The sequence below is a fragment of the Triturus cristatus genome, chromosome 2_2 (genome assembly GCF_964204655.1).
Source record: "Triturus cristatus chromosome 2_2, aTriCri1.1, whole genome shotgun sequence".
NCBI lineage: Eukaryota > Metazoa > Chordata > Amphibia > Caudata > Salamandridae > Triturus > Triturus cristatus.
Genome location: NC_140582.1, coordinates 539,820,143 through 540,396,858, shown reverse-complemented (window position 1 = coordinate 540,396,858; position 576,716 = coordinate 539,820,143). Strand labels below are relative to the sequence as shown.

Below are 576,716 nucleotides of genomic sequence, written 5' to 3'. Positions count from 1 at the left end.
AGATCAGCTCTCACGAGGCCCACGTCCACGAGGACCGAGTCGATCTTCTGCGCCAGAGTGTCGAAGCGCTGGTCCACCGAGGCCTTCATCTCGGCGATGGCGCCCATGACGTCTCGGAGGGTCAGGTCCGTGGGCAGAGCAGGAGCATCAGTCGGGCCCGTAGGGGACCTACGCAGTGCCTCTGGAGACCCCTTCTGGAGGGTGTAGCGATCCATGTTGTTGGATTGATGGGCCGCGCCACGACGGGTAGACTTCACTTTAGTCCGGTCGCCATCTTGTTTTGTGGCCATGTTCGCGGTCCCCAAATCGAGCCAATCTCCTCAAAAAGGGGGTAGACAATCCCGTTCAAGGGCTCCGGGGGGGGGCGACCACCGCTCCGCAGGACGGACCGCAGCCGGCGGGCCGGCAGGGCACCCCAACGAGGCCACACCGCCGCACACCGCTTCGCGACCCTACCCCGCCTGGCAGCAGGGAGGGCGCAAAAGCGAAAGTGAAAGTGCGGGGTGCGCGAGTCGCCCGGCCTTGCCCGCCGCTGTTATTCACTTTGTCGCCGGATCGCCTCACAACTCCAGTACGGGGGGCCGGTGTGGAGAAGGCCGCAAACCTTAATCGGTGCTCCCGCCGGTGTCCGAAGTCCGAATTGAAAACGGAAAACGGGCGTCACCTCAGTTCGGGTTCACAAACACAGTCCCCTCATCTAGGACAGGATTCGGTCAGGATTTATGCAGGAGGTCGCGGAGGTCCTCGGGAGCCTCACACCTACGCGGCCATCTTGGGTGCGCGCTGATTGTGTTCCTTTTTAAATTAAATGTTTTAAGTGTTACCAGTTTATTCCAATCAAGATGGCTTCAGGTGTGCCATACTTTTGTCATAAGTAAGACAGTAAGCGCTCTAGTTGTTCTTAAGAACACTCTGGGACATTCTGTCATTAGGCTATACTTGGGCTACATCTGGGTGATATTTGGGCTACATTTGGGCTCTTTTGTCTCTGGTGGCCATCTTGGGAGATTTATTTGTTATGAAGTTTCCTAATTTCCTCATTTACTGGCAGTCTCTTCAGTGGGAATACTTTCAGTTTTTTATTTTGGGTCCATCAAGAAGGCATTCAGATGTGTCACACATTTGCCATAAATTCTGAATGTTAGCACTCTAGTTGCTCATTAGATCACTGTAGTAAAACTACTGCTCACCAGGGAAGTCTGCTGCTGGTATTCAAAGTGCATGTTTCAGTCTGCATGTCAGAATTTGTTTATGAAATAGAAGAGGATTTGAGAAGTCAAAATATGCCCTAATTTTACTTTCTGCAGAACTAATCATAATTTCTATGGCAAAATGAACCCCCTCATTTTGTTCCTTTGTAAATTAAATGTTTTAAGTGTTACCACTTTATTCCAATCAAGATGGCTTCAGGTGTGCCATACTTTTGTCATAAGTAAGACTGTTAGCGCTCTAGTTGTTCGTTAGAACACTCTGGGACATTCTGTCATTGGGCTATACTTGGGCTACATATGGGGGAACTTTGGGTTACATTTGGGCTCTTTTGTCTCTGGTGGCCATCTTGGGAGATTTATTTGTTATGAAGTTTCCTAATTTCCTCATTAACTGAAGTCTCCTCAGTAGGAAATACTTTCAGTTTTTTACTTGGTTCCATCAAGAAGGCATTCAGATGTGTCACACATTTGCCATAAATTCTGAATGTTAGCACTCTAGTTGCTCATTAGATCACTGTAGTAAAGCTACTGCTCACCAGAGAAGTCTGCTGCTGGTATTCAAAGTGCATGTTTCAGTCTGCATGTCAGAATTTTTTTATGACATAGAAGAGGATTTGAGAAGTCAAAATGTGCCCTAATTTTTCTTTCTGCAGCACTAATCATAATTTCTATGGCAAAATGAATCCCCTCATTGTGTTCCTTTGTAAATTAAATGTTTTAAGTGTTACCACTTTATTCCATTCAAGATGGCTTCAGGTGTGCCATACTTTTGTCATAAGTAAGACTGTTAGCGCTCTAGTTGTTCGTTAGAACACTCCGGGTCATTCTGTCATTGGGCTATACTTGGGCTACATCTGGGTGATATGTGGGCTACATTTGGGCTCTTTTGTCTCTGGTGGCCATTTTGGGAGACTTATTTGTTATGATGTTTCCTAATTTCCTCATTTACTACAGTCTCCTCAGTAGGAAATACTTTCAGTTTTTTTACCTTGAATCCATCAAGAAGGCATTCAGATGTGTCACAAATTTGCCATAAATTCACAATGTTAGCACTCTAGTTGCTTATTAGATCACTGTAGTAAAGCTACTGCTCACCAGGGAAGTCTGCTGCTGGTATTGAAAGTGCATGTTTCAGTCTGCATGTCAGAATTTTTTTATGAAATAGAAGAGGATTTGAGAAGTCACTCAAAATGTGCCCTATTTTTCTTTCTGCAGCACTAATCATACTTTCTATGGCAAAATGAACCCCCTCATTTTGTTCCTTTTTAAATTAAATGTTTTAAGAATTACCACTTTATTCCAACCAAGATGGCTTCAGGTGTGCCATACGTTTGTCATAAGAAGGACTGTTAACGCTCTAGTTGTTCTTTAGAACACTCTGGGAAGCTGCAGTAGAACACAAAGGAATCAACTGACAGTCTCTGCCCTTGTTGGATGTACATGTTTTACTGAGAATGTCAGACTTCATTCTCACATGACTGAGAAAGATAATGTGAATTTACAGAAAATATGCTCTCAGTTAGCTTATAGATCACCTTCCAAACCTCTGTGGGAAAAGCATGAGAAAATTGTTTTCTCTCAAACATGATTCATGATATCACAGCAGAAGGCTTTTTCACATGGTAAAATCACCTTAGAACACACCACAATTCCTAAAATGAGTATGGTACCATCAACAAATGATTTATAATGTAACTAAACCTTCTAATAACTGCAATGCTTTTTAATGAGGTGCTATCATGTATATTGGTCCCAAGATGGCTGCCAACACTTCTTGGATGAAGTGCTGACAGCCAATCAGATCTCACGATGAGATGTGTGGTTAGGCTCTGCCCAGATATATATGTGATTTTACTATGTATGTGCTTTTAAATGCAATTTTCTCAGGAACTACTGAAAAGATTGACTCCATGTATGCAAAAGGCACATCCCTGACCTGAGGACTACCTCTTTGCCAAATTTCAAGTAATTCTGTTCAGCCGTTCGGGCTGTACCTTCGACTAAAGGTCCTATGGGAAAATGCATGGGGAAAACGCGTTTTGGGACCCCCCTTTTTTCTCAGCCCCCGCTTGACGAATCACCCCGAGACTTTCAGGGTAGGAGCTGAGCGGAGCACCCCATTAGTTTTGAAAATTTCACGAAGACAAGTCAACCGGCGACAAAGTTATTCAAAATAGAATTTTCAGATTGCCTATGGGAACTCGGTCCTAACTATAACTATCTACTGGCGACCGCCAGTAGATAATATATATATTCACTGAAAAAACCATAGGTTTGACACATGTTATAGTTAGCGGAAATTTTACTGATAAAAAACCAGTGAAATTGCCCCGTTATAGTTAGTGCTGGCAACTATAACTCACGCGACCGCAATCCTCTGCTGATGCTAATACTGTATTTAGACACTTATTTGCCCATGTCTTCTTCCATACATTTTTAGCTATACATATATTACAAATATTTTTTTTTCATAAAGACACATATGTCATCAGCAGAAGATTGCGCTCGCGTGAGTTATAGTTGCCAGCACTAACTATAACGGGGCAATTTCACTGGTTTTTTATCAGTAAAATTTCCGCTAACTATAACATGTGTGAAACCTATGGTTTTTTCAGTGAATTTGCAAGGTTTTTTAAATGCTAATTCCTAACTATAACGTGTGTGAAACCTATGGTTTTTTCAGTGAATTTGTACGGTTTTTTAAATGCTAAGTTACTTTACGCCATTCGAGGCGTGCGCGCCCACTTAACGCAGTTCGTTCCGTGCACGGTTGTTATCAACTTTAATAAGCCCTGTACATTTGGTGGCCTTCGGCCACCAAAAGCACAGGGGGTGGGGTCAATGTGGATAGTGTTTTTTTTATTTCGATTTTATAATTTCATGTTGCCAAAATTTAGTTTTTTTTACCTATTAATAAGCCCTGTACATTTGGTGGCCTACGGCCACCAAAAGCACAGGGGGTGGGGTAAGTGTGGATAGTGTTTTTTTTTTTTTTTTTTTTTTACCGTACGCTTACGGTAAGCGTACGGTAAGCGTACTCGGCGAAATTGCCGAAAAAAAAATAAAACCGTTTTTGCTCTTGGGGGATGTTTGGGGACTCCCTCAACATGACTATGTGGGAGGGAGTTGTCAAAACAGCCCCGTAACATGTTTTTGGCCATCTTGTTTGATAAACAACACTCAGTGCGAGAGACAAAATGGCGGCCGCCGCTTCCTGGTTTCGGCCGATTCGAATGTTTACTAAGATCTAAGAGCCAATCAGAATCGCGCTCGCGCACGCCACCGTACGCTTACGGTAAGCGTACGGTAAGCGTACCGTAAGCGGGCTCAGATATATATATTGATTTAAAGGCTATTTTCTCAGAATCTACTGAACAGATTTACACCAAACCTACAAAAGGCACTTCCTTGACCTAGGGACTACCTCTCTGCCAAATTTCTAGTAATTCTGTTCAGCCGTTCGGGCTGTAGCTCGTTCTAAAGGTCCTATGGAAAAATGCATGGGAAAAACGCGTTTTGGGACCCCCTTTTATCTCAGCCCCCGCTTGACGAATCCCCCCGAGACTTTCAGGGTAGGAGCGGAGCATAGCACCCCACCTATTTTGAGAAATTCGCGAGGATTCATCGACCGGCGCCAAAGTTATTCAAAATAGAATGTTGAGGTTTTCCTATGGAAAAGGGGTCCTAACTATAACTACCTACTGGCGACCGCCAGTAGGTAATATATAAATATATATCTACATATATATATATATATATATATATATATATATATATATATATATATATATATTATCTACTGGCAGTCGCCAGTAGATAGTTATAGTTACAACCTAGTTTCCATAGGAAATCTCAAAATTCTATTTTGAATAACTTTGGCGCCGGTTGACGAATCCTCGCGAAATTTTCAAAACTAATGGGGCGCTCCGTTCAGCTCCTACCCTGAAAGTCTCGGGGTGATTCGTCAAGCGGGGGCCGAGAAAAAGTGTATATATATAGTTATAGTTAGGACCGTGTTTCCATAGGAAATCTCAAAATTCTATTTTGAATAACTTTGGCGCCGGTTGACGAATCATTGCGAAATTTTCAAAACTAATGGGGCGCTCCACTCAGCTCCTACCCTGAAAGTCTCGGGGGGATTCGTCAAGCGGGGGCCGAGAAAAAAGGGGGGTCCCAAAACACGTTTTCCCCATGCATTTTCCCATAGGACCTTTAGTCAAAGGTACAGCCCGAACGGCTGAACAGAATTACTTGAAATTTGGCAGAGAGGTAGTCCTCAGTTCAGGGATGTGCCTTTTGCAGGTCTGGTGTAAATCTGTTCATTAGTTCCTGAGAATATTGCAGTTAAAAGCATATATATATCTATAGGCGCGCACCGTGCGCGTACGGTAAGCATACCGTACGCGCACGGTGACGTGCGCGAGCGCAATTCTGATTGGTTGTTAGATGTCAGTAAACATTCGAATCGGTCGAAATCAGGAAGTGTCGGCCGCCATTTTGTCTCTCGCAGTCTGAGGCAATGAAAAACAAAGGGGGAAAACGTGAGAAGGGGGCAGGATGGACAGGTCCTGACCCCCTAGCCTTTGTCAGGAAGTCACTGACGGACCCCCAAGGATAAAAAAATAAATATTTTTTTTTGAGAAAAATCACGGCAAGAACAACGCATAGTGGGCGCTTGGAGCGCGAAGCGCTCCAAGCGCCCACAGCGCGCGCACGGCGTGCGAAGCGCACCGTGCGCGTACGGTACGCGCACGGTGAAAACCTTTAAAAAAAAATACATAACTTAGCATTTCAAAAACCGTACAAATTCACTGAAAAAACCATAGGTTTCACACACGTTATAGTTAGGAATTAGCATTTAAAAAACCTTGCAAATTCACTTAAAAAACCATAGGTTTCACACATGTTATAGTTAGCTGGACATTTCACTCGTGAAAAACCATTGAAATTCCCCCGTTATAGTTAGTGCAGGCAACTATAACTCACGCGACCGCAATCCTCTGCTGATGATGTCAGATATTACATCACTGATGACATATGTGTCTTTCTGAAAAAAAAATATTTGTAATATATGTATAGCTAAAAATTAATGGAAGAAGACATGGGTAAATAAGTGTCTAAATACAGTGATGTAATATCTGACATCATCAGCAGAGGATTGCGGTCGCGTGAGTTATAGTTGCCTGCACTAACTATAACGGGGGAATTTCAATGGTTTTTCACGAGTGAAATGTCCAGCTAACTATAACATGTGTGAAACCTATGGTTTTTTAAGTGAATATATATATATATATATATATATATATATATATATATATATATATATATATATATATATATATATATATATATATATATATATATATTCACTGAAAAAACCATAGGTTTCAGGGGCGTTATAGTTAGCTGGACTTTTTACTCGTACAAAACCATTGAAAATCCCCCATTATAGTTAGTTCAGCTAACTATAACTCGCGCGCCCGCAATGCACTGCTGATGACGCCACATATTACATCACTCATGACATGGTCAGTGACATCACTCATGCCATCACTGATGACATCTCAAATGACATCACTGATGACATCATCCAGTGAATGTGTGTTTTTCTGACAATTACATATGTTTTATATATGTATATCTCAAGGTCGATTGAGGAATAAATGGGTATATAAGTGTCTAAATAGATGATTTGTTTTTGAAAAATTGATTGTATAACTGACTGATTAAGTGTATCTTAGTGAATACATGGCTTAGTGAGTAATGTTTAAATGTGTAAATATCTGTATCAGTCTCTCACTTTGTGTATAAGTGGCTGCATGGGTTGGTGAGTAGCTACATGAGTGTCTATATAGGTTATTAGTTGGTTTTTTGAGTATCAGTATGAGTGTCTGAGTGTCTGTATGGTTCGGTGGGGGGTATTACGTAGTGCATAGGTGCATGAATGAATGACTCACTGTTTGTATGTGTTGAAGACAGCATGTGTGCAGGACTGTATGGGTGGATGAGTGTGTGCATGGGTGTGTTAGTGAGTGATAGACTGTCTCAATAGTGTCTTTATGAGTAACTACATATGTTTTAAACTAGTATATGTGACTATTGGTGTATATAAGTGAGTATATGTGAGAGTGAGAGATTGAAAGAGTGCCTGTATGAATAAGTATGTGTTTCTATAAGTGATTGTTTAAAAGACTAAGTATGTGTAAGTTTCTATAGAAGTAAGTGTGGTGGTGTGTGTATAACTGTATATGCAAGTAAATGGATGTTTGATTCTTTATTAGCATGAGTGACTATGTGTGTGAGTAACATGGATGAGTGGCGTTGTGTAACAGGATGTATAGGTGTGTGAGTACATATGATGAGTGAGTACATGTATGAGTGACTGTATAGGACTGTTGGTGAATGTGGATCTTAGAATTACTGAATAGGTTGTTGTAACTGGTATTGGTATGTCCATTGTTTTGAACATTGTAGTTTCTATTTTTGAATGTGTGTATCAAAGGTTATATTAGGGGAAGAGGAGGTCTGCCACTCTATCACAAGGATGATGTCATCAGTGATGTCATTAGTGATGTCATTTGAGATGTCATCAGTGATGTCATGAGAGATGTCACTGACCATGTCATGAGTGATGTAATATGTGACGTCATCAGCAGTGCATTGCGGGCGCGTGAGTTATAGTTAGCTGAACTAACTATAACGGGGGAATTTCAATGGTTTTGTACGAGTGAAAAGTCCAGCTAACTATAACGCCCCTGAAACCTATGTTTTTTTCAGTGAATTTCTAAGGTTGTTTAAATGCTAATTCCTAACTATAACGTGCCTGAAACCTATGTTTTTTTCAGTGAATATCAAAGGTTTTTTAAATGCTAATTTCTAACTATGCCTACAGAGGTAGGACATGTGAAGAAAGAAGAAAAAACGCACAGAAAGAAAAAAAAGAAATGCAGAAAGAAGCAACAGAAGTCCTCAAAGACGAAGAAAAGTGCAGGAAGAAGGATAACGTGCAGAAAGAACAAACAGAAGAGCAGAAAGAAGCCTTGTTGCAAAATCATCCTGTACCCTCAACTTTTTCAGACGGATACTGGTGGTAACTGAGTCTGACTAACCAGTCCTAGAGCCAGTGCTATGTTAAAAGACACTCAGAATACAGTGAAAACACCTACATACACTAGGGAACACTATGCGTTGGGGTCCCCCTGTGATCAGCATGACCTCCTCTGTAAGCCCCTAGTATATAATAGGGCAGGGGATTAAAACTACCTCTTAAAACGCGCCACAGGGCGTGTTTGCACACTCCCCACTGTGTAAACACGCCCTGTGGCCGTTTTAAGTTGGGAGATTAAGTCCCCTTGAATCCTGAGGGTCCCTAGGGTCCAACTAGACCACTAGGTACCTCCAGTAAGCGCCACAGAGCTGCGTTGCAGAGAGATGTAAAAAGTGGCACGGCCTGGACCATCTCTCTGCAATGCAGCTTAGTGGCACTTACAGGAAGCACCTGGTGGGCTAGTTAGCCCCCAGGGGCCCTCAGGATTGAAGGGGAATTATTTCCCCAACTTAAAACGCACCATAGGGCGTGTTTGCTCACGTCACTTCAGGCCCCGTCCCCTTCCTTCCCCACGGTGTATACATGTCCTGTGGCCCTTTTCTAAGTTGGGAGATTAAGTCCCCTTGAATCCTGAGGATCCCTAGGGGCAAAATAGCCCACTAGGTACGTCCAGTAAGCGCCATTGCAGAGAGGTGTGAAAAGGGGCACGGCCTGCACCACCTCTCTGCAACGCAGAGCAGTGGCACTTACTGGAAGCACCTGGTGGGCTAGTTGGCCCCCAGGGTCTCTCAGGATTGAAAGGGAATTATTTCCCCAACTTAAAACGCGCCACAGGGCGTGTTTGCACACGTCACCTCAGGCCCCGTCCCCTGGGGCCTGAGGTGACGAGGTGGCTCAATGGTTAGAGCGGCAGACCCTGAAGCAGAGTTCTGGCCAGGGACCAGGGTTCGATTCCCACCTCGGCGGGGCTCGGGCTCAATTTCCTCAGACCTGTCTATTCTCGCCTCGGTGCCTATTCTAATCACGGGCCCCAAGCTGCAACTCTTGGCAATAGCTTGCTTAGCCTCCACACTGGCCCCAACAGCGCTAAGGATGCCTGGCTTCACCCTGGGGGTGCCCAGGAGTGGACACTTCACAGGGAAAGCCAGGAGGGGTTCCACAGCGGTATGAGTATCAGCGCCAGGAAACCCCAAAGGCGTCACCGCAAGGTGGCCGTCTGGTGACAGTGCGCTCAATAAGTACCTTGACATTTACATTTACATTACCCTTCACCACTGTGTAAACGCGCCCTGTGGCCGTTCTAAGTTGAAAGATTAAGTCCCCTTGAATCCTAAGGATCCCTAGGGTCAAACTAGCCCACTAGGTACCTCCAGTAAGCGCCACAGAGCTGCGTTGCGTAGAGGTGTAAAAAGGGGCGTGGCCTCAGAACACCTGTCTGCAACGCAGCTCCCTTGCGCACACTGGAGATACCTGTTGGGCTAGTTGGCCCTCAGGGACCCTCAGTATTGAAGGGGAATTAATTCCCCAACTTACAACTGGCCAGGGGGCGCGTTTGCAGAGTGCTGCAAGGAGGGGGCGTGGCCTCCAGCACGATGCCGGTCTTTTATTTATTTTTATTTTTTTAAGAAGGAGGGCTGTGTGGCCCCCCTTCTTTTTCTAATTTACTGGCCCTGGGGACCCCATCCTCCAGGGCCTGCACCCTAATTTTTTTGGTTGAAAAAATAAATTTGGCCCTCCCAAGGCCTTAATCGGCCCTGGGGACCCCAACCCCCGGGTCATGGCCTTTTTTTTATTTAAATTCTTTAGGAGGGGGCTGCGTTGCCCCCCTCCTCAGGCCACTTATGGCTCCGGGGACCCCATCCCCCGGGGCCGGCCTTTGTTTTTTATTATTTTAAATATTTATATATTTATAGAAACACCTAGGACATGCTGGACAAACCGTATGTACCTATCACCATGACTATTTGCGTGATATTCATTAAAAGGCGACTATTCATAGAATGAATCCACATGGAATGTATTTACACCTCTAGTGAAGCTCTAACGTGTCTGACGCCCTACCGTGCCTAATCCCGGCGCCCCCGCCGGTGGGTACTCTCCAAGTAGAGACCCTTGTCGTTTATTTATACAAACATGGGTAGCTATTGACGGGCACATTTAATATACACGCACACCAAGCCATTCAAAGGGGATTCGACAAAAATTCGACCAAACTCTGCAAGAAACCCCCCTCACGGTTAATAAAAAACACATCCCCCACCGGATGTGGAATGCTTTTTATTTTACTCTCTGGAAAGGAGACGAACCTCACTTGAGAGTCACAGCGTGCTCCTGGCTGAGCCCAATGCTGTGTTACACCCACCAGTGCCCGCCGATTGCCTCACACCTCTGTGTTGTATTCCACCAGCTAGTGCGTATGCTATGACACTCTCTAGCCCATGTGCACTGTAACACCACCCCGTGAATATGTCATGCCACACTTGCCTTCGCACGGGTTAAATTGCCCCATCTAACGTGCCTTCCTCGATGTGTATGTTATAACGCACAGCGCTATGCCATACATATTACAATCTGGGATCCATATCTTTGTCACAGTGCATATGCAACGTTACACTCCCCAGCACATATTTTATATTACAACTTTAGAGACTAGTTATGTTACACAACACTGCCCTGTGCATATTACACTCCAAGGCGCAAATCGCATAGCACGCGCTAGTGCCTGCGCTCTCCAATGAATCTGTCATTGCGCACAATGTATTGCATATTATATTTCACGCCCCGGTTCATCTTATATCACACTTTTTGGTGCATAGTTTATACCAAATACTACATCTAGTTTTCATTTTCAATCGTGCTCTCAGGACTATGTTCTATATAACACTGCGTCCACCTACCCTTTTCACGGGCATTACATTTTGCGATGGGGGTGGAGGGTCAGGGGGTGTTACTGCCAAGTGAGCCCGGAGTCACAGTCACAAACGTCCTCTTTCTTCCTGAATAAAAGTGAGATTATGCTGCATACTTGTTCATATTTTAAGTAGTTCGCACAGACACACATTTTAAAAACAATAAAGTTCCTAATACCCACCTTCTCTGAACAGTTAGCTTGCTGCCCCATCCACCTCCTCCCTATCCTCTGTTGTCTGAATCCATGGACTAGCCTCCTCCCTCCTGCCATGCATGGTCTGATGTGCTGCCACTGCCCTCCATTTAGCATGATGTACCAGTCCACTCCTCCTGCCCTCCATTGCCCAATTCTATGGCCCATCATTGACCTCCTGATTAGCCTCTGTGCTTAGCTTGCTGCCCCTATTCTCCTTCCCCCTGCCCTCCGATGTCTTTGTGCATGCCCCTGCTCCATCCTTTTTGCCCACTATGTTCCATGGACCTGCCACTCCTATCTACTCTGAGTGTTCAGTTGAGCTGCCACTCCCCTCCCACCTGCCTAGCATTGTCAGATGACTGTAACCTGTCCCTGCCACCTCCACCCTGCCTGTCCACATGCCATGCCCCTATCCCCTTCCTCCTGTCCTCCATGGTCCATTTTACTGCCACACCCTTCTGCCCTCCCTGATCTGTTGTGCTGCAACTGCTCCTCCTGCCTGCCCCGCGCGGTCTGTTGTGAGGCCTCTTCCCCTGAACTCTCTTGTCTGTGCCCAGGTCCTGACCCTCCCTTCTATCCTCCATGGTCCTTTGTGCATGCCCCTGCACCCTCCTTCTTGACCATCATAGCCATTGTGCTGCCACTAACCCTCTCACTTACCATGCATGGTCTTCTGTGCTGCCATGGCCCCTCCCACCTTCCCTGTGTGGTCAGCTAGCTGCCCCTGACCCCCTCCCACCTTCCCTCCATGGTCTGTGTGTATGCCACCATAGTCACATTGTTGCTCTCCATGGTGTGTCTTGTTTCTAGTGCCCATCCTGCCTGACCTCCATGGTCATCTTGCTGCTCCTGCCCTGCCACCTTGCCCCCAGCCCTCTGTTTCCATGTGCAGACCCCCTATTCCCTCCCTCCTGGCTTGTCTGTTCCATTGTAATGCCCCTGATCCGTCCCTCCTGCCCTTTATGGTCTGTTATGCTGCAGCTTTCTCTCCTGTCTGTCCATTATGGTCAGCTAGCTACCATTGCCTCTTTCCCATCTGTTCTCTGTTGTCCATGTGCATGGTCCTGTCCCCTCCCTATTGCTTTCTATGGATTGTTGTGCTGCACTCCCGTCCCGCATGCGCTGTGTGGTGTATTGTGCTGCTGCAAACCCTGATGCCTGCCCTGTAGGGTCAGTTCGGTGCACCTCTCCATGTCCCTCCTGTCCTCTGTTATCCGAGTCCATGTCCCTACCCCAATTCCTCCTGCCTACCATGATTCAATGTACCATACTTGCGAACATTTTTAACTTGGTAAGAGGGAGATTTTGAAAAAAAACTGGGGTATTGATTTTCCCCTTTGAGTTACATTGAAAAAGAGGAGATTGTAGACAGGTGACAGATCAAATAAAGCCCATTTGAGCTTAAAAACATTGGACGTTTCCTGGCTGAAACGGGTCTGTTGGCATGTATGGTTGTACTACCACTGCCTCTTCCTTCTGCCCACAATGGTCTATTGTATTGCCACAGCCTCTCTTGCCAGTCCTGTATTGTTGGTTTGGTGGTTTGTTGCCCCTGCCCCCCTTTCCACTGCCCTCCATAGTCTGTTGTGCTGCCACTGCCCTTCCTGCCTACCCAGTGTGGTCAAATTGTTGCCTCTGCACTCTCCTACCTGCCTTCAATTTTCAGAGTCCGTGCCCCTGGCCTCTGCCTCTCAACAGTATCCCAATGAACAACTAGATTGCTAACATTCTATACTTATTACAAAAGTGTGGAACGCCTGACGTCATCTTGATGTAATCAAAACTGTAATACCTAGAGTATTTCCTTTAGAAATTACATATATGAGAGGGTCTTATTTGCATCAAAATTATGGTTAGTGCTCTAAAAAACTAAAATGAGGACATATTTTCTGAGTTTTCAAATAGCGACAAAGAACTTTTAAATTATTTGTAATCTTTATGTTTTTTTATCCAGTTGACCACTTGATTAAATGTTGCACCTTGGCGAGAGGATGTGGTGTTACTTCCAGAGCTGCAGACTTTGCAACTGGGGAACCAGGTTGGAGTTTCTGCTTCAGCTCAACATTCTGTGATTGTGATCAAATCACTTAATCTCCCCATGTCTACAACCAAAATGAATTTGATCTTGTGTGATGTAACCAATGCTCATGTAAAGCATTCCAATACCTGACAAGTCTGCACTATATAAAACTGTAAATACACAAAAAATAAGTGTTTTGCACACTTCTGTCATTGGGCTACATGTGGGCTACATATGAAGTTTCCTAATTTCCTCATTTACTGCAGTCTCCTCAGTATGAAATGCTTTCAGTTTTTTACTTTGATTCCATCAAGAAGGTATTCAGATATGTCACACATTTGCCATTAATTCTGAATGTTAGCACTCTAGTTGCTCATTAGATCACTGTAGTAAAGCTACTGCTCACCACAGAAGTCTGCTGCTGGTATTAAAAGTGCATGTTTCAGTCTGCATATCAGAATTTTTTAATGAAATAGAAGAGGATTTGAGAAGTCACTCAAAATGTGCCCTAATGTTTCTTTCTTCAGCACTAATCATAATTACTATGGCAAAATGAACCCCCTCATTGTGTTCCTTTTTTTCTTTTTTTTTTTTTTTTTTTTTTTTTTGTTGAAACCGTTTATTGCAATCTCAAGTATATACAAGTATGGGCCTACAACCTTCCGGCCGGCCGCTAAAGTGACAGAAGCAAATGACATACATACAATAGGGCACCTGACTTTGCAGAGACGAGAAAGAGGAGGTATCAGCAACGTAGGCCACATGACTCTGAGCCCACAATACGGTTTTGTTTTATACAACACAACAACATAAAACCACACCCGCAAGGCAACCCGCGATCGAAAATGACAACACGTGCTCCTCCAGTGGGGGACCCCAATCATCCAAAGAAATCCAGAGAGGGAAAGGGAAACAGATCCGGGACTGGGAGAACAATGTGCCCGGGGCTAAGGGGAGGGGTCAGCTAAGGGGATGGAGCTGGTGAAGTGGGAGGCAACGACGGCGGCTCGCAAATACCCCCGCGGTAGGCGTTCCAGGGGCCCCATATCTTCACCCATGCCCCAGGCTTACCCCGCGCCACATACACCACCTTTTCTCGGAACATGCACCAATCCATGTGTTCTTTCCAGGCTGACACCGCCGGGGGCCTCTGGGATCCCCACAGTTGAGCAATGTCACGTTTAGCTATCATATATCCCAGAGTCACCCATCGCGTCTGCGGAACCGAGTAATCGGTCGGTTCCCACACATTCAGCAAGCATCTCCTCGCTTCAGGCAGCAGCGCGACATGCGTAACCGCTCGCAGGACCTCATGCACACCACGCCAGAATCGATCTACCCTCGGACATTCCCACAGAATGTGCAAAAAAGTCGCCAAAGCACCACACCCACGCTTACACAATCCATCTTCGGCATAGCCCATACGCAGAAGCCTTGGCCCCGTCATATACACCCGGTGGAGTATCTTAAGCTGGACGAAGCGAAGGCGAGCCGGGATGGCCACCTCCTTCGGAGAGGCCACCGCGGAAATCCAGTCCTCGTCGTCCAACTCCAGCCCATCGGCAACCCAAGCCTCGCGGAGGCCAGTCAGTAAGCCCGAGCGGTCATTTATCAATTTCTTGTAAATGAGGGAGATCGTACTGTCCGGAACGTGGCCATCTAGCACTCTATCCTCCAGGGGGGAGGACTCCGGGATGGAGGCCACGTCTGGGAAGACGGAACCCAGTGCGTGACGGACCTGCAGGTAGCGAAAGTATTCACTGCCCTGCAGCTGAAACTCCGCCTGCAGCGTCTCGAATGTTTTGAATCCTCCCCTCGTCCAGAGATCTCCCACTGTACTGATGCCTATCATGTCCCACCTCTCGAAGCCCTTCGAGGTCCACAAAGAGCCCAGCCTCTCCGACGCATACAACGGTGACGCTCGGGTCAAACGGTCCTTCCATCCCATAGCTGCATTAGCCGCGTGCCATACTCGCACCATGACACGCGTAGGTCCCGTCAAGCGGGAATCGGGCACGCTAATGTAGAGCGCTCGATTGTAGTCGCCACCGGGCAGGAGCATTTTGTCCATTTCAAATGCCGGGTTTAGAGCGGGCCCATAAAAACCGTGATTAATTGCAGCTAACTGGGAGGCCCAGTAATACCGCTTAATATCCGGGAGGGCAATCCCTCCGTCGTACCACGGGAGCGTCAATTTTGCCAGAGCTATACGCGGCCTCCCGTCCCAAAACAGACGGCGCTGCAAGCTTTCCACCTCACGGAAGTAGCGCGCCGGGACCAAGTCCATACTGTTCTGGAGAGCGTACAGAAAGCGCGGCAATGACATCATCATGAACAAAGCCGCCCGGCCGAGCGGCGAGAGCGGCAGGCGCCGCCAGCGTGCGACGTCCTCCTTCAAGCGCTGGAGGGGGGGAAGCAAATTTCGCTCGTAGCGGGCCACCGGGTCCAGCGTAATATAGACCCCCAGGTACGAAGGAGCGCAAAACATCGACCAGGACAATCAGTGACTTGCGCGGGGAGGCTAAGTACAGAAGGATATCGTCAGCGTAGAGGGACACGCGGTCCTCATACTCGGGGGTCCAACGGAGACCACGGATAGAAGGGTGCCACCGCAGCCACTCCGCCAGGGGTTCCAAGGCTAGTGCAAAAAGGAGCGGCGACAGGGGACAACCCTGTCGCGTGCCCCGTCCCAGCCCGAATGGGGCCGAGACTCGACCATTCACCACCACCTGTGCCAATGGGTCCGAGTACAACAATTTGACCCAACTGATGAATCCCGGGCCAAATCCAAATTTTGCCAGCATCGCCCAGATGTAGGGCCATTCGAGCGTGTCGAACGCCATGGTGGCGTCTAAGGACGCCAAGATGGCCGGCTCCCGCACGAACGGAACACGCGCGAGCACCCCGTGCAAGCGCCGCAGATTAAGGGCCGTGTTGCGATGGGGAATAAAGCCGGACTGGTCCTGGTGGACCAAATCGCCCACCACGCCGACCAGCCGGTTGGCGAGCACCTTGGCGAGGATTTTGGGCTCCGCGTTCAAGAGCGAGATAGGCCGGTAGGAAGTGACCCGGTCTCGCGGTCTCCCCTCCTTGTGGATAACCACGATGGTAGCCAGACGCTGGTCCGGCGGGAGGGAGCCCCGCGAGTGGGCCGCCAGGAACATTGCGCGGAGATGGGGTGCAAGTACATCCGGTCGCAGTTTGTACAACTCGATAGGAATACCGTTCGGGCTCATGGCCTTGCCAGAAGCGACCGAACGGATGGCGAGGGCAATTTCGTCCGAGGTGGGGGCGGCATCCATCAACTCCCTGTCCTCCATTGAGAGGGAGGGCAGCGCGATGTCACGCAGCAGGGCATGGGAATCCTCCTCCGGGCAGGGAGAAACCGGGGAATATACCTCTCGGAAATAATCTGCGAAGCAAGAGACAATGCCTTCCGGCTCAGTAACACGTACACCATCCATTCTCTCAATCAGCGGGACCACACGACTAGCTCTCTCCTTCTTATCCAACCACGCAATCAACTTGCCAGCCTTATCACCCACATCATACAATCTCCCCTGTTGCTCTCTGCTGAGGCCCCTGGCCGCCTCCGTGACGAGGGACCTATACGCCGCCTGCTTCAGGTGTAGGACGTGCAGCGCAACGTCAGTCACCCCACTCCCCAGATCACGCTCCAGTTCAGTAATTTCAGCCTCCACCCGGGTCACCTCCTCCTGTGCGCGCCTCCGGGCATGAGAAATAAAGGAGAGGGCCTCCCCTCTAAGCACTGTCTTGAAAGCCTCCCACAGGGAGATGGCCGACGAGACAGACCCCACATTCTCCTCAAAATACCGTTGCAAGGATTTAATCAAGTCCGCACGTATAGTGGGGTCGCGCAGGTACCAGGCATTGATTGGAGCTACCCTGCCCTCCCCCCTCAGGAAGACATCAAAGTGCAACAGGAGTGGGGAATGATCTGAAATACCCCGCGCCAAATGGTGCACCTCCCCCACTCTCCCGGCATAGGCCGCAGGGACAAGGACATGATCAAGCCGCGAAAGGCTACCATGGGCCCCCGAATGGAAGGTGTATTGCAGCTGAGCGGGATGCTTTAGACGCCAACAGTCCACCAATCCCAGTGTGTCCAAAAGGCCAGACAGCCACGCTTGTGCCCGGGGGAAGTCCCTAGGGGGATAACGATCCATAGTCCCAGAGGCCACCGCATTGAAGTCCCCCCCAACTACCAGAAGCCCCCCCGGAAGGTCAAGCAGGAGGCGTCCCAGGTCCGCAAAGGTGGTGGACTGTAACCCCGGTGGGACGTACACTGAGACAAAGACGACTACTTTGCCCTCCATTCTCCCCACCAAGACAGTGTATCGTCCCCTCTCATCATGGCACACCTCGTCTATTTCTAGCGGGAGCGAGGTCTTGACCATAATGCCCACCCCTCTTGAGCCAGATGTGAAGCCCGAGTGGGCCACCAAACGATAGCCACGCCGATTCATGGCACAAAAGGTGTTACCAATGAGGTGCGTCTCCTGCAAAAAGACCACATCTGGCGAAATCCGTTTCAGATATTGCAGGACCACACCCCGCTTAATCCTATCACCCAGTCCGTTAACATTCCAGGACAACAAAGTCAGGTCCCTACCCCCCATCACATACAGAAGCCATCATTTGTCCCCCGGAGAGCATCTCAAAAACATCAATACAATGAAGGGTTTGCCTTGCGGTAGAAACGAACCACACCCCACCCCAACCCACCCATCCCAACAGAACTCCCCCCACCCTGCACCCCTGCATGAGCCCGAACAGCCCCCCCAAAGTGCAGTGTGCCTGTCGCCCCATAGAAAGAAAACTAACTAGTCCCCCAGAGGAGGAGGTAGATCCCCCAAGAGACCCCACACGACCTCCACAGGAGGGGAACTTACCCTAACAGTCAATGGTGACAATAACACAGTCCCGAGCAAGGCCTACCATTAGTCCCTCAGTCCTGATCCTGCGGGACCTCCCCACCAACCGCTCCCCCCCCCCACCCCCCCGGCCCCGATCTCCGGGCAAAGTATCCAGCCAGTCCCCGGCCGCTTCGGGACGATCAAAAAAGTGCGTGCGGCCATCCACCTCCACCCTCAGCTTAGCCGGAAAAAGCATCGCATATTTGAGATTCAGGTCCCGTAGGCGACGTTTGACACCGAGAAAGCTCAGTCTCTGCTTTTGGACCGCCGGAGTAAAGTCGGGATAGAAGTTTATATCCGTATTATGAAGTCTGACCGGCCCTTGTAGCCTGGAAGTCTGCAGGATAGCGTCCCTGTCCCGAAAATTGAAAATCCGGGCGATGAGAGGCCTTGGAGGGGCTCCGGCCTTAGGCCTACCCCCGGGGACCCTGTGGGCACGTTCCACTGCAAAGAATTTACTCAGCCCCCGAGGCTGGAGATGGGTGAGGACCAAGTCCTCCACAAACAGATCCGCTGCCTCCGCCTCGCGTCCTTCCGGCACCCCGATAATGCGGACGTTGTTTCTCCGGGCCCGACCCTCGGAATCCTCCAGTCGACGATGCATCAGGGCGCTCGCCTGGCCAAGCCTGCGCACCTCCTGTTGGAGGGCCGCCACGTCAGATGTGAGGCCCGAGGTAGAGTGGGCCAAAGAATCGACCCGGTCATTTGTTTTTGACAGATCAGCTCTCACGAGGCCCACGTCCACGAGGACCGAGTCGATCTTCTGCGCCAGAGTGTCGAAGCGCTGGTCCACCGAGGCCTTCATCTCGGCGATGGCGCCCATGACGTCTCGGATGGTCAGGTCCGTGGGCAGAGCAGGAGCATCAGTCGGGCCCGTAGGAGACCTACGCAGTGCCTCTGGAGACCCCTTCTGGAGGGTGTAGCGATCCATGTTGTTGGATTGATGGGCCGCGCCACGACGGGTAGACTTCACTTTAGTCCGGTCGCCATCTTGTTTTGTGGCCATGTTCGCGGTCCCCAAATCGAGCCAATCTCCTCAAAAAGGGGGTAGACAATCCCGTTCAAGGGCTCCGGGGGGGGGCAACCACCGCTCCGCAGGACGGACCGCAGCCGGCGGGCCGGCAGGGCACCCCAACGAGGCCACACCGCCGCACACCGCTTCGCGACCCTACCCCGCCTGGCAGCAGGGAGGGCGCAAAAGCGAAAGTGAAAGTGCGGGGTGCGCGAGTCGCCCGGGCTTGCCCGCCGCTGTTATTCACTTTGTCGCCGGATCGCCTCACAACTCCAGTACGGGGGGCCGGTGTGGAGAAGGCCGCAAACCTTAATCGGTGCTCCCGCCGGTGTCCGAAGTCCGAATTGAAAACGGAAAACGGGCGTCACCTCAGTTCGGGTTCACAAACACAGTCCCCTCATCTAGGACAGGATTCGGTCAGGATTTATGCAGGAGGTCGCGGAGGTCCTCGGGAGCCTCACACCTACGCGGCCATCTTGGGTGCGCGCTGATTGTGTTCCTTTTTAAATTAAATGTTTTAAGTGTTACCAGTTTATTCCAATCAAGATGGCTTCAGGTGTGCCATACTTTTGTCATAAGTAAGACAGTAAGCGCTCTAGTTGTTCTTAAGAACACTCTGGGACATTCTGTCATTAGGCTATACTTGGGCTACATCTGGGTGATATTTGGGCTACATTTGGGCTCTTTTGTCTCTGGTGGCCATCTTGGGAGATTTATTTGTTATGAAGTTTCCTAATTTCCTCATTTACTGGCAGTCTCTTCAGTGGGAATACTTTCAGTTTTTTATTTTGGGTCCATCAAGAAGGCATTCAGATGTGTCACACATTTGCCATAAATTCTGAATGTTAGCACTCTAGTTGCTCATTAGATCACTGTAGTAAAACTACTGCTCACCAGGGAAGTCTGCTGCTGGTATTCAAAGTGCATGTTTCAGTCTGCATGTCAGAATTTGTTTATGAAATAGAAGAGGATTTGAGAAGTCAAAATATGCCCTAATTTTACTTTCTGCAGAACTAATCATAATTTCTATGGCAAAATGAACCCCCTCATTTTGTTCCTTTGTAAATTAAATGTTTTAAGTGTTACCACTTTATTCCAATCAAGATGGCTTCAGGTGTGCCATACTTTTGTCATAAGTAAGACTGTTAGCGCTCTAGTTGTTCGTTAGAACACTCTGGGACATTCTGTCATTGGGCTATACTTGGGCTACATATGGGGGAACTTTGGGTTACATTTGGGCTCTTTTGTCTCTGGTGGCCATCTTGGGAGATTTATTTGTTATGAAGTTTCCTAATTTCCTCATTAACTGAAGTCTCCTCAGTAGGAAATACTTTCAGTTTTTTACTTGGTTCCATCAAGAAGGCATTCAGATGTGTCACACATTTGCCATAAATTCTGAATGTTAGCACTCTAGTTGCTCATTAGATCACTGTAGTAAAGCTACTGCTCACCAGAGAAGTCTGCTGCTGGTATTCAAAGTGCATGTTTCAGTCTGCATGTCAGAATTTTTTTATGACATAGAAGAGGATTTGAGAAGTCAAAATGTGCCCTAATTTTTCTTTCTGCAGCACTAATCATAATTTCTATGGCAAAATGAATCCCCTCATTGTGTTCCTTTGTAAATTAAATGTTTTAAGTGTTACCACTTTATTCCATTCAAGATGGCTTCAGGTGTGCCATACTTTTGTCATAAGTAAGACTGTTAGCGCTCTAGTTGTTCGTTAGAACACTCCGGGTCATTCTGTCATTGGGCTATACTTGGGCTACATCTGGGTGATATGTGGGCTACATTTGGGCTCTTTTGTCTCTGGTGGCCATTTTGGGAGACTTATTTGTTATGATGTTTCCTAATTTCCTCATTTACTACAGTCTCCTCAGTAGGAAATACTTTCAGTTTTTTTACCTTGAATCCATCAAGAAGGCATTCAGATGTGTCACAAATTTGCCATAAATTCACAATGTTAGCACTCTAGTCGCTTATTAGATCACTGTAGTAAAGCTACTGCTCACCAGGGAAGTCTGCTGCTGGTATTGAAAGTGCATGTTTCAGTCTGCATGTCAGAATTTTTTTATGAAATAGAAGAGGATTTGAGAAGTCACTCAAAATGTGCCCTATTTGTCTTTCTGCAGCACTAATCATACTTTCTATGGCAAAATGAACCCCCTCATTTTGTTCCTTTTTAAATTAAATGTTTTAAGAATTACCACTTTATTCCAACCAAGATGGCTTCAGGTGTGCCATACGTTTGTCATAAGAAGGACTGTTAACGCTCTAGTTGTTCTTTAGAACACTCTGGGAAGCTGCAGTAGAACACAAAGGAATCAACTGACAGTCTCTGCCCTTGTTGGATGTACATGTTTTACTGAGAATGTCAGACTTCATTCTCACATGACTGAGAAAGATAATGTGAATTTACAGAAAATATGCTCTCAGTTAGCTTATAGATCACCTTCCAAACCTCTGTGGGAAAAGCATGAGAAAATTGTTCAAACATGATTCATGATATCACAGCAGAAGGCTTTTTCACATGGTAAAATCACCTTAGAACACACCACAATTCCTAAAATGAGTATGGTACCATCAACAAATGATTTATAATGTAACTAAACCTTCTAATAACTGCAATGCTTTTTAATGAGGTGCTATCATGTATATTGGTCCCAAGATGGCTGCCAACACTTCTTGGATGAAGTGCTGACAGCCAATCAGATCTCACGATGAGATGTGTGGCTAGGCTCTGCCCAGATATATATGTGATTTTACTATGTATGTGCTTTTAAATGCAATTTTCTCAGGAACTACTGAACAGATTGACTCCATGTATGCAAAAGGCACATCCCTGACCTGAGGACTACCTCTTTGCCAAATTTCAAGTAATTCTGTTCAGCCGTTCGGGCTGTACCTTCGACTAAAGGTCCTATGGGAAAATGCATGGGGAAAACGCGTTTTGGGACCCCCCTTTTTTCTCAGCCCCCGCTTGACGAATCACCCCGAGACTTTCAGGGTAGGAGCTGAGCGGAGCACCCCATTAGTTTTGAAAATTTCACGAAGACAAGTCAACCGGCGACAAAGTTATTCAAAATAGAATTTTCAGATTGCCTATGGGAACTCGGTCCTAACTATAACTATCTACTGGCGACCGCCAGTAGATAATATATATATTCACTGAAAAAACCATAGGTTTCACACATGTTATAGTTAGCGGAAATTTTACTGATAAAAAACCAGTGAAATTGCCCCGTTATAGTTAGTGCTGGCAACTATAACTCACGCGACCGCAATCCTCTGCTGATGCTAATACTGTATTTAGACACTTATTTGCCCATGTCTTCTTCCATACATTTTTAGCTATACATATATTACAAATATTTTTTTTTCATAAAGACACATATGTCATCAGCAGAAGATTGCGCTCGCGTGAGTTATAGTTGCCAGCACTAACTATAACGGGGCAATTTCACTGGTTTTTTATCAGTAAAATTTCCGCTAACTATAACATGTGTGAAACCTATGGTTTTTCAGTGAATTTGCAAGGTTTTTTAAATGCTAATTCCTAACTATAACGTGTGTGAAACCTATGGTTTTTTCAGTGAATTTGTACGGTTTTTTAAATGCTAAGTTACTTTGCGCCATTCGAGGCGTGCGCGCCCACTTAACGCAGTTCGTTCCGTGCACGGTTCTTATCAACTTTAATAAGCCCTGTACATTTGGTGGCCTTCGGCCACCAAAAGCACAGGGGGTGGGGTCAATGTGGATAGTGTTTTTTTTATTTCGATTTTATAATTTCATGTTGCCAAAATTTAGTTTTTTTTACCTATTAATAAGCCCTGTACATTTGGTGGCCTACGGCCACCAAAAGCACAGGGGGTGGGGTAAGTGTGGATAGTGTTTTTTTTTTTTTTTTTTTTTACCGTACGCTTACGGTAAGCGTACGGTAAGCGTACTCGGCGAAATTGCCGAAAAAAAAATAAAACCGTTTTTGCTCTTGGGGGATGTTTGGGGACTCCCTCAACATGACTATGTGGGAGGGAGTTGTCAAAACAGCCCCGTAACATGTTTTTGGCCATCTTGTTTGATAAACAACACTCAGTGCGAGAGACAAAATGGCGGCCGCCGCTTCCTGGTTTCGGCCGATTCGAATGTTTACTAAGATCTAAGAGCCAATCAGAATCGCGCTCGCGCACGCCACCGTACGCTTACGGTAAGCGTACGGTAAGCGTACCGTAAGCGGGCTCAGATATATATATTGATTTAAAGGCTATTTTCTCAGAATCTACTGAACAGATTTACACCAAACCTACAAAAGGCACTTCCTTGACCTAGGGACTACCTCTCTGCCAAATTTCTAGTAATTCTGTTCAGCCGTTCGGGCTGTAGCTCGTTCTAAAGGTCCTATGGAAAAATGCATGGGAAAAACGCGTTTTGGGACCCCCTTTTATCTCAGCCCCCGCTTGACGAATCCCCCCGAGACTTTCAGGGTAGGAGCTGAGCGGAGCACCCCATTAGTTTTGAAAATTTCACGAAGACAAGTCAACCGGCGACAAAGTTATTCAAAATAGAATTTTCAGATTGCCTATGGGAACTCGGTCCTAACTATAACTATCTACTGGCGACCGCCAGTAGATAATATATATATTCACTGAAAAAACCATAGGTTTCACACATGTTATAGTTAGCGGAAATTTTACTGATAAAAAACCAGTGAAATTGCCCCGTTATAGTTAGTGCTGGCAACTATAACTCACGCGACCGCAATCCTCTGCTGATGCTAATACTGTATTTAGACACTTATTTGCCCATGTCTTCTTCCATACATTTTTAGCTATACATATATTACAAATATTTTTTTTTCATAAAGACACATATGTCATCAGCAGAAGATTGCGCTCGCGTGAGTTATAGTTGCCAGCACTAACTATAACGGGGCAATTTCACTGGTTTTTTATCAGTAAAATTTCCGCTAACTATAACATGTGTGAAACCTATGGTTTTTCAGTGAATTTGCAAGGTTTTTTAAATGCTAATTCCTAACTATAACGTGTGTGAAACCTATGGTTTTTTCAGTGAATTTGTACGGTTTTTTAAATGCTAAGTTACTTTGCGCCATTCGAGGCGTGCGCGCCCACTTAACGCAGTTCGTTCCGTGCACGGTTGTTATCAACTTTAATAAGCCCTGTACATTTGGTGGCCTTCGGCCACCAAAAGCACAGGGGGTGGGGTCAATGTGGATAGTGTTTTTTTTATTTCGATTTTATAATTTCATGTTGCCAAAATTTAGTTTTTATTACCTATTAATAAGCCCTGTACATTTGGTGGCCTACGGCCACCAAAAGCACAGGGGGTGGGGTAAGTGTGGATAGTGTTTTTTTTTTTGTTTTTTTTTACCGTACGCTTACGGTAAGCGTACGGTAAGCGTACTCGGCGAAATTGCCGAAAAAAAAATAAAACCGTTTTTGCTCTTGGGGGATGTTTGGGGACTCCCTCAACATGACTATGTGGGAGGGAGTTGTCAAAACAGCCCCGTAACATGTTTTTGGCCATCTTGTTTGATAAACAACACTCAGTGCGAGAGACAAAATGGCGGCCGCCGCTTCCTGGTTTCGGCCGATTCGAATGTTTACTAAGATCTAAGAGCCAATCAGAATCGCGCTCGCGCACGCCACCGTACGCTTACGGTAAGCGTACGGTAAGCGTACCGTAAGCGGGCTCAGATATATATATTGATTTAAAGGCTATTTTCTCAGAATCTACTGAACAGATTTACACCAAACCTACAAAAGGCACTTCCTTGACCTAGGGACTACCTCTCTGCCAAATTTCTAGTAATTCTGTTCAGCCGTTCGGGCTGTAGCTCGTTCTAAAGGTCCTACGGAAAAATGCATGGGAAAAACGCGTTTTGGGACCCCCTTTTATCTCAGCCCCCGCTTGACGAATCCCCCCGAGACTTTCAGGGTAGGAGCGGAGCGTAGCGCCCCACCTATTTTGAGAAATTCGCGAGGATTCATCGACCGGCGCCAAAGTTATTCAAAATAGAATGTTGAGGTTTTCCTATGGAAAAGGGGTCCTAACTATAACTACCTACTGGCAACCGCCAGTAGGTAATATATAAATATATATCTACATATAGCTACATATATATATATATATATATATATATATATATATATATATATATATATATATATATATATATATATATATATATATATATATTATCTACTGGCGGTCGCCAGTAGATAGTTATAGTTACAACCTAGTTTCCATAGGAAATCTCAAAATTCTATTTTGAATAACTTTGGCGCCGGTTGACGAATCCTCGCGAAATTTTCAAAACTAATGGGGCGCTCCGTTCAGCTCCTACCCTGAAAGTCTCGGGGTGATTCGTCAAGCGGGGGCCGAGAAAAAGTGTATATATATAGTTATAGTTAGGACCGTGTTTCCATAGGAAATCTCAAAATTCTATTTTGAATAACTTTGGCGCCGGTTGACGAATCATTGCGAAATTTTCAAAACTAATGGGGCGCTCCACTCAGCTCCTACCCTTAAAGTCTCGGGGGGATTCGTCAAGCGGGGGCCGAGAAAAAAGGGGGGTCCCAAAACGCGTTTTCCCCATGCATTTTCCCATAGGACCTTTAGTCAAAGGTACAGCCCGAACGGCTGAACAGAATTACTTGAAATTTGGCAGAGAGGTAGTCCTCAGGTCAGGGATGTGCCTTTTGCATATATGGAGTCAATCTGTTCAGTAGTTCCTGAGAAAATTGCATTTAAAAGCACATACATATCTATAGCCGCGCACCGTGCGCGCACCCTAACGTGCGCGAGCGTAATTCTTGGTTGTTACATGTCAGTCAACGTTCGAATCGGTCGAAATCAGGAAGTGTCGGCCGCCATTTTGTTTGTTTTTAGTGCGAGAGTGGAAAAGGAAGGTGGCGAACGTGAAAAGGGGGCAGGGTAGAGAGTTCCTGACCCCCTAGCCTTTGTCAGGGGGTCCCTGAAGGACCCCGAAGGCAGAAAAAAACATTTAAATTTTTTTTTTTTAAATCGCGGGGGTGCGCGCACCGTGCACACACGGTGAAAAACCATTAAAAAAATTAAAAAATTAATACGTAGTTTATTGAAAAATAAATATATAAAAAAAATAATAATACATACATAACTTAGCATTTTAAAAAACCATACAAATTCACTGAAAAAACCATAGGTTTCACACACGTTATAGTTAGGAATTAGCATTTAAAAACCCTTGCTAATTCACTTAAAAAACCATAGGTTTCACACATGTTATAGTTAGGTGGATATTTCACTCGTAAAAAACCAATGAAATTCCCCTGTTATAGTTACTTCAGATAACTATAACTCGCGCGACCGCCACTCTATCACAAGGATGATGTCATCAGTCATGTCAAGAGTGATGCCACTGACCATGTCATGAGCGATGTAATATGTGACGTCATGAGCAGAGGATTGCGGGCGCGCGAGTTATAGTTATCTGAAGTAACTATAACGGGGGAATTTCATTGGTTTTTTACGAGTGAAATATCCACCTAACTATAACATGTGTGAAACCTATGGATTTTTAAGTGAATATACATATATATATATATATATATATATATATATATATATATATATATATATATATATATATATATATATCCTACTGGCAGTCGCTGGTAGGTAGTTATAGTTAGGACCTATTTTCCATAGGAAATCTGCAACATTCTATTCCCAATAACTTTGGCGCCGGTTGGCGAATCTTCGCGAAATTTTCAAAACTTTTGGCCAGCTCCGGTCCGCTCCTATCCTGAAAGTCTCGGGGTGATTCGTCAAGCAGGGACCAAGAAAAAAGGGGGGTCCCAAAACGTGTTTTCCCCATGCAATTTTCCATAGGAACCTTTAGTCGCAGCTACAGCCTGAACTGCTGAATGGAATTACACCTAATTTGGCTAAAAGGTAGCCCTTGGTTCAGAGTCGTGCCTTTTAGCTAAATGGAAACCTGCTCTCTCTTTCCAAATTCAAACCAAATTGCTTTTCCACACGGGGAGCTGCATCTTAGCAGCTCCCCATCTGGAAAAGCAATGCCGGCTCCCGAAGGACGCGGGAAGCCGGCGGGACCGTGGAGGGATTGGGGACCCCCCCCTTGGCCCACCCCCGGGGGATGGGGTCCCCGGGGCTACAAGTGGCCCGGGAGAGGGGCCACGCGGCCCCCCTCCTCAAATATTATTTTTTTTTTTAAAAAGGCCGGCCCGGGGATGGGGTCCCTGGGGCCATAAATGGCCTAAGGAGGGTGGCAAGGCAGCCCCCCTCCAATAACAAAAATAATTAAAAAATAGCCATGCCCCGGGGGATGGGGTCCCCGGGGCAGATTATGTCCTCGGGAGGGGGGCCACACGGCCCCCTTCCCAATTTTTTGAAAAAAAATAAAATTGGGGGCAGGCCCTGGGGGATGGGGTCCCCAGGGCCAAGAATATCAGGAAAAGAAGGGGGCCGCACAGCCCCCCTTCTTAAAAACAACAACAACAAAAAAGACCGGCATCGCGCCGGAGGCCACACCCCCACCTTTCAGCACTCTGCAAACGCGCCCCCTGGCACGTTTGCAGATGGAGAACGAATTCCCCTTCAATACTGGGGGTCCCTGGGGGCCACGAAACCCACCAGGAACCTCCAGCGTGCGCCAGGGAGCTGCGTTGCAGAGAGGTCTTCTGAGGCCACACCCCTTTTTACACCTCTCTGCAACGCAGCTCTGTGGCGCTTAATGGAGGTACATGGTGGGCTAGTTGCACCCGCAGGGACCCTCGGGATTCAAGGGGACTTATTTTCCCAACTTAGAACGGACTTAGGACGCGTTTACACAGGGGTCAAGGGAGGGGACGGGGCCTGAGGTGACGTGTGCAAACACGCCCTGTGGCGTGTTTTAAGTTGGGGAATTAATTCCCCTTCAATCCTGAGGGCCCCTGGGGGCCAACTAGCCCACCAGGTGCTTCCAGTAAGTGACACTGCGCTGCGTTGCAGAGAGGTGGTGCAGGCTGTGCCCCTTTTTACACCTCTCTGCAACGGCGCTTACTGGAGGTACCTAGTGGGCTAGTTTGACCCTAGGGACCCTCAGGATTCAAGGGGACTTAGTCTCCCAACTTAAAACGCCCACAGGGCGCGTTTGCACAGTGGTGAAGGGAGGGGATGGGGCCTGAGGTGATGTGTGAAAACGCCCTGTGGCGGGTTTTAAGTTGGGGAAATAATTCCCCATCAATCCTGAGAGCCCCAGGGGGCCAACTAGCCCACCAGGTGCTTCCAGTAAGCGCCACTGCGCTGTGTTTCAGAGAGGTGGCCCAGGCCGTGCCCCTTTTTACACCTCTCTGCAACGCAGCTCTGTGGCGCTTACTGGAGGTACCTAGTGGGCTAGTTTGCTAGTTGGACCCAAGGGACACTCAGGATTCAAGGGGACTTTATCTCCCAACTTAAAACAGCCACAGGGCGCATTTACACAGTGGTGAAGGGAGGGGATGGGGCCTGAGGTGACGTGTGAAAACAGGCCCTGTGGCGTGTTTTAAGTTGGGGAAATAATTCCCCTTCAATCCTGAGGGCCCCTGGGGGCTAACTAGCCCACCAGGTGCTTCCAGTAAGTACCACTGCGCTGTGTTTCAGAGAAGTGGCCCAGGCCGTGCCCCTTTTTACACCTCTCTGCAATGCAGCTCTGTGGCACTTACTGGAGGTACCTAGTGGGCTACTTGGACCCTAGGGACACTCAGGATTCAAAGGGACTTAATCTCACAAATTATAACGGACACAGGGCGTGTTTACACAGTGGTGAAGGGAGGGGATGGGGCCTGAGGTGACGTGTGCAAACACGCCCTGTGGCAGGTTTTAAGATGGAGAAATAATTCCCCTTCAATCCTGAGGGACCCTGGGTGCCAACTAGTCCACCAGGTGCTTCCATAAAGCGCCACTGCACTGCGTTGCACATAGGTGGTCCAGGCCGTGCCCTTTTTTACACCTCTCTGTAATGCAGCTCTGTGGCGCTTACTGGAGGTACCTAGTGGGCTACTTGGACCCTAGGGACCCTCAGGATTCAAGAGGACATAACCTCCCGAATTAAAATGGCCACAGGGCGCTCTTACACAGTGGTGAAGGGAGGGGATGGGGCCTGAGGTGACGTGTGCAAACATGCCCTGTGGCGCGTTTTAAGATGGGGAAATAATTCGCCTTCAATCCTGAGGGCCCCTGGGGGCCGACTAGTCCACCAGGTGCTTCCAGTAAGCGCCACTGCGCTGCATTGCAGAGAGGTAGTCCAGGCTGTGCCCCTTTTACACCTCTCGGCAACGCAGCTCTGTGGCACTAACTGGAGATACCTGGTGGGCTAGTTGGACCCAAGGGACACTCAGGATTCAAGGGGACTTTATCCCCCAAATTAAATCGGCCACAGGGCATGTTTGCACATGTGGCACGTTTTAAGAGGTAGTTTTAACCCCCCTGCCCTATTATGTACTAGGGGCTTACAGAGGAGGTCATTCTAATCACAGGGGTACCCCAACACATAGTGTTCCCTAGTGTATGTAGGTGTTTTAACTGTATTCTAAGTGTCTTTTAGCATAGCACTGGCTCTAGGACTCACTCCCCTTGCACTCCTCTAGTGACCCATTCAGCACCATGTACTAATCCATTCACTGCGCCAATACCCAAACACTTATAAATTTACCCAGGCACTCTCCTTGCAGTACTCTAATCATTCAGTCAGTACCCAAGTACTCATCCACTGACCCAGGCCTTAGCACAAGGACTGCTTCAAACCCCTATCCACTATGCATGCAGTCTTCTAACCACCTACACACTTGTCTTTCACACCTTCAATTCTCCAGTCAGTATCCATACACTTCCAGCAAACACCCTGTCACTCCCCTTGCACTCCTGTAGTGACCCATTCAGCACCATGTACTAATCCATTCACTGCGCCAAAACCCAAACACTTCTAAATTCACCCAGGCACTCTCCTTGCAGTACTCTAATCATTCAGTCCGTACCCAAGTACTCATGCACTGAGCCAGGCCTTAGCACATGGACTGCTTCAAACGCCTATCCACTATGCATGCAGTCCTCTAACCACCTACACACTTGTCTTTCACACGTTCAATTCCCCAGTCAGTATCCATACACTTCCAGCAAACACCCTGTCACTCCCCTTGCACTCCTGTAGTGACCCATTCAGCACCATGTACTAATCCATTCACTGCGTCAAAACCCAAACACTTATAAATTCACCCAGGCACTCTCCTTGCAGTACTCTAATCATTCAGTCAGTACCCAAGTACTCATTCAGTGAGCCAGGCCTTAGCACATGGACTGCTTCAAACCCCTATCCACTATGCATGCAGTCCTCTAACCACATACACACTTGTCTTTCACACCTTCAATTCCCCAGTCAGTATCTATACACTTCCAGCAAACACCCTGTCACTCCCCTTGCACTCCTCTAGTGACCCATTCAGTACCATGTGCTAATCCATTCACTGCGCCAAAACCCAAACACTTATAAATTCACCCAGCGACTCACCTTGCTGTACTCTAATCATTCAGTCAGTACCCAAGTATTCATGCACTGAGCCAGGCCTTAGCACATGGACTGCTTCAAACGCCTATCCACTATGCATGCAGTCCTCTAACCACCTACACACTTGTCTTTCACACCTTCAACTCCACAGTCAGTATCCATACACTTCCAGCAAACACCCTGTCACTCCCCTTGCACTCCTCTAGTGACCCATTCAGCACCATGTACTAATCCATTCACTGCGCCAAAACCCAAACACTTATAAATTCACCCGGGCACTCTCCTTGCAGTACTCTAATCATTCAGTCAGTACCCAAGTACTCGTGCAGCGAGCCAGGCCTTAGCACATGGACTGCTTCAAACGCCTATCCACTATGCATGCAGTCCTCTAACCACCTACACACTTATCTTTCACACGTTCAATTCCCCAGCCAGTATCCATACACTTCCAGCAAATACCCTGTCACTCCCCTTGCACACCTCTAGTGACCCATTCAGTACCATGTACTAATCCATTCACTGTGCCAAAACCCAACCACTTATAAATTCACCCAGACACTCTCCTTGCAGTACTCTAATCATTCAGTCAGTACCCAAGTACTCGTGCAGCGAGCCAGGCCTTAGCACATGGACTGCTTCAAACGCCTATCCACTATGCATGCAGTCCTCTAACCACCTACACACTTGTCTTTCACACCTTCAATTCCCCAGTCAGTATCCATACACTTCCAGCAAACACCCTGTCACTCCCCTTGCACTCCTCTAGTGACCCATTCAGCACCATGTACTAATCCATTCACTGCGCCAAAATCCAAACACTTATAAATTCACCCAGGCACTCTCCTTGCAGTACTCTAATCATTTAGTCAGTACCCAGGTACTCATGCACTGAGCCAGGCCTTAGCACATGGACTGCTTCAAACGCCTATCCACTATGCATGCAGTCCTCTAACCACATACACACTTGTCTTTCACACCTTCAATTCCCCAGTCAGTATCCATACACTTCCAGCAAACACCCTGCCACTCCCCTTGCACCCCTCTAGTGACCCATTCAGCACCATGTACTAATCCATTCACTACGTCAAAACCCAAACACTTATAAATTCACCCAGGCACTCTCCTTGCAGTACTCTAATCATTCAGTCAGTACCCAAGTAATCATCTAGTGAGCCAGGCCTTAGCACATGGACTGCTTCAAACCCCTATCCACTTTGCATGCAGTCCCCTAACTAACCAATACACTTATAGTTCTGCACTTATACATTCAACAAAAAAAACAATAGTTCAGTTTCAATATTAAAAAAAACATTTTTATTTCCATTTATGTTAAAAATATATAATGTAATTTAAAAAATAAAATATGTAAAAATAAACAGTTAAAAAACTGTAGAAAATCAGTATAAAAAAATACATATAAGTATTATTACATTTAAAAATTATCATTTAAAAAACCTTCGAAATTCACTGAAAAAACCATAGGTTTCAGACATGTTATAGTTAGGAATTAGCATTTAAAAAACCTTAGAAATTCACTGAAAAAAACATAGGTTTCAGGGCTGTTATAGTTATCTGGACATTTCACGCATACAAAACCATTGAAATTCCTCCGTTATAGTTAGTTCTCCTAATTATAACTCGCGCGCCCACAATCCACTGCTGATGATGTCACATATTACATCATTCATGACATGGTCAGTGACATCACTGATGACATCTCAAATGACATCACTGATGACATCATCCAGGTGATAATTTGATGCATCTTCTCACACCCTAATATAACCTTTGATACACCCACTCTAAATTACAGACTGCCATTCTCAAAACCATAGACACTCCAATACAATTTTCTAAAAACCCACTCAGTGATTCCTAAATCTACACACACATCTAATCACTTACCTATAGATTCACTCATACATGCTGTCAATGATCAATAGCACACTATCAAATATACTTATACATTATACATTACACACCAGCACACATCCTATTCACTTATGCAGTCATCCTACTCACTTATGCAAACAATGGATCATACTTACATTTAGTCAGCTACACACTTATACAAACACCACTTCATTTATTCATATAGATAGTAAGTCATACTTAGTGTGTTATAAAATCACTATTACAAGTATAGTTATCCATACAGTCACTCATACAATCACTGAGTCTTATGTATACCTATTTATATACAACTGTCACATACACTGCCTTTTATTTTTCTAGTTTGTTGGACATGTACCTTTGAGAGATATATTTGCTCATCACCACACCCATAAAGATATTCACTCATCCAAATAACTGTTAAAACATGTAGTTTTAACCTCATATACCTACTGAATCAAGTATTCACACATCTTTGGGCAGTCACACACCCCCCACCAAACCACACACACATTCACTCTCCCATACAAATACTCAGTTAACTAATCAATAACTAATTGTCAAGGTTTTACTTCAAACTCCCAGGATCGGTGCGTTGCTCAAATGGGTCCACCTCTCAATCGCTCCACCCTCTGATGCTGTAACAGCGCAGAGCGTAAGAATGATTAAGCGAGGGAAGGAAAGGATGGGGACAGCGGGGAGGGCGACCTACAAGCGAAAACAAAGCACCATTACCAACTTGTTCTATCTTCAGCGTTTCTAAACTAATAACCCAAAACAATATTCTATGCAGTATGTACCTGTAAAGGAAAATACAACTGGCTGTCTTGAAATCAGGTTCGTGCTGTGAAGATCACATATGCAGGCTCCTTTGCATGTAACTTAACCAAGAGAAAAACACCCATGGTAAACATCTAGATACAGCACTGCCAAAACACACACACGCGCACACACGCTTACATCCTCTTTACCACCACTATCACTGTAGTACTTGCATCACAGAGGGGGTTTAGCCACTCTCACACCAAGCCCCTGCTAAAAGAGAAAGCAAGAACACCAGAGCACATACGGTATATGCAGGGTAATACCAAACGTAAATAAACGTATGCATTCATGGCATTATCCTCATGCCAAGCGTTTCCTGTTTAAGGTCAGCGTTGTTGGGTGACGTAACACTTCTCGCAAGCCCTCCACTGTTGTTTCAACACAGCGTAAGCGTTTCACTTATCACACCAGTAGGGCTCGTATGAATATGAAAGTTCAGCACACACATACATAGGACATGTAGGAGAAATCGCGTTCCCTTCCAGCGTGAAAACCCAGATTAAACGTGTGCCCAAATTGTCTGTTACACACTAGAATCACAATCAATGTCTTGCACTTCTCCCCCAGTGTTTGTTCCTCCACGTGGCAAAGGGTTACTCAAACGCGCCCCCCTTAAGCGTAGTGACAACGTCACCCTTACTGCCCTTTCTACCGCTTTACTAGGCGTCCGGATGCAAAGGCGCAGATCATCGTCTCGGCGAACGCCCCGGGAAAGCTGAATTCGCAGCACCGATGGCTGCCTCCGCCCCTCCTAAATGGCTTCCGGGTAGGCGCGTCATTCCGTCGCACACTCTCATGCTCCTGCTTCGGATAGCATGACACTAATATAGACTTTCACGTAGCTAGTAACCAACTGGTGCATCAGTTTACACAACAACTGACAAAGTGATACAGATATTCACACAGTTTAGTCACTATCCAATATATTTAGTGAGACACTATAAATTAGTCAAGTAAACAGTCAATCACACTGCTACTAAATCCTCCATCCTGATATTTATTTTTATATATCCACTCATTCTTCAATGCAGATTGCTATATATATAATACATATTTAAATAACGAACCAAACCACATTCACTGGATAATGTCATCAGTGATGTCATTTGAGATGTCATCAGTGATGTCATCAGTGATGTCACTGACCATGTCATGAATGATGCAATATGTGACATCAACAGCAGTGGATTGCGGGTACGCGAGTTATAGTTAGCAGAACTAACTATAACGGAGGAATTTTAATGGTTTTGTACAAGTGAAATGTCCAGCTAACTATAACCGCCCTGAAACCTATGTTTTTTTCAGTGAATTTTATCTATCTATCTATATATATATATATATATATATATATATATCTATCTATATATATATATATATATATATATATATATATATAGATTTAGATATCTATATATATATATATATAGGCCAAGGTGTATTGAAGAATGAGTGGGTGTATAAGTGTCTGAATGGAAAATTTAGTAGGTGCGTGACTGACTGTACAAGTGAGTGATTAAATGTGTCTTACTGAATGCATGGGTTAGTGACTGATACAGACATTCAGCCAGTTTAGTTTGTCAGTTGGTGTGTATGCGGTTGCATGGATTGGTGAGTAGCTAAATGAGGGTCTATATGGGTTATTGTTTGGTTGTCTGAGTATCTGTATGGGAGCCTGAGTTTCTGTGTGAGTGGGTGAGGGGGTGTGACTCTGTGCATAGATGTGTGAGTTGGTGATTCACTTGGTGTATGGGTTCAAGAGTGCATCTGTGAAGGGCTGTATGGGTGGGTGAGTGTGTGTATGGGTGTGTTGGTGAGTGAATGGATGCCTCAGTGGTAAATGTGTGAGTAACTGCAAATGTGAAAGACAGTATATGTGAGTGTTGGAGTATATAAATGACTATATGTGAGAGTGAGTGATTGTGAGAGTGGCTGTATGGATGAGTGTGTGCTTGTATTAGTCATTGTATAAGAGGGTAAGTATGTGTTAGTATATGTTTGAATAAGTGAGGTGGTGTGTGTATAACTGTATAGGTGAGTAAATGGGAGTGTGATCGATTCCTTGCATGACTGACTAGGTGTGTGAGTAACTATGGATGAGGGGTGATGTGTGAGTGTCTGTATAGATATGTGAGTGCATATGCTAGTGCCGTATTGATGGTTGACTGCATGTATGAGTGACTGCATGGGTGAATGAGTGGATGTGTGTGTAGACTAGGAATAAGTGAGTGGATTTGTACTAACTGATATTGGTGTGTCTATGGTTTCGAAAATGGTAGTCTGTATTTTAGAGTGGGTTTATGAAAGGTTATATTAGGGTATGAGGAGGTGCATCAGATTATCACGTGGACGATATCATCAGTGATGTCATTTGAGATGTCATCAGTGATGTCATCAGTGATGTCACTGGCCATGTCATGAATGATGTAATATAAGACGTCATCAGCAGTGCATTTTGGGGGGCGCGAGTTATAGTTTGCTGAACTAACTATAACGGCAACATTTCTCTGATTTTGTACGAGTGAAATGTCCAACTAACTATAACGTGTCTGAAACCTATGGTTTTTTAATTGAATATCTAAGGTTTTTTAAATGCTAATTTCTAACTATAACATCCCTGAAACCTATGGTTTTTTCAGTGAATTTTAAAGATTTTTTTAAAAATCTTTTGTAAATGTTATTTGTAAAAAACTATTTGTATATACCTTTTTATATTTTTTTGTAAAATTAATATAATGTTTTAAAAAATAATAATATATATATTTTTTTTAAATAAAGTGGAGTCGCGTACCGATTGTGTACCTATCTTTGTACGTGTGCGGATTCAAAACGCCATATTGCTGAAGTCGTGGTTAATGCGCGTTTGGTATGCGACGGGTGCGCGGTGTCTGGCCCCGCATAACGTCACTTACGTATGCGGTCGCACCGGGTGCGCGACGCCCGTAAAGTGTTTATGTTTTAAAAGTATATTTATAGAACTTTAAAATGTGTATTAAAGGAAGAGATTATCTATATTAAATATAAAAATCAGAAATTTGTAGTTCCAATAAAGGTATAATAATGATACATTTATTTTCCGAGATTCGCGCCCGATGCACGTTTGCTAAGGGATGAATACGTGGTTTCCGCCCCGGGTTACGTCACTTATGTATGCGGTCGCGCCAGGTGCGCTACGCCCGTAAAATGTTTATGTTTTAAAAGTATATATATAGAACTTGAATATGTGTATGAAAGCAAGACATTATCTAAGCTAAATACAAAAATGATATATTTCTATTTGGAATAAAGTTATGTTACTGTTGAATATGTTTTACGGAAGTCGCGCAGGGTGCGCTCCGGTTGCGCACCCTGCGCGAACCCATGTAATTTGAAAAGAAAGCATTTGATTGGTTTACAAGGTTTTTTTTCTAGAATGTGAAGGACCCCCTCCCTTTTTTGTTCATTCCTTTTTCTACATCTTAGGAGACACACCTGTTGTGTTACTTCTCTAATTTGTACAATTTTTGGGTGTTTTTTCAATCTAAAAAATGGCTTCTTCAACTGAAGTTAACTTGTTAACTGAGGAAGAAGTGTTGGAGGAACCAATTAAAAAAAGAAAAGAATCAGTTGTTTGGACCTTCTTCACATTTTCGGATGGACAGAAGAAGGTGAATGCAACAAAAGCTACTTGCACTCTCTGTCGAAGGGTGCTTTCACGAGGAAGTGAAAGGAAGTACTCCTGTGGGACGTCCAGCATGCTCAAGCATCTTCAGACACTACATCCTTGGCATCTGGCGCGCGAACAACATCGTCACGCCCAGGAGGCTGAGCAGCATGATGACAAGGCTGCTGGACTGAGCACATCAGGAGTAAGCCGTGGACCTGATATTCGTCCCGAGTTCAGACCAAGATCAAAAGGGCCCCAAGAAAAATATATATAGACAGGGACTCTCGGGAATAAAGGCAAGAGAAATTCAACCCTCCGGAAAAAAGGGAAGAAGGTGTCACCTGTCGTCTAAATAATAAAGGGGCAAATATACATCCCCAAATGATAGTCAACACAGCTAGAATGAGATCGGGGGAGGATTCAAAATTGGACCCAATAGATCAGCAGAACGGATATAATAAATACAAAATTTATTTGAAAATATAATAAATTTCAATTAATTTTCAACAAAACATTTCTTTTGTACACCCAATTTTTTTTTATATGTCATTTTTTTAAATATATAGGTATACTAGAGCAAGTCAACACAAAAAGACTTAAATACAAGTAACATAAATGAATAATACATGAAATAGACAATTTTATCACAACAAATAAGATAGTAGAATGCTCAATCTGTGTTTCGTCGAGCACTTAAAACTCTGCTCTTCTCTGAGGCCTATCCCTAATGTTTTCTTTCCTGCTACTTGACTGATTGTTTTCCATCTTCTGCGCCTTGACGCCCTTGGCAAAGTAGCGCAATACAAATCCCTTATCAATCAATCAATCAATCAATCAATCTTAACCCCACAAAGAGAGCTCTGAACACTAAAATATACAGATCCAACCACATACATATTTACATCAATCACACCAATCATGCACTCCACATTCTCACATTCAATAAATGAAACAATTCATATCGACAAAAATAAGTATAAAAAACCAGGACAAAAAATCCAGAAAAAATGTATAAGGCTATAATACATATAACAAGTATTACAATGGTGTGTAGCCCACTGGTTCCAGTCTTGCACAGTGCCGACGCGCGTTTCGGTGTTAGGCTAACAAGTAGCCATCACCTTCCTCAGGGCACTAAATAGGGAAGAGCACTGCAGTGGGGAAGACCAAGGAACACAGAAGATCTTGTAGGTGTATAATAGATATAACTTGGATTCGCGTCTACATAATTCAAAATAGGAGACTGCTCCAAATACTAGAGAATCCAATATTTAAGAACTCTATAGCTGCTCAGAATCTCAGCAGATAATGTTGCATACTAGATCAGCGGTTGATAGTTGGCCTATTGAAACTTACAAAGGCCACAAGATGCAATGATTTGGGGTAGGAAATATCCCCCGAAGCATATGAGGCTCCACACTGCACAGTCAAAGTCCGGATGTCTTTAGTCAAAGAAGTATCTAAACAAGAATCTATTTACATTCGCATTGACGATTTGCTTATTTCGGGACGCCAAACAGAGAGGAATCGCTAGGCGGATACCGCACTCGACTCATAGAAAGGCGGCAACAGTCACCGTGTCCTGGAAATAAAGGAGTACTACTCCTTTATTTCCTACTCCAGATCATTGCATCTTGTGGCCTTTGTATATGTATTATAGCCTTATACATTTTTTCTGGATTTTCTGTCTTGGTTTTTTATACTTATTTTTGTCGATATGAATTGTTTCATTTATTGAATGTGAGAATGTGGAGTGCATGATTAGTGTGATTGATGTAAATATATATGTGGTTGGATCTGTATATTTTAGTGTTCAGAGCTCTCTTTGTGTGGTTAAGACAGATTGATCATTCTACTACCTTATTTGTTGTGATAAATAGTCTATTTCATGTATTATTCATTTATGTTAGTTGTATTTAAGTCTTTTTGTGTTGACTTGCTCTAGTATACTTATATATTTAAAAAAATGACATATACATTTTTTTTTGATGTACAAAAGAAATGTTTTGTTGAAAATTAATTGAAATGTATTATATTTTCAAATAAATTTTGTATTTATTATATCTGTTCTGCTGATCTATTGAGTCCAATTTTGTATCCTCCCCCGATCTCATTCTAGCTGTGTTGACTATCATTTGGGGACATATATTCGCCCCTTTATTATTTAGACGACAGGTGACACCTTCTTCTCTTTTTTCCGGAGGGTTGAATTTCTCTTGCCATTCGTCCCGAGTTCACCAATCTTAAACAACTCTGCATCAAGTGCAATGCTGTAGTGTGTTTTGGCGAGCAGTCTGTGGAAGCTGTGGTTTCTGCCGCAAGAAACCACTCATGTAAATCTTTTTCTTTTCCTGCAATGACTGTTTATGACTGGGTTTTTTAAAACACCCCCCAAAAATACAAAATAGTTACAAAACACAAAAAAAATATAATATAGAAAAAAGAAAAAAAAACGGTTCTGTTCAGAACCACCTAATCTGTTTAAAAAAAGGAGCAATAAGTGTATGGTAGTGCCTGGATGATTGCATGGCTTCATATGTAGAGCTTGAGTGATTGAAAGAGTGCATGGGTAGTGCATAAGTGATTGTATGAGTGCATCACTAGTGCTTGTGTGATTAGATAAGTACATGGTGATGGATGGGTGATTGGAGGAGTGCATGTGAAGTAACAGGGCTTTGCTGGACTGCATGGGTACTACCTGGGTAATTGGAGGAGTGAATCAATAGTGTGTAGGTGGTTAGAGTTCTGCATGGGAAGTGCACAGGTGATTGTAGCAGTGCATGTGTTAGTGCCTGGGTCATTGCATGAATACATGGGTAGTGACTGGATGATTAGAGTACTGCAAGGAGAGTGCATGGTGAATTTATAAGTGCTTGGGTATTGGCAGAGTGATTGGATAAGTAGATAGTGCTGGGTGGGTGATTTGAGGAGTGCATGGGAAGTGACAGGGTGATTGCTGGGCTGCATGAATACTACCTGGGTAATTGGAGGAGTGCATGAGCAGTATCTAGGTGGTTAGAGGACTGCATGGGTAGTACACAGTTGCTTGTAGCAGTGCGCGAGTTAGTGCCTGGGTCAATAAATGAGTACATGGGTAGTGAGTGGATGATTACAGCGCTGCAAGGAGAGTACATGGTGAATTTATAAGTGCTTGGGTATTGGTGGAGTGATTGGATAAGGACATTGGACTGGATGGGTGATTGAAGGAGTGCATGGGAAGTGACAGGGTGATTGCTGGGCTGCATGAATACTACCTGGGTAATTGGAGGAGTGAATCAGTAGTGTATAGGTGGTTAGAGATCTGCATGGGATGTTGACAGGTGATTGTTGCAGTGCACGTGTTAGTGCCTGGGTCATTGCATGTGTACATGGGTAGTGACTGGATGATTACAGTGCTGCAAGGAGAATGCATGGTAAGTGGTTAGAGGACTGCATGAGTAGTGCATAGAGGATTGCAGCAGTGCATGTGTTTGTGACTCGGTCTTTGCATGAGTACATGGGTACTGAGTAGATGATTAGAGTACTGCAAGGAGACTGTGTGGTGAATTTATACGTGTTTGGGTATTGGCGGAGTGTTTATATTAGTACATTGTAGTGGCTGGGTGACTGGAGGAGTGCATGGGAAGTGAGAGGGTAGTTGCTGGACTGTAAGGGTATTGCCAGTAGAATTGAAGGAGCGAATGAGAGGTGTGCAAGTGGTTAGAGGACTGCATGAGTAGTGCATAGAGCAGCGTTTCCCAAACTGTGGTCCGCGGACCCCCAGGGGTCCGTGACACATTCCCAGGGGGTCCGCAGGAGGCAGTTTTAAAAGCACTGCAAAGTTCCTTGTTTAATTAGCAGTTTTCGAGCAACAATAAAAGTGTCAAAATAAAGCCAGTGATTAATGCACCTGCTGGAGAGATGAGAGTTTTGTCCAGTGGCAGCTTTGCGTTATCTAATGTAGCACAGAGGATTAATATGCCTACTGCAAAGAACGTGTACCATGCATTTAAAAAAACAGTATTTTATGTGCATAGGTGATTGTGTTAATGCTTTTGTCACAGAGATTCTTTTGTTACTGTGCAGTTCATAAGTGACTACCGAATACTAGCACAGTGACCTATAAACTGTAATTAAAGAGCTGCTTGCAAACTGCATGGTACTAGTTAGTAACTTATGTTTTTTCCCAGTCTTTCATTATCCTGATGCTGCTAAAAAGGTTTATTTGGGCGGAAATACATTTTTATTGTTAAAGTCAATGCTAACCACTGGGTGATGTTCTGAATCCCAAGTTTGTGCTTCTGCAGACCAAGCACTCTTTTAAAATGCCTACCAGTATGAATGACATGTGAATCCTATACCTTGTAGTACCCTTTGCCTCATGTAACATTTTCTATACACTGATTTACACGTATGATTCATTATCTAAATATGTCTGTGATGTAAAGTGTTCTGACATCCCACAATGGTATGAGAGCTGCTATAAAACAAATGAAATGCATGTGACGGAGAGGCTATGGAGAGATGAGAGGCACTGTTGGAGGGCGATAATAAGGGAATCATTGAAGAACCCCAACAAAGATTGTCGTATCCTAGTGCATAGTAAGGTCTTCATTTACTATTCGTTAAAAGCGAATACAATTTAATATATAATGATAAATGTGTTTTTGAATGCACCACTGTTTCCTAAATTTCTTTGGGGGAGAGCCTCCCAAAGCCCCTTTTGTAGTGGTCAGGCTCACTCACTGCACTTGGTGTGCACCGTATGGCGACTGGTTTGAAAACATTTGCCAGGGCTGCTTTGGGTTCCCAGTCTGGCCCTGGCAGGAGCAGGAGTCTCGTACTGCGCAATAAAACCAACCAATTTAAAGTTAGTCACGGAGTTGCAGCACCAACCTTCCCATTAAATTGTTTTGTTTTTTGCAAATTCTTTGAATATTAAATACTAAGGGGGATATTTACAACAGAAGTGGCGTAGCTTGTCGTTAGCCTTGTTGGCTTAACGATAGGCTCCGCCACTTCAGAAACGCAGGGCTGCACCATATTTACAAGAATGCGGTGCAGCCCTGCTTTTCCCCCAGTGCTGGCACTACACTTAGCAGTGTGGCGCCATCACAGGCACCCTTGCACCATAGTGCAAGGGTGTGTGCATGCAGGGGACGATTCTTTATGTACAGGAAGGTCCCCCTTCCTGCACATAAACAATCTTGAAATGCCGTTTTGTCACTTCTGCTTTTTCCATATGTGCTGTACGAGGCAAGCCACATGGAAAAGGCAAAAACGAGGAGAAATAAAGGATTTCTCCTCGTTTTGCCAAGTTAAGACCTGGTTTTTCCTGGTCTTAATTTTGGCGCTGCCTCCTATTTATGCTGTCGTCATAAATAGGGGGTAGTGTCAAAATCCCTGGGTGCGGTGAACCGCCCACTGCAACACCCACTGCCAACCCCTTTCACGCTAAGCATTGCGTGCCAGGGGGGCTTATTTAAAAGGCAGCATTAAGCCATGTTATGTGGCTTAACGCTGCCTTGTAAATAAGGCAAAGCCTCTATCACCGCGGTAACGTCGCAAAAAGTGTGCACATGTGTGTTTATTTTTGGGGGAATTACCATTTTAATGTTTGAAATTTAAATCATACAAATTGATTAGGGGTCCCCGGCTTCCAGTGGTGACTCAATGGGGGTCCTCAGGAGTCAAAAGTTTGGGAACCACTGGCATAGAGGATTGCAGCAGTGCATGTGTTTGTGACTGGGTCCTGGCATTAGTACATGGGTACTGAGTAGATGATTAGAGTACTGCAAAGAGACTGTGTGGTGAAGTTATAAGTGTTTGGGTATTGGTAGTGTGTTTAAATTAGTACATGGTAGTGGCTGGAGGACTGCATGGGAAGTGAGAGGGTGATTGCTGTACTGTAAGGGTAATACCAGGGGAATTGAATAAGCAAATGAGAAGTGTTTAAGTGGTTAGAGGACTGCATGAGTAGTGCATAGAGGATTGCAGCAATGCATGTGTTTGTGACTGGGTCTTTGCATGAGTACATGGGTACTTAGTAGATGATTAGAGTACTGCAAAGAGATTGTGTGGTGAAGTTATACGTGTTTGGGTATTGGCGGAGTGTTTGGATTAGTACATGGTTGTGGCTGGGTGTGTGGAGGAGTGCATGGGAAGTGAGAGGGTGATTGCTGGAATGTATGGGTACTACCAGGGGAATTGAATGAGCGAATGAGAACTGTGTAAGTGGTTGGAGGACTGCATGAGTAGTGCATAGAGGATTGCAGTAGTGCATGTGTTTCTGACTGGGTCTTTGCATGAGTACATGGGTACTGAGTAGATGATTAGAGTACTGCAAAGAGATTGTGTGGTGAAGTTATACGTGTTTGGGTATTGGCGAAGTGTATAGATTTGTACATGGTAGTGGCTGGGTGACTGGAGGAGTGCATGGGAATTGAGAGGGTGTTTGCTGGACTGTAAGGGTGATGCCAGGAGAATTGAAGGAGCGAATAAGAAGTGTGTAAGTGGTTAGAGGACTGCATGAGTAGTGCATGCAGGATTGCAGCAGTGCATGTGTTTGTAACTGGGTCTTTGCATTAGTACATGGGTACTGAATAGATGATTAAAGTACTGCAAGGAGACTGTGTGGTGAAGGTATAAGTGTTTGGGTATTGGCGGAGTGTTTGGATTAGTACATGGTTGTGGCTGGGTGAGTGGAGGAGTGCATGGGAAGTGAGAGGGTGATTGCTGGAATGTATGGGTACTACCAGGGGAATTGAATGAGCGAATGAGAACTGTGTAAGTGGTTGGAGGACTGCATGAGTAGTGCATAGAGGATTGCAGTAGTGCATGTGTTTCTGACTGGGTCTTTGCATGAGTACATGGATAGTGACTGGATACTTAGAGAGCTGCAAGGAGAGTGCATGGTGAATTAATAAGTGCTTGGCTCTTGGCTGAGGTATTGGATAAGGACATAGGAGTGGCTGGATAATTGGAGGAGTGCATAGGTAGTAACAGGGAGATTTCTAAACTGTATAGGTAGCACTCAAAGGAATGTAGAAGTGCATGAGTTAGTGCCTGATTAATCACTCAAAGGATTGTAGAAGTTCATGAGTTAGTGCCTGGGTAATTGCCTGAGTACATGGGTACTGACTGGAAGATTAGAGTACTGCAAGGTGAGTGCATGGTGAATTTATAAGTGCTTGGGAATTGGCAGAGTGATTGGATTAGTACATAGTACTGGCTGGGTGACTCGAGGAGTGCATCGAGAATTACAGGATTATTGCTGGACTGCATGGGTAGTACCTGGGGATTTTAAGATGTGAATGACCAGTGTCAAGGTGGTTACAGGACTGTATGGATAGTACAGAGGTGAATGTAGTAGTGCATGGGTAGTCTTTGGGTTACTTAATCTTACCTTTACATTAGTAGATATCAAACTCTTTGATCAATTTTTGCAGTTGTTTTTTATAATTTACATTTTAAAAACGTTCAAACTTTAGAATTTTAGTCTGTAAAAGAGAAGAAAAAAACAGTTATGACATATAATATTATAGTTTAAACTACACAACATAATTCTACCATTATATAAGATATTCAGTTTGCCTTGTTTGCTGTTCTCAGAATCTTTTGAATTTCACCATAGACAGTGATTTCAATATTGCTCATCATGTAACAGCGGGCAAAAAAATACAATCAATAAGATTGTTAAAAAAAAACAAATCTGTGTCCAAAATATTTACAACAAAGTCAAATATGTGTTCACATTTCCTAAAATAAACATCCTCAATAACATTGCATATGATATAAATATCAAATATATGAAATTCTTCTTTCTAAGAAAATTTTCTAAATACAATATCAAAAAACAGAAACAATAATTGATTCAGCAATTCTTCATATCTTTCCTATAGTCTAAATGATGTTCTTTAAAACATTTGCAGTGAGACTATACAAAATACACTTGTTAATTCATATAGATATCTTCCCACTAGGCCGAATGATATTCCTGAAATCCCTTGTATTGAAATTATCCGAAATAATGTCATTAATTCATATTGACATCTTCCCAATAGGCCGAATGATGTTCTCAGAACTTTGGCATTAAAATATTAGGTATGAATTTGGTAATTCATTAGGCAACCGATATTTGAAAACCAAATGGGCATCATTACAATGTGTCCATCCTTTATTGCACTTTAAATAGACAGTGTAGTGCCCAGATGTTGTAGAAGGTCCACCATGGAAAATAATTGCTACTGCTACGAAAGTTCTTCCTGATATTGATAGTTGACTAGCTACAAAAATTTTAATTAAAGTTTCCAATTTTCTTCCATCTGCTCTACACGTTGTATCATTAAAATAATATATTATATTGTCCAAATCTTTCAATAAATAATGTTGATAACATTTCTGATTTGCAGTGACTATACTCCATATTTTGATTAGATTTAATAATTTGTTAAAACACACTGTTTTAGAATCTGGTATTGCCAAATATATGAATCTTTCAGTGTCTATGTTAGTGGTAGAAGTAAATTTACAATTTTCACATTCATGTTCCCATCTATAACGAAGTCCAAACAGATTTTCAATTTGTATTCCTTCATCTTCCAATACTGCAAGCAGAACATTTATCCAGAAGATTCCAAATGCCAGAAACACTTTGGATTTTAGTTTCAGCAGTTCTAAATTTTTCAAAAATTGAATGTAACGAGGAACTAAACCTTTGTTCATGATTCTCTGTAATTTGCTGTTGGAGAATTTCTAGAAAAAATACGACATTCACCACTACATTAGCATAGCAGTTGATACCTGAACTATTTTCTAACTGATATCCTACAATCTCTTGAACAGTGTCTTTTTTTCTTTTTATTTGGATTCTCAACATTCGCTTCATTTTTTTTCTTCTTTCCAACCTCACTACAGAATTTCTCATATGTTCGTTTTCGACCTACTACACACTTTTCATATACATGATATTCACCTAAATTGGAAGCATACAGTCTTGTTAACCGATTATACTCCCTTACACAATTTGCATCTGCACTAATCTTTCTCTCATCAAAATCAATCAAATACAATCCAGATAAAATTCTGACTCCGGACAATGCAACATATGCCATTCCTCTTTAAACACAGTATTTCTAATGTTTACCAAAGCACTGTCTACACTTAAACCTTGAGATTTATGAATGGTCACTGCGTATGCTGAAGAAAGAGGAAACTGTTTCCTACGAACATACAAATCTTTAACAAGTAAAAAATGAACAGAACAACATCCAATCTGTTTTACTTCTTCAATCTGATCAAATTTAATCTTTAAAAATTCAATTTCATCTCTATTTTGATAATTAACAAAATCAACAACTTTTCCCATTGCTCCATTTACTAAACCCTTTTCCACATCCAAATTACACCGTAAAATTACCCGACAGTTTTCACATAAGTATAAAATATTTTCTAAACCAGCAGTCTTAGATATTGATTTTTCCAATTAATCCAATTTTGTTGTTTAATTTTTCTGTCAAAATAATAGTAATACCTTTGTGCTCTATTTTATCAATGACTTCCATTTTTATTATTTGCTGTTTTCCAGCTGTAAAAGTTCTTCATCGTATGTAGAACACTCTCGCAGTGTTGGCATTAGGCAGATTATAGATTTATTTTCTCAGATTTTTTTGTATATTATTTGCGGAGAAACATTTTTATTTGGAAACAAGTTTGTAAGTATCCGACTTTGCAAAGCTTCTTTACCATGTTCTGTCAATACACCAATTCTTCTATCTTGAAGAATACTTCCATAGTCTTCATCACTTGCCTGTCACCTATTTTTAATAAGTTCTTTGTATTCAAAATATGACCAAATGTTCACATTTCCAATACTTCCCAAAGACTCTCTGGTGTCTTCATGCAAAAGTGTTTAAAATACTGGTTGCCCTTTTACAGAAGTAAGTTTCAGTAGATCACCAAAAACTATCACATGTTTTCCTCCAAATAAGACATTGTATTCTGTTTTTAAAATGTTCTGCATTCTTAAATGCACAGAGGAAAGCATTAAGGTTGAGACCATGCTCACCTCATCAATAATCAGAATTTTCATTTTCTTTAGTACTCTTGAAACTTCATAACAAGCTTTTCCAGAAAGCTTGTGATATTCCAATTTGTTTTCATGTTCAACAGGTAGCATTAGTAAGCGATGTAATATAATTCCTTTAATGTTGTGTGCTGCTAACCCAGTTGGAGCGGTTACAACACAAGATAAATGTGATTCAGTGGTTTTCTGTAGATAACTGGTCAAAACTTTAATTAAGAAACGTTTTCCTGTACCAGCTAGACCACTGATATACATTTGAATAGGTTTAAAAGATTTGCATGTGCATTCATTTTTTTAATGAAGAAAACCATGGTCGATCTGTTGTCTCAATTGCTGATATATTTCTTTCTGTTCAATATTTAGTTGTTCTTCCAAGTTTCCTAAGTCCATAATATCATGTTGAGCTTGATGCATTGCTGTTTCCACAGCACTCATGGCAATTGCTGCTTAATTTTCAAGAATTTGTTGTCCTAGTGGATCTTAACTCAGTGGAGCATTTCTTTGACTGTCTTGAGAACTGTCTCTAGCAATCTCAGCTGCAATAGTAGCTTCTTGATCAACTTCTTCATTTAACATTTTCAGATAATTTGGAAAAACTGTGCATTCAATGCTATCTTTACATGCATTAAAAGAATCTTCATAGCACTGAAAATCTCAAAGTAATTCCAGTTCCGTACGCCAAGGCTTGAAGAGTTGCAGAAGTGCTAAATAGTAAAATTCTCTTTTCTCAGGAGTATCGCAACTCAGTTTCCTATGATTAATCTGATTTCCTTTTCTATGTTTCACCAAGCATCCTTCTGAACCAAATCACTGCATATTTTTCTTCATTTATATTCTCTGTAATATTTCTCTTAAAACTGTGATATTGCAGCACTTCATAGAGACATATGTTTTCAAGATGAGGACTTCTATTTGGATAGTACGTATCCAGCATGTTTGTTTTAACAATATCTGTGCTTTCCGGTTCATGCTAAATATTTGATTTCTTGTATAGATTTAAATACTCGATTTCATGTTGCAGCAAGACCTAGACTAACTCAAATTATTCCTCTTGACTTTGAATATAAACTTGCAGAGGACAACCGATCTGAATATTCTTAGGACCCAATCTCTCGATGGGACAGCATCTTCAAACTAAAGCTGTACAATTTCTTACTCTTCTCGTGGGAAATTTCTTCCCACATTTATTTCAACTCCGGCTTTTCTGATTTTGTTATGTATGACGTTAGATACCGAGCAACAGCAATGGAATTATCCACAACATACTGGATAGCCATATTAGCATTCTACATCAACAAAATAACTGGATTATAATCATTAATATACTTTGATTGTTTACTTCTTTTTAAATTGTAAGTATTTTTGGGAGATATCCTAGTGATGGTATGTCTCACTGCTGACATGAAACTGTTCACTCTTCCTTTGGATATTACTGGACGTGGAAATCCAAAACGACATTTGGTATAAAACTTTTCCTTCAACTTGTATTTCCGTCGACAGTATTTGCCACATCGATGAGTTTGAAACTGTAACACTTGTTGCCTTAAGGTGTTTTCTTCTCTTGTTTGTGGTAAAGCACATGTAACATAGTCTTCAATAAAAGATAAAACAGTCTCATCCGAATCAGTTCCAAATTTGGGTGCATCCTTGATCCATAAAAGCATATATATATGAGGAGCACCTCTAGCTTGATACTCCTTTCTCCAAAAGAAATCAATAACCTCTCCAAGAGGAGGATTGTTTTTATTGCAGATAAAAGACATCATAGCTTGAAACCTATGATTAAAATATCTGCACACATTTACAGGATCCAAGGAACACAGTTCTCCAGGTGTCTTGAATTCAATGTTTTTAATATTTGAATTTGCTTTTCGAAGAAATTCAAGTAAATCGTCCCATGCGTATTCAGCACAGCTTAGCGTAAAAAAACAAGTAGGAGTTCCTAAGTTTCTTATTATGCATTTAAGTTCTCATGACGACGATACCAATACTCATTAGTACCATGCTGACACGCCATCAAATTAATCAATTGAGATTCTAAATGATCATCTCTCTCATATACTTTGTCCATGAGTTCCTTTGCAGAAACATTTTGAAGATGAACTCCTGTTTTTAATATGTGGTTAACTCCATATGAAAGACCAGACAAGTCACTCTCAAACAAAAGATGAAATATATATGGGATACATTGTCGAAATCTTGGATCTTCTGAGTACAATCTTGTTGTCCGATATTCTGATGCGGGAATCTGTACTGGTTGTTCATCATATCGTCCACCTTTTTCAGTGGGGAAGAGCTGTTGAAAACAATGAGCCTCCAAACTTTTTTCCTAAACACTCATGGGAGTCCCCTTCGCTTTCTTCATTCGGAACAATTCAATAGTATTTCCCATCACTTCTTTGGAATGTAAAGGATGTACATTATAATGTTCATAAATTTCAACACTTTTGGACATGTCCACTTTTTCAATTTGCAAAAAGAACTATTGATGGACAGAATGCAGAACAATGTCATACATTCACCCCAGTACAGAGATCTGGGCCTAAATCCATCGTTTTTTTGCTCACCATGCCATTCCAGTTTGGACCCAGCCATATGCAAATCAGTCTTGACCCTGTGCCCCATGGGAACAGTCCAGCCCGAACTGCCAGGCCAGGTCCTCCCTGGACTGGAAACAAGCATCCTAGGACCGGTTTCGGGGTTTCACCCTCTTCAGCCAGGATAGCTTGATTCCAGTGGCATGGAGAGCACGGGACTCACGTCTGAGCATACCCGTCCCACTCCGGGTGACAATTGCAAAAAGAACTATTGATGGACAGAATGCAGAACAATGTCATACATTCACCCCAGTACAGAGATCTGGGCCTAAATCCATCGTTTTTTTGCTCACCATGCCATTCCAGTTTGGACCGAGCCATATGCAAATCAGTCTTGACCCTGTGCCCCATGGGAACAGTCCAGCCCGAACTGCCAGGCCAGGTCCTCCCTGGACTGGAAACAAGCATCCTAGGACCGGTTTCGGGGTTTCACCCCTCTTCAGCCAGGATAGCTTGATTCCAGTGGCATGGAGAGCACGGGACTCACGCCTGAGCATACCCTTCCCACTCGGGGTGACAATTGCAAAAAGAACTGTTGATGGACAAAATGCAGAACAATGTCATACATTCACCCCAGTACAGAGACCTGGGCCTAAATCCATCGTTTTTTGCTCACCATGCCATTCCAGTTTGGACCCAGCCATATGCAATTCAGTCTTGACCCTGTGCCCCATGGGAACAGTCCAGCCCGAACTGCCAGGCCAGGTCCTCCCTGGACTGGAAACAAGTATCCTAGGACCGGTTTCGGGGTGTCACCCCTCTTCAGCCAGGATAGCTTGATTCCAGTGGCATGTAGAGCACGGGACTCACGTCTGAGCATACCCGTCCCACTCGGGGTGACAATTGCAAAAAGAACTATTGATGGACAGAATGCAGAACAATGTCATACATTCACCCCAGTACAGAGATCTGGGCCTAAATCCATCGTTTTTTTGCTCACCATGCCATTCCAGTTTGGACCCAGCCATATGCAAATCAGTCTTGACCCTGTGCCCCATGGGAACAGTCCAGCCCGAACTGCCAGGCCAGGTCCTTCCTGGACTGGAAACAATCAATCAATCAATCAATCAGTGACACTTGTAAAGCGCGCTACATACCCGTAGGGTCTCAAGGCGCTGGGGGGGGGGGGGGTGCCGCTACTGCTCGAACAGCCAGGTCTTCAGCTTCTTCCTGAAGGAGAGGTGGTCTTGGGTCAGGCGCAGGTCGGACGGGAGGGAGTTCCAGGTCTTGGCGGCCAGGTAGGAGAAGGACCTTCCTCCTGTAGTTGCTCTGCGGATGGGGGGGACGGCGGCGAGGGCGTGGTTGGCTGATCGGAGGTGGCGTTTGGGAGCGTAGAAGTTGACTCGGTTGTTGAGGTAGCTCGGGCCTTGGTCGTGTAGGGCTTTGTGTGCGTGGGTGAGGAGGCGGAAGGTGATTCTCTTGTTGATGGGGAGCCAGTGAAGGTCTCTCAGATGTCCGGAGATGTGGCTGGATCGTGGGATGTCGAGGATGAGTCTGGCTGAGGCGTTTTGGATCCGCTGGAGTCTCTTCTGGAGCTTGGCGGTGGTCCCGGCGTAGAGGGCGTTGCCGTAGTCCAGTCGGCTGGTGACGAGGGCCTGGGTGACGGTCTTCCTGGTCTCTGTGGGGATCCACCAGAAGATCTTCCGTAGCATGCGTAGGATGTTGAAGCACGCCGAGGAGACGCTGTTGACTTGCCTGGTCATGGAGAGGGAGGAGTCCAGGATGAAGCCCAGGTTACGTGCATGGTCTGTCGGTTTGGGTGCGGTGCCCAGGGCGGGAGGCCACCAGGAGTCGTCCCAGGCGGAGGGAGAGGAGCCCAGGATGAGGACCTCCGTCTTGTCCGAGTTCAGTTTCAGGCGGCTGGTCGTCATCCATTCGGCTACCTCTTTCATCCCTTCGTGTAGGTTGGCTCTGGCGGCGGCGGGGTTGTTGGTCAGGGAGAGGATCAGCTGGGTGTCGTCGGCGTAGGAGATGATGCTGAGGTGGTGTTTGCGTACGATGGCCGCGAGGGGGCTCATGTAGACGTTGAAGAGGGTGGGGCTCAGGGATGATCCTTGGGGGACGCCGCAGATGACTTCGGAGGCCTCTGACTTGTAAGGTGGTAGGCGGACTCGCTGTGTTCTTCCGTCGAGGAAGGAGATGATCCATTCCAGCGCCTTGTCCTGGATTCCGATGTTGCTGAGGCGCCGTATTAGGGTGCGGTGGCAGACCGTGTCGAATGCCGCGGAGAGGTCTAGGAGGATGAGGGCCGCTGTTTCTCCATTGTCCATCAGGGCTCGGATGTCATCGGTGGCGGCGATGAGGGCGGTCTCGGTGCTGTGTTTGGCTCTGAAGCCGGACTGTGAGGGGTCGAGGGATCCGTTCGTCTCGAGGAAGGCGGCCATCTGCTTGTTGACGGTCTTCTCGATGACTTTGGCTGGAAACGGGAGAAGCGAGATGGGGCGGTAATTCTTGAGGTCGGTGGGGTCCGCTGTTGGTTTCTTGAGTAGAGCGCTGAGTTCGGCGTGTTTCCAGCTCTCGGGGAAGATGGCGGTGTCGAAGGATGTGTTGATGATGTCTCGCAGGTGGGGTGCGATGACAGCGTCGGCCTTGTTGAAGATGTGGTGGGGGCAGGGGTCGGTTGGTGATCCGGAGTGGATGGAGTTCATCGTGCGGATGGTGTCTTCTGTGCTGATCGGGGTCCAGGCGTGGAGGGTGGTGGTGGGGGGGGCTGGCTGGTCGGTCGTGGTGTGCGTTGGTTGGTTGTTGAAACTGCTGTGTATGTCCGCGATCTTGTTGTGGAAGTATGAAGCCAGGGAGTTGCAGAGGTCTTGCGAAGGGGTGATGTCGTTGTTTCCCGCGTTGGGGTTGGAAAGCTCTTTCACGATGTTGAAGAGTTCCTTGCTGTTGTGTGCGTTGTTGTCCAACCGGTCCTTGAATGCTGTTCTCTTGGCGGCGCGGATCAGCTGGTGGTGTTTCCGGGTGGCAAGTTTGTAGGAGGTCCTGTTGTCCGGTGTCGGATCCCTTTTCCAGACTTTCTCGAGGGCTCGGCAGTTCTTCTTGGAGCTCTTGAGTTCGTCGGTGAACCATGGGGCCTTCTTGCTGCCGGGTCTGCTAGGCGGGGTCCTCAGCGGGGCGAGTTCGTCCGCGCAGTTGCTGATCCACTTCGTGATGTTATCGGCGGCCTGGCTGGGGTTCGCTGAGCTGGCAGGAGGGTGTTGGCTCAGGGAGGTGGCGAGCTGGTCTGCTGTGATCTTGTTCCAGCTTCTGTGGGCGGTGTGTTGCTGGTGTTGGTGGGTCGTTGTTCTCTTGAAGGTGAAGTGGACGCAGCTGTGGTCCGTCCATTGAAGCTCTGTGGCGTGGCTGAAGTCGATGTCTGTGCTGGATGAGAAGACGGCGTCGAGTGTGTGTCCGGCGAGGTGGGTGGGGGTGGACACCAGTTGCTTGAGTCCCAGGTTGGCGAGGTTGTCGAGCAGGGTGCTGGTGTTGTGGTCGTTGTTGTTCTCCAGATGGAAGTTGAGGTCTCCCAGGAGGATGTAGTCAGCGGAGGGGAGGGCGTGCGGGCTGACGAAGTCGGCGATGTCGTCGCTGAATTGCGTGCGTGGTCCAGGGGGTCGGTAGATCAGGGTGCCTCTGAGGGTGGTGTTCGGGTTGGTGTGGATCTGGAAATGCAGGTGTTCGGCGCTGGTCAGGGTGTTGTCGGTGCTGGTCGTGAGGCGGATGGTGTTCCTGTGGATGATGGCGATGCCTCCTCCCATCTGGTTGGCGTTTCGGTCCCTCCGGACGATCTTGTAGCCCTCTGGGATAGCGATGGCGATGTCGGGAGCTGAAGAGGCGTTCATCCAGGTCTCCGTGAGGAAGGCAACGTCTGGGGCTGTGGTGTCGAGGAGGTTCCAGAGTTCGATGGCGTGTCTGTGGACGGAGCGGGTGTTGAGGAGGATGCACTTGAGGTGGGTGCTGCTGGAGTTCGACTTGGCGGGTGCTGGTGCGGGGCTGGTCCGGCTGCAGGAGAACTTGCAGGCGTGGCAGCTGAATGGTCCGTGGGTGCGTCTTGGAGTGGCTTGGTGGCATTCTGGGTGTCGGCCGGTGTTGAGAGCGGTGAGGGTGGCGGCTGAGTACGTCAGGCGGGTCGGTCGGGCTCTACGGGGGCCAGGGGTCCTGGCACTGGGCGCGGTCCAGGCGCGGACGGGCGCAGACGGGCTTACCTTTGGCGCGCCTTCGGCGCACAATCGGCGCGCCCGCTGCGCGTGACCGCTGCGCGTTCGCACGGTCGCCATTTAAGGCGAAGTGCGCGGGTGGGCGGGGCAGCTGGGAGGCGGGAGCGGGGAGGGTTACAGAAGAAAAAGGGGCGGGGACAAGCGGCGGTGGCGGGAAGGGAGGGCGGGGGGCGGAGCGGTAGGCGGACAACCAGGAAGGAGGGTACACACGATACAATACTGAACAGGCACAAAATAGCGACAAAAACGGGGAAAAGCAGAGAAAACAACAGATCAGTGAGACAAGCACAAATACCTGACAAAACAACCAAAACAAGGGGAAAAAGTGCTCGCAGCGGCGGCAGCCGGCGAACGAGGCAAAAACGAGGCAGCAGCGAGGCAAGGGGCACACGCAGCAGCTGGTGGCCGTGCGGCGCGGGGGTGTCCCACAAGTGGGTCACACTCACCTGCGTCGCACGGTCGCCATTTAAGGCCAAGTGCGCGGGTGGGCGGGGCAGCTGGGAGGCGGGAGCGGGGAGGGTTACAGAAGAAAAAGGGGCGGGGACAAGCGGCGGTGGCGGGAAGGGAGGGCGGGGGGCGGAGCGGTAGGCGGACAACCAGGAAGGAGGGTACACACGATACAATACTGAACAGGCACAAAATAGCGACAAAAACGGGGAAAAGCAGAGAAAACAACAGATCAGTGAGACAAGCACAAATACCTGACAAAACAACCAAAACAAGGGGAAAAAGTGCTCGCAGCGGCGGCAGCCGGCGAACGAGGCAAAAACGAGGCAGCAGCGAGGCAAGGGGCACACGCAGCAGCTGGTGGCCGTGCGGCGCGGGGGTGTCCCACAAGTGGGTCACACTCACCTGCGTCGCACGGTCGCCATTTAAGGCCAAGTGCGCGGGTGGGCGGGGCAGCTGGGAGGCGGGAGCGGGGAGGGTTACAGAAGAAAAAGGGGCGGGGACAAGCGGCGGTGGCGGGAAGGGAGGGCGGGGGGCGGAGCGGTAGGCGGACAACCAGGAAGGAGGGTACACACGATACAATACTGAACAGGCACAAAATAGCGACAAAAACGGGGAAAAGCAGAGAAAACAACAGATCAGTGAGACAAGCACAAATACCTGACAAAACAACCAAAACAAGGGGAAAAAGTGCTTGCAGCGGCGGCAGCCGGCGAACGAGGCAAAAACGAGGCAGCAGCGAGGCAAGGGGCACACGCAGCAGCTGGTGGCCGTGCGGCGCGGGGGTGTCCCACAAGTGGGTCACGCTCACCTGCGTCGCACGGTCGCCATTTAAGGCCAAGTGCGCGGGTGGGCGGGGCAGCTGGGAGGCGGGAGCGGGGAGGGTTACAGAAGAAAAAGGGGCGGGGACAAGCGGCGGTGGCGGGAAGGGAGGGCGGGGGGCGGAGCGGTAGGCGGACAACCAGGAAGGAGGGTACACACGATACAATACTGAACAGGCACAAAATAGCGACAAAAACGGGGAAAAGCAGAGAAAACAACAGATCAGTGAGACAAGCACAAATACCTGACAAAACAACCAAAACAAGGGGAAAAAGTGCTCGCAGCGGCGGCAGCCGGCGAACGAGGCAAAAACGAGGCAGCAGCGAGGCAAGGGGCACACGCAGCAGCTGGTGGCCGTGCGGCGCGGGGGTGTCCCACAAGCATCGTAGGACCGGTTTCGGGGTTTCACCCCTCCTCAGCCAGGATAGCTTGATTCCAGTGGCATGGAGAGCACGGAACTCACGTCTGAGCATACCCGTCCCACTCGGGGTGACAATTGCAAAAAGAACTATTGATGGACAGAATGCAGAACAATGTCATACATTCACCCCATTACAGAGATCTGGGCCTAAATCCATCGTTTTTTTGCTCACCATGCCATTCCAGTTTGGACCCAGCCATATGCAAATCAGTCTTGACCCTGTGCCCTATGGGAACAGTCCAGCCCGAACTGCCAGGCCAGGTCCTCCCTGGACTGGAAACAAGCATCCTAGGACTGGTTTCGGGGTTTCACCCCTCTTCAGCCAGGATAGCTTGATTCCAGTGGCATGGAGAGCACGGGACTCACGTCTGAGCATACCCGTCCCACTCGGGGTGACAATTGCAAAAAGAACTGTTGATAGACAAAATGCAGAACAATGTCATACATTCACCCCAGTAGAGATCTGGGCCTAAATCCATCGCTTTTTGCTCACCATGCCATTCCAGTTTGGACCCAGCCATATGCAATTCAGTCTTGACCCTGTGCCCCATGGGAACAGTCCAGCCCGAACTGCCAGGCCAGGTCCTCCCTGGACTGGAAACAAGCATCCTAGGACTGGTTTCGGGGTTTCACCCCTCTTCAGCCAGGATAGCTTGATTCCAGTGGCATGGATAGCACGGGACTCACGTCTGAGCATACCCTTCCCACTCGGGGTGACAATTGCAAAAAGAACTATTGAGGGACAGAATGCAGAACAATGTCATACATTCACCCCAGTACAGAGATCTGGGCCTAAATCCATCGTTTTTTTGCTCACCATGCCATTCCAGTTTGGACCCAGCCATATGCAAATCAGTCTTGACCCTGTGCCCCATGGGAACAGTCCAGCCCGAACTGCCAGGCCAGGTCCTCCCTGGACTGGAAACAAGCATCCTAGGACCGGTTTCGGGGCTTCACCCCTCTTCAGCCAGGATAGCTTGATTCCAGTGGCATGGAGAGCACGGGACTCACGTCTGAGCATACCCGTCCCACTCTGGGTGACAATTGCAAAAAGAACTATTGATGGACAGAATGCAGAACAATGTCATACATTCACCCCAGTACAGAGTGGGCTAAAGAACGGTGATGGATCAAACCCACATCTGTTGACTGGGTGTGAGTGTTTGATTGGTTCTGATGCTCCGTCCATCACCACCCTCTTTTGTACCGCTTTGTTCGCCATAAGTTGGCAGGGTATGCTCAGACGTGAGTCCCTTGCTCACTTTGCCACTGGATTCAAGCAAGCCTGGCTGAAGACGGCTGAAATGCCAGAAAGCGGTCCTAGGAAGCTTGTTTCCGGTCCAGGGAAGGCATGGCTTGGCAGTTCGGGCTGGACTGTTCCCATGAGGCACAGGGTCAGACTGATTTGCATATGGGCATGTCTGAACTGGGGTGGCAGAGTGGGCTAAAGAATGGTGATGGATCAAACCCAGATCTGTTGACTGGGTGTGAGTGTTTGATTGGTTCTGATGCTCCGTCCATCACCACCCTCTTTTGTACCGCTTTGTTCGTCATAAGTTGGCAGGGTATGCTCAGACGTGAGTCCCTTGCTCACTTTGCCACTGGATTCAAACAAGCCTGGCTGAAGACGGCTGAAATGCCAGAAACCGGTCCTAGGAAGCTTGTTTCCGGTCCAGGGAAGGCATGGCTTGGCAGTTCGGGCTGGACTGTTCCCATGAGGCACAGGGTCAGACTGATTTGCATATGGCCATGTCTGAACTGGGGTGGCAGAGTGGGCTTAAGAACGGTGATGGATCAAACCCAGATCTGTTGACTGGGTGTGAGTGTTTTATTGGTTCTGATGCTCCGTCCATCACCACCCTCTTTTGTACCGCTTTGTTCGCCATAAGTTGGCAGGGTATGCTCAGACGTGAGTCCCTTGCTCACTTTGCCACTGGATTCAAGCAAGCCTGGCTGAATACGGCTGAAATGCCAGAAAGCGGTCCTAGGAAGCTTGTTTTCAGTCCAGGGAAGGCATGGCTTGGCAGTTCGGGCTGGACTGTTCCCATGAGGCACAGGGTCAGACTGATTTGCATATGGCCATGTCTGAACTGGGGTGGCAGAGTGGTCTAAAGAACGGTGATGGATCAAACCCAGATCTGTTGACTGGGTGTGAGTGTTTGATTGGTTCTGATGCTCCGTCCATCACCACCCTCTTTTGTACCGCTTTGTTCGCCATAAGTTGGCAGGGTATGCTCAGACGTGAGTCCCTTGCTCACTTTGCCACTGGATTCAAGCAAGCCTGGCTGAAGACGGCTGAAATGCCAGAAAGCGGTCCTAGGAAGCTTGTTTCCAGTCCAGGGAAGGCATGGCTTGGCAGTTCGGGCTGGACTGTTCCCATGAGGCACAGGGTCAGACTGATTTGCATATGGCCATGTCTGAACTGGGGTGGCAGAGTGGTCTAAAGAACGGTGATGGATCAAACCCAGATCTGTTGACTGGGTGTGTGTTTTATTGGTTCTGATGCTCCGTCCATCACCACCCTCTTTTGTACCGCTTTGTTCGCCATAAGTTGGCAGGGTATGCTCAGACGTGAGTCCCTTGCTCACTTTGCCACTGGATTCAAGCAAGCCTGGCTGAAGACGGCTGAAATGCCAGAAACCGGTCCTAGGAAGCTTGTTTCCGGTCCAGGGAAGGCATGGCTTGGCAGTTCGGGCTGGACTGTTCCCATGAGGCACAGGGTCAGACTGATTTGCATATGGCCATGTCTGAACTGGGGTGGCAGAGTGGGCTAAAGAACGGTGATGGATCAAACCCAGATCTGTTGACTGGGTGTGTGTTTGATTGGTTCTGATGCTCCGTCCATCACCACCCTCTTTTGTACCGCTTTGTTCGCCATAAGTTGGCAGGGTATGCTCAGACGTGAGTCCCTTGCTCACTTTGCCACTGGATTCAAGCAAGCCTGGCTGAAGACGGCTGAAATGCCAGAAAGCGGTCCTCGGAAGCTTGTTTCCGGTCCAGGGAAGGCATGGCTTAGCAGTTCGGACTGGACTGTTCCCATGAGGCACAGGGTCAGACTGATTTGTATATGGCCATGTCTGAACTGGGGTAGCAGAGTGGGCCAAAGAACGGTGATGGATCAAACCCAGATCTCTTGACTGGCTGTGAGTGTTTGATTGGTTCTGATGCTCCGTCCATCACCACCCTCTTTTGTACCGCTTTGTTCGCCACAATTTGGCAGGGTATGCTCAGACGTGAGTCCCTTGCTCACTTTGCCACTGGATTCAAGCAAGCCTGGCTGAAGATGGCTGAAATGCCAGAAACCGGTCCTAGGAAGCTTGTTTCCGGTCCAGGGAAGGCATGGCTTGGCAGTTCAGGCTGGACTGTTCCCATGAGGCACAGGGTCAGACTGATTTGCATATGGCCATGTCTGAACTGGGGTAGCAGAGTGGGCTAAAGAACGGTGATGGATCAAACCCAGATCTCTTGACTGGGTGTGAGTGTTTGATTGGTTCTGATGCTCCGTCCATCACCACCCTCTTTTGTACCGCTTTGTTCGCCATAAGTTGGCAGGGTATGCTCAGACGTGAGTCCCTTGCTCATTTTGCCACTGGATTCAAGCAAGCCTGGCTGAAGATGGCTGAAATGCCCGAAACCGGTCCTAGGAAGCTTGTTTCCGGTCCAGGGAAGGCATGGCTTAGCAGTTCGGGCTGGAATGTTCCCATGAGGCACAGGGTCAGACAGATTTGCATATGGCCATGTCAGAACTGGGGTGGCAGAGTGGGCTAAAGAACGGTGATGGATCAAACCCAGATCTCTTGACTGGGTGTGAGTGTTTGATTGGTTCTGATGCTCCGTCCATCACCACCCTCTTTTGTACCGCTTTGTTCGCCATAAGTTGGCAGGGTATGCTCAGACGTGAGTCCCTTGCTCACTTTGCCACTGGATTCAAGCAAGCCTGGCTGAAGACGGCTGAAATGCCAGAAAGCGGTCCTAGGAAGCTTGTTTCCAGTCCAGGGAAGGCATGGCTTGGCAGTTCGGGCTGGACTGTTCCCATGAGGCACAAGGTCAGACTGATTTGCATATGGCCATATCTAAACTGGGGTGGCAGGGTGGTCTAAAGAACGGTGATGGATCAAACCCAGATCTGTTGACTGGGTGTGTGTTTTATTGGTTCTGATGCTCCGTCCATCACCACCCTCTTTTGTACCGCTTTGTTCGCCATAAGTTGGCAGGGTATGCTCAGACGTGAGTCCCTTGCTCACTTTGCCACTGGATTCAAGCAAGCCTGGCTGAAGACGGCTGAAATGCCAGAAACCGGTCCTAGGAAGCTTGTTTCCGGTCCAGGGAAGGCATGGCTTGGCAGTTCGGGCTGGACTGTTCCCATGAGGCACAGGGTCAGACTGATTTGCATATGGCCATGTCTGAACTGGGGTGGCAGAGTGGGCTAAAGAACGGTGATGGATCAAACCCAGATCTGTTGACTGGGTGTGTGTTTGATTGGTTCTGATGCTCCGTCCATCACCACCCTCTTTTGTACCGCTTTGTTCGCCATAAGTTGGCAGGGTATGCTCAGACGTGAGTCCCTTGCTCACTTTGCCACTGGATTCAAGCAAGCCTGGCTGAAGACGGCTGAAATGCCAGAAAGCGGTCCTCGGAAGCTTGTTTCCGGTCCAGGGAAGGCATGGCTTAGCAGTTCGGACTGGACTGTTCCCATGAGGCACAGGGTCAGACTGATTTGTATATGGCCATGTCTGAACTGGGGTAGCAGAGTGGGCCAAAGAACGGTGATGGATCAAACCCAGATCTCTTGACTGGCTGTGAGTGTTTGATTGGTTCTGATGCTCCGTCCATCACCACCCTCTTTTGTACCGCTTTGTTTGCCACAATTTGGCAGGGTATGCTCAGACGTGAGTCCCTTGCTCACTTTGCCACTGGATTCAAGCAAGCCTGGCTGAAGATGGCTGAAATGCCAGAAACCGGTCCTAGGAAGCTTGTTTCCGGTCCAGGGAAGGCATGGCTTGGCAGTTCAGGCTGGACTGTTCCCATGAGGCACAGGGTCAGACTGATTTGCATATGGCCATGTCTGAACTGGGGTAGCAGAGTGGGCTAAAGAACGGTGATGGATCAAACCCAGATCTCTTGACTGGGTGTGAGTGTTTGATTGGTTCTGATGCTCCGTCCATCACCACCCTCTTTTGTACCGCTTTGTTCGCCATAAGTTGGCAGGGTATGCTCAGACGTGAGTCCCTTGCTCACTTTGCCACTGGATTCAAGCAAGCCTGGCTGAAGACGGCTGAAATGCCAGAAAGCGGTCCTAGGAAGCTTGTTTCCGGTCCAGGGAAGGCATGGTTTGGCAGTTCGGGCTGGACTGTTCCCATGAGGCACAGGGTCAGACTGATTTGCATATGGCCATGTCTGAACTGGGGTAGCAGAGTGGGCTAAAGAACGGTGATGGATCAAACCCAGATCTCTTGACTGGGTGTGAGTGTTTGATTGGTTCTGATGCTCCGTCCATCACCACCCTCTTTTGTACCGCTTTGTTCGCCATAAGTTGGCAGGGTATGCTCAGACGTGAGTCCCTTGCTCACTTTGCCACTGGATTCAAGCAAGCCTGGCTGAAGACGGCTGAAATGCCAGAAAGCGGTCCTAGGAAGCTTGTTTCCGGTCCAGGGAAGGCATGGTTTGGCAGTTCGGGCTGGACTGTTCCCATGAGGCACAGGGTCAGACTGATTTGCATATGGCCATGTCTGAACTGGGGTAGCAGAGTGGGCTAAAGAACGGTGATGGATCAAACCCAGATCTCTTGACTGGGTGTGAGTGTTTGATTGGTTCTGATGCTCCGTCCATCACCACCCTCTTTTGTACCGCTTCACTTTTTCAATTTGGCCACTTAACATTTCGCTATCATCTCCTAAAACTATTTCTTTTTCTTCCACATACACATTTTTGTAGTAATCATTGTTTTTTATGAGATATAACGTTGCCTTTTGCACTTTGCTGACATCTACTAATTCTTGCCATTTTTTGCAACTCTTCATAGGAACACAATTAACTAGAATAGCTACCGGTTCAGTTTCCTCTTTCTCTACACTAATAGTTTCAATATTTTTTTTTAAATCTAAAGGTAAATATACAATTCTTCCTTTTAATCCTCTCTGTAAATCTGTGGGAGCCAATTTACCTATTGTAGGCTCCATACGAACAATAGCCTGAAACGGGTGCACAGATTGAATCAGAATAGGCTCATACGTGTTTAAATCTACCAGTTCTGGAGGAAAAGCTACCAACTCTAGGTTATTATGTACAGCTCTAGCTGGCATTTTGTTATCCTCTAATTTGGTATAACAATATTTACAAATACGTTGATTACTACCTAAATCAAAGCAATCTTCTATGAACAAATAAGTTGCAAATTCCTTCCACTTATCATTGTTTTCTTTTTCACTTTTTAAATACAGATCAACATTCCTAGTTTGATTTCTATAGTGAGTTCGTCGACAACAAATACAAACATAGTTTGGTCTTTCACAACAAATTACCATAAACTTCGTAATTTCTTCTTCATACTCCTCAGTACTATTATCTTCCAAGTCTTCTTCAACACCTACTTCTATCAAACTCTCACTTTCTCTACACTCTTGTTCAGGACCAAAGCAACAAAACTCTATTTCATCACAAACTTTTTTTACATCTGATACTGACCCATGCAAAAGAGCACTGTTTAAGTCACTTAAAATTAGTGCTGAACTTTTTGCATAGTACAATCTTCTTGCTAACTTCCGCATTTGAGAGTGATGAACTGTTAATATTCTAAAATGATGAAAAACACTTTTACACACTTCTCTAGAAAGACAAGCCAGAGAATGTCCTTGCAAACTAGTATTTTTTCTCACTTTGCAAGGATCTAGTCCTTGCAGCATCTTAATCTTTTGTTTAACACTTTTTTTTACTATACTCTCGTAAGAAATTGTGTAAAATATCAATAGACTCCTGTTGTATACTACAAATACTACTACAATTCCAAGTATACACTGGGGCTTTGGTACGTCTCCCTAGAACTTCATCAGCTATCACTTATTCTACATTTCTAGAAACCATCTTATCTTTTTCAAGCTCTCTTCCTTAAAGAAAGGCTCTGAACTTGAACTGTGCTTCCATTCACCCAAAACAAATCACAAAAGTTAGTTCTGTTAATTAGTCTCTTCTTTTTACTTTTGACCTTCATAAAATGTATTGGCTTATCTAATGATCGAATTCTGTTTAAAACTAAAATGAATAATTTCCTTTTAAATTTCAAAAGCCTTCTCAACAATAGTTTCAATCTGTTTCTTTTTTTTAAATAAAATTCTGATCTTTTTTTATATTTCTTGCCATCTTTTAAGAAATTAACTAATACTCTATTGTGAAACATTCTTTTCCTTATTTCATCAAATTGATTCTTTCTCCTTTTACCATAGATTGTTTTTTTAAAACGTGATTTCTCATTCATTTCTCCTTTTTTCTTTTCATTCTTCTTTGTTGTTGAGGTATTCTTTCTACTTTCTACATTGTGCAAACTGCTTCTAGTCCTTGAAAGTCTTTTAATAAATTATTTTGTTCTCTTGCCGCAAGACTTTTTCTTTTTTCCCACATGTTGTAGTTCATCTAATTCTTGCTGTTTTCTTTTCTTCAAATAATAGTCTTTCTTCTGTTCTTTCCTCTTTTCTGTTTTTATAGTCATGGTAAGTCTTTTTTAATGATGATGAAGAATATATGTAAAAAAAAAGAATTTAATATGATTAAGATAAATCTGTAAAATATACCATTCTATTACTAAACAAACACATTCTACATAAAAACCATTTAAACGCTTTGTTTTGAAATCACAATGCATTTACTGCAGTACATAGGTACTAACTGGATAATTGTAGTAGTGAACTAGTGTTTAGTGTTTACGTGTTTAGAGGACTGCATGGGCAGTGGATAGAGGATTTTAACAGTGCATGTACCTGGGTCATTGCATAAGTACATGGGTAGTGACTGGATGATTAGAGTACTGCACGGAAAGAGAATGGTGAATTTATACGTGCTTGGGTTTTGGAGGAATAATTAGATAAGGACATGGGACTGTCTGGACGATTGGAGGAGTGCACGGTGAGTGGCAGTGGGATTGCTGGACTGCATGGCTACTACCTGGGTAATTGGCGGAGTGAATCAGTGTGTAGGTGGTTAGAGGACTGCATGGATAGTGCACATGTGATTGTAGCACTGCATGTGTTATTGTTAGTGCCTGGGTCATTGCATGAATACATGGATAGTGATTGGATACTTAGAGTGCTGCATGGAGAGTGCATGGTGAATTTATAAGTGCTTGGGTTTTGGCAGAGTGATTGGATTAGTACATGGTAGTGGCTGGGTGATTGGAGGAGTGCCCGGGGAGTGACAGTGTGATTGGTGGACTGCATGGGTACTACCTGGGTAATTGGAGGAGTGAATCAGTAGTGTGTAGCTGGTTAGAGGACTGCATGGATAGTGCACATGTGATTGTAGAACTGCATGTGTTAGTGCCTGGGTAATTGCATGAGTAAATGGCTACTGACTGGATACTTAGAGTACTGCAAGGAGAGTGCATGGTGAATTTATAAGTGCTTTGGTTTTGGCAGAATGATTGGATAAGGACATAGGACTGGCTGGGTAATTGGAGGAATGCATAGGTAGTAACAGGGAGATTACTAAACTGTATAGGTAGCACTCAAAGGATTGTAGAAGTGCATGAGTTAGTGCCTGGGTCATTGGATGCGTACATGGATAGTGACTGGATACTTAGAGTGCTGCATGGAGAGTGCATGGTGAATTTATAAGTGCTTGGGTTTTGGCGGAGTGATTGGATTAGTACATGGTAGTGGCTGGGTGATTGGAGGAGTGCACAGGGAGTGACAGTGTGATTCTTGGAGTGCATGGGTACTTCCTGGGTAATTGGAGGAGTGCATAGGTAGTAACAGGGAGATTACTAAACTGTATAGGAAGCAGTTAAAGGATTGTAAAAGTGCATGAGTTAGTTTCTGGGTCATTGCATGAGTACATGGGTACTGGCTGGATGATTAGAGTACTGCAAGGAGAGTGCATAATGAATTTATAAGTGCTTTTTTTTTTTAACGTCCTCATCTCACCATATAGCTTCTGCAAATATAAGCAAGAAACCGACCTTCGATCTTAAACGCCCCCGGTTTCTGCTATTGCGTTGACTGCAGGCCTACTCAGGTCAGCTTCTTTGTATGAAACTTGGTGTAATCATTGGACTTAGGGGCATTAGATCAATCTCATTTGTTTGCCCAATACTAAGAGCTGTGACCAGATGTTACGCCCATCATCATTCCAATGTCCCAAGTCCATACGGGCCATACCCAGAGCGGCCCTCAGCCAGTTCTCATAAAGCGGAGGCAGTGGATCCTTCCATAACCTGAAGATCTCACTCCGGGCGATAAGGATCATATACATTAGCAGACCTTTTTGTGATGACGACCATAGGGTCGTCAGGTTATTATCCACACCGAATATTACCACAGATAAATTCAGATTAAAATTGACCTTAAAAATAGCACCAAGAGCACATTCCACATTTTGCCAAAACCCTTTCAAAACGCCACATTAAAAAAAAATATATAGGTCATCAGCCAAAGCCGAATCACTTCTAGGGGAGGAAAGAAGGGCAAACTTTGCTATTTTTTGGGGGGTATAATATAACCTATTGATTACATAGAAATGGTTCTTTTTTAGCGAGGCGGGTTTAACCACATTATATAACAACTGGAAAGATAGTTCAAACAATTCTGCAGCATTGTTCTCTAAAGCTGACATATTCCAGACTATATTTTGTGGGGGGAGGACTCTGTCTTCAGCTTCCTGCAGCTTCTTATACCAGGTCCCAACTTCCTTTTTTATAAGATGTATGTTCTGACATTGAAGCTCTATTTCCCAGTTCCCACCTATGAGAGCTTTCTCTGCAGTACACCAAGAGGCAAGTTGTAGATATTTAAATCTAGAGAAGGATTCTCCAATTTTCAGCCTTAATACCTCCCAAGGAGGGATCCCATCTGTGGAAACAAGATCGGACCAAACCAGAATACCGGCTTTCTTAATGGGTAGTGCTAGGCTATCCTCTAGGCAAACAGGTAACCCAGGTGAGTTCCAAATGGGAGCAAAATCAGAGTAGTAGCCTATCCCCCATATTATCCTGACCCTGTACCACAAGTTCAAAGCTGCCTTTAAAACTTTCAGGCGGACCCTTTTGAAAAATCTGGGTGCTCCAAACTTATAAAGGAAGCCCTCTCCACCTCCCTCAAGAGTAACCATTTCGTTTAAAATCTTCCCCCAATTGGAACCCTCCGCAGTGCAAAGTAATGCCCAAATATTTTTAAACTGAAAAGCAAAAGAATACCATAGTATATCATGCAGTGCCAGGCCCCCTTTCTGAAGCTTACGCCTTCATTTTTTCCAGGAAAGCCGGGCCGTTTTATTAGACCAAATAAAACTTCCAATTTTACTTTGTATTTTGCTTATATCTCTATGCAGAAACTCTAAGGGAATGGTGCCAAAAAGATAGGTCAATTTTGGCAGGATAACCATTTTTACCAAATTTACCCTACCATATATTATAGAGGCAAATGTGCCCATCTTAAAAAAAGACGATCAATCTCCTTAGCGACACTCTTTAAATTAATCTTAGTGATGTCGTCTCAATTATTTACAATTATTATTCCTAAATATCTGAATTCCGTGCTTATTTTACCTGGCCAATTGTCAACGTTCCAAATCATTACATCAGTCTTAGAGGCATTTGCAAGGTATCCTGAATACGAGCCAAATTCTTCGAGAAGGAATTCTACTCTAGGGAGGACCTCAGCAGGATTATCTGTGTACAACAACAAGTCATCCGCAAAGAGGGATAGCTTGCAACTATAACTATGAACACTAAACGGCACAATTAGTTCATCCAGTCTGATTGCTTGGGCAAGAGGCTCTATATATAAATCAAAACGTAAGGGCGAGATGGGACAACTCTGCCTCATTCCCCTTGCAATGCTAAAACCTGATGTCGGCCTACTGTTCAGTAAAATCACCGCTGAGGCGCCCTGATAGCAATTAATCAATGTCCGTATAAAAACTGGCCCCAGACCCATTATTTTTAGCACCTCCCACAGGAAGACCCAGCAGACACGGTCGAATGCCTTCGCCGCGTCAAATGCTACAACAGCCAAGGGCATCGACCATGTCACAGCCAGGTCAATACTACCAATCAACTGCAGGGTCTGTTCTTGGATGAACCTCCCCGGGATAAATCCCTTTTGGCCCATATGAACCAACTGTGGCACTAACTTGACCAGTCTCCCTGCCAAGACGCTCATAAAGATTTTATAATCAGCGTTGAGCAGGGAGACTGGCCTATATGAGTCGGCTTTAAGGGGTCTTTTCCTGGCTTTAGTATAAGGACGATCGTAGCGTCCTTCCATGATTTAGGGACTCTACCTTCTGCACTATAGACGTAATTGAAAAGTTCACATAATCTTAATACCAATTCGTCCTGTAGAATTTTATAAATTTCCCCGGGGAGGGCGTCAGTCCAAGCAGCCTTATTGATCTTGATCTTTTTAATATGAGTTATTATTCTCTCTCTGTAATATAGGCATCCAAAGCAGCTTACTACCCTCAGTTAGGACAGACCATTCTTTAGATCGAAGCCAATTTTTGGATGTTCTCTGCATTGGGGGAGATCTCTTCCCTATATAGATCCGAGAACAGAGAAAGAAGACGTCTCTGCATGTCTTCATGCTTACATGAAGTTTCTCCATTCTCGTTTATAACTAGTTCATTTATATTATTCTTGGTGCGATCTGCCCGTGTCTTCCAAGCGAGGAGAGCCCCCGCCTTTTCACCATACTCAAAGTGCTGCATCTTATAGGCAGACCACTGGGCTTTAATTTTTAATTCAAGTTTTCCCCTGTATTCCTGACGAAGGTAGTCTAGATCTTTATTAATTCTCGCCAATTCTTCAATTGATGGCTGAGGAGTACTGAGCCTCTCTTCCTCCAATATCCCTATCTGCTTTTCAAGCTTCCGAAACTCCAGAGACTCTGCCCTATTTTTGGAGCAGATCAGACTATGTAGATGTCCTCGGAGATTTTCCTTGAAAGCATCCCAGACAAAATCTAACGAAGTCGAGCCAATGTTAAGGGCAAAAAAGTCTGTAGTGGAAGTTTTAAGTGTAAACCAACGAAGTCAGTGTAAATCTCAAAGAATGCACTCACCATCCGTAGAAGCACCAGTCTCCAAGGTCAGAGCCTACCCAATCAATTACAGGGAGGAAAACAGACCTGCGGAGGTAATACAGATTTTGTATGAAAAGCCCTCACTCACCAACCTGGTTGGTGACATGCTTCATCATCGGGCCCCACCGGGCATGGCCGAGTGCCATCCCAGTGTGCTGCAACGCCAGGTTACTGCGGAGCGGGGTTGTGTGTGGTGATAGTGAATTTAAAATTCCCAATTGAGTCAAAAAAGTATTTTATTCGTTTTGCTAATTGGAAAATTAAAACATAATAAAAGGAGTGATGGTCAAAAAAAATAACAGACCGGGTTCACTCCGTGGCGGTCCGCCACGGAGTGAACCCGGTCTGTTATTTTTTTTGACCATCACTCCTTTTATTATGTTTTAATTTTCCAATTAGCAAAACGAATAAAATACTTTTTTGACTCAATTGGGAATTTTAAATTCACTATCACCACACACAACCCCGCTCCGCAGTAACCTGGTGTTGCAGCACACTGGGATGGCACTCGGCCATGCCCGGTGGGGCCCGATGATGAAGCATGTCACCAACCAGGTTGGTGAGTGAGGGCTTTTCATACAAAATCTGTATTACCTCCGCAGGTCTGTTTTCCTCCCTGTAATTGATTGGGTAGGCTCTGACCTTGGAGACTGGTGCTTCTACGGATGGTGAGTGCATTCTTTGAGATTTACACTGACTTCGTTGGTTTACACAATTTCCCTCGAGGGGATCAGTCGTGTTGTTGCCCTTCCTCTTTCGTTGTTACTTTGCGTGGAAGTTTTAAGTGCACTAATTATATCGGGATCAGAAAGCATTACCCTCTTCAGGGTCCATCTAGTTCCAAGGTTTTCTCTAGCCCTTAAATAAGAAAAAGATATGGGGGCATGGTCAGAGAGAATACTTGGCAAGATGGAAATATCCCCAACCTTCTCTAAACCCAGCCTGTCAGTTAAGACATAGTCGATTCTCGAAGAGTGGCCATATTTTTTGCTAAAGAAGGTAAAACCTGTTTTATCTCAGTTTTTAGCCCTCCAGACATCAGCCAGCCCGAGATCATGGATCATATTGATCATTGCGCTGCGGATGCGTGGGATGCCAGCATGATGGCTATGATTAGACCTGTCTCGCAGGGGGCTAAGAAGGACATTGAAATCCCCCCCCTATGATTATTGGGGTAGTTCTTCCTAATAATTTAGCCTGCATATTACAAATGTATGATGGGTCATCGATGTTAGGACCATAAAACGAGACTATTGTTACTTCGGCCCCTCCTATTTCAATCTGTGCTATGATCCGTCTCCCCGAGTGATCCGAGGATACTGACTTGATGATGCTTTTTGCTCCTAACTTAATTAACCCCTTCAGCGCTCATGACGGAACCACTCCGTCATGAGCCATGGGTGCCGTGTGCTCATGACGGAGTGGTTCCGTCATGCTGCGGCCGTTGGCCGCCGCTCCTCCCACGCTGCGCTGATTCCCCGCCTGTGCGGGCGATTAGCGCAGTGGGCGGAGTCATGACAGAACCACTCCGTCATGAGCACAGCTCAACCGTGGCTCATGACGGAGTGGCTCCGTCATGAGCACAGCGCCACCGTGCTGCCCCCAAACCCCCCCCAGCGCTGCAGCGGAATTCCTGCCGCAGCCAAGGGGTTAATATTACCACCCCTCTGTTATGCACTACCTGTTCTGAGGAGCAAAAAGACTCAATCCAACGATATTTACCAAAGACAGTTTTACACTCTGTCAGACTTATCAGCGCACGCCGGCCCATCCTCGCGCAACACTAGGAAATGCGCGAGGAACTACACTTCCCGATGGGCAGTGTGGGAGGTGCGCGGCGTAACGCGCGCCACGCCCCACCACAAGACGTCAAAAGGCGAGAGATCGCCGAGCACGGAGCCGATAATTCTTCGACCCGGGAGACGAGACGAGGAGACGCCGAGAGACGAAGGTTCGGACGAGCTCATCACCCAGGTAGCGGCCCGTGACATCCGGCGGTTCGTCGTGACCGAGGAAGGAGTACTGTGGCAGTATTTCCATCGGGGCTCGACCCATCTTAGTCGGAGACAAGCTCTTCGATCCATAGAGATTCCCAGGCCCGCCCCTCTGTTGGCGAGACCGGCTGGTCTCATGCAGGGGAGCGAACAAGTATATTGAGAGATACTAGACTTAAGGGGGCAAGCCTCGCTGTTCAAGACAGGCAGTGTGCGAGCCCGAACATTGCTCTGAGAAAACGTGACCGAGAGTGTTGATACATGCAATCTTCCGACAGATCGGAGGCATAGGAAAGCATAAGGCTTTTAGGAAGTTGGCGAAGCGTGCTCCAGCCTCACAGACCTCAGTTCCCAGGCAGACACTAGCAGTGTGCATCCGCACCCAGCGGTGGCCTGGTTTACACTTTTGATTTCTTCTGCTTATATTCCTAGACATATGTGCGAGTCAGGAGAGAGGGGTGGTCACAAAGCCGAAGGCATGGAATGAGCTGGGCAGTCACAAGTGGGTATTGCACCACAAAGTTGTTATATGCTGTATGTGCGTCTGTATGTTGATCCCTGTCATTCTCCCCACGTGTGCCTTTCCTTGTCGTTTATATTAGTGCCTGCAACGAAAAGACCACGACCTGTAGCTCTCCCCCATATGTCCGGGCATACCTTATTTTCCTTTTCAGGTGAGAGGGCAAGCTTGCGTTAACACAATCCTGCTAAAAGTAACGCGTATGGTTCCCATTGAGAAACTGGAAACAAAACGTCTTATACTGTGTTCTGTTGTCTCTTTTGCCTTCACAGATCTCCCTCCCTGCAGTCCCCACCCTTTCCTTCCCCCGCTCGATCACCCCAAAAGTCCGTGGTTTCAATAGCCGGACTTGGGGTCATCCAGAGGTGGGCCCCCATAGAGCATCAACACAGCCCCGGGGACATCGGAACGAGGAACCTGACAGAATTATCGGCCCAAGAATTCTCTTATCCCCCTGGTTGTGTTGAAAGCTGGCCATGACTACCTTAGACGACGTGATGGCTCTGTTAGCGCAGATGCAGGTAGACTTAGCCGCCTCACGCCAGGAAACAGCGTCGATGCAGGTAGACTTAGCTGCCTCACGACAGGAAACAGCGTCATTGCACTCTCGTGTCGATTACATGCAAAGAAACCCGTTTAGCATGGGTAGCCCGTCTTCCCCTACGTCCTTAGTGGTAGAAGTGCCGGCGGCCATTCCCCTGGCCCCCCCAGAGAGGTTCCATGGTGACCGGAAAAAGGTTCAGGTGTTCATGACACAGGTATTGCTCCACTTTACTTGCAAACCGAAGATGTTTGTCACCAACCAAGCCAGGGTCGCGTTTCTCATATCCTATCTGGGGGGCGAAGCTGCCCAGTGGGCTGTCCCTATTGTACGGAACGACGACCATCTGCTGTACGATTGGGACGCCTTTCGCATGGCCTTCGAGAAAACATTTGATCGACGAGCCGAGACGTTCTCGGCGGATAAGGATCAAATGGAGCTGAAGCAAGGCTCTCTTGATTTGGTGAGCTACCTGAACAACTTTCGAAGACTGGTGGCCGAGACCGATTGGCCGGAAGCCAAACAGTTGGTCGTCTTTTACCATGGCCTCACCGAGGAGTTGAAGGACGTCCTGGCACAAATCGAGCCGCAACCTAGCACTTGTGCGGCCCTTATCGAGTTGACGCTGCGGTTGGACCATCGCTTGAGAGAGCGGAAAGGCGAGCATACCCGCAAAGAAAGGGGTACAACATGGAGTGATCGTACCGGACCGCCGGAGAAACCCCCTTCTAAACCCGAGCCTATGGAGATCGGAGCAGTGAGGGCCTCGTTAACCGTGAGCGAAAGAGATCATAGGCGCAAACAGGGATTGTGCCTCTATTGTGGCAAGAAAGGCCACTTCATCAGAGAATGCCCCGTGAAACCGGCATTTGGACGGCCACGGATCAGCCAGGCGGCAGTCGCAACCACGGATAAAGGGGAGGAAAACTGTCGCACCTGAAATCGGAAGGAGGGAAGGTTTCAGGGAAACATACCATCCCTTCAGTGGATTTTTTTTCCTTCCGGGAAAAATAACATTTTTTTATAAACATGCAGATAGACATCAATAACGTGCTCCTCCCGGTCAGAGCCATGGTTGATTCCGGAGCCACAGGCTGTTTTATGGATATGCAGGAGGCCAACCGACTAGGCGTACGGCTCCTCCTAAAAGCCTCCCCCGAACTGGTCTACGCCGTGGACGGAAAAGAACTGGATTCCGGACCCATACGACATCACACAGCGGAATACGAACTCCGGTATGAGGGGGATCATCGCGAATGGATATCGTTCAACGTCATCCAAGCCCCGCAGTACGGGATCATTCTCGGACTCCCGTGGCTACAGAAACATGAACCCAGGATTCACTGGGCCTCGAAGACCCTCCAGCTGAGGTCGGCATTTTGTCAAGCACATTGTAACCGCGAACCAGTGCAGCCGGCGGCGGTGCTAGCCATCATACACGGGATAGCCACGGCGGCAGAAAAAGAGACCAAGCTACCAGAATGCTACCTTGCCTTCCAAGAAGTCTTCAGCGACAGTAAGGCAGAAGAACTCCCTCCACACAGGGAATTTGACTGTCGGATTGATCTGGTACCCGGGGCGGTGATACCCTGTGGGCGAATATATGCTCTAACCATCCCCAAAAACCTGCACCTACGAGCATACCTTGACAAGTACCTAGCACTCGGCTTTATTCGTCCGTCTAGATCACCTGCGGCATCGCCACTCTTCTTCATACCCAAGGCCAATGGGGAATTGAGGTGTTGTATCGACTTTCGAGCGATCAACACTATCACGGTGAAGAACCGATACCCCCTCCCGTTGATCCCGGTTCTCTTGGAGCAGGTGAGAGCTGCAACGATATACACCAAGTTGGATCTGAAAGGAGCTTATCACCTCGTGCGTATGCGCGACGGTGATGAATGGAAGACGTCATTCAAAACGCGGTATGGGCTGTTTGAGTACCTCGTAATGCCCTTTGGGCTCTGTAACGCCCCGGCCGCCTTTCAATTCTTTCTCAACGAGGTGTTGCGTGATGTTCTGGACGTCTTCGTAGTCGTATATATCGACGACATCCTCGTGTATTCCCTCACAGAAGAAGAACACATTACCCACGTGCAAAGAGTGCTACACGCCTTGTTCACAAACCACCTATTCTGCAAACTCACAAAGTGTGAGTTTCATGTGACCACCGTGGAGTTCCTCGGGGTGATGCTGACCCCTTCAGGACAAGTGATGGCCGAGAGGAAGGTGAAGGCAGTGACGGACTGGCCCCGTCCACAGAACGTGAAAGACATCCAAAGCCTACTCGGGTTTGCAAACTTTTACAGGCGATTTATACAACATTTTTCCAACACGGTCGCCCCTCTGACTAAATTGACCCGAGTGAAGGTTCCCTTTGTTTGGACGGTGGAAACCCAAGGGGCATTCGATCAACTGAAACATGCCTTTAGCTCCGCTCCTATTCTGGTGCATGCCAAACCGGAGTTGCCGTTTTTTGTTGAAGCAGACGTCTCGGAAATCGCGGTAGGAGCGGTATTATCGCAGAGACAGGAGAACACCGGATATCTGCACCCCATTGCCTTTATGTCTAGAAAACTAAACCCCGCAGAGCTGAACTATACAATAGCTGAAAAAGAGCTCCTAGCGATCAAAGATGCCTTCAAGGAATGGAGGCATTGGCTGATGGGGGCAGTACATCAGATAACCGTTTATACCGACCACCGCAATCTGCAGTTTTTGCGAGCAGCCCGACACCTTACACCGCGTCAGTTACGCTGGACGCTGTTTTTCGCGGAATATAACTTCATCGTAACATTCCGCCCGGGAGTCAACAATCGGAAGGCCGACGCCCTCACGCGGCAGGAAAACACTCCACAGAAAGAACCAGTGAAGGAAACATCGATCATAGAACCTAGTCGAGTGGTGGGTCTCGTGGCCACAGACGACTTCCTGAACGGCGTGCGGAGAGGGATCCGCAACACCACTTGGAGAACCTGGCTAAGGTTCCACCCCGAATGGAGAATCCATCAAGGTCTCCCAGTAAAAGGGAAACAGTTGCTTATACCCACAGGAGCATTGAGGAAGATGATCTTCGAATGGTGTCACAACTCTCCCTGTGCCGGACATACAGGGCGCACCAAGACACTCGAAAAAGTGCTTCGACAGTTCTGGTGGCCCTCGGTTCGTCCAGACCTTCAGCAATGGGTGCAAAACTGTTCCATCTGCGCCCAAATGAAAGCGGACCACCAACCCGTACAGGGCTTGCTACATCCTCTGCCCACACCAGAGCGACCATGGGAGCGGATTTCAGTAGATTTCATCGTGGGACTTCCTAACGATCACGGAATGACTGCCATCATGGTGGTGGTCGACTATTACACCAAGATGGGGCACTTTGTAGCCTGCAAACAGGCTCCCACAGCGGGGCAAACGGCCATACTCCTGCTAACACACATCGTTAGGCTTCATGGACTTCCACAGGTCATAGTATCGGACAGAGGGGCCCAATTCACCTCGGGATTTTGGAAAACGTGGTGTTCCAAACTCCAGGTCACCTCCTCTTTGTCAACAAGCTTTCACCCACAGACCGATGGCCAAACCGAGAGACTCAATCAGACTCTAAAGCAATATCTCCGTTGTTACGTGAGCTCAGCTACAGAGGAATGGGTGGAATGGTTATGGGCAGCGGAGGTAGCGTATAACAGTGCCACACATTCATCCACGAAGTTCACTCCGTTCTTTAGCACTTATGGGTTCCATCCCAGGTTTACTCCCCTACTCCTGCCCAAAACGGACACGCGATGCCCTGAACTGCGCAACAGGCTGAGGGTTATGCGTAGGGTGCTTGCGGTAGCCAGAGGAAATCTGTTGAAGGCAAAGGAACAGTACAAGAAGCAGGCGGATAAACATCGGAGACCAGGGCCAGTGTATAGTCGGGGAGATTGGGTGTGGGTTTCAACACGTAACATCCGTTTTAAGAAGTATAGTGTGTTCAACCCCAAATACATAGGCCCATTTAGAGTACTGGGGCACGTAAACCCGGTAGCTGTAAAGGTTCGCTTACCGTCGCACTTTCGGATCCACCCCGTGTTCCATATCTCCCTTCTGAAACGTGCCCACCAGCCTCCGTCTAGCCGTCCATCCTCGGTCCAGGTACTGCAGGAACAGGAGTACGAAGTCAAGGCCATCCGGGACGCAAAGACAGTGCGAGGCAGGTTGTGGTACTTGATCGCGTGGAAAGGGTACGGTCCAGAAGATGACTCATGGGAACCCGCCACAGGGGTCCATGCACCCAGACTGGTCGCACGGTTCCATAGGCTGCACCCAGACAAGCCTAGCGGCCGGCGGTGATCCTCGGAAGAGGGATGTGCTGTCAGCCTTATCAGCGCACGCCGGCCCATCCTCGCGCAACACTAGGAAATGCGCGAGGAACTACACTTCCCGATGGGCAGTGCGGGAGGTGCGCGGCGTAACGCGCGCCACGCCCCACCACAAGACGTCAAAAGGCGAGAGGTCGCCGAGGACGGAGCCGCTAATTCTTCGACCCGGGAGACGAGACGAGGAGACGCCGAGAGACGAAGGTTCGGACAAGCTCATCACCCAGGTAGCGGCCCGTGACATCCGGAGGTTCGTCGTGACCGAGGTAGGAGTACTGTGGCAGTATTTCCATCGGGGCTCGACCCATCTTAGTCGGAGACAAGCTCTTCGATCCATAGAGATTCCCAGGCCCGCCCCTCTGTTGGCGAGACCGGCTGGTCTCATGCAGGGGAGCGAACAAGTATATTGAGAGATACTAGACTTAAGGGGGCAAGCCTCGCTGTTCAAGACAGGCAATGTGCGAGCCCGAACATTGCTCTGAGAAAACGAGACCGAGAGTGTTGATACATGCAATCTTCCGACAGATCGGAGGCATAGGAAAGCATAAGGCTTTTAGGAAGTTGGCGAAGCGTGCTCCAGCCTCACAGACCTCAGTTCCCAGGCAGACACTAGCAGTGTGCATCCGCACCCAGCGGTGGCCTGGTTTACACTTTTGATTTCTTCTGCTTATATTCCTAGACATATGTGCGAGTCAGGAGAGAGGGGTGGTCACAAAGCCGAAGGCATGGAATGAGCTGGGCAGTCACAAGTGGGTATTGCACCACAAAGTTGTTATATGGTGTATGTGCGTCTGTATGTTGATCCCTGTCATTCTCCCCACGTGTGCCTTTCCTTGTCGTTTATATTAGTGCCTGCAACGAAAAGACCACGACCTGTAGCTCTCCCCCATATGTCCGGGCATACCTTATTTTCCTTTTCAGGTGAGAGGGCAAGCTCGCATTAACACAATCCTGCTAAAAGTAACGCGTATGGTTCCCATTGACAAACTGGAAACAAAACGTCTTATGCTGTGTTCTGTTGTCTCTTTTGCCTTCACAGATCTCCCTCCCTGCAGTCCCCACCCTTTCCTTCCCCCGCTCGATCACCCCAAAAGTCCGTGGTTTCAATAGCCGGACTTGGGGTCATCCAGAGGTGGGCCCCCATAGAGCATCAACACAGCCCCGGGGACATCGGAACGAGGAACCTGACACACTCAATATTACTCAAATGAGTCTCCTGTAGAAGACATATCTGTGCAAAAGACTGCTCAAGATACTTTAATACTAATCTTTGCCTGCGTGGGCACCTAAGCCCATTAATATTCCATGATATAATAATATAATATTAATTCTACTAGTCATTAAGGCTGTAAAATCTGTTGAATAGGAAAAAAAACTCCATTCACTATTCTATCCAAGGAATAGTTTCTAGCACTAATCTGAGATTGAGGACATTTTTTTAAACTTTTTCCCAATGCTTCCCTACCCGTGCTCCCCCCTCGACCCCCCGCAGCCCCTTTATGTGCCCCTTATACCCCTGGGAAACCCCCCCTGATTCTCCGGGCATAGGCCCTATGGCCGAGGTCCCTTTATACTGACAAAAAAGAAACATTTTATATTAACCCTAATCTTGGGCTCTCCATAGAACCCGCGAGATAACCATTATAGCCGTTATGGTATTTACTGCACTTGAGAGAGGAAAAATACAAAACAACAATACAACCTACATGCCTCCCCTCCCTAGCCTATACCACGCTCCTACCTCTGATTTTCTGAATCAGGGCATCTACCTCCTCAGTCTGTCGTATATTATACATGTGATTATTCCACATTATTTGGAGGGATGCCGGAACACTTAGTTGGACCTTAGCCCCTATTGAAGTCAAAATCGTCATTCTTTTACCCAGCTCCCAAAGTTTTGTGGCGGTGATATGAGATATATCGGACCTGATGGAGAACGAGAATGGACTGGAAAAAGAACTACAATGAACTGTGAATAATTTCAGGGCTAAGGATAGGATTTTTTCTTTTAAGGAGTATGTTAAAAAATTAACCAAGATCTTTCTTGGCTTAGAAGTAGCAGTATTCCTTTTATATGGGTTCCGATGGACACTCTGAATGTCCAGTGCTAGATCAAATTCCTGGAAATCCTTTAAAATTGTATCCTTTAAGAGGGAGATCACAACGTTTTTAAAATCCCCCCTCCAAGTCCTCAGGCACGTTTAGTTGTTTTTTCGAGCATGCTTTTCAAGACGCTCAATGTAATTCTTCAATTCCCTGTTCTGATTAGCTATCTTATCAACTTCCACCGAGGAGCAGTGCAAGGCTTCTTTGATTATTGGAATTTCGTGTTCCAAGACTTCTGTTCTCCGGGTCACTTCTTCAATTTTATGAGCCAGTACTTCACAAGAGGACTGAATAGCGGCTTGTTAGTTTCAGAGATAGTAAATCGTTTCCCTATGTCGTCTCTTAAGGCCATCAAAATGTCAGCAAGAGATCCAACCTCTATAGTGGAGGCTGCATCCTTTCCAGAAATATCTGGAATATCTGCAAAGCCCGATAAGACTGGAGGACCCAAGAGAATAGGGGCAACCACCACTGCTGATGCCCTATCCAATAGAGAATCCGACCCATTATCTGGATTATCTAGACTCTCTTGATTCTCAAGGGCCGAAAACCTATTAAGTACGTCTATAGCAGGATGGATCACCACTAGCTGCTCTACCCGTGTACCAGTCACCCCCGTTGCCCCTGTCTCAGATGCTAAAAGCCCAGGTGGCAAAGAGTTATCGACGTGACCCAATGGAGTTTGCGATAAAATAGTCTGTACACTAGGGAAGGCCATGCTGGATTTTATATTTGATCCTTTGTCAGAAGGGGTGGATATACCTTATAAAAGGTCTCCAGGGAGGGAGTTACTCTGACTTTTGTGGATAAAACCTTCTTATCCCTTCCCTTCCCTTCCCTTTACCCCCCGTTGGTGTTGAGAATCCGTTGTGTTGTTCCCTTTGTGCTGCCTAGGTGTAGCTTTTACCTCCACAACTGGAGGAGAGACGCGTGTGGTAGTCTCAATATCCGCACTGTATTTAGCAGCCCTATTGCGGAGAGTATACATACACACTGTTGTCTTAAAGTTTCGTTGCAAGCTGGAGGGGGCACTACAAGGAAAGCTACTGGTGTTGTCATCCATAGAACCTGGAGGCCCCCCCCGCTGGTCTGCCCACAACGTCTTTCTTACAGCACTTGGATTCAAATTCAGCCGAGCATCAGGAGCATAAACCACCCCACCCGGGGGAACCACCTCCAAGCCCGACAGTCCCAGCAATCCCAACTCAGTCCGATGAAATCTCGGGGCCCCAAGAGGGTCGTCCAGCATCCACCTCAGGTCGCACTCAGTCCTGGAAAAATGACTCTCTCCTACCTCACAGCAGGTTCCAGGCTCTCTCAAACCCAGCTGCTCACCGCCTCCCTCACCGTACACACAGGGGGTTACACTACCATGCAGCGCCCGGAACTGGAGATAAGGAATCCGCCTCCTCCACACCTGTGCTGCTCCAATGGCTCGCGGCGGGGAGAGCTCCAACAGAAGAGCGCCGCCCCTTCGATCGAGCACCATTCGCGGGCGAAACCAGGCGTGCAACAAATAAAAAATAAAAAAACGTAAGAAATCGCAAAGGGAAAAGAGACGATTACGGGAGGAGGAGTGGCATTAACCACACAGAAAAATTTAAACTTTAAAGAACGGAATAGTAAACTTCCATAAAAGCCCGGCTAACAACACTCGCAGGGTCCGTGGAAGCTCCCAAGACACGCATCAGACGGGAGCTCGCCCGCGGCTGTTTAACTCTCAGCCGCCATGTTTCCCCACATATGACCACTTTTTCCATAGTGCTTGGATTTTGGCAGAATAATAAGATAAGGACATGGACTGTCTGGGTGATTGGAGGAGTGCACAGGGAGTGACAGTGTGATTCCTGGAGTGCATGGGTACTACCTGGGTAATTGGAGGAGTGTATTAGTAGTGTGTAAGTGTTTAGAACACTGTATGGATAGTGCACATGTGGATATAGCACTGCATGTGTTAGTGCCTGGGTCTTTGCATGAGTACATGGATAGTGACTGGATATTTAGAGTGCTGCGAGGAGAGTACATGGTGATTTTATAAGTGCTTGGGATTTGGCAGAGTGATTGGATAAGGACATGGGACTGACTGGGTAATTGGAGGAGTGCATAGGTAGTAACGGAGATTACTAAACTGTATCGGTAGCAGTCAAAGGATTGTAAATGTGCGTGAGTTAGTGCCTGGGTAATTGCATGAGTACATGGGTACTGACTAGATGATTAGAGTACTGGAAGGAGAGTACATGGTGAATTTATAACTGCTTGTGTTTTGGCGGAGTGATTGGATAAGGACATGGGACTGTCTGGGTGATTGGAGTTAGTGCCTGGGTAATTGCATGAGTACATGAGTACTGCCTGGATGATTAGAGTACTGCAAGGAGAGTGCATGGTGAATTTCTAACTGCTTGTGTTTTGGCGGAGTGATTGGATTAGTACATGGCGGTGCCTGGGTGATTGGAGGAGTGCACAAGGAGTGACAGTGTGATTGCTGGACTGCATGGGTTCTACCTGGGTAATTGGAGGAGTGAATCAGTAGTGTGTAGGTGGTTAGAGAACTGCATGGATAGTGCACATGTGATTGTAGCACTGCATGTATTAGTGCCTGGGTCATTGTATGAGTACATGGATAGTGACTGGATACTTAGAGTACTGCAAGGAGAGTGCATGGTGAATTTATAAGTGCTTGGGTTATGGCAGAGTGATTGGATAAGGACATGGGACTGGCTGGGTAATTGAAGGAGTGCATAGGTAGTAACAGGGGGATTACTATACTGTATAGGTAGCAAGCAAAGGATTGTAAAAGTGCATGAGTTAGTGCCTGGGGAATTTCATGAGTACATGCTACTGACTGGATTATTAGAGTACTGCAAGGAGAGTGCATGGTTAATTTATAAGTGCTTGGGTTATGGCAGAGTGATTGGGTAAGGACATGTGGCTGGCTGGGTAATTGGAAGAGTGCCTAGGTAGTAACAGGGAGATTACTAAACTGTATAGGTAGCAGTCAAAGGATTGTAAAAGTGCATGAGTTAGTGCCTGGGTAATTTCACGAGTACACGGGTACTGATTGGATGATTAGAGTACTGCATGGAGATTGGATGGTGAATTTATAAGTGCTTCGGTTTTGGCAGAGTGATTGGATAAGGACATGGGAATGGCTGCTTAATTAGAGGAGTGCATAGGTAGGAACAGGGACATTACTAAACTGTATAGGTAGCCCACAAAGGATTGTAGCATTACATGTGTTAGTACCTGGGTCATTCCATGAGTACACTAAGCATACATGCAACTGTATAAATAGTATCTGAACACATAGATAACTCATTACATACCATCTAGTTAAGTAGATAAGTACAAAATGCCAGAAAGGGTAATATATGGTGGTTCATTTTTGAGTTACATCTTGACCATTCAATCTACAAATATGCGACATCATTAAACTATACCTCGCAACAGACTTAAGAAAGTAGAGCAATTAACAACACCTTAAATGATCATTTTTGAAATCACACTTTTATTATATATCTTCAGCTTTGTATGTAAAATTATGTGGCATCATTCAACTATACCTTTGCTTAGACTACAAAAAGAAACCTAATTAACAGCACCTTATTTCACCATTCTATCTTTAAATATATGCGTTATATGATCATCATTTAAACACCACAGTTGTGCTGCATCTTTACTAAAGTATCTATAATCATGCATTATCATTAAACTATACCTTTGTAGAGAGAGAAAAAAATGATGCCTAATAAACTACTCCTTAAATGAGCGTCTTTCAAAATACACATTTGTACTGCATCTTCAACCAAATATCTAAAAATATGAAGCATCATTCAGCTATACCTTTGAACAGAGTTAAAAAAATATATATTATTGTACAGACTATTTTTTAAACAAACTTCAAATACAATGAAACTAATTCCAATATACATCTCTACATTTAATAATATATTTCAAACAACACAGTTTTAGAATAATGTCAAATCTTTTTTAAATAAACATCAAAAATATTTAACTCACCTTGCAAATAAATCTGTGGAATAAAAAAACTCACACACTCAGAGAGGATTTTCTTTTACACAGAGTCGATATAAATCACCAGACTCCGCAAGGTAAAACCAGTAGTGGCAAGATTTCCCTCTTTTTTTTCCATACAAATACACATAAGCAACAAATGACATTGCTTCCCAGAGTTTTTCAAATTGTTTTAGAATAATGTCAAATCTTTTTTAAATAAACATCAAAAATATTTAACTCACCTTGCAAATAAATCTGTGGAATAAAAAAACTCACACACTCAGCGAGGATTTTCTTTTACACAGAGTCGATATAAATCACCAGACTCCGCAAGGTAAAACCAGTAGTGGCAAGATTACCCTCTTTTTTTCCATACAAATACACATAAGCAACAAATGACATTGCTTCCCAGAGTTTTTCAAATTGTAAAACACAATTCCATTGGTCACAGATAATAACCCTTATCAACTGACTTCTTCACCCCTTCTGTTTAATGTCAGTTTCCATAGCAACAGGTCATGCAATATTCAACTTAACTCACAGGTCACAAGTTCACCACAAAATGTTGCAAATGAGAACAGCAGGTGTGGTTGGCATTGCAAAACATGACCTTATCCTTTCTGCTGTACCTTTCAAACATGTTTTACTAACCAATAATAAACGTGCTTTTTAAATAAAGTAAAATGCACCCTATTTTTGAATGTACAATGTTCTGAAACAGCCAATCAAATCTTTACTTTCTTTAAAACAGAATCTTGTCCACCATTTTAGATATCTTTCATTCTACCAACTGACTACCTCAGCTACAGACATCTTTTCATTACCTACAGTCATCACTTCAAGATGCTTTCAGTGTGGATTGTTGGGCACAGCTATGTTTTCTGCTGCAAAATGTATGCTGAACACAGAGGTATTGACAAAGAGCTAGCTTTGCAAAATGTAAACATTAAATGGACAGGACAGATAGGATTAAAGTGGCACCAATTGATGCCTTTGGTTAAAACCTTTTTGCATCTCCAAGCCCCTGACCTCATGATTGTGCGCTGTGGTGGCAACGACCTGGGCACATTGACTGGGGTAGGTCTGGAATTGCTAATGAAAGACACCTTTGCACAATTTATGTTGCTTTTCCCTCAAACTGTCTTTGTATACTCTAACATATGCCAAAGACAGAAATGAAAGTGGTCCAATCAATTTTGTCCTCAGATTGAGAAAGCTAGAGAAAATGTCAATAAATCTGTTTCTGCTTACCCCAGAGACCATAGGATGGGCTCCATATATAACAACAATCTACATTTCCATATGGAGGGCATCTACAGGAGTTAGTGAGTACACTTCACTGATGAAGGGAACAGTGTGTTTCTCAACAACCAGAAGCTCTGCATCCGCACTTATATGTAGCTGCAAGAAACTCACAAGGTCTCTTTTTAGAGCCATCCAATAACCCAACATATAACCTAGGATTAAATTAAAAAATCCTAATTATTTTTGCTTGGAGTCGCTCACCCAGCGTGACCAACAGCCGTGCATCCATCGTGTTTACACTAGGGGGCCACGCTGAGTGCCGCGCACCCATCGCGTTCACACTAGGGTGGGGCCACGCTGAGCGCCCCGCACCCATCGCGTTTACACTGGGGGCCACGCTGAGCGCCGCGCACCCATCGCGTTCACACTGGGGGCCACACTGAGCACCGCGCTAGGGACGCGACTCCAACTGTTATTTTTTTTTAAACCGTCCACTTTTATTAATTTACATTCGCCCCGGGGACCCCATCCTCCAGGGCATACCCACATATCTTTTAAAAAAAAAACAAAGGACTTGGCCTCATGTTTAGGGACTGTGGGGGGAGCCCCAGTGCCCCCACGGTCCCGCCGGCTCCTCGTCTCCGGCGGGAGCTAGCATTGCTTTTCCACACGGGGAACTGCTAACATGCAGCTCCCCGTGTGGAAAAGCAATCTGCTTTGGATTTTGGAAGTGATAGCAGGCAATCTGCTCTCGCTTCCAAAATCCAAAGCAGTGTTTGATATGACAAGGCGGGAGTGCACGACTCCCGCCCTGTCATAGCAAACAGCAGTGTCCCGGGGGTGGGCACCCCGGGACACTGCAGGAGCCGGCCCTGGGGGCTGGTGGTCCCCGGGGCCATGGAGGGCTCCTGGAGGGGGGCCCCCTCCCTTTATTTACATAGCCCTGGGGAGGTGGTGGTCCCCGGGGCTCGGGGGTCCGTAACTGACCCCCTAATTGGCATTATTAGTGCCCCGGGGAGGTGGTGGTCCCAGGGGCGTGTGGGGGGGCTCGAGCCCCCCCACACAGGTTTAATGTTTTTGTTTTTTAAAGCCCCGGGCGTTGCGGTCCCCGGGATTTGGTGGGGCCTTGGAGGCCCCCCACAGATTAATTAAAAAGATGCTCCAGGAGGTGCCCTCCCGCATATTATTAACATAGCCCTCGCAATTTTTAAATTATGAATTGGGCAATGCCCCCGGGACCTGGCCCACCTGGGGTCCTCATTTAAATGAAGCGCGGGAGTCCGACAGTTTGCCGGAAGATGATTGCAAGCAGAGTTGCCATATTGAATGTGAGGCCTACATTGACTAAAGTTAGGATAAGCACATTTCCACTTCAATGGCACATTAATTTTCTTTTTATCGGGTTACTGCTACTGTATATTGAATTATAAGTCCCTCCATCAATTTCCTTCTGATGATTTTTGTAGTTATCACAAGCTACACTTCATTAACTAAATCTCTTTACACCTCAGTTTTTGCTATTTTTAGATTATTGCGTCTGGTTTCTTCGAACTTCAACATTCCTGTCAGACATTTTGGATGGAATGTTCTCTAGTTTAAATTTGACCACTTTCTTTTTCTTTTGCTTGTTGCTGACATCTTCAAATACCCATAATTTGACCCTCCCTTTGAAGAAAGCCATCTAGCACTGTGAGACATTGGGTTGTTACCCCTTGCAAAGCAACGACCACAATCCCTGTCAGGGTGAACCATAAAAGTCACTAAATTAACCCATGCTTAACCCTGTGGTAGCTTGGCACAAAAGCAGTCAGGCTTAACTTAGATGCAATGTGCAAAGTATTTATGCAGTACACAAACAGCAATAAAGTGAAAACATAACACAAGAAAAATCATTCACTCATTTAGAAAAAATACAGTAAATTGTAGGTTTGAATCTTTTTATTGTGGGTTTATATAACACATAACGTCATCTACAACCGCAGTGGAGTGGGGGCGTTTTGGAAATGGGAGGGCCCATCATCCAGATTGCGATCTTATCGGCAATATTAAGTCCTGGAGTCGAATTGAATGGTCACCCAGGTGGGTGTACACCAGTTCTGATAGCGGTTGTGTGGGTCCTCGCCTCCTGTGAGTCTGAGTACTTGGAGGTACTGGGGACAGGTAAGTTCTTGAAACTTTCGACCTGGAAGCAGATGCATGAGCCCCACATTCTGTCAAAACACGGTGTCTGGTGTTCCACAGAGGATGTAAGTTTCTCCCTAGACACCATGTCCAATAGTTTGTGTAGCCAATCTGAATGGACAGGTGAGATATCTGTGCCCCATTTGGATAAGAGTATCTGTTTGACACTGCTAAGGGTCATTGTTATTGCTGATGTAGCAAATTGGGTAAGTCAGTTGATTGGAAGGCCTAGCAGAACAGAGCTGGGAAATCAGAAAATATCCATTGTGAAGATTTCTTCAATAATATTGAGTATTTCCTCACAGTAAATCATAAGCTTGGGGTATCACCAGAGCAGAAGTGTAAGGGTGCCGACTTGGCTGCAATTCCGCCAGCAGGTGTGTGCGGTGTTGGGCCTCTATTTTGACAGTCATTCCTGCGTGTAATACCAATAATGGGTGGTCTTTAGCAAGGCCTCTTTTCCAGCAGCACTGTAAAAAGAGGTGTGGGTTCTATGTAGAATATCGGACAATTTCTTGGGTGTGAAGGTGCATTTCAGTTCAGTTTTTGAGCCGGGGATTTGTCAGGGTCTATTAGTATGTTCAGAAAATTGTAGATATCCGAGAGTAGGCCTTAGTAAATAGCCATTTTTCAAGTTTTGTCAGTGGCCTAGAGGCAGTAGGTGGGTTGCATGGTGAGTACCCCAGTGCTTTATGGGTGTGTTGTGCCAGTATTCAGTGTCAGAGAAGTCATATTTGGATTGGAGTTGTGAGATTGCTAGTGTTCCGGTGTGTTTGAAAAGGTTGCCAAGGCACTTACAGTTGGCTCTTTGCCATTCAAGGAACTCTGGGCTAGCAAGGGCTAGGGAGAATGTGGGGTTGCCTATGAGGGTGAGGGTGGAACCTGGGGTTGACAAACCCTTCCCCACCATCACTCAGTCCCAGGCTGTCATGGTTGCTCGCATAATTGGTAAGATATAGACCCCGGCAGGTCAGTGCCTTGGGGAGCATGGGGGATTTTCCAGATGTGTACTCCTGCTATGCCTTGGTTAATGAAGCACCAATGTTTTACTGTAAGTGACCTGTTCCATTGTACCATGTATCTGGGTTGGGCTGCTAAGTAGTAGTGAGTGTCAGGTGTGGGATGCATAGGCCACCATCAAATAGAGTACATTTTAATAAATTATTTTACACCAAACGACAAAAATCCAATCAGTAGAACTGCAGTTATGAATTTTTTAAAGTTTAAGGTAAAACCTAGCATATAAAAGCCAAAGCACCAACCACAGAAATCTAGTCACACGAGACTGGATCAAGCAGACCGTCTTTTATAAAGGCATTGGCAGGAACCCCCACCATGACGGTTCTAGTCATGTATTTTACTGTTTGCTGATGTTCTGCATCGGAAGGATGAAGCTCTGCAGCAAACTGTATTCTTTTTTTCTTTAAAAAAGAATACCCCGAAACTGAATTTTCTTTTTGAAAAGAAAAAAACGTAATGCGTCCTCTCACAATGAGAGGCTTCTCCATCTAAATTAGGTGGGAGGGCATGTAGCGAGGTCTTTGACAGTCTTTACTCCCTAGGGCTACGTTTGGCCACAGCAGAGATAAACTAGTCTCCACTGTCGCCAAACTTAAGGTCCGCCAGCAATTCGATTTGGTGGGGGGACCACTATATTGGCTTGGAGTGAACTCTGTTCCAGGTGCAATGGAATGCCCTCTCCACCAATATATACATCAGGCACGAATTCAGAAAAAATAGGAGGGTGAGGGCAAAAAGTTTGGCGATGACCGTGAAGAGAGGATCAAGTCCCACACACTCAATACACAAATTAGGACAATTATTATATGTGTTAATACATTGCTAAAAACACCCTCTCCTAACTGACCAAACCACTCACCAATCTTTGAAAACCCTTTATCAATTGCACTAAACACTGAGCGAACACCCCCTATTGCCCTAAACACTAAGCTAATTCCCCCCAAGCACCTGATTTTTGAAGAACCTTTATCTCACGTGTGATGCTAGTAAAGTTTGAAACATAACTGTCAATTTGGTTACTGTTATCAGGCACATATATGTGCCATTGCTATACACACAACATGCAACCGACTCTGCCTTCTTTTGATAACAGTATTCCTAAGGCTAACCTGTTTTGCCTAACTCTAGCTCACATGGCCGTTAGCTCTTTGCTTATGGTTGTTAATGCACCGGCAATATTATCAGCCAACCAATCTACTATGGTAGATAGCTTTGTGATTTTCACGTCATTCAAAGCTTCTCCACTGGAAGGAATCATAGAACCAGATATCTCCTAACGCCTGATCAACGCTATGTTTGTTTCTCTTTACAATTGCATCATCCCTTTCACTAAATTCAGCCACATGGAAAGTGGCGGGGGGAACTAAACGTAAATAGCAGCTGCCTACCCAATTCTGAGGGATATTAAAATAGCCTGTCCTACCACACACATAATAAATCCCCTTGATAATGGGCTCTAATTCAGTCAAGATCACATTATTTGCCACATAACTTCACTCCAACCTACTACCCCTGGTGTTTTGTTGTGTTTCTTTTCACATACCATACACATTTGTCTATTTTGTTCCTGATAAAGACTGAGCCTTTTGTGCATCTTTGTGCTTCCAACCTTCTATTCTTCCCTTTCTAATGCACCCTCTTTCTTTTCCTCGAATTTTTCACTTCCATTCAATGAGCTCTTCCATTTAGTCTGCATGTACATTTGCTAGCAGCATTGTTAGTTCAGATAATTTGCAGAATGTATGTGATGTATCTAGACATAGGCCCCCATGATTTTGCTTTGATATTCGGAATGCAAGGCTCAAACAATAGGCACCATTTCCAAAGAGACATGATGGTTTAAAAGATATCGTTCAAGAAAGTTCTAATGATAGAATATATTTATAAACACACTCGAGACAAGGGGTAGGTGACGGGAAGGTGTTGGTATGGCACCCTCTCAATAGCGGATGAAGTCAAAAAGGTACAAATGTAACCATTACGTACTTCAGTGAGTTCTTGGAACAACCAAGAATATCATTTTCCCTAAAAATACCCAAAGAGTTATCTGTATGCACCAACTTGGTATCTAATTTTCTTCTTTCATCTATTAAGGTCTTCTTAATTTTTTATTTAGGTGAGGCATGTCCAACTGATGTGCCAAATCTGACTAGTAAGTCAACTATGAGTATTAACATCATTGCCTTCAGCATTGATACTAAAATCTTGAAGTAATTCTTCCTGCCATCAGCCATGTTTCTTCTACAAAAATTCTAAAAATCGAAAAATCCAAAATCAAACAAATTTTATTGTGCGAAATTAATACAGCAGAACAATTTTTGTGCGTTCAGTGTCTTTCAAGAAGAAAACCCTATTATCTTCGACTGCTTGTTTAAAGTACAAAACAAAACAGACTAGAACTCAAGATCTTACCTCAAATCTCAGTCTAATATTTCATCGGGAAATCATTCATGAATGTCTGTTTCAACTTTAGACTAGAACATGTGAAGGTAGGTTTTTGAATTGACAGTCTGACAAATTGATGGCCTCTTCATCGGACTGCTCTGATTACTATATTGCTATATATGACCATTCAGTAGATGGATACTTTCTTTTAGACACTGTTATTCTCTTTGATCTCTTGACCTTTGGTTGCTCCGTGTCACTGTCACTTTGTTCTACATGTATGTTTCTTCTTCAATTGTCCCATGTCTTTGCACTCTTTTCAATATTAATTTCCCTATTCTTGCACCTCTTAGCCACTCTTTCTCCACTTGATATGCTTATGACTGGCTCTGATTCACAGTGTTCATTTTCATTTTGAGATCTGTTGAGGACTGTTTTTGATTTGATAATCTTCACCCTGGACAGCAGACCAAGACTTTCCAGTGGTTAGACAATGCAGAGCTTTATTGTCATTTTCTGTTTTCTTCTCTGAATTTGAAACTCTTGAGTATCCTTGCCTTTACCTTGGCCCTGTTGCTCTAGGGCTTGATCAGACGGGACCTGCTGACACTAGTCGTGTAGAGGCTTGACTTGCGCTTCATCTCCCTCAGAATACGCACGTTGGGCTGGGGTCTGACTTTATGACTTAGTGGCTGTTGTCGCCACTTCTAAACACAGCTCATCTCTCCCTCTTGGTGTGGGATGTGTGAATCCACTGTGGTATATTGGCACATTTTACAGCAGTGTTAGTCACAAGGATCATCTGATCGGCCCCTTCCAGTGAGGCTCCAAACAGGTGTTGTGAACATGCTTTTTCATCAAGATCCCATGTACAGGGTTAAGGGCCTGGCACTGTTCCTGCCCCTCTGATGGTGTTGTCAAGTTGACCTGATGAGAGATAGAACACACTACATCAACCAGTCCTTTACAATTGTCAATCACAATGTCTTCTTTGATGCTTAAAAGTGCAACTGCAGGAACAGAAGGAATTCTCATGGCCCTCCCCATCAGTGCTTTATAGAGGGGAGTCCAATTCTTCCATTTGGTGTACTTCAGTGATGTATCAAGACAAGTGGGAGTATTGCCCCCTCCCTACATCCACGCCTGGAGACGTGTCCCATTTCACCACCCTACGTCTGTATTATTCCCTCAGAAGAACATGTCGCATCTTACACAAAACATTCCCCTCTCCACCTCTTCCAGCCCTAGAATCGATGCTCACAAATTCTTCCTCGGATAAGCTTATCAAACGTCTATACAGGTGCATGCAACGACCTTCCCCACTCACGTATCCGAAAGCTACGGGTAGCTGGAATGACGATCTAGATGAGCCATTATCAGAGATCCAGTGGCAATTCTGCTGCGGACAGTTGGAGATGCTCTCCCCCAATTACAAACTTTGTCTTATACATTTCAAATATTTACATTGCATCTACAGAACTCCCTTGCAACTCAAGCGCATGGGCATCCGATCTGACGCAAACTGTTGGAGATGTGCATCTCCAGATGCCTCTTTTCTCCATATGGCTTGGGATTGTCCCGACATCGCATGTTTCAGGAAGGAAGTTCTTGAATCCATCAATGAGATTCTACTACAACCCCACTCGCACCTTATGCCTCCTAGGGTATGTTAAGGAAGCCCCACCGGGCCATCACAGGCTCTTTGCCATGTTACTACGCCTTGCTAAACGTCGCATTGCGATGCACTGGGGCAAACGCACACCACCCGCCAAGACTTGGATCCTTGATATCATGTTCTGTCAAGAACAATTAAATGTGTATTGGGAATTACTTCCCCAAGCATCTAGGCTGAAGAACATTTTGGGTCCCTTTATGACATGGCTATCAGCTCGTAATCTGTGTACTACACAGGATCTGGAGACATCCGTCAATTCTCCTCAAGAGGCGCCTGCTGCACATGTTTCTATCTCATGAGTCATTCCTTCTTACAAACTTTATATTTCTCTCGCACATTTTGTCATCCATAATCTATTTTTCTACACTAATCTGTTTACTGGGGCGACAGTCAACGAGTACTAAGTACAAAAGTACCAGGTTCTACGTCCCATATAGGGTTATGACAGATGTGTAATATTTCTGATGACATATTGTTTTTGTCTTTATTAGTGACTCTACCTTTTTTATGTTTTTTAAATTACTGTGATGAACTGAAGTCGCTCATTTTTATTGTGATTAATTATTGATTTATGTTTAATTATTGTCTGTACGCAACAAACTTTTTGCTTTTAATATATTTTGAACAATTAATAAATGTACTTATGAAATCAGATCTATATCAGTTTATAACTGTGTTTTATGTATTCTTGTTGGCACGCAATACAATCCGCCTTAGATTTGGATGAATGAACGATATTACTGGGTTTGAAACAGGATACGTATGTGATTATTATCTTTTTGATATTCTATTATTTGGTCCAAAGGGTACCCGTTTGACTCACTTTACAGTGCCCTACTCCTTTGGTCTAGAAGGGGCCCCTCTTTTCTTAGACAAACCATAATCTCAGCCACATAATTCGCCCTCGTCATACTGTAACCTAGGTGTGAATGTATGATTTTCCCTCTTTTTATCTAGCACATGTAATTAATCATTGTGATGCTTCTACATTGGTTTCAGTTCAGTTACAAAATGTTTTCATATCTGCACTTTCTGGCGTCACCTGATGCGCCTTTGATTATTTACATATGTCAAAATGCCAATAAACAAAAACAAAAAAAAGACAAGTGGGAGTACATCGGGCCAACTGAGTGAGGTGGAGGTGCACACTTTTGCAACCCTGCATTTCAGCGTACCGTTGATTGCTCAACAACTCCTGATGCTTCGGGTCTTGAACTACAATGGAATCTCTGGTCAATTCTCAGAGTAATACAGAGTAGTTTCATTACTCAAATCTTGAAGTCCTATGGTCTGATTCTAAAGAACTGTCATACCAACTCCCTCAAAAATGGTTTGACTACAGTGAGTCTATCACTCGTTCTAGTGGAGTGTCCCTTGACTCATCAAAAAAAACAACACACTATCACAAGAGTATACATTAGCGCATTGCAGACGAGTATCTCAACAAAATCCAACTGCAGATGATTAAGGGGGCCATCAGACTTTCCTATGTGGCTCATGGTCACAACTGTTCTCTTGCCAGCATTTAACTGCTGGCAAGTAATGCGTAGAGGACACACATTTTCAGCCATGGATCGAAGGTGGGGATTAAACCAATATTTCTGGAAGGTGTGAATTATCCCATCCCTATTAATGTAAGTAGGTTGATGGAGGTGTCAGACCATTTCAGACAACAGGAAATCTGGTAATACAGATCTACCAGCATTTGAAACCCAAATATCACTTTAATCTTTGATGCATCCTGCTCTTACCAACTTTTCTTTCTCATTCTTGGGTGCTTCATGTTAGAGTTCCTTGAGCTCACTGAATGTCTGAACTGTACAGGATACATTGTCAGCGTCAACTTTACATGATTCATCTCGATTGAATGAGCTTGACTCAAGTGCACCATATTTTGCCACCGGATCATTCCTCACTGTGACCATTTCATCACCACTTTTCTGTACAGCTCATTTTGCAACTGAAATTTCTCTAGGTAACTGCAGTTCTTCAAGAAGATTTAGAATGTACTTCTCATTTCATACAGGAGGACCAGGGGAAGTCATGAAACCCCTTTGTGACCATAACTGGCTGAAATCATGGTCCAACTGAAAATCATACTGGCTGTCAGTGTAAAGTTTAACACTTGAATCATTGGCCACAAAGCACACTCTTGTTAAGGCAATCAATCTGGGTACCTGTGCTGAGATTACATTGCTTAAGTTGGATGCTTCCATAATGCCAGACTTTGTCACAACTGTATATGCTGCGCTCAACGTCCCGAAAGGTTTTCTCGAACAAGAGTCATCCACAAATAACGGCAAATCGCCCATTTCAAGTTGTACATCCAATATGTCTGGTATTGGCTCGATGCATAATTCTGTGACATCCACACAGTCATGGTCAAAATCCTTTTCCTCCTAATCATGATCTAGAACTGGCAAAAGTGTTACAGGATTCAGAACATTACAACATCAAATCGAAATGTTTTTAGCCACCAAGATTACATGCTCATATTTGGTCAAAGGGCTGTTTTTCATATACTGAGTCCAAGTACGAATCAGCTTCTGTACTGGATCCCAACACAAACGGATGCAACCAATTTCACGCAACTGGGAAGTGCTATGGCTACTGGATCCAGAGTGGCTGAAAAGTAAGCCACTGGCTGTTTCACTTCTCTGTGGGTCTGTGCCAACACAGACAATGCGCACCCATCATGTACATGACAGAAAAGGAAGAAACCCCTCCCATAGTCTGGACTTTCTTGTGCTGGTGTGCTACAGAATTTGTCCCTGAGCTCTAGGAAGACACTCATGTATTCATCATCATGAAGTACCGGATCACTCATATCATGACTAAGCCTCTGTAGAGGCTTTACCACTAGGGAAAAGTAAGAAACCCACTGGCAACAGTAGCCAACTATTGCCAGAAAAACTTTCACCTCTCTTTGTGTCATATGTGGGTTAATTCCCAGAATTGTGGAGATGCACTTTGTGGCACCTTTCTCAGTCTCTTCTCAATGTGGTGTCCCAAATATATGAATGACTTCTTTCTGACAGTACTGGAGTTTAATAGGAGACACATTGTGTCCATCCATTCTCTGCAAGACAATTAAACAATGCACTTGTGCCTAATCTGCGGCTCCATTTTGTTTTGATTCCACCAATAGATCGAATGTAGTGAACCAATACTGAATTATAGGACAAATTTAAGGTCAGTATCTGATTGAATCAAAGAGATTTCTGTATACCTCTGAAGAACCCTGCACCAAACCAGGATTTTGTTTAGAAAAATTGGAATGTGAAAAGAAATGGACTGTTCTTATGTAGGGAAATGGAGAAAAATGCTTGGCACAAGTCTATGACCGTACACCACTGCGATCTTTGATTGAGTTTGAAAAGCTCAGGATTCTGTGCCACAAGATAACATGAAATTACAATTCGAATATTTTACCTTAGGTCCTATACTATTCTCCATTTTTATTTGCCATTTTAAGTCCCATATTAGGTGAATTACAGGGAATGCCCAGTGCTTCCTTTAAAATGGATATGTCTCCTTATGAGATTTATGATTGACTACATCTTTATATTGCAACACATGTGTGATTCTGTCAGCCAGTTATTGTTGTCAGAGCTTTAGCATTTCCTGAATAGCTGTTGACCTAGCTGATGATATGCTCCTGGGCCTCCTCTCTAGGTTGTAGACTCGCTGTGTCCCTTCCCCCCTTCCCCATCTGCTCCCTTTTTTCACTCATTCCCCCCACTTTCCTAGGTTTCTGGATGTGGTAGGTGGGTGGATGTGGTAGGCGGGTACCTGCGAGGACTTGAATTACTGTGTGACACCCCCAATGTGATTGATCAGTCTGTAGGTAAATGTTTTGCATCTATTTGGGTATTTCGAGTGCACTGCCATTTAGTATTTTCATGCAGATTGGAGTGCAGAGTTTTGTTTAGTTTTCTATTTTTCCCTCTTTTATTCTTTTTCACAAATGTTCTTTGAGATTGAGTCACATTTTTTACGTGGATAATATCACCATTGAGCGAATCGTGTAATGCTCATTCAAGATTCTGTGTTTTTTATTTTCCTTTCATACAAAGCATAATAAAAAGTTTGACAAATAAAATGCCCTGCTCTATTAACTGTTCAATCTCTGGTGTTATTCCCAAAACTGTCTATGGAGTAAGATTATATTGGGGTGTTTATGGATAAACTGCATCTGGTTTCACCTTTATTTTCACTGGGTAAGCATCTTTTATTAGTCCAGGGTCTTAGTCTGTAAAATACCAAACTTCCTCCCTTACTGTACATTCTAAATCAGGAAGTAAGTCTTCCTTGGTCAAGACAGGAAACAAACAGATATCTGACCTTTGTGATTTTACTTTAAAGTCAACGTCTGCTCCTTGAGTCTGCATTGCCACTCCATCTGGTGTGCAGCCATTGTGTAATTCATCTTGCACAAAATATCTTTTCCTAACACATTAATGGGACTTGTGTCACATCTTATGAGCTCATGGGTATCTTTGATAGGGCCAATCTCTACAGTGACAACAGCTGAAACTTGATTTGTTATTTGCTTGCTTGCTTAATATGCCTACAATTTGGATCTCTTTTCCAGAGAGGCTTAGGTTTGGAACCTCCTTTGGACTTACCATGGAGTGGGTAGCACTGGTATCATTCAAAAATCAAACTGGGTGGCTGTTCACTTCACCCATCTACATATGGGCCACTTTAGTCAACCTCTAGGACTTCACCGAGCATGCATCTCTTATCCTTCCCCCTCAAGCACATCTACTGCGATTAGTTAGGGCCAGGTCCAATGGGACATTCAGAGTGGCAAAAAACTAGGGGAAACTGTCATTAGTTATTAAAGGTTTGTGCTGAATTATAGGAGCTGTTGAAAATTAAATCCTTTATTTTGCATGTATCATTGGGGCTTGTAGCATTTTTGCATTATATGGTGTCTGATTCTAAATGTTCTGCACAGGGGCTGTCGGTTTGGGTTATTGACTGTATCGCTTCATTCTGTGACATCACATTCATGGTCGGAAACTGAGAATTCTCCCGAATACCGTTCAGTACTCTGTATCGATCTGTACAGATATGGCATGGGTGCTTCTCTGTAGGTCCCTAATGCTTGTGTTCACACTTGAATTATCAGCAAAACCTCTTTTGCCTTGAGGACAACATTCCCTGTTGGTGCATAATTACTGCTACCTCGAACACCAGCTCATGCACCCTCATATTCATACTTGGAACAAATCAAGACCTGAATTTGTCATGGAAGAAATTATCCGCCCACTTCTTTGAACCAGCTTTGTCTGTGTCACCATCTACCTTTCCTCAATCTGTCTTTGTCTGACATCTTGCGTATCACTGCAATACTTCACAATCTTCAGGATCTCATCTACAGATTTTATAGATTTTGCCTGCTAGCACATCACATTATGCAGCATTTTAGAACTAAGCTCCAGGTGTAAACCAAGCACAAATGCTGAAACAAATCCACAAAGCCTTCTCAAGCTAGGCCTTCTATTCCGCTGTTCTTTCTGAAGATCTGCATTTACCTTTCATAATAGGCTTGTAATTATTCCTTGGGCTTTTGTGTTGCCCTCTGTAAAGGTCCTTAGGTTAGTCTGCAGGAGCGTCAGGAACGTGAAGATAAGTCTCGGTCTTCCCCTACGGCCTTCCGTCTCTATCAAACACCAGAGTACCGGATGACGCGCTAGGGGAAAACAGGGTAACAAAACAAGGGAAGGAGGGTGTGACGTCAAGGTTGTGGCTGTGGCGGAACCAAGGATGAGGCTCTTCTCTGCTGTAAAGAAAGTTTGATTATTTGTCAATTCTCACAAGGTTCACTACAATTATCAACCTTACTAATTCTGAAGTCCTACCTCTCGGTTATGCTCTTTTCTATGGTGGGTGTTGGCTCCATTCGGGAGGGGTATGAACCTTGGAAGGGGTATGAACCTTGGGAAATACAGGCCAGTATCCTGTGTAACACAAAGCACTTAATTCAGGAACTGTCCCACACACTATAATGTTTGGTTTCTTCATACAACTGACTCACCCTTTAATAAAACCCAGCAACCCAGATTCTTCAATGATGGTCCATGTAACATGTATGCCATGCAGGTGTAGATAGAGGGCTAGAAGACTAGAGCAGAACAACAAATGTTACCTCCTCCGCCTGATTAATAGTATGATTTAAGAACAATAAAGATTAGCGCACAGCGCCGTTACCGTGCTTCAGTTGTACACCGGCCACCGATACCATGGTCCACGCTAGCGCTCCCCCTCGGGTGTTAAGCTGTTCTTCGGCCTCGGATGATCCTCACATAGTGAAAAGACAGTGAGGATATGTGAGGGGTGTGGCCCAATCTGTGAGCCAAGCGCCGGTGAGGCACAATCGTCCACTCGTAACAAAAGGCTGGGAGGTACGAGGGAATTGACTGTACCACTCCACCCGTTATATCCTGGACTAGGTAAATTCCGCTGTATTGAGGGAGCGGATAGTGGGGGCCAAATGCTGGGGACTAGGAAATCTCTGGGAGTGGGGGCAGGAAGAACGGAGCCAGAGCACAACGGGGCACAATTACCACGCACGCCATACGCCGCCACCAAGGAGTGAATGCAACTATGAGAAGAGTTGCATAAAGAAAAGGGAGAAATCATACACTCACACTTCACGCTACGATTCTGACAGTAACCGTAGACTCTATAACGGCGAGATCAAAGCGGTGCGAAAACCGCCCTGCAGTAACAGGATTTCTACTAGGATTAAGTAGCGTCTCCACGAGAACGCCAAGAACGCGGGCATTAGTAGGGAAACACTCGAATACCACGAAAGCGACTCCGGAAGCAGGAAACCAACAACCGGAAGTCAGGCAACACGAACCAGGGACGGAAACAGGATTCCAGGCTAGAACGCTAAGCGCGTTCAAGCGTGCGTAGGGTCGTTATATACTGCACCGTCTGCCGATCCGAACCGCGGGGCATGACACCCTCCTAATGTTGGACTAATTCACTTCTTTCTGGGGGCCTTTGGTTTTAAATGCTCAATCATCTCTCTGTATTTGGCCATAACGTTGGGAGATGGAACATTTTGGCCAGTTCTCGACCCCTCTGCTTTCCATTCACAAATCCCTGGGAATGGCAACCAAAGCTCATTTGACACAGTCACAATCCTTTCTACTTCTTCATCCTATGTATCCGGTTCCTCTCTTAGCTTGGGGACATTTTTTGTAACTGCAAGAAGATCAGATCGGCTCCAAGGCACACGCACATACGCTCTTGCATGCACTTCTTTTAAAGGTAGTCAATAGTCACTCTTGCCACTGACACACTTGCACTAGTCTCTTTCTTAGCTTCACCTATTGAGTTTTTCTTTATCACTTTAGCCCCTTCTTTACTTGTCCATTGATGTGTGAACTTCTTTAGTTCTACCCATGCTTTTCTGGAATATACTAATTCCTTTATGTGTACTCTCAAACTTGGTGATCTCATTTCCTTTATCTCTTCATTACTATTCTGAAAATGTTTTGCACGTTTTTATTTCTTTTCAAATCAATTTCACACTCTTCAGCTAAGCGCGTTCAAGCGTGCGTAGGGTCGTTATATACTGGACCGTCTGCCGATCCGAACCGCGGGGCATGACAGCACACTCCCCCCACAACGGTCCCCCACCCTTTTGGGCTTATCTGGATGTCTTAGGTGAAACAGACGAATGAGGCGCGGGGCATGCACATTGGTAGCCGGCTCCCATGTACGTTCCTCTACTCCATACCCCTTCCAGTGCAATAGGTACTGGAGAGTGTTTCGTACTATGCGAGAGTCCACAACCGATTCTACTTCATACTCCTCGGCCTCCCGAAGAGGGATCGGAGCTGGTCTTCTAGGGATGTGGGTACCAGGTTCTACAGGTTTCACCAATGAGATGTGGAACACCGGGTGTATTTGAAAAGAGGCAGGTAATTCCAGTTTCAGGGCTACCGGGTTTATCACTCTCAGTACCTTATAGGGGCCTATGTATGTAGGGTTGAACTTGCGTGGACCACGAAGTGCCAGATGTTTGGTGGAAAGCCACACCCTATCCCCTGGTTCATAGATGGGTTCTAATCGTCGGTGCAGATCCCCCCCCTTCCTTGTATTTCACCTTAGCAGCTTCCAGGTGTACTAGGGTTGTCCTATGGATATCCTGCAATTGCTGTATTAAGTCATTGGCTGCTGGGGTAGGGCCTCCCGGGGTGATCCCTGTAGGCAACAACTTGGGATGAAACCCACTAGAACAATAGAAAGGCGAGTGGCCTGTGGAGGAATGTGGGCTGTTGTTGTGATCTCTGCTACCCACACCCACTCATCCCACTCTGTGGGTTTATGTAAGACTTGGGTTCTGATGTATTGTTCGAAACATTGATTGACCCTCTCGGTCTGCCCGTCTGTCTGTGGATGATGACTCGAGGATAACCTGACGTCTATCCCAAGCAAGGAGCATAAACCCCTTCAAAACCAGGAGACAAATTGGACCCCCTGTCCGATACCAAAACAGAAGGAAATCCATGGAAACGGACTATCTCCCGTAAAAACACTGACGCTAGCTCAACTGCAGTAGGTAAGCCGCATAAGGGGACAAAGTGAGCGGCTTTAGTGAACAGATCCACCACCACCAGCAAGGTGTTGTTTTTGTGTGGGGTCACAGGTAAATCAACAATAAAATCAAGGGACACCGTATGCCAAGGACCTGGTGGAGCAGGGAGAGGCAAGAGCAACCCTACGGGATTTTGGCGGGAGACTTTGGTTTGAGCACAGACGTGACAGGTCTTGACATAAGCTTCTATATCCTTAATCATGCCTGGCCACCAGAACCGTTCTCTTATTACTCGTGTAGTCTTTTTTATTCCGGGATGGCCCGCCAAGGCGTGGGAATGGTACCACTCCAATACCTGATCCTGCAGTCCTTTGGTGGGCAATACCACTCCCCCCAATACACACACATACCCATCCTGGACTGTAGTCGAATGGGAACCCACTATTTCCCCCATTATTGATGACGACTGGCTCTGTCTAACCTGAGCGAGAAACCTTTCCTCCGTGAACACCCCACCTATGAAGGCTTCTCTGGGGACAATGGTCGGGGATTCCATGGGCATCTCGGGATGAGCAAAACCGAAGCGGGACAAGGTATCGGCCTTCCCATTCCTCCTTCCTGGTCGGTATTGGATATTGAAATCATACTCACAAAAAAATTGTGACCAACGTATTTGTCGCATGGACAAGGCCTTGGCTGACTTCAGATATTGGAGGTTGCGGTGATCAGTAATTACAGTTGTCTGATGTCAGGCACCTAATAAATACTGCCGCCACTCCTCAAAGGCCTTTTTGATCACAAGGAGCTCCTTTTCCCCAACTGCGTAATTGTATTCAGCCGGGGAGAACTTGTGTGAAAAATAGGCCACAGGATGATTTAGGCCACTGACAGGATCTATTTGACTAAGAACCCCCCCCACTGCCATCTACCTCTACAACAAAAGGCAAGGAGGGATCTGGGTGGTGTAAAACAGGGGCTCGAGTGAAGGCGAGACGCAACTGTTGAAATGCATTCTCTGCTTCTCTGGACCATGAATACAGGACACCTTTCTTTAATAGTGCCGTAAGCGGTGTTGCTAAATCAGAAAAGTTTTTTATAAACCGCCTGCAAAAATTGGCAAAGCCCAAAAAACTCTGCAATTCTTTGACAGTGTTGGGTGCCGGCCAAGAAAGGACAGCCTTTACCTTACCGGGGTCCATCGCCAGACCCCATGGCGACACAACAAAGCCCAAAAAGGGCACCTCTTGGGTGTGAAAGGTACACTTTTCCAATTTACAGTACAATCTATTCTCATGGAGGCGTTCTAACACCTTCCGCACATGAAGCATGTGATCAGACAGGGAAACAGAATAAATCAGCAGATCATCAATATAGGCTATCACATACTCCTCGAGCATGTCTCTCAGCACCTCGTTAATAAAAAACTGAAATGCCGCAGGAGCATTGCAAAGCCCAAAGGGCATTACGAGATACTCGTATAAACCATATTTGGTACAAAAGGCTGTTTTCCACTCATCTCCCTCCTTGACTCGCACCAGATGGTAGGCTCCTCGTAGATCTAATTTCGTGAAGTATTGTGCGCCCCGAACCTTGTCAAGGAGAGAAGAGATGAGGGGTAACGGATACCGGTTCTTAATGGTAACTAGATTCAGTCTTCTGTAATCTATGCAGCATCTTAATCCCCCTTCCCGCTTGGGTATAAAAAATAGGGAAGAGGAGGCAGGAGAACGCGAGGGTCGGATGAACCCCTTCTCCAACATGTCATCCAGGTATTCTCTTAGATACGTATTTTCTCTTTCCGTAAGGGAGTAGACTCGACTACAAGGTATTCTGGCTCCAGCCTCAAGATCTATACGGCAGTCATATGCTCTATGTGGTGGTAGGGTATCTGCTTCTTGGGGGTCAAATACTGCCTTCAAATCGTTGTAACAAGTGGGCAATTCAGGTATGTTTTCCATGGTTTCTGAAACACTGTTCCCCTGAGTGCTAGCTATCACGATCTCTTGCCTATGAGCAGATCGAAACTCCAAAGTGGACTTTTCCCAATCACTTATGGGGTTGTGGAGCTTTAACCACGGAATACCTAATAACACTGGAATATGTGGTGACCTAATCAAATCAAAAGACAGGTCTTCTTGATGCTGGGGCTCTATACTCAAGTGAAGCCTCACTGTTTGATGGGTTACGGGCCCCGAGATAAGTGGACTGCCATCGATAGTGGTGACTTTATTGGAGTACGTCTTCTCTTGACATGGAATTAGATTAGCTCTAGCCCACTCGACATCCATAAAATTCCCCGAAGCCCCGGAGTCTATCATAATCTGCACATGAAGACCGTAGTGTGCCAGTGAGAGGTATGCAGTAACATACAAATGTGAAGTGGGAGATAAGTCGTGCTCGACAGAGGAGACCGTACATCCTGAACTGCCCGGGAGCCTGGTCTCGGAAGACCCCGGACTCTCTAGTTTCCCTGTCGATTTCCTGGTTTTGGCTTAACTGGACAAGTTCTCAGGAAATGGCCGGTTTTACCGCAATACATGCAAAGATTCTCGGTTCGTCTCCTTTGTCGTTCTTCGGGCGTCAAAGGGCCACGGACCACTCCTATCTGCATAGGCTCAGTATCGTCCAGAGCCTTAGGTAAGTCACTCTTTCTTTCCTTGGAATACACATACCGGGGTTCTCCTTTCCCCCTTTCGTGTTTCCGCTCACGTAACCTGTGGTCTATCTGAACTACCAAATCAATGAGATTTGTACAGTAACTAGGCAAGTCTACTATTTGTGATAATGCGTCTTTCAACTCGTCCCTTAAACCCCTGTAAAAGAGGGTGCTGCGTTTTTCCTCCGGCCAGTTTGCTTCTACCACTAATCGCCGAAAGGAGGTAATATACTGTACTAAATCGTGACTGCCTTGCTTCAAAGCCAATAACTCAGTATCTGCTGCATGAGTATATGTTTGTCTGTCAAATAGTTTGCGGAATTCCCTTTTAAAGGCTGCAAAGTTGTATAATAAAGGGTCATCCCTATCCACCAAGGGTATGGCCCAATCTGCTGCGGACCCGCTTAAATAGGATATGGTGAATGCCACCCGGGATTGATCAGAGGGGAAACAGTTCTCCTTACATGAAAAGTGCAGCTGGCATTGACTGAGAAACGCCGCACATCTAGCAGCGTCTCCCGAAAAACGCTCCGGCGGAGCCAAGGGAATGGACTGGGGTGTAGTAACCTGTATAACAGGTTGTTGGACTACCCTCCTCTCTCCCGAGGACGCTTCTCCGCGTTGGCCTTGCAGGGCGTCCACTCGGGCTGCCAAGGCCTGAGTCTCGGCCTGTAAATTGCCTATCATGTTGGCTACATCCGCCAACGTGACCGGTCCTACGTCCATGACGCTCGGGCAGAACACACTATATGGCTTAGCGTTCTGTAAAGGTCCTTAGGTTAGTCTGCAGGAGCGTCAGGAACGTGAAGATAAGTCTCGGTCTTCCCCTACGGCCTTCCGTCTCTATCAAACACTAGAGTACCGGATGACGCGCTAGGGGAAAACAGGGTAACAAAACAAGGGAAGGAGGGTGTGACGTCAAGGTTGTGGCTGTGGCGGAACCAAGGATGAGGCTCTTCTCTGCTATTAAGAAAGTTTGATTATTTGTCAATTCTCACAAGGTTCACTACAATTATCAACCTTACTAATTCTGAAGTCCTACCTCTCGGTTATGCTCTTTTCTATGGTGGGTGTTGGCTCCATTCGGGAGGGGTATGAACCTTGGAAGGGGTGTGAACCTTGGGAAATACAGGCCAGTATCCTGTGTAACACAAAGCACTTAATTCAGGAACTGTCCCACACACTATAACGTTTGGTTTCTTCATACAACTGACTCACCCTTTAATAAAACCCAGCAACCCAGATTCTTCAACGATGGTCCATGTAACATGTATGCCATGCAGGTGTAGATAGAGGGCTAGAAGACTAGAGCAGAACAACAAATGTTACCTCCTCCGCCTGATTAATAGTATGATTTAAGAACAATAAAGATTAGCGCACAGCGCCGTTACCGTGCTTCAGTTGTACACCGGCCACCGATACCATGGTCCACGCTAGCGCTCCCCCTCGGGTGTTAAGCTGTTCTTCGGCCTCGGATGATCCTCACATAGTGAAAAGACAGTGAGGATATGTGAGGGGTGTGGCCCAATCTGTGAGCCAAGCGCCGGTGAGGCACAATCGTCCACTCGTAACAAAAGGCTGGGAGGCACGAGGGAATTGACTGTACCACTCCACCCGTTATATCCTGGACTAGGTAAATTCCGCTGTATTGAGGGAGCAGATAGTGGGGGCCAAATGCTGGGGACTAGGAAATCTCTGGGAGTGGGGGCAGGAAGAACGGAGCCAGAGCACAACGGGGCACAATTACCACGCACGCCATACGCCGCCACCAAGGAGTGAATGCAACTATGAGAAGAGTTGCATAAAGAAAAGGTAGAAATCATTCACTCACACTTCACGCTACGATTCTGACAGTAACCATAGACTCTATAACGGCGAGATCAAAGCGGTGCGAAAACCGCCCTGCAGTAACAGGATTTCTACTAGGATTAAGTAGCGTCTCCACGAGAACGCCAAGAACGCGGGCATTAGCCGTGAAACACTCGAATACCACGAAAGCGACTCTGGAAGCAGGAAACCAACAACCGGAAGTCAGGCAACACGAACCAGGGACGGAAACAGGATTCCAGGCTAGAACGCTAAGCGCGTTCAAGCGTGCGTAGGGTCGTTATATACTGGACCGTCTGCCGATCCGAACCGCGGGGCATGACACCCTCCTAATGTTGGACTAATTCACTTCTTTCTGGGGGCCTTCGGTTTTAAATGCTCAATCATCTCTCTGTATTTGGCCATAACGTTGGGAGATGGAACATTTTGGCCAGTTCTCGACCCCTCTGCTTTCCATTCACAAATCCCTGGGAATGGCAACCAAAGCTCATTTGACACAGTCACAATCCTTTCTACTTCTTCATCCTATGTATCCGGTTCCTCTCTCAGCTTGGGGACATTTTTTGTAACTGCAAGAAGATCAGATCGGCTCCAAGGCACACGCACATACGCTCTTGCATGCACTTCTTTTAAAGGTAGTTAATAGTCACTCTTGCCACTGACACACTTGCACTAGTCTCTTTCTTAGCTTCACCTATTGAGTTTTTCTTTATCACTTTAGCCCCTTCTTTACTTGTCCATTGATGTCTGAACTTCTTTAGTTCTACCCATGCTTTTGTGGAATATACTAATTCCTTTATGTGTACTCTCAAACTTGGTGATCTCATTTCCTTTATCTCTTCATTACTATTCTGAAAATGTTTTGCACGTTTTTATTTCTTTTCAAATCAATTTCACACTCTTCAGCCAGGCATTTTAATCTTTTGGTGTGCCTCGCAGGTCAGCCTAGCAGATTCTTTGCTCAAATATCTCAATTCAGTCTCATTATGTGTATTCATTTTATCTATGTTAATCGTTCCCCACAGAATCTCTTCAGATCCTATCTTTAATTGCAATAAATTAATTTCTTTGGGCACTGGTTCTTTTTGGAGAGGCTGCAACTCTATGACTGCAACAGTGGCAACAGTAGGTTCAACAGTTGCATGATACCACAGGAAGTACAGGTGCACTTAGTATAGTGGATACAGTTGCACCCTCATTTGCACCAGCTCTTGGTCTTCCTGTCCCTGACTCCTTGGGTACTGGCCCCACCAGAGGAGGGAGTGCAACATAATATGGAAGCTGTCTTGAAATGAACGCTCAAGTCAATGCCGACACCTCCTCATGCTTCCATACCCTGAAGATGCTGAAGAAGATTTTCAAATAGTTCCTAATCAGCACCCTGACAAACGTCACCCAAGCTGGACTATGGGAACAACCTCTATACCAGGATCAACAAAAAACTCACCAGAAAGTTGCTGACCATTCAGAACTCGGTGTCCAGAATCTCTCTCAACCTCCCACACCGCACTCTCATGACACCACACCTCAAGGAGCTCCACTGACTCCCCATTCACAAACAAGCACAATTCAAACTCTTCACCCACACTTTTAAGGCACAACATAACATTGGCCCAGCATACCTCAACAATCGCATCTGCTTTCACAAACCTTCCAGAGACCTCCACTCGTCTGCAGACTTATTTGCATATTTGCACAACCCCACGTATACGTAAAACCAGACCTGGCCATCGAACCTTCTCCTACATTGCTTCTAAAGCATGGAACGACCTGCCACTACACATGAGAGACTTCTCCTTACTTACTAAGTTCCACAAGAAGCTGAAGACCTTGCTTTTTGAGAAGTGCCCCAAGTGTGCCTAGACTCACACTGCTCAGCGCCAAGGATAGCGTCCAAGCTGATAGTGCGCTCTACATATCTGCATAACAAATGAATAAATCATTCAACAACCCCTCTTCTTCATCCTCATTCAACCCTGTATAGCCCTGGTTCTTCTGATATTAAATCTGACTCTCTCCTTTGCTCCTCATTCACTCTCACAATTGCATTTTCAAGCCATGCTCGCTGTTTCAAATTCTTTTTTGCATCCAACCATTTGCTAATAGTATGTCTGATCTGAGTCCTCATCCTCTTACTTTCTTATATGCAGCATGCTACCATGCATTTGGTGCCTCAAACTAGGCAGGTCTGGGTTGGGTTTTAATTTCATACATCACTCCTCTCAGATTCTCAAGCTTTCTCACATTAAGGTACAATTCAGGGAAAATTGCATGCGCTTGTCATCAGATGTAATCTTGTTTCAGCCTTTAACCACAAACAAGGGTGTACACCCAGCTATGCCTTCAGGTAGCATTTTATCTCCCTTACAAGAGGATACAGCGTGTTTCTTGGGTACACTTCCCATTTTTCTGTACCAAACTCATTCTCTTCAGTTACGTATTACATATTAACAACTGCTACCTACCTTTCCCTCCTGAGGCGGAAGCCGGGAGGTCTCTCTACTATTCTTTGGCATTTTTAACCTAGCGTGTTTGACTTTCATGCTTGTCATTTTAATTTTTGTCTTGTGCAGCTTGTGCTCGCGCTTGTGTTATAAGCGTGCCTGAGCCTAGCGCTGCCTGCCTTAGACTTCCCAGCGCTTGTAAGCGCTTTGCCCTGCTCCCTCTCCCTTGCCTGGGACTGTGAGACCGCCCTCGGCTGAGTGTTGACGCCGAGGGCTGGGATCTCATTTTGGCCGCCATCTTGGGGGTAGGACTCTCCGCCCTCGCGCTCTAGTAGCGCTATAAAAATCTCACCCCTCCCTCCGCGCAGCGGACGCGGACTGCGGACGCGCCGGACCTGCGCCGGAGTCGTGCCAGAGTCCTGCCCGTCAGCGTCCCGGAGGCGTTCGGCGTGGCAGGTACCTCTGGCCATTATGCTTTCCTACTCCGCTCAGGAACTCTACTCTTTGCGTGACGGGGATGCGTCCTGTCACTCAGTCTTTCCTGGCCGATATAGGGGTAAACATAAGTGCCCTGTCTGTAAATGGCATCCTACTCGCAATCTCCCTTCCCCCCGCTCTATTAAGGATTGTAGCATTAAACATCTTTGTCTACTCCTTAATACGAGGTCGTTGCACCGACACACTCAAGAGATTTATGATCTCCTTTCGACGACCAGTCCTACCTATCTGATGCTCACTGAGACATGGCTCAATGAATCCTCCCACCCGGACATCGCGGTAGCCATTCCCTCTGACTATATCATCCATCGACAAGATAGAGACAAGGGTAGGGGGGGAGGAGTTGCCCTGGTTGTGAAAAAATCTTTTCCGTGCACGGTCACGCACAGAAATACCATCGTAGGGGCTGACTCTCTTGCCTTTACCATCTCCCTATCGCCTCAGCAAGCGCTGAAGGGTCTTGTTGTTTACAGACCTCCGGGCCCGGTGGGATCCTTTCTTGATGATCTCCAGCAGGTTATGTCGGTCCTTGTTCTAAGATCGGAGCGGTGTATATTGGCTGGAGATTTTAACTTCCATATGGATGATCACCAAGACCAGGATGCTATCAAGCTGCTTGATATTACATCTACTCTGGGCCTTTCCCCCTATATCTTTGGCCCGACCCATGATAAAGGCCACACACTTGACCAGGTTTTTTCCACCTCACCTATTATGGCTGTAACACTTCTGCCAGTCTTATGGTCTGATCATTGTCTTGTTCATTTTGAAATATCATCTACTACGAATTCTACGGCCAGTGCCACGAGACAGCAGGGTAGCAGCTATAGGGCACTCCATCGGGTGACTCCGGATCTGCTAGCGCAGGCTCTGGTGGATCACCCCATGTCTTATACGGGTGACCTGGAGAAAGACCTGGAGAGCCTGCAATCCTGGCTCCTTGCTAGATTAAATGAGCTCGCCCCATTACAGCCACCCAGGTCTGCCGCCCAACGGGTCTCGGCCCCTTGGTTTACGGAGGAATTGGCCCATCACCGTAGGCAATGCAAAGTCGCTGAGTGGGCTTGGAGAGCCCAGTACGAACCTGAGGCCAAACAACTTTATAAAACCATGATGAAATCATATCATGATTTAATACTTCAGGGCAAGAAATGCTATTTTGCCAAAAGGATTGAAGACGCGGCAAACTCCTGTAAGGAGATTTTCTCAATTGTGCGAGAATTCACCAGCCCGCGGTCAATCTCAGCTCAGGACGCTCCGGTGGAGACCTGGGCCAACACCATTGCTAATTTTTTTACCACCAAAATTAGGCAAATTCAGGATTCCTTTCCTTTGAGACCTATAGATGACCCGTCAACTCTGCCGATTGAGACAACTCTCCTGTCGTCTCCAGGCCCAGTTCTGCTAGACTTCCCGCCCCTTTCGGCTGCCGCATCCTTAGCCTTGATGAGGAACCTTAAATCGGGCTCACCGCTAGATCCCTGTCCAGCAAAATTCTTAGCGAGAATGGCAGATGCCGTTAACCCCATAGCTAATCCCATTCTTAACCTTTCCCTGATTCAGGGATTTCTGCCCCAGTCCTGGAAACAGGCCATGGTCATCCCTCTTATCAAAAAGCCTAATCTTGACCCAGAAGTGCCCTCCAACTATAGGCCAATCTCGCTCCTTCCAGCACTTACCAAGATCCTGGAGAAACACGTTCATAGCGTGCTTTCTAACTTCCTGGAGTCAAACGAGTTACTCCATGAATCCCAATCGGGCTTTCGCTCCAACTTAAGCACCGAGACGGCGCTCCTGGAAGTTTCTGAGATCGTGAAGGAGGTGCTGGATACCGGAGGCAGGGTGATGTTAGTTATGCTAGACCTGTCGGCGGCGTTTGACACCGTCCCCCATGAGGATCTCCTCACTAGACTACACGACATCGGTCTGGGGGGACGGTGCTCAACTGGTTTCGTTCCTTTCTAGCCAACCGCCGGCAGACTGGGTCTGGGTCCCACCTGGATCTGCCGAAATGCCGCCATTGGGAGTCGGAGTGCCTCAGGGCTCTGTATTGAGCCCCACTCTATTTAACATCCTTATGACCCCTCTGGCGACATTGGCAGAGTCCTATGGGGCCCGGATCGTCTCTTATGCTGACGACACCCAGCTTCTGTTCACCTGCCGTAAGAGCGAAGAGTTCGATGGAGAAAGGATCCGTGAGTGCCTTGGGGCTGTTTTTAATTGGTTCCAACTCAACAGCCTCAAGTGCAACTCGGATAAATCCGAAATACTGTTCTTCGGATGCCCATCGGAACCAGATTGGCATGGGTGGTGGCCTGCTGACATGTTCCCTCCAACTCAGTCATCTAAGTGGGCTAAGAACCTGGGAGTAAAAATTGACAATGAGCTTTCGCTCAAATCCCAGGTTTCTACTCTTACGGGAACATGTTTCGGGATCCTCAGAATGTTGCGTAAGTTCTTTCCCCTTCTATCTGAGGAACATCGGAGGATAACTGTCCAGGCACTTATAGGATCCAGATTGGACTATGCAAATGTTCTATATCTGGGTCTGCCAGAATATCTCCTTCAGCGTTTGCAGGTGACCCAGAACGCTGCTGCTCGAGCGATCTTTGGTCTGCATCGTCGCACTAGTGCCTCTAACCTTCTTCTATCCCTCCATTGGCTTCCTGTACGGAAGAGGATACTGTTCAAGGCCATGACCCTAGCCCATAAGTATCAAAAAGGGGAAACAGTTCCTCTCTATGGGCCTAGGTAGAGAGTTACAATGACTTACTACACTATTAAAGATGGTATCTGGGGGGATCTGCAAATCCAGATCGTAATGCCCTCACACACCTGTTAGGGTGTCATGCTTCATCATTGGGCGCTCCTCGTCGGACCGGCGCTGCAATGTCCGACGGGCCTGGTGGCATCTTTATCGGAGATCTTTTGATCTGGGAACGCCGTGAGGCTACGTGTGAGATGGAGACGAGTAGGTTCTAAGACGAGCCCACGTCTTTTTCAGGTACACCCGCTCAAGTGGTCGGGTCGTCTTCCCTCATCTCTGAGGCTCTACATCCTACCTTGAGGAGGAAGAATGCCTTAATGAGAACCCCAAATTGAGGATTCTATCTCTCAGAAAGGGAGCTCACCTCCCGTGACTGTTAACTAAGCGGTCATATCATTCTGGTCCTGAAGAAGTGTCGCTTTACTTTGGAGCACCTGACACGAAACATGTTGACCTGACTTAGTCCACCAATGGCTACTTGAATACCTTTAATTATCACACGTAGCCTCACTGTTTTTAACAAAGTCCCATCCTTGAACATTTAATAAAGTGAACCAACAAGGTTAGGGGCCTTTTTTAATAATCACAATCTACACCTTTACCAAACAATGTTTCTCCTATAGCCCCACACACCTCACTCACCATACGGCTTTCCCAGATCAAAAGATCTCCGATAAAGATGCCACCAGGCCCGTCGGACATTGCAGCGCCGGTCCGACGAGGAGCGGCCAATGATGAAGCATGACACCCTAACAGGTGTGTGAGGGCATTACGATCTGGATTTGCAGATCCCCCCAGATACCATCTTTAATAGTGTAGTAAGTCATTGTAACTCTCTACCTAGGCCCATAGAGAGGAACTGTTTCCCCTTTTTGATATTAATAGACTTGCCTTGGAGCATGGAAACAGGACCTCGATAAATAACTAGCTCTGATGTCCCCCTTTTGATTATACCCTAGCCCATAAGGCCCTGCATGGTAATGGTGCAAAATATCTCCAGAAGAGGCTGGACTTCTACCGACCTACACGATCCCTCAGGTCGGAAACATTGGCTCTGGCTCGGGTACCACGTATCAAAAGGGCTCGTCTAGGCGGCCGGTCCTTTAGATTCCTTGCCCCCCAGCTATGGAACTCTCTACCGGTGTCCTTGCGGACTACCTCGAACTTGCTTGCCTTCAGGAAGGACTTAAAAACTTGGCTGTTCTCTGGTTAGTCCGCTTCCTCTTTTAGGCTCCTGTCTTTTTACTGTTATGTTTTCCAGTTCTTTCTTTAGGTCTGGAGCACAAAGCGCCGGGACACTCCTTCGGAGTAGCCGTTGCGCTATAAAAGTCCCATTTTAACATAACATAACATAACATATAAAAACAATCCCCAAATCTCAAGCAGCACACAGCAACAACTGAATAATCCTAGTATGACAGCATGACTGACAACACAATTAAACAATTACAGCACATCTAGTACAAAGGCTAAGCAACCACTGTGTTTCTCTCTTTGGAACTATTCAATGTATTCCTTCTAGAACTAATAGCACATTTACCCTTATGCCAAGCATACAGTTTCATACCAAAACCAATCATATAAAATGAAAATATAAAAAATGGAACCACTCTACTCAAGGTGTGAAAGTACTTATGCACAAGTTTTAATATAAAAAAATATAGAAATTACATCAAGGTAGAAACATACATTAAAAATACAATATACACAATGTGGAGTCAATTCAGGGACCTCAATAAGAAAAGATTAAAAACACTCCTAGCAAGCTCAATAGATACAAAATACAAAGATAAACAAACCCCCTGGAAAGGAAAATACATGAGACAATACATTTTGCATGTAGATCGTCAATTTGAACAGTATTTTGACAGAACCCAGCAGGGTAGGGCCTTCCCTGTCTAAATGGCCACTGCCACACCACAGATTTGACGAAAATCACAGCGTCAACGTGCTTCGGTGGTCGTAGATGAATAAGGCCACCTTCTTCAGGACTAACAATTTCTTTCCTTATCCACATATCAATTGTTCAACCGGTGCCTTTGAACTCAGTTTGGTATGGCTCCCACGTATGTGTGGAGAAGAATTACGATTTTGTTGTATGTCACTTTAATATGTATTTATATCGTCTATGAAACCGTTTCTTCGGTGGTTCAAACTCTGGTCGAACACCTCCCTCAAATTAAGTAAAATTGTAGGCGAATACCCATTCTTTGTGTTAGCAAAAAGCGGAACACATCTCGGTTAGTCTCAAAATATTTTAGGTTGCTCAAACTTTCAAAGACGACGGCATCTGTTCTAATTACTTGTCCTTTTGTATTAAAATGTAGCGGAACACATCTTGGTGGGCTATGTAGCTTTCCATAACCCGCGTATTCCGGCACTCCTCTTTGTTAAAAAATGGTTATCCAATTTTACTTAATCCCGTCCTGGGATGTATTGGGTTAGCAGTGGTTGAAGGTATTTGGGGCCGTTCTTTGTAAGAATACGATGACAATGGCACATTGCCTTAAACATGACTCTCTTTTTCACTGGCAGCCAGTGCAGTCCTATCAGGGCTTACTTGGTGTTAGCTCTTCTCGGCAGACTAAGCACCAATCAAGCCGCCGCGTTTTACACCCTCTGTAGTTTGGATAGTCCTTTTTTTGTGGCGCCAAGATATAGAACATTCCCATAATCCAATTGGGAGGTTATTATCGCATGTACTATTGTTTTCCTTAGATGATAGAAGATCAAGGATCTTCCTCAGGATTTTCATGGCCCCAAAGCATTTACCCGCTACCGTCCGAATGTCAACTCGGCATCAAACCATATTCCTAGGTTTTTATACTTCTGCTTTTGGGGTGGGTAGTTGGCCTAGTGACTCAGTCCACCACACAGATGACCATATGGTTGGTCGCTTGCCCACAACCATTACCTCCGTTTTACTCCCGTTTAGCTTGAGGCAATGGTTCTGCCACCTCTTCTAAACATTTGGGGCCTCATGTAGGTAAATAAATTTTACCGGTTCTTAAATACCGAGCCGTACCGAATCGGTAAATAAGAATCGGTAAGTTATATGTAGGTAAAAATTCGGTAACAGTTACCGATTCGGTAACATTCGGTAAATACGAATCGGAATTCACCGATTCGGTAAATACCGAGGTGATAATTACCGAATCGGAAAATACCGAGGTGGTATCTACCGATTCGGAAAATACCGAGGTGGTATCTACCGAATCGGAAAATACCGAATCGGTATGTACGGATTCGGTAAATAACATCACATGACTTGACGAAACAGCTAATCCTGTGCAACGACAGCCCACCCAACCAGGAACTGCCCACACCCAGGCAGGTGTACACAATTAGCCGACGTGGCCACACCCAGGCAGGTGTACATAATTAGCCGACCCTGGAGAGGCTTGGAGTGCAGAGGAGAGGCAGGGAGCAGTTGCATGTGCGAGCGGGAAACGAACAGCATGTCCAGCCAGAGAACACAGAAAGACGGAGGGGAAAGGAGGAGGAAGCTCAAATTCAGCCCCAAGGAACTCCAGGTGCAGGTGGAGGAGGTGGTGAAGCAGCACCAGAAGCTGTTTGGGAGGCAATCCCTGCAAGTGCCTGAGGCCGAAAAGCGCTGCCCTCTGGCTGGCCTGACTCATCCTCGTTGTCCTCAAAATATGTTAGTTCCACATCTGTACCTTTTTTCGTGGCAAGGTTGTGCAGCATTGCACAAGTGGCAATAATCTTGCAGCAGGTGATGGGTTTGTACTGGCGTGCGCCTCCGCTCTTGTGGAGGCAGCGGAACCTGCTCTTCAGTAGTCCAAACGTGCGCTCCACCACATTGCGTGTTGTTTTGTGGGCCACGTTGTATCGTCTCTCACTCTGGGTTGCTGGGTGTAGGTAGGGAGTGAGGATGAATGAACGGCATGCATATGCACTGTCGCCTGGATGAGTAAAAGGGAACCATCAGTTACATGCCTCTATACACTCTGATTTGCAGGTTTCAAGGGGCGTCACTGTTACTTACCCAGCAGGTATCCCTCTCCGAATTCGCCGGCACTCAGTCGTGTGTAGATCCCACTATTCTGGAAGATGTAAGAGTCGTGGGTGCTCCCAGGAAACTTTGCAACAATATCTGTGATGATGTTCCCTGCATCACAGATCACCTGCACATTGATGGAGTGGGTGGACTTCCTGTTCCTGTAGATGTGCTCTGTATCAGCTGGTGGACAGATTGGGATGTGTGTACCATCAATACAGCCGATGACATGGGGGAACTGTGCCATGTGATAAAAGTCTGTTTTTGTTTTCTGCAGTGCAGCCTGTGTGTTTGGGAAGCTTATGTAGTGGTGCATTCTCTGCATCATGGCATCCAGGAACTTCCTGAAGAAACGGGACAGGCAACTCTGGGATACACCACCCACCGCAGCTATCACCACCTGATAACTGCCGGATGCCAGTAGATGTAGGCTGCAGAGCACCTGCACATGTGGTGGTATGGCGTGCGCCCTTCTTGTTGGCTGGTCCAGGAGTGGGTGCAGGTCCCTTATCAGGTCCATGATGGTTTCGGGGTGTAGCCTGTACCTCTCATGTATCTCTGCATCAGTCAGCTGTAATAGTGTGATGCGCTGTCTGTAGATTTGTTCCTCCCGTCGCCACACCCTCAGTCCTGCTGCCTGTAGACGTAGGCACCTTGCAATGACGTACATGGCGGCCATGTTGTCCACGCTGTTGCATTTTGGGATTGCTTATGTGCATTGTTGATGGTTACCACCTGCTTTCAATCCGTGTTAATTACCGACTCTTATTTACCGATTTTCCTGGATTTCTTAATTACCGACTGCTCCTACATGTCATTTTAAATTTTTACCACTTCATATTTACCACTTCATATTTACCGATTCGTTAATTATGTATTCGGTAAATATGAATCGGTATTTTAGGATTCGGTAACTATGAATCGGTATTTACCGCCTCATATTTACCGAAAAGTGGTTTTTGGACTCCTACATCTCACTTGTCTGAATACCGGTCGGTAACGGCATATTTACCGAAAATCGGCCGTTACCGACCGGTATTTCGCTACCTACATGAGGCCCTTGGAGAAGCGGATTGCTGCCTGATCCTCATTTTGAGACAGCAGCACAATTAGCTGCGTGTCATTCACGTAGGAAACGATCAACACTTTGGGGCCGATTCCGATCCAGGTCGGAAGGCCACCGAACGAGATCCGGCCGGAAAAACTACGAGCCGTACACCTGTTTTCCCCCCAACTCGTACAGCTGTACGAGCAAGTACGATGTGAGCTAGGTGAAATTCACCGACGAGTCGTTTCCGGGTCCGAACCTCTCCGTACGTCTCGGCCGTAAGCTAACCGTGGCGTGCAATAGATGCGATTTACCACCGAGCCAGTACGATGCACGCATCGGACAGCCGGTGCGAGCCGGAGTGTCGGCTCGCAAGTCGTCCAGGAAGTTGCCTTTGGGGGTCCGCGTCGGACCCCCTGTCACCCGCAGCCTTACGACTCGGACACTGGGGGAGACTCAAGGGTCCCCCCAACCCAGGCATGTATGGTGCGGATGGCACCGACACGTACCCACTGTAGGGGGTGCCCTTGTGCGAGACGTACCCATTCAGTCAATGGGAGCCCATGTACACGTCGTACAACCGGCTCCCATTGACTTCTATGAGAGTCCGACCGAACCGAGTCCGGCAGCATATGGCCGCATCGTACTCGCTCGGTCGGACTGCAGGACTCCGGCTCGGTCGGAAAACACTCCGGATCCAGCTCGGTCGGAGAGCTTTCTGACCCAGATCGGAATCGGCCCCGTTATGTTGCTCCACTCGTTCAGCCAGTGGTCCCACAATGAGATTTAATTGAGTGGGACTCAAAATTTAACCTTGTGGGACCCCCGGGGACAAGGTAATACTCTCCGATAGGTGTGTCTGTTGTGCCACTTGAAAGCTCCGTCCGGAAAGAAACAATGTCATCCATCTCAGAACGCTTCACCTGATGCCACAAACTTCAAGTCTTTGGAGGAGTAGCTTGTGTGATACGGTGTCAAACACCGCACTGAGATCCAACAGGATCAGTGCAGCCATATGTCCTTCGTCTGCATACTTTCTCAATGCTTCTCTGACCAGGAGTTTGCCGACTCCATCGAGTGGGCCATTCTGAAACCTGACTGAGAGAGGTGTAATAGGTCATTCATATTGATGTGGTCTACCAGTTGTTTATTTTCTCAGCAATTTTTGCTACAAATGGTAAAAGTGAGATCGGGCGTAAATTTTCTAACACTGTGTTCTCGATTGATGGTTTCTTTTTCAGTGGCCTGACAATAGCCTGTTTCCATTTAGTGGGGACCACACCATTCTGAAAGGAGCGAGAAATAAGCTCCGAGATGTATGGCATAATAGAGTCCGCTCCCTCCATTACTATCTCTGGTCGTGCTGGGTCTAAGGGGGAGCCAGACTTTATTCCTTTTGCTGTGGCTTTAAGTTCTACTAGTTCCTGGATCTTGAATTCATCCAGGGTCACGCCTGCGAAATATGTTTGGCTTATACAAGTTAGGCTAGTCCCCTGTCTCGCTTCCACTGGGAAGGTGTCATAGATTTTTTTCACCTTCTCGGCGAAAAATTCTGCCACCTTATTACAGCTCTCTACAGAGGCAGTTGTGTCATTACTATATTTGTATGTTTTGAGAGATTTCAGTATGGTGAACATTTCTTTGGGGGCGTTACTGGCTCTTTCAATTCTTTCCGTATAAAATATACATCTGGATTTCTTAATTAGTGAATAATATAGTTTTGGTTCATTTTTGTAATTTTCTTTGGCCCTACTACAATATTCCTTCCTCCATATTCGTTCAAGCTTTTTACACTTTATTTTGGCCTTTATCAATTCATCATTAAACCATGGCGCTGTTGCACTCTGTCTCTTAGGAGTCCTAGTGCTCCATGGCGATATCTCATCTAGTACCTCTGTAATCCATGATTCTAGTTGGTTATTAGCTAGGTTTATATCTTCATCTAGTATGAGGTTTTTCTCCATCAGTGCCTGCGTAAAAGAAGCGGAATTGAAATTGTTCCGCTTCCTAGTAGTAATTTTCTTCGTTGGTTGTTGTGACTTTTTCCTGTGAGAAGGTATTGTGAAAGGAACTAGGTAGTGATCTGACCAGGGAATTGGGCATGGTGCTCCCACCTCTATCTCTATGAAATTGGAGAAAATTGGATCTAGGATGTGGCCCTTTTGGTGCGTTTGAGTCTCTACTTTTTGTACCAGATAGAGTGTCAATAAGTCCTTGCACAGTGATCAGATTTCATGGTTCTGCTTGTTATCGAAGTGTATATTCAGATCACCCAGCACCAGAAAAAGTTCATATCGGAGAGCTGGGTGACTACTTTCTCATCCAGACTCGCCATAAATTGCGTTACTGGACCTGGTGGTCGGTAGATTGAAAAACCAGCTATGGTGGTATCTTCTGCTGCTGATAGGGTAAATAAGAACACCTCACAGTTTTCTAGGTCGGCTTGTTTATCTCACATTTCATTATGGATTTATAAATTATAGCGATACCGCCGCCTATTTGGCCTTCCCTATCCTGCCTTGCTAACATATACTCGCTTGGGATCGCATCCAAGACATCTGGTGTGGAGCTCTCGTTGAGCCAGGTCTCAGTCAGGAATAAAGCGTCCAATGATCTTTCTCTTGGTAGGTCATGGATCTCATGTTTGTGTCTGGCCAATGACCAGCAATTTAGTAGTGCTAGTTGCAACTTGCCTTCATTGGTATTTTGGGTTTTAAACATTAAGGTTGCGTTGCAGTGTCCACATATTAGTGTTTTGCTCTCTACATTTAACTTATGTTCACATGCTTTGTCCATGGGCTTTTCCTGAGTACTTGATCCTACCCTGTGATCCCAAAAGACCTGGGGTCCTGGCCCCTAGGCCCGGTCGGGCGTGGATGGGCGCAGACGGGATTGCCTTTGGCGCGCCAGCGGCGTGCCCGCTGCGCCCACACATCGGTGTCTTATAGGGAGCAGGTGGGAAGCTCCTCTTCCGCCTCCCACACCGGAAGTGTTGCGCTAATGCCCTGCGACTATCTCGGCCACGCCCTCCACACAATGGCACACAGCCGGGATGGACTGGGGCGGGCGAAGCAATCAGGCGAAATACACAGGTACGATTGTGCAAATTAGCAATAGATAGTGCAAATTCAGTTTTTGACTAAAAACAGATTTAAAAAATAGGTTTGAAAGTTACAATGTCTCTACCACTTTACTGTACAGCCGCCCCACCTCACGGCTACGCATAAACGGAACACTATCCTGTCCCTTTTCGCTCTCCCGAGGCACACAACAGGGCTGCCCCCTATCACCCTTATTGTTTATTCTACCAATGGATCCCCTAATCCGCCACTTTCAGGAACGGCACTTACACAGGGGCTTGCAATTTAATACTGGCCCCCTCCTTGTTTCACTATACACCGATGACACCATTCTATATGTGAGGTACCCCCGGGTAAATCTAGAGCCTCTAATCAGAGAAATACTACGGTTTGGCCTCTTTTCCGGCCCAGTCATTAACTGGCGTAAATCCGTGATCTTCCTGCTAACTTCCAGCACAACCTCCTGGGAGTGTTAATTTCCCCTGGAGTGGTGCACTGATTCCCTCAAGTATTTGGGCATTCATATACATCTCGACACTGCCCAGATTCTTCGTCTCAACTACGGTCGTGCAATTACCATTCTTGAATCTCAAGTTGAGAGATGGCTGCATTTACCCTTGTCAATTGCTGGCCGGGTCGCGATCCTTAAGATGATTGTGCTTCCGAAATCTCTGCATCTTTTTAATAATATTCCTATTCCCCTCACCAACTGGTTTTTCTTGCAACTGCTTAAGCACCTTATAAGGCTAGTGTTGGGGGGCAAGAAGGCGCGCGTCTGTTGGCAAAAATCTTACCCTACCACATGATAGAGGTGAATATAGTTTACCAAATCTCCAACTGTATTACTTGGTGGCTCAATGCAGCTATGCCTAAGCATGGTTCCACCCAGATGCTCAGATGCCCTATCTGCGCCCAGAGGCGGATCTTGTTCTCCCTGAACGGTTATCCACTGTACTTCCCAAGGGTGATCCCAGAGACCCTACTGACATTAAGACTGTCTCCAACACTAGCTGGGCCTAGGACAAGCTAAGACGGTTCACCAACGCCCCCACACTATATTCCCCTGCCTTGCCTCTCCCTAATGCCCGCTGGCTCCCAATCACTGGCGAAAAAGTGATCCAGCGTACTTTAACCAAATTCGCTCTTTCAACGCTAGGGGACCTATACCCAGAGGGGCATATTTTCTCCCCATCAGAAGACACCTGGTTTCAAGACGTCACCTTTATGGACAGTTTTGTGCTCAGTCGTCTCTTCTCTGCGCTACTCGCCTCGTTGCCCGGTTTCCCTTTAGAGCCAGACCAGTTCCTGCCTCTTTCACTAGTAATTGAAAGCCCTAACGGGGCACATCTCATTTCTAAACTATACAAAGTTTGCATGTCATTGAGGCCAGTGCATGATGACAAGGTTCGGGTGAACTGGGAGACAGATTTAGGCCACCCCATCACTGATGATCAATGGGCCAAATGCTGTGCGGTGACAAAAGATGTCTCTCTCAACAGCAGACATAAACTCTTGCATTTTAAGTTCCTACAGAGAATTTATATAACCCCAGCCATGGCACACAGATTAGACCCGACCAGACCGCACACTTGCTGAAAATGCACAGCCCCCTATGCTGATTTTGCCCACCTCACATGAACTTGCCCTAAACTACATACCTACTGGGAAGAAATACACAACGCACTAGGGACCATAACGAAACTGACCCTTACCCCCATACCGAAGGTAGCGCAATTGGGATACACTGTTAACTTTCCCAAATCAGTCAGAAGTTTTGCATCCCTCAGTTTATTGTTAGCTAATCGCAAAATTGCCCTGCTATGGGGCCGTAAGACCACTCCTACATGGGCATGCTGGCTTCGTAGCATGGCTTACTGTAATACCAATTGCAAGAACTATGCCAGGCTCTTACCGTCCCAGGGACATTTGGGGTCCCTACAGAGCATACGCAGAATCACTATGGCAGGCCTCTGGCTCTCAATTAAACCATTTATTTATTTATTTAGTTATTGTATTTATTTATAGAGCGCGACATTCATCCCAGGGGATTTCAAGGCGCTAATAGATGGTAATAGGCTGCTTGTACAGGCAAGTTAGTATTAGTTTTTAGGGAACAGATGAGTTTTCAGTTTTTTCCGGAACTCCAGATAGTTGGATGTGAGTCGTAGGTCTATGGGGAGATCATTCCATCTCTTGGCTGCCAGATATGAGAAGGAGCGCCCTCCGGACCTTACTTTCTTTTTTTTTTTTAAATAACATTTTATTAACAGTGAAATCCGCAGCAGTTACAACAGTCGTGACACTTAAGCAGCAATTATTTATACATTGTACATGTAAGGGCATCGGAGACGACAGGCATCACATCAAGGGTATTTAGCACAGAAACAAACCGCATGAAGAGAGGCTCATTCATGCCCACAAATAGGGTGTTACCGTAGTCAAGATGGCTCATAAGCAGGGCCTGCGTGACTGTTCTTCTACAGTCTAGTAGGATCCATGGAAAAAGCCTGCGTAGCAGTTTCTAGGTGGCAAAACCCTTGCCACAAAGGGCCGCACATGGTCCTTCATGGATAAGGTGTCATCTATGAAGATGCCCAATTTTTTTGCGCATTGCTTAGGGTTTGGAGCAGCCCCAAGTGTTTGTGGCCACCACGTGGCGTCCCAAATCCACTTGGCCCCTCCAAAGAGCAGGATTTTCGTTTTCCCTGCGTTTAGTTTCAAGCAGTGCTTCTGCATCCATTGTGCTATTTCTGAGAGACAATTATGTAGATTTATTTAGGTGACTTCAGGTCTTTCCTCAAGAGCCAACATTAGCTGTGTGTGTCGTCTGCATAGGAGCAGATGCCAATTCCCCACTTTCTGCTAATTTCCGCCAGGGATGAAACGTAGGTGTTAAATAAAGTGGGGCCTAGCGATGCTCCCTGTGGGACACCACAGCCGATGGTATTGGGTTTGGATTGGAAATGACCTAGTCGAACCGTTTGTATTCGGTTACTGAGAAACGAGCCGAGCCATTTTAGCCCTGTAGAGTGGATTCCCTTTTTATGAAGGGTTTCCAGCATTCTGTTATGGGAGACCGTGTCGAATGCTGCCGACAGGTCTAAAAGTATCAAAGCTACGGCTCCTCCCTGGTCAGTACAGGACCTGATATTATCCGATACTGCCAGTAGCGTTGCTTCAGTGCTGTTGGTAGCCCTGAAACCCGTCTCCGAGGGGTCCAACAGGTCATTAGATTCAAGGTAATTAGATAATTGTCTGTTCACCAGCTTCTCAAGAACTTTAGATAGGTATGGGAGTTGGGAGATTGGGCGATAGTTTTCGGGACTGAGAACGTCTGTTCCTGCCTTTTTAATCAGAGGAGTTACTTCTACCTGTTTCCAAATTTCTGGAAAAGTGGCAATGTTGAGTGAGTTATTGAGGAGCTGGGTGACATGTGGACAGAGGATAGGGGCTGTCTAAGCAAAAATTAAGTGTGGACAGGGGTCCAGGGGGGATCCTGACTTAACTTCGCCCATTGCCTTCAGAACCTCAAGTTCCGTGAGGGGAGCGAATTTACTAATTTCTGATATCGCTTCTGGGTGTGGAGCCTGGAATTTCTGGCTCGTAATGTCTATTTCCGTAGTAGGACTAAAAGTGGAGTATATTTGGCTTATTTTTTCCGAGAAGAAATTGCTAATTTTTTCGCAAGCTTCTACAGAAGGGGGAAGGATTTGGGACATGCTGGTTGGTTTACTAAGTTCTTTAACCATGGTATAGTTCCATAAGGTAAAGCATGCATCTTCACACAATACCTGTGCTCTGTGTTCCTTTCCCCCCCTCACGGAAGGCCGCCCTGCCTGTTGCCACGGCTTATTGTATGTACAGACTCTTACAAGAGACAAAATTGGTCTTCCCATCGCTAACTGCCTCAAAACGCAGGAGAGGATTGCCCTGTGGGAGTTTGCTTTTATTTCAATATGTCAATGTATTTCTGATGTTACACAGCTTCTACCACGACTGTTCTGCGATAAGGATATGATGTCTTTTCACAGTATATTAGTCCCTTTAATCTTTCTTATTACTTGGATGTTATGTCGATGACAGTGAACTTGTACGCCTGATTTACCTTGTGATTGTCGAAACGATAAATAAAGTTAAAAAAAAAGTTATAAATAAGAGGTCAGGCTTATGTGGAGTTGCCTCCTAAATGTCTAGGGAGCATGAGCCCAAGACCCTCAAGAATGGACTTCCTTCATAATGCAGAATACAATAAACACCATACGTTAACACATTTTTATTAGAATCACACAAATTGGACCAACCAGGTTAAAGAAGGAACAATACAGTTTCTGAAATTACATTATTCAGTACTATCCCAGAGCTTTACATAATACACAAAGCCAATCTCTCATGAGAATCACATCACACTCCCAATAGGTGAGGCCTTGAAACAATTCACTCTCAATGGAACATGGGCATAAAATAGAGGAAGCCGGTCTGAGTGAGGCGCTGTTTGAGACAAGGTACCCAGGGAGACAGACGGGGGACCCAGATCTGGATTATGAGAGGCTTACAAGCCGGTGAGGAAAGCCATTGATAAGGTGGCCCCTGCATGGAGGGAAAAGGTAATGAACAGAACAACGGGCGCTCCATGGTATACGGAGGAATTAAGAGGAATAAAACAGGCCTTATGCCAGTGTGAAAGGCAATGGAGGAAAGCATACGATCCGAAGGCCCGGGAGGAATATAAAGCAAAGCTAGCCCTTTATAAAACATCTATCATGGCAAAGAAGTCTGGATACTCTGAGTTAAAGATTAAGGAGGCCAAGGACAGTCAGAAGGAGACCTTCAACGTGCTGAGGGAGTTGAGTAAAAAAAATGAACAGAAGACAGCTGCCAATCTGGCCGACTGCAATAAGATTCAGGACTTCTTCATAGCAAAAGTCAAGGATATCTTAACCCCTTCTGTGCCACGCCCTTTCCCCCTCCTGTGCCGGGCGTTTTATTAGTGGGTGGGGTTCATGACGAGATAGTCTCGTCATGGGCACAGCGCGACCGTGCTCCATGACGAGACTATCTCGTCATGGGCACTGAAGAGGTTAAAAGAAATAGATAATACCGGCGTAGGCTCATGCCCTCTCTCAGTGGTAGATCCACTGGACTTCCAGGGTGGGATTCTCTCAGTCTTTCCAACACTAGATCTAGATGGCCTAGCACACATCATGGCCAAAGCGAAATCAGGATCACCAGAGGACCCCTGTACTCCCAGGGTGTTCAAAATGATCCTCCCTGTGATGGAGCCAGAGATGTCTCTGGTGACTGGGAAGGTTCCTCTCAACTTTAAGGCAGCTATGGTGACTCCACTGCTGTAGAAAGCAGGGGCGGATGTAAATAATCTGAAGAATTACCGACCCATATCCAGACTCCCCTTTATAGGTTAAGGTAGTGGAGCAAACCGTGCTTAGAACACTTTCGTCTTTTTTGGAGGAACACCAGTTGCTCCATGCGTGGCAAGCAGGCTTTAGGGCCCATAACAGTACACCGCTGGTGATGCTCTCGGTGCTGGACGAACTGAGGCTCGCAGCCAACAAGAAGAAATCGTCAGCGCTGATCCTGTTAGATCTCTCAGCCGTGTTCGACACGGTGAACCATGCTCAGCGGCTGACCCGTGTTCGGGGGCTGAGAATCACCTGCATTGTATACCAGTGGATTGCCTCCTTCTTGAAGGACTGGTCACAAAGGTTCCAAATAGGGGAATGTGTGTCCAGGAAGGGCGCTTTGCCGTTTGGGGTCCCGCAGGGTTCGGTGTGTCACCCCTGCTTTTTAACATCTATCTGCAGCCACTTGTGGAAGCACTGAAAAAACTAGACTGTCTGGTGTTCAACTATGCTGACGATACGCAACTAATCCTGCAGATCGACAATTTGACCGAGGCACAGTCTAACGTACAGAATATTCTTCGGCTCACGACGAACTGGATGACCATCAACTCACTGAAAGTAAATCCTGACAAGACGGAGGGGGCAACCCCTGGTCCAATTCCTTCTGACCACAAGAGCTAGGCTTTACTCCGACACCGATGCTAGTTGTGAAGAGTCTGGGTATCAGGCTAGACAATAAGCTAACGCTAAACAAACAGGTGACTGCTGTGGTGGGGAACTGTGTGGGCTTTATGAGGCAACTCTCGAAACTTGTACCCCTACTGTCATTCTCCACCTTGTGTACTGTAGTGTCTGCACTAATTGTGTCATGACTGGACTACGGCAACACGTTATACATCGGGCTACCTGATAAATTATCAGGGAAGCTTCAGGTGGTTATGAATGATGCAGCAAGTCTGATTTTCAACCTTCCTAGAAGTTTGAAATCCCATTGCTGCAACAACTGCACTGGCTCCCAATCAAGCAGAGGGCTAGATTTAAGGGTTTGTGTATTGCACACAAAGCCCTGCATGGAGGGGCACCCGATTACATCAAGGAACGTTTGAAGAGCTATGTGCCAGGACGATGTCTCCGATCATCTGATGCAAATTTGTTGTCCTGTCCACGGTTTGACAAATCCAGCATGGGGGGGCCGAGCTTTTCCAGTCGTGCTTCCTCAGCTATGAAACAAGCTACTGGAGAGTTTGAGTAGGGAAGGAACCCTACTCCCATTTAGGAGGAAACTAAACACACTCTTGTTTATACAGGCTTTCGGACAAGCTACACCTAGTTTGACCGAGCCTCAGGAAGTGTAGCCCTGGTATTGGTTTATGTTCCTCACAAGCGCTTAGAGACCATTGGTGATTTTGGCGCTATACAAATGCCAATTAACATAACATTGTGCTACAGGGCTCTAAAGAAAGAATCATCATTCCGTACCTGGGAACATGACCTTACATTTCAGAACAGTGTTTACAAGATTACTTATTCACGAATCGTCTGTTTGCAGAATGAGACTGAAATGGAAAGATCACTGTGTGCTGAAAGATGACTGCGAGCAGAGTTGTCATTTTGAATTCAAGACCTACACTGACTGAGGCTGGCATAAGCACATTTCGCTCAATATAATGTCTTCATTTCAACTATACATTAATTTTCATATTTATTTTGTGATAATACTACTCTATATTCAATGAGAAATGCAAACTGTACTGTTTTCATTTTAAGAAATACAGTTATAGTGGTGTAGATGATTGTGTGAACCTGTATTCCCAAGTTTCATCATGTGGAAAAACCTAGTATCAGCGTTAAACCACAATCTACATATTAAGTGTAACTGAAGCAAATGGACGTTGACTGGTGATTTGCTTAATTGTTTTATTTTATTTTATTATTTTTGGGTTTTTGAGCTTTTGACTATAAAAATAAGATTGTTAATTGCATACTGTGCCATTTCAACCCTCTCTCTCAACATCCCGCAGTGCAATATTAGTATTTTTTTATCAGCTGGTAGAGTTATTTATGGTAGGATTCTCTTCCCATGTGGCAGGAAGATATATAGGTATACTGTGTATCATTTGTGCCCCTTCCCTCTAGAAGTTCATGGGGGGTGTCTTGTGAATTCTGCCCTTCTTGGGGATTCACAGAGACCAGCATATTATTGTGAGTTCTAGAGATAGGAGAGCGCTTGTTTTTGTGAAACAGACCCATCAACTCTGCTGCCAGAGCTTAATTTCAGCCAGCGGTTGCTGGTGGGGACCACTTAGCACTCATTTTTGGGGACCGGCACTTATTTTTTCCTATCAGACTTTTCCCAAGAGAGAAGGCGGAAGAGAAAGACAGAATAATTCTCACAAAGAGATATCATGAACCTGCAAGAGTGAGATAATGGGGGAGGGAATGTCTAGTAGTGGAATAAAGAGGCCAGAGCAGGAATGAAGAATACGCAGACACAGTATTTGGAGTGCAGACATTTAATCTGTGGCGTAACGAAACTTGGGGTGGGCTACAAAGTGCATGGAGGGGGACCCCCATGTTTCAGACGCCATCAGGATCTCTCAGCTGCCACCTGTGCACAGTGCCTGAGGGGGCCCCCTGGACATTGGGTCCCCACGCACCTCGGGGGCTGTGGGGGCTGTTGTCACGTCAGTGCTTTTAATAGTGCCGGACCTGGGCTTCTGAGCAGAGCTACGGGCACCGGGACTCATTCCTTTACAAATCAAGCACTGGCTGCTGCCCATGGAATGTGGAGTGCTGTGAGCTTCAAAGGGTGGACTTATCGCCTGTCTTTAAAACTCGCAATGAGCGTGTGCTGTTTTTGGTTCAAATGGCAAAAGCAGTTTGAACAAATCGAGGAGAAAAATATAAAGAAGCACTGCGGTTTCCAGACACAGAGAGGTGAAAAACTCCCTAATACTAGGCGTTTTGTTTACACAATGAGCAACCCGATAAGCACATGTAGGACACTGTTTGGTGTTCTGCCATTTGTGATATATAAAATGAGCAGCCCAAGTAATAAAAAAGGTGCACATTAGAGAGGTATACATTTTTCTGTGATTAGCGCACGTACTGGCACAGGCGCTGTTGTAAGATGTCTGTGCATCTGTAGCATCTGCTTAGTGCCGCAGCAACATTTCTGCAATAAGGGTGAGCTGTTGACGCTGCAACTGCACTATCAGAGTCAGCTGTGAAAATTAATCCATTACTTACTGTTTGACCTGGCACCATTGGCATTGGTTAGCCCGGTATTTTTGCCTTTGCCTCCTGTGTTTTTGCTGTGTGTTGGACTTTGTTTTTGCTGACCTAGATGCTTTGGGCACTTTGCCAAAGTGCAAGTGCTCCTTTTCTAAATTATTGTTATGGATTAGTGATTCCATGATTGGCATATTCGATTTATTAGTCAGTACCTAGTACAGTGCACTGTGTGTGCCCAGGGCCTATACATCTAATGCTGCTTGTGGGCTGCAGCACTGATTGTGCCACCCACATAAGCAGCCTGTAAATGTAACTCAGGACTGCCATTGCAGAGCCTGTGTGCAGTCATGTACTGCCATGTCGACCTGGCCAGTGCACCCACTTGCCAGGCCCTAACCTTCCCTTTTCTTGCATGTGAGTCACCCCTAAGGTAGGCCCAAGGTACCCCTGTGGGCAGTGTGCAGTGTATGTGATAGGACCTGCCCTGTGTGTGTGGCATGTCCTGATAGTGAAATACTGCCAATTTCGTTTTTCACTATTGCAAGGCTATCTGTTCCCATAGGATAGAATACAGAGTTCACTTATAACATTTTATAAACGTAACTACCCCAAGGAACAAGATAGGAAAATAAAGTTTGATATGCCTGAACTCAGAATGTTAAGATGCATCTTTTAGGGAGGGTGATTCTTACATTCTGTGTTTGAAACTACCCCTTTTAGAAAGTAGGTATTTTCTTGCTTCACCATCCAGTGTACTTCTGCCAGGATGCGTATTGACTGTCTGGCTTTAGTGTGACAGGGGCTGGGGAGGTGCAGTGGCTCCAGAGAGTCTAGATCAGTCAGGGCTGGTCTGAATAGACCTGGACTGCATTTGGAGTAGAGGGAGTACATTTCCTTTCACCTGAATGGGCCTGGTCTGCCTTCAACAATGCTGTCTCCACCTCCTGCCAGGAAGCTGCACCAGTGAGGACCGAACTGGTTTTGGCTGGGCACAGACACTCTCTGCCTTCAGAGAACAAAGGATTTTGCTGTATAAATATTGCGGTCCAGACTCAAGAACTTTAGAACACTTTTGGAACTCAAGAAGAACCTCTGCCAAGGAGAAGAGCTGGAGAAACTGGAGGAGGAGTATTGCCCCTATGCTGGGTGCTGTCTGGGGTTGGCCTGCAGTGGCTGTTTATGCCAAGGAGAGGAGCTGTGTGTGCATCCTGCTTGAGAAAGTATCTCCAAGGGCTTGAAGTGGAGCTTGCCCCCTGTTCAAGAGGTCCAAGGAACAGCAAAGACCTCATCATCATTCTAGGCACCGTCTCTGCTTCTGCTGGTTCCAGTCGCCGCAAAAGAAAAGGGCAACCGGCTCCGTCGCCGAGTCCGTTGCAGACTTGAAGGCACCGTAGAGAGCACCGCCTCTCTTCGCAACGCAACCCTGGTCTCACCGACTCCGTCAACGAGTTGCTGCTTGCACCATGTCCTGTGGGCATCGCACTCCGCAACACTTCACTACACGCTGCACAGACGTCATCGACTCCATCGCTGCCCGACTCCAACATCAACCGGCTCCATCACCGCACCGTGACCTGCCCGCAACGCATCGGGCACCGCCTCACGCTGCAATGCAAGCCTTTGTCTCACCGACTCCGTCAACGAGCCGCTGCCGGCACGAGTCATGAGGACACCGCACGCCGCAAAGCTTCATCTTACATCGCAACCGCGACGGTTGCCCCTGACCGGCTCGTACCATCATGTCGGCCGCTACAAGAAAGGTACTGCCTCCGAGTCTGTCGGCGCTTTCCCTAACCCGTGCCAACGCGATTGGCTGGAATTCTTAGGCTCTGTTGTGTTCAGTATCGCAATAGCCCCCAAAAGAGCTACAGAGTCGGGGGAACTTAGGGGCATATTATCAACGGCCAGCGATAATTATCGCTGGCCGTGCTTAGCGATAATTTTGTTATCGCAGGCTATCTCTGGAATTTATCGCCCTGGTAGCGCGTTATTAACAACGCGTTTCTCCAGGGCGATAAAAATTCCAGAGATAGCAAGGTTATCGCTGTTTTGCAGGGAACATCGCTGGTTTTCCAGCGATGTTCCCTGCAAAACGGCGATAACCTTGCTGATACGACCCACAGGGTCGTATCAGCATAATCCACCCCAATGTTAGGGATAGGTAAGTCTGCATTTTAGCAGACGTTAGTTTTGGGAGAAAACAGCGATTTTCTCCAAAAACAAACGTGTGCTAAAATGCTGGGGCAGTCTTGTAAATATCGCTATGTGAACATCAGCGATATTTACAAGGTAGCCGATCCGGGGTACGCCCAGTGAAGCCCACTTTGCATCTCATTAGAGATGCAAAGGGAGGCGCTGGGAAAAAGGGGGCTAACATGCGATTATGCATGTTAGCACCCTCTTGTAAATAGGGCGATAGTTTTATCTCTGCTTTTTTGGCTTTTTAAGCCAAAAAAGCAGAGGTAAAGCCCTTGTAAATATGCCCCCAAGTTGTTCACGTTATTCCTGCAATTTAAAGGTTATTTTGAACAATAACTATTTTTTCAGTTTTGTATGTTGGAATTTTTTCATTTTTGGTCTTGTTGGTTTAGATAAAGTTTTGCTTATTTTTCTAAACTGGTGTGGTGTCCATTTGTAGTGTTTTCACTGTGTTACTGTATGAATGCACAAATGCTTTACACACTGCCTCTGAAATAAGCCTGTCTGCTCGTGCCAAGCTACCAAGGGTGTAAGCAGGGGTTATTTTAGAAGTGTATCCCCCTTGCCCTGACAAGGAAGTGTTGTGTGTCGCTTTAGATACCCGTATATAGGTCTATTGAATCATGTCCTTATATGGGCACAATTCGACTTGTCCTTATTTAGGCATAATATTCCAGTCCTTATTTAGGCATTGGCCATGCAGATCCAAATACAGGCATGGTCACCTACATCCGTCCATCCCACGTCACAACGAGTTCTTAGAAACCAGTCCCTTAAGCCGTTGGGATTTTCCCTGCTTGGATTATTGATTTCTCCAAGAACTCATCTATTATGCATGAACTACTATTCCTTAGGGGTTCATTCATGACGTCTTCCTCTGCCCGACTTTACATCTATGCTAGCATTCCTAGACACCTTCCAGGTATAAATATACCTTCACTTGCCCTGGCAAAGCATGGCACGGCACAGCTCGGCTATACGGCTTGCCATGGCAAGTCCTGAAGGAGTTTGAGCGCCCGCCTGACGCACTGAACAGACGCTGTCTTCCCTGCACCTAGAGATTCCAGCTTCCAGTGTTCCAACTCTCCTTGCGGGGTGTTATAGTTTGAGATCTGGAAAGCGATTCTCTCCTCTCCCATTCTAAGGTATGGAGCTGACGAGAACCTAAGAAAATTCTTGGCATCTCATATAATATACTAACTTAAGCTTATACCAACTATAGCTTAAATCAGCACCTACTTCCTACCTCACACTACATTCAAGTTAGGTACACTGGGGTAGAATTATTTAGAAGCACCAGATGAGTATCCACTTTTAACCTGTGTATTTATGTGAATGTATATAGATATAGGTCATAGCTAAAAGATAATGCTGTTGCAGTTTTACTTCTTCTTACTGCTGAAGCTGTGCATATTATATCTTGCTTACTGTCTAATGATCGTGACAGCTCATATCTCTTACACAAGAACTAAGACTGTTCAATAAATCCTTTCTTATTGAAAACGCCCATCTTCATATTTATGCGGTTGTCAGAAACTAATCCCTTCTTGTTCATTCGAGAAGTTTCTAGTGACCTCTGAGTTAGCTGGCACACAAGTAATTAAGTTTAATATACTTGATAGGAGCATACTGACCTCAGTCCTACGCACAGAACTATAGTGTATATTATTCCATTGCGCAGAGCCTATAAGGGAAATAGGAACTACACTACATGGCGTCCAATGGTTTGGTAAGGCACTAATTTAACGCTAGTTACTGAAGTAACTCAGTCGTGCCTTTCTCAGAGACCCCTACTCATAATACTCCATAAGACGTCTGGAATGGGTAGGGATAAAATTTGCCATAGCTGAGTAGGACGAGAGTCCTATGTATCAGCTGTTTGGTTTATTCAATGTTGAAGGACACAGTGTTCCAAAATATTGTGCACCTTATCTTTGTTCCCTTGAAAATTGTTCTACATTTTTCATTAAACAATGTCCCAAAACGAGGATAATACAGAGGCTACGACTGATCCAATCGTAACAGCCTTTAATACTACAGGTTTAAATGAAACCTATGAGGGTGTTATAAACATCCATCCAAATTTAAGGAGAGCCATCAGTCTAAAACTTATAAAACATGGCCTAACACCAAGAGGTGGTAGAGCAGTTTTTGTGATAGAGGCACATGCATCTTTTCAGACAGAGGTATCTATTCATGGATTACATTCCTAGAATCAAATCCAGTAACACATGTGTTTCACTTCTTCAAAGAAGATGAACCACCTGAGGAATGAATTCCCTTCGAGGATATTGAAATTCCACTCACATACCAGGAGCATCAGCTCTGGTTCAAAGGCGCCCTAAAACATTCCAATCATATAACCAGGCTCGGTCCACTAGGTAGACCAGGAGCACCATGGCCGATTTTAGCCGGCTACATACCTCATCCTGACATTGAAGCAATGTCAGATAAGGAATTACTTAATCAAATACAAGAATTGATAGAATTATACAGTTAAACCATAACTGTCTGATGATCCTGAAAAGGACTCAATAACAACACAATCCTACATCTTCTAAAAAGAAGTGGGAAAACAAAAAACAACATTCAAAGGAGAAATGTTCTCAATCCCGAGGTAGGTCTCCTCAAAAGGAGCCCTCTGAAAGGAGGTAGAACCTCAGAAATGGGGACAATTTGAGAAAACCTGACAGGTATCAAGATACTGATACACGTTACTCTCGTACCTTTCAGACATCTTCACAGACATCCAAAAGAAGAGGACATTCAGAACAAAAAGAAGAACGTGTGAAGTCCAGAGACGATCAACACGTTCAGAAAAATAAACCAAAACCTCAGTTCTCCAAGAAAAAGGTAGCAGGTCTGAAGATCAGACATGCCGAAAATCCTGAGGACGCAACTCAAGAACGGAGAATGGGCTCAGACAATGCTGGACAGTGCAGCAGAAGTAACAATAGCTCGCCAGTACCTGAAGGAACTTCTGGAGATAGTGGACTTGAATGAATACATAACAGTTGAAACTGTAGACACCAGGGTTAGTCATCAACAAAAGTTATACGAAATAACACTCTGGATGGAGGGAGACATACCAAGAAAAGTGAAAGCACTCTTTTGGGAGAAGCTTTCAAGGGGTTATGACATACTTCTAGCAGAAAAAGACTGGCCACCACAATTTGTCAGGGAGTGCCCACACGGTGAAGACATCATTATGCCAACCTTCTCCAACCATGTTTCAGTACATCTAAAATATACTTATGCCAGGAAATGGGCAGTTGCCCAAGCTCCAGCATTATATAAAAATCATGTTGGATGGGATGAGGACTCAACTCACTATAAAATCCAATTAAAAACTCAACCAACTGCACAAAGGCAGTACCCTATTAAGCAAGAAGCTAAAAAAACAGGTCAGGGAGATTTTAGATCAACTTGAATATCAAGGGGTGATTGAAACATGCACCTCATCAATGAACAATCCTTTGTTTCCTGTTGCAAAACCAGACAACACATATCGTCTCGTTTTGGATTACAGACACCTGAACACTTGTTCTAAAACATTTGCAGTGCAAAATGCACACAGTACAGCATTAATGAATAATATTGTGCGTAAAAAATATAAAACCACATTGGATATTTCAAATGGTTTCTTTTGTCAAAACATAGCACCTGAAAGTAGGTACTTGACAGCTTTCTCAATAATGGGGACACAGCGTCACTTTTGTCGACTACCACAAGGGTTCAAGAACAGCCCGGGGTTATTCTCAGCAAGAGTAACAGAGTTACTACAAATTTATGATGATGAGGCATTGTCATATGTCGATGACATACACTTAACAGACGATGTCCTGGATAGGCACTTGAACAGGATAAATACCATAATACTGGGATTTGCCTCTGAAGACTACAAATTCAATTTTAAAAAATCAAGAATTGCCCATCTCAATGTCCTATTTCTAGGATATGAACTTTCAAGTGAAGGCAAAAGCCTGGCAGCAAACCTTTTAGAGAAATGTGCGCTGCTCCAACCTCCAAAAACGCTGAAAACTTACAGTCGATTCTAGGTTTCCTGAATTTTGGAAGAACTTACATTCTAAATTACGCAGAAAGGGTTAAACCTCTCTACGAATTAATCAAACAAGATTTCAAACAAAAAGATTGGACACAGGAACACACAAATATCCTGTGTTCAATACAAGCTGACATGTTAGTAACAAACCACTTACAAACACGCGTGAATACACGTAACTTAGTGATCTGAATAATACCGGGTCAATGCGGATTCACCTACTTAACGTTTAATGAAGGTGAAAAAGTACAGTTCACATACAAATCCCATTTGTACACACAAGTGGAAATGCGATTCACTTCAACAGAAAATAATTCTGACAGCAGTTCAAACCGCTGTAGCAAAAGAAAGAGCTATAGCACAGGGGAAACGCATTATTGTCGTGACTCCAGTACCAGCCTTAGAGGCGGTTACAAAAGCGAGCATTCCGAATGCATAAGCTTTACATCGAAGATGGATACAATGGGTTAATTCTCTTGCTGCAACATATGTTGAATATGTTTTTGATCCTTATTTGAAAACTCAAGCATTCCTGCAATATGAACATAAATGTACTCTGCCTTTTGAGATTCTCCCTCTTGACCAGTACAAATTTATAATTTATACTGAAGGATCAGCACAACCCGCTACCGGGAGTAAGCAAGCTTACAGCGCAGCATGCGCGATCGTTAAAGGTCGTATGCGCGATGGTAAATTCCGACCAATGGTTACAAAAACAGTCTCTAGGAGACTGTACAGCTCAGCGAGCTGAACTACAAGTTGGCACTTGAAAATATAGTGTGCGATTCCTTTTACTGTGTACAATCATATAATTAATATTTACAGAATTGGTTACAAAACGGTTTCAAAGATGCAAAAGGTGGCACAATCAAGCATAAAACGCTTTGGGAACAAGTAGTTCAGTTGCCAGAAGGACTACAAAACACTCACATGATACACAGGCTGAGTCATAAACGTGATGGCGTTCACGTTGCAGGGAATTCATTGGCTGACGAAGCCGCAAAGGGGGCTGTGCAAATGGCTTCCGTAGCTGCGATCACTCGTTCACAAACTAAAATAGACAGTGAGATATTACTGGTTGTCAATGCTTCAAGCAAAGGCAGCAGTGCAGCGTTACCTAAAAAGTTTCCACTCAAATACTCCTACATAATTGATGCGAACAATGTTCTGTTTGCTCGAATCCCTGGAGTGGGGGATAGGGTAATTCCAAACATGGAACATAGATTAGGACTAATCCTAGCAGCACATGAAGGGATAGCCTCTGCCCATGCAGGTGTTTCCGCCACAGTATCATTATTAAAACAGAGATATTGGTGGTCCGGCGTTAGGAAACAGACCAAAAACTATGTTTTGGAATGTGAAATATGCCAGAAGATGAAAGACTCTACAGTGAAATGTCCTGCGCAGATGCCCCTGTTAATTTCAGATAAACCATTAGCTTGTGTTTACCTGGATCGCTGCGGTCCCTTGCAAAGGGATGGTAACTATAAACATATCATGGTCACAGTGGATTCGTGCTCAAGGTTCCTATGGATGTGGCCTCAGCGGTCAGCTGACGCTCGAACTGTTATAAAAGATTTGCGAGTCTTTATCGGTACATACGCAATTGGCACGCTACACTCTGACCAGGGCCCTGCTTTTAGCTCTCGAGCTTACAAAGAGGCCATGGCCAGTTTGGGCGTTGCATTGCAGTACTCTTCTCCATTCCATCCTGAGGGAAATTCGGTTGTGGAAAGAAAAGATCGGGACATAAAGCGGTCTATAACAGCTAGAGTATTCGGTACGGGTGACGGGTGGGTAAAACATCTTTATGGGGTCCAACACTCTTTAAACAATTTGCCAAGAAGTTCTCTCGGGGGAATCACTCCATATGAGGTCCTATTTGGGACAAGAATGTGGGTCCCAGATCTAGAATGTGCAGGCACAGTGGTGGAAAATAAACCTTTTGATATCAAAGATCGTTTCGCTGTTTTACAGGACTTAAATGAATTAAGAACAAAACAAAGCAACGTCTTCCTGAAGCCAACCACCACTGGGGAAAAAACAGCCGTCCCAGCAAGGCCTGTCTGGATCCCAAAGCTTGGGGATCTAGTCAGAGAAAAGATCGCAGATAAGAATGAATTTGGGCCTTCTTATAGACAACCAGTACCTGTCCTAGCAATCCACGGATCAAGAACAATACTTCTGCCGCCCCTTGCTGGTAAAAAGGAGAAAAGATTTGTGTCCATCGACCACATCATGTGGCCAGTACTGAATAGTAGGCCAAGTGGACTCTGACCAAGTAGCAGACACACTCCTCTAGCTACTATCCAAGAGGTTCAAACTGAAAGACTCATCACCTTTGAGACTCCAACAGTAAGAAATGAAGAACTAAGCAACAATGCTATGAAACTTGTTCCTCTTGAAAACCAAATAACAGTTTGTCCTGAAACGCCTGTCTACACCAACGTAACACGTGATCAGCTGGTGCCAGCGATTTCAACGAATCCTGAAGCAATTTCAACCATTGACAGAACTGCCTTTGGCTATTTCATTAACTTTGATACGTTTTCTGAGGATCCCAGCGAACCTGAATCGACGCCAGCGAAAAAGACTTTTAAATAACAAGTACACAACTTTTTTCATCACTTGAAAAAGACTTATCTGGTTTCACCATGGATTGAATTTTGGATTATTTCTGGAATTTCCTTCTTTCTACTTTGGCTTGCTTTGGTAATAACTTTGAGCATGTTGACAGAGGCAAGATATATTCACTTGGACACAGAAAGCAGAAATGTGAACTTACTTTTGAAACCACACAAATCATCCCATCGTGAAGCAAGAGACTTATCAGCAGTGAACATCACAGCCGTTCCTTTACAAGATGGTATAGTTTGGGACAAAACAGATTATGATATATGCGGTCCGTCTGAACTTGTGAAGATTCCACACTTATTCAAAATATCATTAAGTGACTTTATTACCTCTAGTACCTATTCTGATGATTGGGACTTTGAGACTGTTAAAAACATGATGTCTGATCTAGAAAGGTCTGCTGCATTTTCTAACCATGAATATTTAGAGGGTTCAACAGACTATGAACAGCTTTTTTGTTACAACCACTATGGTAATCATTTCTTGCATAAATCTACAACTCCTAGAAATGTATTTTTTTATAACCAGTGGGAACATTGTCCTACACCACCGAGGGGTAGCTCAAAAACATTTGAAAAGAAGTTTCCATATTTTTCAGGGTACAATACATCCATCCCAGAAACGTTTTATTATAAAAATGTCAACAAAACAGGAAAGAAAAATATGTTAACAACTACAAAACAGATTTCTTCTGCATCCTTTATTGACCAACTGTCTAGACAGGGTTTCGATTTTTGGAAACAAACTATTGACACAAAATCTGTCTGGGGTACAAAAGATTGGCAAGTGCAGGGGATAGAAGCTTTGTTTAGAGCCTGCATCATCCCACAGTAGATAATGTTTTTGAATGACACTGTCCAACAAACGTCTTGCCTTGAATTAGCCAAGATCAAAGACATGAACACTCCGTCCATACCTAAACCTGCCAGCGATAGCACTACACAGGGGGAGGTCGACGTACATAAAATTCTACAAAAGAACAGAACAGATTCCGAATGGGAAAAATGGTTGCTCTGGCCCATAGACACAAACAACTGTCAAGAAAGATTCCTGAACAGAACACAGGGTTTCACAATCAATAGGCCACACCCACGCTATGTCCAAAGACAGCATCCAGGGGTAGAAACAACATACAGTGTAGGAAAATTATGCCTTGATTGGCTGCAGATATCTACACTAGAGGATGTGAAACAACACTTATCTTTACTTAAAGACGACGCAGACTTTAGGGATCTCTTGCTAAGACCAAGAAAACCGCGTCAAAACGTTTCATATATGCAGGTATCTATGCTGCTTATAATGAAATATGGAAGGTTACCCAAGCAGATGCTGCAGAAAGAATACGAGAAATTGATCGTATTTAGAGAAAACTCTCGCTGTAGTTGACAATGGGTTAACGACTCTGTCATCCAGGATATCTTCATTGGGCAACATTGTATCCTCAGCAATTTTGGAACAAGATTTGGTGCAGTTGCAACAAGGCCAGTCTCAATTACGTTCTGTTCTGTCATTAGGCTGGACGCTACAAAACGTGCGTGCAGGCTATGTACCTTGGCGTTTCATCAACACGTCTTCTCTGTTCTCAGAATACAATCTCACTGATAAACAGATCGAACTGGCACAATGGGGAGCTAAGAATACAATGCTGAGCATTGAAAAACTGGAAAAAATGCCATTTACGGTAGCAGAAAAACCAGTTACTGAATGGATAATTCATGGCAAAATAACTCTGCCTGTTACAACCTTCCATTTTCAGTATTGCCTCAAATACATACCAGCGGGCAAATATGAAAGGTTGGGTAAAGAATACATCAAGACATCCTAGGATTTACCTTACACACACAGATGTTAGAGTTGGGTGCGTGAAGTGTTTATTAGCGGTACACACTGTGAAAATGCACTGAGCGATTCACTCATATGTCGGAATATTAGTTTACACGGGGCCTGTAGCGGTTCCATTTCAAATTTATCCTACCACCTGCAAGGTTCACCAGCCGCTGTGATTAACCCAACGTTTGGACAACTTTCAAATGGGAGTTACCTCATGTTGAATGATCAGAGCTGTTGTGGCATGTTCCCAGGTATCTCATATTTAGTAACGGTTACTTCCAGGATCACTTGCTGTTTGCAAGTCTTGTTCCCTCAAATAGACACAGTCAGGGAGTCGCCTGTATGGCCTTCACTGAACATCTCTTTTATACGAATTGAAACTCTAAGCAGAATGAAAGACATTCTTTTGCAGAAAACTGTGCCTTTGACCTCTGCCAAAGAAACTATAATCTACAAATTGTAAGTACTTTGGCTGAGATACAAGCTCTTTTACATACCAACTGCCATACACATTTCACGGAAATGTTGGGACGTATCTTAAACATGTCTGATACGAGCGGTATTGTGCATGTATTTAAGACCAAATGTTCAGGACTGTTAACACCCTTTCAAGCAGTCCTCGGAATCATTCCAAACTTTATGCACTCGGTGTTTGGTGATCTGCCGCTTCTTTTTTCACTCATTGCAGGAATCCTATTTTTATTCCTCCTGCTACACTATTGCAAGTCAATCCAACAGTGTCACTCCCAGCAATTTGGAGAAAGAGCTCCTAGAGAGGGGGTGTCGTGAGCGCATAGTACAACCACTGGGTTTACCTCGTCTACGAGAACTGAACGCCACATGGTTTCTGTCATTCAGACCAATCTGGCAGGATTGCATCTTACCTGTTCTGCGCTGCCTGCTTTGCGGTGAAGAATGCGTGCTAGACATATGTCTGACACTTCCATCAGTCATGCCTACGGATATCGATTCTCTGCTGGACCCGATAACAGCCCATGCTCTGTGTTGTCCCCAGCGGCTACCAATCCTGATGACAGCATTCATTGAGATCCCACAGACGTGACATGACATGCTACTGCTGAGGTACGAGACGGATCAACAGGCGCACAGGTAACATCGAATACTGCTACTGACGATGTTTCACATCTATGTGCAGTTAATCTTCAAAACAAGGTATTTGACCTGTCACCAATATCGGTGGACGACTTCTTGTGTACAGGATTGGAGGATTACATGTTCTCTCCGACACCTTCCACTGGTTTTTGATTTGGCTCACATTGTACCAGACAATCACTGAATTTGGCCTTCATTTTTCTAAAAAAAAAAAAAAGACAATACTTGGAGCTTTTTCATTTTTTCGCTTTATCATTTTTTCCTTTATGGCTCATGGACTCTGCTTATAGTAGAACTATTCATAGAGAATAGATTCCCTTGAACACTTCCAGGGACACGTTGTCATCTTACTTTTTTTTAACACCAATGTCATCGTTACATGAAATGGTTTGTTTTTCCTTTCTGTACCATTGAACCATTTCATTGTATGTATATTTGTATATACTTGTGCTCATTCATTTAGAAATCGTTGCAATATGTTTTGCTTAGAATGAGACTTGCTTTAATTATGTACAGCACTATTGCATTTTAATGCATAGCCACTGTTTTTAGAGACAGTTTTATGCTTTTTGATATGTTTTTAGTAAATCTTGTGATACTCTATTTTACATATTTAGCATGTTTAGCATTTAGTAATGTCGTTCTATCGAAAGTGGAGTGGGTGCTGTGTGTTGCTTTAGATACCCGTATATAGGTCTATCGAATCATGTCCTTATATAGGCACAATTCGACTTGTCCCTTTTTCGGCATAGTATTCCAATCCTTATTTAGGCATTGGCCATGCAGATCCAAATACAGGCATGGTCACCTACATCCGTCCATCCCATGTCACAACGAGTTCTTAGAAACCAGACCCTTAAGCCGTTGGGATTTTCCCTACATGGATTATTGATTTCTCTAAGAACTCATCTATTATGCATGAACTACTATTCCTTAGCGGTTCATTCATGATGCCTTCCTCTGCCCGATTTTACGTAAATTCTAGCTTTCCTAGACACCTTCCAGGTATAAATATACCTTCACTTGACCTGGCAAAGCACGGCATGGCACAGCTCGGCTATACGGCTCGCCATGGCAAGTCCTGAAGGAGTTCGAGTCCCCGCCTGACGCACTGAACAGACGCTGTCTACCCTGCACGCAGATATTCCAGCTTCCAGTGTTCCAACTCCCCTTGTGGGGCGTTAGAGTTCTGGATCTGGAAAGAGATTCCCACCTCTCTCATTCTAAGGTATGGAGCTGACTAGAACCTAAGGAAATTCTTGGCATATCATATAATATACTAACTTAAGCTTATAACCAACTATAGCTTAAATCAGCACCTACTTCCTACCTCGCACTACATTCAAGTTAGGTACACTGGGGTAGAATTATTTAGAAGCACCAGATGAGTATCCACTTTTAGCCTGTGTATTTATGTGTATGTATATAGATATAGGTCATAGCTAAAAGATAATGCTGTTGCAGTTTTACTTCTTCTTACTGCTGACGCTGTGCATATTACATCTTGCTTACTGTCTAATGATCGTGACAGCTCATATCTCTTACACAAGAACTAAGACTGTTCAATAAATCCTTTCTTATTGAAAACGCCTGTCTTCCTATTTTCTGTGTAAATCTGAAGAAACTAATCATGCACGATTGAATGAGTGAAACTGTTATCTATTGTTTCCACAATTCTGAGACACGTTCCGATTCTGAAAGGAAGCAAAGTTGTCATGTTTATGCGGTTGTCAGAAACTAATCCCTTCTTGTTCATTCAAGAAGTTTCTAGTAACCTCTGAGTTAGCTGGCACACAAATAATTAAGTTTAATATACTTGATAGGAGCATACTGACCTCAGTCCTATGCACAGAACTATAGTGTATATTATTCCAATGTGCAGAGCCTATAAGGGAAATAGGAACTACACTAGAGAAGAAGGGTCCCTACTTGGACAAAGGTGCAAACACTTGCCGACTAGAGACCCCTATTTATAACACTTACTGGTAAACTTCATCACCCTGATTAAGGTCCTCCTCATCCCAATCATTACTGTATGAGGCAGTCCTGTCTCCAGACAGGCACTTCTACATGCTAGTCTTACCTTTATTTTTATACCTAATAAAGACTCCTCCCTTCTCCATGTCTGCTAGTAACAAGATCAGACAAAATCAATCAGAAGGGGGATAGGGAGGATACACAATTGGGATGAGGAGGACTTTAATCAGGGCAATGAATTTCACTGGTAAGTAATAGATTCATCACCCCCTGATAGGAACTCTTGATCCTAGTCATTATTGTCTGAGGATTTTACAAACAAACAAAAAACTTGCTTGACACTACAGTCTGCTTGCAAACAAAGTTTATTAAACTAAATGTATTTCATTGCTGCTTTCACAACACCGACAGCAATATTATCCACAGAAGAATGCAACACATCAAGACGATAGTGCTTGGCAATGGTGTGATGAGACTGCCATGTGGCTGCCCTGCAAATTTCTTGAATTGACACTCCTGCTGCCTCAGCCCAGGAAGTTGAAACCTATCGAGTGGAACATTCCTGGACCTACGCTGGGGAAATCCCTTTGTATGCCTAGCATATTTTCTGTCGCACCCACCTGCTGAGCGTGGAAGTAGCTACATTGTTTATCCCTAGTAACACTATCAAAGAAAAATGAATAAGGAACTGGCAAGGCGAAAGTTTGATATCGTGCACCCTGCCTTACCTATACCACATGCAGTGCTTTGTTGGCATAGCACACAGAGATGTGTCTTCATGACATGTGGAGCGACGTGACGCTCCAGTCACCAGTCGGATAGTCAATTCAGAAAATATTCAAAAGACTCCATCATGAGTTAAATAATCCATTTTAATCCATTTGTCTCCATGCTTCATTTCAAAGTTTCATTTTGCTTCTTTCATTCACATAAAATGCTGCACATTTCACACATTATTTCAAATGCTGTAGATATGCCTATCTGGGCCTTTTTCTGTAGCATGTGAGTAAAACGTAATTCATCCTGAGCAGCTGTATTCGCTTAAACCTAATGCATTTCGGGCTGGACGGCTCTTCGTCAGGGGTAGCTATAATTTCAAATTTAAAGCCGCTATTAATATTTTGCAACATTTTACAGCAAACCTGATCTGTGGTGTCTCAAACCATTATTCAAACTTTAATCAATGCAAATTTGATGTAAACAATAGAACGTGAAACCCCCATGTCTCAGAGCCCGACTATTCCCTTAACAAACCTTATAAATAAAACATCAACAAATGTGCAAAAACGAACGTGAAGCACAGTTCCTCGTGAAGCCCAACCATACCCAGGTCAAACCTTGTAAATGATACCTAAACAAATGTGCACAAACAAAATACACCCCCTGTGTAACTTCATGCCATTCAGTGTATGTTGAACTAAACCCCCAGAAAATGTGATAACCTCCCCATAACACTGATAATAATCAGTACCTGCACAAACCAAACGCTGTTCTTAGCAGTAAAATCAACTAATCTACTCCTCATCTCACCATCGAACGAGTGTACAAACAGCCAACTGTAGCCTCGTGATCTCAATTAAACCAATCCCCCTAAGTGCCTTCCAACCATTCACATGACTCGAATTGACAATTCAAAACCAAACCTAAATGAAATACAAATCCCACACACCATTGCGTGCCCTTCATTAAACACCCACCCTATCTACATAAACCCCAAAATGTACATGTTGTATTTCAGAACAATATTCAGAGGTGTGTGCCATGTCGATGCTTTTGCTTTCTCTGCACCAAGACACGCAGGCTGCAATGGCAGTTTGCATTAGCTTGGTGAGGCCTCCCTTAGGTTAACAGAACCCCAGCACACTCTTTTTTTTTTGTTGAAAATTTTTATTGTGCAGAGAAAGAGGTACAAGCACGGGCCTACAACCACCTGGGCCGGCCGCTAGTATTCAGAAATGATCAAGCAGTTCAAAAACAATGACTGGCCCACAGGGGCTCCGCTAAGTTACAGGAGATCAGACTGCACATAAGGGAAGTCAGGATACACCCTTTTTACATAAATATCAACAAAAGTAAAGAAAAACAAAAAGCAAGGTGAAAAACATTGAAAAGGCGTCTAACCACGGCAGGGGAACTCCACACCCGACCACCCGAGGGTGGTCAATAAAAAGGGGGGTCTGAGAGAGAGGGGGGGCAACGGGAAAACCAAATCTATACTCAGATGAACGAATTAAGCAAGGAACCCTCAAGGATCAGGGGGACAAGGCAACCTCAGACGCATCCACCAGGGGGGGGAGAACAGATATTCCCTCGATACACATTCCACTGACCCCAGATTCTACCCCACGCCCCCGGTTTACCACGAGCCACATACACCGTCTTCTCCCTGAACATGCACCAGTCCATGTTCTCCTTCCATACGGACACGGCGGGAGGCCGTTGGGAACCCCAAAGCTGCGCTATATCTCTCTTTGCGATCATGTTCCCAAGGGCCGCCCACCGAGCCTGGGCCGCATTATAATCATTGGGCTCCCACACATTCAGAACACATCGGCGCACCTCCGGCAGCAGAGCGACCCCAGTGACTCGTCTCATAACATCATGCACCTGGCGCCAATATCCCAGCCACCTCGCGGCACTCCCAGAGGATGTGGAGAAAGGTAGCACTGAGCCCGCAGCCACGCTTACAGAGCCCGTCGTCAGAAAACCCCATCGAGACCAGACGGGGACCCGTCACATAGACACGATGGAGAATCTTAAGCTGGACCAGACGGAGACGGGCCGGGATGGCAACCTCCTTAGGGGATGACAGCGCAGACTGCCAGTCCTCGTCGTCCAACTCGACCCCATCTCCCGTCCATGCCTCCCGAAGACGCACCAAGAGATCAGCCCGATTATTTATTAGTTTTTTATAAATCAGGGAGATAGTACTGTCGGGGACGTGTCAGTCGAGTATGCGGTCCTCGAGAGGCGAAGAAACAGGGACCGTGGTCCCCTCCCCAAAGACCGAGAGTAGGGCGTGCCGAACCTGGGCATAGCGGAAGAACTCCCTTTCACTAAGCTCATACTCGCTCTGAAGCGCCGCAAAGGATTTAACCGCGCCTTTAACCCATAGGTCCCCCACTCTGCTAATGCCGATCGTATCCCAGTGCTCAAAGCCTTTCGTTGTCCAGAGGCTTCCCAAGCGCTCTGAGGCGAATAAGGGAGTAGCACACGTTAAACGCTCACTCCAGCCCACCGCTACATTCGCCGCCTTCCACACACGTACCGCAATCCTAGTAGGGCCCGTGAGGGTCCTTCCGGCAGATCGAGAGTAAAGCGCTCTGTTATAGTTACCGCCGGGAAGCAGGAATTTATCCATCTCATATGCCGGGTTCGAACCAGGAGCGTACGTAGCTTGGTTAATGGCAGACAGCTGGGAGGCCCAATAGTACCTTCTAATGTCAGGAAGCGCGATGCCCCCGTCATACCAGGGGAGAGTCAGCTTTGCCAAGGCGATACGCGCACGACCGTCCCAAACCAGTCTCCTCTGCAAACTCTCCACTTCCCTAAAGTAGGCCGCCGGAATGACGTCAAAGGAGTTCTGGAGTGCATAAAGAAATCTGGGAAGGGACATCATTTTAAACAGTGCTGCGCGACCAAGTGGAGACAAGGGCAACTTACACCACCGAGCCGCATCCACCCTCAAACGCCGGTGTGGAGACAGGAGATTCTGCTCGTAACGGACCGCCGGATCCAACAAAACGTACACCCCCAAGTATTTAAAGCCGGATTGAGATGTTTGGATCGGAAGCCGAGGCGGCAAGAGAGGAAGGCCGCCGGAGATAGGATACACGCAAGATTTGGACCAGTTAATTATCAAACCCGAATTTCTCCCGAAGGAAGTAAGGACATCAAAAAGCACATTGAGCGACTGCCGCGGCGAGGTGAGGTACAAAAGAATATCATCCGCGTACAACGAGACCCGATCTTCGAAGCCCGGGGCCCACCGGATCCCTCTGATCGCGGGCTCCCAGCGGAGCCAGGCAGCGAGCGGTTCCAAGGCGAGAGCAAAGAGCAGAGGGGACAACGGGCACCCCTGCCTAGTACCCCTCCCGAGAGCGAAAGGCCGAGAAACCCGCCCATTGACAACAACCTGAGCCATTGGTCCAGCATAAAGGAGCTTCACCCAGCTAATAAATCCCTCCCCAAAGCCAAACTTCGCCAAGACGGCCCAAAGGAATGGCCACTCGATGGTATCAAAGGCCATCGTGGCGTCCAAGGAAACCAATATGGCCAGTTCAGAGAAGTACTCCGCCCTAGCGAGGACGCCATGCAGACGCCGCAAGTTGAGAGCGGTATTACGATGAGGGATAAAGCCGCATTGATCCGGATGTACCAAATCACATATAACGCTCAGCAAGCGATTGGCGAGGACCTTGGCAAGAATTTTCGGTTCGGCATTTAGTAGGGAAATAGGCCTATATAAGGCACAGCGGTCTCGTGGCTTACCGTCTTTGGGAATCACAACTATAGTAGCCAGACGCTGGTCGTCGGGAAGGGAACCCCGCTCGAGCGACTCCAGAAACATACGACGGAGGAAAGGCGCGACTTTATCCAGGCGTAGTTTATACAGTTCAATCGGCAGTCCGTTGGGGCCCATAGCCTTGCCCGAGCGAAGGGAACGAATCGCGGTAGCAATCTCGTCGACAGACAGGGAGGCATCCAACTGCTCACGGTCCTCGACGGATAAGCCGGGCAAGGCAATATCCCGCAGCAAGAGACGAGAGTCATCCTCATCTCTATCAGACACCGGGGAGTACACCGCCCGGAGGTGGTCAGCAAAACACTCCACAATCTCACCGGGGTCAGTCACACACACTCCATCCGAAACCCGAATCTCCGGGACCACACGGTTCACTCTCTCCTTCTTATCCAACCAAGCAATCAGTTTACCCGCCTTGTCCCCGGCATCATACAACCTACCCTGCTGCTCCCTATACATGGTCTTGGCAGCGTCAGTAACAAGAGACTTATATTCAAACTGCTTCAAGCTGAGGGCATGAAGCCCATCCTGAGTGACACCCGTCTCCAAAGCTGCCTCCAGCCCCGCTATGTCAGTCTCCAGCTTCACAACCGCCTCATTCTTAACCCTCTTAGCCACCACTATCTGGGATAGAGCATGCCCGCGGAGCACTGCTTTGAAGGCTTCCCACAGGGACACTGAGGACAACACCGACCCCTCATTCTCGAGAAAATACTGATCAATCGACTTAACCAGGCTATCACGAATCTTGGGGTCTCGCAGGTACCAAGGGTTAATAGGGGCGATCCGCCCAGCGGACCGCGTCCCGGTGTCGAAAAGCAACCACAGTGGGGAATGATCAGAGATACCCCGGGCCAGGTGCTTAACCTCTCGAATCCGGGCAGTCTGGGCCGCGGGCATAAGAAAATAATCCAATCTGGAGAAACTCCCATGGGCCCCAGAGTGAAATGTGTACTGACACTGTGTCGGATGCATTAACCTCCAACAATCCACCAGACCGAAGGTCTCCAAGAGTCCGCCGAGCCACGCCTGGGCAGCAGGGAGGGCCCTGGGCGGGTGGCGATCCAGATCACCCGAGACAACCGAATTAAAATCCCCACCCATAAGCAAAAGACTGTCAGAAAGCTCAAGCAGCATACGACCCAAGTCTGAGAAAGTGGAGTTCTGGAGGCCCGGGGGAACATAAACCGAAACCAAGGAAAGGGACTGTCCCTCCCACCTTCCAGTCAGAGCCACATAGCGCCCTCTATCGTCTAGGACTACCCTGGTGATCTCTAGCGGAAGTGAAGATCGTAGGAGAATGCCTACCCCTCTAGAGCCAGTGGTAAAACCGGAATGGGCCACGAGTCGGTATCCCCCCCTGTTCATGGCATGACAAACATTACCAACCAGATGCGTCTCCTGTAAGAATACCACATCAGGAGTCAAACGACGCAAATATTGCAACACAACACCCCGTTTGATACGATCCCCCAATCCGTTGACGTTCCAAGACATCAATCTCAACCCGTCCCCCCCCATCCCCTCCAGTAGATCAAGGATCCCCCAGCAAATAGCGCGACACCTGAAAATGAACCAGAGCCAATACTTCGCCTTGAAAACAAAAAACACAAATCCAAACAACCCCTCCCGCCCACCCACCCCCCCCGAATTCAACTCCCCCCACCCTGCACCCCTGCGGTCCAAAAAAACCCCCCAACTTGCAGTGTGCCTGTCGCCCTACAAACCCCATTCTACGAAAAGACCCCGGAGGAGGAAAGGGACCCGTCCCCGCCCGCCCCCCACACAGATCTTAATGAAACAAAATGCACAAAAGAAGTAGAACCCAGCCGAACAAAACAAAATGTCAAAATCAAGGACCAAAAGTCACTCCGAAAGAGGCCCGCCCCCCTCGGTACCAGCAGAAGGCCCTGGCCGGCCACCCCGGTCCGGCAGCGAATCCAGCCAGTCACTCACAGTCGCAGGACAGTCAAAAAAGGTAGTCCGGTCTTCGTATTCCACTCGGAGCCTAGCAGGAAAAAGCATAGAGTACTTAAGACCCAGGTCCCGGAGACGGCGCTTCACCCCCTGGAAGCCCATCCGCTGTTTCTGGACAAGTTGGGTGAAGTCCGGGAAAAAGTTAACGGATGAGTTCTCATATCGGACCGGGCCATGTACCCGTGAGGCCTGCAGAATCGCATCTCGGTCTCTGTAGTGAAAAAGTTTTGCAACAATAGGCCTCGGGGTGCTCCCGGTCTCGGCCGACCGCCTGGAACTCGATGGGCCCGCTCCACGGCAAAGAACTTACTCAGGCCAGCGGGGGCAAGCTGTTTGAGGATGAGTTCCTCAACCATAAGATCAACCGGGCGATTGTCGGAGGTCTCTGGAACACCTATGACGCGGATGTTATTGCGTCGAGCCCGTCCCTCGAAGTCCTCCAGCCGCCGGGCCATCAGGTCGTTGGCCGACTTGAGGTCGCCAAAAGCAGTCTGCAGGTCCGACACATCCGTACCAAGGGTGGACGTCCGCACATCCAGCGATTGAACCCTCTCATTGGTCTTAGCGAGATCCGCCCGAATTAGCGTAACATCAATGGCCACCGTGTCGATTTTACGGGCCAAGGCCTCGTACTGCTTAGCGATGGTCTCCTTGATGCCGTCAATGGCGCCCATGATGTCCTGCAATGACAAATCCGGAGGGACGGACGGAACACCACCAGCGTCATCCGGGAGAACACTGGCCGTCCCAGGGGACCCTTTACCTTGGGTGTAGCGGTCCATGTTGTTAGTCTGGACCGGTCCCCCGCGTAGGGACGTCTTGGTCTTACGCCTCTCGGGATCCCCCCTGCCTCCCATGTGAACCACGCACGCCGAAGGGGACCACCGAGCAAGCGTCGAAGGGGCACAGGCGAAGCAGACACGAGCCATACCAGAGACCGCAATGTGGCGGTGCGAGGGGATCAAAGTCAATGGGCACACTGGTATCAGGCTGAGGCAACGGCACCAAGCGAAGGCCGAGTGAGAACCCAGCCGCACAAAGCAACTCCACTGTCCAGCCCCTCAGAGATCCAAAAGTGAAACCGAAAGTGATGGGACGGCCGCTGGCACAGCCCCGATGCCGCTGTTGTTCAACTATGCCCCGGCTCCACAGTTCACCTTCGCACCGGGCACAGCCATCAGTCGGGCCTCAAAAGTTCAAACCACCATAGATCAGGCCTCCCAGGTCCGATTTGGTTTCTTAAAAGAGTTTAGTGTTCAGCCAATGTTCATCTTCCAGAATCCGTCAACCAAGTCAGGATAAAGTCAGGATAAGTTCCGAGGAGCAGCGAGGGTCCGGGGAGCCCTGTGCTCACGCGACCATCTTGGATGCGTGCTGCCCACAGCACACTCTTGGTCAAGTTGCATCAGATACCAGGCAAAAAGTGGGGGGTAACCATGTACAAAGGGGCACTTTCCTACACATCTTTAATGTTGTTAGATTTAAAAATAAAATGGTCCAAAATGTGACCAGCTTTGGGAGTAGCATTTTTAACAAGCAGAGTAAGCTGAATAGCTTCCAAATAATATATTAGGCTCAGCATCTGCGGACAGTGCGTGTTATCAAGTGAATGTTAAGGTCTCCCACTATTGTGAAGTTAGCAGCCTTTAATACATGAGGTGTACCTGAATCTACAAGATCCTGTGCAAAGCAAGCATCACGACCTGGAGGTCAGCAACGGAGTGCACCTGAGAAATGATGAGAAACCTTCAGAGAAAAGAACAAATCTTCACGTTCTGAAATGGAAAGCTCCCTAGATTTGCAGGAAAAATGTGTTTTATAAATTATTGCTATGCCACAATCCAATTTCCCTATTCGGTCCTGCCAAACCATGTGGTAGCCATGCGGTAAGGCGACCGTGACATCGTAGGTAGCCTGATTGTTAAGTCATGTCTCTGTTAAAAACAAAGAATCGGGTGCAAATTGTCAAGTATGGTGTACTAGGTATACGTAAGTTAAATATGTCAATTAGGAGTATAGCCAATTACAGCATGTTTTAGAGGTCAGAGCACATGCACTTGGGCCTTCTTAACAAAGTCCCAGTGCAGAGTCAAAAAAAAAAAGCAGCAGCATAAGTCTGAAGAAAGAGGAGGGTCATGCAAAAAGAGCCATTGTCTTCCAGTTGCCATGGCAGATGATTCAGGACCAACTTCCATGATGAATTGCAGCATTTCAATGAGGAATTCTACCACACTACACTCACCAAAAGCAGTTGGTGGCACTCATTTCAAACATGCTGCTCTGCCTAAAGTCTGGCACATAGGATATACACTTTAGTCAGAAGGGTTAATACAAACTGACTGTGAGGCAGTGTGTCATGTTAATAATTTTATCAAAAATCAGCAGCACATGCCCTGTCAGCAAATGTTATGCAGACAAACACCTGTAGGTAGGCGCCTGGTGATATAGCTCAATCACACTTTATAAAACATAAAGAAGTTATTGGGTAGGCAGGTAAAGTTGCTGTCCACCATTCACAATCATGCTCATACCAAGTAGCTAAAACAGCAAATATGTTACTTAGAATAAAAAAAAACAGCCACAATACGCAAGCGGCAGACTGCGTTAGGTCACGCCGTTCGTGCTGATTTTTATCACCGGGTGTTTGTCCCATGCTGGAAAATTAGCACGAACAGCACCATGCGCAGCGCAAGAGGGCGATGCTTCTTTCTGCTGCTCAAGTAGATGTTCTACTCAAGCGCCAGCTTCCTCAGGGCAAACAAAAGCTCTTTCAACACGAGCGGTGGCGGCCATCCGCGACCGCCCGCGTTGAGAAATCTCGCCGGGAGAGGTGGTCTGGAGTAAGATTTTCCTTGTTTGCCAACTTAACGTTGGCGAGCGTGAGTGAGGAAAAAACTCCGCTTTGCGGAGTGGAGTTTTTCAGAACTCCGCTGTTATGATTTATAATGTACCCCAATATAAGCTACATTGAAAACACAAGCATTTCTGCTGTACGAACAAGAATATCTTCTCCTGAATTAAATAATGTCTCTAGATCAGTATGAATATCTTATTTACAATGACGAATCAGCTCAGCCTGCCGTAGGTAGTAAACTGCAATACAGCGCAGCTTGTGCGATTGTAAAGGGACGTATGCGGGACGCCAAGTTCCGTCCTAGCAATACCCTATCTCTAGGACATTGCAAGGCTCAGCTGACAGAACGTAAAGCCCTAGTACTGGCACTAAAAAACACGGATCGAGAATGCCCCACACTTATTGTGTACGATTCATTTTATTGTGTACAATCATACAATGTATATCTTCACTGGGGTCAGAATGGTTTTAAAGACTCAAAAGGTTTCACAATAAAGCATAAGTTGCTTTGGGAACAAGTGGCAGAGCTGAAAAAAGGCTTGCCGTGGGCTCACGTGATTCATACGCTGAGTCATCAACGTGTTGGCGTGCGCGTTGAAAGGAATTCATAAGCTGACAAAGACGCCAAGGCAACAGTGCTAACTGCTGCCATAGCTGCTTTCACTTGTTCTCACATGAGAATAGATGGAGACATAATGGCAACTGTAATTGCTTCATGCAAAAACAGCTCTGCCGTGTCAAAATGTTTTCCACTGAAGTACTCCTACAAGTTAGATATTCAAAATATATTCTGTGTGCTCAAATTCCAGGAGTGGGGGATAGAGTAATACCAAACATGGATCGCAGATTAGGTTTAATTCTAGCAACACATGAGGGTCTGGGTTCAGCACACGCAGGGAAAACTGCTACAGTTCCATTACGCGTTTTGCTCTCTGGCTTACAAGGAAGCCATGGGAAGTTTAGGTGTTGCATTGCGGTACTCATCTCTGTATCATACTGAGGGAAATGCAATAGTGGAGAGGAAAAACCGGGACTTAAAGCAATCTTTAACAGCAAGGGCATTAGGCTTGGGTGGTAGTTGGGTCAATCACCAGCATAGCGTCTAGAGGGCACCTAATAACAAGCCAAGAAATTCCCTAGGAGGCCGTACTCCTTACGAGGTCCTATTTGGGACGAGAATGTGGGTACCTGATCTCGACTGTGGCAGCACAGTGGCAGATGAAAAACCATTTGACATCGATGACCGTTTGGCTGTTTTACAGGAACTCAATGAATTCCAGGCACTACAAAGCAACGTCCAAGTAAAACGCACTGCCACTGGGGAAGTAAAGTCAGTAACAGAAGGCCTGCCTGGATCCCAAAAGTCGGGGATCTGGTCAGAGAAAGATTGTGGACAAGAAAAAATTTGGGCCATCCTACAGAATGGCTGTACCTGTCCTGGCTGTCAAAGGAACAATAACAGTACTTCTCCCACCTCTTGCCGGCCTTAAAGAAAAGATATTCATCTCCATTGATATGGTCAAACCCCACTATGTGGCCGATACTGGACAGCAGGGGTGCGTATTAGCACCCACCTTGTTTACCCTGTATATAATGATGGTATAAAGTTCTTGAGCAGGGATGGTTGTGACGCACCAAAAATAGGTGGGCAGAGGGCCCCTGCACTCCTCTTTGCGGATGACACACTGCTTACTTCTAAGTTACCTCAGGGGCTCCAACAGTTGCTGAATGACTTTCAGGCATTTTGCCGGGAACGGGGGTTGGAGCTTAATAGCTCCAAAACTAAATGTATGTTTTTTTCCTCCAGATTAATGACTAGGTGTAAGAAGAAATTGCATGTGGGTAGCACCCCTTTAGAGATAGTGGCTGAGTTGGATTATGGCACGAAACTCACAAAGAATTTATGTTGGGTCCCACAGATGACAAGGGCACAGCTATTCCTGATACAACAAACGGTGACTATATTAAAAATCTAGGAAAACTAGATCTAGAAGGGTAGCACAGTCGTTAGAGATTTATAATGTCAAGGCTCTAGGAGTAGTTTTATATGGTGTGGAGCTATGGGGTTGCTCAAAACTTAGTAACTTGTCAGTAATTGAACATAGATTTTTTAGATCTCTGCTAAATCTTCCGGCGAGTACCCCGTTGACTCCACTCTACTTAGACCTAGCCCAGAAAACAATTATTCATAAAATCGAGCTTAGAGTCTTTTTGTGCTGGTATCGGCTATGGTCTACCGCAGCACTTGAGTCTTATAGGGTGGGCCTCTGTTAATTAATGACACCTACATGTGTGAGCAAGTTCTTGTGGATGCGTACCCTTAAGAACCTGTTACAGAGATTAAGTCTTGGCACATACTGGAACCAACCAGAAACCCTGTATCAGATTAATAAAACAAGCCTCAAAGCTGTTTACTGGGGTACTGCTGAGACTGACCTCATACTGAATTGTAAAGGATCGCTTTCGGCTGCTTTCATCGATTTTAAATCAACACCGTCATTTGAGGATACTATAGATGAAATTGTACCTCCTTTAGCAAGGAAGCTATTCCTACTGTTTAGGTATGGGTGCCGACCTGTGAAGACTTTTAAAAGGAAATAGTGTAAAGTAGGAGACAGGGTGGATGAAAATCGCACCAGTTGTCAAGGTGGACCAAAGTCTATCGAGCATGTTTTATTTTTCTGTACCTTGTACAGTCAGTCTCAAGTTAAATGGATAGTTCCACTTTGTAGAAACCTGGGAGTAAGAAAGCACAAGTAGGCGTACAGAATACTGCAGTCAGATACATCTTGTATTGTTGTATTTTGTACAGCCAAGTTTCCAATGGCAATGTGGATCAGGTGTGCCAACTGTTCCCTTGATAGTCTATAGGCTGCCACTCATTGAAGGGTCTCGCCAAATTGTATTGTGCAACTCAAACTATTCCGTATGGACTATGTTTTATAATATTATCAAAGATATTCATTGCATTTTATTGTTGTTTTTAAAGTATTTCTATGATGAATTTCTCTGGTCTTTTTAAAAATGTAACTTTTATTGCTTCATTGTGCTGCTATTGTAATGCACAGAGAATGAGTATTTTAAACGTTTTATGTTGCTATTTGTGTTTGCAAGTGTTTTGTTGTTGAAAAGCTTTATTCGGTAAGGCGGTTACAAACCATAAAAGCATTACATATGAAAACGGTAACATTATAACAGTTGATATCAATTTTATATACAAAACGGAAAGAGTTTAAAAGAAAAATGGAAAGATATTTTTGCCTGCGGGATAAGAATATGTGCAAATTAGCAATCGTAAGTGGCTTTTCGTTGCATAAACTATTATCTATAGATAGATTATATAAGCATTAAAATTTTCAAGACGGAACAAAACAATCCCCCCAGGAGCAAAATTAAGGTGCATAGGGGGGTAATCCCGAAATCATAGGGTATGTTTTGAGTTTTTGGTAAGAGCCGTCGTTTTGAGCATAGTGAGTTTATGTTACTGTATGGAACATGTTTAAAAATACTTTCAATGTGACAGAGTTCGGTTTAAAGATTTGTTCTATGCCGCACACAAAATTTTAAAAACTTCGTCATATTTGCTACCATTAATTCTGTTTCTAACATCTGGAGAGCCATTAGGGCTGGTCGACACTGCTTGAGGGCCAACAATTTCAATAGAGGAATCAGATATAGCTTTCTTGGTACAGTATAAAATTTACAGAACATGATTGCGTGCAGAGTCGTCTGGGCGGAGAGATCATCACAAGGACACAAGGTCAATTGAGTTGCCCAGTCATTTGTCACCGGAAAGGTGATTATTCGGTGAAACATGTTAAATCTGAATCTTTTTAGTAAAAATTTTTCAAAGTTACTTAAACTTAGGTTCAGATAGGGCTCCATTTCATCTGTGGTTTGGATGGAGAGAGAATACTGAACAGAAGATTTACTTGTTTCAAGAGCCAAGCGTAGGTCTGCTAAGTGGGTTAGGCACGCATCTCGTAAATTCTTTCTTGGGATTGAATTTATTTATTTATTTATTTTTGCAATTTATTAAGCGCGTACGTATGCCCTTGGGCGTCTTGGCGCTGAGACTTTAACAGAATCCAGATAAAAAGGACTTATCATTAATGGAAAGGAAAGCAGGGAGTTAACAATGATTATTGATTAAAAAGCCATGTTTTCAATAATTTCCTGAACTGAAGCAGAGTGTGGCTTAATTTAATATGTAACGGTAACACATTCCACATTTTTGCGGCCGCTACCACAAAGCGTCTATCTCCCCAAGACACGGTTTTTGTGCGCGGGACAGAAATTTGGAAACTTGTTGTTGATCTCAAGGATCTTGGGGGTTGATATAGAAACAATTGGTCTTGAAAAACTTGTGGACCTTGCTTATTTAAAGCTTTAAACGTGAGACATAAGGTCTTGAATCTAATCCTATTCCTGACAGTAAGCCAGTGAAAGTCCCTAATAGTTTGACTAATGGGATCAAATTTAGATGTTTTGGAAAGCAGTCTTGCCGCTGCATTCTGAATTGATTGCAATTTTGCTATCACCCGGAATTGAGCATTAGCAAAACGACCATTGCAATAATCCAAGGAAGATAGTACTAAAGTGCTCACAACTATTTTTGCCACATTGTCAGGTAGGAACGGGATGACCTTCTTAATAGTCCTCAATTTCTGAAAAGCAGATGAAGCGGTCTGATTTGCATGTAAGGCAAAATTGAGTTTATCATCAAAGATGATACCCAAGTTTCTAACTTTAGATACCGGAGTCGGTAGGGTGCCCATAGAAGGAGGCCACCAGACGGAGGACCAATCAGGCACTAGTTTTCCAAAAATGATCACCTCTGTTTTCTCCGAGTTTAGTTTGAGGCAATTTCCTACCATCCAGTCTCTGATTGCGAGCATACCTTCCTGGAACCTTCCTGCTACCTCCTTCCCATCGTTCTTAATGGCAAGCACAAGCTGGGTATCATCTGCGTAAGAGGTCAGGCTCATCCGATGTTGTTTAATAACCCTAGCCAGATCAGACACATAGATATTAAATAGTGTCGGGCTTAGGGATGAGCCCTGCGGAACCCCACAAGGCAACGCCAGGCTAACAGATTTAAAAGGGCCTATTGTTACCACCTGTGTTCTGCCCGATGAAAAAGAGGTAAGCAGGTCCTTGGCTTTTGCTTGAATGCCTAGATTTCCAACACGGTCAATCAAAATAGAGTGATTGACCGTGTCGAATGCTGCCGAGAGGTCCAGTAGTATTAAGACTGCGGTCCCCCCTTGATCTTTGATGACTCTGATTTCATCAGCGGCTTTAATCAAGGCGGTCTCCGTACCGTGTAGCTTCCGAAAACCAAATTGAGTGTCATCAAGCAGTTTATTTTGCTCTATATATTCTGCCAGTTGGAAATCTATGGCTTTCTCGAGTACCTTTGCCAAGAAAGGTAGGCCTGCAATAGGTCTATAGTTCTTAAGTTCCTCTTTATCCAAAGAGGGTTTCTTCAGCAACGGTTTGATTGTCGTTTTTTTAAGGCTGTCAGGATAAATACCAGTTTTAAATGTGATATTACAAACTGTGGTGATAGTCTCTATAATTGTTTCCAAAACTGGGAGAAGAATCTTTGGAGGGCAAGGATCCAGGGCCGATCCTGATTTTATCTGCTGAATAATGGTCCTCATAAATGCAGTGTCTATATCTGTAAATTGATCTAGAGAGCAGTGCAACATTCCCTGATTAGCAATATTATGGTCTGCATTAATTTTAGATGTAAATTCTGAATAAATATCATTAACTTTTGTAAAGAAGAATGTTGCTATGGAGTCACAAAAGCTCTGTGAGGCGGGGGGTGCTAAATCTACCACTTTGCCAGCCAACTGCTGTACTACTCCAAACAATTGTTTACTGGAGTTTTTTGCATTTTCTATTTGATGTGTATAGAACTTTTTCTTTGCCTCATTAATCATCCTTTTATAGTCATGTAGAGTATTTCTATATTTTTCTCTGCTCTCACTATCATTTGATCTGCGCCAACAACGTTCCTGCACTCTGCATTGTTGCTTTTTTTTCCTCAAATCCTCGTTGAACCAAGGGGCAGATGGTGTAGATCTATTTCTAGATATTGATTTTATGGGCACAAGAGTGTCGATCGCATTTCCAATCCAAGATGTATATTGAACGGCTGCTGTATTAGATTCAGGGGAAGTTACGGGACGCGATCTTTCTAGGTGTTGTTGGAAGGCTACATAATTTAAGTCTTTCCAGTTCTTGAAATACTCTTGGGTTGTAGGCGCATGCTTCCTACCATACGCAATGTTGACAACAATCCCAGCTAATATAACATAGTGATCAGTCCACTCCAGTGGCAGAATATCGAAAATCTTTAGCCCATTAATGTTGGAAAACATAGCATCCAACGTGTGGCCAGCCTCGTGTGTGGGTGTGGTAATCTCCGAGGAGAGGCCAAAGGCATCGAGATCTGCCAATAGCATTTGCGTGTCTGTATCTCTTATGTTATCGAGATGGAAATTCCAATCCCCTAGTATCATACATTCATCCTCAAAAGCTAGGGTTTCCAGCAATGAACTAAAATTAGATAAAAAATCATTACGGGAGCCCGGTGGTCGGTATAAGAGTATACCTTTGAGATTGAATGTAGGTGTGAGCAAGATGTTAAAGTATAGTGCTTCACAGAACGAGGACTGAATAGGGTTAGTCCTAGTAGGGAACTGTGACCGCAATATTATTGCTACACCACCCCCATTTCTTCCTTGCCTATCCATTCTCTGCATAGAGTAGTTTGGTGGGACTGCAATAATTAAATCTGGGTCTGAGGAGTCATTAAGCCAGGTTTCTGTCATGAATAAAATATCTATGTTATGATCCAGAATTAAATCTGCTATTTCCTGTCTGTGTCTTCCAACAGAACGCGCATTGACTAATGCCACAGTAATGTTTTTAGTTTCCTTTCTCATTGTTTCATATCTTATATTATTCATGAATGGTGGGACGCACTTACATTCTGGGCATTTGATTAGACCATCTCCCCATCTTACCAACTCAGGATCATAGTGGGTACAGCCATTAGTATGTACTGGTCTGTGTAGTAGCAACGCGTCCGAGGAATAAGTAATCAGGACCCCCTGCGTAGGTGAGCCAGGGGTTCTGGCCGACGGCCCGAACTCGGCGCGGACGGGCGCAGACGGGCTTGCCTTTGGCGCGCCAACGGCGCGCCCGCTGCGCCCGCCCGCTGCGCCGTCGGAAGAACATGGAAATTTAAGCAGTGCGGAGGAGGACGGAAGGCGTCCGACAATTAGAGCGCAACCTGTGTCGCTCCCCTAAGATGGCGGCTAGCGCCCTTCGACCCCACAACGTCAGCCCTCAATTGACTGAGCTGGGACCATAGAGTCAAGCGCCAGGAGCCTCGCAGTGTCGGATCTCACACTCACAAGTGCCACGTTAAAAAACGGCAAGTTAAAATATATACAATATTTTAAAAAGGTTTAGCTAAAGTTTTGTAGGGTTTTAACAAGGCAGGAAAACAAAAAATATAACCCCCGGCTTCCGCCTCAGGGGAGAAACTGTCAAAGAATTTAGTTTATGAGGATTGAGGTAAAAATGGTCGAGTCCCATGTCTGAAATTTTTTTTTTAACATAAGATAACCAAGTGATTTGAGACTCGTGATCCAAGTTCATACAGTCAGTGATAAGTGCCTGTGTGAGTTTTAATTCTGTTGTGGTCCAGATACGATGCCAGAGCAGAATTGGCTGCATCCGTATCACGTCTGTAATATGTGGGAGACCCAGTTCACTATGAATGTTGAAGGTTGAAGTAGACGACGGGACGGCCAATAAAAATTTCAAGAAAGTATTCTCTACCTTTTGGATCGGGTCTACTCGTACGTTGCCCCATATTCCTGCCCCATAAATTGCCGTGCTAAGGCATCTCGAATGGTAAATGTCAAGCATTTCCTTTGATGCTCTCTTACCCAGTTTTCTAGCAAACTTGGTCAGTGCCGTTGTGGCTTTTTGAAATTGAAGTTTTCTGTTCTCTATTGAGCTTTTCCAGGTACCTTTGCTATCTATTACTACTCCCAAGTAAGGATAGGTGGTAGTATTTTCTACTCTTATATTATTTAGGTAGATATTTTTTCCTTTTCGGGTTTGGTTGCCTGATGTCATTATAAATGTCTTTTTGACATTGATGTTTAAATTCAGATGGTTCATAAAATTTTTATATCTATCCAGAGCACGTTGTAGTGCGAGGGGGTACGAGCAATTATAACTGCGTCATCCGCGTAGAGGAGAGCGGGGATTGGGCGTGTTTGGACATATGGCTGGTCCTGGCTACCCTTCAGCAAAGCTGCTTCTAGACCGTTGGTATACAAGTTAAAAAGGAAGGGAGCCAGGACGCAGCCTTGCCTGACTCCCCGCTCAACCCTGAATGGTGACGTTAGTTGCCCCCCTATACCATATCTTACTCTTGTGGTTGCGTTGGAGTAGATTTCCCTAATATAATTGACCAATTTGGTGTCGGCTCCCATTTCAATCATTATATTCCACAACTTGTTATGGGCCACGCAGTCAAAGGCTGCCGAGAGGTCTACGTATGCCAAGCAGAGGCTGCCACCCTTTGCCTGGACATACTTCCCTCTCAGGAGTGTGAGATTTAAGACCTGTTCAATGGTGCCTCTTCCCTCCCTGAAGCCGAGTTGGAGATCGGATAGTATATTATTTGTTTCCGCCCAGTCTTGTAGACGTGCCAAAAGGATTCTTCCTACTATTTTTCCTAAGGAATCCAGTGGGGATATGGGTCGGTAGCACGTTGGGCTGTTTCTATTGCCCTTTTTAAAGATAGGGACTAGGATCGAGTCCGACCAAGAATCAGGTAGTCCTACCTTACCCATTGCCACTAGGACTTTGAGTAGTAGTGGGGCCCAAAGGTCGATGTTTGATTTATAGAGGTCCATAGGGACCCCATCGGGGCCCGGGGCCTTCCCTGATCTACTTAAGTTCAGGGCCAGTTTGACCTCAGAGAGGTTAAAATCCAGATCTAATGGGTCAATTAGATCAGTTGGAAAAATATAGGCCTGCCTGCTTGTAAAAGTGGTTTATCCACTTTTGTTCTGTTATGGTCGTTTCAGTTAGGCCGCGATCTTTTGGGCCTGATAGAAATGAGGAATTGACAGTCTCCCAGAAGGTAACCGCATTGTTGTTATTACAACTATCATGAAGGGCGATCCAGTGTGCCTCTTTTAGTTCTTTCTTCCTGGATGTTAGTGTTTTGTTGTATGCTTTCATAGCTTGTGAGACCTCTATAGCAACCCTTGGAGATTTATGTAGGGTTTTTTAAAGTATTTTATGTGCTGTGGTACAGGCTGAATTAAACCACTGAAACTTAGGGTTCTTATTTTTATTCTTCTGCCCGCTGGACTTCACTGTCAAGGCATTATTGACTTCCGATATTATTTTATCATAATTTGTTATGATCTCGCATGGGGATGAGGTGTCCGTTAAGCATACTAGGAAGGCTGGGCGTGCCGCTTTAAGTATAGTTTCTAAAATAGCTATAGGGTCGATGTGAGACCATTTGAGTGCATAGCCATTTAGTCGTGGCATTGAGATGGTGTCTTCATGATAGAATGTTTGTGCCTTTTTTTTTAGGGCGGTAGTTCGAATAGTAATGGACAATGGGAAATGGTCACTGAACGCGCAGTCATGGGTAATGACCGCAGTGATCGACTCTGAGGGATTATTTCCCACCAGGATAAAATCAATACAAGAAGATAGTCCTCTGCCATTGAAGGTTGGGACAAAAGCGACTGGGGGGTCAAGCAGTTCGTTTGCAAAAGCTAATTGGAGGAGAATCATAGTCTCGTTCAAGAGCGACCCCTTTTGGGAGTGGAAAAAATGTGTGATATTATTGTTTAAATGGTCTGTGTAGCCACATTTGCCGTTATGTCTGTTCTCACATAATGTGAGTTTAAAGTCTCCTCCCCATATTAGTATTGGTTCTTTCCCTATGTTATGAATGATTTGTTCTGATAAAAAAGGACAAATTTCTTTTATAACCTTATATACTTTTGAGCCCCTTTCCAGATCCAATTTTGGTGATGGAAATATTCTCCCTTTGACTCGAGTTATTGGAATAAAGCCCTTTTAGAACCTGATACCACAGACTCAGCCTCTTGCTTTATGCATGATCTTATTTATATTTTAAAAGTCTGACAGCGTAATATTTTATTTACCACACTCTGACAAATGGGATTTTGAAACTGTAAATAGTATGCTATATGATTTAGAACAATCTGCTGCATTCGTAAAAAACTAAATGTATGACGACACTTCTGATTTTGACACCATGTACTGTTACCAATATTATGGTCATCATTTTTTGCATAAAACGAGTGTACCACGTAATGTTTTCATATACCACCAATGGGAACATTGCCCAACATCACTGAAAGGTAATTTGCAAACGTTTGCACAAAAGTTTGCTTATTTTTCTGGGTTCAATACATCTGATCCACGATCATGTTATTATAAACTTGCACCTCCATCTGCACAGAAATATATACTTACTAATACAAAACAGATATATGCATCCTTTATTGCCCAACTGTCCGAACAGGTTTTCGACTTATGGAAAGACATTATAGACATAAAATCAGTGTGGGGTACTGAGGAATGGCAAGTTCATTGAACTGAGGCACTATTTACTGCATGCCTCATACCACAACAAATTATCTTCCTGAACGACACTGTGCAACAGACTTCCTGTCTTGGGTTAGACAAGATCAAGGACTTGAACACACCTCGTATTCCCTCACTTTCACACTTGGAGGGATGGTAAAACTATACAGAAAATGGTGAGGGTACACTAGATGATATCTTGCATGGCGTTTCATACAATTCAACAAACCTCAATTGGAAGGGATGGTCGGTTTCGCCTATCGACACAAATAGGTGTCAGTCAAGATTCAGGGGTACCACGAAGGGTTTAGTATCCATAGACCTGACTTACGCTATGTACAACGAGAACATCCGGGGTGGTGACATCATGCAGTGTTGGGGAGTTATGCCTCGATTGGCTAAGAACCTTGACACCGTCACAGGTGAAACAACACTTGTCCCTACTCTGAGATGACATGGATTTAAGGGATGTTTTGCTAGGTCCCCGGAAGCCACTTTGTAAATGCTTCTTATACGCTATCTATAATGAAATTGGAAAATCTCTCAACAGTAAGCTGCGGAGAGATTGCGTGAAATTGACAGAGTTAACAATCTGACACTCTGAGTCAAATGAAAGCCATACTTTTACAGAAGGATGTGCCCTTAACCTCAGCTCGAGAGACTTTTGATCTTCAGGTTGCAAGGTTCTCAGCTGAGATACAATCACTAGTACAAACTAACTGCCCTTTCCATTTCGGAGAATGGTACAACGTATCTTTAACATACGAAGGGTATAGTACATCTATTTAAGACCATAGGTTCTGGGCTGCTAAGCACCCATCAGACAGTCTTCAGGGTGATTCCAACTGTTATACACTCCGTATTGGGAAGCGTTTTTGGAGGGCTTCTGCTGATCCTGCTACTGGTAGTGGGTATCCTGATTTTAATTTTTCTGCTACGCAATGGACGTCCCATTCACCATGGAGATGGGAAAAACGCTCATGGAGCGACGTTACCATGACCACATAGTACTCCATCTGGGCACACCTCGACTTCGGAAGCTAAACAAGTCTTGGTTCCTATCATTTCGACCAGTCTGGATTGACTGTCTATTGCCTGTTCTCCGCTGCTTGTTCTGCGGACATGAATGCGGGCTGTCTAACACTTCCATCGGTTGCGCCACCAGACGTGGATGTATTGCTGGACCCGTTAAAGGCCCACATAGTGCAGTGTCCTCAGCGTATTCCCATGTTGATGTCGGCATTCTTAGAGTCACCACGGAATGCTTCAGCTCCTGTTGGATTGGATACCGGCTCTACTACTTGCACACAGGCTTTGGATGTTTCAAATGCTTCCCCAGCATCGGCTGTGGGAACTGAAGAAGATCATCTTTGCTTGATTGACCTGATCTGTGAGGTGTTACAGGGACCGTCGCCTGTGAAGGCAATCAGCAATGATGTTGCGTCTCCCTTACAGGACACATAAACATTTGGCTCTCCATGTGCTGGGAAAAATGTAGCCTTTTTCTAAAACAACCGAAATTGGAATTTTAAACAAAATCTTTCTTTTTTTTTACTGAGCATCATGGCTTTTAGACGATCTCAGTTGCTCAAACTATATATATGAACATATATAAAGGACTTAGAGTTTTTTAGGCATTTTTTTATATAAACTTTTAGAAATTTTTATTCTGAAAATGTTTAAAATGTTTTATGATTGATTAGAAAGACTTTCCCTTTTTAGTATATCATCCAGGCGGATGAGGAGTGGGTATTATGATTTATAATGTACCCCAATGTAGGCTTGGTTTGTCACCTAAAACTTCCACCTATATTTACCGTGCCATTGTACCTCATAATGGATTTGTGCTGACCTTTTACCTAGTTAGGTGCTGCATAAATGTTGTGTGGTTTTCTCCGAAAACTAGCCTCATTTATTATGCATGAAGGCAGGACTGCCATCTTGTGCATAATAACTATGTTTAAGGGTCATCCCTATCGTCCTCCTTGGCCGACATGACAAAGCAAGGTAGAACCCCTGAGGGTACCTTTTGAGTATATAAACACCATATCATTGCTGGGGCGGGCAGAGGAGAGAGACTTCCATGCTGACACGCTGACACAAGACGCTGAAGCTCCTGCACGCAGACACTCCAGCATGCATGGGTCTGACATCCCTCACGGGGTGTCCAACCCGAGACCAAGACGGGGTCCTTCATTTTCTCACCTCAGGTTATGGGGTTGATTTTATCCTAGGGGGATTCTTGGTTCTACACATACATACATGCTAGGTACATTTTGGTACATCTATTTAGGGATAGTATTGTAAGAGTACGTATTATTACTGTAATGTATTTATATACCTACATATATCTATTGTTTTAGCACTATGGTAGAAATCTACCATCCATTTACTCTCTTGATGCGTATAATTCTTTATACCTGCTTCTGTATTATGGTTCTTGCAGCACACATATTTTACACTAGAAGGATGCTGGTTCAATAAATGCTTATTGAAAACGTCCCCATCGTTTATTCTGTGTTTCTCTGAGGCAAAGTGAGCACGAGTGACTGAGCGAAAAGTACAGTACTCTTTCCACGATCCCTGAGGGGTCAGGGTTGTCATGTTCTATAGTTTCCAGAAACTATTTGCTCCTTGGTAAGAGGGGTTCATAGTGGCACTGTGAGCTAGCTGGTATACAGGCGAACATACCCTGTGGGAGTGTCTGGAATCGGTCTGGACACCAGTCCCACAGTTTATGTTGTCTAAACGCGCAAGTCCTATACAGATTTATAGGAACTACATGACACCGCGAGTTGCGCAGAGTGGGAGAAACTCAGTGAGCGGAGTGGAATTCCATGCCCAGGCTTTCTTAGAATCAGGATAAACACTGATAGTGATGGTGTGCTCAGAAAACTGGAGTGGAACCCAACACAGTATGATTATCATCAAACAGAGACAGTGCACGCTCTCATGTTTTACTTACCAAAATATTTTATAGCTAAAAAGTTCTTCATCACAATTTTAGTTCTCCTGCTTGACCAAATTGTTTAATATAGGGCAAACCATGCACTTTCCTATGTCCCTTTATATGAGAATATGTTAACTGTACAGAGCCACGTTTATCACAGTATTTCATGATGTGGTTAGGTAGTTAAAATGTTTCTTGTAAAATGCCCTGCTTTAGTTGTATGACTGTAGATTGGGCCAATACGGCTAGTCTGCTGTGCTATAAAAGAACCCTAATGAGCACCAAGGAATTATACCTAATGCGAGCCTTAGCACTGCTTTCATTAATACATGATTCTTTTTTTATTTTTTTTATTAAAATGGTAATAATTAAAGGACCGTGACCATCTGGCCGCCATTCGGAACTGATGAAACACTATAACCCACTTAGTGTAAAATGTTGTCTTTGCTCGTAGTTTATAGTCACGATTAAGAGGTGTGAAAAAAACCAAACTTCCAACGCATCATAGAAAGGCTCAAAACAGATTTTGAAATAATGATGTATATTTCTTTTTTACATACATACAAATTAGGGTTCAGTAGCATTCTGACCATTGTCTCAATCTGGGAAAGCTGGACACGCAAACTATATGAACAAGCACAGGGAAAGCCAGCTCGCTGGTTTGCTCTTTGAATCCTTTCTAAAGCATTTTGAAAAGCTTGCAGGAATAAAAAAATAAAAAATATATATATATAAATTGTTTTCTGTTTACTGTGCATCAAGAGATAAAGAATTCCATGTGTGATGATTCACTGTACTTTCACGATGTTAAATAGTCACTCGTTCCTTGCAGTGCAAGCTCTTAATAGGAGGTGAAGGATAATACACCAAAAAGGCATTAGCATTAGTGAAAGAGTTATACTCCTTTCGGTAGAGCTATATCCCACTCTCTCAGTGTTGCCAGAAAGCTCGTACTCTCACACAAACTGGCAAAGTCCATCCATTACTGGGAGAACAAACTCATTCTGGTGAGTTATAAAAACTTGTACTAATTCCTACTGTGTGTGCATGATGTTTTCAGTCTTCCTTACCAGACAACACAAGCTGTCACGTGGGCTTACCAAGATCCTGGACCTGCTCCACTGGAGGTGTAACCATTTATCCACAAAAACACCAGGAATATCTCCACACATTCCACCCTCATCATCAATGCAGAATGTAGTTGAAGTAAACATCACTGTATCCCATCTTCTACCAACTATTCTTCTCACTTCACACTACATTTAGCTGCAATTTACCAAGACTCCTCAGAATGTGAAGATGCTAATCACCTCAGGTAGCACAAGCACAGCTCTCGTGGCTGGAAAATGCTCTCCCTTAAAGTTCCTCTTCTCCTGGACCTGATCAGGCCTCAGCACTGACTTTATTTACTTTTGCACTGCCTATAACGTCTGTCAGCACAAAGGTACCATTTGCACCCAATTCCAAAAAATCTTGGGGGCCTAACTAGACAGCAACCTACCATAACGACCCAATCAGCAGAGTCATTTAGGGTTTTGGAAGTTCAAACCCCCCACCAAACCCATTATTTCTACCCTTCCCCATTTAGAGGTGAGCCATCGGCAATCAAAACATTAGCCGCTACCTCGAAGCACATTCAGTGGCAGAAGCTGGTCATCCAAAGGGCCACTGTCTTTAGTGCAATTGGAGGTTTGTTCTTTTTAGGGTGCTCCTCCCAATGCAGATTTTCCCTTTCGGGGTCTGCTATGCACGGTCTGGAAGTCACAGGGAATGACAGAAAATAGTGACTTCCTATGCCCAGGCAGAATCCTTTCTGCACATCATGGTAACTTGTTTTCAGAAACATTCCCCTCTTTGGACACTTGGAGGAAAAAGCTTCTCACTATTTCAAGCTGTAAAATAAGACTCTTGTTATGGGTACTGTAACCAACCCTAAACAATACTATGCCAAACCTACTCTGGCATCCATGGTTACTAATTGGATCACATGCCCCTTCACAGACATCAAGCCTGCCTTATTTGAATGCTCTTCTGTAAATCCTCAAGAACACACTTTTACCACCCAGATGTGATGGTTCTGATGGCTTTGGACTAACATTCTTCCTTGACTTGTTAACGCCTCCTCCGACTTCTACATGCATCATCTATTCTGCTAGCTGTGATCGTCTTTATGTTCAATTTGAGATGATTCACTTCTAGGTGGACACCCTACGAGTAATAAAACTAAAGCAATAATTAGATGAGGCAACTGCAGGCATACAAGTTAAGGGCAGTACAGATGAGCTGGTAACAGGAAGTAGGACACAATGTGCAGGGAAAGTGATTAGAACTTGTAAGAAGGCAACACAGGGTATGAGTAGACTACATTACCATAGAAGAAGATTTTCTTCATTTTAGGGACTACTGACCCACTACCAGATCTATTATTGACACACCTATTCGATTTGTTTGAAAAAAAATCGATGGTAAGCAACTGGTAAAATATGTTACATTCTCTGTTAGAGGAATGGGGTTGCATCGGTATGAACTATATCCAAAAAAGCCTTGCAGACAATAGCGCACTTCCCTGTTTTGAGATGAAGTAGCAGATCTTAAGGGAAATTGGCTCTTACTGTCTGCACCTACGTAAAAGGAGATACTGAAAATCAGGGATATTTCAAGGCCCATATTCACAAACAGTGTTCTCCCCTGTTCTTGATTTTCTTTTTTCTTTTACTTTCTTCTTTACGTTTAACGTCTTGGATTACTCCATGGGAACGGATGTATTCTACCCATCAAGATTACCACAATTTATCATATTTTACAAACTAATTGATGGACCCTAAATGTGGGGTTCAAGAATGGATTGCATGGATCACCTCTGTTCTGGAATAATAATCCTTTCAATTGTATTACTTTTTATTCTCCATTATGGGCCTCCTAATGCAAGCCCCAGTAAAAATGGGTTGGTAATACAGGACCCGTGTTAACGATACCGATTGGCATTACCACCGGAGCACTGAATTTTGGGCCCAGAAGTTGGGATAATATGTGGCATCCAGGATTACTAGTTTGTTTCTGGGTCTTTTACTGTCACATGTGCAGCTTTTAGCAACTTGAATAAGTTACTAGAAAAGCTGGTCGTATTACTAGAGGTGCGGTATAACCAGGTGCATAATCTCAACCAGTAATATTGGATGGGATTGTACAAAAGGTAATACCTATAATCATATAGCGTGGTATTTCAACAGAAAAATATACAGGAAAAACAACTCTGTAAAACATTTAATGAGAGTTTATTAGATGTCATATTGTTGATATTAGGCAGAAAATGCAAGGAGGCCAGAGGGAACCTTATGAATGTTGATGTTATTGGGTTTTTATAAAGCATGCAGCTACCCTAAGGCATCCCGGTGCTAGCTCCTATTACCAAACCTGTCAAACTAATGGGAGAAAAGTTAAGACTTCGAGGCCTTCCTAAAGGCCAGGAGACTAGAGGAGGAACAAATGGAAAGTGGTAAAGCATTCCAGGTTTTTGCAGCGCTTGTCAGGAGCTTTGCGCTGGAGGATCGAAGAGTTCTGCTGGGAAGATACCAGACTAACTTTCGTCTGAAGAAGGCACAACCCGAATTTTGGAAAGCCTTACAGGCTATACAGAGCGCTTTGTATTTAATTATTTTTATGACGGGGAGCCAATGAAGGTCGTGATCACTCTCCCCCGCACAGACAAGCAAGTGCAGTCTCATAGCAGCACAAAGTCCTGCTGATCTGATAGTCTGTAACAGATGTCAGCTGTCATGGTAGGTCACTGGAAAGATGTGTGAATTTCAGTTGTAACAAATGCAAATTATATAATACTATGTCCTACACAATTGTGCAAAGGGTGTGCTCCACTGACGAATTGAGTTGTACGCTGCATGTGTTATAAAAGTACACATATTCAAGAAACACACAGGACAACCCAGGGTCTTTGAGCTTTAGCAAAGTTATTGTTGAAATGTTGCAAGATAGAAATGTCAGTACGTGTGAGGTGTCATGTCTGGAAAGGCACACCAGGGCAAGATTTCCAGTATGTGTTGTCTAGACAAAAAAATATACATTGACAACTGAAATGAATTTCGGAGAGTGCAAGGCTTTATTAGGTTCTGTACACACAAACATATGAAACAGACTTACAAAAATGGAATGTAATTAAACAAAATATTGCATATTCACTGCTAGTACGGGAAAGGTACACACATTTGGATGAAGTTGACTTCAAGCACAGGGTTACTGTGAAATACTATATAGGTTATGGAACATTCCTATGTCATAAATAACTAAACAAAACACACTGAGGTTAAGGCTGTCTTACTAACAAACATTATTGATATTGCTGTACAATCTTGAAAGACAACCTACACCAATTTGTATTTGCCTTATTTTTACAGGTCCAATAACTTTCACCCTCTTCACAAACACGCCGCACAATCACTGCGCACACTTCTTCTACTCAAACAGTGGCAAACTAGTAAAATGGCAACAAAATCCTATCTTTTCATATTATAAATATGTACGGGCACTTGACTTCCTTAATGGCAACATTGGCTCCTCGTTGTGACACATATAAAAAAAGGACTATAAAGGAACTGTCCAACTAAAACCTCAAGCTTTTCAAAATGGCAATTGACACTTTAAAGGAATGAAGCAGATGCTCTTGTTTTCCTTTTATTTTAGTGTGGATATGATAGTCATTATTAAAATAGAACGCTACTTGCCTATTGGTTGAGAGCGAAAGAATTTTCATTAGATAATCTAAAGACAGGTAGGAAAGTGTTCACCATCAGTTGGTTTCTTTACCAGGAATGGAGCATACATTTGGATATCACTGTGACATTGAAAAAATTGACCAGAAGTTTCTAATTAGCCACCTGTAAATCCACACCTAATTCGAACAAACTTTTCCCATTTTGTTTGCTTCCTTTACATATCAGGTCAAGCTTAGAAACCATTCTTTCGCAAACTAGCTCTAGCATCTGCAGGGTGCTACAGAATCAACGCTCTACCCCTTCCTACACACAACCCGTGACCCAGAGCATAGAACACGTTAATGTGCACTTCATATGATCCCTGATGGTGCCCAGCTGCATCTGAAGCCACAAGATGGCTCTGGTGGCCAATATGGAATGGCACTCTGCTTGGTGAAGATCCAAGACTATGTGCCCCAAACCAAGCTCTGCATCAGTGCTTCTCCGTGTGAGACTGCTTATGGGCTTTACTGCTCCTAGCATCCTGCTCAGCTAGCTGACTTATCGGATGGTTACCTAGCTAGTAACTATCACATTACTGTGATAAAATGTGCAACCTCAGGGTTACTATAGACTCTGACCTGTTTTTGTCCATAAAGTCTACAGCGTTGTCATAAGCACCATTCACCACTTAAGTTTACTTAATGGTATACTTCCCTTGCTATCCCGCAAGATAAGATCAAACTTGTCTTTGCAGGGGCAATATTGAGGCTCACGTACAGCAATCTTATCTACACCAGGCTACCAACCATAACTATTGGTAAGGCACAAAGGGCCCAGATGCCATATCACTGCAGCACTGCAGGTTCTACACGGACTACCAGTGAAACCACGAATATAGTTCATAAGGATGTATGTTGTTCAAAAGGCCCTGCTGGAGGGCTGAAGTATTCAAGCCCAGATCTTCTAAAAATACTCATGTTCCAGGGGTCCTCTTATATGGACCTGCTTACTACTCAAACTACCGACATATAGGCAGCATCGTGGGAGATCTAAACCCTGGCACTCCCTTGAACAGGATTTCCTGAATGGCGGAAAAGGATTGAAAGCCTACTTGCTGCTGAAGACATTCAGTACAAGTGTCAGAAAGTACCTACAGCATCTGATCGCTTAGTTTAGAACATCACTTGTTCATAAATATTGTTGACCCCTCACCCACTACTGGTTAGGGCTTTAAAACTAAACCAAAATAAATAAAAAACAGATATTGCCCCAAATTCTGTCCTATATTGTGCATTTGAAGTATGCACAAGATCTCTTAGCCTAACAGTTAGCTAAAAGATGCATAATCATGTTTCTCTATTATATTCCTAGCTCTCTTTGCTTGAAGCACAAAATTGATCGCTGGTCTTATAAGTTCTCCTGGGCTGTCTCTGCACACCAACAATTTCTTCCAAGAACCACTCTAGCACGGATATGCAATCTAGGACAAACTCTAGATAAATCTGCTTTTCATAGACCCTTTATGTTATAGGACTACACATTTTCTGCTTCTCCAAACATGAAAGAAAGTATCAGGGCTGTAAATGTAATTGTGTTAAAATTAAAAAAAGATGATCTTAACAGTTCTCCTCTGCCCTTGACTGAATTATATATTTCTACTGTGGTTGGTGCATGTTCAGTCATCTATAGGTACCAGATAATGTTAATTTAGCAAAGATGTGATATGATACAGCATTGTATTTAAGCTTGGAGTGTTCCCATGCCATGCCCCTTCCTAGTGAATTATCGCACTTGATGAATTAGTATGTTCAAAATCTTAGATGTCACTGCCAGGAAAAAAACTTACATTTTACTATCAATACTTTAGTTCAGACATTTGATGGAGTAGTAAATAAACTAATGTTTGCCCCTTATCTATCACTAGGACCATGCCTCGCCTGTACACTGTGTTGCACACATATATCTGTTTTCAGTCATGCCTGATATAAAAGGCTCTCAGGACGGTACAACACTACTAAGGCATTTTAGTGATCCAGTTACCACATTGTTGGCTTATAATTCTCTTTAGACACATGACTGTACAGGCCAACCGGTCTCAATTGTAATCCTGGCAGATTTGGCCCTCATAATAATTTTAATATCCCAAAGCAATAGCAGTCGCAGATTGCATAAGCCCAGCTGGATATGACTGAACCTGGAAGTGGTTTGACACCAAATATTTTCGTTGCAGCACTGTTCCTGATTCTCAATGTGCCAAAAGCAATTGGAAAACTCTGTCCTGTTCGGAAACACATCATAGTAGTAATCAATGATCCATGGGGCAAAAATCTGTTTGTTAATTGTTTTTGTGAGGGGCAAAGGGAATAAATATGAAACAATGTCTTTTAACACCAGAAGGCTGGGCTAAGTAGTTCTTATTTTACGGGCTTTAATAACCAGAAAGACTGCCCTCCATACTACATTCACATTGGCAATGTCCTCATATGGTCCAGAATACAGCCGTAATACTGTATGTCGACCCCAGCAGTATCAACATTCATTAGGCAAGAGATTCTGTAAAAAAAGTGCCTCAAGGTGGCTGCAAGGTGAAAGGTTTGGTTTCATAGAAATGAGCTCAGATAAAGTGCCATACTTGATAACATAAATATCACATCAATGAGATGAGGCTCCGGGTATAAAACAAGTTTTGTCACTGATCTGATATCCTGTGCTGAGACTTTGGGGATGCCACATCGTTAAAAGAGATAACATTGGAATGTTTTTTCATTTGTTTGCAATAGCTGTAACAATTTAGCAGTACCAGAAGCTAATATAGGACAGCAATTTACGCATATGGGGTGGTTATTAAAACATATCTTCTCTGAATGTGCATGTGCTAATTGGAAAGGGGGTGTAGTTAAAATGAAATTCCTCAAGCTGAGTATCTGCAAGAAGCCCTGCAGTAAACCCCTTAATTCAGGATATTCCAGTCTGAAAGACAAAACACCTTTCCATTTTCTCCATTTTCAGATCAGCTAAGTATATGGCTAGGGGGCAGTAGCAGGTGAAACCTGTTGTTTTAGGACTGGCATACTGTAATCTCTATAGATTGCATTGCCCATGAAGCTTTACACAAAATTGTATCTCCTCTGAATTTCAGAGAAAGATCAGCATAAAAGGCTGATGGACCTCAAAGACCAAGGGATATTGATAGTGTCAGTCATTGATAATGTCATGTATGTACCTCTTTTCAAGTCGGGCAGGTGAGTCCAGTAACAGCACTTACCCACTGATTTTAGGGATAAGGAGAATCAGAAAGAATCACAAAGTTTTGAGAAGCGCATGAAAAGTAATTTCCACCAGAATATTAGTACTGCATGAAATTCTACCCATTACTGGAAATTTGAAACGTAAATGATAGATTACCAAATAGTGGTACTTGGAATTTTAAGCTAACAATAGTAATGATGACAAAAATAACAATGGTAATAACTACATTTTTTTAAATTATGTCTCTTGCTACCACGGTGGTGCTATTCCCCATTGCTGTAAATACTTGATTCTCTATTAGACGCTATAATTTGCCATCACAGTGGTCTTTTGAATCAATCCTGTTAAGATTACTGATAAATGGTCTGTTAAAGTGTCAATGCAATTGCTATGTTTGTCTATCAGTAATTGTCACAATATGAAAGGACAATATGTCTAAAAGCAGAGCACTTGAACAATTTGACTGGCTGAGACACAGAGAATGGTTTATTTCATAGCATAAGGGATATCACAAAACCAGCAATGAACTTTCCAAAATGCGCCAGTCTGTTTACTAGACAGCACCTGGTGGTAGTTTTGTGACACAAAATCTTGCTCTTAAGCAGATGATTCATTCACAACTGGACAAAACCAAAGCATTTTTACTTGCTGTTTTGTTACTCCACTGCTTATATTACACTCCTATACCTTACGAGCCATCTCTAAATTGCATCTGATCTTATGGGTATGACTCCCCATAGCTACCTGCGTCTGATAGGGTTTGTAGGTGATAGCATGTTTAATTATTCATATTACAGCTACATACTCTTTACATGTATGTATTTCTTCAGCTGGGAAGTGCTGCAAAATCCCTTACACCTTGCATTGCAGCATTTTATTGCTGGATTTAGAAGCAAGTTGTATTAAAATAATCAAGTAATTTACAAAAAGGTATTTGCCTCTACATAGTAAAATAATTCCTGAAAACGTCATCACTTGGAGACAGGTATCAAAATTTAATTAAAGGCTTCATAAAAAAGGATTTCATTATAGAATAGGTTCTTCAAATGCTTGCATGAGGTTTTTTTATTGTAGGTTTATATGGGATCTCTAATTTGCTCCTTCCACATACATTTTATTTCGTTCCAGGGTGATGGTTAAATTAAGTATATCCAAATATTCTGTTTTTAAAACAAAATCTCAGAATTATTTAGAGCAGGCAGCGGGATAGGTATGTCCTAGAATTAGATTTAAAGAGGATAACCGAAGATGGCAGATTATTCTTGGTAATTTCTGTAGATGAACCTCATTATTTCATTTTTTATTTCCTGTGTCATGTTCTGATGACTGCACATACTGATTTAGGAATCACCAAATGGTATCTACCTCCAATTCCAGGGTAATGTGACTGAAAATGCCTGCTGGGCAATATGCAGGTAATTGGAATGGGGAACACACTGACAAGACGTATCAAAGTGATATGAGGCCTGGATCATATATCTGGCCTCCTGTCGCTCTGTCATCTCACTAATAATAATCAAATCCTAATTAAGATTGCTTTCACTAAAATGAACAGTTTGGCAACACCTTACTTTTCGTGAATTTTTATCATGTTCCATTGAAAATTATGTTGTAAAAGACACTTATCAAAATCTGCCACTTTTACGTACGACGTTGCATGCCTTCAAACGTGGCAGGCTTTATCCTGTGTTGCAAGGCAATTCAGTCAAAAGACTGTTTTGGTGACAATGTATTTTTCTGGTGTTTCCAAAATGAAATTAGTTTATTTGGTGTGAATTTGCACAGATCGCATCTCATATAAATGTTGCATAAATTAAACATCCCATTATAAAACTTTTAATAAAGTTTTACCAAAACTTTTGTTTCTTCATTTCTCTGGAAAATAAATCTCTGGACTATACGGTGAAAAAGCTTTAAAAGTGTTTCAAGGCCTGGCTTTGTTCATGTCTATTAGGGTGGTTGTGTTATCACGGAACCGTCTTATGTCCTATAATTACAGCCCGATGGATTCATGCACAGCTTACCTTTATCATTACTAGAATACAGTCTTTACAGCTCTGAAATGGAGAGGACTGTGATACCTACCTACGGTAAAGAGATTAACAAGACTCTAGTGTTTCATTGTTGACTGTATAATGCATACCAACAGCAGTTTTTCATATAGGTGTGGAAGCTTAAAGCAGGAGGCATCATTCCCAGATTAAATATTCCTCTTCATACATTTTATCAGGCGTGTTTCCCTGCAACAAGGGCTGCTTGAGGAAAGTCCTGCTCTTCAAGCCACCATTCACACATTGTTAACACTACTGTTTTGTTAGAGTCACAAAAGGTGCTGTGAGAGGGCTTCGAGAAATTTCTCAATCCTAGTAGAAACCCAACGGAGGAAGAAAAGAGGAAGCAGATTTTAATTAGACTTGTGAACTAGAAGCTGTAGTTTGGAGAAAACCAGTTTAGGTGAAAAGTCTTTTTCATCCTGTAGATAAGTTTTTTTCCCCATGGGCCAGCACTTCCTTCAATGCCCAGCCTCATCATCCACCATTACTGTAGGTACCGGTACACCTTGAAGCAGTGGTTTCCACTATCAGCAACAACCACATGGCCGTCTGTGGTGAGAGCTAGGCCTTGGGGACCATAAAGAGGATCAGCAGATGTATTGATGTATGACAGGAATGAACCGCTTCCATCGAAAACCTGAAGTGAATGATAAAAAGGAGCAAAACAGTCAATGTTAGCAAGATGAATGCCTTTCATACATATTCTTCAACTTCATGAGAGAAGATAGGTTGGTCAGCGATGCAGTCGTTTTTATGAACTACAAGAAAAGGATTAGACCCAAAATTTATTTACACTTATTTATAGTGCCATGTGATCTCAAGTTTCACTGTCATAAAAGCAAGTTTGTAAGTAATTGCAAGTAATTCGGGAGTGACTTAACTAGACTGCAGCAAATGGGCATTGTTATTGCAATATTTTGCCATTCTAATGCTAGTCCGCACATCTGGTCACTGCTCTTAAAAGTGTGAGGTGTACTGACACAGTATGTTGGTAATTTCTTATTGCTCTGGGTATTTGTACCCTTGGTATTTGAGTCGGTCACCATCTGTGACAATGTATAATCCTTAAGGAAAGCAACCAATTTTGAGCAAATATAGCAGACAGATCAGGAGGAATCTGGATTTGGTATAGTATTTTATCAAAAACCTGGGAAATAGTATTTTTGTACTTGCAAAAGTGATAATGTGAAGAGAAAGGATAATGTTGCTTACCCAGTAAGCATCTGTTCTTGGCATGTAGAGCTGTAGATTCACATGCTTTGCATATTCCTGCTATCTAGTGTGGGGTCCGGATGTTTGCAAGTTGTTTTTCTTCTAAGAAGTCTTTCCAGTCATTAGGTAGGTGACTCCTCCTTCCGGTAATAGTGTGCATGGGCATCGACTCCAATGTTAGATTATTTTCCCGCAGAGGGTGAGAATGGAGTTACAAAGAGTAGAAAAGAGATGTCCATGCGTATGTATGTAAGTAAGCAGAACTGCCACAGGTATAGGTACCCGGGGAGGCGGGTGGGCGCATGTGTATCTACAGCTCTACATGCCAAGAACAGATGCTTACTGGGTAAGTAACATTATCCGTTCGAGGCATGTGAGCTCTAGATCACATGCTTTGCATAGACTATACAGCAGTATCCTCCCAAAGTGGTAGTTAACCTGTAGCTGTTGCAGTTGTCTGAAAAAGTGTTCTAAGTACTGCCTGGCCTACATTAGCTTGTTGTCTTGCTAACAATCTACACAATAGTGCTTGGTGAATGTATGCGGTGTAGAACATGTCTTATAGATGTCAGCTATGGGGATGTTTCCCAAGAAAGCCATAGTAGCCCCTAGTTTGCGGCTGGAATGCGCTCTAGGGGGTATTGGTAAGGTTCTTTTTGCTTTTGCATAACATATTTGGATACATTTAACAATCCACCGAGCAATACCGGATTTAGAATTAGGATTTCCTTTGTGTGGTGGAGAAAAAGCAATAAAGAGTTGTTTAGTTTTACAAAATGGTTTTGTTCTCTCCAAGTAGGGCTCATCTAACATCGAAAGTGTGGAGAGCCCATTCTGCCACTGAATCTGCTTGAGGAAAGAACACAGGCAAGTCAACAGATTGATTGATGTGAAAGGCAGATACCACTTTGGGTAAGAATTTGGGGTTAGAACGAAGAACCACTTTATCTTTGTGGAGTTGGAAAAATGGGTCTTCTATGGTTAGTGCCTGAAGCTCACCCACTCTCCTCAGTGATGTAATAGCAATGAGGAAAGCAACTTTCCAAGTCAGAAATTGCAATTCACACTTATGCAGTGGCTCGAAGGGTGGACCCATTAGTATGGTAAGGACAATGTTAAGATTCCATACTGGAGCAGGTGGAATTTGTAGTAGAATAACTCTTTTAAGTCCTTTCATAAAAGCCTAAATAACGGGTACTCTGAAAAGGGACAGATGTTGTCTATTTTGAAGGTATGCATCTATTGCAGCGAGATGCAAGCGTATGGATGTGTAAGCTAACACTGACTGTTGCACATGTAGTATGTAACAAATGATATTTTGAACGGAAGCATCTAAGGAATTGATATGTTTGTTATTACAATATATAACAAACCGCTTCTGTAGGAGAGTGGCATCGACTGCATAGTTGCCCCCAACTTTTTGCTGATGTTTTGACTGTTTTCTGTCTCTAGCCAGGCTGTGGCCCTGCTATCCAGGACCCCAGCCTATCTGCTTCCTCTCTAAACTGATGTGAGTACTTTAGGTACATACCAATTGGATACTGAGGACACCCTGTGAGCCCTTGTAGATGGTACCCTAGGTACCCAGGGCATGGGTCCCTCAGAGGCCTACCAGGGGCTGCAGCACTTATTGTGCCACCCCTGGGACAGCCATACAAACTGACACCACCAGACCACTACTGTAGTCTGGGTAAGGTGGTGCTTGCACCCCTTACAGGGATATAGGTATCCTGTATCCCACTTAAATACAACACATGTATCCTCATAGGTCACCCCTAAGGCAGGCCTTGCTAATCCTACAAGGCAGGGTGCTGAGATATGTGTGAGGGGGAACCCCTACCTGATGAGTAGGGCCCCTCTGCAACCTTCGTTAAAACTATTGCTGGGTTGTTTGTAGTGCAGCCATACCATATACGCTTAACCGCATTATAAGTAATCGCGATAGCGTGATAACTTGAGAGTGGCTGCACAGAAACATATCATGTTTGCTGTCAAACATCGTGGAATCATACCCCCAATCCAGCCATGGGAGTGAGGGCATGATTCCCCCCTGCTAGAGGGGTGATATGGTAAAAGCAGCAGATTTTAGACACCAATTTAAAAGTGCAAACGTAGTACAAAATGGATGCTACCCGCCACCCACACGACTCTGGCTGCCTGTTACTGGGCAGAACTCCAGCCACGGCAGCTGGACAATAGGGATCTTGTTGCAGGGAGGTATTCCCACCTCCCCAGACAGACTATGTGGATTGGAACTGGGTGGGTGCACCATAGGATGTCTTTCAAACTTGCACGTAGGCTTCTCCAGTGCCTGCTTCTGCATACACCGCCTCAAACTGGTTCAGGGGCATCCTGTCCCCTGCCCAGGTGGGAAAACACACAAAGGGGAGAGGGTGTAGCCACCCTTTCCCGCCTGAACTCTCATTGGTGGGCTCTGATTCAGACACTCCCCTAATCTCTGGATAAAGGTGGGTGCAGTGTCCCCAGAGCCTCAGATTAATCTTGGACTTCAAAGACTTGAACCTTCGACGAGCTGCCGCACAGCTGAATGAAGAAATCTCCCTTGGGGTAAAGGAGATACCCCCCTGCTTGGCAGGCACCTGAAACACTGCAAGTGACCCAGTTGGAACTCCGCTGCTCCTACAGACATCGAAGACTTCTACCTACCCTGAGGTAGGTTTCCAAGCATTCCAGAGGCCAGTGAGTGTGCACAGCAAAGCTCAGCACCGTGGACCCCGTGGGTGCCGAGATCCCCAATACCCCCGGACACCGGCCACCTCTTGCACAGCACACGACCAGTGGGGAAGTTGTGCTTTGGCACATCATTGAGCCAACCTCTCAGCATTACTTGTGCCAAAGGATGACGTTCCAGCCCACTCCGGCGACCCGTGGGCTCATCTTTACGCACTCCAAATTGCTGCCTCCCGCGGTCCCTTGTCTCTCGACTGGTGGGCCCTAGCGGAGGTCAATCTTTACTTTAAAGGGCTCCCCTGATTGCTCCAGGCCTGCTCTACCGTCTCCTCGCTGGAGACCTCGCTCAGACCTCGTGTGTCTGCACCGTAGCTGTTTTGTGATCCTTGCGTGGGTTGCGGTTGCTAAGGCTTAGTGGATCCAATCCGGGCACTGCAGAAAATACTGGGACCCCCTTTGTACGAAATAATTTTCCAGCAGGTCAGGGAGAAAAGGAGAAAATGAAGCCAATCTGACTAATAATACTCCCTCTTGACCTAAAAAACAGTTATCTATATATAAACTAGCACACAGAAGCACAAAAGTGTATTCTTAATATTTTTATTTTTCGTATTTTTATATTTTCATTTTTCTGTATAAAAATATAATCAATTTTGAACAAATAAATCAATTTTTCAAAAATTAACGTTTTCACTATACTTTACACATTGTTCATGTCAGTTCGATAAGACCAGGATATTATTTCGATTCATGACAAAAAAGAAAACAAAACCCAGGGAAAAGAACACTGCACATACAATCTCCTCATTCATACAGACACATATCAGACATTCCTTGCACATATATCTCAGTAGCTTTACCACTTAACACATAATGAGTGATAAGGTAGTCCTGATAGCCCCCCAAAAAAGGGAGCTGCTACAAGATTTGTAGGATCTACAAGGAGATTTGGTCAACGCGTTTCGGTGGTATAAGCAAACGTGGAAACCACCTTCTTCAGGACCAGCTACTTCTCTTAGCGCAAGTTCTCACAACCTGGGGTATCTAAAGAAATTTTTTTTTTACATACAAATGACAAATTAGTCACTAGTCTCTAAACATTATTATTGACAATACTGTGTGCTATAATAAAAGACACCGGTTGGGCCAATTTATACAAAATCCTGTATGGATTTCCTTGTATGGATTCATACCTTTCTGGTCAGAGTAGAGTAGAGTATTATAGGGATTATTTCCACTCACACACTTTCTCCTTCTAATTTCTGCCAAAGGTAACTCTCTCTGTTTAGAAATTCTATCTCATATTGCATTAATTTGTGTGTTGACCCTCTCAGACTATCTCTATTTTTCCTTCTCTTCATTCTTACTTTAATGCTCTGTTGTATAAATTGGCCCAACCGGTGTCTTTTATTATAGCACACAGTATTGTCAATAATAATGTTTAGAGACTAGTGACTAATTTGTCATTTGTATGTAAAAAAAAAATTTTCTTTAGATACCCCAGGTTGTGAGAACTTGCGCTAAACATCTTCTTGTGGTTCCTCGAGTAAGAAAGACTAGATTAGGAGGAAGAGCCCTCTGCCATCTTGGCCCTCGATATTGGAACAAGCTTCCCATACTTTTTGAGACAATGCATTGATCACCAACAATTTAGGAAGCTGCTTAAGACCACTCTTTTCCGCGCCTGATTCTGCTGGTGCTGCAATACATCCTCACGGTCCGTCCTAAGTGCAGAGATACCCCTTCGGGGGTTGATTCAAGCGCTATATAAGTAAATATATAAATAAAAACATAAATACTGCTAGCAGTGCTAGAGGATTTATATGAAGTTGCTTTTGCTTCAAACTCCACAAACCTTGAACAGTGTGAGTTTGAAGATGAGCTCCCCAACCAGTGAGTGATGAGTCTGTTGTTAGCACCGTCTGTGGAACTGGGTCGATGAAGGACCGCCCTTTGGATAAATCCTGTGAATTCCACCACTGTAGAGAGTGATGAGTGCGGCGGTCTACCAACACAAGATCTGACAATTGACCCTGAGACTGATTCCACTGACGTGCTAAGCATTCATGAAGGAGACGCATTTGAAGTCTTGCATGGGGAACTATCATGATGCAAGACGCCATCATTCCTAACAGCTGCATGTATACACGCGCTGGAAGTGACCGGTTGGGCTGAAACTGTGAGACTATAGCCTGAATATTGGAGAGTCTGGCTGCATTGGGACATGCTAGAGCTTTTTGAGTATAGAGAGTGGCTCTCAGATATGTTTGTGTGTTGGAGGGCTGGAGATGTGACTTTGACACATTCAGTGTGAAAGCTAGATCGTGCAGTAATTGCAGCGTTATCTGAGTGTGCTGGAGACATTTTGGGTAAGAGCTGGCTTTGATGAGCCAGTCATCCAGGTATGGGAAGACATGTATATGCTGTCTTCGCAGGTGAGCAGCGACTACTGCCAGGCATTTGGTGAAAACCCTAGGAGCAGTGGTGACTTTGAATGGAAGCACCTTGAACTGGTAGTGATGTCCCGCTACCACAAACCTGAGTGATTTGCGATGAGCTGGATGTATTGGAATGTGGAAGTATCCGTCCTTTAAGTCTAAAGTGGACATAAAGTCGCCTTGCTGTAGAAATGGGAGTACCTGTTGAAGTGTGACCATATGAAAGTGGTCTGATTGAATGTATTGATTTAGTTCTCTGAGGTCCAATATAGGCCTGAGAGAGCTGTCATTTTAAGGTGTGAGAAAATATAGGGAGTACACGCCTGATCCTTGATATTGTTGGTATGGGCTCTATAACTCTTATTTGCAGCAGAGAGTGAATCTCTTGTTTGAAGAGGTGTAAATTCTCTAGTGACATTTTGTGATAATATGGAGGAATGTTTGGAGGATTGTTGGTAAGATCAAGGCAATAACCAGATTGGATAATTCATAGAACTCATCTGTCTGAATTTATTGTATGCCAGACGGGGAGGAATTGAGAGAGACGTCCCCCGACAGGTGTAAAATAATCAGGGGGAAGGGGAGGCAAGATACTGTTTGTTGAGGGGGAGGTGTGGGGTGTGGAACCTTTACCTCTTCCCTTGCCATTGTTTCCTTTAAATCCACCTTGAATGTAACCTCTTGAAGAGGATGACTGAGTGTTACCTTTGTAGGATGTAGATGTGTTGTCCGTAGATATGTTTTTAGAGCCCCCTCTGTAGAAGGAACGACAAAAAGAACCCCTATTGGATGGGAACTGTAAGGCCCCCATAGATTTCGCAACGTCTGTGTCCTTCTTCAGCTTCTCTAAAGAAGTGTCTACAAGGGGACCAAATAGATGCTCCTTGTGAAAAGGTAAGTTTAAAATAGAAGCCTGTAAACGCCTACCATGATAGATAACGCTTCCCCTATGTGGTCTCTCCACGTGTTGTCGTGGAATGTCAATGGTCTGCTGGACCGGCACAAACGCACAGCGATCTTACGGTACGTGCAGCGTCTCCAAATTGATATCCTGATGCTTCAAGAAACGCACTTCTTAGGTAACTGCTGCCCCTTCTTAGCTTGCTATGGCTATGATAGGGTATGGCACTCCGGCTTCTCCAGGGGCTCACGAGGGGTTGCCATCCTTCTAAGGCATACACTGCCCTTTGTCCTCTCCCAAGTGGTACATGACCCTCAAGGCTCATCGGTGACAGTGTGCGGATCATTGGCTGGTTCCCCCCTCACTCTCATGTCGGTGTATGCCCCCCCCCTTCATGCTCGCGCCCACACCGCTGCCCTGCTACACAATGTGCCCGCCGGCAACATGGTCATTCTAGGAGACTTCAATGCCCCGGCCCTTGACACAACGGGGCCTCTATCTGCCGCCCGGGCGGCGAGTGCGAAACAACTGCAAAACTGGTCTGAGTCCCTGGGGCTTTGTGATGCTTGCCGCATATGGCATCGACGCAGCATCCAATTCACGCATACCTACGCGGCTCACCACACCCAGGCGTGCATAGATGCGATCTTTGTCCCCACGACTGACTGTTCTCTGATTGTTGACGTCTGCATCCTCCCTAGAGGCACTCCCCGGTACTCCTGAGCTCAGGGGCACCCCCCTCTCATGGCCCGCCAAACATGGAGGATGAACGCCTGGTTTCTCCAGGATAAAGATTTCAGGCAGGAGGTGGGGAAGGAACTTATACGATACTTTGCCACCAACGAGAGCTCAGTAGCCTCTCCGGGTACCCTATGGGAGGCAGGAAATGTGACCATACGGGGTTTCGCTAAACGGCAGCTTAAGATCCAGAGGCAGTCTCAGCTGCAGGAGATTTCCTCCAAGGAACCGAGGAACTGATACTATCCACGACGGAGGATGCCACCCAGGTCCGACGCTTGGCCCTCATCCGGGATGAGATTAAACAACTATCCCTGGATGCGGCCAAGCTCCTCTGGAGGTCTTCGGTAGCATAAGTCTACGGTTGGGGGGACAAGAATGATGCTATCTTGCACAGGTTGGACACATATCCCAGGGCAAATCGTATCATCCCAGAGGTAGTGGACGCGACGGGAGCGGTGCAGCGTGCTCCCGTGGCGATGGCGAACACCTTTGCGGCATATTACCGGAGGCTGTATACAGCACACAACCCTGAGCTGACCGTTGCAGCCCTTCTTGAACGGGATGGGGTGCGCCTCCCTAGTCTGGATCCAGCGGCTCAGAAGGATCTGGAGAGTCCCATCTCCTTGAAAGAAATTGAGGAGGCGATCACCCTGGTCTCCCCGGGTAAAACCCCCGGGTCCTGATGGCCTCCCGCAGGAGTATTATGCGGCTTACCGAGGCACCCTAGCACCCCACCTAGCCAGCCTGTTTAAAGAAACCGTGGAGAGAGGTTCCTTTACGCCGGAAACAGACATTGCCACCATTGTGGTTCTCCCGAAATCCCAGCCTCCCTCCTGACTATGTGCAGAGTACCGCCCCATACCCCTCCTCAACACCGAAATTAAACTTTACGCTACGATTTTGGCCCATCTGCTGAAACCCTATTTGACCCTACTGGTACACCCGGATCAATGCGGGTTCATGCCTCTGCGTGGGACCCGCCACTGCCTCAGAAGGCTGCAGCTGGCCCTGGCAAATCGGCACCTGCTCACCCCGTATTTGGCGCTCCTGTCCATAGACTTCGAAAAAGCTTTCGACTCGGTGGACTGAACGTACCTGCAGGGCGTGCTGATCGAGATGGGGTTCGGGCCCCACTTTTGTTCCCTGGTCCGTGTCCTGTACGCTCATCCGAGAGCACGAGTACTGGTCAACGGGGTGCTGTCGGAAGCCTACCCCATCGCCAGGGGCACTAGGCAGGGACGTCCCCTCTCCCCATTGCTATTTGCCCTGGCGGTGGAGCCCTTGGCATCCCTGGTGCGGGCGGAGGAGTGTCTCCATGGATGGGAGTGGCCCCATACGGCCGCGGACAAGATCGCACTATACGCGGACGACGTCCTTGTATTCCTGTCCGATCCAGCCTCCTCCGGGCCGCACTGCCTCCGGATCTTGCAAGTATTCGAGGAGGCCTCTGGGCTGCGGCTAAACCCCGGGAAGTCAGTACTGGTCCCCCTACTTCTCTCTAGAGAGTGCTTTGATTGGCAGTCTACCATACCACTACGGAGGCAGTCTTTTGAAAATCTGGGGATCTGGGTGGCCCTTCTTCCGAGCTGGGCTGGTCCCTTAATGTGGCCCGTTAGTTAAGAAGGCCAAGGAGGACCTTATTAAATGGAAAACGCTGCCTCTGAACCCCCTGGGGAGGGTGGGCCTGTTTAAAATGATGATCCTCCTCAAGTTCCTTTATGTCCTACAGAATACCCCCTTCTGTTTTTCCAGGGCGTGGTTCAGGGAACTGGACAGTCTAATCACCAAGTTTCTCAGGAGCGGAGGACAGGCCCGCGTGGCTCTGTCGACTTGTCAGATTCCCTCTTACAATGAAGGCATGGGGATTACGCACTTGTATCTGTATTTCCTGGCGGTGCGTCTATTGGTTCAATGGGGGCCGGTCGGATCAAGCATACAGGCTTGAACTGAGTGAACTGGGGCTCGCAGACATCCAGGCCATGATGTATGGGGGGCCCATTCCGACCCGACTGCTGGATGTGACGTGTTGTTGGCCTGGCGGGCATCGCTCCGTCACACCAGATGGATGGTGAAGTTAACCCAATGTACTCCCCTCTGGCACGGGGCTTGGCTTCGGGAGGTTAGTGGATTGCGGGGGCTCAGAACCTGGGACCTTATTGGTATCTCCCAGCTAGGGGATGTATGGGCAAGGGGCCATATGCTGTCCTTCCAGGAGTTCCGAACTAGGTACTCCCTACATTCATCTCAGTTTTATAAATATCTGCAACTGAGACATGCTCTCCACATGCATATTACGGATGACACGAGGCTACCTGAATACAGCCTCACTGAGGCCCAAATGATGTTGGGAGACTTGTGTGGGGGGGTTCCCGCATTTATCACACCCTCATTAACAACACTCCCACATCCCTAGACAAGTTGAGAGATCAATGGGTGGAGTGGGTGGGCCCCCTTGACGAGGTGGACTGGCGTGATGCTCTCATGTCCCCCAGAATAATCACTGTCTCCGCCAAACTCAAGCTGGTTCAGCTCTACTATTTACATGCTGCGTACCTCACTCCCCTGCGCCTGTATAGAGCGGGTTTGTGCCCGGATGCGGCATGTGCAAGATGTACCCACGCCCCAGCCGACTTCCACCATATGGTTTGGTTGTGCCCCCGCTTAGGCCAGTTCTGGGGATCCATTGAAGTGGAGCTAACGGAAGTATTGGGATAGGAGGTTACTGGGGATCACTGATGGGCTGGATGGGTCCAGGAATGATAAGTTGTTTTTTAACACAGCTGTGATGGTGGGCAAGCGGGACATTGCGGTGGCCTGGATAAGCCCTGGGGGGCCCCACCCTGGAGAGGTCGCAAAGAGGGGTGGACTGGTGCGCGACCCAAGAGAAAGCCCTTTATAAAGCTAAGGGGTGCGTTAAGAAATACGACAGAGTGTGGGGGAAGTGGTTGGAGAATGTGGAGGGTCCTGCTTAACCTGGAAATAGAAGGAGGTGAGGGATTAGTACCAACATTTATTCACTTAAGAGGGATGTGGTAAACGTCCTCTGTTTCTGATGTACGTTTTACGGCAATTTAGTTTGAATATGTCCAGTTTTGGGATTGATGATCAGTTCCTTTTGTTTTGGGTCTGGGTTTAAAGGTGGAGCGTCAAAACGAGGCTCCTTTGATGGAGTAGCCGCCGTTTTATCTTTCGGTGCCAATATTTTTGTAACTGAGATTTTTGGCACAGAAGTTTTCGGATCCGAGGATGGTTTTAGTTTCGGTACTGAAGGAGTTGACTCCGAAATGTGTTTCTGTTTCGATGCCGATTTCGGCTAGGTGCCCGAATTGGGCCGACTTGATCCCGGGCCGAAAGGCTTTAATATTTGTTTTGGTGCCAGGCCCGAAGGTGGGGCATCTGAAACATGTTCTCGGTGCTCACCTTGGCCCGAAAGCAGAGGAGGGCCCGTGGCCTTTTTCTTGGGCAGCGCTGGAGTTTGGAGCAGGGATGGCTCAATACTGATGCTACGCTGACCCTGCGGAATCTCCTCGTCCATGTCGGAGTCAGCTTCTGACATGGTAATGGGCTCCTCTTCTTCCTCGGCTCCTTGCGTGTCATCGTTGTCGTGCTTGGAATCTTCTCTGAAGAGATCCAGAATGGAGCCGCTGTGTTGTTGTTGCATTTCGTGACGCCGAGCCCGACTGTCACGGAGCGTCTTTTTGGATCGGAAAGATTTGCACGCGTCGCATTATAGTTCGTCGTGCTCCGGGGAGAGGCACTATTTGCATACTTCGTGCGAGTCGGTGCGCGGGTACTTAGCGTGGCACTGAGTACAGAAGTTAAATGGAGTCTGTTCCATCGACTGTGAGATGTTTTGGCGCGGTAAGGCTCAACGGCTTTCCACGAAGTTTCCAAATCAAAAGAGATTTTTGTGAAACCGTTACGATACGCGTAGAAAGGGAAACACGATCGAATAACAATACTATCGAGGGTGAGTGGACCGAGGGGAACCCGAGGAGCGAATTCGAACCAGAGCGCAGTAATACACATCCAAACCCGATGGCGGAAAAAAACAATCTAACAATGGAGTCGATGCCCATCTTCACTATCACCGAAAGGAGGAGTCACCTACCTCGTGACTGGAAAGACTTCTTCGAAGAAAAACAACTAGATGGCGGGAGTATGCAAAGCATGTGATCTACAGCTCACATGCCTCGAACATATTTTTACTTGTAAAATAATGTAAAATGGAAGTAAATAATTTGAAATGTTACATACATATTTTTAAAGGCAAAGTGAAAGGTATATTTCCCTTGGAACTGGCCCATTTTTCGTAGGCAGGCATTTAAACATATTTTATTCCACAGATTATTTTTTTTTAAATGGTCATGGGCAACCAGGAAGTAAAATGGAGACGCCAAAAGATAGCATGACGTAGATGCTATGAGCTATCAACTTTCTATCTCTTTTGCTATGTCACTCTGTTATTTTATGAAGACATGAAATATCATCTGTGGGATATGTTCTGAAATATTCAGTAGGTGTCCAGGACAGCATACTAAAACTAGACATCCTGGGCCCTATTTATGAAGGCTTGTGACACTTTTACGCTGCATTGCGTCACTTTTTGTGACACAGTGGTGGCATAAATAATGTGCCACGTTACGCCATATTTACAAAGTCACGTATCTAAGCAGATGCGTCACTTTGTAAATGCTGCACTACATTATACCCGCAATCAGGTATTATATATGCAAAGTGGGCGTTCCCACGTGAAAAAGCCTCATAGAAGTGGCATAGTGAATACTGCGCTACTTCTAGGATGCTACCCGGTCACAACCTTTTGCCTGCCTCACAGCAGGCGTAAGGGTAACACAAGGCCATGTGTGTGCGCCACATGGAACTTAGAAAAATGCAATTTTTTGCATTTTTCGAAGGAATTGCAAATTACCATCAACATGAAGTTGATAGATGATGGCAGAGACACATTGAAGAGTGAAACAGATGTGTAAGCAGAGGCCATGAGGTGACTGTGGCTCTTATACTCTTCACCAATGACTACTGCACGACCAATTTCATCATCCTCTTTATCATCTTCAGGATTATGTGGATGCCATCCGGCTGCCAATGTCCAAAGCCCACTTCTTCAACATCAGTGATGACTGCGGGGGTGGCGATGAAAGTGGGGGCGGTGGGGCCATCTGTAGCAGTGGCCACAGGTGCAGATGGCTGCATATTGGAGGGTCCCTCAACCCCATCAGTGCTCTCTGATTCAGGGTAACAGTTACAAAGGAATGAGGTAATAAATGTGTGTTTCAGGTGTGCATATTGCCCTCACCCTCAACCACGTGGGTTACCCAGCCATTAAACACACCCAAGGAGTTATGACACAGTTGTGATACTAATCTGGCCATTTCACCAATTTCAGGTTTTCCACATCAAAATGAGGGATACCGTGTGGTTTATGTCATGCTGACCGCTGAACCCACATTACTACCTTCTTTTCACTTACATTAATTTCTCATAGTAATACCTGAAGGTATACTTGTGGGGAAAAATCACTGGTGCTCCAATAATTTGTGCTCACCTTGGCATGTAGAACTTTCAGAAGCATTGTGAATGCCCAATTTCTCCATTACCGTGCAACCTACAATGCACCCACTATTAGGGCATACACGTGGTGAGTCAGTTATTTATAGAGAAAAAACACCTAGCTCACTGATGCTGGGTATTGCATCTATCTCACAGTTCTCAAGACCTGAAGGGTCAGCAATGGACGTGACCCTTGCTTCCCAAGTCCCAAAGGTGAGAGTGGGGTGAGGAGACGCCACAGGTTGCCAGGCAGCACCAGCTGTATTTGCCCTGGCCTTGATCTCCTGCATCCACCTCCAGAGGCCATTCCCCCTTTGTTTTTATTTAGGGCATTACATAACTGCCAAGTGAAACTCTATGGCCAAATGTGAGACACCTTGAGTGACACGTATCTTTCACTGTGTGAATTGCAATTAGTGACTTGCATAGTCAAAGTGCATTCTCAGTCGCAGGAGCACTATAAACAGACAAGTCACTATTCCCCACTGTGCCTCAGTTCTGCTTATTTTGGATTACACACAGATAGATATCTGCAGAGAGACTGCATTAACCAGCTGTTGTTTTACAATGAAAAAGTGCATTGCCCACTGATTACTTAAAATTGCGTTTATCTTTCATTTAAGAGGAGTATGACTACGTTATTTTATGTGTAGTTACCTGAAGGCAAAAGACCAACGAAAATGCAGACTCAATTATTTTGTCCTTTTTAACCACATCTTTGCCCAGCCTGCCCCAATACTCTGACACGGTCTCCATTGCTGCCGGGCTAACCACTGCTAACCAGAGCTGACTGGGAGGGCAGACTGAGTGTCTTGGCACTGAGGTAGCACCTGCTGGTGGGCCACCAGAATACATAGTGTTTGTGTGCTGCCCTTGGGGTCATGCTATACAGCAAGTCGTTTTCTAGAGCCGCTGGCAGGCTTTGATGGAATCACTATCACACTGCCGTTGGCGCTGCTCGGAGGGGAAACCTGTTCTAGCTAATGGCAGGCTGGCTAGACTGCTGACATTGGACTGGACTCCTGGGAACCCACATACATGACTGGAGGTAGGAGGACAGATGAGGCCTACCATCCTACCTGTAATCAGACTGTGTGCCTCCAACTCACATGGAGCACAGGAGATATTTTGATATCCAAGCTGCGGGGGTTGTTTGCCAGTGATGTGGGGGCTGCTCAGGCGGGACATGGCTGCAGGACTTTGTAAACACTGCAGACACTGTGCCACACTAATAGAGCAATCCACTTGACCTCCTCAATGCTGGTTGCGTGTGCGGGCCGCGGACTATGAAGGCTCCACTCTGAAGGTAGCGAGCACAACAAGGAAAATCGAAGCTGCCACCTCGGTCTGCCTCTGGCAAATCAGTATTCACAAAATCCTATTCAAAACTAAAGACTGAACAAAATTTCTACTAACTAGGAGCAGGCAAATCCCATCACACATTATTAAACAATGGGCGCAAACTGTACATTGGAGTGCTTTACATGAGCACCAATGCTTTATATGGCCACTGGTTACATTGCACAAGGTCACATTCATTTTTCAGGCACGGGGAGATTAAATGGTTTACCTAGAATCACAGGATGTTGAGCCAATGTGAGACTCAAACCTGGTTCCCCAGATCCAAAGTCTGCAGCTTCAACAATTGTTACATTGTGAAACGACGAAGAAATGAGATTCACTGAAGACTGTGTGCACCAAGGCTTTTGATGGCCAGGCCTGGCTTTTGGCATGGGCAAGATGGGCCCAGGGTGCCAATCTTCAGAGGGGCGAAATGAGCTTTCTACATTAAGGTAGTGCAGAAAGGACAGTCTTTGTTGCTTGGCTGCAGTGATTCACATTAAAGCGCATTCACTCATTTTTTGGTCTGGGCTGCAGACTGCTTTCACTGTCTCAAAGAGACATGCTGTATCTACTTTGTCGGCTTCAGCCTGCCCAAAGGCTTCCCATTTGCTGCCTCAATTGTTGCTCTCCTATTCTTTCACCCCATTTGTCCATGTTGTTTTTTTAAACAGATTTTGTTAAGCAATTACTCTTGGCATCTTAGAAGCAGCAATGCAAATTACGTACACAGGTATCATTGAGGTTCGCCTGCGACCCGGGATCCCTTCTTCCGGCAGTTCTCTTGTCATGGAACTACAGACTGTGTAGTCATTCGTCTTTGTTATTGCCCCCCACTGCGCAGCAGTCCGCCCGTTATTATTAGCCTTCACTGGGACACAAGCTCTGGATTACTACGTTGTCTTGTCTGCTTCTTGCAAGAGGTTAGCAACGCCCCCCTCACTCCATCCCGCCAGGCGTGTCTCAAATAGCAAGTGTCGGATACCACTCGAGTGGCATTACATGCAACTGAACTCATGTAACAATATTCTTTGCTCTTGCCCCATGCCCTAGTGTCTGGACGGTCTCCACCACCCCCACCAAATGCCTCCTTGCCACTAATCATGATAGTTTACATGTAGTCATTTCCTGTCTCCAGTTCCAGCAATGTCCTCTGCGGTTCTCCCTCTGGTCCAACTTCTGGGTTATTTATTAGTGCCACCAGAGCTTCCCACGCTCTGGCTGATTCTAGCGATCTCTCACTTCCAGTCTTTCGGGCTATTCTTAGCCTTACTGCCCCCTTACAGTTCTCTTGTCATGGAACCACAGACTGTGTAGTAATTTGTCTTTGTTATTGCCCCCACTGTGCAGCAGTCCGCCCGTTATTATTAGCCTTCACTGGGACACAAGCTCTGGATTACTACGTTGTCTTGTCTGCTTCTTGCAAGAGATAAGCAAAGCCCCCCTCACTTCACCCCGCCAGGCGTGTCTCAAATAGCAAGTGTCAGATACCACTCGAATAGCATTACATGTAACTAAACTCATGTAACAATATTCTCCCTCTGGTCCAACTTCTGGGTTATTTATTAGTGGCACCAGAGCTTCCCACACTCTGGCTGAGTTTAGCGATCTCTCACTTCCAGTCTTTTTGGCTATTCTTAGCCTTACTGCCCCCTTACAGTCGGCCCAATGTATGAACTCCCTCTTCCACCTGTCTGCGTTGGGGGCCCCCCTCGCCTTCCAGTGCCTTGTGATATCTCCTTTTGGCAGTATAAGACCCAGATCCTGGAACTTACTTGTCACTTTATTTTTAGAGGTATGGGGGAACCAGTGTAAGAGGCAGTATCCCAGTGTTGTGGCCACTTCCCTCTCTATCACCCTGCCAATACTGTGGCCACTGCGCCCCAGAAGTTTCCTACTTTCGGGCAACTCCAGAACGTATGGAGAAATTCCCCCCTCCTCGTTACAACGAGGGCAACTGCAGTTCTTATATTAAAATATCTATTGATGAGGCCTGGTGTGAGGTATGCTCTATGAAGGATATAGAAATTAACAAGTTGAAATCCAGTGTTTCTTGTGCACTTGCTTGCTCGTTCTACCAGATCCCCTATGTTTTTTTGTCTATGGGTTCCCCCAAGTCCCCTTCCCATTTCTTTTGTGGATCACTAAGGGGGTGGGAGTGTAGCATGACTGAGGCGTCTGACCGCTTTATATGTCCCAGAGGCGGACACTACATATTGACACCCCTATGACAAGGGTGGTTCTGAGAATCCCCCCCCCCCCCCACTGCTTGCGTATTGCCGCTGTGTGGCCAGTGTGTAGTAGAAAGTCTCCCCTGGGCACAGCGTATCTCTCCCTAAAATCATTAAAAGGTAGCAAGGCTCCTTCCTCGTACAGCATTCCAACAGTGGTCACCCCTGCCTCTAGGCCTTGCCAGTCCCCCCATGTGGCAGTGCCATACAAATAGACAATGGAATATCTGGGGCATACAGTTGTTTGGTTTTGGATCTCTGCAGGCTTCTGGTCCAACATTTGTGAATCACTTTTCATTCAGTGGTGGTATCTCTCTCCTTATTGGGGAGGAGCAACACCACTCGTGAAAGGAGATTCAGGCTTGGTGTTGCAGTATCCTGTTGCGCTGCCCCTCACAACCGGCTTGCTATCTATTTCACAAGCCATTTCAGCTGTGCAGCTATGTAGTAATATTCAAAGACAATTTCCCCCAATTTACCTTAAAGCCTGCCACTCTCTCTGGTGCCACTAGCAATTTCCTGGCACCTTTAAGGTCCTCTCCCGCGTTGCAGAGGAATAATAATAAATCATCGGCGTACAGTGCTATGTGGTGTGTTCGACCTGATACTTCCAGGCCATGGTAGGAATACCCTTTCCTAGCTCAAGCAGCCAGGGGTTCCATGGCCAAGGTAAACAGCAGGGGTGACAGCGGGCACCCCTGCCGTGCTCCCCTGTCCACCCTGTAGCTGTCCGATATGAGCTTACCAGTCTTCACCCTGGTCTTAGAAACCGTGTAGAATAAGGCTGTCCATGTCACAAACCCAGACCCCAATCCAAATCTTTACATCACTCAGAATAGGTATGGCCATTCAAGGCAGTCGAAGGCCTTCTCTTTATATACTGCAAAGATGGCAGCTTCTTCCTTGCAATAGGAGTCCGCTTCAAGTAGTCTCAGTAGTCTCTGGACATTCATCGCAGTATTCCGGGACGGTATAAACCCTGCTTGATCTTGGTGTATAAGTTCCGACATATGCGGCAGGAGATGCGTGGCTAGTATCTAGCTCAGGATTTTATAATCCAGATTGAGCATAGAAAGTGGTCTGTACGTTGTTTTATCAGAGACCAGCTTCCCTGGTTTTAACAGCAAGACAATAAATGCCTCTCTAATGGACCCCAGTAGTTTCCCAGCCTGCGTTGCTTGGTTATACGTCTCCACTAAATGGGGACCTAAGAGTTTGACATACATGAAGTAAAACTCAACTGGGACCGGTCTGTCCCAGGCGTTTTGTTTCTGGCCATAGATTTAATGGCACTCCTCACCTCCCCCAGGTATATCTCCTTCCCTAGTGCCTCCGCCTCTTCCCCTTGTATTGTTGGCAATTCAATATCTTCCATAAAATCGTCAATCTCTGCATCCGTGGGGGACACCCTGCTTATATACAAGCCAGTATAATATCCAAGGAATACGCTGTTGATTTCCTGCTGTCGATATCGGACCCCTCCTTGCTCGTCCCTCATTTCCAAGATAACTGACCCCCTTCTAGCTGGGCTAACCAGCGACGCCAGCAGTGCCCCGGGTTTATCCCTCTCTGTGTGAACACGTCCCATAACATTTTTATAGTTGAAACAGCGCAGCCTCTCAACGTGTTACGCTACTGCTTCTTTAGCTGCCAACTCCGCTGACAATGTGTCTCTCAGGAGTATCCTTCACACCCCACCATCTCAGAAATGCACCTGCCCCTTATCACAACCTTGAAGGCCTCCCATTCTATCAAGGGGTTCGCAGCTGACCCTGCATTTTCGTCAAAGTATTGCCCAATTGCTGTGCGTATTGTTGCTTGATATACCTGGTCTTCTAGTGCCTCCGGTATGAGGTGCCAGGTTGGAATGCTCGATCTACTCCTCATCCAGGCAAGCCCAACCAGAAGTGGGTTGTTGTCTGAGACCGTCTTTGCCAGATATTCACTCTTCTGCACACATTCATGCTCGTCCGGGGAGCATAGCATGGAATCTAATCTAACATGTAGCTCATGCAAATGCAAGAAAAAATAATAGTCTCTGTCCCCGGGTGTTGTGCCATCCAAGTGTCTATCAGCCCCCACTGTTGCTGGCAGTTCCTATGTATTTCCGCAGTTCTACGAATGGGTGAGTCTGGGAGGGGCAGATGAGAACGGTCAAGATCCATATTCTCAACACAGTTATAGTCCCCTCCCAGTATCACCAAACCAGCCAGGACCAGCGCCAATATTCTGTAGAGGAGTGCCAGGAATACGATTTGGTCAGTATTTGGCCCATATACACTACCAATTGTCACATCTTTCCCATCAATCTTGCCTATTAAGACCACGTGTCGCCCCTCTGGGTTAATTAATTGCTTGGTGAACTGGAATGGGACACCTGCTCTCACCCAGACCAGTGCTCCCCTAGCAAACACAGAATAATTTGTGTAGTACACTTGTCCCCGCCATCTACATTGTAACGCGGCCCCTTCTTTCGCATTTATATGTGTTTCTCTATAACATTGCAATTTGAGCCCCTCTGCGTACTAGGTATCCATGTATCTTGTGGCACTTTGTCACGGTGTGCATCCCTCGGAAATTCCACGAGATGCACTTAAGGTCTATGGTGAGTATCATTGGGCTGGTGTTAACGACTCCCCAACAACTTTCCTACCCCAAACACGCCTGGCCCCTAAACATAACCCCTGAAACAAACAAACTTCCCAACTCCTCCTCCCCCGGAAAGGTAATGGTTGTCCCGCTCCCATCCAAACTGGAAAAAAGAAAAGATCTCTACTAATTTTGGGGTTGTGGAGAATGCCAATCAGACCCAGGAGCCCCATCAACCTTCTCTCCATTTGTCCATGGCATGCATTTGTCATGCCACTTCCTGTGTTTACCCCTCCCCGAGAGCAGAGACCAAGTACACTATCCCTCATTTTATGACCATTTTAGGAATTTCTTTTTTCTTGGTTTACAAGCCCACCTCAGGAGCACTGCTGTTTTCATTTGCAACGGTCAGCATCTTTTTGTTCTTATCATGTCATGCACCCCCGTTGCTGCATGCCCAGTGCTTCTCCACGATCACTTCCCCTTTAAAATTTCTTGTTATACTTCTCATGTGTAGAGGAATGATGGCCTCACGCTCGTGTTTTATGTGCACAATTTTTTATAGTAAAATGGTGATTTAGCTAATGTTCCCACCCCATGGATATGTTATTTATGCTACCCTTTCATCTCATCGAAGAGCCATCTAGGGCGTGTTGCCTTCTTTCATTGGTTCTGATGTCACATGCAAAATAGTGGAGTGGTGTACAATGAACAGGGCGGGCGTGTGTGATAGACAAAAAACTGGTGCATGTATCCATACCCTTTAAGTCAGAGAAGGGATGCCTATCGGGGTTATACATGATGACTGCACCCTTCAGGAGCCATCTGCATTTATTCTAGTTCTCACAAGATAAAGATTTCATTTACGTGTGTGTATTGGGGGAGGGGGCATTGGTGTTTCTCCAGGGACACAATTTGAGGCTGCCCTTCTATTGTTACTGGGCCCAACAAGTCCTAGGGTGGAATAAACCCATTTATGATTAAGTAGTTTGAAGAATAATGTTCTCATGAAACTTTTGATCAAAGCGGAGAAACATTCTACTAGTAGTTTCTTCTTAAACCAGTAGCAGATGGGAAACTAGTTGATGAATGAAGACTAACTGACAAAAAGCCCTAGAATGCCAATCATCAGGGGTAGTAAGCGCACCCCTCTCCTGCTGTTTTCTTTTGCTCTTTGACATAGCGCAAACTCCACCCAAAAGTATTGGAGTGCTTTACACAAACATCAGTTGCATTACAGAGAGACACAGAGAATTAACAGGCACAGAGAGATTACGTGATTTACCCAGAAACACAGGATGTTGAGCCTCCCGCCCAGACTCGATCCCTGTTCCCCAGCTTTAAGGTAGGCCGCTCTAGCGCTTACACCACATCCTCTACCCTCGAGATCAGCATTTAAGATGGTTGGCACTCCAATATGCATTCCAAAGCAGCGCCGGCCATCTTGTTTTCTACTGCTGCAGCCAAGTTCAATAGTGTTTGTAAAATAGCCAAACAACAACGGCGGACCTTAATCAGCACTTGACATACTGTTCCATTCAATTAGAGCCTGGTGCACTTCATATCCAGTACCAGCCGTTGTGTGATACCGCTGCCAAGAAGAAACACATTTGAAACAATAAAGAGGAATGATGCACCCAGAAATATATAAGTACACAAATATTCTTGGCTGGATGTTCTTTTGATGGATTTTATGCAATACATGAAAATTAAATTTAAAAAAAATATTTTTTACAAAACCAAACATTTGTGGACTTATTTATTTCTGGGTGCACCATTCCACTTCATTGTTTCAATAGTGTGTGTGTTTGCCAGAACCAAAACGTCAGCTAATGCTTTTAAAATACGAGTCTTAGTGGCTACGCCAATGCTTGATTTATAAGGTTTCCTTGTGCATGCACCACCTTACTGGCAAACTTTGAATTGGCAGAGACATATCTACAATTGCTTTTCTTTGCACAGAATATGCAGTTAAGTTGATCAGGCTGCAATGCTGATGTTTAGATGTGGTAACCTTAATTGAATAATAACCCTGGAGAGACTGTTGTCTCTGAGGTTTTCAAAGCAAAGGGGTAAATATCCCATCAAACCTTGGGTTTCAGCTGTTCTCTGCTTCAAAAGAGACCACGGTGTGCCTAATAATGTAGGTACAGACTGGTGGAAACGCGATGTGAGCACTCGAACATTTCCATCACATGTATGTTATCTGTAGACTGTCCTGTGCACCTGGGCAGCCCGTTGCATTTCTCGGATGGAGGGATACAGAGCAGTGTGTTTTTTTAACACTCTTATGGCCGGCAATCTGTGGTATTCGACTTATATTGCTAATTGTTATGTTCATACTTGTTAGTCTTCATGCCATGTCTATTTTAGAACCTAGATGTCATAGATTGCTGTGCTATAAGAAGTTCTGTGTTTGAGTTCAGTTACTGGACTATCTGTTTGCTAATGGATGGGATCTTCTCTTCTGGAATAAACATCTTTTAAACTTGCATTCCTGAGTGCTGGATTCATTACCCAGGCTGCTTCACTGGCGTAGTCGGCAGGATGAATAACAAGTGAGGATCTCAACAGAAAGATTTGGTGAGATTTATATTTTCAAATTTTTAATTTTTTTAATTTTGCCCTGGATGGTCCCATCTCACCTATCTGGCAAGCAGTGTCAGTTGAAAAACCTTCTGTCTATACATTGAAGATAAAGACTTGAAATAAATCTATATCTCTCAAAGTTCAAGTTTATCTACATAAAGGACATACTGATGAAGTATGAAGCTTGAGAGTTTCAATGCATATGAACTTCTTTTATTTAATCTAATGTTTGAAAGTACTGGATAAAATACAGAAGCGGTTATCCTGGGTATCTGGATCGTGTCAGAGTAAAGAAAGTGCGTGATATCGTCTTAACTTGGTGACTGTTTCTCTACATGAAATTACGAAAGATACTTGGTTCCTAGATTTTCGTAATTGTTGAAATGCTGTTAGAATATACTTGAAACACTCCGTGAGATAGTGCTTTTCCACGGGTGTATACAATTCCGTTGTTTGCTCGAGACATTTGCACTGCAAAGGATTACCAATCTACTGGTGCGTGCTATTTCGTTGGTTGCTCGAGGCTTTGCGGTATGTATTTTTCAAGTATAAACACGGCTGGAGTTAGCTTCAAATTTCAAGAACTAACAAACGAGGAGATTCCTACCTCGTGTCGTCTCATCGTTCTGGAATAATTCTCCTAGCACCCAGGGCTGCTTCTCACGATCTCAGCACCAGCTCCTTTCGTCATCACGCCATTCCATGCGTGCGTGGTGGTCATCTTGTGCGTAGCAACGATATCAACACTTCTCGTCATCACGTAGACGTAAACGTACGTGGTGGCCATCTTGTCGGGTAATCTTTTTAGTTACCTAGAAACTACTCAGCGCTTAAGAAGTTATTGCCAAAACTTGCAACTTACGCGATCACCGACAAAGACGAACGCACGTCAATATTATCTTCTTTCAAGAGTTTTGAATATGGTTGATTTAACAATAGTGTGTTTTTCAGGGCTCGTCAGTGATGCGCACACCTAACTGGAAGCCTGTCAAGAATTCAATTTAAAGGTATTTGGAGATTGAGATCTGGACATTAGCTGTGATATCTCATCTCAATATTTCGTTAATCACGTGAGACTATTAGCGTGTTACTGATGTTCTTACATTCCTTCAGTGGCACGCACACTCATTCTTAAAATTGTGTATGTATACACGTGCTCCCTTGAAATTTGAAATTATTAGCGTGTTACTGATGTATTAGCATCTCTTCAGTGGCACGCACACATATCCTAAATTGAGTATGTATACAATTACAAACACCAAGGTGATGCATTATTTATATTGATGTTTTACTTTCGTGTACGTTATGATTTAAAAGTTTTTAGACATAATCTCAAGTACAATTTAGAGATTAAAATGTTTTAATTTGCGCTAAACACAACTCAAGGTTTGTATTTTAATGTGGTAGATACTTCTAGGAAAATGTAAAACGTTACAGCAGCTCCATTTTTCTTATCTTGTCCTGAGTCACCTCCTATAAAATGGAAAAAGTGGAAAGTTGTTTTTGAGAGGTATGCTAGGGTCTGTGGTCCTTCTTTAAGTGCGGAAAGAAAGTCATCGTTATTATGTCATTGCTAAGGATCCGAAGGTCAGGATGTGTTTGATCATTTGCCTGACCTTCCATCGTCAGAAGCCAATAGTTTAAATGACTATGAGATTTGTATTAAAAAGCTAGATAAGCATTATCTTCCCAAGGTCAGTACTATTCTTGAAAGGTATCAATTTGCTAAGAGGATGCAGGCACCAGATGAAACAATTCAAGACTATGTTACGCAATTAAGAAAACTTGCTTCTTCATGTAGATTTGAAAATTTAACCGATGAGCGCATCCGAGATCAATTTATGTTTGGATGCAGCATAGAGAAAGTTAGGGAGGAGTTGTGGCTAAGAGATGAACCAACGCTTGAAGAAGTATTAACAGTTGCTAAACGCATTGAACACTCCATTAAGTGTGTTGCTGTTATAAAGAAGGACTCAGAGAATGGTACCAGTGTAGACTTAGTTAAGCTTAAAGTAGATAAACGAGATGTAGTTGACAAAAACGACGCAGAAAAAAAATGGACAGAAAGAAAATGTTATAGGTGTGGTAAGACTGGACATCTTGCGAATGACAAAAGGTGTCCAGCTCTCACCCAAACATGTTCCAAGTGCAAAATAAAGGGGCACTATACAGCACTTTGTAAAACCAAGCCTAAGCCTAAGATTAATGAGGTAGAAGTTTATCAAGGCGGTATGGAAGATTCTAATTCTGAGGATTTTGTATGTGGACAGATCATCGTGCCGGTTGAGAACAAATCTAACAACAAATCTTGCCCTTGTGACGAAATTTTCGTGGAAGGGGAGCGAACCAGGGCACTATTTGACTCTGGGGCAAAAATCACCCTTATTTCAAATGAGTTTTTCAATTCCAAGCTTAAGGGAAAGGTTACTCTGATGAAAGCAGATATAATTCCATTAGCATATGGGGGGAACCTATAAAGCTACATGGGTATTTCTTAGGTCTAATAGAATACAAGAGTAGATTAATATCTGGGAAAATATATGTCTCAAAGAGAGGAGAAAGTATTATCAGCTGGATACATCAAGGTGAGCTAGGTGTATTTTTAGATCCATATGCTAATCCTCCCATACAATTAAGAGACAAAATTCAATCTGTGGAAAAATATGTTGATGACAAATATGTGAAAAATTTAAAAATGGAATTCCCTAAAGTGTTCAAAGAAACGTTAGGTTGTTTGAGGGGGTATCAACACAAGATTCAACTAAAGGGAAATTCAATTCCTGTGTGTAGTAAAGTTAGAAACGTCCCACTCTCTGTTAGAGAAGACATGAAAAAAGAAATTCAAAAATGAAGGGACAGTGGGATCATTGAAGAAGTTGAAGGATCTGAATGGTTGGCTCCGGTCGTTGCAGCACGCAAACCCAATGGGGATTTGCATCTCTGCATTGACCTGAGACAACTTAATAAATGTATTGTTGTGGATCTGTACCCTTTACCCAATATTACTGAATTGTTGGTCATGCTTGAGGGTGCGAAGGTTTTCAGCACAATAGACCTTACATCTGCATATCATCAGACTGAGTTAGAGGAGTCATCCAGAGATTATACGTCTTTTATCACACCCTTTGGCACTTTTAGGTTTAAGAGAATGCCTTTTGGGTTAGTGTCTGCCTCCTCTGTATTTCAACATGTAATGGAAAAGGTATTGAAAGATCTTCCTATCAGGACGACATTTTGATATTTGCCAAGGATGAAGTAGAGCATGATATAAGACTTAAATCTGTTTTGAGGAATTTATGTAAACACAATCTCACAATCAAAGTGGGAAAGTGTAGGTTTAGGTCCAACACAATCAATTACTTGGGACATAACATTACTGGGCATGGTGTAAAACCCAAAGCTGATTTGATTGATACCATTACAAAAATGAGTTCACCAACAAATAAGACTGAATTAATAAAATTCCTAGGAATGATTGAGTATTATGCCAAATTTGTAATGGGTTTTGCCGTTGCTACAGTAAATATGAGGCAGCTCCTACGCAAGAGTGAAGAATTTTTGTGGTCTGATCTTTGTGAAGATGAATTTATTGCTATTAAAAAGAAACTTAGTTAAGCCACCTCGTTAAAAAGTTTCAATCCAGCGAACAAATCTATTCTAGTTACGAATGCGAGTGAATAAGGTTTGGGAGCGGTTTTAAAGCAATGTGGTCCAAATGGTGTTCAAGCCATTATGTTTTTGTGAAGGAGTCTCAGAGATCCTGAAACGCGCTACTCGGTGGTAGAAAGGGAAGCTTTGGCGGTGTTTTGGGCGATAAAGAAGCTTAAAAAATTCCTGTGGGGTTTGGATTTTGAGATTCATACAGATCACAAACCATTGATTGAAATTTTTAGCAAGAAAGGCTTAGATCTTGTTTCTGGGAGAATAACAAAATGGATTATTGGCTTACAAGAATACAATTTTGGGATTAAATATATTCCTGGAATTTAAAATGGTGTTGCGGATGTGCTTTCACGTTTAGTACCAAGTGATCATGTACAGGAAGGTAATTCAGAAGATGATGATGACGAATTGGTTTGTGTTGTAGAGCATGATGTCATTTCAGAAATAAGATGGTCTGAAGAATTAGAGAAGGATGCAACTTTGTGTGAAGTGATGTTATTGGTTAAAAAAGGGTGGAAATCTGACAAAGATGGGTCAGAATCTACAAGATCTTTTTGGACTGTACGGAATTAATTGTCAGTAGACAATGGCTTGCTTTTTAGAGGATCAAGATTGATCCCACCCACCAGTCTTAGAAAGGAGTAAATTGACTTAGTGCATGTTTCTCACTCAGGTTTGTCCAAAAGCAAGGAAAGACTTCATTTATCATATTGGTGGCCGGGAATGGACAAAATGATGGAGTGAGTCATAAGAGATTGTGTTCCATGTGCCATCAGTGACAAATCTAAGCGTACTTATGTACAACCTATGGTTCTAAGAAAGCAGCCTAGTGGGCCTTGGGAAGACATTGCTTTAGACATAGTTGGTCCTATACATGGAAAAGGATCACAAATGTTCTTGTTAGTGGTCATTGATATGCTCTCTAGATGGCCGGAGATTTTCTTCTTATCAACTGTGAATTCATGTAATGTAATTGAATGTCTGAAGAGTTTATTTTCTAGGGAAGGCTTGCCAATTTCAATTCTATCAGACAATGGGGTTCAACGTATTTCTAAGGAAATGGAACAGTTCTTGTCTTTAAGAGGGATTGTTCACAAAACTTCTGCTCTTTACCACCCAGAGGCTAATGGCATGGTTGAGAAGTTATTAAAGAAACCATTGCGTTAGCAAAAAGTTTAGGTCTAGACGGGAAAAAGGAAGTCATTTTGAAAATTGAGGAATACAGATTAACTCCACATGCGACGACTGGTAAAACCCCCTTTTTATTGTTCTGTGGTAGGGTGCCCAATACTTGTGTAGAACCTTACTGGGTTAATAAGTATGAATTGTTGAAGGGAAAGGAGAATGCATGTGACAATGAGGAAATCCTTAGATTGGAAAAGGAAAAGACTAAGCAAAGGAAAGCATATTTTGATGCTAAGAATGTTGTAAAGAAAACTAAGGTGAAAGTAGGTGACTGGGTCATGATCAAGCGTTCTGGCATATTGGGAAGCTCTTTGTCTAAATTTATGAAACCCATCAAAGTGATTAAAATTTTTTAATAATGCCATTCAAACACAGGACCATCGCATTTGGAACTTAAATAGAGTGGTGGTGTTTAGGGGCAATTCAAAACACAACTTGAATGTCGATTTATCTAATAGTAATTCTTCATCCTCTCATACTAAGGCTGATGACACCAATGATTATAATTGTTTTAGGAGTTCTTCCAGGTTATCAAAAAGACCTAGTTATCTTTCAGATTTTGTGTAAGATATCCTCTTTATTTCATGTTCATCATAATTCATTTCTCTTTTGAAGGAAGGGAGATGTGTGGTGTTCTACTTATATTGCTAATTGTTATGTTCATACTTGTTAGTCTTCATGCCATGTCTATTTTAGAACCTAGATGTCATAGATTGCTGTGCTAGAAGAAGTTCTGTGTTTGAGTTCAGTTACTGGACTATCTGTTTGCTAATGGATGGGATCTTCTCTTCTGGAATAAACATCTTTTAAACTTGCATTCCTGAGTGCTGGATTCATTACCGAGGATGCTTCACAATCCCATTCAGACTGTGCTTGTAAAACTTAAATTTGTCGATGGGAATGTCTTCAGCTAGCACATCCGGGTATATTTAAGGCTTGCACCACTTTATATCAGGATGAGCTATTTAAAAACATTTCAAAGTGATCAAGACAATAAGCAAAACAGCACCCTAGCAAGAAAATATCTCCAGCCCACAGAAACGATATCCTACTTACTAACCGCACCTTAGTTACAGTACAGGACAGCAGAGTGGGCGAGGTGGGAGCTAAGTGCAGGCCAAATACGAAAAAGTGAAAATAAGATGAATTCAGCAGCATCACTGGCGTCACAGCCATCACAAGGCTGGCATTATTTATGCATTTCCACACTCTCCTCATGCCTTTAACATCAAAGTATGGGCTCTCGGCTGCGATCTCCTGAGCTCAGCACCTTTCTTCTACTCTGAGCCATCCTTCCAGTAGGGGGATAGAGAGATAATAAGCGAGGCTCCTGTTAGGCGGAGCAGTGGCACTGCACTGCTTCTTTCTCTCTAGCACTGTGTGCGTGCACAGTCCCAGGGATATGCACGAGGCTGGTGAGTCCTGAAACCATCGTGAGAGTGTTTTCCTCTGTCTGTTACTCTGGCTATGTTCAAAAACATGATAAGTACCCTTCTAACATATTTAACATTTCAATTATTTTTCCACAGCCGCTGAATTAGCAGTGACTTAAATTGTGTGCTCTTGGCTAAAAGACATTACATTCACAAAGCCAATAGCTCTTGCATCGCCGAGACCGGAGGGCTTTTCTAATGCTTATTGTACCCAGTACCTAAATTGAGCCGGTGGTTTCAGGTGCTCAGCGCTGGCACTTAATTGTCAACACAGGAGCTTGTGGTAGTCTGCCACAAGAAGGCGCTGTGTGACATGACCACAAAAACAGTAAATTATTAATTTAATATACATTCAACTGTCTATTACCTACCGCCCGAGCCATTCTTTTAGCTTTGGGTCCTGGAATAGTCTGAATTGTCACACTTGTAGGAATGTGATGGTGAGGAAATTTGATTACGGCTCCATCTTGCGTATTGACACCATTGCGATGTCGCCCTCACTCAGGCACCGACAACCATCGTAGCGTTTCTTTCATACTCTGTACTGTAACATGTTAAACGACCTTTTCCTGTCTCTCTGAGCAAAGTACATTCTGAGACCCGGCTCGAAGCAACTAATTCCCGTGATAACCATCTATTGACCCTTGGTGATCCTTCTCTGCCTCTCCAATTGTTTTACGAATCACCACCTGCAACACGCAAACACGTCCTGTTGTAAATTAATTTAACTTAGGAATGCGCATGCCACCTGGCCTATAGGGTCAGGTAGAGAACACGACCCTAGGGAAGGAATTTCTATTACCTATTATCCTGTATCTTGTACAAAGAATGTTTGCTAGTGGATGATTTGTTCGTTTTTATTGCACATTGAGGGGTTTGTTGCTTTAGGGGATTCAAGCGCTATAAAAGACTGTGAGCCACGGATTGAAGTGGCAGTCTCCTGAGAACCTACCACTGATGTACTTCTAGGACAACTGTACCTAGCTGCAGCTAATAAATTGAAGTTCCTATGCCAACAGAGTGTTCCGTGTCTCTGTACATTTAGAAGGCGAACTCAGAAGATTTCAGGCGTACCCTGCGCCGCCAGGCCTAATTCAGCCTGGTTCTTCAATGGTTAGTAGTTGTGTTGTTACTATCATTGACAGCATGGTGGGGCAATGTGTGGTGCAAGCTACAGTGGCCTCCTGACAAGAGCCCTGGCACTTATTTTTTTGTGTGCAAATTAAGCTGCTGCAGGTGCTGTTTTTAACACTTCATCAGCTTGCCTTCTTGCCCTCCCATCTCCTTCTCACCCCCTGCTACCACACACTATTAATCCCCGCCTCCCCCCCCCCAGCCTCTAACAAACAACTTGGCATCAGCGTGAGGAACTAAACTGTGAGTGACTCGTGAGTTGGTGGAGGTGCACAATGTATGTGTTCAGAGGCCAGGCACAACTATGATGTAATCAGCCAGGGGCTGACCTCTGAAAACAAAAGGGCCTCCCTGCTGCCTCATTCCAATTACCAGCAGCAGCGAGGGTTCCAAATTTCTTTCTGCCTAAGACGCTATTCTGGCAAAGTCAAATTCTGTTCTGGTGCGCCTGTAACAAGGCATGCTTTGCGAAGGTGTCAATAAAAGGAGTGTGGGGGCTGTAAACAGCCTGGATCTACTATCCTTAGTGCACTGTTCATATTTAGCATAGTACCAGGCATCGGTCTTAGATTACACTCGGAATAAACTGTTTTGAGCCAAACAGCTATGGCAATTATCATTTACCACTACAGGTCCGTCGCTTCAGCCAGTTCTTGGTGATAACGCTATCCACCACCCCACGTTGGTACCTCTTTCACCGCACTTTACAGTCCAAGAGGGAACTTTATTAAAGGTAAACCAAGGACGACGCAGCTAGACTGCAACACGCATGGAACGTGAGCAGAGGGAGAGAGCTAATCACAGAGAGCTGCTGCATCCTGTGCCAAGGAAACACAGAGAGGGCACACAGCATAAGACTGAACAATCCGACAAAGTACTACATACTGCACAGTAAACAAGTGCTAACAGAGCCGCTCTCTGCACAGCAGACTCACTGTCAGTGCGATTGTTGTTTGAATGCGGCTTCTCATACAACAGCCTCATGGGGTGGTGGGGGCGCTACAATTGTGTGACTAATGCATTTAGAGTGGTTAGTTTAACCCCTGATGAGTGGTACTTGGCAAGGCTAGCACTAACCTCGGATACATGGATGCAGTATGACTTTGTCCCTCAATGAAAGCCATAACTTGAACTTGACTTTTGGTGGACCTCTTAGACATGAGAAGGCTAAAAAGCCTCCCCCTTCCTTCACTATCTACTCCGCCAGAAGTGAACACTCCTGCTCTCTGCTCCAACTTGCAAAACCTATTGGCGGATGTGAATGCCATAGTGGATTGTTAGACTGCCAAAATAGTCAGATTGCTGACTAGATACCTTTATACAACCACCTCCATCCTTTTTCATGCTATTTCTATAGAATTACGTGCATATTACAGTGTTCTTTCTAACATTTTAAACTATGTTTTAGATCACAAATGTTTCGAGCTCGAAAATAATACTGCTGCATGCGTGCATGCAAAAATCCTGAGTTTTCTGCATTTGTCAAATTCTGAGGCCTTCATTTTGGTGCAGGAATACCGCCTGACGAATATCAATGGCAAGTCCTAAAGAACTTCACCAGTAGGGTATTATCGCCCCATTCTGACTTTACCTGCTTGGAATGAGAAATAAACCTGCAGTTTTGGAGTTTGCACACCCAATTAATTCAGATTTTCCCTGTTGCCAACCAGTTTCCAATTGACAAGTTTTGGCAAGTTTTTCCTGGCGAAATTTGCACAAGGAAACTTTTCAGAGGCACACTAGTTCCACACAACTCGGAAACCCATGATCACACACGTACACTGTCCAAATCATAGTATTTAACTAGGTCTTGGAATTAGTTCATACGAATGTTTCCGATTTGAGAATATTGGAAACACATAGTTATTAGTTTACATACTACCACTGTGCCAATTTGCAGAACGTTTAGTCCATCAAAGAGAAATGCTGCTTAATAAAACTAATAATACATAACGAGTTTCTTGAAACCACAACCTCTACCTACATGTGATTATGCGAAGGGTGAAACAATTATTTGAAAATAGTTGCGCTAATGCCAGGTCTTTTGGGTTCACCCTAAATACCAATCTCACCGTCAAGAAACACATCACCAATTACCAAGAGAGCCTGGTACCAACTCTCTCTACTAAAGCCAGTGCAAACCTTTCCCCCAGAAAGCAACTCCAGAACTGATGTTATCCAATCATGAACTGACTCTATGTTGGCCTTTGACACTCCATTGCCTAGGTTTGGACCATGCAAATATCACATACATACATACATACAAAAACAGTATTAGGAACCACTATTATTATACATATTCATATTTTGAATGCAATCATATTTTAGTAAGTTGTTTTTAGGTTCTTAGAATGAAGGAAGTTAAGGTTTGACATATACTCAATCAATCAGTGGTCTTTCTATCTTCTACAACTCATAGCTGCCAAGTTTTCAGATTGCTCATGTGTGATATTTTCATGTTTCCAGAGTGATTATGTGTGGCATTTTAATCCCATGGGTGTGACATCCGTGTGTCATGAGAAGAACAAAGCAGTTAGTCCATGTAGTGAGACAGATGTCTGAAATTAGCTCTTTCGGTGCAATTTAACGAAGTGCAAAAAGCTTCAAAACAGCTGCAATGGCGCACAGCTGCTACATATCTACACTAATCAAAAGCCACACACCTCTATCTGTGTACTGCAAGTAGGATTGACACCTGGTTGTTTTTGTTACATGCCTGGCTTTTATTTTTAAATCCAATCCAGTGAATATAGAGAATAGTAGTGAAATGCAGTATTTTTCCAGTTTGAGACTTACACCTCAAATTATGCCAATGACTTGCAGTGGCAGACTGTTATGTGAGCTTGTCAGTCAGTCATAAGTCTTTATTTCGATTGTATCAATCATAAAAGACAAAAAGTTACAAACTTTTTTTAAAACAGGTCATATTAAAATTCCATGATTTAAAAAGTGTATAAAAGTCAACGACCAACATTTAGAAGTAAAGGGCCCTCAGTAAATAAAACACATGATAATTAAAAAATAGGAAAATATAAAATAATACATACATATATACACATACATAGACATATATATTTATATAACATATACATACATATATACATGAGAGCAATGGTGGCCATAAGACCACCAAAAATCATATATATAAATACTTTACACACTAAGTAACACACAATTAGACACAGAAATATGTATCGAAGCAAACATAATGCTTCTATGCTAAACCCATGCCCAAACTCTTAATATAATTATTAATATAAAACCTGACTAGTGTTATGGGCCCTCATATTTTTAGTGCGGATAACCCACAATCAGCTCAGAAATCTAGCAACTGCAATTACAATTGAATCCTGAGTATTATTCTTCAAAATCCTTAATGCCTCCATGCTTGATCTAGTGCCCATAATGAGGCAAACAGGTTTGATCCATTGTATCCTAGGATGCTTGTAAGCAAGACATACAAACATGATATGGGCTATTGTTTCAATCTGTGCTGGGCATGTAGAGCATTTATCATCCGACGTTGAGTCCCAGCATTTTTTAAATGCTTTTAACGGGAGGGAACCCACCCTAAATTGATGATACCGCTTCCTATCATGGGGTTTAGTGATCACCTCCCAGTAAGTTTCAAGCTCGGTCTCATGTTTAAGTTCCAAAAAACGCCTAGACATAGTAGACCTTATTGTGGCTGAAAAGCACTTGATCTTAACCATATTCCAGTATGATGCTTTATATACTTTTTTAGGTGGAAATGGGTTATGGGCAGGATCCTTCCACAAGCTACTCATCCCCATATCAATCAGGATGGATTTTATGTTGTATAGCCATGTAATTCTACGTGAACAGTCTGCCCCCCTTACTTCGTGCAGTGCATTAGCATACAAGGACAACTCAGGGGTAGTCCAAAGCCTTCGCCAGAAAGCAACCAGCCGAAATCGCGCCATGTCCTCTATTGCTTGGCAACCCAAATCCAGATATAAGGGCAATAATGGCGTTGATTGCGGAAGGCCTATTACAGATCTCATAAATTTGTTTTGTGCAACCGTAAGGGATGACAAATCCTCATAGCTCAGCACCATACAATACCGAGGAGCTGATTTTTGAATTATAAATCTTTAGGGCAGGGGCAATGGGCTTTGTCTGTGATAATCTCTGTTCTTTGATAAGGACACCTGCTAATTGGGCGTGTTTAAGGGCCAACATATCTACCTGAGGCTTCCAATTTAATCTCCGGCCTAAAGTATTCCCCAGGTATGTGAAAACTTCTGCCTGCTCAAGGAGGACATTATTTATAAAAACTCTCCCTTTAATTACTTTATGTTTGTGGAGTACCATAAACTTGTTTTTTTCCACATTAAACTCTAGCTAGTTGTCATGGCAAAATACCATAGGGATAGAGCGGACTGTAGCCCTATTTGAGTTTTTGACAATATCATAGTATCGTCCGCAAACATGAGCAGGGGTATCTTCATACCAGCCAGTGTAGGGGCATCCGTGTGATAAGTAGAAAAATACTGAAATGCCCTGTTAATAAATAAAGAAAACAGGGTGGGGGCAGCACGCACCCTTGTCTTACCTCCTTTAAAACCGGGAACCTGTCCGTAACATTCCCCTGCGAACCTGTGCATAATTACAACTGTGTAACTTGACTAAGATAGCCAATAATTCCGATGGCATTCCCTTGTCCACAAATGCACTCCACATTTTGGTTCGAGGGACCAAATCAAAAGCAGATTTAAGATCTATGAACGCTGCATAGATTGTACCCCCTCCAATAATAACAACCCTCCAATAGATTAGCATAAATCTAAAAACTTGATCTATGGTACTGGTGTGTGAGCAGAACCCCGCTTGTAATGGGGACAAGATGCTCATATCGTCAATCCAAGACTTGATTCTGCCCAACACCAGTCTAGCAATAATTTTTTGAATGGAATCAATGAGGCTTATCGGCCTGTAGTTGCCTGGTAGGGAACGGTCACCCTTTTTAAATATCGGAAGGATTTCTGCACCTACCCAAGTATTTGGGAGTGGTGCACCGGTTGCTATTGCATTTGCAAGCACTTGGATATATGTAACCCATGAATCCTTGTCATGCAAAAACAGGTCTGCCGGTATGCAATCTGGTCCAGGGGCCCTACCTCTCGGGATTAACTTAAGAACAGAAGCAACCTCTAAACTAGTAAAATGCAAAGGGGTGGTTGGGGTGGGCAATTGAAGAGTGACGTTGCTACCAATGGAGGCAGTAAACTGGGCCTCGAAATTCGAGACCCACAACTCAGGGGTTACATAATTGACTGGTATTTGGTTTGATAGACCACTACCCCATTTAACGAGCTGCCAAAATTTGATCATATTTTTCTCATTGCTAGCTGAAAGCAGATCTTGCCAGTGTTGCACATCCCAATCCTTCTTAGCCTGAAGTTGGGCTTTCTTATACCCAGCTCTCGCCTTTTTAATGCTTACCATATCTCTAGATCTAATTGCTCTCGATAGTAGCTTATACGCCTCTCTGCACGATTTATTGTACCAAGAGGCTGGACTATGGCATATTTTTTTCCTTGGTATACTACTTTTAATAAAGAATTTTTTAAGGTTCGTAAACAAATCATTATGTACCTGAGGAATCATTGCATTAATATCTTCCTGGGAGTCACAGAATTGGAGGGTCGCTATCGAATAGGCGACCAATAACTTCATCTGGTCAAGATCCCCATTATTATCTATAACCTTGGCCCATCTAACTCTCCTAGTATCATTAGTGAGCACAACACCAACTGCAGACAACTCAGTGGGCTGGTGTCTGGGGTTACATAAGCCTTGCACATGAAGAGGTAGCACCAGGGTTGTGGTCACTTTCATTCCGTTCCTGTACTTCCATATCCACTACGACTGACCAAAATTCTAGGTTAATAAAAATATAGTCTATCCGACTACTTCTTAACCCATTGTCAAAGGTGTGGGAACCCTTTTTGTCTGAATGAGTCCTCCCATTGGCTGCCCTCACACCCCGTTCCAAACACATCCCTTTAAGCTGCAAGACCGCCTCAGTCCATTTATTAATTGGGCACAAATCTAATTGCGGAATGTTCCACTGTGCATCCTCCTCAGCACTAAGGTTGCCGTCCTCATGATCCAGTGGTTCAAAAGAACAATTAAAATCTCCTCCTATTATCAAATTACTACGGCCCCTATTGTTACCAATTAAGCTGTCGAGGATAGTAACTGTATTCGATTCTCTTGCACCTGGCATTCCCCTTGCATATACATTAATAATCACTATGTCTGGCTCTGATGCCAGCCGAAGCCGGATAACCATAATATCTGGACAGTCAATAAAAATTTCCTCAGCCTTGATACCTGCATGCTGTCGGATCCAACATGTAAGTCCACCCATGGTTCTACCTTTCTGTCCCCTTAAAGCTCCCTTTGAAAAATTAAAAAACCCCGGCTGGTATATTGGATCCAGGGACCATTTTTCCGGGAATAGCCAAACGTCGTATTTTTCAATGAAATTTACCCACTCTTGTGAGGGGGTTTTTGTGGATAAACCCGCTATATTCCAGGAGACTATGTATAGGTTGAATTTTAAATTCTACGGGGCTTTGACGTTAGAAACTACTGCTACAGGGGGAACCATAACATTACCCAGGCCTTCCAGACCGGATTCTATGGTGTGTGGGGATGGTCCTACCAGCTGAACTATAGTAGGACCCCCCTCACTATCAGCTGCCAAACTCATTTTCAACCCAATCTGTAGATCGTCCCTCAGATGACTATTACCACATTCAAACCTGACCCCTAACTCCACGTCAGCCCCAGATTGGAAAAGCTCTACACGTTTATATAAATCTAAATCAGACACCCTACTTCCCATACGAACATGAACATCATTCATGGCAGAGTGACTAGATCTACTAAGTCAATCAATATCCTCCAAAGAAGCAAGTATTTCAAAACGGTTGCCCGTGTGAACAGGTTTACCAGATTGCCCAAGGAAAGGAGATGGTCCCTTTCTGACCCTGTGCCATGGATCCCAAATTGGCTGGTAGAAATACCCCAAAGGAAGGATATTGATATCATGCTCTAATTTAGGACCACGCAGTCACCACCTAGAGACTTATGAGTTTTCCCGATCCAAGATACTCACCGAGCCATTTTGAATTCTGTAAAAAGGTGATCATTTAGGCCAACCCTGGTACTTAAATAATGCAGGGCCTTATTCCTTAGTGTTGACCAGTGCTCCATGGTGTTGGAAGATATCACTGGAGCATTGGCCAGAACAACTGTATATGGGTAAGATTCGGGGGGAGGTGAAGTGGCATTCGTACACTCAGGGCATTACCAGTAAATAATTGTGAGGGTCTGATCACTAGATTTACTTATCCCCTCAGGCATCGCTGCAGACTGAGACATACCACCCTGGAGTGGATTAATCGTTCGAATAGACTCATCAGCTGACCCTATTATACTTCTGGAACTGTTTGGTTTAGTAGTGGGAACCTTATCACTTCCCCTTGCCATATGCGTGTGCGTGTTCGACCCACCTTTTGGCAGTGCACCAAAATTATTACTGGAAGCGCTAAAAATTCCCTGCTCTATTTTCGTGAGTCTTTCGTCTATCAATGTCAGTTTAAGAAAAAGGGGGTCCAGCAGACTAGTGAGTTTTGCTTCAAGCCGTGATCATAGCTCATCCTCAATTAGCCGTTGAGGATGGTCAGTAGTACCCAGAGTGGGAGCAGGACATAAGTTGGTTTGCACATTAATTGGCGAGTTGATGGTTACCTGACTACCAACATTCCCTGTAACAAATGTAAATAAATGTGTTTGTACTTATATAGCGCACAGCTACCCCATTCCGGGGTTTCCCGGCGCTGTACTCATACCGCTAGGGAACCCTTCCTGGCTTTTCCCTGTGAAATGTCCACTCCTGGGCATCCCCAGGGTGAAGCCAAGCATCCCAGCGCTGTTGGGGCCGTTGTGGAGATTAAGCAAGCTATTGCCCAGAGTTGCAGCGTGGGACCCATGATTAGAATAGGCACCGAGGCGAGAAATCGGGTCCGAGGAATTATGAGCCCAAGACCCGCCGAGGCGGGAATTGAACCCTGGTCCCGGGCCAGACCTCTGCATCAGGGTCTGCCGCTCTAACCATTGAGCCACACTTCTCCACAACACTCTTGCATTTAACTAGTCCAGGGGCCTGAGTGATAAGTTTGGAGGGACCTCGTGCCTTTCTTTTTTTTAACGGTGGTTTGCTGATATTAATCTGATTGGGCTTCTTCCCTCTTGTAATTTTTCTGGGTCGAAGACCACTCTCCGGACTAAGGGGTACAGATAGCCCTGGTAATTCGACAAGAGAATCAACATGTGCAAGGGGAGAGTTACCAAGCTGACTATGAAGACTATAATGGGAATTTGACTCATCGGAATGATCAAGCAAGGGATGGATCGTGGCCTCTATACTAGTAAGGGGGAGCTGGGGCTCTAATGATAACCTTCGTTCAGTAAGTTGAATCTCATGTTGTAATACTGTTTCTGCCCTACTAAGAAAGGCATAGAGTGTGCCTGCAACGCCCAGACATGCTCCAAGCCTACGCTTACTCATGCTACACGGCCCGAACTATAACGATACCAAAATGACAAGGATTACAACTAATTATCCATAAATATAAATAATATAAATGATAGTGAAAAATATAATGAAATGTAGGCCTAATCCTGTCGCCTTTGATTTCAACTCTATCAGGTTTGCGTGTTGCTAAACCACAACAACCTGCCTCTCTCTGCGCTACTAGTAGAGAGAGAGATACATAACACAGCAAGAGAAGGTAGAAAGCGGTGAGTATCCTCCTAGGCCCACAAAAGGCATTAATGTCCTACGGCAGCCGGAAAAACAGCCTATAGCAATACGCCTCAGTGTAAGGCTGTGAGTACTGGTACCAGTTAGTAGTAACCTTACGTTCAATCGTCCTATCGTATGCCGTAAGTGCCACGGCCCAGCCCAGCCTCTCACAGCTTCAGACGGCCCGTCTTGGCCCAGTGTTCCCCACGTGGGGTTACACGTAGGGATTGTACCAGGATTGTACCGCTCCTGCTGCCCGTGGCTCCGCCTCACTCCCAGGACCAGTACGAAAGATCACTGCCACAATGTTGCAAGAGGCAATGCAGTGTCTTGAAAGTTTTTAATTCAATTGCCTGCAGTTTTTGTTTGAAGATAAAGACGCATAGGCCTGTCCCAAATGGAATTAAAAAATCTTGTTGGGAAAGCTGGAAAATGTAAAATGTAAAATGTCTTTCTGTCTTTGGAAGATGTATGGACTACAGGTGGGGGCTAAAAAAAAAAAAACAGTCGCTAACTGCACAATCTACTAACGGTGTCGTCTGCAACTCTGTAGCAATCCCGCCATCCAGGCTCAGCTTGGCCCCTCAGCTTGGCCCCCTCCACAGCGCATCCGTCAGTGGCAATGAGCAGGCAGAGCGATTTCCCAATCGCGGTTCGCGGCAGGGCCTCTCGATGTCTCCTCGACCCCCCGCTGCTCCGCCGCTCCACCGCCCCCTCTGCCTCCGCTGCCAACAAACAACAAGCAGGGAGAGCGTCCTCTCGGCTGCGGCTCGCCGCTTTTCGAAGACCTCTGGTCCCCCGCTGCTCCGCTCCGCCGCCGCCTCTACCTCCTCTACCTCCGCCTCCACTGCCTCTGCTGCTCACGTGCCCCTCTACTGCTCACGTGCACTGAGTAGCACCTAAACTTAGTCCTTTTATCCCCTCTTTTCTGCCATAATCGTGACATCTCTCCATACACCCAGCAGAGCTGTTTGATTTTGCGTTCTCCAAGCATTGAAAAGGGAAGCTGAAGCTGTCTGAACTGTGACCAAGGGCCAGTTCCTATAACGCCTAGGGATCCAATCACAGCACAGAAGGAGACAAGGTGGCTTGCCTCAACAAGCTACACAGACTGTGCTGTCCTCATTGCAACCTTACCTCACTTCGACCTGCCTCTTACGGCCATAGTGTGGGCCACCTGCAGACTGACAGCAGCAGATCAGAGCTAGTGCTGGGAGCGTCTGGAGCATATGGAAAGTAGAGATGCAGACAGAGTAAGAGGAGATAGCTAACACGTGAATTATGCATTTCAGTGTGGTAGTGCAGGATCAGGCACTGAAATGTGTAAGTCTAACACTCGATGCTTGGCACTTGGCAGGGCTGAGAACTGCCCGTGGGAGTGTCTAAAAGTGATTAAGGAGTTGTATGAACTGAAGACTTACAAAAAAGAACGGGAGTGCAACCAACAACTCATTTCACAAAGGATCTCAACAAAACCAACCAATATTAATTGTGAATTACTGTTACCTGAATTCGACTATTTCCCCAGTCGGCAACTATAATGTTTCCATTGGTGTCAACGGCTACTCCCGTTGGCGCATTGAACTGCCCATTTCCTTCTCCATTGGAGCCAAACTTCAGCAGGAACTCTCCTTCTGGATTAAAGACCTGAATTAACATAAAATAGTCAAGTGTTACGGCACAGCAGTTCAGAAGAGTATATCTTGTCCTGAGCAGTTCAGGTATGCCTTTGCAACAAAGATAATATTTTGAGAGACAGGGTTTGTCACTGACTGCTTGTGGTGCATTAGCAGCTCCTGATGGGGTTGTAGTCAAAGTTGGGAACCAAAAAGACTTTATAGTTTCACTTTCTTCAATAGTTGATACTTGACTTGCCCAGCTGCTAGATCGGGAGAGGTTGGGGTTTAAGGATAAGGTAGGGCAGTAAAACATAACTGATAATATGGAGAGCCTCTCCTCTGTTTGCCTGTGAAATGGGGAAGCAGGCACCACAAAAGAGGGTCAGATATAACAGAATGGTCAGGTAATTGTGGGGAGGCGAGAGTGATTATTAAATTAAGAAAATAGTTCGATCAATCAATCAAACTAAGTTTAATATACAAAATTAATATTCATAGAACTTTTAGACACAACTTAAATATTCATTAATTTAATTCATCATGGTAGTCAAAAAATATCACACATTAAAGCAATTTCACAATCTTCTCGAATACCATATTTCATTAAAATAGATAGAATATATAAAGACCTCAGTATCTGAATTCGGGACAACTAAACAATCAACAGAACAGTTTATCTGGCCTTCTATGTATTCAATTACAGTCTCTTGGATATAGGAAAAGCTCATTATCTTGATTACAATTCTGTAAGAGACTTTACAAAATCTGACTCATGAAAAGTACCCCCATTGCTTCTGGTTGTTGGGGAAGGCTTCCTTAACCCAAATTTATCATAGCAACTTCATTATGAGCTGTTATTGGTAACCTAAGGGCCATTTTCCAGCAAAACGCCTTCAAATGCATTACAGTTCACAGTATGATATAAAATTAATGTTGCAATGCAATATAAAATCAAGGGGGGTATTTTTTGATGTCAATAGGCCTTCAGCAGAGGCTGTAAAGTATAGCCTCCATACTGGTGATTAAAGCAATACAATCCATTCATAATCCAAAGCTCACACTTTGCTTGTGGCTCGCCAATGATATTTCCATCAGAAGCTCTTGGTAAAAACAATGCTTACATTCTTATACTAATTTACAGAATCTAGTTTGGCAGGGTCTAAGTGCGAAGAATATGAGAACCAATTCCTGCCGAAGGCTAAAACCCACAATTTCTGAGATGATTTAAATGCAGTAACTACTGAGTTCATCTAATTGTCTCTGCAGACCAATGAGTAATTAATCCACAGCCACTAGGTTATCCGCATAAAATAATAAAATAGGATGAATAGAATCTTTGGTACATATGGAGTACTGCAGGGTTCTTTCTTGTTGCCATACCTTTTCAATATGTACATAGCACTGCTGACTAAATCTTTGGCAAACCATAGGCCTCAAAATGTATATGTATAAGGAACGCTCCCAGATTGTTAGGACTGTCTAACAACCCTGTCTAACAATCATGAGACTTTCTAGCATATTACTACCTTTATCTGGGGCTTCGCCCGCTTAACGCTGAACGCAGAAAAGACAGAGACCCTAGTTGTCAATGGAAATCCCAATTTATGGCAGCCCACTTTTTTGCATTCCCAATTAGGCCTATTTCTTGAAATATCCCCTGTAGTCAATAACTTAGGTGTTAAACTTGATGGATCTCTTACAGTTAAAAAATGATCTCTAAGGTTGCTTCAATAAACTGCGCATTTTGCAGAAAATGTTCCATTTTTAACTGAAGCAGAAAAAAGCTACATGTGACGGCCATTGTCATGTCAGGACTGAACTATGCTAATGGGCTGTTCCTTACTTAGCTCAGCACTTGGTCAGAAAGCTGCAAGTAGTGCAGAATGTGGCAGCATGACTCGTTCTGGCCGTGCCTAGGCTTTACCGTGTTCTTTGACGGCTCACTTCCACTGGCTGGCTGTAACAGAGCACACACAAATAAAGGTTCCGTGTCTCATTTCTAAAGACCTTAATAGTTGGGCACCAAACGTTTTGGCAAAAAGGCTTGCAAACTGTTGCCCAATTGTACTTTCTGAATATCAGTCAAAAATCGGTTGACAATCCCCAGCCGAGGATTTAGAAATCCATGGGGAGGATGTGGGGGTGGCAGAAGTTTTTCCTTTTACATCCCTACACTTTGGAATTCTTTGCCTGATATTTTTTAAGGGCAGAGACAAGATTACATGTGTTTCAGGATACCGTTAAAATCCTGGCTCTTCAAGCAGGCATATCAGGAGTAGTGCTGTCCGTGCTCTCCTTCTCATAGAGCGCCATGAAAGCCTTGGGTGTGCGTGTGCTTTAACATAACAATTTTAGTGGAAAAGCTTTAATATGCTGTAAACAAATGTTTTTCCAAGAATAGTGCAAATAAATTCGAAGATAGAACGCAGCCTTGATTTCAACAATTTGCATGTTTGTAAATAATTCTACTAAAGACCCTTACTGGTCGCTTAGCCATAAAACATTACTAGGGCTAAGCTTTGTATTCCTGGGGCCAGCATCAACTGCTCGGTTTGTCCTAATTGGTACTGTAGCTCGAAATATAATAAGCAGAGGCCTTAGCAGCTTCCTCTTGCACCTAATCTGAAGATGCCTCGGTTCAGTCTATGCCCTCTTCCACAGGCACCATCTCCACATCTGTGTGTTATGTACTGCACCTCTGCCTTCCCTTAGGGGCGTGGCTCTTCCTGCTTCAAGAGGCACTGACTGCATTAGTGCTATGACTGGCAGCAGCCTTTGCATGCTTTACTAGTGCCCTTACCCACTGGAACCGGTCCCAACAGTGACACTGTGCAGCCTGTATCCACCCATGCTTGTTCTAAAGGCTTCTTGCACACACTAATTTTTGCTGGCCTCAATCTCTCCTCTAGAGAGTCATTAATGAGAGAGGAACCAGGGAAGGACTTTATATTTCAACTTGAAAGCCGGTCAACAGACGTGATGCCCCCTGGCCATTGATGCCTCTATGTATATATAACATGATCGATGGGCATTATTATTGTTACATCTACGTCTATTTCATCATTGCAATGTTCAATTATTGAGAGGGTCCCCCGCAATCAGTGAACAATGGAACCATGAAGAATAGACTCAGAGTGATGGAATTACTGTAAGTAATTAGAAAAGATCCACAGCCGGTGCAGTGCTACCAAGGCAAGAGGTATCTCAATTAAAGCTGTCTTTTACTACCAAAGTCAGGACTGAGGGAGCCAACTTCCATTAGAGTCTCTGGCACTCTTGTTACACCACTATTGAGATCTGTAAAACGTGTGTACCCACTGAAAGCTTTCTGCTCAGCAGAAATGTATTTCTCTTTCCCCGTGATTGCTCATGTCTGGATGCGCCAAGTCGTTGTTTCATAGCTTTCTTAAGAAATTCTCAAGCCATATATTTCAGACAGGGGTACAATGGAAATAAACAGGGACATAATTCCTTACAATTAAAAATCTGCTCACTTTTAGAGAATGTGTCAGATCACATAAACTGACTGGAACTTGTCAATCCTTGTAAGCCTGGCCTCCCACCCGTGGCACCTGTTTTAGAAAATGGTAAAATAAAAGATGTGCCACGGACATTACCGTAGCACGTGGAAGGAGAGAGGCTGTGTAAGCATGGGATACTTGTTCCGAAGTAGCAGATTCACTTTGGTTGTAGAAGCCCAACCCTATGTCCCAGATACAAACCAGTAGGATGCGAAGGAATGTGGGCAAATCAATAAAGCCTTCATCAACACAAGAATGAAACTGACACAGTTCAGCTTTCTCCATGGCACACGCACAGAAATCCCATACACTATGCATACAATAAACCAAAGTCGCATAGGCAGCTGGCCCAAATGTGACCTCCCCCTTGTCAGATTTATAATAAGATATAGGACTGTCCTAAGAATTCTGATCACCGGCGCAGGTTGGGAGCAGACTGGCAATACATACCATCCTTCGTTTCTCCAAGACCATGAAAGCCTGTTTGCCGGCATCTTCCGACTACCCACTAAACATATATAATGAGAAAGCAAGCAGCAACAATGGCGATTTTCTTCTACAGTGTAGGAGGTGCAATCTAGAGATAACGCCCTTTTTTCCAGAATCCCCCAGGGTATGGTGTTGCATCTGTCATTCACTTCTGTAGGACTGAACTACCACTAGTGTGGCTCAATAGCACTGCCTTCGACTCTATGGTACTGGCAGAACTAGGGTTGAGTGATTGCATTTGGAGTGTGTTCCATGTAGGAAAAGTCAATGTGGTATCTGACATTCTGAGGGGTGCTTAGAACTTGGTACATCAAATGTAACCCCGTGGGTACATCTGGAGAAATCAATAGCTAAAGTTGTGCTTGAGATGATAGTTTGCTTTGAGGTCCTTGACTGGGTTTGTGGGATTGACTGCATAATTCACCACTAATCCCTATGGGTTCCGGAGTAGCCTGCTACTCGCCAAGAAAGTGCTTTAACACCCCATTAGGGGTAACAAGCGCTACATAAAAGCAAACCTTGTTTCCCTCTTCTATCACTCCGCTATCCTTCTCTATCCAAATAAATGACTAATATCAACCACTCAAACTACTTTCATATTTCACTATACTAATTCACCACTAATCCTTTATGGGTTCAGGAGTAGCGTGCTACTCGCTGAAAAAAAGCACTTTAACACCTCATCAGGGGTAACAAGCGCTATATAAATGCAAACCTTTTTTCCCTCTTTTATCCCTCTATCCTTCTGAATCCAAATAACTGACTAACCTATCCACCACTCATATTACTTTCATATTTCACTATACTAACTCAACACTAATCCTTTATGGGTTCTCGAGTAGCATGCTACTCTCCGCAAAAGCGCTTTGCCGCTTCGTCAGAGGTAGTAAGCGCTATATAAATGCAATTACAATATAATACAATACTCTACGAGGCCCTTAGCTCAGTGAGCAACAACCCATCTTCATTCAATGCTTGTTCATCTCTATCAGGGCACACGTCTGCTCCAAGCAAGATCTTATTTTCCGCATCCAGGGCTCGCAGGGATGGAGAAGCCACTATTGAAGCTAATGCCCATCCTTATTTTGGAAGCATGATTTGTCCAACCCAGTCATTTGGCTTATTTATCCATTAACACTTCTGTGAGAGTACTTTGGGAGTCAATGAAGGTGCACAAGACCCTGAAGACAGCTGGGACCACTAGGTCTGGTTTTGTGATATCTCCTTTTTCAGGCTCACAATGCACACACAACTTGACACTGATGTGGGTTCACAGCCCATTGGCATTATACCTCTTTGCAGAATACTTTATAGCTCCAGACATTCTAGTTTCTGATCCTGCAAGGTGCCAACAGAGAATGCATCTCTGTCGTTTTATTTAGCCCCATTGGAATGAAGAGTTTGCCAAGTGATTCTTCAGAAAAATCATGGAATGGCAGGTGGAGGTCAGAGAGTCCCACCACAGGCTACTGATGTTCCACAAGAGCCCACTGCACCCTTTATAACTGCCCAGGGAATTCAGAACAGATTTTTGAAAAACTGTTTCTTCATCCTAGCAGACCTTGACAGATAAGCTGAGGCTAGGTTCTAGAAACAGAGGAGCTCATTAAGGCACAGAGAATGCAGAACAGAAAATTCGACTGGAGTCTTTGAATACAGATTAACCCTGGGCGGACAACTACGCTACGCTCGTGAAGTTTGCATATTTTGTGTTACTTCGAGCTACGTGAATTGCACGTAGCACAGTGCAAAATCGTGTAGCGTAGTTGGCATTTTTTGCTCGCTCGCGGTCCTCAACGTCAAGTTGGCAACTGCGAGCGAGCAAAATGACATCCCGGCGAGACTTTTTCCTCGTTCCCGATCAGCAACATCAAGTTGCCGATCTCGAGCGTGGAAAATAAACCTCCCGGCGAGATTCTCAACATGGGGAGGTCAGGTTTCTCATTGCAAGTGGTCGCGTATGCTCGTGACCGCTCGCGATGAGAAACTACCAGTCCGCGTTGAGAAAGCTGCCGCTTGAGTAAAAATCTACTCGAGCGGCAGAAAACGACAGCTCGCACAGTGCAAGATGCCGTTTCCAATGATTGCACAGTGCGGACAAGCATCTGGCACTGTGCAATCATCGCGAACAGCGCACTACGCAGTCCGCGTAGTGGTATGCGTATCTCACGTAGTGCGAAGTGCACTTCGCGTAGCTACTCGTAGCGCTACTACACGAAATACGCCCAGGGTTAATACAGATGCCTTTCTGTGTGCATTGATTGACTAGAGTTACAGCTGCACCAGGGAAAGCTAGATTTAAAATCGATGACTTTCTCTCACTGGACATCAGATTGTGAAAGCTACACTTAAACTCTAGACTTTCTATAACTGGAAATCAGATGGCAAAAGCTAGACTTATACTGGAGGTCTTTCTCTCACTGGACATCAGATAATTGTTTTCTTTGCTTGCTCTACCGTTGCTGGTGAGAAAAAACCCAGAGTGCTCAATCTATCATGAAATTCATATGGGCGTGATGGCTCATGGACCCAGTATCTGTCTCCATTACATGTTCTTATCAGGCATTTTCTTCAAGGTTGATGCCTTTAAATATGTCAATGTTCTTAAACATGGGTTTTTTAGCAGGGGCAAGAGGAGTTGAAGACTTGTAGAAGAGGAAGGCAAATGAAGACATCGATGATGATTACAAGGGATAACTGGTGTTTTAAGATTTGTGAATTTGAAATATTTTAAGTTACTACACATGGTTGATACTATTATAGTGGATGATGGAGAAATTCTAAAATGCTTCAGATATAACCCGGATGAAGGTATTTTCTAGCACACTGCATTTGTAATTTTGTGGAACGATAGTGAAAGCACCATAATAACTTTAATGTTCCCATAAATTGTAGGCTATTTGCTTATTACCACTTTTAGCAGCTTTGAGGCTTGTTGCCCGGATGTGGAAAGGAGAGTCTGCATCCACTAACAAGCATTAACAATGCCATCAGGTCTGGATTTAAAGGAATGATGCATGGTAATGTGAAGCATTAAACGTAAATAGCATGGTAATACATTTTTATTTCTAAGGAAGCAAATAACTGTAGAATAATACTGGTGTAGGTTAAAAGGTCAAGTGATAGTTGCACTGTCAAGCCAGACCTAATAACCCATGGAGGTTAATGGCTGCCCTCCTCCCAATCGGTGCTGCTGCCAGGCAAAACAACTTAAATTATCTAGTTATTTTAACACAAACACAACCGCGAGTATAGTTCAAAAATATGGATTCAGCCATGAGGGGCCGCTGTTGCCTCACTAAGGCTCCCTCTCAACATATGGCAACTCAATTCACATGCATTCATCTGCATACTAGTGAACAGGAAGGTCCTGATACCGATAGCTTACTGGGAATCTTATATTGTGTCCCGTTTTTCCTCGCCAAGGCTTCTTTACTCATTAGGGCTTCACCCAGGAGAGAGGCCAGCGCAGTTTGGATCAGACTGAGTGGAATGCGTTACAACCAGGAGGAAGAACTAGACCCTGGGAAATTAAGATTTACCCGTAAATGGTCAGGGCAATATTTCTCGTTGCTCCATCAAGAACAGACTTTGGTTACATCCATTTGATGCGCCACCTATGTTTGACCCTAACACGGAGACAGGAATCGCTGTTGGTAGGTAAACTAAAATATTCTGCGGTCTGACGACCAGTGGCGGCTCCTCCGCTAAGGCGGAGGATTTTCGCCTCACTGCTTTTTAGCAGTGAAATAAAGGGAAAATAACATGATAATACCTTGCATTATTTTAATTTTATTTTTCTCCTACTTCCGCAGCTTTGCGTGAGCGGGCTGGGGCAGGGGAGGAGTGGTAGCCATCTCCTAAGTGCGCAATGACTGCTTAGCCGGCCCTCTCGAGCCAGCCAAACAGTCTTGGGCACTTTGCATGTTCTCCATGCAGGTTGCATTACAGCCTGCGTGGAGAACATGCCCAGGCTCCCAGTCAGCATCTGAGCGCAGAAGCACGGCGCTCAGAGCAATCACAACACTGCTAAGACAGCATAGTGATTGGCTGACTGGGAGCCTGGGTGTGTTTCCTGTTCAGGCCATCGAGGAAGGACTACGGAGGAGAGACGTGGCGAGGAAGCGGCAACAAGGTACGTTTTTAATTTTATTCTTTAATATGTGCTCCCCCCTCCGCTCCCCTGTAATCCGTGCTGGCCGCAGCTGCTGACGACTACCCTAAACTTATAATCATTTACAAGTGTAAGCAGGTGGTTCACGTGGCCTCTGGGGCTAGGAAATGGCAAGCCGTACCCAGAGCCACTGATGAAGTTTTAGAAGCTCACTTAAAATTTGCAGAACGTGAGTGCTGCTGTCATTTGGCTTGGCTACCATCCTGCCAATAATGGGGTCCCTCCACCTCCTTTAGGGGCAGTAGAACAGCGAGGTTTCTGACAGTAGGGCCTCAGCACAAGGCTAAGCCATAAGAAACCTATGACCAGAGGCGCTTCCTCAACAGAACCACTGAATTAGTACGTTGTAAGCTTCGTCCTATTTATGGCACCAATACCAACATACATTCTTCCTGCCTGGTACTGCCGCGAGAAATATTTTAAATGCAATCAGAAAAAATCGGTGAATTGGAACAAAGACACAACAGGTCTACCAGGAGGGGATCGTTGGGGTTTATGAATTTTAGGTAAAACCGATCTTGTCTACAACGCAAATGGCTGTTAGCGGTCCATAATTGCCAAGGACACCCCTCCTGGTATGTTGTAGAATCCAGAATCACAATGGCCCAAATCTTAGACAAGAACCAACTAAGAGATTACAGGAGCTCCTAGAGGAAGCAAAGGATTCCAAGTGGATTACTGCATTATGAGAGAATCCAAAGATTCCCAATTTTAGTTTTACCTAAAACTGAACTGCTCCAAAATTATTGACTATTAGAAACATGCAGCAGCTCTAAGTAAACAATTGGCAGTAAGGCACTGAGAACATACTAACTTCAGTACAATATTCAAAAGCATGTCTGATTGCATTAACCTGAATGTTTCTTCTCTGTCATTAAATATATGTTTTTGTGATTTAAAGCTTTACAGATGTTGGCAACAAGGGTTAAGCCAAATTGAGTGTGGACCAGCATTTGTACTATTGTTTTATTGTATTCTTGTTATGTCTTTAGCGCACTTTAACCTGCAGAGATATATGGTTCAGAATTTAGGTCCTGATGAATGCCATACACCTCCTTGTATGGTCAGTAAGATTGGGAGAAACATGTTGACCCCATTGTCACGTACAGGGTGAAGTCATGTCCCCTTTCCCCTTTTTTTATTGTGCTCCCCCCGTGGGACACTCATCAAAGTCAGGAGATTGTCCGATGAGAGCCATTTTTAACCTCACTTCCACTGCTCTCTGTTGCAATCTGCGTGCCTACACCACATAGCCCTCATTGGTGTAACCTCGCCAAAACCATTCAAGAGCTCCTTTCTAATCCTGGGAGAGTTGTAACCCAGACCACTAATACACTTTGTAAGTGGTATGAGGAGGAATCCGATGATGAAGCATGCCACCCAAAGGTGGGTGACGGATTCCATCCTTAAATTCAGATTTATTTCTTCTTCACACAGTACTAACATGATCCAGTTATTGATTACTTTGATCAGACCCCCGCATTCTTTGTGTGTTTGATTACTTTTGAGGGTAATGCAGGTTGGGTATTTAAATACTCCCCATTTGCCCTCTTTGTGTTGGTTAAAATGGTGATTCACTTTTCTGACTGTCAAGAATCAGCAGGCAATGGGGCGTTTGAGACGTGTTGTTGAACATTCATGCAGTCATTCTTTAGGACTGTAGCTGACCGGCCTTTGGAAGCTGGGGCGCAGTGGCTTACAGAGACGCTTAAGCTTAAGGCGTGGGGCTTCCAGGTCATGATTGGCAGCGGCACTATTTAAACACCAGTTAGGCAAATGGACGTTACTTGCTGGAAACCTGAAGCACAGATGATAGAGCCTGGTGATATGAATTTCCCACAGGACAGATTACATTTGAAATTGCATAGCAAATAAAAATTCCACTGCTTGTATGCAAGAGTTTACCCTATATTTAATTAAGATTGGTTTTGAAAAAACAACGTCTTTGATACAGAAAATGTAAACAATCCAACAATATATGTAAATGTATACACTTGTCTATACGTCTGCATCACAGCTGCAAATACACTCACCTTCTTGAAAAACTTTACACCCTCTCGTTAGGAACACAATAGATGTAAACCTATTCTGAATGTTAATACTACATTTCCATCTATAGATTTAGTAAGTCTGAAATATATGGATGGGCGTTGATTTCTGCCATGAAGCTTATGCTCATAGATTGTCCCTTGAAAACATCACATTACTGTACATAATAATATTCAAGACAGTCCCACGTTGTACTAAGGTTGACTAAACATTTGATTGTGTACGCTATGCAATCTTTAAGTCTAAATTATTAATTTTAAAGCTAGGTTCATAGATTTGGTAAGTATTTTTTTACATCATGCACACACATAGGTTTTCCTTTGTTTTAATTAGAATTCATTGTTTTTGATGTGACTGTGCCATTTTTTACCTACCTGAAAACAGTGTACCTTGACTTTCAAACAGGGACTGTAAGTAGAGAGTCCTTTCTCTTTTTGTCCTGATGAAACTGTCCAGCTTAACTGATTGCACTGAAACATGACTCCTCCTCATTTGGGTGACTGCTTTTAATTTTGCGCTAGAAATAGCACTTAATAAATTACCAGGATGCTTTCTTGATGCAAGTTTGTGTTTATTTACGTACCTCGTTGATTCTATGATTTGTACTGTAAAATTAAGTGTGCTGTGGATGACAGTAAACACTACACACTTGGTTGCCAGGTTGCTTACCACATGCTTGTTTGACCACAACTTATGTTTGCTATGTGGGCTACAGAATCTCCCTACTTCTTGCATCAAAGTTACTTAAACAAGTCCAAGTTTCCGACCTCATGCATGCCCTTTATTTGTCAGCTAATGTCATTAGCCTCCGCCTTTACTTCAACATATAGGGAGAGAGGGAGTAAGTTGTGCCAGTATTAGGGCACTCACCTTTATATTCTTTACAGGCAGAGAAAGTGTATAGGAGGTATCTGTAGAGCCATCTTCTCCTTAGATCACCACTCACTAGAGTGACCACCTACCTCCAGGTCTTTACAGACACTGTTTCCAGTCATAGAATTTCATTTGATAAACTAATGCTTCATTGGTGTTCTAGTCTTGTTTTACTTCTATTGAAGTACTAAGACTAGCACATCTAAAATCAATGGTTTGTAGGTCAAAAGTTCAGTACTGGATACTGTGTCCATAATGGTCTGGAGTAGTGTGATCACCCTACCGCATACTGACTCGCAAACAAGAAAAGTCATAAAAGACGATCTGCATTTCAGGATGATGCTGGGCCATGAATGCAAGGTGTGCTCATGGGGTGTATTTTTGATTTGCATGGTGTGGGAATAGCACTCACTAATGCTCAATTCTCATACAGTAATGAAATGGTTTTCTAATTGTTTGCCAGATACTCCTATGGAACCCCTGATCCTTAATGTGTTGCTATGTTTCTCTAGTTCCAGGATTTTTCTCGTTTTACACGTTCAGATGAGGGTAAACCTGGGAATTTCCCTTGTTTCCTTTCTGAATACAGTGCTTAAATAAAGTCTAAAGTAATATTTATTGAAGTTAGGAGAAATACATAATAAAACTGTGACAAAGGGAGAAAGTAAGCATCAAGAACCTACAAGAGTGAGATAAAGAAATAGGATGTGTAGGGTGATGGAAGAAAGAGGCATGAGGTGGACCCAAAACTAGGCAATATTGATATTCGGCAACTCTGGTTTCTTGGGGTGCTTCCTTTGGGCTCCTAAGAAAAACGTTGGGCTCTTGCACTAGCCAGGATGGTTGGGGTTAGTGCTGTTATTTTCATTGGCGGAGGCTCTAGGATTCCAGAGATTAGACCACTGAATGTGGATATTGCCTTGGCCTTGTGGTGGAAAAGGCCCTTGAAGAGGTGGGTTTTGAGATCCCTTCTAAATCGAGTAAAATAAACCACAAATCATTCAACAGAGGAAACATAGCCTAAGTAACTTGAGTCTTTAAATGTGACAAAAAAGAAAAGAGGGAATGAAGGAGCTAATTACAAACCCACCTGAATGTTATACCAAAACTGAGAACTTTATAGATTTTCAGGAGATATGTGGTCTTTTTGAGGGGCAGAATAGATTTACAAGTATGAAAACCTAATCAAAGTCAATTACAAAAATATGAAATCCAGAATTACGTCTTTGCCATGCCTACAATTCTTCAAATGTTAAAACTGCTTTAAAAAAAAAAAAATGTTCAATAGAAAATAGACATTTTCTAAATCATTTACACCACTCCCAATTATTATGAGCTTTCACACCGAAATCTTTCAGATTCAGAACCGACAGTGTTAAACAAACTTTCAGTGTACAGTGTCTTTTATTTTGCTAAAATAATGTTAGAACGCTAAGCAGATGCGGTACCAAATCAGCATTGACAGCCAAACATTCATAAGACATATTGTTGAATCATTTTAAGCACACTGCAGACATACCACACTGCTAAGTGCAATCATGTTTTATCAGTGTTAGTGAACCCTCCTTCCTGACAAAATGGAACATTCATTTCAGATATGTGTTAGTTATTTATTAACCTAGGAACAGAACTGTGAGGCAGTATGCAGAACACAGTAGCTTGAAAACAGAAAGCCTGGCACCGTACCTTCACAGAGTGGTTGTGGAAGTCCGTCACAATGATTTCGTTGTTGTGGTTCACCGCTGCAAAATGAGGACCTAAGGAGAATGTAGTTAGAAAATGAGACTTTCAATACCAACCATATTATTCATAAGTAAAGCGGGTGGGAGAGAACTATTCAGTAGTAACAGTAACCATTCACCTGTGAATGTATCTTCCATTATGCATTTTTAACTTATAACATATCATTGGTCCCACTTTTTAGGCAAACTAATTAGGCAAAGAGCAATTGAGCTCTCACAGTAGCTGCTTATGAATTGTACACAATGTTTCTCAAGGTAACTGGGTGTTTTATTTTTGTATCAAAACTCCTATTACAAAACAGATTAACCTCAGAAAGATTTAAACTGAGCCAATCATCATTGATACAATTTAAAAAGCTGCTAATTTACATAAATCGATGCACCAGAGACATTAACACATTGTCCTATCTAAACAGGATACATAGATGTGTGTATAAGGTATTTCGATGGCGGAAACCTTGCTAGCCAAAACGCAGCAAAACATTGTACATGGTGAAAGACTAGCATAAAGCCAACAGGTAAGAGGAGATGGAGCAGGGTTGAAGATAGGTAATGCATAATGTTCTTTAAAGAGATGAGTCTTAAACTCTTTCCTAAATAGGAGAAGCGTTGCGGCAATCCTGATGGATACGGGGATGTTGTTTCCTATCCTGCGTGCATAGATTGACAATATATAGAGAAGCTGCAGTGCTCAGATGAAAATATGGTTACTGTTGATACTGTCAAAAATGGGATTCATAATTTAGAAGGAGGGCACCCCTACCAACTCAATAAATCCACTCTGATTAGGTCAAAGCACCGTTCTGAGAGAATTTCTGCTCAATTCCTGATAGCTAGGACTGAGGCAGCAGGCAATCCCAAGAGAAGTGCGTGCTGAAATCAATTAGCACAAACAATTTTAAAATAAGGTACACAAAACAATAAAATGCTCTAATCAATTTAAATGAATAGAGAAAAAATTAATGGGCAAAAAAACAACCAGATATTCAAAATAGGTTAAGGGAAACACTAAGGAAAAAGGCATCTAAAAAAATCAAGCACTATGGAAAAGCAACAATTTGTGGTGGACCAGGACCCAGTCACCATTTGAGGCTGGCTGCGATGGAGTGGAGATCGGCTACACAATGCGGATTATCCTAGTCAAAAGTGTTACCTTCCCATTTAGTCTCCCACTGCTATGAAAGCTTCTTCTGGTCAGTCCTTCAGCCCCTTGCCCCTCAGGGCAGGCTTCTGGGCACCAGGTCTCTCTACAGCTAGGTCTCCTGCAGAGGCTAGTCCTCTTTAGTCAGCTGGGACCTCTTTGAATCAGGAGTCCTTCTGTTTTAATTCTGTCTCTGAAGCAGTAGGCCTCCCACTTGACCCTTGGAGAGCAGTACCTGGGTACCAGTATAACGTAGGAGTCTTTGAGTCCCTGTGTCAAAACTGGGTTTCCCTCCTACTGTGGCTGGAGCCTGACTGTCTAGGAAAGCCCGGGGGGAGAATAGGAGAATCCCACCATGACATCTTTGAGTCAAAAGAGATAGAGCAAAAGATACCTTTTGGTCTTCTAACTGTTCCTGTTCTCCTGTATAGCTAATCCCTGCTGAGTGGTCAGCAGTAAACACCAATTGCCCTTTCCTGGACCCAGAGGCGAGTCGTTGTCCTCTGAGCCAGAGTCAGTAAGTCTCCCAGTGAAAGATATATATTCCAGCTCTGCTAGTGTGAGGGGTGGCAGAACTATCTTTCCTTCCTACTTTGGTTGGAAACTGGCTGTCTGGGAGGGGCATGGGAATTAAAAGTTGAAGCCCTCCCTGGTATCTCCAAGTCAAGAGCAGAAATGCTATAGCTGCACTTTGGAATGCCAACTACTCCTGTCCACTTCCAGATACCTAATCCCTGCTATGAGGTCAGTAGTCAACACCGATTTACACTTTCTGGTCTCAGGGGCATGCCATTGTCCAATGAGCCAGGCTTGTTATCTATTGCAGCCAAGGATATGTTTTCTGCTCAAATCGTGTGATGTAGGGCAGAGCTGGTTTTAAGTGAGCTTTGGCTCAGGCAGCCTAAAGTACATTTTTACAAAGTTACTTTTTGGCTTAAGTTATAAAAAAAATTGATTTCACCATTACGTCAGTTTTAAACACTAAGCAGGAGGTAACTTTGAAGCATTTTTCAAGCTCTTTCCTACGTAAAGATGAAAATAAAATATTTATTTCCACCTAGGACTATTAGGGAAATGTCTAGCCAGGCCTACACAGTGAAATAGCTTTGGGATTTGATTCACTGTGAGGGCACACTAACCCCCATATGCAGTGTGCTCTATTTGTATGATTTGAACATGCACAAAAGGTGGATTTGCTACAACAATTTGCCATTATATTAGATCAACCAATCTTCCATAAGGTCATCCTGAACTTAATGAAAGCTTCCTGCACACCCTCTCAGAATGTGAGATTCAATCAATCAATCATATAACTTTATTTCGATCACAGAGATCTTAAAAAGTACATGGCACAGCACTGGTTAAGACAATAAAAAGATAAAAACCGTTATTAAAAGGGGACAAGGCTTCCATAAGGACAGTTTAAAAGGTACATAAAACAATTCATCCGATACATTTTAAATGTGTGATCCAAAGTGCATGCCAATATTTGGCCAAGCCAAAGACTATTACCCTACGGGTATCAGTAGATAAAAATTCTCAGTACCTCAAGTTAGTGGCCAGGACCAATTAGTTTACACAGGGGAATGATCCACTTGCCCCTCAGAGTTTTATAGGGGGGACAAAAGAATGACAAATGAACTATAAATTCAGAACTGGCCTTGCAAGATGGACAGAGGGAACATTACTACGCCACTTGTTAAAAAACAGTTTGCAGGGTAGTCTTATTTTTGATAATCAACTTTATTGTATTTAAAGAGAACAAGAAATTCATTGGCAGCAAATCAGACACATTATACACGCACAATGCAATCCTTAAGAATGACAGAGATCTATAAAAACAGTCATGAGATGGGTAGACCACCAGCTTATATATGACCACATACAAGATAGACATGACAACCTCAGGCCCGCAGTAGATTAAACCATTTGCCCCAGATTCTGCCGAAGAGTTCAGGACAACCCCTAGCTTTGAAAAGAGGCTCCTCCTGGGTACCGCACCAGTCCACCCCCCTTCTCCATCTCCGCACTGTGGGGGATTTAGCTTGGGACCAGAAAGCCGCGATGTTGCGTTTTGCCACCGCCAACGCCGTTCCCAGGAAACGCTCATCAGCCCGGGATCCATCAAGGCCGTCAAACACCCCCAGGAGCATGCGCAGCAGGTCGTGGGGTACATCCCACCCAAGGGCCTGCGTGAGCTCGAGCTCCATCCCCGCCCAGAATGGCGCAAGGGCAGGACATTGCCATACCATGTAATAAAAATCAGCCGGGGTCTGTTGGCAGCGCGTGCAGGATGAGGAGGGCCACAAACGAGCTCTGTACAGGCGCGCGGGGGTGAGGTATGCCACATGGAGATAATAGAGCTGGACTAGCCGCAGGTTGGAGGAGGTCGTCAGTATTTTGGGGGCCATAAGGGCGTCCCTCCAATCCGTGTCCTCCAGGGGACCCAGCCAGCGCGATGGATGTCCAGGACCGCGGGGCCGTTGTTCACTAGGGAGCGATAGATCTCCGTCACCCCCCCCTCTCTACCCAGGTTTCCCATCATCACTTGGGCCTTTAGGTGGCTGAATTCTGGGAAGGATGTGGGGGAGGGGATGTGGACCTGAAGGGCATGTCTGAGTTGTAAATACTTGTAGAATTGGGAGGAGTGGAGGCAATAACGGTGCTGTAGGTCTGCAAAGGATCTGACACGGTCCCCCACCCAAACGTCTCCCAGAAGCGAAATCTCTATGAGGCCCCACCTGCGAAAGTCCTGGAGAGAGGAGACCTCTGCCAGCCACGTCCCATTCCACAGAGGCGTCTGTCTGGTCAGTTTCTGGTTCCACTTTACATGTCTTAGCGCGGCACGCCAGGCATCAAGCACCGCCCTGGTGACAGGGGGAAGAGCATGCGGCACTGGGCTCCCATACAGATAGGCTTAGAGCTGCGAAAAATCGCCCGCAAACCAGTCGTGGATCACGATAAGCTGTGTGGCCAGGTAGTAGAGGTGAAGACTAGACACCCCCATGCCCCCGTTGTACGGTGGTATGTGGCAGTGCGCCAGAGACATTCGCGGCCTCTTTCCTCCCCATAGAAAGCGGGTAAGGACCCCGTCCAGCTCCCAGAACCAACTCCCTGGGAGATACAAGGTAACATTCTGTATTATGTACAGGAAGCAGGGGAGGACCATCATTTTGAAAAGGGCACTTCTGCCAAGGGGGTTGAGAGGGAGAGATTGCCAATTCTTAAGGTCCGCCTTTGCCCTAGTAACTAGAGGGGTGATATTCAAGGCCCACTCAAGCTCCGTATGTAGAGCAATCCATTCCTCCAGGTACATAAAAGTTTGCCTACGCAGGGGATGGATATTTGCCAATCGAAGCACGCACGTGATGGGTGCAAGGGGACCAGCGTGGACTTTGCAGAGTGGAGCCTGAGCCCAGAAATTTGCTCGAAAAAAGCCTTGAGAGCATCCAAACATCTCGGGCCAGAGCACTCAGGATCCGCCAGAAAGAGGAGAACGTCGCCCGCGTATAAGGCTATTTTGTCAATCTGGGTCGGATCCCAGGCCCAACCCCGGATGAGGGGGTCTTGGCGGATGAGGCAAGCCAGGGGTTCCATCGCCAGGGCAAATAGAAGCAGAGAGAGCGGACAGCCCTGGCGAGTGCCCCTCTGGATAGGGAATGGCTCCGAGAGCACGCCGTTGATGAGTACCTTAGCCCTAAGAGCAGAGTACAGGACCCGGATGAGACGTCGGAACGCGGGTCCGAGACCCATCCTCTCCAACACGTCCACCAGATAACCCCAATCCACCGTATCAAAGGCTTTCTCGAAGTCTAGGAAGAGCAGGGCCAGATACGGGGTGAGGCGGTGACGGTGTGCCAGAGCGAGGTGGAGGCGGCGTATGCTGTGCCTAGTACCCCGGGCAGGCATAAAGCCGCATTGGTCAGGGTGCACCAGCGTTTGCAAGTGGGGGCAAAGTCTCTGAGCCGCCACCGTGGCAAAGAGTTTGATCTCCGTACTAATGAGGGAGATAGGGCGGTAGTCTGCACAAGCAAGGGAGGGCGGCTGCGTCTTTGGAAGGACTACGATAGTGGCCACCTCTGTCTGAGGCGGGAAGGACCCCGCCTCCATTATATGGTTGAACAACTCCACCAAGTACGGAACCAAAGTGTCCCGGTAGGTCGCATAGTACTCCTGGGGGTAACCATCGGGCACGGGCGTTTTGCCGGAGCGCAACAGTGAAATAGCCCCATGTATCTCTTCTGCTGAGATAGGGCGGTCGAGAGATTCAGAATCCGTCGGGGAAAGACAGAGCAATTGGGTCCCAGTGTCAGCCAATAGGGCCGCTAGGGAAGACTGGGGGGCTCGGGCAGTGTAAAGCGTTGCGTAGTAGCCGGCGAACGTGTGAGCAATGGCCCGGGAGGTGACGCAAGGAGCCCCCCCTTCACCCCGGATCTAAGGAATATTACGGTTGGCCCTGGGATAGGACCCTAAATTATGCAACAGTTGGCCATTTTTGTCGCCCCAGCCATACACGCGTGCGATGAGGAGCGCCAGAGCGTTTTGGCAGATTCCAGTGAGAGCTGACAGATCTCGTCCCGGATCAAAGTGAGCTGTCGAGTGGAATCGGCATCATCATGGTCAGTTTGGGCGCCTTCCAGCCGTGCGGCCTGGGCTTCCAGCCGAGCCAGCCGGGCGGATTGCTCCTTACGCTTCGCACCAAACCTCTCCCCACCCCTCGCATCACAGCCTTGCCATCCTCCTACAAGGTCCCCGGCGAGGAGACCGAGCCCACATTGGTGGAGAAGTAATGTTTCAATTCTCGCCCGAGGGATTCAACAAAGTTCGCATCCTGCAGGAACCAGGCATTCATCCGCCATACCGTGCGGGTGCCATTAAAGGGGTTACCGAGATGGAGGGAGACGGGGGAGTGATCTGAGATGCCCCTCGGTAAGATCGCGGCCCCGGACATCAACTGACAGTCTGTGGCAGGTAACAGAAGCAGGTCAATACGAGAGTGTGTGTGGCGGGCTGCTGAGGTGTGCGTGTACTGTTCCTTACGGGGATTCCACACTCTCCAGGTGTCACAGAGGCCCAGGGCGGAGGACCAGTCAGATAGTCGCTTTGCAGAAGACAAACGGGAAACCGATGGGGTGCTCGTCTTGTCACGCATGGGCTGCAGGACCGCATTAAAATCACCCCCAACCACCGTCAGACCCTCTGGAAGGGAGGGGAAAACCAGCGTTAGTTGGTGAAGGGTAGAGGCCAGGCTGGCGGGAGGAATGTAGGTACACAGAAGATTGAGGGGATGCCCCTCGATCATGCCCGTCAGGGCCACATACCGGCCCAGTGAGTCAGTTTCGGCCTGTGTCAAGGTGAAGGGAAGTCCCTTCCAGAGCAGTATGGCCACCCCCCGGGAGCCTCATGTGAAACCAGAGTGCCAAACCCTATCAAACCCGTTTCGGGCGAGGAAGTTACATCGGGAGCCCAGGAGGTGCGTTTCCTGCAGGAGCCGGATATCTGGGGCATGCCGCTGGGTGCTGCGAAGAACCGCAGTACGTTTAATCCGGTCCAGTAGACCGTTAACATTCCAGGAGAGGATGTGTAGGGTCCTATGTAGTGTAGACGCCATCCTGTTGGGTGGTGTGTGGGAGGGAAAACAGCTGCGCGGGCACCCGCAGGACCCAAGGGGGACAATGATCCGTGCCTGAGGCCTTTGCGCAAGGGGCGCATGGGCTGGTGAGTTTCATGTCGTCGTCGAAGGCAGTTGTGCGTGGGCGTCTACCAATGAAAACAAGGAACAGCGGCCCGTGGGCGGCTAAAAACAACAAACATTCGGAAGACAATGGTCCTTCCCCCCTCCCATTCTCCCCAACTCCCCCCCACCCTACACTTCTGAAAATGAAGCATCTGTCGCCCTGGAAAGAAAACAGTTCAAAACAACAACCTCGCAAACAGACAAGGTGCTAAGCTAAAACGGTTAGCGAAACAAGAACCTGATGAAGATGGACCCCCCTCCTTATGTACGGATACAGATTCACCCTCCGCTGCCATTACACCCAAGACTACATGCATTAGGGGTTGCAAGTAAGTCCAGAGAGTGGAAGAAGAAGTAAGTAGTTCTTAATGTGTGAGCCCCGGGATCAGGCCCCCCCCCCAACCAGTACAAGTGGGATGAATGTGACACGATAGCTGCCAGCGGGCCAGAGACTAAGTTAGAGAACTGGTCCAAACACCGGCAGCAATACTGAGGCCGTGTTGCCTCTGCCTGAGAGATTGAAGGAGCGGTCATGCACCAGAGCTTAAGAGGCAATTTAGGAAGTGTTTGATGCCAGTCTCTTTCAGGCTGTTGCATCGTCACTGGATCGTGGAGCGCCGGGCTCCTGGAGAGGTCAGAGTCGGATACTGCCTGACGTAAAGCCTCTGTGGGGCCCGGCTTACCACTCAAGTCCGGCAGCATGGTAGGCGGGCCGGGGGAACCGGAGCCCCAAGTCGAAGCCCGGTAGAGAGGGGGTGCCCAGACGACACACCCGGCAACGGGGATGTCCCCCCCCCCCGCGGTCGTGTTTCTTACGGGACCTGGTCCGGCGTCTCTGAGGCCTGGGCGCAGTTGGGAGCGTCCGTGAAGGGGCCCGATGCACGGGGGTGGAGGACGACCGATCCAGGAGGGGTCGCTCCTCCGTGAGCCAGGTCCAAGCCGCCTGAGGGGTATCAAAGAAGATCGTTTGGTTTTGAAAGAGGACCTTGAGCCGGGCCGGGAAGAGAAGGCCGTAGCGAAGACCCATGTTCCGGAGTTTCTGTTTTACCTTGTCATAGGTTCGCCTCTGAGCCTGCACCTCCCTGGTGTAATCCGGGAAGACCATGATTCGGACATTCTGAAACTGCAACGGGCCCCGTGCTCTGGCCGCACCTAGGATAGTGTCTCTGTCCCAGAAGTTGAGGACCCTGAGGATTATGGGTCGGGCAGGGGCTCAAGGTGGAGCCTTGGGAGCCAGGGAGCGATGGGCCCGCTCGACGGCAAACCAGGGCAAAAGGGAGTTCTCAGGCATCCACGAGCGCACCCAGGTTTCCACAAATGTGTCCACTCGACCCTGTTCCACTCCCTCAGGAAATCCCAAAAGGCGGAGGTTGTTGCGCTGTGACCTATTTTTAGCATCCCCAGCCCGGCGGTGGAGCTCCGAGGTCTGGGTCTGAAGACGCGCCACCTGGGTCTTAAGTTGGCCGATGTCGTCCTCCGCTGTAGAAATACGGGCCTCCGCCTCCGTGACTCGAGCCGTCGCGTTGCGCAGATCCTGACGACGGAGAGCCATGTCGACCCTTACTTCTTTGATCTTATTTTCGACAGATGTTTCTGATGCGCCTATCGCTTGCAGGATGGTGGTGAGGTGGCCCCCGGGGGTGCCCGACCCGCTGGGCGCCCCGACGCCAGGGTCTCTGTCCGACGTGGTGAATTGGTCCATTTTCGTTTGGGTTTGGGGGGCCGAAGCCTGCAGGGTGTGACTCTTGCCCATGGCCACCAGGGCCGGGTCCTATCAACACAGGCTGGGCGAGCAAACTGCCCGCGGAGGAGGAGGGGGAGCTGTCGACACCCAGACCGTCGATACTCCGGTCCAGGCGCCCAAGATCCCCACCGGGCCCCGAGGAGACAGGCCCAGTTCGACGAATCAAGCGCTGCGATAGACCGTGGGCAACGTTTCAGTGGAAAATTGCCACCCCTTCAGGCGACTACTGCGGCAGCAATGTCCAAGACCGGTCCCCCCGTCCAAGCGTCCAAGGGGGAGCCTCAAACTCCTACCATCCGGTCTGAGGACGCACCCCTCGACTGGGAGCGCGGTGTGAAGGGAAGCGAGGCCCGTAAGTCCAACAAGGGGAGGGCAGGAGGCGCCGTCTCGCCGCCACCCGATACGGTGGCCGAGTTCCACACCAACGCCCCTCTCTGGAGGCCTCCACCGGCCGAGGGTCAAGGGAAACACCCCCAACCCCCAGCTCCTGAGAGCGCCGGAAGCGCTGGTGTGCTCACAGGACGTCCCACAGCGCAGGAAAGCGGGCCCAGGCGATCGCAACCAGTGTTGATAAGGGAGCTAACCAGTCGCCGGCCCTGATGGAGGATGGAAGGATCTGGTCTCAGACTGTAGGGGGAGTGGAAGCGTAGGGTGACAATGGAGGGAGAGGAGGGGGGGTGGGGGCACCAAGTCACCATTCCGCCCAGCCACCCGACGTAGTGGCCTATCCCCAACCCCCAACCCCACTCACCAGGGCCCGCCACGGCACAAGCAGCGGGCCTCTCGACTCGTCTCTGTAGCAGCCAGCGCCCCCGGGAGCCCGATCAGGCCCCCAGCCTGACCCAGGGCCCGCCCTCCGCTACCCGTTCTGGTAGCCGAAAACAGCGCACCCCCAGGCCTCCTGGGCCCACCAGTGGCAGGCGGGAGGGGGGGAGGCTCCGTAAGCACCGGCCAGGGGACCAGCAGCGAAGGCCAAGTCGTGCTCCACCACCCCACAGGCCAAAAGTCCACCGCAGGCCTGAAGCAGGCCCCGGCATTCCCGGGGCCAACTGCAGGGATCTGTGAGTGAGGCCCCCCAGGCAGTGACGACGGGTCGGCGCCCGAAGTAGTCTATGGCCACGGGCCCCCACTGATAGTTGAACAAGTCTGGGCCGAGGGGGGAAGGAAGGGCGCCAAAAGAATCAAGGCGGGAAGGCCGCCGCGAGGGTGGGCCAAGACCCACAGCCCCGGCCGTCCAGGACTCCCCAATGTCAGCCCTGGCCAGACGTTCTCTCTCCTTCAGCTACTTCATGGTCGATGCCGGGCAGACAGAGCAACCATTCTCCAGCCCCCCCTCCAGCAGCAGCGATGACACCAGTCAAGTCCGCTGCAGCCCCGCAGGCCGCACTCCCCCGCAGTTCAGGCCTCGCCACGCGGGGAAATGGATGCAAACACTCAGCTGCACTCGGGAGACCCACTGGGCCCGCAGGCCCCGGGCGTGGCCCCGTCACAGGTCAGTCCTCCCCCGACACCGCTGCCCGACACTGGCAGCCGAGCTCCCACACGCCCCCGGCTCCGAACTCACCGCACTCAGGCCGACGGGCCCGGACAGGCACCAGCCTCTGCACCTCGGCGCAGAGACAGCCGCTCCCCGCAGTTCTCGGCAGCAACAATGGAGAATCTCGCCCTGAGCGCCCGTCCGCCAACTCCGCCGTCTCAGCCGCCGGGCGAGCCCTTCCATGGAAGAGTCAGCAGCGTCCATGCTCCGCTGTGCTGGAGCGGGATGCCGGCGGGGCCACCATTTTGTAGTTACAGCGTCCGGCCGGTGAGACAGAACCGGCTGATAAAGGCTCTATTCCTGGGCTCAGGCACTCCGGGGCTAAGCAGGTAAGGCACAGAGATTGCTGCAGCTAGAATCGAGGGTGGATGGCAGCGGATGGTGGCAGATAGAAGGCGGGTGACGGAGGGGGTCCAGAGCACTCTCAAAGTGCGACCGCCATCTTGACGCCTTCGGCCACGCCCCCTTGCAGGGTAGTCTTACATCAAAAATTGTATAAATAATTTACGTGACATGGGGGGAACAATTTCATCGATAGTTTCCTTATAAACTGGAGCAAATTTAAAATTAAGAGATCCTGAGTCAAGGTACCCACTGATTTGGCAATCTCCTTCCGCACTTTTGTTTCCCAATAAATCGCTTTGACTCTGCACTTTGGTATTAGGGACAGCCCTTCTGGATTATACCAGTACACCTCCATCCCTAGTCTCCTAAGTAGATCTCTTAAGGAGCTAAACCATGGGATGGAGATTATACTTGAGGCTGTTTCAGGAGGCCAATCATCACTGCTCGGTAAGGGGCAAGCTCTTCAACGGACCACAAATGATGCCACAACATTAATAACTTGTAGTCTAATTTATGGGCCACATGTCTTTGGGCCAGGTCCAGAAATATTGGAGTCAGGGGGGTGCTAGTGGGTAGGTTTAAAAGTGACGTTAAAAAACGACTTTCTGTGGTTGGAAGGCAATTTGTGTTCCCACTACCCCATAATTCTGCCTCATGAAGTGCCCCCCAGGACTTTGATATTATACATTTATAATGCTGGGGCCACTTTCTTGGAAACCGTACTTTTGTGAATTTTACTTATGTGGGCGGTCTGCTGGATTAGCGACATTTGTACTTTTTCAATGTGGGGAGACAATTTAGGGTAGGTGTTAGGCGGATGCCCAGATAGTCAAAGGCAGATACTTGCTCTAGGGTGCTACTTCCTGTATACATACATATTTTGGATGGTTTAGCAATCCCTTTAGGAAAAAATCATGTATTTTGTTTTGGCCTCATTTAATGCCAGACCCTGCTCATTGCCGAACCATATAAAGTCTTTCAATAGTTGTTGTAGGCCTCAAGGGCATTTGGAAACTAGTAGGGTATCATCGATGAAGAGTAGTGCAGGTACTCTTCTCTCACTTACTTTAGGGGCATCACACCCATCCCTATCTAGGAAGTCTACCACCCCATTGATGAGGTGTTAAAATAGGGTGGGCGCTAGGACGCATCGCTGTCTCACTCCACGTTGTATTGGAAATTGCTCTGTGAGTTGATTATTCTCCCCCCACCTGACTTGGGCTGTGTTTGATGAATGCAAGTGAATAAAAATTTCTAAAAGGTTACGAGGTAGGCCCATCTCTGCCACCACTCTCCATAGTTTTGTCGAGGTACCAAGTCAAATGCAGAACGTAGGTCCACAAAGGCAACATAAAGCTTTCTCCCTTTAATGGCAACCTCCCTCCAGTAGATGCACAGAACGCAAAAAACCTGGTCCAGCATATTAATATTGGCACAAAAGCCTGCTTGATGGTCGCTCAGGGTGTAGGACTCTGAAATCCAGTCATGGATCCTAGCCAATACCTGCTTGCAGAAGATTTTCTGCAAGGAATCGATGAGACTTATGGGTCTATAACTGGCCGGGTTAGCTCTATCACCCTTCTTATTAATAGTGATAATTTCCGCTATATTCCACGAGGGAGGGATGTTCATACCTGATGTGACGGCGTTGGTTAACATATTGATGAAAGGAGCCCAGACAGTTGGGTCCTCTCTTTACAGGTCATTTGGGATTCGGTCAGGACCAGGGGCTCTAGCTGGAATACAGGAGCGGACCGCTACTTGGGTTTCCTCCAGAGAGAACACCAAGCCTTTGACAACTCCAGACGAGGTTTACCCCCATCATTTCAATAGAGCTCTCTACCTCCGTTACCTAGCGCATAGAGGTCCCAAAGTGGATCACGCACTCTTCTGGCTGTACTGTAAACTCCAATACAATCTTTCTACCATTAAGCCAGTGGCACGCTTTTTTCCAAAAGGTCTTAGAATCTTTGGCTGTTAGTGCCCTTTGTAGGGAGGACCATAGGGAGCTTTCCCAATTCTTCTTGGCCGACTCTATTGCTTGCCTTGCCTATACCTTACTCTGCATGCCACCATATCAAGGCGAACATTCGATTTTACTGCCTATACTGGCTCACTCTTTGGTTTCCTACAGTTCTGATGAAACCAAACTACCTGGGGATCTCGCCTTAACTGTTTCTTTTCTATATCAGGTTTCTGCTCCTTGCATGGGTTTCCCACCAGATCCCTAATCTCATTATAGAGGATTTCATGCTGGGTGCCCAATTTCTCGGCTGCTTCATCTTTGGGGAATTTGGACAGCTCTTCCACCTCCATGCGGACTTTACCTTTGACTACTTCCAAAACCCCTGGAAGTGCCTCCACCCAATCCCATTTAATTGGTCTCAGGTTGTTCGTGATGGACAACTCACCCAGGTCAGTCTTGCCCCTGGTAACAGGTTTGTTTTCACCCTGATTTATTAGGGAGAGGATCAGGGCATTATGGTGGCTATCATATCTTTTGGCCGCTGACATGTCGTAAACTAATGGCCAGAGTCTAAGGGCAACCAAGCAATAATCAATTCTGCTGGCATAGCCAGGTCTATTGGATGATAGTTCGCCATTTGGATCGGATTTCGTTCTCCCATTGGTGGCTCTCAGGTCATGTAGCAGTGTAAGGGCAAGCACCTGGCCTCCTCTCTTTGACCATCTAACTGGGGGAAGATCAAACTGATGAATTTGTCAAATGCTATACCACTCCTCAGTCAAATTTGAAGGAGTGAGGGCGAATGGTTCAAAGGTACAATTAGGATCACCAGCTACCAGAACAGGGACATTGTCTGCGGATTCAGTCAATGCATGGTCTAAAATTCGGATTGTATTTGTTTCCTCAGAACTTCGAGCAACTCTATTATAAACATTAAAAATCCTAATTTCCAGGCCACTATAGAGTGCCAGATCTATAGCTAAAATATCATGGGAATCTAAGTGGACCGACTTAACTTTTGACCCAACAGCAGTTTTGACCCAAATTACTAAACCTCCTGAGGGTCTCCCCATCTCTTTCCTTGTGGCGTTTAGACCATAAGCAGGGAACCCACATCTGTGGGGAGTGTGCAAGCTCCAGGTTTCTTGAAATAAGATCACATCATATATGTCCACATAGGTGCCCCAAACAGAGTCTGCTAACAGTTTAGTGATCCCTGCCACGTTCCAAACCAGGAATCTTGGGTGCCGGTGGCAAGCTTTATTATGGGTATAATTGGTGCTATACTCAATGTTTACACCCCCTTCCTCAATTACGAAGGGATTGACATCCCCCTCCCCCCCTAGACCCACATTAGATGGCTCAGAGTAAACCTCTGTATTGGCGGCCAGCCCAGACCAAGAGAGAACTTTCGGCTGGAGCTTGTTCACATTTGGCTCGAGGGATGTTACATTTTCATCTTGAGGTGACAATCCTCCCTGTCTTCCTGCACCACCTGTATTTGTTGAGGGCTCTCTTTGCATGGCAGACCTGTGTCAGTCTCTACCAGCAGTCTATATCTAATGATAATGGAGGTGTTAACTTTGAGTACATCCTTTAGCATCCCAAGGAAGAATACTCTTTCGGCATACTTGATGTCATCTCCTGTGATTGAATAACAGTGCCGGGTATCCCTGAGCCAGTCAGGGTCTTCATATCCATCCCTTGGGAGACTGGGTACCTCTGCTAGGTATATTGCTGCTTGTTTGTCCTGAGTATAGGTTATGGTGTAGACATCATCCTTCATTACCCCTTTTCCAATTGATCCCCCAATGCTAAACTTAGGAGGATGCCCTTTATCTAGTGTGTCCTCACCTCTGTCACCCTACCCTCCCCCTTCCCTAGAAAGGGCCTCGGGGTGCTACTGACTTGTCAATGTAGGCATTACTACAGGAGTGATCTCTCAGGTGGTTAGAAAATTGGGAATGGACCGTGGGGGGTAGGGGGGCACAGTAAGTCAAGTGGGAAATGGGGTATGCTGGTCCGACATCATCCATCCTAGATGGCCCCGTGCATGTAGTAGCCAAACCCTTAATGGCACTGGGCGGAAGTTCTGGGCTGGTCTTTAGTGGGATGGCCTTATTACTCTTTACTCTCCCCTTTAAGCCAACAACCTCTAATCTCAAGGAGACTACCTCGTCTCTCAGAGACTCAATAGTGGCTTTTAGAGCCTGCAACAAGCCATTGTATGCTTTGCTTTTATCATCATGACCGGCTGACCATCCCCCTGTTGCTCCAGTTTCCTCCTTTGCAAGAATATCAAATCTAATGTGGCATTCTATTTGGGTTACAAGCACCTCTTTGGGGTGGTCCCGTAGCTCACTATAAGGTGAGGGGGGTGTGGATCAGGCTCGGAGCCAATGAGCCTGCTTCCAGACCCTTTCCCTTCCCCTTGTGGAGATTTTTAAAAACCAGGGGAATTTGCTTGGTGGGTGTTTTTGCAGGGGGGTAGGGGGGAAAGGGGGGAGATAGTTCGGGCGGAGCTCCGAATTTTGGGTCGGGCTGGTGGAATTTGCTAGTTGGGAGGAGGGCAGAGGTGTTCCAGAGTGTGCTATTTCATAGGATTCAGTAAGTATGGACTCGATCCTATCCATCGCCTCATAGCAGACTGCACCCATTGCCTTTTTTTTCAGGCGAGACGTGCCCTGGGCTTTGTCCTGGTCTTTTCATTTGCCCAAAGCTCAGCGGACCCTTTAAGTACTCCACTTATTACAGCTAGTTCAAGGGCAAAAATAAGCAAAAAGGGGTTTCTTCAGATATAGACTAGACCACAAGGAAACAGATCAAACAACTCGGTAATTGACCGTAAGGGAAACACAACCTCCCCCGCAGTTTCCACCGCAGTCAATTTCCTGTGGGTGTAACAGCTGAGGGAGTTAGAGAAGAGGGGTGGAAGCAAAGGCAGCCTGTTGGACACCGAGTAGCTGGTTCAGTACCTTTCTGTCAAGAAGCACTCCAGAACAGCAAGCAGGTGGAATGTAGTGAGCGTTCATAGCCTGCCCCGCCTCTTCCCAGCACTGACGGGCCTGCCCTTGGCCTGGGCTTTGCCCGTGCACGCCAGCGCGTGTCCCCGGTTGCGGGAGAGTGGCAGGGGTTTTGAAGCAGGGGGAGGCTCCTCCCTCCTCCCTGAAGTTGGATCACCTGGGGGACCGAGTCCCACCCCAGCACAGCCAAGCACAGGAAAGTGAGCTGCAGCAGCAGCAGTGAAGGCATCCCATGCTGCAGGAGAGTGGCAGAGGTTTTGAAGCAGGGGGGCTCCTCCATCCTCTCTGAAGTTGGATCAGCTGGGGGACTGAGTTGCACCCCAGTACAGGCAAGTGTGCTACAGCAGCAGCAGTGAAGGTGTCCCGCGCTGCGGGAGAGTGGCAGCGATTTTGAAGCAGGGGGAGGCTCCTCCCTCCTCCCTGAAGTTGGATCAGCTGGGGGACCGAGTCCCACCCCAGCACAGGCAAGTGGGCTGCAGCAGTGAAGGCGAATGTGAGATTCACTTCTAAGTGTTAGCCATTGCGGCATTCTTGGCCTTCATACATCATGACATGTGTGATACATCAGGCCTAGGAAACAACGTTTAGTCCAGCTTAAAGCATCATCCCAACAAAGTGATCCACGCTGAGCTTTCTTTTCCTTCTGACAGAAACAGCTTGTCAGCTTACTAGCAATGTGCCTATCTACAATGTCCTCAACATATTAACATACCTACACCAGATGCTTTTGATAGCTGGGCATGATCAGCAGCATGATGCAGTAAAAAGAGAACAGGCAGGTGTTTAAACCCAAATCACACTAAGCAAAATAACTTCAAGACAACAATATATTCAGTCACTAGTCATCTATTGACAACTTTGGGAGAAATTGATAGATATAAAAAAGAAGAGTCGTTTTCTCAACAATTGTTTATTTACAATTTCTCTATCCACTTATACCACCAAAGATTAGTATTGGGTATGTCCCCAATGAGCCTGGCGACAACATGAACTTAACAGATGTCCATGTGCCCTTCAATTAAAACACGTCATCGCACATTTTATGATAGTAAATACCTGGGCAATGGGACATTCCATTTGGCAGTTTTACCTTGTGAAGTCAGTTCTGAATTTTTGTAAAGACTTATACTGGACATGAGTATGAACTCATTGATTGGTTTAAAGTTTCACATTTCCTCAGATCTTGAAACTCAACCTTCAGGTATTGCTATATATTACTGATGCAGATAAAGGATACCCTCCTTTGTTACACATGGGATCTCATCACTAATGGGTCTCTTATCTGTCACACCATGGATTTTGATTGGTGGTTCAAACTTCGTTCCTGCCTCACATGACCCACTAGAGTTTGGCAAGAACCATTTTAACAACCAAGTGGTTGCAACTTCTGATATTCTGTTTCAATACTAATAAGGCTGATCTAACTATGTATTTCTGTTTAAATAACTAGAACCTGTCTTTTCTCTTGATTGCAGCACCAATCTGTATTTTTCCAAAATGACTCCTGCTTCTGCACAAACTCCTCAATTATTTGGGGCTTAATGTTTTTCGCTGCATAACTCCTGACCCGAAACAAAACCCCCTACACAGGGCATCAGTATACTGCTCTCTGTGGAACTGGTTCATATTTCAAATCCTTGCAAGTGAAAAAATTGCCAGAAAAAAGATGCTTATGTGCATAGTTTATTGAATGCGTATGTACCCTAGTTTGACAATGTTAACATACCATGTCCTACTGCAAAGTTTGGAAGGAAAAGGAAACATTTACCTGCAAACTGACGGTCCCCATTTCCTCTGGTACCGAACTTTGTTACTATTTTGCCATTGGCCTGGAAGATGAATACGCAGCAGGCTTTGTTATCCACGACGATGATATGCCCATTACGATCCACCGAAACACCTTTGGGTCCCATCAGTTTTCCAGATCCAATCTTTGTCTGTTCGAAGGAAAAATAATGGATTATTGCATTACGGAAGAAAATATAGGACTGGGCATGTCTTCTACAGTGCTTGAAACATGTGCATGGTATATATAATTTTTTTTTTTTTTAGAAGACATAAATATACAGAACGATTGTTGCTAAAGCTTTTAATCGATGCTTGTTAGGCAGATGCCTACCTATCATTGGTGCAGCAAGTGCATTGGCAGGGGCATAAAGGATCAACTACACCCCCAATTAAGTATGGCTATTAATACCGAACCCGCAAATGGGAGGCATTTTCATTGCTCACATTAGGGTCAATGGTACTCTTGCTAAGCCACTCCTTCAGTGAGAGGGGATAAACAAGAACTCCTAGCAAATGAGGGAATTATTCTGCTCCTTGCCTAACCCAGAAGATTTAGATGTTTTCTTTCATAAAGCACAAACATGCCAATTGTAGACAGCTTCAGGATACTTGGCACCAGCACAAGCGTTCTTCTAAAATTAACCATGTTAGAAGAAGAAACTTAAATGCAATTTATTTTATTTTACTGGAGAATTTATTTATCACATATCGGGCATAGGCACCCAATGTAACAGAATGTGTGTGAGGGTGTTTACATGGTACAGGGGTGCACATATAATGAAGTTCAATACAAAATGGGGAATTGGGTAGGAGGGGTTGGTGAAAGGTTAGCCTGGCTGGCTGTTTCTAAGGGTGAGTTACTGATGGCATTAGGAAGACATTGAAGAGCTGGTGTTTGAGTTCCTTACTGGATTGCAGCAGAGTAGAGGAGAGTCAGAATTGTTGGAGGAGATTGTTCAAGAGTCTCAATGTATGGAGGACTTTCTTTCAGTGCCCACATCTTTTTCTGTATCTCAAGTTCTTGTAATGTATGTAGTACGTGTTGAATAAAGGCCAGCAAGAGATATAATTTGTATAGTCAGGGTAAGGGGGATACACTACTGAAATAACCCCTGCTCACCCCCTTGGTAGCTTGGCACAAGCAGTTAGGCTTATCTCAGAGGCAGTGTGTAAAGCATTTGCACATAACTAACAGTAATACAGTGAAAACAGTACAAAAGGACACCACACCATTTTTAGAAAAATAACTAACATTTTATCTGTGCAAACAAGACCAAAAACGATAATCTACAATACAGTTCTCCAGGATCACAAGAATCACAAATAGGCTTAAAATACAGTTCCTTGAAGTCAATAGCTCTGTCTGGGGCTATCACAGCGTTGTGAACAACAAATCCAAGCAGTTCTGGCTGACCTCAGCATCGCGGGCCAGCTACGGTGTCAGGAAGACCCTCTTAAACAGTAGCTTTAGAAATGCAGGGCGTCAGCAACCTCTCGTTGAGCTCGAAGAGCTGGCATCGGCAGGCGTCGGATCCGGAAGTCAGTGCAGAAGTTGTCGGGACCTTGAAGTCACAAGCGTTGCAAATCGAACTCCTCGCAGTTGAAGTCGGGAACGCCGACATCGTGGTTGTGGTGCGAAGTGAAGCAGTGCGGCATGCGGTGCCCTCCGGTAGCAGTGCAGGCAGCGGCTCGGTGACGGTTGGACATTGGCGTCGGTGACACCAGGGCTGTGTTGCGAGGTGATGCGGTGCTCGTCACTGTGCTGGCAGGTCACGGTGCAAGCAGCGGCATCATCGTTGCTGAAGCACTGTCGTGGGCTGACGAACTAGAGTCGATGGCGCCAGCGTCAGTAGACCAAGGCTGCCGTGCGGGATGAGGAGGGTGTGTCGTGTAATTTACGAGCGGTTCCCTCGAGCCATGGTGCAAGCAGCGGCGTCAATGTCAGCGTGGAGCAGTGGCTCGGTGGCGGTGACGGGTGTCATCATCGGTGAGAACAGGGTTACAGTGCAAAGTGCGGTGGTGCCCTCTGCAGTGCCTTCAGGACACAGAGTCAGCAGCAGTGTTGTTGACGGCATTGGGTTGCTTTTTTTACTGTTGCAGCACAAAACACACAGTTCCTAGTGCTGGTAGAAGATGAACTTGAAGTCTTTGCTGTTCTTGAGACTTCTTGAACAGGGGGAAGCTCTACCTCAAGGGTTTGCAGAAAGTTCAGTCCAGTCCTTTCACTGCCCAAGTCAGAAGCAGCCACTGCAGCCCAACAGAGCAAAGCACTCAGCAAAGTGGTTATTCCTCACAGCTTCTCCAGCATTTCTTCTTGGCAGTCTTCTTAGTCCAAAAGTGTTCTCAAGTTCTGGGGTTTGGGCCCCAATATTTGTTCTAAGTTTCTCTTTGTTCTCTCAGGCACGGAGTCTCTGTGCTCAGTCGAAATCAGATCTGGCCTCTCTGGCCCAGCTTCGCAGGAGGTGGAGACGGCATTGTGTAAGGCAGACCAGGACCATTAAGGTGCAAGTAACTCTCCTCCCACTACTCTTAATGCAGCCCAGGTCTATTCTGTCCAGCCCTGACTCATCTATGAAAGGCAGGACACCCCTCAACCACCCAAGTGGCTGTCTACAGTGAATGCACATCCCCACCCCTTGTCACTCTAAAGTCAAACAGTCAATGCACAACCCAGCAGAGGCACACAGGATGGCTAAGCAAGTAAATACCTAGTTTCGAAAAGTGGTATTTTCAAACACATAACATAAAAATCATCTTTACTAAAAGATGCATTTTTATATTCTGAGTCTAGGCATACTAAACTCAATTTTTCTATCTTGTCCCAATTGGAAGTTACACTTGTACGATGTTCCAAATATCTCCCATTCTATCCTTTGGGACAGATAGCCTTTCCATAGTGAAAAACGAAGTACAGTGTAATTACTACCAGGACATGGTATACACACCAGTACCTGTCCTACCTTTCACATACACTGCACCCTGCCAACAGGGGTACCTTGGGCCTACCTTAGGGGCGACTTACATGTAAGGAAGGAAAGGGAAGATTAGGGCCTGGCAAGTGGGTGCACATGCCAGGTCGACATGGCAGTTACAAACTGCGCTCAGACACTGCAGTGGCAGGTCTGAGAACCCTTTATAGGGCTGCTTGTGTGGGTGGCACAACCAGTGCTGCAGGCCCACTAGCAGCATTTGATTTACAAGCCCTGGCACCCTCAGTGCACTTTACTAGGGACTTACTAGTAAATCAAATATGCCAATTATGGAAACACCAATCCATAACATCATTTACAACAGGAGCAGTTTCCACTTTAACACTGAACAGCAGTGAGAAAGTGCTCAGAGACACTAAACCAGCAAAAACAGAGTAAGAACCAGGAGGCCAGAAAGCAAAAAGTCTGGGGAAGCACGCCCAAAGATGCCAGGTCGAACTCTGTTTATGACTAAAATGTTAATATTTTTTCAGAGCTCGAACACCATTTTTTCGTGTGAAATTCTAACGCATAAGAATTTGTCGACCTTGTGCAAGTCTAGTTGAAGACCATACAACTAATCCACACCTCTATTGGAGGCACTCTTTTCTCCAACACTCACAAAGAAACATGTTATGTTATGACATTTTATAGAGCGCGGCAGCTGCCCCAGCAAAGAGGCGTTCCGGCGCTAACAGCAGTAAGAACCAAACAGGGGTGAGGCAGAAAGGTTTATAACAACGGAAAGAGGTGTGTTTTGACTGATTTCCGGAAAGCTAGGTAGTTGTTCAAACTGCGGATCGGTGCCGGAAGCGAGTTCCAGAGATTTGCCGCCATAACATGAAACAAGCGTCCCCCCGCGCGTACCCTCCTTACCCGGGGGACCCCTAACACGTTTTGCCCCAAGGAACGGAGTTGGCGTGTAGGAACATATGGCAGCAACAGGTTGGCCAATATTCCTGGAGTTGCATGATTCAAAATCTTGAAGGCCAAGCAGACAGCTTTGAACTCAATCCGCCCGGCCACCAGCAACCAATGGAGTCGGCAAATGGCATCTGACACAGGACAGGCTCTACGGAGACCAAGGAGGGTTCTGGCAGCTGCATTTTGGACCCTCTGGGGTCTAAGAATTTCTGCCAAGGTTTGACCCTAGATATAGTGAATTGGAATAATCCAGTCTCGACAAAATCAAGGCCTAGATGATGACTTGCCGTGTTGGCGCGTCGAGAAAACCCAGTAAGGGTCTGAGCCCTCGCAACAGCCCATAGCATGTCCCAGCCACCTTCTTTGTTTGGACTTGGAAGCTAAGGGCCGAGTCCACCCACACCCCTAGATTCTTTACGACCTGCTTGGGGGGGGGGCATTACCAAGGGTTTCGGGCCACCAGTGCTCGCTCCAGAACCCAGGGTCGTTCCTTACCAACAACACCTCCGACTTGTTAGCGTTAAGCTGGAGACAGTTGGCAGTCATCCACTTGGCGACGGTCGCGAGATCGCTCTGAAACTTGGGAGTGCCCAGCGTGGGGTCGTCCGAGAGTGCCACCACCAACTGTGTGTCGTCGGCGTAGGAGACCATAGTCAGACCTCTACTTTTGCCTTGTTTGATGTTGTGAACACCAGAGGTGAAAGGGGGGCAGACACTTGAAACATCCTCCCTGGAAGAAACGAGGAGAGCCACTCCAAAGCGTTGCCCGCTATGCCTACCTCCCCCAGACGTTGCTACAAGATGGAATGGGAAACTGCATCTACATGCTTGTTAAAGACTTTGTGAATCGGAAGACTAATGATCCATCCTTTCAATTTAATTTTTTAGGTCAGGCCGCTTGTCAGGAGGTTTGGCTTGCTGTTTAAGACTTAGCGGGACTGGGGGAGCCATACTCCAAACCTGATTGCACTAAGTCCATTTCAAGTAAGTAAAGGCTGGCGGTCCTTGCAGAGTGCTTGCACGGTCTAGTGTGACGTTTCATGTGTGAGGAGAACACACCACACAAACAAACTACATTTTCTAGAAGTCCCTGAACTCTCTCATGTTCTGCAGATGGCAACAGCCATCTTGAGTATCTGGGTATAAATTCCTGGTTACATATATGTACACATGATTATGTGTAAGGTATTCATAGTTCTCGTAAGTAAAATAAGAGTTGTTAAAGTAGGTGTCACAGAATATTAATGCTTGCTAATTACCTTTTACAATGGTATAAGAGTCAAGTCACGCAGCTTCAAGTAGTTATCTTGCTAACAGAAAGAAGTGTTAATGAACATATATTTAGAATGCTTATCCCTTGTATGCTTTAGTTTCAGGAATAACAAGTTTCACATCAAACAACTGAGAGATGGTTATTCAGAAATACAGCTAAGGTATATCCATTCACTGTTACAGTTAGATACAGGACTTACATGGCAGGTTATTAAGATACCTCAAACTGCCTTTTGATATCCACTTCGCCAAGCAGAAGTGATGAGTCAAAGTGCTGGTGCCTGTGTCTCTGTTGCCTCACATATCTCAATCATATCCGCAATATTGTTGTTGATTGTGGTCATTGGTGGAGGCAGTGAGAGATGGAAGAATGCATCACTCCCGCTGGATCAAGAGTACAAGATTAGTATTTTCGGAATTTCTTTATCTGTTCCTTCATGCTAAGTGTCACAGATTTTCCGCTGTGTGATGTGCTTTATCAAAACTTCACTAAGAATCACAGCTACATCGATCTAATCCTCCTTCTTCCTGCAACTATTTGTTAAACTGCATGTTTAAACCATGGCAAAACTTACTGTGACAACCCTTTCCATTATGGGAAAGGTCACTAAATATAGCAACTTACCTCCAAAAGTAGATCCCAATAACTATTGATTGTTCTGATTCGTCTGCGGGATAGTCAGCTACCATACATTATTATGTAGAGCTAATGATGAAGATTAATGTTGCATCAGCTTGCTCTCCCTTGGCTGTTTAACTACCTGAAACACTTTGAACTCATTATTAAACTCTGACATGCAAAACTTGTAAGCCATACATGTAAAATCTGGATCCACAGAGACAGAATCTGTGTGCTTTTAGTCTATAGGTGTCACAACTGGAAATTTAGCTAACATGTGCAGGTGTTTAAGCAGATATGGGTAACACTAAGGACAGTGGATCATAAAAATGATGTGGACAACCACAACGTTGTAAATTTGTGGTATTCACACATTTGCACATGCCACACGTATCTGCACTTCTAAACGTACACCTAATTTGACAAGACATTAGTGGTGCAGTAGCGTAACAAAGTGCATAGAAAACTCTATTTTTGCCCTCAGTGCCTGTGAAGGGGATTCTTCACATGGGAAATTATTTTCAACATTAAAAGGTGACCGACAAAAATATTTGTGGAATTTCTGCAAAGAGGGTTATGCTAGGAAACCATAGACATAGTTTTCAGTTGCCATCACCTCAAAGTTTTGTGAATATGATGGCCATTTTGCAAGCAGTCTAACGTTACACCTGAGTTATGTGAAGCTTCATAAATCAAATTAATTTAAAAAGAGTAAATGTTGGATATTTCTGCCAACTGTACATGTTCGCCTATGACTGTGGTCATGTTGGAGTTCTATGTGCATCTGATCTGACCTCTGCAATCTCCTTAAAATAGTTGTTGATGACATTAGAGTAACACCTGTGTGTGTTAGCTTAATGTAATATTCATTTATGTTGATGTTATACTGTAAATGGTTCTCTGTACTCATTTTTCTTTGGAGGGTAATTCACTGTAAGAAAGGTGGATTCCCAGGCAGTTCCTGACATTGACCCCTTTATTTCTGATAACTGACAATTCATCAAAAAATATATACTTTTTTTGTCAAAATGAACTTTGAGAATCATTGCAGTTCAAGCCAAATACCCAATGTTTATCCTAAACAACTCACACAGTTGGTATAATCATGTTACCGAAGGTGTGAAGGCTGTCAACCACCAACTATTTCACCTTATAAGAAATTAAGTTCCCTTTCCCTTAGCCTCCAATAATACCACACATTTCCCAATGCACCAATCATATCACAGTCTGTATTTCAATGCAATAGTCTCCAAACACCATACATTTGTCCATATTGCCCACATCCTAAATGCACTACATTAGCCCTAATGGAATGGGTGTTAGGATTTCTTACAAATTCATCTGTATCACCCGAAATATTATGCAGCAAACCCATTCAGTATAAATAACTGTAAAACTTCAGAAAAGCAGAGCAAAAAATTAGACAGCTGCTATTGAAACACAAAGACATGAATGCGTCTTCTAAAATTCTTTTTTTTTAAAACACATTCTCCAATATAGCATCTAGGGACTGGACCTACTTGCAAACACCTCTAAATCTCAAATTCTGGAAACAGATTTTCAAATGCAGTGCCTTCCTATGGTTTACTAATTGGTTAATTTCATTTTAATTCGATAAGTTTTGCCGGTCATTTGGACTGAAATATAATATCTGGGGCAGTTTCTCTGACAGCTTTGCATACTCAGCTTCTTCTTTTTTCTATAGCAATTCTCAGTCATCTCCCATCACCTTAAGTGCTGGAACTGGTAGAGTCTTGCCAGCATCAAGTTCTTGTTTTGGTTAGCTTCCTTGAAGTTATGATCTAGCCTACATAAATGCTCACGTTGCAATAATATATAGTAAGTTCTACATGTTGCCTTCAGGCTTATATGATCCATGTCTGTTTGCCGAGATATAATCTTTAGCTGTTTTCATAAATAATTGTATGGCATTTACAGATATTCTTTTGTCCTCTTTTGCACCTTGAAGAATCAGCTTAACAATCTATTGTTCGTGTTTGCTTTGTTCTTTTGTAACTGTGATATGCCACTTTGATTGCCCAGTTATGGATGTTGTAGGGAAATCTTGATGCGTTGACTCCACATTAATGCTTACCCTTACATCAAAACTAATTGATTAAATTACAAACTGTCAAGACTATTTTTATAGTGATAAGCCCCATTCCCAGAACACGGCCACCCTTTTCTTCAGTGCGGTAAATCATTTGGACAAGGACAGGACATTTTTCACCTAACCCAATATGGTCAATAATAGTGGCGGTCAATTTTGCATATTATCACGTCCAGCTAAGTTGAGAAGACAATGAACCATTAATTTAGTAGTATTGGGCATGCTATTGCTAGGTGCAGGAAATCAGCTTTCATATTCAGACAGGTAAAGCAGCTGGGTTCCACCTCAAACCCAGGGGATTTAAATTGGCAACATTCTTAATGATAGAGGGGTTGGAGCTATGTAAGCACCTTACCAGATGTAGCAAATACTGTAAAAGGCCCATGTCTAAGCACACTTAAATGTTGTCATGGAGCCTTGAAAAAAGAGCTATTGCATTAGATGTCAGGGATATCTCATCTTTCCTAAGTCTATTCACTGTGAATGGGGGTGTCCTACAGCTTTTCTGATCAATTTGGCACATTTTTAATCTGCTTCCTAGCCACCTCCGGGCCAAAAAATATCTTTTGGTTGGATTTCAGCTTGTAGTTCCTCACAGGTTTTATGCTAGGGTAGTTGCCTTGGTGGCAACTCATCTTTGTGTCCACCATACAACTTGATGATGACAGGACATCCTACTTCAGTGGTTTGCTTACTTCAGAAGCCTGAAAGATACTTCTAGCAATCTAAGTCATGCTTAGCTTAAATGTGTGGGTATAACAGCAGCTGTTAATCATTAGGTAAGGCCTGCAGTCTGACTTCACAAATATGAGAGTGCAGCAATGCCTGAGTTAGTATCCTCAATGTCTAATGATACTTTAAAATAAATGTCACCTTAGGAAAGTTGAGAAAATCTCAAATACTGGCTCTGAGAACTTTGCAGTTTATTTAATTTACAAAACTGGACATGATATTGATACCTTCAATAAGCAAGTGGCCGAAGATGCAAGCTGTCTCAGGTTACCTCCATTCATTTATGTGGGCTTCTGATGCATTTTCCTGGCACATCACTTGTAAATGTCCACTGCACTGTATTGTCTCTTAATTTAGCTCCCAAATCTTTTGCCACATGACCCTTTGTCTACAGCTATCTTGTAACTACCCCAACTTCATGCATCCACTGTATGCATTTTCGGTCACTAGGAACATGGTTAAATATTCAGCCCACATTTTTAAGACGGACAGTCATAGAGAATCTAATATCAGGCAGCTAACATTCAAGGTTATATAACTATCAGACCAACATGGATTTTCAGGGTATTGGTTCCTCATTGGAAGACCTCATTTGGAATCTTAGAAACCAATAGTCAACTTTCAGAGTGAAGTGGTGAGCTTGAAGTTTTACAGCTCTTTGCTTTTTAAAGACCGAATTGGTTCACTTCCTACGCCACATACATAGGAGTCTAGTTGATAAAGAAAATTCAGTGTGCAACAGGGAAGCACTTTCCTGCGTTTTCAGAAGTTCTTAAATTATTAAACAAACCTATACATACAGACATCAATGTGTGTATCCCTACCTTAAACTTCCCATCTGCTGAAAAAATGCTGACCCACTTGTTGTCATAGTCAGCAATGATGATGTCGCCACTTGGGTGCACGGCCACTCCTGTTGGACGCTGAAGCTGCCCTGGTGACCTCCCTCTGATGCCAAAGCGGCTTCTGAATAGCCCGTCATTGGAAAATATCTACAGAAAAATAATTAAACCAGCAAAAAAGTTTGAATGTGCATCCATATCTGTATTTAATTATATAGCTTGCTTTAAATGAAGAAACAAAACACATATAGATAGATAGGTGAAGGAGGTATATTCAACTGCCCATATAGCTGCTTCGAAAGTTAAATCTTATTGGGTAGGGAAACAAATGAATGCCATATTCAGGGTACTTAACCTTAGAGGAACTCCTATTGCCTTACAGTTCATTGGGTTTACAGTTGCTGGGTACAATAATGGGCTGCTGACCTGCACATCTGTAGCAACTGAAAATTAAAATTAATGTTGCACTCAACTCAATTGTGAATATGCGATCAAGATGATTAGGCCAATAAATGAATTTCCCTTTTTATTGTGCATCAACAGTCAAAATATCACACAGTAGTCTCATCAGTAATGTTGCAATAACAGGTTGTGTTTTCTAGATAGCTTCAGCATAATGAGCCTTTAGGAAAATCAGTCCTTATGCAAATCAGTACTCCTCGCTAATCGGAGATAGGCAGAAGGTGGATTTTGTGATTATGAAGAGCGTGGCTAGTGGAAAAAAAGCATGTGCTTTGTTCCACCTGGAACTTTTACAATACTGAGGGTGCGCTACCAAACACCGTAGTTAACTCAACGGAGTAATGTTGCCTAAATAATAAACATCTTCAAGAAGTGAAGGTGAAAAGTTCAAGAATAAGCATAACAATGTAAATCTTTTTGGATCAGTCCTGTGAAGAAGTGTAATGCCATGTGATTATACAGTCAGACCGTAGGGCGCTCAGTCGAATTCAACCAGACTGGTCTTGATGCATTAGGAGGTGTATCTGAGTGCTACCTTAGTCTTAATTTTCATTGCTTTAAAGGTGTGTGGCCCTTTTTGAAAGCTTGGGAGTTAGGCCTGGATTAGGTTCATGTAAGGAAAGGCTCCCGTTAGGTTGTAATTTATGTAGGGTTCAAACAAGCACCAGTGAAGAAATATGCGCTTCCTATTAAAGGTCAGGTACAACTGTACTTATGTTACTGTTCTGTGACAATTATTTACTTGTGCAATATTAATTCACTTTTTTGTCCAATATTACTGAGGATCAAGTTACAAAAAATCCAAAGTTTATATATATGGAATTCATTACACATGCAGTACATTTTCCTTCATTGCGCCAGGTGCCCCTCTAAAAAAGGTGCGCCCGGTGCAATAAGGGAATTATGGGGAATGCGCTGCCCCCAGAGCAGCCGCGAACTTGTGCTGCCCTTGAGGCAGCATATTCACGTAAAATACGAATCGACTATTCTAAAGCCGCTCTGTGTTTTCCGGTGCAGGCAGCAACCCGCCTGCACTTTTAAAGGGGAATAGAGATCCTCTTGCAGGCGGGTGCAGTCACTGACTGCAAGGGGGTATCTGGAGGGTTCATAGGATGCCCTTTGCACCCTGCAGAGGACTGCTCTCAGCAGGCGCACTGACAGTGGGCCACAGTGTGCCACCTTTTAGGTGGGGCACTCTCATGTGTGCCACCTGAGGGCTTCTTTGCCTCTGTGCCCACGTTGGCAATACAGTACAGGTACAGAGGCAATGAGATTCCCTCATTTGCATGTGGCACACCCTCTTGCAAATGAGAGAACGCCCCCTCGATGATAGCGCTGGCGCTTTATGTGCACCAGAGCTATTGGTATTACAGAAGGGGCCACACAAGCCTCTGCGGCCCTTTCTGTAATACCAAAGTGCCCCGGGGGAACACAAAGCGCGCACAAAAGCCTGTTGCTCCCCTGGGGCACTTTATGTAATACGGTCCCTGGAGTTCTGTATCTATGTGCTCCTGGTAACATATTTATTAATGACAATCCAGTTTATATACATTTAGTTCATAACACTAGCATTACATGTTTCAGGTTTCCTATGTATATGATTATGACAACCATCACCATGTACTTTATTGAAAATGAATTGCGGCATGACACATGATATTTAGAAGTTCTTAAAAACAAATTGTTCAAAAACATTTTATTAGATCAAAGGTCCTGGGTTGCTCGGTTTCCTGTTCAGGGAGGATCTGGTTTGGCAGTTCGGACTGGACTGTCCCCATGAGGAGCAGGGTTTAGACTGATTTGCATATGGCTCGGTTAATACTGAGGTGGCACTGTGAGCAAAAGAATGATGGGTTGGAGTGCTACCCCGGGCAATGGCCAGTAGTTAGACTTATTGCAAGCAGCTTCCCATCACCTTGTTTCATGTGTACCAGGGTATCAGCAGGGCACCAGAGGAGTCTTGGCAAAGATAAAAAGACAGCCCAGCCAATATCCTAACCAGGAAAACTGCAAAAGTGACCCCCACTTTCAGAAAATAGATTGGCCTTATACCTCTGACGTGGAATGATTCAATGGTTCAAGTGACAAATCTCCTTGGTTAAAAAAGTTAGATGAGTTGGATAAGGGCACCACCTTCAAATGTCTACTAGTGGGATGCATGGCCAGGGGCACCAGTTGGTGCAGAGGATATTTGCATCTGAATCTAAGGGGAGTGAGAAAGGAGAGGCAGAAGATGTAGGATACTGCTCCCATTCATCATGGAGATCATTCAGTAATGGAGCAGTTGTTGGCTAACCCTGAACAGACAGGTGAGATGGTATGTTGATCTAAGGGCCAAGACAGCAAGAACATGTAGGAATTATTTGTATTTTAGGGGAAAGCAAGCAACCTTAAAAAGTTCTAAATCACTGGTCTAACTGGGTAGTAACTGACTTAGCAAAGTTGTGGGTGCCCTGAGCGGGCAAAAGCAAAAAAAAAGATAAGGGCCTGCTGGGGAGTTTGTGCAGGTGATAGACACCTTGGTGTTCATTGTGTGCCTCATCTTGGTGTACATGCTTGCTGAGTGGACAATAAGAGGGACTACAAAAAAAATAGAGGGGTTAATCCCTAATCACCTCGCATCCCATAGGCTAACCAAGACAAAAACACAACACAGGCTGAAATGCGGGAATAGATATATGCACTGCTATTCCATCAAAATGATTACCTCAATTAATCATTGATTGAAATTTCACACATTTTTATTTTAACATATCAGGTTGTATTCATCGGCTCGTTTGTACAAAAGTATGCTACTGTGTGGTGTTACATAATGAAACATTCAAATCAAACAATAAACAAAGACTGTACAACAAATCACAAAAAAGTCACTTTAAGTTGACATAAAAAAACTCCTCTTCTTTCAATATGTATGAAACATAGGCTGTGCTCTAAATTTTGTGCACAATGACAGTAACAGATAGTCTCAGGCGGCGGAGTCTCACGTCGCTCTACTGCTTGCGGCTGGATTGGTAAAAGAGCAAAGCCTGAGCTTGCTGAGGTGCTACCGCAGAGCCCGCCGATACGTGAATGTTAGTGTTTTCCTGGACTTCGGTCTGACCTGGAATCTCGACAGCATCAAAATGACACATATATTGGTCCTTGCATTTCTAGATTGGTAGCCATCTGCTGGCCGGGCAGTATGGTCTTTTTTCTTGCCCCGACATGCTCGTTCTTTCATTGGTCCAGAAGAGGCCTAAAGTTTAAGGCCACAACGTTTCGACATCTTTCTTAAGAAGTCTCTTGAAGTGTAACATCTGTGTATTGAATACCATGTACACACTATTAATATTATCAAACATAAGAAAGTAACCATACTTCTTGTATGTGCACAGACACAAAAGACTATCTGTTACTGTGATTGTGCGCAAAATTTAGAGCAGAGCCTATGTTTCATACTTATTGAAAGAAGAGGAGTTTTTTTTATGTCAACTTAAAAGGACTTTTTTGTGATTTGTTGTACAGTCTTTATTTATTGTTTGATTTTAATGTTTTATTATGTGACACCATACAGTAGCATACTTTTGTACAAAAGAGTCGATGAATACAACCGGATATGTTAAACTAAAAATGTATGAAATTTGTATTTCAATCATTGATTAATTGAGGTAATCATTTTGATAAAATAGCATTGCATATATCTATTCCTGCATTTCAGCTTTTGTTGTGTTTTTAAAGTAAGACGGACTAGGCACCTGAAACAAACAGCTTCTAGCAGTCCTAGAAATACACATGTACCATAAAACTTCCCACAGAATAGATAAGCAACAAAAACCATGTACCATAAGCAAACACTCAGTTATACCCTGAATTTCAGAAAAAGCCTATGGTAAATGCAATGATTATTGTGAAGACTCTAAATGTGGGTCAAGTATACTCTATCATACTACAGAGTGTACACCAACCCAAATTGTTAAAGTCTGATGGAGTCTCATGGCATGCAGATGGGGATGTTAGAGTAGGCAGACTTGCTGTGACAAGAACCAGTTCAGAAATACTGCGCAGTAAATGCTGGTGATGGTGAGGCAGCCTGTGCTGCAGACCAGTGGCAGATGGCAGCAAAGGCCTAGGATTAAAAAAACATGAGATGGATGACAGGAGGCTAGAAAGAAGGTTCCTGCAGCCAACAGGAATACGGTGCTGTATCTCAGTATTGCGGGTAAAATATTAATCTACATTTATAAGGCAAATGTAGGAAAGTGGGTTATTAGTAGATGGAGTTCTACACCTTCGGCTAGTAATAATACCACAATCACTAATAAGGTCCAGTCAAGTCTCAACAAATTATTCTTTGCTCATGCCATGGTATACTGGCCGGTGAGCTGTCAGGCTTAACTTAGGAGACAGGTGTGTAAAGCATTTAGGACCATATGTATCAAGCTAAATTGCGATCGCAAACGCTGAAATCCACAGAATTATATCGTTTGCGATCGCAATTTAGCAGTGTGCAATGTATCACACAAAACCCCACTCCCAAAATAAGGAATCGCAAAATTTGCGATTCCCTATTTTGCAAATGCATTTAAGGACTCGCTAATTGGGATTCCTTAAATGCAATGTAAGAAGCACAAAAAAAGAGAGGTACTTGGTAGAACACACGAGCTGGCGCGAGTGCTTCACTTCTCCTTATTGTGCTGAGCCTGACCATGGGGAGGGGGGAGTGGCCCGCAACCAATCACACTGTAACTTAAAAAGAGGAGAATTATCCTTGTACCTTGTATTATGGCACACTGACATGGGGGAGGGGGGAGGGTGTATATGCATATGAGAGTGCTGATGGTCAACGAATATCTGGATGGTAGTGGATTGGATGATATTATGCATTGGTTCCTAGAAGCTGGATATAACCATTGGCACGACGACACTTCACTATGGCAATTGTAACTGTGTGATGCAATAAAAATTGTTTTTGCAAAAAAAAAAAAAAAAAAGAAGCACAAAAAAAGTGCGATTTGGCCTTAAGGAATTGCAAATTACTACCAACTTCAAGTTGGTGGTAATTTGCGATTTTCTTTCAAAAAAGCACTTTTTAAATTGTGCGCAATATGTGCACACATGCATATTTCAGGGGTGCAATAGGGTGCCCTTTTGGCACTCTTGCAATCTTGAAATTGCATTCTCAATTTGCGATTCTCTATTTGGTAATTGCAAATTGAGAATGTCTTTCCATTCATTCCTATGGAACTCCTAGCCCATAGGAATGAATGGGAAGGTATTCCTTATATGCGAATCTCAATTTGCGATTCGCAAATAAGGAATATGTAGGATTCACAAATTTTTTAGCAAATCCTACATTCATTGCATTTTGCGATTCACTAAATGCAATTCGCAAAAAAAAGCAATTAGAGAATCACAAAACTCGTTTTTGATACATATGGCCCCATATATCATCATAACAATAAATAAGTAAGACACAACCCAATAAAAATCCACCTCCAATTTACAGAAAAAGAGAATAATTAAAATGACATCAAAATGACAATAATCTAATGTAGGGAACTGGAGATATGAATTTTGAAAGATTTAATAAAACAAATTGCATTCTAGGGCCAAACAGTTTCATCTTCCTACAAACTACAGGGCCAGGCTCACTTTAACACTGAAAACCTACATACCTGAACACACTGGTTGTTACTGTCTGCTATTAATATTTTTCCATTTGTCGATGCTGCGACTCCTTGCAGATTAGTAAACTCTCCTTTATTTCTTCCTTTGGTACCTATAAATGTATATAAATCCAAACACATAAGAAACAGATTGTAAAGAGAAATCTAGACATATTAAGATAAAAACAATTGCCAGTGGAGATTTATTCTGGGCTCCAGTCTTGGCTTGTCCATTACATTGGTATGTGCCCATGATCTTGACCTCCCTGTCTCTGCATGTTCATGGTCCCTCTAAAATTATGATCTTGAATGACTGCTATGATGTCTCACCTTTGGTGTCAGTGTGCTACCTGACCCTTTGGACTGTTTTCTTCAGGTTGACAGTTAATTCAGTGGAATGCACAATATGGGCTCAAATCTTGCAACCTTCCACAAAACTGTGCAGATGTCCTGCTGTGGACAGTGCTGTGCCGTGTGGGTGCATTTGATCACAAATAATGTATCTTTCAGTGTTATCTAATCCCAAAGAGGTTTATTCTTGTTCTCAGGACATTTTTTTCCCAGTCTTTTGGTTGCACCTTTCCTGGCTTTGTGTCCAAGAGTTCCTGGTTCTGTTGTATCATCTCTCCGAGTATAACAGTGTATGTTGATCTCATGTGAGTCTGTTCAATAGTGCATGTCCTGTAATCCTATTACATTTGTCTCTATCACAGCCGCCCCTTCCCCTCGTTCTTTAAGTGAGTTTCCAATACTTTTGCATGCTTATTCTAGTTACAATGTGATCCGGTTTCAAATACAGTTTGCTCCCTTCCACCAAACTTGAGTGAGTGTGATCAGTGGGTCTTGTTTTTCTGTTATGATGTGTGTGTGTAACTCTCTCTGCCCCAGACTGCATGGAAGAGTATCCATGCCACAGTGTAAATATCTGTCTTTCCCTTTCCGGAATAATTGCCTGCTTGCCACAGTGTCTTTGTCTTCCCTCAGTCCGGTGTCACTGGAAACTCTGCTGTTCTTGTGTCAGTATGTTTGCTGTCCCGGGCCACGAACTTCCCTTAACAATATCAACAACATTGATAAAACAACAGCAGTAGCAATCACACCAACAATAACAAATGTAGAAATATTCTGTCAGCCTATAGTAAAATATATTACAAAGTCAAATTATGTGAAAAAACATAGCATATGAACTCGAAGAAATGTCTGTAGAAAATGTTCCGAACATGCATTATGTATCAGAGAACGTTCCGGGGGGCTTTGTTCAAAACGTTTCCAATATTTGTATTAGGTAATCAATACAAACATCAGCAATGAAACACCATCAAATAACAATCTCATCCAAATTATGACAAATACACCTTTAGTCATCATTACCATGTAATGTTTAAAGAGTCTGCCCATCTTATGCATAGATAAGTTCAGCTTTTGGTATGTTGCGCATGCGACCTTGGTATAGCTCTCTAAAACCTATACAGTCTTTGGATACAGAATAATACTTACCTGATGGATTCTACCACATAACCCTTTAATTTTGTTACTGGTGCTCGTACTGGAAGGAAGTTCCATGCAGATACCACCCTTTCTGAAAGCAGCATTTTCTTCAATTGTTAACCTTACTTAGCATATATTACTATGTCTTTTTCCAGAGCCAGACTTTTTGCTGGAATATGCTATCACCTTTACCCTGTATTATTGTTTGTTTTCTCCTCTTTTCCCAAAGTATGCATCATTACATTTTATCTTGCTAAGGAAATCTGTTGTGTCCATAATGAAAATCATAATGTTTCTAATTAAAGGTTGCAAAAATGTATCGCTGTAAATACTTAATGTCTGGAAATTTGAACTCATCCCTGGTGTAATAGGTCTTTGAAAGGATCCAGAAGACCCTGTGAAGTACTGGAAGAATGTATATTATATGTGTTCATGGATAACTTTACATGAGAAGCACTAAAATATGTCACAGGAGTCATCGTATGTACCCTGGATGTCAATTCACTATACACTTAAATTCCTAATAAGGAGGATTTTGAAAGTTTGAAATGACTAATCCTTCTAAACAGGATTTAGACAGCCAATGGGAATTGTATTATCCAAATCAGGTTTGAAATATTGGATCATGATTACTTCAAATGGCAGAATTATTTCTATTTGTAGGTATCTGGAACTTCATTAAGGCTGATGTGGTCTGACTGAATCTGAACAAATTCAAACGCAATCGGAATGGAAAAACATTTAAATGTTTATAAATGGTTCACTGATTTTATTTCTTATCTGGTTTGGAAGTTAAAAGGCATTGGAGAACAATTGAGCACATTCCTGAGCTTGACATTACAACCATTGAAACAGTATGATCAAGTCAGATACTGTTTTCCATCTACTTCACGTTCTGTATATACAGCATGAATGCAGTTGTGGCCTTATGCGTGTTGGGAAAACATTAGACCCGTAAAGATCCTTTGGGGTGAGCAAAATACAATTCCAAGTTCTGGAGGTAATGCTGCACTTGCCCTCTAAGGACAATCAAGAATCTTACTAAATGCAATGTGAACCTGGCCATTTAGAAATTAGGCACTGTAATGCACAGATGGCTCAGGAAAAGGCTTGGTTTTACATGTTGTCTGCAGAGGCTGAATTTAAGATCTATGATGTAAAATTGGTTGATCCACTGTTTTAAATTGCTCTTGACAACTGTGTGTTCTAGAGCAGACATAAATAAAACCGAATCAGGTACATCTAAGATGTGATTTATTTTTGGATGACGGCTAGTCAGATGACAATAAACACTAAGTAAGGCTGTATTGGCAATGGATGAGACATTTGGACACCCAACTAATCTCCCAAGCAAAGTGATCATTTCAGATGTTCCAGGTACACATAAGAAAAGGATTTTTTTTTTAGATTGCTATAGAGATAATATATATTTTAATAAGAGTACTTGAAATGCCATTCTTTGTATTTGAATTGCAGAATTAAATACAAATGTTGATGCTTCCTCAAGGAAGGTCCAAGCTAGAAGGCCTTAAGCTATAATTGCTTACAATAACATCTGATTTATGTGGTAATTGAGATTGGTAGGAAAGCCATTTATTAAAAATGAAATGAAAACTAATTCATGTAAAACCATCCATCACATAGAATGTAAAATGTCCTGATGAAAAGATTTTAGTTTTTTTGTTTATGAATTTGGAATTTTCATGCTACCTGATAAACCATGTCATTTTGTAATATGTTATGTGTGAAATGCAGACATTAATAGTATTTAATTATCACTCCACAAAGTCCTACTATCAGATGAGCATAGTAATAAAGTATGAAAATATATATTTGATGTATGAATGAAATTGTTTGTGTCAGTTACTTTAATTAGTAGTACAATTCGTACAGTAAAATACAATTAATAATGGAAAATTTAAATAGTTTAATCACTAAGGTTTGGAGTAGTTTCTTCCGGACTGAATACATGGCTTCACAGGACATTTTTTTCTAATATGTTTGCAAAGCGGAGACAGTTTAAATGCGCCATTTGAAAATATGATTTTTTTTTATACCGGTGGTGGGACTCAATACATTGGATTCTAGAAGAAAATGATCCCCTTGGACAGCCCACATGTTCAGAATTGATTTATAATTTGTATGCTTTATTGTGATATCTGCACAACAGTAAAATTAAAATAAAAGATGATTATTTGTGTTTGCATTGATAGCCATGCATCATGGTTCTCACCTAAGGAACATTTTGAGGATATATTTGATAACGCATCTGCAAGTGTTTCACAAATTTTACACTATATATTTGAATGTGTCTGACTTTGAGTATCGTAATTGGGATAGTTATGGTTGTATTACTTTGAAATTTGATCCACTTTTACTAAACATTATTTCCCCGTCACTAATAGTATGCCATGCTCCAAAAAGTGATTAGTAGGGATTCAAAGTAAATAGATGCGAAAGCACTGGTAGTCTTTTCAGAATTGTAGAGCTTGTATGAAATCTAGTTTGTGAAATTGTTCATAATCAGGAACAGGCTTGAAAAGAGTTACAAGAAAAAATAATGTCACTAAGAACGAAGGTTAACTCTAGATACAGAATGACTTTGCAATTAAAAACCTTTTAAGAATCCGTCAAAGTTCTTGCTATAGAACAAAAAAAACTTTAGACACACAATTTCAAAGAAATATCTTCTAAAGGCAGTAATTGGGGATTCGGTGAAACCTGCAATTATGAAGGAACTCAGACACACTTTAGTTTGCTTGATGATAAAGCTGTGGAAGAGATGTGCAACGTGTGTGTCCATTTTGCAGATGTCATCTCACGGTTCTCTCCAAATCCTCGCTTTATTTGAAGTGGGTTAATAATATGAAGGCCACCAGAAAGGAGTTAAAAAAATCTAAAAGTAATCCAAAAGGTGCTGCAGGTGCAGTGGAGGTGATGAAGTTCCTTCATCCTCATTGGTGAAGGTAGTGATATATAAACAACTACAGAGCTGAACTAATCACAGATGGAACCCAGATTTCAAGAATCATATTAAGTCCCTTCTAGAAGACTAGCTCCACACCCCATTACATTTTTAACAAGGAGATTAGATTATTCGAATACTAAATTCCACAGAGCCAATTTAATTACATTTTATTTACCCTGCAGACTTGAAGGTGCCGATGTTTTTAACAGAAAGCTGTATGTTGTGCATCCCTTGTAAGTTCTAGTCAGTGGTGCCCAGCTCTTACGCAAGTTGTAGGAACACTTTATGATGTAATTGGAATCTGAAAGCTGCTGAAAAATGTATTTCAGTCTGCAGTCACATTCCACTTTCCTATAAAGTATGCATGCATGAACGATGCACAACTTTGTATGGGCTTAGACAAGAATTAGATCATAGAAAAAGGTTATGAGGCCAACACAGTCTGTAAAGTCTCAAGCTTACTTGCTCAATACCGTATGTTACATGCACTTTTTTAAATTTAATTTACCTCTTTTATCTCCCCCACTGGGATTTTTTTCCATCTGCTAACGTTTAGTTCTGAGCATCCTTCTACTGATGGTACCAGGGACATCTAAACTATGGCTCTTATGTTTTACCCCTGATGCACTAAGGTGACCAGAGCGGGTAATTTTGCATATATATGGTGGCCACTAATGCAATGTTGGTTGATGTGGTCAGAATTACAACACTATTATTATTGGCATGTCAGCATGATTTTTACTGAGTATAAATAGCTCTTACTATAGAAAACGTTAGAGACGCTTGGTCAGATAGATACCTAGACAGATAATCAGACAGACATGCTCCTATCTGGAGATAGCTAAGTGAAGCAAAGCATAGGTCATAGCTCTGTTGCTAGGAGAAACTTTTACAACACTGCTGATACCCTCCAATACCTTTGCCACAGAGTCTGTACCACTCAGGTCAGTTTTTGTGCCTTTACCAATCCTGCATTTAACACACATCGTAGGTATTGGTAAGGTAAAAAACAAATATATATATATATATATATATATATATATATATATATATATATATATATATATATATATATTCCAAAAGCCTCCGCGCTCAGAAATGCACTCCACGAGGAAATGTTCAACAGAACCTTTATTTCAGCGAGCGGTTTGAAACGCCCAACCAATTCATGTCCCTTACGCGTTTCAGTGCACACCTGCACCGTAATCATAGGGTTGAGGCAAGTTGTAATAAACGGCATTGGACTCCCACATCTTTGACCCTCTTAGGTATGCGTACTCCAGTGCACAGCATCCTGGGAGCGGTAGTCCCGATTCTTCTCCTTTGGTGGAGTCCGTTTTCACAACAAAGTTTTTGTCTGCCAATATTCAATTTATTTTCATCGCCCTCCAGTGGGCTTTGGGCTTAAAAAACCGCTCCCCCAAATTTTGAATTTCCTCGTGCTGTGAAACACCAGGAAACAGACTCCAAAGGCAAAGTTGAGAGTTAAATGATGATTTATTCAAGCATCAAGTGTCCAAATGACGCGTTTTGGCCGCCAGACATGCGGCCTTGATCACGTAGCACTGCACTGGTGAATGAGTGGTATTTATATATATATATGTGTGAGTGGCAGTGTTTTTACTATGTTCATTGCAATGACTGAGTAGTTTTGCAGCGTGTGACTGTGGACAAGACGCAGTAAAGCACATGTGTAACGGGGGCCCGATTCACAGAATTAACTTAAGACAAAATCCTAAACTTCCTACTTTTGGTATTTACAGAATGCACTTACTACTTTTGGTATTCACAGAATGCACTTACTACTTTTGGTATTCACAGAATGGATTTACAACTACTAACTTTATGTCCGCACTCGGGCCGGAATTTCCGGCCCGGAGGCAGAGCTTCCGGCACGGAGGCGGAGATTCCGGCCCAGAGGTGGAGATTTCGGCCATGGCAAAATCTCCGGCACCAGCCGGAATCCCCACCTCCGGGCCGAAAGCTCCGCCTCCGGGCCAGAAGCTCCGCCTTCGTGGACGCAAAGTTAGTAGTCGTAAATCCATTCTGTGAATACCAAAAGTAGTAAGTGCATTCTGTGAATACCAAAAGTAGTAAGTTAAGGATTTTGTCTTAAGTTAATTCTGTGAATCGGGCCCATCATGTTTTACTACAGTTAGTAACACCAGTGTAAACAGACTATAAAACTGTCAACTATCTGCTGAAGCCGGTGATTGCCTCAGTCCTCCCGCATATGCATCGTGGAAGCTGGTACAAGAGCATATGGCGTCCCTAGATGCAGCCAACCGATCGTGTAAGTACACATTAAAACGGAAAGCATGCCCCTCGTAAGCAATCATGTTAGTGTTTAACGATTGCTCACAACTAGAAACGCGAGACCTAGCACAACAGTGTGTGTCCGTAACTTCCTGCTCTCGGCGCGTCTCATGAAGCACAAAGTGAAAGCACTGCATGTGAACAAAGGCTAGTGATAAGATGTGCACGTCTAGCCCAGGTACAGTAAAAATGCAAACAAACTAAATAACTGCATAAATGCAAAACAAAGCTGCCACTTTAATACAACAAAAGTTGAAAGTGTGAGCGAGGGTGAAATGTGCACATAGGTGTGTGTATACATGTTGAGGAAGGCGTGAGTGCGCATATAGGCCAAAATATATAAGTGTGGTGTTTGTACCTCCTCAAGAGCATTTGAGTGACATAAAAATGCATAGAACGTACTAATAAAAAATGTGTGAAAGCGCAGGAAATATTCTAGAGTCTGCCAGTGCTTGTTCAAAGTATCCCTTGCAATGAAGCAATGGGTGTAAAGCATAGCGTATTGTGAAAAAGTGACATTCTAATTCATAATCATATGCAAACATGGTCTAAATACATGTGTTGCCATTCCTGCCACAGCATTGGTTACAAGCCTGTAGTGCCTATGCTTAAAGACCGACTATTGACAACCAAAATGACAGTATGAATACTGGGTATTCTCTTCGTGGTTGCACATAGCCTGATGGCAGGAAACCCAACTCTATATGACTACTGAGTGTGCACAGGTAGAGCCTGATATAAACAGTGAAATATATACAAGTGATAACATTAATATACAGTTACAATGCGATGGTATGATCACTAAGGGTGTGAATAAAATGCTATGTTACAGGAAATGGTGCAGATCCTCCGTGGTGTTGAGACCAGCGGGTCCCTTGGTGTTAAATTGAAGAATATATCTACTCTCCAATTCCCTCAAAAGCTTCTCCCTGTTGCCACCCCGTCTACGTGGTGGGACGTAATCAATGACTGAATAATGGTAAATGACCAGATTGTATAACTTCTGTAATCCTGCTGGACTGTCTTGATGTAGAACTGCACATGAGTGACTACACACCATTGTTGACCCTCGTAGGAAAAACAGATGCAGGTTTCATAAAAGTGTTATGCACAGGGTACTCAGACAAATGTGTGATTAGATGATGCATTTCTTTTCTTCATGTTTCGTCCCACGATTGCACAGATGGTTGTGGGATGATGTACTGTCCAACTGGCTTTTCTTGTTGTTGAAATGTGTTCTATGTTAACGAATCTGTCAATAAAAATAAAAAAAAGCCACTTGGCAGTAGAGCTTGACTTGACACCCCAGCACATTGATGGGGAAAACGAATCGAGCTGATCCATTAAAATGATTTGTCGTGAAAATGAAAAGAAAAAAAAAAAAAGAAAAAATGATTGAATAACGGAGGTGCTCTAGATTGTTATTATGCATCTCCTTAAAATGCCTGGCTACGGGGTAGGCTGGGTCATTGTTGAATATCGCTCTGAGGTGCTGGAGAATTCGCAGGTGCACTTGCAATTTAGTGCTCCCGATATAACGCAGCCCGCAGTTACATTCGAGCATGTACACCGCAAATTCCGTTCTGCACGTGAGTCTATGTCTGATGGTAAGTGGCGCGTGTCTAAAGGCTGAGTCTACCTTCGTGAAGTTCTTACCAAACCTGCATGCCCTGAAACTCTGGCATTCAACAAAACCCTTTCTGTCTGCTATCAATTCTGTGACGTGGCGATCTCCGGACTGTTTCTGACTAGTGCATTCCTCATGGAAAAAGCACTTCTGTATGTGATGTCAGGTTTGTGGGCTACTACAAGTCCTAGTGCGGGGTCTGATTTATTGATACCCCAATGCTTGTTGATTACTGCTCTGATAGCTCTTTCCTCGGTGTTGTGCGTTATAATCAATCTCGGGGTGACTAAGCTATTTGACTCACTTAGTATGTTGGTCGCACTGGTGACCTCAGGGGTGGATGGGACCACTAACAATTCCTCCCTAGGGATGGCATTGGTTCTGTCAATGGCTTAACGTATGACAGCCACTGAGTAACCGCGTGCCTTGAATCTTTTGGCTGCTTCCCCCTGGCACTCAAGGAGATCTTCATTGGTACTGTAAATTCTGGCCAATCGTAACATCTCCCCGTAGGGAATGCTGGTTATGAGGTGCCCAGGGTGAAAGCTGGAGGCGTGCAGTGTGGAGTTTCCTACGGTAAGCTTACGGTGAGGCTTGGAATGCAAAGCGCCATTGGCGATGCACAGATTGACGTCCAAGAATTCTATATATATATAGATATATATATAAAACCATACAGAATTCACCAGTTAGAGTTAACTCAAGTAACTATATCTCGCGCCCTAAGGTAACTATAACTCCCACCCCCGCCATGCACAGCTTTCTCATCAATAAATTTACAGCAAATGTTGCAGTGATATTATCAATGATGTCATAGAAGATGTCCTGAGTGATGTAATATGTTGGGAATTAGCAGTGCATGGCTCACAAGGAGCGTGGTTATTCAAAAAGGAAACAACAAAAAATCCAGGTGCAGCAATCAAGTTCCCCAAAAGTGTGGTGGTTGGGTCTCAATGAGACATAAACAAAGTAAAGCTGACTTACTAAAGAAATCTCTGCTTTGAATCCCTAAATGGTGATGAATGCAAGATGAAGTGATATAGAAGCAAAGCGAGATTGATAAAGCTGAGCTCAGCTCAAACAGGGATATGGATGCCCCTTTATAATTAGAAGAGATAAAGACGGCAATTATAGACTTGAAATTAGGATACACCACAACTAGTTGTGGGCTCCCTTCTGAGATGTATGCCAGTTGTTCACAATACTGCACCCCAAATTAATATCAATGTGTCAGGCAGCAAAAGAATGTAGTTCTTTACCTTCACTAATAGGGAAGCTATAATAATGACATTGCTCAAACCAAATCAAGACGCAGTGGAAGTGTTCTCGTACCACCCACTATTAATGTTGAATCTGAATTGCTAAGTTACCAGGTAAAGTTCTAGGGTCCGGAATATCACCAACTGCTACCTGAGTTTTCCAAGTCATAAGTAGCTGGACATCAGACTATGAGATTAGTAGAAGTGGTGTCCATAGACATGGAGAAGGATTTTGCTATCCTAAATTGGAACTCCGTGTTCATGATCCATTGCATGATGGGCTTTGGTACAGAAATTATGTAATTGATTTGATCACAGTAGTCAAACCCAGTTACAAGGGTAAAAACAGAGGATGCAACTTGACACACTACTGATACATCATAGCTCTTGCAGTGGAGCCACTGGAGGAAAATGCTTCAACGGGAGAGTGTCCACAGGGGGATCAAAATGGGGAACTTCTTTCTCACAATTTTTCCTATTTGCAGACAATGTGTTGCTTTAGGTCAGTATATGCATGATATGCTGGGAGGTGAGCCAAAACAATCCAGAAGTTCAATATATGCATGACATACTTGGAGGTGAGATAGCACTAACACATATCTGCACAAAACAACATAAAAACTACCACCCACTTGGACTAACAGACATAGCCAATTACTACTGGATCCATGTCCTGCTTAGAATAGATATAAATGTGGCATGCATGCAGGCAATACCACTATGGTGCATGCTAGTTTCACGAAGATATCAAAGATTGCAGACACACTTATGTGGACAAGGGTAAACATAAAAACTGTCGGGGATCTGTGTGACATCAATTCAATACACATAATACAGCATTTGAAACTCTGCAACACTTATACCCTATTCCATCATGTTGTTTCCAATATATAATGAGTTAATTAGAACCTTTAAAACAACAAGGAACTTCGGATCTGACAAAAAAAATACACATGAGGCATTTATGATAATGCTTGTTCTGAGCACTTTGATACGGGCAAAAACCCAACTCTGTTAAACATAACAAAAACATGTCTTTAGTAACATGTATGTGAAATATTGATGACAGACATGGATGAGAATTTAAGAAACACAGACTGGCAATTATTAACAGGGTACCTGAGATCGGTGTTTAGAAATGCCAGATTCAAGTTAATCCGACACCGCACTTACATGCAGTTGGGTACCAAATGTTCTGAAAATTAACTGACACATCCTTGAGATGTAATTTTGAATATGCTTATTTAATGCACACGCTATGGTCATACCCATAGCGCATTACTGATCGAAAATAGCCTGGATAATAGAACAGCTAAACAGGCAATACAATAACCTGTAATCTTACCGCGTGACTGCTAAAACTCATGGCCGAGACTAAAAAGACTAAATATGGCAGCAAATTTGTCAAAAATGCAAATAGCCATGATGTGGAAGCCTAATATTACACCAACAGTAAAAAATTGAAAATAGAACTCTACAAATGGGGGAAGCAGAAACCTCGGTTATGACTACATAACAATGGTTTAGAGGAGGATCCAGCCAGATAACCAACTGGAATAGGATATTCCCTAAAGTAACAAATAAAGATGATAATGGACCATCCTGAATTATCAGAATGAGACGAAAAATGGGCCAGGATTGAGCAACTACACAAAGACGTTGCCTGATCCACTGAGTCTATATTATTTTCTAGACATGAATGCCATGTGTAAAGACTTATTTCACTTGCATATCAATAATTGACAGGTACACAAATGTTTAATTAACTATTGAATTAAACTTAATATATTAAATTATATTTTGTGTATGATTTATTTTAAAAAAATCCCACCTAAAGTAAAATATTTAGATTTACTGACTAAATATGAAAAATTACAAAATGTTGTGTATAGAATATGCATTGTTTTTCTAACATTAGGTTACATTCATGTATACATTAGAAAAGTCAAAATCTATTAATTTATTTAAATATTATTTCTGATGGGGTTCTATTCTAAGTCCCTGCCTCTGTTATTTTCTACAAAACAAGTGTTGCAGTACCAGTGGTTGTGTGGCCATGTATAGTGCTGGAGTTGCTTGAAATCTGAGCTGGAGTATATTTACTTCTGTTCCGAGTCCTTTTACATGTGTAGGTTTACTCACCTCTAAATTTCCCCTTGTGAAAAGGCAAAATCCTTGATGTTAGACTCTTATTAAATATTAATGGATAGCTACAAAAAAATCAGCCACAACTATATTTTGTAGAATAGTTCTGGTCATCTTTGCGTATAGTTATCTACACCTGATCTCTGTCAACCATCTCTATCTTGGGGCTTGGAATTCTTCGTCTATAATAAATCTGACAACATCCAGTGAGCACCATCAATGGGGGTAGTTGCATATTGGAGCAGTAAAAGAGTTTGTAGTGACATGTACATTTAGTGTAGACTGAGGTGGTATTTCACAGTTAAAGAGGAGAGTTGGTTGGTGAAAGACTAAGTGACATGTGCATGCATTAAATGATTTGCTGGTTTGAGGATGCTTATGTGGAGGGTTATGAATTGTATGAGAAGACTCACAGAGTTTAGATATAGGAAGGATATGTGAGACAGAAACATGCTCTTAGTATCAGTAGGCATTGTGGTGGATCAGTTTGGAAATAGCCTGCTGGGTGTTACCATCACTTAGGACCAACTGTCTACACTAGTGACTATCCCCCTACGTGCCAAATAATTTCCGATTCAGTCAGGGCCAAGATTTGTAAGTAGCATGCAGTTGTGCGCTCAAGTCATGGGCAGTAGATCCTTTCCAGTAGTCTGTCCCACATCGTGGAACTCTCTCCCACAACAGCTCAGGGCATTACCCTCTTTCTCCAGCTATAAGGCAGCCTTGAAAAACGTTCCTTTCCTCCATCATTATTAAGACTGGCACCATGAGATCTCTGTCAATTAAGTGAGCAGCTTGTCAATGCCATTATTTATGTATGAATCCATCCATTACTTACTCATTCACAACAGCACAACATGGAACAGCAGCGGTGGAACTGGATCAATTAATCAAAAGCCAAGCAAGCCCTTTCAGAGTGACACATGGGTTTTTGATTTCAACCCTTCATTCTAGGATCATGATTAATAACATGGATATGGCATACAGATACAACATTGTAACCAATACAAGACTAGCCCCTTACCTACTCTAAAGATCAAATCATCTTCAATGGGGTTCTCTTTCCTTTTGCTGGTGCTGTACATACTGGCCGGCCTCTTCACAGCTTTTTGCTTCACATGTCCACTCCCAGGTGACTTCACCCGCCTTTTAACCCCCTCTGTGGTGGGTGACACATCCGTGGACTTCACTAACTTAAGCCTGAATGGGCTCCCCCTTATATGCTGATCATAGAGTCTTACTGAGAGAGTGAAGTCCCCTTCATTTGGAATTGTGTACAAATATTCGTAAGTGCCATTTTTGTTGTCCAGTATTTCGCCATCAGCTACACTACCATCTGGTGTACTTAGTTCAGCTGTGATATAGGCACTGCCAGATTTACAGAGTTCTCCATCCTTGTCCTTAGTGGTAATTGTGAGTGACATTGGCTGGCCAATCACAGTCTGTTTCAGGCCTTCACCTGTGGCCACTGTTTCAAAGGCCACGGCGTTAGTGGTCAAAATCGTCCCCAGATTGTGAATAGACTTCTTGACCCCTTCAGTTTCCACAATGAAGTCGAGCTGGTCATTCTCATGCGGCTGCAGTGGCATCTCCTGACTGGCCAGGTCATTCAGCTTCTCACTCATCTGCTTTTTGACCAGTAAGACTTCAGTCTCTGTCCCGTGGTTGAGTGACTGGGCAGTAAAGCTGCTACAGCTTTTAATGTTCTCCCGTCCCTCCAGCAAGGTGTCCAGCTGAGTTTGAAGAACCTGAAGAGATGGCAAGATAATGATTACCAATATGACAATGTGGTACATACTACTTCCAACAATACTACACCCGGAGCATAATAACTGCGGTTGTTGATCAGACTTTACTTTATCTGTTTTCCCAAGTCCAAAGAAACATTGTTGCATTGTTGGAGTTTACATTGGTAAGAAACAACATCATTATGAACAGCAGAATACGGGCATGTTTGGAGGATAATGTTCACAATAACACGGTAGTGTTAGTGTAACTTTTCCTAGTTAATTCAGCCATTTAGCTTTGCCCAAAGAGGCCCAACTTTCCACCTCATGTTTTAATCCTATAATTAAATATTATTATTATTATTATTATAATTCCCATGTACCATAATCCCCTTGGTTATGTTATAAGGGGATGTCTGTGCCAAAGCCCATTCTATCCGATCTGTTACCATTCAATTGATTGATATCCACTTTGTCATATTGTCACAGCAATGTATCAGGCATGAAATACAAACTTCATAACATCTTCAGGACTTTTCTCAACACCATACTCTGTGTATTCGGTTTTATTGAAACACTAGTTTCTGTCTGCTTCCATGCTCTACTTTGAGTAAGGAAATAAAGGGGTAAAGGTTAGAGGTCTAGATCCCGCAGGAGCCTCTTTATTAGCATAACTGCACAGACACATAGACTGAGATGGCAGATCTGGGCAACCCGGCCCACCCAATCTCCCCATGGTCCAGTGCCTACTTTTAACTCCAGGACCCGGCTTGGCCTCCAGCCTTCAGCTTGCTCACCTAGTTCTATTGTTCATTTGTGTTTAATAAGCCCTGTTTGTGCTTGTTAATATTCAAAACACTAAACGGTCACTTTAGACAGTAGGCAAACACTTGTTCCAGTCCTACATTATTTTAATGTTGCTACAATACTTTTCAAACTACCGTCTAGTAACACATATAACAGGCTTCTTGTGGTGTGGAAATGCACTGTCTATCTCAAGGTTTACAGAGGCATCAGGACACATGGTTTTGATGTGAAAATATCAAAAGAAAAAACATAATTGAGCAAAACATAATTTTTTCATTTGGCTGTTTTCCTTTCAGTACTTTGTATTGTGTATGTATGTATAATGTGTTATTTGTATAAAGTGAGTATTGCAAAAAGGCAAGAATATCACTAACCAGTGATTAGGAGGTTGCTGGCTTCTGGAAGCGGATGTGTACTGTTACATTATTGTGATACAAGGCTCTTTAAAGAGGTGCATAGGAAGACGGTATTCGCTCACCCACTATCTCTTGTTAACAGGGTACAAATTCCTGTATCCTCCCGATCCTTTCTTTTTTCTTTCACAGTATTGGCACTTTCCCACACCCCCAGTAACTTCCTTTTAACCCCTTGTAGCCCTTGTGCATTTTTTCCTCTTATCCTGACTTTGCAATGAGATTTTCCCATGAAACTGCAGGGTTTTTGAAACTCTGAAAAAAACGAAAGGCCTCATTTAGATCTTGGCAGACAGGTTACTCCGTCACAACGGTGACGGATATCCCATCCGCCGAAATATAAGTTCCATAGGATATAACGGGATTTATATTTTGGCGGACGGGATATCCGTCACCGTTGTGACAGAGTAACCCGTCCGCCAAGATCTAAATCAAGCCCAAAATCTCCAGTCATTACAAACAACTTTTGACGAATATTTTCAATATTTGTTTTGCCATGGATGTTTTTGGGATGGTATTGTCCTTGTAATTGACACCACTAACCATTTTGACCCAATGATGAGAAGTCCCCAGTGTGGCAGACGCTATCATGTTTAGCACAAAATTTGCATTCAACTTGGCAGCTTGCCTTAGAGTTTCTTTGGATAAAGACTCGCTTAGGTTCCAATTGAATTGCCTACATACAATCTCCTATGCCATGCCACTACTGCTGATGATGTGAAGATGAATACATAGTGCCTCAGAAGATGAAATGTAATAGGATTATTCTTGTACAGCTCAGCCAGTAATGCTTGAGCATACTTTGCACAGAGCTGATTTCCTTACTTTGTGTTTCAGGCCGTAGTTCACCTCCAGTTCCATAAGAAGAACACTCTTCCGCACGTTTAATGTCTTTTGGAGCTCATCAAAAGTTGAGTGAATTTCATCTACAATGCTGGCCTTCTGATCGACTAATTGATGGATGATTTCAGACAGCAACCGAAGTGCACTATCAATGTCAGGAAGCCTGTAGAAAAAGAACCCAAGCAACATATTGTCAATAGATACACATATCAATAATATGCTATCAACATGGGCATTACTCTTGAAAGAATTAAAATGAATCTTGTAATACAGTACTCATTGATTGTACTTAGTAGAACTTTGAAAAGTCTGACTTCACAACAAATCTGGAAAAACTAGAGAACATCTCTCCATTTCACTTTGTTTCTGTGGCACCTATATAGAGAAATGGGTCAGGCCTGGAGTGGTCATTGTGACATTCAAGAATTTCTAGGGTGGGCTGTAAGCTAGGTTGGCTGCTTTTAGAGCATGATGGGCTGCCATGACACAACCAGGCCCCCATACCACTATTTTAGTCATGGCCTCCTGCAGTGTGGGTCTGGAATGGACATATGTGAATGGAATGATTTTAATTTCCAGTCTGGCCTTTAAGATATACAGCTATTTGTCACCTAACTGGCGTAGAGACAAGCTGGCTTAGTCACATGAATTGTACAGGAAAGAGGTAGCTTCAAGGCTACGAACTGTGGGCATCCGGTGCCTTCCATTAAAAGGCACACTTCTTTGGCTTGAACCTTCCAGGAGAAGCACAAGAGGGCAGGAACAAGTGTGAGTTGCTGCTAATGTTGATTGTGACACTATTAGGCCCAGGCTCCATCATTATTACAGTTTCAGCATCTCCATTGCTCGCCTCGCTTAAGTGACTGAGGCGACAGCAACTGTCTTCAGCTTTCCTCCTTCTCTAATGCCTTCTTCTCTGGAGGGTCCGTGTCATACAAAATGTGGAATCTGTAGCTCGTCCTGCTTCAGGGCTCCACCCAGCCCAACACAATCAAAAGGACTTTTCTGTGAGCTTTCATTTGGCTTTAAAAAGCTTGTTCTGTATCCTTCAAGTAGTGCTAATCCGTTCTCCCTTAATCAATGCAACTCTCAACCAGAAATTATCTATGCTTTCTCTACCGTATCATCCTGCCTTTATCCCTTGAGGTCTGCATTGCCCCATTCCCGATGCTCAGTGACCAGAGGACCCTATAAAGAGGTCAAAGTAAGTAATTAATAGAGGCATCATATTTACAGAGAGAGATCAGGGAGGAACGCATTCTGGAGAGTGCGGTTACTGCTCCAGTCTATTCTGTAAGGAAAAGGCCTTTAACTCCATTAGGATAGCGGAAATAGATGGCTATATGTCTTCAAAAGAGGACAAATCTAATGTTCCCGAAGCAGTTCAGAGTTCACAATTTAATTTCAGTACGGATTTGAATTATTATAGGATCATGTGTGCGGCTCCAGGAAGCTCTACAGAGTCATAAGCACATCTTACAAAGGATGGGAAAACCCTATTACTGCAATTCTGTGCCATTTTATTTACATGCTATTTTATTTAAATTATTTTATGTTATGTCGTAGATTATTTCATGTTATATTAAGTTATGCTATGAGTTTGGTAAAGTGCTTATTTTTTTGTTTTTTACCAAGGGTCATCTTGCTACTGCTGAAGTGCTGAGGTTTAGATGCTACTTCTAAGAAGGACCAAAGACCCCCTTTCAAGGATTACAGGTCTCTTGAAGGTGTGAAATGTGCATTTTTAGTGTGCAGGAATTGAGGGCCATCTACATTAAGTGTTTTGTGCGCAATGCTTGTGGAGTTGAAAACCACATGCTATTCCATGGTCAACCAATGAGAAACTTGAATGCCTGGGGGAGGAAGGTGGATTCATGGTTGCAGCTTGTAGCCCCTTTCTGAGGCCACCTCTTGGTTGATGTGCAGTGCTACGTGGAGACCAATTTCTATTGATGCAGAGTCGCTGTACACCCGCATACCACAGGACCACACACAGGCCACTGTAGAAACCTTACTTCGAGAAATAAATCTTACACGTGTCTTCTTCATTATGAAGTGTGCAACTGCGCAGATACAGCAACTACACTGCCGCCTTACCCCCTGGAACACATAGCTTGGTTGTTTCACCCTGGGGCGCGACCACGAGCGTCAGAGCCCCTACTACTTGTGGTAGCCTACAGGTGTTTCCGCAGAAGCTTGTTTCTGATGAGCAGCGTTACCCCCTACGCACCGGCGTTACCCCTAGAGGGCACACCCAGCGGACACTCGGTACTGACGGCACCCATACTTCGTGAATGGCATGAAAATGGCATCCACACACTGGGGAACCTATACAATGACGGGACACTCATGCCCTAAACAACCCTGGTGGAAGAGGAAGGGCTACCGCTCAGGCAGTTCCTTGCTCACCGTGCACTGGTGGCCTCACGAACGGCAAAATGGGGAGACATCACAGCAGAACTGCGAACGCAGCTCACCATACAATATCTACATGTTATGGGACGTGGCAGGCATTTGACGCGTTGGTTGGCGGCCTCACTCCCAAGCTCCTTCAGCACTCAGCCTCGCCACACTCCGCCACAAGTGGGAAGAGGACCTGGGTAGCCAACTCACAGATAAGGAATGGGCTGGAGTGCTTGAGAGCCCCACACGCATCCCCAGGAACATGCGCTTCCGTCAGATACAACTTTACATTATCCACAGAGCATACCTCACACCTGCGAAAATGAATCAATACTTTAACTGTGGAGATGCAGCGTGCCCGTGGTGCGGAGAGGTAGTGGCCAATTTACTACACATGTTTTGGGCCTGCCCCAGGGTGGGGGAATACTGGAGGGATGTAGCCACTCTGTTACATGAGAGTACTGACAGGGAGCTGCCCTTCACTTGGCCCACATATTTACTACACAAATTTCGCAGAACCCCTATTACGAAGGTCACGTCTACATTTATAGATCTGGGGCTAATAGTGGCCAAGCGACTGATTAGTAAAAGATGGAAAGCGCCAGACCCTTCGCACAAACAAGCTCGGTGCTATTCTATTCTTGAGTGGACCAAAGCGGAGAGCCTCGCTATTAAACGCGAGGAGACGCTGGGCCTACGCAAGGTCTCTATTGCCATATACTGGGATACAATCTACCTCGCACTACAACACAGCCTGGGCACGCTGACTGCGGACCTCTCTGACACGCCAGCCTCTGGTAGTGCTTAGCCCCGTGGCCGACAGCAGCGTATGCGCCGCATCGATCTCCTACAGGTGGACACACACTACCTGTGGAACTCAGTCAACACACACTCTAGGTCTGTGGTGACAGTCAATCGCTGTTGAGCATGTGAGCTATGAACCATGTAGTGTATAGACACATGAAGAGGGAGGGGGGATACAGGCTAAATGTTAAATGTTTGCTGTTTACACTGTACACTCCTTTTTATTTCTTTTACCCCTTTTCTTTTTCGCATGCACAGTTCCTAGTTTCTATCGTTAACAATGAATCTGTTATTGACACTCATTCGCAGCTGAGCACCAGTGCTCCTACTGGTTTCATGGGACAGTACCTGCACGTATGTGCAGCAACGAACATTCGCCAACATTTATGCCCCGGAAGGCACCCAATATGGGAACAACGATGTGATCATTCTGCCTTCCTATTCTCCTTCTTTTCCCGTCCCTCACTCCTCACCAGTCTTCTAGAACGGGCCGCAAATATATCTGTTAATCACATGCCTGACCGCTTTGTGCATAACTCCAAATATGAGCTGTAACAATGCTATATGATATTACTGTGCCTTGTATGTTGACTGTGGCGCCCAACACGGCTCACTATTTCATATCATCTAAGTTGTACTAATGTCAAAATTCAATAAAACAGATTTGCAACAACAAAAAAATGAAGTGTGCTCACTTGGCTATGAAAGAAAACATTTTCCAGTTTGAGGACTGCCTATACCTTCAAACGTCCAGTACTTTGATGGGCAGTACTTTCGCCCCCATCATAGTTTTTGATGGTGATCTGACATGGACACGTCAGACAATATTTTTCTTCACTAATTGATAAGACTTGGTGTTATCTACACACCGTCTTATGAGTCTGGACTATAGATTGTGTGACTATACTAAGTTTCTCAGCAGTCCCGATAACATATCCCTTGTGAAATTCCATTAGGCGGGGATTTAGATACTATAAACACAGTGTGTTTACTTCTATCCCGTGATGCTGCCTCTATGAGGAATGACCTACTATACATAAAGGGCAACGCTGCTTGTGTACCTCAGAAAACTACATTACCTAACATGCCTTTGTCAGCAGCCCTAACATTACATGACTTAGGCGTTCATTTGACGTGTGGTAAGATACAGTAGCGCGGATACTAATGCGCTGGCTTCTGGTTTCAACTTTAAATGCTAGTGGGCACTGGTGTTCTCTCCACGCCGTCTTCTTGGTAAAAGTACCCATTAGATACACATCATGCCGTATGTATGCCATAGATATGAAAAACTACATTTGCCAACATGCCTGTCTATGGCTCAGACATTACATGACTTAGAAATCCATATGGTGTGGGGTTAGGTACTATAACGTGGATATTTAATGCATTCTTTCTGGTTATAACTTGACATGCTAACGGGGCAGCAGATGCGCTCGCCAAGCCACCATCATCGTAAAAATACCCATTAGAGATTACGGGCACCACAGTATGCATGTAGGAAGAACTGCAATTCACAGCAACACTAGGGTCATGAGGCTTGTAACCACCGTAACAAGCATAGTGTATCCAATAGCGTGATACAAAAGCTTCCGGCTACAGCTTCTGCACATTGCCAGGAAATGGCTGTCTTTATAAGAGCGCTCAGACAATGCCTCGGGTTATGCCTTTTCCCCAGCGAGGCTAGTGTCAACACATTTGCATAATACAAGGTAAGTGCTCTGTGCCAACAGTTATAATGCTCTCCACAGGTGCATGTTATCACGCTACTTGGCACTCCTCATGTAAGAACTAATGGAGCAATAGTTCTCTTGTTAGGATAATTATTACCCCATTTTGCACATACGCGTGACCAAATAGCAATTTTACATTGTAGTCTGTGGAGTGTGAGATTAGTTTATACAGTAGTATTCTCCAAGTATTTGGGTGTCACCTTCACAATTTTCTTTTACAACCTTTAAATACTGATGTTCTTACTTCCATCAATACATGCGACCTCGTATAGTTAGAAGTTACCTACTCCCCGTCCCTTCTGACTGTGATGGACTACATATACTAAGTTCCCTGGGGCATAACTATGCGAGTGTAAATATGAGTTACCAATGCTGATTTTTTTTTTAAAGAAATACCATGAGTTCTTTGATTCTTGTGCCAATCTCTTTTCTTTTGTTTTGTATCTGTCCTTTCACTACTACATAGGATAAAGAATACCTTGAGCCCCATGCTCGGGTAGAATTGATGCATGATGCACGACATTAGCGGGTAAGCCCAACCTTTTTCCAAGAACAATTATGTGGTGTTTGATGGTTATAGATAAATCTTCATGATGATACCTAAAAACTCTAAATGGGATGGCCATGTTACATGTGCTAAAGGGGCTATTGTCAGAAATATGAGGTCTCATTAGATGACCATGTTCACTGACATGATTCAAAATGAGCACACAATTGTTTGACCCAGTACTGTTTTGTTCACAAAATTGGTGGTTTTAAAGGAAAAGTTACACATGATTTTTTTCAGGTAACCGCCAGTGGATCGTTTATTACGTGGATTGCTATAAGACCACTGGTTTTGTATACACCCTAGTTTACTCATTTGTTTTGTATATGCATACTATATCATGCAGAAGCTTTAACTATAGGTCCTGAAGAAGGCTGCCACACCTCTGTTGAGGGTTACAGGCTGGAACATGTCGACCTACCACTAACCTACCATTTTTGACCCAGAAACTTGGTGACTCCTGTTGTGTCTTTATTTTATAATCCTGGCCCAGGGACACATCAATTAAGATATTTGTGCACCGTGTAGCTAGCTTTAACTATCACATTTTTCATTTGATTTTGCTCTGCTGCCCTCATCACACTTAGCTCATTTAAGATATTTACTATACCTCTTCTCAAAACATCCATGAGCTCCTCCATCTCAGAGAGAGGGTTGTAGCACGCATAATAACTAGGCATCACAGTGCAAGGAGATTACTCTATGATGAAGCATGCCACCTTTGGTGGGTGAGGGAAACCGTCCTTTGAAAGGGACACTCCGACATTACTTGGTCTTTCCTGTCCTGTTTGTTATAGACCTTGGGGATTTTGTTGTTTTTAATGTAGCTTCCCGCCTTCATTAGGATCCTTGATTATACGTTTTACCAGTCACTCAATTTTCTTTCAATCACTAACCTGTCTTTTAGATCATTTTATTTATTTGCTTTAAACATTTTACCACCGTCTTATTGGGATTCGCTTCAATTGGCATCGTCTGACATTTAATATTGTCACAGGACACCAAAAGCATAGCATTTACAACTTTTCAAAGGGCTATGGAGAAAAGGAAAATATAAGCATTACCTATGCTCATGTTAAGATATGTATTAAAGCATCACATTATTCTACCAGTTAGAGGAGAGACATTATTTACTACCATTATAATACCCTAGGGATTCGATCACATGCACACACATTATTTTCGCCAGTAAAAAAAATGAAAGGATGTTGTGGGGCCTAGTGAGGGACAAGGAGTAAAGAAGCCCATGCCCTTTAACAGCAATGTTGCCATCTGTCCCTAATAAGTCATCAGTGTCAAGGGATGTTGAACATCAGTGTCAAGGGGTGTCAAGGTGTGTTGAACACCACCATAGGTGAAGAAATGCACTGAATCTCAAACAAAGCTACATTTTTCATTGAAACAAAAATGAATTAACAATGAAAAAGGTGATGCAAGATGCATTTGTCTTTGATGCGTAGATAATTCTAAACTCCCACCAAAATGTATACTTCAATAGAGCATAGCTCTTCTGTCCCTTTTTTACAGCAATCGGTTATTGAAAAGTGGAAACAAAATTGTCTTATATCAAAGCAGCCATTTTGATAGCATTGATGTGATACCTGCATATAGAATCATTTATATCCACCGTACCTTTTTTCAATAGCATCCAGCTGGACCTGCAGAGCAGATTTGTGCTGCTCGACCACATCTTTGAGGGGAACCGTGGAGTGCTCAGCATGCTCGCCCTCTGTGCAGTCCTGGCACATCGCTGTCTCGCAGGACTGGCAGTAAAATTCCATTACCTGAAGCAAAAGACAGAGCACAATTTGATTAGTCACTTACGTACTCAGCCCACCGCCAATATTGTACTGCAAACTCTCCAGAGAACATCAGAGTTACTGTTTCTGAGGGAGCAGAACATCACGAATATGATGAGCACATAATATCACATGACCCTTATGACAAACCTGCAGGAATCATTCAGTCAAGGGCAAGTGTCCAGAAGAAGTATGGCCTCCGCTACCCTGGCAGACAGCCGTCTGCCCTATTTGAAGATCCCTGATTGCCTGGTGTGGGATTTTAAAGCCTTACCTACAAACCACCAGAGCAGCAAACGCTGTGTGGGGTTTGTTTTCTAAAAAACAAAAAGTAATGTCCCTGACACACACACATTTTTCTCCCCGTGCTTGGGGGCCACTGAATGATTTCCCTACTACCAACAACCTTGCGTGGCATTCCTGGGTAGGAAAATCGATGGACAGTTGCCCCACCCTACATATGGCGGGCAATCATCACTATAGATTGGTGGACTAGTAGCGGACAGGCTGCCAGATTAAGGGTTTCCACTGGTGGAGTCAGCTCAGACTCTGCTGAAGTAAACCCAGCCATCTCCCCATGCAAATGGGGTGAAGGAACCCAGGAATTGTCAGGGTGTTTGTCCTGCCTGATTTAGAGATGGGGAAACCAGGACGTGCATCTGCAGAAACTCAGCCATCTTTGTGTCAGAAACCCTTGACCCGGTGATGCTTCCACCACTGGACTGTCAGTTCATAATGGTGCTTGTCCTGACCATCACTTTTTTTTCTGGGACAGCCACACTTTACATGTATACTTGAGAATCCTCAAATACATCTCACACATGATGGCTCAATGTTCAAATGTTGCTGACACGCATGGAAATGGCTCCCCGTGTGTCAGGGGCATTTTGGACTTCGCCTTGTAGAAACAAATATCTGTGTTAGAGTTTTGTTTCTGAAAAGCAAAAGAGAATGTCAGGTCAGCCACTTTAACATGGTAGCCGGCATGGCATTCTATAGTAATGAAAGTGGAACAGGTGCAATGGCCATGCATGTAGGCATCTCTAAATATGGTAGGTGGTCCGTAGCTTGGGGGTAGTGGACAGAGCCTCCAGCGATCTGGCTGTCCAACTGCTGAGGTCCTAATTACCTCATCTTGAAGTTGTCAATATTACTGGCATTGCACAAGAATGTAAAAGGTTAATACTGTCCGAGTGATGTTTTTCAGGATCTATGGGTTTAAAGTTGATTTCATAATGATTATTACAAAAATATAATGTATTTTTGTGAACAGTTTTTACCATATGACATCACCGCAAACTTTGACAAAGTATTTTATTCCATTATTTTAGGGGGATTTGTTCCTCGTCATCATGGGGAAAATGATCTGAGTTTCAATTTCAACTAAGTTAAATAAAAATAACATAGTTAACACCGTTGTGTTTATTTGTATGGGTTTTGTCTCTTCTTTATTCTACAACAGAAACATGCATTACTTAATCAAACTAAATGAACTATGGATTCCTTGGTTATAAATTGTTGAATAATTAATGAACGTCTTTAAACAACATTTAAATATCTAGCAATACTACTAAGCTCAGCTCATCACTGTCACAAACCAAGGAACAACTGTATCATCACTACATTTTGGATATTCTGAACCAAACTAGGCAGCAGAAACACCAGTACACCTGAATGACAATATCAAGGGCCTTTCCTGGTCATATGCAGTGTTGTATACTGACATATGACATTTGTTATTTTTGAATTACGATGCTCCAAAATCTTATAATCTTTTTGTAAGAATTAAAAATGTAATACAAAATTAAGAGCTGTTCTACAAAACATCTAACCAGAACAAAGACATTTCTAAAGAAAGCACCGTTTCTTGGACATGCTGTGGGTGCAGTCTCTCCTTTCTCTATGGGGAACCATAAATGATTGAAGGAGGATGATGTGCACTCTCTGCATGCCAAAGCCCCTAAGAGTGTTGGGTATGGCTGCCAGTATCATATCTTCTTGCTTCTCCGTGCCAGTGGAGGGGATGACATTAGCACAATGGTTCACTAAGTGGTTTCACATCATGTACCAGGCCCTGATTGGATTGGATGATAACAGCCAGTCTCTTGAGGCAGCATCCTATTTGGCATTCTCTTAAACTGCCCCGGGCAGAGCAGCAGCACCACAATCAAGTAATCAGACACAGATCTGTCAAGCTTCAAATTTGAACCTCACCTTATCTTTCACAAACTGCACCTATAAATAGGGAACAAGACACTGTGACTCTAAGTCATGTGCATCTCCAGTACTTCTACATAAATGTAGGCCTGTAATGTATATATACCAAAAAATATGTAAAGAAAGGCAAGAGTTTATGTTGCTGCCTGTTGTCTCTGGGTCTTTACCATGGGCTATTCTTCTCTTCAAAGAAGTAAATTATCTATGTCCCTTGGAAGAGAATCAATAAGTGCATGGTCAGAGGACAGTCCAACTTGCTAAAAAGCATACAGAATACCTGCACAACAGCCTTTGGTGGGGCTTTGAGACGTCTGAACTGACCCTTTCTCGTAACAGGCAGCATTTCAAGCACAAATTGTATTTAGTTTTAAATACATATATTTTCTGCATTCCCCGCCTAAAGGATGAGGTGCTGGGCACAGGAGGGCATGAAAGATGGACCTCTAGGCTCGCTGCATATGTTGGTCAAGCATGAAGCTGTGGTAGACCCAATTCACATTCTGTAAACCTGAGGCTGGCACTGGCTCTAAAGTCTTTCTTTGTTAGCTTTCACTGTGCCATGGTATGGTGCACCATCATCGCCTATAGTGCCACTACCCCTCTATTTGTCAATGAAACTACATTACCACCAGGGAGGTTTTGTTACAGTTCTATGCGTCAGGGGTTGTGACCAATTTAGATGCATACATACGACCATGCATCTCTCATAGAGGGTGTTCAAGTGAAGCCTCTAAAAGGTGCTGTTGTCCAGGGACATCTTCTGGTTTAACTCATGTCACTTCATTATGCAAGCAATAGGGAGGTTTGGCAAGTTCTACCCGAGGTCTAGGTGGGTCCAGGTGTAAAGGTAATTTAGAGTGAAGCTCCAAATTGTGCGGAGGAACTCCTGACCTCTGCATTTACAACAGAACATACAGTTCTTACCTCTGTGACCCCAGGAACTTTTATGTACAGTTTCACTGTCCAGATATTCGACTGTTGGGCCAGTAACTTTGGTTTGCACTATGTGACTTTTCTAAAGGCTTGTGCTAGGGCAGTGCTATAGTTGAATATCCCCTATTGATACACACACACAACTGTTATTTTTCAATGACCAATGTTTACTGATATGAGATCTTACTGAGACCCAGACATGGTAAAGAATGGGGATAATTTTGGCAGGACACGAGTGCACCAATATATACCTTACAATTAAAATACAACTGGAAGAAAATTACATTAACAATCCATTAGAAAATCCATAAGCACACTCACTGCCATTTCCGCTGAAATTGTTTGGTTTCTCACTATGTCCTGATCCAGAATTCACAAAAAACGGAAACAAATACAACAAAAGTGACAATGCCTTCACTTGATACTTTTTCTCAAATGTATTTAAATCAAATTAAAATATGTATATGTGGCTGGCACCCCTTGTTATCAGTGGGAATCATACTCCTCATATAGCGTACAGACCAAGTCAGGTGCTAAGGTTATGTTCGAAATCCTATTTGTCTTCTCCACTCTGCATGTTCAAAATAATTTAAAAAGATTGCATACTGAAGAAGAAAACATATTTTTGAAAAGTAGACAATGATTCAAGTTCTGGAGCACTGCACAAGCCTTCCACCAACAATCTGGAGTTGTTTACAATGTCTTACATTTCTAGGGCAGCCTTGCGGGTTCATGTACAAGGCAACCTCTACACTGAAGTGGTAACAATGTTTAGTAAAGCTAGTACCACAAATGTGGGTTCATAAAGGTGAACTGGTATGTCAGTGCAGACTGCAGCTGAGTGAAGTATGTTTTGAGACAATTTCTTATGCCAAATTCCACTATTGACAATTTGGAGTATACAACTAGCAGAACCTTGCAGCAAAGGAAACATAGAAGCACCAAACATTTTAGAGAAATAATCAACCTAATAAATGAAGGGAGATGAGGTGGATGTGCATATTTTTTATTTTTATATTTTTTATTGAGATCCAACATGATTTCAAATCTATCTGTATAACACAGTACCAAAACATTGGTCAAACACCAATAATCAATAAATACAACATACATAAGAAAAAGAACGGTACTACTTTAAGAATCACCAGGAATAAAAAACATAAAATATGTATAATATAGAATTCCACCAGCCTCGGAAAATAGACAATACGAAACACTTGAAGTGTGTGTGAGGGTAAGATGTGCAAAATATAATTCCTGAAATATGTATACTATAATTCTAGCGACCCCTTAAAATAAGCATTGTGAGTCACTTAAAGTCCTGAAACGGGGATATGATGTGCAAAATGGCTGAATAACAGATAAATGCAAAAACAACAATTGATGGACAGAATGCAGAACAATGTCATACATTCACCCCAGTACAGAGATCTGGGCCTAAATCCATCGTTTTTTTGCTCACCATGCCGCTCCAGTTTGAACCCAGCCATATGCAAATCAGTCTTGACCCTGTGCCTCATGGGAACAGTCCAGCCCGAACTGCCAAGCCAGGTCCTCCCTGGACTGGAAACAAGCATCCTAGGACCGGTTTCGGGGTTTCACCCCTCTTCAGCCAGGATAGCTTGATTCCAGAGATCTGGGCCTAAATCCATCGTTTTTTTGCTCACCATGCCGTTCCAGTTTGAACCCAGCCATATGCAAATTAGTGCCCAGGATCTTAACATGGAGAATTCCTTATAGCCTCCCTGCTGGAATAGGAGTCTCCGGGATTAAGACCACACTTTCAGTATTAATCTAAGTTTCAATAGCCCACAATTTCTTTTTGTTATTGAGGCTTTTTAACATTCATCGAGATTACCTTCAAAATATTTTTCATTTTCGCCGTATGTTACTTATTTTCCAGTTAAAACCGACACCGTATATCGTTTGGCCATCAAAAGGTCGCCCATATAGAATAGAATACAATTAGTTAAGCCATATAACAACCTCTAGTGTACATACTGAGCAGCCCCCCAACACTTTACTGGATAATTAAGCATTCAGCACAGTAATAATATCTCTGTTCAATAAAACTTAGTTTGTGCATTTATCAAAACTTTGCATTCTTGGATCTCTGCCCACTATTCCTTGGTTCATGTACAGACCAAATACAGATTCCGATAAAATATTTACATAATTGAATCTCTCTTTATCAAACCTTTTACCTTGTGCCCCCAGCAACACCCCCTCCCACATACCCCTACACTGCCCATCCTCCACCTTCCCTTCTCCCAAAAGCAGCTGTGAGTGGTTCAGCTTCCCACTCACACCTGACATGCTTCCACCCCCCCCATTAAGACTCGCAAGAACTATCGGCCTTCCTCCTCCAGACCTGCCCCCATTAAGACTTATGAACAGAGAAAAACTGAGAAAACTAAAGGAAAAACAAGAAAAGAAAAGAAAAGAGAGAGAGAGAGAGAGAGAGAGAGAGAGAGAGAGAGAGAGAGAGAGAGAGAGAGAGAGAGAGAGAGAGAGCAAAGAGACCCAACTCCTAATTACGCAAAACCATCAAAAAGAAACCTCAACCTAGTCCCAGTGGTTAGGAGCTAAACAGCACAAATGCAGATTATAGGACTATATCGTTCAATTATGACTTATTAGTAATCTGCTGCAAAAGTTCCTGTGCCTCAGATACTTTGCAGGATAAGTGAAATCGCCCTTTTACTAACACCTTCAGTTTGGACTGCTGTGCGCTCATTGCCTGGGCACCCTGCGCTTTAAATGGATTGAGCATTTTTACAAATTCCTTCCTCCGTCTGGCAGCTGATGCTGACGTATCTGGAAATATGCGGCAGAGAGGCACTTGTGGCGAACTGAACTGCTGCAGCTTGATAGCTTTAGAAAGTACTTGTACTTTCACGAGGAAGGCTCCAAAGTTAAGAAGGATTGTATGCGGGAATTTCTGATTTGGGTGCTGTTGAGCTGGGACACAATGACCTCTTGTTAGTGTGAGATCCCCACAATGTTCTGGGAGCACATGCATTTTAATAAAGGTATCGACCCATTTAAGCGTTTGCTGTCCCTCCAAACCTTATGGAACTTCCACAATCCGGAGATTCAAGCTGCATGAGTGGTCTTCCAACTCCTCCAGCTTAGATTCTATTGAGGACTTTTGCTTCTGATATTTCCCAAACTTCTCTTGCATAATAATCAATTGATCCTCTAGCCAAGAAATCTGAGCCTGCGCCTCTCTAAGCCTCTTCGGAATTTGAGCCAAAGTATCCTCTATTTTGGAGAGTCTAAGATATAGAGCTGCGATCTCTGTGGTTTGTGAGCCTTTGAGATCCCTTATTTCCTCCAAGATGACGTTAAGCATTGATTTAACGTCCCACTGCATCGTGAGTGGTGGGCCCTCTGAGAACGTATCCTCTTGTGTTGAGTTTGAACCAGATACATTCTGCACCTTGCTGCCTTGGGCATTCTGCTCGATTTCTCCTATTTGGGATATGGTATGGGGTGTCTGCACCAATGGTTGTTCCCAGATGATGGGCGCGGGATCCAGAGAGAACAAGATAGCTGCCCGTGGGAATTGTGATGCCACTGGCTGTCCTTTATCTGATTTCTCCGGCAGCTCAGTGGCAGATTTTCCTCCCGAGTACGAACCGGGTTTTGCCCTCATGAATAGAGGGTAATCCAAAATTCCCTTCACCTTTGCAGTGCAGGCCTGTGCAGGCCTCCTGCTCCTCCCTCTCCCTTTCCTGTGGGATCTCTGCAGGATTTTCTTGGAATTGCTCATTAATCTCGCCAAATGAGACTCTATGTGTGCAGCTACCCCCAACAACGTATACCGTCTCATAATCGTCCCATTGAGAATAACTATGATACTGTCCTTGAGCACATGCACTTGCACTTGTGGTTGAGTTGTCTCCAGCAGTGTTACTGGACATTATAAACTCTTTCTGAGAGGAGGCTGAGCGATTGGCGCATGCTGTTGCTTGTCCCACTTGTTTTTTCACTATCTGACTCAGAATTGACGCATCCAGGTGGGTTACAGTGCCTGATGGTTTAGAGTAACTTTGCATTGTTCTTTCTTTTCTTTCCTCTCTCCTTCCACTCCCTTCCCTCCTTCTCTGCGCAGAGAGGAGTTTTGGTGACGGAAATCAGCTGTTCGTCATCCTGTCAGACCATTGTGGATGTGCACATTTTGATTAATTTAGGATGTATATATTAATATTTATAATGCACACACTATGAAATGAGTCTTCATCCAAAAGAATGTCCCATTCCAATTTTAACTGTTACTATTATGGTACCCTCTCTTTGTGAATGTATAACATCATTCCTTTGCACAACACAGAAAATCAGTTATAAATTGATCTGTTATCTGTTAAATAAACATTTCTCAAAATGTTTACAAGTGTTGGACCACCTTAATATTGATTGTAAAATATTGTGGGGCCAGAATATTGTGTTAAAAATATCGAGGAAAAACATATTGAGATGGCGAGTTCATATAAGTAAGTATATATTTACATTACTTTACTCCACATATATGAACCTCGGAGATATATATGCATCTTAAGGGTACGTAGATGTGCAGTTAACAATAGTAAATGTATATTAACCTATGTTCACTTATGCAGCACAATATCCTTGGTGCAACCACATCAACTGTTGCGTGGCTAAACACTTATAAGGTCCCAAAGGCGAGACCTATTGGCTATGCCAATACTTGGTGTGGTTGTGTGTGTGGTTGTGTGTGGTTGTGTGTGTGGGTGTGGTTGTGGGTACGGTTGTGGGTGTGTATGTGGATGTGTGGTTGGGTGTGGTTGTGTGGGTGGTTGTGTGTGTGTCTGTGTGGCTATGTGTGTGTGTGGTTGTGTATGTGGTTGTGTGTGTGTGGTTCTGTGTGTGTGTGTGGTTGTGTGAGGTGTGTGTGGTTGTGTGGTTGTGTGTGTGGTTGTGTGTGTGTGGTTGTGTGTGTGTGTGGTTGTGTGTGTGTGTGGTTGTATGTGTGGTTGTGTGTGTGGTTGTGTGTGTGGTTGTGTGTGTGGTTGTGTGTGTGGTTGTGTGTGTGTATGGTTGGTTGTGTGTGTGTGGTTGTGTGTGTGTGTGTGGTTGTGTGTGTGGTTGTGTGTGTGGTTGTGGATGTGTGGTTGTGGATGTGTGGTTGTGTGTGTGTGTGATTGTGTGTGTGGTTGTGTGTGTGGTTGTGTGTGTGTGTGGCTGTGTGTGTGTGGTTGGGTGTGTGTGTGTGGTTGAGTGTGTGTGTGTGTGTGTGTGTGGTTTGTGTGTGTGTGTGTGTGTATGGTGTTGTGTAGTTGTGTGTGGTTGTGTGTGTGGTTGTGTGTGTGGTTGTGTGTGTGTGCATGGTTGTGTGTGTGGTTGTGTGTGTGGTTGTGTGTGGTTGTGTGTGTGTGGTTGTGTGTGTGTGTTTGGTTGTGTGTGTGGTTGTGTGTGTGGTTGTGTGTGTGGTTGTGTGTGTGGTTGTGTGTGTGGTTGTGTGTGTGGTTGTGGTTGCTTGTGGTTGTGTGTGTGGTTGTGTGTGTGTGGTTGTGTGTGTGGTTGTGTGGGTGTGGTTGTGTGTGTGGTTGTGTGTGTGGGGTTGTGTGTGTGGGGTTGTGTGTGTGGTTGTATGTGTGGTTGTGGTTGTGTGTGTGGTTGTGGTTGTGTGTGTGTGGCTGTGTGTGTGATTGTGTATGTGGTTGTGTGTGGTTGTGTGTGGTTGTGTGTGTATGTGGTTGTGTGTGGTTGTGTGTGTGTGTGGTTGTGTGTGTGCGGTTGTGTGTGTGGTTGTGTGTGTGGTTGTATGTGTGGTTGTGGTTGTGTGTGTGTGTGGGTGTGTGGTTGTGGGTGTGGTTGTGTGGTTGGGTGTGGTGTGTGTGTGTGGTTGTGGTTGTGTGGTTGTGTGTGTGGTTGTGTGCGTGGTTGTGTGTGTGGTTGTGTGTATGGTTATGGTTGTGTGTGGTTGTGTGTGTGTCTGTGGTTGTGTGTGTGGTTGTGTGTGTGGTTGTGTGTGGGTGTGGTTGTGGGTGCGGTTGTGGTTGTGGGTGTGTGTGTATGTGGATGTGTGGTTGTGTGTGTTTGTGTGTGTGGTTTTGGTTTTGTGTGTGTGTGGTTGTGTGTGGTTGTGTGTGTGTGGTTGTGTGTGTGTGGTTGTGTGTGTGGTTGTATGTGTGGTTGTGTGTGTGGTTGTGTGTGTGTGTGGTTGTGTGTGTGGTTGTGTGTGTGTGGTTGTGGGTGTGTGGTTGTGTGTGTGTGGTTGTGGCTGTGTGTGGTTGTGGGTGTGGTTGTGTGGTTGGGTGTGGTTATGTGTGTGTGTGGCTGTGGATGTGGTTGTGTGGGTGTGGTTGTGTGTGTGGTTCTGTGTGTGGTTATGTGTGTGGTTGTGGTTGTGTGGTTGTGGTTGTGTGGTTGTGTGTGTGTGGTTGTGTGTGTGGTTGTGTGTGTGGTTGCGTGTGTGGTTGCGTGTGTTGTTGTGTATGTTGACGTGTGTGTGTGGTTGTGGTTGTGTGTGTGTGGTTGTGTGTGTGTGTGGTTGTGTGTGTGTGTGTGGTTGTGTGTGGTTGTGGGTGTGTGTGTGGTTGTGGGTGTGGTTGTGGGTGTAGTTTTGTGTGTGTGGTTGTTTGTGTGTGGTTGTTTGTGTGGTTGTGTGTGTGTGGTTGTGTGTGCGCGGTTGTGTGTGTGTGTGTGTGTGGTTGTTTGTGTGTGTGGTTGTGTGGTTGGATGTGGTTGTGTGTGTGTGTGTGTGTGGTTGTGGGTGTGGTTGTGCGTGTGGTTGTGTGTGTGGTTGTGGTTGTGTGTGTGGTTGTGTGTGTGGTTGTGGGTGTGTGTGGTTGTTGGTGTGGTTGTGTGTGGGGTTGTGTGTGTGGTTGTGTGTGTGTGGTTGTGTGTGTGTGTGTGGTTGTATGTGTGGTTGTGTGTGTGACAGTAATACTAAAAGCATATCAAAATAAAGGAACACAAACATTGAGTTTGTGGAAAGAGAAAGCACATTGTAAGTCAAACGGGCGCAGCAAAGCATAAACACAACAACATGTTCTTTGATGTTTGATGTTCTTTGAACGAGAACATCAAAGGGGCACCGGGAAAGTGATCGCGGGCAAAAGTGAAAGTGATCGCGAGCGCTTTATGAGCATGATGAGGTTTGCCATATGGTGCCTCTGAACCTAAGCGCGCGCCCGCGCACATGCACTGTAGCTCTAGGCTGGCCATGGTAGCATTTTTTGAGCCCTCACTAAATGTCTCGCCAGACCAGCGCATGCGCTGGGTCAGGCGAGACCTAAAAATGGGCACTCCACATAAACATCTTTAAAAATTATTAGTTGAGCAAGGGAAGAAAGCAAGAAAGATACACAATGCGTCAATACAGTGATTAGTATTAAGGTAAAAGACCATGATAAATATACTGTATCACAAAAGCTGGTAAAAGCGAACACTTTGACAGCAGTAAGTCCTGTATAATCATTCCAATTTCTTCTCATGGTGCCTTATGGGAATCTTACAGTACTGATTAGTATTAACACATTATAATTGATTATCTATAAGTTATTCACATGCTTCAGTCTTTGGCTTCTGGATACTTTCATTATGACTGCGTGTAAGATGTAGTTCTGAACTGTAATGCAAGGTGGGATTTCTATTTGTGCCCATTAGTTGAGATGAAAAGCACTCTTGGAAGATGCTGTGGCAACAAGACAAACAACTGAATATATTGGATGAGATCCCAACATACATATTTGAGATGCACTAGATGTAGATACTTTTTGTACTAATATACCTTAGAGGAACTCATTGAAAGTATTCAACATATTTCCGAAGAAGTCTCTCATCCCGGTCATGTTCCCAGAAAGTGTATTCTCCATTGTGCAAAATAGCACTCATCAAATACAACAGCATCTAGCAGAGTGGATTTTGCTTTCAACTAAATGAAAAGGCAATGGGTGCCATGTGGGGTCAGAGTATAGCAAATCTATATATGGCACAATTTGTGGGAACAGTAATCTACACTTAAAGAAATCACTTTAAGGCCATAACAAGACAAGTACAAGGAAACGCTATATCAATAGCATACTATTGATATAAGTCAGATCTGAAAAAGACACAAAATAGCTATATTTTCTGAACATTAACCATAAATAAAACATTGTATGACATCTGTGCAGAAAGGGAATGGGCAAAAACTCCTTTATTGCTGTATAACAGTCAGTAATAGAATAACGTTGCTCTCATTCCTGTCATGTATCCATACAGATTATACTCAATTGTGCAGAAATAGCGCTCACATAATAACTTCCTCTCATACTCCTTTCTTCTTTCTACTAAATGGAATAGTAATAGGTGCCATGGTCGTTCCAATGATATCAACCCTGCACATGGCATGATTTGATGAAGCAGTAATCAAATGTAATAGAAATAACTTCTAAACTATCATATATACTGCATACGTTTTTATGTCATCAGATTTGAAAAGCACAGAAAAAGGTACATTTTCTTAACACCAACAACATCAAAAACTGGATGTTAAACTGTACAAAAAATGAATTTAACAAAAACGTGTGATTGCTGTGTACTAGTCTACATCAGAAGAGCCTGAACCCCCACTTTTGAAATTCTTAAGGAGTGTTTACTAAACAAATTAAAGTATTAGTACCCTTTGCAAGGGATGAGGAAGAGGAGGGATGAGGACAGGCAGACAGATGCCTGGTGGTGGAAGGATGAGTTGGGTGAAAAAATTAAATCAGTAACATGATTCATATCTTAGTAGAATTGGTAGAATACATTGAAAGGAAACTCAGGTGTTCTCACCCAAGAATGAGTTTGGAAACTTTGTAGAAAGTAAAACATTTGTATGACAGAGAGGGCAGTAACATTTAAATATCTATATGAGAAATAAAGTGTCCTTTATAAGGGGAGAAGAAAAAGCGTTGATTGTAGCAGGCTAATGCAACTTGCAACATTTTCACAACTGCGCCTCCCAGAGGCTAGGTCCACAGCCCCAGAATAGAGCATCTGGGTAGAGTTTGACTGGACCATTTTGCAAATTGCAAATTTCATGCACACCAGGCTGGGCATTAAAAACGGTGTGCCCAGCTGAAGAATAGCATTGCACATGCATTTTGCAGAAATGATTCTCAAAATGTACTATGAATGTGAGTTTACTTCTTAGTTTCTCGTTTCCCTCCAGTAAGCATACAAAGAACTTTCATGAAAACAGTCAACAATGACTCACATAAACTCCAAAGCATGATATATTTTATGCAAGACTTACAGCAATGTTGACAAATAGAGGGAATGGATATGCTTAATAGCGTCCTTTGGTTAATAAAATAAACAAAATCAAACTTGACATTTTTGGCCCTGTCTCTTGCTTCCAAATTCAACTTCCTTCCACTTCAAACATTAGCGCTACTCAGCAGGTCAAAGCCCACTGGACTTCCCTCGGAAACATACCTTCGCCTCTCATTGAAACAAATGTGAAGGATCACTCGGGCCATTTGCAAGGCATTTTCATCTCACTTAGGTACCATCACCTTCAAGGAAGGATGGTTTATGTTAATTCTAAAGAAACTATTGATAGATATTTTGCATCCTACGAATAACTATCCTCCGTTGAATGAAACAAACCTACAATCTTAGAAGGAACAGTTAGTTGTCGACTTCAAAACTTCCATGAGGGACACCAAATAGTAGATCACCCTCAGTTAGAACTTACACCATGTGCTAGCCCTGGTATTTCCTCATCACTACACCACTATAACAGGTTGATATGGGTGAATCGCCCAGCTGCCATATGACTGCTTGATTATTGTGTTCAGATGATAGGAATAGAGCCTCAGGTGTAACGTTTGGGGTAGGAATAAGCATGGCTAATGGAGCTTACATCGAGGCGGGCCACCTCGGTGCCAAGGCGACCTCTACTATGAGTGATCCTCCTTTATTTATTCATCTTTGATACTGCAGATACATTCAAAAGGAAATGTTGCTGTCTCTGAAGGTGCCACTAAAACCTGAAATAGTGCATTTGGAGAACCATTTGACACTAGTGAAAGCGAGAAGGAAAACAACAATATAAATTCAAAGAAACCATGAGTGCATTTGGAAAGGTAACATCGTGGGGAGAACCAAGAAAATACATCTTTGGATTGAGTACTGAAAGTACCCAGCATGAATGGATCATCCTATATAATTACATCTGATGTATTTACCAAACAACATCCCATAGCAAGCAGAAAAGGTAGAAAGAAGGTGACAGACACCATAAAGCTGTGCTACCACGGAACCAATCACTGGTCTCCTGATATTGGCAAAAGAAGTCTAGGTGACTACAGGGTCTAATTTCGAGGCCTGTATGCAGCTTCTTTGCACACCTCTGTCTGTCTGGATCTTTTTCTTTTTTCAATCACAGGGATTTTGTTTGCTGACTTCAGTGCTCTAGTGGACCATAGACATTCAAAAGTGGTCCTGTAATCCATGGTTATTGTTTGTCGGGCCACCAAGACATTTGCTGATTCTCATGAGCTTATTTGGTTTCTAATCATAACGATATTAGATGCAAATTAAAGAACACAGTATACATTTAAAACGTTTAAATAAAGCACAAACCATACAGGAAATATTCCTTTGGCACCTAGCAACCACAGTGCAATAACGTAGCACATGAGCTAAGATTTAATGTATTACTTGGTCTATAACCTGACAAACAAACCACAGGGAACACCCGAGTGGAATTATGTACCACTTATATATTTATGATTAAAAAGAACAAACTATAATATTTTAAAAAATATCAGGCGCAAAATAACACACATATATAACAGTGACAATAGTAATAGCCAGTTGCTACAGTTTTTCCACTTGTTAGCACTGTAAGATAATGGGGTTACTTATTCCATACTTAATGGTATACAATATGTGGGCGCTCTCTGGATTCTTATTTGTGGCATGCGGGCTAGTTATAGACAGATACCAGCACTAGTGCTGAACTCACTGGGACATGTGAACCTGTTTAAGTATGTTTTTTTACTGAAAGAAAATAATTTAAAAAAATGTTTCCTTAGCTTTCAAGTCTAGCATATAAATTAGCAAACATTCAAGGTTAAAGTTATTATTGGATTTTCAAACTTTAAGTATGTGTTTTCGGGAGTTTAATACAGATAGACAACCCTTGTTCTTGACTTTCCATTAGATACCAGTAGAACTCCAATAAGTGTTTTACAGTGCAACCAAGTGCAATTGAAGAATTTCCTAACTTATGTCCACATCAGTAACAGATGCAATCAATACTTTTTCACTTAGATTTACATATCAAATAAGACATACTTTTGGGAAAGCTTTGGTTAATCTATTTTGTTCTAATTTGAAATCATCCATTCTCAAACGTTCTGGGTCCAGAGGTTCTTGAGCCACTACAGATCAAGGGGCATATTTATGAGAGGCTTTCATCACGTTTGGACCACATAGAGCAAGCCTCTAAGTCAGATTTATGAAGCCACTTTGTGTGGCTTTGAATGGCTTAAAAATCTGGAGTACGGCAATGCAGCGCAAATCATTGCGTTACCTTACTCTGCATAAGGGAGGCATTCCATGGGCGTTGCGGTGGGTATTCCCACACAACTTTCATGGTTTTTGATGCAGCCCCTTATTTACAAGGACTTTTATACCTGGAAATGCGCCAAAATCTTACGCCTCCCCAGGTGAGGTGCAACGAGGAGAAATATCTATACTCCTCGTGCAATCTGTAGCACACGTAGAAAGAGGAAAAAGCCTCTCAGGATTGTTCCTGTGCAGGAAGGTGCCCCTTCCTGCTGAAAAACCATCTTGCATGCAAAGAAGGCACCATGGTGTAATGGTGCCTGCATTTGCGCTAGGCTGCCAAAATGGCACTAGCGCAAGGGGAAAGGACAGGAATGAGCCTAATTGGATAAATACAGTGATTTCCTGCCCCTTCCCAGTGACGCAGAGCAGTGCAGCAAGGTGACTTGCTGTGCTGCCCTGTGCCACTAATTTAAAAAATATGCCCCCAAATGCAAATGTGCAATCCCACTCAAAATAGGGACATTGATCAGAATGGACTGCACACTGTACTACTTGCTGACTGAGCGGAATTAGGTGGACAGTTTCATTGCATGGCATACCACACATTCATTCTGGCACATCAATTTTATATGGAAATCAATCGCTATATTAGTGAAATTGTCAGTCAATACGTGCATGTTTGTATCTCACCATACTACAAATGGGCACCTACCAACTGAGAGCTTTACTGAACTTGCAAACTTATTTGACGTGCTGCTGAGCTAAAAATTGATTTTCAACTCTCTGGGTGTTTTATAATATCTACAAATAAGAGACTATATAATGAAATCGGATATACAGACAGACAAAGTTGAGATATTGGAAATTTTGAGTAGGCCCGGATAGCAAAAGATAAAAAAACATACATGTGCCCTTGAGGGAGCAATTGCCCCGTTTCTATAGTGGTTTCCCAGAGAGTTGGTCCAAAGCTATACATTCAATAGTAACACCGGATATGATGTTGCAAAGTTTTAATGAAAGCTGTAAATATCTGCGAGCTGCTAATCTACTAATGCAACAGTAGAAGACAGCACAATGGTTATTTTTCACTGCTATTAAGCTACACCTATCGAACTGCAACATAAGCTCAAATTGTCCTTGATGCTCCCCAGAGAATGAGGATGAGGTACATATGTTTGTCGCTTGTACATTGCTTTGGGAGTTTTGGCAAGTGATTGCATGTAAACAAACTAATATACTGGGGACTGTTGTAACTCTTAGCACACCACTCATACATTTAGAAGATAATCTACAAGGGACTAGATCATCTGCATGTAAAAGTATGTGTTTCACTGCAACAATTGTTGCTAAACTTATCATTGCTAGGCAATGGTGAGATTTGGACCCCCCTCAATACACTGGAGGCAGCGGATATGCACTATATTTGAAAATGAACTGCAATCTATAAATTTAAAGGCAGAGTTCGGAGAAAGGTTGGGCTCGAAGGGGCAAGTTTCATTGATGACTGTTTTGTGATAATTTTTCCTTCTCTCTCCCCTGTGTTATATAATAAAATATACCCATTGTTAATAAATAACAATAGGGATATAACGAAGGAATATGGGTGGACCAGTAAAATGAATTTGCCAAAACAGTATATTTGTTTGATTTATTGTTTGTATGGACATTTCTTAACTGTCTCGATAAAAAAGACCAAATGGAGTAAATACTCTCACAGTCTTTATGTTGTCCTATTAACACATTTCTTTACAACTACGAGTCTCTCCTGGCAAATCTATTGTCTTGTTCAACACAGTGCGCCTTGCATATAATGCATTATTTGACAATTTAAAAAGTGTTTTCAATATCTTGGGATTTTAGATTATATAAATTCTATGTGCTCATGTCCTAATAAAGGACTGGTGGTCCCAAACCTATTACAATCTAAACTGTAATGCAAAGAAGAAAGCATAAGCTACTAGGCAAGCCACTGAAAGGAAATATATGTTTGTCACTCCTGATCAGGCTATAATTTGAATTCCCGATGAAAGCATCTGGGGACCTTTACTTTCTGCATAGCTATGCAGCCCCTTACACAATTGTACAATAGACCCAGACTTAGACGAGACAATAACAATTCCACCTGGCATGAAGAGGTGAGGAGGAAATAAAAATGTTCCTCGATTATATAATAAAACAGCCCAGAAAGTGAAAGCTTGAAACCTCTGTGCTACTTTCTTGTAAGAAGCACATTGAACTGATACCTAGGGATAAGAAGTGTCTTCTCCCCATCCATAAAACCGTGGATCAAAGGGGAGCCCAGATCATACTGAAAATTCAGGTAGGGATTTCTGTATCAGACCTGTGCATCAGATTGAGCTTTGTATTAAGGATCACTGTTCTCTATTTGTAATACCTGCCAACAGAGAACAAAACTTTCCAATTATATTAGATCTAGTATTAAAGCCTGTCGCAATCCTACGGAGAGCTTGTCTATTACGGGAGGCACACAAGAAGATGTTTACCACGGTTTCTTAAACCTTTGGATTTCCTCTGTAATGAAAGTGAGAATGGAAACACTTATAGGGGATTTCATGAAAGTGGAATTTAGGTGCATCAGTGTAGTGTTGTGCAAATGACACACATGCTGAGCTTCAGCGAGCAGGCAAGTTCCAAAGTGCATGATCCACAGAGCACTGGTTGAAAGTCAGAGGCAGGCCCTGGTAAACCGATGAAGACAGCCCAGCACAACCAATGATATGGACTCCATCCAATGTGGTATTTATACTATATCACAATTCTCAGTTGTCCTGCAAGTAGTTCATTGAGGTATGCTTGTTCATAATCCTGATCCTGTGTTGGTGTCACCTCCTTCTAAATATATTCCAATCACCTACATTTACATTGAGCTATAATTTGCCAAGTATGTTAATGTTGTCAGGAGGTGACTGTGCTATGGGACGAGGGAACTGCCACAAAGATTATGATGTACTTAAAGGAAGAAGGCGTTACTTGTTCCAGCCTTACACCACTCTAAATGACTTGATTGTCTTACCAATAATTGTGTGGCAGTGTAATGTTCCTTACAAGGCAACAACTAGATTTATAGAACCTCCTTCATTAGGAAGATGTGGTGTAGATGTACATTGCTCTCTCACAGGGAAAGGACAGACATGTTCTTGCCTAGGGGATGGAGCCACCTATACCATCCAGAATCATCCTAGAGTGAAATCAGAGACATAGTTTTGTGGAGAACAAACTCATTCATCTCCAGCCCTAGAAGCCAATACATCTTCACTGGTGTAGGCTAGGGAGAGCAGCACAGCAGCTGACTTGACAAGGTGGTTACCAACGCCTACTCCTCAGTCAGCTTATGCTTCACCATGTACTGACCTACGGGGAACAAATGGCATTCTGATGGGATGAGCCGTGTGGGGGTTATTGGACAAATATGATAGAACATTTTCCCTTTCTCTCACTTTGTAAATGACGAGAAGTGGGCCTTCATCAGGCTTTCTGCCTTTGTTAAGACCTAAGACCCACACCGGATTTGGTAGGACACTGCCTGATGGGCAGACACTCCCACATGGCTTAAGGGCCTTCAGTGGCCCCTCAGCATACCTGATTACTCACTGTTTTCCAAGAGTCTTAGAAGCTGTGTCACCAGTTGGTCTGGGCAACTGTCCTTGAGAGTGGTGGGGAAACCACACCTCCTCAAGAGAACATGTTCTAGTAACTCTTAATAGGACTAGTGCCCACTTGTCGTACTTTTGGGGCCTCACTCCCTATAAGAGGGGACCACCTCCAAGCAGAGAACAGCCCATGGTGGACTCTAAGGCATACACATCAAATGCCTCCTTCTTCCTCAAACTTCCTCGACCAACTCCTTCACTTTCCTAGAGCATTCTGAACCAAGAAGACTTCAGAAGCCCATCCATTCCCGTGGCCAGTCACTCACTTATATGCACAACCAGGAATTCCCCTTGCAATTCACTATGCCATCCTCATGTAAGGGGCAGAAACCTGCAATTATACTTCTAATACTAGGCCCTACAGGAACTGCCATCTAAAGGGCCCAACATGGTCATGCACATGGAGCATATTCTCCATCCTAATCATGCTATTCTCTCTTGTGAGTTAGATGCAGCACTCACCTGCCCATTGGCTCTGTGGGTGAAATTCCCTACATTTCTATGGGAAAAGAATGCTCTAGCTTTGAAAGGCAACTTTTAAAATTATATGGAACTGCTGCAAAGACGATGCTTTGTCATAAAATGACAAAACCCACAACCAGCACATAAAAGTAGCGAAGCATTTTTAGATCTACTTGTTTTCTTTAATTTTGGAAACCAGGTAATGTGGGGCATTGATCTGACAACTATATTTCTCATGCAGGAACAATCATAATGTACTAATCATGAATATATAATGGAGGTGGCCATTTTTAACTTGGATATGGGACTCGCTTTGGGGTGTCTTGCAGATGATTGAAGCTAGTTTCCCATGTTTTGATCTCAGATGTGGGAATAGGGGTTCGGGATGGGGATATGGAGCTCTCTTGTGCTCTGCGAGGGGTGAGAGGTGTTTAATTTAACTCCAAGGAACTGCTAATTGGTTTGTGTTCCTCTAGGAGAGCCCAATTATCTCCTAGTTTTCAGGCTATCGGCGTGATCTTGTGTGCAGGCTCCGTATTTGCAAGAGCACTGGCAGTAGTCACAATGATGTAAGTAAGGGGGGCTGAGAATGTATGATATGACTTGTGAAAGTATCTACAGACAGAGGACTACACAAATGCTAATGATTGGCAGAAAGTGCCCACCAACAACGGTAATGTGCCTGAGCGTGGGAAAATCTTGTAAAGTTTCTTTGACTTCTCACCCTTAACAGTGGGCACATGCTTCAAATCAGTGGACTAAAGGTTCAGCTGGAATTAAAAACTGTCTTTTGGCCAGTTTACTGGGAATCCAAACTTTCTAACTCTGCTATAAGATTATCAGTAACTATAAATCTGTTTCCTCCTGCAGCTCTTTTTTTTCAATTTCTTGCTACTTTCATTCTCTGCCATTCTATTTATCAATAATCCGCCATTGCAGTTCCCATGAAATTAGCATTTGTGTAGGCAGCCTCTTAAGGGAAGCCAAAGATGTAATGGACATCCAGTCTGACTATACACCTTGATGGATACACACAAGTGGACAGGGTTGGAACCTTTTTACTCACTTGCCCTCGCTTCACAGTGAGGCCTCTACCTGCGCTGATATGCAAGCTCAGGTGATAAACAGAATAATAATGTGCAAAGACTTGAGAGGGCGTAGGAGTTCCTTGAATTTCTGGTGCTTCCTCATAGTAAGACAAGGGAGAGTGCCAATGGTTTGCTCTAACATTCAATGCTAAAGTTATCAAAAGGAACAAATGCCATTTCCCAATATCTCTGTTGAAACCCACTAAAGTTAATGTAAATACTCTTTAAACACATTAAACATTGTACAGAAGACAAAGCTAGTCAGCCAGAATGTGCCTGAACACAAAAACGTGCACAGAAATTATTCCACTTGCTCCCAGTAACATTCAAGGCATTATGCACCACACTGAGGACCTACTGGGCCAGGGCCAGGCTGCCTACGGTGTTCCCTCCATCGTTCTCAGTCTACTCAAACTTAGTGAATACCCCAGGCACGACTCAGACCCAAAAGCAGAGATGCAACACTCTCGGGTGCAGCGCGCCCACATCTTCAACACTCTAGACTTATCGTTGAGATCGCATGTATACTAAACTCAAACAAAAACACCATATCAGGGCCAGGTTTCAACATCACAATCTCACGCTGGCACCACCTCCACTCATGAAAGAACCAAGGCCAACAAGCCTGAGAACCACTTCACTTTTGTTGTGCCAAGCAAGTGACGGGGTGGCAGTCCCAGCACGATCTGCCACCCAAATGACCAATCATAGTACATCCGATATCACAGCTGAAGTCCTTGTGTCCACTTACATCACCCGGCTGCCAGAGTTCATCTAATCAACAGTGATCTGCACCACAGAGCACCCCAAGCGGCTGCCATTTGACACATGTGCTGCACTGTAATACAAATAATTGAATAAATGCCTCAGCCCTGACTCTGCCCTAATAAACAATTTCCTTGGAAGTTACTCTGACCTGCCCTTACTTGTCATTTACATTCATCACTTCAGATGAGTTCTAAGGATTTTATATAAAAATGTCCTTGGTGGAGCACTTAGGCGAAAGTGCTTTATAAATAACAAACGATCATTATCATCATTGTATTATTATCGTTATATTTATGATGACAGCACCTGAAAATTGGTGAATACTTCGATGCAAAAAAAAAAATCCTTGTATAATAGCAGTATAGCTTTCACCTCACAATTACTTCCTCCCGTTGACCTCAAGAGCAATTTATTTACTTTTAGTAACGTGTATTATGTAATATTTAATTCTCCCTAACAATTTTCCATGTAATGAAAACACCAGCCTTGAAGATGATTTGTGCAGTTCCACTTTATTTAAACTGTGATAAATGTAGCTTTGTTGGTCGTTAGATAAACTATCTATTTCATCAGATCTGTAATTTAATTAAAACTGCATGTGATATGAGCTAAAACATTGAAAAGAATATTCCTAAACTTTAAAATTTTTGACTCAAATGAATCTCTCCCAGCTGTTGGAATGTCTGAGTTGCTTTTATAGTTTCCATGGCCTCAGTGCCAAAAGAGTCCAAAATCACAGAAACTAAAGAATGGCCGCATTTTACAGACAGCTCAAGGTCCTCCCACAGTGTTTCTGCCATCTGCATCAGCGCCCTTTTGAAATATTCTGTCTACATCAGCATTGGCCAGAACAGAATCCCAGCCAGAGTTTCCATGCTGTCAAACAAAATAAAAGCCCTTTTGTACGCCAATTTCAATTTGGGCCCAGGTCTCCTAGTGATGATGGCAATTGCTTTTTTGGGAGATTTCTTTACCACATTATTGCACTTCTTCTGCTTAAACAGACCTCTTTCACATAGACAAAAAACGCGTTGGTAATAAAAATGCTTTCCCCAAAACAACAGAATGAATGCATCTACGGGTGACAGTGCCATTTGGAATGTACATGTGTATTTTTAGGTCTGGCATTATTGAAAAACGATTGATTTTAATAAAATTGTGTGTGTGTGTGTGTTCGCATCACTCCCATGCGGGGTTTCACTTTTTTGTTCTGCCCACCAAAGCATACAACATGGTGCATTGGGTCAGCACACTTCAGCCATTGGCCTACCTTGGCAGTCAGCTCTTGCACAATGTGGATTTAAACACACAAAGTAGTCCTTTTATACAGTTTAACAAAAACTATTCACAAACATTGGCAAATGCAAACAGTGTAAGTCAACGCCAGACCCACTGGCTTTGCTAATTAGGAAGGACTTAGCTTCTTTTTTTAATATAGAAGTAGATGAGATTCTTCTGATGCTTGGTGGGAGCGAGTTCCATATTCTTGGTGCAGCACCAGAGAAGGCTCTGTCGTTTATTTTTTTCTTACGGAAGAGTGGAGGTTTTAGAAGAAGAGTACCGGCAATCTGTGAGTGTCTGCTTCCTCAAGAAATCGAAATCTTCTGTGCTAGGTACAGTGGAGTTTTGTGAAAGATCGCTTTATGAGTGATGCAGGCCATCTTTAGTTGGATTCTTGCTTCATAAGGCAGCCAGTTGAGAGCTTTTAGATGAGGGGTGATGTGGTCAAACTTGTTCGATCCTGTTAAGAGTCGTGCGGCTGCATTAAGACAGGCTTTAAGCGGGGCTGTTGAGACTTTGGGTAGTCTTGATAAAGTAGTACATCCATATTCAAGTCTCGAGATGACTAATGACTGAACTACAGTTTTGAGGCATAGTGGTTCAATGTAAAGTTTCATTTTTCTAAGCTAGCTGAGGTGAAAATGGGCATTGTTAGCCATCAAGTTGATGTGTGATTGCATATTAAGGTTCTTGTCTAGAGTGATTCCTAGCGACTTGGTAGAGTCCAACAGGATCAGAGTGCAGTTTAGTGCAGTGATCAGCTTGGTCCAATCCTTCCTCACCATGGAGTTTTTTGGGGGGAGATTAGATGGAATTCGTTTGAGAGTTTAGCTTAAGGTGATTGTTTGTTAGCCATTGGACGGTCTTTTTGAATGCTTGGTTCATCGTCTTAATCTCTTTTAGGGAAGTGATCTTAATATATAGCTGAGTGTCGTCCGCATACATGTGGAAGGAGATGTTAGCCTGCTGTAATAGTTCGGTTAAAGGTTCGATATAGAGATTAAATAGTGATGGGGATAGTGTTGAGCCTTGTGGTACTCCTAAGAGGTTAGTGGATGGTGAGAATAGATTTTGATTCACCAGAAATCTTTGCGTTCTGTTATCTAAGAAGGTTTTAAAACATTTTAGGACCGTTCCCAATATACCCATCCTGTTCTCAAGTCTCTCGAGTATTTTGTCATGGTTAACAGTGTCGAAAGCAGATGAGAGGTTAAGCAGCACAAGCAGACATGTGTCATTATGGTCTAATGCGAATAAAGGCAGTGTATCCAGTACTAGTCTTCAATTCTACAAATTGCTGGTATCAAGTGTGTAAATGTAACTAGACATGTGGATGCAAACCAAGGCAAGAACACCCAGAATATTTGTGGTTGTCATCCAAAATCCCTAGACAGTAAACAGTGGATATAATGTGAGGAGGTACCCTTCTGGGTGCATTCAATGGAGGAAGTGGGTGTTGTGCTGCTCTGATATCCATCTACTGGCTAATCTAGACTGACTTGGGTGGATGTACTCACTTCTGTTTAGCAAATTCTGATGTTGATTGTTGGTATGGGTCTGTGCTGTTGTGAGCATGTTGATACCCACTATATGGCTTAACTCTGCATTCTTGATGTATGTTACGTATTCTTTCTAAAATATTGTTTTGGGTGTATTGCATGTGTTGTTGCTTCATAGTAAGAGCTACTGTGAGCACATCAATATCCAGTATGTGGCATCTGTATTATAATGAGGGTCTGTACAGAGCTCCGTCGTGGCCTGTAAGATACTGATTTGGTGTTGAGGGCATCATGATAGCCCATTAAAGTCAAAAGTGTGCTATGTTGGATTTGTGTGATATGTTGCCTCCAAAGAGTGTGGGTCATGCAAGCCTTACAATCTTAGGTGAATAGAATACACAACAGTTGTTTAGTTTATGAGATGGCATTGACTAAGACAGAGGGACTGGCACTTGCACTTAAAGGGCAGAACAGATGATTTGGTAATGCCATCTCATGATGTTCTCAGCTACAACTGTAGATAGCCTCTATTATTTTCTCAAGGAGGCAAACCAGCAAATTTTGGATCATGAACTGTTGCCTCAGTCTAATAAATATCGACTTTTTGCACCTGTGGAAGACAAATGAAAAACATAACAGTGCCCATGATGAGAAAAAATATAATAATGTGTGTGCTGATGACATCCTGACTAGTCCTCCTCTCTTCAACACCCAAAATATTTGTGCAGGTCCTTTTTCATCCCTGTCAAACCTGGAATAATGCAAAATAGTAGTTTCTGCTTTGAGACATTTGCTATCCCTGCGCTACCAAATAATGCTGCACAAGGCTGAATATTTTACTTACTATCATGTTTTAGGAAGCTGGAACAGTTTCTAATTGCAGGAAGCCTTGGTTAAATTGTCATACACCTGTTAAGCTGTAAAACAATGTGTTTGTAAAGGCTTCTTCTTATGGGGAACCAGATGAACTCTGACTGTGGACAATTGTATAAATACTGCCTGTGTTTTTAGTCTGAGGAGGGGTCTGGTGGCTGATTTTCTCCACTGGTCAACACACTACCTCAGCACATCTAAATACATGTGTATTCTGGTATTACCTGAGTATAGTGTTTTTTTCTCCTGAGCAATGCATGCATTAAGTCAGTTGTTGGGGTTTAGATCAGAGTGGGAAGATGCTCTCAAGTACGTAGGGTTAGGGTAGCATTCAGTGCCTCAAGGGTAAAGGTCATGAGTGGGAAGGAGAAGACCAGTAAGAGATCTTGAGGGATGGCAGGTTTGGAGGAAGTGTGGGTGATGAGGATGCTGGCATAAAACTAGATTATCACTAATGAAAATCTCATACTCTGACCACTCTCAGACTGAATCTTTACAGAGAAAATATATTAAAAGGAAATTATTGATATGGCTTGTTTATATGGTTCTTGTTATAAAGATGCCAGAAATTAACTGTTACACAACAATATTGTTTTTGTGCCCTCATAAAAGGATTTCTATGCCTAAGACTGAAAGTTAGAGCAGTTTTTAAACAAAAATACTAAAATCTAATGCAAGTAAAAAAAGACAAGCTAAAAACTTTCCTCAGACGTTTCCATTACACTGGCAGTCAGATGCAGCTCCTTCAAAAAGGAGATCAGAATTTGCTACAGAGGATTTTGGACAAGCAGATATGTTTTGCACGCAGGTCACAGGAATCAAAGTTGTGTATTACAAAATATTATTAATATATGTTTTCTGTGGCTTTCCAAAATCAGATCAAATAGCAAACAGCCTTTGTTGGCATCACATAGCTTGAGGGGAATTCATTTAGAAAGTAATACACCAGATTTGCAGACCCAGCAGGGACAGCTGTAATCTGATAGGTTTGCTGGGACATGTCTTGAGTAAAGCCCAGAGGTTCTTAAATATTTCATCTCCACTGTAAAACCTTTGTTGGGTCTTCACCAACAGTAAATTCCTTCCCTATGACCGAAACGCAGGCTAATTTCATCATTTCTTTCAGTAACAACAAAAGGTAATAAAAAAACATTACGTGCACATGAAGTTGGCACTGCTTTCATGTAGAACTAAAATGAAGTCGCCCCTAAACAAGAATGCACTGAAACATCTTTCAATACATGCTCAATTGACTATAGGAGCTTCTATTATGTTTTCTTAATGTGCAACCCTTTAACTTTTGCGTAATTAACAACAAACCAATTACTAAGGGCCATATGTATCAACACATTTCCCCATAGACACAGAATGGGCAAAATCCTTTGATACATCTGGCCCATAACCTTTAATTAGCGAAAGTGTTCGGCAAATATTTTAAGCACACATGAATTTTAGTATGCACTACTATGTTATCTACACAAGTAGGCTTAGTACCAGTTTTCCAATTTAGTGGCGAGGTTCAACTGTCAATGCAATAAATGCAGCGATCAAGTCTACCTTATAAAGATTAAAAATCAAGAGTGCATGAATGTGCCAGTGCTTCAGTCCAATATATATAGAAATACACCTGGTGCACTCACCTAATTTGCACATCTTAGTGTAAAAAAATCGAATCCAAAAGGGAGCAACGCGGGGTCAATTTTTTATGCTGTGGGATTAACCACCGTAAATAGAGGCCCACTAAGGCAAAGGTGGTATACAAATCAATAAAATGGCTATAACTTGCTAATTCACTGAGCTGTTTGCACTTTGGGCTATGTATGGCAGGATGGAGCAGTGTTTTGTCTGTCAAAGCTCACTTTTTTAATCCAGTTTGACTTCACAGGATTGTGGGACAGTTGTACAAGCGTTACAAATACCTATTTCCGAATTTGGATTCTCTCTGAATCCCAATCAGGAAATCGGTATTCGTAATGTATGAAACTCATTGAGTTTCATTTGGGGATCTGGTGGGTTGCAAATCGACCTACCTCATGAATATTAATGAGGTATTTCACAGTTTGCAACCCATTAGGATTCACAGCCATCACAGGAATGGTGGCCTGCTGAGGTCAGCAGACCACAATGGTTGTAGTTGCTATTTAATAAAGCAATCTTTTTTTTAAATGCAGCCTATTATCCTTATAGGAAAACAGGATGCATTTAAAAAGAAAAAAACGAAAACGTGAAGTCTGGGACCACAGCCTGCTCTTAAAAAAAAATTATCATTTACATTCTCAATGGGCAAGGGGATCCCTTTGTAACCCCTTCCCATTTGAGAATGGGTTACCACCAGTTTTCTACTGATGTCAAAGTATTGTTGTTTGCGACCGGTATTTGGTCGCGCAAAACAGTAATACATACCATACCGATTCGATATTTGGAAGGGATGCCCTGAACACGCCCCTTCCAAATACCGAATCATAAATGCAAAATGTGATTCAGTAACAAGTCCCCAAATCGCATTTTGTACAGGTGAAAAAGCTTTTTTCCGGGTTTGCAAATTGGGCCATTTACGACCTGAAAAATGCTTTGTACATCTGGCTCTAAGTTACTGAATTCCATCTATAGCTCATAACGACCTAACAAGCTATTAACAAGCTTTTTTGCTGACAAACTAAAATGGCTATTAACCTGTAGTCTGATAGGGCAGCTTGGGAAACATTAAAAGGTTTGGTAGAGGATGTCGCTAATGCAAATTAATGAAAAAAATACCAGTCAGTACGAGTGGAATAACATTTTTGCCCACCTGATCGAACCTCCAGGACTGTATGAGCAGTCCCATCCAGGTCAATGGCATTTTTTTAAGCTAATTTTTTAAAATTAACAATGCAATATGCCTGGGTGAATCAGAGACAACAAAACAGTAAATATGTAAATCTGCTCACTATTTGGCAAAAGATTATATCAGACAGAAGCAGTCACACCAGTTGTCTTGATAGAAGCCTCTATCAGATGAGCAACAGGTCCCTAAAAATTAGCATCCAAAAAGCACTTGTCTCCTTTCTAGTGATAACGTAAGGTATGAACTCACATATTCATTTGAAAGACCCTTTTTAAACTTAATGAAGTTTCCATATTTTTGTTATTTGTTGTCCTATTGAAAACATAAATGCATTATGTGTTTTTCCATAAAGCAATTACATTTTGACATAAAATAATAAAAGTAATAATTACTAAACTACTATAATTCTTTGTCACACTTATTTTCCATTTTCGCACATATAACCGGGAAGAATGTTGTCCATATTATCCAATCTGTATTTCAATTTGTCTTAAAATCCTCATTAACAATTGATCCTACAGTGTACTTTTCAATAACTGCTTCCCTGAATGCACACATTGTATAATAAACATCTCTTATGACTTTAAGTACCCTCTTAGCAATATTTTCGAATGTAAATTTGCTTTCTTATGATAGATCAGTATTTACATTTGTACAGAGCCAAAAGTAATGGTATAGAGTTATGATCGAACATCACCAAATTGTTCAGGATGCACATGTGCTTGATCAACTAGAAAGAGTGCTTTTCAGGTCTGGCCTACAGACAGCTTGAGCTGTTTCGTCAGCCACGTGTTTAAAAAAATACATAATAACAATGCATATAGATATGTATACACAGAGCAAATTTTTATGAGCTTTCTTCATCTACTAATTCATTCAAGTGTCACGTTTTTCTACTGCCCACCACAGCATACAGCAAAGGGAAAAGGGTCAAACCGCTTAAGCCACTGACTCTCCTTATTGTGAGTGACTGCACTTTGCTCATATGTGCACACCATCGTAAAAACTGCTTGTGCACATACAAACATCCATCTAAAACATAGTCCATAGCCAATATCAATTTCCAATTTATTTTTTATTTATTTTCGTGATGCTTCATTTTCCAATTAATACTATTAAATATATGCACTTGAAAACTTTATATGGGTATTTTTACATTTTTTTTAATTTGTTTTATACTTTTAATGCCTATTGCATACGTTTGTGAAAAAAAATTCAAAGGCTTGCCAAAGCCAGACTTATTGGCTTTTCCGATGCTTGTTAATGAATGATGCTGTTAGTCAGTTTGAACCAGCAGTGGTTGACTACAGTAGGAATGCCACTGTAAATGTGCCTACAAATTCATTAACTATATATATATCACGTCAGGCACCTTGGGAGAAGCAATACCCAGCACTAGGGACCCAGCACACGATGGGGCCCATTTGAGGGTTTGATTTGGGGACCCTATGCACACAGCACCCATTTGGGTAGAATTAACTGCACTACAACTCCCATAAGACCTTGGACAAAGCTCATTGGAGCAAGCCTATCAGCCTATCAGGAGGCAGAGAATGGTATTAAGGTACGTAAAGAAACGCTGTGTACTTGGTAAACCAGCCTATGAAGAAGGAATACTATCTGAAACACGTCAGCTACATCCCACTGTGTGTTGAGGCCTGAGGAGATTTATTGCATCCAGAGTGCGCTTCACTTAATGGGCAACTTGGAGCAGTATGTTTTCACGGTAGCCCAGTCGTGAACAGCGCAACACTGCAAATGAACAGCGGGCCGTGGGGCTTGAAATCACGTCTGGCTCCTTGGGGGAAGCGGGATTCATCGCATTCAGAGTGCGCGTCGCTCGTGGGCAATTTGGAGCATCATATTTACACGGCGGCACAGCCATGGAATGCACACCACCCACTATAACAGCGGTTCGAGTGGCTTGAAATCACGTCAGGCACCTTGGGAGAAGCAATACCCAGCAATAGAGACCAGCACACAAATGGGCCCATTTGAGGGTTTGATATGGGGACCCTATGCACAGAGCACCCATTTGGGTAGAATTAACTGCACTACAACTCCCATAAGACCTTGGAGAAAATTCATTGGAGCAAGCCTATCAGCCTATCAGAAGGCAGAGAATGGTATTAAGGTGTGGTAGGAAACGCTGTGTACTTGGTAAACCAGCCTATGAAGAAGGAATACTATCCTAAAGGCGTCAGCTACATCCCAATGTGTGTTGAGGCCTGAAGAGGTATATTGCATCCAGAGTGTGCTTTGCTTAATGGGCAACTTGGAGCAGTATGTTTTCACGGTAGCCCAGCCTTGGACAGTGCAACACCGCAAAGGAACAGCGGGCCGTTGGGCTTGAAATCACGTCTGGCTCCTTGGGGGAAGGGGGATTCATCGCATCCAGAGTGCGCGTCGCTTGTGGGCAATTTGGAGCATCATGTTTACAAGGCAGTCCAGCCGTGGAATGTGCACCACCGCACTATAACAGTGGTTCGAGTGGCTTGAAATCACGTCAGGCACCTTGGGAGAAGCAATACCCAGCAATAGAGACCCAGCACACGAATGGGCCCATTTGAGGGTTTGATATGGAGACCCTATGCTCACAGCACCCATTTGGGTAGAATTAACTGCACTACAACTCCCATAAGACCTTGGAGGAAATTCATTGGAGCAAGCCTATCAGAAGGCAGAGAATGGTATTAAGGTGTGGTAGGAAACGCTGTGTACTTGGTAAACCAGCCTATGAAGAAGGAATACTATCCGAAATGCATCGGCTACATCCCACTGTGTGTTGAGGCCTGAGGAGATTTATTGAATCCAGAGTGCGCTTTGCTTAATGGGCAACTTGGAGCAGTATGTTTTCACGGTAGCCCAGCCGTGGACAGCGCAACACCGCAAATGAACAGCGGGCCTTGGGGCTTGAAATCACGTCTGGCTCCTTGGGGGAAGGGGGATTCATCGCATCCAGAGTGCGCGTCGCTTGTGGGCAATTTGTAGCATCATGTTTACAAGGCAGCCCAGCCGTGGAATGTGCACCACCGCACTATAACAGTGGTTCGAGTGGCTTGAAATCACGTTAGGCACCTTGGGAGAAGCAATACCCAGCAATAGAGACCCAGCACACGATGGGGCCCATTTGAGGGTTTGATTTGGGGACCCTATGCACACAGCTCCTTGGGGGAATATATATATATATATATATTACCTACTGGCGGTCGCCAGTAGGTAGTTATAGTTAGGACCCTGTTTCCATAGGAAATCCGCAACATTCTATTTGGAATAACTTTGGCGCCGGTCGACGAATCCTCGCTGTTAGAAAGGATAGACGGACCGGGAGGGTCGGCCGGGGTCAGGAGGAGAGGTCTCCGGGGAGAGCCGTCTCCAGCGATCGTACAGACAAGTAACTTCCCCCCCCCACAGACAGATACCACACACGGATAAGGTTCAGTGTTCTTTATAAGCACTTCTTAAGGTACGGTTGAATGTTACAAGGAGGTCTGGACTCAGGGGTCCCCTCGATTCAAGTCTCTCAAAGCAGGGTAAGGGGTAGCGGGACAGTCTGTCTACCAGTCAGGTAGTTTGGATGAGATGATGATTAGCTCACAATCCTCGAGCTTAGTTGGTGCGGGCCGCGGCAGCGCCAGCAGGTCCCGGAAAGATGGTCGATGTACGGTCCGCGGCAGCGCCAGCAGGTCCCGGTGAGGATGGTCGTTACAACGGGCCGCGGCAGCGCCAGCAGGTCCCGGTGAGGATGGTCGTTACAACGGACCGCGGCAGCGCCAGCAGGTCCCGGAAAGATGGTCGATATACGGTCCGCGGCAGCGCCAGCAGGTCCCGGTGAGGATGGTCGTTACAACGGGCCGCGGCAGCGCCAGCAGGTCCCGACGAGGATGGATGTTGTAGAAGGCCGCGGCAGCGCCAGCAGGCAGGACGATGGTTCACAGGAGCGGGCTACGGCAGCGCCAGTAGTCCGTCAAGGCTGAGTTCTCTCGGTGTCTCTCGACTCCAGGATACAACTGCCTTCCTGCTCCGGAGTTGCCCCAGTTATAGGGCAGGCGCTCTTTGATGTCCGGACCCTCGCACTTGGAGGTCGGAGGGCCCGGGATGAAGGTGTCCAGACACCCAGCAGGGGGTGGAGCCAGCGCCTGGGGGAGCTGGAGGCGATCGGCACCTGGCGGGGGAAGAGCTCTTGACACTTCGCCCTCCCATTGACCTGCCAAGTGGTCCGCTCACCTCCCGGGTGGATGGTGGTGCCGGGATGTCGGGGCCGGTCAGGCCCGGGGTTTAGGGTCGGGGCGAGGCCACGCGGCCTCGTGGTGCAGGGCCCAAGATGGCGGCTTGAACCGGCCGGGGGAGCCGGTGGGGCTGGGCCCCGTGATGAGTAGAGGTCCGAGGGCAGAAGATCCGTCGGGAGACGGGGTACGGGTGCTTTTCGTGGGTTAAGCCTGGTGGGCCGGAGCTCGGGCCCTGTCGTGCGGGGAGGGAGCAAGCCCTTCGTGTGGCCTGTCCAACATGCGTCCCCCCCAGCTGAAGGCGGGGAGAGTCACCCATCTCCTTGGGGACTCTCTTCGTCGAGGCGGAAAAAGCGGGACAGGCCATCCGCGTTGGCGTGGTCTTGGCCTGGTCGGTGCTCCACAGTGAAGTCCATTCCCTGCAGGGAAATGGACCAGCGCAAGAGTTTTGGGTTCTCCCCCCGCATCTGCATCAGCCACTGCAGGGGTCGATGGTCGGTTTGTACCCGGAAGTGGGTACCGAAGAGATAGGGCCGGAGCTTTTTGAGGGCCCACACCACTGCGAAGGCCTCCCTCTCGATGGTGCTCCAGCGCTGTTCTCGGGCCAGGAGACGTCGACTGATGAAGGCCACCGGCTGGTCATGACCTTCGGGGTTCAACTGAGAAAGGACGGCTCCGATGCCGTGGTCGGAGGCGTCGGTCTGTACCATGAATTCCCGACTGTAATCGGGGGCCTGGAGCACAGGGGCGGTGCATAGAGCGGCCTTCAGCTTCTCGAAGGCCGCTTGACAATCGGGGGTCCAGTTAATCCGCTTCGGCTGGTTCTTGGACGTGAGACCCGTGAGTGGCCCCACGATGCTGCCGTAGTCCTTCACGAACCGCCGGTAGTAGCCGGTGAGCCCCAAGAAGGCTCGGACCTCGGTCTGGGTGACGGGGGGCTGCCAGGACTGGATGGCAGCAATCTTAAGTTGTAGCGGGGCCACCAGCCCGCTTCCCACTTGGTGCCCAAGGTAGGTCACAGACCCTTGGCCAATTTGGCACTTGCCGGCCTTAATTGTGAGGCCGGCCCGCTGGAGGGCCTGTAGGACCTCTTGGAGGTGACGGAGGTGGTCGGGCCAGTGGTGGCTGTATACAGCGATATCGTCCAGGTAGGCAGCGCTGAACTCTTCGAGCCCCGCCAAGACCTGGTTCACGAGGCGTTGAAACGTGGCGGGGGCATTCTTCATGCCGAAGGGCATGACCTTGAACTGGTAGTGGCCATCGGGGGTAGAGAAGGCTGACCGTTCCTGAGCCCTGGGTGTGAGGCCGATCTGCCAGTAGCCCGCTGTTAGGTCGAAGATACTGAGGTAGCGGGCGGCCCCCAGCCGGTCGATCAGCTCGTCTGCTCGGGGGATCGGATGAGCGTCGGTCCGGGTGACAGCGTTCAAGCCCCGGTAGTCGACGCAGAATCTCAGTTCAGGTGCGGTGCCGGGGGCAGCGGCTTTGGGGACCAATACAACCGGACTGGCCCAGGGACTGTCCGAGGGCTCGATGACCCCGATTGTGAGCATCTTGGTCACCTCCTCCTGTATGCAGGCCCGTACCCGATCTGGTACGCGGTAGGCCCGGTGTCGGACAGGGGGACTGTCCCCGGTGTCCACGTCGTGCAAACACCAAGGGGTGACCCCGGGGGTGAGGGAGAACAGGGTAGCGAACTGCAGCAGGAGGTTCCGGCAGCCCTGGCGTTGCTCCGAAGTGAGGGCGTCAGAGAGCCGGACCCCGTCCACGGAGCCGTCATTCTCCTGAGTCTTCAGAAGATCCGGGAGGGGTTCGGAGTCTTCCTCTGCCCCACTGTCCGTAGCCATCAGGAGGCTGAGCTCTGAGCGCACAAAGTGTGGTTTGAGTCGGTTGGTGTGGAGGACCCGAAGGGGGTTCCGGGAGGTCCCCAGGTCGATGAGGTAGGTGACGGGGCTTTTGCGCTCGACCACTTTGAAGGGCCCCGTCCACTTATCTTGCAAGGCACATGGTTCGGTGGGGGACATCACCCATACCTGTTGTCCAGGCTCGAACTCAACGGAGGAGGCATTGTGATCATACCACTTCTTCATGTCCTCCTGGCTGGCCTCAAGGTTCGCCTTGGCCATCTCTCTGAAGCGCCGGGTCTGATTGCGTAGGGCCAGGAGGTATTTGAAGACGTCTGGAGGGGTCTTTAGGGGGGCCATCTCCCAACCTTCTTTTACTAGGCTGAGGGGCCCTCGCACAGGGTGCCCGTACAGGAGTTCGAAAGGGCTAAAACCGAGGGACTTCTGGGGAACTTCGCGGTAGGCGAAGAGGAGGCACGGGAGTAGTACATCCCACTGGCGACGGAGGGGCTCTTCCAATCCCCCAATCATCCCCTTGAGGGTGCGGTTAAAACGCTCCACTAGTCCGTTCCCTTGGGGGTGATAGGGGGTCGTGAATCTGTAGGTGACCCCGCATTGTTGCCAGAGGGACTTCATGTATTTGGATATAAAGTTCGTGCCTCGGTCGCTGACGACTTCTCGGGGGAAGCCTACCCGGGAGAAGATCCCCATTAGGGCCCGGCCAACCACCGGAGCTGTCACGGTCCGTAGGGGCACCGCCTCGGGGTAGCGGGTGGCATGGTCCACCAGTACTAAGATGAACCTGTGTCCTTGTGCCGTGCGGGGGTCCAGAGGCCCCACGATGTCTATCCCCACCCTCTCAAACGGGGTGGTGACCACAGGGAAGGGTTGCAGAGGGGCTTTCAGCTTCCGACCACTCTTCCCGCTGGCTTGGCATGTGGGGCAAGATCGGCAGTGGTTCAGGACGTCGTTCCTCATCTTCGGCCAGAAAAAGTGGGTCACTAGGCGGCTGTACGTTTTATCTTGGCCCAGGTGTCCAGCCAGGGGGACATCGTGGGCCAGGTTGAGCAGAAAGTCTCTGAAGCGGAGAGGTACCACCAGTACTCGACCGGCCCCCAGCTCGGCGATTCTTTGCTCGCTGTATAGCAGGTCGTTATCCCAGTAGACCCAGTGAGTTCCGGTGGAGTCCCCTGCGTTCTGGGCGCTGGCTTGTTGGCGGAGTCCCTCGAGGGAGGGACAGGTCTTTTGTTCCTGGCGGAACTGTGCTTGGGTGGGCCCCCCCCTCTTGACGCCACTGAGCCAGGTCAGGAAGGTCCTGGGGTTGCGCGTCCCCTTCGGCCGTCGGGTCTGGGAGGCTGGCCTCGTCGTCGTCTTCTACTGGGGCGACTGGGGGCGGAGGTGCTGGCCATTCTGGTTCTTCTGATCGAGGGACGGCACGGGCGGCCATGGACCGGGTGGTTATGCAGGCCCAGTCCGGGAGGCCCAGCATCCCCAGGTGCTCTCTTCTCTCAACGGTGGCCCACGGGGAACTCTCGAGGTCATTCCCCAGGAGGCAGTCCACGGGGGCATCGTCCCGGACCGTCACCTTCAACAGGCCGGAGACCCCTCCCCATTCGAATGGAACGCAGGCCATTTGACACATACTTTCAGAGTTGTCTGCCAAGCGGACGGGGCAGAGAATGTTCGGCAGGATCTGCTCGGGCTTCACCAGGTGACAGCGGACGGCCGTCACACTGGCGCCTGTGTCACGCAAGGCCTCGGCTCGCTGTCCATTAATGGTCACCCACTGACCGTATTTCCTGGTGTTAGCGGGTAGGGGAGCCCGCGGGACCATGTCTCTTCCCCCTAAGCACGCCAGGACCATGGCGGCCGGTTCCCACTCTTGCTGGGCCGGCTCATACTCCTCTGGTTCCTCCAATGATCGCTCTTCCCCCAGGGCGGCGGCAGCTACCTGGCGGGGCTTGGGTGTTTGGTTCTGCGGGCAGCTCGGGTCATTGGCGTAGTGGCCGACTCGCTGGCATCGGTGGCACGTGACGTTGGCTCGGACCCCAGGGCGCCACGGGGGGTTGCCCCGACCGGCCGGAGCCGGGGTGCTGGCCACGGGTGTTGCGGGCAAGGCGTCTCTCCCTCGCCCCTGGCCCCCTCCTCCTCCCCGAGGACGGTGCTGGCCTTGGTTGTTTCTGTTCTGTTCGTGTGGCCCCCTCCGGCCCACTCGGGTGCTTTCCCATCGGTCAGCTTTGGCGGCGAGCTGCCGGGGGTCAGTCAGCTTACTGTCGAGGAGGTGCTGCCTGAGCTCGACGAAGCAGTTGTTCGACAGGTGCTCCCATACCATCAGGTTAAAGAGTTGTTCGTAGGTGGTGACCTGGCTCCCCTTTATCCAACCCTCGAAGGCACGGCTGAAATAGTTCACGTATTCTACCCAAGTTGTACCTGGGATCCGGGTGCAATCTCTGAACCTCTGGCGGTACATCTCGGGTGTGAGGCCGTATCGGGTGAGGAGGGCAGCCTTCATGTGGTCGTAGGACGACATTTGGTGATCTGGGAGCTGCAGTAGGGCATCGCGCCCCTCGTTGATAAACCTCCCCCAGAGTCCGGCTCCCCAATCACTCCGGTCGATCCGGTGGGAGGTCATGGCGATCTCGTAGGCTTTAAACCACTGTTGTATGTCGTCTTCTCGGACATACTCGCGGACAACATCCTTGGGGATGTGGACTTTTTTCTCGATTGGCCCCGGGGTGTGTGGTCGCTCAGGCACCCCCAGTTCTTTATTCTGTTTCCGAAGTTCTATTTCCGCCAGTTTGCGCTCGTGCTCGAGCGTTATTTTTTTCTCCTCCAGCTCTCTCTGTCTCTGCTTCTCTTCTCGTTCATCTCGGAGCCGCATGTGCTCGAGGTTGAGTTTCTGTTCAGCTAACTTGAGTTCCCCATCCATCTTGAGTCGTGCCATTTCCAACTCGTGCAATCTGGTTCTTTCTCTTTCTCGGATCTCCTCCTGCGAGAGGCCCGTTCCCAGCTCCTCAGGAGCCGTGGCGTTCCCCTCTGGTGTGATGCTGCTTTGGTCGGAGGGTCCGGCGACCCCAGTTTCTGTCCACGACTCTAGGGCGTGCTTTAGATCATCTTTGGTACTCAGGCCGGTGGTAGCAATGCCAAGTTCTATGCAGAACTGTCTCAGTTCGCGGTGGTTGTATTCTTCCAATTTATCCATTTGGAATTTCTCGGTGGAGTTGCTATCTTTGGCTGACATCGTGTTGTTGTCGTGGGGTGAGCTACTCTCTGTACGATTACGCGTTGATTCGGATCCCACCGCTGCCACCAATGTTAGAAAGGATAGACGGACCGGGAGGGTCGGCCGGGGTCAGGAGGAGAGGTCTCCGGGGAGAGCCGTCTCCAGCGATCGTACAGACAAGTAACTTCCCCCCCCCACAGACAGATACCACACACGGATAAGGTTCAGTGTTCTTTATAAGCACTTCTTAAGGTACGGTTGAATGTTACAAGGAGGTCTGGACTCAGGGGTCCCCTCGATTCAAGTCTCTCAAAGCAGGGTAAGGGGTAGCGGGACAGTCTGTCTACCAGTCAGGTAGTTTGGATGAGATGATGATTAGCTCACAATCCTCGAGCTTAGTTGGTGCGGGCCGCGGCAGCGCCAGCAGGTCCCGGAAAGATGGTCGATGTACGGTCCGCGGCAGCGCCAGCAGGTCCCGGTGAGGATGGTCGTTACAACGGGCCGCGGCAGCGCCAGCAGGTCCCGGTGAGGATGGTCGTTACAACGGACCGCGGCAGCGCCAGCAGGTCCCGGAAAGATGGTCGATATACGGTCCGCGGCAGCGCCAGCAGGTCCCGGTGAGGATGGTCGTTACAACGGGCCGCGGCAGCGCCAGCAGGTCCCGACGAGGATGGATGTTGTAGAAGGCCGCGGCAGCGCCAGCAGGCAGGACGATGGTTCACAGGAGCGGGCTACGGCAGCGCCAGTAGTCCGTCAAGGCTGAGTTCTCTCGGTGTCTCTCGACTCCAGGATACAACTGCCTTCCTGCTCCAGAGTTGCCCCAGTTATAGGGCAGGCGCTCTTTGATGTCCGGACCCTCGCACTTGGAGGTCGGAGGGCCCGGGATGAAGGTGTCCAGACACCCAGCAGGGGGTGGAGCCAGCGCCTGGGGGAGCTGGAGGCGATCGGCACCTGGCGGGGGAAGAGCTCTTGACACTTCGCCCTCCCATTGACCTGCCAAGTGGTCCGCTCACCTCCCGGGTGGATGGTGGTGCCGGGATGTCGGGGCCGGTCAGGCCCGGGGTTTAGGGTCGGGGCGAGGCCACGCGGCCTCGTGGTGCAGGGCCCAAGATGGCGGCTTGAACCGGCCGGGGGAGCCGGTGGGGCTGGGCCCCGTGATGAGTAGAGGTCCGAGGGCAGAAGATCCGTCGGGAGACGGGGTACGGGTGCTTTTCGTGGGTTAAGCCTGGTGGGCCGGAGCTCGGGCCCTGTCGTGCGGGGAGGGAGCAAGCCCTTCGTGTGGCCTGTCCAACACTCGCGAAATTTTCAAAACTAATGGGGCGCTACGCTCCGCTCCTACCCTGAAAGTCTCGGGGGGATTCGTCAAGCGGGGGCTGAGAAAAAAGGGGGGTCCCAAAACACGTTTTCCCCATGCATTTTTCCATACGACCTTTAGACACAGCTACAGCCCGAACGGCTGAACAGAATTACTTGAAATTTGGCAGAGAGGTAGTCCTCAGGTCAAGGAAGTGCCTTTTGTAGGTCTGGTGTAAATCTGTTCAGTAGGTCCTGAGAAAATAGCATTTAAATCAATATATATATCTGTAAGCGCGCTCCGTGCGCTTACCGTAAGCTTACCGTACGCGTACGGTGCCGTGCGCGAGCTCAATTCTGATTGGTCGTTACATGACTGTAAACATTCGAATCGGTCGAAATCAGGAAGTGTCGGCCGCCATTTTCTGTCTCTCACACTGAGAAACAAAGGTGGGGAACGTGAAACGGGGGCAACGAAGAGAGTTGCAGACCCCCTAGTGTTTGTCAGGGGGTCCAAGAAGGACCCAAAAGTACGAAAAATAAATTTAATAATTTTAAAAAAAAATCGCGGGGTACGCGTACGGTAAGCTTACCGTACGCGCACGGCAAAAAAAAATAAAAAAAAAAATAAAGAAGTAACAATCACATTTATTAAATAAATTAAAGGACCCACAAGGGAGAAAAAAACAAATGTTACTGCGTAAAAAAAGGCGAGGCGCGCACGGCATGGACTGCGCAATGTGGACGCTTGGTGCGCGATGCGCACCGAGCGCCCACAGCGCGCGCACGGTGAGCGAAGCGCACCATGCGCGCAGGGTGTGCGCATAGTGAAAAACCAGAAAAATAAATAAAAAATAAATACATAACTTAGCATTTAAAAAACCGTACAAATTCACTGAAAAAACCATAGGTTTCACACACGTTATAGTTAGGAATTATCATTTACAAAACCTTGCAAATTCACTTAAAAAAACCATAGGTTTCACACATGTTATAGTTAGCTGTACATTTCACTCGTAAAAAACCAATGAAATTCCACGTTATAGTTAGATCAGGTAACTATAACTTGCGCGACCGCAATCCACAATGTGTAATTTCAGATGTCATCATTGATGTCATGAGTGATGTCACTGACCATGTCATGAGTGATGTACTATGTGACGTCATCAGCAGTTTATTGTTGGCGCGCAAGTTATAGTTACCTGATCTAACTATAACGTGGAATTTCATTGGTTTTTTACGAGTGAAATGTACAGCTAACTATAACATGTGTGAAACCTATGGTTTTTTAAGTGAATTTGCAAGGTTTTGTAAATGATAATTCCTAACTATAACGTGTGTGAAACCTATGGTTTTTTCAGTGAATATATATATATATATAATATATATATATATATGTTTACAACAGGTTACCCCTACGATGGATGGCACACCCAGGATCACTCCACTTCCAGATACAGCCTCCTTCCCTCAGCCAACGCGTTTCGGGCAGGTAACGCCCTTCATCATGGGCCATATGTGAGAATGACGGCAGGGACACTAAACAGTAAAATCCCTCTTTTATTTCTCCAATTAACATGCAGATAACACCCAATGCATTCTGGGACTGGTAGTGTCAATAGTTCAACCGCATGGGCGCCGCCAAAGTCATTTCATAAAACAATCACAAGGAGCTCTGGTAATCCTCTGTAAATTACTGTGGGTATCTCCCGTTCTGCTCAGCTGTAGCAATCTCAACAGCGAGCTGACCCGCATGGCTCCGGCGGTGGGACTCCTTCATAAACACAGCGACGTCGGAATCACCGCTTCCGTGTGACTGATCCATCCAAAAGGCACACGGACCTCCGGGGCATAGGCGGTGGTGCCTCTCCATGACCAAGGGCGGGTCACTATTATGTTTACAACAGGTTACCCCTACGATGGATCAGTCACACGGAAGCGGTGATTCCGACGTCGCTGTGCTTGTTTTAACCACACACATGCATTCACATCTACACCACTAGGTCCCTCTCACACACACTGCACCATACGGCCAGGAACTAAAGATCTCCGCTAAAGAGCCCCTTTTAGGGTGCCCGTCGGGCATTGCAGCGTCGGCCCGACGAGGAGCAGGTCCATATGATGAAGCATGACACCTAGCTTGCTGGGTGTGTGAGGACCCTAGTTCCGAATAGAGGAATTCCTCTTCCTAACGGTCTCTTCTCCACACTTTCACTCCCCCTTTTCTCTGAGGAACTGCATACTCTTTCTTTTGATATAATTGATAATCCTCTAACATCTAAATCCAATGGAGAATCCACAATTAGATTTTCTTCTATCACAAGAAAAGAATGTTGTAAGAAATCCTACTTTGAGTTCTACTCTTAACATTTAAAATACAACTTTAAATCAGGCCCTTAGTGTTTAGTCTTGGAAGCCCCAATTTGAAAAGAAAGTCAAACATTTTCTTCAGTTGCGTTACACCTATTTGTAGAGCTATTTCTGACAATCTCAGAATTCACCAAGAATTCTATGAGTAGTCCTGATTGTTGCAGTTTCCCTGTACTAGTTTGATACTATGTAGATATTTAGAATTGCAGTAGGTGTACATTTCTGAAAGGGAGAATGCAATGCCTACATGTACTGACAGCTGCTAACTTTTTCCCTAGTTACTCCAAAAGGAAATATTTCCCTACACCTCCACCGATGTTGGGGCGAATCCTCCATTTTCCAACTCTGAAAATGTATTTACTCCGTTCATACAGAGGAGTGAATCTTGGGCTGTTTTCAAGGAGGATAACCGACTGCCACTGTTTTTTGAATCCCCCAAAATATGTCAGTTGTTGAGGATTCACCATTGTTTGAAAGTGCCCTTACTCAGGAATGCCCAGAAGTGTTCAAGTTCATGTTTTGTGAATATCAAGATTGACTTTGTGCATAATTATTCTGCTGTTCGCACACCTAACAGTCACTTAGGCGCACAAACAATGTTTGCGAACCAGGCCCACATAGAGTGTCTATGCCGGTAGAGGCACTTTGGCTGTGGGAAAAGTACATTGTGACTTAGAGGCAAAGTTGTAAGTACCAACGACATGTTTGCAGGAACGAATCTATCATACCCTGATCATGATGCACAGGTTTTTAATCTAATCTGAGCTCAAGCAGGCTATGGATAGTTACACAGTTTGCCCAACCCTTTGGTATAAAAACGACAGATTTTTTTTTTAAAAAGACACATAGCTAGGGAATACGTATACAAAAACGTTTAGAATAATTCCCCTTAGGAAGAATTTAAATGCACATCTGTGCAAAACATGTGTGATCTAGAGAGCCACTAGTGTTCTGCAGTTGCTTTTAAGTGAATATTTGTCCCCTTTTGTATGTTTCACACCTGAAATCCTCATCATGGCTTAGTTTAAGGGAATCGATAAAGGCGAGCATCTTAACGCGACAGCAGCGGATTCATCTTACTTTCCCATCGTGGTTAGGGCAGGAGAGGGGCTTCCCTGCAGCAACAGCTGTCACCGTCTCCAAGATGGACGACTCCTCGGAGCTGTTGTCTGGACTGCGCTGCAGCACATCCATCAGGTTGGTGATAAAGAAGTTGCTCTGCAGCGCAGAAACCCCTCTCTCTGGCAGGATGGAGGTCCGGCGGCACACGGGGCACGAGAGAGTTAAGCTGTGAGCTGGAATGTAGTTCTGCAAGCACCTGTTGGAGGGAAATGCAAACACGCCATCAGATAGGAAGCACAATAGCCCATTCTAAATGCGCTAATCTCGTCCGAGCTCTGTGATGCACGACTCTAGAAACCTAAAGACATTTCTCGCTAGAATTCAAACACTGGTCTTTTTCTGTAAACCCCCACTTTGCCACTACATATAACGTGAACACATGAAGTTTTATGAATAAGCTGATTTATAGCTGAAGCAACGAAACCATTGTTTTAATGCACTGTTTAGATGGATTCTTTAATTCACTTAATTATGATTTCCATCAGGCACACGCCGTCTGCTTCAAAGGGAAAAAAAGGGCTTCTTCTAGGGAACGTTTTGTAGAGGACAATTTGTTAGTGTTCTTTTTACGAACAACAATGCCAATGAATTACTCACAAAGTACATTAACCATTGGCCGAGGTTACATTTACACTAATTATTTGCTGGGGTTACGTTTTATTTAAATGACAGTCCATTGGAGCGCTTTGTTACCCTTTTCCTGAGAAAAATGCCCAAAATTCCCACTCGATGCTGTTAATATTTTAATTTGCTTGAACTTCAATTATTAGTTTCCACTTCAACTGACAGCATATAGGTAGGAGGGGTTAGATTATGTTAACAACTTTTTATAGGTACCTGTACACCTCGATGGGTTTTGTGGCACTGACAAAAAGGAGCACATTATCAGACTCACCTAAGCTACGAAGCAAGTAAATTGTAAAAGTATTTATATAGCGCTTATGACCCCTGACCAGTGCTTAATTTAAGCCAGTGGTTTCAGGTGCTCAGCACTGGCACTTAATCATCAACATCAGCGCTTTTCATGAGCACCAGTGCCGAGACTCGAACCTGGTTCCCAGCTCCAAAGTCAGCAGCTCTGGTCATTACGCCACATCCTCTCCCCACTTTCATGGTTAGTAGTTGGTTCTGTTTTAGGCTGAAGAATAAAAGGCTGGTGCAAGCTGCCTCCTGACACATTAACCACTGCCCCTGACGCATCATTGGATTGCTTTTGTGCACGAGTAATGTGCTGCTCCAGAACCCAAGATTAGTAAATACTTGTTGAATTTGTGTTTTGTTTTTCTTCTGTGTGATAGTTGTGTTAGGATTGTGGTTTTGATTTCTTGTGTGTTTTGGGGATTTGGGGTAGGTATAGAATGACAGAAGTGGATTTGAAAAAGGGAAGTACGGAGTTGTTTTGCAAGTAATAGTCGTGTGTGCTTGTTGGTTGGGTGGCATCATCTAACAAGCATTGGCAAAGTTAATAGGTCTAGGCAATCCGAGGACTATAGGCTTTGTCAATATTAATGTCTATAGGTGTTGTCAATGCTACTGGCATATCAGTGCAGCCATGCACACTCGGTGCCAGGTGAGGCCAACCCTCCTTGAAGCATCACCAACGGAGAGTGTAATGTGCCCTCGCCCCTCCGGGAGTGGGAGCACTGAAAGCAGCGCAGCAGACACGCATCGACACAGAGAAGTGATATCTACACAGCAGTTCTGTCATAACAAATGGCATCATGTAATAACAATGTAATAACAATGTTATTTACATTAGTTGTGGCATAATGTAAGCAATTGTAGTCTACCTCCATGCATGGAACAATGTATATGGTCTTTTTGAGTATGTTAGTTCCCACTATATATTTCTTGTTCCATCACAAGATTAATAAAAGGCATATAAAGGAAATGTATGCTGGTAAATATAACGTAGTCACTGTTGTTTCCATGCGAAGGTCAGCCTTTAAATTGATGGGTGTGACAAATGAAAATCAAGCGCACAGGCGTGATAAAATAATACGTCAAGGGGAGATGTAAATATAAACTTGCAATTCTGTGTATTTCATAGAGGCGTTATGTGAGTGCAAATCCTCTTGAGGAAGATAAATGAATTTTGTAAAGACCACGGCCTGGAAGTAAACGATTCTAAAACAAAATACATGATGTTCACGCATAGCAAGAAAGCTAAAGGGAAGGTGGCTTTAGATGGAGTCAAATTGGGTAGGGTGACAGAATTTGACTATTTAGGGGTGAGGTTGTCAGACTCCACTAGTTAGTCAGCGCAGATTAGAAAAAGCTCTCTGTCCCTCAATCACAAATATGGGTCTATCGTCAGATTTGCAAATAAAGCCTCTTTCTATCCTATTTCACCGCACTGGAAAATATAGGACCTGTGGAAACGTGTACTATTTTACTTAGCATAAGCTACAGCCATTTTGGCTGTGGTGTCCATTTCGTTTCCTTCGTAATTCTTTCATACTCTGCTGTTTGCCTTTTCACTCTGCTTGTGCCATCTATTTTAGTTGACCTACTGACATGGCTAAGCTATGTACGTGCTGGGGGTTTATAGCTGCCAGTGCACCTGGTCTTAGATGTTATCTGTTGACTGTTTACTGCTGCCATAAGCATTCCTACTCCCCCTTCCTATTTGCTGACCACGTAGTCATCTATCTGCACTTGTTTGCTGATAGCTATTTCTAAACTTGTTCTTTCCATTTCTGTCCACATGCTTACATTGCAACAAAAGCTGTATATAAGGACGATGGTTTGTGAGTTCAGTGTACTACCTCCTGCAACACTTGAGAGTGTTGTGTGGACATGGTCCCACTCATGAGTGATTAATAAACTTGTTATTTTATTTAAACTCCAGTGCTGATCTCTTTTTGTTAGCCTTTGGAACCCGTGGACGAGAGGATGACCCTGCATCAGTGTATCCCTAAAAAGGTACATTTCCACAGTTGGCGCCTGATACGTAGGGCCCCATCAGAGACGCGGCCGTCCGAAGGAGTGGTCTCGACGGAGGATCAAAATATTACTGAGGATGCGCACTGCATGAGAAGTCCCTTGTCTTTGCAGGCCGACGTGACTTTTCCTGTTTTCCCGATTTGACCCTCCGGGTGGTGGCCAGTCTCGACTGGGGCTTTTTTGGCGTATTCTGCAGTGACCATTAGGTCGACCAGAGATCGGCAGGTGGGAGTTGGAGACTTTTGTTTGGTAAGGTTGCTGAAGCGGCACTCTTGATTTGCTTGGTTTGGTTTTTTGGTTTGGAATTCATTCTTTGCAAAGACTGAAGGCAGGTAATGTGGAGATTTTTCTACTTTTTTGGAATATTTGTTTGGAGTAGTAATATTTTACATATACTTGGAAAAACATGCCTGCTCTCAGCATACTCCGTAAGTGGTGTTGTTGCTCTTGTGATACCAAGAAAAATTTAGAGCAAAGTCAGCCGGCTCCTCCAGAAGGGACGCCCAATAGAGAGATGTATATTAAATACGTTATTTCTCCCATAATGTACGGTTCATTGTGGAACAAATACACAAAGAAAGAGTCCGATTTACAATGGCCAGCGAATGGGTCATTCGATTCTAAAAAGGTTCAATATGTAGAGCAGTGTTTATTTAAAAGAAAGAGTAGACAGGACATGTTTAATTGTGTATGTATGTGGGATAAAAGAAGTGCGAGAGAGAGCAAAGAGAGCAGAAGCTAAAGCAGAGAAAGAGCAGCGGAAAACGATATATCAAAAGCGTTGGAATTAAAACACAAAGAAATGAAGGAAAAAATAGAAAAGGAAGATAGAGAACGTCAATTAGAGGTAAATGGCTAGTATCCTATTAGGCGCCCTATCTATCCACTACTTAATACGACTCAGGATGATTGCATCCTATTAGAACGACCACCACCCCCATATAAATTTCCCACTCCAAGTGCCCCTAAGGATGAAGCTTCTGACGAGAAGCATTCTTCTTCAGAGGATGAAAATAAAGACATGCAAGGTGGGCGGCAGACTCGCTCTACTTTGACTAAAGCAGAAAAAGATACATTAAAAACTGCTGCTAAAGAGGAAGCTCGTCGGACTACTACAGCGACGATCCTCATAAATATGGTTCAACCTTGGAAAGATATAGACCAATTATATTTCGTAGAAAATTTCTGTTGAGAGGTAATATATGGTTGGCAGCATATGTCTGACAAAACAGAAGCAGCTGATCTAAACATTGATTATAAGCGGTTGGTAGATGGGACTTACCTTTTTTCAGATATACCTGATACAATTAGGCGAATAGTTAAATTACGAAATGAAACATTACGTTTACGAAAGGAACAAGAATTAGCTAGAAAGAGTAAAGTCGTAGAAGCAGCTCAATCCCAGGCAGAGACAACAGATGTTCCGACGGAAGGAGACAATTCCGGCCGTAATAAAGTTACTATGAAACCAATGCATGAAGCCACACCCTTGTATGCGCCCCCGAGGAGTGCGGGAACAAATGATGATAAAACTTCGGATGATACCAAGCGATATTTCATAAATAATTCGGTTTACACTCCTTGGAGTAGAGCAGATGTTATGGCTCTTAAGGCTGCTTTGCCCGACCCCTGGAAAAATCCCGCCGCCTTCTATGAGGATGTGGGAGGAGCCATCAGCTCCTGCACTATGACCTTGCCAGATATTGATATGTTCTTTGGGCTTATTCTGCCCCCTGATATGAGGAGAACAATACGTAAAATAGATGATAATGTGGCATATGGTGATACCTGGGAACGTTTAGAAGAAATAGATGCAGAATGGGAGCCTGCGCAGAAACCTCAACAGGAGATATTAGATCTCCCTAAAGCTATTGTGACTAAATTAAAAACCGTCATACCCCCTAAAAAATAGATTGGACTATGTTAGCGTCCTGTAAACAGAAAAAGGATGAGTTAGTTTCTGATTTCTTTTCAAGATTTGAAGAGACATGCCATGATTTTAGATGCCAGTCATTGGCCGATGATACGGGTAAGCATTTGTTTGTCGACAAATTTGTCGCTAATATGTTACCAGAAATAGCTAGTCACTTAAAGGCTAGTGAGTGTTCTTGAACTACGTCTTCTCCAGTTTCCTTTTTGACCATGGCCCAATATTGTGAGCGACAGAAACAGGAAGCGAAAGGCAGGGAGGATAAGAAGGTTAAAGACTTAAAGACAAAAGTTATGTTGGCCCAAGTATATGGTCCACCGCTTAACGGGATATGAATTGACACTTTTGCCCCCCCATATCACATTGAAAAGATGTTTGACATTAAACCCTGCTACACTATTACCATTTCCATCTACTCAGCCTCAGTCGCAGGAATCACATGATTGTATATTTCTCACTGAGGAGCAAACAAAGGGTCGTGTTGATCTACAAGATACTCCCCTCTCCATTACCAACTGAGAATTATGGGTTGACGGCTAATGTTTGAAATTATCCGATGGCACTACATTTGCTGCTTATGCTATCACGACACTTCAGACAGTAGTTGAGACAGCTCGCATCCCACAGAAGTCGGCCCAAGTGGCCGAACTGATTGCACTGACGAGAGCATGTGAGCTTAGTGCAGACTTACTTGTTAACATTTGTGGGGCTGCGAGCTTCCAGAGGCCTCAGTGAGCCTACCCTTGGAGCAGGAAATATTGTTTCCGGGGAGGGGGGACACACGACCCCCCCCCTCCCTGGGCTAACAGAGGCCCCAGGGAGTCCACCCCCGGGGCCAAAAGTATTGTTTACAGGGAGGGTGCATGCACAGCCACCCTCACCAAGCCATGAAAGCTTTGGGCTGAGATTTTATAAAATGAGGAGAGGGGAGCCGTGTGAGCCCCTAAAGGCCCCAGGGAGTCCACCCCCAGGGCAAAAAGTGTTCAAAATAGGGAGGGGCCCATGCAGCTTTCCCTCTGAAGCCTCTAAAGGTCCTGGGCCCTTGACCCCTTTAAGGGAGGTTGGCCACGGAGTCCCCCTCCCTGAGCCATGAATGGCCCCGGGGAACACATCAGCTTTGGCCAGCTCAGAGGCTATGTCTCAGCAATCCCATGCCCAGCACATAGCTGTTTCCCTGCCTGCAGCGGGCAGATTTATGTAAAAGCAAGAGATAATGAATTTTCAGGAAAACTGCCATCAAGGAATTCAACAGAGTGGGTGCACGCACTGAGAACAAACAACCACCCAGTCTCTGTCTGTAAAAAAGGGGAACCACAAGAAGGTCTTAATGCCTAGACAAAAAAGTCCTATTGGGGATATACTTATGGGGCTGTGCATTCTTAGAAACTACACTAGCTCTATATGTAGCCAATGCAGCGACCGAATAATGGGGTACCCTGGCAGGGGTTATGAGCACCTACAGTAACTCTTGCTGACTCATTTGGTTGAACTGGAGTTGTTTCAGTGGTTTTAAGGATCACTAAGTACTGCAAGTTACAACATGCCAGGCTAGATCCTATGATGATAGATATCGTGGTCCTCCTACACTCAGGTGTGAGAAAGGGAAGAATGGGCTTGAGTTTTTCAATGTAGAATAAGCAGGCCAACATCACTGCACTCATCTAAATCGTTATGGAAGATTGCCTACTACCAGCTGAATACATGCTATAGGCAGAGCAGAATAAAGTTGCTTTCCTATGTTTATCCTGGTACCTAGCCATGCTTCTGTGTTTACCCATGCTCTTACTTCCAGCCAGGCCACCCAGAGCAAGGCTTAAAACAGAAAGCCTGCCTTTGCCCTGTGAGGATTCCACAGAATTTAAAAGCACATGTAAAGCCCTGTGAGGTGTGTGGGTCTGAAATTCCGGCAAGGCTCATTTAAAAAAATAAAAAACAAGCTGCCCAGTGTGCGGGTTTCCCACCCCAGAAAACTATTTTAAAAAAAGAGAAAACAGTGCACTGCTCACAGGGATTAAACAAAAAACAGAAAACCCTGAACGTTTTCCTCCCCCTACTAAGAACTACCTGGAAACCAGTGTGATATCTAAAAGTCTGGTGATGAAGATTCCAGGTTAAATGAGTTTGCACAGATCTGTGGCATAGAATAGAGTATATGGCAGGCCCTGCTCACTCGATAGCGTTCCGTAAAATTGCAGAGGGATAGCCACCTCCACAAGTCAGTGACGGAGGCTGTATTCTATCCTGCAGTATGGCACTTTATGCAAGTGGTGCTCGAGTTTTATCATATATGTCACACTATGATATGAGAAATTGAAGAATGTGATAACTGAGTTCCTTCTCCTCCAAATTGTGTTTGTGTTGTTACGCAACTTGCTGAATATGTTAAAACCACTGGACAAAGACAGTAGTGCATGGACTCTGCTTTGTCCATGTCCTAATCATGGTTGTGACTCATTTTATCATACACAAAAATTTAAACTGTAACAAACATAGGTCCTGATTTGCAAAGATCTTTCACAGTAGCAAAGCCTGAGATTAAAAAAACTCACAGGGTTTATGACTACAAAAGAGCTTTTTGCTAATTATTAAACTCCTATTGCAGGTCGGGAATGCCTTTCTGACTTGCAAAAAGGGTTTGCCACTCATTCAGAATCATAATTAGGAGGGGAATGAAAGGGACTCGATGATTTGCATTTTGCAGTTGCAAACCATTAATCAGACGCCAACACCCCCAATTGGGGCAGTATCTGATTTGCAAAAACAATGCTGTCCCCAGGGAACCATTTCACCTTCGGGCATTTGTTGCAAGGTGGAAGTACTATGTGATATGGCTGGTGGACCTTGTCATGTAATACTAACACAATACACAAGAGTGGACTTTGGATTCGCTCTTAGCAGCCTTAGCTCGGTCCTGGTAGTGTGGCACAGAGCAGTTAGGGGTACTCAGAGGAACATGTGTCAAGCCTTTCACAGTACCAACATTGACAAGCGATACGACTTGAAAGAATTCCTGACACCAATTTATAAAAATAGTTTTTATTTTTATATAAATATAGACACCATAATCAACTTGATACTTTGCATATAACCGTAGCAATAGAATTTCAAAACATTAAACAATAAACGCAGTTGAAGCTGTCAAACGTTTACCATTTAAGTAAATGGAAGAAAACACAGTTAGCACTGGGCTACTTGCAGGGTGAGTTCAAACAAACCATGTTATGGTTAAGGTTCTGCAGGTCCCTAGACCAGGACTCAACAGTTGTTACTTTGTTACCTTGCCCAAGAAGCCCGAGCGCAGAGGTTACCTCTGGTTCAGCTCTAGGGCAGTGCGATTGGTGCCACCGCACCGGGCGCTGACTTGGGGTTGGGGCATCATTTTTACAAAAATATATTCTCATTTTAAAAGCACCTGCTGCTGCGTTCCTGGCCTCCCGCAATTTTCAGGCATCAAATAAAATGTCAAGATATCTCTGGGGATTAATTGTCTCCCTGGAAAGAGAAGGGAGGTTTGTCTAGTGGAAATTTTGACTCGTCCTAAGGTAGCGCAGAGGGTTAAAATACCTGCTGCTAAGAACGTGTACTATGCAGATAACAAAGTGCACATAATGTAAATAGGTCAGTAGGTTACTGCTTCTGTAAGAGAGCTCTTTTTGTAACTTGTCCTTTATGAGTCAAAATCCTAAATCCTAATGTAGAACACTGAGCTATTAACTGTCATCAAAGAGCTGCATGCAAACTGCAAGGTATATGTTAGAGCTATATTTTTCTTTACCCAGTCTTTCATCATCCTAATCTTGCGAAAAGGGTTCATTTGGGTAGAAAACAATTCTTATTATAAAGAGAACCTCTAACAATGATGTTACGTTATAAATTCAGAATTTGTGCTTTTCCATAATAAGGACTATCAAACTCTATTGCCTACGAGTATTGATGAAATGTCACTCCTACACCTTGTAGTCCTGCCTGATGTAACATTTCCTATACACTGATTTACACACATGTGTGTGTGATGTAAAGTGTTCTGACACCTTACACTGGTATGAGCGGTGCTATAAAACTAAATTAATCTGCGAGACAGTGGTTATGGAGACTTGAGGGGCACTGTTAAAGGGTGCTAGTGAGGTAATCTGAGGCAGAGAGGTGGTCATTGTTGGGTGCCTACAGACATTGCTGCACAGGGCACCACCAGTGTTAAAGCCGGCCTGGCTATCTTTGGTGCTGACGGGATCCCCTGGAGCTGTAAAAAATGCAGCACTTGACAAAACACACTTGGCAATGGAGTTACATTCTACTCTCGGTGTAGAGGCCTTTGGGGTCCTAGGACCCGGGTTCAACAGCTGGAATTCTTCTACCTTGCTCGGAAACTCCGGGTGCAGAGGTAACTGGCATCTGTCCATCACCGGGGCAGGTCACACCAAAGACACTTTGCCACACACTCGACGACACCACCTTCAGGTTGCAGGTACACAGCAGCGGGGTCATTGCCGATGTCGGTCACTGTTGCTGTGAGGTGCTTTCGGGCTGGAGATGTCGATTACGAGGTCGATCACCCCACTGGCTATCACCAAGCCTAGGCTGCGGCAAATGTAGTCCTAGGCTACTTCGGCGGGTGGAGGTCTTCAGAAGTGGACTAGAGGCTCGAAACTGGTTGCGAGCTTAGCTACTACTCTGGGCTTGCAAAACACCACTTCTCTTTGGGCTCACTCTCAAAAGGCCCAGCTGGCCGCAATTCTTGTGAAGCAGCACATCAATTCTTCTGCAGGTTGCAGGAGACTGGTTCCCCCAGTCAGGGTAGTCTGCTTTGGATTCTGGTGTCCACTGGAGTCCCCCTTGCTGGGAGCAATGAGCTTTTGCCATGGACACACGTCAAATACTCGGTCCCAGTATATGGTTTCTTCAGGGCACTTAAGTGTCCAATCTTTGTGCTGCGGCAGAGTCAAAAGTCCTGTGGTCAGTGACGGCATCTTCTCTGTGCCTCTTCTTGGATTCCAAGTTAGAACTAAGGTTCTGGTGTCAATGGTGCCCCTTAAATCCTAGTTTAGGGGACAGTAAGGGTGTGAGGGACAGTGGCTAATGGGCTACTGGTCCCTGCGGCTAATCCTCCCCTGAGGTGACAACTTCCTGTAGTAGTACATCACCTTTTTACCCAGAGCACACTATTTCAGGGTCTGACAAAATGGCAGAACCCTTCCTTGGCTGTACAGACCTTCTAGCCCACCATAAAGATGTGGCTAGGTTTTGGGGAGTGTACGCCTCCTGAATAGGCAAATGCTACTTACCAGTATGCATCTGTTCTTGGCATGTAGAGCTGCAGATCTATACACTGTGCATAGATCGCCATCTGGTGTTGGGCCCGGATGTTTGCAGTTGTTTTTCCTCTTGGAAAGTCTTTGGAAGTCACGAGATATGTGACTCCTCCTTTGGATCGTATTGCGCATGGGCTTCGGCTCCATCCTCAGATTGTTTTAAGCCAGCAGGGAAATGATGGAGCGTAGTAATAGCAGTGAAGATGCCCATGTGTGCTGTATCTAAATAAGATAAACTGGAATAGATAAAGGTAGCCGGGGTGGTGGGTGGGCGTGTGTAGATCTGCAGCTCTACATGCCAAGAACAGATGCATACTGGTAAGTAGCATTTATCGTTCGAGGCATATGAGCTGCAGATTACACACTGTGCATAGATTATATAGCAGTACTCGCTCCTAGCGGTGACCACCAGTATCTGCTGCAGTGGTTTGAAACAATGTTTTGAGTACAGCCTGGCCCACACTAGCTTGTTTCTTAGTTTGCACATCTACACAGTAGTGTTTAGTGAAAGTGTGCGGTGTTGACCATGTAGCTGCTTTGCAGATATCATCTAAGGGGATGTTCCCTAAGAATGCCATGGAAGTCCCTATTTTACGTGTAGAGTGGGCTTTAGGGGTAACAGATAGCGTTCGTTTTGCTTTGTGGTAGCAAATCTGTATGCATTTGACAATCCACCTAGCTATCCCAGATTTGGAGATGGGGTTGCCTTTGTGTGGTGGTGAGAAAGACACGAACAGTTGTTTGGTCTTACGAAAGGGTTGTGTTCTCTCGATGTAGTAGAGTAAGGCTTGTTTGACATCTAATGTGTGGAGAGCTCTTTCTGCAACGGTCTGTGGCTGCGAGAAGAATACGGGTAGTTCCACAGATTGGTTTAGGTGAAAGGGAGAAATTACTTTAGGGAGGAATTTTGAATTAGTACGGAGAACAACCTTGTTATGGTGCATTTGCAGAAAAGGTTCTTGGATGGTGAGTGCTTGTATCTCACTGACCCTTCTGAGGGAAGTGATGGCTACAAGAAAAGCTGTTTTCCATGTTAGGAATTGAAGTTCACATTTGTGTAGAGGTTCATAGGGAGGCCCCATTAGTCTTGTGAGAACGATGTTTAGGTCCCACACAGGTGAGGGTGGCACTCTGGGGGGAATTATTCTTTTGAGGCCTTCCATGAAGGCTTTTATGGCAGGTACTCTAAAGAGTGATAGATGTTGCCTGTTTTGTAGATAAGCTGCTGTGGCTGCAAGGTGCAGTCTAATAGACGTGTAGGCTAGATTGCATCTTTGTAGGTGTAGTAAATAGCCTATGATGTGTTGAATGGAGACATCTAGGGGATTGAAGTTATTGTTGTGACAATAGACCACAAACCTTTCCCACTTGGCTGCGTAGCAAGCTCTAGTGGTAGGTCGTCTAGCTTCTCTAATGACGTTCATACAGTCTAGGGGAAGATTTAGATAACCGAATTCTAGGATTTCAGGAGCCAGATCGCAAGGTTGAGCTGAGCTGGGTCCGGGTGTCTGATCTCTCCAAGGTTCTGGGTTAAGAGGTGTGGAGAGAGGTGTAACTTTTGGTGCGGTACTTCTGATAGTTCCAGCAACGTGGTGTACCACGGTTGTCTGGCCCAAGTGGGAGCAACTAGGATGAGAGTTAGGGAGTGTTGCTGTAGTTTGCGCACCACTAATGGAATGAGTGGGAGAGGCGAAAAAGCGTACGCAAATTTGCCTGACCAGTTCATCCATATCGCATTGCCTTTGGACAATGGGTGTGGATACCTGGCGGCGAAGCTTGGGCAGTTGGTGTTTTCGTGGGTGGCGAAGAGGTCTACCTGTGGCTGCCCCCACAATTGAAAGTATCGGTGAAGAACTTGTGGATGGAGTTCCCACTTGTGGATCTGTTGTGTTTGTCTGTTCAGCAGATCGGCCATAGTGTTTTGGACTCCTGGGACATGTTGGACTAGGAGAAAGATCTTTTGGGGTATGGCCCATCTCCATATGCTCTGTGCTAGCTGAGAGAGCTGAGGAGAGTGTGTGCCCCCTTGTTTTTTTATATAGTACATGGCTGTCATGTTGTCTGTGCGGACTAGGACTGCCTTGCCTGATATATGTGTTTGAAAGGATTTTAGGGCTAAGAATATGGCTAGTAACTCCAGATGGTTGATGTGGAGTAACTTTTGTTGAGGTGTCCACCTGCCCTGCATGATGTGATGTAGTAGGTGAGCTCCCCAGCCGGAGAGCGATGCGTCCGCTGTCAGTACTATCTGAGGAACCGGGTCTAGGAACGGTCGCCCTTTGGAAAGGTTTTTGGTGGTCCACCACTGCAGAGAGCGATGGGCACGACCGTCTACCAACATCAGATCTGTTAATTGACCCTGGGCCTGGTTTCATTGGCGCGCTAAGCACTCTTGGAGAAGACGCATTTGGAGTCTTGTATGGGGTACTATGAATATGCAAGAGGCCATCATTCCGATTAGTTGCATGAACACTCGAGCTGGAAGAGAGTGCTCTGGCTGAAATTTGGCACGTAGAGCCTGAATGCTTGCTATCCTGGCTGGACCGGGGTAGGCTAGCGCTTTTGAGGTGTCTATGATGGCACCGAGGTATTGTTTTACGTGGGAAGGTGGCAGATGGGACTTTGTGTGGTTTACTGTGAAGCTCAGTTCGTGAAGTAGCTGGATTCTGGCGTGAGTGTGTTGTACACACTGGTTGTATGAGCTGGCTTTTATTAGCCAGTCGTCTAGGTATGGGAAGACGTGGATGTGTTGTCTTCACAAGAGTGCTGCCACTACTGCTAGGCACTTGGTAAACACTTGCGGTGCTGTGGTGACTCCGAATGGGAGCACCTTGAATTGATAATGTTGACCGTCTACTACAAACCTGAGGAACTTTCTGTGAGCTTTGTGAACCGGAATGTGGAAATAGGCGCCCTTGAGGTCTAGGGTGGCAAGGAAGTCGTTTTGGGAGAGTAGGGGAAGTACTTGTTGGAGTGTGACCATGTGGAAATGGTCTGAGTGTATATAGTGATTTAGGGGTCTGAGGTCCAGAATGGGCCGTAGAGTGTCGTCTCTTTTTGGTATGAGAAAATGTAGGGAGTAAACTCCCATATTTTGTTGGTGGGCAGGAACTAGTTCTATAGCACTCTTTTGTAGGAGGGAGATTACCTCCTCCTTTAGAAGTGACAAGTGTTCCTGTGACATTGGACGTTGTTTGGGTGGAATGTTTGGGGGGTAGATGTTAGTTCGAGGCAGTAGCCTGACTGAATTATCTGTGTCACCCATTTGTCTGAAGTGATAGTGGTCCAGACAGGAAGGAAATTTTGGAGTCTGCCCCCGACTAGAGTGGAATGGTCTGGGGGGAGTGGAGGGAAGTCATTGGGCAGGGGTGGAGGCAGAGCGGGAGGTGTTAGGTTTGCCTCTGCCTTTCTTGTTGTTTCCCCTGTAGCCGCCTCTCTGGTAACCCCTTGTGAAGGTGGATTGGGTAGGGGTTTTATAGGAAGTGGAGGCGCTGTCTGAGGAGTAGCCTCTGGAGGTGCTTCGAAAGGAAGAGCGGCGAAAGGAGCGCTTGGGAGTGTGTGACTGTAAGGCTCCCATAGACTTTGCCGTATCGGTGTCCTTTTTCATTTATTCCAGGGCAACGTGGACGTTTGGCCCAAACAGATGTTCCTGGTCAAAAGGTGGTTCAGGATGGAAGCCTGCACCTCCGTTTTGAAACCTGAAATACGTAGCCAGGCATGCCTACGGAGGAGGACGCTGGCGTTAATTGCCCTAAAGGTGGTGTCAGCTACATCTAAGGCACAGCGAATGAGGTGTTGGTAATGGTTTTAACCTCCTGGATTAACTTGTTGGCTCTATTCTTGTACTTGTCAGGGAAGTGTTGCATTATGGCTTCTAGTTCGTCATAATGTGCCCTGTCATATCTTGCCAAAAGCGCTTGTGTGTTTGCGATGCGCCATATGTTGGCCGCCTGGGATTTATTTATTTATTTATTTTACAGATTTGTAGAGCGCATGGCTGCCCGTAAGCGTCCCAGCGCTAATGATATAGAAACCAAGCGCGGGGAAGCCTTACGGGAACAGCCAGGTCTTGAGTGCCCTACGAAATGAGAGGAGGTTGGGCTGGACTCTAATGTCCAAGGGCAGTGAGTTCCATAGCTTGGACGAGTTGTATGCAAAGAGTCGACCCCCAGAACGGGCTTTCTTAATACTTAGAACGAATGCCAAGTTACAGTGTGAGGAGCGTAGTGTTCTCTTAGTGCTATAAGGGGTGATAAGATTTTTTAAAATAAGTGGGGCCTTGCCCTGCAGAATTTTATATGTCATGCAAAGTGCCTTAAATTGTATCCTTTCTTGGATAGGCAACCAGTGCAAGGCCTTCAAAGCAGGTTTAGCTGAACAGCGAGGATGGGTTCCTGTGAGAAGTCGAGTGGCGGCATTCTGTACTATCTGAAGTTTTGAGAGAACTTTTTTAGGGGCACCTAGATAGAGGGCATTGCCATAGTCCAGGCGAGACAGCACAAGGCCATGAATCAGGAGTTTTTGTGATTGCGTTGGGAGTAGTGGCAGGATTTTTCTAGCAGTCCGTAGAAGGCCATGACACACACCCGCCGTTTTTCTTGCGTGGGTGAAAAAGTTAAGGCCTTCGTCTAGCCAAATTCCTAAACTCTTAATTTCCTTTTTTGGGTTGGGTGGCGAGCCCATACAGGGAGGCCATAAGGATTTGGGTTGGTAAGTGACTGATTGCCTAAAATCATCATTTCAGTCTTATCGTTGTTGAGTTTAAGATGTGAGGTGTTCATCCATTTGGCTATATCACTAAGACAGTTGTGAAGATTAGTGAGGGAGTGGTTATGCTGACTTAGGGAGACTACTAATTGGGTGTCGTCAGCATACGTTAAGAGCTTAATCCCAAAAGGGGTAACTATTTTCTCCAAGGGGGACATGTAAACATTAAAAAGGGTCGGGCTCAGGGACGAGCCCTGAGGGACCCCACAGCTAACAGCAGTAGACCTTGAGGTAAAATTACCCTCCGCTACCTGGAAGGATCTGTCGCTAAGGAAGGATTCCAACCAGGACAAGGCCGTTCCTGCAACTCCAAATGCAGTGCGCTTGCCAGAGGCGTCTAGGAGTTTGGACTCCTTATCAGGTGGTGGTGCTTCGCCTGATGCCTGGGAGTTTGCACGCCTCCTTGCAGTGGAGACTACCTGGGAGTCTAGTGGTGCGGGCCCTCTGATGTAGGTGGGGTCTGTAGGGGCTGCCTTATACTTCTTCTCGATGCGAGGGTTGATGACTCTGGCCCTGACTGGGTCTTTAAAGACGCGTGCTTGATAACCCCTTTTAGCATGGGCAGTGTGGAAGTGGTCTTATGTGTAGTATCAAAGGTATCGAGGAGGAAATCCTCCTCCATGGGGTCTGTATGGAGATCAACTCCGTGGTAGTGTGGAGTAATTGGTTAAACCCCATTGTGTCTTCAGGGGTGGACGGTCTTGAAGGGTAAAGGTCGTCCTGCATGACGTTGGGGACCTCTGGAATGTTGTAGTCGTCCCATGGGGAGTGGGGTCCTCTGTGGGCTGGTCATGGGGCCCGTCCCCTGTGTCATCGTAGACATCATCATCATCCTCATCAGGAGAGGGTGTGGGGGAATGATGAGGTGGGGAGGTGGAGGAGAAGGAGGAGGTGGAGGAGGAGGCGGAGGAGGAGGTGGAGGAGGGGGTGAAGGTGAAGGTATTCTCAAAGGGGAGGTAGCAAAGTCTCTTCTCTTTGGAGGTGGAGCTGGGGCAGGCTTGTCCAGCAGTCTCTTTTTGATGCTGAGCATCAAATGTCCAGTTTTAGGGTCCTTGACCAGTGTTTTTTGTAGTGGATCGGGCCGAAATAGTTCTTCTGTGAGTGGTCGATATGTCGGCACCGAAGGTGTCGGATCCGTATGTTTTTTAGCCTTGTAGCTGGCATCGGTTCGTTGTTTTGAACTGTGCGGCTTAGAAATGTCCGGTTGTTTTCTCGGCTCCGAGAGGACTTTCGGCTTCGAAGTGTGTGTTTCGAGGGCCTTTGGCTTTTTGCTCGGCTCCGGGGATGGTGTCGGTACTGAGGAGCTAGTGCCAGTTTTCGGCGCCGAGTGCTTAGGCGTGGAGCTCGGCGCGGAGGAGGAGGCCATTTTCTTTTTCGGCGCCGGTGCGGAGGAGTGTTTCTCGGCACTGACGGCAGGCTGGCTCGAGCCCGAGCCGCCAGAAGGCTTGGTGGGCTTCTTAACCGGGCCCGAAAGCGAGGTATGGGAAGCAGTGTCTTTGGTCATGCCTAGGCCCGAGGGCGAAGGCGTGACTGAAGCTTTTTTCGGTGCCATCGAGGGTGGGGGTCGATGTTAGTACTCACGCCCCTCTGTGCCAGAGTGATGTCCTCGACATCTGAGTCGTCGGCTTTGGAGGCGCTGATGAGGCCCTCTTCGGTGTGCTGCTCTTCAGGGACATCGACACCTTCTCCAAAGAGGTCGTTGGGGGTTTGCTGTCGACGAGTGTGCCATGGGTCTCCTCGCCCTTCGGTCTCTCGAGCCTTGTGTTCAGGGGAGAGGCAGAGGTTGCACACCTCATGGAGATCGGTGTGGGGAAACTTGGACCCACATCGAGGACACTTCTTAAATGGAGTCCTTTCCATCAACCAGGACCGGAGCTCGGGTAGGCCCGAAGGCCTTCGTCGACGACTGGAATCGAAGACTTAGTAGGATGAGAGTCGCGTCGAGTGTGGAGATCGCGATCGAAACAATACCGTGGAAAGGGAAGGATTGCGCGCCGATTAGAAGAACTGAAAACTGTTCGGAACCAGAGCGCGAAGAATACATCCGAGCCCGATGGCGGAAAAAACAATCTGAGGATGGAGCCGAAGCCCATGCGCAATACGATCCAAAGGAGGAGTCACATACCTTGTGACTTCCAAAGAGTTTCCAAGAGGAAGAACAACTGCAAACATCCGGGCCCAACACCAGATGGCGATCTATGCACAGTGTGTAATCTACAGCTCATATGCCTCGAACACTTATTTTCCCACCTGCCGGAGCTGCAGGCTCGGGAAGGCCTTTTTCCTTGAGTTGGGGACCTGGTAATTACACATCAAGGGCAGTGAAAGCCTTTGAGGCACACTGCCTTGATGACTGTAAACACTAGCCATCCTAGTAGGGCGGAGGTGTGATCTCCTTCCTGCCCAGGAATTTGTCTCTGTCCTGGGGAAGTGTCAGAACAGCCCACAAGGAGGGCAGACTTATCTTGGCGGCAAACGGCTTGTGGAAACCCACCAAGGCACTGGAGCTTTGTATCCTAGGGGGGCACCCACGCAGAATGGCATCGCTGTCCATGCCAGCTCGACCTTGACACGAGAATCATGTCAGGGGTGAAAAAGCATGGTGTCAGTGGTCAAACACGCCACAGTACGGTGGTACCATAATGAAGCAGTCTATCTCAAGTTTGCTTGGTGGCCAGCCCATGTTACTCTATGGGCCACCGGTCACTTACAGTAAAACCTTGCTTTACAGGGTTATTGGAGGGATATATATGTATGAACATACATATCCACACCTTTAATATAATGCACTGTACCTCCTGGGCTTAGGAGGACAACCTTAAGAGTGACATTCTTATATTAAAGCAGTGGTGTGACTCTGCAGCACTTGGTGTAAGCAAAGTCACTCTTGAGCAGACATGCAGCTCGTGCAGGGCTGCAATGGCAGTCCTGCAGTCATACTTTTCCTTCGGTCACACATGGGTGGCACAATATAGTGCTGCAGCCCTGGTGACCCTTCTTATCATCCTTGCCCTTGGTACCATTGGTACAGTTTGTTAATGGCTTACAAGGAGTGATAAGTGCTTGCCAATTGGGTGTACCAATTCACAGTTACAGCTTAAGGGGAAAAGCACTGGCACTGGGACCTGGAAGGCAGGACCCAGTGAACTTCCAGACCTATTAACACAGCATCAAGAGCAAACAATGGAGGGTGACCATGACAGAAAGGGCCCTTTCTAACACCATCATTCCAGGTGGCCTAAACGGAAGAGGCAGTGGTTCATTGGGATACTGCATGCTCCTCTCCATGTTCTCCCATACTATTAAAGATTTTGTTTTAAGCAGCACAGATTCTTTTGAGGAACACAGGCTGTTCTAAAACAGGTTTCCCTTAGGGAATGTTGTTGCAGTGGTTGTGTTCTGCTGACCCTTACATGGCACCATTTATAACTAATTGGAAGGGGGCTGAAATAGTGATGTGTCTAATTAATATTCGACTACTGGCCATTATCATAAATTCACTAAAGACAATCACCTAATATAACAATATTCTTCCTTCATTAATCATTTATTTAGATAGCTTTTTATAGCGCACACTTGACCCTTGCGGGTATCAGAGCGCTTTACAGATTTACAGAGACCAGCAAGGTGATAGCAATAAAATCAATACCAATATATAGGTGGTAACCAGGGAAGGGAGGGCATGCGTTACAATATTCATGGAGTAGAGGGGAAAAAAATCAATAAAAGCCAGAAATAACGTTAAGTTAAAACTATAGGAATAGACAATGTCAATATACTGAAGGGGAGAGTCCGGACTGAATAGGTTGAGAACAAAGAGGTTACTAGTGAAAGTAGTCATGAGTGTGGTTGAGGGAAGAATTGTATCCTGGAATCTAGGGAAGGAATTTGTTCATAAGGGGTATTTTGACTTCCTTCTTGAAGGAAATAGTTGAGGGATTAATTCTGACTTCAGGGGGCGGCAAGATGTTCCAAATTCTTGGGACCATGCCAGAGAAGGATCGGTTGTAAGTTTTCTTCTTGATGAATCTCTGTGGTTTCAAAAGAAGGGTGTTGGAGCTCCTGTAAGATCTGGAGCTGCCAGAAACTATGAGCTTTTGAGCAAGATACCAGGGGGATTTAAAGTGGAGGGCTTTTGAGTCATGCAGGCACTTTTTAGCTGAATTCTTGCTTTGTATGGGAGCCAGTTGAGGAATTTCAGATCAGGGGTGATATGGTTGTTTCTTTTTGAGCCGGTGAAGAGCCTTGCAACAACGCTGAGCGAGGCCCTTAGTGGTGCCAGTTTGGATCTAGGCAATCCAGAGACGGTAGCACTTCCATAGTCCAACCTGGAAATCACTAAAGCTTGCACTGCATGCTTGAAATCGTTGGGGGGAGAGGAAGGGTTTTAGTTTTCATAGAATGTTCATTTGGTGATTTGTTCCTTTGGTGGTGGCACTTATGTGATTCTGCATGTTGAGATTCTTGTCAAGATTTAGTACCAGTGATCTCGCTGAGTTAATGACCTGGGGAATGCAGTTGAGGGCTGTAAGGTGTTTCAACCATTCTTCAATAACAGGTGACTAGCTGGTGGGGCGATTAGGAGGAATTCCGTTTTGAGTGTTTAGTACCAACCTCCTAGAGATTTTCAACTCCTATCTCTTTGACAGGTATCTTCTCTGTTTCCTTAAAAACAGATGAAGTCATAGCCCTTCTCCAAACACCCAACCTTATCAATGACAAACTTTTCAGCTAAGGCCCCGTCACTCACTTCCCCATCCTAGAAAACATCTTCACCAGGCAGTTTCAAGACGATCGTCACATAGATGAACAAATCCAATCCCATCTGTACATGTTCCATCTACACTGAAGCACAGTGCCAGCATTCACATAAGTGGTAGACAATACTCTCTGAGGATTAGTAAGAATGTTGATCCCCGCTTCTTGATATTCATTGCCCTTTCAACAGCCTTCAACACTAGCGACAGTATGACACTTTGAGAAAGAATACTCACACATGGGTATCATAGAAAGCATTTTGCAGTAGCTCACCATATGAATCTCTGGTAGGAAATAATATCTTCAGATTACCCCACCTACATTCCCAACTCTCCTTATTATGTGCCATAAGGCGACATACACATCCCAGTAATATTCACTATCCACATGGAGTAACTTAGACCATGCAACACTGACCTTTGCCGATATGCCTATTGCTCTCAATGTTACCTTTAAATTATCATCAGCCATAAAGATATGCATCTAAGTAATGTCATGACAACATTCAAACCAGGATATCTACTGTTTACCTCAAATTCAACCCAGCCAACACTACCGTATTCCAAGCTCAAGTTCTGGCATCACTCAACAACATTTTCACCCCTTCTTCCTTAACTTTTGCCAAAGCCTGACTTTTACTTTAACTCTAGCCAATCCTTCAAGAACCATGTGAAGAAAAAGCTCAATATGTGCAATTTCAGCTCAGCTTATTCTGCAAACTCAAGCCCTTCCTCCTAATAAACTGCTTTCCATCCACGGTGTGTGCTTGTTTTTTCACACGTAGATAGGACAACACACTGCTCACTTGTCTACCAAACTCCATCCTACAAGCCGCAGGGACTCTTTACTGATCTGAACCAAAACTTAGTTAACACATTCAAATCAAAAACACACGCCTATGTAGTGCAGTAAGTTAGTGTACACCTACAGTCACATTATTTACAGAGTGCAATGGAAAGACGTAGAGAGAGAGGTTTTTCATTCTCAGGGGTAAGACTTACTTGAAAGGAGATACATTCAGACAAGTTGAAAAGAAATTATTTTTTCTAACCTTTACCAAACAAATTACCATTCCCTATCCTTGTAACTGAGGTCACAGAACAATTGAAACACCAGGAATCAAACCCATTGTTTATGTGTCTACCTTTGTCTGTCCCTTAAGGTTTGTGTTTCTTGATCATATTGAATTGTGGGTGCTGTTTGTTGCACAGCCCAACACCTCTAGGGGGATTATACCATCACTAGGAAAAGCTACCTAAAATATGGGCTAAGAATGCCTCTAGTTGCCTTGTCTCACCAATGGGACTGGTATACTGGATATAGGTTTTTGAGGTTGCCCAGGCATAACCAACTAAGCTTTCTTCTTTGACGCATTTACTAATACAGTAACTTCCATTCTCTGTGACTCTAGACCTATTTTTATTTTTTTTTTAAACATTTTATTGGCGTTTTGTTAATGAAATATATTCGGTACAGTGAAGTGGCATTCGACAAGTTATACGCGGCATGGAAAAGTAATATATATGACTTAATTATCATTCACATTAATCAGTAAAGGGTGTCTCTTGCACATTGTTCATGTCATACACAGAGTCCCATCATCTCGCAGATTACACTGGCTATTGATCCGGTTAGTCGCTAACATCTGACACTGGTTCTTCCAGCGGAGGCTCACTAATAATATTACCTCGATAAGCATTCCACCTGCCCCACACCCGGATCCATTTTTTGGGGCATCCTCTGTGGATGTAGACTGATTTCTCTGTTATCATTGTGTTATCCATGTCTCAACACCATTGGCCATGGCTAGGTGTCTGTCTCGATCCCCAGTGCTGCGCTATATTTCACATTGCCAACATCATAGCTAGTGTCGCCCAGTCTTGAGTTATATGATTGAGGTCTGTAGGTTCCCATATGTTAAGTAGACATCGTTTCGGCTCCGGCGGAACCGTAACTCCGATGACCTGCGAAATTGTGTTCATGACTTTATCCCAGAAGTTTGTGATTTTCAGGCAGTGCCAGATCGTGTGTAAGAATGTGCCTGGTGTGCCGCATTGTCTCAGGCAGAGCGGCGTGTCGGTCATGACCAATTTATGCAGAAGTGGTCGTGTGTAGTAAGTGCAGTGCAAGATTTTCAATTGTAACAGCTTTAATTTTGAAGAAATTGCTACCTCTTTTGGGGACGCGATTGCGTCCTGCTCTGGACCTATTTTTAATAGACAACATTTGGATCACTCTTTAGAGTTCTTGCAAATGCCAAATCTGAGTGGTGTTTAGCTCACTCTTGACAAAATTAGAAGACATATTGATACATTTCCAATGGAATTTAGCAATCTTTTCGGAGAATGATGGCCTCGCAGCCAGTGATATGGGTTTCTTGTTTGTTCACAGACACCGCCAAAGCACAGCTAACCAAACACTACTTTTGATAGAGTTCAAGGCTCACTTCTGTACTCTCATAGGGCCAATTTAGTAAAGCTTTGATAGGGAACACGATCTTTCCTTCATATTAGGTGTAATTATACATCAGAGTGTGAATGAGCAGAGCTTCAGGCTGACAGTAGAGACAGAACTTCTTTCATGGGCTGCATAAGATTCACTGTTTGGCAACATGGGTACAGGACGTCTGAGAAGCCAACATACCTGACAACCTACAAGCAATGGGTACAACCTTAAAAGAATTCCATCTATCCAAAAAACGTATCCCAACTTGGAGACACAAAACAAATAGCAATAACTGTGTTACCAGCCAGTAACAATCACAGTAGGGGCCACAGCACTATGCCTTCTTGTGCTCAGTAAGCATTCATTCCATAAAATGTAGATATAGGAAGCATCTCAAGTCACATTACATCACTAGCCAAATGCAGCCAATGCTTCATAGAGGTGTTCAAAGACGGAAAGAATATTTTTGTCCCAGTGCCTTATTCATGCCGTCACTCTGTCCAATTCGAAACTTAGTGCTGCGGTAATTCTGCAGCTTGCCACAGGCTTGCCAAAACCCAGCATCTCATCAGGCTGCTGACAGACTGATAGGCCTCCTTGTCATTACTTCAGCAGCATAAATTAGTGAGTTAAGCTCTTGCTGTCTAGGTCAGAGTGTGATCAGCATGTTGCAGGCTCAAACACCTAATTTGAAAATAGCTCTTCATCCCCTTGAGCTTGAACAAATATGTACCAATTTTGATTGGGTAAAAATAATTGCATGCACATGTGTTTCCCTGGAAGGCACTTTGCCTTAAGTGCTACAAGAATAACAGACTACTCTAAGGCTGCTAATCCAATCATAAGCATTCTTTCTAACATGAGGACTGCATGGGAACCACCAATACCCAATTTACAAGCAATCTTTCTTTGTTGCTTGTCAAAAAGCGTCTACTGCCTCCAGTTTCTTTATAGCCAGGTCGATTTCTTCAGTTCAGTTCACTCTCTGTCAACTTTCTGTCATCTCCCTCACAAGTAGATTAGGAAGCCACACACATTCTACCATGTCTATTATGTGTTTCAAAGCTTCACCAATACTTATAAAATAGTATCTCCACACCCTAACGTAGTTCAAGATGGCAGTAGGGGAATAACACACTCCACTATTAAACAGGCCACACTTACCTTTCGCAGAAAGTATGCAGACAGGGTAGAACCTTCGGATTGTTGTAGCGGTCCAGACATATACTGCAGATCAGAAACTGCTTGTCAATCTGACGCACCACAGGGCTTGGGATGTTGGTACCTTCACTGGCCATCCTAGACCGCTGACATGAGGGTCACGATCCCTTTCACCGTACACACTAACAAAGAAAAACATAAAAGAAGACATAGGTTAAGGACTGTAATAACTATGAAGCAGTTTTAACAGGTAATTTTCATTTTACAATTCTACTGTAACTTCCAACAATGATTCCTAGCAACTAAAATAATAAATCTGCTACATCATACATAGCTATTATAGATCTACCCTACAGAAAAAGACCAGGTATGTAAGCGTACAAAGGATAGAATGGGACAAAGGAAGTGCAGATGAATCAGTAATTCCTCCTTCAAGTCGCTCTCTGTACCTCTATGAACAGGGGTTCTTTGCTCATACAGAAAACTAATGCCTCTCTCCATCACTTGGTGTGTTTGTGATGAGGTGGCACGGTGATCCGGTGTAACAAGCCACACTGTGTGGAAGCTGATTGTAATGGGATGTGTGAGTTGAAATTCCACATGGCCAAAAGTTATCCCAGCACAATAGCTGAAGAAAAGTTAATTTCCTGGTCTGCAGTTGCTTCACAATTTGTGATTCCTTGTTATTTTAACTGTTATCGTGCACTTGCCAGCGTACACATGTAGAGCATTGGGCCAGCTTGAATAGCGGAGGCAAGGTGATGAACCAGTCTACCCATGTATCGTCCTAACACCCACCCATATGGCATTGTGAGCCTTCCTTACACTCCTCTTGTTTTATTAACACCGTATTGCACAAAGGGGTCTGCAGAGTACTAAGGACTACACAGATGTGCTCGCCTCGATGACTCAGGCCTCACAACACTACCAGGTTCAGAAAAGAAACATAAAAGTTTGGAATAAGGGTCCTTTCATTGCTCCTTTGATGTGCCTTGGGCATAATTAATCAGCATTATCAAAGTCAACTGTTATAACCTTTACTAATAAATAAGAACTTTGTGTGTGTTTGTGCACGCACTCGTGATTGTTGTCATCGTTGTGATCAGAACTTTCCCATGATTTAGCTATAGTCTAGGATAAAAATTGTGTTTCAAATATATCCCAAATGTGCCACAAAATACTGTCAAGTAAGCAAACCAGGTATGCAGTTCCTAACCACCCCAATTTGGGCAAATTGCTGGCTCCTTCGAACCATAGGCAGGGACAAATTCTAAAATTATTAGCGTAGATCAGCATTGGCTGATTAGCCAAAGACCTACCCCGTCCTCCTCCAGATCGGAATCGGAATTTTAGCGTTTTTGCCCGCCTATGGTTTGAAGGAGCCAGCAATTTGCCCAAATTGGGTTGGCCTACAAACAAAAGGTACCTCATTGATAGGTTGTATTTTAGTGCTTGATTCACAGGTGATACTAATTACGAACCATCCACTGTGTAGATAGTATACATAGATTGGTCCTGAAGAATTGCCACGTGATCCTCCAGACATACTAGGCAAGGAACATGTCGACCTTTAACTCGTAGCCACATCTGGACATCATTTCAGAGGTGGCTCGCACTTTCCGTTTTTTATTGGGACCAGTAGGCTCTCTTATTAAATTGAATTTGGAGCACCACTGGACTCCCCTTTTTAACCTTCCCTACACCCTTTCTGCACATTTGTCACTCACATCTACACCACAAGGCCCTTTACCCGCACTGCACCCTACATGCTGGGTTAAAAAGATCTCCGATAAAGAGCCCCTCATAGGGTGCCCGTCAGGCATTGCAGCGCCGGCCTGACGAGGAGCATGCCCTATGATGAAGCATGACACTCAGCCGGGTGTGTGAAGGTGCTCTTTCCCAAATTGGGATACGGTCAGGGTAGTAGACCTACCTAGTCTCTTCCCATTCTTTTGCTCTTTTTCTTAGGAACTGCATACCTGGTTTGTTTACTTGATTCCTTGGGAGCTCGTATGCTGGACCTTTAAGCGACCTCTGTCCCTCCTTTTGTTGATTCAAACTACTGTCACCCACGCCAGAAAAAAGTACCATACCAGAGAATGAGCCCTACTGGACCAAATAAATATTATAAACTTTACCAGAAAATATGTTGAGGTCATTGAATGAAAAAAAAACAGCCAAAAAAATCGCTGAACAGTCAAGCCAAGCCGAATAGCTTTAATTTTGGTTAAAAAACATAAATGTCATATATACAGTTCATACAACACACAGTGCATATAATGTTAATAAAGTGCTTTCGTAATCAGACCTTGATACCTTAAAATACAATCAGTTATAAAGAAAAAAAGCAAGCCAAATAAAACCATGACTTAAAAATAAGCATGACAGGTAAAACTTCAGTCCCCGCTTTTGTCGTAGACAACCTACTGCTAACAAATACCTGCTTAGGCTAAGGACTATGTGCGGGATTGTGTCATTTTTTAAGACTCTCATAGCATCTGAATATTTACTAAATCCCAAATTACAGAAGATCGGGCGGATCAATGTCCTTCTAAGCTTGCCATATGCTGTACAAAAAATTAAAACATGCAACATTTTTGATAGTGCATAAAGTGCATAATGTGCAAATGGATTCTTCATTAGCAGAATTGTTATTTGGTTTCAACCTTAATGTGAAATCTTTGATCTGAAGAGCTTCGAAACAAAGCTTCATATACAGTAAGTGAGGTTGAATATCATCCAGGTACTCTTGAAAACTTGGGTTTGGTTTAACAGAAGAAATTGTGTAGTCAACCTGCCTGATCTTGGGTTTTAATGGAGGGTGTTCAAAACATACTCCCAGGATATCTGCTTCAATTGCTTTTATGAGTGCGGTGTTATTGCATGGGGATCACTCCAAAAGGAGGATAAGCCTAGCTTTTCAAACCATGTCTGGACATGGTGAAATCAGGGAAAAGTAATGAGCTTATCAAGGTCCAGAAGTTCCTTTCGGCCCTCTTTATAGTGTGCGAGTTCCTGCATGACCAAGAGTCTCATCCAATACAATATAGATCTCAAGACAGTTATGTGCCCTATTCTTTTAAGATTTACATCTGGGTACATGGGTATCAATGGTGTGGATGTAGGAAGGCCTAGAAACCTCCGTATGACCTTGTTTTCTCTTAATATCAGCTGATTGGGGTTATCTACGCCCCATAATTCTGCCCCATATAGGGATACTGATTGGGCCTTATGTTTATAGACCTCAAGGGCCAGTGAAATGGCTTCCAATGTAGTAGCATGGTGTTTTTTAATGATGGACATTGAGCAATAGGCAAGGGCGACCTGAGCGTAGAGTCGAGCACTATACCCAGATAGCTAAAGCTTGTTACATACTTGTTGAACAGTCAACAAATAAGCTTAACAGTAAGCAAATAAAACCTACCTTACAAGAGCATGTGATCAACCATGCCAGATAATAAATTTAGTGTACATTTTAAAAAGTGCGAACAATTCGGAGAATACATTTCTCTCTGTCTTTTTGAAAATGGACAAAATGATTGTACATAGTGATGCACTGTTCGTATGGTAAAGGTGTGAATGCGTAATGAGTGTGGTGATTTACACCTGAGTTGTCACATTATGTTCTAAACTACAAACCTTTGTGGGACAAACCAGTGCAGTTCTTCTCCAGTCAAGTGTTCTTTTAGGCATGACACAACATTATTAATGACTAACTATGAATCACCTTCACAAACTGACTCACATTAGTGGTATGAGAAGTGTAAATCATTTTTCACCTCATCCATCTCATCAACCATGCTGCTTGATCCGGTGTGTGAACACATTGTCCACTGGTATACCTTCACCTGTAGGTGATCAGGTAAATATGACCATGTGGGGTTTTTTCACTTATGAGTTGCACATATAATGTACATGTCTGGGTATAACTGTTTTTTGTGAAGGTGAGGGTTAAACTCTCTTTTTGTGGGGACCCCATCATATATAGCAAGAGCATAATAGTGTAGAAATGTTGCTTGAGCAATTACACTACTTTCCCCTATCATAGGCATACTCGGGTAGGGTCTCTTGTTGAATTAGGAAAGTGCCAATAATGATAAAATGAGCCAGTTGGTAACACTACCCAACAGGTTTCTGGTGGTTGCTCCCATGAGGCACTTCCTATTTTTTTTACACTTTTTTCTGTTTCTGTCTCTTGACACTGCAGGCTTCTTTACATGATATTCACCCCCCTCCACACCCATGGTGGTGCTATTCCAAACCAAGGTGGGAAGGGCTCTTACAGTTTGAAAGTACCTGAGGAACCCTATAAAGATGGAATGTTTTTATGGGGTGTTGGAGACTGGAGCTTTTTTGATCTGTGAAGCTCTGAAAATGCAAATTGGAAGAGTAAAAATATGGCTCTTGCTTTTATTGTGACAGTGGGGGGGGGGGGAGTAAGGAATGGTGACAGGTGGCTTCATTTTATGTGGTGACAATTATAGTCTTTTCTTATTTCCCTGCTCTTTACCAGCCCATCCTACTTACATAAACGCAATCTTGGCCGTGGTTATGGAACAGGTTTACCTTAGACATCGTCCTGATAAAGTAGAAAATTTAGATAAAAAAACCCGCATATTAAGGCTGACATTTACTCAGACTTTAACGTGAAGAATGCCTAGTAAAGGAGAACGTACCTTGCTTAAACGTGCATATTTTAACCAACTGAATTATTTTTTGCTGAAGAAAGCTCTCAATTCTATTGTACTTTACCTAGACCTGAGTAGGCCTCATTTATTATTTGTTTCCTATTTTCATTTTATATTAAATAAAATAGATGTCTTCTTAGAAAATGCTGACTATGTGGATTTAAACTGTTAGAATTCGTCATTATTGCGAAATTTACTGTTTTAAAAATGCATTGCTTTTTTTCCTCACACCATATGATTTCATCGTATTTTAGATTCGTTCGTCTATGCTTTGCACAGAATTTTAGAATAAATGACAGTGTATTAACATCAATAACGTTCAGCAGAAGCTTAATTCTCATGATCTAACCTGGAAACTGTCATTTTCTAGAATAGTCCATCGATACACAATGGAGCACTGAACAGCTAACAGAGTAGGTGTGCAAAGGTTCTCATGAAAACCTCACTGGCATGTAACAATCATATGAATGCTTAGCAGCAATTTAGATACTGTCATGCCATCCTATGCGTTTACCGTGGGAATCGAAGGGAGAAGCGACAGACCATCGGAAGATTGGTTCGAGATGATTTCACCGACAGAAGGAAGCATAGATACATTTAGCCTTAGAATAATACGTGTTCCTAGCTAGAGAGGCAAGCTTCTTTTCCTCTGTTGTACCCTGAGCACTTGACTGTGGTTTTCACTCTCTTACCTGAATACTGTGAGTTACTGCTAACAGTGGTTGCTGATGCCTGACATTTTGTTGGGTGACTACTTCTTTTTGAATGTCATAAGCTACTGCTGTGACTATTTTCCTTAACCTGATTTTGACAAGTGCTATTGTGACTGTAAGAGGCTCGGCTGAGTTTGAAGAACTGCTCTTTAAGGGAAGTTCGTCCTCTTATAGATTCTGATCTCAAGCTCCAAAACCCTTACTCTTTTCGAAAGAACTCTTCATGGGTTCTATCAGATTTAGGACTCTTTAGATTAGATATGGGGTTGTTTCTTGATGAAACGCGCTGTTATTTCATTGTTGGCTTCCTAACCTCATTTTTATTGATATTTCTGTAAACAATATATCTTGACTAATTGAATAAAGAAATGAGAAGCCAAATGCTAAACTTTTAAGCGAAAAATAAAGGTTTTGAAAACCTTACCAAACCTCTGATCATAGACTCCTAAATTAAAGTAAATGATTATGATGATTTGAGTTGATGCTCCATTCTAAAATGGTGGCAAAGCTCCATCGACCTTAGGAGAACTGGCCCGGAGGTGGAGGTCTCTTGGTTGTAAGTTACGGGTTGAACTGATGAAATACTCGCTACCAGTCCCTAGGAGTAAAGCGCTGCCAAGCATGCCTGGAAATTTCAAGCCATTAAAGCCAGGTTGCGGGTGAGAAAACAGTACCATACTGCTACCACGACTGGATGGACTGCTCAAAAACCAGGATAGAGGGGAGCTTGAGGTACCCAAAACGTTAAAGGCTGCTCCAGGTTCATCCCCTCTCCCACACCAATGGTTGCAGTGACTACAAACTTTGTTTTCAGATGGCTGGGTGTGGGCCTCATAATGCAGCATGTCTCCCAGATTAAGCTTCGTGAGTGTAAGATCAGAGGCACTGCATCATCTAGTTGAGTGCAGAAGACATCTGGTTGTCCATGCTGAGCCCTGGGTGAGGAACCAGCTATACTTTGTGGGATGGATAGGTGCGGCTGACTGATATGGTAAGGCAACAGAGGCTCAGGTAAAGACTTCCTCTTTGGAAGATTGGTGGGCAGTCATCTGAAGGATGGCCGAGGGTGATGTGTGAGATATTATTTTTAAGCAGTGACCATGGGGACACCCGACTTGATTCATTTTTAGAGGGGCAGGTAGAGATGTTATTTTCCAGATTAAATTAGTGTTTTTTCACAATGTATTCATATAGGTATTCCTAAGCTGCAGACCAGGCCACAATGGTCACAAATGTTTCGGCGAAAAACTAAGATGGGTATCAATAAAAGAGATGAGCAAAGTTGAAAGAATATGAACTCTAGGGGAGAGCCCCTGACCCCCCCTATTTGTATGCAGGCCTAGAGGGCCTGTATGTGCATGTGCCCCAGAGGGAGCGGTCTTAGGCACAGATATGTTCACATAAACTCTCTGTCTCCTACTTGTTAAAATCACACAGGGCTCTACTCTTAGTTTTCTAAGAGACATATATTTCAAGAGACCCGAATCTCCATGCACAGCACAAGCACCTGCATCCACAGCATGAAGTTATGCTGCTACATCTGACTAGTAAAATAGCTCCTGCTGGTGGAATGCGTATTACCATTGGAATACAGATATATTATTCAGACTTCAATTTCGCTTTCACAACTAAATTGGTATGCACCAATATGGCGGTGGCACAAAAGTGACAAGATAAACAGTCATTGTGCACAATAATGTGTCAGACAATCGACAGGCCTACCTGCCACCTGATTCAGGCTGTCACTAGAGCTGACAACATTTTCAATGGCTTAGAATTATTTTATTTACTTCCATATTTAACGGAGTTGTGACTGCCGGCTGCAAAGCAGGTTCATGCCAGGCCTCAGTCAGTTTGTGTGCATGCAGAGAGCAAGGATTTCACAGAGGCTTGCAAACGTGCTTTTCGTGTCTCGTGTGATTGATGCTTTAAATCAATAATGTAAATCATACTGTCACAACAGTACTATTCAAATCCTTTGCATAAAACCGCTGTGTACAACTATAAAATTACTAAAAAGTGAATAGTCCAGTAAAATCAATTTAAATGTAATGAACTGCATCTTAACATTTTCAATTGGCATTGAATTGGTTTATTTGGGACATATATCAGACGCTAGGCAGCCTGTCAATGTAACGTTCGGTCATTAACAAGTCAATACAAGGCAAGAAGTCAACATAATTAAATCCTGCCGTGAGCTCTTGGATGTGTTCGATCCGATCGATAAAGGTACATAACTCTCAGATTTCGAGTACGAGTTGACAGGGAGGTGCTGAGGTATTTACTGCACCCAGTAAACACGGACGCTGAGGTATTTACTGGATGCAGTAAACACCTCATCTTCTGAGTTTGTGAAGATTAACGCATCCTGCCAAATTTCGGAACGTCACATCCGACAGAACGTATTGGGTTAAATGTGAAGTGAAAGGAAAGATATTTTTTCTAGTGCTTATACACCAAATATGCAGGTCATTCTTCAGTATCCGCCAAAACTCAATACTTGCGGTTTGATCCCCTGAGGTGTGGTACATTATGATCAATACACAAATCCCTGTTGACACATAGATTGAAATTCTAAGATTTCCTATAAACATCAAAGCCCCCATCATACCCCCCCCCCACCCCCCATCAATTTTTGGAGGTCAAAATACCTTAAACTGACTAGGAGAAGAAATATAGTAAATTCTAATACACGTGGATTTCACTGCGCTAATTCCGATTCCACATGTAATTCCTAATTCTCCAGGGGAAAGTATACCCAAGAAGGTATTTTCTGCATCCAGAAATGCCGATTTTTGCTAGGTCTGATAAATATCTAACTCTTTCCTGGCCCATTTCGTATCACTGCCTAGAAGGTGTTTTCCCACTGCTGTATACACCTCACACTGGGTTAAAGGTATTTCAAGTGCATGGTAAATTGCACTCCCTATCCAATTTGGGCCATAATGGCAAAATGGTCATTGACAAAACTGGCAAATCTGAGGAGACAACATATGTGCAGAGTTCACGTGGAGTACTTGGGAAGTCAGAACCATTGAAATAAAATTTCAGAGTTCACGTCTCAAAGTCAGTCCCCAGGACACAACTTCATGAAGATAGAAATTGTACCCAACCAACGTTTCACACGCAAATTTGTGCAGCACTACGCGATCTTGTACCCCGAAAGGACCACAAACAAGTACGATTCCACGGACTCAAAGTGGGCAAGAAATGCAGAAACCACTGCCATTTCAGGAGCGACTGGACAGCACATAGCGGCACCTTTGATCTGAACGAACTGTGTCTCATTGAAGCGGAAGAAGTTATACTTTAAGCATATTTCTGCCAGTTGTAGTAGAAATGAAGTAGGCACATTGTGAGGTCGTGATCGTTTTGCCAGGAAGAATTCGATGGCTTCCAGACCTGCTACCTGGGGAATATTTGTATATAGGCTGACAATGTCTAGTGTGACTAAATATTCCTCCTCTTCTTCAAATGGTTGTCCTTCTATTAATGTGATGGCCTGCATAGTATCTTTTATGAAGCTGTTGGTGTCACTTACTAGTGGTTTTAAAAAGGTGTCAATGTACTTTGCCGGTCTTTCCAATATGGAATTTACTCCTGAAATGATTGGTATTCCTGGAGGGTTTTGTGTATCCTTGTGGATGTTTGGTAGGACATATACCATTGGTGTCCTTGGATTGTCATTAATCAAGTACTGCGCCTCTTTTCTCGACAGCCACCCTTCCGCTTCTCCATTCTGTATTAGATGGATCAGTTTATCTTTTATCAATTTTGTAAAGTCTTCATCAGATTTTCTGTAGTGTTCCTCATTTGACAGCTGGCAAACAACTTCTAGCTTGTATTTGTCACTTTGCAGAATTCCAATGGCACCACCCTTATCTGCAGGCTTGATGATGATTTCGTCATTGTCCATTAATTTCTCCAATGCTTTGTAATCATATGCATATTGCATTATACACTAAGTTATCAAAACAGAGATTCCTATCACGAAGCAGGCTAGAACTGAGCTCTTTCGTGTTAATTTTATGCATCAAACTAGTATACAGGTGTATACAGCATTAACAGGACATACAAATGTATAAATTGTAGATACAAAACCTATTGTGCAACAAAAATGTATATATAGCAGACAAATTACAACAATTACACAAACATAGATTAGTCCTACGATTATTCAAAATTATAAGAGTACAGGGACTTTTGTGTTGTTTGTCCTCAATGAACAATAATCTATTGGCCCTAGAGGGGTCAAACCAATTTTTAGAACTCGATTAAGGAACCCTACAAATTGGGCTCTATTGTGTCCATATTATAGGATCCAACATGTGATCGATTCTAAGTACTATGAGAAGACATTGGGGTTTATTGGAAATGGACCCCATAATTGGTCCTGATATGGGAAAAGTACCATCTATAACCTATAGAAAATCTAAATCCCTAAAGATTTGCTAGTTCATATCTACCAACAAACCTCCACCACCACCACGTGGCTGGGAAAGGCCAAGGGTTTCAGGAAGTGCAATTCCTGTAAGGCCTGTAGACACAGTGAAAATCGAGACAGTTACTTTGTTGGCAGGAATAACAAATTCATAACCTGCACCAGTGACAATTGTATCTATGTCCTGGATTGCCCATGTGGGTTAAACTATGTGGGCAGCACTAAATTACAGCTTAAAACAGGTGTGCTGCAAAACATGAGGGCAATAAATAATGTTGACTGCAACTATCCTGTCGCAAGACATTTCCAAGACAAACATCAAAGCAATGCAAATTTACTTAAATTTTATGGGATTGATAAGATACCACCACATCCCAGAGGTGGGGATCGTGAAAAATTGCTATGAGTCACTGAATCTAAATATATTTTAGAGCTCGACCCGAAAATTCCTAATGGTATGAATTTTGGAGAGGAATTGGCCACACACATAGGTTATAAGTGAAACAGATAGGAATCTCCATTCCTCCTAGTCTCCCAGTATGTTATTCAGCTTGGCTGTTTTTAACGTAGTCACCTTTTTATGTTAGGGGTTCATTCGGGCTATCACTGTGCATCTTTGGGTGGGGGAGTCCTTGATTCGCTGTATAGCTTAGCATTTGTATGGAGTTCTGAACCTCCTTTCCTCACTAGGTTTAGTGTAGGAATTTGTAACCTTATGATTTAATATGGTTAAATACACCCTGTGACACAGTTTATCGCTCCCTCTTTCCCCTTTGTATAATTTTCTCTTTATTTCTTATTCGCCTTTTTCCAATATGGATTGATATAGAATATCACATAAACAGCAGTAGAACTTTGCCCTACTGATATAGACGATGGCTGGCACTTTTACCTGCCACAAAGACGTTTTGCTATGGTCAGTGACTTGTTTTGTATCATGCAGGGCTATTCATTTTTTTACGATAGGTACATTACCTGTTATTTATGAATTATGGACAATAACTGTATGATTTAATCTGATGCGCATGGGGTACATTACCCATTAATCTGCGATGCATGTAATATGACTATTAATTGGGTACATTACCTTCTATCTAAGCACTGTTTTAATCATGTTCGACTTATATACACATCAGGCTATCTAACCGCACGATTATAATGTGCTATGATGTGTGCTCATGTTCTACTATTACAGATTGCATACCGTATTATGGGTTAGCACCTGTTCGAGCATGTAACAGATACAATGCGCTGAAATCATGACGTCACTCCGCATTTTAGCTTTAAAATGCATTTTATTTAGAAACATTAAAAATTGGTTTTGTGCATTTTACACACAATTTAAATTGGAACATTAAATTTTTTTAAAATGCCGAAATGAAATGGCATCTATGCATCTATTTGTTTACCCTGGCGTGTGTGATACAATAGTGTTTTCTCACTGTCGATTAACCTTGACCCGTATTTCTTTCGGAATTTGGGTACAGGTCATGTACTTGACAAAGGCTTTGCCGAAACGCGTTGTACTGCTGTGTTTATGAGACAATAAATCGTTATTGGACTCGTCCTGTGTGGTGCCGCTTTGGAGTTTTTTCAGAATTCTGAAAGGAGGACTTCGCTGTGTGAAACATATATGAGCGGTACTGTGACCGCTGCTGGCACCGGCGTCGATAGGAGGGTGAGCAGCTGCTCACAGTGTTACTTGCAGATATATATATATATATATATATATATATATATATATATATATATATATATATATATATATAAAATATATTTGCCTATATAAGTAAAAAGCTCAGTCATTACCATGGACAATGCATCATAAAGTAACACAATGTAATAAAACGAGTTGTAAAGGCCAACTCGTTGTAAAACATGCGTGGTAAAGGCATTCTTGCTAAATGCATTCCCTCTGGATACGTTACAATTGGAGAAAGGCGGCTGTGTCATTCATTGTTAGAATTTACTGTGGTGTGCTTTCCATCTTCCTCTAAACTCATAATTGAGAATGTGTGCCAGAAGCAATTGCATTTTCATTTGATACAAAGCTCCTTTCAGGTATGGTCATGGCCTCGGGTTCTTAATGCTTTGCCCGCATCCAGGGTCTAACTTATTTCTTGTGCTATGATAACTAGGACAAAAAGCACAAGACATGTCCAATTGTTTTGGGCCATATGGCACAAAATGGGCAATGAGCATTTCTTGAATTTGCCATTTGCACCCAACTAGATGTGAATGAGGCGAGCGGTAGGGTCCCATATCTGAATTGCAAGCAGAGCATCCTGGCAATACAAGGCTCTATTACGTCCAGGAAAGGCTCTTTCTAGAAATCATCTTTTAGCATTAGGAAGGCCAATGTCAGGGGACCCATATTGAACTGGCGTTGCAAGGAGCCAATTTTATGTTGCCAATCAGCCCTCTTTATCTGCCCTTCTGGAGAAATCCATAGGTGCTCAAGCTCAACATCTGCTAGTGTTGATCCAACATTCCTAATCCATGGCAGGTCACCTGATCCTGGAAGGCACAAAATCTCATTGAGTCCCTGCTGGTAAGGGCTTAGTTCGGAGTTGCCCACAACCTTCTCCAGAAATAAAGAGGTTGTAGCCTGACTATATATGTAATATTTTTTAGCCCCATATCTAACTGCAGGGAAAGAAGCTGTGTTCTAAGGTTAAAATTTAGATCCCTCACCTTACAAAAATTGTCAAACCTGTTTAAGATTTTTTTCAGAGGCCATGGGAGACTTAGATAAGAGCAGCGTGTAATGGGCACACCACAGAGCAGGAGCCCTGAGGTTTGCCAGATGAGGTGGGTAGGACTCACCATGATCCACATATGCTACCAGATCATTTATCATGAAGACAGAATAAAGTGGGCGCAAGAACACACCTCTGTCTAACCCCCTACTGACCGGAAATCTATCTGTCATTTCCCCCAGCTGCCCACACCTAACGGGGGCAAACTTGCAGTCATAGAGACTTAAAATCAAATGTAGTAGATAAAGCGATACCCCCATGATCTACAAACACCACATAAAACTGCCCACATCCCAGATGTACAAACTTCCATTACAATAGCTGGAGCCGAAAGACCTCGTCTAACGTACTAGTACGCTCTCTAAATCCTGCCTGCAGGGAAGTCAATATGTTTGACACAGCCATCCTATCTTGCAGTAAGCTCAAAATAACACTCGCAAAAAGCTTTTTGGCACTATCAATTAGGCTTATAGACCTTTATTTCTAGAGGAGATCTCTGGTTCAATCTTAAAATGGGAACAATCTCAGCACCCTCCCAAGTAGTGGGAATAGGAGCCCATTTCTATATAGTATTAATTAGTATGGTGAAATAAAGGGTCCAAACCTCATCAAGATAAATATGCCTCCTACCCCCTCCCCCTCCTCTTCCCTCCTTTCATTCTTGGCATGCCTCCCATTTTCCTTTCCTCTCTCCCCTGAATCTCTCTCCCCCTGCCTGCTTTGTTTTTCCTTGTGCCTATTCTCTGCTTAATCTCCCTCCCCGTCGCCCTTTGACATTACCCCCTACCCTTCTACACACCATGAACCAACGGATGTAACCTGTAATTTATGTACCTTGCAGATGTAACTTGTAATTGATGTACCTTCTGTAACAATGTGTAACGTGGAACCTATGTAACTCTCCTAATGTAAAGCGCTCTGATACCTCCGGGTCTAGCCAGCGCTATATAAAACTCAAGAAATAAATAAATCTCCAGGTACCTTGTCTAGCTCCAAGGCTTTATGTCTCACAATTATATTGATGGCTTGCCTAATTTTCCTGCAACTGAAGCTCATTTCGTCCTGGGGACCACTAATCAAAATAGGCAATCCCAGTGTTGTTTCTGGCCCATCTAAGCTTGCCAGAGTTGTGTAACAGGTTGCCAACTCACAAGCCTACACTCTGCTCCTCTGGTGAGTATAAACTAGTAAAATGCACAACCCATTCAGCCATCATGATGTGATTTTCAACAAAGGAATAACCCTTCACCAGAGTCAGTGGAGATAATTTTCCAGAAGGTATATGAGTCATCTCCTCTGAGATGCTACTTGCAGATTTTCCCATTTCTCAGTCTCCCATTCTCGTTTTGCTGCTCGTATGGCATTTTTGTACACCCGTCTAGCTTGCTGGATCAGCAGTCTAACGTTGACCTTAAAGGCACCCATCAGCTGCTCTCGAGCCTCATTACACCTGTTGACACACTGTGTCTCCAAACCATTTGACTGGCCTCAATAAAGAAATAATCTCTCAGCTTCTGGAACATATGGGTATGGATTACACTAAAATTATACAGTATCACTCCATCCTCTATGTGCAAATTTATTGCTAGTAGTAATTCCCAAATCCCATCAGTGACTACTCTGTAGATAGTATCTACCAATTCGCTGTAGTGAGAGCAAGCTCCATTCAACCCTTCGCCTATCACAGGACAGGTTTAACCTTCTATCCAAGGGCTCATTATGGTTCGGCTGATCTCCAGATACAAAGCTCCTCAATTCCGGGGTAAGTACATCATGGAAGTACCACCATATCTACTAATTTAGAGCACAGTCGGTCATCAAGTAGGATGTAATCAATAAGACTTGTATTCTGGCGTTGGTTGAACGTGTGATTGCCATCTTTGTCTGACTGTGACCTGCCATTGCAGGCTCTCAAACCCTTATTTAGCACAACAGAGTTGAGTTGAAGAGCCAGAGGGGATCATTTTTTATGGGGGGGATCATTAGTGCTGGTATACACCCTAGTTGGTCTTTCTCAACTGATTCAAATCCTACATCAGCGTCAAGAGCCTCAAACTGGCAATTAAATCCCCTCTACTGGGAGTTCAGCCAGATGGGCAGACAACATATGTGTTACAATAGATTCCACTTTATTTGCGGTCGGCCTGCAGTTAACATTACAAATATAATGTGTGACTATGCCTGGTGAGATTAAAGCAATGCACAACAAATCTGGGCAAACCAAATCTACTGTCTTAACACTACATGATAGGGTTGTTTTGACCCAAGTTGTCAAGCCCCCCCCCCCCATCAGCCTGCCTCTACCCGATGTAATGACCTTGTTGCTTTATGATGTAAATCCTGAGCGATACATGAGACTAGTCGACGAGGTTTCTTGGAACAAGTAGATGTCGTATACATCTATAAAGGTGCCCCACTCAGGGCAGGGCAGGGCAACTTAGATAAAAGCCCTGCTACATTTCAAGATATCAATTTAGTAGTAGGGTTGGGATAAGTCTTTACCGCACTTGCACCCCCACCACCAACAATGTTAAATGAGACCGAAACTTCCATAACCTCATCCTTACACCCATTTCCCTTGTCAACACCACAGATTTGAACGGACTCTCCCCCCAGTAGTCACACTTCCATTTTCAGCCTGGTCAGCCATTTTCAGCCTGATCAACACGATCCAAGCACCCAGTCACACATTTATCTACTTGTAGTAGATCAGGCCTAGTCCCATTAAGTCAATCAATATCAGTCAAGGCGCTGTAGAGGTAGTAACGTCAGGATCACGCTGTTTTGTGAAATGTTCATCCCTGCAGCCCTACGTTGTCCCCTCATTCCCTCTCCACCAGGCAGACCCCCTCGGATATTGCGGCATGGATTAACACATTTAGCGGCACAAATATGGGAATTTAGCGGCACAAATATGGGAATTTAGCTGCATTTTTGCAGCACTTTATTTTACTCATTATCATTAATTTTCAGCCTGAAATCAATTGAAACTGTTTTAGCAGAGTATTCCACTTTGCAATAGGCATGTTTAAAGTGTCTGCAGCTCTACAGAAGCACAGCTCCAGTCCTAACTTTGTGGGAGGGAGCTGTATTTCTCCCTGGGATGTTCTAGTGCCCAAGTATGCACCCCTGCCGGGAATTTGAATTTGAATGGGGATTTGTAAAGCGCGTAGCTACCATAGGGCGTCCCAGCGCTGAATTGACCTATAGTTCCAGAGGGGGGGTAGAAGAAGTGGAAGATTATGGGAAGAGCCAAGTTTTTAGTTGCCTACGAAAGGCCAAAAGATTGTATTCTCTCCGCATGGAAAGTGGGAGAGCGTTCCACAGTTTTGGGGCATTGTAGGAAAACAAGCGCCCCCCGGATCGGGCCTTTTTTATTCTAGGAACTCTGGCCAGGGAAAGGGAGTCTGATCTGAGTTGTTTGTTAGAGTGATGGGGTTTGACGATGGATCTCAGAATCGGAGGGCCTCTGCCGTGCATTATTTTGTGTGAAATGCATAAGGTCTTAAAGGTGATCCTTTCTTTAACCGGAAGCCAATGCAGACTTTTGAGTGCTGGTTTAGCAGAGCATCTCAGTTTGGTTCCGGTTAAGAGTCTGGCAGCAGCGTTCTGAGCGCATTGCAGTCTGTAAATGACTGATGCCGGTGCCCCCAGGTACAGGACGTTGCCGTAGTCCAGTCTGGAGTTCACCAACCCCTGCAACAGCAGTTTCCTCGATTGGAAGGGGATCAGATGGAGGATTTTTCACGCCATTCGAATGAGGCCGAAGCAAGTGCCCGTGGTTTTTCTGGCCTGAGTTTTGAAGTTGAGGTCCTGATCCAGCCAGATGCCAAGGCTTTTGACTTCGGGTTTGGGGGTAGGAGGTGATCCCATGCATGGCGGCCAAGAAAGGGATGGAGGGAGTTTGCGTGGATTTCCCAGGAGAAGTATGTCGGCTTTTTCTCCATTTAATTTTAATCGAGATTCACACATCCAGTGGAAGACGTTCTCGAGACACCTTGCCAGATTGTCTAGGCTTTTGCTCAACTGGTTTATAGAGACCACCAGCTGGGTGTCATTGGCATACATGACTGTTTTTATGCCGAATGGGGAAATAATGTCCTCTAGAGGGGACATGTAGACGTTAAAAAGTGTGGGGCTCAGGGAGGAGCCCTGGGGGACCCCACACTGTAGTGGCAGGGCTTTGGACACGGCTGTGCCATCCGACACTTGGAAGGTTCTTCCTTCCAGGAAGGATTTGATCCAGGACAGGGCGGAGCCGGAGACTCCTACCAAACTTAGCCGGTGGATGAGGATGGCATGATCCACCGTGTCGAAGGCGGCACTCAGGTCGAGGAGGATCACTGCCACTGATCCTCCTGCGTCTATGATGGTTCTTGCCTCGTCGACCACGGGGAACCGCTGCCTGCCGCATCCGTGAGGCAGGACACCCCTGGTAATTTTGGCCAGTCACTGGCCTCTATAACTAGTGTCAGGTGTCACAGTACTGATTCATGTTGGGGTATCCGAAGTGGACCTTTAAATTCTTTCGAAGTTCTTGCTGGTGATGGTGTTGTGAGTCAATGGTGTAAGACTTTCTGGATCCCTGGGACTGGCTGATACAGGTACAAGGCTGCTAAGGGCTGTGAACATGTATTCGGCGCAGGCTCACCCACTTGATGCTATACAGATGTGGTTGAGGCTTCACAGCTCAGATTACTTTTATTTCTTATTCTGGGATGCTGGGCTTATGGGATCTTAGAGGCTTCTGAGCTGTCTTGGGCTGCTGAGGAGTCCTCCATGCTGAGTCTCCAGGTTTTCTGGCCTTGTGCAGGCCTTGCTGGGATGTTGATGGCTGTTCTCTTGGAAGGCACAGTCTAGCTCCTCATGCAGGCAGGTGGGTACATTCTCCTTCTCTCTACAGCACAAAACCTTTGCACAGGAATCCGGACTTGGTGCTGGTCTAGAAGCCCTCCTCCACCATGACTTACCCTTCAGAAGTGTACTGATATGAAACACGTGTCAAGGTTATCAAGCACAAAGCTGCTCTTGAACATTTAAGCAGCAACCTTCTACAGCGAGTAAAAGACTGGCTGCATGTAGCAGCATGCACTGGGGAGAACTGGGACAGTCTTATTGGAACCAGAGTGAAACTGAACCCATTATTAGTAGAAGGAGAGCAGCAACCCAGAAGACTGGCAACATGCTTGCACTAGTGGAGAAAGTCTGCCGAAAGTCAAAGATATAAATAAAGTACGGGCTTAGTGGTGCCAGTGACTCTGTTCCTCCTGGAGACCAAACCGGGAAAGTAAAGTAAACCTGAGGCTGCCCTTTTCAAAGTTCAAACACTTCCCTCAATCCCAGGCTAGTCCATCCTTTCTTTGTGACCGGGTCTTCCAGACTCCTGAACTGAGTCTCAGGATTGAACTGGTATAGGAAAGTTTGTGTATTCGGGTAAGACAGAGCCCAGCACAGGTCCCCACTGCTACATAACCAACAACAACATAGGAAGAATGGAGGAGGTGTGGATTGTACTTGAGCTTAGAAGAATCTACAGTAACACAGCAGATAGTTTGCAGATTCACCCCAACGCACAAGGTAAATCAGTTTTCAGAGAGGGGATCCTCAGCAGGAGTATATGCAGTCTGTGTGAAGGAAATGGGACTTCAGCACACGCAGCGGTTTCTAGTGGACTCCATCGTTCAGAAAGCTGATGTAAAACACATGCCCAAATCCTCCACACAGAAGGAAGGGAAAGGACCCCAGAACTCTGATATACCTTTAGCTGGGATGAGCCAGTTAATATTCTTATTATGAGAAGAACGCATAAAAAGACTTGTACCGCTGGACTAAATATTGATGCCAGCACTACCACCATTCAATTGATAGCTTGGTTAAGGGGGTGGTAGCAACCCTGATTCAGGAGATGGGTATTTTTTGGGTGGCCCACTGTTTGTATAGTACAGCTCTCCTGAATAAGAGGAAAGAAAAAGAGGGAGCACCTGCATCAAACTTGGATTATTGCGGAGTTCACTGGAGAAAATACATGACTGGCGCAGAAAAGTGAACAAATAGGGCAGCACCATTTTTCCAAGCTGGGCACAGAAGTTTCATTCCAAAATATGTTTACCTGTGTCTCAGGTTAGATTTGCACTAGGATGTTGCATTTCGCGGGCAGTTTTGTAAAAATCGCTGCCTGTTTACAAAACTGACGATTTTGCAATGTTTTTGCAAATCGCATAATTGCAAAATCCTGGGGGGTCTGCCCAGGGTGCATGATGGATCTGTAAAAGTAGCCCTGGGGCAATAGAACAATGGGTTTTTTTGGGAACAAGTTTTATTAACATATATTGCATAGAAACACAATACAACCGTCCTGCCGTAGTCCCCTACTACCATCCCCTATCCATTGATACACTGAGAACAATAGAGCAATGTTACTGTTGCCCCGCTGGTAGTTTGACTGTCCAAGGAGCAGTTGCTGTACCACACAAGGTGATCTAAAGTTTACAATAATACAGTCCCCTTGCCTATCCTGGGGTCCCGCACCAATCCAGCCCACCCTTCTTGTTAGCAGAATGGTGCTAGCCATAGCTAAAGGGAAGTTTCAATAGCAACCCAGCCGGTTCAAGGTCTTGTTAAATAATTTCACCTGGGACTCTCTTTGTTCTAATCTCAGAGAAGGTACGGCAGCAAGAACTGCCACATATGGACATGTCGCTGGGGGTAAATTAATGACTTGCTGCGTTAAACAGTTAGAGCGGCCTCTCTGGCCATCACTGTTCGCAACCCATTGTTTATATTAGCAGCAGCCTCATTTTCGACATAGTTTTTAAGCTTAAGGCTGCAATGGACTTTATTTTCCTTGGAGTTCAAACTATTGGGACCTGGCCTTGGCAAGTAAGTCGAGGGTCTAGGAGCTGTGTATTCTGCAGGACCGGGTTGAAGCCTCAGGGACTTGCTTTGTTATGTTGAAGGGTTCTCCATCCCACTTAGCCTTGCAGCGAGGGGTATTCCGGGGCCCTGAACACGTGAGTCCTACATGCACTTCAAGTTTGTCATTGATTGCTCAATAGCATCTAGCTGAAGCAATATAGGGGGTAATTCCACCCGCAATAGGGCCATTATTTTATCCATGCAGCCCTCAATCATGCTTTTAACCCCAAAGGATTCAAATGAGTAGACTGACGGCAGTGGCTTAGCCGGAGCTGCTGCTTCCACAGACCGTTGCTTAGTTGTTCCCTTCTAGCATTTAGCCGCTGCTGGAGTGTTCAAGCTATCAAATGGACCAGGCTTTATAGATGGTAAAGAAGATATAGAAGAGCCCAAGTCTTGTGTAGCTAAAAGCATCGATGAGCAGCCTGTTATACTTGTGGGCACGGGGGAAGAAGATGGAGAAGAGGAAGCATGGGCCCGAGGGATATTTACAGGGCCCATCCCAGATGTAGGACCAAGGGAGAGTCTGCATTCTGTGAGGTCAATTTCAATACTTATGACACTCACCGCTCACTGGATCATCCTGGCTGTTGAGGTGACTCTGGTGGGTGGCGACTAAGCGGAAGAGCATCCTCCCTTCTTCCTCTTCACCATGATATCTATGCTTAGCTCAGAACAATGCTAGGTCAAACAACTCTTGGGACAAACAGGTTTCAGAGCCCTGAACTACGAACCTGCAAGTGAAAGAGAGGTGGCCCAGCCTCCTCAAGTCTCTAACGGTTGTGGATGAGCCTGCCCTTGACCCGGGCTTTGCCCGGATGTGGCCCATGCGTGTCCCGCACTGCGGGACTAGATTTTGTGCTTTGTAGCGCTGTGAGGTTGCCAGGTGCAGAGGATCAACAAGGGCTGTCTCCTGGGGCCCTTTGTCCCGGGAGACAGCTGACACAGCCACACGGGCTCTGTGACACCATTAAGAGTCTCATGGCAGTGGTCTATAGTTCAAAAACATATGTCATATTCTTGACAAGGAGACTGATTTGGTGCCACTGCAAGAACCAATCACCCGCTCCTTCTCCCAGGAGCAATGCTTCAGCAGTGCACCTGCATCGTGGCAGCCATGTTGTTCACCAATGGAGGTGGGAGAAGACAAGCCTCTCATCGTCAGGGCCAAGGGATCAGGCTTAATCTCAGGCTTCTCGACAGTGACAGAACTACGCTTTCAGCCAAAGTTGATGGATTTCTGGTCCCCAGGGTCTCAGAAGTTGGGGGATATGACAAAGGTATCTGCAGGTGCCACACACACATTAGAAAATGGCAACCACTGCCCATTTGCGACGGGATACGCCCCTCTGAAAAATTCAACGTTAATGTACACCTTTCATTACCTCTACCAGGCTGGGATAGGTCTGTTGCCTACTGCAGGGAATCTGCGTTTGACCTCATGGTGAAGGGTTCAAGTCCCGTCCAACTTAGTTTTTCATTCTCCTAGAGTGACAACTGTACACCACTGAGTTGGCTAACAATAAACATCTAGCATCTGTCAAAAGTGCCAAGCAACTCCTCAAGGATGAAGGCACGTTCTTCCTTTTTTCTGCTATGTGTGCTACCTATTAGAGATAATTAGCTCTTCTACTGAAAGAGCCTTCTCTATCCAATCCTGTTGCTGCTATCATGCTGTGAGAGCAGTGCCAGGATTGGATAGTGAAGTTTCCTGAGTCCGGAGCTCACAGAAGACACCTGAGGGAGGAGGACATTGCGCTGCAAGTTAGAAAGGGGTCTATTTTTATTTATTTTGTGCCTCACCATCCTCGGTCTTGCCAGCCGGCACTGTATTTATTCCAAAATATTTTATGCCTTAAGAAAACCATGAATGTAGCTTTTAATATGCACACAATGGGGTATAGGGGACATATGTAAAAAAAAAAACATGCTATTGTCTGTAACATCTTACAACGCTTAGAAATGGCAGCAGCATTTTATATATTGCTGTATCAAACAACAAGTACTATTAGTGTGCCGTGCACAGATTACATATATATCAATGATAATAAAAATGACACCATGTTGCCTATCAGAGAGCACATAGACTTTATGCAGTTTTACTGGGTACGTGCTGTCCTGCTGCTATCCTGCTATTAAAAATACCTATTCAAACTTGCTAACAGCAAAAAATACAAGAGGTAAAAAGAAAAATCGTTTGTCAATACAACACTTTCCCACATACCGGGGTATTTAAAAAAAAAAAATTAAAAAGGCACACGCAATTACACGCCGCTGCTTCCAGAAACAAAAGCTGGCAAAAAACCTTCTCTCCAACTCTGGCACAAATAGGGATGAACAAAGAATCATATCACTGCTTAAGGCATTCACACACTCTAGCTGCCCAATCAAATCCTAGAAAATATGCCATCACTCAACATAAATTGTGCACTTACCAAGGCCTTCCCTGTGGACTGATCCAACATAAGAATTACACTCATAACAAAGCCAGTAGTAAAAGAGGGGGGACTCGTTCACACACTGCATATATGCTTTCCTGTGGGATACCCCACCACTTCAATGACACTCCAACAAAGCTATAGCCAAATAAAGTTATCCCCAAGCCCCTTCTGTAGGTAATATTACTATGATGTATTTTCTTTTACATTAGGTGGTTAACAGTTAAACGACAGTTAAACCTGTCTCTAGGTCAGATTTAACAAGTTATACATATATGGATTATAAGACTGAATGCTATAAGTAACTGCAGGCAGCTACGGTGGGCAAAACACAGTAGGCCACGTGTAACCTTTCACTGCAGCCAGCATTGACAGGCGCGGTCGGGACACAGAAGGCTACATTCACGTTGAGGCTGGAGCAGCACCAGGTCACTGAAGATACTGCGATGCAATGACAGACATGGCTCTGGGCTTAAGATCAGTTCAAAGAGTACACACGATAGGGCACCATGTACTTTTCTTACACACCTCTTCTCCTTGTTGCCCGAACTCTGCAGGTAAAGTTTGAACGTCTATGAGACAAGTGAGATATATGTTGTGTTGGTGTACAGTCCCCTGGCAGTCTCTTCCCATACATTTATGACGATCTGACGAGACGAGTAGTCCCTACTTTGATTTGCCTTTGGATGAGTGCCTAGTGCTGCTTGTCTTCACACCCAGGCTGAGGCAGCTCCTACCCAGCGCACTCTATGTCCTGCTGGACTGTCATCAGTCAGAGGCGGCATCAATAGATTGAGCAGTCTTGGCAAACGCCATGGAACACTGTGGCCTGCACACTGTGTTAGGAACAGCTGTGGTTACCTTCCCACACATGCATATAATGAAGATGATATCTGCCTCCGACCTTACCCTTCTAGGCCTTTCTTCCAGAGAATCATACCACAGGAAATACCCGACATTCCAAATAATCACAGGAAACTGTGATATTTGTACCCGAGGCATTTCTCTGCCAGTGTGTATAGAAATATTTATTTCAAATTATGGTCCACACCTTGTGAAAGAAAATACTTCATTGAGAGATTAATGTTAATTTCCTCTACCATAAACATATGCGTATGAAGCTGGTATTGAAAGAGTGAGGCCTAGGTGCTATCAAGGTCAAAGTAGTCTTGTAGTTTGTTTATTAACAAGTAGAGTTACAAAATTAACCCCATATTAATATATTTTGGGGGTGAAAGTTAAAATGAATCACACAGGACAGTTCGGGGCATTCCTGTTTTCGATGCTCCATTGTTGTAACTGACTGAAGAAACTGATGTTCCTTATGTTACACATCAGGTATTTCAGATTTTCAGAGACACCAGAATTCTAAGAGGTGTTGAAAGCATGTCTCCTTGGAAAGCTGAAACAATGCACACTGCTATGTAAGAATGTAAAATGGAAACTGGATTTATCACAGGAAAAATTTAGCAAAACACTGGACCATCAAACACTGGAAAAACCAGGGATAAACTTGATGCATGTTGTAATTGTATGCCAACGGCAGCAGAGCACAGTATAGGTCAAAGGCCATAACAGAGTCAACAAATCATGGAAGAAGTAGCTGAGTTCTGGCAGCAGCAGTGGTGTGTTACTACACTGTGATGTAGTGTTGTTTAAAGTGGTCCACATTCAGTTCTCCTAGATAGAGAAGAACTGATGCTTTTTTAATTGTTTAGACTCATTTGCCTCCAGTCTGATGGTGAACTGGCTGCGGGTGTGCTGAAATCCACTTGAGATGGTAAGCTTGTCAGCCAGATAGGCAGGGGTGCTGGCTGTGACGGCTTGGTAAATGATGGAGCTGATTTTGAAGTTGGTTTGGGCCAGCAATGCAAGTCTGTGGAGATCCATCAGGATGCGGGTAATCTGGTCATATTTATGCATGTCATGGATGAGACATGCAGGATGACCTTAAGGGGTACACACACTGGGGAGTCTGGGAGGCCTTGAAGCAGGCTGCTACCTTCCAGGTGCATGAGTGTGAGGCCTAAACGGTTCTTGAGAAGTTCTGAAGTTAACTTCTGGAAGGAACAGGTACACTTTGTTTAGCAGAAAAAGCTAGTATCAGGACATCTTTGTATCTTAGCAATGTGTTCCTTGAGGAGGAGGTGTGTGTCTATGATGAATTTAAGTGACTTAGTATTGAATGGAAGATGGGGTTTCAAGCCATCAAGGTGTCTGTGACCGACTAGATGCTCCTTGTTGTTCTTGGCAAATAACAAGAATTCTGTCTTGGTGCAGTTGTGCTTCAGGCAGGACACCCAGGTCTGGAGGAGGTGCAGACAGTGTTTGAGGCACTGGATTGTCTGGGGTGGAGGAGACTTTCAAGTACAGATGGGAATATTTGTGAATTGTAATGCTACTATAGGCATATATAGCCCCGAGCTTAAAAATGATAGGGATTAAGTTGAAACTTGGAACAGGTGATATGGATCTTCTGGGACCTGGAGGTGTTCATGGAAACATAGTGGTGTTGCTGGAGAGGTAGGCGAACCAGTGAAGGAATTTTCCAGTCAATACCCTTCAAGACATAAGTGTCTGGATGAGGGTTGGATGGTCAATGGTGTCGAAGTTGGCAGGGAAGTTGAAAAATATCAGGAGGCAGGGGTCCTCTTCATCTCTGATCAAGCGGACACCATCTATGATGTGCAAGGTAGCTGTCTCTGTGCTGCAGCATGGTGTGAAACCAGACTGGCAGTTGTGCCTCAGCCAACTGGGGGAATAGGAAGAAACCACTATCAGAGTTCTACCACAGTATCATTGGTTGCCTATGAAAGAGAAGATCTCATGTAAAACGTATTCATATCGTTTCTAGGGCCACAAAAAGGACTTGTGCACTATTCTTGGTGGTATGGTTCAAGTTACGCACCCACCGCACTCTCCTTGCTCACAGGGTCGGTTTTTAATGTTGGCACAAAGACAGTCACACAAGGGAAGCAGAAAATCTTCTTTTCAGGCTTCCATACCTTGAAACGCCCTGCACAAGAACCTTTGGAAAACCAAAACAAAAAGCTCTCTTTCTGAATCAGAACAGGTATTGAGAAATTTTGCTGTTGAGTCTCAAATAATTCTAGTGCTTTAAGATGGGAAAGTGGCTTCTGAAACAGTCAGTTAGTTGATGCAGTACCCAAGACTTTGATCAGTTTGCTACATGCATATGCTCATGACTTTGTATCGTGAGTAGTACAAGCTCTTCGCAATGTAGGTTACTGAAGTAAATCTGTGCATAAATCTCTACTTACATCTTACCTTGCCAAAGGAAAATCTCTGATGCCTTTCTCCAGTGCAAGGATTTTCAGACCACCATACACAATTATAGTTTACTCCTTCCCAATCAACAAACAGATTTACAGACCCCTTTATGTAATCTGGCTACCTCTTTCAGCTATTTGTGCTAGTGCCATTAGACAGACGACTGCAGTGGCATAAAGTCGGAAGAGGCCATGTGCTGAGGCCCTGAGCTCAGCTGAGGAGTATGGTAGTAGAATGTTAGCAAAGCAGGATCTGCAATTTGACAGTGTGAGAGCACTGCACAAAGAGTGCCAGTCTGTCTTGTCAATGGAACAAAGCACAAATTGAGCCTGTCAAGATGTGGAGTGAGGGCTTGACCAGTCATGGTTGTGCTGTGTACCGAGGATTGTATCTTGCTCTACATACAGCAAAAGCAGAGGGTTGCTTCCTACAGTAAGACAAATGATGCATAACACAGACGGAGCAAAAGCAGAGTCTGAATTCCTGACTCACACACTTGGGCACTTGGGCATTGTTGCTGGAACTCACTTGTTAATGGCCTTTGCTTGAGGAAAGTAGGAGATTGAGTAGCCTATCTCATCTCTCTGCCAGCACATTGACAGGCCTCAGTAGATGGTGGTGGACACACAGAAAGCAGTAATTCCCTGGTTGTATTACTCTTTACTGGTGGGATAACCAAGAATTATGTTGTAGACTGGAGGCAATAGATAATCTCCAAATTCTTGTAAATGTCTCATAATGATATTCGGATCGCCAAGTACCTGCCCCTTTTAGGCAAACATAACAAAGAGAAGAGGAATAAATCTGATAGGAGAGGGTAGTGATCAAATAGCTTGGGCTACATCCATCCATACTGTACCATACAGCAGTTTTCCCATTCTTACTAAGCACATGTGTATTCATCCATTTCCTGTCCTGCTCCCCTTACCAATCTTGGCATCCGCGCCCTGTATGTAGCATCCTGTGACAAGAGGCAACTCACATAAGATGATAAATATTACAGCAGAGCACAGCAGCTTCAGCCGTGTGTAGCTGACTGAGGGCCATATGTCCAACCCCAAAATGGCTTCCTGTTGGCTTCAGATCTTTACCCCATAGTGCAGCATTCCATGTTTACATCATCAGATTTCAAGAGACTGCCATCTAGCCTCCAAAGCTCACATGCTCCTTCTACACATCACTGCCTTTCAATAGCAATGCAAGAGTGTGCACCGCTATAAGTTGGCAATTAAACAACAGATGTCTTGTGTTATGAACTTTCCTATTTGAGGGTGGAGGGCACACCCAGTTACATGTCCTCAGCCCCAAGGGGTAATGTATGTCACATCTCATTCGGAGAAAAGGACAGTTTTCTGTCACTCTTTTCTATGACAAGGTAGGCCTATCCAGATTCAGAGTGTTGCAGGTCAGACAACCCTGCAAGAGAAACTCTTATCTGCAAATCTATAGGAGGACCATTGTCCCAGCCTCTGGAAACAGTAGGCGCACACAGCGGTATTTTAAAATAAGAAATTAATTATTATGTTCTGTCAATACATAGTTCTTTTGTATCACAATGATTGTAATTATTATGGTGACTTCACCTCGGCAGTCATTTTATGAAACAAAATGAACATTAGGAAACTCAAAGCATTTTACATCATGTAGTCCTACTTCCACAATAGATTAGTTTAATATGCACGCATGCACACTCACACGCACACATGCACACACACACACATTATTATGCACATCTGTCTCAAGAAATATTAACACTATCCCATCAGGGTGAACCTCAAAAGGCAATAAATTAACCTGAGCTTAACCCCCTGGAAGCTATGGCACAAAGCAGACAGTATTAATTTAGGACAATGTGTAAAGTATTTATGCAGTGCCACAGCAATGAAGTCAGTACCTAGAAAAATAGAGTACATTTCAATAAACATAAAGAAACAACAAAACTAATAAGGGGAACCTTCTGCAAAATGGAAGTCAGAATATCTCAGCGGGGCAAGACAGCAGGCTGCATTCAGGAAAGTCTCAACGAAGTTGGATAGGCATTGAATGAGGACTCACTGAAGCTACTTATTTTGGTGGGAAATGTTCTGAGTGGGAAAAGGCAAGTTTTGAGCCCAATGTCGTTGTTGCATCATTCGGATACTTTTGCCACCTTTGACTGGTCAAGATTTTACCTTGGGACTTTGGGCCTGATTACGATGGCAGTGGGACTGCTACCATCAGGCCATCGGTGGTGGTCCCACCGCCATCGTCCCCTGCAGGACAGCCTGCCGCAGATGGAGGCAGCTGGTGGAAGGACCGTCTGCTTCGCATCCGACGGGCTCAAGGAGCCCATCGGACTGTTGGAGGGACAGTAATCCTACAATAGGGGCGGTGCCTGCTCAGGCACCGCCATGGGGATTACAATGTCCCTTTCCATCTGCCATTTCTTGGCGGTCCGCCTGCCATGAAAAGACAGGTGGAAAAGGACTTTGGGGCCCCTAGCAGGCCCCCCTTTCTTCTTGGCCCTCAGCTATGGGTTCTGGGGGGGCACCCAGGGTGCCCCCCAGAACCCAGACTTGAGCTGCAGACCTTTTTCGTGCTGCAGCACAAGCCTCAATGCTAAGAGGCAAGTTTCCGACAGCCTCCACGGCGGTCAAGTTGTAATTTGTCTGGCAGGACCGCCGACTCCCTGATGGCTGTTCCCGACAGTATGGCGGTTGGACGCTTGTCCGACGACCATCATATTCAGCCCCTTAGTCTCTGAAATGGAGCTCAGATTTCTCCAGCGGGACAAGACTGTATGCCAACTGGACTCCATGGGGTCAGGTACCTTCTTGCAGAGGGCCTGGTGAAACCGATTTGCTGAAGAGAAGCTCCGGTCGGGAACACCTGTTTCTTCATCCCGGCAGGGTTGCACCTCCACTACAGCAGCTTTGCTGGTTGATTCTTGCTTACGGCAGCTACATAATCAGTAACATAACTCAAATATCTTGTAGCTGAGATTAATCATGTCTACACCTGTCATATCAGTTGTAGCTAGAATATCTTTGACATTCACCTTTCTCACTGTTATTGGCCTTTTGTTGCCCTGTGTGGTTACTGAGTGTCCATCCTTCCTCTTCTCTTGCTTCTTTCACAAACTAATATACTCCTCAACTGTGCTTCTCCTTCCTCTTTTTATTCCAGTTTCTTATGGAATGTTAGTCCTTTCTGCAAAAGAGCATCTTTCAGCCTCCTCTGAGTTTCTGAATTATGGATGAAAGTCTTCAAAGGAAGTTCTCCTGCAGCTCCATCCTTCTGCTGTTTTTGTCTTGTTGCATAATTCTCTGATCTTGTGAATTTTTAGAGTACTGGTTGTAGTGGCCATGGTATCTGATGCTTGCAAAGTTTGTCACCTCTATTCTCTCACTTGTCATGTATTTGGCACTTTGTGCTACTGCTTTCTTTCTAGGCACAACATTCCTGAGAAATACTGCCTTCCAAGACGTCCCTGTCCAATACTTCAGTTTCCTAGATAACATTAAGCTGTAACATACTCTAGATTCACTACTTTCTACCTCCCTTTCCATCCTTGCATCCACCATCTTCCCCACCAAAATCCCTCACCCATGTATAAGGATCTATCATAGCTCTTTTATAGAGTACATCTCCAATCTTTCCCTAATATCTTCATCTCACAGATCTGCCTAAAGCACTTGTGCTACTGTGATATTTGCACACCTGATCCCCATTGTTGGCTTCCAAAGTCCCATCTGCCCTGCTTCTGCTTGATTTTCAAACATGTTTTCTACCACAGTCTTTCATCATCTTACCATCCTTGTTCTTCTATCCTTTTATGTAAAATCCCTCAATCCTTACTTAGCATTAGTTAATATTTAATTCTCAAATTCTTTCCCTGAGTGGACATTAGGTAAAATCCCAGTCTTGTGCTTACCTGCTTCCACTCTCTCCCTCATACTGAATCTATTCCTTATTGGTTTACAAAAATCTAAAGAAACGTATCTTCAAGGATCTCACATTTGTATATCCTTACCCTCCTCGTTTCTTCTGTATTGTTTAGCACTTGCTTATCCCTCATTACTTTTATATTTCACCCCACTGCTCTAAATTATTTTAATTACTTCACCCACAAATGTACTTTGTTTGGTCATCCTTCACTTCCTATTCAACTTCAAAACAGAGAAAATGATATCTGGGACCATTAGCCTCCTTCATTGCTCAGCCCACACCCTATGAAGCTCTAACTGCAAACTTAAAACAACCCTTATGTCCACTTAGTACTTCCTAATCTTTCCCTTCCTTTCCACCCTCCTTAATATCCTCTTACCTATGTTCAGTTCACAATCTTCTTTAAATGTTTTCAGCATTGCCCTTCTAAAAAGCACCCCTTGAACCTTTCCAACTAGCTAATTTCCATTCCATGTATGATTTTCCTTTCTAAAATTCATGGGTAGACCTGAGTTATCTTTAATTCTTCACAGTCAGGCTTTAGTTTCACCCCTTAAATCAAGGTTTTCATCTGCCAACACCACAGAAATGACAAAATGTACTTGTGATCTTCCTCATTGTTTCCGTTACTTTCTAAACACTGTTCAATGTTCTTACCCTTTAATTTTTCTGCAGATATTTGCTCCAACTTGACCCCCGTAGTAAATTTCCCCTTTCTGCATGATCACCCGAGATTTCTCTCCTTTTTCTGGACCCTACTTTTACTGTCTGTAGGACTCTGTGCATTTAACCACTGCTAAACAGCAGTAAAGTGCCTGTGCTTCCCTTCTAAATCACGTGAGGTACAATGGGACTCCTGATTTGGCCAATTTAACTTCCCTCCAAGCCCAAAGTAAATGGTACCTTAGGTGCACCTATGGTATGGAAAGGTAAATATCATATATGGGGTAGCAGTGACAAAAAGATAATTCCAACAGAAGCACCACTGGGCTAGTGCGATGCTGAAGTTTAAATGCAGCGCAGAGGCGCATGGCTGAGAAAATGCCTTTGTATTGTGGGAAAATGCTATTTTTATATATTCATAAGCTACTCTTATAATTGCCTTGTAAGCATACAGGTCAGGGTTCTAATATATAAAAATAGGGCACACTACATATTGAAGTTAGAGTGGTCTCACAGTGAAATAAAACACAAAATCTATTTCACTTTGTGTGCCTGGTTTGACCTTTCCCTAATAAGCCATGGTGGGATTCAAATCTAAATTTTCCATCTCTGCTAATTAAAGGGCTACACAAATGTTTCAAAGTTATTTCCTGCTTAGTTTTTAAAATCTCACTTAATGATGAAATCTGATTTTTAATAACAGTGCTACACATCTTCATACCTTCAAAGCTGGAATACACATCTTTGATTCGGAGATTTAGGGAACATGGCTCAGTGGACAAAAGCTTGCCCCTGGGCCTAGAAAATGCCAATGGATGTTAACTGCTGACCACTTAGCAGGGATTATCTGGCTGGGAGTAGTCAAGGAGACTCCAACCACTGTAAGGTAGGGGAGTTGCCAGGAAGCTGAAGACAGGCATGTCTGGAAGCAGCTGCATCCCGCCATCTTGAAACAAGAACTCCTGGGTAATTTTACAGTAAAGCAGAGAGGAAATGCTGCAAAAGGAGACGTGGAGACTGCGAAAAAATTGTTGGGCTTGGAAAGGAGAATTTCTCCAATCACTGGCTAGAGCACAGGATTAATTGAGCGCCACCACCACCAAGTCCTCAGAACATTCTTGGGCCTGGGAAGACTCCAGCTGTAGAAGAAGGCCCTGCTGGAAGAAGTATCCCAAAGTGACTATTGCTGGAAAAAGACTTGCATAAGGACTTTGATTCCTGTTGGAACCAAGGGACTGGAAATGCTTTCCAAGGGCCAGGTAGATGGCTTCCTTTTATCTGCTTCAGGAACACAAAAAGTAAGACTTCTGACTCTAAGTGGGCCCAGCTGACTAAAGAAGACTAGACCCTGCTGCAAACCTGGTAGGAGAGAGGCCTTGTGCACAGAAGCCTGCCCTGAGGAGCTAGGTGCTGGACTCTCTAGAAGAACTTTCCCAGCAGTTGGAGACTAAGCCTGAAGGTAAAGTCTTTGACTGAGACAACCCGATTAGTGTATTCTACCTGTGCTCCATCATGGTTGGCCTGAAATTACACCTAGGTCCCAGTACACTGCAGACTGTTGTTGCTTTTCCATAGTGCTTGACTTTTTCTAGATGCTTTCTTGCCTTACACATTTTAAAATTAATATCCACGGCTCCCCTTAACCCATTTTCATGAACCTAGTATCTTTTTGCTCAATAATTATTTCCCTATTTTTCAAACTTGTTTTGTGTTCTCTACTTTGAAATCGTTGGGAGTGCTTGAACTTAACACACACACACCTCTGGGGATTGCCTGATGCTTGTGCCATAGCTACCTCAAGAACTGTGTTTTGACCTAACCAGAGTGGGCTTACTGAGTTGATAGGAGTCCCCACCTTTCTAAATTAATACCTCCTTTCTAACAACCCCACCTAACCATTGGTTTTCATTGCTTGCTATTATATTGTCTAACGAGTTGGTCTATCATTTCTACAAGGAGGATACCATGTCACAATCTGAATATCAAACACATTCTCTCTACTTCTTATTCCTGGATGTCGTCCTGCTAACTCCACTGTAAACCCACTATATCTGAAGCTATACTAATCTGCCTCCCAAATCTCTGTTACTTCCTCCTGCTGCTCTTTACTAATTCATTCCTCCTCCAGCTCAGAACACTTTCTAAAATCCATTATCAATACATTTATACAGCCCAAACTGATGGATGGAAATGCCTGAATCAATCTATGCAACTTGTAAAAACGCTTTGTTGCAGTCCCTTCCATAATAATTTTAGCTAGTCTGTGCCGTAGCGGACAGGGACCAACCGTATGAAAATCTGTCTTGGCCATGACCTAAAATGAGACGATCCACCCTGTATTGCTATGCCAGAGTCCCTCTGACTAGAATTATCCTCCATAACACACATCTTTCAGCCTCATCTAGCATCACTTGTGAATGGAATTTAGGGAGAATAATTATTATTGGTTGAAAGCAATACAAGTAATTCCATCCATCACCTACTGTCTTCCATTTTCACTCCACTCCTTTCTTTCTATTTCCACATCTCCTGTGTAGTGTGCAAAGGAGAGTTTCTGTCATCCTACATCCTCTATTGCCGTAAAGGCTAGAAGGACAAAATAGATGAATAACAGAGGTTGTTGTGGAAAGAAAGATGTCGTTGAACTATGGTCTTGGGAGAGTGGTGAAGGTGCCTGACCGCTTGAGGCAAAGATAGAACTGCAGAAATATTCTCCCAATGGCAAATTATTGTCACACTGGTAAATAACTTAGTAGGTCAAACACTCGCTACAAATCTCTGCCCAGCACTATTGCAGCATTTCTCTACCCTCGCCCCAAAAGAACTCACCCACAACATCTAACCAATTCCCTGCTGTTTTCAACCATGGCCATATGTTCCCTCTGTAGAAGCAGATTATCTGCTCCCTCTAGTGCTTGACTGCCTTTGCTTCCCTCTATCCATTGTGGAACAATTTCTAATGAACAGAACTAGATGGACGGTTCATCTTTAACAAATGAGCAGAGGAAGGTAGTTTCCTCTAGTTCCTGTCCACTTTGACTTCTGATTTTAGAAGCTTGCATAACTCAAATAAATGAATGATGAAGGTATATAAAACGCAACAGTTGATCCAGCGGGAGTGGCCTGGCACTAGCTGTGGATGTAAGCAGGCAGGATGACAAGTAAATAGTGTTTAAGAGAAGGACAAGGAGACCAATTTACAGATCTGAGCTTTAAACATGGACGCTGTCTGTATATTCCTTGGAAAGTTCGGAATCGAGTTTCAAAGTTTAGGTGCCAAATAGTAGAAGGCCCTGCCTCCAGCTCTCGATCTGTATATTCTTGGGATGACTAAGACATTTTGATGGGCACATCATACGTTTTTGTGTGGCTGGTATCTTTCCTGGAAATCGTTTGGGCCTGTCACATCCACAGCTCTGAAAGTGAATAAGAGAGCTTTTAATGGTAATTCTTTGGCTGAAAGGAACCCAATGAAGTATTTTCAGTTCCATTCAAATTGATTTTTGTGTTATTCAGGACCATGCGTGCTGCAACGTTCTCGACCCATGGTAGTCTGTTTATGAGCCCTAAAGGGGTACCGAGGAGCAAGATATTAGCATAATCCAGCCTGGATGTTATTAGGGCATGAATGATACATGTGCGAGTGTTAGGTGGTAAGAATTAAAAAACAAATCCGATTGTGGCTTTGACTTGTGCTTTGAAGGACAGTGAGGTGTCAATTTTGACTCCAAGGTTTTTGGCCACGGTGGTGGGAGCTGGGGAAACACCCAGCTCAGACAGCAAAATTATTTCTGTGCCCAGGGGAGAGAAAGTACCAAAAACTAAGATGTCTGACTTGTCCGAGTTCAGGCAAAGGCAGTTCTTGAACATCCATTCTGCCACTGTCAGCAAACAGCAGCCTTGAAAATTAGCGATAGCTGAATTGTCTAGGTTGTTGAAGTTATACAGCGTATGACACAACATTGAAACCCCAGGCTTGTGCCACAGCTGCGAGTGTGGCCGTATATATGTTGAATAATGTTGGTCTGAGGGCTGAGCCCTGAGGTACCCTACACTCTATTTCTTTAGATTATGATGTAAAGGGGGTAAATAGACTGCTTGCTGTCCGCCCATAACAACGGACTTTAGCCAATTCCAGACAGTGCCTGTAATGCCTATTTCTTCCAGTGGCTGCAGCAGGATCCCGTGTGAGACCGTATCAAAAGCAACCGGCAGGTCAAGCAGGACCAATATTTATTTGTTTTGAGAGTCAAGCTGAATTTGAATGAAGTCTGTTACTTCAGTAATAAAGTCGGCTTGAAAAGGGGACAGGTAGGGATGTAGGCTGTTATTCTCAACTATAAACTTTACGATCTGCCTATTTTTCCAAGTTTCTACCATTTTACCCATTGCCGGAAGTAGGGAGATAGGTCTGTAGCTGCTTGGGTTTAGTGGATCCAAGTTTTGCTTTCTAATAAGAGGGAGCACTATCGTTTTTTTCCATATTGTAGGGACTGTTCCGGGATTCTAAAGAAAGATTAAGCAAGTCATTTATCTGGGGATTAAGACCCTTCATTTCACACTTCATTGTGTGTCGCAGACAGATGTCTAGTGGGAAGCTGGATCTGGATTGTAAAATAATCCTTTCAGAGACCGCCAAAGTAATCCTGTCGAGAGTAGATAGCTGTGGTTGGATGGCTTGAGGTTTTGGTAGGGACCTGGAGGGATTGTTATTCAGACTATCTTTGAATTGTGAATACATTTTTACAATTTTACCTTGGAAAAAGCAGGATAGACTATCAACAAATTTCAGAGAAGTAGGCATAGATTGTTTACAAGATTTCAGATTCAGGAAGGAGTCTACGATTTTATTGTGGTTCGAGGAGCATTCTTTACTTCCTCAATTTGTTTGGTGATCGTGCTAGATTTGGCTTTTCTGATATTTCGCCTGAACTGTTTCAAAGCATATTTATAGCTGCTTTTATCCTCCTCAGAAAAATTGCCTTGCCACTTCCTTTCATGTTTTTTTGCATTTGCGGTTTTCCTCCATTTTTTCCGGCACTGAACCATTAAGCAGAAGACAATTTTTTTTCCATTATTAGTTTTTAGTGGTGCAATTGTGTCAAAAAGTGATTTTAGGTCAGACTCAAAAGTTTTGATGCCAATGCCTATGCCACTGGAGCGGTCAATCTTGACCAAGGAACATGTTATGTTCAATACTGTGTCCGGATTACATGCTAAAGATGGTACAGAGGTGCTTTGTTTGTTTTGAGAGTCTGTAGAGCGGGGAGATTAAAATGGAAAGGGATGAGATGATGATCAGACCATGCTAAAGGGGACGCTTCATCCACAAGTGAGGGAAGTTTGGAATAGGTAACCTCTAATGTATGCCAATAACCTTTTGAGCTAGGTTAAAATTGGACATTGGCTCAATCAAGAAGGATTAGCCAGGTGTATGTTACAATTGCCTAAAACCATAAAATTAGAGCATTGTGAACATAGTGACGTAATGGCATTGGCTAGAATCGCACAGAACTGTGAGTCAGCCTAGGGGAGGTAATGCACGGGAATTCCAGAGAGGAGATATTGTTTGAAATATTCACAGTGAAAGAAAGAGCCTCAGCTTTATTCTGTAAATGAGTCTACCTGCTGACTAAAGCAAAATAAATTGGAGCTGTAAATGATAGCAATCCCTCCACCACTGTACCAGTTCTGTCTAAGTGAGAGATCGAGTATCCATTGGCAATGACAGATTCAAGGCCCGGACCGTGTTTCAGTTAGAAAGATTAGGTCCCAGATATTGTCGTGTAAGATATTTCACAGATCTGCTATGTGCTTGGAGAACGATTGAACATTAATTAGAAATGCTTTTAAAACCCCATCAGTATGTGAAATGGGTTTTTGAATTGGGTGATTGTCTGGGATTGAACTATATTCTACTGAGTTGTGTGGTCTCATATTTGCCATATGTGTGGGTCTTTGGTGAGCCACATAGGTGCAATTCAAAGGTTTACTGACGGAAAATCTTGTGTATAGATGAAAATAACATTTTGGGCATAGGAATCGGCTGTTGCTTTCATTGTCGCAGGCTAACTGATTGTTACATTTGGGTGTTACATTTGGGTGGTTGAAGACTCAGCGGAAAGGACTTACTGTAGACCAGTTTTCCACATAGTTCTGAGAAGAAATGGACAGCATGACTGGTGCTGACGCTGATGGGCATAGATGGGCCTGCCTATGGTGCACCGGGGAGCGTCTGCGCTCTCATCCTAAATAAGGATCAGGAAGTGGAAGGATGGGGAGAAAAGCCCCGCCCTTGCTCAATGACTAGAGCGGGAGGCGGTACAGAATACCAATAAAAAGAGTGGTTCTACTCAGCGCCATCGCCTAGCAAACAGTATTCAGTGCAGCAAATTCAAATTCAATCAGTGCAACAGTAACATTTTGAAATCAAGTGCTTTGCTGCTTTTTTTGCATTCCCGTACACTTTCTGGAATTTTTACAAACTACTTGAACTACAGGTATTTTCCACTGTTTTTAATTGTTCTCATACTTGTAATTGGGTATTATTTACCACATGCATTATTTTTCGCATGTGGTTAATATCACATGTAGTAAATATCACATGCATTATATAGCGCAGGTGTAGCACAAACATGCAATATTTAGGACATGTGCTAAATATCACATGCATTTTTTTAACTTGCAATCAGACAATGTGTTAAACTCATGAGCTACTTACGGAGTATGCAGTAACTATCACTACATCGAACTCATAATCATAGACAGCGTGGTCAAACGAAAGCCGGAATTGATGTAAGGTTTCCTGGTTTAAAGTTGGAAAATTTGGCAACTATATGCCCAGGATCACAAGATGAGATACACCACAGAAATCCAGATTAAAACAATGTCTCATGCTTGAAGAGGTGAACATTTATATTTATAAAATGCCCCTCCCTAGAAAGACGGTCAAAAATGTACTCCATGTCTGCTTGGCAGCCAGTACAACGTCAGGATATATACTTGAGAAGATACTGCCTCTTTGCTGTGCCGGGTCAACCCAGCGCAGATTATATACTGCTTTGTGCAAAATAAATATAAGTCTATACTGTTTAAGCCTCAAAGAAGGAAAGTATCTTATAAACTGCTTTCTTCAAAGAGCTTCATAAATAAAATAATATAAAGGAATACATAGCCTTAACTACTGAGTGGAGCCACTCGCTGTTTTGAGATGTCACTCAGTGTTGGGACGTTGGCAGAAGGCTTTGAAGCATAACAACATGCTACCCTCCACCAACCCTCCGTCCAGTGTTACCACTGCACATTTTACCATAGGCGTTCATTATCATAGTATTGTCTGGTTGAAGGTTTTGCCTCACTACTACTAGGTTAACAACTGAATACAACAATCACCTACTGAAAGATAACCAGTTTGCCTTTGCAAAGGGGCTAGAATGTGTGGTACCATGTGTGGCGTTTTATATGGTAACTTTTATCAATTTGAGCTAAAAACGTAATGTTTTTATTTTAACTCCACAAACCAAGCAGCAGATAACGTTCAACGGGTGCTTCTAGGTGTCTAATGGATGACATGTAGAACCTTGGACATCTATACCACTCCCAACACTCCACCAGCTTCACAACAGGGCTGCACCAGTTTTCAGCCAGCTGTGCACATCCCTACCAGCCCAGCAGCTCACACCCAGACTCCATTTCATTTAAGTGGCCATTTTGTTGAGCCTGTGAATCAGCTCTCCGCCCTGGTAGGAAAGGTTTGTTGCCTGGACCGCATGTAGAAACTTTAGCGTAAGCTTACATACTAAGCAGCTAAAAGCAGTCCTTCAGTTTCCACGTGTGCCTGATTTCGTATTCAGATCATGCCCTGTGTAGCATTAGTCTCCCGCTAGACACATCACTTTCTTAGAGCACCTTAAGCATCCCAGGGTTCTTTGGGATTCTCTAACATCACATTTAAAGTAGGTTCCCAGCTCACCCTACAGTTGATATACTGTGTATCACCTACTGATGCCCACAGTTCACCTCCTTAGACTAATCACTGAAACTTCCAAGATCAGGCTCTTGTGTTCTAGCTCCTGGAGCAAACTCAGGCAGCTGCAGTCTGTTGTTTATATCCATGCGGGTAACATGTTGAAAGGTACATTTGCTTACCTGTAATCCACTCTCCTCCTTTTGAAGGAAATTTTCCTCCTTTGGCCAAAAATACAATTATCGAAACCCTTGGAAATCGCCCTAGTTGGCCACTGTAAGAGCAGGTGAAAGAGGAATGGGTGTGCAAAAGGAAATGTTTCCGAAGTCCATTAGGAGATTGTTGACATTTGCACACATCAACTAGTGATATCGGTAAGCCTGACGCATGCTGTAGAATCAAGACATGGACTGGTTGTTGACCAATTCCCAAAACAGACTAGCACACAACAGTGGTTAGGAGGCCAACATTATAGAGTGGCTGGTTGGTTCAGCATGATGGACCAACCAGACTCTCCCCGAAAAAGGAGTCCTGTATTTTTACTTGCCCATGATTGGAATATATTAAAATGGGAGTAATCGTGTGTAGTTGTTAAATAATCCAATGATCACCAACAGTGAGAACTGGCTATAAAGCCAGCATTATTTACAATAAAACCCCACTAAATATAAATATTTAAAAATCCCTGTCTCTTTTTACTACCCGTTACAACACCACATATTGATCCCCAGTTTGTTTGCACTTGTAGAGTTTGGTCAAATAAATCACAGAGACTGTACTTATAATGTATAGTTCACCCTTACATGTAAGGTAAAATAAATATGCTGTTTTTCACAGGAAATTGTAGTACACAAATGAACCATGGAAGTTCCACAGAGACCAATGGGAGATTGTCACCAATGTCGGATCCTCCAGTAAGTGAGTGCTGGAAGTACATGTCTTTGACACACATTCCTCCTGCACACAATGGGCCAGAGGCAGAGGGGAAAGCTTACCAGCTGGTTTGGCAGGGGCTGGAAGAAAGGAGGAGTGACCGATTTATATTTTAATAAGTGATATTGAGAAGATGTTAGTGCCGGTACCCACTGTGAGCAAACTGGCAGGGACTGCATTCTATGGAAAAGGTTTTCAGGGGTGTAGAACCCATGCCGGTTGAATTGAGAAAAAGGATAAAGAAGTGATGTGTACAGGCCTATCACAATGGACATTTTGAAAATAATATTGGACCAGGCAATTCACGCAAGCGCATATGCATGGGAAAGTGCATTGTTTGAGTGAATTCTACAGTGTTGTTCTTTGGAGCTTTTATGACACCAGAGGTTGTGCACAAAGTGATACAAGAGGCAGCAACTGGAGGATATATAAATGTGAGGACAGACGGAGTGGACCTTTGGGTGACGAGAAGTAAGACAGAGCAAAAAGGAAAAGGCAACATGGTATGGATTAGGGAGTAAGAAGAAAGGGTGATGGCCTGGTCAAGAGAGTGCGGGGATTTGTGAGATAGGGCACTGGGCCATTATTTCGGCATGAAGATGGTTGTAGGGTGAGTGACAGACAGGGGCTGAGGGAAGCAAGACTGAGAGACCCAGGTAGGCGGATGAGTGACTGCAAGTGGGGTTGTATGAGGACATGGGATGGCTGGGATGAAAGATAGAGGTTAACTGGTGGGCTCTGTCCTGCAGGCGCAATGGTGTGGATTCGTGGTCATTCTGTTGCAAAATGGTCTGGAGACCCCACGGGCGGCAATGCTTTGGACAACAGTTTAGGATGGATTTTGATCAAGTGGCAGCACGGTGTTATCAAATGGGAAGCATGAGATGGGTCCAACTGATGCTCATGCTGTGGGAGCTGAGGGTGAAACAGTAGCGGCCAGATGAGGTAGAGCTGCACTGGGGGAAAAATTGGTTTGGGTAATGTGACAGAGAACGAATTTCGAAAAATTATGAAGAGAAATCTCAGTAGATAAAGGAAATATGGGATAGGACGGCCTGTTGTGGATGCAGCTGCTTTCAGAAGGGTGTGGCGAGGGGCTAGGAAGCTTATGGTGATCGATAGGGCACATAAGGAAGTGAACTGGGAAATCTCCGGATTCTGTAGGTCAAAGGGACTTGGCTAATTAAACATGAAGATATTGTGTTTGAATATTCTGTGCTCTTTAGACCTTATGTGGTGCACCTTTTGCTGCTAGGGAGCAGGCTGTATCTGGAAAGTATGAGGGAGGCCCTGGGAGGATGCAGGAGTGGGTCTTAAAGTAGTAAGTGGGGACAGAAGAATGCATCAGAGGAGGGTTTTTCTTGGGGCAGTGTGAGGGCTCAAAGAATGAAAATGTGGATAGACAGTTTACGGAAGAATGGGAGAAGTAGGGGAAAAGGGGTGGCAAAAGGAGAGCCAAGAGGTGGGCTAGTCCTGGGGCGGGCGGCCTAGAGAAGCAATATATAGCAGCAGGGGATAGAAGGGGGAGCACATGAGGACCGTGGGTCTTAACGTTGGTTCAAAGTTTTATGTGGCTAAGAACATGGGGCTGGGAGGCGTAGGGGTGGGAAGTTGGGGTGCTGATATTAGTGAGTTGTTTAAGACAAGATAGATTGTGCGGCTTAAACAAAGGATGGAAAGAAGTGAGCCAAACTTGTCCCGAATAAAGGGTCTTTTAAACAACAGACCACCCCCTCCCTCCCGGCCAACACCCCCTTGAGAAGAGGCGCAGGAGTAGTTCACACCAGGCCCCTGCAGAAGGGACTCCAACTGCCTGCAGAGCGTCCCGAGTGCATGGACTGCACATCACTTCAGCTACGAGGGTCACTGCCCACCAGGGCGGATGACCTTGTTTTAATTAAACTATGCTGAACTCCAGCTAAAGGAATGCTAGACGGCAAGAGAAAGACAAAGGACAGACCCAGCCCAGACACTCACAGCTTGCAGCCAACTTTGAATATGAAAGGCCAGACATGCTGCCTGCAGGAGGGGGCAAGACTTGCAGCTTTAAAAATCCCAATTATTTAGTAAGGGGAAGCAGTCCAGTGGGAACACTACCACCTGAACCTTCTGCGACAACTGACTCGACATTTCTGATTGCAGGAAAGCATTTGTGACCTCTGTGTTGCACAAGAAGACCAGCCGCAACCCTCCAGTATGAAACAATGCCACACACCTCCAGAAAGAGAGAAAACCACAACCCTCCAGTGAGAGACAATTCCACAACCCTCCAGTAAGAGACAATACCACAACCCTCCAGTGAGAGACAATACCACAACTTTCCAGTGAGAGACAATACCACAACCCTCCAGAGAGACAATACCACAACCCTCCAGTGAGAGACAATTCCACAACCCTCCAGTAAGAGACAATACCACAACCCTCCAGTGAGACAATACCACAACTTTCCAGTGAGAGACAATACCACAACCCTCCAGAGAGACAATACCACAACCCTCCAGAGAGAAACAACACCGCAACCCTCCAGTAAGAGACAATACCACAACCCTCCAGAGAGACAATACCACAACCCTCCAGTGAGAGACAATACCACAACCCTCCAGTGAGAGACAATGCCACACACCTTCAGTAAGAGAGAAAACCACAACCCTCCAGTGTGAGACAATACCACAACCCTCCAGTAAGAGACAATACCACAACCCTCCAGAGAGACAATACCACAACCCTCCCATAAGAGACAATACCACAACCCTCCAGTGAGAGACAATTCCACTACCCTCCAGTAAGAGACAATACCACAACCCTCCAGTGAGACAATACCACAACTTTCCAGTGAGAGACAATACCACAACCCTCCAGAGAGACAATACCACAACCCTCCAGAGAGAGACAACACCACAACCCTCCAGTAAGAGACAATACCACAACCCTCCAGAGAGACAATACCACAACCCTCCAGTAAGAGACAATACCACAACCCTCCAGTGAGAGACAATGCCACACACCTTCAGTAAGAGACAACACCACAACCCTCCAGAGAGACAATACCACAACCCTCCAGTGAGAGACAATACCACAACCCTCCAGTGAGAGACAATGCCACACACCTTCAGTAAGAGAGAAAACCACAACCCTCCAGTGTGAGACAATACCACAACCCTCCAGTAAGAGACAATACCACAACCCTCCAGAGAGACAATACCACAACCCTCCAGTAAGAGACAATACCACAACCCTCCAGTGAGAGACAATACCACAACCCTTCAGTAAAAGACAATACCGCAACCCACCAGTGAGAGACAATACCACATCGCTCCAGTGAGAGACAATACCACAACCCTCCAGTAAGAGACGATACCACAACCCTCCAGTAAGAGACAATACCACAACCCTCCAGTGAGAGACAATACCACAACCCTTCAGTAAAAGACAATACCACAACCCACCAGTGAGAGACAATACCACATCGCTCCAGTGAGAGACAATACCACAACCCTCCAGTAAGAGACGATACCACAAACCTACAGTAAGAGACAATACCACATCGCTCCAGTGAGAGACACTACCACAACCCTCCAGAGAGACAATACCACAACCCTCCAGAGAGAGACAACACCACAACCCTCCAGTAAGAGACAATACCACAACCCTCCAGAGAGACAATACCACAACCCTCCAGTAAGAGACAATACCACAACCCTCCAGTGAGAGACAATGCCACACACCTTCAGTAAGAGAGAAAACCACAACCCTCCAGTGAGACAATACCACAACTTTCCAGTGAGAGACAATACCACAACCCTCCAGAGAGACAATACCACAACCCTCCAGAGAGAGACAACACCACAACCCTCCAGTAAGAGACAACACCACAACCCTCCAGAGAGAGACAACACCACAACCCTCCAGTAAGAGACAATACCACAACCCTCCAGAGAGACAATACCACAACCCTCCAGTAAGAGACAATACCACAACCCTCCAGTGAGAGACAATGCCACACACCTTCAGTAAGAGAGAAAACCACAACCCTCCAGTGTGAGACAATACCACAACCCTCCAGTAAGAGACAATACCACAACCCTCCAGTGAGAGACAATGCCACACACCTTCAGTAAGAGAGAAAACCACAACCCTCCAGTGAGACAATACCACAACTTTCCAGTGAGAGACAATACCACAACCCTCCAGAGAGACAATACCACAACCCTCCAGAGAGAGACAACACCACAACCCTCCAGTAAGAGACAACACCACAACCCTCCAGAGAGACAATACCACAACCCTCCAGTGAGAGACAATACCACAACCCTCCAGTGAGAGACAATGCCACACACCTTCAGTAAGAGAGAAAACCACAACCCTCCAGTGTGAGACAATACCACAACCCTCCAGTAAGAGACAATACCACAACCCTCCAGAGAGACAATACCACAACCCTCCAGTAAGAGACAATACCACAACCCTCCAGTGAGAGACAATACCACAACCCTTCAGTAAAAGACAATACCGCAACCCACCAGTGAGAGACAATACCACATCGCTCCAGTGAGAGACAATACCACAACCCTCCAGTAAGAGACGATACCACAACCCTCCAGTAAGAGACAATACCACAACCCTCCAGTGAGAGACAATACCACAACCCTTCAGTAAAAGACAATACCACAACCCACCAGTGAGAGACAATACCACATCGCTCCAGTGAGAGACAATACCACAACCCTCCAGTAAGAGACGATACCACAAACCTACAGTAAGAGACAATACCACATCGCTCCAGTGAGAGACACTACCACAACCGTCCAGTAAGAGACAATACCACATCGCTCCAGTGAGAGACAATACAACAACCCTCCAGAGAGACAATACCACAACCCTCCAGAGAGAGACAACACCACAACCCTCCAGTAAGAGACAATACCACAACCCTCCAGAGAGACAATACCACAACCCTCCAGTGAGAGACAATACCACAACCCTCCAGTGAGAGACAATGCCACACACCTTCAGTAAGAGAGAAAACCACAACCCTCCAGTGTGAGACAATACCACAACCCTCCAGTAAGAGACAATACCACAACCCTCCAGAGAGACAATACCACAACCCTCCAGTAAGAGACAATACCACAACCCTCCAGTAAGAGACAATACCACAACCCTCCAGTGAGAGACAATACCACAACCCTTCAGTAAAAGACAATACCACAACCCACCAGTGAGAGACAATACCACATCGCTCCAGTGAGAGACAATACCAAAACCCTGCAGTAAGTGACGATACCACAAACCTACAGTAAGAGACAATACCACATCGCTCCAGTGAGAGACACTACCACATCGCTCCAGTGAGAGACACTACCACAACCGTCCAGTAAGAGACAATACCACATCGCTCCAGTGAAAGACAATACCACAACCCTCCAGTAAGAGACAATACCACATCGCTCCAGTGAGAGACAATACCACAACCTTAAAGTGAGAGACAATATCACAACCCTCCAGTAAAAGACAATACCACAACCCTCCAGTAAGAGACAATACCACAACCCTCCAGTGAGATACAATACCACAACCCTCCAGTAAGAGAATGCCACACCCCTCCAGTAAGAGACAATGCCACACCCCTCCAGTAAGAGACAATGCCACACACCTCCAACACATAGCTTCACACCTTGCCGCAAAGAACCCCGGATACACGATTGGTTGGCAAGAGCAGGGTCAGCTTTGAATCACGCTCTTGAGAAGTGGCAAGGACAGAGAGAAAGGCACAGGGATATGGGCTAGGCCAAATAGGAGACATACCTGTACCATCATGGAAGCCACATTTGCCTCCTGAAAGACTTAAGAAGCAGGAGCTTCTCATTCCTATGATAATGTTTACTCCTAAGATTGGCATTTAACTGCACCTCCAATACACACCACTTGGACAGCACTGACACACACACACACACATGCGAGCAAGTCTTGTGCAGACACTGATGGTCTTCGTGTCTACAAAAGGGACTGCAATTGATGGATGCTCTCTATGCAGCTACAGAGGCTCAACGACTCCTAATAGGCCCTGACATTGATTGTCCTGGGCTCTCATTTCACAAAATTCCCAGTCCACAAGAAACCCTGGAGTGTGCAAGCACGCCTCTTCAACCTCGCCCTTAACAGCTAAAAACACTGTTACACTGTTATTTGAACGCCCTAACGACGTATCCCTCCATTTCCTCTCTTCAGGCCGGATTCCTATTTTGGCCAACACCCCCCCCCCCCCCCAACACCCCCCCCCTCCAATCTCATCTGATCAGCAGCGCTGCATAGGCACTCTCCAAAGACACAATAATATAACGACTTGAACCTGTGCAGACCAGGGGCGTCTACTCACAGGAGCAGTATATTAACATTCAAGCCCAATGCCTAGATGACCGTGTCAGCCCCATCCCTCTCGAAGTGGCAATCAGTGCCGGCAGCCTCCGCCGGCACCACAATCATGTATTCATGCATTATGAATGAACACGTTTCCAATGGCGACGGCAGCAGTGGGTCCGCCGTGCCTTGGCACCACCGGCGAGGGGTCGATGCTCGGCAGGATCAAGGGGGGTGAAGGAAGGACGTCTCTAAAAGACAGCCTCTGTTCTGTGCCTGCAAACGAACAAAACGCTGAATCTGTTTACAGCGGGGGACTGTAAGCCGCGGCCTTTAGAACGCAAAGTCATCTGTGAACCTTGCAGCCATTCAAAGATTGCAGCGCAGTGGCAAACGGAGGCCAGGGCACATTTTATATATGATAGAGTCACATTTCACATCACTTGTGCTATCTAATGCCTGCCACCTAGCCTCATGAACGGTATCATCTATGTGCAAAATCCCCTACGCGTGTATGTGATTTCGGTGTGGCTCCCTTCCCCCTCAGCCTGCAGCTCTCCAGCTGCGTCTACCATGTATAAATAAAGCACAGAAAACACACACACACACAAATCACAAAGAAACACAGAAGAGCACTCACCCATTTCTGCAGAAAAAGCCAATTCAGCAGGAAGCAGGAATGACAGTCCTGCTGTGGGCCATGTCCACGACCTCCAGGGATGCGCGAGAAGGAAGCATCGTTCTGGCTGACGGCAAGTTCCGGAGGATGTCAAGAGACCGGGGGAAGGACTGACTCCCTTCCCCAGCTGGGGAGCTCGCACTGCAGGGAAGGCAGGTTGCTACTGGACGAGGTGAGCCTCCATGGCAGGTGGGGGGCAGGAGATGGCGCGCACAAAAGGAAGCTCGGTGTCGTCATTAGGGGAGAGAAATCCTAGGTTTGCTGACTCGGGGGGAGCCCCTGAAAGGAGCCAATCCAATCAATCTGCGTTTAGTGCATCTCTCCCTCTTGCCCCCATCCTCCCAGCCTGCGTTGGAAGACTGCAGCAAACGGTGCAAGGCATTGTGGGATAGGATGCAGCAGAGGGCTGGGATGAGATGCGTTGGCTCTTGTTCATAAATCAGCGATCAGCTGTTTCAGCCTCAGTGGTCCATGGAGCGTGGTCGCAGGGATGTCACCGCGGATTAGGGGAGGAGGAAGGGGGCGGGGCCAGGACCTTTCTGCCCCTATGCAGACAGCACTGTAGGAACAGCCGGCTCCAGGGAGGGCGCGGCGAAAAACATAACTCTTCTGCCAAATGTGAACGACGAGAAGGCTGCGGAGGGCGCCGCCTGAGGGGGAAGTGGCAAGCACTCAACGACGAGGCACACCGCATGGCACTCTAATTCCTCTCAGGCTCGTGAGAAGAGAAAGCATGCGATAATTGATGCAGCGCTCTCGCTGCGTCACACGCCCACTGTACTGAATACAGTGAGTGCGCAGTGGAGCTGGGCGAGCCACTGGAGGCTCGAGGAGGGCTGGAGCCAGATGACGGACTCTGGCTCAGCTCGCGCTCCTCTTGGACCTTCGACCCCCAAAACGAGGCGAGCTTTCGTGGCTTCTGCCTGCCACCCACGCTCTACTTAGCGCAGTACTGTAAGAAGGACAAACATTAACCCATCTACTGGCTGAATCGCTCAATCTGAAACAAGAAAATATGAAATCAATCACGGCTTCCCCATTTGAACAAAGTTGTGATCGTAGGCAAATGTTGTATATCACAGTTCGCACTTTTTCTTCATTATTGCATATGAGAACATCTTGAAATATGTGAGTTTAGCGTGTGCGCTGCACAATATCATCCCTTGTGTTTGTTTTAATTGAATATAACAGCAGTTCTTAGCCTTTTGACTTCTGTGGCTCCCTACTCAATAATTTCTGGAATCCGGGGACCCCCACAGAGTCAATATTGAAAGCTGGGGACTCCCAGCCTAAGCAATTTTTATTTGAACTTCAAAACAATACACAAAAATACAAAAACAAGTATGCACCATGAAAATGCTCAAATATTGAAATCTTTTGTTTAATTCACGATCAAACATAGAAAAAGTTATCACATTTTCAATTTAGTTTCTTTATTTGTACGTTCTTTATTCGTTTTAATTTATTAATTGTTATATTTGTTTAATTTTGAAAAACAATTGCGGATCCCCTGAATAGCCCTTGCAGACCCCTAGGGTCCCAGGACTACAGGTTAAGAAACACTGGGCTATATATAACATTGCTCCATGCATAATAAGAATATAGCCACATATCGAGTACATATGACAACTCCCTTGCCTCTTAGTTAACCAATACCATTGTCGTCAGGCCAAGGAGTCGGTGTGGGATGAATGCTTCTAAGTTCATGTTTAACCCCTTCAGTGCCCATGACGAGCTGGACTCGTCATGGGCCGCGGTTGCGCTGTGCCCATGACGAGTCCAGCTCGTCATAGACCCCGCCCGCTAATGCAACGGCCGGCACAGGGCGGGGAAAGGGGCGGGCACTGAAGGGGTTAAAAACTATCACTTTCAATGCAGTGATATACCACCCGATGAACGACAGTGAAACTATTCCGTATGTTAAAGAAATATGCTTTTTTGAATTCTGACACAACTTTATCATATTTTTACATGATGTTTATTGCATGATCTACATGCCAAACATGTTCATAGCTCAGCTCGTACACTAGCTCTTAGAACCAAGCCAGACATTAGACTCAGCTCTCATTGTTAATCTGCTGGCTCAACCACCTCAAATAAGCAGGATTTCCAAGCAAAAATAAATGCATTTAGGATCACCAGCCAAGCCTTTTATCTTTTTCAACTGTTTGCAAATGAATAATTTCTCTCAGATATGTATTTTCAGTGTATAAAATATTTAACTCTGGGGGTACGAGACATATATTAATAAATGTATCTCAATGGTGTCATTTTTCACTCTTATCACACACTTTGATGAATAATCCCAGCGATTAAAACCCCATGTAAATGTGTTTAACCCCAACGGAGAGGATCTGGAGCTTCAGGGTGATGAATCATGTAGGCGGGATGAAGGACTGTCCCGGAAACTGCAGGTTATTTCTAAATTCTACCATTTGCAATATGTAGCGGCGTGCTCGCAGGTCAGTGGCCTTTATAATCCTCTTTAGACCACTTCACAGGACGTTCATCTGCATTGCCTTCCTTGGTAAACACATTCTTCAGCCTGCTGTCTGTGTACAGCAGAACAACATTATTGTCTGTTCAGACTACTCTTTATAATCCTGCGCCAGGCCACAAGAGGAGCCAGAGTGCTTTACAATACTGCTAATCCGACTTACAAGGGGGGGGGGGCGTATTTTTGGGGAGGAGGGGGAGCGAGGGGCAATTTTCTAGATATTACATAATCTTACAAGCTGCACCCTGCTTCAAAGACCCTCTGAGGTTACAGAGTGAGGGACAGGTGTAGTAATTCCAATTTGTAAGGAGAAATCCAGCAGAAACAGGTCCAGGTTAAATTAGTATTTATTACTAACAAGGAAACTCCAGCCACATCCAAATACAGCTTCAGGAATAAACACCTGTCATCAAACTGTTCATTTAACTATATACATTCTAAATAGAATATCAAGCAAGGCAAGATACTCAACTATGTACATTCTATGAGGAACACTCTGCAGAGGCAGAATAATAATAGAAACCAACAAAGTACAATAAAGTATATCACACAAGGCATTTGAAGCAGCTTCTTGCATTTTACTATTAACCATCTGTATATTTGGAAGTAGTGGTCATCTACGTGTATGAACACACCCCAATATTACAAAAGTTAAAGAGAAATATTTTATGTCAGAATGAAGCACAACGATGGAACGCCTAGTAGCCATTTAAAACATGACATCCCTGTTGTGTCATTTGGAAGGGGAAGCCTTTGTCTTTAACAACCAGGCTGCCAGCCACCGCCCTGCTCAGTGCCCTTCAAGTCATTTCCAATCTTAGAGTCAGAATTTTTCACATGGGTCCTGAAGGTTCCTCAGCTTCAGTCCTCGCTGTAGAACCCGCAAAGCTGCCATAAGGTCCAGAGACTCAGCAAAGACCCTGTCCAAAATGATAATGGTAAAGGTCAAGTGAGCCTCTGGACCAAGATGTATTAGGACCACAGGACTTGTGTATGATGTGTGTACACCAACCCCATGATATCCAGTACTACCACCAATAGTACAAACAGTAAAGTAAAGGCACCCAAGCTTTATCATGTGCATGTTTCTGGGCAACTGAACTGCAAATATCTTTGAAAGGAGAGTGCTCAATCCACCCGCCGGTACTAAAAACAGTATTTTGTTTGTTTTTATTTCTATTTTTAAGATATTCAAAGAAGCACTCCTTCTGAGAGGTGGAGTCTCTGCATTATTTTATGGTGAGATTTCAACCATTTACTCATCTGGCTGCTAGGTGTGCCTTCAATTGAGAAAGTTTAAAAGGCAATTACTGTATTTAAGGACCCACTTATGCATTTGCCTCTTGTGGTACAAAAGGATGTGTGTGTCACAGACACTACTCACCAACAGGGGCTTTGTGCTTCTGCTTTTGTCTGTACATAGCGGTGTGTTGATGGAAGGAAAAATAGCATTGCCGCAATATGTCAGTGTGAAGATAAGACTAAACTTGTTCTACAGATGCCAGCTTTGGTGGGAAGACTGATGTGATGGGAATTAAACAATGATAACAGACAGTGCAGGAGGCGACCAGGTGTGGGATGTAGAAGGGACAAACTGGATAGATGAAAAGGCAGCCTCCGATGACAAGAAGAACCCCGAATAGAGTGCTCCTTGGGAGGGGGGTGGTGTGTGCTCATATGAGGGGAGTTGTGAGAACTTCACCTGAAATTCTCAATGAGATATTTTATTTGTTTACAAGTTTTTCCTTTAACTTGCTTTTCTGTTCGCACAAATGGGCAATAACCAGTGTGTATTACTCTTACAGTAGATACTGTTTTAAATGTATTTAACGTTTACTTCTATTTTTGTTTGTTTTTTGCATTAAATGATCTGCCCTGCATACATTGTGCCCTTTCATTTGTTTAAATAACTTTGTTTTTACTTAATATAATATTCAAGCCCAACGAGTCTTGCCAGTAACTCTGGAGAGTGTTTGTGCTGGCTAACAGTTACAAACTGCACACCCTCAGGGCCAATGGCCTGGAAAACTGAGCAGACCTGGCAACCAGAATGAGGAAGGCACTGCTGTAAGATTGTTTTACATCTTTGGTGAATTCTGTTTTCTATTTTTTTCTTTGTATTTATTTATTTAAATATTTAGGCTAAAACACTGTTGCTTAAGGCAACTAGAAACTAAAAACAGCCCGACAAAAATATTCAACCTTGCACTTACCCAGGGGCGGTGGGTGAGATTTTAAAGTGGTGGGGCGCAAACGAATTAGCATACAGCACCGTAGCGAGCGAGCGCAGCGAGCGAGCCCGAACCCCAAAAGGGGGGTTTGGGGGGGTTACCCCCCCCTAGAAAATATTGAAAAAAAAGAAGAAAAATCAGGCATTTTCAAGCAAATTTGAGAAAGCAGGAAGGTTAATAAAGCAATTGTGAAAGTGCAGTTATTACATTAATAGATGGCATAACATAGGTAGCTGCTTATTCAGTATTACCACAGAGCTTCATACATTCTGTCCTATTATGCTCAGGTGCTGAATTCAGACTATAAGACTCATGGAAATCTCAGCTCTAAGAGTAGAAGAAGTTGCACAGCAGTGTAATTGGAGTAAGTGGGGTAGATTGGAGTAAGTGGGGTAGATTGGAGTAAGTGGGGTAGATTGGAGTAAGTGGGGTAGATTGGAGTAAGTGGGGTAGATTGGGGCGGAGTGGGGTAGATTGGGGCGGAGTGGGGTAGATTGTAGTAGACTGGAGTAGATTGGGGTACATGGGTGTGAAGTGGGCTAGAGTGGGGTGGGGTAGACTGGAGTTGAGCGGGGTAGACTGGTGTATTGGAAAGGGGTAGATTGGAGCGGGGCAGAAAGGGGTGGGGTACATTGGAGTGGAGTTGGGGTAGTCTTGAGAAGAGCGAGTGGAGTTGGGGTGAAGTGGAGTTGGGGTAGACTTGAGAAGACCAGAGCGGGGAAGGCATGGGGTGGGGTAGTTTGCTGTGGAGTAGACTGGAGTGCAAGATTGTGGGAGAGTGGAGTGGGGTAGATTGTAGTAGAGTGGAAAACATTGAGAGGATTGCAGTGAGGTAGATTGCAGTAGGGTAGATAGGCAGACTGGACTGGTGTAGATTGTGGTTGAGTGGATTGGAGTAGATTGTAGTGATGTAGATTGTAGTGGAATGAGGCAGGTTGGGGTGGATTGGCCAGGAGTGGAGAGGGGTAAAGTTGGGTAGACCCTAGTGGGGTAGACTGTAGTGAAGTGAGATAGAGTTGACTGAAATAGATTAGTAAAGAGTGGGGTGGGTAGAGTTAAGAGGGTCAAATGGTGTTGAGTGGCTTAGATTGGAGTGGCATAGAGTGGCATGTCAAAGTCGAGGGGCATGTCTCTGAATCAAAGGGCATAGACTGAAGGAGAGTGTTGCAGAGTGGAGCGGCGTAATGTGGAGTATCCATCGTGTGGTAGCACACTGCCTTTACAGACAACACATTTCCAATTGAAATGACCATAACATTGGTACAGACATGCAGATTTTTAGCGCATAAATGATAATGTGTGGAAATAGCATTGGCTAGTGTATTGTGTTTTCATTGTATTCAAATATTTGTTTCCAGACTCCAATACAAAAATTAACTTCATTATCTATTTATAATTCTAATATAGTGTGAAATATCAGCACTTTTCATATTTGTTGTGTGCTAGAAAAAACCCTTTCCATTTCATAGCAAGATTTCACATAACTCTCTCACTTCGAAGTCAGAGAAAGAAAAGTAAACACCAGGCTCCCAGAATGAAAGCGGCTGACATTTGACCTTTGTATTTCAATAACCAGCAAACGTGACAAGAAAACAAGTGCAAAAGGGTAATAGCTCAGTTCATCACCCAATGAGACAACTGCAAAGCAGAAGCTAAGGCAAACACAGGCAATCACAGATATTGAAGTGCAGTGTCTCACAGTATGCATAATATATCAGAAGCCCACTAGGAAAGGTGCAATAAAGCACACAATACTAGAGATTCATTGTCGACAATCCTAGAGTCACGGAGTAAGTCATTTTGATTACGCTGCCATCAGATTGACCCTAATCATAAAGTGTACATTTTGAATGAATCCCATTCAGCAGAGATTTAGAATATAACATATTTAACACATACCTAATCCAGTATAAAATATTCTCTCATTCGCAAATCTAAGAAAGGTACCTTAAGACATGGAAATACATAAATGCATGATATATGTATTGTATCACAACTAAAGCATTACCCTAAAGTGCTTAAGTGCAATCATGATTATGCGGTGTCAAAGTGTATTCTTCGCTTCTAGCCACACCTTCGCATGACTGCTCTCAGTTCACCAGTCTGTGTGTTTTAATTACTACAGGCCCCCCTGCTGTCCCTGCTCTTGTTAAGGACCCTTGATGCCACAGTGGAAGAATACATTTCAGGAACAATACAGAGCTAGGCAAGCAGAACATTAAAAGAGTGCCGAGCCAGAGTCCAGGCAGTGCTCTGTGTGGTGTATAATTTGCCATGTAAACCTATGCTAAAGGCTCAAATTTTAAAAAGGTAGATTTGTTTAACTTGGATGCGTTTTAGTTCAGAGACCTAGAATTAATTTCTGCATGGACTGGAATTTATGAGAAGTTATTGGTTCTAAATGTCAACTTTGAAACATTCATGCCTGCGAGGACGATGCTTTTAGTGAACCAAGAGGCAAGTCAGCCGTCATGTGAACACTGCATAGGTTTTTATAACATAGGGGGTATTATTAAAGTCTTTTAAACAAATGAGGTTGTTGATGACACATCCTTAATTGAGTTTTAAGGTAGGATGATAACAGAAAAGAAGGCACAGTGAAATAAGTTAATGGGCCAGGGAAACACACATTTTGCCAAGCAGATATACCATTTGAAACCAGGTTTCTTGGTTTTACGTTGCAACATTTAGCCTCTCGATGAGGCGGCGTAGTGACAAACATAAGTGTGTGGGTGACAGAAACCACAAGAAGACTTGGCGTGAAGTTCCAAGAACACTTCTTTCAGAGCCAGAGCTCAACATCTGGCTCTGGCCTTCAAAGGCTCACCTACCTCTACAAAAGTAACTTTGAAATATCCAAAATACTGACATTTTGTTGCAGGATCAGCTTCACAATCATTATAATTATAGTTCCAATTACACCTAAACTGTCAATGACGGTTTCTTCCTGTCGAGGGATGAATCCTCCTGCATGGACACAGCTCCACGAATGACCCTACACTCACACTGGTTCACGATTCCCCCAGCACTCGCACTGGTACTTCGGTTACGCATTTCTCACACAGCTCATCTTTCACGCTTCCCGTCCTGAGACAAGACCACACTGGTCACCCAGTTCTCACATGGGCACCCTATTCACCCTGCACTCACTACTCACCCTGTACTTCCACAGGCATACCTTTCACCCTGCACTCACACTGCTCACTCCGTGTCACCCAGCACTTACACAGGCACACCTAACACAGCATACATTTAATTACCCAACTCTCGTGAAAGTGTACATACTTTGAATATCTGTTCTTCCTGCATTAGTGCATGCCTACTCTCCGTAACTAAAATACCAGTGCAAGAGGGGAAGAGTGCGCTGAGGAATAGCACAGGAAAGAAGACTGAGTGGGAACCAGAGGTGGCTGAGTGGGAGGTGGGATTAGTCTTAGGCCCTGAGGAATCAGCCAAAAGGGAGTAGATAAAGCAGGCAAAGGCTGCTGGAGGGCAGCAGCACAACAGATGAGGTTCAAGCACTGCAACTGTGGCTGTGAGCTTGTGTGGGAATCGAGCAGGGACTGATCGCTAAGGGTATAGCGCAGGTGGGGTGGAAGAAATCCCATGCCCAACACTGAGCCCCAATGGATTTCATAACGACCACTATGAAGGAAGGAATAGGTCACCTACAGCCACAAGTGCTGTTTTGCAGCTTTTGAAGAAATGATGTAGACCGGCATCTAGGCTGGTTTTCATTCTTTTCCTTTAATGCCTTTAGTGCGGCATTTCTACCTGCACACACTGTGCCCTTGACTTCCAATGAAATGTAGAATTCAGTGAATAGTGATTAACGGACTATATAGACTTGGGTGGCACAACGAGTAAAGTTGGTCACTCTGAATACATAACCTTTCTGGTTGAAGGCATGTGCCAGACCCAGTTTAGGGGCTGAGCCACGGCCATAGGGCAGGGGTGGTTCACCTCAGATCTCCTGTAATCTGTCCTACTATGGCTTCGCAAACTAGGCCAAGTACAACCCCTTCAACACGAATTTCAGTGGTACCGCTGGTGAACAGCCACAGGCTTCTCAGGAAAGTAGGGCAGGGGTGTACAAACTGAACGCTCCGCAGCACAAAATTGTAGGTCCAACTCACTGCTTTAATTTGATACGAAAAGGACTTTAATAAACACTTAAAACGGTATATGACAGCAGTTACAAATCAGCCGGCCCAGCATTTCCCCATGTTTCCCCAACCGATCCTACCTGTGTGTCCTCAGTCCTCAGCCACCGTCCAGTCCACGAGTCACGACGACCACGAGGCTCAGGCGACGCGCACGAAGTGAACCCGACCGTTACCGGATCCAAGCAGCACGCTTACCTTACGTCAAGCTCGGCATCCAATCAGGATTGCCCCTGCTCATGCTGCGCGGTGACCGGCCAATCCTGGCGCAGTGGCGCTGCATGCAGCGCCAGGATTGGCTTGGAGGGCATAGTGACTGCTCGCCCTGTCGCCCTTTTGCTGCCAGCGCTGCCGCCAGCAGGTCCTGCACCCCCCCCCCCCCTACTAGCTAATGGGGCCGGCCTGGGTGCGCATGCTCGGGCAAGTTGCTGCCCGAAGTATACATGCGGGGAAAGGGGAAAAAAAAAGTTTTTAGACCTGTCAATCATCCGGCTTCAAATCAATGACCACACCAGCCAGCCCGCCCCCCTGCACACTCCCGATAAAGTCGGGTGCTGCCCGGCGCCGCCGGAATAATGTGCGCAGTAAATGGTAATTTGGACATTATATTTTAATTATTTAACGCGGGTATTATTTAACGCGGGTCCAATCAGCAGGGCTGGTGGGGCTACGCCCCTACGCCCCAATGGACGCACCGCGGCTGCACTTACCTGACAACCCTCCACCACTTATGCCCTCACTGTTCTTGCTGCAATAAACTCCGGGGAGCTACAGAGTCTATTTCAGGGCTCAGCGGTGACCCAGGCCCTTCAAAAGCTGGTGTCCAATGATTGGTTCGGAGGGGGATGGTCCGACCCGGCCTACAGGGTGGAATTAGACGACTTGGGTTTCTCCCGCATTCTGGACCGCCTGTATGGCGCTCCCATCCCCGCTTCCTGCCCCGACATCACTAGAGCGATCTTCCTGGCCTGGCGAGCGGCGCTTCGCCATACCCGGTGGACCGGGCGGCTGACTCGCGCCACTCCCCTTTGGCATGGGGCATGGCTGCGGGACGTTGCGGACCTGGAAGGTTTTAGATCATGGGACCTGCTCGGCATCTCCCAGCTGGGGGATGTCTGGCGGGGGGGACGCATGTGCTCATACGCGGAACTGCAGGCGCGCTTCTCCCTTCACTCATCTCAATTTTATAAGTACCTCCAACTGCGACATGCCATACGCACCTACACCCCTCTGGACGTTCGGCTGCCGGACCACAGCCCCCCGGAGGCTCAGGTCTTGCTGGGTAACCTAGGGATGGGGGGTGTTTCCCGAATACACCGTTCTCTTATTAACAATACCCCCGTGGTCCAAGACGGCTTGAAGGGACGGTGGGAGGAATGGGTGGGTCCCCTGGACGAGGTGGACTGGCGGGATGCCCTTATGGCCCCCCGGCTGGTGACGGCCTCCGCCAAACTGCGGCTGATTCAGGTTTATTATCTTCACACTGCCTACCTCACACCGGCGCGTCTGCACCGTGCGGGCCTCTCCGTCGACGCATCTTGCCCCCGCTGTGGGTTTGACCCGGCCGACTTCATGCATATGGTGTGGTCATGTCCGGAATTAGGGGGCTACTGGAGGGGCATAGAAGCCGATCTCACAGAGGTATTGGGCTGGGAGGTGCCACACAACCCTAGACACACCCTTCTGGGCATCACTGACGGTCTAGATGGCACACGTGCTGAGAAGCTATTCCTTATGACAGCGTTAATGGTGGCGAAAAGAGATATTGCAGCGGCATGGAAGCACCCACAGCCGCCTACCCTGGCCAAATGGAGTGCTGGTGTGGACTGGTGTGCGGCCCAGGAATGGACCCTCTATTAGGCGAGGGGCTGCCCTAAGAAATATCGTAGGGTATGGGGGAAATGGTTGGGCAATGTATTCTGAATAGGTGCTTCGGGGGGGTGGGGGCGGGGGAGGGGGGCTTCGGGTGGGGGCGGGGGGGTGCTGTGGTCTCATACCGTGCGATTGTACAGTGGTGGCTTGACAGGCTCAATGTTTCTTGTGTTGTGTCTTCTAAAACCAATAAAACTTGTTTATCAAAAGCTGGTGTCCAGTGGCTCCAACCCCACAGGGTATTGCCTGGTAAGTTAAATCGCCAGTGCAGCCATGGCTATGTGTAGCACGTAACCACATGGAAACGACAGGCACTGCTAAAAGAAACACACAGTACTTGGATATATTGTCGAGGCCAGGGAACTTCCTTCAGCGTCAGCCATTTGTATATTGTAAAGCTCCTTTTGAACCTTAGTTCAATCAACTTCCATTTTGGGATTCCCTTACAGACCCTTCTAGGTTACACAAATTATTGTAGACAGTCTTTTGCATGTTATATATTAATACATTTTATTGTGGGTTAAATGGTGTGCTAGCCAAGTGAATTAAGAAAGTGACTTTATGCCCATGAGTTAAGTAACGAGTAAGCTTTTGCAAGGGATGGGGCACCTACACATTTTGTTCCTAATGGCATTATATTATTCCTGCGTTAAAGGGTGCATGCTAACGCCATAGGAAATCTATACAGTCTTTTTTTATCCTTCATTGATCTGTCTTACTATGTCAACTTATTGTGATCAATGTTTTTCGGCCCCTCCTAATTATCTGATGGGCCTGTCATAATGGTACTGATAGATTTTGCTATATTCACAATTGAGTATGGAACAATGTACGAGTGAAAGGTACCCACAAGTTTGTTCTGTTTCTGTCATAGCTTTATTTGGAGTTCAAAGGGTTTTTTCATCTACTTTTCAGGGTAATATGTTTCTTATCTGTGTTTGCCATCTATGAAAATCAGGGAATAGCATTAGATGCCTATTTCCTTGATTTACTGATAAATTAATCTCCATTTTGACTGACAGTGATAGAAAACCTTCTCATTCGGTTATCAGGTTTAACTCAGTGTTAACCACGGTGGGACAGTCTCTTCAGCTGATGCAGGTGCAGTTTTAAGTTCAACGCAAAGTCGCCCACAGTGGAGGAAGATCTGGTTTCTACACAAGAGCCTTCTACTGGAGAGAGGCTAGGAGGGGTAAAGAACCAAACTGAGAGACCGGTCTACAGTGTGTTTTTCTGGCAGTGGGAGGGGGCATTGAGATCTATATGTACGAGAGGAGACACGGTGGGAGATCACTTTGGTTCCATGAGAGGGCTGGAGTAATGTTAGGAGCAGTGGTAGGCTGTAAGCCAACCTGCTCTGATATAGATGACAATTAGAGGTAGTGAAGGAGAGCAATTGATAAGCTTGGATTGTCCTTTGTACTCTTGTCATTGCCACTGTGACCGCTGATGTAAAGAGTTATAGATGTAGCACTCAAGTATACAAAAAGTGATGGATCAAATGTCCAAATTAATCTCAGCTACTGGTAATTACTTGGGGCACAGCAGCCCACTCCATCTTTATTTTGCACACCATGCCACCTCATTTTGGACCCTGTCCTATGCAAATCAGCCTTGACCCTGCACCAATAGGAGTTCAGCCTGAACTGACCAGACCAGGTTATCATTGAACCGGAACACAAGCAGCCCAAGACCTGCTTCACCCAGGAGCAGGATCAAGACTGATTTGCATATGGCAGGGCCCAAACTGAGGTGGCATGGTGTGTAATATAACGAGGGACTGGGATGTGGCCCCTAGTAATTACCAATGTCTGAGATCATTTCAAGCTTCCCATCCATCAATTTTTTTTATAATTCAGGACTTATAGAGGTGGCAGTTTAGGGGACACAAATCAGCTGCTGAGGGACTAAGGGTGGGTAATGAGTGATGTACCCAGGGGTAAAAGGGTATGTGTACTCACTTCCACTACTTCTTGTATTTTGGTGAACCAACAGCCTTGGAATTTGGTGACAGGACAGAAGAAGTGAATATGATGTAGCTGTAGGAGTGGAATATATTATACCTTTCAGGTGGCAGAAAGGAGTGGGGGGAGGGGAATGTTACCATAATTCGTTCACTGAACTTAAGTATGGTAATACTGATGATAATTTCCTTTTATGGAGTGTTTAATGCCACAGTGTATTTCTATTTATATCTACGGTAAATAACAAGTGTCACTATTAAACAATGTAATAGAACTTTTTTAATCGACCGTGGAATGTTGAAAATGTGACCTGACCTTGCTGTGGTTCATGTTGCAGAGAGAATTAAGTTTTGTGCGCCATCATACCTGCTATAAGGTGATACAAACACACTCTCAACTAAACATACCACACAGTAATCTACTACACAGTGTTAAGACAGAACCCCCAACATACATTCAACACAACAAGCTAATGGTTACCTTTCACTCGTACACAGTTCCACACTCGACTGCGGATACAACATTGTCCATCAGTACCACTCTGATGAAGGCCGCCATATAATTAGAATAGGCCGAAATACATTGATCACAATAAGTTGACATGGTACAACGTAGCTCAAATATACCACAACAGTTTACTATGGTACCCACCGGCATTCACTAATTTCAATCACGCATAACCAATCGACCTAGAGGATGTGCAACTGATGAAAATGTGACCTGATCTTGCTGTGGTTCATGTTGCAGTGAGAATTAAGTTTTGTGAGCCATCATACCTGCTATAAGGTGATACAAACACACTCTCCACTAAACATACTACACAGTAATCTACTACACAATGTTTAGACAGAACCCCCAACATACATTCAACACAACAAGCTAATGGTTACCTTTCAAGTTGACATGGTACAATGTAGCTCAAATATACCACTACAAATTACTATGGCACCCACCAGCATTCACTAATTTCAATCACACATAACCAATCGACCTAGAGGATGTGCAACTGATTTGGTCGATGTGTCCTCCACACTCATACATCAAACACCAACAATTTAGACTGCGAAATATTGAAGCTGAATTATTCACCTAACAGGAACATATCCCTGCACAGCACTGATAACATCTCATCATAAGCTGAATGACACTCCAAAACTAATCAGGTCACCCGACTACCGAAAAGCTCTGTGATGACCCACTAAAGGCACAGTATGGTTTTACAAATGCCAAAAACATAATTAGGGTTTTAACTACATAGAATTGGAGAGTAGGTCCTGTAAATGCTAAAATGTTGGTAAAGTGCAGTTGTTGAAGTGGAAGTGAAGAAGGCAGTGACCTCATACAGCTGTTCAAGTGTAACCCGAGGTTATAGGTGCATATGGAGAAAAGAACGGTGAAGACGAATGTCACGCCCACCTGTCACAAAATCAGCCGAAACCGGCCCTTGAAAACAGCTCGGCTGCAAACCCTCAGACCCCCAAGGGGGACGGCCGAGCAGTTTGTCAGGGCCGGTTTCAGTTCCCAGTCCGGCCCTGGGGGCTTGACTGTGTCACAGCCTGCAAGGGGAGGAGTGGTGGGCACTTAAGTGCGCAGGACGGTTTGGCCGGCCGTCTTGTATTTTCAGTGTATAAAATATTTAACTCTGGGGGTACGAGACATATATTAATAAATGTATCTCAATGGTGTCATTTTTCACTCTTATCACACACTTTGATGAATAATCCCAGCGATTAAAACCCCATGTAAATGTGTTTAACCCCAATGGAGAGGATCAGGAGCTTCAGGGTGATGATTCATGTAGGCGGGATGACGGACTGTCCCGGAAACTGCAGGTTATTTCTAAATTCTACCATTTGCAATATGTAGCGGCGTGCTCGCAGGTCAGTGGCCTTTATAATCCTCTTTAGACCACTTCACAGGACGTTCATCTGCATTGCCTTCCTTGGTAAACGCATTCTTCAGCCTGCTGTCTGTGTACAGCAGAACAACATTATTGTCTTTTCAGACTACTCTTTATAATCCTGCGCCAGGCCACAAGAGGAGCCAGAGTGCTTTACAATACTGCTAATCCGACTTACAAGGGGTGGGGGGGCGTATTTTTGGGGAGGAGGGGGAGCGAGGGGCAATTTTCTAGATATTACATAATCTTACAAGCTGCACCCTGCTTCAAAGACCCTCTGAGGTTACAGAGTGAGGGACAGGTGTAGTAATTCAAATTTGTAAGGAGAAATCCAGCAGAAACAGGTCCAGGTTAAATTAGTATTTATTACTAACAAGGAAACTCCAGCCACATCCAAATACAGCTTCAGGAATAAACACCTGTCATCAAACTGTTCATTTAACTATATACATTCTAAATAGAATATTAAGCAAGGCAAGAAACTCAACTATGTACAGTCTGTGGAACACTCTGCAGAGGCAGAATAATAATAGAAACCAACAAAGTACAATAAAGTATATCACACAAGGCATTTGAAGCAGCTTCTTGCATTTTACTATTAACCATCTGTATATTTGGAAGTAGTGGTCATCTACGTGTATGAACACACCCCAATATTACAAAAGTTAAAGAGAAATATTTTATGTCAGAATGAAGCACAACGATGGAACGCCTAGTAGCCATTTAAAACATGACTTCCCTGTTGTGTCATTTGGAAGGGGAAGCCTTTGTCTTTAACAACCAGGCTGCCAGCCACCGCCCTGCTCAGTGCCCTTCAAGTCATTTCCAATCTTAGAGTCAGAATTTTTCACATGGGTCCTGAAGGTTCCTCAGCTTCAGTCCTCGCTGTAGAACCCGCAAAGCTGCCATAAGGTCCAGAGACTCAGCAAAGACCCTGTCCAAAATGATAATGGTAAAGGTCAAGTGAGCCTCTGGACCAAGATGTATTAGGACCACAGGACTTGTGTATGATGTGTGTACACCAACCCCATGATATCCAGTACTACCACCAATAGTACAAACAGTAAAGTAAAGGCACCCAAGCTTTATCATGTGCATGTTTCTGGGCAACTGAACTGCAAATATCTTTGAAAGGAGAGTGCTCAATCCACCCGCCGGTACTAAAAACAGTATTTTGTTTGTTTTTATTTCTATTTTTAAGATATTCAAAGAAGCACTCCTTCTGAGAGGTGGAGTCTCTGCATTATTTTATGGTGAGATTTCAACCATTTACTCATCTGGCTGCTAGGTGTGCCTTCAATTGAGAAAGTTTAAAAGGCAATTACTGTATTTAAGGACCCACTTATGCATCTGCCTCTTGTGGTACAAAAGGATGTGTGTGTCACAGACACTACTCACCAACAGGGGCTTTGTGCTTCTGCTTTTGTCTGTACATAGCGGTGTGTTGATGGAAGGAAAAACAGCATTGCCGCAATATGTCAGTGTGAAGATAAGACTAAACTTGTTCTACAGATGCCAGCTTTGGTGGGAAGACTGATGTGATGGGAATTAAACAATGATAACAGACAGTGCAGGAGGCGACCAGGTGTGGGATGTAGAAGGGACAAACTGGATAGATGAAAAGGCAGCCTCCGATGACAAGAAGAAACCCGAATAGAGTGCTCCTTGGGAGGGGGGTGGTGTGTGCTCATATGAGGGGAGTTGTGAGAACTTCACCTGAAATTCTCAATGAGATATTTTATTTGTTTACAAGTTTTTCCTTTAACTTGCTTTTCTGTTCGCACAAATGGGCAATAACCAGTGTGTATTACTCTTACAGTAGATACTGTTTTAAATGTATTTAACGTTTACTTCTATTTTTGTTTGTTTTTTGCATTAAATGATCTGCCCTGCATACATTGTGCCCTTTCATTTGTTTAAATAACTTTGTTTTTACTTAATATCATATATTCAAGCCCAACGAGTCTTGCCAGTAACTCTGGAGAGTGTTTGTGCTGGCTAACAGTTACAAACTGCACACCCTCAGGGCCAATGGCCTGGAAAACTGAGCAGACCTGGCAACCAGAATGAGGAAGGCACTGCTGTAAGATTGTTTTACATCTTTGGTGAATTCTGTTTTCTATTTTTTTCTTTGTATTTATTTATTTAAATATTTAGGCTAAAACACTGTTGCTTAAGGCAACTAGAAACTAAAAACAGCCCGACAAAAATATTCAACCTTGCACTTACCTGACAACCCTCCACCACTTATGCCCTCACTGTTCTTGCTGCAATAAACTCCGGGGAGCTACAGAGTCTATTTCAGGGCTCAGTGGTGACCCAGGCCCTTCAAAAGCTGGTGTCCAATGATTGGTTCGGAGGGGGATGGTCCGACCCGGCCTACAGGGTGGAATTAGACGACTTGGGTTTCTCCCGCATTCTGGACCGCCTGTATGGCGCTCCCATCCCCGCTTCCTGCCCCGACATCACTAGAGCGATCTTCCTGGCCTGGCGAGCGGCGCTTCGCCATACCCGGTGGACCGGGCGGCTGACTCGCGCCACTCCCCTTTGGCATGGGGCATGGCTGCGGGACGTTGCGGACCTGGAAGGTTTTAGATCATGGGACCTGCTCGGCATCTCCCAGCTGGGGGATGTCTGGCGGGGGGGACGCATGTGCTCATACGCGGAACTGCAGGCACGCTTCTCCCTTCACTCATCTCAATGTTATAAGTACCTCCAACTGCGACATGCCATACGCACCTACACCCCTCTGGACGTTCGGCTGCCGGACCACAGCCCCCCGGAGGCTCAGGTCTTGCTGGGTAACCTAGGGATGGGGGGTGTTTCCCGAATACACCGTTCTCTTATTAACAATACCCCCGTGGTCCAAGACGGCTTGAAGGGACGGTGGGAGGAATGGGTGGGTCCCCTGGACGAGGTGGACTGGCGGGATGCCCTTATGGCCCCCCGGCTGGTGACGGCCTCCGCCAAACTGCGGCTGATTCAGGTTTATTATCTTCACACTGCCTACCTCACACCGGCGCGTCTGCACCGTGCAGGCCTCTCCGTCGACGCATCTTGCCCCCGCTGTGGGTTTGACCCGGCCGACTTCATGCATATGGTGTGGTCATGTCCGGAATTAGGGGGCTACTGGAGGGGCATAGAAGCCGATCTCACAGAGGTATTGGGCTGGGAGGTGCCACACAACCCTAGACACACCCTTCTGGGCATCACTGACGGTCTAGATGGCACACGTGCTGAGAAGCTATTCCTTATGACAGCGTTAATGGTGGCGAAAAGAGATATTGCAGCGGCATGGAAGCACCCACAGCCGCCTACCCTGGCCAAATGGAGTGCTGGTGTGGACTGGTGTGCGGCCCAGGAATGGACCCTCTATTAGGCGAGGGGCTGCCCTAAGAAATATCGTAGGGTATGGGGGAAATGGTTGGGCAATGTATTCTGAATAGGTGCTTCGGGGGGTGGGGGCGGGGGAGGGGGGCTTCGGGTGGGGGCGGGGGGGGTGGTGTGGTCTCATACCGTGCGATTGTACAGTGGTGGCTTGACAGGCTCAATGTTTCTTGTGTTGTGTCTTCTAAAACCAATAAAACTTGTTTATCAAAAGCTGGTGTCCAGTGGCTCCAACCCCACAGGGTATTGCCTGGTAAGTTAAATCGCCAGTGCAGCCATGGCTATGTGTAGCACGTAACCACATGGAAACGACAGGCACTGCTAAAAGAAACACACAGTACTTGGATATATTGTCGAGGCCAGGGAACTTCCTTCAGCGTCAGCCATTTGTATATTGTAAAGCTCCTTTTGAACCTTAGTTCAATCAACTTCCATTTTGGGATTCCCTTACAGACCCTTCTAGGTTACACAAATTATTGTAGACAGTCTTTTGCATGTTATATATTAATACATTTTATTGTGGGTTAAATGGTGTGCTAGCCAAGTGAATTAAGAAAGTGACTTTATGCCCATGAGTTAAGTAACGAGTAAGCTTTTGCAAGGGATGGGGCACCTACACATTTTGTTCCTAATGGCATTATATTATTCCTGCGTAAAAGGGTGCATGCTAACGCCATAGGAAATCTATACAGTCTTTTTTTATCCTTCATTGATCTGTCTTACTATGTCAACTTATTGTGATCAATGTTTTTCGGCCCCTCCTAATTATCTGATGGGCCTGTCATAATGGTACTGATAGATTTTGCTATATTCACAATTGAGTATGGAACAATGTACAAGTGAAAGGTACCCACAAGTTTGTTCTGTTTCTGTCATAGCTTTATTTGGAGTTCAAAGGGTTTTTTCATCTACTTTTCAGGGTAATATGTTTCTTATCTGTGTTTGCCATCTATGAAAATCAGGGAATAGCATTAGATGCCTATTTCCTTGATTTACTGATAAATTAATCTCCATTTTGACTGACAGTGATAGAAAACCTTCTCATTCGGTTATCAGGTTTAACTCAGTGTTAACCACGGTGGGACAGTCTCTTCAGCTGATGCAGGTGCAGTTTTAAGTTCAACGCAAAGTCGCCCACAGTGGAGGAAGATCTGGTTTCTACACAAGAGCCTTCTACTGGAGAGAGGCTAGGAGGGGTAAAGAACCAAACTGAGAGACCGGTCTACAGTGTGTTTTTCTGGCAGTGGGAGGGGGCATTGAGATCTATATGTACGAGAGGAGACACGGTGGGAGATCACTTTGGTTCCATGAGAGGGCTGGAGTAATGTTAGGAGCAGTGGTAGGCTGTAAGCCAACCTGCTCTGATATAGATGACAATTAGAGGTAGTGAAGGAGAGCAATTGAAAAGCTTGGATTGTCCTTTGTACTCTTGTCATTGCCACTGTGACCGCTGATGTAAAGAGTTATAGATGTAGCACTCAAGTATACAAAAAGTGATGGATCAAATGTCCAAATTAATCTCAGCTACTGGTAATTACTTGGGGCACAGCAGCCCACTCCATCTTTATTTTGCACACCATGCCACCTCATTTTGGACCCTGTCATATGCAAATCAGCCTTTACCCTGCACCAATAGGAGTTCAGCCTGAACTGACCAGACCAGGTTATCATTGAACGGGAACACAAGCAGCCCAAGACCTGCTTCACCCAGGAGCAGGATCAAGACTGATTTGCATATGGCAGGGCCCAAACTGAGGTGGCATGGTGTGTAATATAACGAGGGACTGGGATGTGGCCCCTAGTAATTACCAATGTCTGAGATCATTTCAAGCTTCCCATCCATCAATTTTTTTTATAATTCAGGACTTATAGAGGTGGCAGTTTAGGGGACACAAATCAGCTGCTGAGGGACTAAGGGTGGGTAATGAGTGATGTACCCAGGGGTAAAAGGGTATGTGTACTCACTTCCACTACTTCTTGTATTTTGGTGAACCAACAGCCTTGGAATTTGGTGACAGGACAGAAGAAGTGAATATGATGTAGCTGTAGGAGTGGAATATCTTATACCTTTCAGGTGGCAGAAAGGAGTGGGGGGAGGGGAATGTTACCATAATTCGTTCACTGAACTTAAGTATGGTAATACTGATGATAATTTCCTTTTATGGAGTGTTTAATGCCACAGTGTATTTCTATTTATATCTACGGTAAATAACAAGTGTCACTATTAAACAATGTAATAGAACTTTTTTAATCGACCGTGGAATGTTGAAAATGTGACCTGACCTTGCTGTGGTTCATGTTGCAGAGAGAATTAAGTTTTGTGAGCCATCATACCTGCTATAAGGTGATACAAAAACACTCTCCACTAAACATACCACACAGTAATCTACTACACAGTGTTAAGACAGAACCCCCAACATACATTCAACACAACAAGCTAATGGTTACCTTTCACTCGTACACAGTTCCACACTCGACTGCGGATACAACATTGTCCATCAGTACCACTCTGATGAAGGCCGCCATATAATTAGAATAGGCCGAAATACATTGATCACAATAAGTTGACATGGTACAACGTAGCTCAAATATACCACAACAGTTTACTATGGTACCCACCGGCATTCACTAATTTCAATCACGCATAACCAATCGACCTAGAGGATGTGCAACTGATGAAAATGTGACCTGATCTTGCTGTGGTTCATGTTGCAGTGAGAATTAAGTTTTGTGAGCCATCATACCTGCTATAAGGTGATACAAACACACTCTCCACTAAACATACTACACAGTAATCTACTACACAATGTTTAGACAGAACCCCCAACATACATTCAACACAACAAGCTAATGGTTACCTTTCAAGTTGACATGGTACAATGTAGCTCAAATATACCACTACAAATTACTATGGCACCCACCAGCATTCACTAATTTCAATCACACATAACCAATCGACCTAGAGGATGTGCAACTGATTTGGTCGATGTGTCCTCCACACTCATACATCAAACACCAACAATTTAGACTGCGAAATATTGAAGCTGAATTATTCACCTAACAGGAACATATCCCTGCACAGCACTGATAACATCTCATCATAAGCTGAATGACACTCCAAAACTAATCAGGTCACCCGACTACCGAAAAGCTCTGTGATGACCCACTAAAGGCACAGTATGGTTTTACAAATGCCAAAAACATAATTAGGGTTTTAACTACATAGAATTGGAGAGTAGGTCCTGTAAATGCTAAAATGTTGGTAAAGTGCAGTTGTTGAAGTGGAAGTGAAGAAGGCAGTGACCTCATACAGCTGTTCAAGTGTAACCCGAGGTTATAGGTGCATATGGAGGGAAGAACGGTGAAGACGAATGTCACGCCCACCTGTCACAAAATCAGCCGAAACCGGCCCTTGAAAACAGCTCGGCTGCAAACCCTCAGACTCCCAAAGGGGACGGCCGAGCAGTTTGTCAGGGCCGGTTTCAGTTCCCAGTCCGGCCCTGGGGGCTTGACTGTGTCACAGCCTGCAAGGGGAGGAGTGGTGGGCACTTAAGTGCGCAGGACGGTTTGGCCGGCCGTCTTGGGCCGGCCAAACAGTCATGCGCACTTTGCATGTTCCCAACCAGGCTAAAATACACAGCCTGGTGAGGAACAACGCAATGCAGCCTTGTGATTGGCTTAGGGAAGCCTAGGTGTCCTTCCTGCTTCAAGCAGGAACAGACGGGGACAACCCGAAGCGAGGCGGCGGTCCGGCAGCAAGGTAAGTAATTTTTCTAATTTTATTTTTCTTCGCCCCTCCTCCCCACTTGCCCCATTCGTGCTACTTGGTGGCAGCCGCCACAGCTCACCCGAGGTGAAAAGGAAACTCCATGACTGAAAATAACTTATGCTTAGTAGCACCTGCCAAGTTGTGCATTGAAATCAAAGATAAAGCATACTCTTGGATCGCTCTAAGGAGTTACTGTACTATACTGAGATGAGTGACTTAACACGCCATCAGGAATCAGTATTCAGGGTGTGCTGCTTGTCCGTTGATTTTCCTTTTTTACTTATCAGGAAGGGTTTAGTCAAAATATGTCCTTTAAATGTAACACATTGGTAGGCACTATGACAAAAACGTCTACATAATCCAATACTTTATTTTTACTTTCTCCTTGGTACTTTCATCCTCATCCCTCCTAGACAAGACTGAGTTGGTAGTAAGAGGAGAGACAACAGTAAGGAATCCTCCCCAGGCCCTCCCCCTTTGTCAGAGCCTAACAGCATAAATGGGAGCTGTCACACTGGCCCACATGTCCTGGTGTCTGAGTGCTTGCTTTTGTATCATGGGTGCTGATCTACTAGGTGGCTGTTGATTATTAGTGAAGAGGTTGGTATAGCGCCTGTTAGAGGCAAAGCACCTTGTGTCATCTTGTTTTAGTCCCATTAGCAGTTTATTGACTGCCTTAGTGGGGTAGGATGCATTATGGGAGGAAATCTGGTTTGTCGTGCACCGAACACACAATAAACTACAGGATTCATTATGGACAGTCCTGGTGCAGTCTAAGATCTGGTACTGTTCCTTACAAGGATGGCAGCAGTTAATGTCTTGTCATGGTATACGAAGGGTATTAACAGTATGTTTAAGAGGCAGCAAGCACATGTGTTAATACTACAGGAAAGACCCCTGATGGGAGGGAAGCATAGAAACTGCAGAGAAAGTTGAGGGGGGGAGGCTTGGCTTTAGATTAGCCTAGAGAGCACCCTCCAGGTACATCATGTATTATCTAATACCACAAGTCTTTTGTCACTACAAATAAGTACTATTTTCGGAGGCTTGGTGCGTGTTCTAGTTCATACAATCTCCACCTGGGCAAAGGCAGTACCCTCTCACAGCGCTTAGAGACCTGACGATGATAACGCGCTTTACAAATCAAAATTACAAATTTTGCTATGTTTTTTGCGGGTAATATAGATAGTGAAAAGCTTTATTCTACTATGGAGGATTACTTAGGAAAAATATAGAGAATCTATGACAATATGATTTGGTAACCTTAGTTGCAGCCTTCATGCTGAGTTTGTTAACCCCAGTGTGACTATGAGGCCACTAGGGAGGATCTCGGTGAGTCTTTGAAAAATGATGGTGGAATTGAATTTGACAGAGATGTGGATGGCTCTGCACGGGGAAACTAATAGATACTCTTCTGCTCTTATTAATACAAAAGGTATTCAGACATAAACTATGCAGTGGTACTCAGATCGTACTCTGTCAGACCATTCACCACTCAAACTGTCTTGTGCCAGTGGGAGTAGGAATTTTGGCTCAGTACATACCTGATGACTACATCACAAGGCAGCGTGGGATGTGCTGACATACAAGTAGCCATCGCAGTCATTGTCGGCTATTCTTCTGCAAATGAAGATTGTGCAGATGCCTGTTCTATAAGTAACTATAACTTGTGCCCTTGCCATGCACAGTTTTGTCATCTATGATGTCATTTCAGATGATGCAGTGATGTCATCAATGATGTCACAGAACATGTCATGAGTGTTGTAATATCAGAAATAATTAGCAGTGCCTAGTGAGGGAGTGAGTTATGGTTAATTTAGGGCACAAGTTATAGCTACTTGAGATAAATATAACTGGTGAATTTCAGTGGTTTTGTACAGTTAAAATGATATTTTTCATGGATATTTTCACCAAAACTATAACATTCCTTTGACCTTTGTTTTTTTCAGTGAATTTCTAAGGTTTTTTTTTAATGCAAAGTAAGATATTATTTCCATTCCATACTATAACGTTACTTTAACCTTTGTTTGTTTCAGTTAATTTCTAGGGTTTTTTAAACATGAAGGAATATTTTATTATCCTATGTAACACCAACTCCACACTATGCACAGCCTTTGGCCATGCACAGCAGAAGGTTGGTGGCAGGGCCTGTTGCCCAAACCCTTGCGGTGAGCCCAGTTGACGTTTTTCAATTTAATGGGTGTCATTTTAATTAAGGCAGAACTACTGACTTTGTCAAAGGGTCATAACACCAAGTTATAAAAAGTAAACCTATTGGCTTTATGAAGGGGTCAGTACATCAACATATATAAAGCAGAACTATTTTCTTTGTCAAAAAATCACCAATGATTATAATTGAACCTATATTTAATTAATTCCTACAGTGCAATGTTTAACAAAAGTGATTGCTATAAAAAAACGATTTATTAAAAAATGCAGTGATAACAAAACCACAGGAGGACCCTTCACTCCAGTTGAAGCACACAGAGCTCCACATAGGAGTGCTTTAAAACAAATATGGAAATATGGTAAATCAGGGCTTTAATTGAGCCAGGAGACTTACAGTGTCTTTTAATCTTGCGGGGGAGGGGGGGGGGGGGTGGCTGCACTTCCTGCAGCACTCAACCATGTTAAAAATGCTTTGTGGGGCCCCTGCCGTGGGCCCCACCAGGATCTAAAAAATGGAGAAAGGAAGCAGCCGCAGGGAATTATAGGGGACTCCTTGCTTGGAGTAGTAAATAATAATTCCTCATGCCACTCGTTTTCTTTTTACTTTTTGGGTGTTTTGGTGCCCACCCGGTACATCCACATGTTTGATTTTGCTGGGGGTATGTGGGGGGGGCGGGGCACTGGGACGCCCTGGTCCGGCTGGTACCCTACAAGCAGCCCCATATACCGCGCAGGAGCAGGGCAACCTTTTTTTTTTTTAAATTGAAGTGCCCTGGTGCCCACACCATTATTTTTGTCGGGGGCACGGGAGTCCTCACACCCCTGCATCCCCTCTCCCCCAAGCTTCCTGCAAGCATGCCATGGGCCACGCAAGAGCTGGCCTTGTTTTACCTTTTGTTTTTTTTTAAAGATAGTGGGGTGTCCCAGTTCCCACCCAGGACACCACATTGCATATTTAAAGTAGGAGGATGGTGGGAGAAGGGCAAGGCCCCCATAGTACCCCTCGCTTCCTTGCCAAGTTCCAGCCCAGCTTTAGCGGGAGCCGAATTGCTCCCACACCGCCAAGCAGATTTTCTTTTGTTTCTGCCAGGCAGGAGCAATTCTAAGTTACCCTGCCTGCAAGAGAGCAAGCAGGGACAAACTTTTGTGCTCCTACCCGGCGGTAGCAGCTTTATCCCCGGGACACAGCAATGGATCTAGCCCCAGTGGATGGGGTGTCCGGGGCCATATTATGGCTTGGGGAGGCGTCAACATGCCCCCTCTCCTCAATATGTAACATGGCCCTGGGAGATGGGGTCCCTGGGGCCTGAAGGAGTCTCAGGGGGAGGGCCAGGTGCCCCCTACCCTTTAATTATACATCAGCCCCGGGAGGTGGGGTCCCCGGGGTCTCAAGGAGTCTTGAGGAGAATGGCAGTGTGCCCACCCCAGGGATTTTGTTTTTCAAAGCGCAGGCTTTTAGTAAAAAAAAAAATGTCTAGAGACATTTAGAAATCACTCAGCCTTCGGATTCGTTGTTTATGATTCCATCACCACTCTTGATGGGATATATTGGAATTCTGGACCATATTACAGACCAGTTATGTACCCTATATATAAGACTTACACAAGATTTAAAGAGTAGATTAGGAATCTGAGACAAGTGGCACATGAGGAAAGGACAGGGCTGGTAGTACTATAGCCCTCCCAGTGTATGCTAACCTGAGGTGTACCTGCACACCCCATGGCATGTCAGCTTGGCGTTTTCCGAACCACTTTGCAAACACCAGAGAGGCAAAGACATGTCAACCAGGCACTCTAGCACTGATGTGCATGCCCACCGCAAGCTGCATCGTAACAGCGGTGTGCTCGTCGCCATGTGCTAGCTGCCCACATACCCATATAAATAACCACAACACAGGCATAATTAAAAACAATTTTGCACGCTTACTAAAAGAATCTTATCATTATAGTTCTACAAAGGCAGGCACGTTTGCTTCACAAATGATCCCATTGTTTCTATTGTTCTGAATTCTCATCCATGACACCTGCTTGGAAGAAAGAAGACTTTTCTGGCACTGGCAGAGGCCTGTTTACTGCTAGTATAATGCTTAGCAAATAAGAAGGAGGCAAGCTGAGCCATTCTACTGCACCTGAAAGCAGGCCTTTGTTTCTACTGGGGGTGCTTCACGCACAAACAGCGTATTGTCACAAGGGATTTTTTTTATTTAGCTGCTCCAACCACACGAGTCATGTTGGACAAAGGAGCGGAACTCCTGTTGTTCATAGGAAAATAGGGCTTGTGCAGCACTGGTTCCAAATAAAACAAAAATAAGATAATACCTTCGTGGTACAAAAAAAACAAGGACAAGAAACTAGGTTACTCTAACCAAAACACTGAGGCCGCTATCCATGGCATTTATAAAGCAACATATCAACGAGAAAATAAAAAAATACATAAGTTAGAGATTCGCTAGTATGGATTAAAATGTAAACAATCAGCACATGTTGGAGAAACAAATTAAACAAAACAGGCTGGTAAGGGTATACAGCAAAATGGGCGCAGAACACAAATCAAGGAAAAAGTAGCAAACGGTGCAAAGCAGAAGAAAGGTGTGGTACCAATATATAAGTTAATAGTAACTGTGCTTGTATGAATTATTATTAGATTTCTCTGCTGAAGTCTATCCCCTGAGTAACAAGTGAGTAACCTGTGTGAAAGGATGGGATATGAAAACACCATGATTAAAATGTAAAAAGAAATACAATTGCTGCCATATGCAATATCAACAGATACACTGTGACAAATGTATTGATATAAACGTGCACACTGTGAGCTGGAAGCAAATACCCAAACAACTGAAATTCTGATCTCTACGGCCTGCAGATGCCCTCCAGCTATCTTCAAAGAAATCCTATTTATTAATCCTGTTGTCGAAGATGCAGAAATTATTACCAATACTACACATACTATGGGTGACATGCCAAAAAAGATCAAACGTTCATTTATCAAACCCTTTATATATAATTACGGTCTGGATGCAAATAACGCTGCAAACTAATCAATAGCTCATGAATATTACTCAGCGAAATGCTGGGATTCGCTGACAATTCCAACACCCCTTCTGATACACAGGCGGGCCAGCTTCCATCCTTACAGCGGGACAGCATCTATCCTAGGCTCGAAAACCAAAGAACTGCGAACACAGATGAATGGTCAAGGAGCGCTTGCATTGCTTCTACTGCACTTCCCAGCCGCATTTGACATGCGCCACCACCAAACACGAGCGACAAGATTTGAGAATGTAAACATCCAAGGAAAACCCTTGGATTGGATCACTCCTTACCATCCAACCGGTTCCTTATCGTCTCACTACTACCTTTTGCCTCCAAGCCCTACTAATTGTGTAACAGCACCTCCTGGGCACCAACCATCTCTCCCCTTCTTTTCAACATCTACCTCAGACTTTTGTATGGGCTGATTTATTTTGTTTTGGGTCTGTACTCTAACAACTATGCTGATGACACACAGGCCATCCTCAAATTCACAAACCTCTCTGGCACCATGGCACCCAGATTGGATCCATTCTTGATCGTGCTGAAAGACTGCATGACCGCCAACCTTAGGCTCCACCCTGACAAATACAAAATCCATTTTTTCAATATTCTTTTTAATGCTATTAATGTTTAAGTTACCACAATCACAATACAATAATGGTACTGCACACGGAGCAGATTTCATCAGTGGTGTCAACTTATTTCTTGAAAGAATAGCACCAGGGGTATCATATCATTGTCTTCACATAAAGACCAGTTTCCTAGTCGGCTTACATAGCATCAGTCTTATCTGTGAGTTCTGTTTAGCTTTTCACCAGTGCGCATTGGCTCTGTCTCAAGTATGCCAACACCAATCCAGATCCAGCACTTCAGTGACACGTATCATGTACATTCACCATGGTCCTTTTTCATATCTCCTTATATAGGTAAGTGGCTATTATTGGTGTCTATCTACTTCACAATCATTAAGCTAACCCCTTAATTAGCGGAGGTCTAGTGTTGGTAGACTCCTTCACTTCCCAGATCATTATTGCCCATTCCTCTGCGTGTTTTTCATCAATTCTTGTGTTTTTGTATGTATTTCCTCCTCTATACATCATTCCACTAAGTACCTCCTCCATGTATCTAAACTTGGAGCTTGGAAGGATAGATATGCCAGCTATGCCAGGCCATGCCAGGTATTAATGTTTCACCCACAACTAGTTTTTCTTTCCATTCTGGTACTTACATTCTGACAGTAAACAATAGTATGAGCACCAGATACAACTGCAAGACTGGTTGGGATTACTCACCCTCCCTCACTCACTCAACATACAGCAGTACTAAGACATCAACAAAGTTATCAAAGCTCCTGCAATGCTTTCCAAGAGGTGAGACATTCCGACTCTTTACAGAGGACTTTTATTCTGGCTCCACAGCACGCAAACGTACAAGATTATTTATACATTCAACGGTATTCATGCATTAACAAAACTCAGCATTGCACCCCGATATCCCAATACTGAAACACTCACTTTCCAAAGCGGAATCATGCGTAAGTATACGAGTCAGTGTGCATTACAGACCTATCACAAAGCTGAGACATTGACTTGTAGGACTCCTAAAAATGAATATATACCATAACAAGGTCCAGTAGGAAGTTGATTCAAACCCCTCTATTGGGTAAACTAGTTCTGGAGGTTAACATGTCTGCCGCAAACTGTTGTTTATCCTACAAGTTCACAGTTCTGAATCCCTGAGGGCCGAACTATTCATTTCATTATTCGGAGGTCATTGAATTTATTGTCATTCAAAGAAACAGCAAATTAGTATTAAAATGTCCAGTGACCATAATTACAAATTGATAAACTGAGAACTACAGAAAGTGGTAAAACATAGGCAGAGAGAAACAAACTGACACAAAGTAGAGTGGCAACTTGGAGATTATAAAATACAGAATACAATCTGCTTGTTGGTTTGTGTTTAAATTTGGCTCTCTGTTGTGAAGAATCAGGCCAGAGTTCCTGGTACGATAGCTAGACAGACTTGGGCCATCTCATGTAACGCCTTACCCAGGACTCATCGTAACCTAAAAGGGAGAATAGGGTAATGCCAGAGGCTATGGAGAGCAGAGGATGGAAGATTACAAACCCCATTAGAAACTAGACTGCTAACCTCTAAAGAGTGAAAATCCAATCCAGGTTGAACAATACACTTCCTGGACACTTTAAGAAGCATAAAAACCCATCTTGCCGTATGTTCTTTTGATGACAATGTGTTACATAGCTGCAATGATCAGCGAGGGCTACATTTCAAACCCCCTATCTTGTCTCCCGTACCTTTGTTTTATTTCTTTTCCAGTCAGCTCCCCTGGCTCTTTTCTCCTATTGTATTCTCCTTTCTTTTCTGCATTGTTATGAACTTTTGGATCCTTTTACTTTGTACTTTGTCCTGTGGTTGCTGCAGGTTTTCTACAGTCCAGAGCACAAGCTGGTAAGGCTCCTGGTATTTTCAGCATTCGTCCGCTGCTCACCCTGTTCAAAGACTGGTAAGCGGTATTTTAATTTTTCCTTTTTACCATATTAGTTGCTGTGCCTTGTTCAGTGAAACACTGTATCCTGCTTAAGTGGAAAACTGCACTGAATGAGAGATTAGAATTTACAAGTAACAGAGAATCCTTTATCTCTCTCTTCCCTAACCCCTATTTACCTGAGTTATTTCTTCCAGAAGCAGCTCCTCTGCCTCTTGCCGGGGCATGGACTTGGGGAGGGTGAGGACACTTCTCGGGTTAAGTGCTTGGTTTCCTGAAACCTGGCATCAGTCCCCCTTGACTTCTATTTAGCTCGGTGCGGTTTGGCTTGAATGATTTAGGTTGTCCCTTACCTTTTTTGGTTGTGCGTCCACCACTGACTGCGCATGCCCATGGACTAACACTCAAACAGAAACTTCTGCTTTCAACAGTACAGTCCATGCACATATATAGCACACACAAAGCTACATAACTACAGTAAATTGGGAAAACAAATCAGAGAAAATATTATCCAATAAGATTAGACCGCAAGCATACACTAGTGGGACCCTAACGGCGACATCTGTGAGATTTCATACATTTAGCAGTCTTAATACTGCCCTGCGGTGTTCACGAAAGAGTATCTATGCTCAGCAAATATCATCATCATATGGGACCTCATATGTCACATGAGTCATTTCCGGGCAAGGGGAGGAGGAGTTGTTGAAGTTGAATAAGACCTAAATGGAGGGCACCACAACAAGTAGTGTGACCATGGGCTCCTGCCCTGCTGTGTACCTGCTCCACAAAAATACAAATGTTGCCAGAGGGTTCTGCATTCACTAGAATGGAAAGCAGACTGGCTGTGAAAAGATGTGGAGCATTTCCACTTATTTACTGAGTGCTAAGCATCCGTTTTTTATGATCTGGCTTTTGCCAGACAATTATGTGAAAATCACCAGGAGAGAGGCTTTGGATCCCTCAACATGTTGGGAATCAATAAGGCCCATTTCCCTACTGAATATAGATGTCAAGATTCTGAGTGGTATTATGGCTAACCGTCTCCTTATCTATATGAGACGTTTGATTCATACAGACCAGGCGTGGTTTATTCCAGGGCGGAATACTACCTATAATCTACGACGGCTGCCACATGTGTGGCATGCCCCCTGCCTAGCAGACTCGGATAATGTGGCAGTATCCCTTGATATCGAGCAGGCATTCGACTCGGTGGAATGGCCTTATATGTGACAGGTTCTGAAGAGCATAGGGGTTGGGGAGCAATACATTAAATGGGCACAACTGCTCTACGCGACCCCAACGAACAGAGTACGGATGGGCAGGACCGTGTCTAGACAGATAATAATGCGCAGAGGAACGCAGCAGGGATGCCCGATATCGCCCCTACTTTTTGCGGTTGCCTTGGAACCACTAGCAGTCCGCATGCGGGCAGTTTTGGACGATTGGGGGATAAAATTAGGTAACACCAATCATGTAATATCGTTATACGCACATGATACGTTATTGTATCTGCAACAACTGGGAACATCTATCCCACTGCTCTTGCATGAATTAGAGCGATTTGGAGACATCTTGGGACTACGCATAAACCTTGCTAAGTTGAGGGTGATACCGCTGGGTAGGCCGACTGCTGTTCCCATAGAAGAGCGACCAGACATCGGCCTCCCTTGGGCCACTGAGGGGGAAAGATATCTGGGAAGCTTTCAATGGAGCCAATATGGGACGGGTCCTTGATGGATTGCAAGGCTCGGTGAGTTTCTGGGCGGAGCTACCACTGTCGCTTATGGGGTGGATAGCAATCGTCAAAATGATTATTCTCCCACGCTGTCTATACCACTTCCAGCACTCTTTTTATATACTGTGCAGATCGTGTTTTAGTTCCCTGGACACCCTTATAGGTACGCTCTTGTGAGGAAAAAGAGACAAAGAGTTTGTCTAATGACCCTGCAGAGGACATGGGAGAGAGGCGGCTTGGAGGTCCCACTCCTAAATTTGTACTATATGGCGTCACAACTGCAATACGTGGTTCAGTAGTTTGATGCCGAAGATAACTGGGAGAAAAATTTGTTGGCTGGAACATATGGTGGGCAATCCCTGGTTGCAATACTGATGATGGGAACTTCGGTCCCCGAAAGGTACCCCTACATGGTACGACATGTGGCAACTGTATGGGAGCAGACACTACGTAGGGTGGTTCGACATGCTCCATACACAATGGATGCACTTTTATGGACAGTGCGTCCATTTGTGGCAATAGCGGACTCTATGTCGATCAGTCGTTGGAGGGAGGGGTGTTGTTTACTGATGGGGGACCTGTATACGAATGGCTGCTTTCTGACCCGTGAGGAGGCACAAATTACCTAGGACCGGTACAGTTCTTACAATATGCCAAAATTGCAAGGGTCGCACGAGAATTCTGGCACACCTTCCCGGAGGAACCACCCGTCACCAATGTCCTTAAGACTATGCTGGAAATGGTTCAGGGGGGTCGATTGGTATCCTTTCTGTATAAAATCTTAAGAGACGATATTCCGCAGGAATGACTGTGTTTACAGAAGAAATAGGATGAGGCACTGGAGGAGCCCCTTACGGAGGCAGAATTGTGGAAGATTCATGGGGGGGTTCGTAAAGTTAGCACAAATGCGCGTTTTAAGAAACTACATTATAATGTTATACACCAAGTATATTTAACTCCGCGCACATTGCATGCAATATATCCTACTAGGGAGGACAGTAGGCCCTACGTTACAGCCGTATTGGGAAGAAGTACTAGGGAGACTGGAAAGGGCCACGGGATGGAATATCGCGGGGGATAATAAGACGATGTTAGTGAGGTTACTGCCAACACCTAAGAATAAAAAATTAAACAGACGATTTGTAAATTTGGGTTTGGTGTTGGCCAAAAGACGGGTGGTAATTTCCTGGATGCAACCCAGATCCCCGAAGCACTCAGATTGGGTATGTGACATAAACAAATGGGCGACGGCGGAGCTAGTTCGGATGAACTTCACAAGGAAAGATGAAAAGGTGGAAGACGATAGATTGGCCTGGACGCTTATATCTGGTTTGCAGGAGGATCAGAATCCTCCCATTTCGTGCTCTCAAGCTGGCGGTGATGAGCAGGGAGACATTGTTACTGAGAACCCAGACGGACACACCCCAACACCCGACTGATTACTAGACACCTTACATTATACGAAGGTAGTAACACGCATGACTGAAAGATATGAAACGGAAGGAAGATAAAAGGGGGGACTACCGTTGGATATTGTTCACGTTTCTGTTGATGTTTTCGACAATAAGGTGTAAGAATGTAGACACAACTGATGGAAATGCACAGCCTCATTGGATATCACTGGACTTTTACGTGGGATACAACGGGCGAGTATGTATAACTGATAAATCCGAACTGTGTTTTATTATACAAAATGTGCATAATGTGCAAACTGTGTTGTGTTTATGACTGAAAATGCTAATAAAAAAAATAGAAAAATACATTTAAAAGATTTTGGGAATCAAGAGTACGTGTTTTGATTGGGTAGAAGTTGTGTGCTTCCACAAAAAAAGTGCTTGTCCTCCACACAGCTGTGATAATTTTATTCACCCAGGTGCCTGATCATGAACTTTCAAGAGCACACACATGCTATTAAAGTGTCTTGGGTAACTAGATAATTTCTGGCTTTATTCTCTGGCAGCACCACAGCTGGGAGAATTTTAAGTCTGACTTGACAGTGCATTCATAAGCTTGACCTATTGCCATTGCCAATGGTTGTATAAATAAATAGTGGTGTTATTTCTCGCTAAAGGAAGCTTTTCAGGTAACAATAAAAGAGTATAATCACTATTGGCACAATGAAGTGGTGCATTGTATATGCATTGTCAACGAACCAATGTAAGCAAATTGTATTTACATTCGATGATAATGCCAGTGTGAAAAATGACAGATGGATTCCTTGCTATTCCACACGTTTTGATGAAAAATATGCATTCTGCTATTCAAGCTGTACTTCTGTTGACGGTAACAACTAAACAATAAAATCACCAGGAACATTTAAAGAGAGTAGATATATACGTCTTCAGTTCCAGGCGCACTTTGGTCAAACAGAAGCCGACATCGGATACAATGTTATTGAACATAATATTATTGTACATTGTTGCACTAGGAAAGACTGAGCTGTTTTACATGCATCAAAGTTTCAGTTGGGAGCTCTAACGCCTCACGCTGACACAGTTTCAGTTTGCAGCACGTGCCGCACAGCCGCGCATGCTCCGGGAGTCCTCAGGGATTGGCCATCTCAGGCATCTGCCTGGTCTGTATGGATGCGGCCTCCTCTCGGCTGTTCTCACTTGAGATGCCAAAAGTAGCTTCAGGCATTATCGCATCAAACTCGGGATCAGAATCACTTGACTGAACCAGCCACGGCGGCAGTGTGAAGAATTGAGCTAAAACAAAAAAAGGCAGCACTTCAAACGGGGTTTTTCATTGGCTGAAAAATAATAACGGGGGCTCTATTGATTTATTCACAGGAAGTTTTGACAAGCGCTCATTTGTCGCCTAGGCTACCCTGAATATATGTGTATTTTCATTATTTGAAATAAAACAAAACACCTCTCAGAGGAGTTATTTTCTAAGTAAGTATTCAGGTATGATTCCTTCCGAAGGTCTATGTAAGAACTGGAACCACTAGAAATTTCTTAAGAATTTCCTCGCACCTCCGGCATCTTCTTCCCTCCCAGTTCACTCAGTACTGGTGGAGCGGAACATCTACAATTAACTTTCATTAAAGACTTAAACGAGCGGTTTGTTGAAATTACATGCTAATTGATGTGTGTTGATTCAAAGCAACCATTAGGCAAGTCAGGTGCTTGGGTAGGCTGGCACATTTTTTTAGGAGGTAGCACTGCCAACGGACAGAGACGTTTTAAGACACGGGCAAAGTTGGCTCTGGCTCAGGGCACCAGCCTTTCCTGGGCCCCGCTGAAAGAGCCTTCTCTGTTCTGCAGAGAGTCTTGTCCTAATGACCTTGAATAATTCTTACACATATTGTTTTAAATACCTTTTTACTTTAATTTATTTTTAATGTGGTTGTTGTGTGAGTCCATTACAGATATCTTGCAGGGAAATGGTGTGTTTATGATTCATGCAACATCCATAAAAACACGTTTCTTATAGATCAAAATGGGACGTCATATATGAGAAATGAGAGGGTGTGACAGAGGTTATTTGCAGTAATATTAGTGAGATGCTGCTGTGTTTACAATATTGAAAACACATGCCACTATCTCTGAATATTAAATGTATACACATTCAGAATTTTGACATGCCTGTGCATTGTCAGTGTCCTGGCATAAAAGAGCTGAAATTGGATAATAAGTTCACAGCTGTTCTGAACAGGGGCCCGTAAAATACGTTTGGCCCAGGACCCTCAAAATACTTAAGATGTCCCTGGTGTACACTACCCATAGGCCATTACGGACATGCTTTTCAGTTCTGGACGATCATGTGATAAACGCATGCATTCTTAATACTGAAGGAACTAATGAGATTAACCAGTGCTTCATTTGTAAAATAATAAATGCCATGGCCCTGACGAGGAGGCCACTGCAGCTTGCACAACCACCATTACCTCTGTCATCGTTGCCAATGGCGGTACCAAAACAACTACTAACCATCTCTCTTGCCTGCAAGTGCGACAATTCTGATTAATTCAGGTCTCCAAAGCTAAAGGAATGGCTGGGGATGCAGGTATTAGTAGTTTTTATGTATATTGCATCAATAAACAACCGTTGTTCTGCTCATCTCTAAATTAACTGATCAGTGCCACCATGTGGTAGACTGTCCTAAGTGTGGTGTTGACAATTAAGTACCGGTGCTGAGCACCGGAAACCACTGGCTCAAATTAAGCACTCAATTTAACACACCTGAAACAATGATTTGTGGGTAAAAAGTTCAGGTCTGTGCATTGTAAAGACCATGAGAGATGGCAGTGAGTTGACAATTTAAGTCACATGACATGATGCTGATAGTGTGAAGTGCAAAGCACGAGGGCGACAACGCCCAACACATCACCCAGGCCAACGTCCAGTCAGTCACCTGTTCAGCTGTCTGCTACCACATACTGCACATGCACACAGCAGATTGGCGGGCATGGTGAAATCAAATGTGCTAGGCATACACGCACCTGACTGATAAGTGAGGGAATCAGTAGGATGGTTGAGTAGTACCAGATAAAGGCTGAGGTCGCTGTAATGGTTGCAGCAACTGTATCCAAAGAGCATGAGCACAAGCGGAGACTACCATGAAATAGACGTTGGACCTGCTCTGTACAGGCCAATTTATGCCAACAACCTCATCTGGTGGTCGAAGAACATGGTGCTTCAGTCTCAGCCAGGCCTTCCATCCCCTCGTCAGCAAGAGAAGCAGGTAAGAGATGCTGGACAGAGGGAAACAGATTTGGAAAGGGGTTGCATACTGAGGAATATGCCCTCATCTCCCACTGGTATGATTGTGCATTGCCCTAGTCTCCCACTCATACAATTGTGCATACTGTGTAATCTACCCTCGTCTTCCAGTGGTATGATTGTGCATGCTGCTCTAGTTTCCCACTGGTATGATTGCGCATATTGAGTAATCTGCTCTCGTCTCCAGTATGATTGTGCATACTGAGGCATGCCCTCGTCCCCCACTGGTATCATTGTGCATACTGCCCTAGTCTCCCACTGGTATGATTGTGCACACTGGGGCCAGTGGTATTGTGCAATCTGAGTGGTATTGTGAATAGTGGCTTTGTGCATTGTGGGGGCGAACTGGGGAATTATGCAATCTCAGTGCAATTTGCCAATTTTGGGGCACTGTGTAATGTGGTGGGTGGGGCTTTGTGTAATGTGGGGGAAGGGAAATGTGCAATATTGGGTAATGTCAAATATTGTGGCTTCATACCATTCAAGGCATTGTGTAGTCGGATGGCAGTGCATTTTTGGGCACTCTGAGGCACTGTGCAATCTGGTGCATCCTGGAGGTTAGGGCATAATGCAGTCTTGGGGCACTGTTCAATATAGTGACATTGCATGATATGTGGTTTCTGTGTAGGTCGAAGCATGGTGCAATCTAGGGTTGTTGTGCAGTCTGGAGGCACTTTACGATCTGTAGGTCCAGGGTATTGTGCAGTCTTGGGGCTGGAACACTGCACAATGTGGGAACTACGTCATTGCACAGTCTAGGCACTGATTCACTGTGCAATATGGCTGCCGGGTCATTGTGTACAGGGCTGGGGCGGGTGTGAGTTAATACAGATGGGTTCGGTAAAATGTCACATTACCTGGGGTGACAATAGTTCTTGTATTGCCCTATCCGTGTAGCAAATGTCAGATTAACTACACGCTGCTTTTGAAGAAGGACCTGATCCATTATCCAGGCATGAGCAGGTTATAATTTAATCCTCTTAATGATATACAGCTCTATAAAGGCTGCATAGGAGACAAGCAGAGTTGGGTTAATACTGAACACTGTGTATGCCGGTGAAAGTAGCCAGTCTCTGGGGTAATGCCAGAGACAAACCAGCACACGCTGAAAAGGTGAGGGGAAGAATAAACACAGTAAACTAAGAATGTTCCAGCATGAAGGACATCTTGTCCGGGGCCTCGTTTCCAGCTCTCTCAGACCCCCGATGTTTTTGCACTTGATACTACATTCCACCAAGGTCTGAACAGTGATGGAAAATTAAAAATGTCTGATGTGTAGACTTCCGCCGCTTGGTCATTTACAACAGTTTTCTCTGTTAATAAAAGTGTTCCAGGGAATCTCTGGCCAGTTCCAATCCTGATCCAACAGGACAATTTGTTTATTTTTTTTAAAGTTTTATAAAGTGCCATACGCCACTTGACAGCAGTGGAAAAGAAGAGAGACAAGCACTGTCAAAGCCAATAGGTATGAGCTTGGCAAGCTGGGGCAATGGTTATTTATTTTGTATTGCAAGCTTACACCACAAAAATAAGAACACTGTGCTGCCTAAACGTGCTTGCTAACGCTATATGCTTAAAAAATGAAATTTAAAAACAAATTAACCATTGGACATGTTAAAAGAACTGTAAGGGTGCTTCCTAGGAGGAAGTTGTACTTAGAACCGATGGATAACCCATTTTAGTTTCAAAATACATCACGTGATTCGTGCTGGTGCATTGAAAAGTACTATTGGCTCTGAATTACTGCCACCAGAACACACACGGATGACTAAGAAATAAAAAATAATTAAGAATGGGAAAAATGAGCATTGGCAAAGTCAAGTACTCAAGTATTGGTGGTCGAGATGTTCTGGGGTAAGGGGCATGGTAGCTTGCCTTGGGAAGAGACAGTGTCTAGGTCACAAAACATGGCACAGTCGCACCTTGTTTCTCTCGTATGGGATTTCCATGTATAGTCCCAAGCATTGAATAGTCCCGCCTGCCTGCGGGGACCCCGAAGCACTATTTCCAATATATCTTCTCAAGTGCTGAAGTTCGCTTTCTTCAGGAAGACCTTGAATAGTCACTTAAAGTCATTGTGCAGCTTATAGAATTAGACTACAGTGGACACAATTCTTCATCTTGTAACAAAAGGGGAAAATCCGCATTATGTCCGACACCCGGTGGAGCTGCTTGGTTCAGCTATTGAGGAGATCGGCCCTGGTTCATCCCCTCGGCCGTAACCTACCCACCCAGACATTGGGCACAGTTTCTCCCTGTCTCCCTGTTTTCTCCCTTCCCTCCCCCTCCCATAACAAATTTTCTGTAACTCTGCCCTTATTCCTTGTTTCCTATGTTTTGATTACTCTAAAACAAATGTAACATGTTAACCTGTAACTCGGATCCTCATGTAAAGCGCTCTGATACCTCCGGGTCTAGCCAGCGCTATATAAAACTCAAATAAATAAAAAAAAGAAAGAAATAAGTACTCGCCCACCAGCCCTGGCTCCAGTGTCTCACTCTACCATCTAACAAATGTGATCTGCCATGATGACTTTATATGCATCATTTTCTTTTGTAAACGGTCAAAACACAGTGGTTACTAGAGTGAATGCCCTTCTGATGAGGATATATTCGTCCATGTATACGCTCACGTAGATTATCACAATGGCCCAGAACTGAGGTTGCAACTCAAGACTGCTTCAGAGGTCTTCGCTCACAGAGGTGGATAGTGCGCCACGGCTGCATGGCACTGCCTGCATTCTTTGGAATCCTGGAAACCACAGGCCCCACTGAGATGGGGAGTCAGACAACACCCCTCGACTACTGGGGCTTTCCGACACAGTGAGGCAGTTGGGGTAGGCGCAGTGTGCCTGCTTATTGTAAGCGTGTTGGATATATTGTGGGAAAGTAATTCTTACTGACACATATGCGGGGGCATGATTAGTCTTTTCGTACTGGCGTGAATCAAGAATACTAATTGGGATCCATGACTTTGAGAAGGGAGGTTGGATTGATGTTGTTACACCTTTCTAATAGCTTTGTTGTTCCTATTAAAAATGACAGTATATTACTGCTTATAATCACCTTCATATTGAGGTTCTATGGCTAACTCAGTTCTCTTACTGGAAAAGCAACAGGACAATGAATACAAAGTTGGCTAGGTCTGCTTTTTCAACAGCTACTCTTGTCTCTAGGCTACACTACAGTGCACTCCAACTGTTAAGACTTTCAGAGTTTTCAGACAGATAAGCATGTTAAGCTCCGCCTACATACTTTACGCTGTCCGTTTCTTGATTACCAAGTTCAAATCCAACTATTAAAGCTAGCACCTGCCAAATGCCTCATACACGTAAGCAACAAAAATAATTTATATACAGAGGCTCATAGTGCACCCACTAACTCGCACCATGCACTGAACTTCAAGTATCACAACGACAAAATCTAGAGTATACAAGGAAGAGCAGGTGGTAGACCCCATGCCTGTAATGCTACTTAATTCGGAACACCCGTGCAACAGGTTCCTAACCCGCCTCATGCAGTGTTCTTCTCCTGGGCTGGACTGGGAACTTAAAACAGCCTTAGCAAAAATGATAAATTCAGCCCCCATCTGCAGACTTGGTAATGCACATTAGAACCAGAGCAACTTTTTCATGTTGACACCAGAATTGTGTAATGTTCACCAACACTCCTGTGGGCCAAAACCACCCACAAAATATACCACCACAAGCATTGTATTACCCAATTCTTTACCACCTTTCTATGCTGAAACCACCCTGAGCGTCATTGACCAATGGTTCTTTGAACTACTGGCACCTTTGATATGCCTTCCCTAGAATGCCTCAACCAGATCCTTCCCTTTTGTTTCTATGTCCGCTTTAAAGACATTCCTCTCTAGATTCCACCACCCACTCTGATGACCCGTACTTTGCCCAAGCCTCACCCTCACTACCCTCCACATCAACAGCATAATATCTTGTAATTACAATCTGCTGTAATTATGTGTAATGTGCTGCCATTGTACTGTCCCGCTTATTCCACATCACAGTCACCAACATTCAATGTAATTATCTCTCTCCATATCATCTAATATACTATTGAGATACTATACAAAGTGTTTCTGGTAGAAACCCTTCATTCACAAATAGTTACACATGAATTGGTGCAAGGTCGTAGCTTAGAACACAAGCATTGGCATAGCCAACAGGTCTCGCTTTTGGGACCTTATAAGTATTTAGTTATGCAGCACAATATCCTTGGTGCACCAACATCAACTGTTGCATGGCTAAACACTTCTAAGGTCCCAAAGGTGAGATCTATTGGCTATGCCAATGTTTTTTATTTGTTGTCTCACTGATGGTGTGGTATGAGCAGTTTACCTGGACCAGCATTTTAAGATTATGACATGAGCAGGTGGTGTGACCAAGCATGGGCCCTGGCTGTCTTATCATAAGGTGCGGGCAGGTGGAATGGAGCCGCAGTTCTAAGTGAGTGTGGAAATCAAAGGGTTGACTATGGTAACTTTTAATGTTAAAAGTAAAGCGCGGGAGCCGCGATTATAGCAAAAGTAAAGAAATAGATCTTTTGCTATAATCGCGGCACCCGCGCTTTACTTTTAACATTAAAAGTGAAGCGCGGGTGCCGCGATTATAATGACCCGTTAAAGACAGATGGCGGCTTCGCGAGTGCACGCTCGCGGGAACGCAAGCGCTAGGCCAGCCAAAGTGTGGGGTAGCAGCACTTTTAAAACCCACCTACAAAATGTCTTGCAGCGCATGCGCTGACTCAGCGAGACCTAAAAAAAGTCAAAGGAGTGGTTAATCTTTGTTGTTACTTTGATGAGCAGGCGTGGTGCCAGTCTCTAATCATATTCAATTAGTGAGGCTTATGTTTGGAGAAGGAGCCTGCATTCAGGCAAAATCATCTACATATCAAAAGTAGCTTAAAATTGATCACTGTAATGGAAGATGTATGGATTGGAAGATTCAGAATCAAGAGTCCACTGTACATAGAAGATAAACTGAATTGAAGAATACGAAATGAATAAACAATATTACAGAAGGCTGAGTAGGCCTTGAACAGAACTAAACAAAAGTGATGGAGAGAGGAGAATAAATGGCACACTATTGTGATTCAAGTTTAAACAAATAGGAGTGGTACAATTTTCCAATTTGTGATGGATTTTGACAGATTAATTACAGTGCACATTTTCAGGCTGATAGAACTAAAGTCCTACTCAACTGCATCATGGGGTGGGCAGACCAGATTTAAGGATTAAGACAAAGATGAACAGGACAAACAGAATTTAGGATTACCGGTCCATAAATCTGACATTTAACTTTTTCAGCATGCATGATTCGCTCAGTCACCGTATGCTTTAAATCTTATCACTCTATCATATTTTTGATTGCTTTCGTTTCTTTGCTGTTGCTTTCATGTGATGTTCTGTGCTACGCCTCCGAACATGCAAGGACAATGTCCCTCTTGCTTGACAATACTACCGCGCTGCAGGTCCTCCATCATTGGTTCCATCCAGCAATGACCAGCATTTTGTAGCACTGCCAATCCAGCCCTGCAAGACCGCAAACAGTACTTTGACACATCTGTTTGATTATCAAATGTTGCATAATGGGTATTTGGTAAAATATGATGACTCTTACTTGTAGACAAATTTCCAACACATACATGCTATTTACTTCCTGAATAAATAAAATGTGTTTTTATCACCCGTAGAATTTCGTTTTGTGTATTATCTGGCATACTGCATCAACCTACAGCCCAAATGAAAAGATGAGAAGTAAAAGCGTCCATGTTCAAGTCTCATTGCAAACACTGTACTGGGGGAGGGATGCGAGCATCTCGAACATTTAAGATGCCCTTCACTAATCACTTAATTTTGCTTTTGGACCCCAATGGCGAGAGTGAAGTACAAGCCAGCAAACATGCTTTCAAAAATACATTAAGCATGACCACTCATATTAATTTTCATACCTGTTACTTTCATGTTTATCTAGTTGCAATGTGGACACATTGCGCCTGAAACACACAGCCCTGTCTATAGACAACCACTTGTGAAAATCTCAGGCTTATGGTGACCTTTGGCAGAGAACTATAAAGCCGTGAAAGGTCACTTGGGAGCATATATGTCTATCTATCTATCTAGCTATCTGTCTGTCTGTCTGTCTGCCTGCCTGCCTGTCTGTCTGTCTGTCTGTCTGTCTGTCTGTCTGTCTATCCATCCATCCATCCATCCATCCATCCATCCATCCATCTATCTATCTATCTCTGTATCTATTCACAAGACGATGGCCTCCCAGCATGCTTCTGATCAGGAGTACTTCAGCCTTATTGCAACCACCATTCCTGTTTCATAAGCATACAATCCTATTAGCCACAAAACTAAAAGAATTACTGGCACTCCCGGAGGCTGCTTCAGTGTTTGTTTATTAACACATGTGTAGGCTGGCTAACGTATTTCGGCTACTACATAGCGTTGAACCCAACAACAGACGTCATCTCGTGTTTGCAATTTATACCTTACACGCTACATATTTAGTTAACATAAATAAATGCTTTTCCATAGAGCACTCTTTGCAAAATATCATAGAGAATTCATGTACCTGTAATTATTCTTTGATCATGTAGTGGACCCTACAATTACTCCTTCATCATAAGCGGCCAGTTACTCTATTATTTAATTTTTTTGTCTGGTCTACTTGTCATTCATGCACCAGTGCGTGACCATATTGTACTTGAGATGACTGCACACATGTTCAATGCCAATCTGTCTTTACAAAATAGTCCATATTCCCAATTTTCTTCACTGAAGAGACTACGATGATCTAAAAGATCATTAATCAAATTATTCAATTCCTTAGTTGTGCATGGGTCACATTAAAAAAAACAAAATCCAACTGTGCTCTATACAACATTAAACATAAATTGGTTTAAAAACTTTAGGGCACAGTATCTCATGTTTTTAAATATTTTTGATTTGTCTATTAATAATGATTTAGAACTCAGTTTTGCCAGTACAATAAGTGATACTGAAAATTAGTATTTGAATGTACATGTCACAATATTTGATTTAAAAAAAACTGGTAACAGCCATGTCCAGGACACTCACAGCTGGCAACAGCTTATTCTATACATGTAGTTTTCATCCAGACCCAATCCTATAAAGCATCGCTTATGGTGAACAACTGTACTACGAAAGCTTACCAAAAAGCGAATGGAGACATGATCACTCATTTCAGGCAAAGAAACTACTCCAATAATACCCTAACACTAGCTGAGCAACGAGTAACAAATATGGAGAAGATCCTATTAAAAAAGAATCAAGAAAATGAGAATTCTTTCAAGGGCCCATGTTCTAATTACCAACAGTAGGGAACACACAGCGATATGCAACATTCTGAATAAACATTGGTATTTCCTCACAATTCTTTCTCTAAACCAACCAGAGAACTTAACTACCAGCGGAAAACTTTGCAAGGAAATTGGCCTGGAGGTTGCAACTACCACCCCAGGATTCTGATGTGGCCATTCGAGAGGACTGCCACTGCTGAGATTAGGCATTACTGGGCACACCCTAACAATTACCTCCACAACCATCACACTGAGCGAGATTGCTGGGGTGGGTGCACCAGCTATGAACCACTGCCATGAGGGTGGAAGCCAGTCTACTCCCGCCACCCAGCCTGAACTGTTACAGAAGCCAGCAGATAAGACTGTGGGGCCCAGCCTGCCCAATAGGGTAAAGGTAAACATGGAAAAAAAAGTGTGCCATTCTCCCTATGATCTTTTCCCAAGAAGGGATAGAGTGACGCTGAACTGTAGTTACTCAAAAACCCGCATTTGAAGTCAATTAAGCCAACTGCTTCTGTGCCTAATCCTTAGTTAAAACTCAGTGTATTGGGGGCTATGAATACGGGGTCTTGACCATAGTAGGAAGAAAGGGGTTACCAGGAAGACACCAGAAAGTATGGTGTGTGTGCCTTACTTCCATCACAATGTAGTTTTCACCCCTATATGTCTCTTCCATTAAATGTGTCGTATTTAGTTCTGCTCTGTGATTAAACTACTATATTTTTGCATAAAAGATAATCACTAAGCTGGACATTACGTTATTGTGTCTTTTGGTTGACTGTCGAGATCTGAGCTCTGGTGCACTCACACGACCTCCCTGAGAAGCCTTTGACTGTTCGCCCTTGCTACCCTGAGAGTCACTTGCTGAAAGGCTTTACTTAGCCCAATTTGCAGAGGCATAATAGGACGGACACCAGGTCAACCATCATAGTTAGGGCCCAGTGGAAAGTGAAGACTAAAGATGATGTCCAGTGACCTCCGAAAGACTGGCTGTCAGGGGTACACTAGCCCTGGTTGCACTGCAGCTCTTCGAGTGCCCTGTGGAGCACTACCTTTCCCAGTTTTATACAGATTTTCCAGATACTGGATGTAAATCCATTGTCTCCAGTTAGTTCTCTTTCAGATGTCACATTGAAATGAAATGAAATGAAATGAAAATGAAATGAAATGAAAAGAGGAATTTAATAAAGCGCACTGCGGCCAAAGCGGCTTCCTGGCGCTGGGGGCTCAAACATGCTCACAGAGAAAATCCAAAAGGACTAGCCGGAAAAAGCCTGGGAAAAAAGAAAAGTTTTGAGGGCCTTGCGGAAGTGACGGTAGATGGGGATGGAGCGAATAGCAAGAGGAAGGCTATTCCAAAGCCGAGGGGCCAGAACCGAGAAACGAGTGCCCCCGGTACGAGTTTTACGAAAGCGGGGAATGTGAAGCAAAGACAATGACGAGGAGCGAAGAGTGCGAGCGGGGGCATGAGAGGTGATAAGGGAGTTAATGAACAGTGGGGCAGAACGATGGTGGGCCAGGAAGGCCAGGCAGGCAAGTTTAAAAGAAGATCTAAAATGTACTGGGAGCCAGTGGAGAGACCTAAGGGCAGGAGTGATGTGAGAGCATTTGGGTAAGTGAAGAATAAGTCGGGCCGCCTGATTTTGGATGGCCTGAAGACGGCGGGCTTCATAGGCCGGGATGCCAACATACAGGCCATTCCCATAGTCAAGGCGGGAGATGATTAAAGCGATGACTATAGTTTTGAGAGCATCAACCGAAAAAAAACGAGAGATCTTGCGAATGATACGAAGGGAAAGGAAACATGAAGAAACAACAGAACTAATTTGTGAGTGCATAGACAGGTCTTGGCTGATCTTGATGCCCAAAGTCCGGACAGAAGAGACGGGTACCGGGGGAGGACCAAAAGAAAGAGGCCAATGAACAGGGGACCAAGGGTTGGAAGGACCACCGGTGAGGACAAGCTCCGTTTTATCCGGATTGAGCTTCAGATGATTGGAGCTCATCCACTGCGAAATAAAAACTAGAGTAGAGCAAAATTTGGGAAGGGAAAGAGAAGGGGATGAAAGATCGAAAACAAGCTGGAGGTCATCAGCGTAGTTGTACACAGAAACCCCCAGCTCGAGAAGAGAAGAGACAAGAGGGCGGATATAAAGATTGAAAAGAAGAGGGGAAAGAGAAGAGCCCTGCGGCACCCCACAGGTGACAGAACGAGGGGGAGCGGAAAATCCGGAAAGATGAACCGCTTGCGTCCTGCCTAAGAGGAAGGACGCGATCCAAGAAAGGGCAGCGCCCTGAATGCCCACTGCGCTGACACGGTCGAGAAGAATGGCATGATCGACCGTGTCAAACGCAGCGGACAGGTCGAGGAGAACCAGGGCCTGGGGGAGACTGCTATCAGCTTTCCCCTTAAGTTCATCCATAACTGCCAGCACCACGCCCTCTGTAGAGTGGCCAGGGCGGAAACCCGCCTGGTGGGAGGCCAAAAGACGATTCTCCTCGAGGTAGGTGGATAAGCAAGTAGTGACGTAGCTTTCAAGGATCTTCCCAAGATAGGGAAGCAGAGAAATGGGCCTGAAATTAGATAACAAAGAGGGGTCAAGACTAGGTTTTTTAAGAATAGGAAGAACGATAGCAGATTTGAATGAGGAGGGGACAGTAGCCAAAGTAAGAGAAGCATTAAGAAGAGCAAGAGGGGGAGCAGGGCAACTAGAAAAAAGAGTTCTAAGGATGTGAGCAGGAGCGTAGTCCGCAGGAGAACCGGACTTAACTTTGGCAAGCAGATCCAAAAAAAGCTGAGAGGAAATGGGCTGAAAGTAATTAAAAGAAGAAGAGGGTAAAGAAAAAGAGGCAGAGAGTTCAGGTTGGGGCGCAGGAGGAATGTTGGCCTTAATAGTAAGGATCTTATTAATAAAGTAATCGTTGAGTGAAGAACATAAAGATTGGGAAGGAACCAAAGATGTGCAAGTGCGGTCAGAAGTGGCAAGACTATGAACTAAGGAAAAAATTTCACGCGATTTGTTGGCAGAGGAGGTGACTCTCTCAGTGAAGTATTTGGTCTTGGCCGCTAAAATAGCACTTTTGTATTCGTTCAAGAGGGTTTTATATTTGAGCCGGAGAGTGGGACAGTAGTTCCGTCTCCACTGACGTTCAGAGCGCCTGAGACCCAGTTTAAGAGTTTTTAGTTCACAAGTATACCATTTGTGGGCATCATAAGGTTGAACACGCTTAACCCTCTTGATGGTGGCGGCCTGATCACAAGAGGTAGAGAGCCAAACAGTAATGGCGTCAGCCTGATCTTCCAAGGGCAAGTTAGTGAGGTCAGGAGCGGATAGGGCCAGAGAAGATGAGAGAGAATTAAGATCAATCTGGTTCCAGCTGCGTGCCAAGATGGTTTTAGAAGGAGGAGCTTTCTCGGCAGAGCCCAGATGGATGGAGAAAGAGATCATAAAGTGATCCGACCAGACACAGGGAAGAATGGAAATGGATGAAATATTGAGGCTGTTTCCAGAAATAGCCTTTGTGTGAAACGATGATTCTGACAACAGGCAGTAAGACAGATAAGCCCAAAGAGAAGCAACCAAAACAGGGACACAACCAAGTGTTAGATCTCTGCTGTCATCAGACTTCCTGAAGCAGTAAGCAGAGACAAACAAAAGGGCAGGCTTTGCCTAGAAAGATCCTCATACTGAATAACAGAAACTGCAGCCGCACCCCTAATATCTGCGAAATAACAATGCTCAAGAAGAACTAATCTGCAGGCTTTTTCCTAGAAAGTACCTCATGGAATTTCTAATGGTAGCTGTGTCTCCATCCTCCTCACTTTAGTGTCTCCGTCTCCACGCTCCAGGCATATGAATGCACTTCCAGTGTCTGGGGACGCTAACCTCATCCTCCATCTTGTGCCATGCTAAAAGAGGAGCATCCAAGATGGACCCCTTTGATCCCAGTACTCAGAATCACTCCCGCACAGAGTCCTTCTACCCAGTGGCGTAACATAGCTCCCCACAGCCGCCGCAGTGCGGGAGGGGGGGGGGGGCGAGATCCAGGGTGAACCCACAACAGAGTACCCTGGCCAAAGAGCTCTTGACTGAGTCCTGAGAGGGGCCCCTCACAGTATTTTCCTGAGAGACCCCCTCAAGTTTTGTTACACCACTGCTTCCACCATACATGTGCTACACATGAACTGCCCACACACGCACTTGACATGCACACGTGATGTCAGCTCAAGGTTCTGGGTTTCACATAACATCTGAACTTTACACAAACGGGTCAGTACACTGCACTCTCCCTGACAGAGATAAAAATACCAGGTCATGCTACGGATCCAAAAAACAAGGTACATACGTTACCACCACCACTTTACATGATGTGCCCAGGGCATGGACAGTAGTCCACAGCCTATTATATGGACACATATGATGCACCGCTCTAGGTCACAGGATAGGCCCTGGACTTTGCATTACCAGGGAAAGGCCTCTGCACACATACTAGCTTAAGATGACACCAAGGCCAAAATACCTGAGGATACCAGTTTCACAAGCAATCAGGCATTTGGGAAGGGAAACACACCTGTTTACCATGCTGGGTACATTCCAATCCCAACATGTGTGATAAGAGTTTATACTTTTCAGACGTATAATAGTCCCTCATACACTCCAATAGAGGAGGAAGGGGGCACTCAAACAGCCATTAGAAAGAAGGTGAAGCAAAAATACTCCGGTGGGCTGATCCAAGATGTGACTGACAGTGTTTTTGACAATGACTGAAGGTTCTTGAACCAAAGAAGCCACAAGCAGAAGAAGGCTCAATCAAAGCCCTATGGAGTATGTGTAGAATATGTTCAGGAAGAATGACGGAAGTGCCACTACACATGAAACCCAATAAAAGGTTTTTTTTTCTGTATAACTTAATAGCCATGTACCCCCTACTTGCTTTAGAGGAAACTCCACTACCTTCCTTATTGAAGTTACGAGATCCTTGCAAAATCCTAGAAGACTTCCCGAATTGCCTATTGCTCGTTTTAAACAGTGCAATGAGTTTTAATTGGTATTTGAGGCAAGATATTCTCTCTGATATTTTAATCTGTTTCTTAGGACCAGCCGATCACTTATCCTACTTTACAGGCGCTCTGGAAGGCTGACTGCTGCGCATGCTAAGCACAAATTCTCACCACAGTGAACCTCGAAGCTCTCTTTTCGATGGCCTCAAAAACATTTGAATAAAAACATGCCTGAGAGAATGTTTGCAGGGGGTAGAGGCTGCTAAAATAAAGACAACCAGATTTCGAGCTTAAGTCCCCCGTGCACTTTAAATTGTTTGCCGGTGGGCCTCGGCATGGAACACATCAGTGAATTCATCTGTGCCGGTCCAGCTGACAGCCAGCCACAGCCCAAAAGAGGGGCCACGCGCAGCGCACCGAGGAAAAGCATGCAGCAGAACAGACTTGTGCGAAGCATACAACGTAAACACGCTTATAAAGACTAATTTTGGTTCCAAGAAGAAGAGGCTTACCTCAGAAAAGGTGACGACCTCGAGAAATGTAGTTTTCTTTATAAATATGCACAGCTGGGAGGGTGGCATACATTCCTACACAGCTGGGTACTTAAGGGTTGTGGTTATTTCGAGGCTGCTGCTGGGTTATCTCTTCTAGATGATCATACACCGAGACACGTACCTCACTCACCCATTACACAATTTTAAAAAACGGTTGCTCAGTGAGATGAATGCTCGCTGCTTCGACATTCACACTCTATAGTAGGTCACGAGTTCGAACGCCCACAAGGCCGCCTCACCTGTCGGAGGTGGGAACAGTGCGTCCTTGCTTCGAGGTCTGTTTCGCGTGTGCCACATTATGCATCACAAGACGCCTGCCCGGGGCCTGATCTCCACACTGAAATACTATTCAAACTGTCCAGTCTCGGGCCGGGGTATCTTTCACGGCATGTGCGCGCGTGCAGCGCATACCTGAATTGAAGATTGACGAGCCCCCTGGCACGTGTCACTTCTGACAGTACAGCGCGGACTTCAGCAGCAGATGCAAGACACCATCTCACAGCTAGAAAAATCACGGCGAGTAACGGGTTACTCGGCTGTTGTCAAGAAAACCGTACAGCTGCAGCATCCCCCCTCCCGTACATGTGAAACTGCAGTCGCGCCTTTTCGCAGCGTATGGCAGACCATAAACTAATATTACGCAGTGTGTATATGTTATGAAACACACGTTCTTCACGTGACCCTCTCAAGGCAGAGCAGATAACAGATCCACTGACTGCATGATCGGTTTGTGTATTGTTGTCAGTCATAGAAAAACAAAGTGAAACAACAACGTACCAGATGGGCGGGAGGCAGCCGCTGCTGTCCTCTGGGCAGTGGGAAAACGCAATGCTTCATCTTTAATTGGCATGGCACCTCGCGAGGGCGGAGCCAACGGGAAGTCGCGAGCAGCTCTTACGTACACACAACATCGCCCTGTTTACTGGGGGAGTTCCACGCTTTCACGCCACCCGAAAACGCAGTTATCTGAAAGAAAAATATTCGCGGCCGCCTCTCATTCCGCAGTGCGATGGCTGACGCTACTCTGACACACTAGCAACGTCTTAAAAATAGAAAGGAAAAATCCTTCCCTTTTTGGTTCATGGAGTTTTTGGAATGTTTTCAGTTCAAGCTCTCCTATCACTGGCACTTTCCATTCTACGGGGTATGAAGTCATCTGTTTTGCTTTTTTTACATGGAGGAGGATTAAAAAAAAAACAGACAGAATAAGGCAAAGATCATTCCATCCTGTTTTAACGACACTGTGCCAGCGCTGACGCTTATCTTGGTAGCTTCCAGTTCTAAAATAGATGTCAGCGTGTCTGCTCGAAACAGCCTCGTCATGAGTTCACACGAGTAAACATCCCCGTGGCTGGGCTCCAGGAGCAGGCGGAAGACACATGTGACCTCATTATTTTACACCAAAGGTCGAAGTGTGCAGGAACTAATGAAGACCACGCTCCTCTACATTCATTTGGGCCAAAGGGGGTGCAGCACAGACCACAACCAGCTTGTTAAGTGTGAAAAAGGCCGCTTTATTGAAGACAGGTGCACCTTACAACAAATATGTGCCGTACAAAACTAAATCTCACTAAATATTTTCTTCCTGCCTTCCTTTCCTGCGTGGACCCCGAGTGACATTTTTCAACCAATAAACTTAAACTGTGAACAGATCTACCAACGATTACTAAGGAGAACGCCACTCAGAAAATTCTGGGCCCCAGACTTTTCTGACCCCCCAACTAGGGACCCCCTTTTTTTTTTTTTTTACTTTATTGTATTTATATGCCCAATCCAACCTCTTGGATTTGATTGCAGTCTAACTCCAGTCCAGAAACGTGACCAGTGTGCCCCCATCTTTCCGATGACATGAACCGCAGCACACTTAAGCACCGGAAATTCTACTCTCCCTGTGCCCCCTCGTCACCAAGGCCCGTTGAACCACCTCCTGGCCTTATCTAGTGCTGCTGGCCGCTCTACCCCCCTCCGGTGCCTTTGTGACGTGAATTCTGTCCATATTCTGCACGATCTGACCCCTGCTGCCTGACCCCCAGGAGGTCCGTCTGCCTTCCTTTCACAGTGCTAAGCCTTACACTGACCCCGGTCATGTCCCCCCAGCTGAATAAGCAAATATCGGGACGAATATCACCCTGAATCATTCTGTGTACGTATGAAACAATTCGTGCCACTTCCATACCCCCCGTACCGTGCCAGGAACAATGAAACAACCGTGAGACTAAACCCAAATCCAAACCTTTCCCTTCGAAATTCATAACGCTCTGCCCATATGACATAGGAATGTCCCACGATCCATATGGAGGAGGCCACCCCGGCAGGCCCTGCCACTGTACATGAAAAGACACATATATGAGACCCAGAAATGAGCACTATGTTACCCCTTCCCCGGAGCCCCGCAGCTGAATGCATGTTCTAACGCAGCCCGACTTCCCACGTCCTGCATGCATAAAGTCAACCCCCCAAACACCTTCTGTTTTTTTTTTTTTGTTTTTTTTAAAGGCATGCATGTTACTGCCTGTACCATCTGTTTTGCCCCGATTTGCGGCGGCTATATTCACCCCAACACGGAAAGGAATGAGGCACAACATGGCGAAGAGCCCGTTCTTGCTCGTGCGAGCCGCGCTACCACCCCTGTCCCTCAGGGCAACCTCCCCCCCCTTTCCCCCCAGCCATTCTGAAACCTGAAATGCCCACATGTGCATCCCAGACCGCGTGACCTGCGACACCCATCCCTCTGCAACCCGGCCTAATCTGCCGCAGGACCCACTAAAGCCGGCCAGCAGCCGACAGACAAATGCCTGGGGTCCGCCTCCCCTCTCATGTGCCCACCCGTCGTTACGCAACTGCCCCATTCTCCCGCCGAAGGCACCTAACTCCAACATAATTTGCCCATGAAGGTTATTGCAGACAGCATACCTTCCTTAGATACCGTAGACCAACCGTTGCCACTCATGGACAACATAAACTGCCCCACCTGTTCCTCCCTTTCCCTTGCCCCGCTCGTTGCCTTGGGCCCCCCCTCATGAAGTCCCTGCCAAACCTGCTCAGATGGCCTCCATGTGGCCGAGGCCAGTGACCCCAAAACTAACCGTGTAACCCTTTGTCTCCAACATAACACATCCCCGCAGGGACTGGCGTCCTGCCCTAGTCCACTTCCGTGACTAGCATATGCAACCTCCACCACATAGAGAGAGACCAAGCGTCCGCTGTGTATGAGCCCACTCCCGGCCCATGCCTGGCCCGAAACTGGATTCCATGGTCCAAACCTCGCCACACAAACCCCCGCAACCTCCGCACCCGGGCCTCCCAAGTTGATGGTCTGTTTACCCCTGTATTACTGACATGGTGTCCACTACTAGAGATCGCTTTCCTGAGCACCAATTCCCTGGCCCATACTGCCACGGCCATCACCAGTGTAACAAATCCCCTCGTAGTTCCGACCGACAAGAGCACGTAAGGATGGAGCATCGACACACCTGCCCTCGTCACCCCCAACCCCAACTGAAAATCTGCCCCCACCCTACCGCCAAAATTGTGGCGTCCTAGCAGAAACCATACTACCATACACCACCCCAACTGTCACCTCCAGTGTGGCCAGCGACCCATCGATTCACATCAGCATGTGCAGTTGCTGGTCTATCCGCAAGCGGGCTTGTATCGCCCACACCACCAACTCAATACCAATAAATTGACAAAACTGCACTAGGACCTTGTGTCAACTCTACTGCCAGGTGCACCCCAGGTGACCCATGGGCTCTAAAAACTTGTCAGTTGCTACCGACAGTCCGCAGAACCGGGTCGCCCCCCCAGGCAAAGTCATCCAGGCAATGTGTGACCATCTGTGTACAGTGCACCATGACAAACCCACCAGAAGCTAGCGAGAACGCACAAGTAGTGCACAGGATAAAGCACCTCCTCGCTGTAGTTTGTCTATAAAGACGGAACCACCCACCGAATGCCCTCCTTGCCAGGGTTGGAGTGGGCCCAACCTGTAATGCCCGCGTCGGCCTGTGGCGCCCCCCAAGTGTATAAATGAGCGGTTAGCCAAGGGGCACCAGCAAAAGGGGCCCACCATGCGCCCTTCCCGGGGTTCCAGGTTCCCAGCTGCTCGCACCACGTCCCCGTGTGTCGTAGCAATTTCCAGTTGCAAGTCATCAGCACCCCCAGCGGCCTGGGACCGTCGTAATCGAGCCGGAACCTTCCTCAGGCCCCTCCCTCCCCCTCAAGAGCCCTGCCTCTACGGGCCGTGGAGAAGACGCCCGCAAATGTTCCCCAAGGCCCCGGTGCGTGTGCGGAATAGGCTTTTCCAGACACCCCAGAGCCCTGCTGCCACCCCCGCCCCCGGTGGTATGCTGCAGGCCCTGTTTGGACCACTGCCCCCCGATAAAGCCTATCCCATCGTGGTGCACCAAGGGTGACTGCCCGAGCACTACGATCCACCATGCATAAACTAGCCGTACTGTCTGGCCCACGCGCCTTCAGTGGAGTCCCCACATGCTCCCAGTGCCATCCGCCGTGTACCCCCACCCCCGCGTGTGGGTGGGGTCCGAAAGGAGGCACCATACGAGCGGCATCCGAGTGCCTCGTGCACTGCCACTGTACCCTCCCCATGGTCGCTGGTATAGGTCGCCCAGCACCGTAGTGTCGGACAAAGGCTCCAATGAGGCGCCTAAAAGTATGCATACATATGTTACAAATTTATAACCGTGTAGGTGGTTCCTTCAAAGACATCCCCAGCCGGCCTTTACTTGTTGCAGAAGTAGGAAGCATCTCCCTGTGCTCCCTGGGAGCTTGCCAGCTTGGTCTCAGAGGTAAAGATTGGGGTGCCTATCCCCCCCCACTCAGCTATCGGGTCCCAAGCCACCTGCGCCTAGCATCTCAACCATCATAGCGTGACCACTTGCATCTCCGCACTCTACCGGGGCTCTTCGGACCATGTCCATGAATTTCAACACAGGCGGGCCCGTCTGGATATTGCTCAGCATACCCCGCCGTATATCAATGAAGGCAGTCCACCAATCCGTAATGCCATGGCCACCCCCGGCCGCTTGGCCAGCTCCCACTCCTTTTCAGCAGACCACTCCCCCCATAAGCACCTCGCCGAAGCGCAACTTACCAAAGCCCACAGAGCCCTCCCCCCCCCTTCGTGTGGCGTGCCACCGCCCCCGCGTGTACACCAGTGCCTTACCTGGCGCCAAGGTTGGCGTCCTGCTGAAGCGCGCCGCCTAACCAGTGGTGAAGGTGGGGGAGGCCGGCACTCCATCCGCCACTGCACGCCATCTGTCCTGACCTTCTGCAAAACTAGACACCGCATTAGTGACCCCCCCTTCCACCACATACTCCATCCCGTGATTTCACAGCAATGGGCCGTCCTCCGTGGACTCCAGCCCGTGATCCCACAGCAATGGGCCGTCCACTGTGGACTCCAGCCCGTGATCCTACAGCAATGGGCCGCCCTCCGTGGACTCCAGCGCGTGATCCCACAGCAATGGGCTGTCCACCGTGGACTCCAGCCTGTGATCCTACCGCAATGGGCCGCCCTCCGTGGACTCCAGCCCGTGATCCCCACAGCAATGGGCCGTCCTCCGCGGACTCCAGCCTGGGATCCCCAGTTCACAGTAACACATTATGGCTCAGAGAAGGGCCTTGTCGTCAGTATGGTAATATTTGCATCCAGACCTAGCGGCTAACTCCCCCTACTACTCCACACTCCCGCAGCGGTACTGCAAGCCCATCCGTTGTATCCTGCTGGTGTTCTGGACCCTGTGCCCCCAGAGGCCGCAGCGACCCACTGGGGCGTATTCCGTCTACTAGGTCCCTCGCTGGGGCCGGCCGCCCGCACGAGGCAGAGCCTGCCCATTCGGTCAGTGGGTGGAGCCGCATGTAACTCACCCGAGTGCCGCGCCTGCTGCCCCTGCAAAGAAAACGAGGAGTCCGACATGCCGGGGTTATTCTCCCTGTCTGTCCCTATCACCCTTGGGTACCCCCACCAGGTCCCCACCGCTCCCCGCTCAAGTCCATGACACGACTGATGACCGCCCCCGTCCCTCAGAGAGTCCCCCCGGCCCGTGTCCGGCACCCCGAAACCCGACCCCAACCTCCCACTCCCCAAACCCTCCTCCACCCCAGAGCCCCACTCCGTCGACTCCCCCTCCTCGCCCGCGTGCTCCTCCCCGGCCCGCCCTCCAGACACGGCATGAACCCCCCCGCTCCACCAACCCCGGCCGGTCCCATCCTCCCAACACGTGTAAGCAAGGATAACCCAGTTACCGACCTGAATATGACAATGTGGACAGCTGTTCAAAGCTTCACGATAGCCCCCCGGACAGGATGGGATGTCCATGTAACATGGAAATCCCTGAAAATTACCTTTCCGTGGCACCATGACAGGAAGGGATGTCCATGTTAACAGGCAAATCCCTGAAAATTCTCCATGTATGCCAAGCGCTGTCTAAATGCGGGGTAAAAGACAAGCGTACATGAGAAGGGCCCCCTCCTCCCCCCATCCAGCCGGTTGCTATAGAAGAGGTGTGGCTTACAGAGGAGGACTTAAGGCCCTACCTGAACAGAGGTGCAAGGCACCTCGAAAGCGAGGGGGTCTCAGTGCTGGAGAGGGCAGCAAAAGGACAACATTTCCTCACCCTGACTAACCCCCAGGCCGGCTGCCGTGTCACCCCACCGAAATGGTGGCTGGTGACCTAAAATGGCCGCATACATATCCCCCCAGCCCAAATGTAGCCCAACAAGCCCAAATGTAGCCCAACAATCCCAAATGTAGCCCAACAAGCCCAATTGGGCTCTGGACTGCACCACCGGCCCAAAACTCCCCGGGGGAGGCAGGCCTCCAGTTGGTCGGCCGCCCCCCCAAAGCCCTATTTATCGAAGAAAGAGTTATGCTAACTTCTACAACAATTTTCAGCAAGCAAATCTATTTTTAATGTACAGGTGTGTTTTTTACTATTTAGTACACATACAGTGTGTGCTCTCCACCAGAACAGCCTTAATAACTGTCAGATGCATTTCTAGGCTGTAATATCGTTTCCACTCTCGCTGGGCTCCACTAATGTTTCAGGAACTGTAGTTATTTATTTTGAAGGCAGTCTTCTCTCTCAAATTTGCATCCACGTTTTGCCTTCATACCACATCTAGAAATCCTAATATAGTGGGTTTATTATGATTTTTGTGTGCAGTAATATATGTCCCCACCAGAGGCGCAACTAGAGCCAAACTTCGGGGGGTGGGGGGCGCTGAGAAAACATTTCGGGGGGGGGGGGGGCTGAATCTTTAAGCAATAGGCAGAGTGGAGCTGATTTCGGGGGCGGGGGGCTGAATCTTTAAGCAATAGGCAGGCAGAGTGGACCTGCAGGGGCTCTTAGAAGGGGTGAAACAACAGCAAGGCCTCATTAACATGTAAATGGTCTTTTAAAGACCTGTGAAGTGCTCGGGTGCGGCTGTGTGTGTGCCCGGGAAGCTGTCTCATCCCGGGCTGCCACACACGACGGGGGGGGGTGGGGGGTGGGGGGCTGAAGCCCTTTGAGTCCAATGGGTGTTGAGCGCCTGGTCCCCACATTTTGCTTCAGTGCAACTCCTTCTCAATAGTTCACACTCTTTAGAGCACTTCAGATGAGTGTAGAAATGCCACTTTGGAAACATTCCAACAAAACAGCTTTAATAACGTTCAGGTGAATGTTATTATTTTAATAGCTTTTCCTAGCGCTCCGATCTCCCACAGCAGAATGAACTTTGTAATTTTTATCATTCAGTTTATCTGCTTCATCACAATCCTACTACTGTGTGTAGGAGCCAAAAACTCAAACAATCATGTGGATCTGTACTTTAGTTTAATGATACATGGCCAGCTCACAATATAGGGCACAAAGTGCCCAGAAGCTGGTCTGCAACGGAAGCCCCTTTCAATAAAAAACATCATACACCCCAATACAGAACCCTACAGCATCATATGAACTGAGGATGTGAACTCGCTTCATCAGTTTAGAGCAAGAGAGACAACGTAGAGTTGCCACATATCTCCTTTTCATGGAAGGGAATGATAATAATACAAACAACAACCCAAATAAGAAAACACAAAACATGCTAATAAAATTATATCTAGTAAAGGTGGATCAATAACATATAGCGTATTACCAGGACAGAATTTTCTGCAAAATATATATATTACAACTGATTGTACTACTGTTAGACATATTTTGTAGATAATTCTGCATGCTCAGTAGGGCCTAGGGAATTTGAGCAAGGTGCTTGGAGGAGCTCAGTTTTAGGCCTACAGAAGCTTGTTGAGAGTGTGCTGAGGGGCCACTGGCACACCATACTACTGATGTACTGAGAAATATGTAAGCTGCAATCCGTTTAGACCAAGCTCCATCTCACTCTTGTTGGGTTTGGTGTTCTGAGACTAAAACAATTGTGTAAATTAGTGACCAAGCCGCAAAAAAACATGGGTTCCTGAAGCATGGACTGATAAAGCACACATGTATTTTGAGAACAGACTTCCCTGGAAGCTCTGCACTACTGGCCCAGAGTTACTGTAACACAAACACATATGGCGCTCAAACAGTTTCACCATAAACATTATATCCACTACTACCATAAGTCATATATGCACCTTCATCTTGACACATTACAAACACGTACTACAGTACAATTACGCTAGCTTGTCCCAAAACGCAAGAGCTGTGCAGGTTTACTAAAGTGTGCTGATGAAACAAACCTATGTACAGGAGGCTTGGGCCTGCTCACACAGTTGCAAATGATGAGGCCCCCAAGCTGCACCTCATCTCAAAAACAAGAGGTGCACCTCTAGGGTGGCCATGTCTGAATCACTGCTAGCAAGGATTTTGCACTGTTGGTGTGCTTTGTGGAGTTATCATCTTACTATGGTTTTCACCCCCTACTAGGAGCCATCTTGTGGTAGTGGGGTTTAGAAATGCTACAAATCAACAGTCCACACAGACACGGGTGGGCACCCAGTGATGCAACCCTACAGCAACCTTTTTTTTGCTCTCACTCAGTCCTGAATTTCTGGATTCTTCCTTAATCTGAACCTCATCTACCTGACATTCATCCAGGGGCGTAACACAGGCCCCCGCATCCCCTGTGGTGCGGGGGGGGGGCAAGCTCTAGGGGGTCTCCCCTCCGCACAATGCTCCAGCCTAGGAGCTCCTGATTGAGTCCCGAAGGGTCCCTCCACATACCTTGCAGGGGGCCCCCCTCAAGTTTCGTTACGCAACTGCATTCAGCCACACTGTCAATATCACCAAAGAAGCCCAGAATAAGAGACGAGGCTCTCAGAAGAAATACTGACACTTTCGGGGAGGGTGGGGCTCTAAAAGTGGCAATTGAGAACTGTGAGTTGGGTCACTTCAGTTCAATTCCTTCTTTTGTGGTCTACCTTAAGACTTTTCTTTAGTAGATAGCTTGCCCTGCCAGTAATCATGAAGCCAATAATTCTTATATGAATTGGGCCCCTAGCAAAATTTCAATGATACTAGTGTAATTTGCTTAATTTCTAACATTTTGCATTGCGCTTTTATATAAAATTCTGTGAAATTCCATAAAAATCTGTCACATTATGCCACTTATTGGGAGTCACATAAGTAAAAAACCTATTGCAAAAGCACCAGAACAACATGAACAGACAGAATGTGAGCAGCATTTGCATTTTTTGCACTTTTATTTACAGCGAAGTGTGTCCTTGCGTCCAAGATTGACACAAAGATGCATTATACACTAAAATACAGAACGAAAATGCCCGATTTGCGTTTTGCCCAATTTCACAAAATTCTTGGGATTAAGCCTGTGCAGAATTTTGATTACGCCAAAGTAAGCAGAGTAATTTCACATTACTCGACTCGGAATTACTGATAATTATGTGATTACCCCTGCTCGCGTAATTCACAAAAACTAGAGCTGTCTGATGGCATCAGAGCATCTGGTTGCCAGTGGCAGCTGGTAACATTTGAAAATGGTGTGCCATAAAAGTTGTGTAGGAGTTTAAAGTAGCAAGCGAGCATAGAGATTGATCCCGAGTGACAAAAGGTGGGTTTGGGGGGCCCTCCCCGAGAAAAGTATGAAAAAAAGATTACCAAATAGTTCATTTTAAAGCATTATTAATACAGAATTTTGTGACAAAGCAAGGTGATTTATATAGCAATTGTGGACATGTAGTTTTGACATATTTAAACACATTGACTACTGCACAATATCATATTGCATCAAATATGTTCTACAGCTACTATAGGGTGCAGATTGTACAGTGTTACAACTTCAGGCCCTTTAAAGTGTGTGCTTGCCCAATGTCTTGCACTGCGTGCGGAACTGACTTTGGAAGAAAATGCTCTAATCAAGCTTGGGGAAGCACCCTTAGTTGCAGGCTGCCAGCAGTCATATAGAAATATGTGCAGACAGGGCTTTAGATGGGATGAAAAAAGTGGGGCGTGTAGGCTCAAAAAGGGTTGTAGCTTAAACATGTAAACTAAAGATTCCCATAGTGTGCATAATTGCTTTCTCGCTGCTCTTAGTGTTATTGCATCAAGATATATAACAAAAAAACTGACATACACCTAAAACCAGCCGGGACTATTGGCTTTGTCAGTGGTCGTGTTGATGGTATAAGAAGAACAATGATCATTTTGTTGAAATAATTGATATTTAAAATGTTAAAATTCTGAAACTCTGAGACTGTGAAGTAAATAGTACTGAGGCCTGTGGAAGGAGAAATTGTCTTCAGTGTCTTAGTCACTCACATCTGTTATGTTCACTCTGTGTTAGACATGTAGTCCCTTTTCATTCTGTCCTTCTGCATATCTTACATCTTATCTCTTTCCACTTTAGCACCCCTTTTTCACTTTCTCCTTAATACACTTTCTCACATCTCCTTTCCTTCACCTCAAACACCCAACACACCCACTCACACATAAACACTGCAGTTTCTTTTACTGTAGCTCAATATTTTGACAACCTTCACAGACCTTTGCCATGAATCACAGCTGTAACTGGAATACATGACCATTGTTCTCTATGGTCTTCAGAGAGGGCAAGGATTGGATGTCGTGTATTCTGAACACCTTAACCCATTGGCAGGCACTGTGAGGCCTTCAGCTTCAGCTTATGAACACCTGGAAGCTATTTACTTAAAAGTATGCACTATAAAATTGAGATATTGCGACAAACAAAACATATACCATTCTCAATCGTGGGTGGCACCCTCGTAAACAATAGAGGTGACTCAGTTGAAAGCAGGCATTATACTATAGTAACATATATTCAACACATAAAAATAGAGAAACACAAGGTCTTTTAAATCTAAAACTCAAGGGAATGTAAGATAAAGAGTAAGTGAATGCTTAACTAACTAATGGGCACTAAAACTCTAAGGACAGGATTGACATCGGTTTTAGCATTGATTGTTCAGAAATTCTGCAGTGTTCTTGCCAGTCAAGCCTTTACTGACAAAAACAATGCACGATTTCTGAACATTGAATGTTTAAAATTTTAATGCATTTTTCTGTGGGGTTTATGAATACAACTACAGTCCAAGCCGCTGAATGGAATTACAACAAATTTGGCAGAAAGCTAGATGATGCTCAGGAAAGCGTGCTTTTTTTGATTTGGTGTAAATCCATTCAGTAGTTTTAAATATATTCAAGTAAAAAAAATATAGATAGGTCGGGACGCGGATCCTTGCAGTGGACTCGCAGATCGACAGTCCCCGTGCTGAAATTTGATTGGCTGCCAACACTTCAACCAGGAAGTGTTGGCAGCCATGTAAAAAATAAGCATTTTTTAAATTCAGTTTTGCCACAAATTTGTGGGTGGACCAGCGGGCCAAAAATGAAAAAAAAAAAGACGTGCAGTCTCCCACTTTTTTTAGGTCTCGCCTGACCCAGCGCATGCGCTGGTCTGGCGAGACTTATTGAGAGGGCTCCAAAAAGTGCTACCAGGCCAGCCTAGAGCTACAGTGCATGTGCGCGGGCGCGCGCGCTTCACTTTACCGCGATCACTTTCACTTTCGCGGCCGAAAATTCGCGGCCGAAAATTACTTAATCTGCCTGCTCCGTTGAACAATTACTTCTTTAAACACTTGGAAGAGTTTAAACAAGCATTGGCATAGCCAATAGGTCTCGCTTTTGAGACCTTATAAGTATTTAGTTATGCAACTGTTGCATGGCTAAACACTTATAAGGTCCCAAAGGCGAGACCTATTGGCTATGCCAATGCTTGTTTAGGAAGGCCCCAGATTGGCCAGAACTCGGGGCATGTAAACAACAAAGGAGGGAGTGCATGGGGCTCCCATCCTAGGGTTTATTAAAACCCTGAGGACCACCACCTCCCCGGGGTAACACATAACTTATTTGGGGGGCTGATGGCTCCCTGTGGCCCCGGGGACAGCCACACACAGGCTACAGGCAGTGGAGGAAAGAACGACCCAGCGCCAGGTGTGCTGCATTAACTATTCTTCATTCATGAGAAATCTTTGAGATGTATCTGATGTACCTGTTCTTCTACTCCTTGGGGAGATGGCCTCAACCCATGCATCCCTTTGCAATCCTGCTTCTCTCTATTCTGTGCCACCCACATCCTGTCCAGGCCCAACAAAAAGTCCTAGTGCCATCTCTTACACACGATGGGCAGGAAGACATTTTATGCAGCATCACCAAAGCCTTGAGGAAAACTATCCATATTGCACAGTTGGTACTCCTTTGACAGTGTTAGATACCCTCGCTCTGACATGCCCAATTAATGAACACAAAGCCCCCAGTGAGGTGCTGAGATGTGGGTAGGGTTTGGAGAGGTGTTCATTGTAAGTTATAAGGCGGTGATTCAGCAAGATTTTGCTGATGATAATAAAAGATAGAATGAGACTACAATGTAATCTACTGCGAAAGTTTATGGGGGAATCTGTCTCTAACCTACGTAATTAAAAAGGAGCTTAAAATGTGCTCACATGAGTAGGCTTCAAAGTCTATTTTTTTCCAGGCAGCGGTTTTCTTCTTGATAAATCAGTCCAAAATGTTTTTATTTAAGTGTAGACCAAAATCAGTGATTTTGCCTCTTTGCATGGCTGAAAAAGTCACGAAAGGCAGCAGTCTAATAAAAGTGAGTGTTTTTTACACAGTGCTTTAGACAGCAATCTAGGCACTCAAAATAGTGGGTGTGAATATAATCACACTCGGGTTACCATCCTTGGAAGGACATGATTCTGAGTTTGTTTTGCTGAAGCTTGAGGCTCAAGTCTAAATCTTTGAGCCATCTTGCTGCCAAGTGCCTTCTTTTCTTTTTAAACAAAATATCTCTCGGGTTTCTCTGTTCCATGAGTGAATAGATCATTCTGACCAGGTTTTAAATGTTTTTCGTACTCTTTATACCACAATAAATTCAGCACTACTTCCGTCCTAAAATCCAAAGAAATCCCTTGGATTGCGTGATCTGCGCACACGTGGAATTTAGACCTGTGAGATGTTGAGTGAGGCACCTGCAAAAGCTCAAGGTAGCGCCTAGACAATCTGAATGAAGTGTTTGGAGGAGCTCAACTTTCTGCTTGCTGAAGCTTACTGGGAGCGTACTGAGGGCACAGGCCTCTCAATTGATTTACATTTGCCCCATAATAAAGGCCGACTACAAGTGCCAGAATACAAAGAAGGACATTTCTACCAGATGAGTCACTCACATATGGATTAGGAAAACTTGAAATCTACAAAACAACCTGGTCTGAAAGGCTCATATGATGTTCCAATTCTATAATTGTATTCTCATCATGTTGACCCTTTCTCCAATGCCTTCTTCTCCCTCCTCTCTTGAAAGCTACCCCTTCTCCCCCCTTCTCCATCATCTGTTGGCATGAGTCTTAGAATGGCATATTATGTTGAAGGTTCCTTGGCAGTTGCTCTGTGAGGGATGGCAATGACTTGAATAAAGCTTCTTCATCAACCGCTCTAAGTGTAAGAACCCTCTACGTGGGGATGAGAAATGTATAGCTGTGCAGGAGATAGCAGTGGTCATTGCCCCACTGAAGAAGTTAGGCTTACCTTAGAGGCAATGTGTAAAGTATTCAAGCAGCACTCCAAAATAAAAAAAAGTTAAATGCAACATAAAATAAAATCCCAAAACGGTTTAGAAAAAGAGAGTAAAATGTAATCAATAAAATAACATCAAACCGATAAAAATTAAATCAGTAGAATCAGAGTTATGAGTTTTGAATTTTTATGTAAAATAGCATCAAAAAGGAGCGAGATACCAACTGCAGGTATCTGGTTATGCTGGACTGGGAAAAGTCACATGTCCAGGCCAACTACGATAGAGAACGGGCCAGAATCAGGACCAAGCGCGGCCCGCTGGGAGTTGTATCTATTGTTCGTAGAGGGGGAGCTGTGGTGCAAAACTCTACATCGTTAACAGGGCCTCCCTTACAGGTAACTTAAAATTATTAAGAAGGAAGTTTTAGGGCTGGAAAAGGTTTATTTTGCCAGGTTGAAATGGCAGTTTAAAACTGCACAACTGCACTACAGGCTGCAGTTGCAGGCCAGAGACATGTTTTAGAACCCTACTTCAGTGGGTGGCACAATGAGTGCTACAGCCCACTTGTATCCTTTAATTTACAGGCCTTGGGTACATGGTGTACCATTTACTAGGGACCTTTAATTAAATTGACTGTGCCAATTTCACCAAGTTTAAGGGAGATAGAACAAGCCCTTTACAATCCTGTAGTATCCCTTCCATAAGTACTGTCAAGATTCCCCACAAGGCGGCTTCTCTACTTACATAAACATTTTCTTTCTATTTCTTCTTATATTCCCACAGTACAGTTGAACTCCTAAATCTTACATTATGGACGCGGCTGGCATGTCCCAGCCCCATCATTTCTTAATTACTCCGGTAAACCCACCATACTGTGAAAGCAGAGGTTGCAACTCTTTGAGTCATACATCATTGACACCAGAAAAGGAAAGTTTTCGCTGATACTTAACCAGTGTGTTTTATTACGCAACTTGAGCATTGAAGGAAGATAAATCTATGAGAACCTGCAAAATCAACATACAGGTGGATGCGGCTAAATACGCTCAGCTAGATGTATACCAAATCACATTTAGGAATGCTCGGGGGTAGCCGATGCAAAAGCCATAACTTAGCATTCGCAGCTTTCAGAAAAGGCTCATAATTGAGCGAGATGACCTCTTCAACAACGCTACTCAACCTGATACATAAGTATGTAGCCCTATCAATAACCCCTGTTGATGGGTTTTCAATTGAAAATTCGGAATTATCTGTGTTCTAGATAAATTAAGTTTATAACCTGAAAAAAACCCGAATAATTCCGCCTTCTTTCATATGACCGCCAGAGAAGCCAGTGGGTTGGTGGCAAATTCAGCAATATCATCAGTGTATGCAGTTATTTTCAACTTAGTCTCATTTAGTTTAATGCATTTGTTCAGTATAATGTCTTCTATATGGCTCTATATAAAGAGCAAATAATAGCGGGGAAAGAGGACATCCATGGCGTGTACCTCTGTGTCTAGAAAATGGAGAAGACGAAATACCACCCGTAAAGACCTTTGGGTCAGGTCTTTTATAAAACTTCTGAACTAATGCGATAAACCGGCTTCTGAACCCAAATGTTTCCATTGTCATCCAGAGTGCTTCCCAGGTGACCCAATCAATGGCCTTTTCTGCATCCAGCATGATCATACCTATCTGGCCTTTTGTTTTCCTGGCTACGACAAATGCCGCTATTGCGGTGTTAATGTGTGCTACAGTATCCCTACCCGGAAGGAATCCATGCTGCTGCACCGAAACCAAGGTATGCAAAAGAGGTGCCAAGCTTTTTGCCAATATCTTAGAAAAAGCTTTGCACTCGCATTTATAAAAGATATGGGTCGGTATGAACCTCTTTCCTCAGGTGCTTTATCTTTTTTAAGGAACACTACCACATTTGTGACCGCCCAGGAAGCCGGAGGGTCGCCTCTGCCCACCATACAGGTAAATAGATAATTAAATTCTGGTATAAGTATATCCCTAAATACTTTATAGAACTCTAGTGGTATTCAATCCTCCCCTGCAGCTTTCCCTGCAGGCAGAGGACTGATGGCAGCTTCAATCTCCGCTGGAACAATGTCCCTTTGAAGTATAGATTCCTGCTGTGTATCAAGCCAGAGGCTCTCTTAGAGATATTCCATAATGCAAGGGTATTCAGGGGTCGTCCGGTTTACTGTAGACCTCTTGATAGAAAGACATAAACTTTTCTGCTATAGAGTGAGATTCTGTGTAAGCCAGTCCTTGATACACTTTATATCAGCTCTAGCCATTTTGTCTGAGATCTGATGTGCAAGAAGGCGGACGACTTTCTCACCATATTCATATTGAAATGTTTTGTTCTTCTGGAAGCCGGCGGCAACCTTCTTGGTCCGTCCCCGATTGACCGTTAGTCGTCTTTCTATTAGCTTAAGTTATATATCCTGCTCATTTGGGTCTCTGAAAAAAATTGCCTGTGCATGCTGCATCTCTAACTCCAGACAATCTTTCCGGCACTGGGTTGTTTCCTCATGGGTGGATCTGTTTTTATTTAGGATAAACTGAAGTGTTACCCCTCTGATATAGGCCTTCATGCAATACCATACAACAGCTACTGAAGCAGTTCCTTTATCATTCCTTGGAACTCGCCCAATGAGCCTCTGAAATATGACTGATACTCCATGTTGACTAGAAGATGACGGGGGAATGAAACTGAGTTGTGGCTTGCATGGAACTTTGATGTAACTTGGGCTGTCTTCATGATAAGGTAATGATCTGATGTGATCTTGGGGCATACCTCAATAAATGCACTTTCCAATAACTGGTCTCTAGCAAGAATCATGTCCATGTGTGAATTATGCTTATGAGGGGAAGAAAAGTAACTACACCCCGGTATCGAGGCATGTAATGTTCTCCATACATCCACTAACCTATGCAGACGCACAAGTTCCAAGATAGATGCACGGGTTTTAACCATCCTTACATGCGCTTGTCGATTTGTAGTATCAATGTCATAATCGATTATCAGTTAAAACTCCCCATTACGATTAGCTCAACAGTATAATCCAATAGTTCCAGGTTTAAGTATTCATATAAATCGGGATCATCCATGTTCGGACCACACATCACACAAAAAGTGACCGTATGCCCTAAAAATGGCAGCTTAGCTATGGCCCACTTTCCCTTAGAATCTGCAGGAGCCTTCACTATATTAACGGTCAGGTTTTGGGATTTCATTATGGCCACACCCCGTATTGACACTGACTGTGGTGTACAGATGAGAATATCATACCCCAACTCTTTAAGTAAAGCACGATTCCTGTGTGTCAGGTGTGTTTCAGTTACTCCTAGTACATGCGGCTTAAAGACTTTTAATTCTTCTTTGATTAATTGGCGTTTTCTAGCATGATTCAGACCAGCAATGTTCCAACACATATATTTCAACGTAGGCATTGACTTAATTTGACTAAGTTTGCCAATTCCTCCTTGACTCTACACCATGAGTTGCTCCCGCTCTCAGATTTTGGCCCAAACTTGACTGCTAAGATCAAATCATACTGACTCTCCTGCCTCCCCTGACCCCCGACTTCCCCTGACAATGACGATATACACATATAATAAATCACCCCTCTTGTGAGCCCTGCAACCCCCCGTGTCTGGAAAAAGGAATCATCCTCACCTTGACTGTCAATGGAGTGACAGCCTTTTGGGAGCGCTCCACCAGGATCCTGCGTCACCAGCTCCACCCGCCTCCAACTGAAAAGGCCTGAAGTATCCCTCACCCCATCTATATAATTCTGACCCCAGAAGTAGAAATGAAAAGAAAGAGACAAGGAGAAAGATTGTCAGTGCCCAATTTCTCATAAGCGTTCAATTACAAAAAAAAAGAAAATTAAATGTCCACCATAGGCCAGGCCTAAGGCCTCCTTAAGAGTGTAAAGATATGGGTTGCCTATGGGTTGCCACAGACTAAGAGCCCGCGAAACCTCCTGCTCCGAGTGGAAAAACTGAAAGCGGCCATTTTTAACAACTTTGAGGCGTGCAGTCTCCTGTAGAAAGACCTGTGCTCCGACTGCCTTCAAGGGATCTATTAGCTTATGAAGTTTCCACCGTCTGTCCGTAGTGGCCTTGCACGGATCTGACCGTACAAAAATGGACATAGAGCCCACTACTATGGGTGTTGTAGGACGGGATTTGAAGAAGATACCATGGCGAATGTGAGACCGGCCTCACGGCGTGGCCCTCTCCATCATCCAGCCAACCTGCAACCACCCTCAAGACACGACATCTCCGACTCCGGCCGCCCCAGCCACCCCCGATCCGCGGGCCGGCCAGAGGCCTGACAGACTCAACACCCTACCACGCATGCCCAACCGAGGGAGCGGGAACCCTCGAGCCAGACCCAGAGGCGCCAGCCCAGTCACACCTCGGGTCGCCTTCCCCGGGAGGACTCAATCGGCCACCAGGCCCCTGGGGAGCAGGCGCCTCCCCTACCGAGCGTCTGGGGTCCCTCCCAGACCCACCTGAAAAGACCAAAGAAGTGAGTGGCAGGAAATCCCGCCGAACCCCCTCCGTCACCCCAGTCCCCCCTCTGCGAGCACTCCGGACTTCAAAGAACCAGCGGAGTATAACAAGGGGTGCCGGAGAAACAAGGACGGAGAAGACCTGGAACCATCTGAGCCTGCTGACGCTGTCGTGGCTCCTGAACGCTGAAGTCACCTGGGCCTGCTGAGTGACTCGCGGCCTCTTGCTATTGAACCATCTGAGCCCTGCGGACGAGGTCGCGGCTCCCGAACACTGAACCACCTAGGCCTGCTGAGTGACTCGCGGCCCCCAGCTATTGAACCATCTGAGCCCTGCTGACAGAATCGCGGCTCCCGAACACTGAACCACCTAGGCCTGCTGAGTGACTCGCGGCCCCCAGCTATTGAACCATCTGAGCCCTGCTGACGGAATCGCGGCTCCCGAACTCTGATCACCTGTGCCTGCTGAGAGACTCGCGGCGCTCCCCTTGAGGACGACTCGGTAAGAGATCGCCCAGAGACACGACACCCTCCAGCTCGAGGATTGTGAGCTTCCGCAGGGTATTTCGCAGAGACACTATCTTGAAAGACTGTCCCTCTACACCCATTCCCCACGACTGATTTGTGGTACGTTGTGCCACTGCTGTACTACTTACCTTTTGGATCATAAAGATCCCTTGAAATCATCGATAAAAGAACCTATCGTCCTACAAAGAATACGTGTGGTGTCACTCTGTTCGTAGTGCATCTCAGGGTGTGCGCGCCTGGTTCGGCTTACTTGGGAGAGGTGGGTCAAAGGGGTGGGCAAGACGTGTATCGAACCCCCCTCCGGCGAACGCCTTTCCAACATTTGGTGGCAGCGGTGGGATCCGAGCCGACACCGAAAGAGAGCGTGCAGTGAACGACTGATGCACTACCAAACAGAGATGGAAGGAGAAACCTCCCTGGGTGCCGCAGGTACCGAAGTAAGCTTACCGTTCCGAGAGGATCAATTGGACTATTACACGCATAGAGAATTAAAACAGTTTTGCAAAGACCTTGGCATCGCTACCACCGGACTAAGCACACAGGAAGACTTCCAGAAAGTACTGAAAGCCTGGGTCGAGACGGGGACCCAAACGGAAGGGGATTCTACCTATGAACCACCAAGCATCCCGGAGAGAAACAACGGGCCAGAGGGGAACCTGTCCCCCGAGGAACTAGCGGACCGAGAGAGAAGCTGCAACCACGAACTTGAACTGGCAAAACTAAAAATCGAGGGAGAGATAAAACTGGCAGAGAAGAAGTTAGCCGTCGAGCAGTTACGGCTACAAGGGGAACTCGAAGAGAAGAGACTCCAAAGGGAGCACGACGAAAAGAAACTCCAGCTAGAACATGAACGCGGCCTGAAGGAGATTGAGTGGCGGGCTAGAAACGAAAAGTCGCAGCCACCCGGGAATCCACCGTCCGCTCCCACCGGGGAAACCAAAGTTCACATCCCCAAGGATGTGGTAAAGGAGTATTATAAGAACGATGATATCCAGCAGTGGTTTAAGGCCTACGAAGTCGCCATGACCTCTCACCGAGTCCCGCAAAAGGATTGGGGGGCTGGCCTATGGGGCCGGTTCTTAAGCGAAGGAAGAGACACTCTGCTAGATCTGCCCTCCACGGTCATCAACTCCTACAGTCACATGAAGGAAGCCCTCGTGGGCCGGTACGGACTCACCCCCGAAATGTACCGGCAACGGTTCCGAGATTGCAAGAAGATACCGGGCACCACGTGGGTAGAATACGTGAACTTTTACAGCCGAGCCTTGGACGGGTGGATCAAGGGCAGCAAGGTCTCCACCTTCGAAGAACTGTTCGATCTGATTGCCTGGGAACATTTAGCGGCCAATTGCTTTATAGAACTGCGCCAGCATCTCCTGGACAGTAAACTCACCGACCCTCGGAAGCTGGCCGCTGAGGCTGATCGTTGGGTGAACACCCGGGCCCCCGTGGGGGACTACGGCCGCCACAGTCAGGGTCCCCCCCGCCAGAGGGGCGGAGGGAACCACGGCCGACCAAGAGACTTCCCCGGGGGGTCCTCAACCAGCCCCCCCAGCAGCCCACCAGCGGCGGGTTCGGCACCGTCCCCAGCAAGCACCGGAGCCCCAGGACGACCAGGTCCACGAGCTAGGATCACCTGCTTCCGCTGCCAGCAGCCCGGACACTACGCCAATGACCCACAGTGTCCCCAATATCAGCGAACCACAACGACCAACCCCACGGCCCGGCAGATGGCCTCCGTGGCTCTGGGGGAAGAGATGGAAGACTCCGAGGAATGGGAACCGGCGGCCATGGCCCTGGTCTCCCTTGGCGATCGAAAAATGGTCCCCGGGACACCCTTGCCCGCCAACACAGAAAAGTACCGACAGCGGGTGACCATCAACGGACACCGGGGCGAGTGTCACCGCGGTCCACCGCAGCCTAATTTCAGAAGACCAGATCCTAACCGGGGCCCTCTGTCCGGTCGTATCCTCCGACAATTCTGAGAGCCTCTGCCAGATGGCGCTGGTGCCCTTCGAGTGGGGAGGGGTCTCCGGAGAACTGAAGGTAGCGGTCCGGACCTCGCAGCCCGTAGACTGCCTCCTGGGCAACGACCTGGAGAGTTCCCCGTGGGGGCAAGTAGAACGAAGAGCCCACCTGGAGATGATGGGCCTACCCGAATGGGTCTGCGCCACCACGCGCTCCATGACCGCACGAGTGCCTCCCTCCAAGGGCGGTGAAGCCCTCTTACCGAACACTATCCCTGAGAACCGGGACCCCCTCCCAGAAGTAGACAACCCTCCTTCCGAGGGAGAAGGAGACACTAACTCAGGGGAAGGACCGGAACCTTCCGCCCCAGAGGCCCCGATGGAACTCGAAGAACTGCCCGAGTTGGCCCAGTGGCGCTGCGAAGGGGGGCCCTCCCGCGAAGAGTTCTGCCAGGAACAGACCACCTGCCCCTCCCTCGAGGGACTAAGACAACAAGCAGAAGCCCAGGCCGCCGGTGACCGAACCGGAACCCATTGGATCTATTGGGACAATGGCCTCCTGTTCGCATACCGAGAAGTCCCCCAAAAGTCTCTGGGGTTCAGCCCCTTCGAACTGCTGTACGGACATCCCGTCCGAGGGCCCCTGAGCCTGGTCAAAGAGGGCTGGGAGACAAGCCCCCGGGGGACACCCCCTGATGTGTTCCGCTACATCCTGGCACTCCGCAACCAGACGAGGAAGTTTAGAGAACTTGCAGAGGCTAACCTCGAGGCCAGCCAAGAAGAAATGAAGCGCTGGTATGACCAGAACGCAACCCTGGTCGAGTTCCAGCCGGGCCAGCAGGTTTGGGTCATGGCTCAGGTGAAACCCTGCGCTCTACAAGACAAATGGACTGGTCCCTTCAAGGTGGTCGAGCGGAAGAGCCAGGTCACGTATCTGGTCGACGTACAGTCCCCACGGAACCCCCTCCGGGTCCTCCACGTGAACCGTCTCAAGCCCCACTTTGTAAGGACGGAACTAAGTTTGCTACTGGCCACCGATGATGGGGCGGAAGAAGACACCGAGCCCCTGCCCGATCTCCTGTGCACGAAAGAACTGGACGGTTCCGTGGAGGGGGTGAAGCTGTCGGCCACCCTCACTCCCCAGCAGGCCGACGACTGCCGCCAGCTGCTCAGACAATTCGCAGACCTCTTCTCTCTCATTCCAAGGGTTACCGACTGGTGTGTCCACGACGTGGACACCGGCGACAGCCCGCCTGTGAGACACCGAGCCTACCGGGTGCCTGACCGGGTCCGCACCTGCATCAAGACCGAGGTACAGAAGATGCTCACCCTGGGAGTAATCGAACCCTCCGACAGCCCCTGGGCCAGCCCGGTGGTTCTGGTCCCGAAGGCGGCTTCCCCAGGGGTCGCCCCCGAACTAAGATTCTGTGTGGACTATCGGGGGCTCAATGCGGTCACCCGCGCAGACGCTCACCCTATTCCCCGAGCCGACGAGCTCATCGACCGCCTGGGGACCGCCCGGTTCCTCAGCACTTTCGACCTGACCTGCGGATACTGGCAGATTGCTCTCACGGAAGGAGCGAAAGAGCGCTCTGCCTTCTCCACGCCAGATGGCCACTACCGCTTCAGGGTCATGCCGTTCGGGATGAAAAACGCCCCAGCCACGTTCCAGCGGTTGGTGAACAAGGTCCTGGCCGGACTCGAGGAGTTCAGCGCAGCGTACCTTGACGACATCGCTGTATTCAGCTCTCAATGGCACGAGCATCTCCAGCACCTCCGACAAGTACTAATGGCCCTGCGCCAAGCCGGACTAACCGTGAAGGCCAGCAAATGCCAGCTCGGGCAAGGCTCCGTGGTCTACCTGGGGCATCAGGTGGGCAGCGGCCAGGTCGCCCCTCTCCAGCCGAAGATCGACGCCATCAAGTCCTGGGAGCCCCCCACCATGCAGACAGAGGTTCGGGCCTTCCTGGGCCTTACGGGGTACTACCGGAGGTTCATTAAAAATTATGGTAGTATCGCAGGGCCCCTCACAGAGTTGACCTCCAAAAAGCTCCCGCAGCAGGCGTTCGACGCCTTGAAGACCGCCATGTGCACCGCTCCCGTACTCAAGGCCCCCGACTACTCCCAAGAGTTTGTGGTCCAGACCGACGCATCCGAACACGGCATCGGGGCCGTGCTCTCGCAGTTCGATGACAAGGGCATTGATCAGCCCATAGCCTTCATCAGCCGAAGGCTGCTGCCGAGAGAGCAGCGTTGGAGTACTATAGAGCGAGAGACCTTTGCCGTAGTCTGGGCCCTCAAGAAACTGCGGCCCTACTTGTTCGGAACCCATTTTCGAGTACAGACGGACCACCGGCCCTTGCAGTGGCTAATGCGGATGAGGGGGGAGAACCCCAAGCTACTACGATGGTCCATCTCTCTCCAAGGGATGAATTTCACTGTCGAACATCGCCCCGGGACGAATCATGCCAACGCCGACGGCCTGTCCCGGTTCTTCCGCTTCGGCGAGGAGAACCCCCCAGTGGATGGGTAGTTCTCCACGCCTTTCAGCTGGGGGGGACGCGTGTGAGACCGGCCTCACGGCGTGGCCCTCTCCATCATCCAGCCAACCTGCAACCACCCTCAAGACACGACATCTCCGACTCCGGCCGCCCCAGCCACCCCCGATCCGCGGGCCGGCCAGAGGCCTGACAGACTCAACACCCTACCACGCATGCCCAACCGAGGGAGCGGGAACCCTCGAGCCAGAGCCAGAGGCGCCAGCCCAGTCACACCTCGGGTCGCCTTCCCCGGGAGGACTCAATCGGCCACCAGGCCCCTGGGGAGCAGGCGCCTCCCCTACCGAGCGTCTGGGGTCCCTCCCAGACCCACCTGAAAAGACCAAAGAAGTGAGCGGCAGGAAATCCCGCCGAACCCCCTCCGTCACCCCAGTCCCCCCTCTGCGAGCACTCCGGACTTCAAAGAACCAGCGGAGTATAACAAGGGGTGCCGGAGAAACAAGGACGGAGAAGACCTGGAACCATCTGAGCCTGCTGACGCTGTCGCTGTCCTGAACGCTGAAGTCACCTGGGCCTGCTGAGTGACTCGCGGCCTCTTGCTATTGAACCATCTGAGCCCTGCGGACGAGGTCGCGGCTCCCGAACACTGAACCACCTAGGCCTGCTGAGTGACTCGCGGCCCCCAGCTATTGAACCATCTGATCCCTGCTGACGGAATTGCGGCTCCCGAACACTGAACCACCTAGGCCTGCTGAGTGACTCGCGGCCCCCAGCTATTGAACCATCTGAGCCCTGCTGACGGAATCGCGGCTCCCGAACTCCGATCACCTGTGCCTGCTGAGAGACTCGCGGCGCTCCCCTTGAGGACGACTCGGTAAGAGATCGCCCAGAGACACGACACCCTCCAGCTCGAGGATTGTGAGCTTCCGCAGGGTATTTCGCAGAGACACTATCTTGAAAGACTGTTCCTCTACCCCCATTCCCCACGACTGATTTGTGGTACGTTGTGCCACTGCTGTACTACTTACCTTTTGGATCATAAAGATCCCTTGAAAGAACCTATCGTCCTACAAAGAATACGTGTGGTGTCACTCTGTTCGTAGTGCATCTCAGGGTGTGCGCGCCTGGTTCGGCTTACTTGGGAGAGGTGGGTCAAAGGGGTGGGCAGGACGTGTATCGAACCCCCCTCCGGCGAACGCCTTTCCAACAGCGAAGAAGAAAATTGCCTACAAAAATAAGCATTGGTTGAGGTTGTAAAGGCTTTGACTGGGCAGATTGCCTTATTGAGATAGGTATTCTATGAGCCCGCTGTATTTGTGAATCCAGATCCCAATCTGCCAAGTCTAAAAAATGTTTGCTGAATAAGTCTGACGATGAAAACCCTGGTGTAGTCCTTCCCTTCTGGTATACCGAAGCCCCTTAGAATGCTTCACTGCTGCCTATTTTCCAGATCTTCAACTTTGCTTTGAATCAGAATCAGCTGACCCTCTTGCGTTCTGACTGATTTCACAGTGGTGGAACAGACTTCTTCTGTACCGTCTACACCCTGTTGGAGCTCCACCACTTCCGAGGAGAGCACTGCAACTTAGCTTGATACTTCTGTTTGTGATTGCTGTAGCACCATACTATCTGCTCTGGCTTGTGCATAATGTTCTTGTGCCTCTGTAAGTTGCATTTGCAAAAATTGGAGAATTTTAGACAGAAAAGGTTCTTTCGCGTCAGATACCTCTGCCCGATCCAGAGTGTTAGCATCCAGTTCTACTCCCGGGCTGGGGGAGTCATTTGAGTTAATGTTTACATTTGAGGGTTTCGGCCTATCCTCATCAGAGGCTAATATGTTGGGCTGAATAGCTGAGCCAAGACTACACAGCTGAGAAACTATATCTTTGACTTCACCTTTGGTTGTAATCCATTTTCGTAATGTGCTATCCTTGGAGCTTCCTTTCAAGCAAGTTGAAACCATGATCACTGTCATACCCCCAGTAGTTTTCTTATAACCACCTTGGCTTCTCAATGATTTTGCTTTGCTCTGTTTATTGCCTGGAACTTTCCCAGCCTTGTTATGAGTGCTCTAGGGATTTGATGTAGGCTTCAGGGAGTCCCTAATTATCCCTTGCTCCCATCCTGCATGAGTAGCTGACCCCATACCTGGTGTTGCGATATGATCCGATGTTACACTGGGTTTCTAGAATTAACCCCCATTAAAACTTCTGATGTTCTTTTTAAATAGGCGCCTCCTGCACCCGATTCTGTCAGTTTAGGAGTAGTTGCTTTAATTAGACTTTACCCTCCACATGGGACACCTCCTTTAAGATAGACCGCTCGAGTTCCCCATCAAGAGAAACACTCTGCCAAATTGCCTCTAAATGTATCTGCTCAGCAACGGGCATTCAAACATTGTTGCCTGCATGAATGGGACCACTATGGCAATCGTCGTTATCTTGTTGTGGGGCCAGATCTGCTGCAGAACAATCACTTGATTTGCTCGCTACCCCACTCTTGTCGAAAATCATATTATCCGCAGCAGAAGTGTCGGAGATAGTCTTCAAAGACAGCAGTGCTGGCACCTGCTGACTCCTCTATTGCCTGAACCTCACCCAGCAAGGCATTCAACATAGATGCCGGGCCAGTGTGTTCCTCGTTGGCTGTGAAAAGGAGATCCGCTGCCTTCTCAGAGTGGAGAAGCTTCATAATCGGTCTCCCGACTCGGGAGCTAGACCCAATCCCTTTCTCGCCGGTCTGAAAGTGTCCCCCCGCGAGTTGCTGCCAGAGTCGATGCTGAAGTGCAATCAGTCAGAACTGCTGCTTCTGCTGCAGTGGCTGCTGCACGGCCACTGCACCCTCCACGGTAGGCTGTAGTCTGAGGAGGAGCCATTGCGAGGACAGGCTTCGACTGGCCAACGATGAAGCTGCTGAAGATGAACCTACAAGGGCTGGTCAGCCACCTCGCTGCTCTGAACTGCAGGAGATGCTTGAGGTGGATCCAAGTATGCCAGCACTGCATCGGGTAAGAAGGGTGCCCTCAACTCAACTCAGTGCTCAATGCTTCGTTAATCACCACAATGTCTATTTTAAGGTTAACTGTTCTGCAATGATAGGGGGGGATGCCGTATCGGGTTGATCATGTCAGACAGGCAGGGGATGATGTGGGAGCAATCCTGGGTGTGCTTTCACCACAGCAGAGTCAATCCACCATCTTACTTTTCCAGCCCATTTATTTTAGCAACTAAACTTACTGACATCAGAGTATGCATTAACCTAAGGGACCGAGCAACCAAATATCAGTGGAAAGACATCCAATACCTAGAATACGAAATATGCTGAGCATAGTCAAGGATGCCTATATGCCTGGTGATTTAGTGCCCTCAACTGATCCTCAGCATATTATCAAGAGAGTTACATCCTGATTAACAACCTCTTACATCTTTTATAACTCCACTTGAAACTTACAGCTACATTAGGATGCCCTTTGGGCTTGCATTAGCTATCACTCTTTTTCAACAGCTCATGCAGCACATTTTGGAAGGGGACCAAATGTTCTCTGCTTTCAGGACTATATCTCTCAACTTCATATCCGAGGAAGCCCACAATCAATTTCTCAGGTTAGTTTTGAAAAAAACTAAAAGATGCAGGTCTCACTATAAAAAGAGGCAAATGTTGCATTCAGGTAGGGTCAGTTGACTACTTGTGTCATACAATATAATAAGACGGGATCAACTCCAAGTCAGATTTAGTTGAGGCTGTGGTGAAAGCACCACCACCATCCAACAAGGAAGAACACAAGTCCTTCTTAGGTCTAGCTAAATTGTACTTAAGATTCCTGAAAAACTACTCTGACAAGGTGGAACCAATTACAGTAACTCCTAGAAGGCTTTACATTTTAATTGGTCCCAAGACTGTCAGTCTTCCTGTGAGGATATTACAAAGACATGATCGGAACTTCATTGTTAGGTAACTTTGTTCCTTTAAAGAAAATCATCTTGATTAAATGCACTGGCTCAGATGTTTGGGGGCAGGGGCTGGGCCGTTCAGAGGCTATGGGAGGAGTGGTAGCACTTCTTAGTGCGCATGACATTTTAGCTGGCTGTCTCGGGCCGGCCAAATTGTCATGCGAACTTTGCATGTTCTCCAACCAGGCTGCATTACAGCCTGGGTGAAGAACATGCACAGGGTGCCAGTCCCTGTCTGAACACTGAACCCATTCTTCTTCCAGACGTGAAGAGAAGGTCACACCAAAATGATTCCTGTATAGTGGATTGGCACAGGCTATTTTCGGGTTAGCAGGAATGAGGTCATGGAAAAGATAAAAAGGCAATCAATCACATTACAAAGGGAGATCTGATCACATACCATATACTTGGAGTCAAGAACCACATTTTGAGCCTGGCGATTGGGTACTAGTGAAGAATCTCAGGCTTCAGAAGGGAAATATCAGTACTTTCTCCAAGCTCCACAAAGTCCATAGAGTGGGTCCTAACATGGTTACCCTAGAGAATGGCTAGACATGGAGTGCTGACAGTAGTCAGATGCATTCCATGGAAATATGTAAACTGGACTTCTCTGTCAACCAAATTTGCCAAGAGTGATGGAGGGACTAAGAAATGGTAGACCTTGATTCTTCCATTTTCTTATTTATGCTTTTGTTAGAGGCCAGAGATTTGTCATGTTCCAGTTTTATAACTGTATACTTACAATGTGCTCCCTACCTACTCCTTTCCCTTTTCTCTTGGGTACTCCCACTCAGGAGCGCCCCATGCTGATAAGAGTGGTGGGTCAGTGAGGCGAGGTGGGGAGGGAGTCCACAGATGACGTCGAGGGAAAATTAAATAAAAAATAAAGTAAACCACTTACCTTGTGTTTGCCGCACCGCCGAGTCAGCAATGCGGTGAGTGCAAGGCAAGTGCTTTTCTTTTTTTAAATTTAATTTTCCCTTGTTGTCGTCTATTTGACTCCCTCCCCACCTCGCCTCACCGACCCACCGCTCTTATCAGCATGGGGCGCTCCTGAGTGGGAGTACCCAAGAGAAAAGGGAAAGGAGTAGGTAGGGAGCACATTGTAAGTATACAGTTATAAAACTAGAACATAACAAATCTCTGTCCTCTAACAAAAGCATAAATAAGAAAATGGAAGAATCAAGGTCTACCATTTCTTAGTCCCTCCATCACTCTTGGCACATTTGGTTGACAGAGAAGTACAGTTTACATATTTCCATGGAATGCATCTGACTACTGTCAGCACTCCATGTCTAGCCATTCTCTAGGGTAACCATGTTAGGACCCACTCTATGGACTTTGTGGAGCTTGGATAAAGTAGCCAACCCACCTTTCTTACCTGCACGGGCCACTCCGGCTCTCACTTCTCCCAATCTCTTCTCTTCTCTTGCCTGTTGGTATGAGCCTTAGAATCTTGGCACAGACTGCTGAAGGTTCATGGGCAGTTGCAGCTTGCACATCAACCACAGGAAGTGTAAGAACTCGCTAACAGCATTTTAAATTAATACTTCCCATTTGGCGAGTGAGACTTTCTTACATTGTAGTTGTTGTATAAAAACTCTAACTCTAAAAAAGCTTTAAGTAAAAATAAGCAACCACAAACCAGCGGTGTAGAAAGGGTGCAGCTAACGGCCAGATGTAAGATAGGATACGGCACCCCTGTACAGCAGTTAAAGCTAGCCCAAATTGATGTATTTGGACCCCACACCCTCCTAGCACTGGCGGCACTGCACCTGCTGCACTACCGATAGCAGTGCCGGCTCTAGGGCTGTGCGACCGATGCCACCGCACCTGTAGCTGACTTCGTGTGGGGGGTGCCAAAATTATAGTTTTAAAAGCACCTGCTGCTGCTTTCCTGGCCTCCAGCAATTTTCAGCCAACAATAAAAATGTCAAAATAACTGTAGTGATTAATGTACTTCCTGGAGATCAAGAAAGAGATCGTCATCATAAGGTAGCGCAGAGGGTTAAAATGCCTGCTGCAAAGAACATGCAGATCACAAAGTCCATATAATGTAATGTAAATATATCAGTGGGTTACTACTTTTGTCAGAGAGACCATATTGTTGCTAGCTCTTTATGAGTTAAAATCCTAATGTAGAACAGTGAGCAAGTAACTGTTATCAAAGAGCTACATGAAAACTGCAAGGTATAGGCTGAAGTGTTATGATTTGCCCCCAGTTTTTCATTATCCTAATGTTGCAAAATGGGTTCATTTGGGTAAAAATCAATACTTATTATCAAAGAGAACCCCCCCCCCCAACCATGGTGTTAGGTTGTAAATTCTAAGTTTCTGATTCTCCTGACCAAGCACTCTTAAACTGTCCTGCATTCCAGCATGGATGACCTGTGACATCTATATCTTCTTGTCCTCTGTCTTATGTAACATTTCCTATACATTGGCTTACGCACTTATGATTGATTGCCTCTGTGTAATCTGTGTGATGTAAAGTGATCTGACACCTTAGACTGATAGGAGTCGCGCTATTCTCCTCCATCTTGTGAGTTGCAGCCTACCTGTGCCCCAGATTGCAGTGAGCAGAGTCCAGGAAGTGGTAAGGAGGCAGATAGTGCTGTCTCTTTACTAAGAAAGTTTTAAAAAACGATTTTCACTATCTGGGATTGCATCATCTTATTTTATTTTTATTTTTTAATTTCTTTAACTGTCGTTGCCTGCGGTTTTTACAGTTTAAAAATGTAGGTTTAACCAGCCAGTGATTACATAATTTATCCCATGTTTTTGTGTTTAAACTTGTGGTTTTTCCTGCCTGTGACTACTTCCATTTAACCTCCTAAATTGTGGGATTTGCAGTCCAAACTCTGTAGTTTATCCTTCTCATTTCCCGTGACTATCAGTTTTTCCCCAAAAATGTCTCCTTTGCTCTGTGCTAAGACCTGTATGTTAAGCCGTGCACCCCCAGCGACCATTTTGTGTTAACAAGTCAGTGAAACCAGCCCCCCCTTCCCCCCCAACAGCAACAGGGATATTCTACATCAGAGGGTGCTCTGAGACAGCAGTAATCTGCTGTAAACTGTTTAAACTGTGTTTATTAGGGACTGTGCACTTCGTTTTTTGGCCAGGAGAGGGGGCAACGTTTATACAAATAGTTCTCTTAGAGGAAATGTTTGTTAGGCCCTTACCAAAGTGTGGATTGATCCTGTCTGTCTACTAGGAGATTTCTGAATAGATCAGCTCCCCAGTCTCAGCCCCAACCCCAGGCCAGCAGACCTAGGACTGCTATTGGTTTTCCCCAGCTTCAAGCAAATCTGATCATTCCTCGCACACCTGCCCAGGCCCTTAAGGCTTTGCTGGGTGCACCCCAAATCATTCTCCTCCATGTTGCGAGTTGCGGCCTACCTGTGACCCAGATTGCAGTGGGCAGAGTCCAGGAAGTGGTAAGGAGGCAGACTAGTGCTGTCTCTTTCCTAAAAAAGTTTAAAAAATGATTTTCCCTACCTGTGATTGCATCATCTTATTTTTTCTTTTTCAATTTCTTTAACTGTCTTTGCCTGCAGTTGTTACAGTTTAAAATTGTAGTTTTAACCTGCCAGTGATTGCATAATTTATCCCATGCTTTTGTGTTTAAACGTGTGGTTTTTCCTGCCCGTGACTGCTTCCATTTAACCTGTTGAATTGTGGGATTTCCAGTCCAAACTCTGTAGTTTTTCCCTCTCATTCCCCATGACTATCAGTGTTTCCCTCCAAATGTCTCATTTGCTCTGTGCTAAGACCTGAATGTTAAGCCGTGCACCCCCAGCAACCATTTTGTGTTAACAAGTCAGTGAAACCAGCCCCCCTTCCCCCCCCAACAGCAACAGAGATATTCTACATCGGAGGGTGCTCTGAGACAGCAGTAATCTGCTGTAAGCTGTTTAAACTGTGTTTAATAGGGACTGTGCACTTCATTTTGTGGCCAGGAGAGGGAGTAAAGTTTTATACAAATAGTGTGGTTAGAGGACAAGTTTGTTAGGCCCTTTCCTGCAGAAGTCCAAGGTGTGGATTGAGCCTGTCTGTCTCCTAGGAGATTTCTGAATAGAGGAGCAGCTTCCAACTCCCTGGCCAGCAAACCTTGTCTGAGGTAGCTGGGACCTTATATAGTCTGCTATTGTTTGGCACATGTGGACACTGAATGGTGGTTGTAGCTGGTGTTTCTATTGGATTAGGGTTAGGGTCCTCATTGGTTGGGTATTTGAGGGTTCTGATTGGTTTCTGGGTCTGTGATTCAATCAATGTAGGGTTGGGGCTAGGGTTAGGATTTCTATTGGAAGTAGTGACTAGGGCTTCCTGTGTTATTGGTTGTTGGGACTAGGGTGGGACTAGGGCTAGGGTTAGGCCTTCAATTGGAAGTAGTGATTAGGGCTTCTGGTGTGATTGGTTGCTGGACTAGGTGTGCGACTAAGAGTAGGGTTAGGCTTTCGATTGGAAGTAGGGGCTAGGGCTTCATGTGCAATTGGTTGCTTGGACTTGGGTTGGGACTACTGGTAGGGCCTCTATTGGATGTAGATATCAGGGTTTTTTAAACCGATTGGGTGTTTGGACTAGGGCTAAGATTGGCTGTAAGGTCCTGGTCTCCAATTTGTTCTGGTTTTTAGGGCTAGTGATGTGATTTTATAGTGTTAGGGCTAGGGTTCTCATTGGCTGAAGGGGTCACCCGACTACTTGGGCTATAAAAGGCCAAGGCCTAGGGCATCTCAGCCCGGGGGTCAAGGCTAAGGGTGGAGAGGACAAGGGTGAGTGTCTGTTTGAGCCTGTTCCAGACTGGTCAGGGCCAGGGCCAGAAATGCTGCCCATTTTCCCGTTCAGTAATACCCACCCTATGTATGTGTCCCTCTGTATATAAGCATTTATTTTCACTATAGATATGTACCTATCTTTGTGTATTGCTTCGTATAAACATGTAGAATAGTTATGTTGTTATAAAAAAAAAACAGCTTTGGTCTACATGTACTTGCTTCCATTGTGCATCTTTGTACCTTCCATGAACTTGGATCTGTGTGTCTGTTACTTTTCTCCTGAAAAAGCATATCCAATGCACTACCCTATTTCTCATCCTGTACCTCTATCAATATATTTAATCTACATATACTTACCTCCTTTATGCATCTATATACTTCAATAAAAGCTTTATTCGGAGGCAAAGCACATCCATATAAGCAAGGTACAAATACAGCAATTTTAGCTAGTTAATAAAAATTCATGTTATCACAATAGATACAGAAAGATCAAGTTCAAAATCTTTTAAAATTAAGAATAGTTGATCATCAGAACATTTTGAGGGTAAATGAAAACCTAATTATCAGCAAAATTTAAGTAATAATATAAATTAGTTTTTGTATTTTGCGAGGTTTGATGATATACAGCTAATGATCAAAGAAACTAAATAATTAATGTTTAAAGATTTGATCTGTGCCTTAGGCAAAATTTTAAAAACATAGCAATATTAAAACAAATTGCAGGAGACTCTAACATTTGTAGGACCAGTAATGCTGGACGACATTTGCGCATTGACAATTGTTTCAGAACAGGTTTCAACCACCGTTTTCTAGGTTCAATAAAATATTTACAAAAAAAAGTAACGTGTAAAAGGGACTGTAAGGAAAGATCGTCGCAGGGACATGTGGAGAGAACCTTTGACCAGTCATTTGGGTTCGGAAAAGTAATTAGTCGGTGGAAGTTGTTAAATCTGAATCTTGTGAGTAGGAAAACATCGTAAGTTGGAAAGCAGGAGGACAAATAAGGCTCAATTTTAAAAGAAGTTTGGATTAGTAGGGAGTGCTGGACGGAAGGTTTGTTGGCTTCTGTTGTTAACCGGAGGTTGTCAAGGTGTTTTAGACATTCCATTTTGAGTGATTTGCGGGATATTCTTAGCATATCATATGATGAGGAATAGAAATTCAATGTACTTATGGATCTATATCTTTATCACTTTCTTCTAATTTAGCATTTCCAATGCACTACCCTATTTCTCAGGCTATACTTCTCTCAATATATCTTCTAGCCCAACTTTCTGACTCATCTCAAACTTCTTTCTACTACTCTTTCCAATGCACTACCCTATCTCTCACCCGATACATCAATCATTATATCCTCTACATCCACTCTCTCATTTATCCCAAACCCCATACCACTACTATGATCCCCAAAATAACACTTTCTAGACTCTCTCCTACTCTACCCCTCCTTGCATCATCTGACACCTCTTTTACTATAACGATCCCCAAAAACAAACCTTTCTAAACTCTTCCCCTCCAAAAACCATTTTTACTCATCCAAAAGCCTACTGCTATGATCTAAAAAAAGAAATCCTTCATTCTTCTATGCCTCCACTGTACTTTTCAATCAAAATTACAGACTAACATGTTCACTTCTCTAATTCCATATTCCACTATACTAATTCACCACTAATCCTTTATGGGTTCCAGACGCTACTCGCCAACAAAGCGTCTCAACACCCCATCAGGGTTACAAGCTCTATATAAATGCAAACCTTTTTCCCCTTTCTACCCCTCCCCAACCCTTCTCAATCCAAATAACTGACTAACATATCCACCACTCAAATTACTTCATATTTCACTATACTATTAATTTTCAACACTAATCCTTTATGGGTTCCGGAGTAGCGTGCTATTCGCCAGAAAAGCGCTTCAACACCCCATCAGGGATAACAGGCGCTATATGAATGCAAACCTTTCTTTCCCTTCTATCCCTCCCCTATCCTCCTCACTCCAAATAACTAACATCCACCACTCAAATTACTTTCATATTTCACCATACTAATTCACCACTAATCCTTTATGGGTTACCGGAGTAGCGTGCTACTCGCCAAAAAAAGTGCTTCAACACTCCATCAGGGGTAAAAAGCATTATATAAATACAAATCTTTTTTCCTCTTCTATCCTTCTGCTATCCTTCTGAATCCAAATAACTGACTAACATATCCACCACTTAAAATGTACTTGCATGTTTCACTATACTAATTCAACACTAATCCTCTATGGGTCCCGGAGTAGCGTGCTACTCTCCGAAAAAAAGCGCTTTATAGCGGGTAGTAAGCGCTATATAACTGCAATTACAATACAATACAAAACAATAAATCTAATTAAATACATCTGAGAGAGAGAGTGGTTATGGAGGCTTGAGGGGCACTGTGAAAGGATGATTATGAAGGAATCCTAGTGGAGGTGGTCACGTGGGGGGCGCCAACAAGCACTGTAGCACTGGGCGCCGCCAGCGCTAAAGCCAGCCCTGACCGATGGGCACGCCCACGCCACAAACCTACAATCACGTTAAATACACTTTGCTAAGAGAAAGTCTTTCTTGCCTGTTACTGTACTCTGAATTGATGCATTGATGAACTGCGCGCATTGTTACTGTTGCCTTTGCAGGGTATTTTGCTGACTTTTTCGGTTTACGTTTACATGCCGTCATTACCTCACTCGCTCCATTTAATTGCCCATCGATTGGCAGATAGTGTAATGCTTTAGCAGCTGCCAGCAAAAGACCCTACAGTCTACAAACAGCGGCTGTCGTGACAGCTCCTCGCTTTTAGTCTCGCAAAGAATCCGCTCGCTTCTTTGTCTTTGGTAAAAGTGTATAACTGTCTGCAGATGCTAACATACTCAGGAGTGTAGGGTAGATGGGGGGCAAGGATAGGACGGGCAGCACCCCAACGGAAACATGGAAGAGGAGAAGAGATGCTCTAGACGGCGTTGCAATGCATGTCAAGCTGATTAAGAGGCAGGCTTTCACTGGCTGAGTCAGGCTGCTCAGATCAAGGGGCCTCGGGCGTTCAATTGCCAGTGAAAGATGTCCTTGCTGATAACAAGCTGCACACTGAACCTTCCAGGAGCACTCCGAGCCGTCAGGATAAAAGCCACAGGGCCGCAAAAGAACATAATCTTGTAATATCTTTTGAGAATCTTATGAATTCGGAACAGTTACATGAACTCCCGCACCTAGTGAACATCACCAACTGACATCACAAGGAACGTGGAGTGGCAGCTCCTCCGCTAAGGCGGAGGAGCATTGCCTCACTACACAAAAGAGAAAAATAAAATGACAATAACGTATCGTTATTGTCATTTTATTGTTCCTATTTCATGCAGCCTGTGTGCAGTGTGGGGCGGGGCGGAGCTGGCCAGGGGAGGAGTGGTTTGCACTCCCAAAGTGCGCATGAACCGTTTGGCCGGCCCTCTTGGGCCGACCAAACCGTTCATGCACACTTTGCATGTTCCTACCAGGCTGCATTACACAACCTGGTCAGGAAAATGCACAGGTTCCCTGTTCGAGTCTGAGCGCTGATCTAAAGCGCTCAGACCAATCACAACGCTGCATTGAAGCATTGTAATTGGCTCAGAGGAGCTTGTGTGCCGGGTGCTTCCTGCTGCCAGCAGGACAGCAGAGGATGCAGGGAAGGCCGCCATTCTAAGGTAAGTTTTTAAAAATGTATTAATTAATAACCCCGTCCCCTGCCCCACCACCCCTGTCCGGTAGCAGGCGCTAATGGGAACATGTGCATAGTTGTCAACATTTGAAAATTAATTCCAGTGACAATTTACAGCACAGCTATCAATTACTTACTTGAAAGTTTACCACACCCACTGCCCCAAAGCTCCGCCCACTCCACCCAACCAACATAATTAGCATAATGTAATGTTAAGCTCTTGTGATAACAGAATTAAGAAAAGTACAGCAAGATGTTGATAACATTTCAAAACAAATACAGGAGTGTCATCTGCTGGATTCGTGACGAAAATAATCCACCAGAGGTTTGGGATACATACAGGACAGCTATCATGTTTTATTTTAACGTATTAAAGTGAGCAATCTGTAGATCGTGCAAAGCAAGTGATTCGCCAATTATGTGCCAAAGCAGGCATGCCGAGAATGTCCCGGGATAGTGAATTACCCAGGACAGTTTCCAACTTCCCGGGACCGTTGCCAGCTACGAGTGTGCACCAACACTATCTACACTGACTTGCTTTTATGTAGGTCGGCATGCTGAACGCTACGTGCTGGAGACATGTTACCTATTATACCGACTTTATTGGTACCTAATTTACTGACAGAGTAGCATCAGTGGTCCTTCCCAGGAAATCTAATGTTCCTTGCAAATTTCCTCGGTGGGCCTTCAACTAGAGGTAAGCAGTCCACAAATTAACAGAAAGAGAGAGCCAACAGAGCCAAGGAGCTGGCTTGACTCAAAGAGCCCATGCACGAGCCAAGCCATAACAATATTTGGCATGCAAATCATGCAACAAACATTATGCAAAATATACTACAGTTGCTTAAAAATAAAAAAAACACATATTTAACCTGTTCAAGCATTTCACCTTAGTACAGCAGATATGACTGCATTCAAAGGAATCTATTAAAACTGATGGTTTTTAAACGTGAATTTAAAAAGAAACAGCCCTGCCAGCCCACCCTGATGACAATGCCACTAATCAGAGACGAGTCAGCTGTCATGTGTATCCTATACGCAGGGCTGCTGGAATTATGTGGCAGTAGATGACCAAATTATGCGACAGCATTGACTAAATTATGCATCAAGAGAAAGCAAATTATCCAGTGTAAAGCAACACGATTTGTGGTGGAATTACTTACTTATTTTGATATTCTTACACAGGTTAGCACTGTCTGGGCAAAGGGTTCACCTAATTAGTACCAGTAAAAACCAAAGATTATACAGAAGATGGTTAATTATGTGGCAAATGCAGCAAACAAATAGCTATGCCAAAAATGCCTCTGCTGTAAAATTGCATAATTCCAGTGGCCTTTCGTATATGTGGTCTAGATTCTTAATATAGATGGAAAAGCATAATATACAATCTGTTAAATCAAACACAAGGTGTTTTTTACAGAGTACATTCTGACCTCATGTAGTTGAAGGTGATATCATATCTAATAATTAAAAAAGGAGGCTTGGTGAAATAAACTGTATGCCAAGGATCACACAATTTGGTCAAGCAGAGTGGCCAGGGTTGATACCAGATTTTCTGGATTCACATTGTACAATTCAGCTACTATCTCTTTCTCTTGCCTGCTTTACATCAAAGGTCACTGCTTTGTTGTTAATTCTTGGTGCATTAGGTTAGAGATTGGTGACAGGCAGCAGCCACATAAAAGATCATCTCGTGTTGGGCTTGAGGGTCCAACAGGACATCATTCTGAGCCAGAGCCAAGCATCTGGCTCACACTTCACTGGAGGTTTCAGTGGCTCGCCCACCTATAACTCACTGAGCCATTCTGTTAAGATAACTTCAATTCTCCAATTTCCATGTGTAAAAGGTGACACCAAACTCGGACACGTGAATCTTTGGCCAGAATCACAAACAAAGCGCAAGACCACATTTGGATTTTTCCTTGTTTGAACGCACATTTATGTTTTACAGGATTTCACAAAGGGTGTGCTTGAAAAGCTTTGACAGTCGCAGAGCACTTGGAAAAGGTGTTGTGATGGGCGCTGGTATTTGGTAAATAAGGAATTCCACACAGGGTGCAATTGCACACACTGTCAAACGCTAGCACCTTTGTACAACAGTACATTATTTGTAAACTTCCACTCTTTACCGTTATTGTGGCATTTACTATTTCAAATTCATACATGAGCAAGGGCTGATATTCTGTGGCAGTAAAGAAGGGAACGAGTACAAGGTAGATTGCCTTTGCATTTCTCCATCTAGCCATTTGCCCTCACAAGGTAGACTTACAAGGCCAAATTATTTTTTAATTCTGTTATTTTGCTCTCAAGAACATTAATAATGGAGTTTTTTTTACAAGGCAAACACAACATGACGATGGACAGAGTGCTGAAACATTTCAGCCACTCACCCCCAGTCAAGAGATCCTGGGTTTAATCCATCACTATTTTGCTCACTATGCCACCCCTGTTTGAACCCAGCCATATGCTAATCAGTTTTGACCATGCTCCTAATGGGAACAGTCCAGCTCAAACTGCCAGGGCAGGTTCTCCCTGGACCGAAATCAAGCATCCTGGGATTAGTTTCGGGGTATCACCAATCATTAGCCAGGCTAGCTTGAATCCAGTGGCACAGCGAGCAAGGGACCTACGTCTGGGCATTACCTCGGCCATTTAGAACAAACATACCAAACACAACAAGATGATAAATGGAGTGCTGCAACTTTTCAACAACTCACCTCCTGGCAAGAGATCTAGGTTTAATCTATCATTCTTTTACTCACTATGGCACTCCAGTTTGGAACCAGTCATATGTAAATCAATCTTGACCCTGCTCCTGGGGGAACAGTTAAGACGGATCTGCCAGGCCAGGTGCCCCTGGAGTAGAAACTAAAGGTTATAGGTACGTTATAGTTAGACTCAGATTTCACTCTTACAAAACCAGCGAAATTCAGCAGTTATAGTAAAGTGAGCTAACTATATCGTACGTCCCCACAATGCAGTGCTTATGACATCACATATTACATCACTCCTGACATGGTCTGTGACATCACTCATTACATCTCAAATGACATCATTCAGTGAGTGCACGTATTTCGTAAATGGTTCTGAGACTTAAAGATATAAACTGCTATTGCATACGTTAAATTACTATTCTTTCTGTACTACTAAGTGATGCAATTTCTAATATATATGAGCTGAGTGGTTGTGTGACTGTCTGTGTCTGCGTGTGAGTGGATGTATGAGTGGTTGTATGGGTGTGTGAGTGAGTGAGAGGCTGTATGGGTGAATAAGTGGGTGTGTGAGTAGCTGCATGGGTGAATAAGTGGGTGCGTGACTAGCTGTATGGCTGTGTGAGTGGCTGTTTTGGTTAGTGAGTGGGTTTGTGAGTGGTTGTATGGGTGTGTGAGTGGCTGTATGGGTGAATGAGTGGCTATATGGGCTATATGGGTGACTGAGTGGCTGTGTAAATGGCTGTATGGTTGAATGAATGGGTGTGTAAGTGGCTGTATCAGTGAGTGAGTGTCTGTTTGAGTAGGCGGTTGGTTAACTGAGTCAGTGTGTGAGTGGCTGTATGGGTGAGTGAGTGGATGTGTGAGTGATAGTATGGATGCGTGAATGGGTATGTAAGTGGTTGTATGGGTGTGTGACTGGGTGCATGAGTGGCTGTATGGGTGAGTGACTGGCTCTGTTGGGAGGCTGTATGAGTGAGTGGGGTGTGAGTGGCTGTATAGGTGAATAAGTGGCTGTGTTAGTAGGTATATGGGTGAGTTAGTGGCTGTGTGAGTGACTGTATGGGTTACTGAATGGGTGTGTGAGGGGCTTTATGGATGAGCGAATGGGATTGTGAGCAGTTGTATGGGTGTGTGAGTGGGCGTATGAGTGGTTGTGTGGGTGTGTGAGTGGATGTGTGAATGGTTCTGTGGATGATGTCATCAGTAATCCCATCTGAGATGTCATCAGTGATACCGCTGACCATGTCATGAGTGATGTAATATATATGAGGTCATAAGCAGTGCATTGCGGGGATGTAAGTTATAGATAACTCAGGTAATGATAACTGCTGAATTTCACTGGTTTGGTACGAGTGAAATCTGAGCCTAACAATAACATCACTGTAACCTTTGGTTTCTTCCGTGAATTTCAAACGTTTATTAAATTCTATTTACTAACTATAACACCCCTGTAATCTTTGTTTTTTTTCAGTGAATTTCTAAGGTTTATTTAATTTAACTTCCTAACTATAACGTCCCTGTAACCTTTGATTTTTTCAGTGAAATACTATGCTTTTTTTAATGTAATTTCCTAACTATAATGTCCCTGTAACTTTTGTTTTTTTTGTGAAGTTCTCAGTTTTTATAAATGTTATTTCCTGACTATAAAGTCCCCATAACCTTTGTATTTCTTTAGTGAATTTTTAAGGTTTTTCAAATTTAATTTCCTAACTGTAACCTGTAATCATTGACAGTGGGTGTGTGGGTGGCTGTTTAGGTCAGTGAGTGGCTGTATGGGTCTGTCAGTGGGTGTGTGAGTGTGTTGCAAAGTCATCATTGTGCACTGGGCACCCCCATTTTTTTGCTGACTGGTACTGGTGGTAACTGACTGACTGTTTCTGGGCTCTGCTTAACAAAACCCACGGTCAGTGTTATGCTGAAAAAGACACTTAGAGTACAGTGAAAACACCTATATAACCTATGGTACACTGTGGGTTAGGGTACCCCTATGATTGGCATGACCTCCTCTATAAGCCCCTAGTACATAATAGGGAAGGGGGATTGAAATTACCTTTAAGTCCCTAGTATATAATAGGGCATGGCAGTTGGAAGGCCAGCAGCACTTTCTGCACTTGTGTGTGTGCATTGCTGAAGCCTGAGGTCAGTTAAAAAGCAGCCCTGTGTTGCAAGACCGCTTTTAAAATGCAAATTGTGCCCAAACTTGACATTGGTGTTTGGGGCACTTTGACATTATTCAACTATTATGTTTGGGCATATTAGGTACCCCCAGGTTTTCCAGGGTGGGGGGCATGTATTTATATGGAGGGTCCTTATAAAATAGTTTTATATGCCCTTGGGGTAGTTAAATTGCACATTTCACTACCCACATTGCAGTAAATTGCTTCCCATAAACACATTTTGTGCTAGAAGCACTGTGGAGTGAGGATCTGCAATATATTTACACATTCCAAACCCCTAAAGTCTCCCCTAGGTATCCCAGGGGTGTGGGGTCCTACAGATTACAGGCACTGACCTTATAAAGATGTTTTATAAGTCCTTTTTTGGAAAAATTGCCCAAGTCATTTTTCCCAGTGCAAATCCCCAGCCACATAAGTTAACATGGCAAGAAGTTATTAAATAATAACTAACATTAAGGAGGTCATAACATATCATTCAAGAACTGGCTGTAATGATATTGATAAATCCAACAATATGCTTTTGTTGAATGTATCTTAAAATGTACAGACAAGAACTTATAAGACTTTCTTGTCTGTAAGCCAAAACTCAGCCTTCCAGTGGTCTGTCCTGATTGTTCAGACTTAAGTTGATTAGCCAGGCTGCTTTGATGAGGTGATAAGAAGCCCCTGAGGCTAGAGAGCCATTCTGGGAGGGTAGGGTTCTGCTACATAGGAATGCTATTGCAGGGGTCGTAAAATATCCTCTTAAAAGAGAGGAGTGGACAGAGAGTGTAAGTCAGGTCCAGTTACAACCCTACCCTTTGAACCCAGCCAGATGGCAGGCTTAAGGCAGGAATTTCCAGATAAAAAAAGGGGAGGGAGCCTATGGAGATGAACTCACTTGGGGGTTGGTTAAACTAGCTCTTGCTCCTCTACTGAAAATTCAGACATATTGAATTTTGGAGAAATAGTACTTTCTGGGAGACCATTATGCCATACTTTGGAGGAAGTGGTCATGCTCTGGAGTGTTGCCCTGCATCTCATTGGGCAGGAGTGCCCCCCTGCTTGACCCCAGAGAACACTGAATAAGTATCTGAGAGGGGCAGAGATGAAGAAGGATTGCCAAGCTGGAAATTTGATTTGCACCATCAGGCCCTGCACTCTGAAAAGACTGCACCTGCTGCTTTATCTGAAACTACTGTACTTTGGATGTACCTTACTTCATGAGGAATGAAGAAGGGACGCCAAGCTGGAAACTTAATTTGCACCGCCAGGCCCTACAATCTGACAGACTGTGCCCGCTGCATTATCTGGAACTACAGCCCTTTCGATGTACCTTGTTTCAAGAGGAATAGAGAGTGGGCTCCCTGCAAGCGACAGGTTAACAGAGCTCACCTGCATCAACTCCACCAAGAGTCCACAGCCTGGAGTGTATCCAGTGGACTTTTAAGGCTGTTGTCCAGGTGCATTACATGAATTGTAACCCCAACCTTTAAATGACCATCTTGGAGATTCCAGACCCTTGAATTGTGTATTGGACACTTTGAACCATAGTTGAATGCCTGCTGGAGGAGACTGCACAACGTCTGGTGATAAATTCTCCAGAAAAGTGTGAAGGTAAAATCTTGACCGTGGCCTCCCACTTAGTGCATCCTACCAGGGCTCCATCGCAGTCGGCCTCAAACTTAGAATTTGTCCTGGTCAGAGGTGTCCAAATGTCCAGAAGTGGCACTAATGGTTGGTTTCTAAGCACTAGAAAGTGTTAAATATTTAAAACTGCATATCTCAAGTATACTACACTGGATGTTTTTTGTTTTGGTGTCATTTTAAAGATAAAAACATTTCCTATGTTTATAAATTGGTATTGGATTTTTATTGTGGGTTGTGTCTTAATTATTTACTGAATTGGTGTTTTTAAATGCTTTACATACCGGTCTCTGAAGTTTAGCCTGCCTGCTCGCAGCCAAGCTACTAAGGGTCGAGCATGGGAATAATTTTGAGAAACCCATTCTGAGCCCTAGTTTGAGTTAGTGGCCTTATTGTCAGAGGTAGATGAACATTTACCGCTACCAATAATCCACTTTCCAACAGAGTGGGTTTGTAGGGGTGTGAGTGGCTGAATGGGTCAGTAAGTGGGTGTGTGAGTGGCTGTATGGGTCTGTGAGTAGCTGTGTGGGTCAGTGAGTGGGTTGTGAGTCACTGTATGGGTCTGTGACAGCGTGTGTGAATAGCTGTGTGGATATTTGACTGGTTTTGAGAGTGGCTGTATGGGTCTGTGAGTGGGTTTGTGAGTGGCTGTATGGATCTGTAAGTGGGTGTGTGAGTGGCTGTATGGATCTGTAAGTGGGTGTGTGAGTGGCTGTTTGGATGTATGAATGGGTGTGTGAGTTTTTTTCTGGGTGTGTGAGTGGTTGTACAGGGGTGTGAGTGGATATGTGAGTGGCTGTATGGGTATGTGAGTAGCTCTATGGGTCTGTGATTGGTTTTGTGGGTGAGTGGGTGTGTGAGTGGCTCAATGGGTGTGTACATGGGTGTGTAAATCTGTGAGTGTATGTGAGGGTGGAATAATAGGTATCTGAGTGGGTGTAGGAGTGTCTATGTGGGTATACCAGTATCTGTGTAAGTGACTGGGCCCGAACGGAACCTCACCTGCCCCATTATCCAACAAGAGTCCACAGTTTTGCTCAAGATGTCTACCCAACTGGAGTACTTTCTGCTAGTTAATTAGTAAGTGCTACCTTGTTGGGTAATAGCTAGTACATATTCTACACAGCTGCGTAATAGACCACTAGGAGATGTCTCTTCTGACCTTGTGTGCATGTATTTCAGAAATCTGATTGTTCCTTGAGCATTTTTATCCACATATCTGTGATAACAAAAATCCTCGTCTAGAGAACTGGACAAGACCACAAAGAGGAGAATCTCCACGAAACAAGGGTACCTCCTCCTAACTATTTGAAGTAAGTGCGTGTTTGTTTGGTGGAGCAGACCTCAAAATTCTTCTGCATCAAGAATTGGCAAGAAATGCGCTCGAAGGCTTTTTGGTAAACTGTCCATCCATGTGGGAAAAGGCGGGAAGACCTCATACTTTTAAGAAAAATGGGGTGGGGCCAAATAGGCAGACCTTGCAGATGATTTTGGGCATTTTCATACTCAAGGTAATTAAAAGGGAGAACCATAGACTCTGCTTTCAAGACAAGAAAGTAACCACTCATCACAATCACTACAGGTCAGATTGCGCTCCAATAGATCAACGATGCATTAATCTCCATTAACCCCTTCAGTGCCCATGACGAGCTGGACTCGTCATGGGCTGCGGTGGCGCTGTGCCCATGACGAGTCCAGCTCGTCATGAACTCCGCCCGCTAATGCAAGGTGCGGCACTGGGCGGGGAAAGGGGCGGGCATGCAAGGGGTTAAGGATTTCAAATTGTTTTTCAACATGGAATATGAGAGGAAACACACTTGTTTTGCTTTCGCCAAGACCAAGAAGTTAGGATCATTTGTCCTTAACAGAAGTGGAGCTTCAACTGTGGCACATGCTGTGTTTATATTTGTAACTGCTTCCCTTTGAGGGTTAATTTCTGTGAAATGAGCATCAGGGAAAGAATGGAACCTCATTTTCTTCCAAAAAGAGTCCATAGCTTTGCTGAAATTTTTTACCCAACTAGAGTACTTTCTACTGGTAACTTAGTAAGTGTTACCTCGTTGGGTAAATGCCTAGTGCATATTCTTCACTACAGCTGCTTAAAGAACCACATAGTAATGTCCTTGTGTGCATGTAATTTTGGCAGTATGATTGCTCCTGCAGCATTTTCATCCACAAATCTGTGATAATATGAATTCTCGTCAAGAAAACACGACAAGACTACAAAGAGGGGAATCTTAACCAAACAGAAGTACTTCTTCTTAACTATATGAAATGAGTGCTTGTTTTTTGGGTGGAGATGTCCTTCTAGTCCTTTGCATCAAGAATGTGTCACCAAACTCTGCAGGAAACGTGCTTTGGGGCCTTTTGGTAAACTGGCCATCAATGTGGGAACAGGCAGGATGACCTTTGCATAATACTAAGTAAAATGGGGTGGGGACACACGAGTTGAGCCTAAATATGATTTTGGGCATTTACATACTCAGGATAATTAAAAGGGAGAACCATGCTCTCTCTCTCTTTAAAAAAAAAATTGTACAGGAGGGGGCACGTGGCCCTCCCTCCCCAGGCCAATTTCAGACAAGGAGACCCCCAACCCCATGGGGTCTAGACATAACATAATGGGGAAGGGGGGCCCCGAGCTGTGGCCTCTTCATGCTGCGTGCCCTGGAGCCCATACCAGACACCCAGTGTGCAATGCTGAAGACCGCAGGGAGAGCATCAATGCCCCCTCAATCCCTGCCGGCATTGCTCCAGCACATTGGGAGCAGCCAAAAGTGCTTCTCCCTACATGTGGGAGCAATCCTTTCATCAGTTTTCTTACCTGCTGAGCAGTTTTCCTACTCCCACCTGCCGGGAGCAGACTTTCAGTTTTCCCTCACCCACCAAGAAAAAGCAAACTGCTATGTCATGAGGGTGGGCACCTTGGGAGATAGATGGCTGGCCCTCTGAGGTGGCGGTCCCCTTGGCCATTAGGGGTCCCGGAGAGGAGCCCCCCTCCTTTCAATTTGCATGGGAGGCGGTGGTCCCCGGGGCAATAAACACCCCAGGAGGGGGGGCCACACGGCCTCCCTCCCACTTTGCATTTGGCCATGCCTGGGGAGGTGGGTGTTTTCAGGGCCAAATGTGACCCAGGAAGAGGCCATGTGGCCTCTTCCCTTTTTTAGAGTAGTTTTGTGCCATGGGAAGGTGGTGGTCCTGGGGCACATAGAAACAAGGAATGGGGCCATGCGGCCCCCTTCATTTGAATTCTCAAGCCCCGGGGGTGGGGGTTCCCAGGGCCTTTAATGGCACCCACTCCTATTATAGAAATAAATCCCAAGGAAGTGGTAGTCCACGTGGTTAAAACTGCCCTTGGTGGGGGTGGCCACTTGCGCACCCCCTCCGCTTTTCTTTATTAATTAAACCATGCCCCCGAGACCTAGCCCACCCAGGGGTCTGAAAAAAGATAAAGAATGGGAGACCACATTCGCTTTTTTTTTAAAAAGTGTTGCTGCAAATTCACTATTCTGTTGCAATTTTCACAACAACTTTTGTTTCAAAAATGCTTTTTTCGCCCCTGCGGAGAAACTTGGGGAACCGAGCACCAGGCATAGGAGGTCAGGGTATACCTACCCTACCCCCTTCTCTTTTTTTTTACTTTATTGGTTTGGGACTCAGCTGAGTCCGAGTCCCAAGATGGCTGACAACATTTCCTGGTTGAAGTGCTGGCAGTCACTCAGATATCTGCACGAGATAGGGAGGATCCATGGAGGGTTCACACCTTTACATATACAAATTTGATTTTCTGTAATATCTCCAAAACTACTGAATGGATTTACACCAGATAACATAAAGGGCTCTTTCTGGATCAAGAGCTACCTTTCTGCCAAATTTGGTGTAGTTCCGTCAAGCAGTTTGGGCTGTAGTCGTATTCAAAATCCCTATGGGAAACTGCATGGGGAAAAAGAGTTTTGGGACCCCCCCCATTTTTCTTGGCCCCCACTGAACTGAACATCATACTAGTTTTGAAATTTTCGGGAAGATTCGTCAAACGGCGCCAAAGTTATTGTTAAAATAAAATCAACTTTTCTTATGGAAGCAAGGTCCTAGCTATACCTATTGGCGACCGCGAGAGCTAGTGTCTACGCACAGTCTCTTCTGAGAAAAGAATTCCTATTTGGTTCCCCAGGAGGTGTCTATATTTTGTGCTTTGACAATACGTAAATGACCACCATTATAGGATGTATTGATTGTCTCTTTTTCTATTCATGTATTTGTTTATAGAATTTCTTGATCATACTGTTGTGTGGTAGGTGAACGTTTTCTTTCTTTATCAATTACGAAGCATTTTGTTGCAACAAAAAGGCTTCATTTAGCAGGGTGGGAGGAAGTGAAACAGTTTCTTTGGTGCAATAATAAGACATACAACCAACCTGTTTCGTTTTTATGAATTTGACATCTTAACTACTTCAAATATTTGCAAGTGTGGTTGCTGGATTTGCCATGACAGTTGGTGTGTGAGAGAGTATGAAGGTGTGGTGCTGTGACTTGTATCTGTGTAGGGTTGTGCTGGTTTCCTATATGCCGCCATATATTCTTATGGCAGTGGTCACTAATCACAATTATACTGATTGACGTAATAAACAATGCGTCATTTTGATCACCATATGCTATCACTATGCACAACTCAAGGGCAAGTAGGCAGCCCTTCAGGGCAAAAGGGGGAAAACAGGTCCCAATCCCTTACTGGCCGTATTATTGAGTAAGATTACTTACTGGTGAAAACCCTTCCAGAACGCCGATAATCGCCGACGCCTTGATCCGGGAACCGCCACTTGCTCCTGCAGCCTCCCTATGTCCCAGGAGGGATTGACCGCCTGAGTCCCGCGTAAACAGCTTGCAGCACCCGCTTCGCGGGTGCTGCAAGCGCGGCGCCCAGGTGTGGGGTCGAGGCAGCAGGTCTACACCCAGCATCCAGCACCCGGGAGGAATAAAGAACTGCGCAAGGTAACTGGGGGCGCGTGACGCAGGGACTCCATAGACCAGGAGTCCCCGCGCTGCACAGGTGTGCACGGCCGCGCCCCCAGCAAGCCAGGCCCCCGGCCGCAACACCCTCTACAAACAAAGTGCGGCAACGCTTAGCGGGACGCCGAGCGAAGCCCGGGCAAAGGGCGGGCCCTCTGTGGCCCTCAGGGGCCAGAAGAGGCCGGGCTGGGCCAGCCCCCCAAAATTGCCCTTTCAAAAATTCATCGCCAACAGTCTCACGGCAATTAGCCTGACTACTGGCCATCCCCATCGAGACAAGCTACATCTGCCCGTTACCCCCCAACACAGTACCCCTTGCAATGAGGAAAACTACTAAGAAGACCAGGATGCCTACCCTAAGATCGAGCACAAAAGCCAAATCGGATCATCCACCCCCTCTACCGACCCTTACTGCCATCGACAAAATGCTCAAACAGACTATAGGGGCGGTTTCCGACGCCATAGCTAACACCGAGAGAAGAATGTCCTTACCACCTGTAACTATCATCCAAGAAACTCAGGATTCACTGATTAATCTATCAGAAGCCTCCGAAGACTTGGCAGAGGAGATCGATACTAGCCGGCCCATAACCCCACCATCTTTTGCTGACCTTCCTCGTGCCCAGGCGCCCGCTGAAACCAGCAGGGATAGACCTGGCGCACAAACAAGCACTCAAACAAACACTTATGACAAAGACGTACTCCCCGCGGAGAAAACGCCGCATAGGGAAGGCCACAAACAAGGGAGGAAAAAAGGTCACGTAAAATCCAGTAATCACAATCTGATCACGCCTATAAACCCATCTACACCCGGAATACCATGCTGGATAACCAACATGGTGGCGGATCTTAAACTTGACCTGGAGCACTCCATCACGGTGCTGTTAAAACCCCTCATAGCAAAAATAGATAGACTGACATCACTGGTTAACAATAAGGGGATCAGCCCGAAAACCCATCCTGTGCAGGAACGGGTCTCGACAAAACTAAAGGACCCTACACCAATAAGTTTACCAAAAGATAAGGTCTCTTTAGCAACCAATGGGGGGGGCTAAGCTCAATAATACCAGTGTCACGCAGAAAGGAGCTAAGGAAAAACAAAAGGTCGCCTCTACCCCGCAAACAGGCAAAAATAAAAATCAAACACCCACTGGCAACAATAAACCCCCACCCGGATCTTCACAAATGTTAGAAGAAAATAAGGCCCTAACCCCTAAGGCGGACCCTAAGTCCTCCCGGATTCCCACCGCGACAACCACCAACGAAAAGAAAACTGCAACACGCTTCAGGACAATTAATCTTCCGCCTGAGGCATTGCCCTTTGTAGTCGTCCTAACAGGAGTTCCTCCTTTAAAGGAGGGTCAACGGGAATCACAAATCGAACTAAAAAACAAATGTGCACAGTGGCTGCAAATACACAGACCTTTGCCCCCTAACATCTACGGGGAAATCCTTTCAGTGAGAAGGGGCGAGTGGATCGGCAAAGGTACCAAGACCATTGCAGGGGACATTATTACGGTGAACTTTAGAGACATGGCGGCTGTTAACTTCATCTGCAACGCCCCCCCGAGTTATACTCGATCACAAATTCACCCGGTTCATCTATCCTACTTTTACCCCTTTGCACCTCAAAGGCCCAGGCAGAATATTGGTCCTAACAGAACACCGCATTTGGGTTTCCAATATGGCCCACCTCAATGGCAAAGGCCAAATCCTGTATTCCCAACCTATGACTCCTCTATAACGCAGTACGCCCATTGGAACAGGTTCAGTACACTTGAAGGGGTGGACTGACAGAGATTGGGCTGTTCATCTCCAAAAACCAAATACAGGAAGGAGCCAAGTTTACCATCAACAGGGATAAAAGAAGGAGCAGACCAGGGCCAAACTGATGTTTTGGGTCCTGTGCATACCATAGGAGGCAGTAGCACACCACCGAATACCATCCGGGGAAAAGGGGAGGGGACAAATCCCACAACAGATAACTCCCACTCTACTCATAGAAGAATTGCTACCCCCTACAGGCCGCAACCAAGCCGGGTTGCTGTACCCGCAACGGATAAACAATCAAAGCCTTTGCTAGGCGAGGGAAAAAGAACACCCAAGGTCATGATCCATGATAATCTACTAATAGCTACCTGGAACATTGCAGGGCTAGCGGCCAAGTTCGCATCTCAGGACTGGCTCAGCTATATAAGCAAATTCCATATCTTATGCCTGCAAGAGACCTGGGCCACTGAACCGCACGCCTATAGCCTGGAAGGCTATAAAAGCTTCTTCGTCCCTGCAAAAAAAGCTACTTCGGGGAGAGCAAGTGGGGGGCTCGCGGTCTATGTCAATTTAGACATCAAGGGCACCTGGTCCAACACCAAATGGGCCACACACAACCTCCAAGTACTAAGGTTCACTTCACCAAGATTAACATTCCTGCTAATGAACTGGTACAACGCACCGGCTATAACGGAGAAGGGTATAGCCATAAATGAACTAGAAAATTGTTTGAACTTTTTATCTAAGACACCAAATCCCACGGGCTTAATACTAATGGGAGATTTTAATTGTCACCTTTGTGAGAAACTAATACCCTTCAACAACGACTGGTCAAGATGCACGATCATGAAAGGCCCACACTTCACCCATTCAACAGAGGGCTGGGATCTAGAAAGACTAATGAAAAGGCACAACCTAATCCAAACTCTAGACCTTGTTATCCTAAACGAGAAAGGAGAATTAACCCCAACATTCAAAGGAAGAGGTTGTCACTCTTACATCGACTTTGCACTAGTCTCTCCCAATCTAAAAAGAAGCATCAGCACAATCATCATAGAGGCCAGCAGCTTCAGTGATCACAATCCGGTGATCATTAAAATCGAAGGTTTTGTTTTTTCACTCCAAAAGAGACCTGCTATCATGGAAAGAGCAGTGGACCAGGGTAGAAGAATCAAATGGGCCAAAATTAATGTGGACAGCTTTTACAAAAGTCTATTACTCGAAGCCTTAGCAGCAATCGATAAATGTCTTGACCCCTGTGTAACCGGAGCTGAGGTGGTGAAGGCATTTGAAGAAATCGCGCAGGTTGTAAATAACTCCCTACAAACCACAGGAGCTAAGAATAAAATGCCCCTAAACCCCCGTTGGTTTGACTCAAATTGCACAAAGGCGCTGAAAAACCTGAAGGATAGCCTCCATGCCCAACCAAGGGACAAAACGAAGGTGGCACGGAACAGAGCCGAATACAAAAAAGCTCTGAAGGCACGAAAGCAAAGTATACAAAACCAGGCTTGGGAAGACTTAAGGGACGCCGCAGAAAGAAAAGACTCTATTGCCTTCTGGAAAGTGATCAACGCCCCCTGCTTCCAGGACCAAGGGGCTCCAAAAATCATGAACACCATTCTGCCGGAGCAATGGCAGAAACATTTCCAGAGCCTATATAACCATTCAAACCAGGCACCCCAGGAGGAGTTAGCGGAGGCCCATCAGCCCGTTAAGCTAAATTTCACCCTGAAGGAGGTCGAACTAGGAATAACCGGGCTCAGCAAAAATAAAGCGTCGGGCCCGGACGGAATTCCACCAGACCTATTCCTAAGTAGACCTGAACTATGGGCTCCGTTACTTACGAGGGTGCTAAACGAGGCAGTGGAGGCAGGCCTCCCCCAGTCCTGGTCAACGGCGACCATAGTCCCCATCTATAAAAAAGGCAACCGTGATGACCCCCAATGTTACCGACCCATTTCTCTCATCGACGTGACAGCCAAGGTCCTGGGGCGAGTCATCCTATTGAGATTGCAAGACTGGGCAGAGGAGCAACAAATCCTCTCCGAAATCCAATACGGTTTCAGGAAAGGCAGATCTACCACCGACCAATGCCTAAATCTATACCTCCTGATTGCAAAATATACCATCGCCGGGAGGGGGTCAATACACATGGGGTTTATGGACCTCTCAGCGGCCTTCGATCGCGTAAACAGGAGAAAGCTCTGGGCTATGCTAAAGGAACTAGGAGCGGACCAATCACTAGTCGACACTCTACAAAACCTCCACCGGAACACCTCTGCAAGCGTAAGGTACAGCCAGGAAGGTAAAAAGACCGATCCCTTCATCTGCAATAGTGGAGTAAGGCAGGGATGCATCCTTGCACCCTTCCTTTTCTCTATTTACATTAATGCATTGGAAAAGGACCTCCTTAAGCTTAAAGTTGACTCACCCCAAATCGGTCATCGAGCAGTGCCCGTACTACTCTACGCCGATGACGCGGTCCTGCTCTCTAGAACACCGCGGGGACTGCAAAAACTAATTGACGGGTTTGTCAAATTCATTGACAAACTGGACCTGGCAACAAACCTGGAAAAGTCCTATATTATGTCATCTGGGAAACCCACAAAAGGAACTTTCACTTATAACATCGGGTCACATAAAATAGACCAGGTCAAGTCTTTTACGTACTTGGGGGTGTTATTCGATCACGACTTATCGTTTAAACCCCTGATTGAGAAGCACTCTACAAAACTGGCAGCTGCAGTAGGAGCAATCATGGGGTATGGGCAAAGACTAGGGAAATGGTCCCCGGAACAAATTCTGACCTTATACAGATCCATCTGCTGTGCGAAAGTAAGTTATGGGGCAGAAGTGTGGGGCTTCCTGGGAAAAAAAGCACAGCCGCTTCAGACTGAAGAAAACAAATTCTTACGAAGAATATTAAAAGTTCCACAGAGTGTTTCGGCCCACATTATACACGAAGAGGTAGGAGAACCCTTTCTAGAGGACAAAATCAAATCCAAACCTCTCCTGGCATGGGTGAAAGTATGGACCAACCCTGAGGCGGCCCTTACAAGACAAATCATTGAGGACTGCCTCAAAAGAGACAAAGGCCACGCAATCCCCTGGCTGAAATTTGTCAAGAAGTCGCTAACAGAGATTGGTTGCTCTAAATACTTCTCATCCCCCGACTCTCTGACCCCGGAGAGCAAGACCTTGGTTAAAAAACTTTTTCTTACACATCTGAAGACATCAAGGGCTGAAAAAGAGAAGCATAAACCCACCAATCTCTCGTATAACGACCTCACTGCGAAGCAAGGCATGGAACCCTATCTGAGGGTCATGTACAACGCGCAGGATCGCTACCTCATGACCCGTTTTAGAATTAACATGTTACACCACATCCTTGCAGTGCCATCTGGGTTTACCCACACAGTGGAGGAGAAGGGTACCTGCGGCTGCGATCTTAGATCTCCGCAGGATACCCTCCACTTTGTTTTACTGTGTCCATTTTACACGATGCCAAGACGCAAGTTCCTGGTGGGAATCCTGAAAGAGCTAAAATTTAAACACGCAAAACTGGCGCTGAGATTCCTACAGGAAGCGGAGGACGCTTATACCCTGTTTTGCACGATAAACTTTATTCGAATTGCAACAAGACTGAGGAACACCAGAGACATTGGCCCCTAACGTGATTTGAACATTTAAACTCTTTAAATTCCCTGGCCCTCTCCCTGAGTACAGAAAATCTTAACATTTATACTTTTTAAACTGAATATCACTTGCTGTGTTTTTAATTTGTGTATATATATTGTATTTGCGCTTTTATGGTGTTTTTTTAAGAACCGAATAAAGATTATAATTGAAATTGAGTAAGATGCGAGTGAAGTATTTGTACTTGACAGTGGGGGACCCCCATCCCACTGGCGACGAGAAAGTTCCAAGAAAGTGTTGGGACAAATTTAGAAAAAATGTGGTTCAGCACGGAAAACATTCCAAGATACAATAGATCATGTGTAGTATTTTTTATATATATGCAGTTTTTTTAAGCTGAGACTTCCTCTCAGGTTAGTAACAAAAGGTAACAGCCAACACGTGTTTCACCCCTTTACACGTTAAGGATGGCTGGTGGGTGCACTCGTTATTTTAGAAGATAGACTGAGATTATAACGGTAGGCGTGCAATATTGCCTTATGCTTGCGTGGCACGTGATATGAAAAAAGGGGGGTGGCCTAGTATGAAGTTGACTAGGACTGCAATATGCACGGCTGTAAAGTTGTTTCAAACATTTAATTCATTTCACATCAAAAAAAACAATGATCATATTCAATTTTTTCATATGAGTTTCCACAATATACATAATCATTCAATGTGTGTACATTTATACAGTGATAGACACAAGTAACTGATTGAATAACTTTTCAAACACCCAATGCATTTCGGGACATTTGTGGTCCCTTCGTCAGGGGTAAACTGTTGGAGAAGAAAGGAGAGTATATATCAGAATCTGCGCGTTGCGTGAACAGAAGGTCGTATTTTTTAACTTAAAATGAGGTATACAATACCTTTCTGTAGTTCGCATAAGTTACATGTTCATATTCTAAGGAAAAAGTTCAAAAGAATGGAAGTGTAAGAAGAACTGATCTCTCTGTAAGTTGATAATGATAAATAATGCAAGGAACCCCGATTTCGTACCTGATCAGTTGTGTATTATTACACGATTTTCATGTTGCAACGAAAAAAAGTCTGTAAAAATAAGAACTGTGTATTAACTGCGCTGTGTGAAGCATTATGTCTGAATACGCTCAATGCTTAAAGCAAAGCTCACCTTGATAAGGATAGTTCAGGTGGCGGTAAGAACCGTTACTGAAGCTGAGTGTTATTGATCTGCAAATAAAGGACAAAACCTTATATTCCAATCCAATCTGCTAATAAAAGCCCAAAGAGATGGGGCCATAAAGTTGAATGTGCTTACCGATTCGGAAAAACGTTCGTCGACAAGTGTGTTTCCCCGAGCGCCCTCGGTCGAGGTTTGTAGCTCGTCAGTTTCAGGTGAGTAAATAGTCACGCTGTGAGCGTAGACTTAGAAACTAAAAAAAGACTATGAGGAAACATAGTCGTGAAGAAAGACTCAAGTGCTGCCTGTGAGATCGATACGAGTCTATAAAATCTCTTGTAGAGTGTGTATATAATCTAGTTGAAAAATATATTGTAATTAGAACCATCTTAAATGATTCAAATAATTTTCGGAGTAAAATAAAGACGCGATGAGTGTGCTCAGCGTGCGCGGGTCGTTTGTCAATAAAGTTATGAAAAAAATGGACCTAAACGAATGTTGTTGATGTATATAATTGTGGATGATGGAGTTTGATGGGTAAGGTTGTATAGCCGCCAGAGTATGCATTACCTGGCTTCATGAAATAATGTAAGTAAGCATAGTTTATACGCTAAACTGCAGCAACAATATATCAATTCAAAACGTGATCAGGTGGTACAGGTCATATAAATTATATGATCAATTACAACGTCAACAATTTGATACAAAACATCATCATAAACAAAGATCAAGTTCTATAGTCTTTTTCTAAGGGGGTTCAGGCAAGGGGAACAAATGTATGTGGGAATATACGTGTGTGTAATGTCAGGTAGGAAATAAACGTGGATTGAATGCGTTATAGGTAAAAGTGCTTTCAAATGAGTTAGGATCCCAAGGTGGAGTACGAGTATCAGATATGGGTATTGTTTTAAAGAAAGCAAGCCATCTCGAATTTATCATTGAGTCCGTGCGGAGTAAGAGTTTTCAGCTTCTTAATCCAGAATGCCTCTCTTTGTAAAAGGTACTTTGAATTGTCGCGATCTGTGTGTTTTGGTACTTCTTCGATGATTTGAAATTTCAGTTGGGCGATTTGGTGTCGTGATTCCTCCCAATGTGTCGCTATGCTAGACGTCGTGCTTTTGGTGCGTATTTTGCTTTTGTGTTCCGTCAATCTGATTTTCATTTTCCTCTCAGTTTTGCCGACGTATAGTAGCCCACAAGGGCATTTAATGGTGTAAAGAATTATTATCCAAAAAACAAAAACCAATAAGGACTCTTGAACCAAGTAAAGGTACACAGAAATGCTGGAACTGTACACATTGCAACAACGTAATCACAGGTGATACTTTATTGCATCCATCCACGGGTCAAAAGATTAAAATTCACAGCAGCACAACATGCAACTCAGAAAATGTCATTTACACCATTAAATGCCCTTGTGGGCTACTATACGTCGGCAAAACTGAGAGGAAAATGAAAATCAGATTGACGGAACACAAAAGCAAAATACGCACCAAAAGCACGACGTCTAGCATAGCGACACATTGGGAGGAATCACGACACCAAATCGCCCAACTGAAATTTCAAATCATCGAAGAAGTACCAAAACACACAGATCGCGACAATTCAAAGTACCTTTTACAAAGAGAGGCATTCTGGATTAAGAAGCTGAAAACTCTTACTCCGCACGGACTCAATGATAAATTCGAGATGGCTTGCTTTCTTTAAAACAATACCCATATCTGATACTCGTACTCCACCTTGGGATCCTAACTCATTTGAAAGCACTTTTACCTATAACGCATTCAACCCACGTTTATTTCCTACCTGACATTACACACACGTATATTCCCACATACATTTGTTCCCCTTGCCTGAACCCCCTTAGAAAAAGACTATAGAACTTGATCTTTGTTTATGATGATGTTTTGTATCAAATTGTTGACGTTGTAATTGATCATATAATTTATATGACCTGTACCACCTGATCACGTTTTGAATTGATATATTGTTGCTGCAGTTTAGCGTATAAACTATGCTTACTTACATTATTTCATGAAGCCAGGTAATGCATACTCTGGCGGCTATACAACCTTACCCATCAAACTCCATCATCCACAATTATATACATCAACAACATTCGTTTAGGTCCATTTTTTTCATAACTTTATTGACAAACGACCCGCGCACGCTGAGCACACTCATCGCGTCTTTATTTTACTCCGAAAATTATTTGAATCATTTAAGATGGTTCTAATTACAATATATTTTTCAACTAGATTATATACACACTCTACAAGAGATTTTATAGACTCGTATCGATCTCACAGGCAGCACTTGAGTCTTTCTTCACGACTATGTTTCCTCATAGTTTTTTTTTAGTTTCTAAGTCTACGCTCACAGCGTGACTATTTACTCACCTGAAACTGACGAGCTACAAACCTCGACCGAGGGCGCTCGGGGAAACACACTTGTCGACGAACGTTTTTCCGAATCGGTAAGCACATTCAACTTTATGGCCCCATCTCTTTGGGCTTTTATTAGCAGATTGGATTGGAATATAAGGTTTTGTCCTTTATTTTCAGACCAATAACACTCAGCTTCAGTAACGGTTCTTACCGCCACCTGAACTATCGTTATCAAGGTGAGCTTTGCTTTAAGCATTGAGCGTATTCAGACATAATGCTTCACACAGCGCAGTTAATACACAGTTCTTATTTTTACAGACTTTTTTTCGTTGCAACATGAAAATCGTGTAATAATACACAACTGATCAGGTACGAAATCGGGGTTCCTTGCATTATTTATCATTATCAACTTACAGAGAGATCAGTTCTTCTTACACTTCCATTCTTTTGAACTTTTTCCTTAGAATATGAACATGTAACTTATGCGAACTACAGAAAGGTATTGTATACCTCATTTTAAGTTAAAAAATACGACCTTCTGTTCACGCAACGCGCAGATTCTAATATATACTCTCCTTTCTTCTCCAACAGTTTACCCCTGACGAAGGGACCACAAATGTCCCGAAATGCATTGGGTGTTTGAAAAGTTATTCAATCAGTTACTTGTGTCTATCACTGTATAAATGTACACACATTGAATGATTATGTATATTGTGGAAACTCATATGAAAAAATTGAATATTATCATTGTTTTTTTTGATGTGAAATGAATTAAATGTTTGAAACAACTTTACAGCCGTGCATATTGCAGTCCTAGTCAACTTCATACTAGGCCACCCCCCTTTTTTCACCCCTTTACACGGCCATCCGGCCGGGGGCTTCCTCAGGGCGTTTTGAATTCAATAAACAGCGAATTGTCCCAAATGTTCCATTTCACAATAGCGTACTTCTCGTAAGTAAAGGGCGGAAAGCCTGGGAGCGGTCTATGGCAGTCGGCATCAGAACTCCTGCAGCTGTCGATGGAAATGGGAAACCAGATACTATTGCAAGCTCCCTGAAATACCATGAGTCTCTTAATTTGACTTTGACTTTTGTGGAGCAGAGGGGCATTTCATGGGGTTGGGGAGCACTTTTTTGATCCAAGGGGTACGTTTGTAGGGTAGAGGGTTGACCAGTAAAGAGTTATTCTTCAAGGTTGATGTGGTGGTACGACGTCTAGTACAGGAAGTACTTGGATGCACTTCCTGTTTGGACAATCCTAAGTGAATTGTCCGCTCCAAACAGTGCTTTTTAGTGTAAAAAGGAATAAGGCTTTAAGTCATTGTTTAGCATATATGTGCACAGCCCTGTCAAGTACCATACTTCGGGGTTAGTAACACATTTTATAGTTCTGGTGTCTGTATCACGGCACTAAAAGCATGTGTCACACCTAGTGAGGCATCTCTGAATTGTGTAGGACTGAGGCGCTGTAGCTCTCGGAGCGGATGTAGTTGACATCGCCCTTGCTGGAGGTCAGCCAGGCCCAGTTCAACGTGAGGTGACTGGTTGCCCGGGATACCAAGCTCCGTTACTTTAGTGTCTGGCGCTGCCGCACAAACAGTTAATTACAATGTAACACGGAGAGGCTGCTTCGGACCCTCATCTCCTCACCTGATGTGGCAACCTGGTGAACTAGCCCAGCGGGCTGCGTGAGGTCCTGGCCCCGGCTGTTTGCTAGACTCAGTGCCGTGGACTGGACTCACTGCTGCAGAGTGCACCTGGACACCGAACGTGGCGTGCAGGATGTGGCACAGCTATCTTGTGGTGCATTTATCCTCTTCAACTGTTCCTGGTAGCCAGAGAATGGGGTCCGGTGTGTGCTCCCCGCCCCTTGGATTCCAGATCAGAGGACAGGTGATAGACAGAGACTGTCATGTGTTTGCAGCTGTGTCCCGGGTGGCTGCACAGTTAAAAGGAAGCAGCGCCCTCTAGGCAATCTGTGTCAGCCATTCAGTCCCTGTTTATATTTCATGTTTTACTTAATTATCTTGCATTCCTTAAAAGTATTAGCATTTTCCTGATGATATTGTTTCTGTAGCTTTTTCATTAGGCTCGTGCTCTGCTCCGTCCTGTTTGCTGTTGCGCAGAGGGCGCGCGCTATCTCCGGGGCAGTCAACTGCATGCATCCCCTGTCAGTGTCAGCCCGCTGAAGCTGCTGTGGAGAGAGAGGTTCGTGTATCAAACATCGGCAGACACAGGAGGCATGCATGAGATGAAGGCAGGTTATAGGTAATTGAGTCACCTCATTCGAGGCAGCCTGTGCCACTGTCACCCACAGGCATTATGGATGGTGCAACAAGGATGTGAACATGCATTTCACTCGACTAATTTTTCTGACTTAAATTATCACCAATAGAACCGGAGCGAGACACCTTCAATCCCAAACGTTTAGATAATCGCTTTATTTTCTCTTGCATTCCTTAAGAGTATTTGTATTTCCCCAAAATATGTTGCTTCTGCAGTATTTTAAAGATACACATGACTCTTGTACTGTGCAATCTGTGAACTGAGTCGGCTGTGGATGTCAATAGGTTCCGGTTGTGAGTGGGTGTTTATGATGAGGCGTGACTGAGAGCCCTAGAGCTGAGTCTCTCATAGTGCCTGTCAGTGGGTCGTAAAGGTGTTCATGCTACATGCTTGGCCTCTCTGCAAAGCACACAAAGTGATGTTCATATATGTGCCAACGGTAATTACCATTTTATATGAAATTGCGTGAAGGAGATATCTAAAGCTGCTGAAATATTGACAGTACCAAAGGAAAAGAAAATAGTAGGTTTACATGTGAGAAAGTGAAAGTGGGTGGGAGTGCGGAGAAAGTGGCGACACAAGCAAGTACATGAAGAAGGACAGAGTGAAAAAACAGTGAAGATGATGTGTAAGATATGCAGATGGAGGCAGGGGCGGCTCCTCCACAAGGGCGGAGGAGCGTCGCCCCACTGCTTTCTCGCAGTGTGATAAGCAGAAACATAAAATGGTAAAACTATCATTTTATGTTTCTGCTTCTCACACTGCGAGAAAGCAGAAGTGTTTGGTTGCAGGCGGGTGGGCGGGGTTGTTCTATGAGCAGGGCTGGGCAGGGGAGGAGTGGTGTGCCCACTCCTGAGTGAGCATGACTGGTTTGGTCGGCCCTCTGCGGCCGCCCAAACCAGTCATGCGCACTCTGTCCTTGGTGGACAATGCTACTTGATTTACCTAATTCTGATCTGATTGACCTTTTTGGCAATATTACTCCATTAAATTATATTCTTGAGACTATTCTTGTTATCATTTATTGTGTATGATAATTAAGTTACCTTTCAGGTTTATCCCCTCATTGATTTCTGGCGAGACATTGTTATATGTTACCATATTGTATGGCTAAACACCATTGGCAAAGCCAATAGGTCCCAAAGGCGAGACCTATTGACTTTGGTATTGCTTGCTAACAATGCCACCAAGGAAAACGCCAGAGGCATCACAAGCAGGGTGCAACAGCTAAACTTGACGCATCAGTCACGACATTTCCATATACCTGCACTGCTTCAATCACAAATCCTGCGATCCCTCATACATCACATAGACTTGCATGCTCCAAGGAAACGTTTCAAGCATAAGTGGCATTAAGCCAACCCTAAAAAGCAGAGCAAAGGGTAGCACATCGGAGCTATGACCAGGCCAGTTTGGATCTGATTAAATAAACATCCTGCAGAATAATTCAACAAGCTCAAACTACTGCTCAATCAAAACACTTAAGAGTATGAGACCATATACTTCTTTGTATGTAAATTTCTAATGATTGACCTAGAACTAACTCTGTGTGAACACCCATAGAAAAGGTGTGTACACAGTACTGATATCCATGATGTGAAGTGCGACAATATTTCTGTGGTTGCTGTGTTCTTTCATGAACATTCTACAAGGTTCTCCTGTACACCGTACAAACAAACTTCAAACTTCTTTACATTCCACAAGGGTGTTAAGGATGTCACCATGTGTTGTTGTGGTTTTCGATGATATCGGCAGCTGTGATCCTTTGATACTATGGCGGTGCCTCTGGCCGCGCTGTTCCTACTCCGCTGTCACACTCCCTACTACTAATTCAAATATAACATAGCGTGCGGAAAATGACAACCAATTATTAACTACACCAATGGATTACAGTGGGTATGTCTTAACAAATGAGTACCGGACCAGCATCTATTCAACAGCAAACATCAAACATCCAAGGATGAAAGCAGTGCACTGCCCGGCGTGGGATCTGCAGGAGCTGGCACAGATGTTCACAGATGTTCTTTTGAAGCTGAGCTCGGTCATCAGATAGACAATGGAAAAAGAAGATGACGAAAAGCTCACACTATAGATGTTCTAAACAATGCATTTATTTATTCAAGACAGAGCCTGGGGGCGTCAAACGACATGCAAAGAGCGAATATGTAATGAGAAACTTTCAGAGATATCACAGCAGAGTTTTCAGATGTGGAGGAAGAAAGGGCAGACAATCTACATTAAAATGCTTTATTATATGAGTTACTCTCCAGGAGCTTCTGATCTGTGATGGTTTCAAGCTTCTCCTGAAAGCTCTACCACAGAGCGGCTCCTAACATCACTGGTGAGAGTGTATCACACCAAAACTGGGCACCTCAAACAGTTCCCGTGTGGCAGAACACAGGTTGTGATCAGGGTGGGATGAAGCCAAGCTACTTACTGAACAGCAGCAATCTTTGGAGACCCAATAACATACATTTTAGTATCTGTTTTTAGCATTTGAAAATTCTGATGCAAATATTCCAAGAAGAAACGGCATCTTCAAGAGATGCATCCTTTCATTCAGTCACAAATTCATAGCATGTATTTTACAATCCCAGCTAGGCTAATAGATCTTCTGCAGCCAAATCAAAACATCTTGCCTAGACTCACCGCAGGGCTTTAAAAAAAAGAGCTATATGTTCTACTTAAACGCTTAGGATTGGCCAACAAATTTTTAAGGCAATGATAATTGCTCATTGTTGGAAGCTGGTTCTTTATGTGATATATCAATAATCTGAAATACCGTCTAAGGAGTCCAGGGATTCCCTTGCTAGTGGACAGGGGTTTGCTATGCAGTCGTAAAGGGCTCTATTAGGGGCTAGTGTGGTCAAACAGCCTTAGGCTTAACACACAGGAGTGCAAGACATTCACAAAATACACACAATGGTCAATAAATTATAACAGTACTCAAGAAAGAGATCCAAACTAATTGATAAAACTAGCAAGTATCCTTATTTAAGTTTAAGAATCAGAGAAAACTGGTTCAGGTAAGTATGTTTTTAAATATAAATTCTTTTCACTTTAAAAAGTGGACAGAGTGCAATTTCTGAGTTCAGCAATGTTTCCTATGGAAGGAAAAGTTCTGCAAACAAGTATAGTACGATGACTTAAAGGGCCAATCTCCAGGGGTTTAAGGTGAGTGGTGAGAAGGTCCAAGGCAGCACCAACAGTACACCACCAGCAGCATGAGGGCGGCCAGGTGCAGGCTGCAAATCAGCATCGGGATCGCATCGGAAGCATCGGGATCCCCATTGAAATTGATCGGTCTCTGTAAAAAGAGGCTACAGGCTCTGGATAGGAAGCCAGTCGGACTGAACCAGCAAGTGGGCTCAGGTCTTGCGATGTTTGGAGACAGAGGGACACATTTGGTCCTCTTCTCCAAGGCCCAGGGGTGAAGGGGGCAGAGATGTCCTTAAGCGCTGGATTTTTCCTTTACCGGATCAGTCACGGTAGAGGGGGCCTGTGTGCAGATGCTGCAGGCAATGTCGGAGAGTCCAGGAGGGGTCAAACCACAGTGAACTCACACTCTGGAAGGCAGTGGAACCTTATTGGCACCATTGGTCCACTTCAGCTCGAGCTGGAGGCGACGGATGCAATGGTTGCTTCAGGTGTCTGATTTTGGCGGTGCAGATGCCTGAGAGTCTTCTTTTTGGTGTTTCTGCTGAACAGGTCTACTGTTCGCAGGAGGTCTTGAGTCTTTGTCAATGGCAGGCAGTCCTCCCAAGTTTCTTGAGTCAACAGCTGCAGGACGAGTTGACTTTGGCGCACTTTTTGATGAGGGCTGAAGACAGGCCGGTGGGGCTGGGGACAAGGCAGGTGCTCTCTTCAGTCTTCTCTGCTTTTGAGGCTCTTTGGTGTCCTCTCTCTTCTTAGGTCATCAGGATCTGCTTCTCTGTTGTCTGGGGCTCCCCTAAATACTGAATTTAGGGGCGTTAGGGGAGTGTAGGATAGTAGCCAATGGGTTATTGACCCGTGGGGTCACTACGCCCCTATATGACCACTTCTTGTAGGAAGTGGGCTTAACCCTGACCATGGTTGGTTAACTCTCCAAGACAAGATGGAGGAATCTGAAGAGAGGGGTCCACATCACCTGCCCCACCCTAGGAGGTGGTGCTGGCTGAATGTGGGCACCCATACTAATCTAACTAATTGTCCTGCCTGTCCTCTCACCAAAATTGGAGCAGGACGGGCATCCTGATGAGAGAAACCAGAGTTGCATATCAAAGGCAGAGGGGCTGCTTTGAAGCTTCCTTCCCTTGGCAGGCTCATATGCAGGTCATCTAGTGGGAGGGAATAGAAGACACCTCCTGCTAGAGCTGGCCTGGTTTCTGGTCTCTCCGGAGAGCAAAGGCTTTCACGCTTTGAGGTGAGGAATTAATCTCTGGTATCAGGCTGGCTAAAACCAGTCAGTCAGCCCACCAGCAGTTGGCACGGTTTCAGGGAGCATCTCTGAGGTGCCCTCTGGGTGCATATATTGATAAATCCAACACTAGAATCAGTGTTGGTCCTTCCATATGAGGTGTTTGAGATCAAACATCCTTATTTTCAGTGAAGCAATCATGTAGTTGGGGAACTCGTTTTCACCGGTGCCCAGCACATGTTGTAAAATGGCTACCCTGTTCACTTGCACTGGAGGTAATCGAACTGCCCAGTATAGGGGCATATCTGCTCATGCAGGTATGCCATCACATGTAGTATGGTGCACCCTGCCTTAGGGCAGTAAGGCCTAAAGTTAGGATGTCTTACCTATACTGCATGCAGTGTCTTCAGGCATGGCACACAGGAATGCATGATTCCATGAGATGTGGAGCGTTGTCAGGCTCCATCTACAAGACGCTCAGCAAAATCCAGAAATATTCAAAAGACTCCATTCATAATTAAGTAATCCATTTTAATTGATTGTACTCCACTTTTACAATTTTAAGGTTTTTCATTACTTTCTCCATTCACATACAAGGCTTTGTGATTCCCAATTGCTTCAAACGCTAAAGAAATGCCTATCCAGTCCTTTTTCTATGGCACATGGGAATACACAGTTCATCCTGGGCAACCTAATTCGCGTAGACCCAATACATTTTGGGCTGAACAGCCCTTCATCCGAGGTAACTATAAAATAAAAAACACCATTTAATATTTTGCGGCATTGGACATGAAACATAAACTGTATATATCTAAACCCATTGTGTAAACTTCAATCCATGCATTTTAGAAACTTTTCATTCACAAGCACTTATCACCCATATCTCACTAAGAACCATTACACAAAATCTGTGCCAAACATGTCCCACTGTTACCATGCAAAACAGTGTGCGTTCACAAACAAATAAAATATCATAAACAAAGTGTTCCCCCAGGCAGCCAAATAAAACCAAATGTAAATCAACACCCACAGCGTGATCACTCCAATAACAATTAAAACATTAATATATGCCTGCAAATTCATAATCCTGTGCTCGGCAGAAAAAACACCTCAACTGCTTCTCTTCAAACCACTGTGAAAGTGAACAACCACCAACTTAAACATAACAATCCAAATTAAACCACCCCGAGCATGATCTCTCCATCTAAACCTCCTGAGTGAATTCCAACCTTACACATGACTCTAATTACCAATTGAGACAACCAACAACAGAAAAATACAAGTCCCAAAAGCCACTGCGTCCTTCCCATTAATACACTGCTGCATGTACTTGAAATGTATGCATTTTTATTTACAACAATATACGATGCTCTAACATAATTACATGTCTAAAATGTCAATGATAAAAATGATGTGCGATCTTTTAGATCTAATATTCTTAGAAAAACTCTAATAGTTCTCAAAAAATGAAGTACACTCCATTTTGTGAACGTAATGTTACCAAACAGCCTTCTATGTGATATTGTTTCTTTAGTCTTTTAATCCACTTTATTGTCCTGGGTGCAAACGATCGAAGGGATGTGTGCCATGTCGACTCTTCAGTTTTCTCTGCACCATGACACAAAGCCTGGAATGGCAGTTTGCATGATCTTGGTGAGGGGTCCCTAGGGTGGCACAATTGATGCTGCAGCCCTAGTGGACCCTCTTCAGTCCCAATGCCCCAGGTACCAGGGGTACCATTTTACTAGGGACTTATAGGGGTTGCTGAAGTTGGGCCAATTGTGGTAGCGTTTTAGGGAAATAAAACTGATACTGGGAACCTGATTAGCAGGGACCCAGTACACCCCAGTCAAAGTTGCATCAAAAACCGGGCAAAAAGTATGTGTGTGTGGGGGGCTGCAACAAGTACCCAGCTCCCTACACTCTTAAAGCAGTGTTTGGAATCACCTCGTTTTTGTGACTAAGTGTTCCAAGTAACAAACCCAGATTTACTCAGAGATCAGCACAACCATTTACTCTGAACGTCCCAAAGTAGAGGCGAGTATGTGGCCTAACGGCTAGGGCGGTTGACCTCAAATCTGAGGAACCGGGTTCTAGTCTCGGCAAGGACGTGCACCATCCTGTGATTCTGGGCAAATCACTTAAATCTCCCCATGCCTAACAAAGATTAATGTGTCCTCATGTAACGCAACTGGTGCTCATGTAAAGCGCTCTGATACCCAATACCTTTGGGTAAAGTTAGCGCTATATAAAACTCTGAAAAAAAGAAAAAAAAGTAAAGATCAGCATAAGTGGAGGGCCGAGCTTATTTATTAGCTGTAGCAAGAGCTGGGAACACCTTGCTGCTTCATCTCCATACTGAAATTCAACTGTTGACGTTTAAAAATACCTAAAATCCTAGTTTTTCAGGCAGTATTTGTCCTTCTCTCACTGTTCACTAGTTTTTCAATCTGTGCATGGTTTGATTGCTGGGAAACTGTAGTTTACTTGCACTTTATTAAGTCTAATAAGAAAGCACATAAAATAATGTGCTGAAAATGATGACCCTCTTGGTAATTACAATCACAGCACCACACTCACACACCGAGTAATTCCAATAGCTGCCAACTCAGTTATCTTCAGTTCCTTTCAAATGTAAATTATCAAAAACAAATTAATCACTCTTTCAACTGAGAATTAACTTTAATCACATTTTTGTGTATAGCAACAAGACCCTTCAAGTTTCAGACTCTTCAAGGGAGATCGACGTGAAGAAGAGGGAATCATACGAGCCCTTTTTGCATTGCATTCTTCAAGCCCTACATTAATTTAATTTTTTTATGTATTATATAAGAAGAAGAACTGTCTCCAAGAAGCAGTGGAGTACTTTGTATCACCTCAAATATGGGGTTCTGTACGTAGAACTTTATGGTGGGTGTGTGGTTCTGTATATCTGTATGTAAAATACAGGATATGGAGGAATGTCTGGTATGGACAATACTAGGTGGAACACTGTACAGCTGCTTTATATATTCACATTACAAAGATTTACAGTAAGAAGCACAATAAAGTGTGCATCCGTCATAACACAAACCCATCCGCCCGCACAAAATAAAAACACATCATTCAACCTTTCAGAAAATCATGGGATGTATTCATTTACAACTTTAAAAACATCACCACAATAAAATCATCTAGCATTTCAATCTGCAATAAAGGTACATATTATGTTTACATGTAATACCATTCGCAAGGTCAGCACTGCCCCACGACATCCCAGAAGTGTTAATACTGGGCACACTCGACTAACTAACCCATATACTTGGATACTAAAAAAACACAAAAGGCGTGTACCCAAGTCTCCAAATGCCCACAAAATTCTTCGTTGTGAACACAGTCTCGGGCAAAAGATGCCGGGCCTGCCTGGCACCAATACCCTCTACCCCGTTGACCTTAAGTGTTGGTGATGGATGGGTCAAACGTATGGACTGCATACTCTGAATAAATATATTCCCAACTTCTTTCCCTGTCCAAGCTGGAGGCAAAAACATTTTCATGCAAAAACTTGAACAGGAAATAACCCTGCCTCCTCCTACAATATGTAATGGACGACCAACTTGAGTGGGAAAATACGACTTTACTCAAGCCACGACAAAACTGCTGGGAGGACTGAATAATTATGAAGAGGCTCTGCGTGAGTGGCAACGGCTCAGTGGATGTGATGAAGAGGCAACCATGAATCTCCCACTTGTGCAGGGCCGTGATAGCCTGTTACCTCTGTCTACTGCCACCCCCTGAACTGATATGACTCACTTTTGGACACAACTACACCTGCACCCTATAACAGAAACAAAAGGGACTGATGAGAACTATGGGGATTTCTGGCATATAAACCAAAGTTTCTGGATGGAGGGAAACATATATATATATATATATATATATATATATATGTTTACCTACTGGCCGTCGCCAGTAAGTAGTTATAGTTATAGTTAGGACCTATTTTCCATAGGAAATCCGCAACATTCTATTCCCAATAAGTCTGGCGCCGGATGACGAATCTTTGCGAAATTTTCCAAGCTTTTGGCTAGCTCCGGTCCGGTTGTATCCTGAAAATCTCGGGGTGATTCGTCAAGCGGGGGCCAAGAAAAAAGGGGGGTCCTAAAACGCATTTTCTCATGCATTTTCCGATAGGACATTTAGCCATAGCTACAGCCCGAACTGCTGAACGGAATTACATCAAATTTGGCAAAGAGGTAGTCCTCAGTTCAGACTCGTGCCTTTTGCTTAAATGGTGTTAATCTGTTGAGTAGTTCCTGAGAAAATAACAGTTAAAAGTACATATATATCTATGGCCTCGGAGGATGCGCGCACCCTATGCACACCCTGAGCGCACCCTCTGCGCACCGTGCACGCACCCTCCCGATCACAGGCTGAATGCTAATTGGCTGTCAAGTGGTTGTCAACATTCGAAACCAGGAACTGTTGGCAACCATTTTGTGCCTCGGTAGAAGCGAGGCTGAAGAAGTAAGGGGAATAAGTGTGTAAAACATATAAAGGGAGCAGGGTAGAAATACTCTGACACTCTAGACCTGCTTAGGGGGTCCCAGAAGGACTCCCAGGACCCCTTTTTTTTTTGACAAAACGGCAAAATGTGCGCTGGGTGCGCGGATCTGGCCGTAAAAAAAAAAAAAACCAAGCGGGGGCTTCCGCGCTTCTTTAATAATTAGCCCCCGGGGGGCCAAATCCCGTAAAATGTAATGGGGGCCCAGTGGGGCCTCCAAGCCCTGGGGACCGCTACCCCCTGGGGCTACAAAATAAATGGGTGGGGAGGCTGAACGGCCCCCCAAGCCCCGGGGACCACCACCCCCGGGGCTTTAATTATTGAGGGAGGGGGGCTCCGTGGCCCCCCTCCTGGAGCCTTCAAGGGCCCTGGGGACCGCCACCCCCCAGGTGTCCTGCAGTGTCCTGCAGTGTCCTGGGGTGCCCACCCCCAGGACACTGTTGTTTGCTATGAGAGGGCAGGAGTCTCCTGCCCTCCCATAGCAAACTTCATTTGGATTTTGAAAGAGAGAGCAGGGAAACCTGCTCTCCCTTTCAAAATCCAAACCATATTGCTTTTTCACACAGGGAGCTGCATGTCAGCAGCTCCCCATGTGGAAAAGCAATGCCGGCTCCTGAAGGACGCGGGGAGCCGGCTGGGACCATGGGGGCGTTGGGGCTCCCCCCACGGTCCCCAACATTTTTTATAAGCCCCGGTGATAGAAGCTATTTTTTTTTTTTACGGTACAATTAGGAGTCGCGCATCCTATCGCGTTGGGTGCACGATTTCTCTCGCGTAGGGTGCGCGACTCCAAAAATTTATTGAAAAAAAAAATAAAGTATTAAAAATATAGTTTAAAAAATATGAAAAAAAATTAGGAAAAAAAATAGTTACTTTTAAAAAAAAATATTGTTAACAAAAATTTCATTAAAAACATGTAATATTTATTAATTTTTAAAAAAAATATGTAAAAAAACTTTACAAAATGGTAAAAAACAGTATATAAAACATAAATAAAGGAATTGATACACTGAAAAATAAAGATTTAGAAATCCTATGAAATTCATTAAAAATCATAGGTTAAAGATAAGTTATAGATAGGAATTAGCATTTAATAAACCTTTCTAATTCACTTAAAAAACCATAGTTTTCAGGTATGTTATAGTTAGGAATTATCATTTAAAAAACCTTTGAAATTCACTGAAAAAACCATAGCTTTCAGGCACGTTATAGTTAGGAATTGGCATTTAAAAACCTTAGAAATTCACTGAAAAAACCATAGGTTTCAGGGGAGTTATAGTTAGCTGGACATTTCCCTCGTACAAAACCATTGAAATTCCCCCTTTATAGTTAGTTCAGCTAACTATAACTCGCGCCTCCGCAATGCACTGCTGATGACGTCACATATTACATCACTCATGACATTGTCAGTGACATCACTGATGACATCACTACCTATGATTTTTTTCAGTGAATTTCAAAGGTTTTTTAAATGATAATTCCTAACTGTAACATACCTGAAACCTATGGTTTTTTTTAAGTGAATATATATATTTATATATATATATATATATATAACTCAAATTGCCCTCAGCTTAAGAACGCACTCGACTTCAGGAGCAACCATCCGGTTTATTTTTCAGGAACACGAACTGCAGGATTCATGTACATTATTCTCCGACGCGTTTCGAGGCTCCTGCCTCCTAGTCATGGATAATTAACATTCAACAGATGGCTCCGATTCAGCGTGCTCATTTAAATACCTTTAGTAGGCGTCGCTCATGGCGTCTTGATTTGCAATGCAGGCTGGACCTTGCAGTAAGGATCAGAGTTTAGTTTTTACCCTCCAGTGGGCTCTGTTGAGTGTCAATGTTTTTAACCTATTATTACCCTTAGTGGGCCACATTCACTGCGTCCGTTGTTGTTCGTTTAAGTGAATATATATTATATATATATATATATATATATATATGAAGAATGTTTCCATACAAACCCTCACCAAGTCCCAGAGGGTCACAGAAAGGCAGAACACCAAACAGCAAATCCAGGTTAGTTTCAAGTTGCTCACTTCATGTTTACTTGCTTTTTTTCTTCTTAGATTTCAAACATGCAAAGTGCATCAGGTAACAAAAAAGACGACCTACACATTTCGGCCAGAGGCCTTCGTCCGGGTCATGTGATAGTCAGTGAAGGGTGTTTAAAAAGGGGTTAGTTTGACCCACCCCCAATTAACCAAAAATCCCAAATTTTTTAAAAGAAAAGCTCATTCAATTTAGGCTTGAACATTTTTGGCGACATCAATGCATATACAAACTTGTAAAGTACTTAAGTTCCAATTGTATTATGTGGCATTTAAATGTATATTGTTTTTACAGCAACGAAGGAGAGTTTCACGCAGCACTGCATAACATTAAACAGATATGTATAATGTATGTGGAGTCCTGATCTTTATACATCCTTATCGTATTTGAAAGTATATAAGACACAACATCTGCTCTAGCTATTACTCCTGAGGCACAGCCGGGAGCAGGGACTTTGTGAGTGTGAATTCTTGGCTTTTAATGGTGCAACTAGCAGCGCTTGCTGTATTTTAAAGGGAGATAGATACCATCCCCTCGCACAGCGAGTAGAACGCTGACGCGGGCGGGTGTTTCCCAAGGACCGCACGTCATTGGCCGGATTGATAGGCACGCCCACTGCCAGCAGCCGCGCCCCCTATCTTGTATAAATGCGCGTTTGGATCGGAGCGCAGCGTCTCTAGCTATTACTCCTGAGGCACAGCCGGGAGCAGGGACTTTGTGAGTGTGAATTCTTGGCTTTTAATGGTGCAACTAGCAGCGCTTGCTGTATTTTAAAGGGAGATAGATACCATCCCCTCGCACAGCGAGTAGAAAGCTGACGCGGGTGTTTCCCAAGGACCGCACGTCATTAGCCGGATTGATAGGCACGCCCACTGCCAGCAGCCACACCCCCTTGCCCTCCCTTTCCACTTCCTTTAAGGATGTGTCTCTGCCGGAAGCGCAGCGGACGAGCGCAGCGGGCGCGCCGCTTGCGCGCCGAAGGCGCGCTTAAGACAAGCTCGTCTGCGCTCGTCCACGCCGAGTCCGGGCTCAGGGCTACCCCCCCTGCCCGATCGTCCTTAAACCCCGGAGCTCACAGATATAGTAGGGAAGCACTGATGCTGCTGGACCCACTGTCTGGCAGAGCCCACTGCCCACGCCTAGTCCCTAACTTGGAGTCTGAAGATAGGAAACCCTGTCCCAATTGTTCGGGGCATCTGCCACATATTAAGCCCCTCCCATTGAAATCATTATCTAATCAGGATCAGACTCCAGGCATCAGACCTTCTCCCTTGAAGCATATGGAAAATAAGCACTCCATCAAGGGAGAACTAAGCAGTGGACTACTAAATGTTAGATCCCTTCCGAAACATGCTACGGAAATACAGATGTTAATCGAATCCAATAACCTGGACATTCTATTTTTAACCGAGACATGGACTACGGTGGGAGCGGATTCAGAGTTAGGGCCGGCATGTCCGGTAGGATACAAGATTGCTCATAAACCCAGGCCCACGGGGCGAGGGGGAGGAATAGGAATCATCTTTAGGGAAGAACTAAATATTGTAACTCTGTGTATTGATATTGTCTCATGTGTTGAAATTCTCGGGATATCGATTAGATATGACTCAGGCCACTGCATCACGGGCCTAATCTGCTATAGGACACCGGGACATTTTAATATAATGCAACAACAGCAACTAATCACTGTTATCAACAACATGTCAATATCACATAGCAGGTTATTGGTACTGGGAGATTTTAACTTGGGGGACAATGACCAATCACACACGGCCTTACAAAGTTTTACACAATCCTGCAATAACCTGGGCCTGAAACAATGGATAACTACTCCCACACACAGGCAAGGGAACATACTGGACCTAATATTCGCAGTAGAGGATCTTGTCACTGTGGGACTAACTCTACCAGTAGACTGGTCAGACCACCATCTTGTAATATTTAACATCCACACCCTGATTAACACAGAGTCAACAAACATACAGACTAGGACCTTTATCAGCCGTGACTGGAAGGGTCTGCTAAAAAGCAAAGAGGAAGGGAAGTCCGATTTCCGTCTAGTTGGGAATTCGATTGATCTTGAGAACGACATCACCACCAACTACCATCTATTCTGCAAAGAGGTAACCAGGCAACTTAACGATATTGCACCACTGAAAGTTACTAGAAAAAGAGGGAAACCCTCTGCGCCCTGGTATACGGATAAACTGAAAGAACTGAAAATTATCTGTAAAAAGGCGGAGAGGTGCTGGAGAATAAACTATCTAGAACAGGAGAAGCTGACTTGGAGGCAGACAATTGGGCATTATAAGAAGGAGATTAATATCGCCAAAGCAAACTATTTCGCAGATTTAATACTTAATAGCTCCAATAAATCCCGTGATACATTCAGAATAGTTAAAGAGCTGTCTCATCCTGAATGTGCCAACAGTCAAATCAGACCTTCACAAGAGCTATGCGATGGTTTAGCTTCCTTCTTTCAGGAGAAAGTCGCAACAATAATCGAGGATATGAAGGATGATTCCTTCCCCCCAGTGCAGGGCAAAAGTATCATCAGGAACAGAGAGAAGAGCGAAGGAAATATAAGATCCTTCACTCCAAGGGCCACCTTGGAGAACTTCGAAACCCCGACAGAATTAGAATTTGCGAAGACAGCCCTCAATATAACATCAGGATCCCCGCTGGACCCCCTTCCTCATAAAATAATAAAGGAATTTGGGAACGAGTTTTTCCCAGTACTTCGACAGCTGTGCATGCAGTCTTTCAACACAGGCATTGTACCAAAGGATTGGAAATTAGCAGTCGTTACCCCCCTGCTGAAAAAATCTAATCTCGACCCAAGCTGCCATAAAAACTACCGACCCATATCACTCTTGCCCTACCCAATTAAGATCATGGAACGGCTGGTCAGCAGAGGCCTGGCCCTCTTCCTGGAAACTAACAACATCTTGGAGGAGGAGCAATTCGGCTTTAGACCAGCTCATGGGACCGAGTCAGCCTTGCTGACGGTATTGGACGACCTACGAATGAGGGCGGACAAGGGAGAATCAGCAATTCTAATTCTGCTTGACCTGTCCGCCGCTTTCGATACGGTGAGCCACGACATTCTGCTGACTAGACTGCAGAACATCGGAGTCGGGGGAGCTGCGCTTGGCTGGCTTCACTCCTATCTGACAGACAGATGGCAGGCAGTTGCAATTCCTCCGTACCAGTCAGAATTCGCTCCAATCCCATTCGGGGTCCCACAGGGGTCTGCAATCAGTCCAATACTTTTTAATGTCTACATGCAACCCCTGATGGGCAACTATGCGGACGACACGCAGCTGATGATCTCCCTGGACGGTACCCAGGCAGACTCACTCGAAACTTTTCACACCTGTATGCGGGAAATGGCATCATGGCTCAAACAGAACTCTCTGCAATTCAACAGTGATAAAACTGAAATAATGCACTGCAAAGCAGGCAGAATCACCAGAAGTCTACCCTTGGACTTCTGGCCTCTGGAGCCAAGGGAGTCGTTAACCCCGGTAAAGTCAGTGAGGAACCTCGGAGTCAGTTTCAATGAAAACCTGAGTCTTGAGACCAACGTCAACAAGCAGGTAGGTAGCTGCTTTGCTCTAATAAGAGGACTGCGTAAGCTGCTGCCTCTTCTACCAACACAGGTTAGAGCCACTATAGTAAGAAGCACCATCCTCAGCCGCCTATATTACTGTAACTCTTTGTTACTGGAATCCCCTGCCTACTTGATCTCCAGACTTCAGACCATCCAGGCAGCTGCGGCAAAACTGACCCTCTCTCGAGGGCGAAGAGCCTCCACTACCCTCGCCTTGGCAGATCTCCACTGGCTACCTATACACCAGAGGATCCTTTTTAAATCCCTATGTACTGTCTTCAAAGCAGTACATGGGATGGGCCCCCGTCCACTTCAAAATAAATTTAAGTGGTACGAACCCACTCGGTCCCTCCGATCCTCCTCTTCTAACCTCATCGATATCCCAAGGACCAGGAAAGCCACCTGTGGTGGCAGAGCCTTCAGCATAGCGGCAGCACATCTGTGGAATAGACTACCCACTGATATCAGGAAAACAGATGAATTGATGGCCTTCCGAAAAAAGGTGAAAACCTGGCTTTTTCCTAAAACTTAACCATCTAGACCAGTGTTCTTCAATCTGTGGGGCGCGACCCCCAGGGGGGGCGCGCCACCATCCCAGGGGGGGCGCGCACTCCACACGAAAATCCGATGGCTGATATTCGGCCGTACACAGCGGGATGGCAACCCTCACACCTTCAGCCCTTGTTGAGCTGCTAAGAGGTGCTTGAAGGTGACTGAGCGGGAGGGGCTGCAGCTTCAGGCGCAGGGGCATCTATTCAGATGCAAACAGCCCTGAATGCATCTCTGCAATTTAGAGGGGCCTCACACATTCCCTTTCTGCCCAGGGCCCCAAACATCCTAGAACCGGCCCTGATTACACCGAGGCAGCACGTGGTTCTCTTCACAGAGATTAATTACTGTCACTAAATTGTAAGCAAACCTCGGTTCTGCAAACATGCAGTCTATAATTGGAATATAATAAAGAAATGGCACAATCGCACCCACACTGATTAAACAAAGTCTGGAGGACAATCAGTTAAATCAGTTCTCTTGGAGTATCTCCTTTAAGTACTGTACATCACAGTGGGGGATGGCAAAACTAACATTTTGGAAAGAGAGCCTGTCTTCTCGTTGTCTTGTCCAGGAGGGGGTGAGGAGCCCTACCCCTCCCTGGAATACTTGAAAACTGCATGCCCACCCCTGTGCCCACCCTGGTGGATCCTGTCCCAGTCCTGGAATGGCTCCTGCAGCGAGGGTGAAGTTCTTGATGGGCCTCTTCTCAAAAAGGCTCAGCTCAAAATTAATATAAAAAGGTGGGCGAGTGAGTAAGTGAAGGGATGGGTGGATGGCTGGATGAATTAGTGAAAGGGTGAATGGATGAATGAAAGATTGAATAGTTGGAGAATGAGAGAGGATGGATGGATTGATGAGTGAGTGGAAGGATGGATGAGAGAAAAAGTAAATAGCTGAATGTATGGGTGGAAGGGTAGCTGGATGGGTAAAAGGGTGGATGGATGAGTGAAAGGATGGATGAGTGAAAGGATGGATGAGTGAAAAGTTGGATGATGAGTGAGTGGGTGGATGGAAGAGTGAAATGTTGGATGGATTGATGAATTGATAAGTGCAAGGGTGAATGGATGGAAGGATGAGTAAGTGAAAGGGAGGGTAGATGAACAAAAGGATGAATAGATGAGTGAAGGAGTGAAAGGATAGATGGATGAGAAAAAGGATGGATGAGTGATAGGGTCAATGGATGGATTAATGAGTGGATGAGTAGATGGATGGGTGGGTGGATGGATGGAAGGAAGGATGGCTAAGTGAAAGGGTCGATGGAGAGGGAAAGGGAGGATGGATGGATGACTGAAAGGGTGGATGGGTGGAAGGATGAGTGACTGGGTGGATGGATGAGTAAGTGAAAGGATGGCTGGATGGGTGAAAGGGTAAATGGCTGGATGGATGAGTGAATGGATGGGTAGAAGAGTGAATGGATGAGTGTACAGGTGGATAGGGTGAAAGGATGGATGGATGATGGATGAGTGAAAGGATGGATGAAGGAATGGTTGAGTGAAATGATAGATGGAAGGATACGTGATGGATAGGTTTGCAAATGGTTGAATATGTTTGGATTTGGCTGGGCTTACTTATATACTATGGCGTGACCGCCTCTGATGTGTCTGTAAAACGTACCTATTGTCCTGAAGTTTTGTCCTGAATTTTGACCTCCTGTCCTGAATTTGTGTCCTGAATTTTGACCCTTTGTCCTGAATTTTTACACTCACCGTCGGCAGTAGCAAAAATCCATCCACAGATTGACCGTCTCTGTGGTGAAAAACAGGCACACCCGTCACATTAATGTTGGTGGTGTTATTATCAATCTGTCATGTGTAAAACAAAGCATCCTAGTAAAAACAATTTGCACACATTTTATCTTGGAACATTTTGTTTGTTTTGAGCTGTGTAATACGCCTGTCATTAACCACACCCACTCACAAACCTACAGTTCACTAAACTCCCATTGCGTTGAACATTATTTGCCGGATATGGCCCTGGATATGCGGGTGGCAGTCAATTATGTAGTGTACAAGATTCCAAAAATTTCTGTCAGGTGGTGGGGGGGCCCGACATTTCAAAAAATTCAGTTGGGGGGGCTCAACCTACAAAAGTTTGAAGACCTCTGATCTAGACTCATAAGGTATCCTTCCTGTTCCTCCCTAATGCACAGAGTTCTCAGCTATGTACACAGCGCCAGGATGCCCGTAGGGTTACAGAGCGCTTTATAAATGCTATAAATAAACAGTTGTGGACCCTCGGCAGTTGGATTCATTTGATAATTTTTCCATATATGTGAAGATGGTCTTGAAAGGCTAGAGCAGTGGGTAAGTGTTGTATCAAATATACAGGGTCCTTCCTGAAGTATATAATATAGTTAATACTGTAAAATAAAGTAAAACGAAGGACCAATTGTTATCTCTTATTATCTAATCATGTTGAAGTACCAGATTTGAGAAGTAAGAATAAGATAATACATGATGAAGACCATTATAGGACATCAAAGTAAACAGGGAGATATGAAGCACGGCTAATTCCAGGCCCAACTCTTTCCCATTATTAAAGAAGAGAAGGGGGACTTTAAGTATCTGTCAAAATAGTGCACTATTACCCAGATTCTAATACAAACCATGTTCCTAAATACCCTTTGGTCAACTTATACAACACCTTAAATTGCTCCAGACAAAAAATATAAACGTCAATTGATTCAAATTGGCCACAATGATACAATTTTATGGAAAATCATCGCATCGCTGCTGGGTTTTAGCTCTTCTTACATTCTCTCAGATAAAAAACCTAATGAAAACAACCTAATAAAACATATCATCAGAGACTAAGTAGTTACATTTTCTAATGTGTGTAACTCAGTCAAACAAACATTTTGCATTATGGATCAGTATTCTCTGTAGTTAAATTGTCCCAAGTTCTCATAGGAAATTATGTAATTCAGCATCTGCATTTAAACCCCATCTCTGTCCCTTTTAGGATAATCCATCTCGATTCAGCTTGTCTCAAAAGACGATCACGATCTCCATCTCTGATGTTCTGAGGGATATGTTCGTCTCCATAGTATTTCAAATTGTCAAAATTGCCACCATGTACATTCCAAATGTGTTTTCCGATTGCATAGGAAAAGTCTTCGTTCTTTGTAGCCCTCAGATGTTGTAAAATACGCAGTTTTAGTTTATTCACGGTGCTACCTATATATTCCTTCCCGCATTCACATTTTAAAGCATAGACCACGTGCGTGGTTTTGCAAGTAATCCTCTCTTTGATGACCTAGTGTTCACCAGACATGATGTCAATTTTCTGTTTGTTCAAGCCATGGTGGCAGGCTTTACATTTTGAGCATTCAAAAAACCCCTTTGCTTTTAGCCATTGCGTTTTACTTCCACCTCGTTCACTCCTTTGATGATGGCTATGTACAAGAATGTCATTCAAAGAAGGAGCTTTTTTGTATGTGATGTTGAGATGGTCTGATGTCATTTCTTTTAGGTCATCATCTCTTCTTAGGATTTTCCAGTGATCTTGGAGTGTATTTCTGAGGGTTTTACTAGATGAGTTAAATTGAGTGATGTATCTTATTTTGTACCTATCCGGATTCTCAATCTGTTCCATAGTTGTTCTTTTAGGCAATAGTAAGGCTTCTCTCTTCTTTTGTAAAGTTCTTAATTTAGCATTATCCAACACTATTGCTGGGTATCCTCTGATTAAAAATCTCTGATACATCTCATCAAGTTGTGAAATAAATTCCTCTTCTTCTGAGCAATTTCTCCGTGCTCTTAAAAATTCTCCATATGGAACACTCCATTTTAAACACTTGGAATGTGCACTGTTAGCTGATAAGCTATTACATGAAGTCGATTTACGAAAAAGTGTCCTATAAATCTTCTGATTTTTTATATAGATATGGATATCAAGATAGTCAATCATTGTTTTACTGATGTTATAAGTAAATTGCAATTGAAAGGAGTTGTTGTTGAGACCCTTGAGGAAGGTGGTCAGATCCTCTGTGTTTCCCTCCCATATCGGGAACAGGTCTATATAACGTATCCAAAGTACAATGTGCTCCAACATATGTTTGTTTCTTTCTGACCAGATTTGTTCTGCCTCCCACATGCCCATGCTGAGATTAGCATATGTGGGTGCAAAGGAAGTCCCCATGGCTGTACCTTTGCATTGTTTGTAATATTTCTTATCAAAGATGAAAACATTGTTCATGAGGCAGAAGCGTAGCATTTCTACTAGCATGTTGGTCTGTTGCAGTACATTCAATGACCTTGATCGGAGGAACGATTCACAGGATTTGATCCCATCTTCATGCCGAATCGAAGTGTACAATGATACAACATCAATAGTTATCATTGTATACTCATCCTTCCATGGTATATTAGAGATCCTATTCAGGAAGTCCATCAAATCTCTGATATAAGATGGCAAACCTAATACGAATGGGAATAGAAAGATATCCAGGAATCTTGAGGTGTTTTCGAGTAAAGAACTGTATGAGCTAACAATAGGACGACCAGGTGGATTGTCTAGACTTTTATGTATTTTTGGTAGTACATAAATTGTTGGTGTTATCGGATGTTTACTCAATAGATAGCCCAGTTCATTCTCATCAAGTAATCCATCCGGGTGCCAGTCTTGAAGCTTTTTGTGGAAGATTTTCATGATTGATGGTGTCGGGTCCTCCTTGAGCTTTTCGTAGTTGGATGGATCATTCAGTTGACGTTTAATTTCTAAGTAATATTTTTGTTCATCCATAACTACCACATTTCCCCCTTTATCAGAGGTCTTAATTACGATCTGATCATCCGATTTTAGATCGTTCAGTGCCCATCTGTCATCTTGAGACATATACCCAAATTTATCATGATTCTTTCTTCTTTCTTTAATGTAGATTGTCCGTAATTCCTCAGTCATTAGTTCCTGAAATATATCAACTCTGTTACCCGCTGGTAATTGTGGACAGAATTGTGATCTGGATTTGCATTGACTACTGACAGTTAGGTTTGTTGCAATTGCTATGGTTTCACAGATCTGTGTGTTCGTTCTGTCCACTATGTCCACTGGTGTATTAGTATAATTTTCAAGTAATAGACTGTGTGCTGTTGTCAAGGGCACAAGGTCATTCGGAGTAAGTGGTGTTAAGGGTTCTTGGGTTTGCTGGGCCACCATTTTTGTAGGTATTGAGGCGAAGTATTTTTTTAGTTTCAATTTCCGACAGAAGAGATATAAATCTACCCTGGACATTGCCAGGTCTATATTGTTAGAAGGGCAGAATGTTAGTCCCTTGTTGAGTAGATTGAGATGCTTGATGGTTAGTTTTTTAGAGGAAAGGTTAACCACTAAATTGTTCTCATGATGTTGTGGGGTCTCTATTTCGTTTGAGCTCTCGTTTTTTTGGATGTGTTTCTTGCGCCCCCGTCTCGTTCTTTTGATTGATTTTCCGTATTCTGGGGGAGGCCTCTTCCCCGTGTCGTCATTCTTACCAGACGCATTTCCCCGGAAGAATCCAATCCCAATCTATTTATTGGTAATCCCTCATCCCCTGAACTCACTTCCGAGCTCTCCGCACTTGACATTCTCACAGCCTCCTGATGTGTTGTTGTCTGGCCTAGAGCTCGATCCAATGATTGTTTTTTATAGTTCGCCTCATATCTTCTTGCGAAGGTATAAACTCTTCCCGTAGCGTAATCTATTTTATCACGCTGAAACTTCAGAATTTTCTTGTTCTGTATCTCTTCCTCATGTTTATTTAGTTTCTTTTCCATGTCCTCAAATGCTTTTGTACCTTCTGGTGTCTTCTTGAAGTCTTCCAATGTTTTTTCCAAGTCTTTGATTGTTTCCATAGTTTGTGATAATCTCCTTTCCGTATGTATTATTAGGGTGTTAATTAATTTCATAGAACATTCGTTTGTGTCTGATTGCCATTTTAAAAGCAGGTCTGGGTCAAAGTCACTTAAGGTTGGTAAAACGAAAATTCGTAGGCCTCTGGGGACTCTTTTGCAGTCAATATACTTTTTTAGAGTGACACTCTCCCACTATTTATTGATCTCTACTATCCTTGCTTGTTCTAATTCCTTGAGCAATTGTTTTGGTGAGTTCTTTAATCCTGTTAGTTTGACATTGTGCCACTGTTAGCTCCCCTTCATCGTCGAACATATCCTTTAAAGGTTGTTCTTGTTTAGTCCAGCGGTCAGCCATTGTTTTTTAGGAAAAAAGAAAGACTTTTCGTTTGAAATAGGTCAAAATAAAGTTCTTGTTCAAAGCAGACGTTTTGTTGCACACATTGACTAAATGAATATTTTTATTTTCTCATTGGTAATGAGGCAAAGATTTATATTATGATATTTATGTTGTCACTGTATCTTATTGCTCACATTAATCTGAAGAATATATTTAGATTAGCACGTTTTGCTATCCATTTCTTGATTTCTTTTCTCCCTTATACGGATATCAGATACATTCCTGACATGTAAAGGATATGTTTGGATCGTTGGTCCGTTAATGTAAGCTTTGTAGTCCATTTGCCAATTTCCCTATTTGAATACCAGATACATTCCAGACATAAGAGTGAGTTCTTAAATGTATTAATTCCGTTGTTTAATCATCCCGTTGCACATTTAGCGAGGCATTCCCTTATGCGAACATCGATTTCATTCCTTAGTATACACAACTTTATTCAAAAATATTTTAAAATATTTCAATTTGAATTATGATTGATTTAGCACGTTGCCGATGTTATTTCAGGATAGAGGCCAGACATGGAAAAGATTACTTAATGCTATTCGAAAAAAATGATGGTCGAACACTCCATGAACGTTAGTTTTTGTCTTTATTCCAGAGATTGTTACACAATGGTCGAACACTCCGTGAACATTAGTCTTTGTCTTTATACCAGAGATTGTTACACAATGACTATGCGATAACCGCGTTTTGTCTCAGAAGTTAGATTGATGAATGTTTCCAAAGTCGTTATCACCTTGTTGCAAATAAAAGAATGGTTCCCTTATATCAATGTACAATTTGTACCTGACACAGAAATAACTTAAGAAAACAAAATGTGAGCTGTTTTGCCACGTTACCAATGCTGCTTGGAGAACGGAATCACACACTCCGGGAACCGTTACAGAGTCTCTTCTGAGGTTACCTTGTGATTCGCGTTTAAACTGAACTACAGAGATCAGAGACCCCTTCGTGTTCATTTGGGCAATATGGTAATATCGGGTTTGGGATCTCGGTACCTCGGCGTTCAGCTATTGAGTTTGGACTGAAAGGCAAAGCTCCCGGTGACCCCCCCTCTGGAGAGAACTACCAGCTATATATATATATATATATATATATGAACTTAGAGCATTCGTCAGCTTTCACAGGAAAAAGAATGCACAAACTCCTCTTCGCCGGTAAATGCTTATTTATTTATAGTATTAATAGCTCCCTTTTGTCTGCCATGACGCGTTTCGGCCGGAAAACGGCCTTGATCACATGACGCTGACTTTGCGTGTGACAGAATTTAAAATGATAGCACCCATATCACATGATGGAAAGACATAGAAGACATACTACAAATTTACGTATGCATTATCCTGCACTTAAAAATGACAATCATGATAGTTGCGTAATGCAGATGAAAAATGTCAAAACAGATTCGATAAAATAACCGATCTTGCAATCTGAGTTTTACACATAATAAAGAGTCTAAATACTGTTGACTTGACAAACTCAGAACACATAATATGCCTCCCAGAACAGGTCTCCTACTGAATAACATATGGCAATTCCCAGCTAGCTAGAAACAATTAAAACTAAATGTACAAATACTGCTGGGAATATATCTGAGGACCTGTAAACAATAATGTCACTTCAATAAAGACCAAAGAGCAGGGAATCTGTATATTCAATAAAGTTGTATGTCAATCCATTTAAAGGTGTTTTTTCTGGTGGATTTCCATCGATGTAGATAATAGTATCTAATTTTTTTATATTTATCATTATTTATGTGTGTGTACTCAAATGTAAGTGCATATGCCTAAAAGTGCATATTGAATTTATAAAGTGCAAATAGTGCAAGTAGATGTGCAAATAGGCAATGAATGTGCAAAATATATAGCGCCAGCAAAACACATACATTTGTATAATGCATCATGATGGAATCCAATGCCAAATAGATAAATTGTATCAAATATTCAGATGGGTGATTATGAATGATAAATAACAATAAAAGCGAGGTCAAGATAATGCCCAAATAGAAATAGAGAGACTCAAAAAATGAAGGACATATCCTAAATAGAAATATATGTGTGGAGACAAAGAGAATGATGATTGCACATTGAGTAAACTGCAGTAAGTTGATTTGAAAATCAAGCAAGTAAACACTCATGATAAAATCAAATCAAAAAGAGATCATAAGAAATTGTGCAAATCCTCCGTTGTATTGAGCCCAAGCGGTGCCTTACTATCTAACTCAATAATGAACCGAGTCTCAAGTTGTCTCAACATACGCTCTCTATTTCCACCATGTTTTAATTTAGGGATGGCATCTACCACAAAGTATGAGAGACAGTTTAAGTCATTGTTGTGAACTGCTCTAAAATGACGGGCCACGGGATAGGTGGGATCATTATTGACGATGGCCCTGAGGTGCTGTAAAATTCGGGCATATGCCTGCAGTTTAGTGCTACCCACGTACTTAAAACCGCAGGTGCGGGGGAGGAGCCAAGATGGCGACCGGGACGGCAGCGTAGACTCCCGGCTCCGTGAACCTCCGCATCCCGCACGGATATCCTGCAAGAGATCCTCAGTCTGCGCTATGCGATCGTGTTTGTGAATGAGAGTGGCACCCGATCGTGTGACTCCGAGGTTTCTGGCTGCGGTACCGCCGGAGAAATGTGCATTTGAACTTTGCGGCCCGTGCAGCCCTGGAGCCTGGACCTCGAGTGGACGCCTTGGCCGGGTGGCAGTTCAACAACAGCGGCCTGTGGTGACTGGGTGGAGTCGGTCCACCGGAGCGGTGCTAACCTCGGCCTGCATTTCGCCGTGGTCGCTCCCACTGCTAAGCGTAGCGGCCCGAGGGCATGCCAGGGGGTGCAATTCTCGGATTCTCCGGTGATTGCCCCTGCCTTTGACGGTGAGCTGCCCGGACGCCGCCCGTAGCTCGCCCTGATCCTTGCGGGCTGGCCCGTGGTGGGGACGACTGTTGCCCGTGACCACGCAACGGATACATTTTTGCCTGCCCCCGGAACCCTGTCTCCAGCGACGTGGACCTCGAGGCGCTTGTCCCTGGGTCCCGGCCCCAATACGGGTCGGGCCTCTCCGGCGGCCATCTTGTTGCGATGCAGCCTACCATCCTGTCCATTGGGTCGCAGCAGGACTGGGAGTGTGGGACTTTTGGGAGTGTGGCGGAGCGCTCGCGGAGAGCTGTGCTGGGGTACGGCGACCTCCTAGAGGCCCTTGGTGCCCTTCATTTCTCCTTGGTTCGTGGCGTCGGGGTCTTGGGGAGTAAGCTCGATGGTGTGGCATCAGCGTTGGGACAGTGGCGGCCTGCCTGTCCTCAGGTACACAGGGACTTCCCACACTGCACACAGGAGGACAATGTCGCGGCCACCCCTGCGATTAGTGCACAGCTGGACACTCCGGACAGTATGCTACCGTGTGATCGGCTGGCTGAGGGTTTGATCTGTTCCGGAGGTATTGGACCTGAGTGGGAGGTGGTGGCCTCGTCCCGTGCACGGCCTCCGGCGACCCAGGGACAATTCCAGCAACAGTTGTCTACTTTGGCTGATTCCGCCTTCCTGGACCTTGTGTGCAGTGCAGATCCTGGGGCAGCACTGGGAAAGACGTCCCTCCATGATGCGGACTGTGTTGGTACTCAGAGACTTCCACCCCACCTGTGTGCGTCGCTTCCCGGTCGTTTTTGGACACTTCTTTACCTGGGAACATCGGACATGGCGCTGGGTCGAGGGGTAGGCATGGGCAGAATTGCAAAGAGAGGTCAAGGATAGGGCTGATCCTTCGGGGGTGGTCATCTAGTAGACGGGCGGACTCAGGGGTTGCGTACTCTCATGACATAGCTATTAGCATATTAGGTGCATATATGCTCCCCATCTCTCTTTGATATGGTCGCTTTTGTGCTGCTTATTGTTTGCTGTGGGGAGACCTCACCGTGCGGGAGGGAGAAGCCGGGGGTATGTTTTGAAGGCCCTCCTCCAGTTTATTATACTTTCTCTACCCCCCCGTCTGGTGGGGTTCTTTTCTTACTCCTTTTTCCCTGTTTCTTCTATATTTCGGGTCTAGTTCCAGGGCGACAGGCACACTGCTGGGGGGGGGGCCATACTCATTTGCAGAGGTGCAGGGTGGGGGGTTGGGGGAGGGGATTCTTTAGTCTTTCATCTCTTTTTCCATGGCCTCCTTTTTCTTCTCTGCTTCTTCTTGTTTTTTCTTTTCTGGGATCAGCGTGGTACACCTCCTTTGTTGTGAATCGTTGCCTTTTCATCTGTGCCACAGTTTCCGGGGTGTTCTCCGGGCGTTAGGGCGGGGGCCTGCAGGCGCAATTGTTTATGATATTCTTCCCCATCCTGAATTTCCTGGGTATGCGCCATTGATCCAATAGATTGCTGTTTATTGCTTACGTCTATTATTCTGCCTGCCTCTTATCGCTGTTGGGAAATTGTTTGGCACCTGATCCTACTGTCTCGTTCCATTATAAAATGAAAAACCCTTTTTCTCCTGGTGTCCTACCTGTGCTGCTCACTGGCCGGACTATACTAGCATGAAGATTCTGCTCTCCGAGGTGCCGCCTGTGTTCACATTTGATTTTTTTTATTGTTCTGATTGCTTAGCGGCCGGCCCCGGGGGGTTGTAGGCCCATACTTGTTATTGATTGAAATGTCAATAAAGGTTTTTCAAAAAAAAACAAAAAAAAAAAAACGCAGGCGCAAGTTAGAATATACACTGCAAATTCAGTACGGCAAGTTTAATGTCCCCCAATTCGTATTGGTGTAGGACTGAAAGGAGTGTTGTAGTGAGTGGTGTTTACCACAAATTTACATGCCCTACAGGATGCACATTTAAAGAAACCTTTAATGGGCTGCAGCCAACTCGTTTTAGTTGTGACTTCTGGATTCTTAACAACCAACTGCTTTCTCATCGAGATCGCCCGGTAATCTGGGTGCCAATACAGCATCTGTTTTCAGTATTGGCCAATTATTATTCACTATCCTTCTAAGCTGCTTATGTTGCTTATTGAACGCAGTGATAAGACGGGGTACATTGGTATCTACAGGACTGTTAGACAAAGGTGTCTTAGTGCCCCTATTGAAAATAAGAAGGTCTTCTCTAGGTTTGAGAGCCGCCTTCTCCCGGGCTTGCAGGAGGATATTACTGCTGTATCCCCTTGCCTTGAATCTAGACAATGCCTGTTCAGAGCATTTGATATACTCCTCATTGGTGCTACAGATACGTTTCAATCTGAGGAGTTCCCCATAAGGGATACTCCGAATTAGATGACTGGGGTGAGAACTGGTCGCATGAAAAGTGGCATTCCCTGCTGTTGGCTTTCTGAAAAGTGTAGATTCAAGACTACTTTCCCTGATATAGATGGTGGTGTCAAGAAAGGGAACCTTAGATGAACTGATCTGTGCAGTGAACTTGAGATTACAAGTGTTATTATTAAGTTCATTGATGAACAATAAAGCACTCTCATGGTCACCTTTCCAAATGAAAAACACATCGTCTATATATCTGTGCCAGTGCAAAACGAGTTTCTCAACAGTTCTGGCCAGGGTGCCATGGAGGGTCTGCTCCTCCCACCAGCCCACGTGTAAACACGCGTAGCTGGGAGAGAAGCAGGCCCCCATAGCCACACCCCGTATCTGACGATACACGGTATTGCCAAACATAAAGAAGTTATTAAAAAGACACCATTTGACCATTTCTAAGAGCATGATGTTGTGATTATGGAAGCCCAGGAGTCTATTGTCCAAGTAATGTTTTACTGCTGTCAATCCAGCATGGTGGTCAATGCTGGTGTACAAAGACTCTATGTCCATTACCACTAGTAAAAAATTATCTTCCCATGTCACATTTTGAATTTTTGTTATATATATATTCACTTAAAAAACCATAGGTTTCACACATGCTATAGTTAGGTGGATATTTCACTCGTAAAAAAACAATGAAATTCCCCCGTTATAGTTACTTCAGATAACTATAACTCGCGCGCCCGCAATCCTCTGCTCATGACGTCACATATTACATCACTCATGACATGGTCAGTGGCATCACTCTTGACATCACTCATGAGATCATCCTTGTGATAGAGTGGCGGTCGCGCGAGTTATAGTTATCTGAAGTAACTATAACGGGGGGAATTTCATTGGTTTTTTACGAGTGAAATATCCACCTAACTATAACATGTGTGAAACCTATGGTTTTTTAAGTGAATTTGCAAGGTTTTTTAAATGCTAATTCCTAACTATAACGTGTGTGAAACCTATCGTTTTTTCAGTTTGTATGGTTTTTTAAATGCTAAGTTATTTATGTATTATTATTTTTTTTATATATTTATTTTTCAATAAACTACGTATTTTTTTTTAATGGTTTTTCACCGTGCGCACACGGTGCGCGCACCCCGCGATTTAAGAATTTTTTTTTAAAATGTTTTTTTCTGCCTTTGGGGTCCTTCACGGACCCCCTGACAAAGGCTAGGGGGTCAGGAACTCTCTACCCTGCCCCCTTTTCACGTTCGCCACCTTCCTTTTCCACTCTCGCACTGAAAACAAACAAAATGGCGGCCGACACTTCCTGATTTCGACCGATTCGAACGTTGACTGACATGTAACAACCAATCAGAATTATGCTTGCGCACGTTAGGGTGCGCGCACCGTGCATGCACGGTGCGCGGCTATAGATATGTATGTGCTTTTAAATGCAATTTTCTCAGGAACTAATGAACAGATTGACTCCATATATGCAAAAGGCACATCCTTGACCTGAGGACTACCTCTCTGCCAAATTTCAAGTAATTCTGTTCAGCCGTTCGGGCTGTACCTTCGACTAAAGGTCCTATGGGAAAATGCATGGGGAAAACGCGTTTTGGGACCCCCCTTTTTTCTCAGCCCCCGCTTGACGAATCCCCCCGAGACTTTCAGGGTAGGAGCTGAGCGGAGTGCCCCATTAGTTTTGAAAATTTCGCGAAGATTCGTCAACCAGTGCCAAAGTTATTCAAAATAGAATTTTGAGATTTCCTATGGAAACACGGTCCTAACTATAACTATCTACTGGCGACCACCAGTAGATAATATATATATATATATATACATATATAGCGGTCGCCAGTAGGTAGTTATAGTTAAGACCTTGCTTTTATTCAAAAAGCGTTTTATCTTTTGCCAATATCTTTGGTGCCGTGTGATGAATCTTCGCAAAATTTTCCAAACTAATGACCAGGTCAGGTCAGCTCCTGTATTGAAAGTTTGGGGGTGAATTGTCAAGTGGGTGCCAAGAAAAAAGGGGGGTCCCAAAACGCTTTTTCCCCATGTTAATTTCCATTGGAACTTTAGGCAAAGCTACAGCCCGAACTGCTGAACGGAATTACACCAAATATGGAAAAAAGGTACGCCTTGGTCCAGAAAGCGTTCTTTTTTTAAAAAAAATTGTGTAAATCCATTTGGTAGTTCCTGAGAAATTCAAAAAATAATATATATTGATATCTGAGCACCAAAGAGGATTTGCGAATCCTCCTGAGAACAAGCTTAATTCTGATTGGCTGCCAACACTTCAAACCAGAATGTGTTGGCAGCCATCTTGTGACTCGGTAACCAACTCAGAAGAAAACAGTAGAAAAAACATTAAAAAAATAGAAAAAGGGGGCAGGGTAGAAACAGCCTGACCCCCAGGCCTACACAGGGGGTCCCACAAGGACCGCCAGGGCCAAAAAAGCATGTTTTAAAAAACATAAATCGTCTGAATATGCGCTGGATTCGTGAATCCGGACGGAAAAAAGGACGAAGCATGGGCTCCCGTGTTTCATTTGTTTTAAGCCCCCCGGTGGGCCAGGTCCTGGGTGCAATTTATAATTATGGTGTGGGGGCCCATGGGGGCTGCCACCTCCCCAGGAATTTGCGCATAATGTGCGGGGCGCATGCTCCCCCAGAGCCCCTGGGACCGCCACCTGACCGGGGCTTTTTTCAATAAAATGCATGGGGGCTTCGGCCCCCATGCTGCCCCAGAGATGCCACATCCCCGGGGCTTTGCTTTAATAGGGGCGGGGGGCCTCGCACGCCCTCCAAGCCCCATGGACCGCCACCCTCCCCGGGGATCCAATTTAATAAGAGGACTGTGGGGTGTTCTGCCCCGGGGACCACCACCTCCCCGTGGCACAAATTATGTTAATATGGGGATCCATTACAGACCCCTGGGGACCACCACCTCCCCGGGTTATGTCAATGTTGAGAGGGGGGCCGCATGGTCCCCCTTCTGGAGCCCTAAATGGGCCTGGGGACTGCCACCCCCTAGGGCCAGCTCCTGCAATGTCCGGGGTGCCCATCCCCATGACATTGCTGTTTGCTATGGCAGGGCGGGAGCACTGCTCCCGCCCTGCCATAGCAAACACTGCTTTGCTTCTTGGAGGCCAGGCCAGGGGTCCCCGGGGCAATAAGTGGCCCAGGGAAGGGGGGCCACGTGGCCCCCTTCCCTTTTGTATTACAAGGGGCCAAAACTGGCCTCAGGAGGCGGGCCATGTTGCCCTCCTCAATTTTTTTTTAAATTAAATTAAAATAAATATGTGGCCATGCCCCCGGGGATGGGGTCCCCGGGGTCAAGAGTGGACCAGGGAAGAGGGGGCCACGCGGCCCTCTTCCTGTTTTTTTAAAAACAATAAAATGCTCAGGCCCTGGGGGATGGGGTCCCCGGGGCCAAGAGTGGACCAGGGAAGAGGGGGCCACGCGGCCCCCTTCCTGTTTTTTTAAAAACAATAAAATGCTCAGGCCCTGGGGGATGGGGTCCCCAGGGCCCAAAAATAATTAAGGGAAGGGGGGCCACGCAGCCCCCCTTCCAAAAAGCAATTTTTTAAAAAGATGGTGTTGTGCAGGAGACACCGCTCCCTCTCTGCACCACTGTGCAAACGCACCTCCTGGCACGTTCTAAGTTGGGGGTTAAGTCACCTTGAATCCTGAGGGTCCCTGGGGGCCAACTAGCCCACCAGGTACCTCCAGTAAGCCCCACACAGTGGGATTGCTGCGAGGTGGTCCGGGGCCACGGCCCTTTTTACACCACTCTGCAAACATGCCTCTTTACGCACTGCTGGTGGTGCGATGAGGTCCTCTTGGGTCCAGACTAAAGTGGACTTAATCGCCCGAGCAGCAGTGCGCCAAGAGACACGTTTGCAGAGTGGTGTAAAAAGGGGTCCTGGTCTCGGACCACTCTCAGCAATCCAGCTGCATGGGGCTTACTGTAGCATTGCTAAGAGGTCTTCGGAGGCCACACTCACCTTTCTCCATTACTCTGTAAATGCGCCTCCTGGCACACTACTGGTTGGGGGGAGAAGTCCATTTTACTCCTGAGGGACTTTGGCAGTCAAGTAGGTAGTCCTCCTGGTACCTCCTGTAAGTCCTATGCAGTGGAATTCCTGAGCGCTGGTTTGAGGCCCAGCCCCCTTTCTCCGCCACTCTGCAAATGCGACTATCAGTTAAAGAAGCATTTGTAATGTAATAGAGCTATTAGCGTTGTAAATCTAAAAGTGTTATATTGATGTTTCTTGGAGTGGATGTAGGTTGTGTGTAGTGTAATAATGTGGTATGTTGTGCAGTGAAATTATGTGGATAAAAAGTATGTGGTATTTAGTGTATAGGAATTATGTAGAGTGGGATTATGTGTTACGGAGAGTAATTATGTGGTATCGTAGTCTGTGTTGTGGAGTGGTAACCTCAGGTTTAGTCTTCCTCGTTTCCATAGAAGCTAAACTATGAACTCAATGAGTCAAAAAAAAGAAGGAATCACTGAGGAGCACTTCTGGACCTAGTCAGAGGTATGAGCAGGGCCACTGGAGTTATGTGACCGTTTGGCTGCACCAACTTTCGCATAATTATACATTTTCCGCCTTAGCCACATAATTCATCATCTGCTGCCTAATCTGCAGAGTTGAACAAAAAAAGCCTTGTTTCTAGCTCCAATGGCTCTAACGTTACCAAAAATGCAGTGACAAGTGTTAGAGCATGGTGGAAGGTCCTTTGTAAACATAGAATGGTCACCCGTTATTTATTGCTAAATGTGGGTGTTAAATTGGTACTAATGGGGTGCAAGCCACTCTTGCTTCTTTCTGCGCCTCTCGCCTCTTTCTGCATTACTGTTACCTCTTTCTGCGCTTCTTTTGTTTCTTTCTCCACCTCTCTTGCTTCTTTCTGCACCATTCTTGCTTCTTTCTGCACCCCTTGTGCCTCTTTCACACCCCTCTTCCCTCTTTCTGCACCCCTCTTGCCTCTTTCTGCACCCCTATTCCCCCTTTCTGCATGTCTGTTGCTTCTTCCTGTACTTCTCTTGCCTCTTTCTCTACATCTCTTCTTTTTTTCTACATCTCTGTTGCTTTTTTCTGCACGTATCTAGCGTCTTTCTGTACCTCTTAAGCTGCTTTCTGCACCGTGTGCCTCTTTCTGCACCCCTTTTCTCTTTCTGCACTCCTCTTGCCTCTTTCTGCACCTCTGCTCCTTCTTTCTGCACTTCTTTTGTTTTCTGCACCTCTCTTGCTTCTTTCTGCACCCCTCTTACCTCTTTCTCCATCCCTCTTCCCTCACCTCTGTTGCTTCTTTCTGCACCTCTCTTGTCTCTTTCTCCACTCCTCTTCCCTCTTTCTGCACCTCTGTTGCTTCTTTTTGCACCTCTCTTGCTTCTTTGTGCACCCCTCGTGCCTCTTTCTGCACCCCTCTTGCTTCTCTCTGCACCCCTCGTGCCTCTTTCTGCACCCCTCTTCCCTTTTTCTGCACTCCTCTTGCCTCTTTCTGTATCTCTGTTGCTTCTTTCTGCACTTCTTTTGTTTCTCTCTGCACCTGTCTTGTTTCTTTTGGTATCCCTCTTGCCTCTTTCTCTACCCCACTCCCCCCTTTCTGCATCTCTGTTGCTTCTTTCTGCACTTCTCTTGCTTCTTTTTGCACTCCTCTTGCCTCTTTCTGCACCTCTCTTGCTTCTTTCTGCACTTTTCTTCTTTCTGCACCTCACTTGCTTCTTTCTGCACACACAGGGCTACTTTTAAACTGACCTCAGGCTCTGTACCCCTCTTCCCTCTTTCTGTACCTCTGTTGGTTCTTTCTACACTGCTCATACTTCTTTTTGCACCTCTGTTGCAGATTTCTGCACCCCCTTGCCTCTTTCTGTATCCCTCTTCCCTCTTTCTATACCTCGTTTGCCTCTGTCTGCACCCCTTTCCCTCTTTCTGCAGTTCTCTTGCCTCCTTCTGCACCTCACTTTCCTTTTTCTGCACTTCTCTTGCTTCTTTCTGCACTCTTCTTACCTTTTTCTACATCTCTTTCTGTAACTCTCTTGCCTCATTGTGCATATCTCTTGGTTGTTTCTGCACTGTTCTTGTCTCTTTCTGCACCCCTCTTGCCTCTTTGAGCACCTCTTTCGCTTCTTTCTGCACTTCTCTATCCTTTTTCTGCACCCCTCTTGCCTCTTTCTGCACTTCTGTTGCTTCTTTCTGCACTTCTATTGCCTCTTTCTGCACCTCTCTTGCTTCTTTCTGTACCCATTGTCTCTTTCTGCACCACTGTTGTCTCTTTCTGCACTTGTCTGTCCTCTTTCTGCAAGTCTCTTGCTTCTTTCTGCACTTCTTTTGCTTCTTTCTGCACCTCACTGGCTTCTTTCTGCACCCCTCTTACCTCGTTCTGCACCCCTTTTCTCTTTCTGCACCTCTCTTGCTTCTTTCTCAACCCTTCATCCCTTTTTTGCATGCCTCTTGCCTATTTCTGCTGTTCTCTTGCCATCTTCTGCACCTCTCTTGTCTCTTTCTGCACCTCACTTGCCTCTTTCTGCACTTCTCTTCCTTGTTTCTGCACCTCTCTTGCATCTTTCTGCACCTCTGATGCCTCTTTCTGCACCTCACTGGCTTCTTTCTGCACCCCTCTTACCTCGTTCTGCACCCCTTTTCTCTTTCTGCACCTCTCTTGCCTCTTTCTGTACCTCTCTGGCCTCTTTCTGTAACTTTCCTGCCTGTTTCTGCACCTCTCTTGCCTCTTTCTGTACCCCTGTTGCTTCTTTCTGCACTTCTCTTTGTCTTTCTGCACCCTATGCGCCTCTTTTAGCACCTCTGTTGCTTCTTTCTGCACTTCTCTTCCTTTTTTCTGCACCCCTCCTGCCTCTTTCTTTACCTCTCTTGACTCTTTGTGCACCTCTTCTACCTTTTTCTGTACCCCTCTTGCCTCTTTATGCACCTCTGTTGGTTCTTTCTGCACTGCTCTTGCTTCTTTCTGCACCTCACTTGCCTCTTTCTGCACTTCTCTTGCTTCTTTCTACACCTCTGTTGCTTCTTTCAGCAATTCTCTTTCCTCTTTCTGCACTTCTCTTGCTTGTTTCCACACATCTCTTGCATCTTTCTGCACCTCTGTTGCCTCTTTCTGCACCTCACTTGCTTCTTTCTGCACCCCTCTTGCCTCTTTTTGCACCCCTATTCCCTCTTTCTGCACCTTTCCTGCCTGTTTCTGCACCTCTCTTGCCTCTTTCTGTACCTCTGTTGCTTTTTTCTACACTTCTCTTGTCTCTTTCTGCACCCTTCGAGCCTCTTTCAACACCTCTGTTGCTTCTTTCTGCACTTATCTTCCTTCTTTCTGCACTCCTCCTTCCTCTTTCCGTACCTCTCTTGCCTCTTTGTGCACCTCTCCTATTTCTTTCTGCACCCCTCTTGCCTCTTTTTGCACCTCTGTTACTTCTTTCTGCATTGCTCTTGCTTTTTTCTGCACCTGTTTTGCAAATTTCTGTATCCCTCTTGACTCTTTCTGCACCCCTCGTCCCTATTTCTCCACCTCTCTTGCTTCTTTCTGCACTTCTCTTGCTTCTTTCTGCACTGCTCTTGCTTCTTTCTGTACCTCTCTTGCAAATTTCTGTATCTCTCTTACCTCTTTCTGCACCTTTCATGCCTGTTTCTGCACCGCTCTTGCCTCTTTCGGCACCTCTGTTGCTTCTTTCTACACTTCTCTTGCCTCTTTCTGCACCTTTCTAGTTTTAATCCCCGCCCTATTATGTACTAGGGCCTTACAGGGGAGGTCATGCCAATCACAGGGGTCCCCAACCCATAGTGTACCCTAGTGTATGTAGGTGTTTTCACTGTATTATAAGTGTTTTCCAGCATAGCACTGGCTCTGGGCCTGGTTAGTCAGAGTTAATTACCACTAGTACCAGTCAGCAAAAAGTTGGGGGCACAGGATGACTTTGCAACAGGGACTCTTTCAGTGATGTGACTGACCATGAGGAGAACTAAAAATGGTATCACCTCCCAAAGAAAAACGCTTTTATGTGTGGATGGTCATGTCGTCCTATCTTTGTACAGGGAAACTAGTTCTCCTGGTTTTAATAGTCAATTAGAGTATATGGTGACCCTCCACATCGAGGCACTATACACGAACATACCCTACTAGAAATGATTGAGGAGGTTAGACAGATCTTTCAAAAATCCAGCGTACCTGGGACCAATAAAGAGTTTATCCTGAAGTGTATATCAATGGTGCTCCTAATAAATATTTTTCTTTTTAAAGAAGATCTTTACTTACAACTCAAAGAGACCAGCATGGGGGGCACCTGTGCCCCTAGTTTGGCATGTATCTATGTGGGAGCCTTTGAAGATAAACACATATTTAATGAAATCTCCCCATTTTATGAAAATGTCCACAACTGGTGTTGTTTTATTGACGACATTGGTTTTTATCTGGCGCGGTCCTAATGAACAGTTAGAAGAGTTTTTATCATGGCTCAACTTGGGAGAAAACAACTTAAGATTCACAGCACACATTAGTAACAACAGTGTGAATTTTTTAGACATCACTATTAAACATCAAGATGGTCACTTCGAAGTAGAATTATATACAAAACCAACATACTAAAATACACTTCTACACTATAGTAGCCACCACCCCAAAAGCCAGAAAGACAATATCCCCTTTGGGGAATTTCTGCGCCTTCGTAGAAATTGCACTTCGCTAAATGACTTTTATACTCATTCAGAAAGGCTTAAGAACAAATTAAAAGAAAGAAGATATCCAAAAAGGTTAATCAACCACTCTTTCAAGAGGGCCAGATTTTTTGATAGGGAGAGTCTCCTTCAGGGAGGCAGAAAGGATAAATCCCAGGACAAACTCGTGATGGTCAGATGGTTTTCTACTATCAGTAACAAAGTGAAAAATATCATCAACCGGAATTGGAAAATCCTCAATGATGGGGAAAGTAATGGACTCTCTAAACCCCTTTATGCGTTTAGGAAAAACAAGAACTTGAGAAATTCTCTAGTATTTATCTACAGAGAAGATCACATTGAGACACAAAGGACTCTGGAAGGGGGGAAGGCCAAAGGAAACTACACAAGATCACCACCTTAAATAACTGCAGAAGCAAAAATGTCATATATCTTTTACTCTGCCCCTGTGGTCTAGGGTATATATGCAAGACAGGCAGGGAATTCAGGCAAAGATTATGTGAGCACAGGTCTGTGATTAACACTAGAAAAGACAATGCACCTTTAGTAAGTCACTGGATGGAAAAGAAACATGGACCTGCAGAGATTAGATGGAAAATTCTAGAACAAATTAAAGATCAGAGAAGAGGTGGCAATAAGGATAACAGAAGAAAAGCAAGAGAGCAGTGGTTCATTATTAAATTTGATACCATTCAAAGTGGTCTTAATAGTAGAGAAGACTGGGAGAAAATAATTGTAGGATAAATAGAGTATCTATATTATCCATGACTCCAGAAGGGAGTGTTCTCTCTGTTTGCATAATACTGCCTTAAAAAGTGAGCAATTTAGAAAAGCTCCACAAAGGGAATGTCTAGGAGCACTAGAAATATAGGTTTGTATACATCGACAAATAACTTTGTATAGATCAACCAACTACGTAATATATTGAGGTGCCATACATAATGTGTGAGCAACGTGATATTGGGAGGCTAGGGGCCTCTATTTGAGATAGTTAGTCACAATTTATTATGTTTATAGGATGACATGAAATATGGTTCCCCATTAAAATATGGCCGCCAAGACAGATTTCTCAAAGGAAAAATAGTAAATCCGGGAGGCTCACCACCCCAACATGGCTGTAGATTTTACAAGAGCAATTGAGGGGTCAAATAAAATAAAATAAAATAAAATAATGTGAGACAGTACAGAACAGTAAGTGAGGGTAATGTCCAATAAATAGCTTAGAGAGATGGACTCAATAAAAAGATATATTCGGAATGAGTTACTTTTGTATACAATTCAATGCGTAATCTTAACCACTCTAACATGGCCGCCAGACATGTGCAATAATAACGCGATGGGGAACCCGGAAAGGCGCGACAGAGGACACTTTCCGGTCCGTGCAGGCTTTAAATACTAAGCTAGGTGCAGACAACTCACCTATACTGAAATGGACGCAGACGCACCGGAGTAAAGGTGAGTGAGATTAGAGGTGCACTGTGCAGTGTAACGGTTGTTTGAGATAACGGGGCTAGATTGTGGAACTAATAAGTAGCACCTAGTATCCCCCGTGGGCTAAAAGTGGAGGGGGATACTTACATTGTCAAATGGAGATAGTGATACCGGGGGAAATCTTTCAACCACTCGGGGAAGGGTAGCCCTTCAAATAATAGCGGCACACTAGCTAAAAATCTTTATATTTTCCCTACTTTATGGGGACCTAAAACGGAAGGTATAACTGGCATATATTTCAACCCGGAGCTCAATTAGGAACAAATAGGAGCCACGAGTAGCCTATAGAAGCTGGGGATGTAACATTCCAGTCAGAAAAGAAAGCGCTTTTTTCATTTGATCGATAAACCCATCTTTTCGATAAACATGCTATGTTTTTTCTTCTTAGAAAAATGACTATCCACTATTTGCCTTTTGAACTTTGGGCGCGAAACTTCAAATTATATATTGTCTAACCCAGGGCATAGTTTGCGCAGTTGCACTACGCGGCACTACGCAAAGTGCAAAAAAACGCCGCCGCACTACAGAGCTACGCGAGTGGTGGAGTAAAATAGAAAAATACCGTTCGCGGTGATTGCACAATGCCGGATGCTTGTCCGCATGTGCAATCATTGAGAACGGCACCATGCACAGTGCAAGCGGTCCCTGCTTTCTTTTTCTGCCGCTCGAGTAGATTTTTACTTGAGCTGCAGCTTTCTCAACGTGAACGGGCAGTTTCTGAACGCGAGCTGTTGCGAGCAACGCGAGCGAGGAAAAAAACGACACAACACGAAGCAGAGTTTTTCGGATCTCCGCGATCTCTGCGTAATGCGGAGTGCAGGAAACTCTGCAAACTCCGCGAGCAGAGCGGAGTTCACCGCCCAGGGTTAATATTGTCCACTATTCTATGGCAGGCAAAAATAGAAGAACTAGTTTTCCTGTACAAAGAAAGGACGACATGTACATCCACACATAAAAGCCTTTTTCTTTGGGAGGTAACACCTTTTTTAGTTCTCATGAGAAGGGGCTTAATTTTTTTTTTTTTTTTAATCAATCTTACTGAGAACAACCCTTCTCTCTTTCATTATCGAAATAGCATTACAGCGATTTCAAGCGGCTTGAAAGTGGCAGTACTGAGTAATCAGACGCCATAAAGAATCATTATTTCTCAATACGGATACACTACACCAAGAGTGGTGAGTGTCAACTTTTTCAAATATGTATGAATTTGGATGAATGTTTAGCGTGAAAGCAAGGAGTATGACATGGTTCAAATATCCTGCGTTTTACTTAAACCACCAAAAATAGAGATAAAGCACAAATGGATTCTGTTTTAAAGTAAGAAGGTGGTTAAAGAATTGATTTTAAAGAGGGGCAATGCTTTTGAAATTGGGAGGAGAGGGACAGTGGTTTAGAAGCATGGAAACTAAAAACCCTCTTCATATGTTTTCTTTCCCTATATAGACCACTAACTTTGTTAGCACTCCGAGGAGGAATAAATCCCTTACTTTTGTGTCCTGATGAAGGTGGTTTTTTAAATAGAGTGACTTACCACCAAAACGCGTCAACGCCGACCAATTCTGGATCCAATCACAAGGAATCCTGGAAAGGAATACATTGAAACACCTACCAGCATACGAATTTGATGTATAGTGTTGGATCAGCCTACGCAACAGCTTACTTAGAACTGTGCAAAAAGGGTCCCCTGTTCATATTTGTTTTGTCTCTTTTTGTTTATGATTGTGAACATTCTTCGTCTGATTGTTACATTAGTGTATACTGTATTTGATTGACTACTGCACGCTGTATATGAATTTTACATTTTCTGTTCATGTGCTTAGAATTTTTAAACATTTTGGAATATATGTTTTTAAATAATTAAACAGTCCTTGAGCGTTACATCTTAAGTTTGGTGGTACTCTAATAACTGGGGTTGACATTTGCTGATTGGGTATTGTATTTCATATATTGTGTGTTTGGTATGTGAGTGAATTGGAGAGCCTTGAATAATTGGTAACCAAGGGGAAGTCATATTTTCTCAATTGCAGAGTGGAGTGTCGCAGAATGGAGTAAAGTGGTATAGAGTCCAGTGGTGTAGAGTAGATTGTTTTAGAGTAGAGTGAAGTGTCCTGGAGTGGAGTGGTGCAAGGTAGAGTGCAGCTGTGTAGAGTGGCATACAATGTAATGGCATACAGTAAAGTGATGTAAAGTGCAATGGCATAGAGTGCAGTGGCTTAGAGTGCCGTGGTGCAGAATAGATTAGAGTGGCGTACAGTGGATTGGTGTAGAGTGTAGGGGCATAGAGTTGAGTGTTACAGAGTAAAGTGCATTTGCATAAAGTGCAGTGGTGTAGAGTGCAATGTGGCAGAGTGTCTGTAAGAAAGAGGATACGGGGTTTACCTTCGGGTCGCCATGGGAAAACCATCCCAACGTCTCGGGTGAACCAAATGCATATTGGGACTTGAAGGACAGCCCGAGCCGCCAACCACCAACACACCCGTATGCTGTTTCTCCACAGAGGAACTACGGGAAGAAACCGGAAGTGGGCGGAAGCGAACTCGGAAGTAATGTTCTCGCCCCAATGAAAAGAAAGTCCAACAGGAAGGACTTGGTGCGGACCAATGGCGGTGAAGAAGGTACGCGAGTGAAGAAGGAAGAAGATGGAGAACCCGACGAGGACGACGCGGAGACCCAGGAAGACGCGGGACCGAGGACGACCGGGAAGGAGACGAGGACCCTGACGACCGGTGGAGCGAAGAGTGGTGGTCCCCACCAGAGGAGGCTGGAGAGTGGCCGCAACTCAGGAGAGTTGCGGCGGAGCCGGTGAGTCACCACATCTTGGGGATAAGGGGGAGGGTGAGCGGGAGGAGGGAGGTGAAACTAAGGGAGGGCAGGGGTAAAGAAGAAACCAGTCTAGAGTTTGTGTGTGGCACAATATTTTCTGTATTCTTCACAACGTGGTAGTTTTCTATCGGCACTAGAAGCTATCTTCAGGTTCTCTTTGCTCCCTTTGCAACATGTGTCCACTTTTGGCTATTAGGACACTTTTGTTTGTCAATAAACTCACTTGTTTCTTTTGCGGTCGTCCCTGAGCACTCCCTTGATCTTTATATCACTCCTAGTTGTGGAGCACTCCCTTGACCTTATATCACTTCCAGGTGTGGTGACTGGCAAAGACCAAAAGACTCAATTAAAACAGTGTACCTGACGGCTCCCTTTTCTCTCCTCTTCTATGAGCCTCCGGGGAGACACCATCAAGACCGAGGAGGAGCCGGGAACATCTACTCCAGACTCCCCGTCCAGCTCAACCCTTAGTACATCGGGAGAAGAACAGGAGGAAATACACGTTGTGCACGTTGATAAGCCACATCCTGATAATAAACCACGTGTTTTTGGAAAATATATTCAGCCTCCTCGCTTGTTTATCAAACCCGCCCTCCCACAGTGGCGTAGAATGGAGTTGTGCAGAGTAGATTGGTGTGGCCTAGACTGGAAAGCAGTGGTTAAGAGTAGAGTGGCGTAGAGTGCAGTGGCATAGAGTGGAGTGGCACAGAGTGGAGTAGAGTGGCGTAGAATGCAGTGGTATAGAGTAAATTGTTTCAGAGTAGAGTGAAGGGGCATAGAGTGGAGTGTTGCAGGTTAGAATGCAGCTGCGTAGAGTGGCATAGAGTGCAATGGCATAGAGTGCAGTGGTGCGGAGTAGATAAGAGTGGCGTAGAGTGTATTGGCATAGAATGCAAGTGCATAGAGTTGAGTGTTACAGAGTAAAGTTTGTTGGCGTAAAGTTTATTGGCATAGATTGCAGTGGCGTATGTGCAGTGTTGCAGAGTGGTGTAGAGGGGTGTTATGCAGAGTAGATTGATGTGGCCTAGACTGGAGTGGTATAGATTCCAGTGGCGAAGAGTGCAGTGGTGTAGAGTAGAGTGGCGAAGAGTGCATTGGCACAGAGTAGAGTGGTACAGGGTAGAGTCGAGAGGCGTAGCGTGAAGTGGCGTAGAGTGCAATGGCATAGAGTGGAGTGGTGCGGAGTGCAGTGGCGTGGAGTGGTGTAAAGTGGAGTGGTGCAGAGTAGAGTGCAGTGGTGCAAAGTGGAGTAGAGTACAGTGACATAGATTGCAGTGGTACAGAGTGCTGCAGAGTGCCGTGGGATGGTGTAAAGTGGAGTGGTGCAGAGTAGAGTAGAGTGGCATAGAGTGGAGTATGCAAGGTGAGGTAGCATACTGCCATTACAGACAACACATTTTCAATTGAAATTACCTTTACATTTGCACAGACATACAGTTTGACTAAAAAAACTATACAATGCACGGACGAAAATGTGTGGAAATTGTATCACCTGTGTAATGATTTACTTTGATCATATTAAAGTATTTGTTTCCAACACACTTATAACACGAAATGTGCTTCTTTTGTGTTCCTAATTCTGATATATTCTGAAATACTTACACAGTGCATTTAAATGTTCTCATGTGCTAGAAAAAAATCTTTCCTACAGTATCCAGCAAGATTGTCAGATAAATCCTCTCACTTTGAAGTCAGAGAAAGAATAATAAACAAGTGCACTCAGAAGTAAGCGCCTGACATTTGACCTTGGTCTTTGAATACACAGCAAATGTGAGGAGATAAGCACAAGATTTACAGACCTGTTCACAGAAAGGAAGCACTCTGAAGGATAAGACAGCGCATGACATTTGACCTCAGTCTTTGAATGCCCAGTAAACGTAACAAGATAAGAACAAGATTTAAAGGCCTGTTCACAGAAGCGAGTTTGTGGAAAAATACCGTAAGCATGGTATAGGCAACGGGAGGGATAAACTGAATCTGGACAGCCTAAAGCAAACAAAGCCAACAAATGGAAAGCAAGAAAACGTGAGTTACAAATCACAAATCCAATAGCAAGCAAAGGGCGTGATGTATTTCTAGGTCAACTTTCTGAAAGTCCCTAAGATGTCTTTAGTGAACCGGACAGCTCTGTCTGGTAGGCTGCAACCTACAAAGGAAGAGACACCCTTTACACCTCAAAGGGCTGCTCTTTGATTCAGTGATAAATCACAAGGAAGGGGCCTGGACACTTCTCAGGAAGAGAGATACAGCTGATAAGGGTACCATTAAGATCAAGGCTGGGATTAACCTTTTGATGCACTTATCAATGTGGTTGACATCGAGGTGTGAACATGTCTGGTCACTTCCAAGAGGTGTGTATTGGACAATCAGCTTTGGAGTCTTGCCTGCTGTGACAGACAGTCTTTCATATGGAAAGAAGAAATTGAGATGTGTCCACTTCAAAAGAAGCAAAACCCCAACATAAAACTTCAAAGACTTAGACCCTGAATTAAAGTTTGGTGTCTGGAAATGGACTATTAGAAGGGGAGATGGAGACCCCAAAATGTGTCATCTGCCAAGCAGGCAGGTAGACTGCTAGAGGGGGAAGCTCTGCAAGCCTTCTGCCTGTGACCAAGACTTGGGGCAAAGCCCTGCTAGTTTCCTTGCTGGGCGAGGGACATCACCCGGTACACCAAGAGCACCTGCCTTTTGTGTCTGGAACACCAGTGCCTGCATGCATGCCGAGACCAGTGTGCTCTGTGAGGCAGAGCAGTGCATTGGAGGGAGTGGGTCAAGTGGGGAGCCCTGGGAGGGGATTTCCGGACTGAGGTGTGAGGCTGTGCACCGAGCGGGTCATTGTCTTTGTGCCTTTTTGTGCTTGACCCCGAATGCCAGGAAAGGGCTGCTGGTGACTGAGCCGAGAGTGAAGCACCGCAAGGGCATGGGACAACCAGTTCCACTGCGATGCGGTGACCCAGTATGCCATAGGGAGCCACCAGTAAAGTTACTACTGCTGAATCACTGGGACCTTTGCAAGTCTCAAAGGAGTCAACGCCTTTGTTTTCCAAGCACAGTGGAAACCCTGTATGCAAGGAGGGGCTGCTGGTACTGATGTGCCAAAGGATTAAGATCATTACCTGAAGTAGAGAGTGAGGATAAGTTCACAGGTTGGATTTCAAACCCTCACTGGGCTTCAGTTGGGAGTGAAGAAAGGTTCTTCTTTTTTGTATAAAAGCAAATCTTTGAGTGGACGTTGATTTATTGTTCGTACTGTTTGCACTTTGACTTATGAGTCAAGTTCACTGACCTGTATCTTCATCTCCCCCAAGGAAGCCTTGACTGCTTGACCACAGATCCCATTAAGAGTCAAGTGCAGAAGGATTACTTGGCTCAGTTGCTCGGGATCCATAGTAGTCGGGCCCTGGGACATCAGGAGTAAAATACCTCAACCACCATGGTTGGGCCCAGTAACCCATGCATGCCTCATGGCCCTCTGAAAGGGGTTCTGTCAGCAACATTTGTGATGTTCTAATAGTCATTTCTATAGACCTAGTTCATGTTTGTGTGTTGGCTCTCCTCTATTGCCACTAAGTGGCCTGAGGTCAGACGAACAAGCACAACACAAATGCACAACTTACAATCATACACAATATAGGAGCTTTGTGTTCCATAATTCTTAACATGATTAGAGCAAATTCACTAATAATGGGAATATCAACGTTCAGCAAGATACATGGAAGCAACATAATGTCAGCCCTAGGGTCCTTGCCTCGAGTGTAGGCTTGTTTTTGTTGCTCAAAGACTCGGGTTAAACAAACTGTGAATCGTGGACTCCACTTATGAAAAGATCTTGGGAAACGTTCTGGGAACACACAGCTGCAACAGCACACACATGAAGCAGAACAGGCCTTATTGAGAGAGGTACAAGTGATCCTATCTGACAAGGTGCACCCAGCTGTCCGGCGAAGGGCTTGGAAATCACTACAAGGAGAAGCCCCCCAAACCATAATCGGCCATAACCCCTTCTAGACACATTCAATCCACAAAGCCATGGGGGCTCTATAATTTCTGGCTGGGCTAAAAACCACTAAATGCCCTATTGAGTTGATGAAAGGGAATCTTGAGATAAAAATCAGTGTTCAACTGGGATATACCCATTGTAAAAACATTGGATCGTTTCATCATACTAAGCAGCCTATGTCTGAGCCAGTGGATGTAGCCCCTGACTATGTACTGTGGAGCCCACAAAAGTAGAACAGCTATTTACTTCTTACCAAATACCATTGATCCACAATGCATAGTGGCTTTGACTTCTTGAATCGACTTTGCCTAGCCTGCATGTGAGCTAGAGGAGGAATCCGTGCTCTTAATCCCATGGACCTAACCATTACTTTGCCCCCCGGCAAAGATTGTGGAGGAAATATCAGCAATTTCAGAGAATATGTAATTAAACTTATACCCAGAAAGCGTTTGCTAGCAGTCACCGTTCGCCCAAAGCTCTCCTACCAAATGAATCAAACGAAAAGCCCAGAACAACCTGAAAAATATCATAAACAAAGAAAATGAACCACTACATTGGATGTCCCAATATACAAACCACAAGAACTGAGTGTTCTGATGCATCACTCTTTTATAAAATAGTGTTTTAAACAAGCAAACTAACAAAACAACAAAGACTAAAAAATGGACGCTACTTCTGACAGGACGCAGAAACAAATAACCGCATTTAAAACCCAGTAAAAAACTTGGAATATGATGGCTGTAGACATTACTAATGCATTTATCTAAAAATATCACCAGGCCAGATACTTCCTAGACATTTGGCATTATTCTGTTTTGAACTTTAAGCCTCAATTGAACATTTTACATGTTCTTACTCCCAGTTTCACCCATGCCCTCCATAATACTATAAAATCAGAGCAAAACAGAGCACTTTTCAAAGAAATACAATACTTTGTCTAGATTCCAAGCATCTCCAAAATCCCTTTAATGCCATTAGGTGTGTTCTGCAATCTGTGCTGTGTGCTCATGAAACCAGATATGAATCTACTTAAGAATAGCATATGACTAAAAGTTTAAAAAAATTACATTATAGAGCTTGGTACGTCTAATCATACAGCACATAATAAACAACACATCTCACGCTACAATAGGACATACATTTACCACCATATAATTGCCAATAGACACCTGCTGTCTCCCGCTGTGAGGAAAACATCTAAACTGTGCAAGCCACTGTAAACTAATTGACATGTACTAAGGCCAATCTATTTGTAGTCAGAAATGATATACGTGGGTGAGACTGCTCAGTGGGTTAATGCACCACCTGCAGACACAGACTGATAACATTATAACGGTGTCAAGAGCTCCAAACCTTTGTCTGTTTCAAACACTAATGCCTCAACTGCTTGCAAATGGGGTTGTTTTGTCTATTGGAAATGGATAAATATCTTAAAAGGTCAACCAACACACACCAGATCTATGCAACAATCCGGCCCTTCTTAGTCCTGCATTTCTGCCATTGTGCACCAACAGTTTGGTGGCCAATGGATATTTTAAGAGACAAAAGACAGGAGAAAAATATATATATATATCTTCAGCAAAGTGACTAAGACACTGCATTAAACACAGCAAAGGCACAATTATCGCCCAAACCTAGAACTTATTGATCTGCTTTTTTTATTCCACTCCCAGTACTTAGCTGTCTTGTTTCTTTCGAAAGTGGACAACTGCTGCTGTCTGGTGAGCCAGGGTGTATTCTTCTAGCAGTCAGAGAACACTGAGCTAATTCTCCCAGACGAGGAGGAGGAAGCAGATTAGCAAATGTCACTGCTGCGCATCTGGAGGCAGAAAGGGCTGCCGTGAACCTGGCCAGGCAGGGCACCAATCCAATGCCCATTAATAACATCATTAGTGCATGGCATTTTCAAATCTGCCCAAAGAATGCGTGATTGTGGGTATTTTTAGCAGTCTCCCTTATGCACGTGCATCTAGCACGAGTGAGAACGAGCGAGGGTTGGATGACATGTTGGGTAGATTACCATCGCTCCAGCAGTCCTCACGGCCATGCCAAATGGCACTAAAGATGCTATTCTGAAACTCTACCAACACATTTTTTCACAGCATGCGTTTTTAGATCTTTGTCGATGCGCAGGGTTGTGATGTCTGAGGTCATTTTCAAAGCTCAGCTGTGCAAGCAATCAGTACAAACTAGTACACAATGCCAGTTCTTACAGAGCTGTAACTACTGTTCACAGGAGGAGCACAACTCACTAACAATATCAAAGTATCGAGACTTTCTGCCTTTAATACTTGGAAACTCGCATATGTCACAAATGAACTTTACACTAGAAAGGTTCACATCATTAAGGTACTGTTAGCTGCTAGTATTTTGATCACAGCTTAGATGGATGTAAATCATACAGAAAGCGTGTCCTAGGAACTGTTTTTGAGGTGCAGGATAAACATGCTAACTGTCTTTAACCTGGGAGGTTTATGGTACAAAACCAGGGGAAAGCACCCCGCAAACAACACGCTGGTCGGAAGACACCAATCAATGCACACATTCTAATATTAGTAATTAGAGCACATAAAGTAATCTCTGTAACATTAATGTTGATACAGGGTTTTGTTATAATTTGCAAGGCAATGCTGCACATATTGTCTTTCCTTCCTGCAAACAAATGTATAAGAAAAATAACTTAGTGGCCACAGTGTAAACAGCTGCGAAGTGCAAACAAATTTAAACACCTTCAGTCAGTCATGGATTTTTAACCAACAACACTTTTCATACTGAGACTTTGAAGTCCCGACCTATAAAACTAAAGACAAAGCTGCAAGTCCTAGTATTTAAAGCGAGGGCTGCACTGGCCATTCTGGCACTCTGACATTTCCCCGATAGGCTGAATGATAGGGGGCTGCTTTTATGGCTGAAGGGGTCGCATGACCCAACCATGCCACCATGGCACCATTCTAGTGGCAGCTTTGGTATGAACAAGATTGTCAGGGCGGATTTCGGATTCCGATTATGATGGCTGAAACATCAAGGATGCCTAAAGGTGTCTCACATGATGTGAAGTTTTTTTTCAGGGCCCTGAGGGAGCCAATGGTCACCGGGCAACATGACTGTTGCATAGTGTAGTTTATCACTGAAGTTGCAGGTAGAGCTGTACTCCAAGTGGATATGCAAGTAAGCTGTACTCTCCAAAGGTATCTTGGCAGCCATGTACTCAAAGAGATGGGACCAGGTTTGAAACTCCGAAACAGTATGACACAATGATCATGCACAATCAATTCAACGTGCGGACTATTACTTAATTTGAACAGATGGTTGCAGGTGGTGGGCATCACCAATCAATTTTGGGTATTGAGACTTATTTATCATCATCATACTTAGACCTACAGCAAGACAAAGAAAGGCAGAAAAAAGAGAAAGAAGGAGAAAGAGAAATAATAAACCAAAGACAATGGAAGAACGCCGCAGGAAATAGAAATAGAATATAGAAATAGGGAGCATAGGGTGGAGGAAGAAGGAGACATGAGATGGGATGAAGAATATCGAGCTTTGGTATTTAGCAATCACAGCATTTGGTTGTTTTATTAACAGACATCAAAGAAAACATCGGTGCCCCTGCCGTATATTTATACAAATTAAGCAGAAGAGCAGATCAATTACTTCAGAACAGGATAGACCTTAACTTATGGGTAGCCAAAGAAGTCATGTTAAAATGATGATCAAGAAAACAAACCAGAATGTTCTAGCATTTTCTGTGTCGAGATATCACCCAAACAGTTTCCTTGCACTTATGTTTGACTTTGTTACAACACAAACAAGCATTGGCATAGCCAATAGGTCTCGCCTTTGAGACCTTATAAGTGTTTAGCCATGCAACAGTTGCGTAACTAAATACTTATAAGGTCCCAAAATCGAGACCTATTGGCTATTCCAAGCGGCCTTGAGGCCGCTAAAGTTAAAGTGATCGCGATTGCGATCAACATCAAAGCGGCGGCAAGGCGAAAGTGAAAGTAATTGCGGTAAAACGCAGCGCGCGCGCCCGTGCACATGCACTGTAGCTCTAGGCTGGCCTGGTAGCACTTTTTGGAGCCCTCTCAATAAGTCTCGCCAGACCAGCGCAAGCGCTGGGTCAGGCGAGACCTAAAAATGTGGGCTTCTATGGAAAATATTAGGCCATGTAAAGGAGACTGTAAGTCTTTGTCAATCTCCGAAGTCCCACAGCTCTATTGCAGTGTTTTTCAATGAACAAAATGGCCAGACACAATACTGCACTTGTATAAAATATGCTATGATGTATCAGCCCTTTTTACTAACAGAAGCCTTGAGTGAAAGTTGGAACAATTAAGTGGATTTGAGTTCAGATGGATGAGAATCTGCAAAAAAACCTAGAAAAAAACTAAAATCCCAATAACTAATAGTGAATTGTGAGTCCCATTCCACAAAAAATGCTCATTCGAAGGTGCCACAGAACAGATTTCTAAATCAAAATGGCATCTCCCCATTAACTGGGGTCAGTGGATCTGGTGAATGGTCTATTACGGTGCTGGACACAATTCAAGGCTATCAACTGCCTCACAGATCTCCAGTCACAGTTCAAATAGTGGGGCTTCTGGTACTGGGAGTAGGCTTTGAGCTCAAGGTAAATTACCTGGTGGCACCAAAATTTGGTTCCCATTTCTATTAAACAGCTCCTTGACGCTAATATATTATTTCAAGAGGTGGTGGTACCCACTGGACCTGTAGCACTCATTCCACTCATTGGTTTCAAATAGTAACCACTGAGTAGAAATGTATGGTCAGGAACCACTCGTCAAAGGTTCACTGTGCAAGACATGGTGTCCCACGTTGAATCAATTGTTTGGGTAGGAGTCAGTGGAATGACACCAAAGCAGGAGACATATGATTGTTGAATTTCAGGCTGATATTCATGTATTAAGAATGACTTTACACTTGTTGGAGCTTGCCAACCATCTTACCAGGTAGGCACTGTAGATGCCATTGCAGCAATCAATATGAGCACAATCCAGAGCAACAAAAAAGAATATCGTTCAGGACATGAGCATCAGAAGCAACAATGTGTGGAAGATATGTTTTAGTGAGCTTGCTCACTTGCGTATTGACAGGTCTTCATCCATAATGACTCACAATTTGGAGACCTTTTGAGTAGTAAACAGTGAAAGACCCATGGAAGATAGCTAGTTGGATACAAGTGATGCTATATCTGGAACTAACATCAGGATTTTCTTTGAAACAGTGTAGTATAGCCAATTCCGATGGATCCATTTTTTATCTAATGTAACTCAGCTCACAAATTTCCAACATTTTCTAGGACTGTGGTCTACTCTGATAGCCCTTGACTTGAGTCCACCACCTTTGTTTACCCGACTACCATGAAGGTGGGTGAAAATTAGGTAACAATAAGCATCCGTTATCTGCCAATAATGGAGAGAGACCTCCTCGGGCAGAATATGTGGTTACTATTATGTTGTTGTAGTCTGAAATGTTCCTGGGTGCTTAAGAAGGCCAAGTTAGAAGCACTGAGGATTCTTGAGAGGAGAACAGTGTAGACATTGAAGAGAGATATTGAAAGTATCCACCTTTGACTTCTTCTGTATGCACTTTTTAGAAAAGGAGTAGGTGACACATGAAGGACTGAACATACTGTATAGATAGAAGGCCTGAAATCTGTTGCAAGCCTTGGAAGATCATTGTGTATGTCTGCCCCTCATTCAGAAAGGTGAGGTATTATTCACGGACAGCCATTAGGGAGGACTTGGTCATTTAATGGAGATGGAACCTAAACTGGAAGTCAATGATGTTGTATTGGTCCAGATGGGGAGAAATGTGAGCATTTACCACCATTGAAATTACCTTGACCAACCAGAAGAGGAGGATATAGGTGGGTTGACAAGGCCTTTGGCTGCGTAGGCATAGGATTTATCACTATATTCTTGAGATGCATGGCAATATCTCATGTTTGAAAAAAGCATATGAGGGCTTAATTGTCATGGGAGGAAAGACATATTATCAGAGTTCAGTTTTGGCATTTAAATGCTTCATTAGGCAGTACAATAGGGATCAGGATTCAAATGAATCTGGACACTTAACCTTCTGGGCTGCATTGAACGCCCAGAGCGTGGTGCAGCATAGGCGCGCCTTGGTACCTATGAGTGCAGCTTTGGGATAGGAGTCACATCTATCCCAACAAAATAATGGGAAGATGTGTCAATAAACTTAGAAGTGATCTAAACCTTTGCTCCATCAAGAAGAAACCATAATATATGGTCAAATATGAATACGACATTAAAATTAAACTATTGCATGAAATTTGACAGCTGATATTGAGCATATGTTCTGAATTCAAGACAAGTCAGGTGTCTAATGATGCAGCTAATGTACTGACATTCGCCACTTGAGGGAAAAGATATGGGAGTAAGTGTAGGATTATATGCTTTAATATGAATAACTTATTTCCTTCTGTCAGTTGTACAGGCAGATGTGGAAGAGATATACTGTGAAATGATTTATCTCCGCAGTTCAACCTAGGGAGGGACATTTGGTTGCAATTAATATTGAAAGAGGTTTAGGATTATGAAACATGCTTCTACAGAGTGCTTTCTTTCTCGATGCATGAACCTTTGAAGGTTACGCTTGTCATCTGCTACCATCGATGCCAGTTTACTCTATCCGTACTGAAAATATTAATTTACGTAAATGCATTATATAAAAAAGATTTGACACTTTAGATGACTATGCATGCTGTAGGGATAGAATGTAGAAAATCTGATTTGAACTGCATTTTCTTTTCTTTCTCAAATTGCATTGCAGACATTCTAAATATAGGATGTCTGTTGACATAATCCCTTCCATCTCCCTCTCAGAAAGTCTCTGACTTGGGACTCAGTCAGTTCCACTAAATACGTGTTCACATACTCTGCATCTGCAGGTCACGTCCCAGAGGACTTTCTTTATTCTTGGTGTGGTACAAAACACAGTGAAGTGTTTTAATATTTCTGTTACCTTTTAGCATCATGTTTAAAGAATGCATGAACGCATTTTAATTTATGCTGTCGGGAAATTGGGTTGTAAATTTATCAATGGATATAATGTTCAGAAAATATTCATCCAACTATTTTGAAAAGCCTAGGAACACATTTGTTATGAATCCTTGGTGGAAACTGCATTTATTTTGACAGATCTGAAACAGTAGAGTACAATTTCAGAACTAAGGTTCGTTAACTTTTTTCTCACCAATTCTTTTCTGGCACATTTTTGTCACTGCTCATATGCAAGATTGCTCTTTCCCTTATCTTGGCCATGTGCAGTGGAACAATATGCTGCCTGCAATATCATCTAGCGTTCAAGAAAGCATTCAAAACCTTCTTGTTTTATCTGCCATGTTTATGTTTTCTCTCTCACCTTCGCTGAATCAATGGGTTCTTTTTCCTTTCTCTCCCTCATAGAGCCAAGGTACTTTCAAGTAAACTAGAACATTTTAAATAAATAAATGAAATCACGGTAATCTTGCAGTTACCATAATCATAATTGTGCTCATCCCACAATGCACTGATTACCTACCGATAAATTCCATTACACCGATTACACTTCCTCATCCCAGTACGCAGTAAACGAGGTGCGTCCACTTTCCTTCAGATACCACGTGAGCTATCAACATCAAACACAGTCCTCATTTCACTCCCTCTAAGCCCTTGCCTCAGGGCCCTCTCCTCACAAGAGACCATTAAAGTGCAGAGACCCACTGTGCTTCCTGAAATACACAAGCAGCAGAGATCCAGGACATGACCATGTGAAGTGAGGGTGGGCTCCAAGTACTGGGAAGAAGGGTAATCCGAGTACTGAAGATTATCAGTAAGTAATTGATGTTTTACCTCTTCAACTCACCTTGTCACAGTCCTTACTAAGTGAGGATGTTGTAGAACAGTAAACTCATGTCTTCATCCTGAACAACCAAAATCAACCATCAACTTAAAAAAGACGCCCCAAAGAAGAATCACAGGCCCGATCCAACACCTAGTTGGTCAGACAGAGGGACAGACAGGGACAAGATCCACAATTGTGACCAGATGCAGGGAAAGGAATAGAACAATTGGGGGTTCAAAAGAAAAACCACCAAGAAACACCCATTCCAAATGATCCAACATAGCAGAAAGGCCACCCCTCAGGGACAGGGAGTCAAACCATCACCAATCAACAAGAAAAATGCCACCAGAAACCGAAGTGTGAAAAGCTGGTGACAGAAGAGCAAAAAATACCCACATTAACTGCATCAAAGTCAAGCCAAAAGACTGCTCTGCAAAACCAGAGAATGAAGTCAACATAAAGAGAAAAGATCAATAAAATCAAGCAACACTGAAATACTGAAGAAATAACTAAAACCACACCAAAGAAGTTATTGTGTAGTCCAATAGAGAACTACCCCATAAGGCAATCAAGAGAGCCGGACAGTCAATCCATCCACCTCCCCAGCAGAGAGAAGGCCAACCAGAAGACAACAACATAGAACAGCACAGAGCCACTATCTACTCTTTCCCTCAGCCAAGCTCAGGAGAGGATGAAGATCAGAAGAACAATTTTAGTGAGCACAAAAAGCAGCCCCAAAGGGAGACTAGAACTAGTTAATCACCTGCCCGTTCAATGAAGACTGTGACAGTCCAGACTATGGGCCATGTAGCTAAAACGAACCACAGAACAGGGTCCCAAGACCTAATTGCAATAGACAGTGGGACCGGAAGTCCCAGAGTGTAAAAAACCTGCAAAAGATGAGGACGATGAACTACTAGTTCACCTCAGTTCAAGGGAAAGGAAAAGGTCAAAAGATGCCAGGCTAACAGAGACAAGGCCCAGGAAGTAAATACTCCATATCTACCACGGGACACATAGGAAAGCCTAGAGCCAACCGCAGTTTAAAACAAGCAAGAGTACACTGAACCTTAGACAGAAAAAAAGAGCCACAACCTGTGAAAACAAATCCTTTGGAAGCCAAAGCTAGAACCCAACACCTCAAACCCAGCAGACACCAGCCAGGAAAAAGAGTAGTCAGGCCCCAGCACCTTAACCCCTCCTCTCCCACCCAAGAGGGACATGCAGGAAAGCTAAAGTGGCCCTGGGTGGATAGCACCAACCACCAAATGCAATAGGGTGCATCAGCTAAAATGAATTATGCATAAATCCCCAGCTTCAACCCTAGCAGTGGACATAGGAGAAAGCAAGAGAAACCAGGGCCTAACCTACAAGCTCCAAACCTAGCAGGGAACATGTAAGAATGCCAGAGTGGTCATGGCCTACAACAGCACACTCCAACTCAGCAGGGAATTCAGGTCAAGAGAAAGGCAAAGCAGCCACGGATGAACACCCTAAGCTCAAAGCACAGCAGAGAGCATAAGAGGAAACCAGAGTCACAAATGCAAAACACTTCAGGCACGAAGGCTTGCATGGAGCACAAAAGGAAGCAGAGTAGCCAAAGCCAAACACCTCAAACCCCAAGCCCTAAAGGGAGCATGAGAAACCAAACAGGTCATGGCCAAATTCTACGCCCTGTGTACAACAAAAGAGGCACCCAAAGTGTTCAGAGACAAACTCCACCAATGCCACAAACAAGTAAACAAGTGGAAACCAGACATGTTGGAAATGAATACCCAAGACTGTTGCGGAAGTACAAAGGAAAAAGGGTGCAAGAAGAAGGAGGAGACCAAAGAAAGGACTGAACCAACAATTAGAGAAGGCTCACACAGCACAGATGCCCTCATATCTAATCTCATTACTAGATGATGGACTACTTTACAAAATCAACCTCCGCAGGAGAACTTCAATGTACCATGGTAAACTAAGGTCAAAGGAACCTTGAACCAAAAAACGGATCAAGCCCCAAAATGGAGAGACTTTACAAGGACACCATAACCATCCCACACCAGATTGGTCAAAGGGATATACCTAGACATAGGTCAGCCAAGGGCGCCTAACCCATGTGGAAAGTTCCAGAAATGTCTACACCGTGCACAGGCAAGGAAGGCATCTGAAATGGCAAACACCCATGAAGCAGACAACAGAGGCAAGAAAAGGCTGGGCGAAGACTAAAAACCTCACTGGCACCGGCCCCCAAGAAAAAAACAAAAATATCACCAGAAGGTAAGATCCAGGTAACCACCTATAAGCCACAATTCTAGCAAGAAGTGCTTAGGGAAGCCCAAAGCAAGGTCACAGATCAGGAACATCCAGGCACCCCCACCCCCCCAAGACAGAGGAATGGCCAAGGAATGAGAAATGATAAAAGGGAACACCACAGTCTTGCAGCCAGCAAAGAAGGAGGCCCAGGAGTCGACAGTCATCCTGATTGGTGGGTTGATCGAATGGAGGAGGGCAGCCCTGAGAAAGAGGGAAAGCAGTAAACCACAGCCTAGCTCTAGGCAGACACCTAGAAACTTATACCATTCAATGGGTGTGGGATGTAAGCCAAAAGATCTGTAAAAGCAAGGAACAAAACCCTGGCCACAAGTCCCACAGAGAAGGCAAGGCCATACAAAAATAGTCCCATGTAACCCCCAACAGCAGCGAGGAGGCAGTTGTGGTCTGTCTATTGTAGATGTAGATGTGTATGGTGTAGGTGGTGTTGAACAGTGTAAGGTGTGAGAGGTGGGTAGTTTAGGGTGTAGGTGATGCTTGTTACATTGGGTGAAGCTCACGTGTAAGATGTAGTTGGTGAAGGCCGAACAATATACATGATGCTGGGTGTAGGTGGTGTGCAGTGTAAATGATTTAGGTACTGCATGGTATAATGTGCAGGTTGTGTAGGATATTAAAGGGAGCCTAAGTGAGAGTATATGGCATATGTGGTAGATTAGGTGGTGTAAGCATAAGGTTAGAGTAGAGAAGATGGAGGCGTGGGGTGTAAGTGTTGGTGTATGTCTATGTTGTGTGAGTGTAAGATGTAGGTGGGATATACGTGTAAAGTGGTGGTATGGGGGTGAGGGTGCAGGTAGGATAGTGGATATAATTTGGGAATGCAGGTTTAAGTTGTAGGTGGTGGAGTAGAGTGCAGGTTATAGATGTTGTAGATATAGAAAGTGATGTTAGTGTAGAGAGTAGATGGTGCTTTAGGTACAATGTGTTGGTGGGAATCTAAGTGTATGTAATGGTGTAGGTAGCTGGCTGGGATATAATGGATCAGAAGCAACATATGCTAGGGTTTGAGTACAAGATGGGGAAATGCTTCACCTCTCTCCTGATGTCTAGGGTGACATAAGTGGTGCAGAAGCATAAAGGGAACATGTGCTGAGAGTTGTATAAGAACAAGGTGCAGAAGATGTAAGATGTAGATGAGGGAATAGGGATTAGGGTATAGTTGAGTAGGGTGCTGCTGATGCTCTAAGCTTAAGGTGTTGTGGATGGTGTAAGAAATTTGATGATGTTCATTCTGTTTTGCAGCTGAAGAATGTGTACTGTTTTAAACACATGTCTCTAATTGTAAAGTTTTTTATGACACAAATAATAACATTTTCCGGTGTGGATGCGAATAAAAAGTATATCCTGGATCTAGCTAGTTTACAGTCCTCCATACATCTACCAACCCATGATCCCTCAACAATTGAATCAAAGCTCTAAAGACCTTGGGTTTTCATCCCGTATATTTATATTTTTTTGTATCTAAAACTTGCCCCTCCAAATGGATATTAAAATCCCCACGTAAGATTAATGGGGTCTGACATAATGCAAATTCTACATTTAAAGCCTCCAATATAACAGCTTCATCACAATTTGAGCCATAAACTGAACAAATAGTACACTTGGTCACTCCAATAATACATTCTGCAATCGCCCATCTTCCATAATTATCTGTCATTATCCTTCCAGTCCCGCTTATCCCACCCCGTAACAAAATATCAACTCCCCTGCTAGTACTAGTCTGCCGAGTTGCAGCAAGAAGTGTATATCCAAGCTCTTACATCACTTTACGTTTTTTCCAGGGTATATGCGTCTCCTGGATACACAAAATGTCTGGTTTCATTATACGTCGATCTGCGGCTATCCTATGCCTCTTATTGCTGTTATTAAGGCCACAAACACTAAACGAGCATATGCGTATCCCACTAGCAGTCATTTCCCACATATTTATCCAAAATTGCATGCTCCTTGCTGATCTTTGGCTGTACTTTTTTGACCATATTGTATAAATCAGATAAACTTTCCCATGGATTGATTTTTGTACTTTATGCCCCCCCAAACCCTCACACCACACCCACATACCCACGTGCCCCCTGTCCCACCGCCCACCCTATAGCCCCCCCAAACACCCTCTCCCCTTTTGTAGGCAATAAGACCCAAGACCCTAGTGATGAAGAGTGAATTGACAACCGTGTGTTCCCCCATCCTCCCTACCTCTTCCTGGCTTACTATAGCCATATATTTACTGTAGTACATGGGTGACTAACTTACTTCCATAACCTATAATACAATGTTCTAATGTTCCTACATATGGCCCCACATATTAATTACAAAGCCAGGGCATAACAAAACCATACACAAAGCCAACAATATATGGTCAGGAAGACACTTAAATAGAAATCAGGTATTCTTTTGCTTGCACATCAGAGGTGAAAAAACGTGTTTGACCCTTTAGAATTACTTTGAGAGTGGCAGGATTCAATAAAAAAACTTGAGCCCCCTTACCCTGAAAGGGAGTAGTCAACTGGCGTAGCTGCCATCTTTTCTCCACCATTTGGTGACAATAGTCCGGTCTTACAAAAAATTGTGTTCCCTTCCCAGCCCTCTTTCTATCAGGCTGTGGAAGTTCATATATCACCTGGCGCACCAGAAAATTATTCAAACATATCAAAATTGCTTGTGGTCTTGCATCCAATTGACCCACTTTCAAAGCCCTCTGCTTGAATGGAAACCTATGTGCCCTTTGCACTTCATTTACTCAATTTTACCCTGTCAGCTCCGGAAAGGCCTCTGTAAATAACTCCACCACAAACTTGCGAGCGTCCTGTCCCTCTAACCCCTCTGGCATCCCTAAAATCCTCAGGTTATTCCTCCAGAGTCGATTCTCCAAGTCCACGAGTTTAGCTTGTATGTCATCCCTATGTTGACTTGAATCATCTGACGTTGCCTTCTGTGCCGCCATTTCATCTTCTAACGTGGAGATTCTTGCCTCAGCCTCATTCATCCTCTCAGTGAATTCACTACACGTTTTGGCAATCCGCCTAACCGTGTTCTGTAGTTTGTGGCACGCCGTGTGTGTTTTTGCGTTCTCCGTACGAGTCTCAGCCCTATGCTCTGATATACATTGGTATATTGACTCCAGAGAGATCTCATAGTCCGGCTTCGCTGCTTGGGCCCCCTCAGTTCGCTCATCAGCTTTAACCATTTCAGGGGTCAGTTCAGTTGATGTGGAAAGTCCCCGCATCAAGTTCTTAGCTGCATCTGCTCGCTGCACCCTCTCCTTATCAAGCCCTTGTTTATGTACCATCGTTATTTCCAAATTTTCATCTTCAAGGCTTGTAGTATTTAAGTCGCTACCAGAGCTCATTACTGATCCTTCCAGGGAAACAGATTTTAATCCTAATTCTCCATCATCGTCATCTGGTAGATCTGAATGATCTGAATGGTCTGACAGAGAAAAAACTCTCTCTATTGATAGCTTCAGAGTTCAGCCCAGTCGCAGTATCCAAGCCTGACTCAACCACTAGCGCTACTTGTCCTAAATCTAAATCCATGTCTGTACCTCTTTGTTTAACCTGTTCTTTCCGATGTTCCTTCCGCTGCACCACATCTTCATGCTTATCTACTGCTGCATCTTCTAAGTCATCTGCTATTTCCTTAGACACACACACCGAGCTGGTAGTACTGGCTGCTTTTTCTTGCCTGATGGTAGGAATATCGGGGGTATTTTTTTGCTCCCAGTCTCTTGCATCAAGCTCTCCGTAGAAACTTCTGCTCCCTCTAGCCCTCCTCTTGCATTGCCTCCAATGAAAGCCACCCTGCTCACTGCATCATTAACCGTTTTAGTCTTCCCTCCCCAGTTTTAGGAGGCATATCTGAAGCATATACAAAGCTATTACGGTGTAGTAAAATATAATCTCTTTAGCGGTTTACTCACGAGGTCCTTCCACACGTCTGGAGTCTGAAGTAGTCAAACACGTGTGGTGATTTCTACGTGTCCAAGCATATTCCCGCACGCGTAGCAGTCACACTTCCCGTGTTACCACTACCGCTGCCGCTAGTGCACCACACGCAGCCCGGTCTCATCAGCAGTCTCAGCTCCTTTCCTGAGAACCTTGAGCCCTACAGTACCGCCGCACCTAAATTGCTGTTGATTCAGATGCAGGCAATCAAACTGTCCGCCCTCTCCAGGCGTTTCTCTGCCGAGTTGACTGTTCTGACCCCCTATGCCGTTTGCTCTGCGTGAGCTCCACACCGCCGCAGCCGCCACTGCTGCTACTCCTCAAGCTCCACAGGTGTGCACCACAGATAATCACGCCTTACCGCCAAACACTCCCAAGGCGTTTAGCTACCCGGCTGTTTTTCCACTTCTGCCCGTATCTTTCATAGGTTTTATTTGGTCTCGCTAATCACTTTTCAATTTTTCTTCTCTCCGGTTTTATCTCTGCCAATTTTTTTAGTCCTCCTGGCCGCCGATTCCCTGGGATGGGGGAATGCACTCAGGAGCCCCTCACTCACACGTCCAGCATGGGGACGCCATCTTGCCCGGTTGTCGTATATGTCTATGTTGTGTGAGTGTAAGGTGTAGGTGGGATATATGTGTAAAGTGGTGGTATGGGTGAGGGTGCAGGTGCAGGTAGGATAGTGGATATAATTTGGGAATGCAGGTGGTGTAAGTTGTAGGTGGTGGAGTAGAGTGCAGGTTATAGATGTTGTAGATAGAGAAAGTGATGTTAGTGTAGAGCTTAGATGGTGCTTTAGGTACAATGTGTTGGTGGGAATCTAAGTGTATGTAATGGTGTAGGTAGCTGGCTGGTATATAATGGATAAGAAGCAACATATGCTAGGGTTTGAGTACAAGACGGGGAAATGCTTCTCCTTGCTCCTGATGTCTAGGGTGACACAAGTGGTGCAGAAGCATAAAGGGAACATGTGCTGGGAGTTGTATAGGAACAAGGTGCAGAAGATGTAAGATGTAGACAAGGGAATAGGGTATAGTTGAGTAGGGTGCTGCTGATGCTGTAAACTTAAGGTGTTGTGGATGGTGTAAGAAATTTGATGATGTTCATTCTGTTTTGCTGCTGAAGAATGTGTACTGTTTTAAACACGTGTCTAATTGTAAAGTTTTTTATGACACAAATAATGACATTTTGCTTATTATATGTGGTCCTGAACAGTGCCAGACTTTGCAGCGCTCTACTCTACATAAAGTATGTATGTAAGTATTTATATGGTATTTCTATAGTGGAAACTTAGCTGAAAGGCTGTGAAGTTTTGTAGAGGGGCAAAGACAAGTGTAAAGTCAGCGAGTGATAGGAGAGATAGCTGGGATGTGGATGGTTAATGCATTGGGATGTAGTGTTCCTTAAAGAGGTGAGCCATCAACTCTTTCCTACATTGGAGCAGATTTGGGCCAGTCCTCGTGGATATTGGGCTTGTTCCCAATCCTGAGTGCTGAGATAAAAAAAGACCTACTGCCTTGTTTTTTGTTTTTTTTTACACTTCGAAGCCTGAAATCTGATGGTATCCTGGCTGCAGGTGTTCCAAGAACCACCAAGGATGGTGAGCTTGTCTGCCAAATAAGCGGGAGTGTGGTCATGATGGCTTTGTAATTGATGCCGCTGGTTCTGAACATAGTGCGGGCTGCCAAGGGAAGCCAATGAAGTTCCATCAGGATGGGGGTGATGTGATCAAATTTCTCCAGGCCCTGGATGACAAGTATGGCTGTGCGTAGAATGCTGATAAGAGGTGCCAGTGTGGAGTCTAGGACGCCATGGAACAGGGCGTTATCACCATCCAAATCAGAGAGTATGACGGCTTGAACAGCAGTTTTGAAGTTGCTTTCTAGAAGATACTGCTTCACTTTCTTTAGAAGAGAGAGCTGGAATCCTGCCTTCTTTGCTTTTTTGGTAATGTGTTCATTGAGGGCGAGTTTTGTGTCAAGGGTGAATCCAAAAGACTTGGCATTTGAAGAAAGTCAGGGTTCAAAGTTATCAAGGTTCATGTCATTGAGCGAGGTTTGTACTGTTTCTTGTTTGTTGTTCTTGGCAAATAACTGGGCATCCTGGACATCCTGGTCTGGATGATGTACTGGCAGTGTCTGAGGCATTGGATGTCAGAAGCAGGGGGAGAGTTCAAACTTTATCAATGTTTTTCAATAGAAACATTTTATTGGCATTTTTCAAGTTAACATCAAACCATTTGCCTTGCACGGTAAGAAATACAATATATGTGGCATTAGCAGTGTCTCATATGATTGGAGGGAGTCCTGCAGAATAATCCCCCTCCCCACACATGCGGAAGGGTCTCTGGATGACCTCTAGAGTGACAATCCATGATAGTCCCACCATTTTTTCCAAAGTTTTTCATATTTGCGGGGACACCCTCTGGCTTCATAAATCGTTTCTTCCATTTCCCCACACCAATCCATTCCCTTAGTCCACACTTCAATCGAAGGGGCCACAGAAGAGGTCTAGTTGCGAGCTATAACTCATTTAGCTACTAGTGTACCTAGGCCAACTAAAGTCCTGTCCCCTCTAGGCCCTCCCAATTCATCCATGATACCAAGCACAACAATGGTCGGATTGGTATCAATAGTCATACCTACCACCGCAGATAACATGTCCAAAACAGTAGTCCAGAACATTTGTATAACTAGGCATTGCTACACAACATGGAAAAAGTCCCCCATGGGGTTCTTACACTTACAGCAAGCTGGGGTGTCTATAAAGCCTGCCCTCCACAAGTGGACAGGGGTCATGTAGGCATGATGGAGGTATCTGAATTAGATAAAGCGGAGTCTGGCCGAGATAGTTAAGGTGCGGTGAGCCATAAAGGCATCTTGCCAGTCTGCTTCATCCAGAGTCCCCGCCCAACCTTCCCATTGTCCTTTCAGAGACGTCAGAGAGGTTGGCGAGTGTATCACAAGGGATTTATAAATCTGGGATACCCTGCCCTTGTCCAAGTGACCCATGAGAATTTTGTTTTCAAGAAGACTATATTTGGGGAGTCCCTAAAGCTCTGCACCATGGGTATGTAGGGCGTGCCGGAGTTGCAGATAACGGTAAAATTGGGAGGATGGCATTTGAAATTCTGTTTGAAGCTCTTAGAAAGATTTCATGTGATTGCTGCCCTAGTCGTATCCAAGTTTTGATATCCTTTTTGAGTCCCACTCCAGGGAGGACACGTGTGCCAACCACCTACCCACCTAGAGTGGGGTCTCCCTAGTAGGTTTGTGATCCCATCCCAGCCACTGGAGGGTTTCTCTCCACACTTTAAATGCCACCTGTGTTACCTTCGGGACCCCAGAAAGAATAGGGGCACCGTACAGGACATGGATCGTGTTGTCCAGTCCCAACAGGGCCACTCACCCCGGTAGGCCGGATCGTTCCACCCAAACTTTATCAATTTGCTCTAATTGGCCTGCCTTTCCCCTACATTTTCTATAGATATCCTCACGCAGTCTTGCCTCCAGGTGGGCTCCCCATATATAGCTCAAAACACATTTTTCCAGCCTTGCACAGTAATTATGCACTGCCACTATGTGGCACTCTAAAGCAGCTGTCTTACCTTGCTTTTCCTTATATTGGTACTGGGCAAGCACGTGGCTTTGTAGAATTTTTAGAGTCAGTGACAATGCAGGGTTTTGCTGGTGATGTAGGCAGTGGTTTAGTAGGATGTTGATGCCGTATGGAGTATGCAATAGAGCACGGGTTGTCCAGGGGAAAGATGTAGTTTATGTCGCAGAGTGTAGATGGGTGGACGTTGATGTGGTTGTGCAGGGAGTGGGTAATTAGATAGAGAGTAGGTAGTAGAGGGAGTAGGATGTAGGATGTAGGAGGTGGATGGGATGTATGCGTAGGATGTAAGTAGCACAGGAGTGTTTGGTTGGTGTGTGGGGTAGAGCAGGGGCTTAGGTTGAAATATAAGGTGTAAGTGAATTAGACATATGATGACTGTTAGAGGGTGGTGTAGTTGTACAAAGTAGGTATAGTGAGTATGTCGTGGTGTTGGTGTACAGAGTATGGCAAAGAAGCTGGAGTAGGTTTTAGATGGTTGTTGGTATAAGTAGTGTAAATAATAGGCACTGGTGTAAGGTGTATGTTGTGATATAGATGTCAACAATGGGCCGAAAATCGGTAATAGCAAAATGGATTCAATCATTCCATCCTTCACTTTGTTTTTTGTTTTGCAGTGGATGCCCTAGGTGTGACAGGAATGCTACGACATGGGTCCCTTCCATCATCATTTTGTTTGTTGCTGTGGATGCCCTAAGAGCGAATGTTATGCCCAGAAGAGGGCTCTGTGCTCACTGTGACATAGGAAACTCACGATATACCTTACAGAGCGGATCAAAACCTGTGAGTGGTTGCTTGTGCTCACGTCTGTACAGGACCTGGCTTTGCAGTTTGGGTTGGCCTGTTCCTATTGGAGTCAGATCAAGACTAATTTGCATATTCTGTCAAGAGTGGCATAGTCAGTGGAAAATGACGATCTGGAATGCGGGCCAGAGTGACGGTCAGAGACTTAGATGAATTCAAGGTTTCCTTCTATGACCTTGTTTGTTGTAGTGTCCAACATATTGGGTAAGTACCTAGCTCTAAATCCTTACCCTAAACATCAGTCTGTCTCACTGGGTCAATCTCAGTGACATGAAAAAATATTAATGTGTCAAGCTTAATATGCACAGCAATGAACACACTAACACTAGCAGAAAAACTAAGGCACTTGTAAGTGCCTGCTCCATGCTCAGGCCTGTAAGACCAATGCAACAGTTTGCCCCTAATGATGCTGACATGCCGCTATAACACACAAGTACAATCTATGACTATGCAGATCAACAATTGGGCTCTTGTAAGTCCAGCTTTGGTGATGTTAGGAGCAAGAAAAAAAGGTCTACATTGTTTTGCAGATGGCAAGAATAAGACTGTATTCCACGTAATCTTGGTCATGTGAAAGTTCTGTGAACTGACACATTACTTATCAATACATGTTTTTGTTTGGGTCAGTGAGAACTGACCCAATGAGAGGTTGAGTGGCAAACAGAATCCACTTTAAGGCAGGGCAGTCTTTCACAACATAGGGAGGCAAACACCCCTGAAAGAATGTATCCAATTCATAATCTCCATTAAAGCAGCTAGGATTTCATTCCTAGCCCAGCATCTCAATCCGTCCATCCGTCTGCTGGTTGATCTGTCCACCTGTCCGTTCATTTATTCACCTATCTAGCCATCTTATCAGATGACATTCTTACCGAGGACACTGTGCATTTAGTACACATGGCTTGCCATTCACAAAGCATTATGATCTGGTACTTCTGTTTAAGAAAGTGAACCAGGACTACAACTCTCCAAATCTACAATTACAATTTGGTGTAAAGTTAAGCCTATGATTGGGTGGAATCATGGAGATCCAACAACACGGAGTCATCAGTTAACTTCAGCAAAGGCGATCTGCCTTTCCTGCCTTTGACCTCATCACCGTCCTTATTCAACCTTTTCTTCCTTCGGATTTTGGCATCTGTGTCCTCCTCCACACTTCTCTTGAGGCAAACTTTGCAGGTCTCAGGCTCAGCGCATATTCCGAAGGATTTCCCCCCTTTCTTCTTGCTGCTTCTCCTTTGACCTCTGCTGGCCCCTTTCCTCCAGGTCTGCCTCCCATAGCCTTACCAATGGTCTCCATACGCTCGTCCCCAGGTAGGGTGAAGTTGTGGAATCATACACGGAACAGTCCCTGGGATATATGTAGACTTTATTGAGCACCAACCCATGCGTCCCTAGCCAGCCAGTATCCAACTCACAAGCTATGGAACCTTCATGTTCAAAAGAAAACAGAAGGAACAGAGTACCAACTATTCAGCCTTAAAATCATCCCAGGTGCCAGTGTTTACGGCAGAGAACACTGATAACCAGGCCACTCTGTCAGCAGTTCGTCACGCTGCTAGTCCGGTGTTTTCATCTAAAAAATTAAGGCACTCTGGTCAGTGACTTAAATGGAAATATAGAAGTGCAGGTACCCACTCTTTTTAAAAAAAATCTTTTTATTAACAAAAGCTTGACAGATCACATTATACAGGGTCAATGTCTTGAGTACATTAAATTCCATATACAAAACATCATAATCAATCCTTTCTCGGGCGGAGAAAGCCCCCATGGTAGCCTTTTTCATAAAACTATTCTGCCCCCACAGCCCTCTATATTTTCTCCACGGCGTCCACACCTTTTCCCATTCCTGAGCACACCCCATACTCTTATACACTGTTTCCTCTGCCCTCTGACACCAGTCAAGGTCAGGTTTCCATTCCTCAATCAGAGGGAGTGCCGACGCCCCCCAATTTTTGGCGATGTTGCGCTTTGCCACCCCCGCTGACAATGCTAGCCATATACCCACATACCTGGGCCAGTCTGCCTCCCCCCTGATCATTAAGAGAAGCCATTTTGGATCAAGAGGGACAGGCGCTTCCACCACCTCCGACATAACTTCCGTGACCCTCTGCCAAAATATGGAAATTTTGGGACATTCCCACAGGATGTGTATGAAGTTTACCTCCTCCCCACACCACCAATGCACTGACCCGTTGGGACACGACCCCAGGAAAAGAGGTGAGTACGGGGATAGTAGGTGCGATGTAGGATCTTGAGCTGCACCAGCCTGAATCTGACGCGCATAGCAACTTCTCCAGGACTCTGGAGCGCCTCTTGCCAGTCCTCATCGTCCAGAGCCCCCAGGTCTCTAGCCCAAGCTTCCCAAAGGGAGACTAAGGGATCTGGGAGATTGTTAATCAGTTTATGGTATATCGTAGAGGTTGGTTTCCCCTGTATGGGGTCCAGCAGCAACCGATCCTCCTTCTGTGAATATTCCGGAATGGAGACCCCCCGCTGGATGTGAGTGCGCAAGGCGTGTAGGAGCGGTAGGTGCGTGTAGCACTGCGAGTCAAGCATGTTATACTCTTTCTGTAGGTGTTCAAACGTGCGGGGCGTCTCCCTTCCACACGTCCCCCAGGTATTTAATGCCGGCTACCTCGCTGAGGTGATCTTCCGGCCAAAGCGGGGTTCTGGCCGTCAATCTCCCCACCCAACCCAGCAATTTATTGGCGTCTCTCCAGCACTGGACCACCACCTTCGTGTGCTCCGGCCAGGCCAGGCCCATCCGCCGGGAATACAAAAATGATTCACAGTTGCCCTGCGACATCGCTGTCCTATTTACTCTGTATGCCGGTTGTCCATTTTGACGTAAACCCAATCATTAATCACCTGCATTTGGGAAGCCCAGTAGTACAACCTGACATCTGGAACTGCAATCTCCCCATCAAAGAACCCCCTATGCAACTTGTGCAAGGCAATTCTCGGCGACCCCACAGACCACAACAGAGTTCGCACCTCCTGCGCTATACACTTAAAAAGGTGCTGTGGTATCTGATAGGGAGTATTTTGTTATACGTATAGAAGCCGCTGTAGCATCAACACCTTTTACAGGGCCGCCCGCCCCGTAAGGGAGAGCGGGAGTGAGCATCAATGACTAATATCGGAAGTGAGGCGCTCCACTAGGGGCCCCAGATGTTTTGCTAGGAATTCTTTCTGATCCCGGGTGATGAAAACCCCTAGATACTTAAACCCACCCACCACCATCGGAGCCTCGCAGCACCGTGGTACCCTGGGGGGAGGACCTGAGAGAGGGAAGTTTACTGATTTTGACCAGTTGATATTATATTATAGCCCGAGTAGCTGCCGAACAACTCGAAAATGTGAAGGACCCTCGCTATAGAATAATATGGCCGTGCCTGGTATAATACAATGTTGTCGGCGTACAGAGAAATACGTTCCTCCCAATCCTCCGGCGCCCGCAACCCCCAAATCTCAGGATCTCTCCTAACCCAATGAGCCATAGGCTCCAGCGCCAGGGCAAACAGGAGCGGGGAAAGAGGGCACCCCTGCCGAGTGCCTCCCCGAAGCCGAAAGGATCTGGTCGAGTTACCACTCACCCGCACTTGCGCCGTGAGCCCCTTGTACAAGAGTCCGACCCAGCTGCAGAAAGAGGGGCCAAAGCTCATCCGCTGAAGGACCATGAAGAGGTACGGCCATTCTATACTGTAGGTACTCACTCTTGAGAGTACCTGTTTGCTCTTGAGAAGTGCCTGTAGTCCCCCATTTTTTTTTTATGGGAACTCGACCCGAAGGTATTGGAGTGCTTTACATGAGCACCGGTTACGTTACACAAGGACACATTCAGGCACGGGGAGATTAAGGGATTTGCCAAGAATCACAGGATGTGGATGCGACCCAGAGGCTCGAACCCTGGTTTCCAGCACCAAAGTCGGCAATCTAGCCGATGGACCACATCCTCTCCCCACTGCTGAAAAGTGCAGGTACTCTCCCTTTCAAATTAAAGAAGTGCGTATACTCAGTACCGGACAGATCCTGCTCATTTACAGCACTGACTCTGGTAGTTGTTTGCTTCAGTTGGACCAATTGTACGAATCCATCTGATAAATAAATACAAATCTGTTTTTAGAAAACCAGGACTGGGCACATGGAGCTCTGACAATCTAGAGAGATCTAGCAACCCTTGTAGAGCCTGAAGTTAGAACCTGACTAGAGCGCCATAGTATGCCAGAGTGTGGAGAATTTGTGAGCTGTTAAATGACCACTAGGCTGCTAGAACTAGGAGTCTTCCAAGAGCTGCCTCATCTACAGCCTCTCTGCCCTGCCCTCCCCGAATTTCACAGTGTTAGTAAGAGACATCTCTACGGGCCAGTGACAGTGATGAATGTCTCGTTGTTCGACAGCCAGGGAAAGTGACTCCTCTCCTGGGGCTGGCAACATGTAGATGTGATTCTGCAAGTAAACAGGAAAAATGAAGCAGGAAGTGCCCTGGGTGGCACGGTCCTGTGCCTATAGTGCAGTTTGGATGTGTACAACTAAAAAGACCCATTCAGCACAGGGCATTTCCTGTTTCTTTCTACAAAAAATGTAATATTTCAAAGACAGGAGTGCGTTGCAACAATTTCTCTTGTGAAGTTGTCTGTAACTCAAACAAGTGTTTCCCTCTCGCCCCTACCTTTAGGGGCGGTGGTTGCAGCCCCCAATGCACCGTCGTCAGCCCTGTAGATTGTGTTTATTATAGAGTGGGGGGTGATAAGTGCATCTCTTTCCAGGCCCTGACCCAACAACCAGCCAGGGCATTATGCGCGTTCTCTTTTCAGTGCCTCCGTCATCGGGTGTGCATTCCAACGAGTTATTGCCACTGAATAAACACACTGAGCTGATTATCACCAATCCCTGTGAAGAACCCTAAAAGATCCATACACATCTAAACCGATGAAGATTCTCAAGGAAAAACAAAATTTCATATGTTAAAATAATAGTCAATGGGTGACTCTGTGCATTTGTAATGTCACTGCTGAGAAGGCCTGCACAGGGCCAATTATTCAGCCAACGTTCACCCATTTTTTTAAATCTACATAAGTTGAAAAGTGTTGCAGCGGAAAGGATTCACCGTTTTCATTGAGGTCAATCAACAGTTGTATTAGTTCCAGGCAGGGCCTCTGTAGGGAAGGATTTTCGCCTCATAACCCTACAAGTTGAACGGGCGGCGGGCGTGTGTGTCGGAATGCTGATATCACTCGGCATAGCCACTGAGCCAGAAACTGAAGACCATTTTGTGATGTCTTATATTGCCACCGTCGTCTGGTACATGCTGGGCCGGAGGGGCGTGTCTGGAGCTGGGTGTAAGCAGGCACCTGCAGCGGCTCTTCTCTGTATCCGATCTTCTATATTTGCACTTTAGCAGCACTAATGGCATCCTTAGGTTTTCTCATTAAAGCAATGTTTGTGATAAAGAAGTCATTCTGGATGTGATGGTGATGTAAATCACTACAAAGGTAACATTTGCTTTTTGTAATGTAATCAAAGCGAAGTGGATCAAATTCAACAAAAATAGAATCGAAGTGTTGGTGAGTGGAAATAGGGATGGCCACTGGACGCCCAACTATCAGTCACAGACATAAGCAATACTCACACATCCCTTCCTCGGTGAATGAGCATTTTTGTAATTGCCAATCATCAAACTACTGCAGTCTCCTTGGATTTTTCTCAACTAAAATCCTTAAAAAATGCTTTCTTTTCTGTATCCATCTGAAAAAAAATGTAATCATAAAATTATTCTTAATCTCTATATTGATCTTTGGTGGCAGTTTTTACTGTTGCGCCTGGAATATCTGATTAAGCCCTTCGGAATATTTCGAATGCAGCAGCCTGTGAGAGGTAAGTGTAGAAACATCATCCGCCGATCTTGCACTCCTACTAGTAACTCCAGTTTTGTAGGTGGATTGAGTTCAAGGCCTTTGAGATTCACATACTTAGGACTCCATTACTCGGGTCCTTCTCACCAGGACATTGTGGCCAGCATCAAGACACCAGGTGTGGTTCCCCACTTCCACAGGGCTTACATTGGAGGCAGGTCCTTTCCATTTAAATGACCAATCCATCAAACCAAATTTTGAGGGCCACCTTGGACACATTATCATTCTGCGATTCAGAGGACGAGAAAGACATCACTGTTTATTTATTGAGGCTACGTCTGGGTATCCTAAGATTGAGCAGGGTCCAAGGGCCTAGTGGCCACTATGTGGTAGCCAAGTAATGAATTTCACACTAAAGAACACATTTGAACCCTGACAGTTATGTCCTCTTCTTCTGAGGTAGATGAACTGAGTACCATTGTTTCGGAAACAAATTAGACTGTTTCAGCACCTGGAGACAAAATACATTTTGGTGCGAGCTATAAATTTGGTGAGAGTTATAGGAAGGGAATAAATGTATATCTGTTCTCACCACTCCAAAAATGACAGGCGGGGGAGAGTTAGTTTACTTTTTACTGACCTGAAATTCTTATAGAAGTCTGTCCTTCTTAGAATTTATATGAACACCTACAATAGGAAGAATCTCTCCAGAAGGAGATGCTTACAGGCGTGGCTCATTTTCAGCTGCTACGACCAAAGTCGGAAGGGGGCCTGCTTACAACCTACAAGGTTGCTGCGTTTTCTGGATCCTTTAAAGTTCAAGTCCTCCCATCCAAGATGGGAATAAAAAGTCTACAATATGAGCTGTCCACACTTTACATCACCACAACCTTTCGCAGTTAGAAATCCATTCATTGAGAAGCCAAGACTGGAGTTGTTAATTTTGTATGTTCACTTTTTCTTGGAGTCAACCTTCTAAACTCACCTTCTCCACAACGTTTTCAATCATAAAATCATCTCTGCACTACCAAACCATGCCTCCTCGTGCTTCTGTATACAACCCAACTTCCCACAAACTAACCTAGTCACATTCTGCCGAACACCCCCACTTTCTCATGCTCTCATCAATAGTAAAATTGCAGCTTAAGAGGGAACCCCGTCCCTTTTGCCCCACTCTGGTTCACTGCTGTGGCAGCACATTTCTATTCAATAATGTTCTTTATTGTTTTAGTCAGCATCAACTATTGTATTGTTATTGTAAATTGCATTTATATAGCGCTTACTACTCCTAACGAGGTGTTGTGGCTCTTTTTCGAAGAGTAGCACGCTACTCCGGAGCCCATAAAGGAATAGTGGTGAATTGTTATAGTGAAATATGAAAGTAATTTGAGCGGTGGACATGTTAGTCTGTTATTTGGATTGAGCAGGATAGTAGAGGGATAGAAGAGGGAAAAGGTTTGCATTTATGTAGAGCTTGCTACCCCTGACGAGGGGCTGAGTACATAGTACCAAATAAAATATCTATCTATCTACCGGTCCGTCTATCTATCTGCCATTTAGTACTATATTTTAGCACAGAGTGCGTCCTTGTGCACTTACTACCTCTGCTGAGGCGTTGAATGCAACGAAGCTGCTGGAATTTTGCGCAGACATCGTCATCACCCAAGTGGAAGATTGAGAATAGCATTCACACTGACCAATGCAAAAATGGCCGCCCACTTCGGACGTCGGTGTAAATGTTGGTCCAAAATTACACCAGACTAAGCACGCACATTTTGGCAATAAATCTGTATAAACTGGCAGTAACTCGCAGAGCGCTTTCCTGTAAGTACAGGGCGTCCCCGTACGGCTCATGACAGACCAATGTTCAAAGTCAATTTCTTCCTGGCATCTGCAAGCGCAAGTACAACAACTTTATAAAGCATCAGCTGCCATCTGTGGTACTAACGGAGAAAGGCAGCTTGGATTTCAAAGATGAATTGGTCCTTGCGGTTCGGTTTATTACTGTGAGTATTAGATTATAACATATCTATTGCAGTCTGCCTCTTAAGCGAAAACATGTGCCACTGAAGTTACATCAACAGCAATCTTGCATCAAAACAGTCTGCAAAAGAGTATGCGCTCGAGCTCTCTACAAGCATTAGCTGCGAAGCCCGGTTTGAGACACGCTGCTGTGATGTTCTCTGCAAGCAAGATACAACATTTTAAACACAACTGCACAGGCAGCATGTCACATGCAGCGTCACCGGTGACACTTAATAATTAACGTCACTTGCATAAATTCCCACTCACCGGTGCTCCATGGTGTTGCTTGGCACGGCAGGCATCATGGGACCGGTCCACGCAGCCTCTGATCCTAACTGCAGCCGGCGCGGGTCACCGGAGACCGGCTCCGAGTGCAGCTGCGAGAGGGGCGGCCAGGTGGGAAGGACGGCCTCGCAAACACAAGCAGTGTGTCCGTCAGCCGAAGGCGCGGGGGCGGGGCGGGCCTGTCAGGGGACCGCGCCAGCCAATCAGCACCCCGCCCCCCACCAGGCCGCTTGTTTAGGAGATTGTGTTTCGCTCTTGGGAGAGGGGGCTGCGTGTGGTGAAGACAGGAAGCAGCGAGCAGGGGGTGAATGAGAACTAAAGCCAGGGAGACACGCAAGTGCCAGGCTGAGCCGGGTGCACAGAGAAACAAACGCACTGACAGTCAGGAAAAGCATCTCAGAGGCAGATCATAACCGGGGCAATTTAGTTCATAAGGACAATTGCAGAGGTTCATCATCCTATCCTTTGATCTTCAGTTCCTGGGGCCATCAGATGTGATAGTTACTAGTCGCGTTGCAACCAGAGAACTGCACTCTGAAAGATACACGGCCCAGCACCGCAGTCTGGGGGTCGAAGGGTAGACTAATGCTTGCTTAAAGCATTTGTGTACATGTATTCATGTATGATGCGCATTTGGACACGTTATGGATGCATCTTTGAATTTTTAATAACATAAACAGATGGGGTGTGATTAATCATACAATGTTGTTGGTACTGTCGTAACATCAAGCCTATTCTCTGTTTTTCTTTTTTCTAGGTGTCAACAATATAACTTTGTGAGACTCCACAGTTAACTCACGAGGAATGTTACCACCTGGTGTCGCGACAGGAAACTGCTTGTCGAATGTTTAATTAAAGCCACTTAGAGAAGACCCCGCGCATTTACAGAATGTACATACAAGCCTACAGAGTGAATACCTAATGTAACCACTTAACCTTAGAGATGGGCGAGCCTGCCAACACATTAACAGGGCGAGCCACAGTCGGCCCACGGGTCTGGCCTGCCTCTTAGAGCCCGTGTGCGAGTCTGACATTATTTGTCATTTAAATCAAACAACAAACATCAGGTAAAATATGACAAAGTCTCTTCATAATGCAAACAAGTCTATTTATTTAACATGTGGAAGCTTTACTCACTATACAGAACAGAAAGATATGAGAAGGAATACAATAAATCTCTTGTCCATAGCTACATGGCCATTGCGGATTGTGCACACCAGGCGGCCAACTATATCAGACTGCCAATGAGCCACTGGGAGAGGAGCCTTCTGCTTCGCTTAAGGGCTGGTACCATCAAATGTGTACTCTGTTTCCCTCTTGGTTACAACCATGACCTCGATCATATTCCATGCCCGAGCGATGGTCAGAGCGGACAATCTATCCAGCACTTTCTGTTCTTTTGCAAACATGTCTATTTAAAATTACTCACCCTAGACGATGAGGAGTTGGCTTTCCGCACGTGCTCGAGCACGACAAACGATGTCCAACTCCTAGGTTTTATGTCTTTTAAGAATGAATTATAATACTATTGTATATTGTATGTTGTTATGGTTTAAATGATTTATTACAACATTTTAACCTGCTCGTTTTTATCTGTTTGCTGTAGTGTTTTGTGCTTTTATGGATACGATGTTATCCGAATAAAGTGTATTTGAACCTTGAACCTTGAACATGTGGAAGCTTTCATATTAGTGCTAGAGAAGAACTTACTAAAAGTGATAGTTTCTAAACATGAACTTAGAACCATACCTGCCTCCCCCACCCCACTCTGGTGACAGTGACATTAGTGAACTGAGAGGCAAGAGAGTTCTCATGTGAATCTTGTATGTGGCCCATATTGTAATAGACAGAGCAGCATTATGGTCTATTAAATCAAACACAATACATTTTTGTGCAGCTGGTATGCTGAACTCCTCCCGTTTTTGAAGGTGCCTTCATGTGCAATAGTGAAGGAACAGGAGGATCAGTCAAATAAAATATTTGCCTGAGATTGCATAATTTGCTTAATGAGGAAGCGATGATTAATGTAGGTTTTTTGGTTTCACTTTGTACAAATCATCCACTAAATGGGTATCCATTTTTCTCGCATTTTTACCTCAGATATTAATGCTTTGTTTTTATCTCTTTGCATGAGGATATAGCGAGGGTGGCAGGCAGACGTCATATGAAAGCACGGCTCATTATGAGCTCAAGATTCCAAAGGGACCTCGAGCTGAGCCAGAGACAGGCTTCAGTCTCGAGCCTGGCTGACTTACCCACCTCTACTTAGCCGTTGGTTTGATGCGGTACTGTAATTAACAATTACTGTAACAACTGAAACCATCTTTGATGGAGCGAATGATGAACACTGTACTGTAAAATTCAAATATTTTTTTTATTGCATGTCCATAATGCCCCTTGAGAGGACAAACTAATATTGTGCCACAAAGGCACCCACTTTCTTGATTGTAATAAGGTCAAGGCTGAGCAATAACGTACGGGTCATCTAGTGATTGTATAGAGCAAATGGCCTCCTACATGCAAAGACCCTCAGTCGGTCAACTACTCATGCAAGTAAACCAATGAATTCCATGAACTCTCAGACATGTTTTGCAGAATCCCAACAACTGTCTCTAAAATCTCATTCATTAACTATTCAAGAACACACATAAACCTGCTCGCAGCCTTGCCTGCTCTACGTTCCATCTAAGCCACTATTCTCTTACAAGTTTCCGAGCACTATGAGCATCTGTGTGTAGTCGGAGGCATGCAACAAACCTATATTACCTATATGAAGAACACTCACACAACATGGAACGACAGATTGGTACTATTGAAAGGGGTTAACGTTTGCGTAGGGCCACGATGAAGAGGGCATGTAAACCAATGGCACCACCTTTTGTTATCTACAACTTGAAGATGGTCCTGACAGGAGGGAAGAATGTTCTGTAGTATGGTATTTATACAGCACTTACATCCTCCGGCAATGATGGGTATCATGATGAGGATGTGAATGGGTAACATGCTACTTCATCACATGAAAGAAGGCACTACTGCTTTCAGCTGCTGAAGTGACTCTGCTTCAAAGCATCTGTTCAATGCACAAAATGGCATAACAGCCACTTTCACCGGGTGATTTACTGAATTTCAAATCTAGTGAGATATTCAATTTGAATGTTCGTATGTCCTGTGGCCCTCGTTGATTCAATCTGCACTAGAAGGAGTTTTAGTGACCTACATATATGTTAAAACTTTTATTATTATGCTAATGTTCATAATAATAATGTATAATGCAGAACCTCTTGCAGGCATTATATTTTGTTACTTTGCAAGATATTATTGGGTTTGATTAAAAACCCACAATACTCTACGCTTCCTATCATGTGAAGGGGCACGCATACCCAGTGCATACCCCAAGGCTTTGAATCGGTGACATGTTTGAAAACCATTTAGTTTGAAGCATTTTCTAAGAAATCCTTTTTCCATTTAAACTAAAATGCAGTGCTCATCTGCTCCTTGATGATTAGTCACAATAAACACTGGACAGTTCAGAATGTAGAAGTACTGAGTCACTCAGAAAACAGCTGCCAGCAAACCTCATGAGAAAAGCAGAGTGAGCGCGTGAGTGAGTAATCCCTGATCGATGCAGAGAATCTCTCGGTGTCACCGAACGTCCAATTTACCTGATGGGAGTTTTATAGGTATTGACAATGTATAAATGAAAATAACTCTCAAGTGTATAACAGATCTATGCAGTCAGGCCACACAAGAACACAACAACACTCACAGGTAATTTGAGCCCAGGAAGGCTGTCCTCATTCTGAGTGAACACGGCCTCCTCTATAAAGCACTAAAATTACCCCTCACTTCCCACCCTCTTACAATGGAAAATCTTTCTCCTTTACAGCGTTCCATGATTTGCTGCTAGCATCACTTTATAAACACGACACATACATAAAAACAACTAATCACCTACTTCCAGCAGCGAGCCATTGATTGCTACGGAGGTGCATTGGACGTGAAGGCCGAAGAGCAGGCAAGTTTTATGTCAAGTGACCTGTATTTTTTATTGTTCTTCATTTTACAGAGTTTTATACAGCGCAAACTTGACCCGAAGCGGGTATCAGAGCGCTTTACATAGCACCATTGCATTACATGAGGACACATTCATTTTTAGCATCACTCAGGGCCACCACAGCAACACTCAGCGCCACCACAGCATCACTCAGCACTACCACAGCATCACTCAGCGCCACCACAGCATCACTCAGGGCCACCATAGCAAAACTCAGCGCCAAGACAGCATCACTCAGCATCACCACAGCATCACTCAGTGCCACCACAGCATCACTCAGCATCACCACAGCATCACTCGGGGCCAACACAGCATAACTTAACACCACCACAGCATCACTCAGCACCACCACAGCATTACTCAGCACCACCACAGCAACACTCAGCACAACCACAGCATCACTCAGCACAACCAACCACAGCATCACTCAGGGCTACCACAGCATCACTCAGCTCCACCACAGAATCACTCAGAGCCACCACAGCAACACTCAGCAGCACCACAGCATCAATCAAGGTCACAACAATATCACTCAGGGTCACCACATCAACACTCAGCGCCACCACAGCATCACTTAACGCCACCACAGCAACACTCAGTGCCACCACAGCATCACTCAGCGATACCACAGCATCACTCAGGGCCAACAAAGCATCACTCAACACCACCACAGCATCACTCAGCGCCAACACAGCATCAGTCAGCACTACCAGCATCACTCAGCACCACCACATCATCACTCAGGAGCACCACAGCATCAGTCAGCACCACCATAGCATCAGTCAGCACCACCACAGAATCACTCAGGACCACCACAACATCACTTAGGACCATCACAGCATCACTTAAGGCCACAACAATATCACTTAGGGCCACCACAGCATCACTCTGCACCACCACAGCATCACTCTGCATCACCACAGCATTACTCAGCTCAACAGCAGCATCACTCAGCGCAACAGCAGCGCCACCACAACATCACTCAGCGCCTCCAAAGCATCACTCAGAGCCACCACAGCATCACTCAGCACCACCACAGCAAGACTCAGGGCAATCACAGCATCACTCTGCACCACCACAGCATTACTCAGCTCAACAGCAGCATCACTCAGCGCAACAGCAGCATCACTCAGCGCCACCACAGCATCACTCAGCGCCTCCACAGCATCACTCAGGGCCACCACAGCATCACTCAGCGCCACCACAGCATCACTTAGCGCCACCACAGGAACACTCAGTGCCACCACAGCATCTCTCAAGGCCACAACAATATCACTCAGCACCACAACAATATCGCTCAGCACCACAACAGCATCACTCTGCGCCACCACAGCATCACCCTGCGCCACCACAGCATCACTCAGCACCACCACAGCATCACTCAGGGCCACCACAACATCACTCAGCACCACCACAGCATCACTCAGTGCCACCACAGGAACACTCAGTGCCACCACAGCATCTCTCAAGGCCACAACAATATCACTCAGGGTCACCACAACATCACTCAACATCACATCAGTATCACTCAGCATCGCCTGTGCAATAGTAGACCACCACATCATCATCACTCAGCAAGACCCAAGTATCATTCAGCATCGTCTCAGCACCAGTCACCACCACCACCACCACCACCACCACTACCACCTCAACATCACTCAACACCACCTCAGCCTGCTCTCGGAATCTGCCATCTGTTGATTCTCCCCTAGTGTCTGGCCACTGCTAGTGTTATAATACAGGTACTAGTTCACAACCTTCAACCTCCAATTGTTTTTGCCCCCTCAAAAAAATACTTTACCAAACAACCATTGGAATAGGCAAAAACAAGTTGCCAGCATTGCAAGAAAAAAAGAAAAATGAGGACATTTTTTATTGTACATAAATGTTTTAATATGGTTGTTCTGTTGGACATAATGCCTTCTTGGTCATATATAAGGTAACAAAAATGCTTCTGACACTTTTTTTTATTACAATTTTTCAGCATGCTGCACAGCAGCCACACTTCTCTACAGCACAGCTTAAACACATTGGCAAAGTCAATAGCTCTGCCTAATCACTTATAAGGCCCCAAAGGCGAGACCTATTGGCTATGCCAATGCTTGTTTTGTTAGGCACGGGGAGATTAAGTGATTTGCCCAGAATCACAGGATATTCAGCGTCATTGCCGAGACTCGAACCCAGTTCCCCAGATTCGAGGTCGACTGCCCTAGCTGTTAGGCTAACTCCACTCCCGGGTACAAACCTGCACAAAAAAAGACCTCAGGCGAAGGAAAGCAGAAGCACTGGCAAGCCCAGATAATCAGGACAAACTTATTGGATAGTAGTCTGGCAGGTCCTCTTACCTCCCTGTGTACCCACATGGAATATGCCCCGTCCCTACTTTCTTCCTCCTGTGGCAGGAGAAGATTTCACAGAACCTCATGGATCCTTTTATGCCGGATCTTCAAAGCCATCTCCTACATGGCCCCCTTCTATGCTGGTCAAATGTCCAGTCAAGAATAAGGTGCACACATGGTTGTCCTTGTATTAACCATGGTTTGACTATGAAAATACACACAGGCCATAAGATAGAGGAGCTTGATGTTGATGGTGGAATGAGGGTGAGTGCTGGAGCTGTGTGGTAGTGTGCAGAACCATCTGAAGAGGGAATTTACCTATTTTGAACTCTATTGTTGTCATATATGTACCGTCTTTGGCTGCTAGACCACATAGCTCTTGATTGGCACGTGGGCAAAAGTTAGAAGATGTGTATTATTTCGGTACATGGGCTCACTGAAGAAGAGTGAGAAACTGGAGTATAGTATAAATCATGTGTTGTACTCTGGAGGGGAAGTGATTTAACATTCTAATCTGATTTTATACCTGTACCACTGCCTCAGGACGCACACATTTTTTAAATTTAATCTGTCAACTATTTTTTAACATGTCTTTATATTGAACTGTTTATTGAGTTGCTACTCAGTTTTCCATCTGTATATTCCATAGTAAAGTGTGTCTCCACAATGTCTACTTTGCACGTGTATTTGTAGTGATGTAACTTCCCTCACATCAATTAGACACATCAGGGGAGCCAGGGACAGTCCTACACTGATACACACCAAGGGTTCCAAGAGGGGGGGATGCTGGAAACATTGCAAGTCAAAGTATCAGTCAATGAGCAAAAGGCAATTCAACAAATGTAACCATTCAATTTCAAAGCGTATCAATACATGC

At 44.9% G+C, this 576,716-nt stretch overlaps 1 protein-coding gene across 7 annotated transcripts; it reads right to left on the bottom strand.

The window, feature by feature from the left end:
- Positions 1-166,495: 166,495 nt before the first annotated feature.
- TRIM2 (tripartite motif containing 2) lies at positions 166,496-569,579 on the bottom strand. 7 transcript variants are annotated; one of them, XM_085641685.1, is made up of 13 exons: positions 391,432-392,058; positions 347,680-347,806; positions 345,704-345,882; positions 322,343-322,580; positions 281,010-281,161; positions 273,876-274,056; positions 271,128-271,851; positions 258,310-258,413; positions 252,176-252,343; positions 242,706-242,874; positions 225,389-225,459; positions 212,484-212,624; positions 166,496-173,053 (listed from the first exon to the last, which is right to left on the bottom strand). In XM_085641685.1, the coding sequence occupies exons 3-13, from the start codon at positions 345,835-345,837 to the stop codon at positions 172,901-172,903; spliced, it is 2,235 nt and encodes a 744-aa protein (XP_085497811.1). In that variant the 5' UTR covers positions 345,838-345,882; positions 347,680-347,806; positions 391,432-392,058; the 3' UTR covers positions 166,496-172,900. The 7 variants fall into 7 exon arrangements, with proteins under 7 accessions (XP_085497811.1, XP_085497808.1, XP_085497812.1 ...); XM_085641682.1 differs by lacking the exons at positions 347,680-347,806; positions 391,432-392,058 and adding an exon at positions 569,429-569,579; XM_085641686.1 differs by lacking the exons at positions 347,680-347,806; positions 391,432-392,058 and adding an exon at positions 441,107-441,257.
- Positions 569,580-576,716: the final 7,137 nt, after the last annotated feature.

What these genes read in the sequence shown, in the direction of transcription:
- TRIM2 (XM_085641682.1), bottom strand. Translation starts at nt 345,837, where the DNA reads ATGGCCAGTGAAGGTACCAACATCCCAAGCCCTGTGGTGCGTCAGATT. An exon ending in CTGCATACTTTCTGCGAAAG is followed by an intron (nt 322,581 to 345,703) that starts GTAAGTGTGGCC and finishes TCCCTCCAACAG; the next exon opens with GTGCTTGCAGAACTACATTC. An exon ending in GGGGAAATAGTCGAATTCAG is followed by an intron (nt 173,054 to 212,483) that starts GTAACAGTAATT and finishes CATTCACTTCAG; the next exon opens with GTTTTCGATGGAAGCGGTTC.